This window comes from Bubalus bubalis, chromosome 20 (genome assembly GCF_019923935.1).
Source record: "Bubalus bubalis isolate 160015118507 breed Murrah chromosome 20, NDDB_SH_1, whole genome shotgun sequence".
In the NCBI taxonomy this organism is placed as follows: Eukaryota; Metazoa; Chordata; class Mammalia; order Artiodactyla; family Bovidae; genus Bubalus; species Bubalus bubalis.
Genome location: NC_059176.1, coordinates 51,071,885 through 51,648,600, shown reverse-complemented (window position 1 = coordinate 51,648,600; position 576,716 = coordinate 51,071,885). Strand labels below are relative to the sequence as shown.

General features: G+C 46.4%; 1 protein-coding gene across 4 annotated transcripts; it reads right to left on the bottom strand.

Moving 5' to 3' along the window:
- Nucleotides 1-122,185: 122,185 nt before the first annotated feature.
- On the bottom strand, nucleotides 122,186-555,760 carry NTRK3 (neurotrophic receptor tyrosine kinase 3). Of its 4 annotated transcripts, XM_044933422.2 has the most exons (19): nucleotides 555,558-555,760; nucleotides 554,833-555,404; nucleotides 475,972-476,046; nucleotides 475,394-475,465; nucleotides 430,555-430,623; nucleotides 416,543-416,700; nucleotides 415,389-415,531; nucleotides 414,617-414,758; nucleotides 412,607-412,903; nucleotides 404,065-404,088; nucleotides 402,189-402,253; nucleotides 401,289-401,391; nucleotides 293,059-293,247; nucleotides 186,162-186,292; nucleotides 178,179-178,351; nucleotides 174,923-175,166; nucleotides 135,830-135,871; nucleotides 131,839-131,997; nucleotides 122,186-127,805 (listed from the first exon to the last, which is right to left on the bottom strand). In XM_044933422.2, exons 2-19 carry the CDS (start codon nucleotides 555,078-555,080, stop codon nucleotides 127,620-127,622), a joined length of 2,520 nt encoding a protein of 839 aa, XP_044789357.1. In that variant the 5' UTR covers nucleotides 555,081-555,404; nucleotides 555,558-555,760; the 3' UTR covers nucleotides 122,186-127,619. The 4 variants fall into 4 exon arrangements, with proteins under 4 accessions (XP_044789357.1, XP_006070107.1, XP_006070109.1 ...); XM_006070045.4 differs by lacking the exon at nucleotides 135,830-135,871 and having other exon boundaries at nucleotides 554,833-555,753; XM_006070047.4 differs by lacking the exons at nucleotides 122,186-127,805; nucleotides 131,839-131,997; nucleotides 135,830-135,871; ... (1 more) ...; nucleotides 178,179-178,351; nucleotides 186,162-186,292 and adding exons at nucleotides 226,794-228,952; nucleotides 230,714-230,848 and having other exon boundaries at nucleotides 554,833-555,753.
- Nucleotides 555,761-576,716: the final 20,956 nt, after the last annotated feature.

Genomic DNA, 576,716 nt, shown 5'->3' with positions numbered 1-576,716 from the left:
TCGTTCATTCTGCCCAGCTGGGATCCATAAAGCCAGCTCATGCCAGGAGGCCTGGGCACCAACAGCAGCAGCAGGAGTGACTGGGGCTGCCAACACGGCTGTTGTTTTGGCGGGAGGTGCCTCTTGTACTCTGGCTCTTTTTCCAAATAGAAAACTTGTCCTTTGTATAATTACGTCGATAACGCTGTGTTGAGTGGCAGACTGTCCCCAGTCAGCTGCTTCGCCGCTGCCTGCATTACCCCTCTGCTGCTCCAGGCTTCCTCCAAGGTTTCTACCCACTCCCAGAGTACAGGAGAACATCTTTGACTTGGCCGGGGATCACCCTAGTCCTCTGTGGTTGCTTCTCCATCAGACCTCTAATTCTTCTGGATTCCAGAAATTCTCCATTTATCTGGAGTCTTTTCCCACAAAGGCTCAAAACACTTTCCCATCAGTTGGAGAACGAGGGTCCACAATCTTCTTTTTTTTCATGTGGACCATATTTAAAGACTTTTTTGAATTTGTTACAATATTGCTTCAGTTTTATGTTTAGTTTTTTGGCCGGGAGGCATGTGGGATCTTAGCTCTCCCACCAGGGTTTGAACTGCACCGTAGGCCAAGTCCTAACCAATGGACCACCAGGGAAGTCCCCCACAATCTCTTCTTGATCCACAATCTCTTCTCTCTCAGTGAGAGCCATGTCAGATCCATCCCACAAGTCTACAGTGATAACTGTGGGATATTGTGCAAAGAATGATTTGACCCAATGTGAATTTGGGCAAGGGGCTGCGTCTCAGGGCCTCAGTTTCCCCATCTGTAGAATGGAGGTTTGGCACAACCAATCTCAGATCCCACCCAGTCCCAACCTGCAGTTTGTGAAGTTATTTTGGGCTTCCCTGATGGCTCAGAGGTTAAAGTGTCTGCCTGCAATGCAGGAAACCTGCGTTCGATCTCTGGGTCGGGAAGATCCTCTGGAGAAGGGCATGGCAACCCACTCCAGTATTCTTGCCTGGAGAATCCCATGCACAGAGGAGCCTGGTGGGCTACAGTCCACAGGGTCGCAAAGAGTCGGACACGACTGAGCGACTTCACTTTCACATTTTATTTTTTCTTCCTTGGTTGACCACTTGTTAGATGGGAATATGACTATCTGCCTACTCTATTTCGTAGGATGTTTGTAAGGATAAGCTATGATAGACATCAAAACCATTGCAGGGTGGGGTGTGGGGAGTAGGTGTGTTGCATCAAAAAGCTTGGAAAGCTCTCACTAGTCCCAGAAGCCAAGGACGCCCCTGTCACTAGCTTTGCCTCGAAGTCAAGAGCTCTAGGTGGCTTTTTTTTTTTCTTTTTTTAAATTTGTTTATTTGGCTGTGCTGGGTCTTGATTGCTGCACAGGCTTTTCTCTAGTTGCAAGCAGAGGCTACTCTCTAGTTGTGGTTCTAGACAAAACTTCTGTTTTATGTTTAGCTTTTTTGGCCACGAGGCACATGGGATCTCAGCTCTCCCACCGGCGTTTGAACCCGCACCCCACGTATTGGAACCACGCAAGGCTCTCAGGTTCTCATCGCGGTGGCTTCTCTTGCTGCTGAGCATGGGCTCTAGGCGCGTGGGCTGCAGTAGCTGCCACGTGTGGCCTCACTAGTTGAGGCTCCCAGGTTCTAGAGCACAGGCTCATAGTTATAGCGCACAGGCTTGGTTGCTCCGAGGCATGTGGGATCTTCCCATACGAGGGATCAAACCCGCGTCTCCTGCACTGGCAGGCGGATTCTTTACCACTGAGCCACCAGGGAATCAGACCCTCTTTGGGGGTCCCTCTTTATCTGGGCCACTTCCTACCATCAAAGTGAATCTTTACTGAGAAGCAAGTCATTTTGAGGCAGAGTCCCCCCAAAATCACAGTAAGATGCTGTTGAGGGGTCCCCAGCACCATCCAGAACTCTTAGTGCTTAGTCTCTCTGCCATAATATTCAACCTCAGTTTGCATACCTCCAATGATGGGGAACTCACTACTTCACAAGGCACTCCGTCCAACCATCAGATAACTCAAATTATTAGTAAGTCTTCTTTTTGATTGTACTGGAGTCTACCTTTCCTAAATGCCTAAGAATTGGTAATAACTGCCCAATGGCACCCCACTCCAGTACTTTTGCCTAGAAAATCCCATGGACGGAGGAGCCTGGTAGGCTGCAGTCCATGGGGTCGCTAGAGTCGGACATGACTGAGCGACTTCATTTTCACTTTCATGCATTGGAGAAGGAAATGGCAACCCACTCCAGTGTTCTTGCCTGAAGAATCCCAGGGACAGGGGAGCCTGGTGGGCTGCCGTCCATGGGGTCGTACAGAGTCGGACACGACTGAAGTGACTTAGCAGCAGCAGCAGCAGACATTTTAATCCCACAAAGCTCTCTACTCTGACATCCTACACATGACCCTAAATGATGTCCTACATATGGTCTTTCATGCCCCTGGTCTTCTTGTCCCCAGCTACTATGGGCTCACCAATGCATCTGGGGGCATCCTCTTGCTTGGTTACATTTCCTGTAAAATTGAATCAAGGGCTGGTTTGGGTCTGACTGGCAGGGGAAAATATGTCATCCCTCACATTCTAAACACCTTTAAGAGATGTGATTTTAGGGCCCATGAGGCTTCCCACATGACTCAGTAGTAAACAATCTACCTGCCAATGCAGGAGACACAGGAGACTCAGCTTCAGTTCCTGGGTTGGGAAGATCCCCTGGAGGAGAAAATGGCAACCCGCTCCAGCATTCTTGCCTGGGAAATCCCATGGACAGGCCACAGAATCCCAGAGAGTTGAATATGACTTAGCAGCTGAGCACACAGATGAGACATTCAGCAATAACCGTTCAAAGTTTCTGATCAATTAATATAGCAATTTTCTGTCAGTTACCTCACTTAATCCTCACCTCTACCCTATTAGATAAGTATTATTAACACCATTAATCAATTTTAAAAAGAATGAGGGAGGTAAAGCATCCTCTTTATAGGGACCCTATGCATAAGCGTTGCACGTGTACACGCTAAGTCACTTCAGTCGTGTCTGATTCTTTGCGACCCTATGGACTGTAGCCAGCAAGGCTCCTCTGTCCATGAGATTCTTCAAGCAAGAATACTGGTGTGGATTGCCATGCCCTCCTCCAGGGCATCTTCCCAACCCAAGGATCGAACCCATGACTCCTGTGGCTCCTGCATTACAGGCGCATTATTTACCTCTGAGCTACCGGTGGGGAGCCTATGCATAAGCTTTGAACCCTGGTCAAATTCCTGAACACTTCCTAAGTCTTCCCAAATATGTGTGGATGCTTCCTCCAATCTCAGCCCTGATCCGTATTGCCATCATCTTCATCCCAACAAGTTTATGTTGTGGCATGAAGGGGGCAGGAGCCCATGGAGCCTGGGTTTTTCAAATTCCAGGCAGCTGTCCACTTGCCTCTTGTCTTCATCTCTTGGACCACCAGCCGCTGGGACTCATCTGTCTGCCGTGGGTCTCCCACTCAGTAATACTCCACTTCCATCCGGACACTGCTTTACCCTGATGGCTTGAAACTACTGTTCTTGCCTGACGTTGCCACCAGCCTTCTGTCTCTTCAGAAGGAGAAAAACAATCCACTTATCTCCCCCACCTCTTTTTCACTCTGGGCTGTAATGGCCTTACTCAGCAACTGCTTTCAAATAGCATCTGTAGTATCCTACTTTTCACAGCCACATTCACAAGCCGAGTGTGATTCTGTAAATAAAAAAAATCTGGTTATATGGACCAAGAAGTGCATGAGTCCAACAAAGCTGCCAGAAAGAATTAGAAGCCTTGAAGCCCCCAGGAGACAGGGAATTTGAGATGGACATGTACACACTGTTATATTTAAAATGGATAACCAACAAGGACCTACTGTCTAGCACAGGGAACTCTGCTCAGTGATGTGGCAGCCTGGATGGGAGGGGAGTTTAGAGGAGAATGGATACGTGTATATGTATGACTGAGTCATTCTGTTGTCCACCTGAAACCAACAATCACAGCACTGTTAATCAGCTATACTCCAATATAAAATTAAAAAAATTTTTAATGGGAGGGTGGGTAAAAGAAGCCTTGAAGACCCCAGGATGGGAGAGGCTGGCAGGGAGGGGAGCTGTCCTCCTAGTCGATGCCTCTCAGAAGGTTGGAAGCCCGTGGCTATTCCCTGCCTGAAAGTTTGCTGTTGCCACAGCTTCTTGGCATTTTAAAGCTTTCGTTTCCAGAAATCAAACTGACAGTCCTTATAAAACAGTGAATTCCACTAGACTTGACCTTGCTGCTGTTTGACAGGGACCTTTAGAGACACAATGCCTTGGGTTCAATCTGCCTCCTACGCAGCCAGCCGGAGCCCTTGGGCGCATGACTCCTTCTCGCTGACCTTTTTTCTTCACCTATAAAACAGGGATGTTTATATCTTTCAAGTAGATTAGTCAAAGGACAGAAAGAGATATCACCTATAGACTGCTCAGCACAGGGCAAGTAATCAGAACTTGTAATTACTGATCGAAAATATCACAAAATTGTTTGAGAATCTAGAAGTTGTTTCTCAGAGCAATCTGAATGTGAGTGATAGGGGTTGGAAAGGCCTTAGAAACATCTTTCCACCTCTGAGCCTCATCTCAGGCGGTCAGGTCACTGGAAAGCCAGGCTAGGATGGCAGTCTTAAATGCTTTGAAAGGAGCTTCTGGGACTTCCCTGGTGGTCCAGTGGCTAAGACCTCACACTTTCCAATTCAGAGGGCCCAGATTTGATCCCTGGTCGGGAAACCTGATCCCATATGCTGCAACTAAGAGTTTGCCTGCCAAAACGAAAGATCCAGCATGCTGCCAACGAAGAAAGAGCCAGCATGCTGGCTCAGTCATATGTGTGTGTGTGTGTGTGTGTGTGTGTGTAAGTATAATACACGACTGTATATTTGTGTGCATCCCTCCTTGTCTGTCGGAGAAGGCAATGGCACCTCACTCCAGTACTCTTGCCTGGAGAATCCCATGGATGGAGGAGCCTGTTAGGCTGCAATCCATGGGGTCGCTAAGAGTCGGACACGACTGAGCGACTTCGCTTTCACTTTTCACTTTCATGCATTGGAGAAGGAAATGGCAACCCATTCCAGTGTTCTTGCCTGGAGAATCCCAGGGATGGGGGAGCCTGGTGGGCTGCTGTCTATGGGGTCGCACAGAGTCAGACACGACTGAAGTGACTTAGCATAGCATAGCATCCTTGCCTGTATCAGTCAACTGCTTGCCTCCCTAGGCCCCACCATCCCCCCACCTTTGCTTGTGCATGCTCAGTCGCTTAGTTGCGTCCGACTCTTTGCCACCCCATAGACTGTGACCTACCAGGCTCCTATGTCCATGAGATTTCCCAGGCAAAAATACTAGAGTGAATTGCCATTTCCTACTCCAGGAGATCTCCCTGACCCATGGATCGAACTCGTAACTCTCGAGTCTCCTGCAACAGCAGGCAGATTCTTTTACCATGGTGCCACCTAAGAAGCCCCAGGAATCCTGAAAACAATGCATCCCAGACTCCCTCAAGGTCTGGCTTCTATGAGTATCCGAGATCAACTGGGGACTGAGAGGCAAAAAACAGCCAGACCCTCTCTACATCTCTCTCCTTGGCTTTGAGTGGCACCGGTGGCAGCAACTCTGTCCTGAAGTGCCCTCAGCTCTTGCCAGCGTGTCACTCACTCAGTGGTCCCATGTCCACCTGGAAGCCCTGGATCTTGTGCTCGGGCAAAACCCCCACCGCGCTCAGTGCTTGCAGCCCAAAGATGGTGGTGAATCCCTGCTATTGCCAATTTGGGGGTTTTCTCACCACCCCATTTGGCTCTGCAGTGCTTCCAACACACTGGTTCCTTGTATCAACACTCCTTTGTTAAACCACCTTGCGTGGGTTTCCTAGCTAGACCTTGACTGTCACACAACCCAGAACCGAAAGACCCTGTTCTCAACCTGCAGTTGTAATTTCCTGAGCAGAATCTGTAAGACTAGATTTGGACTAAAACCGACTTATCAAAAAATGCCAGTCACGGGGTAGGAGGCGGGAGGGAAGTTCAAGAGGGAGGAGAAATATGTATACCTATGGCGGATTCATGTTGATGTATGGCTGAAACCAACAGCATATTGTAAAGCAATTATCCTTCAAATAAAAATAAATAATTTTTTTTAAAATGCCAGCCAAAAATCAGAAGCTTCTTTGTCATAGGTTTCCCTTAGAGGTCATCTGGTCTAAATCTTTTTGTTTTTTTCCCTGTTGAAGAATCTGAGGTCCTGAATGCTTGAAGGACGTGCCCAAGGTCATTCCGTTAGTGGCTCTTCTCATTTTCCCAGTGAGAATTATCCTGAGGAGATTTGAATATCTTCATCTCCGTAGCACAAAGACAAACATCCTATATTTTTACTTCACTTGAAGGGGTTGGCCTGTATTTACACAGATCTTTCTTGAAGGGTATGATGCAACTCTGCATCTTTGCATTGCAAATAAGTGTCAACTTCTACTAGGTCAAATATAAATTATAGACAATGCTGTGGCAAGGCTCTGCTGGACTCCTAAATTCACGTCACCGGATCCCTACCCATACAAATATAGATGCAGCTACACAGATTTAGATAGAGAAAAAGACACATATACAGGGGAAGGAACTGACACAGATATAGATATAATGTTCTCCCCCCAGGTCATTACTTGGTTTTAAAAGGAATGAAAACAGCATGCTTTTCCACTTACCATGCATAAATCATCACCAAGAAGGAGCCCGGCAGCATCTCGGCAAACTTGACTTAGAGAACTGAAATGCGCCAAAGGTTTCTTTCTTGATGACCCAAGCAAAACAGTTCAAGGGCAGAGTGGGCTTGGTAGCAAGCTGGGCTGGAGGGGAGGTTGGCCTGGCTCACAAAGGTTTGTGGGCACCCAGGAAGGGAGATTTAGAAAGAGGCTGTAATTACAGAAGCTGCAACTGATCTGGAACAGGACCACTAGGCTTTATTTATTCGTTTTAATATTTATTTATTTTTATTTATTATTTGGCTGTGTCAGGTCTTAGTTGTGGCATGTGGGATCTAGTTCCTTGACCAGGAATTGAACCCATGGTCCCCTGCCTTGGGAGCAAGGAGTCTTAGCCACTGGACCACCAGGGAAGTCCCCTGCTGGCTTCCTTTCCAAAACACGAAGGCTTAGGTTGAGCCCATGGTTTGGAGTCCAGAGCTGAAGTATAACAAGAAAACATGGCTAGAAGGTCAGAGTGACTCTTCCAACCAGGAGACCAAGTCAACCATGGGGGAAGGACAGAGTGGATTAGAAATCACACAGAAACCAAAGCAACAGCACTGAAATTTGAAGCAAAAGCCAAAACAAACCAAGAATGGATGCTTTGGAGATCTGGCCCACTGTCCACCTGGAGACCCCCTGAGTCTGTACAAGGACAGAATCAAGGAATATGTGTGTGTGTGTGCTTACTTGTGTCCGACTCTTTGCTGCCCTGTGGACTGTAACCCACCTGGCTCCTCTGTCCATGGGATTTTCCAGGCAAGAATACTGGAGTGGGTTGCCATATCCTTCTGCAGGAGATCTTCCTGACCCAGGGATCAAACCTGCATTTTGTGCATCTCCTGCATTGGCAGGAGGATTCTTTACCACTGTGCCACCTGTGAAAATGAATGTGATGTTCATCTAAATCAACTCTTGGGCTCACCTTTTGGGCTGTTAAAGGGGCAGAGTCACATTCTATAGCTAGAGCCTCATGGTCCGGGCACAGCCCAAACGAGGCTAAGACCTGAAGGTCGACTTCACCAGTCCAGGTGATGTCATCTGCCCTGTGGCAACTGACAGGCTGTTTCTCAAACGTGCCTAAATGCACCCCCTGGGCAAGAGGAAGTTCAGGCCACTGGGTGGGAACCCCAGCAAGCCTATATCAGCTTCTGCACTGACAGCTTCCCACGTAACATGGTCTGGAGCCCAGGAAACATGGGTCCCAGTGCTAAATTGGTCTCCAGGAGCCTTCTGACCCAGCCTTATTTCTGAGTCACATTTATCCCCTTCCCATCTTCCAGGAAGTCACAGAATCTTCTTTTTCATTTCCTCTCACCCTCTCCTTTAATCTTTTCATATCTCTGCTGACAGTGCTCAGCAAATATATGTTGGATTTAAATTTGGAATTCTAAAATATATGTAACAGTGGGCTTATTAAACAGAGTGAGTCTATCATACTCGAAGCCCTAGCTTTATGAAGTCCCGTGCCTTTCCAGCTCAAACTGGTATGATTGGCAAGAAGGGGAGGAAGTGGGGGACCTCATTTGGACAATGGAAGCAGGGAAGTCATCCAATCGGGGCTCATACACAGACTTTGTGGACATGTGATTGATCTCCTTCATTGTTCTTTAAAATATGTATTTACTTTCTTACTTACATTGTGCTGGGTCTTAGTTGAAGCATGTGGCATCTAGCTCCCTGACCAGGGATTGAACCCAGGTCCCTTGCATTGGGAGTGTGGATTCTTAGACAATGGACCATCAGGGAATTCCTGTCATTCGATATTGATCTAGCAGACAAGTTTGAGTAACCGTCTTGTGAAAAGTAACCAACATCCAGAATGGGTCACACAAAGCTCACAGTTCTCCTCAAGTCTGAAATCTACTTACTAGGCAAGATGTGAGTCAACCAAGCCTACACAGGGGAAGCATTGTAGGGATAAATGAGAAAAAGGGAGAAAGCAGCATGACCGGCTGCAAGTGAGATGGGATTTGAAGCTCGGAAGACATGAACATCATTCCAGATCCTTGTCTAAACAGCCCTGGGGTCTTCAATAAATTTTTTAGCCTTGTGCTGGTAGTCACCACTGTTGAGAAAAAAAAAAAGAGAGAAAATAATATAATTTGTTTCTGGGTTTATTTTATAGATTAAATGAGGTGCTTTCAAAAAGACCTTGGCTCATTTTTTCCCACCTTCCCACATGAAGTGTACAACAAAGGCCTCATAAATGCTTTATGAGAGTTTGAAGGAGTAGGCAATCTCTTTCGGCTTCAGGATCAAAGAAAATAACTTGGATAAAGTGCCAAAGGATGTTTGAAGTGCTGGATGAATTTGGTAGACAAACAAAAGCAGGGAGGACACATCCATGGTGAGCAGGAATCAGGACGACTCCAGAAACAGGGATGGGTGTGCTGGGCATGCTCTATCTACTGAACCCAAACCAATGTCTCCTTTTTCTGAACACTTTTTACATTCTTATCATTTTGCATTTCATCTTTTGAATAACTTTTTTCTTTAATCTATGTATCATTCAAGGCACTGGATTTATAGCCACAAATAACACAGGCAAAATTCCTGCTCTTCGGGGGTTGATCACCAATACTGCCTTCTCTAAAAGTCAGTTGAGGTTTAGGTATATACTGGTTCTGGCGTCTTCTGTATCCCTATGCACACAGCAAGTACTTAATCATAAAAGCTCATTGGTTAATTGGTTGACTGTGTTCCCCAAACCATGCCTGCCACCAGCCTCAGATTCCACTTATAATCTCACTATCTCCTTCCATCTTTGATCTTGAGTCATGGCGGGCAAAGCAGTCTGAGTTCCACACTCAGGACAAGGCCAGAAAACCTAACATGTAAGCCAGACAATAGCAAATGAGAGCAGTCTTCAATATAAGTGAGGTCCATGTACAAAATATCAACCCTGAATATTCATTGGAAGGACTAATGTTGAACCTGAAGCTCCAATATTTTGGCCACCTGATGTGAGGAACCGACCCATTGGAAAAGACCCTGATGTTGGGAAAGATTGAAGGCAGAGGAGAAGGGGGAAGCTGAGGATGAGATGGTTGGATGACATCATCAGCAGTGGTAAGTCTGAACAAGCTTCAGGAGATGATGAAGGACAGAAAAGCCTGGAGTGCTGCTGTTCCTATGGTCGCAAACATCAGACACCTCTAAGCGACTGAGCAACAACGTCCAAAACAAAACAACAAAAAACCTTCAAACACGTAGATTGTATCCTAATGGACTGGATAGATAGATGAAGTGCTTGATTGAGAATTTCAAAAATGTATTAAAAACACTTAGAAAACATTCAGACTGGTGATTAATAAAATAGCCTCTTTTTTACTAAATATTTTTTAATTCACTCATTATGACTATGGTCACTTTTGCAGAATATTTTCTTAATTAATGTTTGCTACTGATCTGACATGTGTCTCACCTGCCTTTGTGAGGATGGAATTTAATTTTTTTCCCTTCTTGATCAGCCTTGCCATTTGCAGAACATGTTATTCTAGAAGGAAGCTGCTTCAGTATTGCCATCAGGTTCTCCTGCATGTCTCTCTCTTCAAACCTAAGAGAAGCATTCACACGGGTGTTTTGAGCTAGGGGAACCCTTTACACATCCCTTCTCCAAAGGCTGCAGAGAATTATCATTAAACACCCAAGCCTGGGGTCATCAGTCCGATGTAAAGCCCTTGTCCAAAACACAATGCCTCATCTCAAGACTTCTGGCATTGGGTCTACAGTCTGTTCCTGATATCCCACAGAATGAAGAACCTGAAATGATAGAGACTGGAAGAGAACTTGAATAAAGATAGACAGAAGAAATCAGGTTCATGTTACTGCAATTGACTTTCAGTTGCTCAGTCATGACATTTGCAACCCCATGGACTGTAGCCCGCCACACTCCTCTGTCCATGGGATTCTTCATACAAGAGTGCTGGAGTGGGTTGCCCTTTCCTCCTCCAGGGGATCTTCCCAACCCAGTGATGGAAGCTGTGTCTCTTGTGGCCCATGCATTGCAGGCAGATTCTTTCCCACTAGCGCACGATTGACCTTGAGGGATCCATTAGTTCAATGTCACCTTTCACAATGGCCCAGAGAAACCCAAGGACCCAGGACTAGAGACAATTCCAGAAGAGGATCCCAGATGTGCTCTGTTTGGGTAGCCAAGGATACAGTGAGCTGGAGACAGGAATAGTTTAGAGGGTGTGAAAGCACACAGGAAACCTGCTTTCTGTCTCAGTGTTCCTCTGCTTTCTTGAAGCACATGTTACAATGCGGAGTCTAAAAGTCGCCAGCCTCTTTTAGCATAGCCTGTAATCCTATTAAAAAGGATTATTCCATTGTCCTGGGCTATCAGATCTTGGTAAGAACTCATTTGGGTCAACCTTTTAGGAAATTTACACACACATAAAAAAAAGTTAAATAAGCCACTTGCCTATGTCTCGAAGACAGCCAAGCCTGGCAGATTTGACAGTATAACCCTTGTGTCTCTCTCATTTTCTCTTAAAGCCTCATGCAAATCCCACTCCGTGGGCCCTTTCCTTGCTCAGTTGTAACTGAAAATGGGGACGGGGTGCCCAAGCAAGAGTCAGAGCCTGGTAATTTACATAGAAAAGACTGGAACGTTAAAGCCACTTCAATCACCTCTACTTGCTATAAATTTCACCCCGAATTCCTTTAGTCTGCTCAAGTTTGAAGGGAGAGCAAGGAGTAACAGAGAATAGAGCAGGATGGATGTGGGTGCCCAGTCGGGAGTTAAGAAACCCTTTTTACTGGGTTTCTGAGTGTCTAGGGACCCAGCCTGACCTCTGCCCAGGTTGGCATTTAATGCCCAAGCCTGATTGTGCTTTGCCCATTTCAAATAATGGCATCATTCTTATCCAAACCAAAGTTCTGAAGGCATCACTTGCTCCTTCTTCATCTCTGTAACCCATACCTCATTACTCTCCTTCAGGGAGGTTCAGGCTTCTCAACTTCTCCCAAATCCCCCTATAACAGGCAGCTTGTAACCTGGATCCCATGATTCCCCGCCTCCTGTGTTCAACATCCTTTTGTAATCAAAACCCCTTGAGTGTGAACTGGACCTTGAGATTTCTAACCAGCAGAATATGCCAAAGGGGATACGATGTACTTCTGTCATTAGGCTTTGAAAGACTATGACTTGCATCTTGTTCACACATCCTGTCTCCCTGGGTCTTCTGTTGGAGAGAAGTAGGGGTAAGGAACTGAGGGTGATTTCCAGACAACAGCCAGCAAAGAACGGCGGTTCCCCAGTCCAATAGCTCAGGAGGAATTGAATCTTGCCATCAACCACCAAGAGACCTTGAAAGGGGACCTCACCCCAGCTGAACTTCAAGACGACAGTAGCCTGGTTGACATCTAAACTACAGCCTGTGAGAGACTCTGATGTAAAAGACCCAGTTCCACCACATCCTGACCCCTAAAAACTGTGAGATGTTATCTTTACATGTATTGTTCCAAGCCACTCATTTCAGGGTAATTTTTATGCAACATATATAACAAATACAACCCTCCCATTCTATCCTCTGTACAGCTTTCGTGGGTTGCCATTTTCTTCTCCAATGCATGAAAGTGAGAAGTGAAACTGAAGTCGCTCAGTCATGTCCAACTCTTAGCGACCCCATGGACTGCAGCCCACCAGGCTCCTCCATCCATGAGATTTTCCAGGCAAGAGTACTGGAGTGGGGTGCCATTGCCTTCTCCATCATTTTCCCTGCCTAGAAAATTCTAAATAGCCACTTAACTGGTCTTCCTTGTATCTCCAAACTCAATCTGTCATCTACAAAATTATCAAATGATCTTCCTAAAACAAATCACATTGCTACCAAAGTATGAAGGTCTAAATCATCAACTTCCATTTCAACCAGATCAGCTTCAGTTCGACCCACTTTATGTCGTATTCTCCATTAGATTTCATTTGAGGGTGGGGATGAGGAGGAAGAAAATGACACTTTCCTTGTAAAATTTTAAATTAGAAATAAGTTGAGGGTGGGGTGAATAGCCATGGGAGCATTTATAAATACTCTGATTCCCCAATTCTTGGACACATGGTAGGCCTGCTCTTCTCCGCCTGCATGAGTTGAGGCGTGGCCCTGTGACTGGTGGATGCCGATGACATGCGAATGTACACGTCACTTTCAGGTAAACATATTTAGTGGCACTTGCTTGAATTCCAATTTCCTGTTCCATTCTGTGGAGCCTGGGACCCTAGGAGGCTATAAAGAGAAGAGCCCTCCTACCTACTAATGTTAAAACCTGAGTATGAAATGAATTTTTGCTGTGTTAAGTCACTTAGAATTGGTGGCTATTTGTTACACAGCACAGACCAGCCTTCCCTGACTAACACAGAACACAGGTGAATGAGTCTCATCTCTGTATGCATGTGTGCAGTCACTTCCATCAGTGTTTGATTCTTTGCGATCCCATGGACTGTCGCTGACTAGGCTCCTCTGAACCTTTTGTGACCCCCTGGACTATAGCCCGCCAGGCTCCTCTGTCCATGAGATTCTCCAGGCAAGAATACTGGAGTGGGTTGCCATGCCCTCCTCCTGGGGATCTCCCTGACCCAGCGATCAAACCCATGTCTCTTATGTCTCTTGCATTGTCAGGTGGGTTCTTTACCAATAGCACCACCTGGTAATTTCATAGATTAGGAAACTAAGGAGAGAAGAAGTGGTTGCTTGAGGTTATCCAGTAGAGGTTTCATCCCAAGCACTTTCCAGGACACTAGTCCCCCTATTATGTCTATGAGGATTGATGACATGATTGCTCAAGCCATCATGAAGATGTCTACAAGATCCCAGCAGAGGGACTAGGGAGGAACTAATACTCATGGTGGGAAAGAACTAGAGAAGGGGTGTCTGTGCTGCTACATGGAGGGTAGGCCAGTGAGAAACTAGTGATTCCTAGTGAGTTTTCAGATTTTCAAGTTTGTGTGTGTGTGTGAGTGTGTGTGTGTGTGTGTGCGCACGCGCGCGTGCGCACGCTGTGCTTTCAAGATGTGAAATTGGCCACAGAGAAGGGCGACAGTTCAGTTCAGTCAGTCATGTCCAACTCTTTGTGACCCCATGGGCTGTAGCACACCAGGCTTCCCTGTCCATCACCAACTTCCAGAGCTTGCTCAAACTCATGTCCATTGAGTCAGTGATGCCATCCAACCATCTCATCCTCTGTTGTCTGCTTCTCCTTCTGTCTTAAGTCTTTCCCAGCATCAGGGTCTTTTCAAATGAGTCAGTTCTTCACATCAGGTGGCCAAAGTATTGAAGTTTCAGCTTTGGCATCAGTCCTTCCAATGAATATTCAGAACTTATTTCCTTTAGAATTGACTGGTTTGATCTACTTGCAGTCCAAGGGAGTCTCAAGAATCTTCTCCGACACCACAGTTTAAAAGCATCAATTCTTCTGAGTTCAGCTTTCTTTATAGTCCAACTCTCACATCCATACATGACTACTAGCTTTGACTAGAAGGACCTTTGTTGGCAAAGTAATGTCTCTGCTTTTGAATATACTATCTAGGTTGGTCATAGCTTTTTTCCCAAGAGCAAGTGTCTTTTAATTTCATGGCTGCAGTCACCATCTGCAGTGATTTTGGAGCCCCCCAAAATAAAGTCTCTCTCTGTTTCCATTGTTTCCCCATCTATTTGCCATGAAGTGATGGGACTGGATGTCATAATCTTTATTTTCTGAATGTTGAGTTTTAAACCTGCTTTTTCACTCTCCCCTTTCACTTTCATTGAGAGGCTCCTCAGTTCCTCTTTATTTTCTGCCATTAAGGGTGGTGTCATCTGCATATCTGAAGTTATTGATATTTCTCCCAGCAATCTTGATTCCAGCTTGTGCTTCATCCAGCCCAGTGTTTTGCATGATGTACTCTGCATATAAGTTAAATAAGCAGGGTGACAATATACAGCCTTGACATACTCTTTTCCCAATTTGGAACCAGTCTATTATTTCATGTCTGGTTCTGACTGCTGCTTCTTGGCCTGCATACAGATTTCTTGGCAGTTCAGGTGGTCTGGTATCCCCATCTCTTGAAGAATTTTCCAGTGTGTTGTGATAGACACAGTCGAAGACTTTGGCATAATCAATAAATGTTTTTCACTTAGCCCAGATTTCCTTCGAGCAAGTCATTCTTGTTGCTGACTGGCTTTTAAAGTGCTCTGAATTTGGCGTCGGTCAGGTTTCAGCAGGGTGACCGTCTGCCCCGGCTTGCCCGGAATAGTCCTGGTTTATACCTATTGCTCTGGCATAATTATTAATAGCACTCCCTTTCACTCTCAAACGTGTCCCAGTTTGGAAGATAAATTATACCGTCACTCTGCAGCTTTGAGACTGCAGTTACTTGCCAAGTTTCATTTCCCAATTCACTCTCTTTACAGACTACTGACCACTGACTGGTGGAAGAGCAAGACTCCACCAACCCAGAACTGCCAAAGAAAGTCAACTTCAGGTAATTGTTAGGCTGTTGGGGATCCTGGATTCCTGATCCTCTCTGATATCATCTGGCTGCGTGATTTTTAAAAAGTTGATTTTCCTCCTTTGACTTCTGTGTTATGCAAATTAATGGAGTTGGATTGAATGGCCCTTTGATTTCCTTCCAGTCTTGGATTCCACAAACCTTTCTACTAGAGAGATTTCTAACAATGGAGAAATCCACAGGGGTACCAAGCATTGAATACAGATGGAATCAATCATGTGGCCCAAAGATATATTTACAACTTTTCCTTTCAAATCCAGATAGATGCTGTTGTGATTAAAGAATGCAAAATCTCTTAAAAGCATTACAGAATTCAGAGTTGCTGTGCGTCATTAGGCATTTTCTCAATCAACAAGACGAGAAGCACCATTAAGATCAAGTTGGGGGAGGGGCATAAAAAGCAAAAATAAAAAATCTTTGTCAAACAGGTTGAGAACCACTGCGTATAGGAAGCAATCAATAAAAGCATGCAAAATTTTGTGTCGCCTTCATATTTCCTTGTTCTGAGGAAATTTCATCAACTTCTCCAATGAGTCTATGACCAAGATAAGATCCAAGATAAATGTTCTGGAAAAACAAGAAGCATGAATGATTTTCAGAAACCTTGTTAAGCCCCATTCCCCGCCTACCCCCAAATCACCATAACATTAGCTTCTACTTGTTTTATCCCTACGATGCAATGGAGATTATGCTAAGTGCTTTGCACAGCCATCGAAGTCCCTAAAAGAAACAAAAAGAGAAAATTAAAGACACAAAGGAAGCAAGACACTTATCCTAAGTTTAATATGAGCAGAGCCAGGGTTCAAAGTCAAATGCCTGTAACTGGCACTGAAACTGGAGGAAAGGGGGCAGGGCACAAACTTTACAAGCGTGACATAGCCCGAGGACACAACATGAACCGATTAGAACCAAATAGGCCCAAGATGGTGGGCAAGTCAACTTCCACCAGACCTTGAGCCTCAGTGTAGACTCATTGTAACACATCATCAAGCTAAGTGAAATATCCACAGGCGTCCTGGCAATTCCAAGGCCAACCATGAAATTCAAAAAGTGGTTGGTGGCCCAGCTCTTAGAAATTCCCACCCCTTCGCCAAAATAGCTGTTATAGTCCTCCCACTAATCAGCCCATGAAATTATCCAGCCTATCAAAACTAACCACGCCTTATTTGGAGAGCTTTCTTTTCTCGTCTTCTGATATGGCCTACATTCTGGCTCTGGTCTGTTTCTCTATAAATAAATCAAACCCATCACTTTGTCTCGCACTGATTTCTTTCTCTGTTGAAAGATCAAGAACAGAAAGAGAAGAATGGAGAAGGAGCTCCATTAAGTACAGAGACCAGATTAAAAGACTGTAGGTTCAAGTCCCAATCTGTGTAACACAGTTTCAGCACCTTTATTCTCTAACTGTGCCATGTTAAACCCCCTGCCCAGTGAGGGCTGAACCCCAGGGTCTGTTCTAGATAGTGTGATTTCTTGAAAGAACAGGGCTGTCCAGACAGCATGGAGTGAGAGGGAGAGAAGACGGAGGACTAACACCTTCATGGAACCATGCTTCTCGTCCCAGTGATAACAACCAGGGAGCAATGGAAGGCAATTTCCCTTTAAGAGGAATATAAATAAATAAGTAACCTAGATAAGTGAGTGAGATTCTCCTTTTGAATCTTAAAAAGTATCCTTTAAAATTTGCAGCCACAAAATTAGCTGCTGGGCTAATTTCTTTCCTCTGTTAGTTAAACTGGAATTAAAGGAAATGTTCTGTATTATTTTTCTGCTTTAGCATTTTCTGCTGGAAGGATCACAGTGTCAGGTTGAATTCCTAGGGCACTGGGCAGATGATCCAAGTGGAGATCAAAGAGGTAAATCTGTGGTCTCTGGGGTGTTTGCACCTATAAACCATATGCAAGGGGCAGGCAGGGAATGGGGTGGCTATACCAGACTTCTTTCAGTTTCTTCTGTTTCTAAGTCAGCAGGTAAGAAACCCTCCCTCAGGGTTTCCACTGAATCCTGGGCCACAGCGAGGCCATGCAAGGAGTCTCCCCAAACCTCCAAGCTCCCCAACCCAACCCCTCTCCTCCCATGCTCCTCTGCCCACCTCACCCTTCTGTCCTGTGGTTCTTGCCTCCTCTCTCATTTAGGGTGTTGACAGCTATCTAATGCTTCAAGACATCTTCTTCTGGGTCAATAGAAGCAGACAGGATACTTCACTTAGAAAAAGAGCCCCCACCAACTTCATCCTTTATCCTTAATCTCAGTTCTATAGGATTAGAGACTGTGAGGGCTTGTACTTAGCTGTCTTTTGAACAACCAGAAGGATGAGGCAAAGGGTACCAGTGGCTGCCTTTATTCTGGCACAATTGAACTCAAACAAAATAATATCTTTCATCTTACATCTTGCTTAACCCTAAAGGTTCTGTTGGCCTTAAACTATTTCAAGAGCCACTCTCATCATCACATGAAAACGCTGGCATCCTAGAGGATTTTTCTTTTTTTGTTTTTCTTCATCTATCGAAAAATATGTGGCAGGGACTTCCCTGGTGGTCAGCGGCTAAGACTCCATGCTTCCAGTGCAGGGGGCCCGGGTTTGATCCTCGGTCACAGAACTAGATCCCACATGCTGCAACTAAGATCTAAGATCCTGCATACCACAACCAAGACCTGCTTCAGGCAAACAAATAAATATTTTAAAAAGAAGAAGAAAAGTGGTGGCAGGGAGGGCTAGTGTTCACCATTTCCCTGTGGTTCTCAGGAGGCCTCACGGCCAGTGTGGCAAATGAGATGGGAAGTAAAGTGATGATGACCCTTGTGCCTGATTCTTCTGGGTGATCCACAGTAAGAACAGCTGACACTTCCTCCCTCTCCCCTGCAGAAGCAGCTCTGGAGGCTCCATGTTCCAGATGACGTGTTCACCCAATGGAAGCCACCAGGATCTCAGTCACTTGGAAGAGGGTGACCGAGGGTTGCCCAGCTATTAGGCACCGGGTAAGTGAGAGATAAAGTTGTATGGTGCAGGCCTCTGATGGGTTGGTCTGTTTGTGACTTCTGCACGGTCCATTCTAACACAATATCAGAGCCATCCCTTGTGGCATCACAGGAGTGTTCCTCGCTACGCCAGCCTGGCCTGGCACACATGTGAGCCCACAGCTGCAGCAGCCAGAACAATGGCAGGAGTTTATCATGAACCTTCTCTGTCCACCACTGCCATCAAAACGTGGCTCAGCCCCACTGTCTGATGCTCTGCTCCAGGTTTCATGCTCTTGAGGCAAAGATAAGCTGGTCAGCCCCCTCAGAGCCATCAGTCATGCCATAGAGCAGTCATAGAGCAGGGTCATAGAGCACAGAGATGACCTTGAAGGGCCCATTCCTAGGTACAGAGTCTCACTAAGAGGAGAGCAAGTGACTATGACCATGAGATGGGCAGCAATCCCAATCACTGTTGATGGCAAACCTGCACACACAGTTTCCTAACACATCCTGAAAGCCAGTCAAGATTAAAATTCAAAAAAAAAAAATAGTGTTGATAGGCAGGAGGGTGAGGAAAGAAGAGATATGAGGGAAGAAATTGAGGTTCCGAAGAAATGAGATGAGACCAGAAAGGGAGGAGTGATGGATGGGGGTGGAAGAGAAGTCACTTCAGAGTCCAGAGGAAGCATTTCAACCAGAGCATGACTGAAGAAGGGGTGAATTCCTAAAGAAACAATTTCTATCACCTGTCACAACAGTTTAAAAAAGTAACGCTGGGTGATATATGTATAAACATAGGCTCAGGTGCTCAGTCATGTCCAGGTTCCTCTGTCCTTGGGATTCTGCAGACAAGAATACCAGAATGGGCAGCCATTTCCTCTTCCAGGAGATCTTCCCAGCCCAGGGATAGAACCTGTGTCTCCTGCATTGGCAGGTTGCTTCTTTACCATTGAGCTACCTGGGAAGCCCATAGGCAAGGACACGTATACACAGTGTAATGATCTCCTTCAGAAAGAACCGGGAAGGGGCCCAGCTCCTCAGCCCAACCCCATCCTGGGCACTTCTGAATAGAAGTGGATAGACAGTCAGCAACCCCATAACCGCAGGCACTCCTGACAGCAAAGTCATTCACAGGAAATCTTCATGGTTTCCCATTTGGCTTGTCATCATTGAGACCCTGCCTTTTCCTGGTTTGGGTCATTACACACAGCCTGGATGTGTGGTCTCTCACCAGTTCGTCATTTCACAGTGGCATCTGTGCTCAGATTGCAATGGTTCCAAGTTCCCACATCCCTAACCAAACAGGAGCTTATTCCAACCAAAGGGTTTACTACCTGCCTCCCGCAAATTTTTACATGTGCCCACAAAGGAATCCTTAGCTGTCTTTGCCACAGACTGTCCCTCCTGTCTTTCTCTTCCATCTGCATTTGTCAGTTTCTGCTGCTGAGAAACACCTGAGGGGGTCTGCTCTGCAGAGGGGAGCCCTCTGTCCCTGTGTTCTTGAAACTTACAATCCTCAGAACAGTGGGACTGCCCTGGTTTCCACATGCCTGCAAGGACATTCACAACTTCCTCCTCCACCTGGCGGTTCTAGGACCCCTTAGCTCTAATGCAGCCCCCTGGAATCCTGAGGCTCAAATGGACTCTCCAGACCAGTTCTGTCAAAACTTCTGACTTACAACCTTTAACATCAAGATCTGAACCAAGCCTGACAGACTGATGGAAAAGACTCCCACCAGCAATTTCTCTTGTCCGTCTTCTCACCCCTTAACCCTCAATCAGAATGCCTTATCCCATCCCCAATCCCTGGTTACCTCCTAGTCCATCTATAAGCAGGTGGGGACTTCCCTTGTGGTCCAGGAATTAAGAATCCTATGTGGCATCGAGATCCTGAGGAATTTCAAGACAAAATTCAGCACTCAGAGACAAGGCTGCACAGAATGCCATCAAAGAGAAGTCTAATTATCTCTAAAATCACAAAGAGGCGGGAACATTCCTAGTGGTTCAGTGGTTTAGGCTCCACGCTTCCCCTGCATGTCAGGGGGTATGGGTTTGATCCCTGGTTGGGGAACTAAGATCCCCCAACCTGGTGCAGCCAAAAAATAAAAAATAAATAAAGTTACAAATGAAGTCACTCAGTTGTGTCTGACTGTTTGCGACCCCATGGACTGTAGCCTATGAGGCTTTGCCATCCATGGGATTTTCCAGGCAATAGTACAGGAGTGGGTTGCCATTTCCTTCTCCAGGGGCTCTTCCCAACCCAGGGATTGAACCCAGGTCTCCTGCATTGCTGGCAGACACTTTACTGTCTGAGCCACCAGGGAAGCTCAAATGGACTCTCCTGATCAAAACTTTTGACGTACAGCCTTTAGCATCAGGATCTGAACCAAGCCCGACAGACTGATGGAAAAATAAAGTTACAAAGAGACAATGAAAACCTCTCTTTCTCAGGGCAGACCACCCTCTCTTTCAGGGCATCAGCAAAGGGAAGCCCACCATGACCCGAAAGACTCCGAGAAGAGGATGCGTTACATGAGGGGCTCCAGGAGATCTTTTTCTTGATGCCAGTGTCCTTGGGAAGGAAACTGAGAGAATAAGAGTCTCATCTAGTCCTGACCTTCAAAGTCTCAGGAGCTTACCCTCCTCTGCAGGTAGTAAAGAAGCTGCTACTAGGTCTCTGCTGGGCTTTCCAGGTGGCAACAGTGGTAAAGACCCCACCTGCCAATGCAGGAGACATGAGAAACTCAGGTTTGATCTCTGGGTCGGGAAGATCCCCTGGAGGAGGGTAAAGCTACCCACACTAGTATTCTTGCCTGGAGAATCACCTGGACAGAGGAGCCTGGTGGGCTGCAGTCCATGCGGTCACAGAGTTGGACATGACTGAAGCGACTTAGCTTGCAGCAAGCACCAGGTCTCTGCAAGATGCCTGACATGAGCCATGCCGCACAATCCCTAAACGCAAATCCAGCCAAAACTCTCTGAGACCTGTCACACCTCTAAAACCTGTTTCAGTCACCTCTTTGTTACTCCAGTTTCCCTGCCTGGCTCCTTATTTCTGAGCTTCTGAATAGTCCTCACAGTTATTTTTTCCCAATACCTAACTGAAAAAAGAAAAAGAACATACTTTAATTGGCTCAAAGTAAGGGAAACTCAATGGCTGAGAAGACAGGCAGACACACTGCGGTTGGAGTGTTTGCAGCCAGATTGAAATAAAAGCGAATTTCCTGGTCCCCCCCAAGAGTGCAAGGTCCTTCTTAATTAAATGCTACAACTGTTTGGGTGTTGCCTAGAGTGGATGCACAACGCACTGCCCTTTGACCTCTGGATGCCCCCCTCCTTCTTCTCTGATGGGGTAATGAGAGCTTCTCTGCCAGAGGTTGAAATTGTATCTCCAAATTACTTTGCTGCATTTTGCCCAAATACAAAAGATGGGCGTCTGGAGCTCTCACGGAAACAAGAAGCTATTCACACTTAGCTCAAAAACAGGCTGGGTGAGGACAGCAGGAGGCCACACCCTTCCAGCAGCCAGGACCAGCCCTGACTGCAGGGCCTGCATTCTCTCATTGAATAGGAGACAGAAGACAATTTCCCCCATACAGCTAGAAGGAAGGGAATGCTGAGACTCCTGCTAATGACTGCCCCCAACACGGACAATCCTTTTGGCCAGAGGGCTTGACTGAGAAGCCTGTTCAGGCATGGATGAGCCCTACTCACTTCTAGTAGACTCCGGACAGTTCTCTTGTCCACTTTGGCCAAGCAGAAGCCTGCCTACAAAACATACTCATCATCTGTTGATTTTGATTCAAAGCGAGGGTTTGACCTGGGCGGCCCAGCCAGGGGAGATGATGTGCCTGTTTATTGCACTAGATAGAGAGGAGCTTCCTGGTGCAGCAGGAGGCTGGCCCCAAAGTGATCCTTAGGGCCTTCCATCCACCCATCAGAGCTGAGTGAAGAAAGCGTCCCACAAGACCTAGAAAGGGTCTGTTCCAAAAGCAATTTACAGGGCCAAAGTAATTGACTTTCTATTAGCTTCCTTGAGGGACTGTTTCATTCCATCGACCTTTGGTCATATGCAGACGTAATGTTTAACTCAGTGAGGCGAGAACAGTTAGCAAGGTCCGGAATTGTGTTTCTCCTGCACCATTTATTACAGTGACCCATGTTTGAAGTTAAGACAACTACCTCACAAGAGCTGTTAACAAGGGCCCGCACTTCATAACCTTAAATTACCCCAAGGAGACAGGCTCTACAAACGCTTATGGGTGCTAACAGTTCTCATTAAGAAGGTCTGCCTTCTTAAATGGAGCCTGGGAGAGGAGGCTGTCTGAAAAATACAATTCAGGAGCCTTAAGCAATTCTCAGTCATTTTCCAGGTTCCATTCTCAGTTCAGTGGGAGAATCAGTGATAAATCAGAAAATATCCATGGCTCTAGAGGTCATACTCTCGTGGACAAAAGAATACAGAAGGCAAGTAATAAGTAGATTATGAGAGGTACTATTAAGGTCAGAAACAGATGACTGTGGTCATGTGTTTCAGATGCTTTCAAGAAAGTAAAGGTGGAAGGTAAAAGAGGAACATGTATGTTGAAAGCAAGTTCCCAGGGGAATTAATGTTGCCACTCTGAGGACCACACTTTGAGAACCACCATATTAGAAACTACTCTGGCTGCAGGAGAGATGAACTCACTGTAAGCTTGCTTTAGCAAAGAAAATTGAGAGCAAGTCATTAGCTCACTGCAACAGAAAGTTTCATCGAAAGTGTAGGCTTCAGGCACAGTTGGATCTAGGGGCTTAAATAATGTCATCAGCCTATAGCCACTGTCTTCTCCTTTTCCAAGTTCCATTCTCTCCTCTGTTGGTTTCACCCTCAAGGAAAACTCACTATGTATAGTACCTCTGATATTTCAAACGTATAATTTTATTATAAACAGAAACCCTAGGATAAAAAAGGAAATTTACTGTCTCAAGAGTTAAAGAGGTTCCAGAACTGACTTTCTGATGATTTGACATAGGCCAAATGCCCATGGTTCGCCCAGCTGAGAAGATGAAATATTCTGATTGGCTAGGTATAGATCATGTACATACAATCTCTGGACTCTTGGACTAAAATTAGGGCATGAATGAGTCCCTTCCTTTCCACAAGAAAATAAAGTGCTGTTAAAACAAACAAAAAAATCAGAATGAATTTGTGGCACATAAATACAACTGAAGTTTTACAGGTAGATAGCTCCCTGGTCAAAAAATAGTGCCAACAGCCTGCATGCAAGGGGGGTTTGGGGAAGAATGCGTACCTGTGGATGGATGGCTGAGACCCTCCGCTGTGCATCTAAGACTGTCACAACATTGTTAATCAGCTATACTCCAAGATACAATAAAAAGTTAAAATCAAATAAACATAAAAATGGTGCAAAGCAAAAGAATTTAAATATTACTAACATGATGACAAAAATTTTTGTTGTTGTTTGCTTTTCTGCATCCTGTCTTATAGGTAGTGTTCTTCAATGACCGCATGACACAGACATACAAGATGCTGCTGCTGCTGTTCAGTTGCCAAGTTGTGTCTGACTCTTTGCGACCCCATGGACTGTAGTCCACCAGGCTCCTCTGTCCATGGGATTTCCCAGACAAGAACACTAAAGTGGGTTACCATTTTCTTCAGGAGATCTTCCAAACCCAGAGATCAAACCCAGGTCTCCTGCTTGGCAGGCAGATTCTTTTTACCACTGAGCCACCTGGGAAGCCTGTAATTTGTGATACTGTTATTCAAAATAATTCCTGAGAACACGGGAGCTACACAGTTTACTTGTTAACAGCTCTTGTACTTTACTTCAGTCCTTTACTGAAGGACTTCTCAGGGATTTTTAAATGTTAATGAGCATAGTGAATCTTCAAGAGGGGCATGTGATGAGCAGAAGTTCCCAATAGAAACCTTCCCATCTTTTTTTCTTTTTCCCAAGAAGTCACTCTTGGGACTCATGTTAAGTTCAGCAGAACACACTTTGAAAATGTACCTTTAGAATGTTTCATCTGGTGATGGGCAGGTTGAGGAATGTGGGGGCTTAGATCGGAAGGAAGAATTGGAAAAGAGAGGACTCTGAGACCTGGTTTTCTTCCACTCCTCCCAGCTTCTCTGCAGATTCCACCTGCCTGTTCCTCTGTTTCCAATATACACACACAATTCTTGAACCCGAAGGGACCAGGGCAGAGTCGACACGCACGGCATCTCAGTGAGTCACATGTCCACTGTACCAGAGGCTGGTCCAGCATCACTCGTGGTGCCACTTCGGCTTCCCTCCTAGCATCTGCGTCCTGGCACACAGCCTGTTTAGCTGCATCCCTGCTTCGGAGTGGAGATACCACCAGTCCTACTGCAAAGCCCTACTGCTACTTACATTTCCATCTGTTGACTGGGAAGGTCCACATTTGTTTGTGATCCTGGAGGGTCCTGGTAGAAAGAAAAATGTGAGCCACAATCAGCACAGAGACAGAGCCTGGGGGAAATGACTCCAGATATCAGAAGAGTAAGTGGAGGAAATAGCATGAGCTTTGGAGCCAGACCAAGCTGGTGTTTCTCATTTGTGAGTCTCTGTTTACTCCTCTGGAATAATAATAATGTATGCGTGCATGCATGCCTGGTTGCTAAGTCATGTCTGACTCTTTGCAACCCCATGGACAGTAGCCCGCCATTCTCCTCTGGTCATGGGATTTCCCAGGCAAGAATATTGGAGTGGGTTGTCATTGCCTCCTCCAGGGGATCTTCCTGACCCAGGGATCAAACCCAGTCTCCTGCATTGCAGGAAGATTCTTTACCCTCTGAGCCACCAGGGAAGCCCAATAATAATAATAATAATAATAATATGTACTTTATTGAGTCCTTAATCTGACTGTTCATTATCTGGTTTTTTAAAGAAAATAGTTTTTGCAGTCTCCCTTGAGACCTCCTACATCAGAGTCTCCAGGAAAGAGATGCAGGTGAGAGGGAGATGGGCATGTGATAACCAAGGCCTTCCAGCTTGGAAAGTACTAATCCCAGGTTTATCAGGCCCGCCAGATCAGAGAGATCATCGAAGCTCTCGATCGAAACACTGGCATCTTCCCTAGAGAATGTGATTTCGTGGAACCTGAGAATCTGTAATTAGCCCCTGGTGATTCTTACAACCAGGAAGAGTCTGGGAACCAAATCTATAAATTATTTCAAGAATTGCTAACCCTGGCTGCATATTAGAATCACAGGGGGAGTTTTAAACATACTCAATTTCCAGGTCAGACCACAATACTCTCCAGGAATGGGGTCCAGGCATCAGTTTTTTTTTTTTTTTTTTTAAGTTCCCGAAGAGATTCAAATGATCTTCTGGTTAACCTCAAAAGCTTAGGGAAAGGCTTCAGTGAGATCATATAGTTACAACAATTAGTGCAGTGCCTGACAAATACTGAACACCCAATAAAAATATGATCATTAATTAGAGGGATCTGAACAGTGTGAAAAAGCAATAAAATAGTCTTAAATTTTTTAACTCAAAAGCTTTAGGGTTTCTTTAATAATTCAAATATACAGTAGAGAGAGGAGTATAACAGGCATTCATATACTCACTACCCAGAGTTTTTAAATATCAAAATTTTGGCATATTTGGTCCAGATACTATTTAATTTTTTTTAAAAAAAGGCATGATCGATACAATTCAGATTATTTACACTTCCATTCCCTTCCCTGAGATTACTCTACTGACCTTTATTCCCTTTCTTTTGGCCCTTTCCACAAATAGCTTTATACACATGTTGTTTTTTACTCACTAGGTCTGATCGGACTCTTTTTGTGATTCCAGGCTGTAGCCCACCAGGCTCCTCTGTCCATGAAGTTCTCCAGGCAAGAACAGTGGAGTGGGTTGCCATTTCCATCTCCAGGGTATTTTCCCAACCCAGAGATCGAACCCACACTCGTGCATTGCAGGCAAATTCTTTACCACTGAGTCGCCTGGGAAGACTTATACACGCGTACTTACTCATAAACCACATAGAACACAGCTTCATATGTGTTCTAAATGTACGTAAATGATAGTGTATTCTAGGTAGCATACTGACACTTTCTTTTGAGTCAAACATTTGGGTGAAGTGCATCCATATTCAAGTATAGAAGATCAATTTCATGTATTACGATCACTGTTAAAGCTATCATATGAATAAACCGCACTTTATGTGTCCATTTCCCCACTGACGGAAATTGTTTCCCAATGTAGACTACTGAAAACGTTGCTGCAATGGAAATCCTTATACACATTCTCCTTGAATAAGAGGAAATATCCTTAATGCCATTTGCAGCCATATAGATGGACCTACAGCTATCATACTGAGTGAAGTAAGTCAGACAAAGAGGAATATTCATATGATATCCTTTATCTGTGGAAGCTAAAAAGAAATGATACAATTGAACTTATTTACAAAACAGAAACAGACTCACAGACTTGAACTAATTTATGGTTGCCACAGGGGAAGGATAGGGGGAAGGGATAGTTAGGGAGTCGGGGATGGACATGTACACACCACTATATTTAAAATGGATAACCAACAAGGACCTACTGTATAGCCAGGGAGCTCTGCTGATGTTATATGGTGGTCTGGATGGGAGGGAAGTTTGGAGGAGAATGGATACATGTATATGTATGGCTGAGCCCTTTTGCTGTCCACCTGAAACTATCACAACATTGCTAATTGGCTACACTCCAACATAAAATAAAAACTTTTCTTTTTAAAGGAAATCTTTCTATCTGTCATGTTCCTAGAAGTGTAGTTAGGCTCATAGTGTCCATGCATCTTCACCTTCACTATGTGTTTACTTGCCTTCAAAAGTGGCTGAGATAAATGTCCATGTCCCAGCACCTGACCCGCCTCCTGAGAAACCTGTATGCAGGTCAGGAAGCAACAGCTAGAACTGGACATGGAACAACAGACTGGTTTCAAATGGGGAAAGGAGTACGTCAAGGCTGTATATTGTCACCCTGCTTATTTTACTTATATGCAGAGTACATCATGAGAAACGCTGGGCTGGATGAAGCACAAGCTGGAATTAAGATTGCCGGGAAAAATATCAATAACCTCAGATAGCAGATGACACCACCCTTATGGCAGAAAGTGAAGAAGAACTAAAGAGTCTCTTGATGAAAGTGAGAGAGGAGAATGAAGAAGTTGACTTAAAACTCAACATTCAGAAAACTAAGATCATGGCGTCTAGTCCCATCACTTCATGGCAAATAGATGGGAAACAGTGGAAACAGTGGCAGACTTTATTTTTTTAGGCTGCAAAATCATTGCAGATGGTGACTGTAGCTATGAAATTAAAAGACGGTTACTCCTTGGAAGAAAAGTTATGACCAACCTAGACAACATATTGAAAAGCAGAGACATTATTTTGCCACCAAAGTCTATCTAGTCAAAGCTATAGTTTTTCCAGTAGTCACTTATGGATGTGAGAGCTGGACTATAAAGAAATCTGAGCACTGAAGAATTCATGCTTTTGAACTGTGGTGTTGTAAAAGACTCTTGAGAGTCCCTTGGACTGCAAAGAGATCCAACCAGTCCATCCTAAAGGAAGTCAGTCCTGAATATTCACTGGAAGGACTGATACTGAAGCTGAAACTCCAATACTTTGGCCACCTGATGTGAAGAACTGACTCACTGGAAAAGCCCTTGATGCTGGGAAAGATTGAAGGTGGGAGGAGAAGGGGACGACAGAGGATGAGATGGTTGGATTGCATCACCGATTCAATGGACATGAGTTTGAGTAAACTCTGGGAGTTGGTGATGGACAGGGAGGCCTGGAATGCTGCAGTCCATGGAATCGCAAAGAGTCAGACACAACTGAGCAACTGAACTGAACTGAACTATTTCCCCCATCTTCACCAGCATTTGGTATTACTTGTTTTTGTTACTGGTTCTTGTCTGACTCATTTGTGACTCCACAGACTGTAGCCCACCAAGGTCCTCTGTCCCTGGGATTTCCCAGGCAAGCATATGGAGTTGGTTGCCATTTCCTTCTCCAGGAGATTGTCCCCGGGATTGAACTTGCGTCTCCTACACTGGCAGGAGGATTCTTTAGCCTGAGCCATCAGGGATGCCCTTGGTATTCCTAATGTACTAAATAGAAACAAACTCTGGTTGATTCAAGTAGAAAAAAAAAAAAAAAGAACATTATGTAAAAGACTTTGAGTGGTTGACAGAAGCACCACTATGAAGGCTGGGAACCAATTTCACAGCTACTCAGCTCAGCATAACATTCACAATCCAGTCCAATGAGGGCACCATTATCAGGCTGCCATCAGCCCCAATCGCTGTACATTGTACCTGCATCACTCAGGTTCCTAACACTGCTTTAGAGGCCTGGGTCATCAGCCCCAACACCCGCTATAAGTGGACATAGCAATCTATTGCCCTACCAGTATGACCACCCCTCGGAAGAATAGCTCACAGTCAGCAGCATTTTATTGGTGAAGTCCCTGCCCCAAGTTCTAGCTCCACTAGCATCTAGCATTTTCAGGTTCCCAGAGGACAGCTGGTTTTATCATAAACAAATGAGTCTGTTTGCAAAGAAGAAATAAAGACCCAGCCACAGAGAATAAATGTATGGACCCCCAAGGGGGGTTGTGGGGGGATGGGCTGAATTGGGAAACTGGGATTGGTGTATATACACTACTACGTATAAAATGGATAACTAACGAGAACCTACTGTATACAACAGGGAACTCTACTCAAAACTCTGCCATGACCTAAATGGGAAGGAAAATCCAAAAAAGAAGAGATACATGTATACATATGGTTGATTCACTTCGCTGCACAGCAGAAACTAACACAATATTGTAAAGCAACTGTACTTCAGTAAATTTTCTTTAAATGTGGGCAAGATTCCCAAACATATTAAGGGGAGCTTAGATGCTGGATGGACAGATCAACAAATATCCATGACACTGATGCTCTATTGAATATAAAAATTAGACAATTGTTGGTTTCATTTGCATTTCCTTATTACTATGGATTTTGACTATCTTTTTCATTTTTATTAGCCATTTGAGTTTCCTCTTCTGGAAAATATTCTTCATACATTTTCTTTATCTTTTTCACTGAGTTGCTTGCTATTTCACATTGATATGTAGTCACTTGTATATTCTGAATAATTACCTTTTGTCGGCTGTATGTGGCAAATGTATTCTTGTGTTTCTTGTATTTTCACTATACTTTACGACATCTTTGGTTGTGCAGAAGTTTTTCATTTTAATATTTTTAAACATATGGATAAATTCCTTTAAGAGCTGTGCTTTGTGTTCCTGCTTAAGAAATTTTATCACAAGTTCTAGAAGATTCTCCACTGTATTATCTCTAAAAGTTTTATTAAAGATTTTATTTTTGTATTTAGATTTTTAATTCACCTGGCAGTTATTTATGCAGATAGGCTACAGTGGGGATTAAATTTGTATACAGAATTGTTTTTTCCCTGTTAACTAGCCAATTTCTTTTCCCACTGGTTTTTAATGGCACTTTGGTCTAAAACTACACTACCGCTTTTGTTTCTGCCAGCTTATAGGAGCTTTATTATAGAGCTGCACTGCCAAGCACACACACGTGATTACATGAATTTAAATTGATTACGATTACATGATATTAAGAATTTTATTTCTTAGTCTGATAAACCACATGTGGCTACCGGCTACCACACCGAACAGCTTAATTTCTATCATCATGGGAAATTTTATTGGATTTCCCTATAATTTCGGTCACTTTGTTCAACCATCATTCTATTATACACTTAAATAATTACTGTGGCTTTATAATTATTGAAACTAGATAGGACAAATTCTCTTATAAATCCTCCCTCCTTATTATACTTCAAAATGGACTTAGCTATTCTTAGTTACTTTCTTAAAAAAAAATATTTATTTATTTGGCTGCACAGGGTCTTAGCTGCGGAACGTGGTATCCCTAGTTGCTGCATGTGGGATCTGGTTCCCTGACCAGGGCTCAAATCTTGACCACCTGCATTTTGAGCATGGAGTCTTAGCCACTGGACCAACAGGGAAGTCCCTAGACATATATACTTTAAAAAATTTTTAAATCAGTTTATGCAGTTCTTTGAAAGGTCTTATGTGGATTTTACTTAGAATTTTGTTGAATTCATAGCTTATTATCTGAAGAATTCATATCTTTATAATATTATGTCTTCCCACTCATGATTGTAATATATTTCCAGGTTTACTCAGGCTTTTATAAACTTTAATAAAGTTTTATAATTTTCTCCATATTTTTCTCTGCATGTCTTTTATTATATTTATTCTTTGATATTTATTATTTGCTACTTTATAGAAGTGTGGCTATTGTGAATGAATTTTTTATAACGTTCTCTATCTAATTGGTAGAATATAAAATTTATTAACTATTGTCTGTTGATCCATCATTTTTATCCATTTATATCCATCATTTTTACACCTATTATAATTTTCTGTAGATTCTCTTATATTTTTATGTATATGATCATAAATGCATCTGCAAATAATAAAAAATTTTCCTTCTTTATAAACCATATATCTCATTTCTTTATTTTGTCTTTGAGCATTGACTAAGCCCTTCAGTACATATTGAATAGTAATAATGAAGAAAAAACATTATGGAATTGTCTCTGATAGTAATATGCTCACATCTAAGTATTACTAGCAAATATATTTTTGGTAGACACAGTCGTGTTAAAGATAACTTCCTTTTTGGTTTTATATGATGTGTTTCTAGTCATCAGTATATCTTCAAATTTCTCAAAAGGTTTTTGTTGCAGCTTATCTTGAGATAATCATATGATAGTTAATATTTAATATAATAATATGGTGGTGGTGGTGTTATTTAGTTGCTCAGTCGTGTCCGACTCTCTTGCGACCCCATGGACTGTAGCCTGCCAGGCTGCTTTGTCCATAGGATTTCCCAGCAAGAATCCTGGAGTGGGCTGCTGTTTGCTTCTCCAGGGTATCTTCCCTGACCCAGGGATTGAACCCTGGTCTCTTGCATTGGCAGATGGGTTCTTTACCACTGCACCACCTGGGAAGTCCAATAATATGGCAAATTAGATCAATAGTCAACTTTGGACTCTTGGGATCTATCCCATATTGATTTTGCTGTATTTTGTCTTTCACCTCATATTTTCAAATTTATTTGTGATTGTCTTTAGAAGTTTTTGCATGTATGTCTGTGGACATGATTGGGCAATAATTTTCTTTTACAAACCCTGTCTGACTTTTATTTCCTAAAAAAATTATTTTGGGAACTTTGCTTCCTCCTCCTCCCATTCCAGGACAAATTTGCATAAAATAAAGATGATCTCTGCATTGATAACCTTTAACTCTTCAGTTCAGATTTTTCTTTGTTCTCTAATTAAATTTGGACAAATCTCATGGATTTTTTTTTTATTTAAGTTCCAAATTTCTCTTGTCTGGATATGGTGGTGGTTCTGTTCTTTTCAGAACCAAATGTTAGAGGCTTTAGAAAATTATTTTAAAGTGTAAAATTTGGAAATTCCCTAACTCCAGTAGTCTTATGGGTAAAAAGTGGACACCGCATAGATTTATCAGTTTGATACAATGCCAAACAGTATGTATGAACTTTGGAGTGAGACAGAAATGGGTTCAAGCCCTAACTTTGACAGTTATAGCTGGGAGATGTTGGGCTAGTTACTCTTTGACCCTTACTTTTTTCCTATATGCGAGGGGGATAAATTTAATAGTAACTCCCTCTTCTAGCTACTGGGAGAACTACAGATGCTAACATATGCAAAGTGCTTAGCTGAGGTCCAGCTCAAGGTAAACACTGAATAAGTGAAAATAGCTATTATTATAAGTCAGGGCTTAAGAAACCTGGGCTTCCCTGGTAGCTCAGATGGTCAAGAATCCGTCTGCCAATGCAAGAGACTAGTGTTTGATCCATGGGTTGGGAAGATCCCCTGAAGTAGGAAATGGCTACCCACTCCAGTATTTCTGACTGGAGAATTCCATGGACAGGGGAACCTGGTGGGCCACAGTCCATGGGGTTGCAAAGAGTTGGACAAAACTGACCATACATATACTGATGCATATACCAGCACACATGCAACCGGTGTAAATTCTAAATGGAAGAAGAAAGGGTGATTTTGTGTGGTTTTTTCTATTGGGTAAAATACAGGAAGTTATATTATCTTCAAGAAGACTCATGGAAAACTGTTCAATTTCTTCAAATGGTTGAAAGGCTGTCAAGTAAGAGAAAAAGAGCAATGGCTCTCAGTGGTTGCAATTAATGAGGAGAGGCTTCAGGGAAGTAGATTTAGCTCCACATCTCCTTCTGAGATGCTGAGAGGCCAGTTCTCTGGCCTCCTTTTCCTTTCTCTTCCTCCACTGCAGTTTTCAATTTTCTTTCTCTTGCAGAATCACAAGGCACTCTCTATAGGGAGTCTTCAGCTCAACCCTGGCACTACCCACAGGGTGAGTGAGGCATGGTATTCTCAGCTCTCTACTTTTTTGTTGTTGCTGTTTTTCAGCCACTAAGTTGTATGTGAGTCTTCGTGACTCCATAACCTATAGCATGCCAGGTTCCTCTGTCCTTTATTATCTCCCACAGTTTGCACAAACTCATGTCCGTAGAGTCAGTGATGCTATCTAGCCTTCTCATCCTCTGTCATCTCCTCCTCCTGCCCTCAATTTTTCAGCATCAGGGTCTTTTCCAATGAGTCAGCTCTTCTCATCAGGTGGCCAATGTATTGGGGCTTCCACTTCAGCATCAGTCTTTCCAATGAATATTCAGGATTGATTTCCTTTAGGATTGACTAGTTTGACCTCCTTGCAGTCCAAGGGACTCTCAAGAGCCTTCTCCAACACCACAATTCAAAAGCATCAAATCTTCAGTGCTCAGCCTTCTTCAGAGTTCAACTCTCACATCTGCACATGACTACTGGAAAAACCATAACTTTGACTTTACAGACCTTTGTCAGCAAAGTGATATCTCTGCTTTTTAATACACTCTCTAGGTTTGTCATACTTCTTGCCAGCAATTAAAGACACAGCCATGTATCCTTTCAGTATAAAAGTTTTCTGGATAACTCACTTAAGGAAATTGACAGAGGAAAGATCCAGGTTCCCAGAATCTTATGAAGCTGTTGCAGACTGGGCTCTTTGTCTCAAAGTCCTGACTTTATTATGAAAGATAGTAACTAATGGCCTTGTTGGATGCCTGATCACCACTTTTATTCCTTGGAATGGGTTTCATGAGGGCTTATCCCTCCTTCTTCCATGAAAAGCTATCTTCCTAGTTTAAAAAATACAAAAAAGGGCCATCAGGACAGAGCAACAGATGTTTGCTGGTGTTTAAGTGGGTCATTTGCCTTTTTGAGCCCTTCAAGCTGGATGACCACTTGTCTCTGGGCCTCTGTATTTCTTGTGCATTTTGGCATCCGTTTCTGGCGTGTAAAAACATCCTCCTTGCCAGTTCTCTTGAGAAATGGAGGAGCAACAGCCCTCCATATGGAGTGAGATGGGAAAATTGTCCAGGGCTGAAACAAAAGAAAGTTGAATAAAAGGAGACTGCTGACTGCTCTTGTCCCTAAGCCGGGTGACTTCTCCTGTAGCACTGTGGCCATCGGGGCATGCAGGGACTGGAGAAAGGCACCACGGAAAGCACATCACAGCCACCCAGTAGAAATCAGGCACAGCAGTGTCTGCAAATAATTCAATTTTGTTCCTTTTTAAAAAAACATTAATTAATTTATTTATTTATGGCTGTGCTGGATCCTCATTGCTATGGGCAGGGCAGGCTTTCTCTAATTGGGGAGAGCAAGGGCTACTCTCTGGTTGCAGTGCGTGGACTTCTCACTGTAGTGGCTTGTCTTGGTGCAGAACACAGGCTCTGGGAGCACAGGCTTCGATAGCTGAGGCAAACGGGCTTCGTTGCCATGCAGCATGTGGGATCTTCCCCGATCAGGGATCGAATCTGTGTCTCCTGCACTGGCAGGTGGATTCTCAACCACTGGACCACCGGGGAAGCCCTTAATTTTATTCTTGACAGGAAAGCATCGGGCCTCTGATGCTGAAGATTTAGCTTGGAGGCTCTTGTGACTATCAGCCCACGACTATTCTGGTTAGAATGTGGGCTTCCACTAAAATGTCTTCCTAGAGAAATGCAAACTGGACCCAGTTACAGTCTTGGGTTCTTTGTATCTCCAAAGATGGTTTGAATTTTTCCTTGGTTTCACACAAAACTTGATTTGTTTATCAGTCTCCATTCCTTACTGTCTGAGAACACTGCTTTCTGGACTCTGAGTCTGACTCCACAAGGTCAGGAATGTCTGCCTCTGGTCACATCCACTTGGACAGCTCTTTCTCAGGGGCATAGGGTCCAGGCAAGTCTAGCTTTTTTTTTTTTTTTTTCCATAAAACAGATGGATATCAATTGGATAAGGCAGCCTTATTCCTTCCAGGGTTAATTTTGAAGGATGGATAAATCACTCTGCTCTGCAAGAAATGCGTTATAGTTCTGATACTGCCTAGCTGGCCCTGTGATTTTAACTACAAAAACACTCTCAAAGGTCCCTTGAGAGATGTAGGTACTTGACTAAATGGTAATGAACAAAGCAGCCTTTGCATGTGGTGTCTGGTGAACTTATCTAGAGAGATATGTCCCCCATTTGGAAAACGCCCCTCCGCGATGGAGAGGGAAATAAAAATAAAGGGCCTCTTATAAAATTATTACCTTGTCATTTAAGTCAACAGCAGCGATGCCATGATAGAAACCAGCAGTTGAGTCACGTTGTTTTATCACTCTAATTACATCAAGAACACAGTAACTGCCTGGCAGAGATAAGATTAAGGGAAGCAGAGCCCTTCTGAAATTTCCAATAGACAGCACCTGGATTTATGGACTGATTTTGTGTTTGGACATTAAGTTCAATTACTTTTCTTTAGCCCTGAAGAGTTCTGTCGCCAGAGAAATAGCATCTGGTTGATCCCTCATCACCCAGGCCCCACACCCACACTCTCCCCTGCTGCTGATCTGCCCAGACAGAGCAGGGTCTTGCTCTGGGTGACAGAGGCTGTCAGTTTCCCTCTCCTCAGCCTTCTCTTTCTTCTACTCCCTAGAGTCTGCGCAAGAGAGTCACAACCCTTCTTGCTGACTGAGAATCTCAGGATCAAAACATGATGGATCACAGAATGTTGGTGGCAGGAGGGCCCAATGGAGTTGCCCAGTCTGGTCCCTTGGCTCTACGTGGTGGCACCTAAGGCCCCAAGTGTCAAGGTTGTGCAAGGGCACATGGTGGACACTGCAGCCCGAGCCTGGGTGTCCAGCCTCCTGGGAGATGCTAAGTTCCTGCTGGCTTCTCACACCAGACCTCTGCCTTCCCTGGCTCATGCTGGCATGAGTCCAGCCATCCCTGCCCCAGGATGGGTCTGCCTTTCAAAGCTGAAAACAAAGGCCTAGGGAACCATGCATCTTGTGCCATCAGGTTCGGTTCCTCTTCTTCCTTTCTTTGAGGCAGAGAAGGGGAGGGTGATAAATTCAGCCTGCTGTGGCTCCTTCATACTTCCAGGCTCCTTATGAAGTCAGAGACACCCACAAGAGTTTGGGAACATCCAGGTGGCCCAGGGCAGGATTTTTCCAATGTGGTTGCACAGCTGAACAACTGAACGGCCTGATGAGCTGTTTTTTACCTTCTTATTTTGCACTGGAGCATGGCTGGTTAATAATGCTGGGGCAGTTTCGGGTGCACAGCAGAGCAGCTCAGCCAAACGTATACATGTATACATTCTCCCCCAGACTCCCTTCCCATCCAGGCTGCCACATAACACCAAGAAGATTTCCATGTGCTATACAGTAGGTCCTTGTTGATTATCCATTTAAAATATAGCACTGTGTACCTGTCAATTCTATACTTCTTATTCCTTCCCCCAATCCTTATTCCTGGGCTTCCCAGGTGGTGCTAGTGGTAAAGAATTCTCTTGTCAATACAGGAGACACAAGATGGGGATTCAATCCTTGGGTTTGAAAGATCCCCTGGAGAGAGAAATATCAACCCACTCCAGAATTCTTGCCTGAAAAATCCCAATGGACAAAAGAGCCTGGTGGGCTACAGTCCATGGAATCGCAGAGAGTCGTATGTGACTGAGCAACTGAACATGCGCCCACCCTTCCCCTTCAGCAGCCATAAGCTCATTCTTTAAATCTGTGAATCTGCTTCTGATTTATAAATAAGTTCACTTATATCATTTCTTTTTAGATTCAGTATATAAGGGATGTCATATGTTATTTTTCCTTCTCTGTCTGACTTACTGCTCTCAGTATGACACTCTCTAGGTCCACCCATGTTGCTACAAATGGCATAACTGTGTCCTTCTTAATGGCTGAGTGATATTCCATACTATTATATGATGAGCTTTTAAAAGCACAGATTCTTGGATCCCTCCTGGGCTACCAGACAGACTCCCTGGAGGTGAGTTTATACATTTCATGTTTCCTATGCACTTTTACTGTGCTTATCTCAGAACTCATGAAGAAACCACAGTTTGGAAACCATGAAGTTTAGGGTAGATAGAACAGAAGTTTTCAAAAGAAAAGAGAAAAATCCCAGGTCTAGCTTAGGTCTCTCACTGTGACCTTGGACAAGTTACTTAACTTCCTTGAACCTCAGTTATCCCATATGAAAGATAGACTTTGGGGTAAATATAAAATATGATATGTATACATAATTATGGCAATGCTAGTTTACAAGTAAAGTTTAAATAAGCTTTGGAAATAACACTTTCATTCTGATAGATGTCATGGATTTAATAGGTAGTTATGTATGTTTTGGAAGGGTACTTGATAGCTCAGATGGCAAAGAATCTACCTGCAATGCAGAGGACCTGGGTTCGATCCCTGGGTCAGGAATATCCCCTGGAGAAGGAAACGGCAACCCATTCCAGTGTTCTTGTCAGGGAAATCTCATGGACAGAGGAGTCTGGTGGGCTATAGTCCATGGGATCACAAAAGAGTCAGACAGGACTGAGCGGCTCAACAACAACAATGCATAATTATATATACATAACACCCCACTCCAGTACTTTTGCCTGGAAAATCCCATGGATGGAGGAGCCTGGTAGGCTGCAGGCCATGGGGTTGCAAAGAGTTGGACACGACTAAGCAACTTCACTTTCACTTTTCACTTTCATGCATTGGAGAAGGAAATGGCAACCCACTCCAGTGTTCTTGCCTGGAGAATCCCAGGGACGGGGAAGCCTGGTGGGCTGCCATCTATGGGGTCGCACAGAGTCAGATTTGACTGAAGTGACTTAGCAGCAGCAATATATATACAATGTGCATATCTGTATAATACTTACTTATGCTACCTGCTCAAGAAATGTCAACTGCTGGTCCCTGGGATACTCTAGTCTTCAGGTTAGTAGTCTATGATCCCCCTACTTCCAGTTCCCCAGTCTCCCCCTTCACGATCAGAGCCCAGTTCCTGATTATCCTCTTTGTGAGTACACTAAAGAAACAATCAGAGGCCAATTCCCTAACTGTTCCTGCTGTCAGTGAAATCACAAATCAAAAGGGAAACAGTGCTTTTGACCTTGAAAGCAGAATCTTTGTGACTGGCCTGTGATATGCATACAATTTCCTGTTCCATTCTGAAAGCACTTCAGCTACTGTATACACACAGGACTTGGAGATCATGGCTGGAGTCCACCTTGGCTTGGCCCCAGGCCAAGGGGAGCCCTGCTGGGGATTTTGCCCATTTGGAAAAGTCAGGCAAATAGAAGTGGGAGCTAACAGGAAAGGGAAGAGGAAACCTTAGTCCCAACAAGAGAAGAACTGCAGATATATCTGAGCCCTCTTGGCAACTTACACATACTGCTCACTCTCTCCTTTCCCTTCCAACCATTCAATGGATAATACATAAAAGGAGCTTCTATTGCTGACAATTCAGTTCATCTTAATTCATTGCAAATTTCCCCCTGCACGCATTGGGTCAATGTTGTCCTTCCCATCACAAATTCAATGGCTTTATATGATTTCATAGATATAAATTTGTGTCCTAGTCCTTAGAAGAAAGGCAACTTTGTTTTTCTAAATTAATTTAACAAGCATCTACAGAGACCTTACACTGCATCGGGTAATGTTCTGAGTGCTTTTCAAATATTAATTTATTTAGTTCACATCACAGACCTATGAGGTAGTCTCATTTTAAGAGAACACCTAGGTTCAGAGAGATTAAGTAAAGATTAAGTAATTTGTCAAATGTTACATAGCTAGTAAAGAAACAAAGTTAGAACTCAACCCTGGATGTTTTAAAAATATCTATTTATTTAGCTGCACCAGGTATTACTTGTGGCATGTGGGATCTTTTTTTTTTTTTCAGTTGCGGCGTGTGGGATGTAGTTCCCTGACCAGGGATAAAACCTGGGCCTCTTTCCTTGGGAGCAGAAAGTCTTTGCCACTGGATCACCAGGGAAACCCCTCAATCCTGGATGTTAATGATGTTATAATGCCTGTAAGGGCGAAGCCAACTCTGAAACCCCACTTGACAAGGTTGTGGATATTAGCAGACTACAAAAGCAATGGGTTCTTTTGCTCTCTCCATTGGATCACAAAAGAATTCCTGAGCTTAAGTACCTCTAAGAGATGAGAAAAAAATCTGATTCTTGGTCCATGATGGTCACTGTTTTGTCCCTCTGTTACACAATGTCATGGTTAACACCACTCCTTTCTTTGTGTCAGGATATGAGGCACCCCCATTTTTGAGAAGACTCCAGAAGTGCCCCCCCAAACTTTCTTCTCTACTGACACCAAAGAAGCCATCTTCTTTAAGGCTATAAGCCTTATAGGCTTATATAGGCTTTAAGACTATAATATTTGGCATAGAGTCTACACAGGCATCTCACAGTAATACCCATCTCTTGTGCTGTGCGTAAGCTGGGATCAGGCCACTGGCACTCACAGAATCTTCTATTCCTCTGACGCCTCAGTCGCAAGGAATTCACGTCTCCCATGCAGGGTGGCCAGTTTTCCCAGGACCTTCCTGATTTAACAGCAAGAGTCCCCCATTTCAGGAAACCCTTGATTTCGAGGAAACCGTACAGTCAAATCCCAAGAGTAGATTTGGGAATTGGTTCTCCTTTAATATTCTTTGAGAGATGCAAGTAAAGATTGGAGTTACATATCAATATAATTATTCTCAGGCTTCTCTAGTGGCTCAGATGGTAAAGAATCTGCCCATAATGTGGGAGACCTGGCTTTGATCCCTAGGTCAAGGATGATCCCCTGGAGAAGGGAATGGTTACCCGCTCCAGTACTCTTGCCTGGAGAATCCCTATGGACAGAGGAGCTTGACTGGCTACAGTCCCTGGGGTCGCAAAGAGTAGGACATGACTGAGTAACTAACATTAACATGATTGTTAGAGTATGCTTCTTTGAATGTCATATAAGGCAAAGACCACCGGGTGGAGAAGAGGTTTATTTGGATTACAGTTCACACCATCACTCTCCATCAAATGCTCCCCTTCTTCAATTATTTCCCATCATTCTCCAAAATCCAGTTCACCTCTCACGTCATATTTGGATCCTTCCCTGAACACTTCAGTCTGAAGAAATTGTTTCCTCTCTGAAGTCTTCTGGAAGTATATCTTTGTATTTTATTTACCATTGGATCATGTATGGTCTTGTGACATCACTTCTACTCAGTAAGTTAACATTTATATCTGTTTTGTCTATTTAAGGCTTACCCTGTTCATATCTTATCATGGCAAAATAAAAGTCCTTAGCAGGAAGAAACTGACACATTTGTATCCATCTCCATGCCACACAGAGACTTATATATAGTAATTGCTGAGTCATTATATGCTTGTCTATGTGTCTCTGTAAGGAACAACTCTAAGAAGGTTGGCGCTTAATCATGAAATCCTCAGGTGTAGTTATTGAAAATGCATATTTGAACCCCTGTCTCAGACCTCTTAAATTTAAAGTCCGATGACTACTATTGTGCTGGAATTATCTTGGGGTTTCAGTCCACCCTGTAAAGTGAGAGTGTTAGTCACTCAGTCATGTCTGACCCTTTGCGACCCCATGGACTGTAGCCTACCAGGCTCATCTGTCCATGGAATTCTCCAGGGAAGAATACTGGAGCAGTCTAACATACCTGGATTCAGATTCAAACTACCACTGACCAGCTGTGTGACTTGGAGCCTATTAAACTCTCCAAATCTTAGTTTTCTCATCCACAAGATAATAAAACCTCATGGTATTCTTGTGAGGATCACTATTAAAAGATGCATGAGGAGCTTAACATAGCGCTTGGAATATTATAAGGGATCAATAGCTATCACTCACATATCCATAAAACCCACAGGCAAACTTCCACTTTATATAAGGCAGTGTCAAGTTTCCCATATAGTTATATATTAATACAAGAAAGTGTGAGAGTCACTCAGTCATGTCTAGCTCTTTGCGACCCCATGGACTGTAGCACACCAGGCTCCTCTCTGTCCATGAGATTTCCCAGGCAAGAATACTGGAGTGGGTAGCCATTTCCTTCTCCAGGGGAACCTTCCCCACTGAGGGATTGAACCCAGGTCTCCCATATTGCAGGCAGATTCTTTACTGTATGAGATACCAGAGAAGCACATCTTAATACTTAGTGAGATTTAAATTCTGCCCTCGTGGATTCACCAAGGCCCGTCTGGGCTCTAAATATCTTACTGAAACACCTCACCAAAGAGAAAGATATAAGAATAACAAGATATGTGCTTTTTAAGTGGCCTTTTTCAGCACCTGCTCTATGGGACTATGAACTCTTTGAAGGGAAAATAAAAAGAGTCAAATCTCCTGGCCATCAGGACTTTTCAAACAGAAAGAATTTGTGTTTCAAACACTGAAGAATTTCAGACATAGAGAATGAGACAACACAGCTATTAATATGTCAGTTCTGTAAAAAATAAAAATGAAAAAGAACAAATCTTATCAGGAATAGCCTCAGAGATCAAGCAGTGAAAGACAAATAAAGGAATGGAGAGAGAAGAGGAGGAAGAGAAGAGGACAATTTCCATGAGAATCAGAAAACATTATCCTGGATGAGCGTTCTCCATTGACACAGCAGCTCAGTTCAGTTCAGTCGCTCAGTCGTGTCCGACTCTTTGTGGCCCCATGGACTGCATCACGCCTGGCCTCCCTGTCCATCACCAACTCCCAGAGTTTACCCAGACTCATCTCCATTGAGTTGGTGATACCATCCAACCATCTCATCCTCTGTCATCCCCTTCTCTTCCCACCTTCAATCCTTCCCAGCATCAAGGTCTTTTCAAATGAGTCATCGCTTCTCATAAGGTGGCCAAAGTATTGGAGTTTCAGCTTCAACATCAGTCCTTCCAATGAACACCCAGGACTGATTTCCTTTAGGATGGATTGGTTGGATCTCCTTGCAGTCCAAGGGACTCTCAAGAGTCTTCTCCAACACCATAGTTCAAAAGCATCAATTCTTTGGCGCTCAGCTTTCTTCACAGTCCAAATTTCACATCTATACATGACCACAGGAAAAACCATAGCCTTAACTAGATGGTCCTTTGTTGGCAAAGTAATGTCTCTGCTTTTTAATATGTTGTCTAGGTTGGTCATAACTTTCCTTCCAAAGAGTAAGCATCTTTTAATTTCATGGTTGCAATCACCATCTGCAGTGATTTTGGAGCCCAGAAAAGTAAAATCAGCCACTGTTTCCACTGTTTCCCCATCTATCTGCCATGAAGTGATGGGACCGGATGTCATGATCTTAGTTTTCTGAATGATGAGCTTTAGGCCAACTTTTTCACTTTCCTCTTTCACTTTCATCAAGAGGCTCTTTAGTTCTTCACTTTCTTCCATAAGGGTGATGTCATCTGCATATCTGAGGTTATTGATATTTCTCCCAGCAATCTTGATTCCAACTTGCGCTTCATCCAGCCCAGTGTTTCTCATGATGTACTCTGCATTTAAGTTAAATAAGCAGGGTGACAATATACAGGCCTGATATATTCCTTTTCCTCTTTGGAACCAGTCTGTTGTTCCATGTACAATTCTAACTGTTGCTTCTTGACCTGCATACAGATTTCTCAAGAGGCAAGTGAGGTGGTCTGGTATTCCTATCTCTTTCAGAATTTTCCACAGTTTATTGTGATCCACACAGTCAAAGGCTTTGGCATAGTCAATAAAGCAGAAATAGATGTTTTTATGGAACTCTCGTTTTTTTGGTGATCCAGCGGATGTTGGCAATTTGATCTCTGGTTCCTCTACCTTTTCTAAATCCAGCTTAAGCATCTGGAATTCTACGGTTCACATACTGTTGAAGCCTGGCTTGGAGAATTTTGAGCATTGCTTTATTAGTGTGTGAGATAAGTGCAATTGTGCGGTAGTTTGAGCATTCTTTGGCATTGCCTTTCTTAGGGATTGGAATGAAAACTGACCTTTGATATTGTAAGAAAAGTGAAAAAGCAGTGTTGCTCAGTTGTGTCCAACTCTTTGCAACCCCATGGACTATGCAGTCCATGGAATTCTCCAGGCCAGAATACTGGAGTGGGTAGCCTTTCTCTTCTCCAAGGGAACTTCCCAACCCTGGGATTGAACCCAGGTCTCCCACATTACAGGCAAATTCTTTACCAGCTGAGCCAAAAAGAAGCCCTACAGCAAGAAAGGTATCTGTAATTAACATAAGAGTGACATTTTAAGCTATGAGTACTCTATGCATTGTTTCCTGTATATATTTTTTGCTTACATTAATTGACTTAATCTATCTTCCTATTTCATTTTCTAGCATAGTCATGTCCGACACTTTACGACCGCATGGACCGTAACCTGCCGTGGTCCTCTGTTCATGGGATTTTCCAAGCAAGAATACTGGAGTGGGTTGCCATGCCCTCCTCCAGGGGACCTTTCAGACCCAGGGTTAGAAATTGTATCTCTATGTCTCCTGCATTGGCAGGTGGATTCTTTACCACTGCATCACCTGGAAATCCCTCTAGCATAAATATTTTTTCTCAATTAATCTTTTAAGTTAAAATAATGACTTGTTATGCATGCCTCTATTATAGCTCTTTTCACCTTGTTATTTATGTATAGATGTAGTTCCTCGGTTCAACCCGGGGAAATCGAGAGGCCCAGAAGCCAGCAGAGACTTTAGCACATGGTAGGTATTTGCCATTGTTGTTGTGTTAGATTTACTTGAGTTAAAAAAGACGTCTGAACATCACAGATATTCTTCAGGTAAAAAGAGTGGACAGACAAGGGAATGATCATTTGCAGTTGAGTATCTGAACAGTCGCCTCTTTCAGAAAATGCCATAAAAAGACCAAAGAGAGATCAGCAAAGTTCACCAGTGATGCAAGCCCTCTGTGCTGTCCTAACTGTGTGATTCAGGTGCTCTGCAAGCCTACAGTCTCAGGGTGGGGAAAAAAAAAATCATGCGACTTTAGTGGCTGTAAGTTTCTAGCTTCTAGCCTGCCTATGGGTTAATGTCCTGGATACTGTACCTCCATCTGTTATTTTAAGTCACAGAACTGAAATTCCTGTGGATCCCAGAAAATTGCCTCTTACAACTTTTGCAACCCTAGGCAACTTATTTAATGTTTCTGCCAAAAGGAAGTTACACTCATAGCTACTCATGGAGCAGTGGTAAGAATCAAGCAATATAAAGAATGTGAAGGTTTTAGCAAAGAGCGGGGCCCAAAGTAAGTATTCAATAAATTGAAGAAGAAGAAGGCTAGAGAAGGAGGGAGAGGAAGTGGTGGCTGGGAGGCTCACAGGTGTTTATATATATATATATATATATATATATATATATATATATATATATCCTGCCCATGCTTCTCAGGTGGCACAGTGGTAAAGAATCTGCCTGCAGTGCAGGAGATGCAGGAGACTCAGGTTAGATCCCTGAGTCAGGAAGATCCCTTGGAGTAGGAAATGGCAACCCACTTCAGTATTCTTGCCTGGAGAATCCCATGGACAGAGGAACCTGGCAGGCAATAGTCCGTAGGGTCACAAAGAGTTAGACACCACTGAGCATGTGGGTACATCCTGCCCATGCTCTGGCTCATAGCATGTCATCATTAAGTGAACTTTCCACCCACTGCGGGCTCTCAGTGAAGTCATCTCGAATTGCTGAATAGTCATCTCTCAATCACTCAGTAACTGAACTGATGTATATTTGACTTGGAATTAAGAAGCTCTGTTTCAGATTTTTTTTTTTTCTATTCGCTCCTTTAATACTTCAGTGACATTTTGACCTTAATAAGTGAAACTTCCAGATTCCTTTCTCAATGTTTTCTCGTCAAACCTCTCTGAAAGCTTTTTTTTTTTTTCCTTTTGACATGTTGGGTTATAAATTCAGTAAGCAGTGCTGATACCTGTCATTGCCAGGTGATGAAAATTTTCTCTGACAGACAGTATCAGCTCCACCCCAGTTTCAGGAGGACTCCTTCCCCCTCCAGTGTCACGGGCATACTGTGGTAACAAGTACAAAGGAATGGAGTCATGGACTCAACCGAGTTCCGAGTGAGCCCATGTTGAATATGAACAATATCTGATTGTAGTCTGCTAGAGTGATTCCCAAGAAATAAACCTGAAGCTGGAGCTGGCCACTTCCTGCCCTTAATCAGTCCAGAAGGAAAGGCCCCCTTCCTTCCCTCCTCCTTCCGTCTTCCCTGTATTCAGTGGATGCGTGCATGTGCATGCTAAGTCGCTTCAGTTGTGGCCGTCTCTTTGCGACCCTATGGACTGTAACCACAGGGTCTTGCTCTGTGCTGGGCACCAGAGTGCACTAGTGACGAGTGTGGACCCCCTGTGCTCGTGAAGATCTCTGTTTCAGCTGCTCCCTACATCACTAAGCCAAAGTTATCTGTACTGTCTCTGGCTCTAAACAGATGCTACTCAGCTCATCTCTGTGCCTTTTAAAAAATCTTTTTATTTGGAAATAATTTCAGATGTACAGAAGAGATAGAAAAGGAGTAAAAAAAGTTGACATATAGTCTTCGATTGGACTCCTCAAATTTTAAATGTTTGCCTCAGTGTTTTCATCGTCCTCTCTACGTTGATCTGTGCGTACATAATGTGAAGTACTTTAGAGTAATTTGCAGACCTGTGGCCCCTTTTTGTTTCAGCACATATTTCAAGAAAGCAAGACCTTCCTTCACATAACCATAGTAGACTTCCCCAGGACAGCAGATTAACATTGATGGAGTGTTATCTTATTTGGGCTTCCCTGTGGCTTAGAAAGCAATGGCACCCCAGTCCAGTACTCTTGCCTGGAGAGTCCCATGGATGGAGGAGCCTGGTAGGCTGCAGGCCATGGGGTCACTAGAGTTGGACACAACTGAGCTACTTCGCTTTCACTTTTCACTTTTATGCATTGGAGGAGGGAATGGCAACCCACTCCAGTGTTCTTGCCTGGAGAATCCCAGGGACGGGGAAGCCTGGTGGGCTGCCGTCTATGGGGTCGCACAGAGTCGGACACGACTGAAGCGACTTAGCAGCAGCAGCAGTGGCTTAGATGGTAAAGAATCTGCATGCGATGCAGGAGACCCGGGTTCAATGCCTGAGTCGGTAATATTCCCCTGGAGAAGGGAATGGCAACCCACTCCAGTATTCTTGCTTGGCAAATTCTATGGGCAGAGGAGCCTGGTGGGCTACAGTCCATGGGATTGCAAAGAGTCATAATTTAACAGACAGCCTTCAAATTTTGCCAATTGTTCCACTAGCATCCTTTGTAGCAAAAGCAAAATAATTTTCTGATCCAGAATCCATGTTTAGGATCCTGTATCACATTCAGTCATCATGTCTTTATCTCCTTTCATCTGAAACAATTCCTCAATCATTTTTTGTTTTTCATGACCTCAACATTTTTAAAGAGTGCTGGAGTGTTCCTCCCGATAGCCCATCCCTTTGGGTTTGAATAGTATTTATGACCTAGTTAGAGTTGTGAATTTTTAAACAGTTTGCTTTTTTTTTTAATATGTAGGCTTATTTATTTATTTATTTTTAGCTGTACTGGGTCTTCATTGCTGGGCTTGGCCTTTCTCCAGTTGTGGAGAGCAGGGGCCTCTCTTCATTTTGATGCAAGGGCTTCTCATTGTGCTGGCTTCTCTTGCTGCAAATCACAGGCTTTAGAGCATGTGGGCTTCAGTAGTTGTGACTCCTGGGCTCTAGAGCACAGCCTCAATAGCTGTGGTGCTCAGGCTTAGTTGTTCTACAACATGTGGGATCTTCCCAGACCAGGGACTGAACTCATGGCTCCTGCACTGGCAGATGGATTCTTTACCACTGAGCCACCAGGGAAGCCCTGAGTTGTGCATTGTTGATAGAATAACACAGAAGTGACACTGTGCTCTCAGTACATCACATGGGCATGAGACATCTAGCTGTCTTGGGACTGGTGATATTAATGTCAATCTCTTAGGGTAGCGTTCATCAGGTTTCTCCACTATAAGGTGCTATTTTTTCTTTGTAATGTATCAGTACCTTGTGAAGAGGTGCTTGGAGACTATGAAGGTATCCTGCCTCCCATAAAAATATCACTCACTGAATCAAGCATTCATTGATAACACTTGTCTGAAAAAATTATTACTGTAGTGGCTGCCAAATGGTCATTCTAAATTTCATGATTCTCTCTTCATTTATTAGTTGGAATTCTATCACATGAAGAGCTTTCTCTCCTCCACCATTTATATGTATGTGTGTGTGTGTGTGTGTGTGTGTATGCATATATTTTTGTTGCTCAGTCACTCTGTCATGTCTGACTCTTTGCGACCCCATGGACTGCAGCATGCCGGGCTTCCCTGTCCACCACCAACTCCTGGAGTTTGCTCAAACTCATGTCCATTGCGTCAGTGATGCCATCCAACCATCTCATCCTCTGTCACCTGCTTCTCCTCCTGCCCTCAATCTTTCCCAGCATCAGGGTCTTTCCCAAAGACCCTTTTCCAGGGTCCTTCCAATCTTTTCTTTGTATCAAATTGGTACTTGCCATCTACTCTACAAGAATTAAATCATGTGCTATCAGTTCAGTCGCTCAGTCATGTCCAACTCTTTGCGACCCCATGAATTGCAGCACGCCAGGCCTTCCTGTCCATCACCAACTCCCGGAGTTCACTCAGAGTCACGTGCATTGAGTCAGTGATGCCATCCAGCCATCTCATCCTCTGTCGTCCCCTTCTCCTCCTACCCCCAATCCCTCCCAGCATCAGAGTCTTTTCCAATGAGTCAACTCTTCGCATGAGGTGGCCAAAGTACTAGAGTTTCAGCTTCAGCATCATTCCCTCCAAAGAAATCCCAGGGCTGATCTTCAGAATGGACTGGTTGGATCTCCTTGCAGTCTAAGGGACTCTCAAGAGTCTTCTCCAACACCACAGTTCAAAAGCATCAATTCTTTGGCACTCAGCTTTCTTCACAGTCCAACTCTCACATCCAGACATAACCACTGGAGCTGCTGAATTTCAACACCCCTGAAGATAATTAAGGGAAGAGAACAGGCAAGAGTCACTCTGTGCTCTGGGAAATACTGGAAGGACAGGTCTTCAAATACTTAAATATTTTCAGGAGCCAATATCATAAGCCCAGATTGTGTGTCTCCTCATGGCTATAAAAGAACTAAAATCTGTGGTGATGACTTTTCCTTGTGACTAGCAGAAACCTTCTGCAAAAAATATGTGCTTGATTGCATGTATTCCTCCTTCACCAAAATCACAAATCACTAGCCATCCATCCTGCCTCTTTGGAGCAGTTCCTCAGAGCTATCTGAAATGCTGTTTCCCAGTCTATAGTCTTTATTTTGCCCCAAATAAAACTTAACTACCACTCTCATGTTGTGCATTTTTAAGTCAACACTATATATATTAAAAATCAGTTTATGCTGACACCTCCATTCCAAGTCAGCATCACATTGTCCATTTTAGCTTTTTCTTTTCATATTTGCAATTTCTTTCTCTGACTTTTAGAATTCTCACTCTCCTTCTCTACAATATATTTTGTATATTTTCTCAACTAAGAACTAGTTTTTGTATTTGCTAACCCCTGTGCAAATAGACCTACTAACTATAATATAGTAGCTATTTGTAGTTCTTTCTGTCTTTAGCCTGAGAGAAGAGTCAGAATATGATACTTAAAAATTGCTCAGGCTTCCCAGGTGGCACTAGCAGTAAAGAACCTGCCTGGCAATGCAGGAGATATAAGAGATGCGGGTTTGAGCCCTTGGTCCAGAAGATCCCCTGGAGGAGAGCATGCAACCCACTCCAGTATTCTTGCCTGGAGAATCCCATGGACTGAGAAGCCTGGAGGGCTATATTTACATGGACTCATGAGGTAGTAAGGAGTCAGACATGACTGAGCGACTAACCAGCAGCAGCACAGAATCAAAATATGATATTCCAACATGACTTAAGTTAATTCTCCCTGTTTGTGTTCAGTGCGGCTATGCATTCTTTGTTTGTTTATTTCCCCCAACAAGAATGACCGCTTTACCAAGCAAATTTTATCAAAAACTATAAATCAACTGGAAACCCTTCCTATTAGGGGAGTCAGTCTGTTTGATGGCTCCTTTATAGCAATTTCTATTTTATTTTAAATTGTTTTCTTTTCTCTGGGTGTCTCCAATCAGAATGAATGGCATGAAAGGGTACCAGAGTGACCTGTCACCATTCTAAGCCTTCCAGATAAAACATATAAATCTTTGTGGAATCAATGAAATCAGCCCTCTGGCTAAAAAAAAAAAATGAGAAAGATGATTAAAGAGATGAGAAAAAAAGCTGAAGGCAAGCAATCGTGTCCCTTACAATTCTAGCATTTTCAGTTCTTCCCAATAATAGTAATATTTGACTTATTGCCTGTTATGTCAGGGCTTCCCAGGTGGCTCAGTGGTAAAGAACCCGCCTGTCAAGCAGGAGACATGGGTTTGATTCCTGGGTAGAGAAAATTCCCTGGAGAAGAAAATGGCAACCCTTCCAGTAGTCTTACTGGAAAATCCTATGGTCAGAGGAGCCTGGCAGGCTAAGCCCATGGGGTCACAATGAATTGGACATGTCTTAATGACTAAACAACAACAACTATAATGTCTAGAGTTCCTCTTTGACCTACATAACATCTGTTGAGCATAGAGATATGGGTGTTATGGTATCCATTATTATGAAAATTGAGGTTCATATGAATAAATAATTGGCCCAAATATCCCACTTAAAAAATGGTCTGGTGGTGGTGGTGGTTTAGTTGCTAAGTCGTGTCTGGCTCCTCCAACCCTATGGACTGTAGCCCGCCAGGCTACTCTGTCCATAGGATTTTTTCAGGCAAGAATACTGGAGTGGGTTGCCATTTCCTTCTCCAGGGAAATGGTCTGGAATAGAACAGAATCTCCTGTAGAGAAAAAAAAAATTAAAAATTGCTCTTCCAAAGGCACATGCTTATTGTTACCAAATCATTAAGAAATGAATGAATAAAAGTTAGCAGTCTTTCCTTTTCTTGCCCACATGCCACCAATGATAACCATGTCATGTGTATCTGTCCACACCTTTGTCCTTACAAAAGCATGGAGTCTTGAGACCTTCATGAATGCCAGGATTCTGAGAATAAAAGACATCTGATCCACATGAGATAAGGGAACAGAAGCAAAAGACTCATTCATGAAGTCACTCTAACACTCACATACTGGCTATCTCCCAGCTGATAGTGATGGACTTTCAAATTCTGATTGTTGCAGAGAGAGGAGGTTCTACCACCTGGAGCCCCCATGATGTCAGGGGCATACAAATAGATTTGCACTTACTTCTGAGTCTCATTTTTCCTACCCCATAAAATGGAGATCATAGCCAATTGTACCCTGAAGTTTAGCTGGATAAACCCATGATACAAAACTATTTTCTCTTCTTAAGAGAAGAAGGAAGCTTTGCATTTTCAATCTACCCCATGCTGAGAGACCACGAGTGACACAGTGTGTTCAAGAGGATGCAAAGTCTTTCTCATTCTCTTGGAGAGCATTCACCTCATTTGGAGAACTGAAGGGCACAGGTAATAACACCTGGATTCTTAACTAGCCATCTTTTCCTGTTTTGCTTTCTGTTGGGTGCCTGCTTTCGCAGCCAGGATCTTCCTGAATTGCTAGCAACATCCCAGTTTTGGCCCAGAGCAACTCCAGTGAGTGGCCAGAATGGAAGGATCTGTCTCCAGGGAAGGTTGAGGCTCTATAAACATGTTTCACCTGCAGCTTTCTGCATTTGAAAGAAGCATGAATCAAGCACCCTATCCGCAGTGCCTGTGACATCTGTAATTCAGGTCAGAGGAAGAGGAACTTCCCTAGGGACTCTTTCTTCAATAATCCATACAAAGTTAGTAGCAGATACCAAATATGAAGTAGTAGTCCCCTACATATGAAAAAGTTCCATTCCAAGAGCATGTTCCTAAATCTAATTTGCTCCTAAGTCCAACAAAATCAGCCTAGGCACCCAGCTAACACAATAGGCTATATAGTACTGCACTATAATAGGTTTGTCATACTTTTCAAATGAAAGATAACATTAAAAAACAAAAATAAAACAATTTGAAAACTCCAGGAGTTGGTGATGGACAGGGAAGCCTGACATGCTGCAGTCTGTGGAGTCGTAAAGAGTCAGACATGACTGAGTGACTGAACTGAACTGGATCTTACAGTATCTTGAAAAGTACAGTAGTAAGTACAACAGCTGGCATACAGGGGCTGGCATCAACTGAACAGACAAGAAGAGTTACTGACTGGAGGAGGGAGAGGAGATGGGAGATGGTAGAGCTGAAGAATTGTCAGCAATAGGAGACAGAGGGCAAGCTGCCTCTTCACTCACACGTGACATTGATGGCCTGGATTCTGCTTCCTTGCTGGATTCGATTCTATCTACTATCTTGAAAAAGTGATGCAGTGATGTCTGCTGCTGCTGCTGCTGCTAAGTCTCTCAGTCGTGTCCGACTCTTAACGACCCCATGGACTGCAGCCTACCAGGCTCCTCTGTCCATGGGATTTTCTAGGCAAGAGTACTGGAGTGGGGTGCCATTGCCTTCTCCTGTGATGTCTAGTAGCTCTTTTAACCTTGTCATAGATGACACAGTAGCACTGGATTGCATTCTGCTGAAACCTTCCTGTTCTGTTCTACAAGCAGGTCTGGTGCCTCAAAATCTAACAGTGCCCCCTCAGATAAAGAAAACTCCATTCCGTTTCCTGCACCATGGCTCTCTTCAGTTGCTTCAGTTCTTCTTCCTCTTGTTTCGATTTGTCCTTCCTCTGGTTCTCCAAATCCATCGGGTCTTCATTAGTAAGCTTCACATTCAAAGCTTTGAAAGTTTGCAGCTTGATGGTTGGTATGTAGGGGACTTGCTGTACCTCTCCCCATCCCTCCACAGTGGGAATTTCCCCAGAATCCAGTAACCCAGATTTGGGTTCTAGCACAGTCTCTGACATGATTCTTAGCTGTGTATCTCTGGCCACATTCTAATTCAGTTCAGCGCAGTTGCTCAGTTGTGTCCAGCTGTTTGTGACCCCATGAACTGCAGCAGGCCAGGCCTCCCTGTCCATCACCAACTCCCAGAGTCCACCCAAACCCATGTCCATTGAGTCGGTGGTGCCATCCAACTATCTCATCCTCTGTTGTCCCCTGCTCCTCCTGCCCCCAATCCCTCCCAGCATCAGGGTCTTTTCAGATGAGTCAGCTCTTCACATTAGGTGGCCAAAGTATTGGAGTTTCAGCTTCAGCATCAGTCCTACCAATGAACACCCAGGACTGATTTCCTCTAGGATGGACTGGTTGGAACTCTTTGCAGTCCAAGGGACTCTCAAGAGTCTTCTCCAACACCACAGTTCAAAAGTATCAATTCTTCAGTGCTCAGATTTCTTTATAGTCCACCTCTTATATCCATACATGACCATGGGAAAAACCATAGCCTTGACTATGACGGTCCTTTGTTGACAAAGTAATGTCTCTGCTTTTGAATATGCTATCTAGGTTGGTCATAACTTTCCTTCCAAGGAGTAAGCGTCTTTTAATTTCATGGCTGTAATCACCATTTACAGTGATTTTGGAGCCCAGAAAAATAAAGTCTGACACTGTTTCCACTGTTTCCTCATCTATTTGCCAAGAAGTGATGGGACCGGATGCCATGATCTTCATTTTCTGAATGTTGAGCTTTAAGCCAACTTTTTTACTCTCCTCTTTCACTTTCATCAAGAGGCTCTTTAGTTCTTCTTCACTTTCTGCCATAAAGGTGGTGTCATCTGTATATGTGAGGTTATTGATATTCCTCCCAGCAATCTTGATTCCAGCTTGTGCTTCTTCCAGCCCAGCATTTCTCATGATGTACTCTGCATAGAAGTTAAATAAGCAGGATGACAATATACAGCCTTGATGTACTCCTTTTCCTATTTGGAACCAGTCTGTTGTTCAATGCCCAGTTCTAACTGTTGCTTCCTGACCTGCATATAGGTTTCTCAAGGGGCAGGTCAGGTGGTCTGATATTCCCATCTCTTTCAGAATTTTCCATGGTTTATTGTGACCCACACAGTCAAAGGCTTTGGCATAGTCAATAAAGCAGAAATAGTTGTTTTTCTGGAACTCTCTTGCTTTTTCGATGATCCAGCGGATGTTGGCAATTTCATCTCCGGTTCCTCTGCCTTTTCTAAAACCAGCTTGAACATCTGGAAGTTCATGGTTCACATATTGCTGAAGCCTGGCTTGGAGAATTTTGAGCATTACTTCACTAGCATGTGAGATGAGTACAATTGTGCAATAGTTTGAGCATTCTTTCTTTGGGATTGGAACAAAAACTGACCTTTCCCAGTCCTGTGGCCACTGCTGAGTTTTCCAAATTTGCTGACATATTGAGTGCTGCACTTTCACAGCATCATCTTGCAGCATTTGAAATAGCTCAACTGGAATTCCATCACCTTCACTAGCTTTATTCATAGTGATGCTTCCTAAGGCCCACTTCACTTCACATTCCAGGATGTCTGACTCTAGGTGAGTGATCACACCATCATGATTATCTGGTTCGTGAAGATCTTTTTTGTACAGTTCTTCTATGTATTCCTGCCACCTCTTCTTAATATCTTCTAGTTCTGTTAGGTCCATACCATTTCTGTCCTTTATGGAGCCCATCTTTGCATGAAATGTTCCCTTTGTATCTCTAATTTTCTTGAAGAGATCTCTAGTCTTTCCCATTCTGTTGTGTTCCTCTATTTCTTTGCCTTGATCACTGAGGAGGGCTTTCTTATCTCTCCTTGCTATTCTTTGGAAATCCGCATTCAAATGGTTATATCTTTCCTTTTCTCCTTTTCTTTTCACTTCTCTTCTTTTCACAGCTATTTATAAGGCCTCCCCAGGCAGCCATTTTGCTTTTTTGCATTTCTTTTTCTTGGGGATGGTCTTGATTCCTGTCTGCTGTAGAATGTCATGGACCTCCATCCATAGTTCCTCAGGCACTCTGTCAGATCTTGTCCCTTAATTCTATTTCTCACTTCCACTGTATAGTCATAAGGGATTTGATTTAGGTCACACCTGAATGATCTAGTGGTTTTCTCCACTTTCTTCAATTTCAGTCTGAATTTGGCAATAAGGAGGAGTTCATAATCTGAGCTGCAGTCAGCTCCCAGTCTTATTTTTGCTGACTGTATAGAGCTTCTCCATCTTTGCCTGTGAAGAATATAATCAATCTGATTTTGGTGTTGACCATCTGGTGATGACCATGTGTAGAGTCTTCTCTTGTGTTGTTGGAAGAGGGTGTTTGCTATGACCAGCGCATTCTCTTGGGAGAACTCTATTAGCCTGTGCCCTGCTTCATTCTGTACTCCAAGGCCAAATATGCCTGTTACTTCAGGTGTTTCTTGACTTCCTACTTTTGCATTCCAGTCCCCTATAATGAAAAGGACATCTGTTTTGGGTGTTAGTTCTAGAAGGTCATATAGGTCTTCATAGAATTGTTCAACTTCAGCTTCTTCAGCGTTACTGGTTGGGGCATAGACTTGGATTACCGTGATATTGAATAGTTTGCCTTGGAAACAAACAAAGATCATTCTGTCATTTTTGAGATTGTATCCAAGTACTGCATTTTGGACTCTTTTGTTGACCATGATGGCTACTCCATTTCTTCTAAGGAATTCCTGCCCACAGTAGTAGACATAATGGTCATCTGAGTTAAATTCACCCATTCCAGTCCATTTTAATTCGCTGATTCCTAGAATGTCGATGTTCACTCTTGTCATCTCATTTGACCACTTCCAATTTGCCTTGATTCATGGACCTAACATTCCAGGTTCCTATACAGTATTGCTCTTTACAGCATCGGACCTTGCTTCTATCACCAGTCACATCCACAACTGGGTATTGTTTTTGCTTTGGCTCCATCCCTTCATTCTTTCTGGAGTTATTTCTCCACTGATCTCCAGTAGCATATTGGGCACCTACCGATCTGGGGAGTTCCTCTTTCAGTATTCTATCATTTTGTCTTTTCATGCTGTTCATGGGGTTCTCAAGGCAAGAATACTGAAGTGGTTTGCCATTCCCTTCTCCAGTGGACCACATTCTGTGAGACCTCTCCACCATGACCCGCCCATCCTGGGTGGCCCCACAGGCATGGCTTAGTTTCACTGAGTTAGACAAGGCTGTAGTCCTAGTGTGATTAGATTGGCTAGTTGTCTGTGATTGTGGTTTCAGTGTGTCTGCCCTCTGATGTCCTCTCTCAGCGCCTACTGTCTTACTTGGGTTTCTTTTACCTTGGACGTGGGGTATCTCTTCACGGCTGCTCCAGCAAAGCGCAGCCACTGCTCCTGACCTTGGACGTGGGGTAGCTCCTCTCGGCTGAGCTTCTGCACCATCCGTTGCAGCCGCCACACTTCAATGGTCTATTCATAAATCTTACATCATCATAGAGCCTGGTTAATAAATGTCCATTTACACTGTGAGGTTTTCAACTTTACAAGCAAAATCCAGTACAGATATTTCAGCCAGCCTAACTACCTCCCAGAAGCCACCTAGGTTCTAAAATTAATCACATCTTTTTATTCTTTTCCCCCATTCCTATTTTACATTGTTACTTGCCTTGGCAAAATAGTCAAAGGTTTCATTCAAGCGGTTCCCAATCTGGGGTCTCTAGACCTGTAGGGATCCATGAAGGGAGTAGTGAAGGTCTTTGAGCTATTTTCAATATTTCCAAAAGCCTGAAAGAAATGGTATATTATCTGAGATAAGGCTGCAAAGGCTAACTCAAATGTCAAGTTGCTCAGCTTTTTGCCCAGATCCTATCAGTTCAATGTGTAGCCATAGCTATCAGGGATTGATCTGGAATTGGAATTGGAAGGCCTGGGTGTCTTTGTTAAATAAGAAAAGAAGGATGGGGAACACATGTATACCTGTGGTGGATTCATTTTGATATTTGGCAAAACTAATACAATTATGTAAAGTTTAAAAAATAAAATAAAATTTAAATAAATAAATAAAAGAAAAGAGAGGCTGTTAGTGATACTTCAGGTTTCTCATTAGACAAACTATTTCAAGGCATGGGGTCTATGTGGGCAAAAAAAAAAATGTCCTTGATGGTAAAGAAATGGAAATCCCAGATCTAGCTGCCCATGAATTTAATCCACAAATTACCCTCACATTACAATTTCACTCTTGCTTACGGAGGTACCTCAATGAAGTTGTCAATGACTACGATTCCTTTGCCTTGGGATATATGGATTTGCTATGGAAGAAAGTCAGGCATTCGTCCAGGTAAGTATTAAATATTTTCCAAATTAGGGAACTCTAAAAGTGAAAAAGTGAAAGTGTTAGTCTCTCAGTCATGTCTGACTCTTTTGCAACCCCATGGACTGTAGCCTACCAAGCTCCTCTGTCCATGGGATTTCCCAGGCCAGAATACTGGAGTGGGTTGCCATTTCCTTCTCCAGAGGATCTTCCCACCCCAGGGATCAAGCCCAGGTCCCCTGCATTGCAGGCAGATTCTTTACCACCTGAGCCACCAAGGAAGTGCCAAAGAGCTCTAAGGAAGCTGTAGAAACCAGAGTTCCAGCAGGAAGAAGTGGTAGGTCCCGGAGTTTGCTAATTGTTATATGTGTTTCTGGGTATATGTGAGCATGTGTGTGCGTGTGCATGCTAAGTCATGTCTAACTCTTTGTGACCCTTTGGACTGTAGTCCGCCAGTCTTCTCTGTCCATAGGATTCTCCACACAAGAATATTGAAGTGGATTTCCATTTCCTCCTTCAGAGGACCTTCTCGACCCAGGAATCAAACTCGCATCTCCTGCATCTCTTGCATTGCAGGTGGATTCTTTAACCCACTGAGCCATCTGGGAAGCCCCTGGGCAGGAGGGGATGTGTATGCATGTTCAGACTTGTGTGCAGATGTGCAGGAAGTGAAGTGGAGCCCTGGAGCCTCCTGACATAAACATTGGAGAGAAACTCTTTCCCAGGCATCTGCTGAGTGCAAATACAATAGACAGAGTTTACGATTTCATAGATTCTAAATAAACAGAGGGTTAAATCAAGTTCACCTGAAACAAAACAGCCTGTAATAAAGAGCCTGGTGTGACCCAATCTGGCAGGGGATGCTGATCGCACCTTTCCGACCCAGCTGCAGATGCAGGCTGTTCTTTCTTGCCAGCTCTGCAGCCCTGGATGAGGGAGCAAGGGTAGTTGGGATTGATGAAAGGAAGACACGAAGTCTGCCTGAAAGTACAGTGAGCAGACACACGGGGAGTTTGGGGGACCCTTTCTTTGGGGATGAGGGTGAAACACAGTCAAGAGAGGCCCCTCTACCTTAATAGTCCCTAATAATACAGACAGAAGGGTCTGACTAGTCCCCTGGGATTTTACAAGATCCCAGTTGGCTGGACTCTTGAGAACCTTTGGCTCAGTGACTGTATTTCAGGGTGAAGTGCAGAAACACTATGACCCCTCCTTTATGATGGAAGTCTAAATCACCTAAATCCAGTGGTTAATACCCTGGGCTTCCAATGCAGGGGACACAGATTCAATTCCTGGTTGGGGAACTAAGATCCTATGTGCCCAGTGGCCAAAAAAAAAAAAAAAAAGCTTTTTTAAAAATCACCTCTGTTTTTTCTATTGTGGATAGTCTGGATCACCCATTTGCCTTTTCTATCTGTCTGACCCAAATTTCAGAAGACTCTATTTCTTCTAAGGAGGTCCTTATCCCAAAAGCTGTAAGTCCATGGCAGAGCTCCCATTCTCAGCCCTGGAAGGTTTGGCTCTTTTGTTATTTGTTTTATTTTGCCCCTGTTATACCCATCTCACAGTATCTAGGGGACTTCTTTTGCTGTTGACATTTCCTCCAAATAGACCCCAGAATGCCTGGGCTGAAACCAGGATGTCCACAGCCAGCCAGTATGAGAGGGTTGAGGGCAGTGATGTGCATCCTTGGTGAGTCCAAGAGACCAGACTCACCTCCCAGGAGACCTGGGTGCCCCATGCAATTCTCCTCCCTGACTCCAGCCTGCCCTTCTGAGCAGGCTCACATGGACTGCCTGCTTCCCCACACCACTTCCTCTAATCCTTCCTCCACAGAGCCAGACAAGTGCCATTTCAAAAGCCCAGATCTAATCTTGTTACTCTCCAGCTCAAAATCTTTTGTCTGCAGGAGAAACTCTAAAATCTTTTATCTGATATTTCAACTCTTGATCTGGTCTTTACACTCTGATATTCTGTTGTCGTTGCTGTAAACTGCATTTACAAAATCCCTTTCGGCTCCGGCCAAACAAGTCTCTGCCTAGGATTGCTGCAGATTGGCTAAGGGAAGACAAAGGAGAAAACTGCACGGTGGAGAGACAAACTTGTCCACCTACATTTCCTTCTGACACTTTAAAAACTGTGCTTGTGGTTAAACTTTTAACTGACCTGAAATGTATCCCCATGTGGATCGTTGCTTCAGAACGGACACCAACTGACTGCGTCCTTCTCCCTCTGATTTAAGATCTCTGAATGTATCACACAAAAAATGCACATATAGTCTTTTACAGAATGTACTCTTTTATGCTGCTAAAATATTTATCTATTCTACTGGTTGGTAAATTACAGCCCATGGGTCAAATCTGGCCCACAGCCTGATTTTATACAGCCTATGAGCTAAGAGTGGTTTTATGTTTTTTTAATTACTTAAAAACATAATCAAAAGAAGACTATGTCTTGCCACATGAAAAATATATGAAATTAAAATTTTAGTCTCCATAAATTAAGCTTTACTGGAGCACAGCCACCTCCATTTGTTATGTTTTGTGTGACATCTTTCACACAGCAGAGCTGAGCAGTTGCAACAGAAACTGTACAACCCACAAAGCTGAAAACACTTATTGTATGTACAGAAAATATTTACTTACCCCGATCTAGTCCCAAACCAATATAGCATTGTTTAAATTACTCTAGTTTTATGTGTTTTGATACCTACCAGGCTAGAAATAATTCAATTTTTGTAGGGCCTAACACTTGCCTAATTTGGAAGATCCTCTTTAAGATGACTCTTGTGTTAGTCACTCAGTCGTGTCCGACTCTTTGCGACCCCACGGACCATAGCCTGCCAGGCTCCTCTGTCCATGAATTCTCCAGGCAAGAATACTGGAGTGGATTGCCATTCCCTTCTCCAGGGGATCTTCCCAACCCAGGGATTGATCCCTGGTCTCCTGCCTCGCAGGCAGATGCTTTACCATTGGAGCTGCAGGGAAGATGAAAGGGTACCAATTTACATTTAGATAATTAGGGGTAAAAGTAAATATTTATTGAGTGAGAAAAAGTTCACAACAAATTACACATTTTAAAACGTTTTGAAATACTACAAACATCAAGAAATCCAGAAAAAGAATACACTCTCTGTATAATATACTATATGTATTAACGAACTGACCCATCTCTGTGATAGTATTTTCCCTCCGTTTTGGGGGCTACGTACCCTTTTTTGGTAGTGCTAGGTCTTTGTTGCTGTGCACAGGCTTTCTCTAGTTGTGGCTGGGGTGGGGGTTGAGGGGCTACTCTCTAGTTTCAGTGCATGGGCATCTCATTGTGGTGGCTTCTTTTGTTGCAGAGCATGGGCTCTGGGGCTCTTGGGTTTCTGTAGTTGTGGCGATAGAGCGCCGGATCAGTAATTGTGGTGCACAGATTTAGTTGCCCAGCAGCATGTGAAATCTTCCTGGACTGGGGATCGAACCTGTGTCTCCTGCATTGGCAGGTGGACTCTTACCCTGGGACTCTTAACCACCAGGAAGTCCCAGGCCTGTATACGCTTTCTTGCCCACCTAAGATGACAATAATTTTGTAATATTTTCTACAGGGAGAGTAAGAAAGTTACTCAAGCTTTCCTCTGAGTTAAAGTTTAGTTTTCCATTCTTAATAGCTCTAAAAAAATATTTCAGTATAATGCAAAGTTATTTGTAATGACTGTTTTAAGATTTTTGTCAAATTTGGAACATTCTCTAGCTAATTTCTTTTCTACCTGAGCTGTAAAGTTTCAGGGCTTTGCAAGTTCTCTATGATGTGATTAATCTGAAGGACTCTTTGAATGGACAACACTCATTAGCCAGTTCCATGTCAATGTACTTGTTGTAGTGGCAAATTACAAGTTTATTTTTGTTGATATCAGCATATTTATCAAACCAGCAATAAAGGAAAATATTTTTCCAGTGTGTTTCTATGCTTCATTGTCTTTGTGACTTAGATTATCAAACAATCTATGAGCTTATTCATGACTTCTATTTAAAACATATCTCTTTCTCATGATAATTATGCCTTTTGATATAATTTGGCAATTTTTTATATTTTTCTCCTCAGTGTCGGCACAATTTCTGTTAATTTTATAGCTCATTTTTATTGCTTGAGTTTCCTGCTTCAGTTTTTTCTCTGACTCCTTTATCTATTCTTTAATAAATAAATTTAAAGATGACAAAGAAGTTCCCTTTTATATCCATTCAAATCAGAAGTCCATAATTTCTCACTATTTTATTGAAATGTTCCAAAACGTCTTTCCAAATTGCAGTTAAAAGAGGGTTTTCACTTTGTGAATTCATTTTGTATCTCATCTGTTTTCTAATCTCTCTCTTCAAAATACATTTTAGAGTCCTGAAAATATCATTGAAATCACATTGCAAGAATTTAGTAGTGTGTTTCGTGTTTCCGGCTGAAAGTAAGTTGAGCTTGGGGTAAACATGTGGGGTTCACAACCACTTTTGTGTACAGTCTGGCTTCTGCAAAGCCATTCCAATAGAGCAAAGCCTTCAGCAATGGCCACGGTTCCCCATGGCCCCAGCTTGAAGCTGTCCTGTTGCTGCTCCAATGCCTCTGGACGCAAGTTGAGATACGACAGAGGGGCAGGTAGAACAGAAAGAGTTATGTAGTTAGGGAATTTTAATTTGGCAGTTTTCACGCCAGCATATGACTGAGTTAGTATGCAGCTGGGCTCATCCCAGAAGAAGGGCCCTGTGTTTGAAGTTTCATTCCCTTCAAGGTAAGTTCACTTCTGCTGGTAGTTTTCCCTCACTGTCCGTTTTTAAAGATACCTTGGCTCTACTTTTTTTTTTTCCTTTTCTATGAATTTGAGAGTCATTTACCAAGTTCCATGAAAAATGCTATTAGATTTTTATTGGGATTGCATTGAAATTACAGGTAAATTTGGATACTGTTCTCATCCTTTCCATACTAAATATTTCCATCCAGAATGAATTATATCTATCCATTCCCTGACTCTGTTTTATGTCCTTCAATAAAATTTTGCATATCTCATAATATATGTTTGGTACTTACGTTTTTGAAATGATTTTTGATTGTTGGGCTTGACTCATGTTACTAAATGCTCATATTCATTCTAATATTTGTCAGTAGTCTAGGTAGAAGATTATATTGTCTGTAGTAAAAAGGAGGTTTTTGTCTCTGCTCTTCTGATATTTATAACTTTTAAACTTTTTCTTGTCTTCCGTTATTGAATAAGGCTCCAAATACAATGCTGATGTTTCCAGCTGACACCTTTATCCCAGAAAGGGAGTTGTTCTTGATTCCTCATTGTCGAAGACGGTTCTTTTGATTATTGGGTTGTTTGTTTTGTATGAATGTTGAATTATAAGAAGTACTTTTTTTAATGAATTGGGATAGATGAACAAAGAAATTTTCTTTTGTCTATTAGTGTGGTCATTTATATGAATATTTTTCTAATATTTTTATATTTTCATTTATTTCATCACAATTTTTAATCCATCAGTAGCTTTGTCCCTTTTTAGATTGAATTATTTATTTATGTCTTATCCCATGTTTCATTAAGTAAATTTGCTCAAGATTTTCTCTTTTATTTGTCTTTTTAAATAGGAACTTTTGGTTTTATTGACCCCATTTTCTTTTTCTATGGCTTGCCTTTCCGATTAAGTTTTTACTTCATGGGGAAGGAGGACTCCTTGGTACTCGGAAGTTCTTTTCCTCGCTTCTTCAGTGAGAAAATTTATTTATTAACATTTAATCTTTCTCACTGCCAAATGAGTGGCATAAAACTACATATTCTCCTACATAAAACTACAGATTCTCTTCTGGCTTTTACTTACCTGCATCTCACTGGTTTTCTACAGAATACTCTTGCTATGATTCGTTTCTAGGCTTGGCAAAGTAAAAACTCTTTTTAAACAAGATACAAATTGGGCAAGCCATAAAAGAAAAGATCGGTAAAGTTGACTACATCCATGTCAAAACAGTCTCAACTTTAAAGTTAAAAGACAAAAAAAAAGACTTGAAGACTATTTGTTTTTCATGGAAGAATAATGTTATAGCCATAATATAGTATTGCTTTCTATAAATCAATAAAAAATAACTCAATATAATACTGGATGTAAGATTTTAACAGGATTTCACAGAAGAGGAAATAAAATAAGTGGCTAGTAAGTATAAGAGAATGATGTTGAATGTCCCAATAATCAGTTAAATGAAAATAAAAACAATGGTATGAAACCCTTTCTCATCTAATAGGCAAAGAGGGAGCCCCAGAAAAGAGAGTGTGAGAGAAGTACAACCTCAAAGTAAATGTATAAAGAAAGTCAACAGGCATTCACAGTAAAAACTCTCAGCAATCGAGGACATGAAGTGAACTTCTCCAGTGTGATGAAGGGCATCTACAAAACAATCAAAGCTGACATATTTAATAGTGAAATAATGATTTCCTTAACTATAAAATCAGAAATAAGGAAAAGGGGACCATTCGCACTATCTTTATTCAACATGATGTCTTTACCATTGTACTAAAGCTGGAAAAATAAATAAAAAGCATAAAAACAAACAATTAAATGTAATCAGTAAAAGTGCCGCTACTGTAGATGACATTACTGGTTACATTCAAAATCTCAAGGTGATATAGCAAATTCCTTATATATAAAACTGATGAGTAAAACTAATAAATGAATTTATACAGATCACAAAGTAAAAGGTAATATGCAAAGTCCATTTTTTTATATTCTAGTTACAGACATAAATTGTCAAAATTCCAATTACAAGTGAATTAAACATGCAAAATGCTCAGCAGTAAATTTTCAAAAGATGTGCAAGTTCTATACATTCAAAGCTATAGAAAACTCTAAGAAAAAGAAGACAAATGGAGGTCTATCATGTTCATGTCCCCCTAAACTGATCTATAAATATGATTCCCAGTCAAAATTTCAACAGGTTTTCTTTTTTCTCAGAAACTGACATGCTGACTCCAATTTAAATAGAATTGAAAAAGACCTGGACTATCCAAAGCAATTTTGGAAAAAAAATATGCCTACTACCTGATATCAAGACTTACTACAAAGCTTCAGTGATAGAGTGTGGTACTGGCGAAAGGATGCACATTTTCATCAAAGATAAGGAAAGACCATCAAGAAATAGACCCATACATATATGGTCAATTGACTTTAAACAAATAGACAAAAGCAATTCAATGGAAAATGGACAGCTTTTTCAACAAATGGAACTGAAACATTTGGATGTGTATATGCAAAAATAAATAAATAAATAAATAACAATAATAATCTCAATTCATCTTCACCAGTGGAGAGCCCAGAATAGGGAGTCCAGAATTAGACTCACATTTTACAAGTATTTAGTTTTTATCAAAGGTGACAAAGCAGTTCAATAGAGATACATAGATCTTTTTAACAAATGACTCCAGGCTAACTAGATATCCACCTGGAAAAAAAAATGGACTTCAACTACTGCCTCACACCAAACATAGAAACCATTTCAAAATTGATCACATACACAATTTTGAAAAATGAAACAGTGAAGCTTTTAGAGGAAGACAAAGGAGAAGAGACTTCAAAATAATCAGAAATTTGTTGCTTTACAGAAAATGACTCAAAAGAAAAAATAATGTTATTATATATTTCATCAAAACTAAAAGTTGCTTATCATAAGGTATCACTAAAGAAATGCTTCAGCAAGCTACAGATTGAAAGAAAATATTTTTAAAATATATATCTGACAAAAGACTGCTGGTATCCTGAATATAAAGAACCTCTACAACCAATTATAAAAAGGCAAACAACCCATTTAAAAATTGATAAAAGACGTGAATGGTTACTTTACAAAATAAGACCTCTGTATGACCAAAAAGCAGATGAAAAGGCATTTAGCAACACTGGTATCAGAAAAATACAAATGAAAACCATAATTAGATCCTTCTACATACTTGCCCAAAGAGTTACATTTAAAATGACTGGTAACACCATATTTTGGCAAGATTGTGGAACAACTAGAATGCTCATACAATGTTAGTAAGACTATGCTGCTGCTGCTGCTGCTAAGTCGCTTCAGTCATATCCGACTCTGTGCAACCCCATAGACGGCAGCCCACCAGGCTCCCCCATCCCTGGGATTCTCCAGGCAAGAACACTGGAGTGGGTTGCCATTTCCCTCTCCAATGCAGGAAAGTGGAAAATGAAAGTGAAGTCGCTCAGTCGTGTCCGACTCTTAGCGACCCCATGGACTACAGCCCACCAGGCTCCTCCATCCCTGGGATTCTCCAGGCAAGAATACTGGAGTGGGGTGCTATTGCCTTCTCCAATAAAATGGTACAATTACTTTAGGAAAAGGCTTATCAGCTTCCTATAAACATATATGTACTCTACAACCCAGTAATTCCATTGCTAGGTATTTACACAAAAGATATGGAAATATTTGTACACAAAAGGACTTGTACAATAACATTCAGAGCAGCTTCATTCATAATAATTCTAAATTGGAAGCCATCCAAGTGTCCATCAATAGGAGAATGAATAATATACAGGATATGTTCACACAATAGAGTCATACTCAGCAAGAAAAGGAGTGGATGATGTACACCCACAACACCACGGGTGAATCTCAAATATCTTATTCTGAATGATAGAAGTCTTACACAAAAGAGTGCATATTGTGAGATTCCAAGTATATTAAGTCCAAGAAGAGACAAAATCAACTCATACTAGAAAACAACTAAAAGAGTAGTTCCCTTGAGAAGAGCAAAGGCTGATTTGAAAAGGAACTTTCTGAGGTGATGTGTATGTTCAGAATCTTTATAGGAATCTGGGCTACACAAGGTAATCATTTACCAAAACTCATGTACACTTGAGAACTGTACACTTCACTGTATATTAGTTTTATTTCAAAGAAAAAATCCTATAAACAAATACTGAACTAGAGGTGATAACATGAACACTGAAACATTTAGGGGCGTGTACACTGATATTGCAAATTTAACCTGAAATCCTTAAAAATTAGAGAAATTAATGGATGGGTGGAAGGGTGGATGAGTAGATCGATATGATAAAATAATGGTAAGTTGAGAGCTATCTGAACAAGCAAATGTGGTAAAAATGTTAACAGTAGAGGCTGGATGGTAGGTATATAATTATTCAGTAAGGCTTGCTGTAGGTTGGAAAATGTTCATTATAAAATGCTAAAAGAAGAAGGAGGAGATTGATGAAGAGGAGGAGGAAGAGAGGAAGGGAAGGAGAGGCAAAGGAGGGAGAGAAGAAGAGGAAAAGAAAAAGAGAAGAAGAAGGAAGAAGAAGAAGAAGGCTACCAACTCTGCAAACTTTTTAAGTTTGAACCCTGTAGTAGTCCTGGCTGCACCAGCCCCCCAAGACTCTCCCCACCAAAGGAGTAGGGCTCAATCAGCTTCCAAATTTGCTGTAAAGTCAGACAAAAGGGTCCCTTCTTTCCAGGGCTCTTTTCCTTTGTTAAAAAAAAAAAAAAAAAGTTAATTGGACTACAATGGCTTCCTCAAATGTTTAAGCGTTCATTTATTCCTTCAAATTCATAAGAGGGATTACAGCAAAAAGCTGAGAAACAAACCTATACAGAATTTGACAAATGTCTTTCTGTCACCATAAGGGAGAAGTTAGAGCCTGAGATATCATGTGCTTTGACAGAACCAGACAATTAGAACTTTCAGAAGGAATAACCCACAGTTGTTAAAAAAATATCAGACCTACGTGGAAAGCCGGAGTTTGCCTGCAATCCCTCTTTTAATGCTTCCAGACTGAACAGTCCACTTCGGGGAGATAAAAGTCTTTGCAAAAGAATTCTCTGCAGTAGGAGATCTGAAGATGCTGACACGAGGGCTGCCGGAAGAAATCTAAGAAGAAGGGAAACGCTGCACTGAGATAGGAGTTGAGAGTGAACATGATTTAGGTTGCCACAATGTTGACTTCAAAGGCTCTTTCTCTCAAGTTTGCTTTGGGATGGCTTTGGAGTCTGCCATGTCCCAGGTTTTCCTGCTCAGCTCCATGTGGGGTAATTTGCTCATCTGGTTTAAGGCAGCCCATTCAATGTACACCTACACGTTCCTCTAGATGTGTCTGCAAAAAGCCTTTCATATTAAGACATATACACATCATGAAAAGAGTTCTTGAGCAGGCTTCCTGCCATTTTCTTGTTTCAAACACAATCATTGGATATGCAGTAGCAGTATGAGGAAATTCTACTTTTTGAGTGCCTACTGTCTGTAGGCACACGCTGGGTCATATGCTATGCCTATAGTGACTTCCAGAGTCAAAACCTACCCTGAACGTCAGCTTCACACACAAGGAAACCAAAGCTCGCAGTGCCCCCGTGTCCCCAGCTGACAAGCAGTTTGGGGTCAATCTCAGAGTTACTTCTGCTGGAGTCCAAAATCCACATGCCTTCCATTTCATCCTCTTCTTGTATTCTGTGACTATTTACATCCACACCATATCTCTGTCCATCAGCGGCAGACTGGAGACTCAGGCTGTCTCCAGTGTTGGAAGACACACCAAGTAATTCACAGTTGTAGTATTCAGGGCTGCCTTAGGCCCCAGATAGACCAGTCTTGCGTCCAGGAAACCAACCCAAGAGACATGGTCTCCTCTGGTTACAGGGCAGAACTGAGGCCTCCAAACACCAGAAAATATAAGATGCATCTTGTACCTTGAAGGCCTGGGGTAAGAGCTGGAATAGGATTTATCTGGGTGAAATGGGCATATTCCAAGAGGCTCTACCAATAAACTGAATCCACAAAGCATTGCCCTCTCATACTGCTCACAGTTCCATGGTGTGAATATATAGTGAGATGCAGGTCAAGGTCATGGTCATTTGCAAAGCTGGATATTATCCCCAAGTAGGTCATTCATTAAGGCAAATAATTTCCCAAGGCATGTAATCTAACTTAACCTGATTTAACCAACTAAAATTTCTCTGCGTGTCCTCCCGTCATTAACATTCTATGAGATTAGGAGATTTCAGATTCCCTTTGAAATAATAGTCTTTAGAAATCATTTCCTGTCAATTGTGCTAGCAAATTGCTAGAAAAGTGAAAGTATAGTCACTCAGTTGTGTCCAACTCTTTGTGAGGCCATGGACTGTAAGCCCTCCAGGCGCCTCTGTCCATGGGCATTCTCCAGGCAAGAATACTGGAGTGGGTCACCTATCCCTTCTCCAGGCAATCTTCCCAACCCAGGGATTGAACCTGGGTCTCTTACATTGCAGGTGGATTCTTTACCATCTGAGCCACCTATTAGTGTAGGTTTCTAGCAATTTGCTGCTTCCCTACTAGCTGGGATGGTAAAGAATCCGCCGGCAATACAGGAGACCTGTGTTTGATCCCTGGATTGGGAAGATCCCCTTGAGGAGGGCATAACAGCCCACTCCAGTATTTTTGCCTGGAGAATCCGCATGGACAGAAGTGCCTTGTGGGCTACAGTCCATGGGGCCATGAGGAGTTGGATACAACTGAGCGACTAAGCGCACACACACACTAATTAAACAAGTTTCATCTAGCACAGTATTGGAGACAAAGATGTTGGCATGTACTATATCCAGTGGGATGAATTCAGTTCTACATTCAGCTCTGCAAGACAGAATATTATCTGCATCTTATGATAAGGTAATTCAAACTCAAGAGAATTTAACTTATTTTGCTGATACATAGCAGAATCCAGATTCAAGACCAGGTTTTATTCCAAGTTCAACACTCTAGCATATCATAAAAGCGTTGCCTTTAGATCTCCAAGCCCTGGAAATTTCAAACTCTTGGTTAAAGGACTTGGTTTTCATGACTTATATGTAAGGCAAATGCTTACAAAAGGCTGAACCACTGTGGTGAAGTGAAGTGAAGTCGCTCAGTCGTGTCCGACTCTTTGCGACCCCATGGACTGTAGCCCACCATGCTTCTCCATCCATGGGATTCTCCAGGCAAGAGTACTGGGGTGGGTTGCCACTTCCTTCTCCAGAGGATCTTCCCAACCCAGGGATCGAACCTGGGTCTCCCGCATTCTAGGCAGATGCCTTACTGTCTGAGCCACCAGGGAAGACACTACCACTGTGGTAGTGGTTCTTAACTGTGCAGAGATTCTGCTTCCCAGGGGACAGTGTCCAATGTCTATAAACATTTTTGGTTATCATTCCTGAGAAGGTGCTGCTGGCATCTAGCGGGAAAAGTAAGGGATGTTGCTAAACATCCTACACCACACAGGACAGCCCACTCCCTCCCAATAAAGAAGCACATGACCCAAAATGCCAAGAGTGCCTGGCCTGAGAAATCCTGCACTGTGGTTAGGAGAGGTGAGAAATGAAAAAGGGAAGGGTTGGGGAGGAATCCATCTGAATTAATATTTACAAACAGTACCTATAGCACGATGAAAAATGCTCTTTCCTTTCAATGCTATTTTTCTAAGCCAGACCCAGAAGAATTAAGAAGAATCAAAGTTTGAAAACAATCATATATCACTGATGTTACAAAGGGGCTTCCCTGGTGGCTCAGCAGTAAAAAAATTAAAAAAACGTCTGCCAGTGCAGGAGACCCGGGTTTGATCCCTGGATTGAGAAGATTCCACGGAGAAGGAAATGACAACGCAGTCCAGTATTCTTGCCTGGGAAATCCCATGGACAGAGGATCCTGGTGGGCTACAGTCCACAGGGATGCAAAGCCAGGCACGACTGTGCAAGGAAACAACAAAGCATAAACAACACAAACAGCTTTTTGTCTTTTAGTTCCTACAACCCGAGCTCTGCCAGGCAAAGGGCAGAGATGCAGATTTCCAAGCTGAAAACTCACGTGGTCTTCCCAGTCTGCAACCATGAAGGCTGAGGGTCAACAGTGAGGGGAGAAGGCCGTGGCAGAAAGCTGAAAACCCAAATGCATATATACATGTGCTATGATTTTCCAAATGGTTGGAGTTGATGTTGTGATCAGCAAAATACAAGTTCATTTAAAATCACTACTGAGGATGACCCAGAGGGATGGTATGGGGAGGGAGGTGGGAGGGGGGTTCAGGATGGGGAACACGTGTACACCCGTGGCGGATGCATGTTGATGTATGGCAAAACCAATAGAATATTGTAAAGTAAAATAAATAAATAAATAAAAATAATAATAATAAAATAAAAAAATAAAAACACTACTGAGGACATTGGCACTGTTTATCTTTTTAATCAGCAAATTAAAGAATTAAATTATTATGATAGGAGCTCACGGGTGATTGCTACTGACGCACAAGCATTCTGTAGACGTATACAACCAGAGTAGCACCTCAGATTTTCCTAAACCCAAAATGGAAACCATCACCAGTCCTAGAGAGATTGACAGCTGCGTCAGTCCTAGGGGAGAAAGTGCACCGCTGATTTCAGTTAGCGGATCATTTTCTTCTGATGAACTGTGATACCAAATTAGACTCTGGGATGATAACCAAGTCTGAGAATTCTAAACGATTGGATTTCCAGATTCTCATAAGGACCCACAGTCTGATCTGCAGGGCAGAGAGCAAGGCTGCAGCCCAGCTTGGCTGAAGGCTGTAGCCATGACCCCAGTCAGCATATTCAGCATTATCCCCCACTGAGAAATGGCCTTCCTAGTCATTCCCTGGCAGGAGCCTTCATTTCCTGGGAATGAATGTCCTGCCCCTCCAACTACAGGAAAGTGAGGATGTAATTTAGAGATAGAAGGAAAGAAAGGAACTAGATTTGAAAATAATAGCCTCACATAAATATCAGGCTAACATCAATCAGGTGGTTTCATAACACCTGAAACTTAAATAATCCCACTTAGGAAATATTTCTTTAAAAATTCTTGACAAGTCATCCGCCCTACATGAGAGTGGTTTGAAAATTCACAGCCAACGGGTGTGCTCTGACTTCCAGAACATGTGTGTGGCCTAGGTATGCCTCCCTTCCCTCCCCGCACCCCTGTGCCTTGGCGGGCAGCTCGGGTCCACAGTCGGCCAAACCTGGATCAAACCCCAGCTCTGACTCAGACGACTCAAGTGATCACAAACCTACTAACCACACTTTGCCATTGTTGTGTTAGTTGCTCAGTCATGTCTGACTCTGTGCGACCCCATGGACTGTATAGCCCACCAGGCTCCTCTGTTCATGGGATTCTCCAGGCAAGAATCCTGGAGTGGGTTGCCATTCCCTTCTCCAGTGGATCTTTCAAACCCAGGGACTGAACCTGGGTCTACCCACCTTGCAGGCAGATTCTTTACCATCTGAGCCTCTAGGGAAGCCCTAAGTCTCCATTTTTCTCCAGTATAAAATGGGGCCGATGGATCTACAAACAGGGTTTTTAAAAAGATAGGGAGACCATGTGCACTTGTTTAAACCAGAGTCCTCAAGTCTTATACAGGCAGGAGTTGCCCTTCCCATTCATACCGAAAAAAATGTCAAATCTCCCTCACCCCACAGTAAGAGGGAAGTTGGGGCTACCTCCAGAATATCAAGGATCCCAGGAGCTAGGGGTAGGGACACTTAGATTTTACTGTCATTTCTTGCACCATATTTTTTTGTTTGTTTGTTTGTTTTTGTTTTTAAAAATGAAATGTTTTAATGCAAACTATTACGTATAGAATGGATAACCAACAAGGTCTTACAGTGTAGCACAGGGAACTATAATATTTTCAATATCCTGAGATAAACTTTAATGGAAACGATTGTAAAAAAATATATGTATATGTATAACTGAGTCACTTTGCTCTACAGCAGAAATTAACACTGTAAATCAATTATAGTTCAATAAAAAATGAAATGCTTTAATTGCTCATTTCCTTCCTTCAAAATTTCATATTTGAAGTTTATAGGCCTCAGCTACATGAAAATGAATAATAAGTGTTATGCCTCTGGCTTACTGATCCCAACTAGCCTTCATTCCTAAAGACTAGAAACACCAAAGCTAGAACAACAAAATGTTATATAGCTCACGCCTGCACCATAGTCTTATTTCTGCTCCTTCTGGGTCCTCCCTCTGGTGAATTCCCAGTTATCCTGCCCAGATAGCTCCCACCTGTGACAGCTATCCTATCATCTCCCAGCTCTGCCTCAGCCTGAATCAGCCCCCCCTCTCCTGTCATCCCCACAACTCAGCTCACCCAAGGCTGTGCAGCAAAGTCAACTAAGAGCTTGGAGCAGAGCTTCTCACCCTCGGCACTAGTGACATTTGAGACTGAATGGCTCTTTGTTATGAGGCTAACTTGTGCCACGGAGGAGGCTTAGCCGCATCTTTGGGGCATGACTCACTAGATGCCAGTAGCGCCCCCGCCAATCTAAGCATGGCAACCCCAAATGTCTCCTGACAACGCTGCCAAATGCATGGAGGACAAGGTCACCTCCTCTCGAAAACTGATTCTTTCAAGGCAACAGTGGAGGAGTTAGACTGCAGCAGAAAGGAAAACAAAGGAAGGTTGACACCTTAAGTCCCCTACATGCAAATGAGTTTCATTCCAAGAGTGCATTCGCAAGTCCAATTTGTTCCTAAGTCCAAAAACTTAGCCCAGCTAACAGAGTCATTATTGCTTGGAGCTTCTTAGCAGTAGCAGCTAACTCACCGCAGCTTTTATGCTTTACTTCTGGACATCCTGGACTTGAAAAAAAGATACTGCACTACTGTGCTCCATATGGTAAAGTACACACAGGAACAACCACCTGTAGAAGAGGCACCCACGTGACAATGTACACCAGATCCCTGAACTAACTTCAGTGATTGGACATGCCAACACACGTTTGCATCTTCGAAAGGTCGCAACTTGGAGGTCCGTATATAGTGGACTTACTGTACTCAGTAACATCCTCTATATTTAGTAGGGCTCTTCCCTTTGAGATCCTGGATGCGTCTTCTGACCTCTTCTCCGTCCCCGTCCTTTGCAGACCACACCCACTATTTCTCTCCTCTCTGGCCTGTTGCTTTCTTCCGTAATTTTACCCTTTCTTACTCTCTGCCCACTCTTACCCAGACAAGCTCATAATCCATGATCAGTAATCCCATCAATGTGTTATCCTAAATAAAATTGGAGGCTCTTCTCTTCAACAGAATTCTTTCACAGTCGTGAAGAGCAGACCCAGGCTGCTGTTAACATAGCACCCCCACCCCCTTCTACCAATGGAACCACCCAGCTCAGTACATGGCACAGAGCAGCCCTCTGCAGATCTCGACAGTTGGCCTTGTACCCAACAGCAGTCATATGTGTGCTTCAGCCTTTTCATTTATCCTATGGGAGTGCCCTTCAAAGATGGTCTGAGTCAGCTCTTTCTGAGTCTGGAATTGGCCTATGGTGGCCTCTCTTTAAAAGCAGGCTTTCTCCTTTCATCCCTGTATCACTGAGAATCCCAGGGAAGCAGAGTTTTCTATAAAGACAGTGTCTTCTATTTAAGCCAAAGTGTCACTTATTCTGTAATATTCCTATTGAGGCTCTGGGCGTGTGTGTGTGTATGTGTGACAATATGGGAAGGCAGGGAGCCATGGGTGGGAGGGCGTGTGTGCATTCTAAGTCACTCCAGTCATGTCCAACTCTTTGCGACCCTTTGGACTGTAACCCGCCAGGCTCCTCTGTCCATGCGATTCTCTGGGGATGAATACCAGAGTGGGTTGCCATGCCCTTCCCCAGGGGATCTTCCAGACCCAGGGATCAGACCTGCATCTCCTGCATTGGCAGGTAGATTCTTTGCCACTAGCGCCACCTGGGAAGCCCTGGATGGGAGGGTAAGCAGGCTTTACGGGGAGCACGCTCTGGCAATTGAACAAAGAAGGGGTTTGATACCCATCACACTTCCAAAAGCTCATTTTCCTCTGTTGTTGAAGCTAAACTCAAGGGCACACTGCAGATGCCATGGCCTTGCCTCAAGGCTTCCTCGTCCTTGCCTTATCATTTCCATTTTCACAGGTTTAAGTGTCTCCCTTTGCCAATAACATTTCCCCTGCTGCTTATGTCCTTTCCATTTGACTCATATCGATCGATTCCTCCCAGTCCTGAAGCTGTAAAAGCTGCAGCAGCTGCTGTCCCCAGCCTGGCCCACGACCTCAGTAGCAGTTCTCCCTAGATGGCTCAGGCTTCAGGCCTGGGTTGGGTTCCCCACATGGAGGCATCTGACTTCGCGCCTGCCTGGTCACAGAGCCAGGAGGGCATAACCGAGGCATCTACTTCTCTATGCTGAAGTAACAGGTAAGGAAAATAAAGATCAAGAGAGACCTAAGAACTTGCCCCGTGCCACTCATATAGCACAGAGCTAGGACCTGAGCTCATGAGTTTGTTTCTAAATTCTTATTGGAGGACACTTGCTTTACCATGTTAGGTTAGTTTCTGCCGTACAGCAGAGTGAATCAGCTATATGTATACACATATCTCTTCTCTTCTGTATTTCCTTCCCATGTAGGTCACCACAGAGCATTGGAACTTATGACTTTTTATGCCTGATTCCCATTGTAACAATTTCCTCTAGTCTTTATTCCATTTTGGAAGCAAAGATTCCTTCTTACTCTGGAATAATCTGATTTCTCCTTATTCCAGAATAATCCAATTGGGGGCTGCCATGCTCAGATGGTAAAGAATCTGCCTGCAATTCAGGAGAACCGGGTTCAATCTCTGGTCAGGAAGACCCCCTGGAGGAGGAAGTGGCAACCCACTGCAGTGTTCTTACCTGGAGAATCCCATGGGCAGAGGAGCCTGCTGGGCTACATACAGTCCATGGGGTTGCAAAGAGCCCGACACCACTGAGCGACTGACGCGTGGTATACATGGCCCTCTCAGCTTGGATGGGTATTCCGAGGGACTCATGTGATATCTGGGGTCTTTCAGGCCCCAACCACGCTGAAGGCGGGGGCAACCCCAATATGTCAATAATCCCAGCCAAAGCTCTTTCTGCCAGCACGACCATGTGCTGCCAGATTCTTACAGAGAGTTTATTGTTTTTTCAGTAGCTGGGGAAGTCCATCTCATTTAACATAAGAAGTGTTCTTCTGAAGAAAAAAAAAAAATTGTACACCTGGTGAAAACTTTTGATTCCTAAGTGCTCTGGGTCCAAATCTCCTTTTTAAAAAATTCGCAGTAAGGGGTAGACAGGGTGGCAGCTTTTGGTGGAGGAAGCATCTGTAGTTAACGTATACAGGATTTGTTAATGCAATCACATTTTCATGGACTTTCGTTATAATTCCCAGGAAGTGTTAATGAATGCCTCTTCGTTTCTGATCGATCTTTAACTGGTGGTGGCTTTTAACACTTTGGCTTTTTGGTTTTCTCCTCTGTTTCCCTAAAATAAGCAGTTTGTGACTTATCAGGGCATGTTTAAATACCCTGGGGACAGAAGCTGCTGGGGGAGGCTGTTATTAACCGGTTGCTATTTAAACATAACTCTGTGACAGTGGCAAATCCCTAGGTAAGCCAAAGACCTGTTATGTAATAAAAATAATTGCCTTTTAATCAGCCTGTTGGTAACTGTGGATTTTTTTTTTTTTTTTTTTTTTGTACCTTCCTTGGGAGGCAGCAAGGAACACAGAACAATTCAGTGAGTCAAAATCCTGGTAGTCAAGGTTTGACACTCTGCAGTTTATTTGCTTTGCCATTTAGGGTAAATCATTTAACAGCTCTGTGCCTCGAAGTCTCTACCTGTAAAACGGGATTACTGTGATGATCAAATGGCTAAAAGGCTGCCCACTTCTTTTCTTTGTGTCCTTTCTTTTATTTCCCACAGCAAACTGGCCAGGTGAGAGATGCTAAAAGTAACGGCATCGTTTAGGGACAAGATGCTCCTAGACCACTGGCTGTCCTGTCTCCACTTGAGACTTGTTGGCATCAGCACATAACCCATTGCTGGCCTTCAAAGTCAGTCACTGTCTCCCCTTTTCTCCACGTTAGTGGGTTCTGCACCCCTTCTCTGGTATCAGTGTCCAAGTGTGCAGAACCTCAAACCAACAGAGGCAGTTTCAAGGTCCCCCAGCCTTTGCTCATATCACACCCACCACCCAGAGCACCTTCCCACTTCATCCAATCTATAACCCCTTTTAGGAAAGACTGACTTTAGGAAAGACTCAGCACAAGCACCCCCTCACTACCTACAAAACCTTTCCTGACCAATGTCTTTCAAGGCCAACTTTGAACTTACTCCTTCAGCCTTATAAACAGGGATCCAATCATGGGGCTCTACAAACCTCTCCTGAGGTTTCTTTTTTTATATACATGATTTATTTATTTATTGCTGCCCTGGGTCTTCGTTGCTGTCCACAGGCTACTCTCTAGTTGCCATTTGTGGGCTTCTCCTTGCAGTGGTTTCTCTTGTTGCAGACCACAGGCTCCAGGCAGGCAGGCTTCAGTAGCTGCGGATACAGGGCTGTAGAGCACAGGCTCAGTAGTCGTGACACACGGCCTTAGTTGCTCCGAGGCATGTAGGATCTTCCTGGACTAGGGATCAAACCCGTGTCCCCTACATTGACAGGTGGATTCTAATCCACTGGATCACTGAGGAATTCCTCTACTGAGCTTTCTTATTGGACACATCTGTCTCTTCAACTAGTTGGTGAGGTCCTTATGCAGGATGACCTTGACTTATTCAACATATATCTCCAGTATCTAATATTGTATCTGATACTAGGTGCTCAGTAAATGTTTATTGACTGACTGACTTAATGAATTAGTGTTAAGCTGAAGCTGATGGCCAGCAGGGTGTGCTGGATTGAATAATGTTCTCCCAAAATTCATGTTTTGGGAGAATCCGACGTTATTTGGAAATAGGGTCTTCGGTGATAGAATCAAGTTAAAATCAGGTCATGATGGATTGGGATAGAACATCACATAGTGACCAGTGTCCTTATAGGAAGAACCTGAGAATCCGACGTTATTTGGAAATAGGGTCTTCGGTGATAGAATCAAGTTAAAATCAGGTCATGATGGATTGGGATAGAACATCACATAGTGACCAGTGTCCTTATAGGAAGAAGGAAATCTAAACAAAGACAGGTGTACAGAGGGAAGAAGGCCATGTGAAGACTTGGGCACAGCTAAGGAATGCCAAAGAAGATGCAAGAAAGGACTTTTTTCTAGAGCTTTCAGAGTGAGCACAGTCCTGCAGACATCCTGATTTTGGATTTTCAGCCTCCAGAACTGTGAAGGAGTAAATTTCTGTTGTCTTAAGGCACCCGTGTGTGCGTGCTCAGTCACTCAGTCGTGTCTGAGTCTTTGCAACCCTATGGACTGTAGCCTGCCAGGCTGCTCTGTCCATGGAATTTTGCAGGCAAGAATACTGGAGTGGGTTGCTATTTCCTCCTCCAAGGGATCTTTCCGAGCCAAGAATGTGGCCCTCGTCTCCTGCATCTCTGGCGTTGGCCGGTGAGATTCCTCACCACTGTGCCCCCTGGGAAGCCCCAGCTCATGGTAGACTGTGAAAGCAGCCCTGGCAACTACAGTCAGTATACGTCTCTGGATTGTTGAAGCAGCAGATAAAAGGGTCTCTCCAACCCAATGCCTATTAAAAAAAATGATTAGAATACAGTTGCTTTACAATGCTGTGTCAGCTTCTGTTCTACAGCAAAGTGAGTCAGCCATATGTGTACATATATCCCCTCCTTCTTGGATTTCTTCCCATTTGTGTCATGGCAGATCACTAAGTAGAGTCCCCTACAGGTTCTGATTAATTATCTATTTCATACATAGTAGTATATATATATGCCAATCCCAATCTCACAATTCATCCCACCCCACCCTTTTCCTTCTTGGTGTCCATACCAAGTTTATTCTGTACAACTGTGTCTCTATTACTGCTTTGCGAATAGCAGTTTTTGCAAAATAAATGCTAGAAAAAATCACATTTTTCTAGATGCCACATGTATGCATTAATATATGATATTTGTTTTTCTCTTTCTGATTTACTTCAGTATGTATGACAGTCTCTAAGTCCATCAACATCTCTGCAAATGGGACAATTCTGTGCCTTTTTATGACTGAGTAATATTCTACTGTATATATGTACAATATTCCATTTTGTGTACAATGTGTTCTTTACTAAAATTTATTTTTAATTTATTTCTAATTGGAGTATGATTGCTTTACAATGTTTTGCTAGATTCTGCCACCCAACAAAATGAATCAGCCATATGTGTACACATATCTTTTCCCTCCTGAGCCTCCTCCCACTGCCCCCCAACTTACCCCTCTAGGTCTTTATCCATTTCTCTGTTGATGGACATTTAAGTTGCTTCCATGTCCTGGAAACCCAATGCTTTTTGATTGGATAAAAGTGGAGCTGGTATCCAAACCCAATAGACCCAAGTTTTTCTGACATCTAAAGGGCTCTTCTTTCCCCAGCACACCCTGCCTGGACTTCCTACAGCCAGGGAGAAGGTGGGGGGCTTCCGGAATACCTCTTACTTGCAGTTTCTCTGTCTCCCTTAAAACTGAGAAGACAGCTCAACCTCTGGGGTGCTCCTGCCTGGCCATATTCTGGTATCCTGATGGGCAGACTTGGATAGATTACTTAATTTCATTGGAATTTAGATTCTTCACCTTCTCAAAAACTAGCTCATGAGGATGTTGTATTCAATGAGTTCTTACAGGAAAAGCTCCTATTGTGGCATGTAATAAGGGCTCAATAAATGTGACCATCAGACAGTAAAGAATACCCCAGCAGTACAAGAGACTCGAGTTCAATTCCTGGGTTGAGAAGATCCCTGGAGAAGGGAATGGCAACCCATGCCAGTACTCTTGCCTAGAGAATTCCATAGACAGAGGAGCCTGGCGGGCTAGTTTATGGGGTCACAAAGAGTCAGACACAACTGACTGAGTGACTAATAAATAAATAAACAATTAGTTCTGGAGCATCATTATCATTATTCTTTTTCTCAACTTCCAAGTCCAGGCCACCCCAGCCTGCACCCAGTGCACACATACACCATCCTGAGAGCATCCAGCATTTTGAGTTCCACTTAACCAGCTCCAGGCAGAAACAATAGTTTGAATAATGTGCTGTTGCCTAAATAAAATTATTCCTGACCTACAAAAAATGGGAGTTTCATACAGTATGATTTAATAGATGCCAACTCTTTTTATCCTTAAAACAGAGAGACTTAAATAAAGGTACCTTGCTAGCCTTCCAGGAGAGAAATTTTAAAATAATTTTTTAAATGTTTTTGGGACTTCCCTGGTGGTCAAATGGTTAAGACTCTCGGCTCTTAATGCAGGGGTCTCCAGTACAATCCTTGGTCAGGGAACTAGATCCCATATGTCTCAATTTAAAAAGATCCCGCAGGCCACAACTAAAACCTGGCACAACCAAATAAATCCATAATAAACGGTAAGTTAAAAAAATTTTTAATAATCGAAGGAATGATAAAAGCACATGCCCTTTGCAGCCTCCCCTGGCAAGGAGGGCAGGAGTCACCTGGGAATGGAGTCCGTCTGAGATGAAATAGGTCTGCCCCTCCCCATAAGATGAGAGACAAACCCAGGAGGGAGGGGTGACCCTCCCCAACTCTGGTGTGGGCGGTCTAACATGTGAATTGGCCCAGAACACAATAGTTAGCACTTTGGCATCTAAAGAATGAGGAGGAGGACTTGAAAGCCCTGAGACAAAGAGGATCTGTGCTCTGAACACCCAAGCTGTCCTCTTCAACTCTCGAAGAAAGGCCTCCCCTGACTTAGGGCAAGTGGGCAGGGCCACCTTCTCTGGCTCCTAACTCGGTTCCTTTGAAGGCCGCTCGATCTTCTCTTTCTCCCGGAGAGCCCCTGCTGCCTTCCTCCACCCTGTTAGCACCTCATTAGCACCCTGCTAGCAAGAAAATCTATTTCAACAACTCTTGCTAACACAGTAGGGCCTTCCCCTGCACTGAGGATCCTCTCCCTGTGAAAATGGCACAGCTGAGCTTGCAGCCCTGCCCAGCTGGCTCCCGAGATGCCTGGCCTCTGACTTCGGCAGGTCCCAAGCCCTGCGGGCCCATGGTCTCCCATGTCTGCCAGTACTGGTGGAGGCTGGCAATGGGGGCCGCCTGGGACTCAGGACCAAGCTGCCCAGGACTCCTAGTAACTCCCAGCTGCCAGCAATCTCAGTCTCCTTGGCTTTAATGCAAAAGGAGCCACCTTATTTACAAGAGCCAAGATACAGAAACAACCTAAGAGACCATCAACAGATGAGTGAATAAAGAAGATGTGATACACACATATACACCACACACACACACACACACACAGACAGGAATATTGCAGAGCCATTAAAAAGAATGAAAACTGCAACAACAGGAGTGAACGGGGAGGGTATGATATTTAGTGAAATAAGTCAGATAGACAAATACTGTGTGTTATCACTTACGTGTGGAATCCAAAAAATAAAACAAAGGAAAAGTGAAAGTGTTAGTCCCTCAGTCATGTCCGACTCTTTGCAACCCCATGGACTGTAGTCCGCCAGGCTGGCTTCTCTGTCCATGGAATTCTCCAGGCAAGAATATTGGAGTGGGCTGCCATTCCTTTCTCCAGGGGATCTTCCCAGCCCAGGGACTAAACCCTGGTCTCCTGCATTGCAGCAGATTCTTTTCTGTTTGAGCCACCAGGGAAGCCCTCAAAACAAAAGAACAAATAAATATATTTTTAAAAAGCAACCACCTCTGGATGTGCTCTGTCCATGGGATTCTTCAGGCAAGAATACTGGAGAGGGTTGCTATGTCTTCCTCCATAGCATCGCCAAGAGTCGGACATGACTGAAGTGACTTAACACACACACTGGACGTGCAATTACAGAGTTTCATTGATGTCCACTCCATCAGCAAAACTCATTCTCTGCACTTTATTGTACTAAAGCTCGATAGATGTGCTCACAGAGGCATCATTATTCACTGGCTCTTCTGCTCTCCTTGGTGTCTTCACCCAAATGACTTTAACCAACAGTTATCAGACACTTACATATTGAAGACCCTATGTGAGTTTGCTCACATAGTCTCAGTGTTTTTCGCCATGGGAAGTAGGACATCAGGGTTGGCTAGGATTGACAGGCACTGACCCAGAGATGGGGACTATCTGCAGTGCTGAGTCTTGGCAGCATGTGACTCTGCAGTGAAAAAGAGGAAACCCGTCAACTTTGGGCAACTTGATAGGCTATTTGCGCTTCGGTAAGGGTAGGGATGCAAAGAGTTGACTCATTGGAAAAGACTCTGATGCTGGGAGGGATTGGGGGCAGGAGGAGAAGGGGATGACAGAGGATGAGATGGCTGGATGGCATCACTGACTTCATGGACGTGAGTCTGAGTGAACTCCAGGAGTTGGTGATGGACAGGGAGGCCTAGCGTGCTGCGATTCATGGGGTCGCAAAGAGTCGGACACGACTGAGCTACTGAACTGAACTGAAGTGAACTGAGGAAGCAGGTACTAAAAAACTTCTAAAATATGGTTTAGTCTCTGGTCCTATTTGGCATCTACCAGCAATGTTGGAGTTTGGACTAAGTAGTGAAATTTGGAGCCTCCCAGCCATAGTCCTTTCTAAGTGAAATTAATTCCTACCCTCACTCAAGGGTCAGATTAGGCAGCTATATTTCATATCCCATGACCTTCCCCTAACACAGTCCATAGCTCCAGGTGAGCACCTAACAAGGGCGATCCTTCCTTATGCCTAGCACAAACGGAAAGATAAGCTGAGACAATTAGAATTCTCTTTGTCCACTTGGGACGCACAGAAAGATGGAGCACACCAAGATGCAGAAAGCAGGATGGAACGAAGTGTGGAAATATAGAGGGATTATGGATGCGCTTTGTGCAAGCCAGGCTTGTGAGGCTCCAACAAGAACAAGGAAGCAGAGGAAGCAAGGGAGAGAGAAAGGAATAGATGCTCGGTGAGGAGCCGAGATCTGAGCAAAGACAGGGGAGAAAAGAGGAGGGTGGGGGGAAGAGGTGGAGAGAAAAGAAGATGGGGGAGGGGAGGGGTAGGAAGGAAGAGAAGGACTCTGCAGCAGCCCCATGAGTGAGAAAGGGGGAAGAGAGAGACCTAAAGCTGTCTCCATCTATGATAAGCCTTCATTTTTTCCTCCCGTTCCCATGGAGTAAAACACACGGTTGTGCTGCCTCCCTTTTCTAAGGTTTCTGGTCCTTGCGTCCAGGAGGCATCAACTAAAAGGGCTGCCGTCTATGGGGTCGCACAGAGTCGGACACGACTGAAGCGACTTAGCAGCAGCAGCAGAGCTTCCCTGGGGGCTCAGTGGTAGAGAATCCACCTGCCAATAGAGGAGACATGGGTTCAATACCTGGTCAGGGAAGATCCCACAGGCCGCGGAGCAAGAAAGCTGGTGGACCACAACTGCTGAGCTTGCGCTCTAGAGCCTGGGACCTGCAATTACTGAGACCTCGCACCACAGCTACTGAAGCCCATGTGCTCTAGAGCTTGTGTTAATGCAAGAGGAGAAGCCACTGCAATGAGAAGCCTGTGCACCACAGCTAGAGAAAAGCCTGCACAGCAATAAAGACCCTGAGCAGCCAAAAAATAAAATAAATTTTTAAAAAATGTAAAGCAGGCTCTAAAAGATGACTGCACTGTTCCCCCGGTGTTGGTATGTAAATGGAAAAGTACAGAATGTATCAACAAGGCCTCTTCTGGAATCCTCAGGGATGCCTCCATTTCAGGATTCAGAAGTTCCCCGATTTGAGGAAAAGAATCCACACATATACCATGGGTCCCCCACAGCCTCAGCAGGGCCCAAGGCCGCACCTGTAATCAAACACATAAATATCCCTGCGGTGCAATATATGAATATTCACACCACACGGATAACCTCCCGTCAGATAAGGTCACATTTTTGCAGTCAGATGAGTTCAGATCAGGTCAGGTTTTGTTGCTAATTAAGTTACGAAACACATTTCCATTTTCTGAGCTCTTGCGGAATTGCAGATAAGGCATTGTGAGCCTGCTGTATTTGCCAGGGAAATACCAAGGTCACTGTCGGGGGCCTTCTGTAAGCAAAAACAAGGAAGCCCCAAGGATGCCCGTGTGGGCCGTCAAGGTGATGGCCACACAGAAAGCAGCCAGAGGGCCTTGGAGCATGGCCAACGCCCTGGCTGGCAGCAGCAGCCTGGCTCTGAGAGCTCAGGGCTCTGATGACTCACCGCCCCTCCACGTGCACTCGTCAGCCCTTGACCTCCCCGCAGAGCGATGCCTCTTTTCACAAGATTCAGCAAATCCAGCCCCCAGGGAACTGGCCAAGAGTCACATGCCTTGTGCCAAAAGACCTCATTAAGCACTGCCTGCCATGGGAACCTGGGTCTTCCTGGAGCTTCCTCACCCTCCCTTATTCCTCATGGCCATTGTTTTATTAGGTTTACTCACCTGCATGCATTTTCTAGGGCTTCCCTGATGACTCAGATGGAAAAGAATCCACCTGCAATGTAGGAGACCCAGGTTCAATCCCTGGGTCGGGAAGATCTCCTGGAGGAGAGCATGGCAGCCCACTCCAGTATTCTTGCCTGGGGAATCCCATGAGCAGAGGAACCTGGAGGTCTACAGTCCATGCGGTTGCAAGGAGCTGGACACAACTGAGTGACTAAGAACACACACATGCATGCATTTTCTAAAGCGGAAGGACCTTACAGGTCGAACTCTTCCCCGGCTGGCTCTGTAGCCCACATCTCAGAAGAAGACTGAGATCCATCTGGTTTGGGGGACTGGTACTTGATCCAGTGGGACCTGCAGATTCACCTCAATTCCTCAAGCCTTAAATGAGCACTTCTCTGTGTGAAGCCCTGGTCTAGACTGTTCGAGGAGCTCACAGATGAATAAGACCAGTAGCTGCGGTCAGTGGAGGAGGAAATGGCAACCCACTCCAGGATTCTTGCCTGGAAAATCCCACAGACAGAGGAGTCTGGCAGGGTCGCAAAAAGTCAGACATGACTGAGACTGAGCACACACACGTGCTGTCCTCAGGGAAAGGGGAAAGTGAGAAGTGAAAGTGTTAGTCACTCAACTCTTTGTGACTGCTTGGACTGTAGCTTGCCAGGCTCCTCTGTCCATGGAATTCTGCAGGCAAGAATACCGGAGTGGGTTGCCATTTCCTCCTCAGGGGATCTTCCCGACCCAGGGATTGAACCTGGGTCTTCCTCATTGCAGGCAGATTCTTTACCATCTGAGCCACCAGAGAAAGAGGGAGGTAATAAATTTTCCAGTGATTTTCTAAGTGTGAGGCGCTTCACCCACATCAACACACTGACACTCATGACTCTCCCAGGAGCTGGCCTGAGTTCATTTGACATTCCAGGTCGGGGTTTGGGCAATGGGAGTTCTTCCCTACCCAGAGATAAGACCCGTGGAGATGCAAGAACAAACTCAAAATTGTGACCCTCCGTGGACGGGCAGGATTTTCTAGGTATTTTCTCCCATTTAAAAAGTCCTAATGTTGCTAATTACTGTTGTTGTTCAGTCACCTAGTCTTGCCCAACTCTTTGAAACCCCATGGTCTGCAGCATGCCAGGCCTCTCTGTCCCTCACCACCTCCCGAAGTTTGCCCAAGTTCATGTCCATTGTATTGGTGATGCCATCCAGCTATCTCATCTGATGCCTTCTCCTTCTGACCTCTATCAGCACCAGGGACTTTTCCAACGAGTCAGCTGTTCACATAAAATGACCACAGTACTGGAGTTTCAGCTTCAGCATCAGTCATTCCAATGAGTATTCAGGGTTGATCTCCCTTAAGATTGACTGGTTTGATCTCCTTGCTGTCCAAGGGACTCTTAGGAGTCTTCACCAGCACCACAGTTCAAAGGCATCAGTTCTTAGGTGCTCTGTCTTCTTTATGGTCCAGCTCTCAGAACTGTACATGACCAGGGGAAGACCACAGCCTTGACTATATAGACCTTTGTTGGCAGAGTAACGTCTCTGCTTTAAACACACTGTCTAGGTTTACCGTAGCTTCTCCGCCAAGAAGCAAACGTCTTCGGATTTCATGGCTGCAGTCACCATCCGCAGTGATTTTGGAGCCCCAAAAGAGTTCAAATCTGTCACTACTTCTACCTTTTCCCCCTCTATTTTCCATGAAGTAATGGGGCCTGATGCCCTGATTTTTTTTTTTTTAATATTTAGTTTTAAGCTGGCTCTTTCACTCTCCTCCTTCACCCTCATCAAGAGACTCTTTAGTTCCTCTTTGCTTTCTGGCAGTAGAGTGGTATTATCCGCATATCTGAGGTTGTTTATGTTTCTCCCTCCTATCCTGATTCCAGCTTGTAACTCATCCAGCCCGGCATTTCTCATGATGTTCTCAGTGTATAGATTAAACAAGCAGGGTGACAGCAGACAGCTCTGTCATACTCCTTTCTCAATCTTGAGACAATCAGTTGTTCCATACAGGGTTCTAACTGTTGCTTCTTGACCTGCACACAGGTTTCTCAGAAGACAGGTAAGATGGTCTGGTATTCCCATCTCTTCAAGAGCTTTCCACACTTTGTCATGATCCACACAGTCAAAGGCTTTGGCGTAGTTGATGCATCAGAGGCAGATGTCTCTCTGGAATTCCCTAGCTTTCTCTATGATCCAGTGAATCCTGGCAATATGATCTCTGATTCCTCTTCCTTTTCTAAACCCAGCTTGGACATCTGGAAGTTCTTGGTTCACATAATGCTGAAGGCTAGCATGCAAGATTTTAAGTGTGACCTTACTAGCATGGGAGATAAGTGCAATTGTCTGATGGTTACCACATTCTTCTTGGGAATTGGGATGAGGATTGTTAATTATTAGAGAAATACAAATGAAAACTGCAATGAGGTATCACCTCACACTGGTCAGAATTGTCATCAAAATGTCTGCAAATGATAAATGCTAGAGAGGCTTTGGAGAAAAGGGAACCCCTTACATTGTTGGTATACATGTAAATTGATAAAGCCAACTAGTTATAGAGAACAGTATGGAGGTTCTTTAAAAAATGGAAAATAGAACTATTATATGATCCAGCAATCCTACTCCTGGACATATATCCATAGAAAACCATAATCTGAAAAGATGTATGCACCGCAATACTCATCGCAGCACTAGTTATGATAGCCAAGACATGGAAGCAACCTAAGTGTCCATCAACAGATAAATGGATAAAGAGGATATGGTGTATAAACAATGGAAAATTACTCAGCCATTAAAAATAAAATAACATCGTTTGCAACAACATGGATGGGCCTAGAGGTTATTATGACAAATGGGAAAAGCCAAAGACAAATATCATATGATATCACTTATATGTGGAGTCATAAAAAATGATCCAAATGAAATTGTATACAAAGCAGAAATAGATTCACAGACATAGAAAATAAACTTACGGTTACCAAAGGGGAAAGTGGGGTGGGAAGGAATAAATTAGGAGTTTGGGATTCATATATACAGTCTACTATATATTACTGTATAGCACAGGGAATTTTACTCAATATTTTATAATAATCTATAGGAGAAGAGAATCTGAAAAATAATGTTTATACCTTTATGTATATGTGTGTGTGCGCATGTGCTCAGTCCTGTCCAACTCTTTGTGACCCCATCATGGACTGTAGCCCACCAGGCTTCTCTGTCCATGGGATTTTCCAGGCAAGAATACTGGAGTGAGTTGCCATTTCCTTCTCCAGGGGATCTTCCTGATATAGGGATTGAATCTTCATCTCTTGCATCTTCTGCATTGACTGGCAGATACTTTACCACTAGTCCCACCTGGGAAGACCATATATACATATTTATGTATCTATAATTGAATCACTTTGCTGCATACCTGAAACTAACATAACACAAAATTGAAATCAATTATACTTCAAAAAATATTTTTGAAAATAATAAAATGTCCTTCTAGGCTTATGAGGTAGTTAGGACTGCAATGATCATTTTACATGTGATATTATAAATAATATATACATATTGGTATATGGTAAAATACAAGTAATTGTATCTATTATGAAATTGAAGCAAGAGGTGGATAAATACTTATGCAGGATCACACTGACATTTACAAACTCAGCAGTCTGGATGAATGTGACCCAGAACCAGAATTATTCAAGTGACCCAGTTTTCAGGGTGTGTGTGTGTGTTCGTGTGTGGTATATTGTACGCCTGGTTTGGATGAGGCTAAGGACAGGTTGGGAGAAGGTATTCACTTTGATTGGAAATTGGATTAACATTGATCAGGAGGGAAGTGTAAAGAGTTTGAACTAAATAAGCTGTTTTTATTTCAATAAATGATCACTGACCCCTTTATGTGGCTTCCCCCATGGCTCAGTGGGTAAAGAATCTGCCTGCAATGCAGGAGACATGGGTTCAGGTCCTGGGTGGAGAAGATCCCCTGGAGCAGAGCATGGCACTGCACTCCAGCATTCTTGCCTGGAAAATCCCATGGACAGAGAGCCTGGCGGGCTATGGTCCATGGGGTCGCAAAGAGTCAGACACCACTAAACGATTAAAACAATGAGCCCTTGTGTGCCTGGCTGTTAGAAATACGATTATTATTAAGACACTGACTGTGTCCTCAGGGAGCTTGATTCAGAGGAGCTGGGAGGGCTTGTGCCTGTGCCTCTACAAAAGAGGGTGACCTCAATGTACTGTAAGTTCCTGTGACCATATTAATCTACACAAGAGCTTAGTGGGAACCTATAACAGAGAAAAAGTGTCTTGAGACAATGAATGAATGAAAGTATGGGTGGACCCTCTTACACCATGGCCACGCCCAGGCCCTGAGCACATGTCCACCCCATTTGATGACATTCAACACTGCCTTGGCCTTGGTACTGTCACGCGAGTGTATGTTCCTTGGTTCTTTGTCTCATCACAACAAAGATTTGGAGCGATGGACATTAAAGCCCTTGGCACATCACAGCTCTTGGGTCTTGGACAAACTGTGTTATAGCTCTTAGGCAAATCAGTGTTACAGCTCTATTTTATTTAGAAGATAGCAGGAGAGAGAGAGAGAGAAAGAGAGAGAGTGAGAGTGAGTGAGAGAGAGAGAGAGAGCGCATGCACACGGGAGAGAGAGTCCATGAGAAAGTGCTTTGGCTCCCCCTTTTATATGTTTTTCCTCCACCTGGGCCTGCCCTGTGTAAATTGGGTTTATCCAGGAGTGCTGTTTGTTCTGCCTGAAGTCTTCATTCTGGTCCTCGGACCTTCCTTTGACCTTCCTTGTCTTTTAGCCACCACCATTTTGGACTCCTTTTCCCTATTCTACCTACCTAACAGTACCAACTTAACCTCAGACAGGAAGGGCCTTGAGGGCTCCAAGAGAGCCTGTTCCAATACCTGAGCATCACCCTTCCTAAGACACAAGTCCCCACCCACTTCTTAGAGCCCAGGGATGGATGATTTACTTCTGTCTGGCAGACACACCCTCCAGACCGTGACATAGCTTGTTCTTACCAGCTGACCACTGAGACCAGCATTTTCCCCTCAACCTCCTTTACAGTCTGGAGTCAGGCTGCTGGATTCTGGTGTGTCCCAGGTGCTGGCTTCCATGACAGCTTTGGATTGGTTGAGTGGGTTTCCCCACACTACTCTCAGCCCTTCTGCTGGGACCCCAGTGACTTTGCATTGGACCTGCTCATCCATCCCTGGCTGACCGTTTGACCCTGTACCACCTGTGTCCCATCTCTGGGCATTCAGCCTGGTGGACTGACCTTTCTCCTAATACCTGCAGCTATACCTGCCCCACTTGGTGGCCAAGCCTGGCTCCAGACCTCACTCCATTCTGAGACACATATCCCATGGCTATGGATCTGGTCTTGCCTGGTACTATCACTAGATACAGCATCTAGCCTGGCCCATGCCCACCATCTGAAGGGTTACTAGTGATTGAGACAGCTTTGAGGAAAGCATCATCAAGAAAGGACTACAGCCTACAGAGTGGCTCAGAGCCCAGGTGACCAAAGATGACTCAACAGTCCAGAGAAGGGAAGTCCAAGAAGCAGCATCAGAGTAAGCAGCTAGAATAAAACAGTCAGAGTGGAACAGAGGGCCATGTCTTCATCTGCCAGGGCCAGGCCACCCTGAGCCAAGGCTGTTTAGTGCAGCTCTTCCCTGAACACATCCTTTCTCCCCAAATCTCCAGTGTGACCCTGGCAGAGAAGAATTTTAATGACTGTAGGGAGGGAAGTGATGGAGGCCACCTGTGTGCTGAATCATCATGCATGTGGGGGAGCTGCCTCCAGGCAGGCCTCCAGGGATTAGTCCTGAGAGGTGAGTGTCAGAGAGCAGCAGGGGTGGCCCATGACCAAGGCTGCTTGCCTCACCCGGTATCAGCCTACAGGTGTTGCTACTTGATGTTTGATGAGAGATTCAGGAAGCTTCCAGAGGCAGGATAGAGAGGAAGAACAAGAATGACTTAGACAATGGAGAAGTGGGCAGCATCCAGGGACTTGGCAGGGGACGCAGTCCTGCCCCAGGGGTCAGAGTGAGGTTCAGGGCCACGGCTGAGCCTGCTGTACACCTCATTGGGAGCCTAGGTTTCCATGCTTCTTGTTTTATCAAGAACGTTTAATTTTACAAAGCTGAAGAAATTGGAGAAAACAACAATGAATTAAGACATTTCCCATGTGCCAGATATGTTCATACGCACATGCTCATCTCATTCAATTGCCCCAATAACCCTGAGGATCATCATTACCTGAATTTCACAGGTGGGGCACCTACCAAAACATACCCAGAACAGGTGAGTACCTGAGACAGTGTCATTGAACCGAGGTCTTCATGACTCAAGTCTACCACATCAGGAAGCGGCCTGAGCTGATGGGATTAAACAACAAATTCAGGATAAACAAAAGACAGTACATCCACACAGTGGGACACCATCTGTTGTTGTTCAGTCTATCAGTGGTGTCTAACTCTTTGTGACTCCAAGGACTGCAGCATGCCAGGCTTTCCTGTCCTTCACTGTCTTCTGGAATTTTCTCAGACTCATGTTCATTGAATCAACAATGCCATCCAAGCATCTCATCCTCTGTTAATCCCTTCTCTTTTGCCTTCAGTCTTTTCAGCATCAGGGTCTTTTCCAATGAGTCAGCTCGTCGAATCAGGTAGCCAAAGTATTGGAGCTTCAGCTTCAGCATCAGTCCTTCCAATGAATATTCAGGACTGATTTCCTTTAGGATGGACTGGTTGGATCTCCTTGAAGTCCAAGGGACTCTCAAGAGTCTTCTCCAGCATCACAGTTTGAAAACATTAATTCTTTGGCGCTCACCCTTCTTTATGGTGCAATTCTCACCATAGTCATCCGTACATGACTACTGGAAAGACCATAGGCTTGACTATACAGGATACCATTAGCCATAGAAAAGAATGAAGTACTGACACATGCTACAAAATGGATGAACCTTGACAATGTCACACTAAATTGATGAAGCTAGTTACAAAGGGCCACATACCGTATGATCTTATTTATTCAAAACAAAAAGAGAATAGGCAAATCTATGGAGACAGAAAGATTAGTAGTAATCAGGAAGGGGTGGGGGTAGGGTGAAGAAATAAAGAATTTCTGCTGAATGTGTATGGGGCTTCTGCTTGGGATAATGATGAAGACGTTATGGAGCTAGATAGCAGTGATGTTTACATAACATTGTGAATGTACTTAATATCTGACATTTTATACTTTAAAATGATTAAATAGCAAATGTCATATGTATTTATTTTACCACAACCAAAAAACATACAAAAATGAAAAAATGTAATCCACTTTTACCAAGATGGCCTGGCAATGGGTCTTGCCGCACTCGCAGGGAGAGAAGCAGTTGCAGACATTCACAGAAGCTCCTCAGTGCTCTGGCCTTCTATGGCTGAAAAGTGAAAGTGTTAGCCACTCAATCATGTTCCACTCTTTCCGACCACACAGACTGTAGCCCACCAGGATCCTCTGTCCATGGAATTCTCCAGGCAAGAATACTGGAGTGGGTTGCCATTCCCTTCTCCAGAGGATCTTCCTGACCCAGGGATTGAACCTGGGTCTCCTGCATTATAGGCAGAGTCTTTACAGTCTGAGTCACCAGGGAAGCCCCCGTATACAGCTGATGGTGATGCTGATGCTAAGTTGCTTCAGTTGTGTCCGACTCTGTGTGACCCCATGCACTATAGCCCACTGGGCTCCTCTGTCCATGGGATTCCCCAAGTAAGAACACTGGAGTGGGTTGACGTGCCCTCCTGCAGGGGATCTTCCAGACCCAGGGATTGAACCCAGGTCTCTCACATTTCAGGCAGATTTTTTTACTGTCTGAGCCACTAGGAAGCTAGCCCTGCTCAAAATTCTACTGAAGAATAGCCCAAACCCAATGAATGGGCAGTGGTAAAGGGTGTCTATCCCTTAAAACTTAACCACCATTCACACACACAGTTAGTCCTAACCTACTTGAAAACAGGCAAACACATACATATGAATACAGGAAAAAGATGCATATATACATATGAATGAATGGGAACATATACATATGAATGGGGTATAGAGGAAAAGCTTCTTCATTTACACTAATTACCATGATAGGAGCAGCTACAAGTTGAATGGTCTCTGTGTGCTCAGCAGGAAGCCTGATGCTTTTGATGACAAATACATTTTATAACAATTCCACAAAGGTGGTTTTGCCATCCCCATTTTACAGACTGGGAAACTGATTTCTCAGAGGGTAAGTGGTTTGCCTGGGACTACACAGTTGCTATGTAGTTACAGCAAGAATTCAAACCCTTTACTCAAAGTCTATGCATACTTAGGAGAAGAACTGTCTGAAATGGGGAAAATCCTGAATTACATGATATGAATAAACTACTGTGGGGTTTTTTTCCCCAAATACATTGATGAAAACTGGTGTATGGAAAATTTCCTGATTTTCCTAGGTGTTAAGCATTACACAGAAAATTGCATGCTACGGTTTTGTTTGGAATTTGAGCATCTGAGTACTGGTTTGTGGCATACATGTACACTACTAGAAAGGAAAATATGTGCAAAGAAAATCCCACTTGAGTCTTGAGCCCAGCACGGAAGGGCGGGTCTTAGTGATCTGTTCTCTCACTCTCGGTCCCCACACTCCCCTCAGCCCTTATGCTGGGGCCTAGGGACTTTGCACTGGACCCACTCACCATCCCTGGCTGACCTTTTGCCCCGTACCACCTGGGCATTCAGCCTGGCTTAGCCCTGCACACAGGCACCATCATCCTATGAGTGTCGGGGATCCCTCTGTACCATTTTCCACAGGGCACTAATCGCGGGCATTTGAAGATGAAATTTTTCAGATGATGCGATTTGGATGGACTCAGCCAAGCCTAGGGTTTCCCTGGTGGCTTAATGGTAAAGAATCTGCCTGCAATGCAGCAGCCTGCATGCGTGCATGCTATGTCGCTTTAGTCGTGTCTCCCTCTTTACGACCCTATGGACTGACGCCTGCCAGACTCCTCTGTCTATGAGATTCTCCAGGCAAGAGTACTGGAGTGGCTTTCCATGCCCTCCTCCAGGGGATCTTGGGAACCCAGAGATGGAACCCATGTCTCCTATGGCTCCTACATCGCAGGCAGATTCTGTACCACTGAGCCACTGGGGAAGCCCACAGTGCAGGAGACCGGGGTTTAATCCCTGGATTAGGAAGTTCCCCTGGAGAAGGGAATGGCTACTCACTCCAGTATTCTTGCCTGAGAAAGCCCACGGACAGAGGAGTCTGGCAGGCTACTGTCCATGGGGTTGCAAAAGAGTTGGGCACAACTGGGCAACTAAACAACAATAGCAACAGTAAAGTCTTGGGAGCAGCAGTTGTCTTGTTGGGGCCGGTGTGAGGAAAGCAGGAGAGGCTCCATCTTGAAGACTGTCATCCATTTTAAAGACAGGATGTGAACTGGGCCTGAACCCTGCCCAAGAGTGTGGAAACCAGGTCTCCTGGAGACTTCCCTCCCTACGGATGGCAAACAGAGACAGTAGTTGAGGTCAGGCTGCCCCTGTTAGATTAACCATGGAGACATTCCCCCTTGGTATATAATCATTGTTTCCCCCATTTAATCTCAACTGTTTGTTCTCCTAGCACCTACTTGTCGTGAAACTCAATCCCATACAACAAAGAGGTTGCTCGCATGTCATCAGTCACGTAGCGGGGGGTATAAAACTGGGCTTCTCAGAAACACCAGGGTCCGTGTTGGGAACTGAGTCCCCTTGGGCCCGCTGGCATGATAAACTGTACTCTGCTGTCTTGGGGTACCCTCTGAGGTGTGTTATGCGATTCCGGGTTCCACAGCAGTCTCTGTCAGCTGGACCACTCAGTGGTCCCCTGTAAAGTCTGCTGACGGAGAGCCCTCGAGGAACAAGGACCCACTTGAAAGACCGCTCCTCAGCTGAGGTGCCAAGTTGACCGTCCAATTGGTGGGGAGTAAGGGAGAGATTGGCTTTATGCCTAAGTGCCTCCCCAGTGCCAAATATAATACCTCAGGGCCCTTTCCATAAGCTCCTCGCGCCCCCACCCCTCCAGTCCTCTGAGAGGGCAGAGAACACTAAGCTTAGTACTGACTGCACCCAGCTTCTATTCTTCGTGAGGCAGGGTGCCCAGTAGCCTTGTGATCTTCCATCTTGATTCTCAAGATCTTACACTAGAAGTTTAGATGGAGTTATTTTTCCCTCTGTGACTCCCATCCTAAGCACCCTAATTCTTAAAGCAATGCACATGTCCCTCACTCAGTGTTTTGTAAAGTGGGCTGAGGTTGATTCATTTAGGTATGAGAGAAAATATTAGAACTTTAGTATATTGTTTCAAAATAAATTTTAAAATATACTGTATTAGCTCTGAACATATATGGATCAGTCATACTACATCTGCATATTTTATAAATAAAAACATATATATTTGTTCAACTAATAGGAGAGTGCAATGAAAGAAAATTCATAAACTATTCTAGGTGATTCCTAAGGGTCAATATATATATATATATGTATATATATATGTGTATATATATATATATATATAAAGTGACGAAAAGAAATGAAAAATAAAAGATAAATATTTCAAGATACTGTCTGTTTTCATGTGTTTTCACACATATGGCTGATGAAGACTAAACATTCTCGTTTAATGTTAAGCAGAAGTAAAATATATAACTCCTGACACAGTCTGGGCAGATTTTAATCCACCTTAAAAGGTGCTCGGTGCCCAGTAATATCCATGAGTCCTGCAACCTGTAAGCAGAGAGCAGTTCAGGAGTAAAGCAGGAATTGTTGCAAGATACCTGATAGGCAAGGGTTTTCTTTGTTTTTTCCTAGCCCATCTTCTTAGATTCTGTGGCTCTGTGAAGGACCTCACTTTAACATGAAGCCAATCTCAGGATTTATGGGTGTGTACAAACCTATGTACAGCATCCGTAGGAGAGGAAGATTAAATTGTTAATCCCACTAGGGGACTGTAAGTAGAGAAATATGGGGGACCTCTGTGAGTTAATGATTACTCGAGAAAGCAGGTTTGCTTAACCACAAAATCAAGCAGGCTCGCTTAGCAACAAAAGCATGCAACAGAGGCACGAGACAAGCCCCTAAATGATAAAACAGCGGTGGCACGAGACCCCCATCCTGCCCAGTGAGCTCACTGAGCTAGCAACCCCCGTTAGTAACCCCCAAAGCATGTCCTTTGGCTCCTACGACATGTTCTTTGCCCCCCAAACAATAAAAGAATAGTAGAAAATAAGGCCTACCACCTGCCCGATGGTGTCATCTGCAGTTGATGACACCATGTAATGACCCTCAAAACAGGCTCTGTGCACACAAAAAATTATTATGGGAAAGTAACTTCAATATGAAGGACTCTCATTGCACTGAGACCTGAAAATATTTTTTCCAAAGTGCTTTGATCCTGGAGTGATCAAATAGGGAGGGACAAATAAACTTCCCTGCCCTACCTGGGGGAGGAATTGATGAGGTAAACATGGCATCTACACAAGAAAGACAAAGAAGGGCTTCTGCCCCTCCCCACGTTTCCTTTGATTACAAAAATGTAGCCCAGTAAGTTCTCCAGGCGTGGCATTTCTTGTCACAAGCTTCCTATTCTAATAAATCACTTCTTATCTACCACTTTGCTCTTGATGAATTCTTCTCTGCAATGAGACATAAAGGACTATGTTACCGGAGTTCTCTGGAGCCCTCTTGAAATGACACCAATCAGTTTCACTTACAGGAGACACGCTTCTGACCCATCAACAAATACACACACTCATGCCTGGCTCTGCTGGTCCCCGATGCCCCAGCAGTTGCAGAGCAAGGATCCATGTGAACTCTGACCTTGGCCATGGACATGAGCTGCTCACGGGCTGTCTTCTTCCCTCAGCCTCCGTGCTCGCTGAGATCACATTAAGACCTGGAAGCCTCTCGTGGGGGAGAAAGGAATACAATTTTCTTATTGTACAATCCATTTCATTCCCAGCTGCGGGATTAAATATATTCCTTTCTGAAGTGTTGTCTGTGTGTATAAATCATTTAAGCTTATATGTTTTCGTTGCTGTGGCAACAGTGTGGCTAATTGAATTCCAAAGTGTCTTTCTCGATTTCATACCCATGATAAAGAGCCAGAGCACTTATTGGTGGGAGTCAGAACAGAGGCAGAAGAGGTGGTGGGAGCAAAATGAAAACGACGCAGTCACCAACTGTCTCCTGAGTCCCAGAACAATGCCACTCTGATGTGCCAAGCAAAGGTACAGGAGACCTCCTCTGAAGGGAATGGTTAATGAATGGTTGCCAGGGCTTCTCTGCAGAAGCCCCTGCATCTTATGACCCTGAAGATCTGCCAAGGGCAAGGATTGAATCTTTTCATATTGAAGTTTACTAGCAGTTAGTAAACACTTACTTTTCCCATAAAAGTTTCTTGATGGATGGTTGGATGGATAGATGAATAGATGGATGGATGCATGGATGATGGATGGGTGGATGGGAGGGTGAGAGCCTGGATGGATGGATGGATGCATGCATAATTGGATAGATAATTGGATGGATGGATGGATGGATAGATGATAAATGGTTGAATGGGTAGAGGGATGGATTGGAAAAGAATTACCAGAGGCAATTTGAAATGAAACTGGCATCATTTAAGAGATGATCTGGACTTCCCTGGTGGCTCAGATGGTAAAGAATCTGCCTGAAATGCTGGAGATGCAGGTTCAAATGCTGGATTGGGAAGATGCCCTGGAAAAGGAAATGGCAACCCACTCCAGTATTCTTGCCTGGGAAATTCCATGGAGAGAGGATCCTGATGGGCTACAGTCCATGGAGTCTTAAAGAGTCAGACATGGCAAGTGACTAACACTATGAACTCTTCCCTGGTGGCTCAGTTGGTAAAGTGTCTGTCTGCAATGCTGGAGACCCAGGTTCAGTCCCTGGGTCAGGAAGCAACCCACTCCAGGATTCTTGCCTGGAGAATCCCACAGACAGAGGAGTCTGGTGGGCTACAGTCCACGGGGTCACAATGAGTCAAACAGGATTGAGTGACTAACACTTTCACTTTCTTCGGATGCAGTGTAACAGATGTACTGTGTGGGCATATATCTGCTACAAACTCGAAGCCACCTTTATAAAAGCAAGTGTGATGTGTTCCTTTTATAGATGAGGAAACTTCAGACTTAAGTTTAAGAAACTTTTCTAGAGATCCTTTCATTAAGTGACAGATGCAAAATGTACCCAGACCTCTAAAACTCCAAAATCCTTACATATTTTACACTTTCAACTATATTCTACTAGCTCCCCCAGTCAGAATAAATGAGTCAGAGCCTTCGTACCTCTCCCCCTCAAAAGAAGCCTCACTGTTTCTTCTCCTTTTATCTCCCTTTCTCTCACATTCTTTCACTTTTTTCCTTCCTTCCTTTGCTCCTTCCTTTCTTTTTCTTTTCTTCCTCCGTTTTTCCCTCCATCTTTCTCTGCCTTGATTCTATACTTTCTTGAACAATTTTATTTTTGTCAGTATAACATATAAGTGTAAAATTTTAAACAATATTGAAAAAATTAAAGGATGAAAAAATTCAGCAAATATCTCACCACCTAGAAAGAATACTCCAAATAGATGAACATTATTGCAAGCCTTTATCTATACATGTTCAATAAGGAAAGAACACTTTCAACGTACTCTAGTATATTTTCTGTGCTGTGTGGCACTTAGTCACTTGGTCATGTCTGACTCTGCAACTCCATGAACTGGGGTCTGCCAAGCTCCTCTGTCCATGGGGATTCTCCAGGCAAGAATACTGGAGTGGGTTGCCATGCCCTCCTCCAGGGGATCTTTCCAACCCAGGAACTGAACCCAGGTCTCCCGAATTGCAGGTGGATTCTTTACTGTCTAAGTCACCAGGGAAGCCCCGGAATACTGAAGTGGGTAGCCTATCCCTTCTCCAGGGGAACTTGCCGACCCAGGAATTGAACTGGGGTCTCCTGCATTGCAGGCAGTTTCTTTACCAGCTGAGCTACCAGGAAAGCCCAGTATACTTTCTCTCTCAGGTAAAATTATAGAACTGAGTAATCAACTTTCCTCATTAGTGGTTACTCATCATAAGAAACAGTAATTATAAGGCAGGTCTATTTCCAGTTTTTTAAGGAATCTCCACACTGTTCTCCATAGTGGCTGTACTAGTTTGCATTCCCACCAACAGTGTAAGAGGGTTCCCTTTTCTCCACACCCTCTCCAGCATTTATTACTTGTAGAGTTTTGGATCGCAGCCATTCTGACTGGTGTGAAATGGTACCTCATAGTGGTTTTGATTTTGAATCAGTTCTAATGAGGTGGATGAAACTGGAGCCTATTATACAGAGTGAAGTAAGCCAGAAAGAAAAACACCAATACAGTATACTAACGCATATATATGGAATTTAGAAAGATGGTAACAATAACCCTGTGTACGAGACAGCAAAAGAGACACTGATGTATAGAACAGTCTTATGGACTCTGTGGGAGAGGGAGAGGGTGGGAAGATTTGGGAGAATGGCATTGAAACATGTAAAATATCATGTATGAAATGAGTTGCCAGTCCAGGTTCGATGCATGATACTGGATGCTTGGGGCTGGTGCACTGGGACGACCCAGAGGGATGGAATGGGGAGGGAGGAGGGAGGAGGGTTCAGGATGGGGAACACATGTATACCTGTGGCGGATTCATTTTGATATTTGGCAAAACTAATACAGTTATGTAAAGTTTAAAAATAAAATAAAATTTAAAAAAATGAAAAAAAAAAAGAAATAGAACAACAACAAAAAAAAGAAACAGTAATTACTAAAAACTTAATCTATGGTTGATACACAAACATAAAAAATATTAAAATATTGGAGTCATTTTTAAATTACTTGTTTTGCTTTTTATCATATTGATTAATACCCCACTAGGAGAAATGAAAGAATACTTACATTGGTTTCCACCAGCTTTTGTTAATTTACATTATGTTTTATAATTTATATTATGTTTTATATTACCTTATGTTTTGTTAATTTAAGTTATATTTTATATTGTTAGTTACACTATGTTTTATATTGTTAATTAGATTCTATAATTATATATATATATACACACACACATTTGAAACGTGCTGCAATATTTGTAATATATAAATGTATTGCATTTTTGCTAGGTCTTTCTCAATCTAGGCAACTATGCTCAGACCCTCTATCTCTTCTGATCTAGAGTAGGCGAATTCTCTTTGGCGCTCCTCCCACTTGAACTGAAACCTTTATCCACCATCAGGAGTTTGAGAGTTGTGTGTCATCAGTTTTTCTGTAGTTGGAGAAAATCCGGGAGGAAAGAATGACTGCCCAGCAGGGACCGAAGTTGTGAAGGACTCAGCAAATGTACTTTGACAGAATATCTGACCGATATCTCAGACATGGCTGGACACCCTGGCGATGCTGGATCTCTCCCCAGACAAAGGGGAGCTCTGAGCCTTGGGGAGCTCTGATCAACTTTCCTGCCTCTGATGATAATGTTTACAAGCAAGCGGGGCTTCTACACCCATGGGTTTGCCCTTGACTTCCCTATACTCACTCAGCCACTTATCTACAAATATCAGCATTTTTTTTCAACTCATGTTCTTTCTCTAGCATCACTGCCTGGGATTAAGGGAGGAAGAGGAACCACACCGAGCCCACCGGAGTGTTTATTGCTAGAGCCACCACTCTTTGGAGTTTATGGATGAGCTTATATCCCAGTCCCTACTTGCTTCCTATCTAGTAAATTGTTTTCAGGTTCTTTCTCTGACCCTTTTTAATGATTGGGAGGGAGAGGTTCTGTTCCTGTGCTTAACTCCTCCATCTTTCCGCTGTCTCTCCTCTTAGTTTATGATTCCTTTAAGCAGCATGATGGCGCTGAGTTTAGAAGATCAGCAGATATTGGCATGAAACAGAGCTCCATCCTTTAAGACAGTAGTTCTCACCCAAAGTCAAATTCGCCCCCACAGGGGACATTTGACAATGTCTGTGAATTTTGATTATCATGACTGGGGACATCTAGGTCAAAAATGCTACTGAACAAGCTTCAGTGGCATAATCTGGCTCCAGCTCACATGCTCATGGGAAAGCCACCCACGACAAAGAATTATCTGGCCCAAACTGTCAACAGTACAGAGGTTGATAAACCCTAATTTAGTAGCTGAGTACATTGGAACAATTTTCTTAACCTCCTTGAACTTGATTAACTTGTTTTTAAAATGAACATAATAACACCTGTCCAAGACTGTTATTATGTGGTATATTTTAATGATCATGATAATAATATAATAATACTTTTCATTATTATCATCAGCATTAGTAGTAGTAGTAAAATTGCCATTTTTTGAACAGCTGTATAAATGCAAGCAATTGCTTCACCCATTCTGACCTTTAATTATTGTAGACAGAGCTGAATTCACTTTGGGGGTGGCATTGTCTTCTACTAACACCTACTATTTCAACATTTTTTTGTTTGGTTTTTGTTTTAACTGTACTATTTATCTTTTTTTTTTTTTTTTTTCTTTTTAAAGACTCCTTGGTCCTTTATGGGAAAACAGCTTCCTCTTGCTTTTTCTTTTTTAGTTTGCAAGTATGTGTTTTGCTTGCTTCTTTTTATATAAATGCCTCATATTACACACCTCCTCCATATTCATTTAGCTATATCTATAGAGCAACCTAGATAGCATATTAAAAAACAGAGACATTACTTTACTGACAAAGGTCTATGTAGTCAAAGCTATGGTTTTTCCAGTAGTCATGTATGGATGTGAGATTTGGACCATAAAGAAAGCTGAGCACCAAAGCCTTTGAACTGTGGTGTTGGAAGACTCTTGAGAGTCCCTTGAACTACAAGGAGATCAAACCAGTCAATCCTAAATGGAAATTAGTCCTGAATTTTCATTAGAAGGACTGATGGTGATGCTGAAGCTCCAATACTTTGGCCACCTGATTCAAAGTGCTGACTCATTGGAAAAGACCCTGATGCTGGGAAAGACTGAAGGCAGGAGGAGAAAGGGACGACAGAGACTAAGATGATTAGATGGTATCACTGACTCAATGGACATGAGTTTGAGCAAGCTCTGGGAGTTGGCAATGGACAGGAAAGCCTGACATGCTGCAGTCCATGCAGTCACAAAAGTTGGACGTGACTGAGTGAATGAAATGAACTGATACAGCAGTAGATGGCCAATGGAGGTTAGAGATAGAATTATTTTTAGAGATCACCTAATTCTTGTTTTTTTCAGATAGGAGAACTGAGTCTCAGCTCACAGAGACTCCAGGGTCTGGTTAAAAGTGTCAGACAAGGACAGCTTTCAACTCCATGGCCAGGGAATTGACTCAGGCACTGCATCAGAGGAGCCCTAGTAGTAATTCGGACTTTGATGCTGTGAAATAAAGTCAGAATGTTTTCGTGACGCTAGTAGTAAAGAACTCACCTGCCAATGCAAGTAGACCTAAAAGACATGGGTTCAACCCCTGGAGGAGGGCATGGCAACCCACTCCAGTATTCTTGCCTGAGGAATCCCATGGACAGAGGAGCTTGGTAGGGTCACAAAGCGTCAGACATGACTGAAGCGACTTAGCATGCACGCACACATATTGGTAGAAAGTAGCCATGGTTTATATATGCTCAATGTTGATTTTCTGTTGTACATTTAGGTTAATAATACAGAATATCATTTTTCCATGCTCCTAAGACCAGTAAAGTATTAATAGAGGGTGTAAGATACCTGCCCAGGAATAAGATGATCTAACCATGAGGCAGCCACATTTTCCAGATTTTTATTCCTTCTTCTCAAGGTCTTGAAGCAATATAGCCTTGGCTCAGGGCTTAGAAAGATTTTCTACTCCTGACCCATAAAGATTACACATGGAATGGGAGTGATGGTTGTGGCCTTGGACTCCTTGGTTCTGCAAGTTCATCTAATCAGCTCAGAACTGCCAGCCCAGAGGAGCTTTTGGAGAAAACTGCAGCATATACTCAATCACGTGCAGGTGTATTTGTGTCTACAAGTCCTTGTGAGTTTATAAAGGTAGCAGAACATTGTAGAACCAACGACCTTCAGAGTCAGATAAACCTATGTTCAAACTCTCCTCTGTCATTTACCAGCTGGGTGACATTAGACAAGGCAATTAACCTCTCTGAGATTCAGTTTTCTCATTTGGAAAGTGGGAGAATAATAAAGTCCACCTAAGCAATCAACTTATATATTGCTTATGTATTGTCATGTATGGATGTGAAAGTTGGACTGTGAAGAAAGCTGAGTGCCGAAGAATTGATGCTTTTGAACTGTGGTGCTGGAGAAGACTCTTGAGAGTCCCTTGGACTGGAAGGAGATCCAACCAGTCCATTCTGAAGGAGATCAGCCCTGGGTGTTCTTTAGAAGGAATGATGCTAAAGCTGAAACTCCAGTACTTTGGCCACCTCATGCGAAGAGTTGACTCATTGGAAAAGACTCTGATGCTGGGAGGGATTGGGGGCAGGAGGAGAAGGGGACGGCAGAGGATGAGATGGCTGGATGGCATCACCAACTCAATGGACAAGAGTTTGAGTGAACTCTGGGAGTTGGTGATGGACAGGGAGGCCTGGCGTGCTGCGATTCATGGGGTCGCAAAGAGTCGGACACGACTGAGTGACTGAACTGAACTGAAGCAATCAACAGGACTTCCCTGGTGGCTCAGATGGTAAAGCATCTGCCTACAATGCGGGAGACCTGGGTTCAATCCCTGGGTCAGGAAGATCCTCTGGAGAAGGAAATGGCAACCCACCCCAGTACCCTTGCCTGGAAAATCCCATGGACGGAGGAGTGTGGTAGACTATAGTCCATGGGGTCACAAAGAGTCAGACACAACTGAGCGACTTTCACTTCCACTTTCAAGCAATCAACAGATGAACCTTAAATGATAGCTTCTTCCTTTCCCTTGTCCTTTTCTATCACTCAGTTTTTGACAGTAAGACCAATTTTTACTTTTATAAAATATATTCTAGTTTTGAAGCTCTGGGAGTCATTGTGATTCCTGGATCCATCAATGGCTCCAGTGACCTTTTCATTGTGTGACAGTCAGACACAAATAGCCATGACCATGCTGGGGAAGCTGAGGAGAGGGACTGAATTTGGGCAATGGTTGGAAAAATGTCTTAACTCCTGGGGTTTTCTTTTATTGTTTGATTTAACGAATCTCAAGAGGGTTTGGCCTTGGGAGGCAGAAATCAATAATGTAATTCAATACTGTCAGGGCTTTCCTGTCCACCTCAATAGAGAGAAAACCCCCCAAAGTGCATCTAACAGAAGTCAGGAAGGCATTTAGGTCTTAGAGGAGGGGGAGAGGGAGACCACTCTCAAGAAGATGAGGAAGTTGATGGTGATGATGGTGATGGTTTTGGTAGTGATGGTGGGCATGGCGATGATAATAAAAATGATGGTGGTGATGGTGATGGTGGTGGTGGTGACAATGGTAATGATGACGATGATGGTGGTGTTCACGGTGATCATAGTGATGGTGCGGATGACAATGGTGATGATAACGGTGACGATGGTGACAGATATAGTGGTGAGACGATGGTATTAATTATAGTGACGGTGACGGTGATGGTGGTGATGACAATGGTGATACTAATGATAATGGTGATGCCATGATTATGACAATGATTCTACCATTTATTTAAGGCTTATTAAGTGCAAGACCAAGCACCAAACACTTCATTCATGTCCTCATATGACTCCATACTATAAGAGCAGAGCTTAGTATGACCATGTGTCTTTTACATATGAGAAAACTGAGATCCAAAAATGTTAAATCACTTGACCAAGGTCCCCAGTTTATTAATGGATGAAAAAGGCTTTGGGATAATGAGAGATATTTTTCCTTCCTCATTGTTTGGGGAACAAACCTCACAGGTAGTACCAAACTGAAACAAAATTTACTGGGCAGTTAGTCAGATAGAAGTTTGAGTTTTGCCCTTGCCTAATATTGGATCATGTCATTTGACAAGGAAATTAATCTTTCTGAGACTCAGCCTCTCCAAGCCTCAGTTTCCTTTAACTATAAATATGAAAATAAAAATACATAACACACAGGGGATATTTATGATGGCTCAGTGAAGCTTTATCAAGATGTCTATCTGGTGGTACATACTATGGGCTTAATGAAAGTTACTTCCTTCTTAGGGACCAAGAAGCCAGAGCATGGTGATCTCAGCATGAAGCTCATATCAGCTCTGCTCCAGGTGGACTATAGGAGTTGGGCAGACAGGGCTGATTGAGAGTAAAATTGAGGGAAGTTTCATCTGTGAGCATAACACTGGGGGTGGGGGGTGATGGATAGGGAAGGAAATGTAATAAGGACTTCCCTGGTGGTCCAATAGTTAAGACTCTGAGCTTCCACTGCAGAAGGTATGAGTGAAGTCCCTGGTGGGGGAACTAAGATCTCACAAGCCACAAGGCCAAAAAGTGAGGGTGTTAGTTGCTCAGTCCCTCGTGTCTGACTCCTTGAGATCCCAAGGACTATAGCCCACTAGGCTCCTCTGTCCATGGCATTCTCCAGGCAAGAATACTGGAGCAGGTAGCCATTCCCTTCTAAAGGGGACCTTCCTGACCCAGGAATCGAACACACATCTCCTGCATGGCAGGCAGATATTTTACCATCTGAGCAGCTAGGGAAGCCCAGAAGTAAAATAAATAAATAAATAAATAGGGCCAAAGTGTTAAAAAAAAAATTATAGAAACTGGTCTCATTTCTCTGGAAAAATTATATAAAATTCTTGTGCAAGAGAATAATCTCTTTTTCTTTTAATACAACTGGTCTCAAGGAAATTTTCTGGTCCATTCTTTCTGGATGGAAAACTCTACATTTATAGAAGGAGAATAAACACTATCATAACTCTCTAGGGGTCTTTCACCCAACCTTTGACCTCTCCTAATTTAGTGTGGGAATCTTCTTGGATTTCTCAGAATGCTTTCTCACCCCTACTCTTGATTACACTTGAGTGATGGGAACTTAACCATGAGAAGAACATCAACTCAATATGAGTGAGTATAACTCTCTTCTCTTTGCATGAACTGAAGCCCCATCCAAAGGCTGGAGATTAGTGGTCATTTTGTTCTACTTGTGAACTAGAAAAGAGGGATAAGGAAAAGACACAGTAGCCATAATCCAGGCAAGATCTGTATTATCCTACCCCATCAGATCTCTTTCAAGTGGTCAAACACCACTTTGACTCTGAGTTGCTCTTTGTCATTTATTTCCACCGGTTTTGAATCATAAGAGACATCTGTGGTGGACATCCGTCATGACCATATCTCTGACACATACACAGGTATCATTCACCAGACACAAGAGGTAATAGTGACATCCTCTCACACTGGGGTGTCAGGCTCCTAGCCTCACCCTGACAGACAGAACCAAGGGCTCAGAGCACAGCTCATCCCCTAAAAGGACAGAGTCCCTGATAAGTATATCATCAATAAATATCGGAGCAGATGCCATGAAATTCCAATCAGAAGAATTTATAATGTGAAGTCAGATATTATATACTGAGAAATAAATAAACAGAAATTGTCAGTCAAACTCCTGGCAGCTGGGGCCGGCATCAGAGGCAGTAAATGAACTAACTCCATAAATCATATTTATGATCAGCCCCATGGCGCATAACTCTGCCGGTGGGGCTTTCCATTACGTAGCAGGAGCCAGTGGCTTGTCGTGTCTCATAGAAACAGAAATGAACAGAGGCAGTTCATCCCTGGAGCAGTGACCCAAGGGTGTCAGACTATGATTGAAACATCACCCTACTCTCTCTAGGTCAATGTCTGTGTAAGGGTTTGGGAGACAATTCTGGCTTACCACCTGGAGTAATATCTAGGAGCAGGTCAAGGCATCCACAGAATTCTGGCTAGGTGGATCTCAAAGCCCTTAACCTTTCCATACACAACACAAGGACAAAAATGAGTGAGAAGTTGGCTCTCTTTCAAGAGAAGCCAGAGGAGTCTATCAAAATCCCTTCTCTTAGTCATCATCCAAGTCATAACTGAAATCCTGTCCTCTGTTGCACTTTCTCTGAACCTCTTATAGCCTTGAGTTTGGCAACCCAGATGATCTGTTCAATGAGAGATCCAGAGTATGGGACAAAGAGGAGCATGGTCTAGGGGGAGAGAGGATTTTAATCTACTTCACATCTTCAGGCTTTGGTGTATTACAGTACCTCTAATATAAGACTTGGAGAAGGGAATAGCAACCCACTCCAGTATTCTTGCCTGAGAAATCCCAAGGACAGAGGAGTCTGGTGGGCTACAGTCCACAGGGTTGCAAAGAGTCAGACATGACTTAGTGACTAAACAACAATATAAGATTGCTCTCAAATTTGTTACATCAGTAAATGAATTAAAAAAGAACCATCCTGAAAGAGATATCCTCTCATTTTCCCCATCATTCCTGTTTGTTTGTTTGCTTTTTGGCTTACCACCTTCCATTGTGGTCTCAGACAGATGATGCAATCCCTGAGATGGAAAAGACAGGAAGGTGATTAAGACCATGCATATGAAACCCAACTACTAGTTTCAAACTTTCAAACCCTACTTCTGCCTAAAGTAACTGAGCAGCCTTGGAAAAGGCTGAACCTAAACTGCTGAAGCTTGATCAGTACATCTACGCAATGGAAATATGAATATTTGTTGTTTTTCAGTTGCTCAGTCGTGTCTGACTCTCTGTGACCGCATGGACTGCAGCATGCCAGGCTTCCCTGTCCTTCACCATCTCTTGGAGCTTGCTTAAACTCATGTTCATTGAGTCGGCGATGCCAACCATCTCATCCTCTCTCCTCCTCTTCTTCTCTTGCCTTCAATATTTCCTAGCATCAGGGTCTTTTCTAATGAGAATATGAATATATGACCCCATTGAAAGAATTAACTCATGCCGAGTGTTTGCGGACAGCTTTCTGGGCAAATAGTGGCATGTGGCTTAAATATGAATGCCTGTGACCATGCCTGACAACTTCTCTCTTCCATGACCTTCCTCCTTTAGAGCCGAGCATTTGCCTGCTAAAGTGACTTGAACTACTACTTGAGAAGGTCTTCAAAACTCTGAGGATAAGGTGTCCCTGGTGGTGCAGTGGTTAAGAATCCTTCTGCAAATGCAGGGACATGAGTTTGATCCCTGGTCTGGGGGATCCTAGATGCAGCAGGGCGACTAAGCCCATGGGCCACAACTGCTATTACTGTGTTCTAGAGCCCAGGCTTGGCATTAAGAGAAACCACTGCAATGGGAAGCCAAGTCCCTGTACTAGAGAAAGCCCTTGTGCAGCAACGAAGGCCCAGCATGGCCAAGAGTAATTTTAAAAAAATAAATAAATGCATACATAAATAAATATTATTTTAAAAATCTGAGGATAAAGGACTGACTAAGACGCTAATAGAGACTGGCTGACTTTCTGCAAGTACTGTGCTTCCCTCTAAGACCTGGGTCCCTGGCCATGATCTGTAGTCAGGAGATGTCCTTATTCATGGACTCTCCCATGCTTACCATTCAGATTTCCCTAATAAGACCCAGACTCCCAGAGAACCTTCCACAGAAGCTGCCCTTCCCTACTTAACTGATTTAAAGTCATTCCCTGGTCCTTGCAGCTCATCAGCAAGTAGCAAGCAGAGCAGTAATTAGACCCTCTGCTGAGCCCTACACTGGCGATTTGAATAATTGAGAACACTGCAAACCTTGGTAATGGGGAGAAAAGAGAGACTAAAATAAAACATTTCCCTAGTTAATAGCTAAGTAACCTTGAGCATCCCAACAGGATCAAGGAATGGGGCATGGCTAAGGGCAAGGTGCCCCTCAATGCCCTGAAACACTAGAGGACTGGATTCTGAGAAGCTCAAATAGAATTCCTGGGAGTTCCCTCCTATATATGTCCACAATGCATGCCAAAACATTACCACCTCCCCTAGGACATCAGGCCTGTTAAATTGTATCTCTACCTAGTGTTTCATGCCTACCTTTCTGGCATGTCTACAATCAATGCAATGATAGGTAGCCTCCCGGTTCAGTTTCAAGGATGGCCAGCTGCTATTTCTGAAGTTTCCCTGTTAAACAATTGCTTCTTTGTCCCACTGAGGTAATGATTTTTTCAGAAGCATGTTATCTTTATAAGACAATAGTATTAGCCATGCCCTCAGGCATTGGAAGATGCTATCAATAGGGAGATTGACCCAGTTTTTGCTTACCTGAGAACCCTGGCTGCAGGCAAGTAGGTGAATGAGATTATTAATCAAGGACCTTCTAGACCTAGAAGTCCGTAACCTTATTCAGTCCTTAAATTGTAATTCCAAAATAAAAGTAAAATAATTTGTCATGAGGGTGTAAGGATGTTCTGAAACACAGGTGCAAGATTTCAGGGCTACACAGCCTTTCTGTGGAGTAGGAAGGAGTCCCCGGCAGAAGGATGATGTTAGGTTCAAGTACGCAGGATAGAACCCGCTGTCTCTCACCACACTTCCACCATTTCCTATCACTAGACTAGACAACAAAGGGGCCAAGCCACCAGGCCTGGGCTTCTGAGGGCATTTAAAAATCCTGCTTTGAGAAGCATTACTTTTGCCTTCAGGCAGCCCAGGGAGACACGGATAAAGGCGCCAGCCACATGCTGGGGAGGAGAGAGATTTACTCAGAGTTTCCTTGTGGTTGGGTGGTTCCAAATTCTGGATCCTCAGCATTTTCACATGTGAGGTTCACGAGGCACAGTGGTAGCTCTTTGAATTCATCACCAATGGTCTGGGACTTGGAGAATGAGAAATCCAGTTCAACATAACAAACATCAGGTAAGTATATACTAAGACTTTATTTTTGAGGGCTCCAAAATCACTGCAGATAGTGACTGCAACCATAAAATTAAAAGATGCTTACTCCTTGGAAGGAAAGTTATGACCAACCTAGATAGCATATTCAAAAGCAGAGACATTACTTTGCCAACAAAGGTCCATCTAGTCAGGCCTATGGTTTTTCCTGTGGTCAAGTATGGATGTGAGAGTTGGACTGTGAAGAAGGCTGAGTGCCGAACAATTGATGCTTTTGAACTGTGGTGTTGGAGAAGACTCTTGAGAGTCCCTTGGACTGCAAGGAGATCCAACCAGTCCTTTCTGAAGGAGATCAGCCCTGGGATTTCTTTGGAAGGAATGATGCTAAAGCTGAAACTCTAGTACTTTGGCCACCTCATGTGAAGAGTTGACTCATTGGAAAAGATTCTGATGCTGGGAGGGATTGGGGGCAGGAGGAGAAGGGGACGACAGAGGATGAGATGGCTGGATGGCATTGCTGCCTTGATGGACGTGAGTCTGGGTGAACTCCGGGAGTTGGTGATGGACAGGGAGGCCTGGCGTGCTGTGATTCATGGGGTATCAAAGAGTCAGACATGACTGAGCGATTGAACTGAACTGAACTGAATACATATCGGGCTTCCCTGGTGGCTCAGATGATACAGAATCTGCCTGCAATGCAAGAGACCCAGGTTCAATCCCTGGGTCAGGAAGATCCTCTGGAGAAGGGAATGGCTACCCACTCCAATATTCTTACCTGGAGAATTCCATGGACAGAGGAGGCTGGCAAGCTCTAGTCTATGGGGTCACAAAGAGTCAGACATGACTGAGTGAATATACTACTCCTCCTACTACTATATATATAGGAAATATACTACTAAATATATATAGGAAAGATGGCCATTATGACCTCATTGTAGTTTCCATTTGCATTTTCCTGTATATATATATATATATATATAACACTCATATATATAACTCCTGGTATATATATAACACTCCTGCTGCTTCTAAGACACTTCAGTTGTGTCCGACTCTGTACAACCCCATGGACGGCAGCCCACCAGGCTCTGCCGTCCCTGGGATTCTCCAGGCAAGAACACTGGAGTGGGTTGCCGTTTCCTTCTCCAATGCATGAAAGTGAAAACTGAAAGTGAAGTCACTCAGTCGTGTCCGACTCTTAGCGACCCCATGGACTGTAGCCTACCAGGCTCCTCCATCCATGGGATTGTCCAGGCAAGAGTACTGGAGTGGGGTGCCATTGCCTTCTGCTAAGTCACTTCAGTCGTGTCCGACTCTGTGTGACCCCATAGACGGCAGCCCACCAGGCTCTCCTGTCCCTGGGATTCTCCAGGCAAGAACACTGGAGTGGGTTGCCATTTCCTTCTCCAATGCATGAAAGTGAAAAGTGAAAGTGAAGTCGCTCAGTCATGTCTGACTCTTAGCGACCCCATGGACTGCAGCCTACTAGGCTCCTCCATCCACGGGATTTTCCAGGCAAGAGTACTGGAGTGGGGTGCCATTGCCTTCTCCACTATATATTTATCATTGTTCAATAGCCCTTGCCTGGAAGAACTTAGTATAAGCTTCACTTACTCATTAAAAGGAGCTGATACACTAAGGACTTTTGTCCCTTGCCTACAAAAGGCCTAACTATGAACTTGCAATTTTTTCAACTCTAATAATGGTATTCTGCTTTATTCTTTAAGCTTTTGGCCACACCACATGGCATACAGGATCTTCGTTCCCCAACTAGGGAGCAAACCCATGCCCTCTGCAGTGCAAGCTCAGAGTCTTAACCACTGGACCACTAGGAAAATTCCATGAACTTGTAATTTTATGTCAGCATGTGGCAAGAGCCAAGTAAAAAATATAATTTATTGCAAGAGACAATTGAAGAAGAAAAGTCTTTCATCCTTTAGGAATGGTAACTTTCTTCACAGGGGTAAAACTTTCAAAAAGAATATTTGGGTTTCTTCCCACTCAGAAGTATACAAATTATACATTTTTAAAAGTAGTATGAATATATATTCTAGGGGTAACAATGTGTTTGATATACCAGATGAGGAAGATAATTTTGTGGCTGTCTGAACCCAAAAGGTAGTGTTGTAACTTGATCTAAGCATCAGGCTTGGAGAAAGGAGACAAGTTAACCATGTGGGCTTCCCTGACTCAGTGGTAAAGAATTCACATGCCAACACAGGAGACACTGGTTCCATCCCTGGGTCAGGAAGGTCCCCTAGAGTAGGAAATGGCAACCCACCTCAATATTCTTGCTTAGAGAATCCCATGGACAGAGGAGCCTAGCAGGTTACAGTCCATGGGGTCACAAAGAGTTAGATGTGACTGAGCAACTGAGCGTGCGCTTACACACACACGCACCGGTCTAGAAAGGGTATGACCTGGGGCTCTTGATTTTCCTGGATGAAACTCCTCTTTTAATACTGTATGATACTTCAGGGTAACAGCCAAACCCTCATACCAGTGGTTCTCAACCAGGGCAATTTTTCTCCCCCCACTTCCCTACAGGATATTTGACTATGTTTGGAGACATTTCTGGTAGACACACCTGGGGGGGGGGGGGAGGGGTCAGAGAGCAGCACTACTGCTCTAATGAAAATGCTGATAAACAATAGACAATGCAGATGACAACCCCCACAACCAAGAAATCTCTGGTCCAAAATGTCAATAGTGATGGAAGTAGGGGGAATTCTGCCTTCTGTACCTCTGGTGAGCTCTCATGAATGACATCACAACCTCCCTGTCTCTCCCCCATAATCCAGCAATGCTTTTGAAATAAATAAATGGAAATAAGTCTTCCTCATTAAAGGAAACACATAATATATGCTGTAAAGAAAAGTATAGAGAAAGGAAGGGAAATTGAAAAGCAAATAGAGAGAGGGTGGGAAGAGGGGAAAAGGTGGAAATAGAGGGAAGGAGTTTTAATTTAATTATGCCAAAGAATCCTAAAATCTTTGGTGTAAAAAACAAAATCCAAGGAATATATTTTCTCATGTTAGAAACTGAAATTATTGTAACTAGGAAGCTAATGTCTGTGGAATGACGGGACACCATGACCTAGACCTGGAGATAGTCAATCCTTTCCTTGGGCCCTGACTCAAATTATAAATATGTATATGTTCTTCTTGAAACATTCATCTCAACCCATCTCAATATCCAGTTTAAGGATCACCTGAAGCATCTGCAAGCCATCTCACCTTCAGCAAATCAGGGTCCCAGCTCTCAAGATGGTCCTGAATCCCACAGTCTTTGCACACAATCGGACTTTCCCAAACTTCAACCTATCTTTAAGTTCAACACACTTCCCTACTAAATAATAAATTCAAATAAAACAAGGGCATTGATAATGTTTTATACTTTATTTGAGAAGAGACCCTACATAAACTATGTCAGGAGAATACAGATCTACACACGATTTCATCAATCAGTAAATGGAGTTGTTAACATAACACTGAAGATATGATACCATGAGGAAGACAGATGTATGACCAAGGAGTATTTACAACTCTCACATATGATATATTTATATTGGAGATGGATATATACATATATACATGTACATGTGCATATACATATATATGTCCATACATACACACACATATATACATATATATGTATAAAATGTTTTTAAGCAAAATCCAAGAAAAGAGTTTGCCTTCTTGTAGTAATTAACCATTTGAAGGTGAAGAATGGTTGGTTTCATCAGAGTCATGGTGTTACATCTCTGCCCCCACATTGAACTCCAACACAGATAGATTCCAATGAAGACGCGTTTGCCTTGGGATGGAAGCATGAGGGTGAAGAATGGGGTGATGGATTCGGGGCCGAGAGTGATGAACATGCACAATGGGAGAAATGACCTTTGGTGATACCATTGAATCATCCTTTTGTATTAAACATAAATTATTAATACAATTTAAAAAAATAATTTTCTGTTTTATTTTGAGGTTGGGGAGGAAGGAAGGGTGGGCTGGGGAAGAGAGAAATGGAGGGCACTTGCTTTTTCAATGCATCTTTTAATATTAACTGAGAACACATCTCCCTTACCCTGGAGCCATCTTACCAGATTAGAATATGGGTTTTTTGGGGGTTGGGGGGTTGTTTTTTCTTTTTCTTTTTTTACATAAAACACACCTTTACATAAGAATTTTACTCAGATCATGAGCCTCTTCTCCAAACACAAGTAACAATCATTGCTTTAACCAAACTGACTCGCTAAGACTTGCCAGGATGCAAATAAGCTTAGTTTAGCTAAGGGATGTATTTGTTAGAAAGGAAAAGAATGGGAGAAATAGTACCTCAAGGAAATGGCACTACTTATTAGGAAAACCCAGTTTTACTAAAACCGTAGGCACCCATTTTTAAGTCAACAACTTCAGTATCTGAATAATGGGAAGCAAGAATGACGGGCAATTTCCAGTGGTCTGGGGAGAAAAAAGAAACAAGAATCATGGAGGAATATTTCTAAGTCATACAACAGACTTGAGGAACAATCAATTGAGATGAAAATAAATGATGTCAAATCCAGTTGAGCACACCTCAACTCGGCTGTTGCCAAGGTCTCCACCAATGAGCGGTGGCTTGGCAATCCTGTATCCCTCGTTAAACTTTTCCCAAGCCACACCATATTTTCCTATGCTCTGTAAGATTAGCTTGGCCTCAGAACAAGTGTGTACATGGATCATATATCCACATGCCATAGACACCTTTGCTTAGCTGGTGCCACATTCTGAGGAACCCTTCAGATGGCTAATATATTTACACATACATTGGGAAACACACACAAACACATGGGATGAGACAAGATATAATCACTTTACATATATTTAGTACAGAAAGCTTAGGGAGGGGGTGGAAATCAGTTACATGAGCACCTAAACTTCATTTGCAAAATTCCTCTCTGAGAACGTAATTTCCAACGAGTGCACTGAAGTAGGTACCAGCTGATTTTCCAGATATTGAAAGTTTGCTGCCCAACATCAGCCTAAAGATAAAGGGACATGTAATGTCCATTAGGAAACAAATCAGTGTACATCATTTACACAGCAATAAATCCTTCATTTCTCTTGAAATAAGATATGTAAAGTAGCACTTAGTTTAATACAAGTTTTGTTCTGCTTTAGACCTAGCTGTAAAAAGCCATTCATGCAAAAAATTACCTCCAGTTTTCGCTGGATATTTAAAGGACACTTCTCCTGAAAACAAGTCCCTTTGATATAGGGAAGGGGGACAAATCCCACTCTGGACAGCCAGTGTTGCTGGGAGTGGAAAATACAAGACTTTGGTGTTTGTAGGGCATATGCCTTAGTAACTCAGTAGAAACACTGAGCTTGCCTCTAGGGAGGCAGAGGGCTAGACGTGCCCTTGGAAACTTTAGGAATTTTGCAGAAAAGGTAATGAGAATCTTTGTAGTATTTTATTCTCTGGCCCATTCTCTCCTGAGTCTTCCCTGGCCATCATCTCCATTGCTTCTGTACCTCTGTCTCAGATCATTTCCTACCAGTCAATCTACAACTCCTTCCTCTCTGTTCTGAGAACAAGGAATTGGTCTTATTAAACTCTGTGGAAGCTGTTGGTCATTCATGTGCATATTCTTTCTAAACAGGATTGTCCCTTTATTTCAATTGTAAAATAAAGCTCCTCTATTCTAAAGGACCCCAACAAAGGATTTTTGACCCAGCTCTCCCACCCTCTTCACATAAATAATCTAGAGAAACTCTTTCCATGACCTATTTTGCATGGAAGCACTGGAATGGGATGCCCTCAAGAAGACAAGGAATGTAGGGGAAGATGGGTTTCCCTCAGACCCATTCAAAGGTTCAAAATCAACTCCATTGACTTGGCTCCTTTGAGATCTGGTTCTGGTCTAGTTCTACCACCTCATTTATCCTTAAAAAGGACCCCTTGTGGTCTTGCAGCAAAAAATATTATGGATTATGCTAAGCAACACTGAAGAGAGGAGGAGAAAGTGAAGGAGAGGGTATAATGGAGAAGTCAAAGACTTGGACAGGATGGTTCAGAAGCAATTGAAGTGGAATATATCTAACCTCTGTGAAATAGAAGACAGTATCTAAAGTGAAATTCTCAGTGACTCTCTTGTCTTCCCAATGGAGTGTCCACTCTGACATTTGTGGAGAATGCTGACAATTAGTTAAGAGAATGCAATGCTGCCTCTAAGATGGCAGCTATGTATGACTGTGCTATATGACAACTGTCCCACCATAAAGCAAGATGACAAAATGTGCTTCTGCTATGCATTTTCTCAGGGTAAGCCTTCCAGTCTAACCTGACAGAAGGCTTAAGGAGCCATTTGCATTTTTACTATGATTGTTTAAGGCAAAGTTAGCTGCTGAACAGCATTCAGGATTTAAAGGTGGCTGCTGGCATTCAAAGCCATGCCCCACTGGGTGTTCAAAATGCTTAACAACAGCATCACTGGGCCCTTTTCTGTCTCCAAAGTTCATAGCTTCTGCTCAACTCTTGTGACATATTGCCTCCACGTATATATGGAGTAAAACATAGACTTGCACTTTGTGGAGAAATGGGCAGAAATTTTTTTCTAAGTGATTACCAGTGAGCAATCCTCCATCTGGGAGTTTGAAAGTCATTGGTGCCTTGTGAAGATTTTCTGCAGTGGGTCACCATGCCAAAATGTGTCCTCCACTGATGCCTAAGTGTCTTTCTTTCCACTCCTTTGAGCCAAGAGATTTGGGTGTGTTAGTCCAACACCTATTATTTGTTAGCAGATTAAGAATGTGACAGGAAAAGGCTTGGAAATAAATAAAAGATGTGAGCACCTGATCTTAAGAATAAAGTCTTCCAGCTTGAGGTCCCAAAGGATGGAATTAAAAGAAAAATCTCACCCTTCTTTGACTGGCAGGTAAATCACAATAGCAGGCATTGGTTCAATTGAGGGAGGTGTTTGCTGTCCTTGGTGCTGAAAACAAATACCAACCACCCGCCTCCCCCCCCCCCCCCCCCCCACACACACACACACAATTATTGACAGATGGGAGAAGAGAAAAATCCTGCCTAAGAAACTGAAAACTCTCACAACAGAGGCTGATTTGGGGGGACAGTCCTCAAAACGTGTTTTAATAGTCTCTTTTCTTACACCATTCCAAATGAAAGCAGCCCTAGTTTTCCCGTGGAAGAGAGTTAACACACTGTCATAATACCTCCCAATACCATACAGTAGCTCACCCCCAAACCACTCCCCATTCAGGCCCTGTTGGTATATTTCCTCAGGTGAGTCAAAGTACCTTAACTCTTAGAAAAGGAACCTATCAATTGGATGAAGCATTGGGGTCTGCAGAAACTGCCTACTGACTGATTCCTTTTCCTGATACCTTTAGGTGGCTCAGCTGGTAAAGAACCAGCCTGCAATGTGGGAGACCTGGGTTCAATCCCTGGGTTGGGAAGATCCCCTGGAGAAGGGAAAGCCTACCCACTCCAGTATGCTGGCCTGGAGAATCCCATGGGCTATATAGTCCATGCGGTCACAAAGAGTTGGACACGATGGAGTGACTTTCACTTTCCACTGTCTTTCACTTTAGACATAGGATATATGTGGCTTGCAAAGGACTAAATGTTTCTGAAAGAAGCATTTGGGTAAAAATTTGTCATATACTGAAACACAGGCCTCTGAATTCCTCTCCATCCCTGATTTTATTGTCACATTCTGAGAAACTGAGCAGAGCTTTTACTATGCTCAAGAGGAAGTCTAAACTCATAAACAGCTATTTCCTGTTCCCAGCTCCTCTGCCACCCAACACACACACACACACACACACACACACACACACTCAGAAAGTAAAACCTAGTTGAGAAAGAACATAACTATTCCCTTCACAGTACACAAATCTTTGCCAGAGAGAGCAAGACTGCTGCTTTCTCTCAAATTCAAACTGAGAATTTTCTTGTCCCAACTTGCCTTCTTTTCATTTTATTTTGACAATACCCTTGAGCTCACCCACAATGGCCCACACATATAACCAAGAAGGGTCCTTGATTCTGTTGGGTAACAAAAGATTAACATGGGTCATTTGGGGTTGCCTCCAGCTGCAATGGGCTTGGGGGAGCCTTTGCTATAGACATGAATTATAATCAATTTTTTCCAGCCTTGAAAAGGAAACAGCCCAATGGCCTCAAGAAAGACTAAATTCTCAGAGAGAGGAAAGAAAAAAACCATTAAAATAGGTTCTTGTTGTTCCTGTTAACATATTAAATCAAATTTTCCATACCCAGTGAGTTATTTCTCAAATGATATCTCTGAAATCTTTAAGTAATCAAACATTGTCACTAGGAAGTTACACAGGGAAATGGCTTGTTCAAGGCAGGCTGTGAAGAAGGTCAACTCCATGGGATTAGCAGAATGAATTATGGAACATCACCCTGAATCAGCTTGCCTTCTCCAATTTCACATCATAATTTAAAATCCCAGTCATAACCCAATTTGGACTCTCATTTCAAAGTAAGCTGAAATGCTTTCTGTCTGCTGTACAGCTGCAGGGAAAAAGTCACAGGGACAGAGGTTCAGAACAAAGATGTTGCTTTCCTATCTAAGACAGGCAAAAATTGACCCTCAGGTAGAAAGAGAAGTGGGAAGCTGAAATGGTCTGAACTTGAGCAAAAGATTTGTGAATTTCTTAGGATTTCAGGTCCTCAGTCTTATTGTGATTTCTCTCTGGAGTGATAAATTCTTTAAAAAGAAGAAGAGGCATGCACAGCATTTAGTTAGTTGCATTGCACCTGATCATAGCTTGGAGCTCTAAAGGAAATTACATTTGAAAAATTTAACATACCAAGTAATCACCCTTACAAAGAGTGGTTGGTGTTACAAACACCTGGGACCTTTTTCTTAAGGGGCTGTAAATGACATCACTGTTGTAACCTTGGTAATCTGGCTTCAGGATGTATTGTCAGGGGGTTCATTTCCAATCAGATGTGTTTCTCAGTGGGAATCCCAATCACACCTATTTGGGAGTGCTCAAGGCTGTTAGAAAGGTGGTCTGGCATTTGGTTTTCACTCCAGCAATTTTTTTTTTCCATCTTAAGGTTATTTTCCTATACACAAAATGCTGGCCCCAGAATGAACACAATACTGTTTCAGGATCATTATCACTTTGGGTGCTGTTCTTCAAGACTGGCTTCACTACCCAATTTATCAAGGAAACGTACTAGAGTCATACTTTAAAAAAAAATTACATGGAAATCTACAGAACCTCACAAAAGCAATAACAAATAATACAGAGTTCAACACAGCAGGAGATGCCATTTTGCTATAAAACATTCAGGACTCCAGACCTGAAAATAAGGTCTACCATCAGAGCTTTTTCAGTGACAAAGCCAAATGAGTAAAGCATCCTTTTCCTTCTTGTGTTTTTGAAAAGGCATTCTCTGGCCTTCCAAGCTTGATGATGATTCCAAGAGGAAAAATACCCATGACAAAACTCTAGAAACCAAATCACAGGAGGGATTTAAGAAAGATGCTCTTCAAAACAGCACATCTCCAAAGGAACCCACAGCCTCAACACCCAAGAAGGCTCTTGGCAAAACTCACTGCCCAGAGTGGACTCTACTGCTTGAGGTGTCTGTGAAGCCCACAGGGTGCTTGGACAACTATGATCTCATTTGCTGCAGACAGGGGGCTGTTAGCAGCTTTCTTTTATAGATGAAGAACCAGAAGCACAGAAGGGCTAATGATTTTTCCAAGATCACGCAGCAAAAATAGGAGCTTTGACATCATCTGCCTCCTCCCTAGTCCTATGGTTGCCCCCCTACCCTACACTACTTTCAGTCTGTTTAATCATTTTATCATACACAAAATCTTAAATTGACTCCATGTTTTTCCTAAAGAAATGAACATAAAAGAATTTAGAAATCTTATTGAAAATATTAACAGGGATCAAGAAAAGAAACAATATTAAACTATCCCCAGAAGTACCAGGGGAAAAACTATATTAAGCAGATAGGAATGTGTTTAAATGTGATGTATTTGCTTTTAATAGTTAACGTGGATAGTTGATCTTAGGTCACTGTTGGTTCTCAGAGCCATTTGAGAGATAGAGTTGAAATATCTACTGATACAGCATGATTTGTGGAGTGGAGGATCTAGTCTCCCAGGTCCTGGAGTAATTTCTTCCACCTCATTGTTCCCTAAAAAGAGAACATGTTATCAGGTTCAATTCAGTTCTTAAGGTATAAACCTTTCTGGTGCCATTACAGTAAAGATCTCATTTGATTGAAAAAGACTCTTTTATCCCCTTCAAGATTTGGATGCTGCTGCAAATCTGTGTTTCCATATTATAGCCTTTCCACTAAATAAATAAACATCTTGCTGACATGTGACACTCTTATTCTGTAGGGATATAGTACTTCCATGCTGATAGGCGCCTAAGCAGAAAAAAAAGAGAAGGAAACCATGGTTTACCATTTATCAGTCTATTTAACAGCCAGAAAAATGACCAAAGAAATTTGAAGGAAAAGCTGTTTGTGGCAAGGCAAACCTCTCTAAACCAAGAGAGAAGGAACAAATAATCCTCAAAAAGACAGAACAGGGCATTCATGGGTTTGTTGTCCCAACATCTCTGGTGCAAAAGGGACTGATGAGGCGATAATGAGGAGGTAATCATTTGGTCAAATGAGCTGGGAAGAGACTGATGGCTGAGAACACACTGGTTTCCTCTCCAGAAACCTTGGCTAAATCACAAGTGTGGTTGATGCCCAAACTTGGAAAGAGGGAAATGGGCCGGTGGGGCTTTTTCTGACTTGGCAGAGATAGATGGATGTGATAGGGGGTAGTGGTGGATGGTACAAGTGTGAACTTTCAAAAACATACAAAGAAGAGCTGCAAGAGATGAACTGAACACAAGACTAAAGTGAGGCTGAATCTTCAGGACAGGGACATTTGCAATCTTGTTCTAGGGGAGACCTGGAGAAGATATCCTTCAGTCAAAAGTGATCTGGGCATACACACTGAGGGAACCAGAATTGAAAGAGACACGTGTACCCCAATGTTCATCGCAGCACTGTTTATAATAGCCAGGACATGGAGGCAACCTAGATGTCCATCAGCAGATGAATGGATAAGAAAGCTGTGGTACATATACACAATGGAGTATTACTCAGCCATTAAAAAGAATACATTTGAATCACTTCGAATGAGGTGGATGAAACTGGAGCCTATTATACAGAGTGAAGTAAGCCAGAAAGAAAAACACCAATACAGTATACTAATGCATATATATAGAATTTAGAAAGATAGTAACAATAACCCTGTATACGAGACAGCAAAAGAGACACTGATGTACAGAACAGTCTTTTGGACTCTGTGGGAGGTGGGGGGGATGATTTGGGAGAATGGCATTGAAATATGTATAATATCATATACAAAATGAGTCGCCAGTCCAGGTTCGATGCACGATACTGGATGCTTGGGGCTGGTGCACTGGGATGACCCAGAGGGATGGTATGGGGAAGGAGGAGGGAGGAGGGTTCAGGATGGGGAACACATGTATACCTGTGGCAGATTCATTTTGATATATGGCAAAACCAATACAATATTGTAAAGTTAAATAAAATAAAATTTAAATTAAAAAAAAGTGATCTGAGCAACAGACAAGTTGGAGATTGACTTATATTATCATTGCCATTCAAAAAGAGGTCTACCAGCTGCCCACTGTAGACTAAGGACACTTACACATCAGCCCAGAGAATTGAAGTAACTTGGAAACAGTCACCCAGACAGACTATACCCAGCTGACTTTTAGCCCAGTGCTCTGTCCTTGTCCCCTGGAACATTGAAATCTTCCAGGAAAGTCTACCACTTCCCCTTCATGCTTCCATTCCATTTGAATGTTTGATATCTCATGGGTTCAGTCCCAAAATAGGTTCAGTAATCTGCTTGAACTAACTTACATTATACTTATACTTAATACAATATGTACTATTCAGGCTCCAACCCAGTGCTTCTCTTCCATCCCGAAAAATTAAATAAAATCTGCATCAAGGTTCAGTTTGGTTTTATGTTTCTCTGAGAAAATGAACCCAACCATTGAATATGAAGGTTCTGAACTCAAGACATAGTCTTCCTTGAAAAGGCCTTAATTTCATAGATGATCCATAGTGCAAAAAGTCAGAAAGCCGAAGATTGTGTTGATAATAAAATAAAAGGTGAGATATCATAAGGTTAAGAAACTTCAGGCTTGGTGCACACTTATTTGAACATACATGTGCATGGATATTGTTGGGAGAAAGACAAATGGGGCACACTGCTTGTTGGACATTTTAGGACCAATAGGAGTGTAAAGGTATTTGTGTGTGTGTGTGTGCGTGTGAACAAGTAATAAAATAGAAAGATGAATGTAGTTTGCCCTATATGAGCTTGAGCACCCAGACAAAATAAAACACTGATAATTGCTTTTAAATAAAGTCATCAGGCCTGCCTCTTTATGGCTGTGACATTACTTGGCCCAGAAATCTATTTTCCCAGTCAATAAACACAATGTCCTTGACTGGCAACTTTCATTTCTCCTAAAGAATGTCTAAGGGAATACAAAAAGACCCCCGCTACTCATATTAAAGATAGAAGGCAAAATGGGAAAAACAATTTCAGGGAGAAACAAATCAGTAAGACACCAGGGAAATTTGTGGTCAATGAATTTACGCTAAAGGACATTTCTCAAGACTTTTGGTGTGATGAGGGGCCCCTGGTTGTAGAGAAGTTGTGGTTTTCACTTTGAGGTTTCTTCTGGCTGCTGCACCCTTGTGTGGCTTCACATAGTCAATTAGAAAGGGTATGGGCCACTCTGGAGCCCACCACCCCATCAGGAGAGAGTGGGCAAACTAGATCATAGTGGACAGCTACATCCTTTGTCCCATCCAGGAGAAAAAGGAGCTATACTACCTCTTTTGTTAGAACCATAGGAAACACCTACCCAGACATAGGGCAATACCTTTGTCCATCAGAACCCATCACCACCACCTGACCACCAAGTTGTAGTCAGGACCTGTTACGTCTGAACCTGGAAATGCTGGAGAACTGGAGAGCTCAGAGCAAGTCTTATAGATATGGGGCACACTAATTCCTTATAAACCATTTCACTTTGTGCAGCATAAAGATATGCCACAAAATTGTTTGTCATCAGCAGAGTGGCTTTCATGCCTTGATGTGTAGTCTCCTGAGGGGAAAACCAATACAATGACAACCACTGTCACTCCAGCTGAGCACAAAGCCTGGTTCAGCACCATGGACAGAAGAGAGAGCGAAGGGGGCCAAATTCCATCTCCTGGGATCAGATCCCAGCCATGGTTCCTGGAGGTTAAAAAGTCCACAGGTGGGGAGAGGAGTGGGTGGGGAGTGGAGGGGCGTGGTGTGGAGGGTGGCCCACCAATGGTTCCAGATGGGATTTGCAGAGATCCACCACATGCATCTCAATGAGCTCTGCAGTAAACTTCACTGCACAGAGGTTAATCTAGATGTCAACATTGTCTGACAGTGCTGAAATTACTCCAGGGCAGGGCTCCTTCAGAAGTCTTAATATAACAGTCAATTCCATCCCGCCTGCAGGAAATGAGAGTTTTCTGCTTTGTGTGCCGAATCATTCAGCGCCAATTTTCTCACTGTTTGAAGTCCAAACTGTTTGTGGTCCTGGGATTCACCTTATATTAAGACCTTCATGGAGTCTGAGAAACTGGATTGTCAGTCCTATGGAAGCAGGAGGATAAGAGCAGAACAAAAAAAAAAAGAAGAAGACAACAATGAAAGACGTTCTTCTTTACTAAGATTTACTTCTCTACTGTGGAAAGCAGGCATCAAATCACTTGGACCAGGTTTATTTATTCACTCCAGAAGTGAGCTTAGAGGAATCAGCTAATGTCAGGAAGCTGTGGAATGAAGATGGAGCATAAACACTTCTCCAAGAGAAAACAAAAGATGTCAGGAAGCTATTCACTTGAGTATGTGCTACCTGTTAACATATTACAAAATTTGTTTTTATGATGCCCACGAACTCTTCTTAAATGAAGGAATAGTTGCCAGACTTAGCTACTCATATTTCTCATGGGCTTTAGAGATGCTGCATCCAGAGAAGTGTTAGAGTAGACTGTGGATATCCAGGTGTTCAATCTACCTTCAGACATTCAGGAAGGAAATCTAAATTTGTCATCACCTAAACTGAGAAGAAACCAACTTCTCTCACAAGATGTAAAGCTGAAAAGCAAGATCTGAGTGACAGGCATTTCTCAGAAGGAGACTCCAACAAGCTTTCTTCATCTATACTATGTTGATACACCTTCTATTATAAACTTCTAGCTTTGTTGGGCATAAGTATCTCTTGCAAGCTCCAAGCTTAGGCCATGCACTGCACATAAAATATCATTTACCTTGGTGATTGGGAAAAATGAACAGAGTCACTCTCTTGCCTCTATAGGATGGGAGACAGCCTGGCACACTGGCTTAAGATACAGCTCTCTACTGCAAATATCAGATCAGGTCTTGTTTTAAATTTGGAATTTAAAGAGGAAGTGGAATCTGAATTTTTCTTATTTGGACCAAGAATTTCAAGGACTTTGAGAGAGCACCCCCAATTTCCTTAGATATACTTGTGAAATAGAATAGTGTCTATGTTGGCATACCAAGACTTGGGTGGGAGGATCTCTTGTTTGCAAAGAATTTGTTTAGACAGTCCAGGGAACTCTGATTCGGAGGAACATACCAGGGAGGCAGAGACTATGTCAGAAGCCAGGATACCAGATTCTTTGTGTGAAATTGATTATTCTCACAGCAAAAGTTCTCATACCCCATGCAGGGATTCACAGATATTCACCACATCCACCACAGTCAGCAGTGCCTTTCAGAAAGAGCGATCAGCGATCAACATCTCACATTTTCTCCATCCCATCCCTCCCACAGATTGGTTTCACCTGCAGTGCTGGTGAATTCAATACCAGCCCAGAAACAGGACAGGATGTGTAGAAACAGTGAGTTCTCATGTGATCCGTGAACCGGGAAGAGTGATTTTCAGATGCTCAGGATGTCATCACCAGCAGAATTTAATTCAGGGAGCCCCCAACGATCGAACTTTACAAGAGAACAGATTTCCCATCAGGACCTTTCTGAACATCTCTTAGGCCAGTCCATCTCTGGATTTCTCATCCCTGAGACATGTAAGGCTCAAATTGATGAAGCTTGATGGAATCGACTTTCTTACTCCAAGGGGACCTCCACTGAAGTCTTTCCAGTGAAATATGTGGATATAAGCATATAAGGTATATAGGCCTATTCTCTCCATAAGTAGAAAAGGAAATGGTAACCCATTTCAGTATTCTTGCCTGGAGAATTCCATGGACAGAGTAGCCTGGCAGGCTACAGTCCATGGGGTCACAAAGAGCCAGACATGACTGAATGACTATCATTCACTCACTCTCCTTTAGATGACTTAAGATGATTCCCTGTGATGTTAGGCAATCCCAAAACATGTTCTAAAGCCTATACTGATATCTTAATGATAATATAAAAACTTGGAATCTTCCTTTGAAACCTATTAAGTGTAGCAAAAAAAAAAAAAAAAAAAAGATTGATATCAAAGAAGATACTGGTGCTCCAGGAACCAAAACCTTATTGGTTACAGAATCATTTTTTGCTCTGAGGCAATTGCTATGGGCTCAGTAGCAGGCTGGCTCCCAGCCAAAGCTGACAATAGCTAGTCCAGGGGCCTTTGAGGGCAGCTCTGTAGACTGGCAGCACATGGGCTCATGCGACAAACATCTATAGCTATTTCTCTGCTCCAGACGCTGAGCAAAGCATAAGGAAGACCCCAGACCTCAAGACCATCCATAGTAACAACCATACCTTGAGTGAAAACAATACTGCTGCTGTTTTGTTTGGAAACATGGCAAGAAAGTCACTCATCATGCCTGAATGAAGCAGAACTTTGTTGAATAGTCTGCCACTTAAAACACTGATGTCTTTTCAACGCCCTAGCTCCTCACAATAGCAGGTGAAAGTAAAGATCTCTTGAATTTTGTTTGACTCAGACTGCCAGCAACCTGTATGACGAGTAAGCAGGCACACTGTCTACAAGTCTTGGAACAGTTTCTGCCAACTTTGGGTATGTTGGTGTTGAATGGAGTAGCATGACCAGTTGAGGGGGACAGGTTGGTAAGATCAACCAAGGGGCCAGTTGGCAGCCTTCCTTAAAGGTATGAAAATTGGGTCCTGGGCTTGTCTGCTTGACTTCCCTCCACCAACAACCCCCAGACCTAATCATCACTGAGCCTGTCTGATTTGGCTTCTGTAATCAATATCTTAACCACCACTGATAATGCTCCCTCCTTCTCCTCCTTACCTATCTTTTATTTTCCTTCTTATTTCTAACAAGCAAGTCTAAAAAAAAAGTGTGAACATAACACAACATTTTTTAACTGAAAGAGACCTTAAGGATAACCATTCCAACTTTCTAAATGCCTCAGATGAGAAACAGGACAATCTGCAAGACTAGTTGACTTGGCCAACATCCCCTGAGAAACTAGAGCAAAGCCAGAAATCTCAGAGGTCTTCCCACCACTCCATGTCATCATCTACCTTCCCATGTATCCTGTGCTCTCCAGGCAAGACTGACCTGCTTTTGCTTCTGAGTTGAGTCTCATACAGCTCTAAAAATGGGCTGGCTGGCTGTTCTACCGTTGGTGTTGGTTTTGTAGTATTTAGCACCAAAAATAGTTGCACTAGTGTAGTCCGCAAAGTAAGCATCAGAGGAGAAAGAGTCATGGTCAACCTGAACCCAGAAGGACCAAGGAACCTTTGCCTCCTGTAGAAGGTCTCTTTCCAGGGATGATTTGCACACCATCTTCTGAGTGGAGGAAATATCAAGATTTTTGTCTGTTAACTAAACGAGGCTTTGTGACCCTCAAGATCCACTCAGAGATCAGAGGACAGCATTGGGTTCACCGCCAAAGTCAAGAACTGGAAAGGACCCTGGCCATGGCACCCTATTCCCAGGTGGGCATCTAACAGCAACTCACTCACACTCAGTCTGGGGGGGACCAGGTGAGGAGGGCGTGGCAAGGAGACCAGCCTGGGGGACCTCACGCATCCACCACAGCTACAAAGGAGCTTGCATGATGCTATGCCCCTTCCCAGTCACTCTGGCATGGACTTCTAAACTATGGAGTTTGGTAGCGGGCCATGAGATTGATCTAGATGTGGGTGGCCATATTGGCTAATGGGGTGTCATTTCAAAACCCATCTAACCACCTCCAGCTCTTTAAAAATAAATAAGCAAATAAATAACCCTTTACCAGGGCTTTTTGAGTGTGCAGGGAGGCTAGGAGGGTGAAGGAGAACTAAAGTGACCTCGGGCACTTCAGCCCTGCAGCGTTGTGACTGCCAAGGAAGAGAGGAGAGTCTTTTCGGAAGCCACCCACGTTCAGAAGGATGAGACTTCTGAGGCAACTGCCCCCACCCATTCAGGGTCTACAGAGGGCTCCCCCTGGCAGTCCAGAGTGGCCCTGAGGAAAAAGGACACAGAGATTTAGGGCTGATTCTAAGAATCTCAGAACAAAGAAGGGGCCCAAGTTGAGCAAGCACATCCTGCCTGTCACAGATACAGACATGGAGACCCAGGGGCGCCTTCTCAGTCCCGCCCCTCTACAGAAGGAAACACCTACTCGGCTCACCCCAGAGCCCCGAGGACCCTTTCCATTGCTGCAGCCCCATCCTCTGCCTCCTTCACTTTCCAAAAAGACTCTTGATGTTTGCTACCCACCGAGGTTAATAAGTCAATGTGCAGACTCTACACAGAGCTCACAGCAAGGGCAGCAAGAAAGCAAGCCCTCCCCCTCTGTATCCTTCATCTCGGACTCTCACAGGAGGCAGCTGCCGACAATGGATGTGACGAGGGCATGACCCCCAGGCCAACACAGAGGCCCGCGGGACTAGGACGAGGGAAATCTGACAACACCAGCCTCCGTGCTGGCAAAGGAATTGCCTTCTTTCATCAGGCCAGGATGACTCAGCACCCTGTATTGAAACCTTGCTGCATTCTGAATTCCCAGTGGCCCACTGATCCCTTCTCACCTCCCCATCTTCAAGACCACCAGAGACTCTGAGGTTCTAGGAATGTAGGTTCCAGAACACACAGACAGGAAGATGGAAGCCACGCAGTGTGTGTGTTGGGGGGTTGGGGAAGAGGCAGCAATAGGAAACTTGGGGACTCATCTCTCGCTAAGAGAAACCTCCTCCCAGGACCTCCCGACCGTTCCCTCCTGGAACACCTGTCTTTCATTTAGCTAGGACCAAACCAGACCGCAGAGTTCAACCCAGCATCAGCAGCCCTTGAGTGGCCCGAGGGGTCAACTGCCATAGGACAGCACAGGATTCCTTTGAGGTGGTCCATCCCAAGAGCTCTTCTCAAAAGTCCCAGGGGTGGGGAGCACAGCACAGTGAGAAAGCCCACACCCAACTCTGACTCCCTCCCCACCCCTCGCAGCCCACTCAGCAGCCTCGCCCCTCGCCGCAGCGCACCCGTGCCCCACCGTCTGAGCGCTGCTCTTTTCTATCCGGATAAAAATATTTGTGGGTCTTAAAAAAAGAAGCAAAGCCACAAACACAGAATTCAGTCTCCCGAACCCCACACAGGATGACTGTCCAGCAGCTGACCAGAACGTCCAGGCTGCCGATTGTCCCTTAAGCTGGCAGAGAGGGAGGCAGGTCAGGGGACCCGGAGATGCCAGTTGGGCAAAAGGCCAGTCCATTCGGTAGGGCCGGTGGCCTGGGAGAAGCACAGCCTCTCCTCCCCCGCGGGAGGGCTCCCTGGGGCCAGGCTGTCGGTTTCCATGGGCCTCTTGTGGTCATGGGTCAGGGGGCCCAGAGACCCACCCCATCATGGTCCTTGACAGCAGCCACTGAGAAGGCAGTGATCCCCCTGGTGCCGGGGCAGACGCAGCTGGCCCCAGCCCAGATGCTTCTTCGTTCTCTCTCCCTGGTCGGGGCTCCATCCTCATTAAGATGCCCAGCCCGCAGCGGTGGCCATTGGACGCCTCCCAAAGCAGCCTCGGCCCCTCCCCCGCCCCCAGCCCACAAAAGCGATTCCTCAGCCCCTGCATTTTCACAGCGGCTCAAAGGCAGATGCATCAATCCTTCCAGGGGCTGGAAACGTGAGGGGAATGCCAAGGGGCCAGGTGCAGGTGCCAAATAGAGTCTCCCCTGCTGGCTCCTGCCCACACCATCACCTGACTCTCTGAAACAAGCACTGCCTGTGCCTCTGGCTGGACCTGGCCCCCTTTTCCAGCAGCGGGGTTTACCTGGGGCTTAACAGGGCTCCCAAGAAGTGGAAGCTAGAATCTAGAGGAGACAGGATGAGACACGGAGGACCCAGAGGGGGCACACCTTCAAACACCTGCGAGGCAAGAACTCTCCTGCTGTTGGAACCCTGCTACATCCACATTTACAGACAACATGGGGGTGTCCAAAGCCCCCCTTATCTCCCCAGCAGCCTGAATGTGGGAGGCGAGGCCAAGGAGTCTTTGCCTGATGGAAAGACAGAAGGCAGTGCCATGACAGGGTTCAGATTTCGGCTTTTAATTCTGTGGCTCGTTAAATCCAGCAAGTCCAGTTTTTGAAGTTCAGAGGATAGATGACACCTCTCTTTCAGATTTAGAAAGGAAGGCGTGGTTTACACCCAGATGGATGTAGTCCACTGTGGCCATGGTTTCGTGTTTTGCTGTTGTTTGTTCAGTGTTTACTTGTAGGCGCCACTGTTGACTCCCCAAAGCATGAGGACTGTACTTTCCAGAAAGAACAAGTTAGAAAATTGTCCGGAAGTGGTGGAGAGGAGGAAGGCGGTGGAGACGATGGTCAGGGGAGGCGTGAGGTGTTCCAGTGGCCCCTGGTCTGGTATTCTTTCCTTTCTGACCCTGTTAACACGGTCTGCCCATGCGCCTGTGTAGAGCTTGAGGCTAACACACCTGTGCAGGTGATCACACCCATGCAGAAGTGGTTGGCACTCCTCCCCAGCTCCTCCCATCCCAATACAAAGATTGTCTCTCTGCATCTTTAAGATCTTCCACTCTCAAAAGACAGAGCTGAAGAAATACAGGCCACAGCCTACACCTACGCAAATTTCCAATTGCGTTCATAATATATAAGATTTTCTGGGTTGTCATTACAGTCTTGCAGTTTCTGTATCAGCAGCTTCTCTGTGCATTAGAGAAGAGGGTATCTCTCTGTAGATATAGATAGATAGATAGTTAGATATATAAATATATATATATATATATATGCCAAACTGCCTTACAGGGTTTTTCTCTTTCTTTTTCAGTGTTGTATGTGTAGCAGGCACTTGAGTTTATATGAAGATGTTTGCTTCAGTCAAGGATGGAAGAAAATAGTCTGTGAGGTGGAAAAGAGGGATGGGGTGAGGCCAGGAGAGAAGAGGCAACAGAATATGGATTTGTGACCACCGGCCACTGCTAGCCAAGGATGTCCAGGTAGATGGGGGTGGCTTTCCCCAAAGCATGGAGGATCTTGTAGATCTCCTTGATGTTCAGCCGCTGCTGTGGTTCCCTCTGCCAACACCCCAGCATGACATCATACACCTCTTTGGGGCAGACTCGGGGCCGCTCCAAAACACGGCCTTGGGTGATGCACTCGATGACCTAGAAAAGGGGAAAGAACAAGGAAGTCATGGCCAATGTTCAGCTGTAGCCCAGCGGCTCAAGCTCAGCAAAAGGCCACGATTTCAGTGATGCTCTTCAGTGAAGACTGGGCTGAGATCAGAGTTGCTCATCTGTCCTGGGCATGAGTTCCAAGTGCCAGGACCCAGCATTGGCTGGCCCAGGCCCCTGCTGCCCTTTGCACTCCATCTCTGCTTTTTTAAATTGGAGGATAATTGCTTTACAATGTTGTGCTTTTTTCTGCCATACAACAACGTGAATCAGTCATATATACATACACACACACACACACACACACACAAGGACTGCAGCCTACCAAGTTCCCCCATCCATGGAATTCTCCAGGCAAGAATACTGGAGTGGGTTGCCATTCCCTTCTCCAGGGGATCTTCCCAACTTAGGGACTGAACCCAGGGTGTATATATATATATATATATATATATATATATATATATATCCTCTCCCTCTTGAGTCTCTTTCCTAACACCCCCATCCTGCCCCTCTAGGAGGTCATCACAGAGCACCAGGCTGGGTGCCCTGTGTTATATAGCAATGTCCCACTAACTATCTATTTTACACATGATATGACAACATATATGTCAATTCTACTTGCTCTGTTTCTTTAAAAGTCCTTAACACTGGGACCAACTGCCTGATTCACCACTGCCGAGCTGGGTGGCCAGAGAAAGTCAACTGGCCTCATAGGATCTCAGCATCCTTACCTGTAAGATGGGTACCATCCCTTGACCAACTCGTTTAAGGACCCAATGAGGAGGAAAAGGGATTGTCTGACTCAGTGTACCAAAGGGGAGGCCACAAGGAGGAGCAGGAAGAAAGCAGATAACGTATAGTTGGACCATCCCCAACTGGAAACTCAGGACCATGCCTGTAATTTGTGGTTGAAGTCCAATTCTTCAGAGTGATTTCTTTGCTGCCACTGTGAATTTTTAAGATTCCATCTTCCAGTTCTCAGGTTATTTGAACTTCTTCCTAACTCTCACTATGTAACCTTGGTCAGCTTACTGACTCCAAACTACAGTGTCCTCATTTGAAGAAAAATTGTGATGATAAAAACATACAAAATCATCTCTAGGCAAGTGCTTTCCTGGTGGTTGAGTGGTAAAGAAACTGTGTGCCATCCCAGGAGATGCTAGAGACTTGGGTTTGATCCCTGGGTTGGGAAGATCCCCTGGAGGAGGGCATGGCAACCCACTCGAGTATTCTTGCCTGGAGAATCCCATGGACAGAGGAGCCTGGCATTGCAAAGAGTCGGACACGACTGAAGTGACAGCATGCATGCATTTCTAGTAGAGAACGTAAAAAGTATTATTGGGTTGGCCAGAAAGTTTGTTTGGGTTTTCCTTAGAATGCAATGGAAAAATATGAATAGACTTCTTGGCCAGCTTCACATTTCCCCCTTTTGTCTGCATTAGTCTATCTGTAGTCTTTTTTACTTATTTATTTATTTTTACTTTTTGAATGTGCCTCATGGCATGTGGGACCTAGTTCCCTGACCAGGGATCGAACCCACGCCCCCTGCACTGGTAGATGGACTCTTAACCACTGGGCCAACAGGGAAGTCCCTGTATGTGTAGCTTTTATCTCCCTAGGCTGCCCCCAATAACACCTTGTCTGCAGCATAGCCTCATGTCACTCTGGGGCAGCTTGTCAAGCAATCCCTGTGTCAGCACTTTCTTGGTCCTGGTCTTCCCAGTCTGCAAAGGCCCACTAGGCTCTATTCTTGGCCAGTCTGATAGATCTGCTGCTGCTCATGTTCCCTGCTTTTATTTGAGCCTTGTCTCCATCCTCTATTACCTTCACCTCCGTGAAAAGAGGTCTAGTGGAAACTGAAGGAGTGGCTGCTAGTGCTAATATTAAAAGCACTGGATGTCTCCTCCTCTCCAGATTGCCCATTTGATAGAGAAATTCATGATCAGTGACTTCTAGGACTTGATTGCTGGGGTGGGTGGAGTGGACAAGGTAACTGGGGGCGGAGGGAGGGGCCGGGGAGGTAGGAAGCTCATCTTCAAGGCCAATGCCTAACTGAGGAGTGTCAGAAATGACCTCGTTTGTGATGCTGAGGCAGATTAGATATCCAGGACAGATTGTCTGTTGAGACCAATAGAGCCCTCAGCCCAGAATCCCCTTTCCACTGGAGCCACCAAACTACATGGGGGCTGTGATCAGGATGCTTTGTGTGCCTGAGTGCTGCAAATGTGCCAGGATGTATATACACATGGATATGTGTATATGCATTCATGTGTGTGTGTGTGTGTGTGTGTGTTTACCACCACCCCCTACCCAGGAAAACAATAGTTGTGTATGTGTATGTGTTAGCCTCTCAGTCATGTCCAACTCTTTGCAGTCCCATAGACTGTAGCCCACCAGGCTCCTCTGTCCATGGAATTCTCCAGGAAAGAATACTAGAGTGGGTTGCCGTGCCCTTCTCCAGGGGATTTTCCTGACCCAGGGATTGAACCCAGGTCTCCTAAATTGTAGGCAGATTTTTTACCATTTGAGCCACCAGGGAAGCCCATGAAGCACCATAACAAATGAGTTTTGATATACACACTTTCATTTTTTTTTAGAAAAGTTGTTAAAATGTATTTTCCTTCTTTGGGAAATGTCGTCAGGACCCATTCCATTTCCAAATGATAACATATTATAAATTTAAAGAAATGCCTTCTTTTCAGCCTTTGATATTTACTTAATTAAATGGTCAGGGTACAGGAAAGCCAACATGAACATAGCTTCCAAAAAGAAAGACACTTTCTAGAATATTCAGATAGGATTCTAATATTAAAAGGTCCTCCTCATGTTCATGTTTTCCCAGAAAACAGACCATAGACTGCAATCTTTTATACTTCTGCTGGGTTGGGAGACCCAGCCCTTTACTGCCTACAAACTGGACTGAGTTCCCTGGGGCAACACAAGTCACTGAGAAGCATCTTGTTCTGGACCACAGCCCAGGCCTTCTCCAGGCGGAAGCTTTCACCTCTGAGACCGGGCCAATCCACTCCAGAACCCCAAGCAGCCCCCCTTCTTTTGTCCTGAATTTCAACAAGTGTTTGTGTGAAAAATACTGAGTTAATACAGGCTAATGTGCTTCGGAAAATGCCTGGCTTTAAACGTGAGCTGTTATTCAATTTGATGGCTAGCACTTTTTATTAATACTGTACATCAAAAGCGTAAAAATGCATGATGTGTATATTACTACATTTACTATTATGATTCATCTTACTCCCGGAAGTCCACACACAGCTCTATCAGTGCGTGAAATGTGCCTTCCCCATCCACCTTCCAGAGCATCTCTGGGCCTGGCCTGCCTAAAGCCTCTGGGGACCCAGATGATCTGGTGTACTTAGTGGTAGGTGTTTCCACAAGACGGCACAATTGAAAAACTTCATAGTTGTTTTTTTGTTTTCACTTTCTGTCTTAGTGAAACATTTGTGATTTTTTAAGTGTAGCAGAGCAAACAGAACTGTGCCTTGCATCTCAATGTCGACATCTGATTTCATGCTCTCCTGACAACCACAGCACATTTCCTGCAGTTATGCTTTTTTTCTGTTTCCTATCAAGAAGGTCTCTCTCCTCCTGCTTCTGCTGACATTTGCTCTGCTAGCTTCAAACCCCACCCAGTGTTTTGCACACTCTTGTCTAGCTGCTGGCTTCAGATATCTTTTATCAGCCTCCCACAGATCAAGGTTCCCACCTGCCCCTTTCTTTCCTTTTTTAAAACTTTTTGTTTTATATTGGGGTGTAGACGATTAACAATGTTGTGACCGTTTCAGGTAAACTCAGGCAACTCAATCATACATATACATGTATCCACTCTCCCCCAGTCCCGCCCATCCAGGCTGCCCCATAACACTGAGCAGAATTCCTTGTGCTGTACAGTAGGTCCTTGTCGGTTATCCATTTAAAATATAGCAGGGTGAACATGTCCATTCCAAACTCTTTAACTATCCCTTCCCCCCACCCCATCACTCCTCCCGGCATCTGCCCCCTTCCGTACTTCTGTGTTTGAGAGCTGGAACCATGGCTGCTTTCCATAGGTGAAGATCTCCCAGAGAATCACCCCAAAGCTCCACACGTCACTCTCCGTAGTGAACTTCCGGTACATGATGCTTTCGGGGGGCATCCAGCGAATCGGGAGCATGGTATGTCCTCCCACCTAAAAGGGGCCAAGACAGAAGCACACACAGAGTGACCCAATGACCAGAATCAGTTGCATCAGCCTGCACTCTTCATCTGAAGATGCCCTCTTGATGCATCTTATTCTAAGATAGCCAAATGGGATGCAACTTTTGTGTCGAAAGGCCAGTGGAGATGCTGACCTCCAAGCCCTAGGATGCTAGAGGCAGCTAGGGTAGCAATTAGAGATCACACCTAAGGGAAGGTAGGCTCCTTGGCATAGAAGGTCAAGAAAGATTACAAGATGATTTGAAGTGGGAGAGAGGGTTTCAGAATCTGGTACTACAGTCAGATCTAACCTTGAGAAGGAGTCCAGAAGGAAGTCACAAAATCACTGAGCGAGGCTAACAAGTCTCAGAGGATTTGCAAACATTAGGTTAGACTCCTTGGCCAAGGAGGTTAAAGCACAATGTGGTCGATGTGCACCTAGTCTGTAGAACTATGGCTTTAGCATTTATCTGACAATCTTGAATTTCTCACTGTAACTTAGGGCTTGGAGAGAAAGGGATAGGGAAGTTCAAAAGCATGAGAGATCACATGCTAATAAGAAATCAGGTGGACTACAAGAGAATTCACAACCATTCTTAGCAAGATCGCAAAAGCCAGGAAGGAGAGTGTTTTTTAAAGTAACCCAAGGAAGACATTGGGCTTCCCCAGTGGCTCAGTGGTAAACAATCTGCCTGCAACGCAGGAGATGTGGGTTTGATCTGTGGGTTGGGAAGATCCCCTGGAGAATGAAATGGCCACCCACTCCAGTATTCTGACCTGGGAAATCCTATGGACAGAGGAGACTGGCGGGCTATAGTCCCTGAGGTCACAAAAGAGTCAGACACAACTTAATGACCAAACAACAACAATAATAACAAGGACATTAGCCAGCTGTGGATCTACTGATTTGCAGTCCAGGATATGAGGAAGCAACTGACATTCAGGCTTTACTTCCCTGAGAAAAAACAGTAGGGAAATCCTCACTGCCCAGCAGGTTAGAGATATTATTAGCATAAGTGGAAGAAAATTCACAGCATGTTTTAGAACTCACGAACTAACTGCATCATTCATAAACAGAGCAGCAGAAATTGGAACTTCTGGCTAACACATGAAACTTGTTAGAAAACTGTTTTCCACTGATCGAAAAAGAGCTCTTTATAAATGAACTATTATGATGAACAATGAATTGAAGCTCTCATTTCTATGATGGGCCAGTTGTAGGAATTATAATCATAAACACATAAGAAAGAATGAGGTGCTGAAGACGGGCAATCTTGTTACTAAAAAAAGAGATCATGTTTGCAGTATCCACAAAGTATTTTAGAAGGTAAATGATAATATGGATCTGCAGAAGTTGTTTTCAACCTGGGGTTTTATAATCAAGACAGTTCTGCATCGAGTGTAAAGACAAATGAAGATGTTTCTTTCAGATAAGTAAAGACTCAGAGAGTTTACCATTCATGGCCTTTCAGAAAAATAAAGCAGAAAAATTAATTGAGGATGTACTACAGGAAAATGAAAACAGAATCTAAAATATACAATGAGTTGGAACATAACAAAGAGTGCAAAGCAAATAAGCCACAGAAACACAGTCTAAATCAAAATAATGGTCAGTACTATGTTAGTTAAATGTAATATAATTACTAATAAAGGATTTCTGTAAGACAGAGGTATAAAGTAAACAATACCACTAATAATGCTAATAGTAATATCATTGCTACTATTAACAATATTCTGGAATGAAACTTTTAGATAATATTAAAAATAAGTGCATATAAGAGTAGATAGGGAAATAATTAAAAGCCCAATAAAGACTCTGCAAGGGAATTTATAGCCTTCAATTGTTGTAACAGTTTAACTTTAAATGTGCTTGCTAAAATAGTAATGTAGCTACTAAAAGAATAAAAACAGTACATATGGTTTCCAAAGCAGTTTCAGGAAAATAGAACCAAAAATCTCTAACCAATACAAAAAGACCACAAAAAAGAAGGTGGGATAATGGTAAATAGCAAGCACAAATGAAAAAGAACTTTAAATTACATCACTATAGACAATGAGAACTAATAGGCTATACTATCTTTTAAATAAAGAAAAAATTTATGTTAAAAAAACCAAGATACATGTTATCTAGAAAAGACATGTTTAAAAGGAAATAACAGAAAATGTTGAAAATTTTGAAAGAATTTAAAAACACAAAACAGTAAAAAAAAATACTCAATATATGATGTGCGTAATATTTAATACATTGATACATAAAAATAAAGGGCAAATATAATTGAATAGATAATATAACTTGAATAGATAATATGCAATATATGTAACACATATGAAAATATAATCCATGTATAAAGTATATTGTATATATGCTATATAATCAATATAGAGTATATCAAAAATTGAATATACACATGAAAAATATTTCAGAAAGTCAAGAACTAAATGAAGACAAAGTGATCTATATTATATCTGAAGGTGATAAAATTTGCCATTATGAAAAATCACAAACATTTTTACTCAAATTAACAGCAATAAAAATGTATAAAAAAGTAAAATAGGTTATAAATAAAAGAAAACTGACAAAGCTACAATTACAAAGGCAAATTAAAACACTTATTTTGCAAAATGACAGATCAAGAAGACAACAAAAATAAAGATACATTTAAAAAATACAAATAATGAGTTTTAATTGATAGATACGGGTGATGTATGTATCTTTCAGCCTCCTTAAAAAGTTGCATATTATTTCCAATTACCTAAAACGTGTTTACAAAAACAAATCACATATTACCTTAAAAAGAAGTCAGAAATTCCAAGAGAAAAAACAAGGTAAACTAAAGTAAAAATAAAAGAAGAAAAGCTATTCTTTCAAAAGATGCCCAAAACTACCAACATCCTTTCCTGACTAATAGTTCTAATTCATTAATAATAAAAGGCAAACTTCCTTTATTTAATACACTAAATATCATATTTACTGATAAAACATTGAAAGCATAGAAGGTATCTTCTATTACAGATTTGATGCAAAACTCTGTATGTGATCCTAGTCAATACAATAAAGTGAGAATAAAAACAAGATAAAAACACTGAAAAGGAAGAGTCAAGACTATCATTGTTTGCATATGATATGACAGTTCAAGACAATTAGCTATAAAGCAATTAGAACCATTTTATGATTTAGTAAGCTACTCAGACGTAAAATGAATACACAAAAATCAAATTACTCTCATGCACTGTAGCAATGACTTCAAAATTCAATGAAAAGTAAACTTGTTTGTACAATAGCAACAAGAACAACAACCAAAAAAATGTTTAAAATTCCTTGGTATAAACCTTAGCAGAAAATTCATAAGGTCTATGTAAATATAACTATTAAAAAACATAAAAGAAGATCTGAAGACATGGAAAGATGTGTCTTTTCCTTGGATAAGAAGACTCAGTTATAAACTTCTCATTCATCCCAAAATTAATCTAAAAATTCAGCACCATCTAAATAAAACCCTCAATGGCATAATGTATGGAAACTGACAACACAGTACCAAAATTCATCGAGAGGAGCATTTGATTAAAAAAACTAAGATATACTTGTAATAGAACAACAAGGGATATTTGCTCAATCAGATAGAAAAACACAATATCAAACTACAGGAATGAACACATTGGGTTATTGGCATAGGAATAGACAAATTTCTTTGATCAATGGAACAAAGTAGAGTCCAGAAACAGACTCACGTATCAATACTGGAATTTAATATATGAAATGATGGGTTAGTAATCAGTGTAGGGACAATGAACTATTCATTTAAAAAGTACAGTTAGATACCTACCTCACACCATATACAAAAATCATTTCCAGATGGATTAAAGAGCTAAACATAAAAAACAAAACAATAATCATATTAGAAGAAAACTTAGAAAACTATTTGTATAACCTCAGGAGAGAAAGGCCTTCCTAAATAAGACACATGTTCAAGAAGCCATAAAGGACAGAATTCAGAGATACCCCTGGTAAAAATTAAATACTTTTGCATGGCAAAATACAAAATCACCATAGTTAAGAAACAAATGGCATAGTTGCCATATATGTAAGAAGGAATTAAAATCCATACATTATAAAGTGTTTTATTTAAATTAGTTAAACACAAGAAATCCAACAGAGAAATGAAGAACAGATGATTCACAGAAGAGCTACAAATGGCCACGAACACATGAAGAGATGTGAGTTAAAACAATAAAGAGACGCATTCTTCATCATGTGGGGAAAATGAAGAGACTGGTACTTTCCAGTGTATAAAAAGCCTGAGGAAAGAGTTGTTCGTTGCTAAGATTGGGCTGCCTTTTCTGAGGGCAGCCTGGCAGAATATGTCCGTCCTAAAGATGTTAAGTGAAAGTGAAAGTGAAGATGCTCAGTCGTGTCTGACTCTTTGCGACCCCATGGACTCTAGCCTACCAGGCTCCTCAGTCCATGGGATTTTCCAGGCAAGAATACTGGAGTGGGGTATCATTTCCTTCTCCAGGGGATCTTCCCAACCGAGGGATCAAATCCTGGTCTCCTGCATTGTAGGCAGATGCTTTACCGTCTGAGCTACCAGGTTAAGTGCCTTTTAATTCAGCAATTTCACTTCTAGGAGTCTTAGAAAAATACTTGCTTATGTAAGCAAAAATACTTCATTGAGGATATTTTATTTCATTGTTTTTAAGGGCAGCAATTTGTTCATCATTAAATGTATATGCAGCACTTAAAAGGAATGTAGTAGAGTTATATACTGTGATATGTAAATACGTCCAGGATATATTAAATAAAAATGTAAAACACTGTAAATATATATTAGCATTCTCATTTATGTAAAATGTGTGTGCATAAGCAAATATATTAAAAGGCAATAACGTATAAGTCTGTAAGTGCATAGAAAAAGGTCCAGAAAGATAGTCATTAAGCCAGCAATTTCCTCCAGGAAGGAAAAGTGAGAGAACTGACCAAAAAGAAAACTCCATTTTTTCTATATTATGTATTTCTATGCTGTCTGTTCATGAGCATGTACCACATTTGAAAATTTTAAAACAATAAAAGGAAAAAAACTAAACATATGACTAAAGGAAAACCAGTGGACCTAATTTATTCATGTTCTAAATCAAAATATTTTTTGAGAAAAATTAGGTTTTTGATGAAAGCTAGTGGAATGGTTTCTTGTACCTGGTTTCTTGAATGAAAAGGAAAAGAGGTTAGGAATATGGGAACATTTCTCTTGATGAGAAATGGTAAATACTGGATTCTTACAAATTGATGTGGGCTGTTTGCTTCATTTGATGATTCTATGCATAACCCAGAAGAGCCATTTCAAATTGAAATTTCCAAATGTACAAAATGAGAAATCTGGGTGCCTCAGTATAAATTTTGAGGAGTTTAAGTCTCTGGATAGAAAATTATCAGAAAGGTATTAATCAGTCACAGAGGTACCGCTAAGAAGAATTTTATTAATTCTGCGTGGCATCACCAGTGTGGATGAAATTTATACAGCATTCCTCCAGAAGTGGACTGAAATACTTCTAGTGGAATGTGATATAACAACAACAACAACAACAAAATCAATAAATTGGAAGTCAAAAACCCTGGGTTCTGATGTGACTTTTGACAAACTCTTAACCTCTTTGAATCTCAATTTCCTCATCTTCAGCATAGAAGTTAAGCAACAGCTGTGTCTAAAGTGAGATGATATATTCAATATATAGAAACCCACTGAGCATCATGAAATACAAGAGTATACACATAAAATGCAGAGACTGCGCCCTGTGTGTGGTGAGCACCGGGACAAGCCTAATTTCCTAGACTGTCCATATTTCCCATAGGTCTGCCTAGACTATACTGATTTTCCTTCAGAGCTGCCTGCATTCCTGTATCCTTCTCTCATATTAGAGAGATTCACTCTGGGAAAGTTACTGGTCAAATCCTTCCCAGGTTAAAATACACACACACACACACACACACACACACACACATATATATATTGACAAATATGCCCATCATGAAACCTAGCCAGGCAAGCAATGGGATAAAATAATAATCTTAATAAGAATAATCCTAATTAATACACACTGAATATCACTGGCTGTGAAACACACTGGATGTAACATACCACTGGATGCTACACACACTCTGCATTTCAGCCTCTCTCTCATACTATGTGGTAGAGTTCCCTATGATCCCCATTTCACAGATGAAGATAAGGTAACTTGCCCAGGCACTGCCCCAGAAATTCTAGTTAATGATCCAAGCTCTCAATGAGATACACTAAGAATCTGAAGGCTGAGCCTTTGAACAGGAAATATACAGGAATAAGGCAAAAATTCCAAGGAATGAGTCAAGAAAAAAATAAGTCCTTGGAGATCTTTGGATTATACTACCTTAGATAACTCTTCCAGCACTTCTATTATTGTGGATTCAAGATGCTTGTCAGCCTGACCTTCCATCACAAACTTCCCTTTCACCTTAGGATGTCAGTGGCCACTGATGATCATTGCCGAGATCCATTATTTCATTAGTGGCTGCAAAAGGGTGACATTCTAATTCTAGCATTCCCTCTGCATATATCAGCTGGAAATCTTCCCAGAATAAGAACTTTCCTTCGTTAACTACTGGTTACGCTGGTGACAGTTTATATAGAAACTCCTTTTATCTACCAGCTTTCAGAATAATGAGTTCCTTCTCTGTACATGTGTGTTAGTCTCTCGGTCGTGTCTGAATCTTTGCAACCATGTGGACTGTAGCCCGCCAGGCTCCTCTCTGTCTATGTGATTCTCCAGTCAAAATACTGGAGTGGGCAGCCATTCTCTTCTCCAGGGGATCTTCCCGACCCAGGGATCAAACCTGCATCTCCTACTTTACAGGCAGATTCTTTACTGTCTGAGCCACCAGGGAAGCCCGAGTTCCTTAGCTAGCATCCTCTGAAGGTGACCAGTGAGAGGCTTATTTTGTTTTAGCTTGTTTTTGAGAAGCATAGTTAATTATTTGTGCCTGTGTGTGTGTGTTTACACATTTGGAGTGTTTCAGTTAATTATAATTTTTCTTTTTGATGCTCACTGTTCAATCTTTGGCCAGTAGCAGCCTCTTCAAGCTGGCACATCTCACCAAACCCCAGTGGTCTTTGATAGCATTCTTGCTTTCTGACATGAAAAAAAAAAAAAATCCTAGGCTCATTTTGTCCACTTGCTGTCCTGGCCCTAACTCAGTTATTTTTTTCAAGGAGCCTTGGGTCCTTTCAGTGGACAATGGAATTTAGGGACCACGTGATGGAAGCCAGGAATGCTCACCTCTGTTGGGTTGATCAGTATTTATTTCTAGGTCCTTATAGTGGAAAACACTAGGAAAATATTTCCTTTGAAAGGAAAATATATCATGAGTTCATATTGATTTTTCCAACTCAAATTTAGGATTACAGAGTTTTACTTAATTTTTTTGGTTTTATATTTGGTGTGGTTTTTTTTTTTTTGCTGAAAATATTGATTCTTACACTAGTGATATTACTTATTTTTTTATCCATATATATATATATATATTTCAAATTCAGCTGAAGATCATTACCAACAACATGATTCTGAAAGCTGTCTTTGCAGCCCTACTCATCTTTAGGATGCACATACTAGGGACATATTTAAGACACTGCTGTGTTTTAAAGTCACAGGAAATAATTCCTCTCCGAGTGGCCAAGTCACCAACATCATGTGCAGGTTTATTTGTTTCATTTAGCTTTTGATTTTTAAGACTTGCTTTCCTTTTTCTTTCCCATTCAACATAATATTTTGTAACGATGCAAAAACCATTACATGATTTTAAAGTCAACCCCAAATCAAGGTACGTGAACCTAAGTCGAGTTTCATCTCTGCTCACTCCCTCCATCCTGCTCTCCTCCTCCCCTGAAGGCAACCATTTCATGCTCGTTTTTAGTTTATTCTTCAATTGTTTTTAACGTAAGCAAATAGGGATTATATTCATTCTCCTCACTTTCATAAATGGAAGCACCATACCATATCTGTTATATACTTTACCTTTTCCCCCATTAGGATTCTCTCATTCCTTTTCTAGCTAGTTTGGACTCCATGTGCATGATTACACCACAGGTTACCTAATCAATCCACTGTTTATAGGCCTGGGATTGCTGCCATTCTTTCGTTATTGCCAACAGGGAAACGCACTTTTACATATAGCTCAGGATGCTTCTCACTTCTTCTAAAGGGTAATAGCCTAGAATTCCCATTGGATCGTAGCCTAGAATTCTCATGCAATATAATAGGCAGAGAGAGACTTCAGTGACCACTGAAAGGAATTCAACCTAAGATCCATATAACTTTGGAAATACACGCAATCCTGGAACCTAGCAAGGATAGTTTTGAAGGTTTATGCAGATCCTTACTCTCTTACAGATTTTTTCTAACACTGAGAACCCCCTGTGGTAAGCAATTTCCCTGCCCAACTGTTCACGCACACATGCATGCGTGCACACACACTCACACACACACGCTGCCACTCTCAAAGGGGAAGACAAATGTTTCACTCATTCTAAACCTCAGGAGAGAAAACCTACAGACCACAAATGAATAAACTCTATGAAATATTAGTATAGGTGTTGAAAATGAATGTCTCTAGTGACTGGGAAATAAATTCTTTTGCAAGTTCGGTGGTTTTTAATTCTTTTCAAACCACTGAAGGGGGACAAGCCAAAAAGAATTATCAACTGAGAGAAGAGTAAAAAGAAATTTTGATAAGAGACCAAATGTGATTTTGGGCAAATAACGAGATATGAGTTGTAGTAATAAAACGCTTTCCTTTCCCATCCATTCATTTATTGTGAATAGTGTTTCTCATTTCTTATATTTATAAAAATAAAAAAGCAGTAATAGAACTGATTCTGAACCCTAACCTTATTCTTTATTTTAGCACTAAATAATATTGATTAATGAATACAGGCTAATTGAAAAATATGAGATGGATTTCCAAAAATATTATGTGCTTTATCTTTCATATTCATCAAAAATTGTTATATGTATTATCTGATTATTATTTTGATTTACTGCCTATTTCTGTATATTACTAATAATTATGATGATAACTCAATCCAAATCTCTTAACATCTAGAAACTTAAGGCCACTGGCCATTAAAAATTAAAGTCTTCATACACATTTTCATGGCCTTCCCAGGTGGCTCAGTGGTATAGTATTCACCCGTCAATGCAGGAGACAGATACAGGTTCAAGCCCTGGGTGGGGAAGATCCCCTGGAGGGGGGTGGGGAAGATCCCCTGGAGGAGGGCATGGAAACCCACTCCAATAGTCTTGCCTGGAAAATTCCATGGACAGAGGAGCCTGGTGGGCTACAGTCCATGGGGTCACGAAGAGTCAGACACCACTGAGCACGCACACACGCATGTATTTTTGTCACCTAAATTATGACAAAATGGCCAATAAAAGGCTTTCATGCATAAAAAAAGAATCCATAAGGATATTTGGTGGGGAAACTGGAATGAAACTATAAATTCAAGAAGAAAATGGAACCATGTAAAACTGAGGGTTTAAGTACTTGTTCATGTGTTTAATAGATGATGGATCAAATTGCTCTGGTGTTTAAAGTTCATTAGATGCATTAAAGGAGTAATGTGTTTTTAATGTCAATATTTACAATGTTGTGGAAATGGCATACTTATAATAAACATGTGGAAGATTTTAGATGGTAAATTAAAACATGCAAAGGGGGATACATTTTTTTAAAAATTTGTTTAGGGGTTATTAAAGTTTGAAGATCACAGGGGCATTAAAGATTGAGCATCCAGGATGCAAAGTTGAGAGTCTTTCTGGCTAAATTCCACTCTCCATGGTTGTATCCCACCCATCTTCAGGCCTGCAGCTGTATCATGGAAAAGATGTGGGAGAAAACCATAATGAAACGAAACATGCACCGCAATGTTCACTGCAGCACTATTTACAAAAGCTAGGAAGTAACATAGATGCCAATCGACAGATGAATGGATAATGAAGCTGTGGTACATTTATACACAATGGAATATTACTCAGCCATAAAAAGGAATGCATTTGAGTCAGTTCTAATGAGATGGATGAACCCAGAGTCTACTATCCCGAGTGAAGTAAGTCAGAAAGAGAAAGACAAGTATCATATATTAGCCCATATATGTGGAATCTAGAAAGATAATACTGATGAACTTATGTGCAGGACAGCAATGGAGATGCAGACATAGAGAACAGACTTATGGACACGGGGATGGGGGCGGTAGGGGGCGGTAAAAAGAAAAGGGCGGGAGAAACGGAGGGAGTAGCATGGAAGCATACACACTAACACATGTGAAATAGACAGCCAGTGGGAATTTGCTGTACGACTCAGGGAACTCAAACTGGGGCTCTGAAACAACCTAGGGAGTGGGATGGGGTAGCAGATGGGAGGGAGGTTTAAGAGGGAGGGGACATAGGTATGCCTATGGCTGACCCATGTTGATGTATGGCAGAAACCAACACAATATTGTAATTATCCTTCAATTAAAAATAAATAATTAAAAAGAAAAGATATAAGAAGAACCTAAAAAAAAACACAAGAACTACAGCCTCACCTCCATCCTCCTGGGATGCCTGCCTGAAATCCCTCAACCTTATTTCCTGCATTCAAGCCTTCAGCCCTCACTCCCAGCTATGCCCTGAGAGCCAGGAGTAAGCAGGACTGAAGGGTGCAAAGAGAGAGCTGCAGGGGCTGCCAGGCTTGGGTTCTGCTGGGGGCAGGATGCCCTGGGGCAGTGCTCCCGGCAGGAGGTGAACCTCCCACCCGCCCACCCCTGTCCACAGTCATCCCATCCCTTATCTTTGGATCCTCCCTTTCCTGCACAAGGAAATTGTCTTGCTCATTTCTGTCTGATAATGCCAACTTCCCTTCAGTCAGAGGGAATCCAGTGCTGTGTTTTAAAGAGAAATTCTACTGACCTCAAGAAGACTCTCAGTTCTCTGCATCTCATTACACAGAAAAGGAGGCAGTTTCTTCACAGGACACATACAAGCCCGCTTCTCTCCCAGAAGTTCAAAACATCTATCCTCACACACATCTGACAAGGTATAAAGGAGACAGAGTGACCCATATATGCCAGATAAAGAGGCCAGGACCCAGCAAAGGTGAGCAAACACGGGGCATTTTTGATACCCATAGAATGATTCAAGCTTTCTCTGAAATTGCTCATCCATGGGGGCCATGTTGAATCTGTCAAAGTAAACGAGAGTGGCAACTGCTTTCTGAAGAGTTATAGAAACATTGCAATGTACATTAATGGCAAAATATCTTAATTCAGGAGATTATCGTTAAGACTGTCATGCACAGTGTCATTTTTTATTTATTTAATTTTAATCTTTCTTGATTGCATGTCTCAGGACATAGGAGAATATCCATATGCATTAAGGAAAAATAAAAGTTTAACCTATGCTTTCTTTGTCCCCTGGAAAGTCTCCTGGTTTCCCAAATGCCGCAGCAGCTTTGCCTCTTAAATCTAGGTCTGCAGGTCTGAACAGTCCATCAGCCAGGGCTGGCAGCCCCGGCAGGAGCCCCAGCAGCCACCAAGCACAGTCTTTAAAATCACTGCCACTCTTATTCAGACTATGCCAGACTTATGGAGGGTCTGTGGTGTTCACCCACATGGGCTGCCCATCAGTATTCGTGACTTCCAGTGCAGACACACACTTCCACACACTGGGAGGGAAACTGTTTAGATAAACATATGTGTGTGCCAGCCACACGCAAGTGGATTGTTGTTATTGTTCAGGCGCTAAGTAGTGTCTGACTGCTTGTGATCCCATGGACTGCAAGACGCCAGACCTCCCTGTCCTTCACCATCTCCTGAAGTTTGCTCAAATTCGTGTCCATTGAGTCGGTGATGCCATTCAACCATCTCTGTCACCCCCTTCTCCTCCTGCCCTCAATCTTTCCCAGCATCAGGGTCTTTTCCAACGAGTCAGCTCTTGGCATCAAGTGACCAAAGTATTATGTAACTTCTCATAGACATAAACTGAAGATCATGGCCCCAGTGTTTTTGGAATTCTTCTGAGGCAAGGTGCAGAGGAAACTCACAAAGACACCACTATAGCGCTGCTCCCTCAAAGAAAAGCTTTATGACAGCTTAAGCAAAAGACATTCCATTTAGCAGAACCTCTGTGGAATGGCTCTTTCAGGCTGAGCCTCTAGCCCCGGATTAGGAAAAACCCTTGGAGTTTTTCAAAAACACAAGGAGTGTAACAGTTAAGCTGTTGAGCAGTGTGAGCCTGGAGGATAAAGAGGCCCATTGTAATTCTGCTCAACTTTTTCACCTAGAGCTGCATCTGCCAGGAGCAACTCCTCAGATAGAAGCCCCAGGAACATACACCTTTTGTAACTTCCTCTTTTGTTTTCTTCTTTCTAAATTCTGTCTAAATGTTGGCAGTCATTCTGAGACCTCATTGTCCTTTACTGCCCCAAGCAATATATATTTTTATAGAGCCTACATTGCAAGTCCAAAGATGTGGGTTGAAATATGACTTGGCTTTTGTTTTCTTTTCCAAATGCCCGGACTTGGAGCCTCCTGGCTGATATCTTCTCATAGAAACAAACTTTAGGGATTGTGCTAAAAGAGCCCAATTCATGGAACAAAGCTGGAGATCTCAGCTCAGCTTAGATCCATAAATCACCCTGGACCCAGACCGATCCATTCGGACTCCAAACACTTGCTAAGCATTAATGGGTAAAGGAAGGCAGGAGAATAAAACCTCCTTGAGATCAATCTAGATTTTTAATTTACCCTGTACAGCTCAAGCACCAATAGGTTTTGGTTTAGATTCAGACTTATTTCACAAAAATAAGATAATCCCTTTCAAGCAAGAATGGCTTTTCTAATATTTAGATGCCCTTCAAAATATGGAAAATACAACAACTGACATTGAAAATGTATGTATAGGATGAGGAAACAGAGGATCCAAAAGAGCAAAAATAATAATTTATAACTTGGCAAATGTCACTTAGCGAAGAACACTGCATGCTAAGTTGCTTCAGTCGTGTCCAACTCTTTGTGATCCTATGGCCTATAGCCCGCCAGGCTCCTCTGTCCATAAGATTCTCCAGGCAAGAAGAGTGGAGTGGGTTGCCATGCCCTTCTCCAGGGGATCTTCTGCACCCAGGGATAGAACACATGTCTCCTGCGTTGGCAGGAGGGTCTTTACCACTAGCGCCACCTGGGAAGCCCCATAGCAACCCTAGACATTTAACTTCTGAAAAATTGGCTTCCTAGGATGCAAAATGAAGATAATAATGAGGTACACAGAACATGTACAGACACTAAATGCAATATTAAATGAAACAGAGACATGGCAGGTTTTCAATACAGACACATATGCATAAGACTTTGAATCGAAATCTTTCTTAGAAGGTGCTATTTCTCAAACTCTATGTTTGCTGAATGAACAGCACTTCTTCACTTTTCCAGGGACTTGGACATTTTCCTCAGAGACCCTTACAACAAAGAGGCACCATTTTTGATTTCTGGATAAGGAAACCGGCTCAAGATTGGAACGTCAGCAAGTGTGTGGATAGAGGCCAAGCTCAAAGTTAATCCACTGCCACACTCCAAATCCTTCTCATTGGGGGTTTTGTGGGTTCAAGACGATTCTTCATACAAACACTGGCAGCAGTAAAAGGGGCTTCCAGGAGCAGCATGGCCACCAACCTGGGTCCCATTGGAATATTTGACTGTTTACCAAAGCAGGATTTAGACACAGGAAGTGCAGTTAACGTGAATCTCAGGGAAGACAAGTCTGAACTAATTAGAACAGGGTATTTCCCTATGAACTGGACTTAGTGGCTGCAGCACCTATGAAAAAGGCCTCAAGGGAAAAAAAGAAAAAAACAAGATGATTTGGATTTTAAAAAGCAAAGACTCAGATGGGATCTCTTTCCTCCAAAAGCAAACCACATGATAAATTGTCTCCTCCAGCCATCTTCTCAGGGAGACTAATAACAACATCAATAATACTTCCTATCGATTGAATATTCCACCAGCCTTAAGACTACAGCATTCAATTCCTTAATCTTGATTCTCATTTTATATCATCTTATGAGGCTGGGCCTTTCCTCCAAGTGCAGCGGGGGACAGACAGCAGATGTACACCGATGGCCCCATGAGAGAAAGAGCTTTTCTAATAATCACTGAAACAGAGATGGTTGGATGGCATCACCAACTCAATGGATATGAGTCTGAGCAAATTCTGGAAGATGGTGAAAGACAAGGAAGCCTGGAGTGCTGTAGCCCATGGGGTCGCAAATTAGGAACTGGATTAGGAAGTAAATTTCAAGTGTCCTTGAGTATGGCTCTCTCTCTTTAAAAAAAAAAAATATTATTTATTGAGTCATTTATTTGGCTAGGCCAGGTCTTAATTGTGGCACACAGGATCTCTAGCTATGGCATGCAAACTCTTAGTTGAGGCATGTGGGAATCTAATTCCTTGACCAGGGATCAACGGTAGGCCCCCTGCACCAGGGGCGTGGAGTCTTAGCCACTGGATTACCAGGGACGTTCCTGGCTCTTTCAATGTAGGGCTTCCTGGAAGGAGAAGTCTTCTTGGTTTTGTGCCACCATAAGAGGTTGAATAAACCCTCGCCTCCTTTCTCCTGCCTCCCTCCACTTGCCCTGTGCCTGTAATGAAGCATTTGCCATGCCCTGCTTGTAGTGTTTAGAGTGGGTTGAACACATCAGCTAGAAAAGCACGGCTGTAGCTACAGGTAAAATCTGCTACTTCCAAACTGCTCCAAATTAATCATTCTAGCCGGAGGGAGACGTGGGCCTTTGGGCTCACCTTTTGTTTTATTAACTGCCAACCAAAAATGCCAGAAGTGGCTGGGGAAGAAGCACAAAATGGGGGACAGGGAATGCTTTGCATATTTTAATTACTTGAGTAAACAACACATACCGCAACAGAAACCTACCATCAATGGCTAAGTCCCTAGGCAAAGGGAATTTGGAAGAGCATTACGGGACCTGACATAAAACATACACAGCTCCTCCTTAGACTAGAGACTGCCTTATCTGGCTTCCCTGAGCTGGAGCAAAACTTCCAGTTTCTCCCCTAACTAGCTGCTGGAGCAGCTCCAACTAGGGTGGGAAAGTGAATACACAACTTTCCACATACTCAAAGCTCCCTGGAGAATTGAATGCCCCTCTTCACCCAGTGGAATGAAGGATTCTTCTTTGAGTCATGACACAAGACCTATCAGTTCTTCTTTCTGTTTTCTTTTATTTCTTTTTTCGGTTTTCTTCACTGGTTTATTTTTCCAAATGAGCAACAGGCTGTTTACAAGATTTTCAATGATCTATATTAAAATAACAAAGCTTTTACTGTTTGAAATCTAAATGAAAAAAAATTATAAAGGCACATTTGTTCTGTGCATTTAAAACAATTCTAATGAAAGTACTGGCTAGAAGTGTATTTGATTTTGTTTGCTCATACTGTCCATATGTTGGTGGAGATGGATGTCTCATTCTTTTTAGTATGTGGGCTGCCCCAAAGTGAGCACAGAGTGTCTTATTCTTTAATTACTGCTTTGTTTTATCCTTTGTATCTGAAATTACCTCTAATTTATTTAATATTCATTGTTTAGAGCTATGCCATTTTCCAAGTACCTGTTAGTCACTAGTATTTATGTGTATCAAGAGTGTTTAGTATATTCTATTTACAGTAAACTAATCTCCAAAGATTTCCTTTTGAAAACTCTTTTCCTCCTTCTTCATTTTTACATTCCTTACTGTTTTACTGAAATAATCAGTGTTCTTTGATAATTTTTGTGCTTACATGTTTTAGGGACAAGACCTTTAGATTCTAAAAGCAGGACACTTGGTGCCTGAGAACAGTGATCTCACAGATCACTGGCTGCCTCTCCAGCAGGATCACAAATATGAACCAACGGATAACATCCTCCACCCTCATTTAAAGATGGGGATTGAACTTAGAAAAAAATAACAGGGTTAAAATCTCAGGGAAGCCTGCAAATGGGTGGCAGCTGCAAAGTGATTAATCAACAGAAGTTAATCCCACGGCTGTTTTTTAAGCATCACAGGTTCCTCACTAGCCCTTCCCATATGAAATTCCAGCAAAGAGTATATAGGTTAATCTAGTCACACCACCCTTACGGCGACCTGGGAGGAAGAGAGTCAGAAGGAAGATCTGACATTAAGGGAAGCTGTGGAGTCCAGTGGGAAGGGCACTGGACTGAGATTCAGATCAGCTGAGTTCTTGCCCTAGTTCTACTAGGGAGTTACCCTGTGACTTTGGCACCTTCTGCTTCCTTTCAGTCTCAATGTTTACAACAGTAATAAGCACTGGACTAAGATCCTTCACCGCCTGAAAATGATATGAGGTTGTCCAAAGCAAAATTTTCTTATCTACATGAGTCAGTATACCAAGAGGACTGAACCTAAGCTCATCTCAAGGCCCTTCCCAAGGGATAGGTAAGGACTTTGGGAAGGTCAGGTACGCACTGTTATACTTAAAATGGGATAACCAACAAAGATCTACTGTATAGCCCATGGAACTCTGCTCAATGTTGTATGCTAGGCTGGGTGGGGAGGGGAGCTTGGGGGAGGATGGATACATATATCTGTGGCTGAGTCCCTTTGTTGTTCACCTGAAACTACAACATTGTTAATTGGCTATACCCCAAAACAAAATGCTTTTGGAGTTTAAAAAAATAGAATTAAAAACAAAATTCTCATTCAAGGCCCTTCTCAACATCAGCAGCCTTGGCAGCCTGACTTTGCAGTTGTGTGTGCATATATACACATGCATTCATGCACGTGTGTGTGTCTGTGTGTGTTGCAGGCAATGGGCCAGCACTTGAGAACTCCAGGGCCCTGTCTTAGGTTTACATCACACCACCTGGCTCATCCCTGGGCCCCTGTGTCCTCGTTTATAAAATGGTAGGATGAGGGAAGAGTTGGGCTCATTGACTTTTCGGTATCATCGAGTTCCAAGACACTGGTGATGTGGTGAAGCAAAGACTGGATAACCTCTGGATGCCCCTTCCAGCCCTGGGAGAAGGTTAGAGTTCTGAAACCCATGAGTTCCACACAGCCCACTCCTCTACGACTGGATCCCAGGGTGCCTTTTTGCAGTGAAGGGTGTGAGCCAAGGGTAATCTCAGATGAAAGGACTGGGGAAGCTGTCCCTCTGCACAGCATCTGGCATCTCGGGCCATCATCCGAGGCCTGCAGCTGCGGGCTGCTCCTCCTCCCTTTATAAACAAGCCCCACCTCTTGGCTTCTCCCTCAAGGTCAAAAGGAGGGGGGAGACTGTTCTGAGGGTGAACCCAGGAGAAAGTCTTAAATGCTGAGCCAGGAATCACAGTTGAATGGTTTTTTTCAAAGGCATTCCTACTCTGGTGTACACATTCATGTTTCCAAAAGCAAAAGAAAAGGAGGCTCAGGGCAAGTGGGCTTCTTGTTTCTCATCAAACTGAGACAAAAATCTCTTACTCAGGGACATTTAGTGAGTCCCCAGGAGGTAGAACCAGGCTACGTCTAGGTTAGGCCAGTCCACAAGCCTAATGCCCTCATCTGAATTTATTTAAACCTCTGGTCTCCATTATAAAAGAGGCAGAAAGAGATTCTTCCAGTGTTTCAAGGCTGGGGCAGAGATGGAAGCTCTGTCTCAGTGAACAGGGATACAGAACAAAAACTTATAGAGTGTTTATACAGAGCCAGGGTCTATGATGAATGAGTTAAAATACACTGCTTCATCCACTGCTCCCAAGACACCTTGACACTGGACCTTCCTGCTACCAAAAGCATTACACCAAAGAAGGAAGGAAAGGAGAGGGAAGAAGGGGTCAAGCAACTCATGGGAGTTCAAAAGGCTGAAGACGGAAAGATCCAAGTCTCACACCTAAGTTGTTCTGATTTTAAAACCAATGTTCTTCTGCACCCTGCAAGTTGGAGTTCTTATGCATCTCCATGTTGAAGGAAGAATCACTAGCAAAAAAAAATGTTTTCAGGCCTGTACATTGATGGGCTGCAGGCGGCAGATTTGGGAAAATGTGATAGAAATCCTAGAATTTGATTACTCTGAAAACACCCATAAAAGCTAAAGAGGATTTTCACTAAGAAATACGTAAATCTGCAGATGCCATGAAGGAAGATAGGAGCCGACATCAGCCCAGAGAACGTTCATAAAAATGACACCGGAAAACATCATGTGTTCCTCCTCATAGAGAGAATGGAAAAAGCAGTCGGTCACAGGCTTTGCTTCCTCCGTCTTTGCTTTGCAGCTTTGCCCTGCGTGATGCCTGGCCTGATGCCTCTAGATGTGACGCTGATTATTTCTGCTGGCCTCCCACCCGGCCCCCCACCCCCGATGAAGACAGGTCTTTGTTAGCGATCAAGTAGGTCCTGGGTAATCTGCCCAGCTGCTGCAGCATGTATCATCATCCTTTTCAAAATTCATTAGCCTTGATTGTTTGGAAGTCTATTTCCCATTAATGTCTATTTCTCTAAGATCATCATCTCGGGCAGAAAAAGAGAAAGGCAGAGAGAGATGGAGGGATGACGGGAGGTGGGGGTTGAGTAGAGCTGAGAAGGAAGGAGGGAGAGAGCCAGCAACACATGGCAAGCCTGGTAGGGTCTTAGAATTAAGCCACCGCAGAAATAAGTCCTAAATCTGAGTTTTTGTAATTACTGAGACACTATACTGCCTTTTTGCTTAAGATAGATTAAGTTTTCTCTCACTTGTAGCTGAAAGAATCTTAATCCAACAGTTGAAAATTTGACTCTCAAGTTCATCTCCATTTCTAGGAATAAAATGTCTATTTCCAGACACGAACCTAAGAAGAAAGACTCAGAGAGATCCCAGGGGCCCAGATAGAAATGAACTTGCCTCGCTAGGATGGAATTGCAATACACTTTCTCTCACACATAGCGTGCCCTTCTCTCCTTTCCTGCTCTGCTCGCTGGCACCCGCCTGCCAGGTCTCACCAGCCACAAGGCATCACAGACACAGTTTACACATGTGTGGCTCCCAGGCGGTGCCAGTGCAGGAGATGTAAGAGACGCAAGTTCAATTCCTGGGTCGGGAAGATCCCCTGGAGGAGGGCATGGCAACCCACTCCAGTATTCTTGCCTGGAGAATGCTATGGACAGAGGAGCCTGGTGGGCTATAGTCCATTTGGGGTCCTAAAGTGTTGGACACAACTGGAGCAACTCAGCATGCGTGCACAGCTCTGAAACCAGCACCTGAACCGAAAGCTTTCTTTGCATGACCACATCCACCCCACACCAGTGCATTTGGCTGCAGGTCGCATCAGACATCTAGTTTCCATTAGGGTTAGCCACAGGTGCCAGCATGGAAGGAGATGGCAGAGATCAGAGGAACTAGCTAATACTCAAGAGAGGTAGGGACCAGCCCGGCAGACCCAGGCAAGAGAGATCGCGGAACTTAATGTCATCTCCGCTAGCATCTCCAGACCCGAGGTGCTGTCACAGTTCTCCCAGACATACGGATTTCTCATGAGTCATCCATCCCCCAAAGAATTGTGGAAACAAATGGATTGACCAGCTTTGAAGATAAGATTCAGAACAAGGAGGATAGAGTCCCATTGCAAAGGTTAGGGCACCCTTGCTAATGCATGGTGGCATTATGGCATGATGGCACAGCCATACAATTCCCTTCTTTCCTCTGCCATCTTCCCTCTGGATCCCCCCAGAGCCCTTTTACATGAAGGCCTGAGCATCATCCCATTCCAGGCAACTCTCTTCATGCTGTTCTGGGGTCTTGCTCTGATCTGAGGCATCTATTTTCAGATCATCAGAGAGCAAAATGCCAAGGGGCCTAGAAGTTCAAAGATTAATCACCACTGAATGGGCAGAGCTCCTATCTCTGAAGAAACCTCCGAGTGAGAACCCAAGGAACTGGCCCTGGGAGCGCACAGCCAATGTCCCTGAACCTGAGGGCCTGAGATGCCATGTAAGAGGCATCTCCCACAGGAGTGTGTATGAGGCTCCCTCCCCACAGGCCCGTCTTCACTATCTTAAATTGTGAGACTTGGAATAGCAACACAGAGGAGGAAAATCATATCCCACAGTCTCAAGGCTTTTCAGCTACATGACATTTTTCCCCGTCAAGGTCCTAGTGCGTCTTAGAATACCCTCTAGCTCATAGGCAACTTCCTGGCAACCTGATTTACTCCACAACCTCCATCCATGATGGCTGAAAAGCACTAATATGCAGAGTGGACATAGAAAAAGCTCACACTGAGTTCTTCTTGTGTGCCTTATGTGTGCAAAGAGACAGGGATGTGCTTTCAGGTGAATTATAAAAATTGACTTCATTGGGGTGAGGAAACACACCCTTGGACTCCCAGCATGCTGGTGGAAAGAGTGTGCCTAGGGTCTCTAAGCACGTTCCCGGACTGGGACTCACTTGTGATCATGTGCCCTCATAGACATGGGTTGAAGGCTTAGGCATTGACCTTCGAGAGGCAGCTAAGTCCTTTCCAGAATTAAGACTTATTCTATGTGTGAATGGCAGGGTGAGCCTATGTAATCAGTGAAAGAAGGAATATCTTTGTCCACTTAAAAGATAATAATAGATATTTCTAATCTTTATCCCCATTCCACACTGGTACTCCACAGAGCACATGGCTGCAGAATACAGAAGTCACAGGTGTTGAAATGGGTTAATATTTTAGGAGAGAAGGAAGTTGGCATGCTTGCTTCCTTATACCAGGGAGAGGACTCTTAGATAAGTCAGAGAAGTGTCTCCTGTGGAGGAAGATGAATGATGCTTTTCTCCTTAGCCTGTGAGTTTCAAAGTGATGGAGGGAAACTAGATAACGGGTCGTAAGCAGTAAAGAACCAGGATTTGATGAAGCCATCATCATCCACTACCTGGAAGACCACAGTGAGGGACATTCAAGGGCCTGGAGTATATTCTTAAGTGATGCTGACATTGTGAAGGTAAAGAAAATCCTTGGTAAATGACAGAGTAATAACTTCTCTCTATCCATATGACACATACTGTGAAACTCAAAGAGACATTGCCTTGACATGGATTGAGACCTCTGGGTAAATATGTTACAGAAGTCCAATGAAATAACTGCATTGCAGGTGGGAAGATCCTCCGTTAGCACAAAGGAAAATGGGAAAGGTTTATTGGAGATACCAAAATAATTCTTCACTTTGCTATAACAGCCTCTCTCTGGTGCACATAGAGGGTAGTTTGCTTGCCACATCTCTTTACCAGGAGCCCAACTTATGCATAAAATAGGATTCTACTTCATTTTTCTTTTCTGAGAAGTATGTAAATGTACATTACAAGTAAGCACAAGATCACAGAGTGATACGGATGTGAAGTATAACCACAATAAGATGTGGTCCAGAGATTTCATGCTTCTTGCTAACAGCAATCCCAAGACTAGATGAAGTCAGTCTGTGGGCTCTATTCACAAAGGGAGGCAGGAAATTTAGGATTCTCTCCAAAGTCAACTCTTCACTCAAGCCCCTATTGAAAAACCTTTGTCTGATCTCAGATCTGCATGTATGTCTGATCTCAGATCTGCATGCATTCTCCCTATCCTATTATATAGATTCTCTCCCTTCCTATTATATGCATCCTCCCCATCCCTATTTAACCTGCCCTCCCCATGTCTATTACACACATCCTCCCCACCCCTATTACATATGGCCTCCCCATCCCTATTATCTATCCAGAGACCCATGTACCACCCTCCTTCCAACATGCATGAAACCCAGGAATCCAGGACACACTGAAGTCAAGCTCCATCTCTGCCAAGGATGGACACCAGACAAGAAGACTTGCTCTCATGCTCCCCAGTGGTTCACGCCTACCCCCATTCCCAGTGACAACAACATAAGGAGAAGCATCAGAATTCACTATACCTTCATGCACAGTCACCAAAGACATGGACAACCACTCAGCACATCTGCTCTTGATCCAGCCATGCAAATCAGCCCAGTCGCAGGACCTTGCCATCACCCAGCGAGTCCTACTTCTTTTTATTTCAACTGCTTCCTGCCAACTGGTGGCTATGGATGGATGCTGAGACTAATTGATAAAGGCAGGATTTCAGACTTACTATCACCTGGGCTTAAATCTTTGTTGCACTATTTTCTAGTTCTGTGTTTAAATATCAATGTTCTAATCCCTAAAGTTCTTTGGAAGGACTGATGCTAAAGCTGAAACTCCAATACTTTGGCCACCTCATGCAAAGAGTTGACTCATCGGAAAAGACTCTGATGCTGGGAGGGATTGGGGGCAGGAGGAGAAGGGGACGACAGAGGATGAGATGGCTGGATGGCATTGCCGACTCGATGGACATGAGTTTGAGTGAACTCCGGGAGTTGGTGATGGACAGGGAGGCCTGGGGTGCTGCAATTCATGGGGTTGCAAAGAGTTGGACATGCCTGAGCGACTGAACTGAACTTAACTGAATCCCTAAAGTAAGACTATGATAACTTCTTCAAGGGAACAGTATAGATTATATGTTTAGTCGCCAAGTCATTTCTGACTCTTTGTGACCTCACGGACTGCCTGGCTCCTCTGTCCATGGGATTTTCCAGGCAAGAACACTGCAGTGGGTTGCCCCTTCCTCCTCTGGGGGATGCTTCCGACCCAGGAATCGAACTTGCATCTCCTGCATTGCAGTCAGATTCTTTACCACTGAGCCATGTGGGAAGCATAGATTAAATAAACGTATTCAGAGCCTCTAGCCAAGTACCTGGCCGTGTAGGCACTCAGTAAGTGTGAGTTGCCATCCTGTACCACCCCAAGGCCACCACATAGAAGAAGAAAAGCCTCGAACTATCCTAAATGGCCAAAGAGTCAAAGATGGAAGGACTTTCTACAAAGATGCTTCCCAGGTGGTTAAAGCCACAGCCTTATTCACTTTCTGATGAGGGTTGAAAATGAAGCCTATCAAACAGACCAGGTATGCTTCCAATGCCATAACCACCTCTGATTCTGCCTCCTCCATTTTTTATGGGTCATTCTGAAGTATTTTCTTGCTGTGGATTCAAAATGTCCAGATCTCACTTGTTTCAGAAAAATTTTAGCCATGCCATTAAAGCCCTCCCTGGCTAAATTAAAAAACCTAAATAAACTAAAATGCACTAAGGTCTTTAGGGAATTCAATTGCTTTGACCTCCCTATCTAAAATTGTACACACACACACACACCATCCCCACCACCATCTCCATTACCACCACCAAGCATTTATTTTTCTCTTCTCTATTTTATTTTTCTTCTAAGGATCTATTATTCTCAAACTTCAATATATTAATATTTTACTTTATCTTAATTTTCTATCTCACTTATTAAGGTCAGAGATTTTTGTCTGTTTTATTCACAATTGTATCCCTAGTGCCCAGAACAGTTCACAATACATGAATAGAGTTGCCCTATGTCCCAATTTCTCAGGCAAGATCCCAATTTATGCCTCTGATTTCTGCTTTATTATTAGTAGCTTCTCTTTTCAGTCTCTGAGATGTCCTCGTTTAGACCATCAGATACACATAGTTTGATTAATAATAAATATTTGTTGAACTTAATTAACAAATTTTACCAGTATGATACTTTAATTAAACCCATCAACTCTTGACACCAAGAGTTTTACTCGATGTGAATGAAATGCATATGATTTTTTGTAAAAACATGAGGAAAAAAAGTGATTAATCGCTTATAATTATCCTTCTTTCAACATTCCAATAAGACTGGCAAACATGTTCTGATAAACTCAAGCCCTACACAGCTATTCTTAAAGTTAATGCCTTTATTAGTAACAGTGCTAAGAACAGACACCTATGAAAACGAGATCCTGAGAGAACCTGGGAGGCTATGCTTAATTTACCTCCCTAACCAAATCACGAGAGAAATGAATGGAACTGTAAAAGCATCCCCAAGCACCTGCCCATAAGACTGACATCAGAATAATGTCACTTAATAGAAAGTGGAGGCTGCTCACGTCAAACTGAACTGCAACACACCCAGTCAGCACTTGGAAGCAGCATTTCGAGATGGCAAAAAGGACTTCCCTCTTCCTAATCTGGGTGGGATTTTTAAGGTCCGGTGGTGGCTGTTCAGTCTCTCAGTTGCATCTGAATTAGCGACCCCAGGGGCTGCAGCACGCAGGCCTTCCTGTCCTTCACTATTTCCTGGAGTTTGCTCAAACTCATGTTTTTAAGGTTGGGTGGGTAAATTTTGTGGGTCTATTTTCACAAGTGGACCATTCCCCAAACAGAAGGAAACAGCCCTTGGGCAAAAAGCAGAAGGAAGCCATCTACTTCCATCTGACGATCCAGGCAAGACAGACACAACTTTGACCAGCACTGCAGTGTGTCCATCTTTATTTCAGAAATTATGGTAGAAATGAAAACGGGGATGGGGAAAGACTTTCCTTCCAGTACTCAGGCATGTGACTTGCCATGGAGCTCTGTAATAACTATCCTGAACATCACATTTCTTAGACTAAGCTTCATCTGAAGTCAATGGGGATAGTAAAAGCGAAAGTGTTAGTTGCTCAGTCATGAATGGCTCTTTGCAATCCCATGGACTGTAGCCCACCAGGCTCCTCTGTCTATGGAATTCTTCAGGCAAGAATACCAGAGTCAGTAGCCATTCCTTTCTCCAGGGAATCTTCCTGACCCAGGGATCAAACCCGGGTCTCCCACACTGCAGGCAAATTCTTTATCGTCTGAGTAACCAGGGAAGCCTTAAGTCAACTGGGAGACCTCCAGTTTTTCAGTCACTTGAGCCTATGTGTTACCCTTAGTTCCTTCACGTGTGTCTCTTATGGAACATAGGCACCCAATGTGTTTTCAAAACTCGAGGTCACACTTCCTGAAATGCAAGAAAGCAGCCAAACCACTGTCCATGCAGAGCCTCCAGCCTCTACCACACGCGCAGGGCGGGACAGAACCCCTGGCAGCCACTCGATCTCCGGGGGCTTTTCCAAATGTGCACCTCGTTTCAGCAGATCATGGCCCCCCCACCCCCCTCCATGCTTTCTGCCCATGAGACATCCGAAGCACATCAACATCACGGCTTTGGCAGGAGACTTCCATGAATAGTCAACGGTGTCCCCGGAATGGGAAGCAGGGGAAGAGAGGTGGAGAGCAGCCACAGCCCATGGAAGTTCCTCTCCAAAGTCTGCAAGCTGTCAGTGTGTGTGTGGACTGCCCAGCCCCCTGACCCCAGAAATGAAATTCAGACTCACTGTGGAAGCTGCCGATGCTTCTAGCCTCTGCCGCTGCCATGACACGCTGGGCGGGCCCTTCTGGCATGGCCCTTCCTGACAGTGAATTGGGGAGACAGGAGGGCAGGGGAAGAGAGAAGAAAGGGATGAAGGTACAGGAAGAAAGCATGAAGGGATGAAAGCAGGGAGGAGAAGGGAGGTGGGTGTATCTTTAACTGGATGTTGTGACTTTCTCGGCCATGGCTTCCAAACACCGCTCCCATGTTACTGGAGAGAAAGGCTAACTGCATCAGCTCAGGGATCCATGCCTAGGCAGACACCCCATCACACCACTCCTAGGACACGGCACCCATCTTCTTCCTTTGTGAGCCACCAAGACCTAGCTGGTTTCCCACCAACAGTTCTACTTTTGACTGGATGAGCCTCCCAGTTCATTGAGGCTCTGAAAGGAAATAGATCTTATCCTAGAATTTTTCTCCCTTTAGGTCAAGAAATGGCACCTTCTCCAAAGCTTCTGAGAAATATTTTTCTTCAGCAGAAAAATCAATAAACTCATCTCTGCTTTTAGGAGTTTCTCTCCCAGATACCTTCCCTGTTTTCCATGATGAGCTAGCAGAATGTCATCTATGTAGAGTCTCAACTCTCCTTCTCTTTGCTGTCAGCAAAATCACCATTTATCTTCCCTATTACCACTTGGGAAAAACCCATTTCTCCCAAAAAGCCTCTTGAAAAGTCAGAGGAGGGGGTGAGTGTCAAGCTGCCTTAGAGAAGGGATGTACGATGACTTAGCGATGGCATTTCTCAAGTACCTCCCAAATCAAGATCTTTGGACAGAACACATGACACACAGTCCCTGCCCTCAGTCAAACCAGAGGCAGAGAAGCACAGGAATGACCCAAAGAAGAAGCACATTCATGAAGCAACACATCTGTGTGTGCAAACCAATGGGGCCATGCCAAGGAGACCATCCCGTGAAGGCGATGAGATGGGCACTGCTGCGCTTAGACGGCAGCAAGAAACAGACAGAGAGAAGAGACAAAGGGCGAGATGAGAAAAAGAGCCCATGGGAAGTTGGGAAGAGAAGATATAACAGGCTGAATTCTGTCCCCCAATAAAATTCTTATGTCTCAATCCCCAATACCCCAGAATGTGACTAGATGTGGAGATAGGGTCTTAAAGAGGTAATTAAGGTTAAATGAAGTCATTAGGGTGGACTCTGATCCAATATAACTTGGGTCTCTAGAAGAAGAGAATATTTGCATAGAGACATGTACAGAGGGAAGACAATGTGAAGATACAGGGAGACAGGTATCTACAAGGAGAGAGGTCCAGGAGAAACCAACGCTATAATACCTGATCTTGGACTTCTGTGGAACTCTGTCATGGCAGCCCTTGCAAACTGATGCAGAAGTTCTCATGCAAAAATAGGACTTAGCAAATGTCACTGTGGAATGGGGGTCAGGCTGGCTGGGTGTCCCACTGAGGTAGCTTCTGGTGGGAGGGGACAGGAAGGAGTCTGGCAGAGTGCAGCATGAGAAATGTATATTTCTGAGACATGAGTATTTCCCCCAGGCTTTCAATAATCAGTCAGAATGATGAAAAGTTTGAGAAGTAAGGGTTGGTGGGCTCTAAGGTTGAAAGTGCATGCACTGATCCAAGTGCTGATCTGATGAGGGTGTGAATGCAGATTGTTCTTGCCAACATTCAAAGAACAGTGATACTGGGTGCTATGAAGACAGAAGGATTTGGTGAAGACTTAGGTACCGATGATGAAGAGACAATTTTAAAAATGACTCCCCTTTTAGGAAGCTCTCAAAAGAGTTTTTGTTCATGCCAACAGACTGCTGAGGAAGTAGGAGGTCACCAAAGTGAGCTTTATCTCCAACAAGGTTCAATCACCCACGAACTCTCCAGGGAAGATTTACAGACTAAGCAAAGAGAAAAGAGGTAGAAACTAAAAATGTAAATTCAAGGACTTCCCTGGTGGCCCAGTGGTTGAGACTCCATGCTTCCACTGCAGGGGTGCAAGTTCAATCCTAGGTTGGGGAACTAGATCCCTCATGCCACTTCGTGTGGCCAAAAAGTAAAATAAAAATGCAAATTCAAACAGCTTTTGTATAAGGCAAGAAGGGTTTACAACCATGGAAGTGCATGAAGATTCCAAAGTAGATGTCTAAAATGGTGGCACCAGAACTTCCAACGAGGAGAGAAACCAATGGAAGAGGCAAAGAATGGCCAGAAGGTGAGTAGAGGGACTTCTCTGCTGGTCCAGTGGTTAAGACTTTGGCTTCCAAAGCAGGGGGTGCGGGTTTGATCCCTGGTAGGGGAGCTAAGATCCTGCATGTATAGAAGCCAAAAAAACCAAAACCCATAAAACAGAAGTAATATTGTAACAAATTCAATAAAGACTTTAAAAATCATCCACATCGAAAAAGAGAGAAAGGGAAGTAGATTGTGAATTGAGGCATCAATAAGGCATTGAACAAGGATGTTAAGCCATGGGGGACTGGAGATGTGGGACAAGGAATTGTGCAGTTATTGATAATATCATTTAACAGTTAATTCAAAAAAGGATTTGACTTTTTAGAGCAAAGACATCTGAGTTTGGGCATGGTGAGATAATTAGTGACCCCCAAAATGCAGAGTCAAAGAAGGGGTAAGATCAGAAGCTTAAAAATAAAGACAGAAGGGACTTTCCTGGTGGTCCAGTGGTTAAGAGTCTGCCTTGCAATGCAGGAGACTCAGATTCTATCCCTGGTCGGGGAGCTAGGATCCTACATGCCATGAGGCAACTAACCCCACCACAACTACTGAGCCCTCATACTCTGGAGCCCACATATCACAACCAGAGAGCCCCTGTGCTGCAAGGAAAGATTCTGCAGGACACAACGAAGGCCCGTGTGCCACAACTAAGACCCAATACAGCCAAATTAATAAATATTGTTACAAATTTAAGACAGAAGACAAACATGACTATTTTAGTAGTTGAGGAGACAAGTGAAATTTGAGGGTGGCAGAAAGTTCAAATGAAGAGTTTTCTCTCAGGTAGAAGAGATCATGGATTTTAGAATAGAAAAAAGGGAGAAAGACTTCAAGATTGAGTGAAACAAACAGTCACAGCAAGAGGTGGGCTAGAGATCGGGCAGGTGACAGATGGTGAGGTGTGAGGGAAGTGAGAAGGAACGCATACATGTGACTCTGTTGATAGGGAGAGAGTGAATCTGGCCTAATATTTCATAGCATCACAAAAATACATACTTGACACAGTTCCATGCAGGAGCATAATCATAATTTCTTAAATTACTCTGCCACTTTGCACCTGTCTAAGCACCTTTCATCACTAAGTTGACTCTTAGGATCTGAGAATTGGGAAAAAGCAAAACTTTGAGGTCATCTGGTATGTGTCTCTATAGCATCCCTAAAAGGTGGTTATTTGGATTTTTTGGAAAATCACCAGGGGTGGAGAATACACAGTCTTACAGGGTGGTCCATTATTTCCACATAGGAAGGGACACTGTGGCACTGAGCTCCAGCACCCAAGAGTCTTCTAATCCTGACCCGCTGTGGGTAAAGGACTGTGTGGCACAGCCTATTCACCAAGTCAAACCGACGGAGGACAGTCCCCGAGGACTTTGAATGTGATGAAACCTGGTTTTGTGATTTCTGACTGTCCCAAACTGCAGTGCCCTGGAGCACCATCCCAGATCAGCCATTCACCAAGAGATAGACTTGTCTCCTTGTTTATTTCACTTAACAGACATTTATGGAATGCTTACCCTATGCCAGGTATGGTGTTAAGCAAAGGATATGTGACTGGTGGAATAAGGCATGGATACTGCCCTTTCATATATCCCAAGTGGGACTTCCCTGGTGGTCCAGAGGTTGGGAGTCAGCCTGCCAATGCAGGGGACACAGGTTTGATACCTGGTCCAAGAACAAGGATCCCATGTGCTGTAGGGTAACTAAGCTCCTGTGCCACAACTATTGAGCCTGTGTTCCAGAGCCAGAGAGCTGCAACTCCTGAAGCTCGAGCGCCCTGGAGCCCGTGCTCTGCAACAAGAGAAGCCACTGCGGTGAGAAGCCTGCACAACACAACTAGAGAGAAGCCCTTGCCCGCCTCTGCTAGAGAAAAGCCCGTGCGCAGTGACAAAGACCCAACACTGCCAAAAATAAATTAAAAAACAAAAAGGAAAGAAATCTCAAGCTACTAAAAACAAATGCATGTCAACAGATGTTTTGAGAATACATTTTCACAATAAACGTATAAAAAGTCACTTCCTGCAACACATTTAGAGGTACTAGGCCAGCATTCCTCATTTCCAATCACCATCTCCTCTGTTCCTGGCATCTTTTTCTTACTCTCCAGCTTCACTGAATCTGTTATAATCTGGGGACTACACGTGGCTAGAAACACCTTGCTACTGCTTGCTTTATTACCTGCCTGGAGACCCCAAACTCCCTGAATTAGGGTCTCCTCATTTGCTGGATGGGCCAGCCCTGAGTCACCCCAACTGTTTACCTTCTTTTCATCTTTGTCACAAAGCCCTCCTAGAAAAAAAAAATCATGACACTAGCTTCTTGTAGTTTCACACTTCTAAATTTAAACTACCTAAGCTGATGGATACTGTACTCTACTGGTAGATCATTTCAAATGTCTATTCACAAATAGCCTCATATTCTTGATTCTATTTTTTAAAGGGATATAGCTATTTTTAAAAAGATATTTTGATGTGGATCATTTTAAAGTTGTTATTGAATTTGTTACGATATTTCTTCTGTCTTATGTTTTGGTTTTTTGGCTGCAAAGCATGTGAGATCTTGGGCCTCCCTGGTGGGTCAGTGGTAAAGAATCCTCCTGCAATTCAGGAGACATGGGTTTGATCCCTGGGTTGGGACGATCCCCTGGAGAAGGAAATGGCAACCCACTCCAGTATCCTTGCCTGGGAAATCCCATGGACAGACGAGCCTGGTGGGTTATAGTCCATGGGGCCATGGGGTGGCAAAGGAGTCCGACACAACTTAGTGACTAAACAACAACCTCAACTTGTGGGATCTTGGATCCCCAACCAAGGATCAAACCCACACCTCCTGCCCTGGAAGGCAAAGTCTTAACCACTGGACCACCATGGAAGTCCCATGACTCACATTCTTCATAAAGCTTTACTTAGGAATCAGAACACAGAACCCAACTCTGCCCTACCCTACTTTTTGTGCAATCTGACCAACACCAACTAATCTCTCTGATTCTCTGTTTAAAGATCTGTAAGTGGGAATAATAATACTAGCCTAGTCAACCTCAAAGTCCTTTGATGATGATCAAAGAGAAGCACTGGACCTGTGAGATGGGAGAAAAATTTTCTTGTTTTTAACTCTATCTGCAAACTGATGCATGAACTTGAGAAACACTGGCTCTTTCTCTGGACTTCAGTGTCTCCATCTGTTAAATAAGTGGGTTTTATAATACAACCTCCAAGTGGATATCTAGCCAGAACTTCATGAGTTTGTCAGTATAGATTGCTTACCCACATTTCATGGTATTTATCAAAGACCCTCACAAAATACTTAGGAGGTTAATAGGTGTAGGAGAAGAGTCTGACTGGGTAAGAGTACTAACCATAGAATGACTGCACTTAAAGAATGCTGAAAATTGGATCAACATGGGTTTGAGGGCAGGACTCTAGCAGCAAATCCAAGTCTTGAGTTATTCAACTCTCTAAGAAATTAAAAATATGTTTCAAGTCATTACTAGTGTGTTGATAAAAGCTCTAAATGACAAACTGGAAGGGAGAGTTGTATCTAGGCCATATAAAGCTTTGGCAGAGTGGAACAGGGAACAGATCTATGAAGAATTAGGCATTTTTTTCTGTACATAAGATTATAAATGGAGAAGAAAATGGCAACCCACCCCAATATTCTTGCCTGAAGAATCCCATGGACAGAGAAGCCTTGCAGGCCATGGTCCATAGGGTTGCAGAGAGTCAGATATGACTGAAGTGACTAAGCAAGCAAGGTTCTAAAACAACAGAAACAACTAAATGCTTAAGTAAAGTGTGTGAAAAAGGCTAGTGGAAGGTAATTTAGAGTACTGGGTTACTAGTTCCATTGATGTAAACTTGGGCAAATAAACCTGTTAGCCCCAGTAATGAAGGCCCACCTGGCAACCCCCTTCCTTTGTACATGATCTTTAAGAGCAGTGCATTCAATAAACTCACATCTCTGCCTGATTATACTACTACCAACTGTGAGAAGCTAAGGTTAGAGCATGACTAGAAGGGTCCGGTAGAGTCTTTGAATTGAGATCATACATTGGGATGGAATAGTTCAGGACTGTAACTATACAACCCAAGTGCCAGCATCCCCTTTCCTATGCTCATGGTAGACATCACCCACTGACCCCACATGCTTTTTCACTGACTCTAGATACAGTCACCAAGCTCTTCTCATCACTCTACTGCGAGCAACCACTACCGGTCATCAGAACTGCTACCTGAGACCTACTTTCCACCTCTGGGGCATAGAATACTTGGTACCAAGGCAATCAGATTTAAAAGCAACAAAAGGAGTCATTTTTTAGGGATAAAGGACATTCAGTGCCATGGAAAGCAAGAGGTACTTTGACCATAAAGTGACCCCTCCCAAGTATTTGGAAATAAAGACAAGGCAATTAATCTCCTTAAGATCAGCATAAAATGGATGAAAACATGAATTTACATCCAAGTCTGTCCGAAAAAGCCTGACTGCCTTCCAGGCCATCATGGCTCATTTGTAAATTGATGGATGCAGATAATAAAAGAATATGATCATAGAGACCTGCAAAGGTCATGGAATTAGATGGTGGCGATGTTCATCCTCTCCTGGCTTCAGTCAGGGGAGAGAGGAGGATTTAGGCAGAAGACTGGGAAGGCAAGAATTCCTTGCTCTCAGATTAGTAGAGACATATCAGTATTTTTTGGCTGGATGCCATCGACCATTTGATACATCTGATGTCCTTGCTCTGACTTCTTCCTCCTTAAGTAACATTCTCAGTGTGGTCAGGCTTCCCACACAGGCTGGCTTACTGGGAGTGATGCTTTGATCATAGAGCCTTTTAATAATCCAGTCCCCTGTGAGCATTAATAAATTGTCCTCCTGGTGCTAACTCCAGTCTCGTGGGTGTTTTAATTATTGTGAGACATTCTCTCAGGCCTTCTCACTGAGAAGCAGATTGTTTGGGCCTTTGGTAGGGAATCAGATCCTGCTGACTTTTTCTTAGGTGACGTTATTACATCTTTCAGACTCTGTTATTGTTGCTGTTGTTGTTCAGCCGCTAAGTTGCAATCAACTCTTTGTGACCCCAAGAACTGCAGCATGCCAGGCTTCCCTGTCCTTCACCATCTCCCAGAGTTTGCTCAGACTCATGTCCATTGAATCAGTGATGCCATCCAACCAGCTCATCCTGTCATCCTCTTCTCCTCTTGCCTTCAATCCCTCCCAGCATCAGGGTCTTTTCCAATGAGTCAGCTCTCCGCATCAGGTGGCCAAAGTATTAGAGTTTCAGCTCCAACATCAGGCCTTCCAATGAATATTCAGGGTTGATTTCCTTTAGGATCAATTGCTTTGATCTCCCTGGCAAGTGGGGACTATAGGGTACACTTGAAAGTACATTGGATGTTATTCCTTGCCCATTATAAACACTTGACATATGGCTACATATTTTTTAATTAAGCACTTTTATTAAGTATTTTTATGTGCAACATCTCTGTGATAAAAACAGAGTGGGTTCCTTTGCCTTCAAGGGAATTTCTGCTGCAGAGAGCTACAGGATATGCATGTACCTGAAAGACTCAAGGACATGACTAAATAAACACAAAGGTCAAGAAGTTGGAGATTGACCCATTGAGTAAGGAAATGACCAACTTCAAGGACAAACCAGGCTGCAACTCAAAGGTCCATCCTGGCTATAGAGGTTAGAGAGCATGACTCAATGGAAGAGAGGTTGTCATGGTGTTTGGCAAAGGGAAAGAGATGGCATTTTGATGACCACTGCCAATCAAGTTTGGGATGTTGAACTTTTTTCCAGAGTGCCTGCAATCATCTACTAAGCAGGGTGTACTGTGGTGATGGTGGTAATAAAACCAGCAGCACCCCAAGTCAATGATTTTACAAAGCTCTTGAATATCCGTTATCCCATGTTATGCATAGGAATGAATGCACAGGTTATCAAGTTGCATTTGTTAAGAGCGAAAAAGGCAGGAAGACTGGGCTTAAACCAGCTTGTTTCTATCCACAAGGTTCAATGATCCTAACATCTTCCTCTGGAGTGACAAGGGGCATCACACACTTAGGAGGCCTGGAGAATGGGCTGTAATTCTGCAGGCCTTTGTTGACCACAAAATTCATAGTTACAGTTATCAAAAGTTAGTTCCTTATTGGAGCTACCAGATCCAAAATGGTAAAGCCCTTCCTGTGACCACCCAAATGTGCTTCTTTTTCTTCCTGGACATCCAACTGACCAGTTCCAATTGGTTTAAATCAGTCCCGGAAGATTGAGTGGTTTTTTTATTTTATTTTATTTTTTAATCTCTCCAGGTTCTTTTAAGTAGGCTCTTCTCCCCTTCAATGTTAGCATCCGGCACCAAAGACCATGATAGGAAATACTAGGCTTGTACCTTTAAATAACTTGCAGTTTCTTATATAGATCATCCTCGACTTACAACAGTTTGACTTTACCAGAGTATGATAATGATATGCATTCAGTAGAAACCATACATCGAATTTTGAATTTTGATCTTTCCCTGGGCTAGCAATATGCAGCAAGGAACTCTCTCATGATACTGCGTAGTGGCAATGAGTCTCAGCTTCTGGTCAGCCGTGATGTCACAACCCACGCATTTATAACCATTCTATACCAACACAACCCTTCTGTTTTTCACTTTCAGTTAAGTAATCAATAAATTTCATGAGACACTCAACACTTTTTTATAAATATACTTGGTGTTAGATGATTTTGTCCACTGAAGGGTAATGTAAGTGTTCAAGCCCATTTAAAGTAGGCTAGTCTAAGCCATGATGTTCAGCAGCTTAGGTGTATTAACTGCATCTTTGACTTCTTATATTTTCAATTTACAATGAGTTAGAAGTAAGCCCATTGTCCCTGGTGGCTCAGACAGTAAAGCATCCACCTGTGATGCAGGAGACCTGGGTTCAATCTCTGGGTCGGGAAGATCCCCTGGAGAAGGGAATGGCAATCTACTCCAGTATTCTTGCCTGGAGAATTCCATGGACAGAGGAACCTGGTGGGCTACAGTCCATAGGGTTGAAAAGAATCAGACACAACTGAGCAACTAACACACATACACAAGCCCATTGTAAGTCAAGGAAGATCTGTATATAATTTCTACCTTATTCATTTATGTAGAATAATAACTATCATCTACTGAGTGCCTAATAGGTAACAGGTAATTCACATACATTATCTTATTCAATCCACACAAAAGAAATTGTTTTCATTTTTTTCAGATGGAGGATCTAAGGCTTAGAGAATTGAAGAAAATTTCCTAAATTCTGGAGTTCATAAGCAGAAACTCAAGATTCAAAGGAATATCTCCTCTTCAATGTTAGCATCCAGCACTACATAATGGAAATACTCTGGCTTGCAACTTTAAATTGTAAGTGTATACTTGGCCCACTTTCTCTTGGGCCACGTTCTCCCCATCCCCACCTCAGCTTTGCCCTGTAGGATTAGCTAAACCTGAAAAGTCAACAAGCAGGAGTAAAAATTGTGTTTAAAATTCTGAATTTCAAATGTAATGTTGACCCAGTCTTCTGCCTTCTCCTCCTCCTCCTCCTCCTGTTTAGACTCAGATCACAAACTCTTGGGCTTCGAGGATTAGGAGAGAAATACAATTCCCCACCAGGAGGAAGTCAAGGGAATATACTGTTCTCTTTACATGCAAATATCTTAATTACAGCTGGTAAAGAAGATATTTGTATGGAAATTTATGTATCTTTATATGTTATATATTCAGTTGGCCATTAAAAAAAAACCCTTTATACTTGGGGAACCTAGACAGGGTCTATTATAATACTCGCCACTGTCAAGTTACAAAGAGGCTACCATCCCAGCCACCCATAGGAGCAGAGAGAGATGGAGTGAATCAACACCCCGCTGCCTTCTCTTCTCCTTCCTTGAGGTTGGGTTCCTGTACAAACATGCCTCAAGTTCTTGATATTTTCTGATGAGGATTCACCCTGGTCCTTTTTTTTTTTTTTTTTTAATCAATATCTGTCCTCATGGAGATCAGGCTGACTATGATAGCGTCCATCCCATGCTTGCATCACTGCCATTGACAAAAGAAAACAGCTAGATTTCAATACTGTAGGGAGATGAAATCAAATTGAGGAGACTCCTAGAAACTGCTCTCAGAAAAAGGATATTATATATATATATATATATATATGGCATGTCAAGGGAGGGAAAGATTTATATCCTGTTGATTCCCCTCCAACGAATAAAATACAACCAATTACCTATGAGACATACCACGCCATTTTGGTCTCACTAAGCATCTACTTAGCCTTTTCCTGAGTGTTCTAATGTCTGTTTTAGAATATAATCTGTGTTTATCTCTTCTAAGGATATTGGACAGGATAAACTTGTTTTGCAGCAGGTAGAGGCTAGACATAACTGAGAACTTCCCATTTCTAAAGGGTGCTACAAATTAGAAAGAAAAGGATAAATCTCTCACCGATGAGAGTTTCCTTTTGCCACAGCTGGAAGGAATAAGGAGGAACCAGTGGAATCCCGGGAGACACAGGGGAATAGAGCAAACAAACCATCTGTCGGGGATGATTTTGAAGCTGCTCTGCCTGGGGCCACAGGGGTGAAATAGATGACATTTAAGGCTGCTTTCAGCTTCATGTTTCTTTAAAATTGAATGATTTGGCATTTGTTCATCTGTTTTTCTAACACTCCAGGGACGCAGAATGGACTAGGTGGCCTAAAAGATGCATTTGTTAAAAATCTATCCTGACCCTTCATTTCACTGTTATTCTTTTTCAAGGTTATGATTCAAAACAGCAAGAGGCTTTGAGTTCCCAGGCCCTGGCCTTGAGTTCACCTTTCTCAGCCCCACTGATTCTGATGGCTTCTCTTCCATACTCCACTGCTACCGCCATGGCCAACAGCCTTATTGCCTCTTCCCTGGACCATGGCCACGTCCAACCTTAGTGGCCTCAGGTCCCAGTGGTCTCTCCTACATGACACTGCCTGATGGCTCGTCCTCACACAGCCTCATTTACACTAAAACAGATGACAAATTCCCAAGACTGTCCTGCAGCTACCCATGTCAGAACAGTTGGCCTTTCAAGAGCTACCACCGTGGTCCCACCCTTTATGAACATTTCCTTCCATGTGTCTTTCATATACCTTAGGTTTGGCTGGTTGAGTGATACACTGTTCTAGATCCCTCTCTCAGTGTGCCGATTTCCAAGCCCTCTTCATTCCTCCTAAAATTCAACCCACTGACTGTCTCAAGATCCAAATCACCCATCTAATTAGATGGGCTTTTGGAATTGGTCATCCTATTGCATTACGGTGGAATTACAAATTTTCCTCCTGTTTTATATTTCCTAAGGAAATTTTTTTTTTGCCCCCCACTTCTGTGTCATGTGGGATCTTAGTTCCAGGACAGGATTGAACCAGAGACCCCTGCAGTGGAAGCGCAGTCTTAACCACTGGGCCTCCAGGGAAGTCCCACCCTATGAAAATTTAATTCCCTTGGGAATAAAGATTGCATTTTCTTCATCCTTGCACATAGGGAATTGTACTGATTCCTGTCTCTAACACATGGACCTCCTCAATGGCTATGGGATTTGGCACAAGGGGAAATAAACCAGCATGGACAAGTTTAGCAAATGCACATGGTGAATTAATCATCCAAAGGCTGTAGAAATGTTCTAACACTGACTTATTGTTGAGGAATCTCAAAGCCTTGAAGACATCACCAACCCTCATCAAGGCTTAGCTATAAAATGAAGGCTAACAATGTCTGACCTCTTACTTACCTGGAAGGTCTTAGAAGACCCTCCTATTTTCCTGGCATAGCACTAAGAGTCTGGTGAGAAAGTGCAAAGCTCCACAATCAGTATGTGTAAAATGAGCACTTCTTCTTTAGCTGGTTTGAGTGGGAGGGCTTACGAGATAGGGTGGGGAGGCATGAGGTGGGAGAATCAGATGGAATTCAAGGGCAGAGTCATTCATCCACTGATCCCCTGCTGCTACCATTCTGGTTGTCACCTCTGTCACTATTAAGTGTAGCTGGAATACATAAGATCTACTCTAGATCTTATCTGGAGAGCCTAGGACCTCCCTGGTGATCCAATAGTTAACAATCTGCCTGCCAATGCAGGGAACACAGTTCGATTCCTCATCTGGGAAGATCCCACATGCCACAGAACAACTAAGCCCACGTACAGCTACTGAGCCTGTGCTCTGGAGCTCATGAACTGAAACTATTGAGTCCACATGTTGCAACTATTGAAGCCTGCATACCCTAGAGCGCATGCTCTGCAACAAGAGAAGCCACCGCAATGAGAAGCCCGTGCACTGCAATTAGAGAGAAGCCCTGGCTTACGACAAAAGAGAAAGCCCGTGTGGCAATGAAGACCCAGCACAGCCAAAAATAAACAAATAAAATTAACTGGGGAGCCTGCTGACTGGATCCTGATGCCCAGCTCTGCAGAGCATGCAAGCCCCCCAACCCTCCCAAAAGTGATGCCTATTTGGGTTCTTCTTGGTCTGGCCTCATCCACTTCCTGCACTCTGAATTTCCACTCTGAGGTCATCCATGCATTGATTCATCTTTTTACTGGGTGTCTGCCAGGTTCTAGGTCCCATGCCAGGCACAGAGGATGGCAGAGTGAATAAGAAGGCACTCTCCTGGCCCTCTGGTTCAGTAAGATTGGAGCACCAAGCCCCTCCACAACCACTCTTCCTGTATCAACATACCATCTCCCTTCCAAATCAAAACATCTTAAAATATTTCTTTCCTGGAAAGCCCAACCTCCTCTTCTTCTAGGACTTTCCTAATTCCAGACTTAACTCCTCAAATTGTAGCATTGTCTGATACTCTGAGAAAGATATAATGCTATTCAAAACCCACCCTTGTCAAAGCCTGTTTAAAGGCAATCTCCAAAGTGGCTGAGCCAGTGACCCATCAAGGAAAAGCGATCTGTAATGGGGCACAGTCTTAAGAAGACAGAACAAATCGCTCTGGCACTCACTCTGGGGCAGAGTTGTTTGTTTTTCTCTCTCTAAATGTGCAACAGGAAATTAGGCAGTTCACTTTTGTGTATCACTTTCATACGTGTACACGAGCCAGATGGCACCTCTTTGTGTTAAGAAATTTAGGATGGGGAACACATGTATACCTGTGGCGGATTCATTTTGATATTTGGCAAAACTAATACAGTTATGTAAAGTTTAAAAATAAAATTAAATTAAAAAAAAAAAGAAATTTAAAAGGAAAGACTAGAAGGCGAAGTTTATCTCCACTTCCTCTGCCCTCCTAAACACTTCCTGGAATGTACACTGGGCAGGGGAGCACACATATACACATACAAACACACACACAACATACGCACACACCAGAGTGATACGCATGTAGCTGTGTAAGGCGGGCTTTCCATGTGACCTAGTGGTAAAGAACCTGCCTGCTGATGCAGGAGATATAAGAGATGCGGGTTTCATCCCTGGGTCAGGAAGATCCCCTGTAGAATGGAATGGCAACCCACTCCAGTATTCTCGCCTGGAGAATCCCATGGACAGAGGAGCCTGGTGGGCTGCAGCCCATGGGGTCACAAACAGTAGGACACGACTTAGCACACATGCATGAAGCTGTGTTAGGCACCAGAAACCAGCAAACTCCTAGACCCAGTAGATTTCAGTAACATACGGTAGCCCAGAGGTGCAAACCTGTCCTGGCTGTCAGCTTGCAGAGAGAGTCCTTCAGTGTTCTTGCTATCTAATAAATTACCACCTTCCCCTGGAGTCTCAGCTGGTGTACCAAACAAAAAAATTAAAAAATCTTTCATAAATCACCTGAACATGGGCTTGGCTCTAAGATTCATGAGCAGGACCCTATAAACACTGACCAGAAGAACAGGCAAGTACTGATGACCCAGGATTTCTGGTTAAGTTGAAACCTCAGGAGGGAAATTTTCCCTACGTGGTCAACATAAAGATCTGCTCCTTCAGGGAAGCTGTGCTATCCCAGTTTAATTTCCAGTGGTCAGGAGGGCCTTATCTCTGACCCAAAACTTACACCTGAAAGCAAGATTATCCCTGAGGTTCTCCTGCCTTGGGTGTAATGGGAACTAAGGAAAACAAACAAATAATTTCTCCAGTTAGAAGTGTATTCCAGGCTCTTTATGCATATTAACTTGCTGAACATCAAAAACAACTCAATTGAGAGACTATGTTTGTCCTCGTTTGAAAAATGGGACGATTACATAAAGGTTTCAGCAAAACACATTGACGTTCCATGGCGGTTAATGGCCGTGTTAGGTTGTGAACACAGGTAAGTTGCACCCAATACAGAACTCCTTTGTCACCTCGATGTCATCCAGTATGAATAATAAGACTTCCTAGTTTATTACTGATGTGACCTCAGGCAAGTCTTTTGTTTTACAGAAGTGGGAGTGGGGCTGTGTTCATATTAAAGCATTGTGAGCATCTGAACATGAAGAAATGACAAGCTGATCTTTGAATATGGAGAGTATAATATCTACCCACCACCAGTGGAGTATGTAGCTCTCTGATGGAGAGCTGTGTTTTGACTGCAATATTGTTGTTATTTAGTCACTAAGTCATGTCTGACTCTTTTGGGACCCCATGACTGTAGCCCACCAGGTTCCTCTGTCCATGGGATTTCCTAGGCAAGAACACTGGAATGGGTCACCATTTCCTCCTCTAAGGGATCTTCCCAACCCAGGGATAGAACCCAAGTCTCCTGAATTGCCAGCGGATTCTTTGTCAGGTAGCTCTAGTAGTAAAGAACCTGCCTGCCAATGCAGGACATAAGAGATGCGGGTTTGATCCCTGGGTTGGGAAGATACCCTGGAGAAGGGGATGGCAACCCATTCCAGTATTCTTGTCTGGAAAATCCCATAGACAGAGGAGCCTGGAGGGCTACGCTCCACAGGGTCTCAAAGAATTGGACACAACTGAAGTGCCTTAGCCCATGGGAGCCACTGAGGAACCTTTGATTGCAATAGCTCTCCTTTTTTTAAATTTCATATTTCTTTGGGACCATCCATTTTCAAGCCAGGTGGCCTCTGCTTACCTGGCTTAGCCCTCGTGAAAAGGGAACTGTGGCTGCCTAGTATAAGAACAGCTTCCCATCTCACTCCCTTCCTTGAATTCCAACCTGCCCTAGAGCCCACAGAAGTGAGATAGATTTACTTCTTGTAACTCTCCCAGGAGTAAAGAGTGATAGTTCACAACTGTTTAAGCCAGGGCAAAGCAAGATCGTTGGGAGATGGGATCTTTTCTTTCTTTCTCTCTCTCTCTCTTTTAAATCAGAACGGAGAAATATTAAGTGCATTTCTTAAAGCAAGTTTGAAAGCTGAGGTTGCACACATGCAGTTCAGATACTGTTTTCCAAGATTCCAAGATTGGTCTAATCAAACATCCGCCTCACACAGAAAAACAATGATCCATCCCTAGCTTTTATCAACACCAACATAAATCTGAGCTCAGCCAGACAGGCCAGCAAACCCCATTATACAGAGTGCAGAGGCAATTAAATGGTGCCAGCTCCAGCTAGACTCACGAAATCTATGACCCATGGCCCCTTGGTAACCACACCAATGCTTCTCTTGGAAACAACTGGAAAAAATTGGTCTAGATGCTAAAGAAAGACTCTACTTTGATACTTCCTGGCAGGTCTGCCCTGCCCATCAGTCTGTGCCTACCACTACTTCATGCTTCTTTTTCCAAATCTAGGGATGCTAAGACTGGGCAGGTGGTTAGACAGAAGAAGAGTTTCTTCTGTCAGCAGAAGGTAGCTTTCTGCTGACATTCTACCTTCCCTACTGTTCGATCTACTTTGCTTTATATCCTCCTGATTGTATATCATCTGCCATCTTTCAGTTATACAGTGAACATATCAATTTTTAGGCACAAAAGGAGTTTCTCAAATATTCCATTTTTCCCCAGGTTATGGCTAAAGTAAAGTGTCTTCACTGCTATATTTAAAATGGATAATCAACAAGGACCTACTGTATAGCATAGGGAACTCCGCTCAATGTTATGTTGCAGCCTGGATGGGAGGGAAGTTTGGGGGAGAATGGATACATGTACACATATGGCTGAGTCCCTTTGCTGTCCACCTGAAACCATCACAACATCGTTCATTGGTTATGCCCCAATGCAAAATTAAAAGTTAAAAAGAAATAAGATAAAGTGTCTTGAGTGATCCATTATAATGTCTGGGCAATGTTTTTTAGGCAAAGCCATCATGAGCATCCAGGCAGAGTTGATTTGCAGATGCCAATCCCAAACTCCCAGCCTCCTGACCCACCGTACTCAGGCCAAAAAGCTGGGTCCTTTGATTCACAATATGATCATTCATTCCATACAAAGAAGATGAGGGAAATTGCTGCCTTGTCTCTCTACCTCCAAAACATTGCACCACCTTCTCCTTATACACCACCCAAACCCCTCATCCATTCAAAGTCCCTAAAGTAAATCTCCCATGTACTTGAAGCATCTGCCTCTCTAATCAATATACAGAAGTTATTGTATCTCTGTATACAGGTTGCACCCATATTTCTCCTTTGGGGAAAAATGCCACTGATGCCCACTTGTCCTTTCCCTGGCAATAATAACACTGTCAGAATCACTCCATGATCCATGGGAAGAAGATTTTCAAATATTAAGGGGGAAAATGTGGGGGGGTGCAAAGTAAGATACCTATTACTATAAAGTAGAAAAGTGTATTGAAGTAAAGTTGAACAGGGTGTTTCCTTTCACCATCAAACAGCTTCCCCTAAGGCCCATTTGCAACTGTCTCCAAAGTTGGCAATGAGAACCTGCTTCCTTCACTCATCTTTCTTATACCATTTGGATAATTCTGCTCAGCAACACACTAACCATTTTGATCCTTTATGTTGGGTTCTGCCTTCTCATCGAGATCTATCTTGGCAAATGAGCCTATATGGTCACCAGATAATGTTAAAGAACAATAATGTGCTGTGGGTGAGGCCGGGTAGGGAACTGCGTTGAAAGATGTTAAAATGTAGCATCAAGTTGAGCTTGTCCATGTGTGCATTGGGGGATATATATATACATATATATGTGTATATATATATATGTATATATTGGTATCTGTTTACATGAAGAATGAGTACTGATGGACGTAAGAACACAGTGCATATGTCATTGCAATGTAAGGATATAGTCGCGTATTTCTATCCAGGTGGAAGGGATGAGTAAGCTATCAAGAGAAAAATTGACAGATATGTAGAGATGCAGGCGTGGCCAAAAGATAAGCATCAAGTGTCTACCTGGGCACAGGAGTGTATGCGTGTGCTCCAGAGTAACAGGGTTAATGGACAATGACAGAGACATGTGAGCAAGGTGCTAGCTGAGCCATGGATGCTGCATCGGGGGAGGCCCCCTTACCCTGTAGTAATCGGTGCTGTAGACATCTCTGGACATGCCGAAGTCTCCAATCTTCACCAGCAGGTTGGCTCCAACCAGGCAGTTCCTGGTGGCGAGGTCCCGGTGCACGAAGTGCTGGGAGGCCAGGTACACCATGCCGGAGGCGATCTGACTGGCGATGTGGAGCATCTGGGAGAGCCCCAGCTCGCCTTTCGCCTGGCGCGGTTGCCCATCCACAAGGATCATTGCATCTGGCCCATGGGCCCTGTAGGGGTGGGGGTAGGAGGAGAAGGGAGGGAGCAGACAGAGTTCAGATCAAGGAGAAATGCCTTCTTGATTCCCTTGGCTCTGGAATGCACCACAGAGATGAATGAAATCTCTTTTCTCAGCCTCCTTGCGGCCTATTTCTATCTACCCCAAACTCTATTATGTGAGCCTGATTAGGGTGAAATATACAATTAAGATTCCCATCTAAGAAGACAGCAGACTCGTTTTAATGAATCAAGGAGTGAACATACTCTTTTGGATATTTTACTGCCATCCAGGGGCTTCCCAGTTCCTTCATGTCTACTATAGAGTAATTAATAAAACGATAATTAACACCTACATAACCCTGACTATGTTCTGTGCACAGCTTTATGTATCTGTAATGTACTAATTCCATTAATCATCCCCCCCCAATTTTGAGATAAGGAAACTGAGGTACATCATCTGGCCAAAGTCTTGCAGCAGCCACATGGGTGACATGTGACTATGGAGGAGAGTTTTAAATTTTAAGCATTCAGAGGGCTTGTTAAAGAGATTCCTGAGCCCCACCCCCTACGATTCTGGTTGCTAGGTGGAGCTCTTTCAGGGGCATTTCCTGCAAGCTCTCAGTAATGATGCTTCCAGTAGTGATACAGTCCACACTGTGGGTAGCAGCACTACTCTTCAGTCTACGCTGCTAACCTCCCCACTCCCCTGCCTAGGACTGGGCAACGTCTGTGGATGGCAGGACAGGATGAAGAGAGCCTGGGACCCTAGGCAAAGACCTGGGAGCCACAGCACCCACTGCATCCCAAATCATGGCCCAGGTTTGTTATCCAAACACCTTGCCCTGTCATATCAGTCACTTTTAGTATTCATCTTTTCTCCAGGAAGCCAGTGAGCCGTAACCACACCCAGGCCTTTATTTATGAAGTTGTGAGCCAAGGAGCCCCACTGTACAGAGAAGCCTTGGCCTGTTTTATTGCTTCTTCAATTTCCACTGAAAGGCACCGTTAAATATAAACACGTTCATTTTATTATCTCCTGTGGGCATTGCCTCCCTCATGGGCTGTGCCTCCCTCGTGCCTCTAGAGGAGAGCAACTGCATTAGCTCCCAAGGAAGATGGACCAGCAGACAAGCTCCATTCCCGTTTATTGGAAGAATGCACTGGATTCCCTAAAACCCATCAACTGGGAGATGCGAGAGCAGGAAGGACCTTCTACCCTCTTTTTCTTCCTCTTCCTGTAGAGTAGGCATGACAGGGACATAGAGCAGTACTCATGATCTCTCTTTAGCCTTGCCGGTGGGGTTGCCTAGGTCTACCATTGAATCAGTGGGGAGGGTTTGATGGAAAAACGGAACATATCCCTTGACTTCAGAAGAACGGAAGCACAAGAAGAGGAAGATCTCAAGTACTGAGAAAAGATGCTGTTTGTTTTAGAAACTATTATGGTTCGCAGTTCTGATAAAATAATATTGCAGTAATTTTAATCATAGCTACCATTGGTTGAACACTTGTCCAGGCTTTACACAAATATACTCATTGAATACTCATAACAACAAACATATGAAGCAGTTATGAATGGTCTTGTTTTCCAGGAGAGAATTAAGAGTTAATAACTTGTTCTAGGTTACATCACTAAGACACATCCAGGATATGAACCCAAGTCTGTCTCATGCTAAGGACTCAGTTCTTCAGGAAATGAGTAAGTTTCACCGTGAAATCAAGTTTAGGAGGTTTAGAACATCCTACAGGTACTTTCAAATCCTCTAGGGCCAGTTTTGGAAACCTGGTATCTACCCTTTCCATTTCCTCTTCAAAGCACAGCACTCATTTGAATGTCCCACTTCAAGGAGATACTCATCAGGTTTAGGGGAACATGCTAGAGTTTACCATAACCCACACATGAGCTCTGGAAATCTCATTCTCAGCAGTAGAACCCAAAAGTTGGCTATGCAAAGACCACACCCTAAAAGCATCCAGGGCCTGAGTGTTCAATATGTTTTATGAGACCCTGGATTGTACACACTCTCACACACGCTTGCTACCTCCACATCTGGGCAATAATTGGAAACAGCAGGTGTGGGAGGCAGAGAAATGCTAACTCTGCTCTATTGGTGAGATGCTATCTTCTCTGGGGAAGGTAGATTTCCAACCCTTACTTGTAACTCCATCCAGCACTTCTGGCTGGGGTTCCAGTCTCTTAGAAGCTCTATCAAGAGCCTCTCAAAATCCAGATGATATTGCTCTAGGCTTGGGAAAACCCTTTTTACAAAAAAAAAATCCAATCCTTATAGAACAGTGCCAGCCAATAGGACTTTCTATTAATGGAAATGCTCTGTACCACACTGTCCAATATGGTAGCCACTAGTCACATGTGGCTACTGAGTATTTGAAGTATGGCTGGAGAGACAGAGGAATTTTTACATTTTACTTAAATTTAGTCATTGTAGATTTAAATTTAAATAGCCATATATGGCTACTGTACTGGATAGCACAGTTCTAAATTTATCTGGGGGAAAATCTGCCCTTTTTTTCAACCATCTGTCTCCCCATGAGTTTGTAACCTTGTCCTTTCTTATTCATCATCAAAAAGTCTCTGACAAGGAGGCTTTCAGGAGGTGTGGTAGGGACTAGCCTCACTTTGCAAGTGAGAACATAAGACATAAGGTCAGAAAGCTATTCAGAACATCAGGGGGAAAACTGGCCCTTTAGAATCTTAAAGTTGGAAGTTACACACTGGCAGTCCCTCTGGGCTCCCTCCTTGGAGCCATTCCAGACCTGGAATGCATGTTACCTGAAAGTAATCTGCAGGTTACTTTTCATAGCATCCTCAACTTCCCTCCTGAGAAATCAGGGGCAAAGGCCCTCATCCAATTGCTCAGGAGGTAATGTCGAAGAATGAAAGGTTGCTTCTCATTTCTAATCCCCAGACTGAAGTGTTTGGAGGAGCAACAGGACTTCTGGCTCCAGAGAGAACCCCAGGGGTGCAGTGGGGGTGACAGGAGGGGGGGGCCGTCCTGGCATACCTGAGGAACTTGTTCAGGTCTCCATGCTTCATGTACTCAAAGACCATGATGAGGGGGTCCCCATCCCCGCACACCCCGTAGAACTTGACGATGTGCTCATGCTGCAAGTTGGTGAGCAGCTCGGCTTCCCTCTGGAAATCCTTCCGGGCTGCCAGGGTGGGGTCCTTCAGGGCCTGGAAACAGCATGGGACATTGGTTATTAGCCACTAGGGGGCGGGGGCTTGTCTATTTCCGTCCTGGGAAGAAAGTTGGTGCCCATCCCAAACACAATGCTGATCCCCAACAAGTAAGATCTTAATCGAGCTTAAGTGAAAAGGGAAAGTGAAGTCACTCAGTCGTGTCCAACTCTAGCGACCCCATGAACTGCAGCCTACCAGGCTCTTCCGTCCATGGGATTTTCTAGGCAAAAGTACTGGAGTGGGGTGCCATTGCCTTCTCCGAGCCTATACCCACAGCCCATCCGAAATCAGGCTGACAACATAATTAAGTTTCCTTACTCTTTCTATTCCTTGATTTTAGATTGTGAAGAGGTAAATATTTGTAGAGAAACAACGGGGCTTCCCAGGTGGCGCTAGCGGTAAAGAACCTTCCTGCCAATTCAGGAGACATAAGAGACGTGGGTTCGATCCCTGGTGAGGTGGAGGTGGGGAGGATCCCCTGGAGGAGGGCATGGCAACCCACTCCAGTAGTCTTGCCTGGAGAATCCCATGGACAGAGGAGCCTGGTGGGCTACAGTCTGTGGGGTCACAAAGAGTCGGACACAACTGAAGCAACTTAGCACACATGCACTCACATGAACACTTTGGCTTCTATAAAGGCATTTTCGTCCTCCTTGTAGATGGAAGAATTGGGGGTAAGGGGGCTACAGCTGTGGGAATGGCATTCAATGGGCAGAAGCCCCAGGACCCAGCCAGGACTAGGGCCTGGGGCAGACCTGGCCTACCCCGTTAAATCCCAGGATAGGATGGGATGGTGGGCAGCTGGTGGCCATGGAAATGTCACACCTTGGCCCCTTTTGGAGAATCCAGTATTCAGGAGAAGTACTAGACCAGGCCCCCTGCCCTGGGACCCAGGAAGATAAATGGAAGAGCAATGCTCAAAAGGGTTATCCAGGGACTTCCCTGGTGGTCCTGTGGTTAAGACTTCACCTTCCAATGCAGGGGACATAGGTTCGAGCCCTGGTTGGGGACTTAGGATTCCATATACCTCGTGGTCAAAAAACCAAAACATAAAATAGAAGCAATGTTGTAACAAACTCAGTAAAGACTTAAAAAAAAAATTTGTCAGTGAACAGAGACTTTCTAAGACCAGAAGGGAAGGGTGAGACCAGAGCACATGCACGGGACCCTGAATAGGGCACTGCCCTGGGGGTGCAGCCATGTTGGCTATGGCGAATGATGAACTGTGACGGGGAGGGTCATTCCTGCAGGAGGAGCCGCCTGGGCAGGTGTGTTCACATATGGCTTCAGCCATCCTTCCCCTCCCCATGAGATCAGAAGGCAAATGGAGCCAAAAATCCACTTGCTTCAATTGACAAAGTTTAGTAGCCCCAAGAGACAGGACATGAGGCAATGAAGGAATGGGTGTGCGCTTCACATGTCATTTTCAGGGTAGTGAGAATCTAACAGGAGATTGGTTTTCATTCCCTCTGCCAGTTTCTGGCCTTTTCTGGTTATTTAGGCCGACTAAGTTCCTCCATAGATGAATGCTACTATTGAAAAACCTCCCTAGCCAGACATCTTTTTCTTGCCACGGCAACCCCCATTAGCTGAAATCCACGGAGGTACCTTGGCTTACAGCGCTGCAGGAATGTGAATGTGTGAAAATTGTTTCGAGGGGGCCCATCAAACCTCCATCAGTCATTAGCATACATTAGAGATGATGGACTCACAGCTTTAAAAGGGCCCTAGATATCATCATTGGTTTCTACCTGCTCACTTCTGGTGTTGGAAAAACTGATGCTCCATCCTGTTTGGGGATCAGCACACATTCACACATCTTAAATGACAGAAGCTAAGAGTTTAACTAGACCACAGTGATCTCTTGGTGCTGGGCTTCTTTGATGTCTCAAAATTCAATGGCAATGCCTCTAGGGCCATGGTCTCTCAGCCAGCAATCAAGGCCCACTCCAACGTCAACAAGCACCACCCTTCTTTCAACACTTGGAGTTTTCACCAAAAACCTGTTGGAATACATGATCCTAATGTTGACCACAGTGTTGGAAGCCACTTCATACAGCTTTCCCATTTTATAGGTGAGAAAACTGAGGTCCAGAACAGAGAAGTGATTTGCCAAAGATCATTCAAGAAGTAATAGCTTGAGCATGAAGTCCAGGATACATTCCTGTCCAGCTTACCTGCTTGAGTTAATTTATCCGATCAATTAAGTCAATGGGCAGGTTCCCCAGGGGAATGGTGGGCACAGAAATTAAAAGATGTGAAAGGGCAGATGAGAGGGTCAGGAAAGGTGAAGAGTGTGGGCTGCCAGCAGAATAAAGGGGTCTGACAAGAATGCCAGGCTTAGAGGGTGGGCCAAGGTCAAAGGGAAGTGGGAGGGCCCCTGGTCCATTGCTGATTTTTACCAGCTCTTATCTCCTGTGCTTTCTGCTTCACCTTGGCTGCCTTCTCAGAAAAGCTACCTGATAATAAAGGCATCAGTTGCCTTGGGTTCACATCCAACCAGAACAAAGATGTGTGCAAAGCTTTTTTGGTACAGAAGAAGGCAGAGGGTCATGGTGACAGGAAACCTCTCTTGGTGACCTGCTGCATGAGCTGGGGTGTGGGTATGTATAGGATGACTGCCAGTGATTTATTTATTTTCATGAAGCATAAGAAGAGGGGAAGAAAAGGAACCCAGCATGGGTGGGATGGGAGAAAACCAAGATTTATGTGAATTCTGGATTTATGAGAGGGAAAAGCAGATCAAATTTGGGGCCAGCCAAATGGCCACTCTCCATCTCTGTAAATCATTCTCTCTCACAGTCCAGACGCCATTGGCAGCCATTGGATATTTCCGTTCTCAGCTCTCTAGCAGTGCCAGCCAGCATCCCTAAGGCCGGCGCCCTACACTGCAGGGCAGATAGGAGTTACACATTCGGGAGATGGGGCACAAAGCAACTGCTGTCTCTCTTAGTCTTCCTGCACCTCTTCTTCTGCCAGTTCTTTCTCCACCTTTAGGATGGGCTTTCCAGGTCTCCCAGATCAAACCTGAAGTTCCTGTGTAATTGGCAAGGGGTCTGTTTTGGCAACTGGAGTCCAGAGCTGCAAGTGGCCCGGGTCCCCAGGGGTTGACGCAATTGGGAAAGAGATGCCACGAGAGGAATCTTGAAGAGGAAAATCAGTTCAGAGACTCTCGTGTGCCCCTCAGCATCTTCTTCAAAGCTGGCAAACTTCATGATGGGTCACTCACCAGCCAGGGCCATGTGAGGGAGCAGGGGTTCCTTGCTGCTGCCAACTGTTAGTTCAGGGAGATGGGGTTGCCAAGGAGTCCCTGAAGCCAGGCAGGTGGCTGGCTAGACACTTCCTGTAGCATCCATAGTGCAATGAGAAGAGCTGGAGTTTTCCCTTCCGATCTCCTTCTTAGCCCCCACCAAATCTGAAGACATTCCCTTTTCCAGTCTCCCATCTATGTACACCACGTCTCGTGTTCACTCCCAGCTCTGGGTGTCAGTGGGGCTGTGAGTTGGATAGGAGGGAAGGGTCTAGATGGCCAGAACATTCACAGTTCTCAAAACTTCCCAACACCTTCAGAGTCACTTCACATCATCTTTTTCAGTCCAGGGGTTTTGCTACTTTCCATTTCCTTTTTCTTTTATTAGAGTGGAGATATTTCAATTTCAAATTTTATTAATATACTGAAACACATTTTATTACATGTGAAGAACTACATATATCCCTAGACACTAGAGCTTAGTTTTACTTATTTTTTTTTATTTTAAATAAGTGAAATCACACATGTATCTATGCATATATAATATATTTCTGTATCTGTCTTTTTTCATTCAACATTGATTTTGAGATTCTTCCAAGCTGTCGCATGTAGCTGTAGTTCATTCATTTTCCTTGTTGAAGAATTTCCCACTGAAAGAATATACCACATTTATTTGTCCGTGCTGCTACTGATGGACACTGGGGTTGTTTCCAGCTTTGGGCTGCTATAAAGAGTGCTTATGAACATTTTTAAACATATCTCTCCATAGATAAATAGGCAATTAGATAGATAGAGGTGAGACAGAGAGATCAACAAATATAGATGATAGATATATACATAGGTAGGTAGGTAGAGAGACTAGATAAATAGATTAGATAGATGCATACATTAGATAGATAGATAGATAGGTATAGGTGAGGAGATTAACAGATATAGATGACAGACACATATAAGTTATATGGATAGACAGATAACCTGTCAGGTCTAGACCTAGAGTGCAAACGCTGGGTCACACAGATGGTAATGTTATAAAATACCAAACTGTTTCTCAAAACAGTTAGACTACTTTATACCTTCACCAGAGTATGAAATTTGTAATTGCTCCATATCCTTGTCAGCACTTTGTTTTGTCACTGCTGCTTAGCCATTCTGCTTCACGTACCGTGGTATCTCATTCTGGTTCAATTTGCATTTTTCTGATGATGAATAATGCTGGACACCTTTCTCATATTTTTATCAGCTATTTGTCAGAGGAAACTCTTTTGAGCAAGTCTATTGCTTGTCAAATAACTATTTAAGGGTGGCACCACCTATTTTAAAATATCAAAAATTTAAAACGCTTCTAATGTCACTCTTACATCACACACACATACAAATCACACTGCTTCGTTCTGCTCTCTGTTTCTTTCATGGGTATTCCCTTGTTGTCTCCCCAACAGTCTTCAGAACAGAGACTGGGGTTTCTGTTCTTTGTTTCCACCATAGCAATTGCTGGGCAAAAAAAAAAAAAAATCTTGCTTTAAAAACCACAATTGTGGGAAAACTTAATTTGGGGTTATTCTTGGATGTGTTCTCGGGAAGTCCACAATTACTCTGCCTCAACCTGAGAACAGACTCAATGGGAAGGAGTCTGAAGAAAGGAGTAAAATCTAGAGAGGATGAGAAGCAGGAAGCACCATTTCCTGGCTGTTCTCCAGAGAAAATGAGTGTCTTCTCCAGGGGCTGGGCGCTGGGCGGCTCCATCAGGCAGCAAATGGCATAAAATCCCAGAACATTCATCTCCTCAAGGTTCCCAGACCCAAGGAGGAAAGGAAACCGATTTAAAAGGGTGAAAACAGAAACACATTTTCTGCATTACCCAGTCTGGGCACTGCCCTTCAACACCACAACACTCAGTGGGAAACACTTCCCAGCGTTGACGACATCATTTCATTTCCTGCTCTAAGCACAAAATTGTTCAGTTTCATTCACCAGTCCCCAGACAGATGCTGGAACACCCAGTAGAGGAGTGTCATCCTATAAATTAAAAATTTTAGGGCAGGATAGATTCTAAGTGTAGGGACAAGTCCACACTCCTGGTCCAAGCAGTTTAAAGACACCCTTGCTCCTCTGACCACCCCACGTCTATGGAGACACACTGAGCGAGTTTATTCGTAAGAGAGCCAGCAATAATAGGCATTAGCCTTTTATGGGACAATACGCTAGTTCCTTATTTATTTTCTAGAGCAGAGGTCGACAGGCAATATCCACTCTTATAAAAAATAAAAATGCATTGGAAGACAGCCACCACCCCCATTTATTTATGTATGGTTTAGGCTGCTTTCCCACTACATGGGCAGAATTGAGTAGCTGTAAGGAAGCGCCTATGGTCCTCAAAGCCTACACCTTTTACTATCTGGCTTTTAGAGAAGAAGTTCAACAACCCCTATTCCAGATGGTCAATGTAAGCTTGGCAGGTCATATGTCACATGTCTAAGCACACTTGGCTACTATCAACATCAAGAATAATGATGTTGGGACTTCCCTGGTGGGCCAGTGGTTAGAACTCTGCACTTCCACTGCAGGAGGCTCAGTTTTCCATCCCTGGTCAGGGAACTAAAATCTCACCTTCCTCATGGTCAAAAAATAAATAATAAATAAGTAAACGAACAAAGGGCTTCCCCGGTGGCTCAGTGCTAAAGAATCTGCCTGAATGCAAGAGATGTGGGTTTGACCCCTGGATTGGGAAGATTCCCTGGAAGAGGAAATGGAAACCCACTCCAGCATTCTAGCCTGTAAAATCTCATGGATAGAAGAGCCTGGAGGGCTATAGTCCATAGGATCATGAAAGAGTCAGATACGACCTAGAGACTAAACAACAAAATGAACAAAAGAAACTTAAAAACAAAGTATAATGATGTTGACAAAAACAAATAGCAATGACTCATTCCTAACATTTATAGTCCAAGCAGTATATGAAACATTTTCCATGTCATATAATTTAATCACAAAAATTATAAAGAAGAGCTATTATATCACCTATTAATCAATCCCAAGTATTCATTGGAAGGACTGATGCTGAAACTGAAGCTCCGATACTTTGACCACCTAATACAAAGAACTAACTCATTAGAAAAGACCCTGATGCTGGGAAAGACTGAAGGCAGGAGGAGAAGGGGACGACAGAGGATGAGATGGTTGGATGGCATCACCGACTCGATGGACATGAGTTTGAGCAGCTCCAGGAGTTGGTGATGGACAGGGAGGCCTGGCGTGCTGCAGTCCATGGGGTTGCAAAGAGTCAGACACAACCGAACAACTAAACTGAACTGATTATACAGATAATGAAACTGAGGCTCAAAGAGATTAAACATCAAGGTCACACTGCTAATCAGTGATGGCTAGATGCCCACCCAAGCCTCTGATTCCCATTCTATGTCTGTAGCCCACACATCACTCTATGCATCTACCGAGGGCACTTACCCTCTGCAGACACAGCAGACAGAGATCCCCAAAGCCACAGAAACATTCAGCTTCCATCAAGACAGCGGCTCAGTCAGAGCCCTCAGTGTTAAAGAGGGACCTTTCGAGGCCCTGGCAAGAGTCCTCGTGGGGAGGGTATCTCAGCTCCCAGTCCTCTGTCCATGGAGCAGAATTCACTCCAGCCTCAGAGGCCTGCTCACCACACCCACCTTTGCAGAGCCCACTCCATGCTCCAGAGCAAGGTTCCCCAGACCTGCGGGTGCCTCAGGGAGGCTACTTGATTCTTGCCCGTGTCAATCAGGTTCAAAGATTTGTCCAACACGGACTGACAGAACCTGGAGCAAGGGTGGGGGAGGGTAACTGGCAGTAGCAAAGTCCTTTGCCTACTGCCCCAGGCTATTCGGCTCCAGCTGCAAATCTGCTCAGCTAGCTCAGCAACACAAAACCCCTGTGGTTCCTGGACCTAAGTAAGCAGCTGCCAGGAAACAGTAGCCCTCAGGCATGCTGTCCCCTGGGGGCTGAACCTGGATCCCATAGAGGTAGCTGAGCATGTCTTCCAACCTCACCCACTCTCCTCCCTAGGCTCAGCCCCTGACCCCTCCACCAGCCCACCTCCTATTCCCTGTGAAGTTTGCTGCTGTGAGCAGTGGCTCTCGGGGCCTCCATGAGCAACCCACCCCTCATGCAACTGTACTCGGGAGAAATGATCAGATGACTTTCTGGGCAGGGACAGGACATCCTGTAAGGTCCCTGAGAAGGGAAGAGGGTCAGCGGGGGACAGGGGTGAGCCCAGAGCCTCCAGAATAAAACCAGTGTCCATCATGGGCATCGCTTATCCCTCCAGCTGCACCTCGGGCACAGCCCTCCGTTGTGTGTCACAGTTCGTGACCTCTGAAGCCAAAGGGTCCAGAGGAAATTTCATGAACCTTGGAGCAAGCGCATCTGATTACATTAGTTTATACCATTTTGATTGCATCTGATAACGTTCATTGATACCATCTTCCAGAATGGAGCGAGCCTCTCTTTCCCACCCCCATGGCCGACAGCCACACCCCTCTTCCTTCCTGGGGCCCACGTGCCTCTGAGCATTACCTTCACAGCCACAAGCATCTTGTCCTTGGTGGGGCTGAGGTTGTAGCATTCGGCCAGGAAGACCTTTCCAAAGGCTCCCTCGCCCAGCTCTCGCTTCAGCACGATGTCTCTCCTTTTAATATGCTGCACGTCTGCGGGAGGGGACAGAGGAGAGCAGCCAGGTCAGTCTCGGGTGCTCGTTCTCTCCTTGGAGGCTCAGGGATCTGAGGAAAATAGGGGTCCAGGGCAGGGAGCTCCGCCTTGGAGGCCACGGTGGAGCCAGACAAGCTCCAGCATCTGACCTTGGCTGTAATAATGGGCAACACGCAGTGACTTGAGTCTTACCCAGAATCGAATCTTGGCTCTAGCTGATTAGCCCTGAAGCTCTCTAAATCATATCTGCCTTGGCTGGAAACTGGGAAACCAGAGCCAGTAGTCTTTAATACCCAGGATTCAGGCATAACCGGCTATAAGCACTGAGCACAGGAGTCCTCTGGGCATCGCATGGGCCCTGACTCAATTGGGTCTGAGAAGGTATCTCTAATAAACTCTCAGGTGAGGTCTGCGTGCTGTGGGTCCATGAGCTACTCTGGGTGACCAAAAATCGTGTTTGAACCCTGGTTCCTCCTCCCTGCAGGTTTCGGAACTTGGGAAAGGTATTTCAGTCCAGAGCCTCGATGTCCTCACCTGTGAACTGGAATGAACACCAATACCTTCCTTTCCGAATTCTTCGGAAGATTATACGAGATAATTCATATGAAGAGTTTAGCCCAGGGTCTTGGTACACACACACACACACACACACACACCATACTGGCTCTTGTTATAATGTCTATAATGCTCCTATAGCAAAGTGTCTGGTTCACGACAGAATCCATAAAGTGGAAGTTAAAATGATCTAGGGGAAGCCTCTACACGAAAATCCCTCTCCCCTGAGAGACCCAAAAAAAAAAAAAAAAAAAAGGAAACCAATGAAATAAGAAAATCAAGTCCAGAGACCTCCCCAGAACCAGGATCTGTGCAGAGAGAGAGAAGGACTGCTACCATCTCGGCTAATTTAGCAACCTAATTAAAGTCTGTCAGCCAGGAGGAAGCAAAGCTGTGACCTCAGCCCTCCCACCTATTTGGAAAGAATGCTTCGAAGGAATCGTACAAGAAGTGGGCTGACGATGGGGGGAGCCAGCCGGAGATTACTCACCGACCTTTCCATTCATCGTTCAACAGGCAGAAGCCCATTAAATACCTGCATTCACTTTATGAAGAACATTACAGAGCCAGGAAAGAGCGTTGTCTCAAATGACCTCGTCAAAAAAAATGAACGCTGAAGACAGAGGACCAGGGCAGACTGTCCCCCAGGGCGAGGGGACACAAGACCAGAACAGAGGGATGTGGCTCCCAGGGCCTTGGTTAGCATTTTGCTTAGCGGGGGCTGGAGGGGCGATTCTTGTTATAACAGATTACACAATTTTTTTTTTTCCTATCAGAATTCTTGGTAGCCCTGCTGTGTCCCAGATGATCTGCTCTCCGGGATCTGTGGGCAGAAGCATTTACACAGCATTTTCTTTCCTCTCAGCAAGACATACCTGCAGGCTCCCGGGCCATGGGGTGGCTGGGGAGCTACCACATGCGGCAGGGCTTTGCCCCCATCTTTACAGAAAGGGAATAAAAAATCGGTTCCCTTTTCACACCCTTTGCTGCTATTTCCCAGCCTCTGAGGAATGGGATATTTTGGCCTTGAAGGGGAAGGCTAAGGGTCTCCCACCAAGAGAAAATGAGAAGTCAGGACCTCTCTCGGAGACCATCTGCTCATGGCTGCACAATCATTCCCAGGTGACTATTGATGATACACAGGTCCCAAAAGGTGAGCGTCCGGGTGGGGCCTAAGCGTGGAGAGGGGGTGCTAACAGGGTGGTAGCTTCCTAAGGCCATGCCTGCCCCTCTGAGCCCACAGGGGTCAGTCAGGGATAGGGAGTCAAGGGCGCCTGGATCAGGCCTTGGCTCCTCCCCCACTATGGGCTTGCCTACCTCACAAAACATCTTGAGTCTCAGTTTCCTCATCTGTAAAATGGGTCAGGAGTATCATATAACCCAAGTTCCACTTACCTGTTACAGGAGCTATTATGTGTAAAGGTTTGTAAACCTTCAAGTCCTCTGAAACCATGTGTGTTTTGGTGTTTTCATCATTACTGATGAAGGGAAAATGAGGGCCAAGTCAGGAATTGCCAGCTGGTGGTTGAAATGGGGCGTGAATCCAGAACACCAGGACAGGTCAGAGTGGCAAGGCCTCTTATGAAAAAGCCCTCTGGCCTCAGACCCCTCCCCAACCCCAGCCTCCAACAACATTGCAACAGGATGAAAATAAAATCACCTAGAAGCCTTATGAAAACTGATCACTCAGCCCTTCTTCCTGAGATTCCTATTCAGGAGGTCCAGGCTGAGGCCTGAGAATTTGCCTCCTCTAACAAGTTCCCAAGGTGATGTTGGTTCTGCTGGCCCAGGACACCTCTTTGAGAACCAGCGGAATAGGTTGACGTGGGTGGGGCAAGGATTCCGCCAGCTGATGACTGATGCTCACCTTAGCAGACTGGCCTCAACAAGTTCCACACCCACAGATATGAGTCAGGCATCACCACTCGAAGACCAGGAGGAGGCCTGCAATCCTGGACTTACCTGTATGGCCTCATCAAGACCCCCTTCAGTGCTTCCAGCCCTCATCCTCACAATGGAGACCACGACTCTCCAGATTCCTTACTTTTGGGACACTCCTCTACAAAGGCAGGGCTACCGGATACGCTGTGTGCTTAGCTACTCAGTCGTGCCAAGCTGGGGGTTGGCAGCTGCCTCAGGGCTCTTGTGCATGCTAAGTCACTTCAGTTGTGTCTGACTCTTTGTGATCCCATGGACTGCAGCCTGCCAAGGTCCTCGGTCCATGGGATTTCCCAGGTGAGAATACTGGAGTGGGTTGCCATTTCCTTCTCCAGGGAATCTTCCCAAGCCAGGGATCCAACTTGCATCTCTTTCATTTCTTGAATTGCAGGTGGATTCTTGACCACTAGCACCATCTGGTAAGCCCACAGTATATACTGGGCTAGCCAAAAAGTTCATTTGCATTTTTCCATAAGATATTACAGAAAACTCAAAAGAACCATTTGGACAACCATATATTCCTGCGTCCTTAAGTCCAACTTTGAGCTGGGTACTCTCACCAGCTCCCCACCCTCCTCCCCAGCTTCTGACTCTCTGCCACAGTGAGTCCAGAATGAGAAGGGAGAATGTCTATGGAGGGCAGGGCCCCGTTTTCCAGCTGCTGAGCCTGAGTCATGGCTCAGAACCCTCCATCTCCTCTCCCTCCCTCGGCAGCAAGAATCACAAGCCTTGGAAGATTCAGCCAAGTCTTGTGGCAGCAGCATAGAGGGGGGCCTTTTTTCAAGGCTTCCTCCAAATCTCAGGAGTTAAGTGCCCAGGCTTCCCAGGTGGCGCTAATAGTAAAGAACCCACCAGCCAATGCAGGAGGCATAAGAGAACCGAGTTCAATCCCTGGGTCAGGAAGATCCCCTGGAGGAGGATCTTCCTTTGGCTACATACTCCAGTATCCTTGCCTGGGAAATCTCATGGACAGAGGAGCCTGGTGGGCTACAGTTCATGGGGTCACAAAGAGTTGGATATGACTGAAGCGACTTAGCACACACAGGAGCCCCAAGGCAGCTGCCAACCCCCAGCCTCAGGAGGTCACAGACTTGACAGCTGCAGGCCTTGAACGTGGCTGAGAGCAAGTGGCCATGACACTGGGAGCTCATCTGCCCTCTGCAAACATGAAGCAGAAGCCACCTGTGGACCGACATGTCTGCCCCCAGTCTGCCAATGAATCTCTTTCAGAGACATGGAAACACGCAGTGGCTCAGGATAACATAGCTGGACTCTAGTCATCTGCAGAGACAAGTATTTTGAGACCAATACTTGAGCTTAGTCCACAGATGGAGTGAGGAGACCTGAGGAAGGGTAGCAGAAGGAATAGAAAATCAAAACAGACTCCATCCCACAGTAAATCCTTCTCCAAGAGAGAACCTCCCTCCAGCCGTGGGGATAAGAGCTCCACAAGGTAATGTGGGAGCTTTCGCGATGGACAGGCTGGACTGGGGTCATACACATAAAACTAATCACTTCCATGTGGAGAACCCTGTGTACCAACAAGACTCGAGATCCCAGAACTCTGTCTGCACAGCTTCTTTCTCTGAACCAAAGGAGAAGAAGACGTAGGTAAAGGGATTCATGGGTTCCCAGTCCTGTTATCTGCTCCACATGCCATTCTCACGATAACGCTGAGAGGTAGGTGTGATTGCACCCCTTTCACAGATGAAAACACCGGAGGCGGGGGGTAACTTTCCCAAGTTGGCGGAGCTAAGACGTGGCCAAAGGACTCACTCTTCTTTTTCTGGCTCCTGAGTCTGTGTGCTTTCTGTTACCTGAAGCCGCCTTTCTGAGTCTTTCTCCACTTTGTGGAGGAGACAGTCGGTCCCCAGAAGCTCAGTCCTCCGTCTCCCTGCTTCCTCTACTCCGGCCTGACTTCTCTCTCCCTGTCCATTCCTGGATGGAAGGCAGCATCTCCCAAGGGAAAGAGTAGGAGCCCTCCTCTACCCACCCACCCCGGAGGCCCCCAGGAGAAGGGTGTAGGTGGGGAAGAGTGTGGGAGGAAAGGGTGCTGTGCGTTCCCCCAGGGAGTGGTGGCAGTGGGCCATTTCCATCTCAGACGTCCACATGGCTATTTGGACCTTTTTGGTGTGTTTATTTTTAGCTCACACTGTGCAGCTCAGAGCTGCCTCTGGTGAAGCCATCTGACCCACACGCCAAAAAGTGATGGATTTTCCTAGGAGGCAAGGGCATCAATCTCCTTTTACTGCCTGGCTGGCCGGCCCAGCAGAGTCTGGGTCACAAGGGGAGGAGGCAGGACCCAGGCAGGGGAGGAGGGGACCCAGGCAGGGGAGGAGGGGGCCCAGGGAAGGGAGGAGGGGACCCAGGCAGGGGAGGATGCAGAATCCAGGGAGGGGAGGATGCAGGACCCAGGGAGGGGAGGAGGAGACCCAGGGAGGGGAAGAGGGAACCCAGGCAGGGGAGGAGGCAGGACCCAGGCAGGGGAGGAGAAGACCCAGGAAGGGGAGGAGGGGACCCAGGCAGGGGAGGAGAGGAGAGAGGATGCAGATCCCAGACCGTGGGAAGACCTGTCAGCCTCCAGCGCCAAGGGGGCTGCCCAAGAGAGCAAGGGCTGGTACACAGTGAGGAGCAGTCTTGGGGAAATGGAAATGGGCTGGCTTTCCCCTAAATCCTTTTTCTGGGAAAATCACCAGTGGTTCCCGCAGAGCAAGCCACCTAGATAGGCTCCTGTTCCCACAGGACAGCTGGTTCATCCGAAATCCTCATCCTGTGGGGACTTCCCTGGTGGTTCAGTGGCTAAGACTCTGCACTCCCAATGCAGGGGGCCTGGGGTTCGATCCTGGTCAGGGAACTAGATCCCACTTGCTGCAACAACTAAAGATTCAGTGTGCCACAACAAAGATCCCACATGCTGCAGCTAAGACCTTGCTCAGCCAAATAAATAAATATTTTTAAAAAATAATGGTAGATATATGCATGCATCCTAAGTCGCTTCAGTCATGTCCAACTCTTTGTAGCCCTATGGGCTGTAACCTGCCAGTCTCCTCTGTCCATGGGATTCTCCAGGCAAGAAACTGGAGTGAGTTGCCATGACCTCCTCCAGGGGATCTTCCCGACTCAGGGATTGAACCCACATCTCTTATGTCTCCTGGATTGGCAGGCAGGTTCTTTACCACTGTGCCACCTGGAAAGCCCATATGTAGAATGGGAACCTTCGATATCTACTTGGCAGAGTTGTTGAGGGAACTAATGTAATAAAATTTAAGTCAAAGAGATAATAGAAAATATCTGAAACCTATAGGACATTTCACAAGAGAACTTTTCCTTCCTTTCTGCAAGATTTTGCTTTTATCAAAGAGCTCGATCTACCTGTGAACAAATAGTGGCTTGGGAAGAAACTTGGAGAAGTGCGGTGATATTCTGAAATAAAATGGCATGAGTTTGCACGGGGGTAATGGGGAGGAGCCAACAGTGATCAGGGAGTCACTGGCAGCCTATCTGAACAAGCCACCATGATGGCCAACCCTTTTTTCCTTCAAGTCCAAAATAGTTTGCTCAAAGAGGTTTGTCAAACAATGGAATAAAGACATCAAAGGCAGTGACAGCTACCTACTAAAGATTGCTATTGATCAATAGAGAAAAACCAAATTTCCCAGGGTCAGCAGCTATAAATAATGGTGATCCTGACTCTGCTGTATGTCAACAGTAAAGTCAGTCCCCCAAAGACACATGCTCCCTCGGTCAGACTGAAAATGTCTTAAGAGAAATTCACTGGCCAACTTGATGCTTTGGTTAGTTACTGTCCTAGGAAGCCAGGTGTGCATGCTGTGCAGACCCTATCCTTCCCTGAAGGCTGTCACCTGGGGGACACAGAAGCAGCGCCCCTCAGGGCTGCCCATAAGTTCCCTTAGCTGAGCCCTGATGGATTTTCTAACCACCCTGTCTTCCCTTCTTCTTTGGCCCATTGTAATACCAAGTTCCTAATTGGTTCCTGGGCTTCCTAGGTGGCTCAGTGCTAAAGAATCTGCCTGCCAATGCAGGAGATGTGGATTTGATCCCTGGGTTGGGAAGATCCTCTGAAGAAGGAAATGGCAACCCACTCCAGTATTCTTGCCTGGGGAATCCCATGGACAGAAGAGTCTGGTGGGCTGCAGTCGATGGGGTCGCAGAGTCGGATATGGCTTAGCAACTAAAATAACAATAATAACAACAATTGGTTCCTAGGCTCTGTGCTGAAGCCTCTCGGATCTTTCCCCATCGACTCCATCTCACGCCGCCCTTGTCCTTTTTAGCTTACTGTCATCCCCTGTGCCCTTATTAATAATGAAAATGCTATGGACTGAGTACTTATTCCAAAGCTGGGCACCATGCTAAGTAACACTCAAGATGCCTTGTCTCTTCTTCACAACTCTCTTCAACATAGTACATTGCTCCCAAAGTGCTACAGATGAGGAAGCTGAAGTTCAAGGTGATGAAGCAATTGCCCAAGATCACCCAGCTGTTAGAAGTGACCCACTGGACTCTAAACTCTGGTGCAGGTGGACCTTGCCACCGAGCCATCCTTCCACCATTGCTAGCTTGCCTCGTTAACTGACTTCACATCTATAAGGACAGAGATGCTCTTCCAATAACACCCACTCCTGTCGCCCTTGGTCATCACCACCTGAGCTCCAGGTGGGCGGTGAGGATGCTTTCTGGAGATGAGGATGCACCAAAAGTCGGAAAGCTAAGACCCCGACGCCCCACAGAAGGACAGAGGGTCTCCACAGCCTGGGTGGCTCTCGAATTACAAGGTGAGTCCTGAGAGCAACTGTAGGCAGAGGAGGAAGGAGATTCTTGGCAGGAAAAGGGGGGGAAGAGGGAGCGGGGAGAGGAAGGGCGGCTCTCTGAGAAGTGTGTGTTTTCTTTGCACTCACCAGACCCCAGGGTCTCAGGCTGCCAAAAAATACTCAGAAGAAAACATTAATGCGATACCACACGTTTAATTACACATGAAATGGAATGTCTTTAAATGGAAAAGAATAATATTCCCGGATCTCCAACTGTGGGTTTTTGAAGCAGCAGGAGGCAGATAGAAGGCCAGCTCTGCCTCTTTGAGAGGGGAAGGAGGGCAGGACCCCTGCTTTTGCTAATAGTGGGAACGCCACCGCAGACCTGGCCCCTCCCCTTCTCCTGGCCGCACCGCAGGCCTCTGCAAGGCAGGGCAAGAGGAACTAAATCCCCACTGCAGGAGAGCATGACAGGTAAACATGTCCGCAGGCAGCGCCATACCTTTGCAGTCGTCTGCCGCCAACCCAGCCAGTTCTCCACCTGCACAGAAGAGCAGAGCATGGCCGCACTGTCCCAACAACTGCTCTTGCAAAGCAATGCTGGGATGATTTACGGACTCGGAAAACAAGAGGACCTCCTGGGTCCACGTCAAGGATTTTCCAAGAGAAGACATGTCCAAGGCTAGAGAGCCAACAGAAGAACTCTGCAGAATTTCTCTTGGAGGTCTGGAAGTTTAAATTAGTCCCAGGTTACCAACCCAACAGGAAACAATGACATGGAAAAGGATTCCAGGTCGAAGGACACCATCGCTGTCTGTTGCTGTTGCTGCCCCTTGGTGAGTCTGACCCGGGATGGTTTGTCTAAGACGCTGATGTTTCTGCAGCCTAGCCCATATCACATCCCAAGGCTTTTCTCACCCCACACTATTTTCAGAGCCTGATGGCTTTGCAAAGGGCCTTTGAAGGGTGCTAATGGATGTTCAAGGCAAAAGGGCAACATCCTGAACTATTGTCTTTGTAAATTGGGTCTAGCACAGGGCCCAATACACAGTAGGTACTCACTCAATATGGAATAAATAAACGAATGAACCAAAAAGCACCTCCAAGCCACTGCTAGAGACTTTAGCAAGAAAAACACTACCAAGAGGGAGGAAGAAGGGAAGCCGAGGGAGCAGTAAAAAAGAAGAGAGAGATGAGTGAAAATCGGCAAGGATCCAGAAAGTTCCAAAGAGCAAACTTATTTCTGACCTGGCTCTAAGACTGGCCTCAGGAACAAAGATCGCACGGAACCAGGACCGTCCTGAGACCCACGTCCTACCCCTCAGTCACAGGCATGGTGGACTGCTAAACAAAGCGTCCCTGCAGGTCTGTATCCGCTGAAGCTCAACAAAAACCAGGGCACGTGTGCACCCTTAGGCTAGAGGTAGCGGTCTAGGACTCCAAGACACGGTGTTCCCACCAAGACGAATAAATAAACAAGACACCCTGCTGCTTCTGGAAGCAGTGAAGAGAGAGGATCAGCAGAGGACTGTCTGTTCTGGGGCGATTTCCAGCTCATGTTTCCTGACACAAGAAGTTCAGAGATGAGGCTAAGGTTCAGATGTATTTCTGCCCCCAGGTGCTACCCCTTGGAGTTCAACCATCAGGAACTCAGACATTTTACTAACATCGCAGGGCCCCTGACATCAGCTCCCTAATCAAGCCCACCCTTTCCTACCCACTTCCTTCACCTCCATGCCGCATTGGCTCTTCCCATGGTGAGAAGACCCCTCTGGCTCTCATTAAGCGTGGACTGCCCGAGCCAAGAGTGAAAAGCAAGAGAACTCCCCAAGGAGAGCATCTGGAATTGAGAAGTTAGGTGCTGAAAGATGGAGCTCAGGCTCCGACTGGGAATCTGTCCCTCCAACAGCCTACCCAGCTCCCCACTTCCTCTCCCCCCTTCTAGATGTTCCCTTTCCAAAGTGATAGCGTCAAACTCTCATTCAAAATGCCCATACCAGGGGTTACTTCTGCATCTCAGTCTCCGCAGAGGCCCTTCTCTTCCAATAGTTGCCCAGCGATGCTGTCTCCGCCTCTTCCCATCCCTGGCATCTAATTCTGCCTTCCCAGGTCCGTCTGGTGACATCATGGTTTCTCATAGAGAACACAGAACTCAAGGTTGCGCCTTCCAGTCCTGGAGCTCTGGGCCAAGACCTAGACTGCAGGACACCATGGAGCCCTGCATCTTCACACAGGAAGTCTAGGGGTCAGCAAGCAGACATACCTATGAAAACCTTCCTCCACAGAGGAAGGAGGACCACAGGACCACAATAACCCATTCATGGAACATGGATGGACGATTACCAGTACCAATAAAAACCTGAACCCTTCAGGCAGGAGGAGATCTGTGTCATCAGAAACAACAATATATCCAAATATACAAAACAAATACCAAAGGAAGAAAGGACGTTAGTGTTAGAACAAGGGGGATGAGGAAGAGCATAACTCCAGAACAAGGCAGGACTGGGTACAGAATCACATTCAATGACACATCTTAGCAGGCAGCATTTGACGATATACTAAATCAATCTCAAGCCTCGATGTTTTCCTAAGTGAAATTAAGAAGGTGTCCGTTGCACTGAGTTGTCATGAGGAGTCAGTGAAATTAGGCATGTACAGTGAAGTGCATTGAATGAACTCATGGATGTAAAGGTTCATAGAGGAACGGATCTATTCCTTCCTTTCACCTGCCCTCCTACTCAACCTTTCAAAGATTCTCCCCAATGATGCAGTCTCTCTGAGCCTTGATTTCCTCACCAGTAAAATGGAGACGGGGGGGGGGGGGCGGGGGGAGAAAGTGCTTATTGTATGGAGCTGTGGTATCCTTAAATAAGACACATGCCTGCATGCTAAGTCAATTCAGTCATGTCCGACTCTTTGCAACCCCATGGACTGTAGACTTCCAGGCTCCTCTGTCCATGGGATTCTCCAGGCAAGAATACTGGAGTGGGTTGCCATGCCCTCCTCCAGGGGATCTTCCGGACCCAGGGATTGAACCCACAACTCTTATGTCTCCTGCATTGGTAGGTGGGTTATTCACCCTAAGTGTCACCTGGGAAGGCTTTAAATGAGATGAGAGGTGTTAAATGTTGAGAACAGTGCAGGAGACCAAAGTAGGTGCTCAGAACAGCTTATAGTATTGGTGTCCTCAGGGTAATCTTTGATCTTAGTTCTGATATTTGAAACTCTGATAACATGGCCCAAATCCCCAGGATTCTTCCTCATAAATTCTCAACACAAATGCATAAAATAGGTGCAACAGATGGACAGGCTGGTCGTTCACTGTCCTCTGTGCCCACTTCATGAGTTCATGCCCATGTATCTATGCCCACACCATCCAAGGTACCCTCCTCCCACTAGGAGAAATCAACCTATGTCTCGTCTCCAGATCAATTCTAATCCCATTTCCTCCATAAGATTTTCTCCCAAATGTCTTTTTAAAAAGTCTTTTAAAATGTCTATTCTTATTGCAAAAACAGGTGCCCTGGAATCACCTCTGCTTTCTTTGCTACATAATCTCAACTCACCTTGGAACAGCTCAGAAAACCATCTCTAAACAGACTTGCCACATCACTAGAGCAAGTAGCATTAGTAAACACCAGTATTAGATTTTGCAACATGCATAAGACACACTGGGGCACAGGATTCCAGCTGGTTTACGGGCACAGGCTGGGCCCTTAGACTGCCTATCTTCACCAACTGCCAAGGCTGCTGCTGTCTGGCAGCCTAAAGATGCTGCTTCTCTCTCATCCTTCCCCCCAGCAGTAAACTTCATGAAAAGACTTTACTTTTAACACAAAGCACTCTGGGAAGTGACAAGTAACCCAGGATGGCCACAGACCCCTTCTGAGAGCCCTGGGAGGCCCTATTTTTAGGAAGAGTCAAGTTCAACCCTGCCCAAGGCAGGGGGCAGGGCTCAGGCACCAGAGAGAAGGTGAGTTGCCCAAGAGAAGGCGGGACACCCAGTTCACAGCCCTGGGAATCTAGAAACCACATCCCCATGCAACCCGGTGGATCTGCTTTCAAGAAGGACTCATCTTTCCTCTTCTTTGGGCAGGGCTTGAACTGGGACCTAACTGGGACCTTACTAAACCTATGCACCTGCTCCTGGAAAGGGCTTGCACCCAGGTGGAGGGTGCAATGTCAGACTGTCCTCCTTACCCACTGGGTAAGTTCCTGTCTTCTCCTAGCTGCTGCCATGTAGAGGGGTTGTGGTGATAAATGTCCCCTGCTAATCCCCACATCCTCTCCCTCATTCCTTCCAACTCGGCTGGGCTCGGGCACACTTTCTTTTCAGCCCCATCTGCTCAAAGTGCTCTTTGCTGCAGGCTCAGCACTACCCAGGCTTCCCTGGTGGCTCAGCAGTAAAGAATACACCTGCTAATGCAGGAGATATGGGTTCGATCCCTGGGTCAGGAAGATCCCCTGGAGAAGGAAATGGCAAGGCACTCTAGTATTCTTGCCTGGAGAATTCCACAGACAAGAGGAGCCTGGTGGGCTACAGTCCAAGCAGTCACAAAGAGTCAGATATGACTAAGTGGCTAAAGAACACCACCACCACTCCCCATCCCATTAAATCCCATCAGGCCGACCTTCTCCCGGCCTCAGGGTTTGCACCCAGCTCTTCCAGACTCTGTTGGAGGCCCATGAAGCCCACCTCCATAGACCTCAGAGGCCGTCGGGAGGCCCGAGGTGTTCGCGATTGAGCCCCTTCCAAGGGGAATGCTCCCGTGTCCAGCTCCCACCCCCTCAGCTAAGGCGTCCTCCAGTCACGGGCCCCCTCCCTCTCTAAGCCTCCTGTTCTGGTCCTCACTCTCTTCAGCCCTATGTCTGATGGGGTTCAAGGTCAGAACCCCAGGCGTGGGCAGCCTGAGTTCTGTGCAGCCAGCAGATTCGCTCCGCTCGGCCTCTAAGACCCGGGATCTCAGCCACCCGTGTGGAAGCTGGCTCGCCACGCCAGGTGCTTTCCCACCACATCCTCTGAGCTGACTTCCAAGAGCTCCCCCACGCCAGATGTTAAACGCACTGGCCGGGGGTTTCCTGGCCTGTCTCCTGAACCTCCTCCTACCCTACCATTTGCAAGGAAAAAAAAGAGAGAAAGTTTAAATTTTATCTCTGGAAATCTGAGTGCCACGCCTGACCCCTGGAATCCCTCCCCGGATTTGGCAAATCAGACTAGATCCTGTCAAGTTCACCGAGTTCCAAGTATGCTGCCTAAAAGGTAACAGCAAACCCTCAGATGGTACCTTGGATCAGAAGCCCATTCTTTCTAGTTCTCCTAGTGCCCAAGGAAATGGAGCTGGAGAGAAGCGTGGGCTTTGAACAATGTAGGTATTATTTTTTCCTTACCAATCCTTTGGAAGATTCCAGAAGGTGAGGGACTGTCAGGACTAATGTCAGTGGAAAATCAGAAGAGAGACCTCACTGAATATCACAGACCGCAGACCGGTGTCACTGACAAGTGGGCAGCTCTCATTGTTAGCTCTGGATGGCCTTGTGTGTGCTTAGTCATGTCTGACTCTTTGCGACCCCTGCCAGGCTCCCCTGTCCATGGAATTTTCCAGGCAAGAATACTGGAGTGGGTTGCCATTTCCTGTTCCAGGGGATCTTTGGGACCCAGGGATCAGAATGGCATCTCCTGCATTGGCAAGTGGGTTCTTTATCACAAGCGTCACCTGGAAAGCCCCCTGGACACCCTTGGGTGGTCCTCAAAAGCATCAGCCTCAAGAATTCACATTAGGTACACTCAGGAGCCCTGCAAGATGCCATAAGTGGACCCCAACTCCCCCTTCCCATCAGGCTGGGTGACAGTCTCCTTCTCATTTTCCATAGGAGATTTTTGCTCAATGTGGCAACATCCGCACATCCTCTGTCTGCTGTGGGTGTCTTCACAGGGAGCGCTGCGACCCCCCTCTCCTGATCCTCACCACTCCTTTCTGTTTCTTTGAGAATAGGGTCTTCCTAACCCTGCCCTCCTGCTCCTTCTCCTTGTGGGTTATTGGTCTTCATTGTTGGCCTGCTCTTCACCACTTTGTGCAGCTGCTCTGCTCCTGTGTGACCTTTTCAGTGTGTGCACATGTATGCGTGTGTGTGCACTTATGTGCTTTCTTTCTGAACTAGATCTCCACTTCAGGCTCCCCAGGCAAGTGAGAAGGACTCCTGAACCTCCATGCTGTAAGGTTCAAGCAGGGTCCAAAGACCTGGGCTTCTGTCCCCTCCCACCAGCTCTCTGAGAGGCCAGACTACGAGCAGGGCTCCCTTTGCACAGCCCCTCCTGGCTCCACTGACTGCTGGCAGAGGAGTTACTTGAGATCAGATGTTTCCCACACTAGCTCTTTGACCCTTTCCCCGTGTGTCTCTTCTCTGAGAACTTACCCATTTCCTCATTTTCAGCGTAAACAAAGGACAGAAGCTGAAAGGCCAGGCAGCTATGGCCCTTTCTTGCAAATGTGTCTTTTGTCAATTACACGTGGATGTCATCCTGGATAACTTTTCCTTATCTGTGAGATTTTGGATCAAACACACATGAATATCCAGTTACTCCAGGTCATGACTCAGTAAGAATGATTTAGGAAATCCACGTTATAAAATCAGGAAGGAATTAAATTTTGGATGGAAGACCGGTCATAAAAAAAAAAAAAAGCTATCTGCAAAAGAGCAAAACCGCTTGATAAATGTCTCACTGAAATGAGGAAATTCCTTCAAAAAGTTTCTAGCAGATCAGTTTGATAAATCGAATTTGCTGTGCAGTGCCCATAATGACTAATTTAACATGTGTGAAAAGCTGTGTCATGTTCTTCACCTGGTACACTGTTCTGTTTTCGTTTCGTAGATGTTCAAAGTCAACAGATTAATACGTAAAACCACTTATAAGTGCATTCATAAGTTCTCTGATGGCTACAATGCTCTTGAGGGATCTGATTTTTTATATATAAATCTTTTCACTGCTCATGTGCAATATTCCAGGAGTGTGGGAATAGGTTTCCCAGCAGTGTGGTCAGGAGAATGAACCCCTGAGACAGTGCAGGTTTTGGGTCCTGTGGGAGTCAAAAGGGCAAAGGATGGAGAAGAACTTATGGTGGTTAGAGGCTCCCGTGTTCACTAGACATACCCAATTCTGCTATGGACTAGCTGTGGGACACTGGACATCTTAATGAACATCTCTGAGATGACATCTCATCTGATAAGTGTGACCCACCTTCGATGTTTGTAAACAAATGAGGTAGTACCAGTCTGTAAACCTCTTAGCGCAGCACCAGGCATCTAGTGGGCACTAGACTGAGATCCATTTCTGCCCTCTCAGCCAAGATTGCTCAGTTTGAGCTGCCTTGCACATCTTCACTCACCCTGGCACGCACGCAAACAGAGGGATGGAGTGAAAGGTCCTCCCTTCTCTAAGAACATGCCTACTCCACAAGCCCACCTCAAACAAGGATTTGTCTGCAGAAGCCTCTACCTGCCACTCTCAGCTGGAGAACACTAATCGCTCCAGGCCAGACACCTTCCTAAAGGGCCCTTTGCTTGACTGATGGAGGCTTTTTGTTATCTGCTGTCAGGAGGGTCTGATGATATGGAAAGGCACAAGGAAGCTGGAAGGCAGCAGTTGACTCTCGATAAGCTCATAGTAGGTAGAAATCACTTGGAGCAGCCTCTGCATTGGCTCATGGAGCGTATGCGTGGCTGAAAGGGACACGGTGAGTGACTCTGTGTCTGGGTCCTGGCTAAAAACAGCATATTTCTATGCTAGAAAATGTCCATAGAGCCTGTAAGTAACCCTTGCTCCAAATTTACCTGGCAAGTACAACCATTGATCCACCCTAGGCCCCCGCACGGTGGTGATCCTATACTGAAAAGAAGGTGTACGTGCATGTTAATTGCTTCCGTCATGTCCGACTCTTTGCAGCCCTATGGACTGTAGCCCACCAGGCTCCTCTGTCCATGGGATTCTCCAGACGAGAATCCTGGAGTGGGTTGCCGTGTCCACCTCCAAGGGATCTTCCCCACCCAGGGATTGAACCCATGTCTATTGCATCTCCCAAATCTCCCAAATTGCAGGCAGATTCTTTGCCACTGAGCCACCAGGGCTTCTCAGTACCCTAATACAAAATAAAAAGCTTAAAAAAAAAAAAAGTTACAGTGTGTTTCCCTCTGTGCTGGGGACACAGTGGGGGACAAAAGACTGTCCTGGGTCTCCAGGAGTCCATGAATCTACAGTCAAGATGGCCAAGTCACGGCCAAATCCAACACAAAGTGATGAGCCCCATCAATGGGCAGGGGGTGGCAGGTGTAAGAAGACTCCTGGAGCACGTGGACGGTACATCTAACTGGGTCTTGAGGGATCAGGGAAGACTGTGCAGAAAAACCACCGACTCTCTCTGAGCCTGAATTTCTTCCTGTAAAACTGTGAAAATACATGTAAAAATGACTTTCACCAACAGTCTGAGAGAAAATGTTCTAGTTCTGTCATCCTCCAATAATAGCAATAAAAATGCCCGAATAACATGCTACAAGTTACTCCAGGTACGTACAAAGGATGCATCTCTGTGTTTTAGTTGGGGGAGGGGAGGCCGTTTAGAGGAGAGCTGCTCAGGAAAGCTGGCCTTGCTCTGCTCACCACATCTCAATCCTCTGGCTGAGCCGAGAAATCTCCCACTGCTGGGCCAGAGGGGAGGGTTTCATGCTTCCTTATCTGACTTGCTTGGGCGACCTACTACGGTCAATGTGACTGAGGAATCAGACTGGTGAGGATCAAATTCAGCCTATACCAACCATTTTGCTCTGTAATCTCAGGAAGGTTACTTAGCTTCTCTGGCCCTCTTTTTCTTTATCTGTAAAAAGTTTGGATATACTGGGACTTCCTTGGTGGTCTGATTTTTATTAAGACTCTTCTCTACCAGTGCAGGGGACATGGGTTCAATGCCTGGTCAGGGAACTAAGATCCTGCATGCCAAAAGTCATGGCCAAAAAAAAAAAAAAAGAAAGAAAAATTGCATATAGTAGTGCCTGCCTCATAGAACTGTTCTGAGTATAAGTATGTTAGTATGTGCAAAATAATTAGAAAAGTACCCTAAATTAGGCAAGCATCGTTAAATGTCAGCTATCATCACTGTCACCATGGTCCCCTTCCTCATCAAGACCTTCATCATAAGAATGACCACAGTCCCACTGCAGCACCCTATGTGTATAGAGGCATTAGTAGTTTCTTGGAAAGCGAAAGTCGCTCAGTCATGTCCAACTCTTTGCAGCAGTCCATGGGATTCTCCAGGCCAGAATACTGGAGTGGATAGCTTTCCCTTCTCCAGGGGAGCTTCCCAACCCAGGGATCAAACCCAGGTCTCCCGCATTGTAGACGGATTCTTCAACAGCTGAGCTACCAGGGAAGCCCAGTTTCTTGGAGGATGAATAAATAAATTGGGAGAATGGGATTTACAGATGCACACCACCATATACATAATATATAAACAACAAAAGAGTCACTGCATGGCACAGGGAACTAGATTCAGTATCTTCCTATAAATTATAATGGAAAGGAAGTTTTGAAAAAGAATACAGATACATTCGTATGCATGTGCTGCTGCTGCTTTTTAGTCGCTCAGTCATGTCTGACTCTCTGTGACCCCATGGACTGTAGCCCCCCCAGGCTCTCCATCCCTGGGATTCTCCAGGCAAGAATACCAGAGTGGGTTCCCATTTTCTTCTCCAGGGGATGTTCCCGACCCAGGGGTTGAAGCCGGGTCTCCTGCTTGGCAGGCAGATTCTTTGCCACCAAGTCACCTGGGAGGCATATGTATATGTCAACTACAAATTTGCACTTGCTGAGAGCATTTGCCTGCAACTGACTTTCAACACCCACTGAGGGAGTTCAGGGTGGAGTGAGGCTGCGCTCCAGGGAATCTGGTGGCAGGAACTGATACCGTAATCCCAATCCTTGGAGCTCCTCATATCTAGAAAAGCACTACATCCCTTCATGATGACATCACCTCCTCAGGACTAGCAGAAAACCTTTTGTAAAGTAAGCGTCTGATTGCACCGAACTCTCCCTTCACCAAAATTTTATATGTTGATCTTCCCCCACGGCCCCTTTGGAGCAGTCTTCCAGAGCTTTCTGAGGTGCTGCTTCCCAGGCTGCAGTCCTCATTTGGCCCCAAATAAAACTTAACCCGTGTATACCTGTGGCAGATTCATGTTGATACATGGCAAAACCAATACAATATTGTAAAGTTAAAAAAATAAAATAAAATAAAAAACAAATTAAAAAAAAATAATAAAAACCTTAACCCGCAACTCTCACGGTTGTGCATCTATTTTAGTCAACACATATATGTATAACTGAATCACTTTGCTGTACACTTGAAACTAACACAATACTATAAATCAATTATACTTCAACTGGAAAAAAATGAGGTAGTTAGAATTAACTCAAACCCAGCGTTCACTAACCGTATTGTCATTTTGAGGCTCAATTTCCTCATCTGTGAAATGGGCTAATAAGAGAAACTTTACCACTGTGTTATTGTAAGATTAAATGAGTTCACATAGAGAAATCACCCAGCAGAACCATTGGAACAAAAGGAGTTCTTGGTAAATGGTCATGACTGGGTTGCTCCTGGGTTAACACAGAGGAAGTCAGTGCTTACATCTCATCCAGCCATAGTCACTGAGTTCTTTAAGAAGGGGTGACACACTTTATGCAATCAAAAAATGAATCTTCCTGCTTCCTTTGCATCTCAGAGACTGTGAAAGAAGACAGAAATATTTTAGGCCCCTGCTAGTTCTCCCTAGTGCTGGAAGTTGGACATGAAGTAGCTGGCCCATTGTTTAACAGAGCACGTTAATCAGACTATGTAAATGCAAAAGCAGGCTCAGCGCTGAGTAAGGAAAGAACCAAATTGCCCTGGATGCTGAAGTGTGGTGCTTGGATTTCCCTGGGAGGAGATGAGCAAGGAGAACTTGACGAGAATAAAAGGGAGCCTAGCAGCTTGGAAGAGGGTCATTGAGGAACAGAAGTGTCTAGGATTGATTATTCGGGCATTTGTATTGCTTCCATATAACCTTCTTGTGTAACATCAAAACTATAGCAAAAGCCACGCTCTGTGATGATCTGAGGATAAGACACTGAATGAAAGACACATTTCATGTACCAGGATAAAGATTCAGTGGCTCATGGAGCTGCTGAGTTTTTGGTGTTCAGTCCCTCAGTTGTGTCCGACTCTGTGACTCCATGGACTGCAGCATGCCAGGCTTTCCTGTCCTTCACTAACTCCTGGAATTTGCTCAAATTCAGGTCCATTGAGTCAGTGATGCTATCTAACCATCTTATCCTCTGTCATCCCCTTCTCCTCCTGCTTTCAATCTTGCCCAGCACCAGGATCTTTTCTAATGAGTGGGCTCTTCACATCAGGTGGCCAAAGTAGTAGAGCTCCAGCTTCAGCAACAGTCCTTCCAATGAATATTCAGGGTTGATTTTCTTTAGGATTGACTGGTTGATGTCTTTGCTGTCCAAGGGACTCTCAAGAGGTTTCTCCAGCAACACAATTTGAAAGCATCAACTCTTCGGCACTCAGCCTTCTTTATGGTCCAACTCTCACATCCATACATGACTACTGGAAAAACCGTAGTTTTGACTATTTGGACATTTGTCAGGAATGTAATGTCTCTGCTTTAAAATATGCTGTCGGGAGAAGGCGAGGGTGGGATGATTTGAGAGAATAGCATTGAAACATGTATATTACCATAAGTGAAATAGATGACCAGTCCAAGTTCGATGCACGAAACAGAGCCCTCAAAGCCAGTGCACTGGGACAACCCTGAGGGGTGGGATGGGGAGGGAGGTGGGAGGGGGGGTTCAGGAGGGGGGACACATGTACAGCTATGGCTGATTGATGTCAATGTATGGCAAAAACCACAACAATATTGTAAAGTAACTAACCTCCAATTAAAATAAATAAAATAAAATTTTTAAAAATATGCTGTGTAGGTTTGTCATAGATTTCCTTCCAAGGAGTGAATGTGGCTGCTGAGGCAGGTCTGCAAACCCACCCATCCTGAAAGCAGGAACTTGGAAGCTTTTACGAGAGGACATGCTCAGCCTATCCCATCCCTGGGCATCCTGGGAGGAAGCAGTGGAATGCATATGTGGGTTGGGGCTGCAACAGTTCCATGTGAAGGATGCTCAGCTGTCCTCTGGCTTGCAAAATCATTTTCATTGTCAAAATCCCTACCTGACATCTCTGCCTGGGTGTCTAGTGCCGTTTCACATGTCACAGCGCCAGAAGAGAATGCTCACTTTTTACTCCTGTCCCTGCCCAAGACCTCAACTTTCTCCAGTGTAAGAAATGGCATTCCCAATCTTTCAGGGGTACAAGCCCCTAATCACCAGGTTTCCTTGATGTGCCACCAAACCCATCAATAAATCTTACTGAAAAACATTTCTCAAACCTGTCCACCTCCCCCGTGGCTGCACTTCTTCCCATCTGGCTGCCACCATCTTCCATCCTCACCCGAGCAATGGTCTGCTAACTGAGCTTCTGTTCTTCTCCCATCCCTCAATGTCGTCCCTCATCCCCATTCTGGAAGCCAGTCCATCAGCCAGAGTCATCTTTAGTAAAAAGTCAAGTAGCAAAACAGAAATAGAGACACAGACATAGAGGACAAATGTATGGACACCAAAGGGGAACAGGGGGGACGTGGGGTGAACTGGGAGATTGGGGTTAATGCATATACACTACTATGTAAAGATAGATAACTAGTGAGAACCCGCTGTACAGCACAGGGGACTCTACTCAGTGCTCTGTGGTGACCTGAATGGGAAGGAAGTCCAAACAAAAGGGTATGTGCATGTATTACTCTGCTGATTCACTTTGCTGTACAATAGAAACTATCAGAGCATTGTAGAGGACCTATACTCCAATAAAAGTTAAAGAAAAAATTGCTACGTCTTCCCTACTTTAAATCCAAGTTTAGGTTGAAAGCCAAACTCATTTCATCATTGCTTATGGGACCTGATCCAGCTCAGCCTCCAACAGCATCCCTGGCCCCTCCTGCACTGCCTCCAGCTTCCCCCACCACCCTTCCTTCTCTTCTCACACGTGCCAAACTCAGTGCCACCTCGTAGCCCTGACAGAGCCTTGATAGCCCTGACTACGTGTCCCTGAATGCTGCCTTTCCAACCATTCAACTGCAAGGGGCCGCTTCTATCACAGGACAGTGTTTAAACTTTCATGCACAGCACTACCACCACAGGAGAGCTGGATCACTGACTTATTTGTCTGTTTACCAGCTGGTCTCCCCAGTGGAACTCCCCAGCCCCATGAGAGCTAGGCTGGGTTTCCAGCAGAACCATGCCCCAGCAGATCAAGGGATGGACTTCTGACTGCCTGAGTGGGTTTTATTCTCATTATTCCCTAGGCTCCCATGACTCTGAAAACCTCCATTGAGAACTGGAGATCCAGCACCATCCATGGTGGCTGTAGCTTCAGCAGAACCAAATTCAGAAACCAAGGTGGATGTGCTAGTTATTACACCAGGACAGTGCCCAGCAGGAGGGCAGTCACAGATCTGAGTTAAAGCTTAAGACCTCGGTCATCTGAGGGTAGACTCCACCAGAAAACACAAGAATGTCAAGGTTACTGAAGAGCAGAACCCCAGGTCTACATCTCTACAGAAATCCCAGCTTCTCCTCAACCTGAAAGCCTATACCCAGCATCACAGAACTAATTCATTAAACCACTGACACAGACTGGAAAAGGGCCATTTCTTCAACAGGAAAGTCCTAAACTGCCTTGCAGTTAGGTGGGTTCCATGAACCTTTATAAGTGTAAAGCTAGGCTGAGGCCAGGCATGTAACCTCATTCCATCTCCAGGACTCAGGGTGGGCGTTCTTGTATGGGGCCAGCATATTCTGCCACGGCTGCCAAGCTGAATCCTCAGCAGGGTAGGAGATGAGAATAAAGGAGTTTGTCTACTGCATTTCCCAGGTTGTACCCTACTAGGCAGCCCCCAAGACCCACAGTAGTGGAAATCAGAGCAATTTTGCATTCCTTTATTAATAGAAGTTCGTCAATATCTGGGTCGCCATCCCAAACAAGACTCTTCTCAGGGGAACCACAGAAAAACTTTCCCAGCATAAACCAACAAACACATTCTCAGTGACTTTGTTCTCTGCTTCACCAAGAAAACAAAAAGAAATTCCCTCAACTTCCCCCTTCAATTCTACTTATCTCATTTTTATTTTTCACTCTTGTTTTAGATGAATTGATAGTTGTTGTTGTTGTTTCCACCAAGAATAACCTCTCCACCCAAGCTCTCATCTTCAGTTTTTCCCATTTACTTTTTGGACATTGTTCCATCTAGTACTTAACTCTGTTCAATACTATAAATCTCTCCTTCTCAATGACTTCTTAGAAAAGAAACAAGATGAGGTTTCCTCCAACCTAATAAAAAGCATTCTTTGACCCTACCTCCCCTAGAAATTTCTGCTATCCACTCTCCCTTCATCACCAGACACATTGATCTACCTACTCATGCTGCCTACCTACTTTCAGCTCCCTATTTATTTCTCGAGCTCTTCCTTTTACCACTTCACTCCCCAACCTGTCACAAAGTCATGGTGATCTCCTGATACCCAAATCCAACAGCTTTTCATTAGTCCTCATTCAATACAGTTTAGTTCACTCATTCAGCTGTGTCTGACTCTTTGTGACCCCATGGACTACAGCACACCAGGCTTCCCTGTCCATCACCAACTTCCAGAGCTTGCTCAAATTCATGTCCACTGAGTCAGTGATGCCATCCAACCATCTCATCCTTTGTCATCCCTTTTTCCTCCTGTCTTCAATCTTTCCCAGCATCAGGGTCTTTTCCAATGAGTCAGTTCTTGATATCAGGTGCAGATGAATCTCAAGTCCTTTAGAGTCTGACTACCGCTCACCTAATCTCTTTCATCAATAGTTACTTTGCATGTGACTAGAAGCACTCACTTATCTTGTCAGACATGGATATGATCAGGATTATGAAATTCCAGGAAGCAGAGAGCACACACAGACTTATCATAGCATCATGTATCACCTCACTGTGCATAGCATCTCCCTATGAAGCAGTAACTAGATCTTAAACCTCTTTGCCACCCTGATGCATGGGTACTAAGTCGCTTTAGTGTGTCCAACTCTTTGCGACCCTCTGGGGTGTAACCCACCAGGCTCCTCTGTCCATGGGATTCTCCAGGCAAGAATACTGAAGTGGGTAGCCATTCCCTTCTCCAGGGGATCTTCTTGACCCAGGGATTGAATCCAGGTCTCTTAGGTCTCCTGCATTGGCAGGTGGGTTCTTTACCAATAGCACCACCTGGGAAGCCCACCCTGATGCATAGCCCTGTGCTTCAAATTAAGTTTAGATACTCATTCAATCTCAGAATATCATTAAGAGAATGTGTGTCACTGAGGCAGAAAAATTCTCAGTGAGTTGCATGGGTGGACTTCCAGGGAAACTGGAAATACTCCTTCCTGGGAGAGCTTTCAAAAGCAAGGAGCATTTAATTAATGACTTGGTTAATAACTTTGGAAAACTGAACAACTATTTATAAGCACCCACTGTGCTGGGCACTATAGCATTAGCATATGGGCACACCGGCTGCAGCAGGTCCTGGGGAGGGTGGGCTGGGGTGCGGTGGGGGGTGGGGTTAGGCAGCCGGGAAGTGAGCCGGAGTGAGAAGGCTGCAATGGCAGGGCCTATTTCTGGGTGACCACTGTGTTCTCTGCTTCCTGGGCTGGAATAGGTCCTGCCGAGGACATGACTGAATAAAATAAGTAGGGAGTGGATGTTTATTTTTATGTAAGTGAGGGCACAGGGTCCCCTTTGACCTGGGCATCAGTGGCCCCTGCTGCTCCAATTGCCTGCGACTGCTTCTTTGCAATCCTGTCACAGGGAGGGAGACGGGCAGGCTCTCAATAGGTCCTTCCCATGCTGTACTTCCTTGATTCTCAGCTAGCCTGGCTTCCAGGGTGATGCCAGAGAGCCTCATATGGTGCGTCACACATGCCTGAGTGGGCTTCCAGGGCTGGCATCCATGGTCCCTCCCTCGGCCTGGCATATAGGGAAGACCAGCACCCAGGGATCCTGGAATACACATGGCATCTTGGCAGTGTCAGCTAACAGATGACCCACAAACAGCTTGCTTGGGCTATAGGAAGTAACACAAACCTAATTGTGCTCCTTGGTCTCGACTTCAATGCTCCTCCCAGGCCCGTTTTTCTGTTTTTTTTTTTGTTTTTTCTCCCTTCCCTGTTGCCACTCAATCTCAGTCCTTAATATCACCCCCTTATGCTTGTCTGTGCCCCATATGTTTGGGTTCTTTCTACACCATCTGCTGGGCTGTCCATGTATCCTTTCTTTCCCCAGGACCTCCTCTCCAGCACACAAGAGCCCAGGACTCAGAAGAGGGAAGAGCCAGTTTCTCCTCCTGGTCAGTTTCTGTCCTATGTCCACCCCAGAGGGACACTAAGGGCCCTTTTAGGGAAAGAGGAGGGGTCCTGTTGGAATCCCACCATGCACTTTGCTGTCACCGCTGAGAGTTCCTGCAGAGAAAACATGGCTATCGCTTGGCCTCCAAAGCTCCAGATTTAGATAATCTCATGATCAGTCTCTCCACCCCTTCATCTTTCCTATTGCTATTTCCTTGAATCCGCTCCAGCCGGTTGCCTTCTCTCCAGTTTGGACCCCTCTTCCGCCTGGAGCCCAGATCACTGGGTTGGCAGGAAACCTCTCACTTCAAATTGTCTGTGGCTTTTTCTCGCAGCCAGCTTCAATCTCTACTGCCGTGCCCCAAATCAGTACATTCCCAGGAGGTCACCTGCTTAAAGGTCGGGGCAGGAGGTCAGGATAAAAGGGGACTGCCTCCCAACCTTCACCCGGACCTTGAGAAAGTCAAGCCGCCACGCTTGGTCAGCCATCTGTACGACATAAGAGATTAGAGGCTTCACTCAGAATCCCATTAACATTTCTGGACTGTGCGGCTCTGAATTCCCAAACCTAAAATGTGGCAAGACCCTGGCCAGAAGAGCCCTTTGGAGAACTTTATGGAAATATTGGCAGCACTTCAAAGTCACCCAGGAAAAGGTAATGACCCCTCCACTCACCAACTTTGTATCCTAGGCTCTGAAGACATCATATTGCAGAAGGAGATGATTTTCCCAAAGTTAAGAGAAGAGCTGTCTATAAGGAGAGCCCACTGGCTATCTGCTTGGGGAGCCCCTAAATACTCAGGGGGTGTCTGCAGTGGTCCACAAGGCCAGGATGCAATGATACACAGCGCCTCTATTGGGCGCTGCTGCTCAGCCCTCTCCCTCCTTCAGCCTGGCTACCAAAAGTACACATGCCTGCGGTGTTATCCGTAAGAAAAGAAAAATAATACAAAATACTACAGGTGTGCAAATACTAAAAGAAATATGGTATATATACACAGTGGAAAATTCAGTTCAGTTCAGTGGCCCAGTCGTGTCCCACTCTCTGCAACCCCATGAACCTCAGCACGCCAGACCTTCCTGTCCATCACCAACTCCCGGAGTCCACCCAAATGCATGTCCATTGAGTCGGTGATGCCATCCAACCATCTCATCCTCTGTCGTCCCCTTCTCCTCCTGCCCTCAATCCTCTCCAGCATCAGGGTCTTTTCAAATGAGTCAGCTCTTCGCATAGGTGGCCAAAGTATTGGAATTTCAGCTTCAACATCAGTCCTTCCAATGAACACCCAGGACTGATCTCCTTTAGGATGGACTGGTTGGATCTCCTTGCAGCCCAAGGGACTCAAAAGAGTATTCTCCAACACCACAGTTCAAAAGCATCAATTCTTTGGCGCTCAGCTTTCTTTATAGTCCAACTCTCACATCCATACATGACCACGGGAAAAACCATAGCCTTGACTAGACAGACCTTTGTGGACAAAGTGATGTCTCTGCTTTTTAAATTTCTCTGCTGGAAAATTACCCAGCCATTAAAAATCATGCTGCGACCCTGTATTTACTGAGGCTGCAAAGAATCTCATTCGTATATATTACTGAGGGTACACACTGGTATAACCTAACACGGGTTATATGTGTAAAACAGGTATACCAAACAGCCTGCGAGGCTTATTTGTCCCTGCATTAATGTTATATTTGGGTTCAGCCACATTCATTTAGGTTTATTATATTTATGATCAATCCACTAAAGTTACTTATAAGAGCAAAGTTTTATAAAGACATTAAATGAATTGGGATACATCTATGCAAGGGAATAGTATGTATCTCTAACAAAAGAAGAATGAGGAATTTCTCTCAGAGCTCCAAGAAACTGTCAGGGAGAATACTAAAAAGACCGAATAATATGTCATATACTTTTACATGTGCAAAGTGGAGGAAAAACATATTTATATTTTATTGGTTTATATATATTGGTTTATATTTATATAAACCAATATTTATATTGGTTTATGTATAATTTGTTTGGAAATAATTCACAAGGACACACAAAGACAGTGGTTACATGTGTGGTGGCGGTGGTGGTAGTACAAAGAACCTGCAGAGGAGAGACAGGTATAGGAAGAATGTATATATACATATGTTATGCGGATTCTTTACCAGCTGAGACACCAGGGAAGGCCCATATAGATAATATGATATACTTATTACATATAATAACTGAGGTAAACAATAACTTAATAAATTTTATATATAAAATCTTTATTTTACATCAATATATAACACATACTTATTATATAGGTCATATATATCACCTTTCTTTTACATATATATTTATGTATAAATAGGTAAATTTTATTGAGGTGTTGTTCATGTGCCATAAAACTCACCCATTTAATTTACTTATTTTTCTTTTCTTTTTTTTTTAATTTTTTTTAAATTTTATTTTATTTTTAAACTTTACATAATTGTATTAGTTTTGCCAAATACTGGAATATAGCTGATTAACAAAATGGTGATAGTTCCAAGGGTACAGCAAAGGGGCTCAGCCATACATATACATGTGTCCATTCTCCAAACTCCCCTCCCATCCAAGCAGCAGAGTTCCCTGTGCTATACAGTAGGTCCTGGATGGGTATCCATTTTAAATATAGCATTGAAAACTCACCCATCTTAATGTAAAACTCAATGATTTTTACCAGTGGTACAACCATTACCGTAATTCAATTTCCGTATTAAATACGGTTTCATCACTCCAATTAGATCTCTTGGGTTCATTCACAAGTAATCCTCACTCCCAACCCCAGCCTTAGGCAACCACTAGTCTTCTTGTCTATGTAGAGTTGCCTCTTCTGGACATTTCACAGGAAATGGCAGCATATAAAACGAGGTCTTTCACGTCCTGCTTCTTTTACTACTTAGCATACTGTTTCCAGTGTTCATTCACGTAACACATACCAGCACTTCATCCCTTTCTATTATTGAGTAGTATTCCATTGTTTGCTTACCCCATATTTCATTTATCATCGGCTGATACACATCTGGGTTGTTCCTACTTTGGGGCTATTTTGAAAAATGCTGCTATGAACATTCATGTACAAGTTGTGCGGGCGTGTCTGTGCGTGTGTTTTTTAACCATGTGAATAGGTTATCTGTTTAAAAAAATCTTTGATATCACAAAAGATTAAACAGCACATGAAACAATCTTACAAGGAAGGAAGTAGCAAAGCAATGGGCATGTGTGTGCATGTGCCTGTAGAATGATTTGATTCTGTTAAATAATTAAATAAGAACATAAAAAAGATTAGAAAGGCAGAAAGCTAAAATGTTAACAGTGTTGTCTCTGGGTGATGGGAAGGTGGATAATTTATGTGTTTGTGTGCTTTTCTGTATTTCAACAAATTGTCTACTGTGAATATAAATTACTTTTGTAATCAGAAAAAAAGCACATTATTGGGAAAAAAAAATCCTTCCCATTCAATTTCTCCAACCTCCCTGTTACAGAAAGATATCTTCCCAGTAGGCCACAAATAGGGGAGGGGGAGGGCATCCCTCTTTCTCTCTCTCTCTCGCTCTGTTTAATGCTGGTCACAGCATCCAGAAAACTGCAGATCCCCAATAAATACAAATCAATTTTGGAGACCTCGAGATCAGTTTCCATGGCAACCTGACAAGGGCATGACATTATATGAGTTCTGCCCCAGCGTGGAGATGGTCCAGTAGGAAGAACACTTGACTTGAACAGCCCAAGGTGGCCAAAGGGCCATAGTATTTATCTGTGTGGCAAAGGCATCAGGCTTCCTAAGACTCAAAGAGATAGACATTTCTCCAAATAATGGAACACTGGAAGTGTGAACTGATCATCCTGATTGTGGGTTCCCTGAACTGCCATTTCTATTTATACAGCTGCAAACAGATGTCATGATTCAGTATTTTCCAGAACCACACTTAGGAACTAAGTGTCCTTCCTCTCTGCTTACCTCATGCACAATTTCATCATACTGCTTCATAATTACTCACTTGTCTGCACAAGGCCTGTCCCTTATATTTGCAGGACTTGGGACAAGAGGATAATCAGAAGCCCACATCTCACATGTTCAAAAAGTTGGAAGTCATAAATTGAGCTAAGTTAATGCTAGTTGCTCAGTCATGTTTGACTCTTGGCGACCCCCTGGACTGTAGCCCACCAAGCTCCTCCATCAGTGGGGTTTTCCAGGCAAGAATACTGGAGAGGGTTACCATTCCCTTCTCCAGGGGATCTTCCTGACCCAGGCATCGAACCCAGGTCTCCTGCATTGCAGGCAGAGTCTTTACCATCTGAGCCACCAGGGAAGCCCAAATCAAGCCAACACACTGTTAAATAAGGGACATCTTATCTTCCTCTAAATATATTTTCAGAATGACCTGAAGAACCAGACACAAATTCAGATGCCTTGGACTCCCTGGAATTGTGAGACGGGACAGGCAGTGTCAGAGAACAAGACCCCAGATTGCTCCCCCTTTCAATCTCACAGCAAAGGAGGCTCCAGGCACACCCAACCTGAACCACTCCACACACACACACTCCGCTCTGCCCCCAAACAGCAGGCCCTTGACCCACTCGGGCTTTACCAGACACACATCTGTAGTGCAGCCCACCCTTAGGAGAAAAGACAGATAAAGAGATCTGTGCGTGTCCTAGAAGTGGACTAAGGGCCATTTGGGTAAGGAATTCTGGAGCAGGCAACTGAGACTTTACGTAGAAGCGGTGTAAGATGGAGGTTTTGGTGAAATAGCCCTTGGAGTCCTGGAAGCTGAAGGAAGAGCCTGAAATGTATGAAAACCCTCTTGTCCAAGATTAAGGGATACCGATCCATATTCTCACTAGATTGGATTTTCTTGACCTTGGCACTAAGGACATTTTTAGGCCAGATAATTCTTTGCTGTGGGGGCTCTCAGTAGCATCTACTGTTAGTCGTGACAACCAAAGTCTCTGGGGGACAAGTCACCCCCGCCGTGAGAACCAGCTCAGTAGACCCTGAAGCTGCGGAAGGAAGGAAATACAACTGCTTCACTTAGTGGCAGAGTTCATGGCAGAGAGTTGGTATGCAGTAACTGAGGAGTGAGTGAATGAACCAACATCTACTCATGATCTCAGAGGCATTCTTGAAAGACCTCATTTTCCTGGTGAGGATTGTGAAATATTGGGAACAAAGAACTCCTCAGAACAAGCTGAGAGCTGTTCTTGATCTCCCGAGTATAAATGATAAATCTGGGATAGAAAGGTAAAAACGATAGGAGGCATGAACTCTGTCCTGAGCCCAGGACCCTAAGAACGGGACAGCTCCTTCTGCCTGATGGGTGCACAGAGCTGACCCAAGGAGGCTCCTTAAGATGTAAGGACCATTTCATGGTCCAGTCTTTCTCTACCAAAGCATCCCTGGTTAGGAGAATTAAGGAGGGGCCAGGGACTCTAAACTTAAAAAGACTCTCCTAAGGAACCTTGTAGAACACTGCTAAGCCCCACGTGTTCCTTAGACAAACCAAAACGCGATGCACAGTGAGGGCTGTGTTACACACGGTGCAACTCCTGACCTGCAAGGTACTGATTGCAAAAGCTCTTCATCCCCCTGACATTCATTCTCCCTGCCCTCACCAACGGGATTTTGCAAACCTTGTTTATACTGAGTTTCTTTGATCAGCCAATAATGTTTATAGCTGCATCAAGCCCATGCTTCTTCTGCAGAGCAAGCACACCCAGCCTCCTAGTTTTCTTTATAATAGATGAATTCCTTCTTGTATGATTCCGATGTTTCTAGCAACTGAACATGGTTATGTCCAGCTAGGTTTGGGTCAGTACTTAAGGGGCAGTTGGTGATGTTTGCATGAAGAAATGAGGTTCTGATGGAGCCCGACACTTGGAGCAAAGTGCATGACTGATTTCATTCACTGGTACCAAAGGAACATAGACTCAGTTTCAGAATCTGCTCATTCTTCAGTTTTCCTTAGGGTGGCAGGTCTAAAAACGTGGTCCAAATACCCCTGGTTGGCCCTGAGACCCTCTCAGGAGATCCACGTGTCAAACCTATTTTCCTAGGAATACTAAGAAGGTCGGTTCACTTTCGTTCATTCACATTCTCTCACAGGTATGCATGGAGTTTTTCCAGTGATTTCCTGACATGTGATGAAAATTTTGCTCTGATGGTTAAATACAATGTGTGTGTGCGTGCATGTGTGTGTGTGTGCGTTTTCCAATGTTTCTCAGTTTTAATTTCAATTACAGTGAATATAGATGTATAAAACCCACATAAACAAGACTCTTTGAGGTCCTTGTAATTTTTTAATGGAAAGGGTTCCCAAGACCAGAAAATTTGAGAACCACTGTGCTGCAGCAAGAATGTTAGTCATAGTCTACATCACTGAAAATCAAGAGTGGGGAAAATATTTGGAAGATCTTTCAGAGAGGTAGAGTAAGTTACTGAATATAAAAATAAGTACACTTTCAGAGTTTTATAACAGGAGTGTCACTGTGACATTTTAACTGCAAAATGTTCTCTAGGTTCTTCGAAGTGGAAAAAAAACAAGTTTAGAGAAAAAGAGAAAAAAAAAAAAGCAAAAGTATGACTATTTTCAATAAAAGCAATGCATCCTAAATACAATATTGCTTGTTTGGAAGTTTACTGATGATCTGATTTGCATCTGGACTAGCCTCATCTCAAACACCCCCAACCTGTCCCTATCCAAAGACTGGCTCTATTTGTCGGCATCCTTGAGAGATCTAAGGGTGTACAAAAATAATTGGAGGGTGACTGAGAGCATGTTTGTATTATTTGTGAAAGGGGAAGGGAGACCACCTGACACATAATTTTAAATTTAACTGCAATTTTGAGACCATCAGTAGAATCAGGATGTGTTATCAAACAGAAGTATTTTTGTTAAGATCTAAACAACATCACGGACCAAAATAAACAGATAAAAGACCCCATTCATTCCCTCTAGCTTTAACACCAGTCCTTTCATCACGTCTGAGTTTCCCTTTGTAAATTCCTTTACTTCCTTTCCCTCCCTTCACATAACATAGATGCTATTTTCTTGCCCCCTCACCAAGTTTCCAGGTGTTTTGATTACGTGGTATTGTCCATAGTCCCAGTACACCTAGAAGAGGCATACGATTGGTTCCATATTTCAAATGGAAGAAGAACTGACACGTGAAATCTACCTTCCCAGATCAATATGGCCACCCGTTACCCAAGATGCTACCCACCCATTGTTTGAAGAGGCACAAGCTGGAAGCCAATGGGGATGGAAAGAGGAGGTAAAGGACTTGCTGCGGATCCTTTAAGAGGGAGAGAGAATTCTTGCTTCTTTGCAACAATCGTTTCTAGAAATCACCTCTCCCCAACTCCCATAATCAAAAGCCATGCATTATCTTAATGAAAAGAACTATAATAGTAATCATAATGACAGATAAGGAGAGGTCAAGAGCATGTCACCAACAAGAAAAGTTTTACTATTTCACGGCTTGGGCAAATGGATCCTGAACTATCATCTGTAGCCCGGCCACTTCTCTGCATTCCAGCTTCCATCTTCTGCTCTATAAATAATTCAGAGTTTTCTTCTTTCTTAAATATCACAGAACCAAGTCAGAATCTTTAAGTGAAGGATTCTCGAGTGTCCCTCTCTCCCTCCGCCTCTGCCTCCCTAGCCAGCCCAGGCGGCTCCCAGGAGAACGACCCCTCAAGCTTTAACATTTCTTCTTTGACATTTCAGACTATTTGTTAGGCAGAGCTGCCTTCTTGAGATCAAAGTTGGAAAATCTTGCCAAGAACCCCCGCTTGGCCCTGTCCAACTGTGACAGAGAGGGTCTATTAACCTCCAAGCATCTGTTTCTTTCCTCTTCCAGAAAAATCTGCCAACCCTCTCCCAGAAAGGCAGCCACCTCCCCCTATTACCACCTTCCCCAGCACTCCAGGAGGGAGCAGGGGTCACCCTTCCCAAATGACACATCAAGACACCCAGCAGAGAGAGACAGACCCCAGAACCAGAAGATGCCCCCCAACTAAGAGACAACAGAGATTCATGGGGACGTGGCATTTGGAACTCCTGTCTGGCTAAGATCTCTTTTCTGAGGAAAATGTACGTGAGTGCTCAGTCGTGTCCGATTCTTTGCAACCCTATGGACTGTAGCCCACCAGGCTCTCTTGTCCGTGGTATTTCCCAGGCAAGAATACTGGAGTGGGTTGCCATTTCCTCTTCCAGGGGATCTTCCCGACCCAGGGATTAAACCCGCATTGCCTGCATTGGCAGGCGGATTCTTTCCCACTGCACCACCTGGGAACCCCGAGGAATGGCAAACTCAAACATGGAACAAGGAAAGATAATTTACCCACGTCATTTTGCTCATAGTAGGGCTGAGACTGACGCCAGCTCTTTATTGCTACCGCTAGATGACATCACCTCCACCCTCCTGGGAGGGTGACCAGGTTTAGGGCTGAAGTCTTAAGCTCTTATGTGAAGTGATTTATCATTTTCTTTTGAAGTCTCGCAGAGAAGGTTTCCTGCACTTCACAAAAGTACCTACCCACCAGGCCCCAGAATAATGTCTGCCTCCTTACAAAGCCAAGCACAGAAGTGGGGGATGGAGCCTAAAGAAGGGCAGAGGTTTTGGGATTTGGTGGTTCATCTGGATGTGAGAAATCAGTGGTTAATTAATACATCCTGCTTGGTTCTCCTTCAAAAAGCTGCTGCCCACACCCTGACCCAGTGTGACCTAGAGTGTGTGCGTTGAGACTGTTTATAGGTATTAAGTGAAGAGTGTTTCATGTTCAATTAGACTGAGAAAGGGGTAGAATCAAAAGGGTTACTTAAAGCAGGACTTCTCAGAGCCTTTACTGTCCTAGCATGGTGAATCTTTAAGAGGCTGGCTATCTACCATATAACATTCTCCAAAGTTATTTGATGGGCTCTTAGCACCTCATGATGCTACAGGGAAGCATTTCCAAGGCCAATGAAAAGGGGAGCACACAATCTTTTGTTGTTGTTCAGTACCTAAGTCATGTCTGACTCTTTGCAACCCCATGGACTGTAGCCCTCCAGGCTCCTCTCTCCATAGGGTTTCCCAGGCAAGAATATTGGAGTGGGTTAACACTTCCTTCTCCAGGAGATCTTCCTGACCCAGGGATTGAACCCATGTCTCCTAAATTGCAGGCAAATTCTTTATCACTGAGCCACCAAGGAAGCCCATTCGATCCTTACAGCATCATTTATGTGATAATAAGTTGGACATTCAAATGAAGAGAGAACCCTATTGCAGAAACTGAAGCTTTCTCAGAAAACCGATCAATACATGTAGGGCAATACTTGGTCAAGCAGTTGATCCACTAAAACTACTAAGATACCCTCCAGAAAATGCACCGGGGTGTCACTCTGCTCTTTTTAATGACCCGACTGTCCATTTGGTATCAAAGGCACTGTGCAGCAATTGCCTGTCATGATACCAGGAAATGTCAAGTTGACAGCCATAAAGATTGAACGATTCTGTGAGTCATTCACACATGGACTCAGAATTTCAATTCTCGAAGGAAGGACATTCTCAGAATATATTCTCTATTCATGGTACCTCCTCTAACCCGCCTCTCCCACAACCCCCAAAGTCAAGTTCTCACTGACCAGCTCTGCAGCTGGCTCCCTCTGAAGGCAAATGCTGGGGTCAGAGCTGCGGTCCTCAGATGAGAGTGACCAGAGGTCCTGACTGTACCCTCTTGGCCAGTGTGACTTTTCAGAGGCTTAATGCTCATGACAAAAAATTGCTTTGAGGTTTCCTCTCAGGTTCTCCTCACATGAATTTTCTCTCAGAATTAACAGGAAGAAAATGCTGACATGTTGGTGTATACTTAATACACAGGTTGGACTTAGCATCTAACCTGCATTCTGGAATTTTCCTTCTCCTTGAGATTGCTTGTAGGAGGGCCCCGGGAGAGGCACCTACATTGGTTGGTCCATGGGACAAAGACTTTAGGACTTGTCTTTCTGGATTTTGACAGCTGGAGGACAGATCTTGGAGACATCTTGTCTGGTCAGTGCTGAGATGGGCCTGGCAGTAAGACAGTGTTTGTAGTTCTAGGGGTCTCCTGTGTTATGGAATCTAAACCCTTTGAGCTTCAAACTCAAGGGCTTCCCATGTCTCCCTGCTCCCGACACCCCTGAGAATCTGGCCATGTGCAGTAACTATTTCCCCGAGCCTCCCAGCCACTAAGAACTGTGGCACAGGACTACAGACAGACGTCATTCCTCCCAGAGCACCAGGGACCCCACACCCTCTCTTCCCCAGAGCAGTCAGTCTCTCCGGGAGTCAGGATCACGTGACCTTTGGCCAAAGGCCATCGCTGCAAGCCTTGGAAGTAAAGCACACTGCACTGCAATCTTAAAACATCACGAGAACCAGAACAGACCAAGGCTGGTGCGAGCTTCAGAGTAAAAAAAGTAAGTGACATTTCAGAGCTTTATAAAGGAAGTATCACCAGGCCATATTTGACAGTGGCGAAGTCACTTTACAGGGGTTGGGTCTTTGCCCTTCTCGCTGAAGAGTGAATGTATGGACAAGAGAGGGAAGCCATGTCTTTTAAAGGGAAATAGGCCGGTTGCTCCAGTGAGGTCCCCAAAGGCAGAACCAGGCTTCATTTTGCTGCTATGGTTACAACACACGGGAGGCAGAAACAGAGGGGAGAAGAGAGAGCTCCATAGACCAGCTGGTGTGACTGTCAGCCACCAAGGCCTCCACCATTGCTCACCCAAGTCAGGCTCAGTGGGGTTTTCTGAACTGACATGATGCTCTGTTCCTCAAACTTGGATGGAACCACAAGTCGGACACAACTTTGGGACTCATACCTTTAAGGGCCTCACCCCTGGGCCTTCAGACTCTCTCTGTAGCCAACGGGGCCTTCTGATCCACCCTCCAAAACCTCAGACAGTGCTTGACATCACCTTAGACAGGGGATGAAGGGAGAGTTGCTCCTCCTCTCTCAGAGAAGCCAAGCTCCATTCTTCCTGCCTTATGCCATTGCCCCTCCCTCCTCTCTTAGACAAATCAAAGTCAGATTCATGGACCTCAGGGAGACTTTGAGTGGCTTCTATTGCAAAGGATCATGGGAAGACACGTGATCCAGAGAAGTCCAGAGCTGCTGTGAGCAGGAAACTCACACATCTCCTGTTTCCCAGGCTTGAAAGGCTTACCAGAGCCCTCAGTAGGACTTCTCTACAGCTCTGGCTCTTCTCTTGGAATTTGGTAACCCTGTCTTTCCCCTTCACCCAAGTAGTTCCAAATTCCTTCCCAAACTAGATTGGCACAGACCTGGCCTTGCCTTTGACATAGAATCTGAACCATCAGCATTGTCTGTGTCCTTCTAGGACCCCGGCTTTGCAGAGATCCCCTGCCTTTCTTTTTTCTTTCTTGCGTGGAAACCAAAGATGCTTGAGTCAAAGACTAACTGCAATTTCTCCCCAATTCTCACCACGCCCAACACCCAGAACCACAGGACATCTGAGCAATGCATCTGCCTGCACCAGAAGGCAAAAGGGGTGGGGAAGGAAGAGCTAGTGCTCTCAGGCACACACCCAGGAGGGGCGAGGGTCCTGATGGACAGAGAGGGAAAGGCAGCGAGATCTTAAGGCTCATCAGCCAGGCAGAAGTCTCCCTGAGCAGCAAAGCTTAAGTCCCAAGGGCAAACTGCGGTCACTCTGTAGAAGTTTTACCCATTGAGTAGGAGAAACTGGGATTAAAATCCTACCCAGATCAGAATCCTGATGGAATGCCCAAACCATCCAAAAAAGCAGACAAGAAAATGTATCTCTTGCCAGCAAGAGATCTTCAACTTACTTTAGGTGCAAGGAGGGTGGAAGGAGGCTTATTTAGCTCTGGGATATATGGTCAAGTTTAGGCTGAGGTTTTCTTGAGGGGAAGTGCATGGGATGGTGTGTGTGTGTGTGTGCGCGCACGCACGCAGGTGGGCATGCTAAGTCACTTCAGCCCTGTTGGACTCTTTGTGATCCCACAAACTGTAGCTTGCCAGGCTCCTCGGTCCATGGGATTCTCCAGGCAAGAATAGTGGAGTGGGTTGCCATGCTCTCCTCCAAGGGATCTTCCTGAACCAGGGATCAAAGTGGCATCTCCTAGGAAAGGTGGATTCTTTACCACTGCATCACCTGGGATGGTAAGGGATTTCTAGAGCAAAAATGCAGAACCAGAGCCATCCAAGGCAAATGGGGCCGCAGAGAAGACAGCTTCTCCAAAGCTCCCAGAACAATGAAGTTGTGGGGGTGGGGCAGAGCTAGGTGAGCAGGGGAGTGGAGCTTCAGCCTCCAGGACAATGCATATGTAAACCAGGTTCCCCTGACACTCCCACCTCCTCTGGCATGCTGAACCATGGAACCTCAGAGCAGCCGGCGTCACTCCACCCTCACTCATCTTGGTCTGTCCCTCACTGAGACTCTCTCATCTTGCTCTCCCTTTCAGAGTCACTCTGGTGGCCATCTGTGAGTCTAGGGGGAGCCCCAAGTCAGTAAACACTGAAGGAACAAAGGCCCTCTGCTTAATCTGCATCTGGCGAGGTCCAGGCAGCTGCACGCAATGAAGTAACCTTGCACTGATCTGCTGTCTCCGTAGAATCAAACCCTCCCTGGAATCTTGCTCTTGGATCGGAGATTCATGAGCCTCTGCCCAGGTCTGGCCTTGACCTGCGGGAGCTGGGTGGAGCCAGGGAAGTGTCACTGACCCTGTACTAGGCTGAGGTCATGCCTGCAGCTGGGGCCAAGGAGGATGTGGTGGCTGGAAGCTTGGCTAAAGAAACGAATTCCCAAGCAAGAAAGGAGAGACAGGGCAGTGCAGAGCCCAGCTTCTTGCCTTCCAAACTGAAGATGCTTGGCATCTGTTGTCTCCCTGAGTGGCAAGGACACAGCAGAGCTTCCACATGTCAGGAGGTCTTTGGGGAAGGGTGGAGAATGTTCAGGTGGGGGTGCAGAAGTCAAGCAAGGCTCTTCCTTCCACTACCTTCCAGTCTGAAGCTGCTCACATTGTCCACACCCGGGCAGCCTCAGCTACCAGCTTCAGGACCAGGTGTGTCTCAGTTGACAAGTCCTTCTCAACATCAAAGATGCCACCCTTGTCTGTTTGGAAATCTCACCAACTGGAAACCAGATGATTCAACTCAGATCTAAGAACAACCACACTTTCAGGCAACCAGGGTCACCAAATGCTAGAATGGGTGAAGAAAGAGCAGGGTGGATGCTCTTTTCTGGGGAGTCTTTCAAAATCACCATGCTTGTCTGTTTCCAGAAGGATGTTAGGGATGGCATCTAGCCCTAAAGACCCCTGAAGGACTTCATCTCAGGAGGTGGGGGGAGCCTATGATTGTGGAGCCCTCAGGACTTCAGCTTTCCTGGAGTAGAAGATGGATTGCTCTGTGGTGCAGCTGAGAGCACTGGGCAGTCAAGGAGACCCCATGTCAGACTTGGCTCTGCCATTCACAGCGGCCTGGTCATTACTGACTCTCGAGCTTCAGCTTCCATGGGTCAAACAGGCCTGGCTCTGAATAGGAGCTTCATAAGTTTGACATGATTGTTATTATGTTCCCTAGGAAAGCCCTTCTTTGGAGCTTGGCAACCAGTTTCAGGATCTAACCACACAATGCTAGTGAAAGACAGAGCATGTCCCTGGAAAGCCCTACACCCGCGTTCCCCACTGTCCTACACCTTCTTAAGGAGAGTGAGTTCCCCACCCTTTGAGCTTCAGAAAACACTGTTCAGAAGAGAAGCCCCTCAATCCTTTCCTCCGGGATGAAGATCCAGAGAGCACACAACAAGCACACTGGCTTCTGGGCTTAAGTCTTTGCCATAAAGTCCCCCATGACCAAACACAAGCTCAAGGGCAAAAAAGCCACTGTGAAATCCTTTGGGTGAGATTCCAAACCCAGAAGGTCACAGAGCTGCAGGACTTGTGGGTCCCCCTGAGCCTCCCTGGATGAAGCCTGTCCAAGCCAGCATCTTTAGCGGGCTGAGTTCTGTTTTGAAGGCCTCCCCGTGCCAGCTCTGACCACTCTGGAGCCTCTAACATCGGGGTAGATGCCATGGGACTTCAGGGCCCAGCAGGAAAGCATGGGAAACAGAGTCGTGCACACTCAACATGGTTCTCCAGCTTCAGCCAGTCCTCATGCCTCCTGGGAACTTTCTCATGCTTCCCTGCCATCTGCCATGGTCTCTTCTGCTGCTTGAAGCCTTCTTGGTGCTCTTCGATGTTCCCACTTGCACCCCAAGGCCTTGCCTTACACTTTAGAGGCAAAATAGAGGCCCTCAGACAAGGTTTCTCTGACTCCTTGACCCCCAAACTCCTAAACCTTCATCTCTTCTTCTTCCTCTTGCTGCACTCTCCCTCCACGTGGGTGATGCTTGCCCTTCCTCCTGAGAATGGGTGGTTTTCTTTCCCATCTTCCCAGGGCCTGTTTCTATTCATCATTTTTTTCTCCCATGCATTGGCAGGCTCTATGCATCCGGATAAAACAAAGCTTAAATATCTCTAAGTGAAAGTGTTATTTGCTCAGTTGTATCCAACTCTGTGACCCCCATGAACTGTAGCCCACCAGGCTCCTCTGTCCATGGGATTCTCCAGGCAAGAATACTGGAGTGAGTTGCCATTCTCTCCTCCAGGGGATCTTCCCAACTGAGAGATCAAACCTGGGTCTCCTGCACTGCAGGCATGGTCTTTACCATCTGAATCACCAAGGAAGCCCTAAATAATGAAATTGCCCCTGGAATCCATGCAGCCTGATGGTCCCAAAGATGGTCTCAACCCTTGGGGCATCCCTGGTCCAACTCTAGAACCCTTGAGAACAGGAGAATGCAAAGCTGGGGCAAACCCCCTGTTCAGGCCACTCTATAGAAAAGGAGCCTCCATTTGGGGTGAGGTGAGGGGTAGGGGCTCAAACAGAACTAGACTCCAATAGGAGAGTAAGTGAGTAAGGATAAGTAGAAAAGCACAGACCTCGCCTGATCCATCCCTGTTGGATTTCCACCTTGAGCTCGCCCACCCAATTTGCCTGCATCTTTACTTCCTAAGTAAGAAGCTTCAACAAAGCCTACTGAGACCCAGGGAGGGGTCCAAACCCTCCCAGGAGCCCTTCCCCAGCCCCCAACCTCCTCTGTTGCTCCAAACCTCCTACATACAAAGTCCTCTCCTCCTAAAAGGAAGATACTGTAAGCTGCACTCATGCTCAGTTGCTCAGTTGTATCCAACTCTTCGAGACCCCATGGACTGTAGCCCGCCAGGCTCCTCTGTCCATGGAATTCTCCAGGCAAGAATACTGGAGCGGGTAGCTGTTCCTTTCTCCAGGGGATCTTCCAGACCCTTACTTCCTCACAAATTCTATAAAATCCTTATTCTTTCAAAGTCCGGCTTAAAACCCTAATTATTGCCTGTGATATTTCTGTTGTTCCTCTTAAGCAAAATTAAATCCGTGTGCCTCTTGTTTGATTTCACCAAAACTTACTGATACTGTCATTATAATGATCAGCTTTTCTAGGCCTGTCCCTCAAGCTTAATTATGTGCTTTTTTGGACTAGATGATGTCTGTGCTTCCCTAAGACCTAGACCAGTGTCTAACAGTTGAAAAAAATACAGACATATATATTTTTTCAAGTGCTAGACACTGGTTGTATGTGTGTATATGTATCTTCAGTCCCTGAATTCTACCTTGGAACTGCTAAGCAAATCCTGACTCAAGAAAATCCAATACATCACAACTAAAACCCATGCACTGAAATAATGACTTGCATTTTGTGAGTTGTTGTTGTTATCATTTAGCTGCTAAGGTGTGTCTGACTTTTTTGTGACCACCGTGGGCTAGCAAGCTAGGCTCCTCTCTTCCGTCCATGGGATTTTCCAGGCAAGAATACTGGAATGGGTTTCCACTTCCTCCTCAGAAGGCATTTCAACACTTCCAGCTGTGTCAGGGCTCAGGAACCAAGGGCAGACAGACATACCCGGCTCATCTAAGCATTTCAGTCTCAGTAGGACCCCAGGACTCGCTTCCTCCCTTTCTCTGGGAGCCCACGTGGGACCTGCCGCTTGGCCCACCTGAGTATGTACGTGTCATGTGTGGGGAGGGGTGGGGGTGTCTCTGAGTAATCGGCAGGTTGACCTACAAACTCAGAGCCCCATCTTTCTCTGGGCAAGGTCTCTTCCCTAAGATTCATAAGGGAGCTATAAAACCACTCCAACCAAGGGAAAAATCACACTGGCTTGCTGGTGCCCCAAAGATAAAGGCTCCCTTGACCCCACTCCAGAGCCCCTTATACCTCAGTTCTGAAGAAAGAATCTCCAAAGGTCTTGGCTGCTCAGACAACAGAAGAGTCCCCTGCCACCAAGGAGGTGAGGGTCTCAGTCACCTGAGTTGTATTTGGTAGAGTCTGGTTTGAATTTTGCTTCTGCCTCTTGTGCTGTGTGACTCTGGGTGAATCAATCAGCTTCTCTGTGCCTCTAATGCCTTCTCAGTAAGACTGAGGAAACACTTCACTGAATGGGCTTAGAGTGTATCTGGAGAGGTCTCAGTGAAAGCAACCAATGGAGAAGACTGTAAAATCCTTTGCAAATAGGACTTGGCTAAGAAATTTCTTTAAAAGAGCAAAATAGGGAGGAATTTAAAAAAAAAACAGGGGTAACCTGAAATGTCTTTAATATTCTTTGCAAAAAATGCCAAATAAGAGGTCTGATTCAGTCATTTCATTAGAAAATAAAGTGTTTATTAAGAAACTATACACTGAACACTCCTATAAGTCTCTGTGGAAACATAACGCCCCATGGTCATAGCACAAGGTGAGGAAAAATGGCAGAATAAAAGATGCTGGGATGGATGAAGCCTGGGAGGCTGGAAATGAGGTAATGAATTACAATAATCAAAAAACATCATCCTCAAGCTTACTCCTTAAAGCCACACTCAGAAAGAGGCCCTGGCCCAAAGAGTTGGCAGGACACAGTGGGGAATGGCCAGACATGAAGTGGTGGGGAGTGGGGTGGTGGGGAGCTGGGAGGGGCTGAATAAACACATCCATCGAGGTCCTGGAGACAACCTGAACCCCCATGTGATACTCTGGACATTCAGGTGCCCAGGAGGCCACCCCACATACTGGGCAAGAACTTGGAAAGCTCTGTATTTTTAAAACCCACAGAGGGCATCTCCAGAACTAGGCTGGGAACCTGACCTGGAGAACCCCCATCGACAGGACTCAGGACCTAAGAGGGAATCCTAACCCCCAGGGAAATCTCCCAAGGCAGAGAATCTGCTATCTATCTCTGTGCATCCTCACTCCCAAACTTGGTGGGTTAAAACCACCACCGTTTTGTCCTACAAGCTCCCCATGGTTGGCCCTTTCTTCTTCCATGCTCCACCCTCAAGCGGGCAGCCTGTGGTGAGCCCCCACAGTGGAAGTACCAGGGGTGGGAGGAAGTAAGCCACGCCCCCGAAACCTACTAAGCCAATATGGCAGCAAATCTAGGGGACTTCCAGGCCCTACACCTATACTTTTCCTATGGAAGCTGGGGTAAAGGCATTCCCTCCACTCTCCCCCCCTACCCCCCCCACCCCCAGCTGTGGATCAAGGTGAAAATGGGGGAAACAAATCCCTCCTCTTTGGGAGAGGGTGGCCATGGAGTAAGGCATGAGTCAAAGCAAGCAAAGTAAACACATATATTGACCAGAGGACAGGATGACACTTCCATTGGTGCCATGAGAGGGGCTGGAGGAAGCCAGTTTTTTACATCTCTTCCCCTTCAGTTCATCTTGGCCTTGAAATGGTGATTCCATTGGGTGCCGAAAGTTCTCAGAGTCAAGAACAAGTAAAATGGGGGAAGAGAGCCAGTGCCGGAATCACGGGCCAGCAGGAAGGGCCTTGGTCCCTGGTTCCCTTGTGGTCCCTTGTGGTCCTAGCAGGATGCCCGGTTCTCGGGCAAGACCTCCTGCAGCCAGAGCTCGTGGGAACTGTAGGTCTAGGGGCCAAGAAGGAGCCCTGGAGAAATCCTCTTCTCCAAGGGGTGTTCTAATACCACTCACTGAGCCGTTGCAGAGAGAAGAGGAAGTAGGGGGAAAGTGTGTCCCCAAAAAGACATGGTTTTCTTCACCAAAAAAAAAAAAAATATATATATATATATGTATATATATAGAAAATGATTGGTGTCCATTCTCTCCTCTGAGACCTAATCTGGTGCCAACACGTGGGCCTGGCTCCCCCTCCTCTCACCGCGCCGTCTCCACCTCTCCTTAGATGTTCTTCCCCACGGGAGGCTGCAGGGCGACGAGGTCACTAAGAGGGTGGCCTGGTATCCTAAGGAGAGCCAGGGAGACCCCACACTTCCAGGCAGAGAAAGCGAGGCCGGAGCACGGCTGGACTTCATCAGGCTTTCTCGTGGTGGTTGGGTTGTTTTTGGAAAGCAAGAGACTGGCTAGTATGTTTAAAAGATGGTTCCTGGTGCACAGGTTTTTAATTCTCTTTATTGGCTCTAAAGATGATGGCAGGAGCTGCCTTGGAGGCCAGAAAAAAAAGGAGCACAGTGCTGACTGGAGGGGACGGGCAACCCTGCCAGTGGTGGATGGGGGGCGGGACACACCCGTCTTGGTGGTGATAAAGGATGCGGGGGGCACCGATGGCTCGAGTGGCTTCTAGTTAATCCCCGGCTCCAACGGAACAATGCCTAGAGCTTCCAACCTCTCAGAGGGCCCAGCCTACCAAGGAGACATCAAAACAGGGAGGCTTAAAAGGAGTCTTTAAAAGCCATGACGTCCTTTGCTGAAATAGACATTGACATCCTCAACATAGATGCCATGGTTAAGAGGCTTGGAATGTCCGGGAAGGCTTATTGGATTCAACATAATTTCTCTGAAACCTATAAAAAACAAAAACAAAAAAACAGAAAAACAGAAAAAAGCAAAATAAAGTAAAAACCAAAACCCCCAAAGAAGATCAAAACTAGAAGGGCAAAGAGAGTGGGAGCTCAAAAGGTGGGGACAGGGTGGGGGCATGTTGGGGGGGACAGGGGACAACTGGAGATACAGATACAGATATACTGGGAACAGCCAAACGAATTCTCAGCAAAAGGGAAGGATAGGAGGAGGGGATTAACTTAAAACCAAGCATGGTCAGAGAAACTGGAAACACTCCACTTTTGCTGTGGCCTCCACTGAACTAAGGAAGGGATGGGAGCAAAACATTTGGGGGCATGGCCTTGGATTGTTCTGGAAGAGGAGGAGCAACCTCATCTAAGTAGGAGGAGGCCCTAATGATGAGCCTGGGGGGCAAGTGGGGAGGGGGCATAATCGCCAGGGTCCCTGGGGAGCAAAGGGGTCAGAGGAGAATGCTCTCCAGGCATTCTTAAGGGATTCTAGTGAGCTATTTCTAATCCTAGTTGGCACGATGTGGACCACCTTTGACTGCACCAGGCTGGGGGTGCTGTACTTCCAAGACTAGAAACACTTTCTTGTTCACTTTGTCCTCCCATTTCACCCATTCAGTGAAATGATGGCTGATCACTCCACCTCCCCATAATTCCGTCTTATGTGTTCAGTCGCTACAGTCGTGTCCAACTCTTTACGATCCCATGGACTATAGCTCACTAGGCTCCCCTGTCCATGAGATTCTCCAGGCAAGAGTACTGGAGTGGGTTGCCATGCCCTCCTCCAGGGGATCTTCCCAATCTGGGGACCGAACCCATGTCTCTTATGTCTCCTGCATTGGCAGGCGGGTTCTTTACCACTAGCGCCACCTGGGAAGCCCTCCAAGTCTTACAGGGGATGGAAAAACCTTGGAGGGCTGGCACTGGTAATCACCAAGCCATGGGCAGCCTCAGGCAAGGAGGATTTCCATGCTGGCTCAGCTCATCACTGGCCCACACTGCCATGGACGGAATTTGGATATCCAGAGATGTGGGTAATATTGATCAAATGTCCAGAAGGAGGTTTTTCAATCTCACAGTAAAATCATGTCTATAAAATAACGTCTGTAATGGGCGTGTGTTTGTTTAGCTGCACATGCAGACAAGACAGGAGTAAGCCTATCTTTTTAGGAAAGCTGTGTGCAGCTATGTGGAAGGTGTGATGGCAGTTGGAGGTGATGGGGAGAGATTGGGTTGGTTGCACTGAGACTTTCCCCTCCTCATTCTCAGGACATATTACAATGAAAACAGAGTTGAGTCATCTTGGATGCTGGGTGCCCTCCTTCTGCGGGCATTGGGGTGAGATTGTGGAGACAGAGGAAAAGTTCCTCGCTGATGACGCCGTGTTTAGAGGGAGACTCAGTCTCAACGTGAGATGTTTGTGTGATAACATCACTGCGCTAACCCAGGACAAGGGTTCTACTGGGTCTGGGAAGTCTGCCTAGAGGGTCTCTGACACCCTTGCTTCTCTCCAAGCCATAGTCCCTCTCTCCTTTCTCCCAGATTCCTCATCTAGGCCCTATGAAGTATCCTGGCCTGGAAAATCCCCCTCACCTAAGGAATTTTAGTACCAACCCACATCAGGCACCTAGTCATCCCCCAGTCCTCAGGGACCTATGAAGACATCATGAGGTCTTAAGATCTTAAGAATCAAAATTGGTGAGGGGTGGAGGGGAGTCTGTACTGCATACAAACATGTCAAAGGAGGTAACTCACCATGTGACCTTGGGTAAGACACTTCCCCACTCTGGACCTCAGGTTCCTCATATATATAGTGAGTTGATGGGACTAGATGATCTCTATTGTCCTTCAAGTTTAATATCCCATGATTGTCTATGTTTGAAAAGACCCCTGGCAGAAGAGGCAGACATGGGGAAATTAGTGGTCAGTATTGAGCCCCAAGTGCAAAGACAAGGGGAAGTGGTTTTCTTAAGTGCACAAGGCCAGAAACAGAAATCCAGGTGTTCCCAGCTCCTGTGCTCACACTACTTTAACTGAAGGGGCACCTGCCTTATTCTAGGTATAAAATCTAGATACATGGTCTTCTGAGTATCATGCAGTGGCATGAAGGAACTGCTCAAGGGAATCAATGTAAACTCTGTCCAACCTTTCCCTACCACGCTTGCTCCCATCCCTCTTCTTGGGCCGGGGAACCCTGAACTTGTGCCCACCACTGCTTTTCTGGATGTCATTTCTGGGGATGGAAGGATGACTCCTATGACTTGAGGGATGATCCTGCAGGTCTTGAGGCCCCCTTTTGGGCCCATGCCCCCTATAAAAGAAGTTCAGCTGCTCTCCAAGAGGGAAACAACTTGGCAAAGAGGAATGAAGAGCAGAAGAGATGGGGAGTTTGGCCGTCTCAGGGCACAACAGTCAGAACAACAAAAATTGCTGGTCCCCTTAGAGACCTGACAACTCTTCTATGAAAGAGGTGTCATTATAGCTTGAGAGTGAAATCTCCCTTAGAAGCCACGCAGCATCGCAGGCCCTGGAAGATTCCATGTCAGATCCATTAAAGGCAGGGGCCAAGCCTGCCTAAGCCTTTGCCAAGGTCCTTGAAGCTGCCTCCGTGAACATGAGCCTTCTCCCATATGAGCCAGGATCTGAAGTTTGTTTTCTCTGGAACTCTTTCCCAGGTGGAGCCTTTCCAAGATTCTAAATGCTGAAGCCTGATAGCATAAGAGGCACAGATCCAAAATCTTCCATTGTTCCCCCTTTCACTCAGAACAACCCGAGAGCAGGAAGGAAAAGGCATATGCTGTGGAAGGTGGGGGTGAGGCAGGGGAGACCAGGACCACCATGGACACAGACTGGGAAAGAGACAGAAGGGTGGAGGGAAGGCCATAGTGGGCAGACACACCTCTGAAGAAAGTCTCACCCACCCGTGGCCCACGGACCCCCATGCCTAACCTTTTCCTCCATCTGTAGACAGTGTTCCCCAGAGTCATCCAGCACAAAGTTTCTCGTAGGCCCTCTGTAGTTCAGAACAAAGCCTGGTCTTTGGGGACTGTCTAGGTGTGTGTTTTCCTGAGATGCGACCAGAGACTCTGGGGTTGTTTTGGGGAAGGGAGGGAAACTGTGAAGGAAGTGGCTCGGGAGTGCCGAGCACCCAGACAATTGGATGAAAGCTTCCTGAGCCAATCCCCTGGGGCCAAAAGCAGGTTGCATCCTCAGCGGCAAGTTCTTTAATATTCACTGCAGCAAGACCAGGGCTGGCCGCTATGGTTGCACAACACGAAAGATGGTCTACACCTAGACCTTCACACTTCTCTGTTTTCCTGACAGTCTTGTAGATCCCATTCATCTCACGCTCTCTGGTTCATCCCAGCCCCATTCTTATGCTCTGGCCTGGGGAGTCCAGTGCTAGCAGCCTTCCAAACACCTGCCCGTGAGAACCGCCTCGCATCTTCTGCCTACACACTCGTCATCCAGTTGGATTCTCAAGGCTTCCCCTTCTGTCCCTGCTTCTTCCTTTTGTTATCCGACATGGTCATTTTATTCCCAAACTCCATAAGGTGGGTTTGGGTTATAGCCTTGCTAAAAGGCCCAATACCAAGCTGAGCTCTACTGGATAATTCTCCAACATTTCCTCTTGAAATATATTCGTTCATCATCTTCACGTTGCTATCTCACAGGAATGCTTAGAACTTACATATCCTTGGCTGGGAGAAGGAGGAGGTTGAAATACACAGGCGTTCTGGCACTGAGGTCATGGATGGCTTAACTACAGGGAATCAGACGCACAGAGCAATGCAGATGCTTGTCCAGAGAGACAGTGAGAGCAGGAGGGTCCCAGGACAGATGTCAGGGTGGGGAGCCTGATGGGTGCCTCACCCCAGGCATGGGGCATTCTTGTCACAGCCCCTGTGTGGTTCCTCAAGGGGTGGGAAGACATGAAGGGAGCCTCAGGTAATACCTGTCTGTAACAATCCTACCATTCAATACATCACTGATCACCCTGGAATCCAAAGATCTATATAACTTACTGATAGCGTCAGGCACTGCTTACAGGTGATTCAGCATCTCCAGTATCTTGGTGGCTCAGACAGTAAAGAATCTGCCTGCAATGCAGGAAAGCCAACTCATTGGAAAAGACCTGATGCTGGGAAAGATTGAGGGCAGGAGAAGGGGGCGACAGAGGATGAGATGGTTGGATGGCATCACCGACTCAATAGACGTGGGTTTGAGCAAACTCCAGGAGACAGTGAAGGACAGGGAAGCCTGGCGTGCTGCAGTTCACGAGTCGTAAAGAGTCAGACACGACTCAGCGACTGAACGACAACAGCAACAACAATATCTTTTTTTTTTTTTTTGGCCACACCATGTGGCTTGCAAGATCTTAGTTCCCCAACCACAGATTAGACTCAGGCCCTGGCAGTGAAAGCTCAGAGTCCTAACCACTAGACCACCAGGGAAGTCCCTCCAATACCTTTTAAAAGTTGATATTATTAAATCTCGGAGAAGGCAATGGTACCCCCACTCCAGTACTCTTGCCTGGAAAATCCATGGATGGAGGAGCCTGGTAGGCTGCAGTCCATGGGGTTGCTAAGAGTCGGACACGACTGAGCAACTTCACTTTCACTTTTCACTTTCATGCATTAGAGAAGGAAATGGCATTCCACTTCAGTGTTCTTGCCTGGAGAATCCCAGGGTTACATGTGGGGAAACTGAGGCTCAGTAATATACATTAAAAAGAAAAAAAAAAAACCCCAAGTTCACTTTGTGGCAGAGTCTGATACTGAACATTCCAAGTTCTTTATAACCTTAAACTCCTTGTCATTAACTACTTCGCAATATGGCTTCTATTTGTTGCAAATCGATATTTGGGAAAAGGAGGCAGAAATGGAGGTCAAGGCCACAGTGATGGGGACACTCTCCAGGGAAAGCAGGGCTTTGCCTCTGGCTCCTTCTGCAAGGCCTGGCTGGAGGGCTGGAGTGTTATTTCCTCAGTAATGGCTTCCCTAGCCAGAGAACTGAACATCCTCGTGCCAGCTGATGCCCAGGCCGCCTCATCTTCTGTACCATCTTCTGAACTTCTGTAGCCAGCCACACCTACCACTTTGTTTGTCCTGGGACCTTCCAAGTAAAGAATCCCAAGCCCTTTCCAGACACGGACCCCTTCATTTTGTGTCACTTCCGGGAGTTCCGCTCAAGAAGGATGCAAAGTAAGCCTGATGAGAGAGAATCGTGAATTTGGAGGGATTATTCAGAACGCAGTCATACCTAGAGCAAGCATGTACAGTCAGAACCCTCCTGGGAAGTATGGAGCCCAGAAGAACTCTCTCCCCGGCACCCTCTCCTTGGGTCACTATGTGAACAAAAGTGACAGGAAAGGGCACATCATGATAAAGAAAATGTCCCTCATAATGTCGCCTGCTTCATTTGCTGCCTTTGCGGTAGCGTCTGGAAGGTCATGGGAAGACGGTCATCAAAGAGTCCTAGCAGTCCCAGGATGTGACTCTGGCTACGTGGTTCTTCATCTTTGCCTCTTGATGCGGCTGTTGCTTTTCTCAGTCTAAGGTCTTTCCTCTCCTGCCTTCAGATTCAACAAAAAGCTGGTGGCACTGAGCCAGGGAGGTGAGACCCAAAGGGCTAGACTTGCTGGCCACAAACTAACTTGCTTAAATCGCTCAGATCATTTCCTCTGTTATTCCAAGGTTGCAAACCTAACCTATGGGCCATCTGTGGCTTTATGTTGTATCTCTTTTTAGCATAATTAAAAAAAAAATTTTGAATCAGCTTGCAACATCTAAAAGCTGGGGGATTTCACATTTAAAATGTCCCTATTTCTAGATTCCCTTGATCATCCAGGAGTTCTGTCAGTGCTTGGCCAGCCTTTCGGCAAAATGGTCATCAGCTAGAGGAAAGCAGTGGCCGCTTTGTTTACAACAGGGTGTGTGTTCTCCAATTTGCCATATACCCCACCACTTCCTATTACCTCCACCTGGTTCCATCATTTATTTACAATCCCTGAATGCTTTGTCTTAGCATTTGAGTTTAGAACTTTATAATAAATGTAAAGCCAGCACTAGGTAATAGGCTGTGCGTTAAGGACCAGGAAATGCCATGTCAGGGAGCCTCACTGACTGTCCCTATGATAACCAAATGTATGCTCCCTCTAGATATAGCTGGGCTTCCCTGGTGGTTCAGATGGTAAAGAATCTGCCTGCAATGCAGGACACCTGGATTTGAGTTCTGGGTCGGGAAGATCCCCTGGAGAAGGGAATGGCTACCCACTCCAGTATTCCTGCTTGTAGCATTCCATGGACAGAGGAGACTGGTGGGCTCAGCCCATGATGTCCCAAAGAGTCGGACACAGCTGAGCAACTAACACCTGCACTTTTCACTGGTTATGGTTAAAAATGATAAAGAAGTGGCTGGAAATCTCCATCAGAAGGACAAACTTATCTCAGAAAGAGGAGCTTGTTCAGGAGTTCAATGGGTAAGAGGGCACTGGGTTCAGAAATTGAGCTCCCAGGAAGAAAATATTCTACAGACTACATACAATGCTGCTTTTGGGGAAGAAGAGGGTATTGGAGTATTTGCATTATCAGTTGGCTATGCTTCCACTTTGCTTGGCACATACAAGGCACTTGACCAAAGGTTGTCAAGGGCCAGCTAGCAAGACTTTTTAATGCAGCTGTTAAATTTCATGGGGTATGATCTGACCCAAAGTATTCCCACATCCCTGCAGCAACAAGCTACAAAGGCTTCTTTAGCATACTGAAATGTACTTGGAACTGAAATGTCCCTCTTGTACATTTCATGGCTAAGAGTACTGAACTGAGATCCCCAACTTCAGCACACAGCACCTCTTCCTGTAAAGTTGCCTCAATACTGCTGGGAAAATCAATGATGAGACCGCCCTGGCCCATGTGCAAAGTCTGGTTCCAGCTGTGCACAGATGCTCTAAGAGAGGGGGCTGCGGCTGAATGTAACCGAAATATGAATTAGCTCAGGGAATTGTGCCAGGGGAAGTCACAGCGGGAGGGCATCCATGCCCGGGTGAGATAAAAGGGTGAGGAACACTGAGATTCTCAGACAAAAGCAAAAGGCACTTCCCTGAAGGAATCTTGAAGGCTCTCCTGACTCTCCCTGGAGAAATACTGCAAAGCTCGAACTCAAAAGGAGAAGAATATGCCTGGGGGCTTTGCCCTTGGCATCACTCTTGTCCCAACAATAAGCTGAGCTTGGCTCAAAGAAGTGAAATGTGAGTCCCAGAGAAAGCGAAGTTCCTTCCACTCCAGGACACTGGTGAAGTGACCTTTTAGAATCAAAATACTTCATAAGCCATGGAATAAAATTAGTCACCTGGCAAAACCTGTTTTCCATTCTCAAAATTAACCATATAAGGGATAATTTATCATACGGGAACATCTCTTGCTTAACTGAGAGGAGCGAGAACCTCAGGTATGAGTAGCCTTTCTTTATTTTCATCTCCCTCCCTGCATTTCAAATACTTGCCTTTATTTTTTTCTTTTTCTTTTGGCATGTGAGGTGGGAGTGGGGGTAGCGGGGAGGGGCTTCTCTCTAGGTTTGGCCTGCAGCCTTAGTTGCCCCAAGGCATGTGGGATCTTAGTTCCCAGATCAGGGATCCAACCCACATCCCCTGCTTTGGCAGGTGAATTCTTAACCACTGGACCACCAGGGAAGTCCCCAAATACTTTATACTCAACACATTTCCCCCTTTTTGATTCTTTTCATTCTTTTCAAATGTTTGGAATATCTGAAATAGGAAAGTATAGAGATGATCAAAACTGGATACCCACCACCGAATATTAACAATTTATTACACTTTGATATATTCTTTTCAAATTTTTGAGAGAGATAGATCACATTACACCTATTGCTATCAGCCCGTATGAATCCATCCATCATCCTGTTCCTCATCTACTCCCTCACCAGAGGTAACCACTGCCCTGAGATAGATGAGGCTCATTTCCAGGCATCTTTTAATAAACTGGCTGCAGAGGTATATATCTGTTAAGAAAACTGCCCAAGTTTACGTCTTAAAACAAGGGATGTCTTCTAGATTTATCCATGTTTAAACATGTAATTCTTATTCATTAATTGTAACTAATGGAGTTCAGCATGTGAACATGCGACAAATTTTTTGCCCGTTCTACCAACTGACATTTATTTCCATTCTGTCATAATTCCAAAAAAAGGTGCAATAAATATTATTACATGAGTCTCTTTCCATGCGCATGGGAGAGTTTCTCTAGAGCAGTAGTTGGCAAACTTTCCCTGTGAAGGGCCAGATAATGAATACTATTTTAGGATTTCTACACATCATACAGTTGTCTTTTGCTGCTACTAAATCCTGCCACTGCAATCCGAAAGCCGCCATAGACAATACAGAAACAAACAGATGTGTTCCAATTAAAACGTCACTGGCAAAAACAGATAGGGGCCAGGTTTGCTGACCTCTGCTCTAGAGGCTTTTACTCAAGGGCTGGGCATGTGAACCAGTTTCAGCATCAGCTGGGAGTTTAGCAGAAATGGAGACTTTGAGACTCCGGTGCATCAACATCTTCATTTTAACAAGCTCTTCGGGTGACTTCTATGCACAAAAAAAAATGTTTGAGAAGAAGGGCTTTAGAGGGTATCTCTATCATGTATAGAAATCCTTCACTGTATTGCTAAATGTCTCTCTAAAGTGATGGTACCAACTCATTTCTGTGATCACTAAATGAATGAACTTCTTATCTCATATCTCTATATCTGATATTCGCTGATGTGTGGTAGGTCTTACCTTCCTATAGCTTTAAGGTGCATTTCCTAATTACTGCTGAGGTTTCCGTCATCTCAACTGGAGTTTCCTGGTTTATGAACTGTCTCTTCCTATGCTTCCTTCATTGTGTTGTGTGTGTGTATTATATACCTTATGTGTGTGTGTGTGTGTGTGTGTGTGCATGTGTGTGTGGCTATATATTGACTATACAATAATAGTATGTGTGTGATCACTCAGTCATGTCGGACTCTTTGAGACCCCGTGGACTGTAGCCCACCAGGCTCCCCTGTCCATGGGATTTCCCAGGCAAGAATACTGGAGTGGGTTGCCATTTCCTTTTCCAGGGGATCTTCCCGACCCAGGGATTGAACCTGAGTCTCCTATGGCTCCTGTACTGGCAGGTGGATTCTTTAACACTGAGCCACCTTGGAAGTCCAATAATACTATAGAATAATACATAATATATACACACATACTATACATCCACACACATTATATATGAGTTTGTCTTATCCTGTTTATTTGTGGGAGCCTGTTATTTATTCTGCATGCAAATTCTTTGTTGACTACATGCTTTGGAATTATGTTCTCTCAGTCTATGGTTGATCTTTTAATTTTGTATATGCTATCGTATATCCATTAAAAAAAAATTAAGGTCACCAAATGTATTAATCTTTCCATTAACATTATTTATAATCTATATCTTCAGATTTTTTCCCCCTCATCAAAAGGATGTACTCCTTTCCTCTAAAAATACTACATTTAGCAATTTCTCTCAGAGAAGGCAATGGCACCCCACTCCAGTACTCTTTTGCCTGGAAAATCCCATGGACGGAGGAGCCTGGTAGGCTGCAGTCCATGGGGTCGCTAAGAGTTGGACACAACTGAGTGACTTCACTTTCACTTTTAACTTTCATGCATTGGAGAAGGAAATGGCAACCCACTTCAGTGTTCTTGCCTGGAGAATCCCAGGGACGGGGGAGCCTGGAGGGCTGCTGTCTATGGGGTCGCACAGAGTTGGACATGACTGAAGCAACTTAGCAGCAGCAGCAGCAATTTCTCTTAGAGAAGAATTCCGAATAATTTATGTAGACACTCCTGACTCAAAGAAATGGGGCTTAATTCCCCAGCTTATGTGCTGTGTTTATCAGCTTACTTCCAAAGACTATGGCAAGGGGAAAATGCACCATCTTAGTGGAGAATCCTGGCAAACATGGTCTCAGCCAGGTGATCAGGGCTAGCAAGTTCAGTGATGCCAGGTGATAAGTACATGCTCTTGAAATGATGTGATGAGAATGACACTCATCTCTGTGGTCTTGCTCCCAAAACTCATGACTCCAACCAATGAACCTAAATTGAGAGACGTTCTGAATAAAGGCTGGCCAGTGTTCCTCAAAACTGTCAAAGTAATCGGGGACAAGGAAAGTCTGAGAAACTCATAGGTCAGATGAAGTTAAAGAAACAGGATGGAAGTGACAGTGTTAGTCGCTCAGCCGTGTCTGACTCTCTGTAACCCCATGGACTGCAGCCCACCAGACTCCTCTGTCCATGAGATTCCAGGCAAGAATATTGGAGTGGTTGCCATTCCCTTCTCCAGGGGATCTTCCCAACCCAAGGATTGAACTCAGGTCTCCTGCGTTGCAGGCAGATTCTTTACCTACTGAGACATGAGGGATAATAGGGATGATAACTAAATGCAATACAGTATTCTGGATGTGGCTCTGAAACAGAAAACAGCTGAGGAAAAACTGGTGAAATCAGAATGAAGTATTGAGTTTAGTTAATGGTAATATGCTGAAGTTGGCTTCGTAGTTGTGACAAATGTATCATGGTCATTTGAAGGATGATTACAATAAAGAAAACTGAGTGAACTGTATAAGAGAATTCCCTGCATTCTTGTTGCAACATTTCTGTATATCTAAAAGTATTTCAAGATAAAACCTTACCTAAAAAACCTTCTAAATTTCAACCGGAATTCATAATTTATTGTGTGCCTGGTATGAGATACCAGTATTTTTCCTCAAGTGATTTTATTGAATAAATTCTCCCTTTCATATTGATTTGAAATGACATACCAAAAATATACACATAGTCACATATCTCTGTCTATCTGTGTATCTGCATACATATACATATATGTTTTCTGAGTGCTAAAAAAACACTATTATATTTTTGGCCTATTCGTTTCCCCTGTCTTAATTAGTTTAACTTTATAATAAGTCTTTTTGTACATGAGAGCCGCTGCTGCTGCTGCTAAGTCGCTTCAGTCGTGTCTGACTCTGTGCGACCCTATAGACGGCAGCCCACCAGGCTCCCCCGTCCCTGGGATTCTCCAGGCAAGAACACTGGAGTGGGCTGCCATTCCCTTCTCCAACGCATGAAAGTGAAAAGTGAAAGTGAAGTCGCTCAGTCGTGTCCGACTCGTAGCGTATATGAGACCAAGTCTCCTCAATCTTTATCTTCTTGAAAAAAAAAACCTTGGTGATTCTTTGTTTTTCATTCTCTCATATAAATTATAGATTAAGCTTATCAAGTAAGTGCTGTCAAAAATCCTGCTGGGATTTTTATTGGGAGTGTATTTAATCTATAAACTTGGGGGATCTTCAACATCTTCATTTATCGCTTCTTCCTATTTATGAACAAGATATACGCTCCATTTACTCATTCCATTTAATGCTCTTAATACTGTCTTGTATTTTCCAGAAGAATTGCTTATCTTTTGCCTTTTATTTTGTTTCATTTTATTGTTGCTATTGTAAATGCGATTTTTTTCAATTAAAGTTTCTAATGGTGTTTAGGGAATATATTAATTTGTGCTTATTGATCTTTTATTAGTAACATTGCTGAACTCTCTAATTCATTCTAGCTTTATAAATACCTTTTGATACTCTATGGAGGATGATCATATCATTCACAAAAGGGAGGTCATGTATCTTTCCACTATTCTTACATTTCTTTTGTTGTCTTATTGAATTGGGTAGAATCTCCAGAACATTGTTGAGCAGAATCAGGATAACAAATATCCTATTGTTATCTGTTATTTTTTTTTACAAAGTTCATAATTTTGGATTGTAGCTGATTTTGTGTAGGAAGGGTTTTTTTTTTAAATCTCTTTCTCTTTTGTGCTCAGTCATCACTGTCTCATGTTTTTGTTGTTGCTATTTTTGCCTCCACCAAGGCTCTTAGAACTTCAGTTCCAAACCCATCCTATAATGATGGCCTGGGGCCCCTAAAGGGTAATACCATTTTAAAATTAAAAATTTGCTGAAAGCAAAAAATTCTACTTCAAATATTCAACCTGAATGTATAACTTCTTCTGTGACTGGTATGAGGTGATAAAATAACTTTATTTTCCCTCATGTTAAGTAGTTGCTCCCTTCCATACTGATTTTGCGATGGGATGTAGCAGAACAGTCTTCAGCTAGCTGAGCGGCCTAAGTCAGTTCATCATCTCACAGTTGCATCTTAATCCCTCTCCCCTCCCTCCTTAGGCTCAGAGATTCCTCCTAGCTGTACTCTCATATAGGGACTGACAACACTGTTTTTTCAGACTCTTTTCATCAGTGTGGAAGCTTGTCCCCAGCTCATGATTCCCCAACAATCTGCAGTACATATGGCCGTGCAGAACCCTCAAGAGCTAAATTCCTGTCCTTACTTTCTGCCTCCAACAAAAGTAAAAACACTTGTTGCCTCCTTCTTGGAGCCCAGCCTGAGAATGAAGGTAGCCCTGCTCATCAACCTTTTATTTCTGTACTATTTATGATCCATCAGGTTATTTATCTTGCTTTCAGGCCCAGTTATGTGTTCTCATATTTTTCTGTTTCTGAAGCAGAGGAGGTGCACTAAAAAGCTTGCTGCACCACCCTGACCACAGCCCTTTCTTTCTATATTAGAGGAAAATGTATTTTCTTTCTTTTTTTTTAAACTGGTGTCTTCAATCCCATCTCCAACTTCCTTCTTCAATTATTTCCTCTCTCTCCAGCATCTTCCATAACTCCTGTTCTATTCTCCTTTCTGCAGAAATCTACCTATGGTTATCTTTATCTTTTGGTATGTGTTCACGTACCAAATCCAAGTGTGCCCACATTCCCAGACTCTCATCTAGTAAATGATGGATCAATGTCCTTCACTTTACATACCATTGGCTATCATCCCGTTTTCTTGGTTCGTTCCTGCATGCTTGCTAAGTCATTTCAGTCATGTCCAACTCTTTGTGACCCTATGGGCCGTAGCCCACCAGGCTCCTCTGTCCATGGGATTCTCCAGGCAAGAATACTAGACTGGGTTGCCACACTCTCCTCCAGGGAATCTTCCAAATCCAGGGATCAAACTCACTAAGGAAGCCCTTGGGTACCAACATTTTTAATGATTCAATTCCAATTGCAATTCCACAATCTCACAGGTCATTAATGATTAAATTCCTGTTATCCAAGTTCTATTCCCTTCACAGAAACAGACCTCTTGAAGTTCACCAATGGTTACTCCTTAACTAGATTTTCTCCATTACTCTTAACCTTGACCATCCCACATCCCCCATGACACTCAGGATACTGTGTCATCTTTCTACCTTTCTGTCCCTCTTCTTTCAGCCGGATTCTTTTCCTTCACCTGTACCTAAGGTAGCTTCTCAAGGATCAGTCCTCTCACCCCTGACTACTCAAAGTGTGGTTCTCCGACCAGCAGTGGCAGCTTCACCTGAGAGTGTGCTAGAAATGAGGACTTTCAAGCTCTGACTCCAAACCTAGTAAATCAAAATCTGTATTCCTTACATTAATTTTTATTGGAGTATAGTTGTGGAGTATAGTCTATGATGTTGTGTTAGTTTCTGCTACACAGCAAAATGAATCAGTGATACATGCATCTTCTCTTTTTTAGATTTCCTTCCCATTTAAGTTCACTGCAGACCATTGAGTAGAGTACCCTGTGCTATAGAGTGGGTTTTCATTAGTTATCCATTTTATACGTAGTAGTGTATATATGTCAATCTCAATCTCCCAATTTATCCCACCTGCCTCCCCAGTATTTTAACAAAATCCTCAGGCAGTTAAAGTGTAGGAATACTGCTCTAACCATCTTCTCTCTCTCTCTCTCTCTCTCTCTCTCTCTCTCTCTCTCTCCATGTCCTTGTAAAACTCATTATTAATGTGCAAACCTAGGGGTGTGACTTCTAACACTTTAACTCTAGCTGCAAACTTTCATGTAAATTTCATTCTCATAATGCCAGTTGGCCACTTGGCATTTCCATTACTGTGCATCATAACCACAAACCCAACCTTTCTATAATTTCTATCCCAAACAGGGCTTCTTAGGTGGGCTAGTGGTAAAGAACCCGCCTGCCAATGCAGGAACATAAGAGACTTGGGTTTGATCCCTGGATCTGGAAGATCCCCTGGAGAAGGGCATGGCAACCCACTCCTGTATCCTTGCCTGGAGAATCTCATGGACAGAGGAGCCTGGTGGGCTAGAGTCCATGGGGTCGCAAAGAGTTGGACATGACTGAAGTGAATTAGCCCACATGCACGCATTGCAAACAATCTGCCTTCCTAATAGACCGATTCTTTAAAATCACTACCACTCTTACAATTACCTAGGCACAAACTACTGGAGTCATCCTCATTCCTTGCCTGTATCATCTTATCCCTGTATCTCATTAGACATCAAGTTTCAATATTTATTTTGCAGGATCTCATTTACACATCCTTTTACTAGATTCCCCACTTCAGCAAAGCATGGCAGAAAGACCTGGAGACAGACTGAATGGCTATCAAATTCCTGTTCTACTACCCATCAGCTGTGTGTGACCTTAAAACCTTAAGTAAATTACCTAAATTCTCAGAGCTTCAGTTTCCCTTTATGTAAACTGTAAATATCATTATCTATCTTGCAGGCAGTGTTGTGATTAAAAAAAAAAAAGGATCAGGTCAGAGTCTGGCACATGAAATGCATTAGATGATTAACAAGTATTAGTTTAGGCTTCCTCAATCCCAATTTCCATTTCAAGGCCACTGTTTTGGAGCTTCGGAATACAGATTACTCTATCTAACATGTCATTGTCAAATTATGTGGCTAAAACCTCATATTCACCAATCTACCACCCCATTCAGTGGCCAACAATGATTGAAAGTGCCTTTGCATGAACCCCAAATGACTTAGGCTGCCTTACTGATCTTGCCACACCCTATTTCCAGCCAAATATTCTGGTCTTGTCACCCACTCTTCCCCTATTCACAGTCTCTTGGTTAGATAAACTCTAAGTTGACCATATCTTACAGATCTTAGCTTCGGTCCTTACTTCCATGGTACTGTGATATCCTGAATGTTTATCTTCTAACTTATTTCCTCATCTAATTCCAGTTAATTCTTCAATAACCAACTCAAATCTCAGTGTCTGTGTAAGTCATCTGGCAGTTAGTGATAACTTTCTGCTCTTTTGGTCATGCCCCACAGCATGCAGGATCTTAAGTCCCTGGCCCAAGGGATCAAACCCTTGCTTCTAACAGTGGAAGCATGGAGCGCTAACCAGTGGATCACCAGGGAATTCCTAATTGTGAGTTTCTGTGTGATATTTCTTCTTCTGTTTCCTGGAACTATTCTAAATGCATACACTACAGTGGAACTATTCATGGATATATTTTTTCATTTCTCAGTAAGATCATTTTTAAAACCTAACAATTAATATTTATAAGCATTTACATATGCCAAGGCAACAAGCAAAGTACTGTGCATGGACTTCCTCATCTAACCTATACAGTATCTCTATGAGGGGAGAACTGTTATGATCCCTAGTTTGTGGATGAGGAAGAATGAGGATTCTCAGTAACTGATGCCAAGTGGTCCTGTGAATAAGATGCAGCACCATCTTGAATCTAGGCTTTCTCATTCCAGCTCTTGTGCTATATTGAATTGTGCTATATTAACCCCTCTGCTATACTGAAACCAAGGAAGGAAGAACAACTATCCCTATTTCTTACCTGATAGACCCACATTTCAGATAATATAAAACTTACTTTTTAGAACTGTGTGATATAACTCATGTGTGTATGTGTGAATCTGTATAACAATATGCCACATTATTTTGCAGTTCTACTATAGTATCTTGGCATTTACCAAGCGTTTCTTTTCCCAAAACTTTAAATGATTATGTTAACCTTAAAATAACTGTGTGAGGTAAGGAAAGAAAAAGAATTATCTTAACATCAACGCCTCCTTCCTCTGACTTGCTCATGTGCCTCTTTTAGAACCCAAGTCCTCAGGTCTGTCTGCCAACCCCAGGTGCCTGACTTTGCTCAGGGTCAAGGCCATTTAGTTTAGGCTTTCATAAGCAAAAGGCAAAGGCCTGAGTCTAGCAGGAAATACAATCAACAAAGTCCCAATCTCTGACTGTGTTACCAATTTTAAGCAGATTATCTTAGAGCAGAGTATGGTTAATAGGATCGGGTAACTAGCACATTCTAAATTTATAGCCCTAACAATTAAAAGATATAAGCCTATGAGTTGCTTTGCTGACTTGCAATTCCTATGACTGGTGATGATGATGAAGGTATTGAAAATAATGATAAAGGTGGAAAGAAGATGAGACAGGTCCCACCAGGCATCTGTATAGAGCAACAGTTGTTAACCTTTCTTGGGGCTTGCTCTTTTCAATTTAAGAGAAGCATCATACACACAGAGACACACAAAGAAAAAGACTCATTTATTTTGGGCAGTGGAAGTGCCATGGTCTAGCCAAGGATCCATATTGAGAATAGTAAACAGACGCCATACAGGTCACAAAGCATCAGCACTTTGCAATGACAGACACCAGCAAATGCAGACTCAAACCCCTGCTTTCACTGTCCCCCAAGTCTCCAAATTGCTGACACCTGTTGAGGGCCTCCTGTGCTCATGGGCCCTATGTCTAGAGTTGGGAACAGAAATACCAAAATGTTGTTCAGTCTCTAAGTCGTGTCTGACTTTTTGTGACCCCATGGACTGTAGCACACCAGGCTTCCCTATCCTTCATGATCTCCCAGAGTTTGGTCAAATTCATGTCCATTGAGTTGGTGATGCCATCCAACCATCTCATCCTTTGCTACCCCCTTCTCCTCCTGCTGTCAATCTTTCCCAGCATCAGGGTCTAATCCAATGAGTCAGTTCTTCCCATCAGTGGCCAAAGTATTGGAGCTTCAGCTTCAGCATCAGTCCCTCCAATGAATATTCAGGGTTGATTTCCTTTAGGATAGATTGATTTGATCTCCTTGCAGTTCAAGTGACTCTCAAGAGGTTTCTCTAGTACCACAATTCAAAAGCATCAATTTTGGGGCGCTCAGCTGTCTTTATGAGTAAAACCCAATTAGTACCCTAGAGAAGCCTAAAATCCAGTGCCAAGAATGTGAAGGCTACACCTTCCTAAGCTTACCTAGCAATCATTTTTGCAAACACCTGAGCATCAATCTTCCAGGAGCAAAAATAGAAAAGGAAGTTTAAAGTCAACTGGGATCCTAAATGATTATAATGTAGAATCCACTGTAGTAAGTGTCAAGAGAGAAGTACCCACTCAGAGCTGTGGGAGTTTAGTGGGGCTGTGATTCCACACGAGAGGAAGAGAGGAGGTAGAAAAGCTGGTCTCTAGGCAAAAATGTGGGAGGCTGGGGTGGGGTGGGCCTCGCAAATGGTGAGGGCAGCTTGGGCGAAGCATAGCAAATGGGGGATTGTTATGTGTTGATTTGCACTCCCACAAAAGATAACTCCACCACTTTAGAAGGTGACCTTATTTGGAAACAGTATCTTTGCAGATAATCAAGTTAAGATGAGATCATTCATACTGTCAATCAATTATACTTCAGTAAAAATGAAAGATGAAGTTGCTAGGGTAGGCTTTAATCTAATACATTTAAGTTCTTATAACAGGGGAAATTTGGACACACAGATGCACACATACACACACTCAGAATGCCATGTGACCATAAAGACAGTGACTCAGGTGATGCGTCTACAAGGAATGCCCAAGACACCCAGCAAAAACCCAGAAGCCAGGAGATACATACACAGCAGATCTCGCCCTAGTGCCTTTAGAGGGAGCGTGACCGGGCAACACCTTCATCTCAGGTTTCGGGCCTCCAGAACAGTGAGGCTATAAATTTCTACTGTTTAAGCCACCACGTTTGTCAGACTTTGTTACCCGCAGCCCTAGAAAACAGGGATTTTTCCAGAAAAGCAGAGTATAATTTGGCTGGAGCACAAAGCAGGAGTAAGGGCAAAATAGGGACCCAGTTCAGCAGGGTAAGAAAACAGTGTTGGGCTATATTTGAGGGTAATCTGATAAAAATGTGACCCCCCCCAATCAAGGGGCTGCACTGTGGAGAGAATTTAGCAATTGATGGACAGAGAGCTGAAGACAGACAGACAGACAAATGAAGAGTGAAGATGGACCAACAGAACTGGCAGGGGTGGCAACATGGATAAGAGATTTAGATTAAATGACATATCAGTGAATGGCAATGACCTTTCTACTTAAAGTTAAAAATCAATTTATTCATTTATTTATTTGTTTATTTTTTTGCCAGGTGGCATGTAGGATCTTAGTTCCCCAACCAGGGATTGAACCCATGCCCCCTGTAGTGGGAATGTGGAGTCTTAACCACTGGACCACCAGGGAAGTCTTCAAAATCAATTTCTAAATGGTGAATTCTGTTTCCCACTTTCAAAACAATGCCACATAGGTTTGGGAGAACATAAGTCATATAACCACAGGAGCTACACACCTGGGAAGACAGCCCCCAGGAGCTCAGGGAGCCCACATTCAGGCAGACGCACTTGGTCTGCACTTAGCAACTCTAGGCAACAGCTATGGGGCACCTCCACCTTCAAGGACCTTGCCCCTGGTTAGGTCCCTAGGACTTTTACTGAAATAGCCAGGAGTAACAGAAAGGACTTCATGCCTTAAAAGCAGATCCAGAAAAGCTTTAGGGAGCTAACTAGTGTGGGAGATGACCTTCAAGGCAGATTGCATTTGCTGTGAGGCTGGAAGAGCAGAGAAGTTTTCTAAGAAGATGGGAGGAAAAGTTATTCCAAGCAGAGAGAATCAGTTGAGTGATGGTCTTAGTGGGGAGGTATAAGATACACCTGAGAAGGGCAAGGAGCTCCTATTGGGAAATAAATGGAGATCATGTGTGCATGCTTAAGTTGCTTCAGGGATGACCAACTTTGCAGCCCTATGGACTGTAGCCCACCAGGCTCCTCTGTCCATGGGATTTCCCAGGCAAGAATACTGGAGTAGGTTGCCATGCCCTCCTCCAGGGAATCTTCTCGACCCAGGGATCAAACCTGCATCCTCTTACATCTCCTGCATTGGTAAGTGGGTTCTTTACCACTAGCACCACCTGGGAAGCCCAAATGGAGATTAACTTGGGCTAATGATGAAGGAAGTTCAGGAGTTTGAGTGATAGATGAGTTTGGAAAAATGTGAGAGAGGGGACAACTGAAGAGGTAGGGCAGGGGCCTGCAAGCTTTTCCTAAGACCAGACAGTAAATATTTCTGGCCTTCCAGGACATACAGTTTCTGTTGCAAATACTCAACTCTGCCATCGTCACATGGAAGCAGCCACGGACAGTATGTAATGAATGAGCGTGGCTCTGTTCCCGTAAACTTTATTTATGGGCACCGAAATTTGAATTGCATATCATTTTCACATGTTGGGAAAGATGATAGTTCTTTTGATATTTTCCAACCATTTAAAAATAAAGACATTCTTAGCTCCTGAGCTGTCAAAAAAAACAGGTGGTGGTCTGAACCACACTCACATATTACAATAGGGCAGACCCATGGGTAAAAGGGTGACTGAAGCAGCTGGACAGTGGTCAGTCAAGGCTGGGGTCACCAGAGAAGAATCAAGGGGATGGATGCCAGAGAAATGCAGAGATATCTTATGCAAATCAGGTATTTTGTGACTCATTAAATGCAGGAGATAGGAGAGGAGGTGGGGGTCTATGCAGCCCCAGGGTTCTTCAGTATGGTCGATGACTGGCACCGTTAGCAACACTGCAGAGCCCTTGAAAAGGAACAGGCCTGGGAAAGCTGGTGATGCTTTCAGAACAAACCCAGAAGAGCATCCTGCAGTCCTTAAAGTGTGGCCACACTTGGAATAGGAATTAGAAACCTTTTTAGGCTCTTGACTTTATTTCATCAGACCCAAAGCAAGATTTTTGCCCTTAAATGATGCCCTCAAGGAATGCACTACTGGGACTTCCCTGGTGGTCCAGCAGCTAAGACTCTGTGCTCCCAGTGCAGGGGGCCCAGGTTCAATCCCTGGTCAGGGAACAAGATCCTACATGCCACAAAGATGGTTGAAACTCCCAAGTACCACAGCTCAAGACCCAGGGCAGCCAAATAAAGAAACAAATATATATATATATATATAATTTTAAATGCTTTCCAGCACTCTGAGTAATTCTCAGTTTGGAGCCCTATAGTCTACTCCATTCAGAGTAGAGCCAATTCAGATAGGATAAGATCGGTGGAAGAACTGAGACTAACATTACATCAATTTATTTCAGAAACTCTGTGTGTGAATGAATTCTTTTGGGACTTCCCAGGGTCCCTCATGGAACTTTCCAGGTGGCGCTCGTGATAAAGAACCCCCACCTTGCCACTGCAGGAGAAGCAAGGGACGCGGATTCTATTCCTCATTCCCCAAGCACACCAGCTAGCTTAGGAGGCAGGAGATATGATTTCTAGACTCTAGACTCTCACTATAGTCAATGAATTCAATGCCTTAGGGGCCCTGTTTCCTCTTCTAATAAGAATGAGACTATCTTGCTTGTTTAGACGAGCACAGAGAAAGGTATAATTGGCTGAATTGTTTAACATAGCAACATGGTAAAGGGAAAAAGCAGAGCTTAAGTTTCAGCTCTCATTTTGCCACCAACCACGTGTGGGTCACACGCAAGTGATGCCACCCCCTGAGCCCAGGTTTCCGTCTGTATACAGAGAAATTATCCTTCCCTTGAAGGCCTGAGGGGTACAGATATGCATAGGAAACACACAGGGCAGTGCCTGACCACAAGCAGCATGAATTAGATTCTAATTCCAAATGTGACCCATGGGCAGTGTGCAATGACACAACTATACATGCCCTAGGAATAGAGACCAGGGAGTGAGATGGCAAGATATTGGCCTTGAATTCTATTATATTTAGTTGGCCAACAAGTTCGTTAGAGTTTTTCCATAAGATGTTATGGAAAAACATAAGACTTTATGGAAAAAATATGACATTTTAATGAAAAATCCCAACCCAGTAGAATCTCCTAATACTATGAATCCTTTAAAACTCCCAGGAAATGATCCAAGCAATGAGTGTGAATACAGTTGTATTTTTATCCTTATGGGTGGCTCTTCTCAGCTTTATTATTCCACTAAATTGGCAGGCTCTGGAAGATTTTCCACAGGCAAATAAACATCCAGACAGACAGAGACTTGAGGGGTCCATGGTGTATGTGTGTGTGTTTTGTATGAATGCATTTTGTCAGCTCGTGTGTTCTCAGTTCCAAAACCACCACACTTTCATATTGTCACAGCCGACCATGTCACGCTCTATGTAACCACCAGGGATCCCAGTGGTAAAGGATCCGCCTGTCAATGCAGGAGACACCTGAGATGCAGGTTCAATCCCTAGGTTGGGAAGATCCCCTAGAGCAGAAAATGCCAACCCACTCCAGTATTCTTGCCTGGAGAACCCCATGGACAGAGGAGCCTGGCGGGCTACAGTTCATGGGGTCGCAAACAGTCGGACATGATTGAGCACACACACCGAGGGATCCCAGAACATTTAAATGTGTGATCTGGCATCAGGCTGGTATCAGTGCATCTTTACCCACTGTAAAGACCTTACTCCTCTCCAAGTATGAAACGTGATCAAGTCTGACCATCATCTTAACATCTAGTACTTTTGATGGATATGTGTTTTTTGATGCCAAAGGCAAAGATACAAAGTCAGGGTACTTTTCCTACATAAGACACCGGGGGTCATGCTTTCTCCAGAGATATGCCCTAAGCACTTAAATAAAACTTGTATCCCCTTTGGAGCCTTGTGGAGACCCCAAAGTTCATGTCACCCATGCAATTTGTGCAAGTGACCATAGAATGAGAAGGAGATAATCAGACGGCCTGACTCTGGTGGAGAGGGAAGGTATGTAACCTCTGTAGGCTTCAGTTTTTCCATCTGTAAAGCGGAAATAAAACTTTTATACCTTCTCTATCACCAGGCCCTTAATGAACTTTAAATAAGATAATGTTGGAGTCTTCCTTGAAAGAGTATAGGATTTCTTATCCTCTGCCTTATTGACACTTGGGGTCAAATAATTCTTGATGGTGGGCATTGTAGGATGCCCACATGTGTACTGTAAGATGTTTGGTATCTCTCTAGTCACTAGATGCCACCTAAAATGTCTCCAGACATTCTCAAAGGTCCCATGGGCAGCAGAGTCAGCCCCACTGGAAACCACTGTTATGGTACATTCTACACCAGTAGAGGGTTTCACCATACCCTGTACTTTAGGAACTGGAGAAATCAGGACCCTTAATGCCAACTAAAATTCTGTCTTCAGCCATAACATATTCTGATGCTCCCCGAAGCCTTGGACCATTAATAGGGCTGTGAATGCCATGGCTGCCTGCTGTGATGCGTGTGCCATGGCTGAGGGCAAGGTGGTCAAGGACATCTACTACGTGGGCTGTGGGGCAGCGGCCACCGCAGGAGCAGATAGGCAGTGGTGGTGTGTGCCATGGCCGTGGGAGCCAGGCCGGCAAACAACCCACATCGCAGTGTTAGGCGTGAGCTTTGTACAACTCTATGAGTTCATGTTCTTATGCATTTGTTTTAATCCATAAACTCACTGCTAACGGCCCTTTATTATGACCATATTAAGGAGCTTAATCACTTTTAATCAGAGTCTTTCCAAGATGACCAGAAACAGAAACTAGAGAACGTTCCATAGCCATTACATCAAGCAAGAGTAGTACAGATTCCATCGGGGCAATCTCCTGCGCTGCAATCATGCTAATTAAAGGCCCCCAGAAGAGTCAAGATAAAAATGTCAAATGAGATTTGTTCTGGATTTTGATGATTTACGGCCTCACATGATCAAGTTCCAATAAGCCTGGGAAGAAAAGCCTTAGTGGGAGGAGGGGGTGAGATGGGAAGGGCGCCACTGGCTGGGAAAGCTGACCTGCAAGGTCCCAGATGAGATGTTCTGGGATGAAGAGGGAAATTCCATCATCACTCAGCAATGGAGTTCCCCAAAGGCCCCATTTTCCAGGCAAGGCTGGGTCTCCCCAGGGTAAGACCAGGCTCTTCTGGGTGCTTCTAAAAACGTTTCTCCTGCCACCCACCCCGTTTGTGAAGTGGGTTTGAGCTTGAAGCCACTGACTTGCATCAAGGGATATTTTAACCAACATTCCTAAGAGGTGCTCCATGGGATCTATTTTCAGGTTGCTGGTGAGCATAACTCTGCATCCCACACTCCGCTCTTTATGTGGTGCTATGGGAGAAGCGTCTGTTAAACCACAACATTTGAGAAAGCTATTCTTCCTCTGAACAGCAGCCTGTAACCTAAAATATTTACCTCTGTGCTTTGGCCACTGGGATGCCTGGAACCAAATCCATAAGCTCCCTCTATCATCAGGCACTTAATAGTCTAATCTTGCCACTAGTTTTATTTCCTTATACTTATTTCCCCTATTTCCAGATATTATCATTCTCTTCATTGATCCCGTTGCATTGCCCATGTATATTTTTGCAAACCACCTCTAACACTGTTTGCAATGAGACAGGATGTCACTGAATAAGTAATACATAGACACCATCCCTTCTCCCATGTAAATTTCATTTCCCATGGATTGAGCTATATAGATATGTCCCTGGGCAGGATACAGGGGTCTTATATAAAGCTGCTATGGGTACGAGCTTGATAAGTAGCTGAAGTGGGAGAGTTACCCTCCAAGATTACATCTTTGACACTTTGGATTGGCTCGTGGAACTCAGATGAGGAAGAGGCATTGGGACAGACAAAAAGACACTTACCGGAGAATACAAATGACTCAGAGAGAGAGAGAGGCTTTTATATTGTGTTATGATATGATTCAATAAAACCAGACACTTCTACCATCCTTTGTGAGACCCTACTCAAAATTATTGAATGAAATGCTATTTTTTCCCCTTTGGCTGTGCCAGGTCTTTGTTGGGGCACGTGGGACCCTTTTGTTGTGGTGTGGGAGCAGCATGTGGGATCTAGTTCTCTAACTAGGGATCGAACCTGGGCCCCCTGAAATGAGAGCACAGAGTCTTAGTCACTGGACCACCAGGAAAGTCCTGAAATGCTGATATTTATCAGCTCCCTGATCCACAGACTTGGAGATTCTAAATCTGTAGAGCTCAAACTTCTTGATGTTATGATTATGATAGTCCTATTCAAGCCATGAGGATATAGGCTTTCTGCTGCTGCACTGGGCTAACAGCAGAGCCCTGAGTGGAAGTGACAGGATTCAGGCACAGCTCAGGGCTAACAGCAGGGGGATACATACCAGTATGGTCATTGTTCAAATGCTGAAGTATGTCCACACCAGTTGGTATCTAGCCTCTGCTTTGAGTGACCAGATCCTCAATACCACTGAGCCAACCCCTGGACCCTCCTCTGAGAATCTCTGCAGTTCATCAACAGGGCCCCACACAAGGTGTGTGTAGGCATCTGTTCAAACTGGGTAGTGTCCATATAGGTTTGGGTTTCTTTTAAATGATTTTTTTTTTTTTAGATCTAATACACATAAAATTTGGGCTTCCCTGCAATGCTCGACACTTGGGCTCAATCCCTCAGTCGGGAAGATCCCCTGGAGAAGGAAATGGCACCCCACTCCAATACTCTTGCCTGAGAAATCCCATGGGCAGAGGAGACTGGCAGTCACAGTCCATGGGGTAGGAAGAGTCAGACACGACTTAGTGACTAAACCACCACCACCATACATAAAATTCACTTTTTAAAACTATATATTTCAATAGGTTTTAGTATATTCAAAAGGTTGTATAATAATCACCGTATATAATACCTGAACATTTTCAACATTTTCCCACCAAAAAAATCCCTCAAACCCCTGAAAAACAATTAATATCCATTAGCATCCCTCTTCCACCTCATCCCCCATCGACCACTAATCTACTTTCTGTTAATATGAATTTGCCTATATTCCGGATAAATCATATAAATGGGATCACAAAACATATGGTTTTCAGACTTCCCTGGTGGTCCAGTGGTTAAGAATCTGCCTGCAAGCGCAGAGGACACAAGTTCTATCCCTGGTCAGCGAAGATTCCACATCCCATGGGCCAACTAAGCCCATGCACCACAACAACTGAAGTCTGCTCACCTCGAACCATGCTCCGCAACAAGAGAAGCCACCACAACGAGAAGCCCCGTGCATGGCAACTAGAGAGCAGCCCCCACTCGCCACGACTAGAGAAAAACCTGGGCGCAGCAAACAAAGATCCAGAATAGCCAAAGACAAATAAATAAAATAAAACATACGATTTTTGTGTCTGGCTTCTTTCACTTACCATAAAGTTTTCAAGATTCATCCCTGTCGTTACATGTATTAGTACTTTGTTCCCTTTTATGGTTCAATAATATTCCACTGTACAGATATACTGTATTTTTAAACAGTCCACTTTTCAGTTGATAGACATTGGTTCCACTTTTTAGCTATTATGAATAGTCCTGCTATGAACATTAATGTACAATTTTTTTTATAGACGTATTTCTTTTAACTCTCTTGAGTACATGCCTAGAGGTGGAGTTAAAGGCTTACATGGTAGCTCTATGTTTAATGTTTTAAGGAAATGCCAAACTATTTTCCAGAGTGCCTGAACCATTTTACCTTCTACTAGCAATATATGAATATCTAATTTCTCAACATCTTTATCTACACTTGGTATTGTACAACTTTTTGATTTTAGCCATCCCAATGGGTATAAAGTGATATTTCAATATAGTCTTGCATTCCTTAATGGCTAATACTATTGAGCTTTTTTCCATGCTATTATCAGCCCTTTGTATATCTTTTTGGAGAAATATCTATTCAAAGAATTTTCCTATTTTTCAATTAAATTTCTTTTTATTGAGCCGTAAATGTTCTTTTCATATCCTGGATATAATTCTCTTATCAGAAACGATTTGCAAATATTTTCTCCCATTCTGTGATTGTCTTTTCAATTTCTCAGTGATATCCTTGGAAGCACAAGAGTTTTCCATGTTGATGAAGTTCAACATATATATTTCCTCTCGTTGCTCATGCTTTTGGTGTCTTATTTAAGAAACCACTGACTAATCCAAAGCTATAGACCTATGTTTTGTTCTAATAGATTAATAGTTTTAATCCTTATATTTAGGTCATGGATTCATTTTGAATTTGTTTTTTATATGGCATGTGGTAGGAGGTTCAACATCATTTTTCTGCATGTGAATATTTAGTCATCTCAGCATCATTGTTGCAAAGACTATTCTATTCCCATTTAATTGTTTTGACAACTTTATTGAAAACCAATTGAACATAAACGTAAGGGTTGATTTCCGGACTCGATTCTATTTCATTGATCTGTATGTCTATCTTTATGTCAAGTACCACACTGTCTCAATTACTATAGCTTTGTAACAAGTTTTGAAATTGAAAATTTTAAGTCCTTCAACTTTGCCTTTTTCAAGATTGTTTGGCTACTCTGAGTCCCTTGCATTTCCATATACATTTTAGGATCAATATATTAATTTCTGCAAAAAAAAAAGGCAACCTGGACTTTTCATAGAAATCATATTGAATGAACAACTTGGAGAGTACTTAGCAATATTGTCTTCCAATCCAAAAACTGCAATAGTTGTTAAACAAAAATAATATTTTAAAAAGTTAAAGTATAAATAGAGAATTCCCTGGAGGTCCAGTGGTTAGGATGCTTTCACTGCCAAGGGCCCAGGTTCAATTCCTGGTCAGAGAACTAAGACCCCACAACCCCAAAAAGGCACACTCCCAAAAAAAACATATAAATAGTTATGTATTGATGTAATAATGGTCCATGGGAAGTTGGGCTTCCTGGGTAGCTCAGCTGGTAAAGAATCCACCTGCAATGCAGGAGACCCCAGTTCAATTCCTGGATCAGGAAGCTCTGCTGGAGAAGGGATAGGCTACCCACTCCAGCACTTTTGGGCTTCCCTGGTGGCTCAGGTGGTCAAGAATCCACCTGCAATGCAGGAAACCTGAGTTTGATCCTTGGGTTGGGAAGATCTCCTGGAGGAGGGCATGGCAACCCACTCCAGTATTCTTGCCTGGAGAATCCCATGGACAGAGGAGCCTGGCAGGCTGGAGTCCATGGGAATGCAAACAGTCAGACATGACTGAGCAACTATGCACAGCACAGCACACGGGAAGTTATGAACTCCCCTTTATGAGAAATATGTACAGAGAAAGTTGATAATTTTGGCTAGGTGTGCAGTAAAAGAGATTTCCTTTCTATGAAGGATATCATTCCTTTCAAAGTAAAAATCTCAGAGCTAAGCTTTTGTCTTTTTTTTTAGTTTTCTCCACTCTTCAGGCTATAAAGCATTCAGTATCATCCACGAGAACTATAAAACTTCAAAGGACAGACATAAGTTCAGTCAAGGATGGACAATGGAAGACCTTGTTCAAGACATTTCCACTAGCAACCTGACTCTGCCCTCAAGGAAATGGTGAATCTGTTGATAGTGTTCATGTGCCCTGACGCTCATACCTATTGGCTAAAGCTGCCAGGAATTACACGGAGGATGCGGGAACCCTACCCCAATCAGTATCCCCATCTAAGATCCCCTGGAGAAAGAAATGGCAACCCATTCCAGTATTCTTGCCTGGCAAATCCCATGGACAGAAGAGCCTGGCAGGCTACTGGTCACCCAGGCAGGATACATGGGGTCACCAAAGAGATGGATACAACTTAGTGTTGTATTGTTAGTGTTGTTAGTGACCAAACAACAACAAACCACCAAAGTAAGAACTGCCGGTTGAGGAATCAATGGGATCTCTGCTTTAATCTTTGGATTTTTTTTTTAATTGTGGAGTAGCAAAGCAAAGCAATAGACAAATGGGTGGACAATTTCGTTGTTAACCTCATACTGAAACGGAAACAAAATTAAAACCCAAGAAAAACCTGAGAGGCTACGCAAAAACAACTTACTGGAAGCCCAGGGAAAACAAGACTTATGAATCAAAATCCCCAGGTTCTCAAAAACCAACAAAAAATGAAAGCAAAGATGACTAAATCTCAGCCTATCACAAAAACTAGAACACAATTTAAAATACAAATAAACAGAAAACTGCTCAAGTAAAGAGAAGAGAGGGAGGAAGCCCAGGGAACTTAGTAAGTAAGCCCAAACCAGATATTATTAACTGAATCTTCAACATGCAAATAACTTTTGCAAAACACTTCAAGGTCAGAGAGAAGACTGCATCTACCAAGTACATCCTGCTGGCATTTGGATCCTCAGCTCCACTCAATAATCACAGAGCCAGACATAGGCCTAGGGTTGAGAAGGGGACAAAAAAGATAAGATCAATAAATTACCTGACTAATGCTTTACTGAGACAATCAGATGCTAGCTGCTGTCTTGTCTTTTGAAGCAGACAGGTGTGGAGTACAAGCAGAATGCTCTGGATCTAACTGACAACTATGTGGAGATAAGTTGGAAGGTCTACAAGCAGCCACCTCTGAGCTTTGAAGCAACTCTACGGACTTGTCGAGCTATTGACTACATCATTCACATGATTCATGGAAACTGTAGCCAGTGTGTTTCAGAGCATTCTTGGAGAAAACCTTAACTGGCCTGTTTGGAGGATTTACTATACACCAGGTGCTATTCTCAGCACCTGCCAGGTTTTAGTTCCTTTACAACACAGAACTCCAAGATCCAGGTACCATATTGGCCTAATGTCTGATGAGAAAACTGAGGTACAGAGAGAGGTGAAGTTATTTTCCCAATGTGAGCCGGCTCCTAGGAGGCAGAGCTGAGACTGCAACATAGGTGAGAGTCCTCCAGCATCCACACACCTAAGTATAACAATACTCTGCTCCCCCAAGAAGCAAGAGGGCCACGTAACACATTTGCAACCAGGGAATCACTTATTGCTTGAGCCAATGTAACATATGGGGGAATAAACACTTTTTTAAGGAAAAGTTAAACCTGATGAGAATCCTCAAGGGAGTAAATAGGCATAAGGGTGTGGAGCACCAACTGCTATGATATATTTGGATTTTTTTTTTTTTTTGCACTAAGATTATCCACCCAATGGCTATTTTTAAAATGGAAATCTCCATGGTAATTGAGGAGATATGCTGTCATGGATGGGAAACTGGTCAGAGTCTCTTGGAAATCCTTCCTCAATCAAGAGGAGAATCTCTTGCATCAGGGATACCTAAGAAAAGGGAGGCAGGATAACGAGCATCTTCACTAGCATATCTAGCTTTCTTGGGGTACTTCCATTTGGTGTGCCCCTGACCTGACTCTGGGCTCTACTTTATCTGTCTTGTCCCTCAGCATTGGTACCATCATCCACCTGGTCCGATGCTCACACTTTATCCATCATAAGCTCCTTCACTCCTTACATGCACTCTCCATCTTCAACGCACCTTCTGGTACCCTTGATCTCCAAGAGGGATTACACCAGAGCAACTGTGATTTTTAAATGACCCTCAGCTCTTCCAGGTAATATAATGCTAAAACAAAAGGTGTAAAGCATAGGAAGATCTCAAGAGGTTTTCTGAATGTGCCTTGGGCAACAGGAGGAAAGTAGCCAATAACATGGGCAGATAAATTTTCACATGGGCAAGAAAAGGGGAATGCTTCTCATTAGTGGATAATCTAAACTATGCAGTCTAGAAAAGAAACACAGGGAAGATTCAAAAGTGTTCCTTGAGGATATGGTTTCAATATGTGCTACTTTGGCCAAAAATACCAACACAAAACAGTTATTAGAAGGATCACCACATGATTCCACAATCCCACTCCTGGGCATATATCTAGACAAAACTATAATGCAAAAAGATACATGCACCCTCTTTGCTCAGAGTAGTACTATTCACAGTAGTCAAGACATGGAAACAATGTAACTGTCAATGGACAGATGAGTGGATAAAGAAGATGTGATACATATATGAAATGGAATAGTACTCAGCCATAAAAAGGGAACAAAATAATGCCATTTGCAGCAACATGGATATAACTAGAGATTATCATACTAAGTGAAGTAAGCCAGAAAGACAAAAGCAAATACATATGATATCACTTATATGTGAAATCTAAAATATGACACAAATGAACCTATCTATGAAACAGAAGGGGCTTCCCTGGTGGTTTAACCAGTAAAGAATCCACCTGCCAATGCAGGAGATGTAAGGGATACGAGTTTGATCCCTGGGTTGGGAAGATCCTCTGGAGAAGGAGATGGCAACCCACTCCAGCATTCTTGCCTGGAAAATTCTATGGACAGAGGAGCCTGGCGGGCTACAGTCCATGGAGTCGCAAAAAGTCAGATACAACCAAGCACGCATGCACACTCATACCCATATGAAACAGAAACAGGTCACAGTCATGAAGAACAGATTTGTGGTTGCTGAGGGGGAAGAGAGTGGGAGAGGGCAGGATTGGGATCAGCAGGTACAAACTGGTATAGGATCAATAAACTATAAGATCCTAGTGTATAGCACAGGGAACTATATTCCATATCCTGTGACAAACCATAATGGGAAAGAATATGAAAAAGCATGCATATGTATAACTTATAAACTTTGCTGTACAGCAGTAATTAACATGATATTTCAATTCAACTATACTTCAATAAATTTGAGAAAACCCAGCTATTAGAAAGAGAACACATTGTCCTACCCTTGTGCACATTCAAGGAGTATTTCGACCAAGAAAAATGTGTGTGCTGCTGCCTTCCACAGGACAAGAAAACATGTAGAAGAATTCAGCAGGTGTTTAGAGAATATGAAAGTCCAAATTTAAAAGGATCTATGTGACTCAGCCTTAAAATACAAACAATTGAACTGGTAGAACCAGGGGACGGACGGACTCAAGTGACTGGTGGTCTTGTGCGTGTGCGTGCTCAGGCACCCGGTCGTGTCCCACTCTTTGCAAGCCCAGGGAATGAAGCCACCAGGCTCCTTTGTCCACGGGATTTTCTGCGCAAGAATACTGGAGTGGGTTGCCATTTCCTACTCAAGGGGATCTTCCCAACCAAGGGATTGAACCCATATTTCCTGCATCTCCTGCATTGGCAGACGGATTCTCTACCACTGTGTTACCTGGGAGGCCCAGGAGGTAGCAGGGAGGATGATAAAAACAAAATACTATTTTAATCATCCAAAAATATGTTTTTCCATACTTTTATATTATTCTAGGCTTTTTTCGTCTTATCCCTCACTGTCTCCATAAGAGTGTATCTCATGCAAGGGATTTGAATGGCACAAGGACGAAATCTCTGCAGCTATTAATATCTTACACAGCTCGGGTGTCGTTCATCGCAAAGTGCTTTTCAGATTAGTGATGGAAATGTGACGCGGCACATGTAGCTTCAGGTGGAAAAAAGGATGAACTGAAAAGCCCTGCTCCATGGCATCCGCGGATTCTGGGACTTAAAGAAACAGTGCACACCTCCTTGACGTGAAAAATGGGCCAGGACAGGGGCTTCCCTGGTGGGCCTGTGCTTAAGATTCCATGCTTTCAATGCCGGGGGTGTGGGTTCAATCCCTGGTTGGGGAACTAAGTTCCCACATGCCAAAAAATAAGTAAGCAAATAAATAGATGCAACTGGAAAAAAAAAGAAGAGTAATAGGTTCCCACTTTAAAAAATGGACCAAGAGAGCCAAGGTTCTAATATTATAGATTTATGAGACTATGTCTATGAACACAGACACACGCACACTCGAAGAGAAACATACAGAGACACACAGCTGGGTTTCTGTGCATACACATGCACACACTGACTCACACATGCACAGCCCAACATAGACAGTCTCCAAACTGTGGATTCCAGAATACAGAATACTTGCCTTAGAGACATGAAGCTACGCCATGGGTAATTGTTACACTCCCTTCCTCTTGTGGGGGCTTCCCAGGTGGTGCTAGTGGTAAAGAACCCACCTGCCAAAGCAGGAGACATAAGAGACTCAGGTTTGATCCCTGGGTCAGGAAGCTCCCCTGGAGGAGGGCATGGCAACCCACTCCAGTACTCTTGCCTGGAGAATCCCATGGACAGAGGAGCCTGGCGGGCTACAGTCCATTGGGTTGCAAAGAGTCAAACACTACTGAAGTGACTTAGCAGACATGCTTCCTTATGCATGAAAAAGGGACAGAAACTCATCTCAGGAGAGACTTCTTAGCTGAGAAACACGGGTGAAAACTGCCAAAAAGCACATGGAGCACTGAGGCCAGAGCCACCTGAGAAGCAATGGAAGGATATGTGAAGGTTTGGTATGGAAAGAGGGAGACACAGAGCCTGGAAGGAGCCACGGGGAGTCCAGGGTGCTAGGACATGCCCTGTGAGATATGGATCCTAAGCATGAGAGCTGGGGTTATATTCATCATGACTCTCTGACAGGGGTATTACCCCCATTTTACAGACAAGGCTCGAGAAGCTGCAGCAGGATTGTTGGAGATACGCAACTGATAGCTGGCAGAGCAGCACTAAAACCCACTGTCAAAGCCAGGGCTTGCTCTCAACACAGCAGTGCTGGCTGAGTGTCTCCAGGCAGAACAGTGAGGTCCAGGGAGTGGGTCCCCAGGAGGCTGATTCTTAGGCCAAGACAGTGAGGCCTTTCTCACAACTAGAGCATCCTACACATGGGCTGGACCACTGTGGAAAGAGGAGCTTTGGGTCACTTAAAGAAAGGTATTGAGGTGGATGACCACCTGCAAGGGCTGAAGGAGATCCAAGATTAGAAAGATCACTTGAATATCCTTCAGTCCTAAGATGTTTGTTGAGAAACAAGAGAAGACCTGTATCAGGAAACCAATTTTTCCCGCCTTCAGTGTGTCTCCAGATGTGTGAAATTCTGCCGTAAAAGATGTGCTCATTTGAATCAAGGCAAAGATGGGGCAGAGGAGTCTGAAGACCTGACTTTTAATTCTTCTCTTCTACACCTACAAACCAGCTGTGTTTCCTGGGCAAGCCACCCAACCTCTCTATGCCTCAGTGATCCCATCTGTCAAATGGGTGGATGAGTGGGACACCTAAGGCTCCTTTTGCCCTATGATGCTGCACTTCCACATCTCCTTGGTTGTGGAGGCAAATGGTCCACAACCAGAGCTCTGCAGCATCACCACAAATTATCTACTAGGAGAGGATTTGCCCATAAATTATCTACTAGGCTGACTTGGCCACTTCTCTCTAGAGATGCTGAGAACCAAGGGAACCAAAAGATTTTTATACACTAGAAAGAAAGAGGTTCCCATTCAGAAGGGAGATGTCTCCTGAAAGAAAAAAGCTGAAATTAATTTGGGTTGGGCCTCTCCAGGAGAGAAAATAGAGACAGAATGCTGAGACTAACTAAGAGGGAATATAATTCTAGAACCTGCAAGGGAAGAGAGGTGGTTGTGGGAGAAGTTCTGTGTGTAGGACATTAGGAGGGACATTTTGCTGAAAAAGGAAGGTGGGACATCTGCTTTCTGATGATGCCAAAGCCACCAAGTCACAGAATCTCTTAGGACAAAAGTCTTAACCACTCGAGGCTTCTGTTTATTGTGTGTAAATCAAAAAGATTGGATGGAATCAATAGCTCCCAAATTTGCTTGAGTATCTCTGAATCTGTAATAAGCTGTCCAGCCCACACTCAGACTACCAACCAGAATCTTGGGATGGAACCCAGGACACAGTGGTTCCTAGAAGCTTCTGGGTGATTTTAGTGAAGATACCTGAGAACATATATTTGGTACCCACAGAACTAGGTGACCTTTAAGAATTTCACATTTTAAATTCTCTGCCTTCAGGAAGTGAGTATGTTTTCCCATCCTCATCCCAGTCTCCTGGCACTTTGGCCATCTGATACAAATAGCCGACTCACTGGGAAAGACTCTGACTCTGGGAAAGATTGAGGGCAAGAGGAGAAGCAGGTGACAGAGGATAAGATGGTTGGATGGCATCACCAACTCAAAGGACATGAGTTTGAACAAACTCCGGAAGATACTGAAGGACAGGGAAGCCTGGCATGCTGCAGTTCATGGGGTAGCAAAGAGTTGGACACGGCTTAGCAGCTGAACAGCAACCGCAACCCCAGTCTCCTGGCACTCAAGGTTCTTGGTGGAAGTAGAAGGACAATGAGCAGGAGCCAGGGCTCTGCCCCCAGCAACCTTCACATGAAACAGATGCTCCAGCCTTCTCGATCCACGCTCCATTATTCACAAAGTCATATCAATTACCGAAATATTATCTTGACCACGAGCGGGAAATGGAATAAATAAGATCCACCTCCATGAGGACTGTCTCCTTTTGCTCTCCATGCTGGAAGATTCCCTTTCCATTAGCAGCAGCTCAGATATCCCCGACTTTGCAGACCAGCCCCCTTCTAGGGCCCAGGAAAGAAACAAAGTCGGACTGAAGTGGAGGGCTATCAACACTCAGTGCAAGGGAGACAGGCTCCTGGTGCTCTTTTCTGTCTGCCTCCCTGGGCCCTCGGGTCGAGAGAGAAAGGGGTCAGTCTAGTGGGAAGAGAGCTGTCATTGTCCATAAATTTTTGAGACTTTATAGCTAAGAGGATTGGGAGAAGCCTCAGCACCCGTGGCATATTCAAGGAGTTTAATTCTTTCTCTGTGTCATTAAAAATATGAGGATAATTCGGGTGATGATGATGATGCTGATGATGGCAATATTAGCTAACATTCGATTTATGGAGCTATGACTGTGTGCCAGCTCTTTGCAGACATGTCTTTTAAACCCTTAGTTTAAAAATTATTATAAATGAACACACAATTCAGACCCAGTAATTTCGATCATAATTACATCTCCAGTGGAAACATGTGTGTGTGTGGAATTGTGTGTGTGTGTGTGGATGTGTGTGTGTGTGTGTGAGTGTGTGTGTGTGTGTGTGTGCATTTGCCCAGTCACTCAGTCGTATCTGACTCTTTGAAACCCCATGGACTATAGCCCACCAGGCTCCTCTGTCCATGGGATTTTCCAGCAAGAATACTGGAGTAGGTTGCCATTTCCTTCTCGAGGGGATCTTCCTCACGCAGGGATCGAACCTGCGTCTCCTGGTCTCTTGCACTGGCAGGAGAAATCTTTCCCACTGAGCCACCTGGGAATCCCATGGACATGTGTATATACATTCACCAAAACTTATGCTTTAGCATTTTCATATCTACATTCAGCATTATTTTGGAGAACAAAAAAAAAAAGTCCACCCACAGTACAATGTATAAATGAACCGTGATACAGTCACATGATGGAATACAGCAGAGCAGTGAGAATAAATGAACTCCAGGAATAGATATTATGTGATTCCACTTATATAAAGTTTAAAAGCAAGCAAAACCAATGCACAGTGTGATAGAAGGCAGACAACTGCTTACCTTTGGGAGCAGTAGGTGCTGATTAGAAGGAGCATAAGACAGTTCCTGGGGTGCTGGTTACTTGGGTCTAACCAGCATTCATGTAGCTGTACATCTCCAGTTTGTCTGCTTGATTTATACTGGGTTGGCCAAAAGGTTCATTTGGGGCTTTCCATAACATCTTACAAAAAAAATCCAAACAAACTTCTTTGGCCTAACCAATATCTCAATAGTTGTGGTGGTTGTCAGGAAGTCGTGTCCGTGTCTTACGACCCCACTGACTGCAGCCCATCAGGTGCCTTTGCCCATGGGGTTTCCCAGACAAGAATATTGGAGTGGGTCATTATTTTCTTCTCCAGAGGATCTTCCTGAACCAGGGATCAAACCCAGGGACCCACGTCTCCTGCATTGCAGGCCAATTCCTTACCAATAAGCCACCAAGGAAGCCCGTACCTCAATAAATCACTTATACTAAAAACATGAAGACGGTCACAAACTAAAATGACCACAAAGGTCAGGCGAGCAATGTAAATGAGTGGGAGGAGTCAGGTATAAGCCCACAGGGAGTGAAAGGGACTCTGGCAAAAGGGACAAAGTAATGCTCTTTTTAGAAAAGGCTGTGGTCTCTAGGCTCTAGCTAATAGTTGCCACATAAGAATGCAAGCCACTGTTGCCTTTCATATTTCATGAGAAACTGTAAGCATGGAATGATGATATACACTTTCCCAAGTTTTAGCTATTAGCCACCAGTGCAAAACCATCACACGCTTTGCAGAGGTCAAAAAACACGCCTCTGTGGGTGGCATGGGGCTGTGAGGCTGCTGGCTTACACCTCTGCAAGGTCCTATTTTGCAAATGAGAAGTTGAATGACTCAAGCATTCACGGTTTGTAGGTGCTAGTGCTGAGGTGGGAGTAAGTCCAGATTCTTCTACTAGAACAGGTAACCACTACTGTTATAAGAGGCACCTCTGCGCCTATTCTCAGAGCCTCCTTGGATCCAGTCGGGAAAGAACACACCATAGAATTTTGTCCTTCCTAAGGATACTGTGGACTCCTTTGTCCCCTGGGTCACCAAACCCATGCAAGCCAAAGCATCTGGTATAGGAAAGAAGAAACACTCTTTCGAATGATGAGTCATGGGAGTTGGCCTCAAATTGCCTTCAAATCTAGAGGGAAAGTCTTTGCGGTCAGCTGGTCCATTCCTTGCCATCATGTCACTGCTCTCTAGTTTGTATCCCTGCTACCTATGATCATTTTGTATAGCAAAAAGAAAAAAAAAAATGAACTCAAATATCAACCAACAGCAGGACGTATAAATGAACTGTGTGGTATAGTCACACAATGGAAACATACCTCATCCCCTACTCCATCGCTCTGGAACCTAGCTCTTCCACAAATCTGGTGGCCTGGCCTCTGCCTACTGTTTCTACCTCTGACACCACCCTTCTTTTGCAAACTGTTTCCAATTTTGGATGTAGCAGCCCTTTCCAACAGTTGCAACTCCATCTCCCTCTCCTTTCCTTTTCTCTCCCTAAAATACAATCCCAAGTCCACAGCTCTGTGCTTTATCTATCCTTTCTCATTCAGCATTGCTTCATTCTCAAGGCTCCATCCACCACCCTGATCTCTTATTATGATTTAAGATATGAATATCTTAGAGGCTTCCCACATGGCACAGTGGTGAAGAATCCTCCTGCCAACACAGGAGATGTGGGTTCGATCCCTGGGTTAGGAAGATCCCCTGAGAAGGAAATGGCAACCAACTCCACTATTCTTACCTGGAAAACTCCATGGACAGAGAAGTTTGGCAGACTACAGTCCATGAGGTCCTAAAGAGTCAGACACAACTGAGCATCCACACAAGTGTGTTTGTATCTTGGGGAAAACAGAAAACTTATGCAAAATAAATTGGTAGCTTTTTCTCCAAGCTTTTTACTATTTTTTTCCCTGTAGTAAAAGGAAAAGTAAAGAAGAATTAAACTATGCTTTTATATTTTAAACAATGAATTATATGTTGAAGATATTAATATATTGCTAACAGATTTTACTTCTGAAAGCAATTTAATAAACACATTGAATAAGCAGAGTTTTAGTGTAAAAGATACACATTCTAATTTTGTCCACTAAGGTCCAATAACAGAACTTGCAAATGTAAGAGCAAAAAAAGAGCAAAATGTATGTCCAGCCATTCTAGGGTTTATACACATCCTCTCATCCACCCCCCGTGCCCCCACGCAGACATACAAAACATCAGTGAATCGTCACGCTAGAAATAAGTAGGTTGGTTAACAGGTCTGGTTGTGTCACCATTCAGGGTGTTTCTGAATCGCTCACGTGATACCACACTGTAGGTTAATAGTAGTTACTTGGACTTAGCTTGAGAATTTTTAATTCAGAGTTCATGCCATCACACATACTGCCATCCTTACACTCCCAAGAAAGGGGGAAAAAAATTCTTTTTTTTTTTTTGCAAATGTTCTTCTTGTTCTTTTCTGATCCATAGTTTGCTGGGGCATCTTTCTGTCCCCAGGTATTGGCTTCAGAAGGTTTGAAATAAACAAGCAGGGCTCTCAGGCCATTACATCGTGGCTTCTGCAATGTACCTTTCACTCCACTTGTCCAGAACTACTGACTCTTCCCAGAACATATCTCTATACATTTGCACGTGCTGTTCCTTCTGCCCGGGGCCTCTCAGCTCTTGCTGCCTATAACTCCTGCTCACCAGTAAGCATTTACCGACAGAAAACTCAGTCTGTGGCTTGCTTTTAAATTGGGATTGACACACACACGCTATTATACTATGTATAAAGTGAAAGTGAAGTGGCTCAGTCGTGTCCGACTCTTTGCGACCCCATGGTCTATATAGCCTACCATGCTTCTCTGTCCATGGGATTTTCCAGGCAAGACTACTGGAGTGGGTTGCCATTTCCTTCTCCAGGGGATCTTCCCAACCTAGGGATCAAACCCGGGTCTCTGGTTTGAAATCCTGAACCTTGGGCTTTTCCTGAACCTTGGGCTTTTCCTTTCCATTTTTAAAAATATCTATTTATTTGGCAGAGCCAGGTCTTAGTTGCAGCACTTGGCCTCTCTAGTTATCACATGCAAGACTCAGTAGTTGGTGCCCAGGCTTAGTTGCTCCATGGCATTGGGATCTTAGTTCCCCTACTAGGGATCAAATCTGTGTCCCCTACATTGCAGGCAGATTCTTAACCACTGGAGCACCAGGCAAATCCCTCTCTTTCACTTTTAAAGTTAAATATTTTAAGTAAGTTCTTTTGAAATCAAAATGGAGAGGGATTTGAGAAAATTTAGCTGGGAACTCATTAGAACGTGGTTCTACTCTTAATTCTGTGAAGGACTCACAAAATGAATATATTTCCATATTTAACAGAAAGGGGTTAGACATACCTAAATTCAATATGTCAAGGGGGCATTCGTTGTATTGGCATACTTTTCGAACCTTTGGAAATGATAATTAAATTCTCACTAATCTGATATTTCCTAGCAAAATTGCCTCCTCTACCAGAGGAGGTTAAGGCATGAAGTTCTAGGACTGGGTCATGGTTCATGGTTAACTCAGAGGAGAAGCCAGGACTGGAGATACCCAGGCCCTGGCCGTGGACATGTAAGCCAGTCACTAAACAATGTCAGTGTGAACACTGGTTTGGACACAGAGAGACACTGCCCTCCAACATTTCTCTACCAAGAAGAAAGTGTGACTTGCCAATGATGTCAAGCCAAATCTGCATGACTAAATACTCCCAGAGAGATCTGGTAGGTCAGAAGTATTCTAATGACATCTCAAATTCCTTTATAAAAATTTTTAATTGGAGGATAATTGCTTTACATTGTTGTGTTGGTTTCTGCTGTACAACAAGGTGAGCGAGTCATCAGTATACATGTGTCCCCCTCTCCCGAGCCTCCCTCCCACCCCCACCCCATCCCTCGCCTCTAGGTTGGCATATATACACTACCATGTGTGAAACAGATAGCCAGTGGGAAGTTGCTGTGGAACAGTGAGCTCAGCCTGGTGCTCTGTGTCAAATTCCTTCTTTAGTGTAACTAAGGCAGACTCTGATCATGTATTAATAGCCTACTAGCTAGAATTTAGCAATCGCTCTCTAAGTGCAGGCAACTGTTTCAAGCCCCTTGCATCCATCGTTTAATACGCAGAAATACCCTATGAGGCAGGTCTTCCCATTAATCCAATAGAAACTTAGATGACACAGCAGCAAATGCAAGCTCTAATGTCCATCCAAGTCTACACATGGGAAGGCCTGGGGGACCATGGAGGAGAAACACCCACTGTTCTTTGAGGAATTCCATGTTCAGCTGTCTGACTCCTATCCTGCCATCATGGCGTGAACCACAAACCCACAAGTTAATGGATGCCTGGGTGGACTGGGACAATCCAATGCAGCCATTTTGGCAAGGCTGCCAGGACATGGGGGTTTTGATATAAAGGAAGCATTTTGACACCATTTAAAATATGGTTGGATGGCACCACTGACTCAACAGACATGAGTTTGAGCAAACTCAGGGAGATGGTGAAGGACAGGGAAGCCTGGCATGCTGCAGTCCATGGAGCAACTGAACAACAAAATATTGATACAAACCTTCACACTTGCATTCTTATTATTTCCAAATGACATGCCGGATCCCTCCCCACATCTTGTTTACTCCATTTCTTACTGTAATGACATTCTGACCCCCAAGCTTTGACAAAGTCCCCATTCGGAGTGGCCTGGAAGAGCACAGACATCTCAAATGGTATGAAGATAACACATGAGAGTCTTTTGTGTATATTACTGTTAGCCTGAAGAGTTCTTATACATTCACCTCAAAACAGCCACAGCAGGACTTCCCTGATGGCCCAGCAGTTAGGAATCTAGCAGTGCAGGGGACACAGGTTCAATCCCTGGTCAGGGAAGATGCCACATGCTGCAGGGCAACTAAGCCTGTGGGTCTCAGCTACCAAGCTCACGGTCCCTAGAGCCTGTGCTCCACGGCGAGAGAAGCCACCGCAGTGAGAAGCCCAAGTGCCACAACCAGAGAACATGCAGCAACGAAGAGCCAGTGAAGCCATACACAAATAAATAATATGAAAATACTTACAGAAAAACAACCAACCACAGCAAAATGACCTATTTGTTTGCTTACTAGTGTTCTCAGCACCTAATACAATACCTAGAACTTAGGAGATGCTCAATAAATGTCTACTGAATGAATAAAAATTTTAAAATACTGCCAACAGTTGTATCAAAACCTACCTCAACTTCTTCAAGTATTTTACATGGAAGAGGGGAAAAAAGCACCATGAATATCTTACATAGCGCTTCACATACTTTGATGTGGATCAGAATCGCTTGGAAAATTCATTAAAACACAAATTGTTGAGCTCTTCCCCCAGAGTTTCTGATTCAGTGGGTCTGGGGGAAAAGATTTCAAGAATTTGCATGTGTAACAAGTATTCAAGGTGATGCTGATGCTGCTGGTATGGGGACCACCATTGAGAACTATTATCCTATAGGAATGATGGTTTTCTGAAATTCTACTGTCAACTCTATAGTGACAGGATAATTAAAAGTCACAAACACCATCTTCCTTTGGGTCAGAGTTTAACCAGGCAATTGAGACATGCAACGCAAACATGGTGCTTGCCTAGCACAGGCTCAGCACAGCGGGCCATCGCCAGTGTTTGTCAATGGAATACCTAAAGATACAAACGCATACACTACCAGTTTGCCAAAGAAAGAATCAGGAAGTTTCCCAGTATGCTGTTTGTCAACTGCAAATCATGTGAAGCCAATTAGAAGTTGAGTAGAAACAAATTCCCTCTGTTTTTTTTTTTTTTTAATTTTCGTAAGTTTTTATTAAATACAATTGGACTATACAGACCATGGAATTCTCCAGGCCAGAATACTGGAATGGGTAGCCGTTCCCTTCTCCAGGGGATCTTTCCAAGCCAGGGATCAAACCCAGGTCTCCCACATTGCAGGTGGATTCTTTACAAGCTGAGCCGAGCCACAAGAGAAGCCCCAAATACAATTCTAAATATGATGATAATGGAATATGAATTTTGTAATACAGGTCTACTCCTGAGAAGAATGGAATTCTATTTTAGGGGGTGATAAAATTCTCCTCTTCCTTCCTTTCCTTCGCCTCCTTTCCCATCTTCTTCTTCCTCTTCCTCCTCTCCTCCTCCGTCTTCTTCCTCTTCTCGTAGACATTCCTTCTGGGTCTCTCTCTGCATACTCCAGGCTATGTTGGTTGCTTTCCAGGATTGCTATCTAATCATATGATGGATTTACCTCTCCTATGTGGGTGTGCTATGTTGCTTCAGTCATGTCTGACTCTTTGGGATCCCATGGACTGTAGCCCGCCAGGCTCCTCTGTCCATGGGATTCTCCAGGCAAGAGTACTGGAGTGGGCTGCCATGCCCTCCTCCAGGGGATCTTCCCATCCCAGGGATCGAACCCGCCTCTCATCTACATTACCTCTCCTACTGCCCTGACGATTTCCTTTATACCTTTTGTGTTTTGGAGCCACTGTCTTCCTCTTTCTTAGTTGACTTATTTGTTTTGGTGGGGAACATGTTCCAGGGGCTTCCTGCAAGGGGCACATTGAGTAAAAATATCTGTGTATCTGAAAATGTCTTTATTCTACTACTAAATCTGTTATCTCTCATCTGTGGTCATTTCTCTTATTCTTTTTGTCCTTGGGGGTTTATGTCTGTAAATGCCTTTGCTATTATTTTAGTGGAGTTTTGGGAGGAAGTGGAAATAAACATAGATAACAGAGTTAAAGTTTCACTTGCTATTCAATGTCTTTTTCCCTTATTAAAATACTTCCTCCCCACCAGTTTTAGCTAGACAGCCAGAATAATGGCTACATTTCCTAGTCTCCGGTGGAACTTGAATTCCCTTTGTGGACTGATGCATTAAGTAACAAGAAAGCTGCATGGGAATCAAACAGATGCCTAGCTACAAGTTGACTTCCTCTTTAATGCCATTAGGAACTCAGACAGTCTTCTCAAAAAGATCTGTTTCATGCAAATGACGTTTCCAATCAAATGCAAGGACTCAGCAGCGCCTGGTTTCAAGAAGCTAGAGAAAATATTAAGACACTGACACTGTATCTTACCAGGAATCCGACGGGGCAGTGTGGCAGAGCTCCTTGAAAGTTTACTAAAAAACAAAGAATCGCTCCAGAGAGAAATGGCAGTATTTCAAGTGCTTCAAATTTGTGGAATTATTGGAACAAACTGTACTCGATAAGGATGTTTCTGGGTTCAACTGCAGAATTCCCCGAAGTCCCTAAAACCAATTTCTGTAGCAATTACCACACCTAAGTCAGACAGTTCACTTTTGTCAGACGTTCCTTATTAAATGACCCAGACAAAATCAACTTCTTTCCGGGGAATGAAAAAGATTGCATTTCCACTTAACAGTTCAGAAGTGAGAACCATCATGAAAGCAGAGCCCTTGGACCCAATCCCCCTCCTGCCTCCAGATAATCACGTGGCTTCATACTCCAGAATTGTTTCTGACCCTCAGTTTCCTTGTCTGTAGAATGAAGAGACTGGTCTTAATGGAGCATTTAGGTCTTTTTCAGACTAAAAAAAAAAAAAAATTTCTATGTTCTATAAGGAAGTTAAGTGAAAGAGAATTAAAGAACAGGAAAGGGAGAAGTTTGCTTTCAGCCAAGTCCTATTCCTGGAATCATTTCGGGTCCAAGATTTGAAAGCACAAATAAAAGTGAGGGTTATATTGCAACTGACTGGTTATAAAACCAAGGCCAGCTAGGACTTGATCTCAGGTCTTGCCACTTCTTAACATGGCAAAAAATATCTGCTTCTCCCAGGTGCTTCAGAAACCAGTGCTTCTGGGACTCTGCCAGGCACAATCTCTCCTGCAACACAGGAGCTGGCTCTTTACAGAAACGCGGTCTCTGATTCCTCTACTTACCAGCCCCAGAGACTTGCCTATTTTTCCCCCAAAAGCAAAAGGCATCGGTCTATCTATGTTTAGGGATGCACACAACAAATCAAGAAATAAACTCATGTGAAGGATAAAAATCCTGGCCTTAAAGTGCAGGCAAACTTCCATTTCTATAAGCCTATGAAGACAATATAAATAAATCAGGAGTCAACCTGCTGGCAGCGATCACTAAATCTCTCTCGCTTTCTAAGTAACATTCCTTGTGCCGAAAAGTATAGGCGGTCACTGTTTCATCTCTCTCCTTTCTGGGACAGGGCCTTTCTCAGTGTCTTCTGGAAACTGTCCCTAAATTGAGAGAGAATCATCTACTTTGTTTGACCTTTCCGATGACACTATGAGTGGTGTTTGCTTCTCGAGTCGCCCTCTGCATGGAACGATTTAAGCGCAAATTCTGTGAATAAATGCATCATTGTTATTTCAAAAAGCCCATTCTACATAATATGTCAACAGGATGCTTCCTCTACCGAGGGAAACTTCTTCAGTCTCCTGCTCTAAAGCCCCCTTTCTGTGCTACTGACGCTGTGGCCTGGAGGCGCCTGACCTTCCCTCTCTCCCCCTGCAGAAATAAATCCTCCTTGGCTTTCTAGGAAGCTCAAACCCTCCTTCCTCCATGGAACTTTCCCCCAAGCCTCGGCTTCCCCTACTTTAAACAAGTTGGCGCTCTTTGAGCACACCTGGCCCTTTCCTTGCAGGATTTCTGTGATAGCATCCCCGATGCACGCCTCATGCCTGCATCACAGGAACCAGTTTCAGCCTCTTTCCCCCCAGCTGGAGTGTAACCCGCCTCATGCAGGGACCCCTCCACTCCGTTCTCTCTCGATCCCACGGCAGCCACACTGCAGCATCGTCGTTGCTCCGTAATTATGAGCTCTGTGCAGAAACCATCTTCCCTCATTTTTCTCCCGCGCTGTGTTTACCCCGGAGTTGGCATTGTCATAGGGAACACAAGCAGCGCATGTTGACTGACTGATCGCCAGCTCAAGCACAGGCACCGACGTGAATAGGACCCTGACCACACGTATGGAGCCACTAAAAACAGCTGCATTATTAATGAGATGAAATAAAGGTCAATGACATAGTGTTAAACAACAAATTTAGATTATAAGACTGTAGGCAGAATATTATCTCATTTTTGCATAATGCACGTGTATGTATTGGCATAGGCATGTCTGCTTGTGTGATTTGTTATAAATGTAAAAAAAAAAAAAGGAAAAAAAAAAGACTGGAAGGCAGTGCACCAATATTTACAATGAACAGATACTACTTTGGAACCAGAGCAAATATTAGCCTTTATTTTTTTCTTAAGAAGCAAAGAGAGGTGAATCAGAGCTGTGAATCATCTATCACCATCAACAAAGGACCAGTTCTGAACACAGAGCTCCCACCAGTTCCTGGTCAGGACATGTAGGGAGAAGCCACAGTTTTGCTCAAGGACCAAGAATCTAAATTTTCATCCCTAAGTATTCCTAAGCATTCCATCACTCCTTCCTGTGAAACTTCTCCCAGCCTGAAACAGGAATGAGGAAGGGAGCAGGGTACAACCTTTAAAAGAATGACCTAGCCCAAGGACACGACATAAACTGGAACCAAATAGATCCCAGATGGCGGATGAATCGCCTTCCACTAGACCTTGAGCCTCAGAACACGCTCAGCATAACACAGCAGCAGCTAAATGCCACACCCACCAGGGTCATGGCAGTTCCAAGGCTGATCCTCAAAGACCAAAAAGTGGAGTTTCCTTGGTGACTTAGGGGTAAAGAATCCGCCTGCCGGTGCAGGTGACATGGGTTCCGTCCCTGGGCCGGGAAGATCCCACATGCTGGGGAACAACAAAGCCTGCATGCCACAACCACTGATCCTGTGCTCCGGAGCGTGGGTCCTGCAAATGCTGAGCCCACGCGCCACAGCTACTGAAGCCCACATGCCCTAGAGCCCGTGCTCTGCAACAAGAGAAGCCACCACAATGAGAAGCCCGCGCCCAGCAACTAAAGAAAGGCCTGCACGGCAGTGAAGACGCAGCACAGCCAAAACCAATAATAATTAAAAAAAAATTTTTAAGACCAAAAAGTCAGTTTTTGTAAACCGACTTGTAAATCCTTGTAAATCCCCACCCCTTCCCCGAAATAGTTGGAATACTCCACCTAGTCATTAGCCTATGAGATTACCCAGCCCATAGGAACTAACCACACCACATTTCGAGGTCACTCTCACCTTCTGAGATGGCCCACAATCTGTCTATGGACTGTGTTTCTCTCTAAATAAATCTGCTTCTTAAATCCACCTTGTCCCTCACTGATTCTTTCTGTGATGAGACATCAAGAGCCCAAGCTTCATTAAGTCCTGAGACCAGGTGTGTGATCTCCGTTAAAAGACAGTGGTTTCAAGTCCCTAAGTTACACGGTTTTGAGGACCGCAAGAGTTGTAGGTGGTTTGGGTCATTTTGCTAAGACCAAGAGAAAAGAACAAGCTTAACTCTAGTGTCAGAACTAGGCCAACCTCTCTGGCCAGCTGTGCCCAGCAGGGCACCCCTGCTCCCAGGGGCCTTTCACTCAGCGCCTCTCACTCTTTACATTCCAACAATGTGAAATGACGGATACTTTTAATACAAGAGACCTGTCATTTATTTATTAGCTGGGGACAGGCGCTGCAGTGGAGAAGGATTATAAATCAACTCCTTTCTCAGTCATTAAAAATTAATCCAGTTCATAATGTAGAACGTCAGTAATTTCTTTATTAGAGCAGCATGTGATTTTTTTTTTTTTTTTTACCTTTTCTTCCAGGTTTTATTTTTTATTCCCTCCCTTCCCTGAGGATACTTTTTTTTTCTCCCAATGGGCTGGGTATAAATTACCCCCCGGGGACTCTATCAGGAAATATAGCCTTTTAGACAGAGGTTACAATGGAGCAGTGGAATCAACGGTCTGCAGAAAAAAAAAAAAAAAAAAAGACTGCTGACCAATTTCCCCTCAGATATATGGTCTTACAGCACCTTCCCATTGTGCCCTATAGAAGCTCAATTACGATGTTCTTCATTTATTTCAGACCTACCCTGCATCGAAAATGGAAGACATTTTAGGTCCTTGATAGGCTAGACAGAAATAAATACGAAAGGCAGGTGATTCTTCCTTGCAGAGGAAACTTCATTAGCTTTTCTCTTTTTTTTTAAACATCCGTACATATTGATCCACTTTATTATTTTCAATGACTACATAATATTCCATCATACAGATGCACAAACATTTTCAAAAGTTGCTCCCCTTGAGGGGTCTTTAGGGGGTCCCGGACACTGGTTGCTACCAACACTGTTTCCATGTAGCTTCTCTAACGTGTCCAAATTCACTTGGCATTCACAAAAAAAAAATGCAGAGGTATTGGAAGGCCAGGCCCAGAGCAGAAGCCCTTCATCCACCTCCCGCTTGAGGCCTGGGATTCAAGGATGTCAAGCAGCCAGAGGAGGCTGAATATGCCAAGAGGCTGCTAAGTGGAGCCTCTGAGAAAGCTTCTCTTTGATTCTTCCCCTGAGTGGCAACTCCAGGAAATGTAAAAACTTGGAACTATAAAGAGGGAAAAGTCTGTGCTCCCTGACTTCAGAGGAAGTAAATGGGAGAATTCAGAATCTATGTGCATCTCCTTCCCACCTTGGGGACATTGAGAGGTTTGCAGCGGTTGGGTCAACCAGATGACCTTCTCAGATGACCTGCCAAGGGCTGTGTATGAAAGATAGGTGATGTTTCCACACCTGCCTGCACTGCTCTCTGAAACCTCTCAGGCTCTGGGCAGAGGGATCTCCCTGAGACGAACAGTATGACCCCAGCCCAGGCAACTGGTGCGGATGTCTTTGTCAAAGCAGCCACGATGGAGTTAACACTCCTAAGTAACAAATCCCCACAAATCCCCAAGCACATATTTAAAATCTATTTTCAGAATGACACTGAGTGTAATTCAACCAATCAATGAGCCATTAGGAGGTTAGTCTCAACACTTCTTCACTACCAGTGGCATTAGGGCTACCTGACTCAGCAGAACCGAGTTCGAAGAGTTGCTGCGTCACCAGCAATTCTAGATCTGGGGACGGAAGCGAATCCAGTGCCTGGTGAGAGGCCCGGCTGGCTACCATCTGGGTGACAAATTAAGCTACACAGACACCAAGGACAGGAGAAAAGGAGGCGCAGCTGAGAAAGAAGCCAAGTTGATCCCGAGGACTTCCATTCTCTTCCTCCCAGTGCAGCTTTTTGTGCCCCTATTGCCCATTGATTTTGGATCCCACTCTGGGAGGCCTGGGAGGCCCCAGGTGGCAGAGGCCCCAGGTAAAGAACCCACCTGCCAATGCAGGAGACATAAGAGACGCGGGTTCAATCCCTGGGTGGGGAAGGTGCCCTGGAGGAGGGCATGGCAACCCACTGCAGTATTCTTGCCTGGAGAACCCCATGGATAGGGAGTCTGGTGGGCTACAGTCCATGGGGTTGCACAGAGTTGACATGACTGAAGTGACCTAGCCCGGCATGGCACTGGGAGGCCTGCCTTCCAGGTATCTGAAGCTCTAGATGCCCTGATGGGGTGGAAGTGAGGAGGGGGCTGCCTCCCTAGGAGCCATGAAGGTCCTAGAAAGGGACTCCCTCCTGCTGACTCAATGGGGGGCACTGTGGCTCACTCAAGCCAGCATCTGTCTGAGAATCTCTAAGTTCCTCCTCAGTCTCCCAGAAGGTGGGGTGCAGGTAAACTGGAGGCCACCTAATAGTGACAGGAAGCTGTCTGGGCCAGTGTAAGGGGCATGCTCCTAAACCCCTGAGTTGGAATCCTGGCTCTCTTACTGACCAGCGAGCGACCTTGGCCAAGTTCCTTAACTTCCCTGGGCCTGAGTTTCCTAATCTGTGACATGGGGATCACGACACTCACATGACAAGTGGATCGAACGTAGACAGAGGACTGAGGAGGGGAAGAGAGGGTGGTGGGCTCTGTCATATCACAGTTTTGTCACCTCCCAGTTCTGAGACTATAGGAAATGCCTTAACCCCCTCCCCCATGCCTCAGTTTCCCCATCTATGGAAGGGGGGAAATAGCACCTGCCTCCTATGACTTTTGGGTGTTTTTGTTTTTTCTTTTTTGGCTGCACCACATGGCTTACAGGATCTTAGGTCCTCAATCAGGGACTGAACTCTGGCCCTCAGCATTGAAAGCATGGAGTCTTAACCACTGGACCATCTATGGGATACGGTCAGTGGTTAAGGGAATCCTTAACCAGGGAAGTCCCCTCCTATGGCTTTCACAAGGATTAAACAATTTATTGGGCTTGCTAGATAGCACTACCTGGGAAGTGGTAAAGAATCTGCCGGCCAATGAAGGAGACATAAGAGACATAGGTTTGATCCCTGGGTTGGGAAGATCCCCTGGAGGAGGGCATGGCAACCCACTCCAGTATTCTTGCCTGGGAAACCCCATGGACAGAGGAGCCTGGTGGGCTACAGTGTATGGTGTTGCAAAGAGTCAGACATGACTGAAGAGACTCAGCAGACATACAAAACAATTTATCATATTTAAACCATTTCCAGCACCAACAGTAAGCACTATGCAGTGTAAGATTTTAGTATATTTTCACGCGCTTGCAGCTCAGGGCCTGGCCCTGAGCAGGTCTTGAGAGGCACCGAGTAAACATTACTTCTCCTCTCCTCACTACTCTCCCCACTTCTTTCTCTTTGCCGACCCCTGCTCCCACCTACTCCCCAGAAACGATGCTTCCAAAGTATCACACAGCAGCTCCCAGGAACTCACACAGCTAGCTCAGCCAAGATCATCAGAGCCAGCTAAAACCACGTGAAGAAATCTGTCTCTGCTTGGGCATATAACTATAGCCTTGAAAATTAGCAGGACAATTTACCAGACCAGAATATCACTGACAACCACCACAAATTACCAGTTTGCTTTCCCTAAGGGGAGATACAGGAGGAGTAAAATTTGCATGAGATCAATGTTCTCATCTTCCCCCCACCCCACTTCTACTCCATGAGGCCTCTGCTTACTCCTAGCAGAGCAGGAGTTGACCCTGGGGAAGGAACTGGGGTGGTGGACAGTGTCACTTCTCATAGCCATCTCCCCTTTCTTTCTTGCTAACAGACTGACTCCATGGAGGCAATCACTCCCCTCCAGGCAGCCTCAGGGGAAGTGAGTTGCATCTCCAAGCTCAGGGGAGTATTTAGAGGAGCCTATGAGTTTGTTTTAGTCCCATTTTCTTTATGGTTTAGGAATAAACAGATGACACAATTCCAGTCAATGAGACAGGAGGGAAAATCTACTTGGGGAACTTGGAAAAGGTTTTCTCAGTTTCAATCAACCCACAAGAAGATACAATTCTGTGCTGTCCCCAGTCCATGTGTTTCATTGTGATGCCTGGAGCTGCTGCAACCTTTCCTTAATCAAGAGGAAACCACTGGTGGTAAAGCCAAATGCAGAAGGGCAGAGGCAAGAAAATCTCAGGAAAGCAGGATTAGAGTCCTAATGTTTTTCACCAGGAGCCTTTCCTACCTATTTGCTTGAGTTATGTGGTTGCAAATTGCCTTCTTATTTAAGCCCAAGTGGGTCAGGATTGCCTATTACTTATAGCCAAAAGATGTGAACTGACAATGATCAGTGTCCAAAACATGAGATATATGCACAAATATAAACAAGACCTATAAACGTGTACATTTATGTCTGAAAGTCCCATGTAGAGGTCTGCTGAGAAAGAATGAAGGGGCTGTGTACGTATAAGAACAAGGAAAAAGGAGGTCACTTAAGCAACCAGGCATTAGAACTCTAACTGCATAACAAGTACCACATGGGCACAGTTATATAAATAACATAAGTGATGCACTTGGGCAGGTATATAGGGGTTCAGGGGTACTGCAGTTTCAACAAAATAATGTTTGCTGACAAGGGAGGCGGGGCAAGCAGAGAATACAAAACAAACACAAAAATCTTACCATGAATCTCTCTGCCATCCCCTGGTTGAGCCCAGAGCTTTTCAGTCTCATTAACCCAAAAGGAAATTGGTCTGAGCCCTCTGCTCATCTACATCGATCATTTCCTGACAACCAACATATTACAGTCCTGACTCTAAGAGCATCTCTGTGGCTTCGGATCTGGGTGATAAACTGCTTTTTCTTAGAGTTGGTGGCGGGGAAGATATCATTGGAGGGAAAGATCCTTATCTTTTCAGAAATAACTTTAAGCCTTGGCAACCTCTATTTTTGACACCATCAAGCTGGTTTCCCCGAACAGCATATTTGAGGCAGGAATTGTAACGATCTGTTGTAAAAATATTGTTGTCAAGGCAAAGATGGCCATGTATATGCCACTTAGGCGAAGTGACAGAGCCTTTTCAAATTCTCATGCCACGTCATCCCAAAAAATACCACTTTGGGTGGTTTTCATTTTCATTATCAAGTTTTCTTATCTCATTTTCTTATCTCAGGTTTAGAGAAGGTGGATGCCCTGCCCACAGTCTCCTGGTTGCTGAGCTAGTAGGCTGGGACCAGAGTCCAGGGCCACTTTCTCTTCTGATGAAAAGGTGGCCCCTTCTTGAAATTCAGAGATGCTTTGACCTTTCATACAATGGTTTGGAAACAGCAGCTCGGGGGTGGGGTGGGGGAAGGGCATTTGCATCTTGGATTGTACATTTCTCCTTGGAGACGACTCCCTGAAGTTCAGTCCTAACAGGCAGATCTGCCTGGAAACAAGGAATGTAGTGAAAATTTGGCCATGACCAGCATCTCCAGATCTAGGGGCTTAAGAAGTGCTAAAGGCACCTGCAAGAGCTTCTAGGCAGAGAACAAGTGACAAAGACCTCAGATCTGCTTGCATGAAGGGTATTTAGTGCTCTGTCAGAAATCCTGATGAGTGCCACCACTCCAACTCTGGGCATTCCCATGGAACTCGGCCACTTCCTGTCCCTCCCAGAGGCTCAGGAAGAAACAGGATGGAGCATGTGCCAAACAGGTTCAGGCTCATCTGGGCACACTGAGTTCCCACGTCACGTGAGTTCCCACGTCTGCTGGGGAGGCAAAAACAGAACCCTAGACGCCCAGAACAGCCTGGAATGCAATCCAATGAACATCTGTGTCCACAAAGAGATGTTAACAAGTGTATCCCCAAAATCAAGTTCGGTGACCCAAAAATATGGGAAATGCTCTGGCAAAACTGCAATGACCTACACCAATAGAAGCTCTCAGAATCCCACAGCAAAACAAAAAAGGCATGTGCTCCAGACTTTCCCAAATTTATTTGACATGGATTTTTCTTTTTCCTTAAAAGTGCCTAGAGCACCATTTGAGAAGTCCTGCATTAAAGGTAGCTGGGGGAATTTCCCTGGTGGTCCAGTGGCTAAGACTGCACACTCCCAAAACATGGGACCTGGGTTCGATCCCTGATCAGGGAACTAGATCCCACATGCTGCAACTAAGAGTTCACAGGCCATAAGTAAAGACCCCTCGTGCAGCAATTAAGGCCCAGGGAAGCCAAATAAATAAATAAATATCTTAAAGCAGCCGGGGAGAATACAGAAGGGCACTTGGATGCCAGGCTTCTTGGCTAAGAGTGGGTAGAACTTGGGTTTTTAATTATTGACCATTAAGAATGTAGCAGGCTTCCCTGTGGCTCAGATGGTAAAGAATCTGTCTGCAGTGCAGGAGACCCAGGTTGGATCCCTGAATCGGGAAGATCCCCAGGAGAAGGAAATGGCAACCCACTCCAGTGTTCTTGCCTGGAGAATTCCATGGACAGAGGAGCCTGGCAGGTTACAGTTCATGGGGTCGCAAAGAGTCAGACATGACTGAGCAAATAACACACAAGTATATAGCACAACGGGAAGAACTTCCCAGGTCTTTGGCCCATCTCCCATCAGGGGTATGACTCATGTGCTCATTCAGAGGAAATGGAGATGATGGCCATTTTCTCCTGGAAAGGGCTTCTGGAAAGAAAACACTAATAGAGAACACCACTAACAACAGAACCCCCGCTGTCTCCCAGGATGGTGGTGGGAGGGGAGGTGTCTTTTTTTCTTTTTCCTTGTTTAGCCTCTGCCCATAAAATAGGAATTTCCGGCTCCTTGAAAACACAGGAAGTAACCGCCAGCTGTTCCCTCAACATGTGTACCTGGCCCCCCACCCTGTAAGAAGTGAGAGATGTACCCGATGGGTGAGGTGGGCAGAGTCTGTCATCTGCCATCATATTCTCTTCCAGGTGGGGCCAGTGCAGACAAGGGAGACTCTCTCTGCCTGCATGGTTTTCCAAGGAGCTCCTAAGCTTTCTGACTTGCAAAAGATGAGGCAGACCATGACCCTCCATGCAACCAGACAGACAGCAGCTGCTCTGCAGACCCAACTCCTGTCTGCACATTCCAAGTCCAAGATTTGGAAGAGGGACTTCCCTGGGTGTCCACTTGTCGAGAATCCACCTTGCAATGCAGGGGAAGAAGGTTCGATCCCCAGTCAGGGAACCAAGATCCCACATGCCCCAGGGCAACTAAGCCCGTACACCCCAACTGAGCCCACTCACCATAGCGAAAGATCCCATGTGACATAAGGAGACCTGATACAGCCAAATAAATAGATTGTTTAAAAAAGATTTCGGAGAGGCATTAAGAAGACCATCTTGGCTTTATGCCTAAGCAACTTCCATAAGTCTAGCAATAAAGCTCAACTTTTGATTCCTATCTGACCCCTGTGTGGATTTTTCAGCTGGTTCTGAATGATTAAAACACTCCCATTTAATTTAGATGCTCAAATCCGGTTGAAAGGAGAAAAAAAAAAGCGTAAAAGTTCTGGGAAAGCTGGAGCTGGAGAACATCTCTGGAGGGAAGTTAATCTCCCACTGAGGCCAAGACATGCCAAGAAGACAAGTCATCCTTCAACGCTCAGGGCTCTGGACAGGAAGTGAAGGACCCACTCCACATCTCATTCAATTTCAGTTGTTGGGTGCACCTTCCCCTGGGTGCAAGTTCCCCCACAAAATAACATGATCCAGGCTGGCTGGGGGTCTTATCATTCTTCACCTCCTCCTCCACCAGGCAGCACATGCTTATCCCTGAAGTACTTTTTTTAAGTCAATTACCGTGTATTTACAGTGAGCATAATTAAACCTAATTACTTAATTAGCATAACTGCATGAAGCTACTAAACTTTGCGTATGTGATTATGGCGGTGGAGCACAGAAGAGATGAAGTCATGAGATTCAACAGGAAGGCAGGTTGTCTCAGCTCAGGGAGATGGACCACGGTCTGTCTAGCTGGTTACAGCTCCAAAGTACATGCTCAAGAATGTCTTAGCATTTTCAGGTACTTTGGGGGAAATGAAATCATGTGGGTATTTTTTTCTTCCTGGGATAAAAAGGGGGAAATGGCAAAGTGATAAGCTTAGATTTCATCTAGATATAAGTGATTTGGGAATCAGTATCCAACAGAGGTTAATCTGACTGAAACCCTCAGGACAAGTTCAAGCATATGGGTCCAGGACTTAACTGCCTTGGTTCCCAAGATAATTCATTTTGGAATCATCTAGCTCTTTCTAGAAAGAAAGGAAACAGATAATGTGTCTCAGCAGCCTTCCCAAGTGGCACAAGCAGTAAAGAAACTGCCTGCCAATGCAGGAGATGCAGGAGACGCAGGTCCAGTCCCTGGATTGGGAAGATCCCCTGGAGGAGGACATGGCAACCCACTGCAATATTCCTGCCTGGAGAATCCCATGGACAGAGGAGCCTGGCAGGCTATAGTCCATGGGGTTGCAGAGTCAGACTGAGCAACTTAGCACATGCAAGGTATCTGAGCACTCCTTTCCTCCTTTGGCTCGCCATACCTAGCATCACAGCCTTCTCAGGACTCTGCTACTTATTCTAAATGCATTTGAAAATAGGATTGAAGAAAAATCCAAGGGAACAATCCTAATTTATGTTCAGTTAAAACTTTATATGAGAGACTGCCTGGCAAACAGGGCCTAGAGATACCTAACTGGTGACAAAGGCTAAGGCAAAACATCACTGTTACCTTTACAACCTATAGCTCCCTTAACGGGGATGGTTAAGATCCAACAAGCAGGTGCATCAGAATGGCCCACCCCCACGTTGGTCCTATTCTCTGCAAGCCACATTGAGCTAAGCCTCCCTCCTAAACCAATGAGAGGGAGCAAGCAACAGTCCCTCGTCCCCCGCTTTCCCCATAAGTCAGCCCCCTCTTTTCAGCTCCACTCCCAGAGGAGAAGCTCCTAGCCCAGCCCTGTAACCAGACACCCTTCCTTCCAGGCAAGTCCATCAGGGCTTCTGCTAGAGAAAAACCTAGAAAGCCATATTTTTCAGTAGGAGCAGCTGTGGCTGCCGTCTCTGCTCCAGGTTCTGGGGTGGGGTCCTCCCAGACAAAGGAGCCCATTCTCCGTATTTCATCTATAAGTCCATGACGTTGAGGTAAGTGGCTGGCAAGAAACACCCATCATTATCCTGCGCTAAGCAAGGTGTGTTAGCAGAGAAGGGGACAGAAATCTGGATCACGCCGATGCACTATCAATACTGCATTACGTTCACAGGCTCCGTGCTCCCCACTGCAGCGGGGAAATCAGTTCCTTTTCCAGAAAAGACAAGGCTGATTGGTCCAGAAGAGGAGGAAGAGACAAGCTGTTCATTCAGTCTTGATGAAGGAACCACGGGTCCCAGTTAAAGGGACATCGTTCACAGCTTTGGTCATCTTTGTGAATGTCCTCACCTTATAGGCTGGTGGGGGGCTGCATTAAGCAATTGCCCTGAGGAAAGAGAGTGAGGACAGGACTTCTGAAGAGCTGCAGTGCAGCCGAAGAGAGGCAAGGAAGGGTGGGTCCTTCGCCCTGCGCCAGGGCGCACGTCACAGTCGTTGTTTAGTCACTAAGTCGTCTTGCTCTGTGCGACCTCATGGACTGTAGCACACCAGGCTCCTCTGTCCATGGGATTCTCCAGGCAAGAATACTAGAGTGAGTGGGTTGCCATTCCCTTCTCCAGGGAATCTTCCCAGACCAGAAATCAAACCCATGTCTCCAGCATTCCAGGCAATTCTTTACCGCTGAGCCACCAGGGAAGCCCCCACGTCGGAGAACCCAACAGTTAATAAAAGCTCAATGCATGTTTGTTGATTGGCTGAGGAATGAAGGAGAAAAGGGGATTGGAGGGACCCAACATAGATGGGGTATCGACAGCCCAATGAGAGAGACAGGCTGTGAGGAGGACCCCGGGCAGAGCTGCCAGGTCAGCCAGGGAGGCTGAGTGACAAGCCCAGGGAAGCAGGAAGTAGAGGCGACTAGCCAGGAGGGGCTGAAGGCTGAATGCATGCCTATGGTTCAAAGGGCAGAGACTCAGATGGAAAATCGAGTCCTGAAGGCCTGAAAAGGGAGGCTGGAAGGCCAGGACCAGCTTGAAAATGACACGTGGGCAAAGAAAAGGAATTAGCAAAGCTGGGAGGAGCCTGGTAGGCTGCAGTCCATGGGGTCACTGAGTCGGACACAACTGAGCGACTTCACTTTCACTTTTCACTTTCATGCATTGGAGAAGGAAACGGCAACCCACTCCAGTGTTCTTGCCTGGAGAATCCCAGGGACGGGAAGCCTGGTGGGCTGCCGTCTATGGGGTCACACAGAGTCGGACACTACTGAGTGACTTAGCAGCAGCAGTAGCAGCAGCAGCAGAGAAACCAAAAACAAAGGATTTGGATGCCTGAAGAGGTGAGGGTCACCAGGCATTCCAGGTGGGCACCGTGGAGAAATCACTGGGGCAAACTGCTTTTTTTCCCCCCAAGAAATTTGACACTCATCTGATTCAAGTGGATATCTTTAAAAAAAATTTTTTTTTCATTTATTTTTAGCTGTGCTGTGTCTTCATTGCTGCTTCAGCTTCTCTCTAGTTGCAGTGAATGGGGGCTACTCTTGAGCTGTGGCGCAGCCTTCTCACTGCAGTTCTTTTGCTGCAGAGCACAGGCTCGGTAGTTGCTAGTGCACAGGCTTAGTTGTTCTGTGGCAGCGGGGATCATCCCAGAACAGGGATTGAATCTGTATCTCCTGCATTGGCAGGCAGATTTTTTGCCACTGAGCCACGGGGTAAGCCCTTGACAAACTGCTTTGGAGACACTGTGACTGCGTGAGCACACTGATCAGGAAGTCAAGAGACCAGTTCTGTAGTCAAGGTAGCAACTGGCCTCAGACGAATGACAAGTTGGAAATGAAGTATGCTCACTATATATAGGTTAAGCAACTATTCAATGAGAATTCTACAATCATTCGTTGCTGGTACAGTTTAGGGTAGAGAGAAGATAAATAGATGCACACATGTGTGTGTACACACACATACACAGACACACTCCAGAAAGCACACAAAACAGGCAGGTATACACTGACAAGTCCAAGAGACCCTGGCGCAGAAGGGGTCTCTGGTCAGTGGAGGCCAGTCTGATAATGAAATCAACAGAACCTAACTTGCCGTGGTCAGAGAAGACAATGGCAACCCACTCCAGTACTCTTGCCTGGCAAATCCCATGGACGGAGGAGCCTGGTAGGCTGCAGTCCATGGGGTTGCTAGGAGTCGGATATGACTGAGCAACTTCACTTTCAGGCATTAGAGAAGGAAATGGCAACCCACTCCAGTGTTCTTGCCTGGAGAATCCCAGGGACGGGGGAGCCTGGTGGGCTGCCGTCTCTGGGGTCGCACAGAGTTGGACACAACTGAAGCAACTTAGCAGCAGTAGCATCAGCAACTTGCCTTGGCACAGCCACTTGGAAGACAGTTTGACCATTTCTTACAAAGTTAAACACCCTCTTACCATATGATCCAGAAATCATGCACCAAGGTATTTATGCAAGTGAGTAGAAAACTTATGTCCATGCAAAACCTGTACACAAATGTTTATAGCAGCTTTATTCATAACTGCCCAAACTAGGAAGCAACCAAGATATTTACTGTGGGTTGAATGGGTTGAATTGTGTCCCTCACCATCATCCCCCCCGCCCCCAAAATATGTTGAATTCCAAACCCCCAATACCTTAGAATGTGACCTGATTTGGAAACAGGATCATTGCAGGTATAATGAGTCAAATCAAGATGAGGTCATACTGGGATAGGATGGACCATTAATCTAATATGGCTGGTGTTCTTATCAGAAGACAGCCTTGTGAAGACAGACACACAGGGAAGATGCCATGGGAGGACAGAGCGCTGGAGTGACGTGGCTGTAAGCCAAGGGATACCAGCAAACCACCAAAAGCTAGGAAGAGGGGAGAAAGAGTCCCTTCCAGGTTGCAGAGGGAGCAGAGTTCTCTGAGACCTTGATTTTAGACTTCCAGCCTCTAGAAGTGTGAGATGACACATTTCTATTGTTTGAAAGCACCCAGTTTGTACCACTTGGTTACAGCAGCCCTTAGAAACTAATACAATGTCCTTCAGTAGCTAAATAGATTAACTGTTACAGCCATAAGATGAAGAAGCATTCAGTGATTTTAAAAAAAAAAAAAGGTAAGCAATCAGGCCACAAAAAGACATAAAAGAACCTAAAATGTACCAGGCTAAGTGAAAGAAGTCAATCTGAAAAGGCTACATACTGTATGATCCCAACTATAATGACATTCTGGAAAAGGCAAAACTATGAAGACTGTAAAAAAAGATTAGTGGTTGCCAGAGGTTTAGGAGGGGAGATGAATCATGGACCACAAGAGAGTTTTAGGGCAGTGAGCCTACTGTATGTGATACAATTACATACAATGGTGAATACACCATTAAATGGTGGATACATGACAGGATGCTCTTGTAAAATCCACAGAATTGTATACAATGCAGAGAGTGAACCTTGCAGTAAACTATGGTTTAGTTAATGATAATGTAGCAATATTTCTATTTTGATTGTAACAAATGTTACCATACTAATGCCAGATGTTAGTAATGGGGGAGATTTTGGTGAGGGAAGTGCTGGGGCGTAGATGGAACTTTTTTCACTTCCTGCTTAATTTTTCTATAAACCCTAAACATGCTCTAAAAACATTTTTAAAAGATTAAAAACTGACTTGACCCCAGGGCCAAGTATTGCCAAAGGCCACCATGGTCCTTTGGGAACTTGAGTTGGGGGAGAACTCAGAAAGAGGGATAAGTACCAACAGCCAGACCAAGGCTGGCCCAGCTTCATGACTGCAGGGAGCCACAGCCAAGGTTCTTCCCAGAGAGCTGTCCTTATCCTGGAAACAGGGAGAAAAGCAGGCCTCCAAAAAAACAGCATTCCTCAAAAGCCAGCTTCCTTGAGCCCAAGAAGTGGAGAGTGAATGCTTGTGGACCACTGTACTCCCAGGCAACGTGATCTGATAGAGAAAGGATGGATCTTGGAGTTAGTAGGTCTGGCTTCTAATCTCAGGCTCTCACTTAACAGCTGTATGAGCTACAACAAGTCCCTTAAGTTCACTGAGCCTCAGTTTCTTTATCGAGAAAATGAGTATAGCAGCCTCACCCTTAGAGAGTGGGTGAAAGACTGCATGAGATAAAAAAGGGAAAGGCCAGCCCAAGGCTTGGTCCAGAGGAGGCTGCCAATGCCCATCAATGACCTCTCTCTCGGTCTGTGATAGCAGCCTGCATCCTGGAATGAAGACATACTCACCAAGCATCATGTAGCGCTTGGTTGGTATCTTCTCTGACCCTAGTTCCATGCTGTGTTTCCAGAGAAAACAAAGACTGATGACACAGAAGAGCTACATCCTTTGGAGTAAGTTCAAAGCTGGGTTTGGGAGACAGTACCCACATCTTTGAGGAGTGACATGATGACGGAAGATTTGACTTAAAGTCATGCAGGACTATTGTGCATGGCTTCTCCTTTCCCAGGAGGGAAAGATCATGTTGCAATAGCATGGGCCCAGGAAGGTCTCACGGGAGGTTGGAAATGAGCCAGTGGTTGAGTGATGAATAGGTGCAGGAAGGAAGAAGAGGGAGGGGGAAGATGTGGGGAGAGGAGACGGGCATTTGAAGCAGGAATTACACTATGCTAAGAGTCGGAAGCATGCGGTTGGAGGGAGACCTGGAAAGATGTGTCCAGAGGTAAAGGCTGGCGAGGCATCAGCAGAAAGGAGCAAGGTGAAGCCTCCACAAGGCCCCAGGGGAACAGAGTGTGCTATCCTGTGTCTTGGACACCAGCCCCGGTGGCAGTGAGCCCCTGAGGGTAGGGACCACGCGTGCCTTTTCCTCCATTGTTTCCAGAGCCGAAAAGAAGGCCTGACACAAAGCCTCCATGAATATTTATTGAATAAATGAAAAGGAGAAAAATCAGCACTCTGTGAATGACGATGATGCTAATGAAGAGGAGAGACCCCAAAGGAATATGCTCAAGTTTTACCAAGAGATGGAGGGTGTGGAGGATTCAGGGATTCCTGGGGAAATGGAGCTATGCAGCAGGGAACATCAAGAGGTGCAGGGCCAAGCAGAAGGAGACGGTGTCTAAAAGGACCTGGGTCGGGGAGAGTCCCTGACTGCAGGCCCGCCAGGAGGGGCAGAGGGATGGAGAGGTGGGAGCACTGATGCTGGGAAGATGGGGGACAGTTTCCTCTGAGACAGAAACAACCTGGGAATAAAGGCAGACAGCCTGGCCTGGGCACAGAGGGCAGGAAACGAAGGGTGATGTGGGTTAGCAACCCCAGCTGGCCCCTGCTCTCTCAACCAAGAGGCACAGCTGTCTTCTGAGAATAGGTTCAGGAAAAGGGGAGGAGCAGAGAACCCCAAGGCCTTCAGCAGAGCCAAGGAGCCTCCTAATCAGCCGATGGGAACGAGCCAGAGCGTGATCCTAACACAGCTGCCCACAGTCCAACTCAGTACAGGCACCATGACTGCAGCCCAGAGCTGTCACAAGGGAACAGAAGTCACCGATTGCCCAGCGTGGCTACAAAGAGCTTGAAACTTCTCCCCAGTGACCCATCCAGACCAGCCCCTTGGTGTCTTATGCACAAGGTGAGTGTGCTAAGTCACTTCAGTCATGTCTGACTCTTTGCGACCCCATAAAGGCTGCCAAGCTCCGCTGTCCAAGGGATTCTCCAGGCAAGATTACTGGAGTGGGTTGCCATTTCCTTCTCTGTCTTCTTCAGAAGGACCTAGCGCCAAATCAGCTGGGTGGCAAGGAGGCAGACCGGTTTCCTGATGCTTTTGAGCATCAGGGGGCTTTAAATAAAATATGAGAGAGGCCTCACTACACTGCAGATTCTGTATCCAATCCCGAGTAGGAGCACCTTTATTCAGCTCTTCCAGAATCCCTGGAAAGGCCAAGTACATTCCAAATAAAGACAATGCCATATGCAGAGTGCTCAGGGACACAGATGAGAGGCTGTGAGCATCTGATAATGAATGGTAATGGGTGATCCCTAAACATCCTAGCAGCTCTGACACGCCATGAAAAATTCTATGGCCCGGATTGAAGACAGCGAGAAGCAGGAAGAAGAGCAGCATCTTCATCACTCCAGCCAGAGAGGTCCCCCCTGATTATGATAAACACGTGTGTAAAGAAAGAAAAGCATTTTTGTGCTAAATCCATCACCGGGAGACTTGCGGAAATGAAGCTTGAAGTCAGGTAGCTGTGTCCCTATGATGTCTTCCCACGGTCCACATTGCTAAATGAGATGAGGAAGAGAATCAGACAGGAGAGGCCCCCCTGGGGGGCCCCTGAGATATGAGCATTTCTTTTTGCTTAATCCCCTGCTCCTTGCCATCACCCCCAAAGGAGTGACCCCAGCCCCGTCTGCAGCATCGTAAACGCCCGCTGTTATTTATCCGCCCAGGCGCATGTGGTTTTAATTATTTATGATGGTGTCTCCTCGCACACGGGGATGTGTCTTGGAGTCCCTTGCCTTTGACTGATGAAGGCTTTGTAATCAGAGACCTGCTGTTTCCCAGCCCGTAAACCTCAGCGAGGAGAGGGCCGGGTGCTCCCCTCCCCGACTGTGTGAGTCAGCCACAGATTCACAGAGGGAGGATTAACAAAATCCCGTTACAAGGCTCCTGTACGTTGTTTGTCCTGCCACACGTGTTTTCTGAAAACAATTAGGAGCCGCCTGCTGTCTATTGACAGGGCACAATGTGCTGCTTCCCTGAAAAGGGCATCTCCCCTAAATATTGGCGGGTTTGGAGGATCTGAAGTCAGCGAGGGAGCCTACTCTGTGAGGTCTTGTTTGTTCTCTGCTCCCTCAAGTCTTGTCGCTAAACCTGCTTCCTCGCTGTCTCTGTTGACCTCGTCGTTTATACAGAGAAATGCTGTGAGAACCATAGAGAGGCTGCCTGCTTTGAGTCACAGACCCAAGGAGCTCCAGGGATGCTTCTCCGCTGCACCAGTTCCTAAGGCAACAGCTCCTTGGCTGGGGGCCGGGTCCTGACCTCAAAGGACATTCAGACCCCACAGGTCTCTCCACAGCGCCCACTTATTCCAACAACCCAGAAGGAGCCGCCTTCCCACACGTCAGATTCTCCCCGTGTGGACACCAAGTCACTCCCCGTGGGATCAGGAGCCCACGTGACCCTCCTCTACCCTGAGACCCAGAGCTCCCACTAACAGGAACACAACCCATCCTCATTTTTCCTGGGTTCTGCCTTCATGAATTCATCTACTTGCTACAATTGATGCGTAACCCCATAAACGCACAGGCACGGAGCTTTCACAGTTATTCACAAACATTCAAGGAGTGGTGACAAGTTTGAGTCACCCCCACACGCATATCCCTAATTAACGCAAAAAAGCCATGCTCTCTGCCTTCTTGTTGTGGCTCTTGTGCTGTAACGAGTGTCCTTCTCCTGGTTTATTCAATGCCACTTTCACTGCATATTTGTGCTTTCTGCAGGCGAGTTCGCTGTTTAAAGCAGCCCCCGAGCAGAGTGCTGAAGCAAGGTCTAGTGTTTCTATGAGCATGAACACTGTGATGTGCCATATGGAGAAAACAGGTGTGTTTGATAAGCTTGGTCCAGGCCTGAGTCACAGTGCTGTTGGCCACTATGAGCTCAATGTTAATGAATCAATACTATGTATTAAGGTGTCCTTAAACAGAAGCACACGCAATACAGGTTACGTCTTGATCAACTGATAAAAAGGTTGTGACCAGAGGTTCACAAGGAACCTGACTCTGGATTTCCCCAGGAACAATGGTCCAGGGTTCGCTAATTTCATGTTCATGGTGATTTTATAGAATACTCAAAATAAGGAGAACCAGTTGCATATTCAACACAGCAGTTCCAAGCCTCTATTCAAGTACCAATATCACTCTAGAAAACTCAGCAATGCCAACCCCAGACTAAGCTCGGACTCACGCTAGCATCACGGAAGCACTTTCCTCATGGCCACACACAGGTCAGTCGAGGATGATCCTGATCTGAGGTGAAAGCTTTAAAGCCAGAGTAGAACCATTCTTGACACGGTCTTCCCCACTGTTTATCTGAAACACAGGTCTCTTTCTTCCCTTGCCCAGCCCTGGTCTAGAACCCAAGTATCTTTCCTCTAACTGGTACTGATGGGGGAGTACGACAAACACTGAGACAGATTCTAGAGGACTCTCAAGGTTGGGAGGCAAATGATGACCTTGTCCTGATTCAAGCTCAGTCCCTCCCACGGTGGCAATCCTCTCACTAAAAACAGAGCCGGAAAAACAGAAGCGAAGGCGGATGAGGTAGCTGAATGCCTGCTCTGCTATCAGACGGACTAGTGGGAGCAGCAAGAGTTCTGTGAACTGCAAAGAGTGCATACCAAATATAGACAGCTCCACCGGGGGAGAGCAAGGCCAGGGGCATTTCTCCCTGCGCTGACCTGGACCAGCTGACCGGATGAAGCGAACAGACTGGCAGAAGCCTGTGGGCAGGGGAGGGGGACTCCCAGCCTCCCCAAACCTCGGGTTTCCTGTCTGCAGATGAGGCCTTAACCTAACCCATCTCTTCTGTCCCTTCCAGCTCTAAGGCAGTCTCCAGGGCTCCCTCTCTGGACATCACTGACCATTCTGGGGGAGCAGGAGCAGTGGCAGTGGAGGGGTGTGAAATGGGGTCATTGAGCCTAGATTTGAACCTGGGGACACAGCAAGGGGAACACCTGCCAGAGGGAGGGCGGAGGCACCGGGGCTCCAGGGGCCAGGAGAGGCCCTAGCAGACTCAGCAGAAGTGCAAAGGGAGGACCCAAACCACCGGGAGGTAAGAGAGAGTAGGAAGCAGGTGCCCTGAGCCCTCTGATCTCAAGGAGACATCTACGGTGAGGAGGGGAGGGGTCTGAGCACAGGGTTATGATCCAATCCTCAGACCATACACTTCGGGGCACTGGAGGGGCAGCTGGAGAGATGTTTCCATTCCAAAGGTATGCACCACCCTTCCCTCCCTTCCCCTCTCGGGGAGGTGTGGGTGGAGGGCCTGACGACCTTGGGGGCCGTAGTCTGGGCAAAGATTCCTGTACACACAGGCCAGGTGTCTACAGATACAGCCCGCTGTGCCTGTGTCCCTGCCTTACTGGAAGCCCCTCTCCAGGTGGGGCTGGGCCTCCTGCCTCCAAGCTGATTCCCCTTCCCCTGCCCCAAGCCCGCTCCACCCAGGGGCCTCTGTCCCATGGCATCCCTTTGCCCAGGCTGTTCATCGAGTTTTTAGACAAAGAAGGAGGGTCCCTTAGAGAGTGGGAAGTTAGCAGATGGTAGGTCACCCCAGAATGTTCCAGAACCCCCACCTACATGGTCTATCACCATGCCCCCCTCCAACCCCAGGAGGGACAAGATTCTCCCATGGTACTCACATGTGTCTGGCTTGTGGCAGTTGTGTCCCTGACGGAAGTACTGGGGATTCTCGATGACCGGGATGCGGGTCATGCCGATGACCACCGTGTCTGGCCCGGCATCCAGCGACGAGGGCGTGGTGATGCCATGGTTGATGTGATGCAGGGGACTAGCCGAGTCCTCCTCACCGCTGATGACAGCCACAGGACCTGCACACCCCAGGAGAGACATGGGACCCGGGTGAAGTCACATCCAGCCAGCGCCCAGCCCTGCCCACGGATCCTTCCATTATTTTTTCCCATCATATTTTCCACAGGAGTAAAATCCACTAGAAGGATATTCCCCAAATGCCCTAGATTCTGAATTGACAATAACCCCTTAATTCTCTCTCATGAGAGGGAGAAAACTTTACCCCACCATGCCATGGAAACAGCTGCAAAAGAAGAGTGAAATAATGACATGATTATTTCCTCTTTCTTCCCATCTAAATTAGTTCAAAATAATTAAAAGTTAAATGTATTCACTTATGTAACAACAACAGGATTTACAAAATGGCCCAGTGGTAGTATGCACCCTGTCCTTTGTCTCTTCAAGAGCTTTCAAAATTGCTATCACTGTGGGGACTTCCCTGGTGGTCCAGTGGGGCTAATACTCCGAGTTTCCAATGCAGGGGGCACAAGTTCAATCCCCGGGCAGGGAACTGGATCCCATGAGCTGCAACTAAAGACCAACTGACCTGGCACAGCCAAATAAATAAATAAATATTTTAAAAATAGACAAAGCTACTGATGCTGGGTCCCACCCCCAAAGATTCTGACTCAGCTGGTCTGGGAATGTATCTTGGGCATTAAGATTTAAAGAGTTTCCTTGGGAGTCCCACGTCCAGCTAAGTCCCTGGAGGCTAAGAACCTTTCCAGCATGGCCATCAGATTCCTACAGGAGTAGGAAGTAACTTTCACTTGACAAAGAATCTGCCTGTAATACGAGAGGCCAGGTTTAATCCCTGGGTTGGGAGGATCCCCTAGAGAAGGAAATGGCAACCTACTCCAGTATTCTTGTATGGAGAATTCCATGGACAGAGGAGCGTGGTGGGCTGCAGTCCACGGGGTTGTAAAGAGTTGGACACAAATGAGAGGCTAACACTTTCATTTGCTCTCAAGCCTCCCTGGCCCAGGACAGACTTGTATCCTGTCTTGCATAAGTCCAATGCAGGCTCGCATCTGACTTGGACCAGCTTCCACAAATGACCACACTGAGGCTGGAACACTATTAGCCTATGTGCAGCTGAGCCAGCAGTTCCTCTCTTTTTTTTTTTTTTTTTCTGGCTATGCTGGATCTTTGCTCCTGGGCACCAGTTTTCTCTAGCTATGGTGAGGCGGGGGCTGCTCTCTAGTCGCGGTGCTCAGGCTTCCCAATGCAGTGGCTTCTCTTGTTGAGGAGCACAGGCTGTAGGCACATGGGCTTCAGTGGTTGTGGTGTACAGGCCTCGTTTCACCAACGGCATATGGAATCTTCCCAGGCCAGAGATCGAACCTGTGTCCCCCACATTGGCAGAAGGATTCTTAACAACTGGACCACCAGAGCGAAGTTCCATGTCCCACTCTTGAGAGCACTATATTTGCCCCAGTGACTTCAAAGAATACCATTTGCATCTTCACCAACCCCAATGCCACCATTTTCTACCCCAAAGAAAAAGCCTAGGACCTAAGGTGATCTGTGAACACAAGTTGACAAAGATAATTAATGCTACAATCTTGGTAAAGCAATGATTCTGTTTGCTGGTGTGATTCTCCCCTACCTACAAATAAAACTCCTGTAAAGTGAATTAGCTGTGACTGTTTGTGGCTTTCTACAAGTGGCGTTTTAAATGGCTGCTTTGCAAGACACATGGTCCCAAGACAAAGTGCCTGCCATGATTTGGTTTTGCTGCTTGAACAATATTTCCACTGCAGAAATCCATTACATCTTACTGAAGTTTATGGGAAGAATATTTCCCATCAGATAGCAAGGTGAAGCAGCAATGAGGCTGAACTAAATGGAAGACGGGTAAATGCAAACTGAGGACCCTGAATTCCACTCCGTAAGCACAGACAGGCTTGTTATGATCTGTAACAAATGTCTGACTGTGCTTGGAGACCACTTGAAAAAGTCGCAAGAAGGGGTTGCCGAAATTCTCGCAGTCATCACGTGCCTTGCAGAGAGACCAGCTCCTGAAAAGACATTGTAAACTTTTTTGAAGCACTTCAGAGTGATTTCCAGTTAAACACGGCTAGAGCACAGGTCTCTACCTCCTCTCCACGTTAACATACAAAGGAATTAAATAAATATTGGTGCACAAAGAGGAAGAGGGAAGGCAAGAGGAAACGAGGTATTTCAACAACGTTTGGGAAGATGAAAAAGCAGAGAAGCAAATCTTGCTTACAAAGAGGAGGAAGATATGGGAGAAAGGACCACAGGGTCTGTGGCAGGGTTATCGCATAAATGAAAGCATGTGTGCATACAAGTGGATACAGACCAAGGCACAAAATTATGAAATGCCAGAACCATAAGGATAAGGAGAAGACGCTAGGAGCTCCCAGGAGGGTGGGACAGGTCATATTTCCAAAGGAACTGGAATCAGAAAGACAGCATAATTCTCCATAACAACTTCATACTGTTACTTTTACTGAGCAAATTGCTTCAAAATTCTGATGGACAAATATTCAACCTAGAATTCTACACCTAAAAATGTATTCACCCAATGGAAGGGCAAAAGAGATGTATTTGCAGACATGGAAAACTTTACCTTGCCCTTTATTAGGAAGCAACAGCAAGTGGAAGCTTCAGCCAAACAAAGGGGCAAAGGAAGAAACGGGGAGTCCAGGGATCCAGTTCACCAAAGACCAAGCAATGGAAGGCCCCCACACCTCAGCTTCTTCTGTTCTCAGCATTATAGGATGTGAGTTGTTATGGCAACATGCAAGAAGGGCATCAAGTCAGGAAGAGTTTGGAGACAATAGAACACTGGACATTCAAATCAGCTTTCATCGTCCATGGACAAAGGGAGTGGTCAATAAAATGTTTCAGAAGGCTGTGCTCTGAAACAGCATTGATGTTCTTGACATTATTTATTCTAGAATTTGAAAAGGGCTTAGGAAAGAGCCATAGGTAGAAGAGTCCTTCTGCAGTTGGGTTTCCCAGGTGGCACTAGTGGTAGAGAATCCGCCTGCCAATGCAGGAGATGCAGGTTCAATCCCTGGGTCAGGAAGAGCCCCTGGAGAAGGGAATGGCAACCCACTCCAGTATTCTTGCCTGGGAAATCCCCTGGACAGAGGAGCCTGGCAGGCTACTGTCCATGGGGCCACAAAAGGGTTGGACACAACTTAGCGATTCAACAACCACAGTAAGCCATGGAAAGCGATGGCTGGGGTTGCTCACAAAGACTAGGGAAAAAAAATCAAAGAATAAAGCAGGTTTCAGAGCTCTGGAGGACCCACTACTTAAAATGCACACAAAAGAAAGGGGGCTGGAAAAGGATGAGAAGAAATGCTCAGAATAGTAGAAAAGAATCAGAAAAGGCTACTGTCTTTGAAGTCAGTCAGTCTATATACAGAGGTCATGTAAGATGAAAAATGAAATCAAGTCATTGCATTTGACAGTAAGAAGGTGGCCTTGATGAGAGTACTTTCCACAAAACAGGGGAACAATATATAACAAGTCAAAAAGGGAGAAGACGGTAAATAGGAAAGAAAAGGTCTGAAAGTTAAAGACTCAATCTAGAGATCCAATATATGATTAAAAGGAGGGAGACAGAGAGAAGAAGAGAAAGATGAAAGACTAGGGGAAAAAAAAAAAAACCTATAGAAAAATTTGCCCAACATACTGTCTAGTCAGTTCCCAAAACAATTAACACACACATACAGTAAGCTGAGGAACTAGAAAAATTACCATCCTCCTCATCATTTTTATTATTGAATGGTTCCCATGTATCGGGCTTGGGAAAGTTCACTTCTTTATTTATACTGCCTCTGTGAGGTTGGTATCAATTTCTCTCCATTTTATAGATGGGAGCATGGAGGCATAGAGTAGTGATGTGCCCAAGGACACACACTAGTGAAGAAGTGGTGATGCTGGAATTCAACCCATTGATCTGGCCCCAGAGCCTGTATACCATTCCATAGAGCTGCCTCCTTGAAGGTACAGACTGAGAAAATGGATTTGTTCAAAGGGACATTTGATCGAGTCCATTCATTCTCCTGCTTATGAGCAGCTGCTTTCAGATGCAGGTCCCTGAGACCCTTTTTTAAAGATGTCCCTCTTGAACCTTGAGAATGGGGACCAGAGTGTGTCACCTCATTAGACTCACCCAGATAGATTACAGATAATTCATCATCTGCCCCCTCCCCGAGGCTGTGAGCACTCTTACTCAACTTCACCCACATCAGAAAGAGCACAGTGCCGTCAGTCTGCTGTCCAATCCTCAAGGCCCTCTTACTCACCTCTGCTTGGCCGTACACCACACTCCTTGAAATACAAACCAATCAAGAGTCCGCAGACCCATCACTTCCAAGGATGTGAGAGAAGCCTGCAGCTTGCTCCCACCTGCCTGTGCCCAGTCCAGCATTGCTTCCTAGTAGGGATACAGCTGGAGCTGAGCAAGGTTAAGTCCTCCTTGGAGAGGGCTGTTCTGGGTGTGACAGAATATGTGGCATCCTTGGACCTGGGCATGACAAGCCAGTCTCAGGTTCATCCACTGTAATGAAGGGACCACTCTGGGAGGGGATAATGCTAGTAGGGGAGGCCATGTATGTGTAGGGGCAGGGAATATACCAGAATTGTCTGTACCTTCCCCTCAATTTTGCCATGAACCTCAAACCACTCTTAAAAATAAATAACAAAAAAAAAGTTTAAATTAATGTTTTTAAAAAGCCAGTCTTAGAACTTCTCTGGTGGTCCAGTGGTTAAGAATCCACCTGTCAATGCAGGGGACACAGGTTCGATGGCTAATCTGGGAAGATCCCACGTGCCGAGGGGCAACTAAGCCCATGCCCACACCTACTGAGGATTTTCTCTAGCTCCTGTGCTCCACAACAAGAGAAGCCACTGCAAGGGAAGCCTGCACACCTCAACCAGAGAGTAGCCCCTGCTCACCGCGACTAGAGAAAGCCCGTGTGCAGCAACAGCAAAGACCCAGCACAGCCAAAAATAAATAAACACAAATGTTTTTAAAAGCCAGTTTTCCCACGCAAGACGTAACACATTTCCACATACCCTCTTGGGGTGACAAAACTGTCCCAGATTGAGAACCGCTTGATAGAGGCAACCAGCATCAACCCTAAGAAACAATCTCCCTTCCCGAGTCTGGCCAATTTCCCTGTCACTTGCTTCATGGGGAAAACCACAGACCTGTGGTCCCTCTGGGAAACAAATCAGTTCCCCTTACCTGAATATCCCCAGAAAAAGAATCTATTAAGATACAAAGAAGGGACGGGTAATTCAAGAGACATCTCAGCTGTCTGGGGAGCTTTCTTCTCTTTCCTGAGCCCCAAGGCAGGTCAGGAGGAGTCAAGCTTGCTGTGTTCTGAGCTCTCAACACACACACACACACACACACACACACTGTCTAGTATCTGCGATGGGTCTCTCTGCTGTAACTAATCCATTCCGAACTACACAATTATTTTGATATGCAGCACTAATAAACAAAAAGAAAGAAGCCAGCTTACAGTCTTTCTGGTAAGTTCAAGCTTTTGAGAGAGACCTGAAGGAAAACAGGTCTGCTCAGACACCCCCCCATCACATGATTCTCTTCCCAAACAGGTGCTTTTTCCTTTCCTTCACATCAGTGGTAGGTTTTGATCTTTCACTACACCATAGTAGAACCAATGAATAATTAGAGAAAGCTTGATGATACCGACAGGTGTCCGGCCCAGCAGGATGGTCCAAACTGTTTTTCTCTTCCCCCTCACTGCTCCTTCTGCAGGAAAAAATAAGGGAGCAGATCCAAGAATGGCTCAGACTTTCACAAGTGGTGGATTCCAATGTAGGGCTCAGTATCCTGCAGAAAGCAAAGGCATCCCATGGGAACAGGACAGGGACTTTCCCTGCAGTGCAGTAAGCGTGGACCCAGGTGGGTGGGGCCCCCATCACAGGGGAGCTGGGGGCTGCAAGCCACACCTGGATTCGAAGGTCCCGGAAACTTCAGAAGCCTCGGCTTACTCAGGGTCCACAGTACAAAAGGTGAGGGGCGGGGGGACGTGTATGACACACTCTCCGAAAGAGGGAAGGGCAGCAGCCACCCTGGTCATGCATTACCATGGAAACATGTTCTGCCCATTTTGGATCAAGGGGAGGACCTCCTTGAAATGAGCTCTCCAGTGTTTCCCATCCTTGTCACTTAAATCCCCTTCTATTCCACCAACCCCCTAACTTACAAGCATTAACAATTTTCAGATATTTGGCCCCAAGAACACCCAGCATTGACACTCCACTCTGGCCTTTTCCCAGTCAATGTGTGGAAGTGGAAATCTCCCATTTCCAAAGGAATGACCTAGAGTCCCAAGGATGTGGTTATAACAAGTAGGGAAAGGAAGGGAAAATTAACTTTTAACCAGTCAATCCTAAAGGAAATCAACCCTTAATATTCATTGGAAAGACTGATACTGAAGCTGAAGCTCCAATACTCTGGCCCCCTGATATGAAGAACCGACTCACTGGGAAAGACCCTGATACTGGGGAAAGACTGAGGGCAGGAGGAAAAGGGGATGACAGATGAGTTGGATGGCATCACCAACTCAATGGAAGTGAGTCTGAGCCAGCTCCAGGAGATACTGAAGGACAGGGAAGCCTGGCATGCTACAGTCTATGGGGTCACAGAGTCAGCCACAACTTAGCACCAAAGAGAAGCTGTAAAGTGCTTCCCTTAATTGAAAGAGTAAAAATTCTTCATTTAGTAAGGAAAGAAAAAAATTGTAAGCTGAGATTGCTAAGATTCAGAGTAAGGACCAATCTTCTATAGGCGAAATTTTGAAGAAGGAAAAAGGAACTAATGCTGGTTTTGCTCTCATACCTCAAACTGAAGAAATTATAACCACCGTTCATGGTGAGCCCAAGGTTAAGAAGGATAGGCATTACATTTGTATAATAAGATACTGTGAGAGAGAAATCACACCCATGTAACTTTTATTACAGTGTATTATTATAATTGTTCTACCTCAATTATCAATGCCATCAATCTCTAACTGCACCTAATTTATAAATTAAATTTTATCATTTGTGTTGCTTAGTCACTAAGTCATGTCTGACTTTTTTGTGACCCCACAGACAGTAGCCCACCAGGCTCCTCTATCCATGGAATTTCCCAGGCAAGAATACTAGAGTGGGTTGCCATTTCCTCCTCCAGAGGATTTTCCCAACCCAGAGATTGAACCTGTGTCTCCTGCATTGCAGGCAGACTCTTTACCACTGAGCCACCTGGAAAGGCCAAACTTCATCATAGGTATGTATATATAGGGAAAAACATAGTACATGTAAAGTTTGGTTCTATCTTCACTTCCAGGTCTCCAATGGGGGTTCCAGAATGCATCCCCCATGGACACAGGGTCAGGGTGGGCTACTGTACATCCATAGGAAATGAGAACACTATGTCAAAGAGATAGCTGCACCCTCATCTTCAGAGTAGCATTACTTACAATAGACCAGATATGGAAACAACCTATCTACTGACGAATGCATAAAGTTGAATCATATATGCATATGGAGCTTCCCAGGTGGCTCAGTGGTAAAGAATTCATCTGCCAAGCAGGAGACGTAGGTTCGATCCCTGGGTCAGGTATCTTCCTTGGAGAAGAAAACGGTAACCCATTTCAGTATTCTTGCCTGGAAAATGCCACGGACAGAGGGGCCTGGTGGATTACAGTCCATGGGGTTGCAAAAGAGTCAGGCATGACTTAGCAACTAAACAACAATACAGATATATATATATATATATATATATACACACACACACACACATATATGTATATATGTGTGTGTGTATATATATGTATATACATATATATCTATATACACATATATATGTGTATATATGTATATATATACCCAGTGTGTGTGTATGTATATATACATATATATATATATACATACATACATATAATGGAATTGGTATATATCAAGCAGTTTTGATAAGAATATCAAATGGAATATTATTTAGCCATTAAAAAGGAGGAAACCCTGCCGTTTGCGGCAACATGAATGGACCTTAGGGGCATTATGCTAAGTGAAATAAGGCAGAAAAAGACAATTACCATAAGATTGCACTTATATGTGAAATATTAAATGAACAAACAAAAAGAAGTTCCAGGGATATAATGCACACCATGGTAACTGCAGTTAATAATACTGTACTGTGTATTTGAAAGTTGCTAAGAGAGTATATCTTAAAAGTTCTCATTGCAAGAAACAAAATTTCTAACTATGTGTGGTGATGGATGTTATCATTTCACAATATATATAGGTATGGCCTTAGAAAGCATCACTATGAACAAAGCTAGTGGAGGTGATGGAATTCCAGTTGAGCTATTTCAAATCTTGAAAGATGATGCTGTGAAAGTGCTACACTCAATACGCCAGCAAATTTGGAAAACTCAGCAGTGGCCACAGGATTGGAAAAGGTCGGTTTTCATTCCAATCCCAAAGAAAGCCAATGCCAAAGAATGTTCAGACTACCACACAATTGCATTCATCTCACATGCTAGTAAAGTAATGCTCAAAATTCTCCAAGCTAGGCTTCAGCAATACATGAACCATGAACTTCCAGATGTTCAAGCTGGTTTTAGAAAAGGCAGAGAAACCAGAGATCAAATTGTCAACATCTGCTGGATCATGGAAAAAGCAAGAGAGTTCCAGAAAAACATCTATTTCTGCTTTATTGACTCTGCCAAAGCCTTTGACTGTGTGGATCACAATAAACTGTGGAAAATTCTGAAAGAGATGGGAATCCCAGACCACCTGACCTGCCTCTTGAGAAACCTATATGAAGGTCAGGAAGCAACAGTTAGAACTGGACATAGAACAACAGACTGGTTCCAAATAGAAAAAGGTGTATGTCAAGGCTGTATATTGTACTGTATATTGTCACCCTGCTTATTTAACTTATATGCAGAGTACATCATGAGAAAATCTGGGCTGGAAGAAGCACAAGCTGGAATCAAGATTGCCGGGAGAAATATCAATCACCTCAGATATGCAGATGACACCACCCTTATGGCAGAAAGTGAAGAGGAACTAAAAAGCCTCTTGATGAAACTGAAAGAGGAAAGCGAAAAAGTTGGCTTAAAGCTCAACATTCAGAAAACAAAGATCATGGCATCTGGATCACCACTTCATGGGAAATAAATGGGGAAACAGTGGAAACAGTGTCAGACTTTATTTTGGGGGGCTCCAAAATCACCACAGATAGTGACTGTAGCCATGAAATTAAAAGACGCTTACTCCTTGGAAGAAAAGTTATGACCAACCTAGATAGCATATTCAAAAGCAGAGACATTACTTTGCCAACAAAGGTCCATCTAGTCAAGGCTATGGTTTTTCCAATGGTCATGTATGGATGTGAGAGTTGGACTGTGAAGAAAGTTGAGCGCCGAAGAATTGATGCTTTTGAACTGTGGTGCTGAAGAAGACTCTTGAGAGTCCCTTGGACTGCAAGGAGATCCAACCAGTCCATTCTAAAGGAGATCAGCCCTGGGTGTTCTTTGGAGGGAATGATGCTAAAGCTGAAATTCCAGTACTTTGGCCACCTCATGCGAAGAGTTGACTCATTGGAAAAGACTCTGATGCTGGGAGGGATTGGGGGCAGGAGGAAAAGGGGACGACAGGTGATGAGATGGCTGGATGGCATCACTAACTCGATGGATGTGAGTTTGAGTGAAGTCCGGGAGTTGGTGATGGACAGGGAGGCCTGGTGGGCTGCGATTCATGGGATCGCAAAGATTCAGACACGACTGAGCGACTCAACTGAACTGAACTGACTCACTACACTGGGTACCTGGAACTAATATAATGATATAATGTCATACATCAATTACATCACAATTAAAAACAAAACAGTGTGTGACCTGCTACATTGTCTTTTTCCTTCCTCGGCAATTGTTAAAGCATGAGGCAGAGCCCCAGGCAACCTCCATCCTGAGTGAAACTGACATAGAGTTGAGGTCTCCAGCCAACATTGGTGCACATGTGCATAAGTGAGAAATACAGCTTTGTTGTTTTAAGTCACGGAGATTGGCAGAGGTGCTGTTTGTTATTACAGCATAACCCGATTCATGCTGACTCATATAGGAATGAAGTCGTCTTGCACTTAACAACGTTACTTTAATTCTTTGCTTCAGACAGTGAGCATGCTTCACACCATCCTCAACAAATCTTTACAAAATTGCCTTATGCGAAGGACGGGTTTATTGTCCTCAATGATGTGATTTATCTTAAAATGCTTCTTCCCAATTCTCTATCCCCAAATTAAACTCTAACTAATCTAGTTCCACAAACAGCCAGATCATGGCTTCTTCTGTTGAAAAAAAAACTCCGCCCTACCTCAATCTGACTTGGGAAGTATAAGAAAACAAACCTGGATGGGTCTCATGGTTTTTTAATGTGTCAGAATGAGGCAAACAAGCCAACCTTTAGATTAAGGAAATGATTTTTTTAAAACTTCAGCCTTTTCCTACTGATAAAAATCAGACAATGACGTGTCCCTGATGGGTAAGAGCTTTGCATCAACAAATCCGGGAGCAGAACTCATAAAATGGAATAAGTGAAAGCAGAACAAACACAATTAAAAACCCAGCCATGCTCAGAGAGGGATTCCATTTACTGTTTCATAAAAAGAGCTTAGTCCTTGGAGGCAAACAAAAGAAAATCAGTTTCTTAATTTTTATTGGCAGGGGTGGGTCAGAGGCCAAATGAACATAGGCTGAGCCCAAGAGCATACCTAAGGACAAGTCACCAACTGTCTGTTCCTGGACCACCTCCTCCGGTCCCTCCCCTCTCTGCCTCCTCTAGCTTCCTGACAGTCTTCGCCTCTGTGATCTCTGGGGCTCGCTGGGTCCTGCAGGCTGCCCAACAAGGCGTGCCCTCCTCACTTCTATGTTCCTCTGCCTGAATCATTTCCCAAAAGATAAGCTTTATTCTCTGGCTTCTATTCCCTCCCAGCCTCTTACAGGAGCCAAAGACTTTGTGCATGCCTGGTAGCATTCACAGCTTGGAGGTATCGCTTGGTGACTGAAAATGATGCTGGTTAACAACCATGCAGAGAATGCGCATGTAAGGGAAAGGAAGGCAGGACTGGCTCTCTCTGAACACTTGATTTTCCTTATCTCAGTTAATCATCACAACAGCCCTGAGGGTAGATCCTGTTATCCCCGTAACGCAGTGGAGGAAATTGAAGCTCAAGGATTCATCATTTGCCCAAGGTCACACGGTTAATAAATGGTACACTGACTTAGGTCTATCTGACTTCAAAATTTGGGCTCATTTCACTGCATCATGCTGCCTGACCCTCCAGCATTGTTTTTCTGACACTGGAAAAAGTTATAATGGGTCAACCACAGCTCCTTCCCAATCGTTATTCCCTTGTAACTCATTTGTAGGGAACTGGCTTCACTGAGGAGGGGAGCTCACAACATTTCCAAGGAACTTTAGACCCACAACCCACGCACCCAGTTGTAGCTAGCAGAGGTAACCTGGGGTTCATAGACAGAGTGGCAGGCAGCAAGGGGCCTGAGAAGGTGGAAATAGGCGGCCTGGAAGAAAGGCAATTGTCATCATCTTTCTCCAAAGACTTTATACAGACAGTGTTTCAGAATATTCCAGGCACAAACAGAAAGTGAGTAATCACCTTCCTATTGCATATATAAGCCAACTGAAGTACAAAATGCTGGTGTTTTTGTCTAAGGCCCCATAAAGAGATTATAGCTCAAGTCTCAACTTTCCTAAATTTAGCATTAGCCACCTGACTAGTCAATATTACCCCAAAGTAGAGGCATTTATTTCCTCCAAAGACTTCTCCATAGATTTCTATACATACAGCTGATTCACTTTGCTATACAGCAGAAACCAAGACAACAAGGCAAAGCAACTATACTCCAAAGGAAATTAATTGGAAAAAAAAAGAATTATGCACAGATTTTCCCCATCCTTTTGGGGACTGTGGGTGAATAGAGGGAAACATCATTTCTGAGCTTCCTGTACTCAGTCCTGGCATGTTGGATCAACGAGGTGGTCCTGCCATGTTGGATCAACAATGTCTCCATGTCCTTCACCCACTCACTCATGTCTGATTTTTCACTAACGTAACTGTATTGCATAATCAGATTTCAACACTAAGACCAAGGGAAGGAGAGCCCAGATTCCAGAGGCATCCAGAGCTAAGCCTGGATGCCTCTAGCTTCACCTAGTTCACAAAAGGGAAACAATATCTAAAACCTCATTGGTTGACCTGTGGATGGTTTCAGCGTGAGGTTCTTTAAATCAAAGAGAGGCATGACTGGGTAGAGGGCTTCCCTGGTGACTCAGTGGTAAAGAGCCTGCTTGCCAATGAAGGAGAAGCGGGTTTGATCTCTGGGTTGGGAAGAGCCCCCTGAAGAAGGAAATGGCCACCCACTCCTGTATTCTTGCCTGGGGAAATCCCGTGGACACAGGAGCCTGGTGGGCTACAGTCCATGGAGTTGCAAAAGAGTTGGACACAACTCAGTGACTTTGTTGTGGTTGTTTAGCCACTAAGTCGTGTCCAACTGTTTGTGACTAAACAACTAGTTGCAACTAAACAACATAACTAGTTAGAAGAGACGGATTAAATTTCTTTAGGAGAAACTTGGGCCCTTAAAGGCACTGGCTCATAGGGGGCTTCTCCACTAGAAAAGCTTCCTGTAGTTGCCCGGGTCTCATGCACTGCTTTCTAAGCAATAGCTTATCCAAGGTATGTCAGGCAGAAATCCCTTTCATGGGATTTCTAAGTACACGTGGAGTGATGCCATGGCATATTGCCACCTATAAAAAATCCTGCTTCCTTCTGCAGAGTGATGGCCTTATGTACTCAAACAAAACACTAGAAAACAGCCAATGTCTGCTGAGCACGTATTCACCATGGGCACTGTCCTGTCTCATTCAAGTCTCACAGTGGCTCAGTGAAGTGGGTCCTATAATTAGAGTCAGAGCTGCTGAGTAATCTGCCTCAGGTCACACTGCATCGCGTTTAGGCTGGAGCTGTTGGGCTCCAGAGTCCATAATCTTAATCACTCCCCTAACTGCCTTACGGTGTGTGCGTGCGTGCTGAGTCGCTTCAGTTGTGTCTGACTCTGTGCGATCCTATGGACGGTAGCCCGTCCGGCTCCTCTGTCCATGGGATTCTCCAGGCAAGAATACTGGAGTGGGTTGCCAGGCCCTCCTCCAGGGGATCTTCCTGACCCAGGGATTGAACCCACGTCTCTTATGTCTCCTGTATTGGTAGGTGGGTTCTTTACCACTAGCACCACCTGGGAACATAATTATATACTCTCAAACCATTGAGGTCTAGAATAAAAACACTTCAATAAAATCTCCAATGCCCCTAAACTGAAGATGCTGCAATAAGGCCTGAATTTAGACTGGAGAGAAACCATGAAAGTCCCATGGTTTCTTCCAGAACAATCTGAGATTGTGAACTCCTCCCAAACACTGAGACTCACCCAGCCCTCCCTGGGCTGGGCACAGATTCCATCACCTTATGTCAGCCAAAAAGAATTTCTCCCTTTACTAGAAGATGCTCAGTGGGAAGGTCTGAGGCCTCCTAAGAGCCCCTAGTAGGGAGGGACAGGAGAGTTACAGACCCTAGAGCCTTTTAGAATGGGGATCTCATGATATGGTACATTAAAAACCATAGTCCAGGACTTCCTTGCTAAGTCACTTCAGTCATGTTTGACTCTGTGCAACCCCATAGACGGCAGCATACCAGGCCCCCTCTTCCCTGGGATTCTCTAGGCAAGAACACCGGAGTGGGTTGCCATTTCCTTCTCCAATGCATGAAAGTGAAAAAGTGAAAGTGAAGTCGATCAGTCGTGTCCGACTCTTAGCGACCCCATGGACTGCAGCCTACCAGGCTCCTCCATCCATGGGATTTTCCAGGCAAGAGTACTGGAGTGGGGTGCCATTGCCTTCTCCGGGACTTCCTTACTGATCCAGTAAAAATCCACCTTGCAATGCAGGGGGGACATGGTCAGGGAACTAGGAATCCCACATGCCTCAAAGCAACTAAGCCTGCATGCATCAAATACGGAGCCCTCATACCACAATTAGAAAGTCTGCGCCAAAACAAAAAATCCCCCATGATGCAGTGAATATTATGCGTGCCCAACTAAGACCTGATACAGCCAAATAAATAAATGTTAAAAAAAAAAAAAAAAACATAATCTAACATCAGTGGAAACCCCTCAGATCTGTGTGCCATACATTATTGCTCCAAGACATTTTCCTATCCTTGAACTTCCTTAATCACCTTGTGGGATACTCAAGCAACCCAACGAGATACTCAAGATAGAGACTGCCTTCTCCATTTCACAGATCAGGAAACTGAGGCTCAGAGTTGTTGAAGTGACCTAAGGCACAGTTGGGAAAAGCTGTGGCTTCAGTCCGGCTCTTCCAACTCCCCCTCCAATGTTCTTCAGAGCTCACATCAAACTCAATTCCTCTAGAAGCCTAAGGGGTGGCCATGCATCGCAATTCTCCATCTGGGGAGTAAGATGCAAACTGGCGTCTTTGGGAGCTGCGAGGACTCCCCACCAGATGGATCTTTGCAGAAGTTGTTTGGAGATTTCATGAGTTTGGCTGCAAATCTCTTCTTCTAAAATTAGAAACCCACAAGAGTGACTTAGAAACCATGGGGCCAACGCACATGAAAGAGAAGCAAAATAAACCCAGACAACAGGAAAGCCTGCCTCACAAAAGGCTGTAAAGGTCAAAGTCGGTCCCATGCGTGTCCAGCAAACTTATCCCAAAGAATGCAGATTATTGGGGTTGAAGAGACAACAGGGCTGTCAAGGCATGCCCAGGTTTCTCTGTGGTCTCCAAGTGGAGACCCAGGGTTCTCCGTTGGTGCCTTTGGAGGTCAACAGTTCCTGATCCTACATCTGCTGAGGGCTGTGCGCACCCTGAACCTTGCACTCTCTCACTGCGGACCATAGACCCTGTCCTTGCAGAGAAGATGGAGAGTTGCCAGTGCCTCTTGGCCCTTCTGTGGTCTCTCACCTACTGCTTGCTGGACCAGGGTTTGGCACCTGCCTATCTTGGTTGGTACATCTCCCAGGCTCAGCTATCTTACAGGCAGGAACTCCACAAAGACTGTACATCTGGCACTCAGGGTCCTATGATAGGAGGCTTTCAGCCTGCATCCTTGGCAAGGATATCTTCATGGACAAGTCACCGAGCCATCCCGTGAAATTCTACTTTGGAACTTAGCTATTCCATTCATCCATATGGCTCTTTCCTGACTAATGTTGAGGTTTGTTGTTGCCGTTGTTGTTCAGTCGCTAAGTCATATCCAACTTTTTGCAACCACGTGGACTGTAGCCCACCAGGCTCCTCTGTCCATGAGATTTCCCAGGCAAGAATACTGGAGTGGGTTGCCATTTCCTTCTCCAGGGGATCTTCCCAGCCCAGGGATCCAAACTACCTGCATTGGCAGGTGGGTTCTTTACCACTGAGCCACCTGGGAAGCCTAAAGATGAAATTGCTGTGCTGTGCTTAGTCACTAACTCATGTCTGACCCTTTGCAACCCCATGGACTATAGCCTGCCAGGCTCCTCTGTCCATGGGATTTCCCAGGGAAGAATAGTGGAGTGGGTTGCCATTTCCTTCTCCAGGGGATCTTCCCAACCCAGGGATGGAACCCTTGTCTCTTATGCCTCTTGCATTGCCAGGTGGGTTCTTTACCACTAGTGCCATGTGGGAAGTCCTAGGGGTGGTACATGGAAGATGCCACACCAAGGAAGGAGAGAAAAGAAGGCAGCCCAGAGAAGGACCCCCAGCCCCCAGCAAACACCTTAGCCTTGGGGTCCATCACCGCTCATCCCCACAAACAGTCATTGCCTCATCACAGAGGATGCACCTTCCCTCCTGCCCTACAGACACTGCCTCTCCTGGTTCGGTGGCTGTCACCTCGGAGGCACCTTGAACCCTGGCCGCTGCCTCTTCCCCCCACACACTTGGGCAGCAATCGAGCAAGAGCCTCCGCAGCCCCTACTAATCTCTCAGCTCACTCCTCCCTTTAGCAGACAAGCCGTAAAAATGAAATAAACATTTCATCCGAGTGGCGCTGCTGCAGGAACTGGGGAGAGTGCAGAGGATCCATCGATCTCCAGCATGTGAAGGTACAGATACAACACTGAAATCAATCAGAATCACACCGTATCAGGTCTGTGACCACCTCCCTTGTGTGGCACACTTTACATGCTGTTGTATCTGTGCCTGTTCACACACCTTCCCTCCAACCCCGCTGCAGGGAGCCACATTCTCTAAGAAGCCCCTTAAGTGACGCAGGGCAAGGCAGTGATGACCTAGGCATGCTCCCCACCAGGCCCTCATGAACATGCTGGAAGTTCCATGCATGTACTCACAGATGCATTCCTGAGCAAGAATACAGATGGACGCACACGTAAAGAACACTAGTATTTTGGTCATAGAACAGGTATGTACGGAGACTTACGGGTCTACATTTCTTTACAATTTCGACTCTTCTCCATCTCACAAAAGTATTTGCATGTAACGCATATAGTATACTAAAGTATAATATATCAAAGACATCAAACACTCAAACTGAATACCCCAAAAAGGGGTGGTAAGGGCGATTCTAGTAGTAGTGAGTTAACCATTTACTTTTCTAAAGATGGACACATAAGCCAGACTGGAGCAAAGAAAGAAGAAAAAAAAAATCCAAAGATTTAGCATCTAATCTGAAAATGCATATTCTTCTTCAACTTTCTGACTTCCAGCAATCACTTTTAAGGTGTTATTCTTATACTGACTTCCAGATTAGGTAATATTATGAAACCTCCCAATCCATAAAAACTTCTCATTTTCACAGGACCTCCTCATCAAAACCCTGCTTCCTGATGAATCCATTAACCAAAAGGAGGTTCAGGTAAGGAAAAAAACCCTGTCAAAGAGACAGCATCTCCTCATTTAGCTCAGATATGCTTTGTTCTTAATTATTGAAAGGTGAATGACCATACATCCTGATTTTCCCAGGACAGTCCTTCTTTACACATGTTGTTCCAGGAATTATCAACAGTTCAGCCTTTGGATTGGATGATAAATGATATTTGTTGCTGTCGTTTAGTCGCTAAGCCATGTCCGATTCTTTTGCAACCACATGGATGATAGCCCACCAGGCTCCTCTCTGTCCATGGCATTTCCCAAGCAAGAATACTGGAGTGGGTTATCATTTCCTTCTCTGGGGTATCTTCCCGACCCAGGGATTGAACTCCCATCTCCTGCACTTGCAGATGGGTTCTTTACCACTGAGCCACCTGGGAAGCCGGATGAATAATACTGTTTCCCTAATTAAAGTACTTGCTGTGTGTTGGAAGTAGAGGGTGGAGAAAAGACAGTCATGGGTAGGCTCAGTTGCTGTTTCAGACTCCAGACACAAGGGGGCGATACCACAAGTGAAGCAGTGAACCACTCTAACCAACTTGCCTCCACTGTAACTTTCTAAACTCCCTTTGAAGCAGTCTTCGGAAGGACCTGGCATGCATCTTCAAACTATCCATATAGGACACTGTCCTTCGTGGGCAGTCAATAGATATCACTTGATGATGATGAAGCAGCCATCGACCATCCATTCCCTCTTCTCCCTCTGTTCCCTCCTCCCTCCCCGCTTCCTCGGGGTACAGGTCAATCAATCTTAGGCCATCTTGATCTACTTGGAAAGCTTAACTGCCATGAAGCTAAACCACTTGTCCTCTGGCTCCAATCTCTTAGAGAAATTAGTGCCAATGGAAGTGTCAGTATCAATTTCATAATGTTATTGGATGAAGGCAAGGCTGGGCCAAGTCCCATATTCCTGACGGGCTATCAAAGTGATGAGGATTATGGGTAAGGAGACAGACAGCTCTGACAGGAAAGGCAATGACTCAAGATCAATTAGACTGACAAGCCTATCTTTAAGCCATATCACTTAGTGCTGACACTGTATGTTCCCCACAGAGACGCAGAATACTGGATGCAGACTTTGCCTGGTGTCTCCAGGGGTAACTAGAGAGCCTGGAGGCTTGCAAAGCAGCCCCTGGTCCTACACCTTTCCCGAGAGAATCCAAGCAAACGATTCTAACAAAAGAAACGGATTTTGCTCTCGTGATGGGAAGAATGACAATCTGGCCCCCGTTTTCCTTTTTCTTTTTTCTTCTTTTTCCTGCCTTCTAAAGAAAATGTCAAGATAAAATGTAGGCTACATATTTAAATTTAATTCCTCTGCAGAGTTAAGGGATGTCTTGGGATTATTAAAATGGAAATCAAGATCTTGTAAAAGTCAAACCATCCTAGCAGGAGAGGAGATTTGTCACAGAAGGCAAGAGCAACAGATGGAGGCCACAAGGGTCCCGGGTTCTAATCCAGGTTCTCAGCCCGGCATTGCTGTGAAGACAACTGTTTGAAATCAGGAACCGGTCACGTCATTTCTCTGGAGCTTCAAATGCCTCATGGAAAGTCAACCATAACCTCCTGCTGCCCAGCAACGCCGCAAGGAAATGAAATGCCAGCAGTGCCAAGGGTAACAGAGGGATCAGAGATTCTTTAAGACCTTTCAAGGTGTGTAGAAATGGCTTTTTTCTTTTTTTTTCCCCCTGTGCTTGATAGAAGATGCACAGAAGAAACCCTGGAGCTGAGAATGCAGTTGAGGGTGAGACTGAAGACAGAAAAAAGCCAGTCTTGTCTCCTGCTAAGTGAACCTCGTGCAGAGAGCATGGAAGTGATGCTTGAGCTACTTCTCTATTTTAAATCCTCTAGCGTAACAGTTTACTTTCCCTGGCTCTCATGAGCTTATGTTCCCAGGGCAACAGCATAATTTTAGAGCCCGTGAGGTTATAGCTATTTAAGCAGGTTTACTTTATTATTTTTTAATTGCTTAACAATATTGTTCGTTAACATTCTATTAAAAACTCCACAGTGTTTCGCAATGGAATTTAAAATTCACCCTAGTTTAACGTGTCCATTTCAGAATACGTGTGTGTTGATGGAGTTAGCAAACACCAATATTAATTAGCTGATCTTGACACTGACCTAAGAGGCGAGGCAAAGCAAACCAACATATGGAGCAAGCCTGAGCTGGATAATGTCAAGTCTGGCCAGAGGCGGTTGTCAATATAACTTGGAACTGCTGACTTCCCAAACACACTTAGAACATCGCCCTAATATGCAAACGTGTGAATCAGGAGACTCCTTCCAAGTGTGAAAGTGAAAGTTGTTTAGTCATGTCCAACTCTTTGCGACCCCATGGACTGTGCCCTGCCAGGCTCCTCTGTCCATGGAATTCTCCAGGCAAGAATATTGGAGTGAGTAGCCTTTCCCTTCTCCAGGGGATCTTCCCAACCCAGGGATCCAACTCAGGTCTCTTGCATTGCAGGCAGATTCTTTACTGTCTGAGCCACCAGAGAAGCCTTCCAAGATGCCTTTAAAAAGAAGACCCTTTAAAGATGTGGTAGTGTAACTGAGGGTCTTTTAAGGTCATTCCCAGGTGGTGCAGTGGCAAAGAATCCTCCTGCCAATGCCAGAGACACAGGAGACGTGGGTTCAATCCCTGGGTCAGGAAGATCCCCTGGAGAAGGGAATAGCAACCCACTCCAGTATTCTTGCCTAGAGAATCCCAGGGACAGAAGAGCCTGGTGGGCTACAGTTCATGGGGTCGAAAAGAATCAGACGTGACTGAGCATGCATGCAACCAATTGAAAGCGGGGCTGGGGGCAGAGAAACTTGATTGTTAGAAGTTCCTGCTAATCAAAGATGGTGCAGAATCAGTGATTCATCATCTCTGGAATTGCTGGAGACAACTGTCAGAAAATACTAGAAGGTAAACAAGTTTTGTTAGGCACACACATGGGTTCACAGAGAGTCTGTAGGTGGAATGTTTTTTGACTTCAGATGTGATACATGTGTCTTTTCAAAGTTTCACCAGGTAGGTTGAGTAATTCATAAATATTACATATGTGCATGTATTCATATACATATACATGCCATACACAAGCACACACACCAGTGAAATGGATATTATCTCTGAAGCATTTGCTACACTCCAGGCACTGGCCTGTGTGCTCTTGTATTTTCTCATTTAATAAACTACTCCTGGATGAGTATCAATTATGGCCAAAAAATTGTCCCAAACAATGTATAAATATTGCCTGTCTCACCCTTATAATCTTGCAACAATTATCTCCATTTTATAAACAAAGAAATGGAGGCTCAGAACTATTTTATTCCCCTATACACAGTCCTTCAGCTTCTAAATGATGAAGCTGAATTCAAATCTAGGGACTATCTCATGCCAAGGCCAGTAGTCATCCCATAACATAGTCTGCCAGAAGTTAACCTTTTAAAAAAGTTACCCTTTTAAAGAAAGCTTTAAAAAGCAATCTAAAGGGTAAGAAAACATAGTTAAGGTTTTCCTTGGGTCTGTTGCAGAATTTCCATCTTATCCACTCTCTAATTTTATTTAAGTGCGTCCTGGTGATTTAGCCTTGATACTCAAAGCCCATCGGATTCTAATTATCGACCGAACGCAACTCCCACTATTAACTGAGTAAAAATTCCGGCTTTTTGTTTGTTTGTTATTCTCCATATAAGTAATCTACTTTCCTATCCTGGTCATACCTGTGTTCCAGCCCAAGCCACTCGCCCTAATGCCTCCAGTCCCCACATCAGATCCTGTACAGGAACCAGCTCAATTCCCATCATCACCCTGAAGCCTTTCTTGAACATGCCTCTCTCTCTGCTTTCTCCTCATCCCACCCTCCTGGCCACTTCCTTCTCTAAATTTCTGCAGCACTTCTGAAAATCAAGGTTTCCCTGTTACTCCTCTTGTCTCCTTCAATTGATGCTTATTTTCTGCAAAGCCAGGAAAAGGCTCACAAAAAGGGAGGAGCTGGTTTTGAGGTCTTTTTTTTTTTTTTTTTTTTTTTTTAATTCCTCTCGACTGAGAAAAGATAACAGTGATGATGTCTAGGTCATGAGCGTTTACCCACTTGATTCATGAATCAAGTCACTTAACCTCTCAAAGTATTTATTTCCTTATCTATAAAATGGGGTTAATAACAGTAACACCCTCATCAGGCTATTGTTAGAGTTAAATTAAATATTTATATAAACCACTTGGCTTGGTATAAGTACTCAGTACCTGTTAATAATAACACCCAGAAAGTAAAAAAAAAAACAAAAGCAAATGGCAGTTAGCTAACTCAAGAATGCTGCTGTTGATACTTTTAACCTCTACACTAATTACTGATTTGAGAGGTTTTTTTTTTTTTTTTTAATATGGAGACAAATGACAGCGTTAGCATTTCTGAAAGTCTCCCACTCCATGCTGGGGAATTAGAATGAACCAATGTTTCTCATCTCTGATCAAAGAAAGAGTACTTAATGATGCAAAAAGAGAAATGAGCTTAGTTAGAGATAGAAAAGAGGATCTGAATTGACACATAGGCTAACTCTTCTTGGCTTCCATGACTTTAGTCTGATTTATCACCCATCCAGGAATTTGATAGGGATGCAATAAATGTCAAAGGGCAGCACTGCCCTCTAAGCTGGATGGACACAGGTCCCTGATTTCCATACAGAGAGGCGAAGGGCAGAGTAAGGGAGATAATGAATATTTTCCAGGTGTTAATCTGAAATAGCCAAAAGGACTGGACGGGATGTACACAGCACTTGATCTTGGGTTCCTCATCCCATATCCTGTTCTGCGAGAAGCTGGGGGAAGAACAAGCATGGGTGCCATCTCTCGATCTCCCAGTGACAGGAAACGGGTTCACAGGGGCAAGCATGCATGGCCAGGGGAATAAAAAGGTCAATCTGAACCCACCTCTGTTAGACTTAAACACCCCTTCTCCAGTCTTTGGGCAGGCACATGACTTCCATTGCCCCAACATACCAAAGCTCACAGGCATCTTTTGAAGGGGCACCTGGACTTCCACTGCCAGGGGTCTCAGGGGCTGTCATGTCAAAAAGCTGAGTCTCCCCTCCGACCAAGCACTGTATGATACTGTAGGTTAAATGTAATCAATGCTGATTGTAATCATTAGGAATTAAGAGATTTCTTCTAGTAGTGAGCTAAAAATGGCTTATGCTAATAAATCAATGAGCAATGAGAAGGGAAAGCGAAAAGTCTTTGGGTAATAGGCCCAGGAGTGGAAGTGGTAGGGAGGGTTGTGTTTGTGCAGAAAGCTGCCAGCAGACATGCCCGCAGGGGTGTCACAGGAACAGAAGCACTCACTCCCGGAATAGCTTGTCAGACTCCAAGTATCTGACCACCAAGGGGCTGGAAATTAAATAGACCCTGGGTCCAAGGGTATCGGCTGACAAGATCTGGGGGCCTCATCAGCTATGTGACTTTAGGTGAGTTGCTTAACCTCTCTGAACTTTGGTTTCCCCATCAGTAAAACTAGGGAATAAGTGTACATCTTAAGACAGTTCATTCACCAATTTTATTAAGTACCTACCATGTGCCAGACACTGTTCTAGAGACTGGAATAGCACAGTGAGCAGAACAAAGCCCCTCTCCTGTGCAGTTAACCTTCCAGGGGAAGGGGACAGATTGTGGATAAGCAAATCAATAAATGCTTGTCAGGTAGGAATAAGAGCCATAAAGAGATATGTAGCAGTGTAAGGGGGACAGTGAGGGATAGAAGCTAATTTTATAAATGGGGCTTCCCTGGTGGCTTAGTAGTAAAGAATTTGCCTGCAATGCAAGAGACACGGGTTTGATCCCTAGGTTGGGAAGATCCCCTGAAGGAGGAAACAGCTATCCACTCCAGTATTCTTGCAGGGAAATCCCATGGACAGAGGAGCCTGGCAGGCTACAGTCCATGGGGTCGCAAAAGAGTTACACATGAGTTAGTGCGATTTAGAGGATCCAGTGGATTCAAATGACCTGCCCTGCAGTCAGCACATGGGTGATCCATGAGGTAAGGAAGGCAGAAGGCCTGGATCCTCCTAAACAGTGGAAGTGTTGAACTTTGGGGATGCTGATGGCTTAAGCAGTGTCCTGGGACTGATACACAAGATCCTGGAAAGCAGGGGTCCCAACCTCTGGGCCACAGACCAGTACCTCCTATCAGATCAGCGGTGGCATCAGATCAGGAACAAAGTGCACAATGAATGTAATGCACTTGAAATAATCCTGAAACCATCCCCCCGCCTCCGCTCCATGGAAAAACAGTCTTCCATGAAACCAGTCCCTGGTGCCAAAAAGTTTAGGGACTGCTGAAGGGTACTTTTCAGGAACAATCCTTGAAACCAGCAATCCCAGGTGCTGCCATTTACCCTGAGTTTGTCAAAAGCCAGCCAACCAAGAATCTGATTCCCAACATCCAGTAAGGCCGTGATGGATTTTGATTCAGGGGCAGGACTGTGGTGGGCAGCTCTCCAAGTTCAAGTCCAGGCTCTTTGGACCTCAGCTGGCAGGTTATTTGTCTTCTCCTGTGCCTCAGTTTCTCCACTTAAAGAATGGGAGAAATAAGAGCACTGACCTTATGAGACTCTGTGAGAATTAAATGGAGAAATGTCCGGAAAACAGTTAGCACAGTACCTGGCTCAGTCATGTCTGACTCTTTGCAAGCCCATGGACTGCAGCCATCCAGGCTCCTCTGTCCAAGGAATTCTCCAGGCAAGAACACTGGAGTGGGCTGCCATGCCCTTCTCCAGGGGATCTTCCCAACCCAGGGATCAAACCTGCGTCTCCAGCATTGCAGGGAGATTCTTTACCATCTGAGCCACCAGGGAAGCCCAACTGGCATCCAGGAGAGGCTGAATAAATGTGAGCTGTTCTGAATAGTCTTATTAAGCATGGATACGTATATATATGCATCTCTTGTTGACTGGAGAGGCCATGATTAACGGAACAGCTAAGGCCTGGAATTGCATGTTCTCTGGCAATCTGCCCTGAGTTCTCTTCTCTGCATCGGGCTCCACAGAAAGCCGCTGATTGTTTCATTTGACAATACAGGAATTTGACGGAAGAAAGGTCTGCCCCATCCTGTGCGCAGGTAGGCGGTGTGTGCCCTGCTGCGGAGGGGAGATCGGAGTTGGGGGTAGGAGGGAAGGATAGTCAAGGCCTGGAGATGTCTCAGGCCCCAGCGCCACGACTGATGGAACACTCATTCAGTAAAAGCCAGAGGCTCTTCTGGGCAGAAAGAAATGGGAATAATAAAACCTGCCTCATTTGTTTGTACTGCCAGTTAGGCAGTCAGTCAATCCAAAAAAATATATTGAATGCCCATTGTGAGCAAAGCATTAAATAATAACATTAATAGCTACCATTTGTTGAGAACGTAATATAAGCCAGGTGTGACAATCTATATATCCCTGACCCAGCTCACAGCCTCTTGCTCTGTGAATTCTGGTCTGAGCGCCTCGCTGCTTTCACCCATTTCCCAGCTCCAGAGGAAGGGACCCTCCTTCCTTGGCATTCACCCCCATGCCCCACTATGGTGCACAGTCCATCTTGTCCTGCAGCTGATAATGGGGTCTTAGGTTTCCTAGCTTTGTAGGCCCTTTGCCTGTTGGCTCAGATGCTAAAGAATCCTCCTGCAATGCAGGAGACCCGGATTCAATCCCTGGGTCAGGAAGATTCCCCTGGAGAAGGGAATGGCAACCCATGCCAGTATCCTTGCCTGGAGAATTCCATGGAGAGGGGAGCCTGGCAGGCTACAGTCCACGGGGTCACAAAGAGTTGGACGTGACTGAGTGACTAACACTTTTGCTTTTCTTTCACACCAGAGCAGACATATTAGAATCATGTCTATATCCTTAAAATGAGGAGTGCATCAGCAGACTTCTATATGGTTAGAATGAATGAATAACTGAATGAATGGACACTGCAAAAGAACACGGCACCTCTTACTTCAGCCCTGGCATGCATGTATGTGTGCTCAGTCATGTCTCTCTGCGACCCCATGGATGGTAGCCCACTAGGCTCCTCTGTCCATGGATTTCCTAGTCAAGAATACTAGAATGGTTTGACATTTCTTTCTTTAGGAAATCTTCCTGACTCAGGGATCAAATCCCCGTCTCTTGCATCTCCTGCACTGGCAGGTGGATTCTTTACCACTGGCGCCACTTGGGAAACCTACTTCAGTCCTAGAGTTTCTACAAAGTCCTCAGTAGCTGACATTACAGTGGCAAACACAGGGGCCCAGCCAAAATCTTCCTGAGGCTCTATTTCCTCCTGGGTCAGCAGGATACACAGGGCTGTCCCTGGCTTCTGAAAATATAGCCATGCTGACTATGCTTCAAGCACTGTGCTCTTTGAAGGCACTTTGCCACCCCCCCACCTAGATATTCCCCCGATTCTATGAGCTAGGTTCTATGAATAGGCCCATTTTGCAGGTGAAACAACTGAGGCTCAGAGAAATATAATCCCTTGCTCAGCATCAAGGAGGTGGAAATTCAGAGCTAGGATTTCAATGTGTGTATATCTAGGGCCTGAACACTCCCTGTACTTTACAAATCCTGGAGGTGGCAGAGAGTCGGGGAAGGAGGCATGGCTGATGGTGTGATGCATTCATGAGCTTAGATTCTGGCTCTAAATGCACATCCCAGGCCCCACAGTGGAGCCCCAGGGCCTCCAACTTCTGTAGACAGCACAAAGACCTTTGCCAACTATCCTTTCCAGCCCTCCCCCTCTCTCTATAGGAAAGAGATTAAAGGAAATCTGTGCCACTTAAAGAATTATAGCAGGAGGGGCAGGCAGATGGAGACATGCGGTGGCGTCTCGGTGACCACATCCTACCCATAGCACTGGTGAGATCAGAGGCAGCTCTAGGGGAGAAAGCACTTCCCAATTTTTGGACTGGGCTCAAGCTCAGACTCTCATAATGAAATTTTATAAGAAAAACCAAAGGACATACTTCCTGGAAGTATAAAATCTATTAAAGCAGTGCCCCTTGGAAGCATCATCACCGTCATCATAATCTTCATTCGGTGAAGAGCACTGTACGACTCCAAGAGCTTTCACGCTCACTGGCTCATTGGCTTCCCTCTCCCAATTACCCCCGACAGAGATAAGGCAGGTAACATCCTGCCCTTCCAGCCAGTGACAAAACTAAGACCCAGGAGCTGCTCGAGATTGCTCAATCAACCAGCTAAAAGGAGAAGCCAGGGTTTCTGACCTTGTGCTCCCATGCTGTGCTCCCATCCCACTCCAATTGCATGCTGCCTAACACCCAGGATGGAGGAGGAGGCATTAAACAGGGCAATTGTAAAGTTTGTTAAATCCAAAGTAGACACCAAGGAGATCAAGTCAGTCAATCCTAAAAGAAATCAACCCTGAATATTCATTGGAAGGACTGTTGCTGAAGCTCCAAGAATTTGGCCACCTGATGCAAAGAGCAGACTTATTTTGGGAAAGACCCTGATGCTGGGAAAGACCGAGGGCAGGAGGAGAAGGGGGCGACAGAGGATGAGATGGTTGGCAGGGCATCACCAACTCAAGGGACATGAATCTGAGCAAACTCTGGGAGATAGTGGAGGGCAGAGGAGACTGGCGTGCTGCAGTCCATGGGGTCACAGAGTTGGACAACTTAGAACAACAACAAAGACATGTCCCTCCTCCCAGCAGCTGAAACAGGTTTTGAATTTAGGGTGCCTTGATAAGGAAGAAAGGATAGGCTGAAAGGGGGCTGATGTCCTATATCCCTAGCATCACTGAAAGACAACTGAATGAAGAAGCCAAACACAGGCAGAGAAAGGTGCCCTGGCAGCAGAGTGGCATTAAATGTAGGTTAAGGCATGGCTTAAGGTCAAACTGAACAGAAAGCTGGCAGACAGGAAAACTAAAAGTAGAGTGTCAGGCCCCTGATTTCACTGGTAAAATTTTCCTAGAGTTCTCAACTGAACAAATCAGTTAAGACAAGGTGGGGGAGACATTGCAAGCACAGACCCTTTTTCCTATACATGTATTTTTAATGTGGAACCTCCACCATACAGTAGAGAGTGGAAGAAATATGTGAATAAAATGGAAATCGAGCAAAACGTATGTCTTTTTATAGCCAATGATTCATACAAAGTGACAGCTCTTAAATATTAATAATAAGTCAATTTTTAGGGCATAAAGGCAGAGATGAAGGGAGATGATAACATTTCTCTATTTTTTTTCTTCATGGTCCAAATTTAGAAAAATAAATACAGTAAATATTCTACCTATAGTTGCAATGTTTATATAGTTTATCATCTGCCTCGGGGTATTGGTTGTGCTTGGGAACAAATACACTGCTTCAACTTGACACTGAGATCATAATTTGGAGCTGAGAAGAAACTGGTTTCAAGAATTCAAATAATCTCACACAAATTTCAAATGTGACAAAGAGACAGCATTTTTCATGAAAATGTGAACCTCACTCATCACTGATTTGCACAAAACCTTAGCATGCATCCTCAAGACTAGAAAATCTCAATTGAGAGAGTCTGGGGACTTCCCTGGCAGTCCAGTGGTTAAGATTCTGCCTTTCAATGCAGGCTGTGCAGGTTCGATCCCTGGTTGGGAAGCTAAGATCCCCCATGCCTTGCAGCCAAAAAGTTGAAACATAAAACAAGCAATATTATAACTAATTCAGTAAAGACTTTAAACAGTCCACATCAAAAAAAAAAAAAGAGAAGAGAGAGAGAGAGAGTCTGTGATCCCTCTCCGGTATCTTCCATTGTGATGCCTCCCTGGACAGAAGGCAGAGAGCTTTCCTTTGGGCTGATGGTCTTCAAGGAGAGACCAAACCCCTTCTGATCGTCACCTTCACTAGAGTGGCGGCCTCCTTCCTAGGGCATCAGAAGCAAAAAGAAGTGTGTCCTGACCAAGGAGCACTTATCTGAGTCCCTTGGCCAGTTCTGGAAGGTGGAGGAACAGGAAACTCGAGGTGAGCTTCAAGGGAAGGTAAAGGTGTATCTACCATGCTGTCAGTGACAACTTCAGAAGGGCACCTGGGAGGCACAGCGCTGTGCTCCTGGGGGCTGTGAGATGTGTACATAACTGTGACTCCCACCCTCAGCAAACCAGGGCTGTACCCAAGTTCACTCTGATGCCACCTCTGAGCTCCTGTCCAGCTTTTTTTCAAGCCCACTCAAAATGATTCCAACTAACTTAATGGGAAAGATTAAGGGCAGGAGGAGAAGGGGTTGATAGAGGATAAGATGGTTGGATGGCATCACCAACTCAATGGACCTGAGTTTGAGCAAATTCTGGGAGACAGTAAAGGACAGGGAAGCCTGGGATGCTGCAGTCCATGGGGTCACAGAGAGTCAGACACAACTGAGCGACTGAACAACAGTCTTAATGCGAGAACAGGATTGACCCCGTCCTTCTTGGTCTTCCTCTGCCTTGATGATGTGCGGGGGAGTGGCTTGCTGCCAGCACAGGCCTGACACAGCACTGACACCGTGAATCACCTGTCAAGGAAAGAGAGGGCCGGGGATGAAGAGCCCAGCAAATGCTCGGACTGCAGAAGCCACGGGTGACAAAGCTCGAGCTCGCAGGGTGAGAGCTCACGACTCTCTGAGCCCATCCCTCTCCCTGGCACGTGGAAGTGAGAGCAGATGGCAGATAGCACAGCCCAGGGCTTGGACTCTGACAGGGTCTGGAGAGTCGGCAGGAACTCAGGTTGCTTGGGGCAAAGGGGAAAGGTTAATGGTCCGGCGGAGCAGGGAAGCACAAGGACTCTGCCATCAGACTTGAACTTGGGTTTGAACCCCAGGTCCTCATTTACTAATTGAGTGGCTTGGAGGTGGGGGGGTGGGGGGCGTTCTTTAGTTTCTCTCTCTGTTTCTCTGTCTATAAAATGGTACTGATAAGACAGCCGAACCCAGACTTACATGAAAAATGTTTGACACTATGGTTATCATGACTTAGCAGCTAAGCATGAGCAGGATGATAAGCAGAACTGAATATCTTCCTTCCAAAAGTCAAAAGGTAGTGAAAGTCTAAGGTCAGATGGTGACGTTCTATCTTTGAGCCTCTCTGCTTTCTGAAGGACTCCAAGCATTGCCATTTTTTTCACCTCATTTCCCAGAATCCCTCCCCCCAACCAACCTGGCACTAGGAACCTCCCCAATGGCCCAGTGCCCTTTCCTGAGACGAAAGCCAGCCAGCTAACCCCACAGAAGACCCCCTGCATGTTCAGACACAACCATTCCCTACTATTCCATCCTCCTGAGCTCTCACCCAAACCATGAGGCTAGAGAAGAGAAGCGGGGCCACATTCAAGAGAGCAACTCGAGAGTCGTGTATCAGATTCCAGAAATCTGCAAGTCATCACAACACACAGGATGACGCTAAGCGGAGGGTCTGGTTGTCAGGGAAGTGTTTCCCTCTGCATCCTCTTCTCTAAGAGACAAGTGCGGGACTCTGGCCTCTTCCCAAGGATTCAGACATTCCCCACAAGCAGCAAGCTAATTGCTAATCTAATCTACAAGGGACCCAGCAAGCCCACGGAAGGTGTGTGGCCCTTTATCCCACCCATATCCTCCATCGCAGGCTTGTTACAGCTCTCCTGGAAAAAGATAAAATATTCCAGCAGCTATGGGTCAGGGGGGCAGGAGAGGGGCCCGCACCACTGCAAGAATTTGATGAGCCTCTGATACCAGCAGCATAAATAAGCCCTTTAATAAATTAGAGAGCTATTCATTTAAATGGATTCTGCTGTCCCTTCGGTGCCAGTTAATCTGTAATTCAGATAGATCAGGGACGGCTTTGTTGGGAGACCAGAGTCCAGAATATAGAATGATTCTGTCTGCAGAGAGCTGGGGATTTCACTTGATGGGCAGCATACATGTCCTGTGTGTTCATTTTGTGGTTTCTGCTCTCTCATCTCCAAACCCTGAGTGATAGGCACAAATCCCAGTGATTTGCCCAGGACAAATACACACGACCCCAGACCCATATAAACACAGTCCACGCATATCCCCACAACTGTACGTGCCTCACACACCTTCTATTCTGTGCATAGCTCCAACCGTGTAACACATGACCTGGGCAATCTCCCTCATGTGCCTCCACCAACACGGGCAAATGAACATGCCGGCAAGTGCCTGCATCCATTTTCCAGAACATCCACCCAGTCTTCAGAGAGCTGCCATGACTCCAACACAGGCTTTCCTCGTGGCGCTAGTGGTAAAGAATCTGCCTGCAGTGCAGGAGATGCAGACGACTGGGGTTTGATTCTTGGGTCAGGAAGGTCCCCTGGAGGAGGAAATGGCAACCCACTCCAGTATTCTTCCCTGGAGAATCTCACAGACAGAGGAGCCTGGTGGGCTACAGTTCATATGGTCACGAAGAGTCACACGTGACTGAAGCGACTGAGCACGCACACACGCACTCACATTAATCCAGTATGACTTGTGTCCTTACAAGATAAAATTAACAAACAGACACACCCAGAGGGAAGACCATATGAAGATACAGGGAGAAGATGAACATCCACAAGCCAGGTGGAGAGACTTCAGAAGAAGCCAACTTTGATATTGGACTTATAGCCTCCAGGACTGGGAGAAAATAGATTTTTTTTTTTTGTCTTAACCACTCAGCCTATGGTACTTTGTGATGACAACCCTCGCAAACACAGACACTCAGCCAGATGGGAGTTGGTGCTCGGGTGTCACACAGTCACCATACGGGGAGCTCAGCCTACACCAGTAAATGGGTTGTGTGCTCCACAAATGTGTGAATACTGGTCCACTTCTGCACAAAGACACTTGTCTATGGGACCCTTCTAGTCTTCAATGCTGTGGTGACCAAAGGCCACAAGGTTGGCCAAGTAGACCACACTATCAAAGATTTCCTGTTGCTGCTTCTGTAACTACTACCAAGTTGCTTCAGTCATGCTTGACTCTTTTCGACTCTATGTACTGTAGCCGGCCAGGCTCCTCTGTCCATGGGATTCTCCAGGCAAGAATACTGGAGTGCATTGCCATGGCCTCCTCCAGGGAATCTTTCCAACCCGAGGATCAAACCTGCATCTCTGATGTCTCCTGCATTGGTAGGTGGGTTCTTTACCACTAGCACCACCTGAGATGCCCTGGATACTGCATAGGTGCCAGACATCCTGGAATGTGAAGTCAAGTGGGCCTCAGGAAGCACCACTAAGAACAAAGCTAGTGGAGGTGATGGAATTCCAGTTGAGCTATTTTAAATCCTAAAAGATGTTGCTGTGAAAGTGCTCCACTCAATATGCCAGCAAATTTGCAAAACTCAGCAGTGGCCACAGGACTGGAAAAGGTCAGTTTTCATTCCAATCCCAAAGAAAGGCAATGCCAAAGAATACTCAGACTACCGCACAATTGCACTCATCTCACACACTAGTAAAGTAATGCTCAAAATTCTCCAAGCCAGGCTTCAGCAATACGTGAACCGTGAACTTCCTGATGTTCAAGCTGGTTTTAGAAAAGGCAGAGGAACCAGAGATCAAGTTGTCAACATCTGCTGGATCACTGATAAAGCAAGAGAGTTCCAGAAAAACATCTATTTCTGCTTTATTGACTATGCCAAAGCCTTTGACTGTGTGGATCACAACAAACTGGAAAATCCTGAAAGTGATGGAAATACCAGATCACCTGATCTGCCTCTTGAGAAATCTGTATGCAGGTCAGGAAGCAACAGTTAGAACTGGACATGGAACAACAGACTGGTTCCAAATAGGAAAAGGAGTACATTAAGGCTGTATATTGTCACTCTGCTTATTTAACTTCTATGCAGAGTACATCATGAGAAATGCTGGGCTGGAGGAAGCACAAGCTGGAATCAAGATTGCCAGGAGAAATATCAATAACCTCAGATATGCAGATGACACCACCCTTATGGCAGAAAGTGAAGAAGAACTAAAGAGCCTCTTGATAAAAGTGAAAGAAGAGAGTTAAAAAGTTGGCTTAAAGCTCAACATTCAGAAAACAAAGATCATGGCATCCAATCCCATCACTTCATGGCAAATAGATGGGGAAACAGTGGAAACAGTGGCAGACTTTACTTGGGGGTGGCTCCAAAAGCACTGCAGATGGTGATTGCAGCCATGAAATTAAAAGACGCTTACTCCTTGGAAGAAAAGCTATGACCAGTCTAGACAGCATATTAAAAAGCAGAGACATTGCTTTGCCAACAAAGGTCCATCTAGTCAAGGCTATGGTTTTTCCAATGGTCATGTATGGATGTGAGGGTCGGACTATAAAGAAAGCTGAACACCGAAGAATTGATGCTTTTGAACTGTGGTGTTGGAGAAGACTCTTGAGAGTCCCTTGGACTGCAAGGAGATCCAACCAGTCCATCCTAAGGGAAATCAGTCCTGAATATTCATTGAAAGGACTGATGTTGAAGCTGAAACTCCAGTACTTTGGCCACCTGATGCAAAGAGCTGACTCATTTGAAAAGACCCTGATGCTGGGAAAGATTGAGGGCAGGAGGAGAAGGGGACAACAGAAGATGAGATGGTTGGATGGCATCACCGACTCAAGGGGCATGAGTTTGAGTAAACTCTGGGAGTTGGTGATGGACAGGGAGGCCTGGCGTGCTGCAGTCCATGGGGTCACAAAGAGTCAGACATGACTGAGTGACTGAACTGAGCCCAACTCAGTAGCAAAGCCTGAGCATTCCTAGAGAGTCCACAGACCGCAGAAGGATGACAACAAGGATGGGGATAAAATGAAGAGCGTTTTTGAAAAGTTCCACATACCAAGCCCTGCTAAGCACTTTCAATCCATTACCCCACTCAAGACTCCCGACAATCCTATCTCTATAAGTAAGTACAGCTACCGTTCTTATTTAGAGTCAAGGAAATTGAAGCTCAGAGAGATTTAAGGGAATCGTGTAAGTGATGAGCTGGGACACAAGCCCCTGATTTAATCACCACGATAATTTAGGTTCCATTCGGTTGCACGAATATCGATTGAGCTTGTCTTCTTTTCCACACCCCACACTGGGAGGTGCTTGAAGATGCTTGGTGCTTCCAGCCAGGGGTCTGCTAAGTTCTCGTCAGGTACAGAGTAGGTCCCCACAAGGCGTCCCTCAAATGCAGAAACTGCACAGCAGAAAGGGCAAGTCTCTGGTGTGATATCCTAAGCAGGTGTGCAGCAAGAGAACTAGCTGAGCATCAGAGCCCCTGCGGCTAGTCCCAGGCCCGCCCCACTGCTGACCATGAGTGCTCTTGGCCTCAGTCTTCCCATTGGAAAAGTGGACAACTGTCTGTCCTGGCCACCTCTCAGGATTACTGTGAGGCTCCAGGAGACAGTAGAAGGGGGAGAAGCAGTATATGACCAGGTCATACACTGGGTTGGCCAAAAAGATCGTTAAGGTTTTGCATAGCATCTTATGGAAAAAACATGAATGAACTTTTCAGCCAACCCAATAACAAGTGATGCCGCACCTGTGAGGCACCAGGCTCTGGGAACATCAAACAACAGGTCCCCAGCCTTAATGGGCTTGTATCCCAGAAGGCAAGATCTGTGATCAAGAGGAAAGAGGAAACCCACAACACATGGGGAGGAACTGCTAAGCGCTACAGAGACACGTGAAGCAGGGAAAGAGGCAGGTGTGATGGTGGAGGGGTGGTCAGGAAGCCTCCCTGTGGAGGTGACATGGGAGCAGCGGCATGAATGCCACAAAGAAGGAGCTGGGGGACTAGCTGGGGGAAGTAAGTTCCTGCAGAGAGAATCCCACGTGCAAGGTCCTGGAGAAAACACTCAGTGTGATCGGGAATAACATGCAGGTTGGTAGGGCTGATGGGAAGCGAAGGGAAAGATGCAGGGTGGGACAGCCCTGGGCCAAGCCACGCAGGACCACGTGGGTCTTGGGGAAGAGTGTGCTGTCTTTTCTACACGTGCTGGGAAGCCGTCGGGGGTTGAACCTCGGGGGCTAGCATGATCTGACCATGCTTCATAAAGGATCACCCGGTGTGCTGTGTGCAGAGGGACCGTGGGTTCAGGGGGAGAAGTCGAAGCATTAGCCCCATTCAAAGCTCATCTCAATCATCCGAGAAAAAAAAGATGAAGGCACAACCCGAGTGTGAGAAGTTATCTTTGTTCATCATGGGGAACTCTACTCGGTGCTCTGTGGTGACTTAAATGGGAAGGATCCAAAGAAGAGTGGATATATGTTTACATATGGCTGATACACCAGGCTCCCCTGGTGGCTCAGTGGTAAAGAACCCGCCTGCCAATGCGGGAGATGAGGGTTCAATTCCAGGGCCAGGAAGATCCCTGGAGCAGGAAATGGCAACCCACTCCAGTATTCTTACCTGGAGAATCCCATGGACAGAGGAGCCGGGTGGGCTTCAGTCCCCAGGGTCGAAAAGAGGAGGACACAACTCAGTGACTAAACAATCCAATCTAATGGCTGATTTACTTTGCTGTACAGCAGAAACTAACACAGCATTGTAAGGTACCCATACTCCAATAAAAATTTTTTAAAAGAATATTTATGTTCAGCCATTGCTATAATCTTCACATTTAATCTCAACATATTCACAATGGGTTAATTTTGTGTCTTGGTATCAGACAAAGGATTGCAATGCCTCTCTTCCCTTTTCTTTCATTTTTTTTTTTAACATTTCAAATGATCTTCATTAAGAGAAAAAAGAGTTGTTTTTAATTTGCTCATCCATTTCAATTGTTTCATGTCCTTTTATCGATTTTTATGTTGAAATATTTCTTTTCATATTTCAAAAACAGATCCCTTGTTTAGCAGCTTTCAAACCTGGCATCAGGTAATAGCTTGCTTGCCAAGACAGTGAGCTTCCCCTTCCCCCCAACTAATAAAAAAATCAATAAGTCATTAGAGATGCCTTTAATCAAGATTAAATAAATGAATAAATTTAACTTTCATCCGACCATGAAAAGCGTACTTGCTATAGTAAAATAGCACAGTCAAGTTTGAATCCTTGGTGATCAAATTGGGTTTAAAGAATAAAACCTTACCAAAGCCTCCCCATCACTGATGACCACCTACCTGATCCCCAGTGGTCAAAGGGACACAGAATGCTCATGCCTCCTTCTCCAAGAGATAGAGAGGGTCAGCTTTCAGCATCTTGAATGCCCTCCACTCAATGACCACAACAGATCAGAACAAATTGATATTAAGAGAAGCCATGACACACCTAGACAGAGTATTAAAAAGCAGAGACATCCCTTTGCCAACAAAGGTCTGTATAGTCAAAGCCATGGTTTTTCTAGTAGTTGTGTATGGATGTGAGAGTTGAACCATAAATAAGGCTGAGCGCCAAAGAATTGATGTTTTCAAATTGCAGTTCTGGAGAAGGCTCTTTAGAGTCCCTTAGACTGCAAGGAGATCAAAGCAGTCAATCCTAAAGGAAACCAACCCTGAATATTCATTGGAAGGACTGATGTTAAAGCTGAAGCTCCAATATTTTGGCCACCTGATGGAAAGAGGTGACTCATTGGAAAAGACCCTCATGCTGGCAAAGACTGAGGGCAGGAGGAGAAGGGGACGACAGAGGATGAAATGGCTGGATGGCATCACCAACTCAATGGACATGAATCTGAGCAAACTCCAGGAGATAGTGAAGGACAAAGGAGCCTGGTGTGCTGCAGCCTATGGGGTCAGAAAGAGTTGAACATGACTTAGCAACTGAACAACAACAGCGAGAGAAGCAGACCTGAGCAGGAGCAGCAGCGCCCATCCATGGGCCACGCCTGGTGGAGAAGGACACGGCCCACTCACTCTTCCTGCCTGGCAGGGTGCCTTCCACCTCCCTCATACACACACTTCCACAGCTTCAGGGAGGAAAAGCCAAATTCCTTAGGCTGGGACTCAAAGCCAGTTTCCGTGGTTCCCTAAACGTTAGTGATGTTGATGATAACAATAACAATGGTGAGGACGAATCCCACCTGCCCAGCTTCCCCACCACCAGCTCACGCACCTGTCAGGACCAGACTGAGAGCTGTCGATGGCTCTCTGAACCAGCCTGTTCTCTCAAGTCTCCTGATTTTGCAGAGTTCTAATCTGCCTAGCTCAGAGAAGGCAATGGCACCCTACTCCAGTACTCTTGCCTGGAAAATCCCATGAACAGAGGGGCCTGGTAGGCTGCAGTCCATGGGGTCGCTAAGAGTCGGACATGACTGAGCGACATCACTTTCACTTTTTACTTTCATGCATTGGAGAAGGAAATGGCAACTCACTCCAGTGTCCTTGCCTGGAGAATCCCAGGGACGGCGGAGCCTGGTGGGCTGCCGTCTGTGGGGTTGCAGAGTCGGACACGACTGAAGAGACTTAGCTTAGCTTTTAATCTGCCTAGTTAAAGCTTCTCCAGCTACTAGATTTGCCTTGCCCCTGAAGACTGAATCCAGGTGCCACTTCTCTTGGGAGGCCTTTCTGGATGACCCCATGGTCCACTGGGATCTCTGTTCTGCCCCCAGAGTCCTGGACTGGTAGCTGCCAGAGCGCTCAGTTCTCTGGCTGGTCCTTGACTCATGACCTGCCCACCTTTCCCTGAAGACTGTGAGAGGATGGGGAGCATGTGGTTCATATCTATGCCCAGAACCGGGCACAGGAATGACCCCTGGCTGGCCCCTGGTCATTAGCAGCACACTTCTGTTCTCCTAATTTATCTTCATGCTCCAATGGCTGGCACAGCATCCATCTCACGGGTACCAGTGTTCAACAAGTACAGGTTGACATGGGTGGATGGCTGAATGAACTGTTCCCTAGAACTTCTTTTCTCAGGTCATGGAAGCCCAGGTAACCAGAAGCCCAGAAGTAAGAAACTGATGAGTTGGAGGAAAAGAAAAAGAACTTCCCTTGCTTCTGTTTTGGTCAGTGTAGTGGGCTGAACATTGTCCCTATCCCCTGCCACCAAAAAAAAAAAAAAAAGAGAGAGAGGGAGAGATGCCCACCTGGAACTTCAGATTACGACCTTACTTGGAAATAGTCTTTGTTGGGCTTCCCAGGTGGTGCTATTGGTAAAGAACCCATCTGCCAATGCAGGAGACAGAGGAGACATGGGTTCAATCCCTCAGTCAGGTAAATCCCCTGGAAAAGGGAATGGCTACCCACTCCAGTATTCTTGCCTGGAGAATTCCATGGACAGAGGAGCCTGATGAGCTACAGTCCACGGGGTCACAGAGAGTCGGACACGACTTAGCATACAGCACACACAGAGTCTTTGCAGATATAGTGAAGGTAAGGCTCAAGATGAGATTATACCGAATCAGGTGGGGTCTTCAATCCAATGACAGGTGTCCTTATAAGAGACAGAAAAGGACGGCACAGAGGCAAAAGAGAAAAGCCTTGTGAAGATGGAGGTAGAGACGGGTTTTATGCAGCCAAAAGCCAAGGAATGCCTGGAGCCACCAGAAACTGAAGAGTCAATGGAGAAGTCTCCCCAAGAGCCTTTGGTGGAAAAATGGCCCTGCTGACACCTTATTTTGGACTTTCAGCCTCCAGAACTTTGACAGAATAAATTTCCACTGTTTTAAGCCACCCAGTTTATGGTGACTTGTATGTCAGCCTTCCCTGATGGCTTAGTGGGTAAAGAATATGTCTCCAATGCAGGAGACAATGTTTTGATTCCTGGGTTAGAAAGATCCCCTGGAGGAGGAAATAGCAACCCACTCCAGTATTCTTGCCTGGAGAATTACACGGACAGAGAGGAGCCTGGCAATGTAATCACCAGACAGAGGGCTACAGTCCATAGGGTCGCATAGAGTGGGACACAACTTAGCAACTAACACTTTCTTCTTTTTAAAAATGTCAATGAAGATGCATGCATTGTCTCTTTCAACACTCCAATGGCCTTTTGGGGTAGATTCTATCATTAACCCTATTTTAGGGAAGAGGAGGTAAGTCATTTGCTCCATGATGCACAGTTGGGACTCCCATCTAAATCTGTCTGTCTGCTCTTAAATACTATACTCCCATCTCTCCCACTCCTCTCTCTACTGCAGAGGGACTCAACATCTAGGTCAAGAACCCCAGAGTCTAAGGAAAAACCAAAACTTGGTTCAAAACAGGTTTCTGTGGTCTCTGCAGCTGAGTTCCAAGTCCAATCCTTGAGTCTATGTAAGCCCTTCACACTGGGACTGTCTCCTTCACTGATACCCATGGCAATGGACCACATGGTTTCCCAAGGGTCAAGAGGGAGGAATCACAGATGAAAAAATAATGTAAGGATTTAATCTTCTTTTTCTTGGTCTCTCCAATATCTTGCATGTAACATATGCTTGCATGCATGCATGTTCAGTCACTCAGTTGTGTCCGACTCTTTGTGATCCCATGGACTGTAGCCACCTATGTCTATAGGAGCCCTATGTCTATGGGATTCTCCAGGCACGAATACCGGAGTGGGTTGCCATTTCCTTTTCCAGGGGATCGTCCTGACCCAGGAATCAAATCTGCATCTCCTGCATTGGCAGGCAGATTCTTTACCACTGAGCCACCAGGAAAGCCCAACCTAAGTTTGCAAAAGGTTTTTGTGTGTGTGTGTGTTGAATAAAGAGGCTATGAAAACTAGATAGCTATAACAACCATATAATTGGTGTCCATGCATTTTACAGATTCAAGTTCTAGGACTGTATTTCCTCCACCCATTACAGAGAGGAAATGGAGGTCATCTTAGCGTGTTGCTACTGATAAGCAGGCAACCTAGCATGGAAGCCTAGTATTTCCAGTCTTATCCCTATCCACTTTCTACTGGGTCATCCTCCTGCCCATCAGTCTGACCACAGCAGTAGCAGGGAGAAAAAAATTCCATGGCAAACAGAGTGTCTGACTCTCCAACAGAAAGCTTTCTCCTGAATCCTATTTCCAGTTCAGAGGACTTTAAGATTAAAGTCAAAAGTAAGCAAGGTAGAACCATGTGCAGCCCATATGGTCCCTGTCCCCCTGGTTTGAGGCTCTGCCCGGTGACCAGATGGCTGCCCATTCTCCAGGACACCCTCCTGCCTGGAATAGAGGGAAGGGTGTTCCAGACGGCCAGAACTGGGCAGAGACCCCAGAATATCGCTGGAGCAGAACCCACACCCCTGCCACATGCCATCTGGATGGCTGTCCCCTCAATTTTTATTCTCATGAATCCTCTGGGGACAAGTCCAGCTAGAGACCTGATTAGCCAAATTCCTACTGGAAAAGTTCTCTCTGGAACTGTTCCCTTGTTATTTATGCAAACATCCCTCCTCTATAAACGGGGCAGGAATTTTAACCCAACAGAAATTCTGGACTGCAAGTTCTCTGTTGAACTAAGATTCTCTCATCAGGCAGCTTGAGGACTTGGGTTTCTCCAGTATGTCCTTTGCCTGATCTCTCTGATACCCACATGAGTTACATCGCCATGATTCTTATCCAACATAGGGAGAGAGACCCTGATTCAGAGAGGAAAGGCAACTTTTCCAGAATGCCCTACTGTCAAGGCTAATCCCTGAGAAAGGACATCTGGGTCTTATGACATCTAAAACAACACCAGAGCAGCTAACTCATGCATAGGAGGCAAAACTCCCAATATCAAAGAAGCAACCATCTGGGCTCTTTCTCTCCAGTACAGAGGGGCCGCAAGTTGACTTCTGACATAAAGTCTTCAGATGTCAAATTCCTTGAAGGTAAATACCCTACATTCCTATACACCACAGCCCATAACCCACCCTAGAATAAGGCAAGATAGTCAGTGGATACTCTTGACATGTGTGGGAGAATTATGGGTCATTGGCTATCATGGCAAGGTCTCTGTCAGAAACAGTCAACAGTTACTCCCTTTTTCTCCTGGAAAAGGAGGGTGGGGTGTAAAGATGGAATCAGTGTCCAGGGTCAAAGCGCTCACTTAAGGATTGTTGACCCCTTTCCTAGTCAATCATTCTAAGAAACAAAAGAAGTTCCATAGAGAGATGAGTGGGCTTCCCAGGTAGCACTAGTGGTCAAGAACCCACATGCCAATGCAGGTTCAAACCCCAGGTTGGGAAGCTCCCCTGGAGGAGGGCGTGGTAGGCAGCCCACTCCAGTATTCTTGCCTGGAGAATTCCACGGACAGAGCAGCCTGGTGGGCTACATACAGTCCAGGATGTTGCAAAGAGACTAAAGCGACTTAGCATTCACACAAAGAGATGAGCACTGTCACCCCCTTTCTGAATCATAGCCGCCTCCTGGCCCTTTTCTTCTGCCCTTGAGTAGAACATTCTACAGCCAAACAGCACAGTCAGGAATGTCTGTCAAACAGAGCTGCAGAGTTCTGGATAAACAGCGCAAGGACCAGGGTGAGGAGAAGAACATGTGCGCAGCTCTGTCCCAAGTTCACCCCAGCTTTTCACAATCTTCCCTGGATACTGGTGGGCAGGGCCTGAGCCAAGTCCAGATCCAATCACCACAGAGCCACAGTCATCAACCACAGGAACAGTGCTACCCGGGGATGGATTTTTTATGACACTGGGCTGCAGCCTCCAGACATATGTTCCATGTTTGTGCAGACAGCCTGCTGCACCGATTCACCTGCTGGCTGGGGGACTTGGCTCTCCTCTCCGGATGCCCTCAAGGACTAGAGCCCTGAACTTCTCTCTGTGGGTCCCTGGGTCCCTTTTCAGTCTAGCCCCTTTTTTCCCAGGTTCCATTCAGCCTTCACATCCCTGTGTCAACTTACAAAGCCCACCCCGATAATGCTCTCTCGTAGGTCTGCCTCAGCATCTCCCATCCTGCTCCCAGAACCCCTCACAAAGTCCTCAGTTAATTCCCCTCTCACTCTCCCCAGGACACCCTGCCACGTGGCTTCTGGAAGATAACAGCCCGCCCACGGATTTCCGACCTCCTCTTGGAACAACTCCACCAAACGTGCGGTACCGAAGGCCCAAGCCCATTCAGCACAGCTCTCACAGTTGCGGACTCCCACGTGCTGTTTTCATCTCACTTCCTCTAAATGATTCCACTATCCCTGGTCTATATATTTATCCATAGAGCCTCCCATGGAGAATTATTCCCAACAATAATTCTCTATGTTTTCCATGTATTTATCTCTGGGATCTATTCAGATAGGCTATCTACCATCCCTCCTGGATCTATTTTCATGTCTCTCTCTGTCTATAGCATTAATCTCTATTTTAACATGACTGCCTTTAAAAAAAAAAAAAAAAAACCCTCAAACTGGGACAGTTCCCAGAGGGATGGGTTTTGCCTGCAGTTAAAAGCACGATGTGAGTCTACACGTGCTCAGCAGCTAAATGTGTGGCAGGTCAGAGCAGCGGCGCTTGTTCAGCAGAAAGGCGTGGATCTGGGAAACCCGGAGGGCAGAGAGGATGCGGGAAGGGACCAGGTGCTCTCAGGAGACCGTCCTGGGGTGAGTCCACCCGGGAGGAAGAATGGGAGAGAGGGCAAGAAGGGAAGAATCTGAAGGTACATTCTGGGTTTAGATCCCAACTCTGCCTCTGAGTTAAGCCTCTCAGCCTTTTTTTCTCTTCTATAATATGAGAATCCTGTAAGTCCCTAACTCACTGACTTTGGGGTCAAGATGAAGTGTGATATACCTGGAAAGTACTTGGCACAAGGCTTGACATAAGAGTTAGTGTTCATTAATGAAAACAACTGCTCTTATAACTATTGGTATTATTCTCAATATTGGAAGGACCAATGATGAAGCTGAAGCTCCAGTACTTTGGCCACCTCACGCAAAGAGCTGACTCATTCGAAAAGACCCTGATGCTGGGCAAGATTGAGGACAGGAGGGGAAGGGAACGACAGAGAATGAGATGGTTGGATGGCATCCCCGACTCAATGCACATGAGTTTGAGCAACCTCCAGGAGATGGTAAAGGACCAGGTAGGCAGCCTGGCGCGCTGCAGTCCACAGGGTCGCAAAGAGTCGGACACCACTGAGTGACTGAACAACAACAAGTATTCTCAGTATGTTCTAATACATTTTTGGTAGTTATTATGAACATCAGTGCCTTGTAGGGTGTGACTATCTTAGGATGCACACAGTGATAGGCATATTCCTCGCTTAGGAATATAGTGGATAACAGAAAGACTTTCAATTAATGAACAAACCGACTCAGATACTTTGTTTAATCTCCAAACATATTTTATTTATCTTTTGGCTGTCCTGGGTCTTCACTACAACGTGTGGGCTTCTCTAGTGTGGTGCATGGGCTTAGTGGCTCCAAGGTATGTGGAATCTTAGTTCCCTGGCTAGGGCTCAAACTCATGTGCCCTGCATTGGAAGGGAAGGATTCTTAAGCACTGAACCACCAAGGAAGTCCCTGAAGATACTTTAAGTGATACAGGAGAGAAGAGGTGAGGATGAGAACAGGAGTAAAGTTTGCATTTGCAAGGAGGAAAACTGCAAATGCAAGCACTGGGCAGCGTCAAGCTCAACCAAATATGCAAGATATTTCACCAAGGGTTAAAGAGCTGAGCTATGGGGCTTTAAAGGGTTGGGCAAGGCCCAGCACAGCTGCAACAGGGTGACCAGGAGCCAAACGAAAGGTGCCAAAGATCAGCAGGGGTCCTGCTGGGGTCTGAACACCAGGTATACAGTGGATCCACTTAGCACAGGTCTATAGCTGTCCTGCTCAACCACTCAGCACAAGGGAGAAAAATCACAGAATGGGGATCCACAGAGGAGGGGTTGTTAAACAGGCAGAGAAAGAATGATCGGGGTGGAGGGAGTCTAGAGTTCCAGGGAGATGCCATGAATGGCTAACCATGGGGTTGGTTGGATGGGAAAGCAAATGGAGCCAAGAGAACACAGAAGCCACAGGGGCCAAGAGACTGGACGTCAAGGTCAGGTGTAAAGTGAAGGCACAACACTGCTATGTTTAAAATGGATAACCAATAAGGACATACTGTATAGTACAGGGAACGCTGCTCAGTGTTGTGTGGCAGCCTGGAAGCGAGAGGAGTTTGGAGGAGAATGTGTGTGTGCTAAGTCGCTTCAGTCATGCCTCACTCTTTGTGACCCTGTGAACCATAGCCCATCAGGCTCCTCTGTCCATGGGATTCTCCAGGCAAGAATACTGGAGTGGGTTGCCATGCCCTCCTCCAGGGGAGCTTCCTGACCCAGGGATTGAACTCGCATCTCTTATGTCTCCTGCTTTGGCAGGTGGGTTCTTTACCACTAGCACCACCTGGGAAGCCCTTGCAGGAGAATGGATACATGTATGTATATGGCTGAGTCACTCTTCTATCCCCCTGAAAATTACAACATTGTTAATTGGCTATATTCCAGTATAAAATGTTAAAATAAAACGAAGCGAAGGCACAGTGGGGAGAAGGGAGACTAGAGGTAGGTCTGGATCTTAGAGAAATTCCACACCATAGGGCAAGCCAAGGAGTGGCCTTACTATTGTATGGCTGAAATGTTGAGGAAGTGAAGGTCACTGATAAGGAAGGGGTTGAAGAGGAGGAGTGCCAAGGGTCATCAGCACTGTTTCACATCTCAGAACTCCAGTGCTGCTCTCAAATTCTACAGCAGAAGAGACTTTTTATTACAACCTTGCAGAAAGAGATTCATCATAAAACCTCTGGGCAAGTCCCACTTGGCTTCTCCATCCAAGATGATATCACAGTGTAAGAAGCTGTCAGGAAGGAGGCTACCTGAGCTCATGGTGGAGCATCTTGAACATTATGATGATCGCTCCAAGTTGCTACACCCTTCACGAGTCACATTCAACTTTGCACCAATTTCCCCAGAGGGGAAAGTAATTTAAAGCCACTAGTCAAATCTACCAGCCTAGGCAGAGAACAGAGGTGATGTGCAAACACCTGACGTTCCAGTGACTCTGCCATGGTATCGAAAGGAGCCAGATATGTAGGCAGCCTGGGTGCAGGCGGAGGCATAGTGGCTCCCTGTGGAGTAATGTCAGCGGAAGAGGATGAGGAATAAGAGGCAGGATGCTGACCCCAGGACCCAGAGATGCCCTGGCCCATGTTAACAGAGCTGGCAGACAGATGGGGCCACGACATGGAGGAAGCTGGCACAGAACTAGCAGGATTTTGCTTCCAAACTGCCAGATGCTAGCTACAGCTTTCCATCTGCCTCTTCTTGTCCTCTCCTTTAGGGTTTCACTGTTTACATGGTACACATCCAAATACATTTGCTGACCTCACCTAGGGAGGCTGGCTTGGTGAAAAGGTCAGCACTCCAACAGTCCAGAAACGCAAGGTGCCTCCTCTCTGGCGTACACCCAGGAAGCCAGAATTCACAGGGCACTGTTTACAGTCTAGAGAGATCGCTGAAACATCCAGGGATGCCACGGCAAGAGCCATCCTTGCTACTATAGATCATGTACAAGCTTCACCTGCCACTAACCCATCTTGCAGCCTCTTCTGTCCTGCTTCCTTCTTCCTCCCATCATTCTTGGCACCGTCATGCGATGCAAGACCGTCAATGGGAAAATAAAGACCCCACTGGCAAATAAAGACCCCATTGGCAAATTCAGCAGAAAACTGACCCCTTGGGCAACCCTTTCAAAAAGAAGTTTGGACTTCCAGGGTTGTCCAGTAGTTGAGAGTCTGCCTACCAATGCAGGGGAAATGGGTTTCATTCCTGGTCCAGGAAGATTCCACATGCCGTGGAGCAACTAAGCCCATGTGCCACAACTACTGAGCCTACTCTTGCCTGGAGTCTGTGCTTTGCAACAAGAAAAGCCTCTGCAATGAGAAGCCCACGCACCATAATGAAGAGTAGCCCCCACTCACTGCAACTAGAGAAAGTCCACATGCACAGCAATGAAGTCCCAGCACAGCCAAAAACAAATTAATGAATTAATTTTAAAAGAAAGCTATCTGAAGAAGTAGGCTCCTACGAGGAAAATGGGAAAGTTCCAGGTGCCCTGGGATCTATCAGCCTGGGGCTGTTGCTTTTGAATTACCAGGTATGCCACAGATTGCACAAGTCCTGCCTTGATCATCCAGCAACTTGAGCCTAGAAGGAGAGCAAAGTGGGGTGCGGTACCCAAGGAAATGGGCACTAAGGTGGCTATGGGCACTCGGTCTGACCACACAGCAGGCTGGGACATGCAGGGTCATCACGGATGGACCATCTGCGATTATGTGGTGCGAGGGGCAGAGACACATGACAAGAGATGCAGAGAGAGAATATCAGGTTCCCTCCTTTCAGTGAAAGAAGGTCTCACCTAGGGGACTGCTGAGACCCAGATGGCCTCATCCTTTTCTTTGCACAATCCTCTGCTCTTTTTATTCTAACTCCCGTTGTGTGTTCACTCTTCATGCTCCCTGATCACCATCCTCCTCCTCTACTCTGCCTGTGACTCCCCTGTCCCAGTGAAATCCCAGTCTATCCACTTGGGTCTACTTGGATCTGCAAGGCAGCCTGGGAACAGGAACCTAGACCAGCACTACCCACGATATGCCTCTTTGCATCCTGAACTGGAAGTCAGTGGATGATGCTCTTAGGAACCAGGGATCTAGGGACCACTTTTAACTGGGACCCCAGAAGAAAAGCCACAATTTAAACCCAAGGAGAGAGAAAAGGAGAGCCAGATAAAAAGGGAGAGGTGAAGGAAGACTTCTGGCCCTCGAGCAGAAGCATAGATGTTAGGAAATAAATAAAAGATACAGAAAGAGACATCAGCCTGGCCTGGCATGATTTTTTTTTCCCTCTTGCTGCAGTAATGATCTGATCAGGGTTTAATCCTGCCGCATTCTTCACGTCCTAACTCATCTTCATTGAGTCTCACCTGTCTCCTGAAGATGGATGGCAGTGATGCAGGAGGCGGCTCCGATTAAGTCTAGGGCCCGATGAGATGAGAATTATACACGCCTCCCCGCACCTGAGGCCCAGGGCCTCACCCCAGCCTAGGAATGAGGGTGAGGGGTGGACGCTGCCCTCCTCCTGACTGTGTCTGCTGAGCAGCCTGCCTGGGAGGCCCTCTCCAGCTTGCCTGCCACCTGCCACGTGATCCAGGGAGGATTGAGGAAACTACAGCGCTCACTGGTTAGAAAATGCCAAGCTGTCCCTTTGGTGTGGTTCTCTCTTCTGGAGTGTCTGTCCCCTCTGACCAAGAATGCTAGGGAGGCATGGGGGTTTGCACAAGCCATTGCATTCAGAATCACCACCTTCATCTCTGAACATCTGCAGCAGGGCTTCCAATAGAGCAGAGATGAGGGAAAGGGAACCGATGTTTATCGGGTACCTACTGTATGGTAGGCTCCATGCTGTCCAATTTTATGAATATTCTCGTTTAGTCTGAACAGCAACCTGCAGCCTTAAGATGTCATGATACCCATTTCAGAGCTAGGAAAACGGAAGCTGGGGGAGACTAGATGGCATGCTTCAAATCACAGAGCTGGAAAGCGCTGATGTGCCTGATGAGAGGAAGCTGGAAAAAATGAATCGAGGTTCTATGCAAAAGCATCAGGACTGTGCTAGAAGCAGGAGCTGGCAGACACAGAATCCTTGCTTTTTTATCTTCTCTATGGCAGCGGTCCCCAACCTTTTTGGCATCAGGGACCGGTTTCGTGAAAGACAATTTTTCCATAGGGTAGGTGCAGGGGGGTGATAGTTTCCGGATGATTTAAGTGCAATACATTTACTATGCACTTTATTTCTATTTAGTGGCAATCTCAGGATATTCTGCCTTGACTTTATAATTACGGTTTGTGCTCCTATGAGAATCTAATGCCGCCACTGATCTGACAGGAGGCGGAGCTCAGGTGGTGAAGTGAGCAATGGGGAGCAGCTGTAAATACAGATTAAGCTTTGCTGGCTTGCCCACCTCCTACTGTACAGCCTGGGGGCTGGGGACCCCTGCTCTATGGCATGGCCCCAGACTCCCAGCCTCTGCCGCACTTTTGAGTTCTGCTTCTGTGCTTCAGTTCCTGATGGTTTCTGCTCCCTAGAGGAGCTCCTCCATGAAGCATCCCAGGACAGTTATCTCCCTTCTCACAAACTACAGGACAAAACCAACCTTCTACCTCACCTTCCCACTGGGTGGCTCTCAGAAAGACCACATGCCACAGACAGGCTCAGTTCAGGGATTTCTGTTGTTGTTTAGTCACTAAGTCACATCCTACTTTTTTGCAACCCCATGGACTGTAGCCCACCAGGCTCCTCTGTCCATGGGGTTTCCCTGGCAAGAATACTGGAGTGGGATGCCATTTCCTTCTCCAGGAGATCTTCCAGGCCTGGGGATTGAACCTGCATCTCCTGCAATGGCAGGCGGGTTCTTTACCATCTGAGCCACCAGGGAAGCCCCAGCTCCAGGATGCTCTGGGCTTCTCTGGATCCACTGTAGTGCAGGACACTGCAAGGCAGCTAGATACTTATTGCCAGGCGTGAGGGGGTGGTGGGTGGGGGGGTGAACTCCACTCTCCCAAATCTGTCATCAGGCTGGAGCTGCCCTTTCCTTTACTTTCTGTTGTTGTTTTCCATTTTCTTTTCCCTCTTTTAAAACTGCTTTTAGTTATTTTTAGGCAAGGCAGCCAAAAACTCCAGGTCATCTGGAAATAAACACAATTTATTCTTATGGTAACACAGTTAACATACAATTTGATGGGACACACAATTTGTTTGGGAAATCTGAGGAAGTGGTAGCAAGAGGGCAGTGGTGCAGCGGGCATCTGGAGGCCGAGAGATCTGGCAGCCTAACTGTGTGGGGGAGAGGGCTGATGAGGACTGCCAGGTTTGGGGAGCAGAGAGGGGGAGCGGGAAGTGCTGACTAGGGGACAGCAAAAAGCCGTAGATGGACAAATTCAGAGCTATGAATGTTCTGTCTCCTGCAGCCTCACTGCAGCCCAGCCAGGGCAATTCACATTAGGGGAGAAGAAATAAAGCATTTATTTAGCACCTACTCTTTGCTTGATTCTCACAACAACCTTAGCCCTTATTTCCATTCAAAAGATGGGAAAACTGAGGCTCAGAGAGTGTTAGGTTCACAGGGTGGCAGAGACAGGCTTTGACTTCATATCTCATTGATCACAGAGCTAACACTGGTATACAGATACCAGCAGTTCTCAAAGTGTGATTTCCAGACCAGCAGCATCAGCCTCACATGGGAATCTGGTAAAAATGCAAATTTCTCAGGCTGTATCTACCTCCCCAGAAATGAATCAGAAACTCTGGGGAGAGGGCTCAGTAATCTGTTTTAATAAGCCCTGCAGGTAATGCTGATATGCACAATTCTTCAAGGGCACTTGGGCTTCCCTAGTGGCTCAGATGGTAAAGAAACTGCCTGCAATGCAGGAGACCTGGGTTCAATCCCTGGATCAGGAAGATCCCCTGGTTTGGCAACCCACTCCAGTTTTCTTGCCTGGAGAATTCCATGGACAGAGGAGCCTGGCGGGCTACAACCTATGGGGCCACAAAGAGTTGGATGCAACTGAGCTACTAACACAACATACTTCAAGGGCACTCAGCATACAGGGGAGCATGGCCTAAAAGACAGATTCCCAAAGTATGTCCCCAGACAAGCAGCATTTCTAACTTGTTACAAATGCAAGTTCTGGTCGCCCTACGCCCAGATTGACCGACGCTGAAACTCAGCATGCGGGGCTCCCAGGATTAGTGTAACAAGCCCTCCAGGGTGGCTCCAATATGCACCCAAGCTTAAGAACCGCTTTACCTTCTGCTGCCTGTTCTTTGTAAGCAAAGTGAGGGCCTTCCCTGGTGGTCCAGTGGTTAAGAATCTGCCAGTGCAGGGGACACAAGTTCGATCCCTGGTCCAGAAAGATCCCACATGCCGCCGGGCAACTAAGCCCATGGATCACAACTACTGAAGCCCACACACTCGGAGCCTGTGCTCTGCCAAGAGAGGCCAGCACAGTGAGAAGCCTGGGCACCGCAACTAGAGAGCAGCCCCCTGCTGGCCACAACTAGAGAAAGCCCATGCGCAGCAAGACCCAAAGAAGCTACACATACATTTTAGAAAATAAGCCACGTGGGATAAGAAAAGACACCCTCAGCTTGTCCAAGTGCACAGTGTCAAACAAGCTCCAGGAATGAAATGTTTTAATTTGTTATATGTGTGGGGGGGATAGGTGGACAAGAAGGCAAGACAGAGAAATCTGAAGATGCAAGACGCAGGCCAAGGTGCAGAGTGCTGCAGTCCTCCGGAAGGGAACATAGCTTTAGCATCATGGAAGCAGGGCCATTCTCACATGAGAAGAGAGGAAAGGTGAGGTGTTTTTTGTTTGTTTGTTTGTTTGTTTGTTTCTGGTGATATTTATTCAAAAAGCAAATAGGAACCCTGGTGGCTCCATGGTAAAGAATCTGCTTGCAATTCAGGAGACCCGAGTTTGATGCCTAGGTCAGGACGATCCCGTGGAGAAGGGCATGGCAACCCAGTCCAGTATTCTTGCCTGGAGAACCCCAGGGACAGAGGAGCCTGGAAGGCTACAGTCCATGGGGTCACAACGAGTCGGACACGACTGAGTGACTAACACACACACGTACAGCAGAAAGACAGGTGGCCTCAGGTAAATTCAGTAAATGGAAATCCATCTGCGACAGAAACATCCGAGACCAAAAAGGCTTGTCTTTGTCTCTTGTGGACAGGAACGCGGTGGCAGCCTCTGATGACCACTAGCTGTATACCCAGCACCATGGGCCATGCTTTCCATACACGATCATTTTCTCTCATGATAACCCCCCTTCCCTTCTTATAGTTGGGGAAACAGAGATGCTGAGAAAGTAAGCATTTTGTTCAAAGTTTCACAGTTTGAAAGTGAGAAGCAGGATCCACACTTGCCATGCTATTGGAAAGAGCCAGTGGTTTCTGGTCTGGCACTGTCCATGAGAACTTCCGTATAAAGGGAAATATTCGGCCAACATGGCAGTCACTTGTCTCGTGGTTACTAAGCTCTTGAAGAGTGGCTAGTGGTACTGAGAAGCTGGTTTTTAAACTTTATTTAATTATAATTAGTTTAAAGACCCACATGCGGTTAATAGTCACTGTATTGGAGAGCTCAGCTCTCAACCAATGGTGAGTTCCATCTTTGATTTCAGGCTGATCCTTGTCCCTGGATGACTCAAGCTCGAGAGAACTGGTGACAAAATTCTAGCACAGGCCCTGGTTACAGAGTAGCAAACACCCTTTTTCCCAGATCGCCTTCATCCAGCATCCTCTTGCTGGTGGATGGTGATGTCAATGGCCACCTGGCCTTCCTGTGGCTTTGACAAAGCAAATCTCTTTTTTCCCTGGGGCACCCCCAGCCCACCATCACACTCATTATAAAGTGTTTCGTAGGATTATAGTTGGCCAGTCACAAATTAACCCTAGTCTTTAAATAGGAGGATAGCTTTATGCAAGCTACTGAATTCTTAGAGTCTCCATTTCCCCATCTATAAAAATGGGGAGAACATAATTAGCTTTGATGGTTATTGAAATGAAATGAGCTGATGTATAATGTAAGGCATCCCCTCCCTTTCTTAACATCCTTACCCTTACCCTACCTTCCACGACAATGATTCCTCTAAGATCTAAAAGCTTCCCACCTTTGAGGGTTGTTCTGACTATTCATGGATGGTAAGGCACCTCACAGATCTGCCTTAAAGAGTATTTCCCCAAATGCCTTCCAGAGTGAAGAGTCCAGAATCCAAGAGCAATTGTATGGTCACCAACAAGCCAGCAGTCCCAGTGCTCCACCTCTTACTTGCCTCAATCAGCTGGTCTCCCCAGATGGGTCAGACCACACCAGCCACCTCACACTTGGCCTGAACGGAGACCACCTGAGAGGCCCCGCTGCCATCCACCGCACCAACAACTTCATTCACACAGCAGTGGCCCCTGCCCAGCTGAGCCCATGACGAGGATGTCTAAAATCAAATTACTTTTGCTTTCATCAATATGAATGTCAATAACAAGTTATTATTCAGTCAGTGGATGTTTTAATTACCAAATGTCAAGCACTGACACCTTCCATTAGCAGTTTAATGGTCAAGAGAGACAGTCCTGAATGGAAGCCCAGAAGAATCCCCAGCCCTCTCTTTCCCTGCAGAGGAAGGATCCCACCAGAACTCTTGACACTAACCGCTTGGCACTCCCTTCTCAAACGTCTCTAAAGGGAATGCTCTCTACCTCTTGAAGAGCATCCCTGCATCCCAAAGTTTTCTCGAGCCTGCTGGAATCTCCCCTGGTTCAGTCTTCGATAGGAATTTGCAAGAACAGTTGATGCCAGTTTACAGGCAATAAAGCAGAAAGACACTGAGTGCCAGCTGGGGGCGGGGGGTCCTATGAGAACCCCAGCGTATGGACAATGCCTGGGTCCACAGACAAATGAGCCAGCTTCCTTGGGCCTCAGTCCCCAGGCCTACAAAATAGGGAGTGTCACACTCGTATCACATGAGATCATGTATGTGAAGAAGTCAGCTCAGAGCCTGGCTGCGTGTATGGGAGAAACTGGTTTTGCTGTTGACGGTGCTATAGTTGTTACTACAAAGGAGACATCATTAAGGGAACTTTCCTCCATTGAGTCCTTTTTTGGTTTCCCACTACATTCTTATGAGGCTTTCTTCACTTCATTCATTCATGGCTTCATTGATTCTATTAATATTTATTGAACGCCTACCCTCAGGATGGGGATGCGTGAAGAAAATGGGCAGGTCCCTATCCTCAAAAAAGTTACAGAAGGAGAGATGAATATTTAATGGATGAGCATACACACCACACACTCAAAAGCCACCACACACCCCACCACACTTTAAAATTGTGACGGGGGGACTTCTCTGGTGGTCCAGTGGCTAAGACTCAGAGCTCCCAATGCAGGGGGCCTAGGTTCAATCCCTGGTCAAGGGAACGAGATCCCACATGCCAAAACTAAGAGCCAGCACAGCCAAATTGATGAATAATTAATTAATTAGTTTCAAAAATTAAAAAATAAAATTGTGATGAATGCAGTGATGGAAGAGTCCAGAGCACAAGGGGAATCACAGAGTCTAAGTCAGAGCATCACAGGTTTTAAAATACTTTCAAGGATGAAACTATGTTACTGTAGGTAGACTTATGAGTTCCTGGAGCAGCAGGTAAACAACCAGCTCCCATGGTCTGGCAGAGTTTCCAGCTAAGATGGAACATGGACTAAGGGTTAGTTGAATTAATGAAGGGCTGGCTGGCTGGCTGGATGCTGACCTTGCTGCTACACCTTCAGTTACGAAATTTGGCTTCTGGTCCCTTATTCTCATACCTGCCTCTGTTCCCTGGGGGTTTGCCTTCATTTTTCTCTGTTTCTCAACATCATCTTGGCCCCACCCCAAAGCTGTCTCAAGTCACGAACTGCATGCCTTGGAAATGCCTCCTGGAATGCCATTTGTTCTGAAAAAAAAACCCTTCACAGACAACATTTTCCACTCTGCCCTCCCAGCCCTGCCTCCCCCATCCTTGCCAGAGTTGTCTCCACTTCTTCCAAGGGGAGTTTAAAAATGGAAAGTCACGTGCAAATGGAAACCTTGAGAAACCCAGTGCCTTGGAGAGATGACCATCTTCCCCAGGGAAGGTGGCTTATGCTAGAGTCATTTATCTGCCCATGTTAGACCTCAAGGTCTTAGGCAGGGAATTTTATGTCTCCTGGAGTGCTGAACACAGTGGAGGCACTCAACAAATTGTAAATAACCCTGGGGAGGAGGCAGCAATTGGGAACACTGGGTAAAACACTGCAAAAATGTCCCTCCTGCATGCAGAGCTGGGATGCAGCTTCATTCTCAGTCCATGTCCAGAGCATCCTGAAACCACAGCCCTGGCTGGACTGTCACACGGGGTCAAGGAACTTTATTTACCCCATTGGTAAAGACTGATTGGAAAAGATCCAGATGCTGGGAAGAGCGAAGGCAAAAGAAGAAGAGGGTGAGATGCTATCTAACCATCTTCATTTATGAGATGGTTGGATGGCATCATTGACTCAATGGACAAGAGTTTGAGCAAACTCCGGGAGATGGTGAAAGGCAGGGAAGCCTGGCATGCTGCAGTCCATGGAATCACAAAGAGTCAGACACGACTGAGCGACTGAACAACAGCAACAACAAAAAAGCAAGTAAGTCTTCTTCCCAGACATAATGATGTAGGAACACTGGTACCAACAATCACACAGCAGTGCAGAGGCAGACCCATGCAGGTTGCAAAGAAAAAAGGCAGAACTCAGTGGGAAATCTCAGAGCTCATCTTAATGTGAATCTATGGGCCACCTGAGCTACACAAGCATCCTACCAGTGGCTCCCACTGCTTTGGGAAACGCAGCCAGTTCAGCAGCCCAGCCCAGGGGCCCTGCCTCTGGGAGGAGAGAAAACCTCTAACAGCTGTTAGAGCTTGGATCTGCAATGCGTTCATGCCATGCCTGACCTTGAACAGGTGGGCGCATGAACATCTCTGAGTCCCAGCTTTGTCATCCTAGCAAGAGGCTCAAGGACTGTTGTGAGAACTTATCCTCCAGGGTAGGTTCTGAGGGCAGAACTGTAGCAACACAGCTAAGTCTCTACTCTTGGGCGCTTCCACTCTAACTGGGGAAAAAGAAAAAGAGATCTTGCATGGCTAGTCCTGATAGTACTATGATAACAAATAAAGCAGGGGCAGGGGAAAGCAAGGTCAGAGAAGGTCTCTGAGATCACATGACTTCAGAACAGAGACCTTGACAAAGCGAGGAGGCTGGAGGTGCAGCATTCCAGACAGGAGGGAAACGGGTTTGGTAGGGGTCATCAGGGAAGATGGTCTCAGGATGTCTGGGAAGCAGCGGCGAGGCCAGGGTGGCCAGCAGACAAGCAAGGGGGATGGGGGCAGGGGTCTGGGTGGGGATGTATAGAGCCCTGGACTTTGTGCATGAAATGGGAAACCACAGTGGGTTTGTGGGAGCGAAGAGAAATCAGTAGTATGTTCCGGAAAGGGCCCTTCTGGTTACTGGGTAGAGATTCGAATACAGGGAGCACAGGGGGCCAAGAAGAGGTCATCACAACTGTGCAGCAGGAAGCGATGGGGCACGAAGTGGAGGCACTGGTGGAGATGCTGAAGCAAGACCAGTGACAAAATATGAAGGCAAAGCTAAGACGACCAGTTTAGATGTAGAGTAAGAAAAATCATCCAAGATGTCCCAGGGTTTGGATAACATCTAAGGAAGCATCCAGCACAAACCTGATACTATGTATTCAAGCCTTTCTCCTTTCCTGACCCACCTGCCAGCAGACACGCTGCTCAAGGAACAGAACACCCAGGATGCCTCTTGGTTTCAGAAGCTTGAGACTAATGGGTAAGGCGAGAATTTGAGGGAGAAAGTGGCAGAGCCCAGGTCATCAGCAACTCCTGTCTTTGGGGCACCAGAGTCACAAACTCTCAGCTCACAACTTCAAAAGAGCAAATATGAGAGGGACACGGGGGTGCGTGTCACAAGGAACACAAGCGGGGTGATACAGGGCTGCTTAGGGGCAAGAATGTGCTAGGTCACTTCAGTCGTGTTCGACTCTGTGAACCATGGGCCATAGCCCGCCAGGCTCATCTGTCCTTGGGGATTCTCCAGGCAAGACTACTGGAGTGAGTTGCCATGCTTTCCTCCAAGGGGTCTTCCCAATCCAGGGATCGAACCCATGTCTCCTGTGTCTCTTGCACTGCAGGCGGATTCTTTACCACCAAGCCACTGGGGAAGCCCAGAGGCAAGGATGTTCTAATACAAAACCCTCCAAGGCTTTGATTTTGTTCTATTTTTTTTTTTTTTTGGTTTTTCAATATTGATTTATTTATCTATTTACATATTTGGCTGTACCAGGTCTTAGTGTGGCACGTGGGATCTTTAGTGGCGGCATGTGGAATCTAGTACCCTGACCAGGGATCGAACCCAGGCCCCCTGCATTGGGAGCATGGAGTCTTAGCCTCTGTACCACCAGGGAAGTTCCTTACTTTTGTTTTCAATTACCACCACGGCCCCCCCTACATTCCGTTATATGAATTGAGAAGAGTCTCTTTAAAACATATAAGCAAAGGATATTCATCAAAGTATTACCAATAATGGAAAATTGGAAACAATCTAAATTTCAAACAATTAAGGATGTATTCAATTTCTTACTTGAAAATGGCAAAAGAAAAGCACAAAATAGAAAATAAAATTCACCATAATAGCCATACCTAGAAATAACCATAATGAAACTGCAGGCATTTATCTTTCCAACTTTTTTTTTCCTATGCATCTATTTGGCCTTTTTGTTGTTGATATAAAATTGGGATCATTCTGAATATACTGACTTATAATCTGAAATTTTTTTCTAGATAGCAAATACTGTAAATATTTCTCAAGCCATCAAATATTGTTCTACAACATGTCTTAATGATTTCATGGTGTTTCATTATTTGAATGAACCCTGATTTACATAACAGATTCCGTATTGTTGTACAGTTCAGTCATTTCCAATTTTCCATCATACAAATAGTGTTTTGATACACAACCTTGTACATGAACTCTCATGAACATCTCTGATTATATCCTTAAGGTAAGAGAATTGCCAAGACATGGAATTTCTGAGTCAAAGAGAATATCCTTTGAAGTTTTTGGAAACTACTGTCAAACAGCCCTCCATAAAATTGGTACCCATTTCTCCCCTCAGAGTAGGGAATGTGTATGTGCGTGCTATGACGCTGCGTATCTGACTCTGCGACCCCATGGACTATAGCTCTTCTGTCCGTCAGAATCTCCAGGCAAGAATACTGGAGTGGGCTGCTATGCCCTCCTCCAGGGGATCTTCCTGACCCAGGGATCGAACTCACAAGCCCCCATTTTCCTGCATCTAAACCACTATGTACTATTAATTTTTTACCACTTTAATAGGGGGAAGCAGAAACTTGTAGTTGATTTAATTAGTATCCCTTTAACCCCAACTTCAGCTAAACAAATTTCCACATGTTAAGTAGCTATTTGACTTTTTCCCCCTTTTTAATTCTAGGAATTGCCTGTTCCTGCCTTTTGTTTATCGTCTTCATGCTGGTTTTTGAGAGCTTATTAGACCCAAAGGCAATTTACAAGTTACTCCAAAAGCCACCATGGGCCTGAGGACCAAAGATCACTTACATAATTTTGCCAATGTCTAGGCATCAATGGACATCAATCAAACTCAATGGACATGAGTTTGGGCAAGCTCTGGGAGATGATGAAGGACAGGGAAGCCTGGCAGGCTGCAGTCTACAAGGTCGCAAAGAGTTGGACACGACTGAGCGACTGAACAACAACAAGGGACATATTTGGCTGTCATAACTTGAGGTGGGGCATGCTACTGGAAAACTCTAGTCACTAGAGCTCAGGGATGTTGCTGAACACCCTGCATGCACAGGACAATTCTCACACCCCTAGTATGTTTAGCTAAATCCAATAATGACAAGGCTTTTCCAACCTGATGGCCAAAGCAAAGGACCCCAGGTTGGTGAAGGAAGGAGCTGGGAACCGAGGTGTAGAGACACAGTCACGTTAGGGAGGGGGGGAGTACAAGCCTGGCATTGTGGCCTCAATATGGCAGATGTTCGGCAACTCCATAGAAAGGAAAGGAAGTGGGCACACGCGGATATAACTGGCACTGTTGGTCCAACTAGCCAAGTTTCAAAAGAGTACTTATCCCTCAAGAATGAAAGTGTCACTACGTGGCAGTGTAAGTCTCTGCAAGTTACGGTGTTTGGTTTCCCTGCCTTAGCACTAAACCCAGAGAGGCTGGGACGAATTAGCCGGGCGGGTCATTTTAGAGGAGAGCTGTACATAGTTGCCTTCTAGCACTGGTTGGTAGGGGGGCAGCTGCTTAGGTTGGAAGGAAAACTGTTTTCCAAAAGGGAACTGAAATCTCCCTCCTGCAAGACTGTGCTTTGCCTGGCAGAGGTTCAGGCCTCCACATGTGGACCCTAGAAAGGAGACAGGAAGCCTCGGGGGGGGATCCAATGATGGGTGTGGAGCCTCAGCAGGAGAGGGAAGGGGAGTGTGGGGTGAGGTGGAGGTGCCCCACACCTGCTGGGCCACCAGGTAACAACCCAGGGTGCCCCACCCCTCCCGTCGGAGACTTAACCCTGTCCTTTGTCCAGGCCATATTCCTCTATCTGACTGACTGACGGTTTGTTCAGTGTTCCAGACAGAACCCAGACATGCTAGCCCGACAAGGCTAAGTCCATTTCTTCAAGCAGCCTTCCCGCTTCCTGCAACAGGCACAGCCCCCTTCTGGAGACCTGACAGGCTGGTTGTGGACACTCTGTTCTCTTGTCTGCCTTCAACGTGCCAAGTCCCTCTGAATCCAAAAGAGTGGGGTGGTGAGGCTGTGTGGGTGCTGTTCCTCTCTCTTCAGAGCCCCTAGATTCTTCTGCGTATCAAGATGGTGAAGACAGGGGCTCAGGGCACCCGCCGTATAACTTGGCCGGAAGTGCCTGAGGCGGGACTGGTTCCCCGCCCACTAGTGCCGCCATATTGCAATCCGCTCAGGATCCCGCAAGCCCACAGACGTCCTCTGAGTTTGGCCTTTGTGATGAGGCTCAATCTACTCAATCAGAACCCACCTGGATTATCCCAGCTCCACGGTGGCCGTCTTTGTCATTCAAGCCCTGCTTAGAGCAGACCTTGCTTGTGCTTCCTGAGTTGACCTTTCCCTGTGTCTTGCTTCAACCATCATCTGCACCAACAATCTCCAAGCCCAGACTCTCAGTCACTGTGCTAAGAGAGCTTACTTGACAGGGGTGCCCTCAGACGTTAGTGTGGGAATAACCTGACAATACTTTTTCTGTTGGTTAGTTTAACATCATGTGCATACTATTAAGAGAATTCTAAAGGATTCAACCAGGCAATCAATCCCAAAGGAAATCAACACGGAATATTCACTGAAAGGACAGATGCTGAAGCTAAAGTTTCAATACTTTGGCTACCTAATCCAAAGAGCCGACTCATTGGAAAAGACCCTGATGCTGGGAAAGACTGAGGTCAGGAGGAAAAGGGAGAAACAGAGAATGAGATGGTTGGATGGCATCACCAACTCAATGGACATGAGTTTGAGCAGACTCTGGGAGATACTGAAGGACAGGGAAGCCTGGTGTGCTGCAGTCCATGGGGTCACAAAGACATGACTGAGTGATTGAACAACAACAATGAAAGAATCAAGTGTGCTGATCTTATGTGAACAGCTCAAGAAATATGTGTATAGCTATACCCCTGTGTCCCCCATCCAAATCTAAATACAAAACACTTCCCAAGAAAGTTCTTTCATGCATTCTTCCCAATCACTGCTAAAAGTGGCCCCTATTTGATTTCCATCAGCATTAATTCGTTTTGCTTATTTCTAAACTTCATGTAAAGAGAATCCCATAGAATGTTGTCTCTTGCGTCTGGCTTCTTTCACTCAATATAATGTCCATGAGACATGCATTAACTTCACTGCTGGCACTAAGGGCCAAAGAATTTAGTGAATTCTATGCTAGAACATCATTTGTGCTTTCAAGTTGTGTTCCTAGGGGACCGACGACTCCCACGAAGCAGGGGAAGGTGGGGCAGGAGGGTATGAAGGAGAGAGTGAGTTATGCTCTGGTTCGTCCGCTGAAGCTGTTTATCTGTTACACACAAGGGGCTTCCATTAAGCTTTCTCTTGCCTAAAGAGTTCTAAGGCCAAAAGACAACACAGTGATATTAATAGAAGCTTCTCAGGTTTCTCTCCAAACACACTGTATTTCTCTGCTCCTTTGTCAAAAATAGAGATAGAAGTTAGATTTGTAAAAAACTAAGGCCAGGAATTCCCTGGTGGTTCAGTAGTGAAGACTTCACCTTCCAATGCAGGTGTGGGTGCAGTTCCTGGTGGGGGAGCCAAGATCCCATATGTCTTGTGACCAAAAAACAGAAACATAAAACTGAAGCAATATTGTAAAAAAAAAAAAAAAAAAAAAAACTCAATAAAGACTTTAAAAATGGTCCACGTCAAAAAAATCTTTAAAAAAACCCACCAAGATCAACACACTTTGGATATCTGGATGATTCCAGGTGACAAAAAAGTCATCTTTCTTTAAGTATCCTTATTCTTATCATAAGACCAGAAAACCTCCAGCCCCAACCCTCTTGACAGCAAGAATGGGATCTGAGAAACTTAAAATATAAGCCACCAATCCTCACCCCACACCCTGCTATGGGGTCCATGCCCTGGCCATTGGGTGGGGGAGGTTTCTAATGGCCACATCTGAACACTAATATTAACAGATGCATATGTTGCCAAGGAAGGTTAAGATAGGATGGGTCAACATGGGATGGTTCATAGTCAAGGAGCAGCACCTATATAACATGTGTCAAGGCAGCTCGTGTCAATTTCTCTTTGCACAGGTTCAGGGTCTTTGCAGGAGTCAGACATTGGCCTGTTGAAGGTACAGGGGGAGGTGTGGGGAACAACTCAATTAAGAGCAAAAAGGCTGCAGGTTGAAAAGAGCAAACATAAGACTTGCTGTAAACCCCTTGGCTCTTAGTCCCACCATCAGGGGAGAGGGGTATGGGGAAGAGGGTGGGCCAGGCTCTGATTCTGACCCAGACCCTGGTGGGAGACAGACACACATTTTGACAAACACTCTTCCCCTAATTTTGAAGCCCCTGTGGATTGCAAGGGAAATTTAATCCATATGTCTCCGATTCATTTATACTAAACTCATCAACATGTTGTTTCGTAAGAGCCGTTTTGTGTCCAAAAGCCCTTTTTTTTTAAAAAAAAAAAAAAAGCTCTTAAAACCCCAGGTTTTTTTTCTTTGAAACAGGAAATCATGGGCTGCCAAGAGAACAGGAACTTGAACCCTTAGAGGGTCAAACTGGGTTCAAAGCCGCTGCTTCCCCAGAGACCTCAACCAATTGGAGGAGTGTTCACTGCCCCCTTGCCCCGCTCACCTCTCGGGGAGGCAGAGTCCTAAAAGCGGCCAAATTAAACCAGGAGAAGCAGAGGTGGGGGGGGCGGGGGTAGAAGCAGTTGGGCTATGTAAGGGTCACACTGTTCTCTTCACAGCCAAGGCTGTGCTCCTCAGAGCCCACAGAGGCCTGCAGGAGGGAGAGAGAGCTGGCCAGGAGTTCCGTTCTGCTTCATTAGAAGTAGCATCTTGACTCAAAACAGAATCCCTACAAGCAGGTTCCTCTGGAAATGGCCCGGGGCCCCTGGCGCAGAGCTCAGTCGTGGGTTTTGGCAAGGTCTCTTGAACGGCAGTGAACTTGGAAGGTCCAGACCAGATGGATGAAGGATGACGCTCTGCTCTGGCTCCCCCTTCCCCCTCAGATGCACCCCTCACCTTGCTGAGTCTTCCCTAAGGTTTCATATCCACAAAGACATCTCTCTGTCCCTGGCCTGGTGAAGCTGGAGGTTATCAAGGGCAAAGAAAAAGCGCGGGTTGATGTCCTTAAACCTCAGAGATGCCTTTCAATGCAGGCAGGGATCCTGAGAAATACCTGCTGGGCCACCCTAAGCTCTGGCCAGCCTGTGGCCAGGCACGTTCTCTCCTCAACAAGAAAACCATAGAATCAAAGCATGAGCAAGCGCCATTATGGGAATGTGCACAGTCTGCACATACAGCACAGTTGGATAATCTGTATTTCAGAGGTTGACAATCCCTGATGGCTTCCCTAGAGAGCAAGAAGGGAATTTAGTGTGAATGCTTATGTTAACTAATTCAAGGGCCAAAAGGGTAGAAAACAAGGTAGTCAATGTCAGATAGAGCAGAGGCAACTTTAGTGCAGCAGAGAAGCTACAGCTGATAAGAAACTCCAATCCTCTTCTCTCCGTCATATCTTTAAAAGTACTTATTTATGTATTTCTTTATTTGGCTGTGTCAGGTCTCAGTTGTGGCATGTGAGATCTATGTGTCATGTGGGATATTTTCTTGGGTGCACAGATTCTGATTGTGGCGTGTGGGCTTTGTTGCTCCACAGCACGTGGGATTTTAGTTCCCTGACCAGGGATTGAACCTGCATCCCTGGCATTGGAAGGTGGATTCTTAACCACTGGACCACAAGGGAAGTCCCTCTTCTCTTCTTGCATTGAGAAACAGGCTTAAAATCAAACATCACCAACATAAGGGATGGGGCTTCTGGAAAGCCCCATTACTCATAGTCAAGGAAGCCTATTATAGTGGGTAAGATGGATTACTAATATTCTCTTTCCTTGTTCCCCCGACTCACTGATGCTTGACTTGGTGGGGTGACCTGCTTTTGGTGGGGTGACATGCAGAGACAGTAATGGGGACAGTTCCAACCCGAGAGAGAGAATGTTTCCTTGCACCCCTGTCATCTATCATGAGAAGAACATGCTCTACCCCTTCAGCTGGGGCTCCAGAATGAGAAATGTGGACAAGAACAGGACTGACTCCATGGGGCAAAACTCAGCAGAACTCAGCTGGAATTAGCCAAACCCCAGCAAACTCACAGGCATTTATTTCTTATTAATAAATGCTGGGTGGAAGCAACTGAGTTTGGGGATGTTTGTTACCTGACATTATACAGCAATAGCTGACTAAAACATATGATTATAGCCCCTAATGACCAGACTATAAGAAATCAGTTGGGTCAGCTCTGCCTTCTATACAGGACCTGTCCTGTGGGCTAGTCTTCTTCCTTAAAAGTGGTCTGCATGGCAGTTGAATCACTATGTTATTATCAGTTTATTACTTCATTCCACAAACATCTATTGAATTAAACTGGGCTGGCCACTGGGACTACAGAGATTAATTAGGACATGGCTATGTCCTTAGGGAACTTACAGGTTACATGACAGACAGTCACACTGAGAAGAGAGACAATGGTAATGACAGAACAAGTCTAGGATCTTGAAGCTCTGCAGTCTAAGAAGTTCACCTAAGGCCTTGAGTGAAGTACAGGAGTGGGACAGAGGGTGACTACAGAAGCCTTCATGGTAGGAATGGTGTCTGAGGCCTAAATCCTAAGACATAAGCAAAACTGTTCTCTGTGCAGAGCTCTGCCAACAAATCACACTTTTCTAAATCTTTGGAGCAGCTGCCCAGTTTCATTACTGTAGATTTAGCCATGAGTGCCTCCTTGGCTTATGTGTTCAAACACTCCCCTTGAGTATCTATTATGTGCCAGACCTGCATTGTCTGATTCCATAGTAAGCACTTGAAGGCTGATTAGTCTAAATTTCAATGTGCTATCATTATAAAAACACACAAGAAAAAAAAGGATTTAAGACATCTCATCAATTTTTTTAAAGATTTTTTTATGCAGATCATTTTTTAAAGTACTGGATTTATTATAATATCACTTATGTTTCATGTATTGGTTTTTTGGCTTCGAGGCCCAGCTCCCTGACCAGGGATCGAACCAACAAACCCTGCATGAAAGGCAAAGTGTCAAGCGCTGGACCAGCAGGGAAGTCCCTCGTTAATATTTTTAAATTGGAAACATGTTGAAATGATAATACTTTAGATGTGTGCGTGCTCAGTCATATCTGACTCTTTGGGACCCATTAGACTAGCTCTCTAGGCTCCTCTGATCATGGGATTTCCCATGCAAGAATACTGAAATGGGTTGCCATTTCATACTCCAGGGAATCTTCCCAACCCAGGGATCAGACCTGAGTTGCCTGCATTGGCAAGCAAGTTCTTTACCACTGTACCACCAATATTTTGGATATGTAGAGTTAAATAAAAAACATTATTAGAATTCATTTCACCTGTTTCTTTTTGCTTTTTTAAAAATATGGCTATTAAAAACTTAAAAGTACATACATGACCCTCATTATATTCAATAAGATGGTGCTGTGCTAAATTCTAGACCTAAATCAAGCCACGCACAGGAGAATCCCCAGGGGGGCTTTTAAAAAAATTCTAATCCTCAGTCTACCCTTAGACCAATAAAATCAGGTGCCAAGGAGGGGGCATCCAGGCATCAGTATTTTAGTAACTCCCCAGGTGATTCCCCCTGGAGAAGGAAATGGCAATCCATGCCAGTATTCTTGCCTGGAGAATTCCATGGACAGAGGAGCCTGGCAGGCTACAGTCCATGGGGTCGCAAAGAGTCGGACACGACTGAGTGACTAACACACACAACTCACACAGGTGATTCCAATGTGCAGACAAGTGCAGGAACCACTGTTCTAGCAAAATGCCAGAGAAAGGCACAGCCCTCTTGCCATGCAGTGGGGACGCAGATGTCACCATCGACCATGAAAAGCACACGCGCTGGGTCCTCGGGGTGGGCCGTTGACCTCTCTGAGCCCTTCTTCCACAAGCATCTTCTCCTGGGACCCATAGGATCAACGGGTCCTCGGGGTGGGCCGTTGACCTCTCTGAGCCCTTCTTCCACAAGCGTCTTCTCCTGGGACCCATAGGATCAATGGGACTGACCTCTTCCTGGCCAACCAGAGACTGGTTTTCAGAGGTCTAGCCTCAGCTCACCCAGAGCCAGGCCCCCCACCTATCCCTGCACTTCCCTGACTTTCTGGCTGTTAACTTCGCTCTACCCCAGGAGACCCAACTCATCACATTATTCAGTCACAGAGAGGTTTCCAGCAATGGAACACACACACACACAACTTATAATTACTCTGCCCACACTGTTCATCTGAATATTAACTGAGGCTCATGTGAAGATACTGTAACAATTAACCTTACTCAGCAAGTTCCCCAGAGGCAAAGTGTGTGCCCCAGGGAGCCAGGAAATGCATCTGTGCATGGAAGCCAAAGAGCTGGCCCTGCAGACTCAGCAAGGATCACCAGCTGAAAAGTGGGAGGTGGGGGACTCCACAGGGTCACTCAGTTGGGGCTTCCGGTCCCCAAGTGGCCTCGGGGGGAGTGTCAGGAGAAGGGTGTTCCTGGGAGGAGCTGCTCTGCTCTTGGGATCCCATTTTCCTTGCACAGTGGTCCCACAGAGTGCCCCTTGCTAGAGGCGCCATCCCTGAAATAAGTTCCTGCTGTCACTCAAGACTTCAGCTCCTTGGCCACAGAAAGCACCACAAAAAGTGGGGGCAAGGACTTCCCTTGGTTAAGGGAAGTGTTTCAGACTCTGTGCTGCAGTGGGAGGGGAGGGAGGCTCAAGAGAGAGGGGATAAGTCTTTTCTCTGTGTCTGAGTCTCCCTTGTTGCCCTGCAAATAGGTTCATCAGTATCATCTTTCTAGATTCCATGCATATGCATTAATATACAATATCTGTTTTTCTCTGACTTACTTCACTCTGTGTAATAGGCTCTAGGCTCACCTCATTAGAACTGACTCAAATGCATTTCTACCTTATGCAAAATGGATAGCCAGTGGGAATTACTCTATGATGCAGGGAGCTCAAACCGATGCTCTGTCACAACCTAGAGGGGTGGGATGGGGTGGGACAGAGGAGGGAGGTTCAAGAGGGAGGGGGCATATATATACCTATGGCTGCCATGTTGATGTAGGGCAGAAACCATCACAATATTGTAAAGTAACTATCCTCCAATTAAAAATAAACTAAAATTTTAAAATAAATAATTTTGTAAAAGGGGGAGACGGTGTATATATATATATATATATACACACATATATATTGTGTATATATATAATATTGTAAAGCAATTTTCTTCCGATTAAAACATTTTTTGAAAAATCAATCAAAAAAAAAAAGCCTCCATGATCCCAATGCAGGGGGCATGGGTTCCATCCCTGATCAGGGAACCCCTCCCATATGCCACATGGTGAGGCCAAAAAATAAAATGCACATTCCCATTCATTAAAACTTTTTTTTTTTAATTGGAGGCAAGAAGGAACTGGAAGTGGATGCAGCCATGAAAAAGCCTGGGCCCTGATGAGATGTCCCTCCCGTGGTCAGCAGGACAGATGAGAGAAACCCAAACCAGGCAACACCCACAGACTGACGGGGGAGTCTCAGAAGGAGGCACCCCACATCAGCATCATCAGAGCCCTGGGGACACCAGACTCAGGAAAGGGTTATGACCTTGACCACGGTTATGGTTTCCTGAGTGCACACCAAACCCCATGCCGCACCCTTGAAGGGCTTCCAGGTTACTATGAATACATTAGACCTCAATGGAGCTGCTTAAAAATATATCAGTGCTAAGACGTGTTGTGCTGTGTGTGTGCGTGGTGTACTCAGTCGTGTCTGACTCTTGGTGACCCCAGGGACAGTAGACAGCCAGGCTCCTCTGTTCATGGGATTTCCCAGGCAAGAATACTGCAGTGGGTTGGCATTTCCTTCTGCAGGGGATCTTCCTGACCCGGGGATCAAACCCCCATCTCCTGTGTCTCCTGCATTGGCAGGCAGATTCTTTACACTAGTGTCACCTGGGAAGCCGTGTGAGGCGTGGATAAGTCCTGAAACTTTCGAGGATTTGATTTCCCCAGCTGTAAATTGAAGAGAATAAAAGTACCTGCCTCAAGGGGTGGCTGTGAGAAAATCCAGCAGAACACTTCGCCCAGTGACTGGCTTGAAAGTATCACCTCCTATATTTATTATAGTAATAATAATAATAATGATTATTACTATCCTCATAATAATAAGTATAGCAATACTATGAGGCAATAAATTAAGAGGCATGACAGACTTCTTATTATCCTCTGTACCCCCGTCATCTGCTCTGAGAAGAACATGCTCTGTCCCTTCACTGGGGCCCCAGAGTGAGAAACACAGAGTGTGGAAATAGTAGCAATATAGTACTAATAGTAATAATATAATAACAGCAGTAACAATAAGAGCATGTAGTAACAGCAATATAATATATTTGTTAGTATACATAAAGTAATATACATATATCTGCATAAAAACATATTATTATAATAGTATAAAATTCAGTAGTAAAATAAAAGCAATGCAATTATGTTAGTGACAATTATTATTGTTAAGCTAGAGCATCATGGAGGGACTTCCCTGGTGGCTCAGCCAGTAAAGAATCCACCTGCAGTGCAGGAGACCCAGGTTCCATTCCTGGGTCAGGAAGAGCCCCTGGAGAATAGAATGGCAACCCACTCCAGCATTCTTGCCTGGAAAATCCCTATGGACAGAGGAGCCTGGTGGGCTATAGTCCATGGAGTCGTAAAGAGTAGGACACAACTGAGCAACTAAGTGCACGCGCGTGCGCGCACACACACACACACACAAGCATCATGGAAGCTGTCAGGCCAAGCATGGACTGTGAAACAGACAGGCAGCCTACATGAGCTAGAATTTATCATTCAAGGCACTTGGACGTGGTTGCTACCTTGGAAAGTCCTGCAGCAGAAGATGGCTGAGAACGCAAGTATTACACAGGGCTCAGTCCTGGCTTGCCTACCTTCTAGCTGTGTGACCTCAGCCAGGCTGCCTCCCCACTCTGACCTTCAGTATCTCCATGTATACAACGGAGCTAAATCTATTTACCACTTCTTAGGGTTCCTTTGAGGATCTAGTGGGAATACTCATGTTCTGTGCCAAGCACAGTTCCCAGCACAAAGTGATTCAAGAAAACTGGCTAGTTGCACCTCTGTGGCAGCCGACATCATCACCAAAGCTGAGGCCACGTGGGCCATGGCTGTGGGCTAAGTGACATTTGAGCTGCCCTTAGGGTGATGTGATGGAGGAAGTTGGGTCTGGAAACCAACACGCCTACATTCAAATCTTACTCTACCACTTCCAGCTGCTTGTCTGGAGGCCAGTTCCTCAACCTTCCTGAGCTCCACTATCTAAAAAAATAATTTAATAACCAAGAGCCTTAAAATGCATATTATTTAACCCAACTACTCCATTTCTAGAAATTTAGCCTAGGGAAATAATCAGAGATTTATATACAATGACGTCCGATGGCACATTTTTTAAAATAGTGAATAACTGGGAATAACTTAAATGTCTAACATAGGAGATTAATTACATTATAGTGCATCCAAATGATGCAATACTGTTCATCCATTAAAAAACATGTGTCAAAGACTATTTAAAGACACAGGGGAAATGTCCATGACATCTTATTAAGGGGGAAAGTGGTTTACAAAACTAGCTGTGTCACTGGGAACCATGGGATCCCTTGGATGAATTCAAGAAAGATGCTCACTTCTCATGGACTCTGCTGCTTACCCATCTGCAGCCTTGGGCCCGTGCCCTTGAGCAGGGCACAACCTGCACCACTGGACAGGGCGGCCCTTCCTGCTTCCCTTGGGACTGATACCCACACAGAAGCCCTCCACAAAACACAAGTCAGCTTATGTCCTCCCCTGCCTGACACCCCTCCCAAGCTCCCTACTCACTCAGAACGGCTGCCAGAGTCTCCACCGTGGTCCCACATAACCTCACTGACTTCATCTTCCACATCCCTCCCACTCCGTCCCTCCCTCCCCGCCAGCCACACTGTCCTCCCTGTTTTTTGAACATGCTGTTCTTTGCACTGGAATTTTCCTCTGAACTATGCATTTCTGCCAGAAATACTCTTCCCCAGCTATCTACAGGGCTCCCAACTTCACCTCTCTCGGATTTACCCAAATGACTCAAATTATATTCTTTCAATCAGGATTTCTTTCTATAAACATCTTATCAAAAACTGTAGACTCCTCCCAAACATTCTGACCCCCTTCCGAACTCAATTTTTTTTTTCCTTAAGCACTTACCACATAGGACATTTTATGTATTTTGCTTATTTATTGAGTGGTCCATTTCCCCCCTCCTCTAAATTGAGATCCCCAAAGGGCAGGGTTTTTTTTTTTTTTTTTTTTTTTTTTTTTTTTTTTTTTTTTTTTTAATTTTATTTTATTTTTAAACTTTACATAACTGTATTAGATTTGCCAAATATCAAAATGAATCCGCCACAGGTATACATGTGTTCCCCATCCTGAACCCTCCTCCCTCCTCCCTCCCCATTCCATCCCTCTGGGTCGTCCCAGTGCACCAGCCCCAAGCATCCAGTATCGTGCATCGAACCTGGACTGGCAACTCATTTCATACATGATATTTACATGTTTCAATGCCATTCTCCCAAATCTTCCCACCCTCTCCCTCTCCCACAGAGTCCATAAGACTGTTCTATACATCAGTGTCTCTTTTGCTGTCTCGTACACAGGGTTATTGTTACCATCTTTCTAAATTCCATATATATGTGTTAGTATACTGTATTGGTGTTTTTCTTTCTGGCTTACTTCACTCTGTATAATAGGCTCCAGTTTCATCCACCTCATTAGAACTGATTCAAATGTATTCTTTTTAATGGCTGAATAATACTCCATTGTGTATATGTACCACAGCTTTCTTATCCATTCATCTGCTGATGGACATCTAGGTTGCTTCCATGTCCTGGCTATTATAAACAGTGCTGCGATGAACATTGGGGTACTCGTGTCTCTTTCCCTTCTGGTTTTCTCAGTGTGTATGCCCAGCAGTGGGATTGCTGGATCATAAGGCATGTCTATTTCCAGTTTTTTAAGGAATCTCCACACTGTTCTCCAGAGTGGCTGCACTAGTTTGCATTCCCACCAACAGTGTAAGAGGGTTCCCTTTTCTCCACACCCTCTCCAGCATTTATTACTTGTAGACTTTTGGATTGCAGCCATTCTGACTGGCGTGAAATGGTACCTCATAGTGGTTTTGATTTGCATTTCTCTGATAATGAGTGATGTTGAGCATCTTTTCATGTGTTTGTTAGCCATCTTTATGTCTTCTTTGGAGAAATGTCTATTTAGTTCTTTGGCCCATTTTTTGATTGGGTCATTTATTTTTCTGGAGTTGAGCTGTAGGAGTTGCTTGTATATTCTCGAGATTAGTTGTTTGTCAGTTGCTTCATTTGCTATTATCTTCTCCCATTCTGAAGGCTGTCTTTTCACCTTGCTAATAGTTTCCTTTGATGTGCAGAAGCTTTTAAGGTTAATTAGGTCCCATTTGTTTATTTTTGCTTTTATTTCCAATATTCTGGGAGGTGGGTCATAGAGGATCCTGCTGTGATGTATGTCAGAGAGTGTTTTGCCTATGTTCTCCTCTAGGAGTTTTATAGTTTCTGGTCTTACGTTGAGATCTTTAATCCATTTTGAGTTTATTTTTGTGTATGGTGTTAGAAAGTGTTCTAGTTTCATTCTTTTACAAGTGGTTGACCAGAGTTCCCAGCACCACTTGTTAAAGAGATTGTCTTTAATCCATTGTATATTCTTGCCTCCTTTGTCGAAGATAAGGTGTCCATATGTGCGTGGATTTATCTCTGGGCTTTCTATTTTGTTCCATTGATCTATATTTCTGTCTTTGTGCCAGTACCATACTGTCTTGATAACTGTGGCTTTGTAGTAGAGCCTGAAGTCAGGTAGGTTGATTCCTCCAGTTCCATTCTTCTTTCTCAAGATCGCTTTGGCTATTCGAGGTTTTTTGTTTTTCCATACAAATTGTGAAATTATTTGTTCTAGCTCTGTGAAGAATGCTGTTGGTAGCTTGATAGGGATTGCATTGAATCTATAGATTGCTTTGGGTAGTATACTCATTTTCACTACATTGATTCTTCCAATCCATGAACATGGTATATTTCTCCATCTGTTAGTGTCCTCTTTGATTTCTTTCACCAGTGTTTTATAGTTTTCTATATAGGTCTTTAGATTCTTTAGGTAGATATATTCCTAAGTATTTTATTCTTTCCGTTGCAATGGTGAATGGAATTGTTTCCTTAATTTCTCTTTCTGTTTTCTCATTATTAGTGTATAGGAATGCAAGGGATTTCTGTGTGTTGATTTTATATCCTGCAACTTTACTATAGTCATTGATTAGTTCTAGTAATTTTCTGGTGGAGTCTTTAGGGTTTTCTATGTAGAGGATCATGTCATCTGCAAACAGTGAGAGCTTTACTTCTTCTTTTCCAATTTGGATTCCTTTTATTTCTTTTTCTGCTCTGATTGCTGTGGCCAAAACTTCCAAAACTATGTTGAATAGTAATGGTGAAAGTGGGCACCCTTGTCTTGTTCCTGACTTTAGAGGAAATGCTTTCAATTTTTCACCATTGAGGATAATGTTTGCTGTGGGTTTGTCATATATAGCTTTGATTATGTTGAGGTAGGTTCCTTCTATTCCTGCTTTCTGGAGAGTTTTGATCATAAATGGATGTTGAATTTTGTCAAAGGCTTTCTCTGCATCTATTGAGATAATCATATGGTTTTTATTTTTCAATTTGTTAATGTGGTGTATTACATTGATTGATTTGCGGATATTGAAGAATCCTTGCATCCCTGGGATAAAGCCCACTTGGTCATGGTGTATGATCTTTTTAATGTGTTGTTGGATTCTGATTGCTAGAATTTTGTTAAGGATTTTTGCATCTATGTTCATCAGTGATATTGGCCTGTAGTTTTCTTTTTTTGTGGGATCTTTGTCAGGTTTTGGTATTAGGGTGATGGTGGCCTCATAGAATGAGTTTGGAAGTTTACCATCCTCTGCAATTTTCTGGAAGAGTTTGAGCAGGATAGGTGTTAGCTCTTCTCTAAATTTTTGGTAGAATTCAGCTGTGAAGCCGTCTGGACCTGGGCTTTTGTTTGCTGGAAGATTTTTGATTACAGTTTCAATTTCCGTGCTTGTGATGGGTCTGTTAAGATTTTCTATTTCTTCCTGATCGAGTTTTGGAAAGTTGTACTTTTCTAAGAATTTGTCCATTTCTTCCACGTTGTCCATTTTATTGGCATATAATTGTTGATAGTAGTCTCTTATGATCCTTTGTATTTCTGTGTTGTCTGTTGTGATCTCTCCATTTTCATTTCTAATTTTATTGATTTGATTTTTCTCCCTTTGTTTCTTGATGAGTCTGGCTAATGGTTTGTCAATTTTATTTATCCTTTCAAAGAACCAGCTTTTGGTTTTGTTGATTTTTGCTATGGTCTCTTTTGTTTCTTTTGCATTTATTTCTGCTCTAATTTTTAAGATTTCTTTCCTTCTACTAACCCTGGGGTTCTTCATTTCTTCCTTTTCTAGTTGCTTTAGGTGTAGAGTTAGGTTGTTTATTTGACTTTTTTCTTGTTTCTTGAGGTGTGCCTGTATTGCTATGAACTTTCCCCTTAGGACTGCTTTTACCGTGTCCCACAGGTTTTGGGTTGTTGTGTTTTCATTTTCATTCGTTTCTATGCAAATTTTGATTTCTTTTTTGATTTCTTCTGTGATTTGTTGGTTATTCAGCAGCGTGTTGTTCAGCCTCCATATGTTGGATTTTTTAATAGTTTTTCTCCTGTAATTGAGATCTAATCTTACTGCATTGTGGTCAGAAAAGATGCTTGGAATGATTTCTATTTTTTTGAATTTACCAAGGCTAGCTTTATGGCCCAGGATGTGATCTATCCTGGAGAAGGTTCCATGTGCACTTGAGAAGAAGGTGAAATTCATTGTTTTGGGATGAAATGTCCTATAGATATCAATTAGGTCTAACTGGTCTATTGTATCGTTTAAAGTTTGTGTTTCCTTGTTAATTTTCTGTTTAGTTGATCTATCCATAGGTGTGAGTGGGGTATTAAAGTCTCCCACTATTATTGTGTTATTGTTAATTTCTTCTTTCATACTTGTTAGCATTTGTCTTACATACTGCGGTGCTCCCGTGTTGGGTGCATATATATTTATAATTGTTATATCTTCTTCTTGGATTGATCCTTTGATCATTATGTAGTGACCATCTTTGTCTCTTTTCACAGTCTTTGTTTTAAAGTCTATTTTATCTGATATGAGTATTGCTACTCCTGCTTTCTTTTGGTCCCTATTCGCATGGAAAATCTTTTTCCAGCCCTTCACTTTCAGTCTGTATGTGTCCCCTGTTTTGAGGTGGGTCTCTTGTAGACAACATATGCAGGGGTCTTGTTTTTGTATCCATTCAGCCAGTCTTTGTCTTTTGGTTGGGGCATTCAACCCATTTACGTTTAAGGTAATTACTGATAAGTATGACCCCGTTGCCATTTACTTTATTGTTTTGGGTTCGAATTTATACACAATTTTTGTGTTTCCTGTCTAGAGAATATCCTTTAGTATTTGTTGGAGAGCTGGTTTGGTGGTGCAGAATTCTCTCAGCTTTTGCTTGTCTGAAAAGCTTTTGATTTCTCCTTCATACTTGAATGAGATCCTTGCTGGGTACAATAATCTGGGCTGTAGGTTATTTTCTTTCATCATTTTAAGTATGTCTTGCCATTCCCTCCTGGCTTGAAGAGTTTCTATTGAAAGATCAGCTGTTATCCTTATGGGAATTCCCTTGTGTGTTATTTGTTGTTTTTCCCTTGCTGCTTTTAATATTTGTTCTTTGTGTTTGATCTTTGTTAATTTGATTAATATGTGTCTTGGGGTGTTTCGCCTTGGGTTTATCCTATTTGGGACTCTCTGGGTTTCTTGGACTTGGGTGATTATTTCCTTCCCCATTTTAGGGAAGTTTTCAACTATTATCTCCTCAAGTATTTTCTCATGGTCTTTCTTTTTGTCTTCTTCTTCTGGGACCCCTATGATTCGAATGTTGTAGCGTTTAATATTGTCCTGGAGGTCTCTGAGATTGTCCTCATTTCTTTTAATTCGTTTTTCTTTTATCCTCTCTGATTCATTTATTTCTACCATTCTATCTTCTAATTCACTAATCCTATCTTCTGCCTCTGTTATTCTACTATTTGTTGCCTCCAGAGTGTTTTTAATTTCACTTATTGCATTATTCATTATATATTGACTCTTTTTTATTTCTTCTAAGTCCTTGTTAAACCTTTCTTGCATCTTCTCAATCCTTGCCTCCAGGCTATTTATCTGTGATTCCATTTTAATTTCAAGATTTTGGATCAATTTCACTATCATTATTCGGAATTCTTTATCAGGTAGATTCCCTATCTCTTCCTCTTTGGTTTGGTTTGGTGGGCATTTATCCTGTTCCTTTATCTGCTGGCTATTCCTCTGTCTCTTCATCTTGTTTAAATTGCTGAGTTTGGGGTGTCCTTTCTGTATTCTGGCAGTTTGTGGAGTTCTCTTTATTGTGGCGTTTCCTCGCTGTGTGTGGGTTTGTACAGGTGGCTTGTCAAGGTTTCCTGGTTAGGGAAGCTTTTGTCGATGTTCTGGTGGATGGAGCTGTATTTCTTCTCTCTGGAGTGTAATGAAATGTCCAGTAATGAGTTATGAGATGTCTATGGTTTTGGGGTGACTTTGGGCAGCCTGTATCTTGAAGCTCAGGGCTGTGTTCCTTTGTTGCTGGAGAATTTGCTTGTTATGTCTTTCCCTGGAACTTGTTGGCCCTTGTGTGGTGCTTGGTTTCAGTGTCGGTATGGAGGCGTTTGATGAGCTCCTGTCAATTAATGTTCCTTGGAGTCAGGAGTTCCCTGGAGTCAGGGATTGGACTTAAGCCTCCTACTTCCAGTTATCGGTCTTAATTTTACAGTAGTTTCAAAACTTCTCCTTCTATACAGCACCACTGATAAAACATCTACGTTAAAGATGAAAAGTTTCTCTACTGTGAGGGTCACTCAGAGAGGTTCACAGCATTACATGGAGAAGAGAAGAGGGAGGAGGGAGTTAGAGGTGACCCAAATGAGATGAGGTGGAATCAATAGTGGAGAGAGTGGGCTAGCCAGTAGTCACTTCCTTATGTGCACTCCACAACTGGACCGCTCAGAGATGTTCACGGAGTTATACAGGGAAGAGAAGAAGGAGGCAGGAGACAGAGGTGGCCAGAAGGATAAAAGGGGGAAATGAAAAGGCGGGAGACAGATCCAGCCAGTAATCAGTTCCTTAAGTGTTCTCCACCGTCTGGAACACACAGAAATTCACAGAGTTGGGTAGAGTAGAGAGGGGTTAGGGAGGAGATACAGGTGACCTGGTGGAGAAAATGGAGAGTCCAAAGGGAGAGAGAGCAGTCAAGCCAGTAATCTCGTACACTAGTGAAAAATGGGTCCTGAAGATTGGGTTCTTAAAGGTACAAAATTGGTAACAAATACATAAAAACAAAAATTAGAAATTAGAGTAGAGTTTGGAATTTCAAAAATGCGATGTTAATGAAAAGGAGAAGGAAAAGAAAGAGAGAAAAAACGAACAAAGAAAAACAAACAAGGTCGTGAAAGTAATAAAGAAACTACAGGTACAAAATTGATAACTAATACCAAACAGCAAAAATTAAAAATCCAGAGTAGAGTTTGGAATTTCAAAAATACAACGTTAAAAAAAAAAAAAAAAAAAAGAAGAAGAAGAAAAATAAAGAGAGAAAACAAACAAACCAACAAAAACAATGTCGCAAAAATTATAAAGAAAATACAGGTACAAAATTGATATCAAATACCAAAAAGCATAAATTAAAAATCTTGAGTAGAGTTTGGAATTGCAGATATACGATGTTATATAAAAGAAGAAGAGAAAGAAACAGAGGAAAAAAAAAAAAAAGTCACAGCAATTATGAAAAAAACTATAGGTACAAAATTGATAACATATATCAAAAGGCTAAAATTAAAAATCTAGAGTAGAGTTTGGAATTTCAAAAATGCAATGTTAAAGAAAAGAAGAAAAAGAAAAAAGAAAAAAAAAAAAAAAAAAAAAAAACCACGGTCAAAAAATTATAAAATATATATATGAAGTTTGCTGAAGAAGAAAAAAAAAAAATAGGGTCTTTTTTTTTTTTTTTGCAAAGTAATAGTTATAAAAGTGAAAATTAAAGGACAATAGAGGACTTAAAAAATTTTTTTTTTAATTAAAAAAAAAAGAAAGAAAGATTGATCGTAAAAATAGTAAAAATATATCTAGGTCTTTCTCTGGTTTTGTTGTGAGTATTGTGGGTTCAGTTCATTTTTGGCAGTTCCTTAGTCCGACTTATATTTCTCAAGATCTATAGGCCCCTTCCTATGTAATCCGTAGTAACCACAGGGTTTTAATCTATGGCCTGTAGCTTCCAAGGCGTTTCCCTCTGTTAGAGCTTCTTCTGTTTGCTGGTCTCTTCAGTGTCTGGTTCCCGCCCTGACACAAAGGGGACGGTGGAGGACCCTATTTTTTTTTTTTTTTTAATTTAGGCTCACTTGTTCAGCCGCGCTGTGGGGAGGGAGGGAGGGATGCTGCAAACAGATAACACTGGCATGCGCTCGAAGTGCCTCGGCCACACTGGGTCTGCCCCCGCTCACGGCGCGTGTAACCTCCCTGCCCACACTGCTTGGGCTCTAGGTTGTTCCGCCGGGAACAATCAGAGGCCGGCCCTGGACTGAGGTCCCAGGTCCAAGCCGCTCAGGTTCAGGCACTCGGGTAGTCCTCAGAGGCGCAGACTCGGTTGGGCCTGCGTTTTGTGTTCTTCCCAGGTCGAGCAGCTCAGGCGATGAGGTGCTTGGCGGGCGCCAATGCTGCGACTTATCGCCTCCCCGCCACTCGGTTATCTGGGTGTAAAACCGGCGCACCTTCTCAGGCAGATGTTGACCGTCCAGACCCCCAAGAAGTTTTAGTTAGCAAAGAAGCCTGCTTACAGTTTTATAGATAGTGTCTCTCTGGGGCTGCGATTGCCCCCTTCCGGCTCTGGTTGCCTGTCACCGGAGGGGGAGGTCTGCAGCCGGCTATCTCTGTTCAGTCCTTTGTTCTGTGCGCGGGCCTGGCGGTGTCTTAGGTTAGGGCTGGCTTTTCGCGTGGTAGATATCCCACAGTCTGGTTTGCTAGCCCAAATTATTTCGCTCAGATAGCGCTCAGGACATTCGGCCCGATTCTTACTCTAAGGGACACAGCCTGTGCCGCACTTCCCTGCCCAGCCCCCGCTTGCTAATGCCGTGTGCAGGCGTCTGCGCTGCTTCTCCGCTGGGGGAGTTCCCGTAGGGCTCACAATCCGCGATTTTTAATTGTTTATTTTTTTTTTTCCCCTCCCTTTTATGTTGCCCTCTGTGCTTCCAAAGCTCGGCACAGATTCGGCAGTGAGAGGGTTTCCTGGTGTTTGGAAACTTCTCTCTTTTTAAGACTCCCTTCCCGGGACGGAACTCCGTCCCTCCCTCTTTTGTCTCTTTTTTTGTCTTTTATATTTTTTCCTACCTCCTTTCGAAGAGTTGGGCTGCTTTTCTGGGTGCCTGATGTCCTCTGCCGGCATTCGGAAGTTGTTTTGTGGAATTTACTCGATGTTTAAATGCTCTTTTGATGAATTTGTGGGGGAGAAAGTGTTCTCCCCGTCCTACTCCTCCGCCATCTTGGCTCCTCCCAGGGTTTTTTTTTTTATTCTATTTTGGTTACTGCTATATTCCCAACATTGAAAACAGTTCTTGGTATATAATAGGTATTTAATACATTTCTGTTGAATGAATGAAGTAGGCACAGTGGAATCCAATGTTGATTTTATATAAAGAAACTCACAGATAGGAATAATCTCAGGGTAGTGGGAAAGCACAGAACTGTTACTCTTTTTTTGTGCTTCTCAGTATTTGCAAAACTGCTTCAAAACTATGTATTACTTTAGCCTTCAAACCAAAAAAAAAAAAAAAAAAAAAGCCATGGCGCTGGTTTTCCGTAGGTACAACCAGCTGACCTCACCACTCAATAGACAAGCATTGACTCCCCTCCCCACAACAGACTTGACACTTTAGAGAAGGCAAGTCAGGGTCTGGATGATTTTGGAGCTCACAATAGAGAAATAATGTGATGTCCATTTTTGAACTGAAATATGTGGTTCTTCCCAGGTGGCTCAGTGGTAAAGAATATGCCTACCAATGCAGAAGCCACAGGAGACAAGGGTTTGATCCCCGGGTCGGGAATATCCCTCGGGGGAGGAAATGGCAACCCACTTCACTATCTTTTGGGAGAATCCCATGGACAGAGGAGCCTGGCTACAGTCCATGAGGTTGCAGAGCTGGACACGACTGAAGCAACTGAACATGCATGCACACATAGTTGATTTGCAATATTATGTTAGCTTCAGGTACACAACAGTGATTCAGTTATACACATATAAATATCTATATTATATACAGATATCTATTCTTTTTCATATAATTTTCCATTATGGTTTGTCATAGGATATTGAACACAGTTCCCTGTGCTATGCAGTAAGTCCTTGTTATTTGTCTATTTTATATACAATAGTTTGTATCTGTTAATCCCAAACTCCTCGGAGAAGGCTATGGCACCCCACTCCAGTGTTCTTGCCTGGAAAATCCCATGGACGGAGGAGCCTGGTAGGCTACAGTCTATGGGGTCACAAAGAGTCGGACACGACTGAGTGACTTCACTTTCACTTTTCACTTTCATGCATTGGAGAAGGAAATGGCAACCCACTCCAGTGCTCTTACCTGGAGAATCACAGGGGTGGGGGAGCCTGGTGGGCTGCCATCTATGGGGTCGCACAGAGTCAAACACGACTGAAGTGACTTGGCGGCGGCAGCAATCCCAAACTCCTGTTTTATCCCTCCCTCACTCCCCTTCTCCTTTGGTAGCCATAAGTTTGTTTTCTATGTCTGTGAGTCTGTTTCCATTTTCTAAATAAATTCATTTGTACCATTTTTTTAAAAAAATTTATTGGGATATAGTTGCTTTACACTGCTGTGTCAGTTTCTGCTGTACAGCAAAGTGAATGAATCAGCTATATGTATATACATATCCCCTCTTTTTTGGATTTCCTTCCCATTTAAGTCACCACAGAGCCCTGAGTAGGGTTTTCTGAGCTATACTGTAGATTCTCATTAGTTGTCTATTTTATACATAGTAGTGTATATATGCAGGCTTTCTGGTGGCTCAGTGGCCAAGAATCTGCCTGCCAATGCAGGAGATATGGGTTCGATCCCTGGGTCAAGAAGATTCCTTGAAGAAGGAAATGGCAACCCACTCCAGTATTCTTGCCTGGGAAATCCCATGCACAGAGAAGGCTGGCAGGCTATAGTCGATGGGGTTGCAAAGAGTCGGACACAACTGAGCAGCTAACAAGTCACTAGGCAACCCCAGTAGGAAATTCCTAATGCAAATCCAGCCATGGTCATTTTCCCTCCAGCAAAGACATGGCAGCCATCCCTCTCCAGCCACTCTCAGGGATATAATACCAAATAGATAAATAAATCAACCAACCGGCTGCGAACACTCAGCCTTGCATTGTCTTCCTGCCCACTCCTCTTCCTCCTTCACCTCCCATCATCCCCACAGCCACTACCACCCACAGTTCCAGGCATCAGAGGCTGCAAAATCTCCTTCCTCACTGCTGTCCCCTCCTATCTCTTCCTCTCAGGTGGCCAGCTCGTAGCCTCCAGTCCGGACGACTCGAATACATCCCTCCCCTCACCGCCCCTCTCGGCGCCTGGTGCACGACAGTGCTCAAGGCATCTGACCAAGATTCTCACCTTAAAAAAAAAGCAACCTAACACCCATCACAAGAGAGTTGCTGATGTCTAAATTTAGTGCCCATGCCTCCTCTGTGATCTGTGACCCAGAGAAAAGCCAGAGGCACAATCTTTGCTGTGACATCTGCCATAGCTCTGAAAGGGGAAAAGAGGTAAACTGGGAACTGGCTTTACGACCTGCAGACTATCCTGATCAAAGAACAGAGGCCAGCACGCATGCATGCTGTCATGTCTGACTTTTTGTTACCCCATGGACTGGAGCCTGCCAGGCTCCTCCATCCATGGGATTCTCCAGGCAGGAATACTGGAATGGGTTGCCACACCCTCCTCCAAGGGATCTTCCTGGCCCAGGGATCAAACCAGCATCTCCTGCGTTGCAGGCAGATTCTTTATTGCTGAGCCACTGGGGTAAGTCCTAAAGGAGGCCAGACTTCTTGCTAAATGGATGCCTAGAAAGGAACTTTGGAAAAACTAGCCTGCCTGATGGGAATTGGAGCAGATTTGTAGTATCTTAAAGTTCAGGGAGGAATTAGCAGCAATGGTCAATGTATGCCACCACTTATGTCAACACAGATGAATTGGTAGTGGATAACTAAAGCCCTGTGTTAAGAAGGATTCAGTGTCTGAATTCAAACCTAATAGCTTTGTGACCAATTAGTGATGTCTGCCATGGGCACAAGGGTGGGGAGATCACACAATTCTGACTTGTAGTTGTGGATTGAAGGGAAGGGGTAAGTGGTCCTTGGGCATGGCTCTTAGATTATTTTTATTTCCATGGTTCTCCTGCCAGAGAAGTGTCTCCCAAATTGTGAGCAATTCCCAGTGTGCTAAAACCCCACCCTGTTCTGCCCTACTCAAGAAAGCATCTCAGAGTGCAAGTTAGTGAAAGCACCATGAATCTGGCCTAATTTATTTCATTTTATTTTATTTTGATGTAGATCATTTTTTAAAAGTCTTTATCGAATTTGTTACAGTATTGCTTCTGTTTTATGTTTTAGTTTGTCAGCCAAGAGGCATGTTGGATCTTGGCTCTCTGACCAGAGGTCAAACCTGCACCCCTTGCATTGGAAGGTAAAGTCTTAACCACTGGACCACCAGAGAAGTTCCCTGCCCTCATTGACTGAACAAAGTAAATCATCTGCAAAAGTCTACATTTTAATACTGCTAACAAGTTACATGCACACCATTTCACAGTGGATCATACATCACAATGAGGCCGATGGGAACCACAGGTCTAAGACATCCTCCTGTCTCATAAAGATGCAGCAAGTCAAGGCATGGTCTCCTAAGCATCTCACGTCCTCTGTGCCTGCAGCCCTGCCAGTCTCAAGCTCCTCAACAGACAGGCAATCTCGCCCAGGCAATCATGACAGACAGGTCAGATGAAACCCAACCACCAATATTGCGGTGTTAACCTCCGAGGGCTGGACCACAGCTCTGGTCACTGAGCTTCTAGGGGTAAATCTGGTCTTGTCCTGCTCCAGCATCGGGTGGGTGCCAGCATTCCTTAGCCCATGACCACGTCTCTCCAACCTTCAAGACCAGAACCTTCAAATCTCTCTCTGCTCCATCCTGTCTTCTTCTCTGTGTAGAGTCTCTGTCTGCCTCTCTTCTATTTCTTTTCCAACTTTATTTATTTCTGGCTGCACTGGGTCTTCGTTGTCGCTTGTTGGCTTTCTCTAGTTGTGGCGAGTGGGGGCTACTCTCCAGTTGCAGTGTCTGGGTTTCTCAGTGCTGTGGTTTCCCTTGTTGTGGAGTACAGGCTCTAGACCATGCAGGCTTCAGTACTTGTGGTGCATGGGCTTAGTTGCCCCACAGCACATGGAATCTACCCAGACCAGGGATCAAACCCACGTCCCCTGCCTGGGCAGGCAGATTCTTAACCACTGGACCAACAGGGAAGGCCTCTCTGCCTCTCTTTTAGAAGGATACATATGACTTCATTTAGGACCCTCTTCCATAATCCAAGTTAATTTCCTCATCTCAGAATCCTTAATTGAATCACATTTGCAAAGATTCTTTTTCCTAGAAAAGTAACAGTTACAGGTTTCAGGGGCAATGACCTGTATTTGTGTCTGTGTGTATGGGAGGGGAGCTGTCATTATTCTGCCTACCACAGAAGGTAAAACCAAATGTCACTCTACTTCAATGTAAACATAATTTTTTTTCCCTTGATAAAGAATCTCAAACAGATGGGGAAGCATTTTCTAGCAAGAGGAACCTCCTTCTGTATCACAAAGTCAAACATCTATTATCCTGGAAAAAGTCAGTTCTCCAGGGAATTAGAAACAAAGAAGGAAGAAAGGGAGGCTATCACCAGCAGACGGGCAGCACGACAGGGGAGCAGGAAAGGGGAGGATCCAGAAGAGACACTTCGAGAGGACCTACTATGTGCCGGGCAGCCTGCTAGGTGCTCTATCTGCACTTACTCCTCTTCTCATCCTTATGAGCAGGCACCTGTTTCTCTACTTCACAGATGAGGAAACTCAGTTCTGCAAAGGCAAAGAGCTTGCCCATATCTCACAGCTCATAAATGGCTGAGCGAGGATGTAAACAGGCTCTGTCTGCATCTAAAAGTCACTACTCGTGGCTCAGTGGTAAAGAATCTGCCTGCCAATGCAGGAGACACGGGTCAAGAAAGACCCCACATGCCACGGAGCCACTAAGCCGGTACGCCACAACTACTGAAGCTCACTTGTCCTAGAGCCATGCTCTGCGACAAAAGAGGAGAGAACTGAAATGGGAAGTCCACACGCTGCAACTAGAGAGTAGATCCCAACAGACTCAGCTAGAGAAAGTCCGCATAGCAATGAAGACCCAATGCAGCCAAAAATAAAACCAGTAATTAATTAAAAAAAAAAGAGTACTGTATCCATTAAATGCCATAGTTATTCATTAAAAAAAGAAAAGTCACTACAGGGACTTCCCTGCTGGCCCCATGGTTAAGAATTTGCCTTGCAATACAGGGGAGGTGGATTTGAATTCTGGTCAGGGAACTAAGATCCCACATGCTGTGGAGCAAATAAGAAGCCCATCTGCAGCAACTACTGAAGCCCAGATGCTCTGGAGCCACAATGAAAGATCCCGCATGATGCAATGAAGACCCAATGCAGCCAAGTAAATAAACAATTTTAATAAATAAATATATTTTAAAAGTCACCACAGTATGTCTCTGGTGATGCTCGTGATGATCCTGGAGTCAGTGCTGTGACCGTGACCTTGGCCATCCAGGCATCACCCCCATGGGTGCCCTGGACCAGAAGGCAGGACTATTGCTGCTGACTCAGTAAGGATCCCTTTAACCCTCTCTGGGCTTCAGTATTTCTGTTATAAAGTTAACATGAGCTCCCTGCTAGCTAGTCCCTGCCAGCAGGCGGTGGTATCACCCCTCCCATCTCCACAGGAAACTGAGGACGGGGAAGGGCAGACAACCCCAGGCAAGGTCACCATCCTGGTAGAGCCAGGATAACATGGAGCCCTCTCCAGCTCCAAATCCCTGACACGAGGAGAGGATGAGTTTTCATTCCTCTGCAAAGACATCACGTGACTTTGTATAGATCTAAAGGTTTGGCTCCAGTGATTTTTGGTGCCCTTGAGGGTTGGAAGTGAAGGTGACTTCTCCAAATTCTACTCCAAAGGAGGATCTAAATCTCCAAGCCAATTCCCTTCCTTTTTTCTTTTTTTAACTTATTATTGTGAAATGATGATGGACTCATGAAAACTGCAAAAATAAAGTACAGAAGAGGTCCCCAATATCCATCACCCAGCTTCCCCCAATGGTGACATCTCACACAACCAGAATGCATTATCAATACCAGGAAATTGATCTGCACGATCTTACTCAGATTTCACCAGAAAGCCTGATCCCTTTTTCAGTGTCTTTTGTCCATTTTTAGCTGCCCAGCATTTATTCCCTCATAGCAACTTGATTTCTTATTGGGGCATCATCTTTCTTCCATTGTGTATCGTATAAGTAGGAGGATAATTTTAGATGGCGACCTTCTGAAAATAAACCAGGGTGACCTTTTTCCTTGCCCTAGAACAAACAAAGGACCAGAGGACATTCTGTTCCACTACAAGATGTTAAGTATGCTGCCAGTTTACTACATAAATTATTCAGCAAAAGTCTATTCCATCCCATTTCCAAACCTGGTCAGCACCCTCAGTCCTGTTACAATCTGAGTTGTCAACATCTTTCCATCAATTACCTTTTGCCTGGTTAGCCAGAATCAGTTTCTGATTGCTTGTATATAAGAATTCAGACTGAACCAACCATGATGACTATTAACTGGGAATGACTTGACTGGGCTTGTGTCCATTCAAGAAGAGCCCAGTGTTCCCTGACAAAGACCAAAGGACCAATGCTGCTGAGGCCCCACCCTACATCCTTGACCCATTTGAGTTCACAAGAAATTATGCAAACAGTCTCCAAAGCTCTCAAGAGTCTGTATCTTTCTTCTTTGCCCGAGGACTTCATCCAGCACCAGGAAGTGTGCTTGGCCCCAAGTAGGTACAACCCAGTGAACACCCCTGGGGATAAGCACAGCTAATGAAGAGAGGACCATGATCAGTGAGTAGATGCCCCAGTGTTTTGATCTTCAAGGGAGCAATTTTGAGGTATGTCCCTCCATCCCAAGATTCTCAGGTGGTTCCCAGCAGGGTTAAGTTTCAGGTGCCCATGGCAAGAAGTGCATATTGTCACCTTTCTCATCATCTCTTAGCATTCTCCTCTCTGCCTCCTACAATCACCTCCCAAGTAGATAACCCATACAGTAAGTCCCTGTCTCAGAGTCAGCTTCTGGGTAAACCTGAACTCAAGACTAAAAAAAAACCAGAAAAGACTTTAACAGCCTACCCAAAAGAAGGAAGAGAGAATTTAACAATGCATTTTGGCTTTTTTGGTTGATAGCTACATTTGAGCACTGGAAATACAGCTAGTACCACAAGTTAAATTGTGAAATGTATTTTGAGCATATTATGTTAAATAAAATGTAGTGTTAATATTACTTTCATCTGTTTGACTTTACCTTGATGAATATGTCTACTAGAACATTTAACAATACATACATGACTCAAATATATTTCTATCAGAGAGCACTGGTGGAAGGACTATGACAGGTAGCAGTTGGGGATGCTATTGCTCCCATCATTGATGCTGTTAGCATGATAAAATGAACGGACCCAAGGACTCTAAAGAGTGCCACAAGTATTTATATGTCTAGCTGAGGAACTCTTAGGGTAACAGTAACTCATGGATAAAAATGACTTCCACTCAGTGCAAGAACAGGAGTAGGAAGAAGCACCTCATATGCTGATAGTAGCCTTGTTGCTTGGTCAGACTCTTCATAAAGTATTTTAGCAATGTTTACCATTCCCCTGTATTAACAGTAATTACACCATCAGGAATCTAAACCAGGGGACTCATCCCAACTATGCACAAAATGATATGCACAAAGATGTTCGTTTCATTGTTGTTTATCACTTAAGTGACCAATAAAAGGCAAGTGATTAAATTGTTATAAGGCAGATATATGTGAATTATAGGGCAGAAAATCCTTAAAACTGATGGTTATAATGATCAGGTAATGATACGGAGACTATTCTCATACCTTGCTAGATGAAAGAGCAGATATAAAATTGCATCCACAGCATAAATAAATATGCAAAAAAAAGACTAGAACGAAATGGACCGGGATGTAAACCCATGTGGTTATTTTAGGATGTTACAATTTAATGTTTTTCTGTATTTCCCAAATTCATTTTACTGGCATTCTCTACGTTAATGAAGAACAAAGAAAATGACCATCCTCCTTAACATGTGGGCTGCTAAAAGCATGCACCTATTTACAAAGGATGTATCATTCTACAGTATCCTTCTATTTTACCAGATTCATGTTATAAAATCTCTCTTTTCCTTTGACAAAAAGAAAGAAAGGTAAATTTAGTTCCAGCTGCTTCTGAAACAAGCAGGCTAACAGGAGATGGATATTTTAATGTGGCTGGTGGAGAACAGGAAGAACAACTAGGTTTATAAAGAGCAAGTCACATCTGACTATGGCAGCAATGTTTTTCCTGATTGACCAAAACAAGCAGATGGCCCAGGAGACTGGAGCCGAGATGAGAGAGGAGGACTTCAGAGAAGCTCTTGACATGGCCTCTACCCAAATCTCCCTTGAAAAATTAATCCAAATTGGTCAGACCATGCATGCTGTCAGCTCCCAACGTTCACAAGGATTAATTTTCAGGGGCTTATCTCTCAAGCCATTCGTGGAGCTTCAGCAAGTCTCGAACATGAGCCATGAAGGTGCTTGGCTGAGGATAACAGAGACCTGGAGAATATGGAGATGCTCGCTGGGAGACAGTAAACAACACAACTCATGATAAAATGCAGTTTCTTTTCTTGAACGAAGGGCCCCAGTTAGCACACAAGCTATGGAGAGGTTGGAGTGAGGACTAGAGAATGTGTTAACATCTTTACTAACAATCTGGATAAAGATGTCAACAGAACATTCATTAACAAGGAATAAGTCAACAAGGACCAGAAGGCTAGAGGGATAACAGGAAAGAATGACTAGGAGAAAATAACACAGTGAGATGGAGAATGAATGACAGGTCTGGTCTAGGTGAAATGAACGAGGCATTCATCTCAGACACAAAATTTCAGGAGGTCCCCAAAGGCTCAGTAATGAAGAGAAATAGTAGCGTGATGTAATAGTCTTTAAAAAAAAAAAAAAAAACTAAGTTAATGCAAAATATCCATTGATTTTTTTTTAAAACCTTGGTTATTGGGGATTTTTTCAGCCTCTAAAATTGTGTGCCTGAAGGTTCATTCACCTAACTTTAATTCTGAAAGACACTCTGGAGAGGGGAGGGGTCTGTATGAATGACAAGGTGTCAGAGCAAAGGCCAGCTGGAGACACAGGATGGAAAGAGGAGGGTATGTATTTTTCTTTTAATTGAAGCATAACTGCTTTACAATGGTGTGTCAGTTTCTGCTAGACAACAAAGTGAATCAGGTATATATATATACCCTCCCCCTTGGACCTCCCTCCCACCCCACTCCCGTCCAACTAGGTCATCACAGAGCACCGAGCTGAGCTGCTTGGGCTGTACAGCAGGTTCCACTAGCTGTCTTTTATACACATGACAGTGCACACATGTCAATCCCAATCTCCCAGTTCATCACACACACCCCTCCCCCTGTGTCCACGTCTGCTCTCTACATCTGCATCTCTAATCCTGCCCTGCAGATATGTCCATCTGCACCATTGTTCTAGATTCTACACATACACATTAATATATGATATTTGTTTTTCTCTTTCTGACTTACTTCACATTGACAGACTCTAGGTCCATCCACATCACTAAAAATGACCCAGTTGTCATTCCTTTTTATGGTTTATGACCTAGAAATACCCCTACTGGGCATATACCCTGAGAAAACCATAATTCAAAAAGACACATGTATCCCAATGTTCACAGCAGCACTGTCTACAACAGCCAGGACATGGAAGCAACCTAGATGTCCACTGACAGATGAATGAGTCAAGAAGATGTGGTACACGTATGCAATGGAATAGTCGTCAGCATGTAAGGAGTTGGGTAAGCCCTGGCCCTTTCAGAATAGGGGTCAGGGACCATCGAGGAAACTGTGAGAGGCTCCAGGGAGGTGACCAGTGGAAACGCATTGGGCAGCCTGTTGGCCGAAAGATGCAAGCAACTTGGAGAGAGTTCACAGAACCAAGGAAACAGGCAAAATGTGAAGCATGACTGAATTTGGAAGTGGAAGGGAAAACATGACCCAGGTGATAAAAAGGGGGAAAAAGACAATCTGGAGAAAGCACATGCAAGAGACAAGGAGTCCTGGCTGCAGGAGCTGCTAAAAGCTGACACAGTCCACAACCACAGGAGCTGGATGAGGGCGAATATTCTGAAGAACAGGAATTCAAAATCAAGGTCCTTAATTTTACTGATTGACCCCATCCCTTAGCTGCCCAAGTACTTCCTGAAATTTGTAAAGATTTATGAAACAAGGAGACCCAGATGTAAGCTCATAGAAGTACAGCGGAAGTACTCACAGAAAAAGTAAGCTTACTTACTACCTACTTACTACTCTATGAGAAGTAAGCTCATAGAAGTAATGCTGCAGCAGAAGGAATATAGCATCAGGAGTTAAGAGATTGGGTTCTAGCCTTGTCCTGTCCCAACCAACACTGTTCTCCAAGAAGTCACTTGATTTCTCCCCTAATGTCCAATTCTGCAGTAAAAAGAGGGTGGAGGAGGGGATAGTTAGTGGGAACCTGCTGTATAGCACAGGGAGTTCAGCTCCGTGCTCTGTGATGACCTAGAGGGTTAAAGGAGGGTGAGAGGGAGGGGGTAGATGTATACTTACAGCTGGTTCACTTCGTTGTAGAGCAGAAACTAACACAACATTGTAAAGCAACCCTACTCCAATAATAATAATGTAAAAAAAAAAACAATCTTTGTCTCCCTATTGCAGCCTGAGACACTGTCTTCATAATGTTTGGTCACTTGTTTCTTCCTTCACACTCTTTCACCAGGATGAAGATTAGAGCTGCTGACTCCCCACTCGCCCATCAGCACCATGTTTCGACTTTGGGTGAGTTGCCTTTGACAGTCTCTTGCTGTTGCCACTTGCCAGCTATCAACACAGTGAAAGCTACGGTTTTTCTGGTAGTCATGTACAGATGTGAGAGTTGGACCATAAACAAGGCTAAACATCAAAGAACTGATGCTTTTGAATTGTGGTTCTGGAGAAGATGCTTGAAAGTCCCTTGGAGAGAAAGGAGATCAAACCAGTCAATCCTAAAGGGAATCAACCCTGAATATTCTTCGGCCACCTGATGGGAAGAGCCAACTCACTGGAAAAGACCCTCATGGTGGGAAAGATTGAGGGCAGGAGGAGAAGGGGACGACAGAGGATGAGATGATTGGCTGGTATCACTGACTCAATGGGCACGAGTTTGAGCAAATTCTGGGAGATGATAAAGGACAGAGAAGCCTGGCATGCTGCAGTCCATGAGGTCACCAAGAGTTGGACATGACTGAGTGACTGAGCAACAACAACTGCTTCTGTCTTATGTTTTGGTTTTTTGGCCTCAAGACATGTGGGATCTTAACTCCCTGACCAGGCATTGAACTCGCACCCCCTGCAAGGGAAGGCAAAGTCTTAACCACTGGACTGCCAGGGAAGTCCCCACTTTCACGTGTAGAACACAATGTGTCAGTTTCCTTACTCTATTTCAGCAGGTTGGGCTACTGCTTAACCTGGGAGGACTCTGCTGGTTCCCACTTAATTCAGTGGAAAGCCTGAAATTCTCTAGTCCTGGCACTCTGGATGGACTGATGTCTCAATAGACATTAGCCAAGAGAAGGCTGTGCAAGGGCTCTGATGACTAAGAGTCATTCATCTTCCCAAATGACTAGGAAGGATCATCATATGTAATTCCAACTGAGCTACACTCAGGGAGAGAAAGCACATTCCAGGGAGGCAATGGACATGATGGTCATCTCACCACCACCACCACCCCCGCCCCAAGTGTATGCTGGCCACTGCCAAATCCAGACAACTTCCAGGGCTCTCTTGGATACTAGTGAGTGTTGGCCTGACCACCCATGCTTAATGCCTCAGAAATGTCCACCCAGAATAAGGGAACCATTGAAAGAGGAGAGACTAAACTACTGCTCTCTTGAGGTCAGAGGGCTGGGTGTGGGAGAGACCTTAGTGATGAGGTAGCCCCACAAGTTGGCTCAATTTGAGTCATGAAAATGGGGATCAGAGGGCAGTGACCATGCAGGCCACCCAGCCAGTCAGTATCCGAGGCCGGAGGAGGACTCCACCTCCTTAAACTGGTCTGATACTCTTCCACCAGCCCTGACACACCTCTGCATCCCTGGGTATGAATTTGTATTTCTGTCAAATGAGAGCAGGGCTGTATCTTTGCCCTGTGCTTCATACAGAGGTTGAAGAAAAATAACTCCATTAACTACTTTGTTGCTGTTGTTATTCAGTCGCTAAGTCATATCCAGCGCTTTGTGACCTCATGGACTGCAGCACGCCAGGCTTCTCAGTCCTTTACCATCTCCAGAGTTTGCTTAAACTCACGTTCATTGAGTCGGTGATGCTATCCAATCATCTCATCTTCTGCCATCCGCTTCTCCTCTGCCTTCAGTCTTGCCTGGCATCAGAGTCTTTTCTAATGAGTCGGCTCTTCCCATTAGATGGCCAAACTACTGGAACTTCAGCTTTAGGATCAGTCCTTCCAACGAATATTCGGGGTTGATTTCCTTTAGGATTGACTGGTTTGATCTCCTTGCTGTCCAAGGGACTCTCAAGAGTCTTCTCTAGCCTCACAGTTTGAAAGCATCAATTCTGTGCTTAGCCTTCTTTATGGTCCAACTCTCACATCTGTACATAACTACCAAGAAGTACTTAAAGTTCATCCAAAGAAAGTGACCTCATGAGTGGAAATACACAGAGAGAGACAGAGAGAGAGGCTCTCCCTTCTTCCCACCTGGGAGAGCCCTAAAAGCATGCCAGGGGCCACCATCTGCACACTGACCACCTGGCTGTCACTGCACCAAGGGCTTTGCACATGGAATCCCAGGTAATGCCCTCAAAATGCAACCAAGTCGGCACTATTCATTCACATTACAAACAAGGAGGACTGAGGTTAGAGAGTCTAAGTGACTCACCCAAGACACAGAGCAAGTGTCAAGTCTGGGATTCCAGGTTCAGTCTTTTTTTTTTTTAATGTGGACCATTTTTTTTGAAGTCTTGAATTTGTTACAATATTGTTTCTGTTTTATGTTTTGGTTTTTAGGCCATGAGGCATACAGGATCTTAGCTCCTCGACCAGGGATGGAACCCACCCACACCCCCCACACTGGAAGGCAAAGTCTTAACCACTGGACCACCAGTGAGGTCCCCAGGTTCAGTCTCAGCCCAAAACTTGTGCCCTTAGCCACCATTTGCCACAGCCCCCGTCTCAACCCTCAGCCTTTGTTGGGGTGTGTACATGCATATGATAAAGGATGCTGCTGTTAAGATGATAGATTCTAAATATTTCATTTGAGTGCATCCAGCACAGAGTCGGACACGACTGAAGTGACTTAGCAGCAGCAGCAGCAGCAGCTTCCACGTCAGCTTAAGCTTACAGATAAGCCATGTCCCTCAAGGCCTTGAAATGCCCCCATGGTGGGCTTCCCTGGTGGCTCAGACAGTAAAGAATCTGCCTGCAATGCAGGAGACCCAGGTTCCATCCCTGGGTCAGGATGCTCCCCTAGAGAAGGTCATGGCTACTTACTCCAGTATTCTTGCCTGGAGAATTTCCTGGACAGGGGAGCCTGGCAGACTACAGTCCATGGGGTCGCAAAGAGCTGGACACAACTCAGTGACTAAACACTCACTCGGGGGACCCATGACTGAGGACTGGTGCCCCTGCTCACAGAAGAAGGTCAGCTTGGCTTCTGCCAAGCCTCTCATACCTGATGCTTCCTGGACAAAGCCAGGCTGGAAACACACACAGAGGGAACCGAGGGGAGCTGAGAAGGCCTGGCCTGTGTCTTTCTTACTCTCATTCATATAAATGCAGCCTTTGCCCCTTTGCCATTGTCGCCCCAGGGAAAATGGATTAAATTCTGAATGAACCAGATGAAATGGTGTAATATACAAGCATCATGAAAAGAAAAAAGCAAGAAAGAAAAACAACCTTTACAGAGCAACGGAAAGGCTAAAGACATGGGCCTATTGGATAACATGGAAAGATGTTTAAGACACATTGTTAAGTGAAAAATAATAGGTCAAAACAACTGTATGGATTATTCAAGATTGTTTTCATTTAAAGTGTTCATTGCTCGGTCGTGTCTGACTCTTTGTGATCCCATGGACTGTAGCCTGCCAGATTACTCTGTCCTTGAAATTCTCCAGGAAAGAACACTGGAATGCCATTTCCTTCTCCAGGGTATCTTTCCAACCCAGGGATCAAACCCAGGTCTCCTGTATTGCAGGCAGATTCTTTACCACCTGAGCCACCAGGGAACTGAATTTTCATTTAAACATATGTGTAAAATATAAATGTGAGTATAGATATTTAAGGTATATAGACTGATAGTTACATAGGTTCAGGTGTATCTGTGTGTGTGCATAAGTGTGTGGACTTTACCTGTGGCTCAGCAATAAAGAATCCACCTGGAATTCAGGAGATGCAGAGGCTTGTGTTTGATCCCTGGGTCAGCAAGATCCCCTGGAGGAGGAAGTGGCAGCCCACTCCAGTATTCTTGCCTGGGAAATCCCACGGACGGAGGAGCCTGGCAAACTCCTGTCAAACAGTCCATGGGGTCTCAAAGAGACATGACTGAGCGACTAAACTACCACCACCACCTCATAGGGGCTGACCCAAGGGGCTAACCATCGTGGCAACTGGAGAAAACAGCACCCCACTGGCAGAAAGCATTGAGTGGGTGCCCACCCCTGATAGAAGGGCTGAGAGATCAGGTACACTCTGCTTGCTGAAGACAAAGAAGGACAAGTGTTAAGACAAGTCTTAAGTAAGACTTGTCTTACTCAAGTCTGCGGTCCCCAGGGTCTAGACCCGTGACCCACAGAGAGAGCCCTCCAGGAGTCCTGCAGCATAACAGATATCTCCCAGTACACTCCTGCCATTCGGAGAAGGCAAGTGAGGAAGCAAGAGCCACACCCCTACCTGCCGGGAGTTCAGAGACTACCCCAGGGTTGTGGGCACACGGCACAATAGAAAGTTCATTGCCCATCTCCCTCAACCTTTGACCTCTCATGATTCAGACCCACTGATCTTAAAGGAACAGCCAATTTAGGCAACAGACACTTCTCTCAACTCCCATGTCCCAAGGAATTGCCATCCTCCTTACTCCATGCTCCCTTTAATCTACGCTGACCCCCCCCAACCCCTATCCACCGATGAATCACAGGATGTTACAATGACATGGGACCTTGGAAGCCACTGAATTCAGATCCTCCCTATTAAGGAAGAGAAAAATGAAGTTCATAAAATCACCAAAGATGATTAGAGTATAGGCAGGGCTAGAACACAGATCGTTAAACTATCCCATGACATCTCCCAAAGTAAAAATTGCAGGGTTCATAAAATAGACTTGGGTATCCATTATGGAAACTAGAGCCTTGTTAAGCCAGCTGTGGCTGGCAGAACACCAGGAGCAGCCTCCTCTGGCAACTGGTGAGAAATTTAGAATCTCAGACCCTGCCCTAGACCTGCTGAATCAGAGCCTGCATGTTACCAGGATCCTCTCGTCCTGCCATGCACAGTAAAGCTGGAGACTCTCTGAACGAGAGAATTTGCCATCTGATCTACAGTCAGGCGAGAAAGAGACTCTCTCTCCCTTTCTGTGTCCATCCTGCTCTGTACTTTTCCCCAACCCACAAGAGAGCCTAAAAATTAATGGCAATAAAAACCGAAACAGGACTTCCCTGGTGATTCAGCGGTTGAGAATCTGCCTGCCAATGCAGAGGACATGGGTTCGATCCCTGGTTCAGGAAGATCTCACATGCTGCAGCACAAATAAGCCCGTGAGCCACAACTGCAGAAGCCCTCGAACCCTACAGCCCATGCTCGGCCTCAAGAGAAACCACTGCAATAAGAAGCCAGTACACTGCCCCTGCTTGCCGCAACTAGAGAAAGCCCACGAGCAGCAGCAAAGACCCGCACAGCCAAAAATGAATAAATAAATAAATAAACAGTTTTTTAAAAAGCAAAACAACAACAAGGCTCCCACGTCTAGTCAGTGGATGTTTCTGCTCTTATCCACAGGGAGCCTCTGCGGGGCACTTAAATCTCTCCGTTAAGTAAACAGCACAGCCAACTGTGCATGTAAGAACAGGTGGCAGAGAGCCCTAAGGAACCACAGGAGGGCTGGGTCATTAAACACTGCAGGTAAACAGGTGTGGCAGCCGGTCCCCACGCAGAGTGGGTGAGAGCCAGGGCACTCCATCATCTCTCTGAAGGAGGGCGGGAAGGAGGAACCAAAAGGAAAGAGAGAAAGACTGGTCCCACCTTCATCTCTTGGTCCTTCATCCTTGTTAGCTGCTCAGTCACATCCAACTCTTTGTGGTCCCATGGATTGTAGCCTGCCAGTCTCCTTTGTCCATAGAATTCTCCAGGCAGGAATACTGGAGTGGGTTGCCATTTCCTTCTCCAGGGGATCTTCCCAATCCAGGGATCCAACCCCGGTCTCGCACACTGCAGGTGGATTCTTTACTGTCTGAGCCACCAGGAAAGCCCTTCATCCTTAAGCCAGCTGATATACGACACAAAACAAGCCACTCATCCTTCCTGAAGCTCATGTAAGGAACAGGTACAAGAATTTGCGTCACAAGTTCACAGTGAAAAGCAAGAACATATAAAGGCCAAGCACCATGCCTGACACAGTAGTTGGGACCCAATAAACAAGCTGGTGGTAGAGAACTCACCTGCCAGTGCAGGAGACATAAGAGACGAAGGTTCGATCCTTGGGTCAGGAAGATCCCCTGGAGGAGGGCATGGCAACCCACTCCAGTATTCTTGCCTGGAGAATCCTATGGATAGAGGCTTCCCCAGAGGCTCAGCAGGCAAAGAATCTGCCTGCAAAGCAGGAGACATGGGAGACCCAGGTTCGATCCCTGGGTCAGGAAGATCCCCTGGAGCAGGAAATGGCAACCCACTGCTGTATACTTGCCTGGAAAATTCCATGGACAGAGGAGCCTGGCAGGTTACAGTCCATGGAGTCACAAAGAGTTGAATACATCTGAGCACACGACACACAATCAACAAAAGCCTTCCCTGCCGAATCTTCATCCCTTCATCCCTTCCACCCGCTTCTGTCCCAAAGGGCAAGGGAAGCCACAGGGTAGGTTCACAGCCTTGGTTCACAGCCCACTACACTCACCCAGGCACCTTCTAGAGACTACTAGAGTCTGGTCCTGTCCACTCAGATTCTGACTTAATTGGTCTGGGGAGCAGCCTGGACACTGGAATTTGTAAAAGATCCCTAGGTTAATTCTAACGTAAGCCCAAGGCTGTAAACCCCAGCCATTATGGCATCTGTGGATTACTCACCACTTGTCTGAATGGAGCAAAAGTCATAATTATTTCTCCCCTCACCACATTTACTGAGTGATTACTACATGGCCAGGGACTAAGCTAATCGCTTTATATACATAATTTTATTTAATTCCCACAAAACCATCTATAGTGAGAACTGGCCCGCTCATTCATCAGTTGAGGAAATGGAAGCCCAGAAGAGTTAAGGCATCACGGTAAGTGCTACAGCTCCCAATCAGCAGAAGTGGGATTCGATGCCACATCTGTCTGGTGGCACTACTCCTTGCCAACCTTTCAGGCGTTGCAGTGGTAAAGAATCTGCCTGCCAGTGCAGGAAACGCAAGGGACACAGGTTTGATCCCTGAGTCGGGAAGATCCCCTGGAGGAGGAAATGGCAACCCATTCCAGTGTGCTTGCCTGGAAAATCCCAAGGACAGAGGAGACTGGTGGGCTACAGCTCCATGGAGTCACAGAGAGGCAGACACGACTGAGTGACTGAGCTGCACACACTGTCTAAGGTGTAAGGGGCACCACGTGTGTGACTAGTAGGCTAGGAAGACATCTCAGCGATGCTGATAGAAGATGAAGCCATACTGTGGATCCAATGCCACATGGGGAGGAGGGGGGTGGAAAGGCAGCGGGTAAGGGAAGAGACATCAAGGGTGAGAGAGGACCAAGCAAACACAGGGGAAGGCAGGTCCATCTAGCATCTTCTTGTCCATGGAACACCCATGAGGTGCAAGGAGAAAAGCAGGCAGGGAAAGAGCTTTTAGCTGGAAAATGTCTCTATCTTACGGGCAATCACCAGGCATCACAAGAAAATATTCGGATCACACAACACATCACAGTAGCCACAACACTGGGCACCGGTGGTCAGGGGAGGAGGTCTAGGTGCAGGTCTCAGGGTGCACAGCACAAGGTGGCCAGAGGACATTCACATGCCCTTGTGCCTGGGGCGGTCTGCGGCATCAGTGATGCTCTGGGAGTTAGCCCACCACTGTTCATCTACTGGGAGAGGAGTTGCTGCTGTTCAGTTACTCAGTCGTGTCTACCTCTTTGTGACCCCTTGGACGGCAGCACGCCTGGCTTGCCTGTCCTTCAATGTCTCCTGGAGTTTGCTGACTCATTGGACGCTGGGAAAGATTAAAGGCAAAAGGAGAAGGGAGCAGCAGAGGATGAGATGGGTAGACAGCATCACCGACTCAATGGACATGAATCTGACGAAACTCTGGGAGAGGAGAGCATTCAGCAAACACTGAATAACTGCTTGAGATGCTACAGAAGGAAGGGGCATGATGCCGTGACGGCTGGTCACAGGTCACAGGAAGGGACAGTTAGAGACTTTGGGAAGGTCATGTACACATTACTATATTTAAAACAGATACAAACAAGGACCTACTGTCTAGCACAGGGAACTCTGTTCAATGTTACGTGCCAGCCTGGGTGGAAGGGGTTTTGACGGAGAATGGATACATGTATATGTACGGCTGAGTCCCTTTGCTGTTCACTTGAAACTACCACAATATTGTTAATCAACTATACCCCAATACAAAATAAAAAGTTTTCAAGTTTGGAAAAATAAATAATGAATTGTCAGTTTAAATATCTTCACTGAATTATATCAAAGCATCGTGTGCTTAACCAGCCATTTATTACTAGATATTCAAGCAATTCTTGGTTGATCCAGTTGACTGTGTAAGTCCCAGTGGGATAAATGCCCACACACGTCAAGACGGGTAGCTGTTTGTGACCACTACCTGATGCTAAATTCTCAGAAGTGGAGTTTCTAGGGTATTGGCTTCTTCTGACTTTAGCTTTATAACAGAACTTGCCAAACCGCTTGCCAGAAAGGCAGCCTCAGTCCGCACACTCAGCGACAGCAAACGTGAGTGTCCATTTTTCCCATTCTCTTGCATGGCTCCTCATTGCCGACAGTGCTTCTCCTTAAAGGCCTCCAGCCCCACACACAGCCCAGCCAGGCAGGCATGTTCCCTCCTGAGAAGCAAGCACACGCAGTGACCGACGCTGTTCGAGCCATATCTGTACATCATGGCCAATAACAGGACTCAGATCCTGCCCCCTTTCCTTAAAGAGCCAACCATGGGGTGGCCCCCAGCACCCCTCCACTGGTCCTAGGCCAACCCACTGAACTCAATCAATTGGGAAGGCTTCACTTGGAAAGGTAGTTCCTGGAACCACCTGGGCACCCTCCTGGTGGTTCACATCAGGCCCTGCTGGCAGACAGACAGATGCTGGCATTCTTCTCCACCACCTGGGGACAGGTATGCACGGCTGCTACAGCACCGAGGCCCCTCTGAACTCCAGATGCCTGTCAGGTAGAGAGGCCTGGCATTTCTGGAACTGATAAGGAAACTGCTCCAGTCTCTGGCCAGCTATGCAACTCTTATTCCACAGTCAATTGGGAGCACAGGGCAGGCATCCAGTGTAAATACCACCGGAGCAGCAGGAGTGAGGAGGACAACATTCCAGCCACCAAGCACAGCGTCTCTGAGGCTGGCAGGTGGCCTGGGCCACCGCTGACTTAACCCGCAAGGCTTCTTCCGGCAAAGAACATGCCTAGATCCACATCAGTGCCTGCCAGTCCAAGCTGCTCCGATTTCCTACAGCCCCCAGTGGTACCTCCAAGATCTGCCGTGGGAGGAAGAGGAAACAGGGCGTGGAAGTTTCTAAAAGAGGAAAGGTAATGCCTGCCTCAGTAGCACAAGGGACTCTGGGCTGGGAAGGCCGCCTGCCCACTGACTGCTGACCTCCCTGGGGCTCCATCCCCAACTCTTGCATTGATGGACCTCATACTGAGATCAGAGGAGGCAGCATGCCTTCCAAAGTACCCTGGCATGGAAGGAGACAGCAGTTCGGTGTAAACCAAGGGATCCACCACAGAAACTGCTTTGGAAAAAAGCAAGGCTTAACTACCCAATGAGTATGTGTTAGTTGCTCAGTTGTGTCCAACTCTCTGCAACCCCGTGGACTGTAGCCTGCTGGGCTCCTCTGTCCATGAAATTCTCCAGGCAGGAATACTGGAGTGGGTTGCCATTTCCTTCTCCAGGGGATCTTCCTGACCCAGGGATCAAACCCAGGTCTCCTGCATTGCAGGCAGATGCTTTACCGTCTGAGCTACTAGGAAAGCCCAGGGTAGAACTCAAATACCTTAGAAGTCGTGGTTCTATTTTGTAATCTGATAGTCAATATTGTTGTTGTGTGTGCATGCTCAGTTGTGTCTGACTCTTTGTGACCCCATGAACTATAACCTGCCAGGCTCCTCTGCCCATGGAATTTTCCAGGCAAGAAACTGGAGTAGATTGCCATTTCTTCCTCCAGGAGTCACATTATTCCAGCTAGTACAGTAAGCCTTTGAGGCAGGCTGATTTTGGTCATGATGTGCAGGAAGAAATGAAAAGCAGAGATGTGACTGACCTAAGTCCCCAGATCACAGGCCTGGGGTTTTCACTTAATCCCTCGTTACCTGAACTGTGGGCCCTGGAGAAATATCCTTTGGAAACTTAGATCTCAGCCCTTGTCCGATCTGTTTAATCAGAATCTGCATTTTCCCAAGATCCCCAGCATCTCCCAGGATTCATGAGCCACGGTCATGAAACGTTAGTGAGCATCAAAATCACCCCCACTTCATCCCAGGTCTGCCCTAGTGGGTGTGGAATGAATCCCAGGCATTTGCATGTTTCCCAAGTTCCCAAGGTGACCAGATAGATCAGTCTAGAGACTGCATACATGACCTGGGAGGCTATATGCAGCTGCATCTTGGCCTGGTTCTCAAACTTGGCTGCACAATTGAAATCGCCTGAGGCATTAAAAAACATTCCCATGCCCTAGTTTCACCTCTGGAATCGAATTTAATTGGTCTGAGGTGCCGCCTGGGCTGATGGAGTTAAACAATTTGACCAAGTGATTGGAATGTGCAGCAAAGATTGAGAACCATTGATTCCGAGTGACCTCAATTAAAATCTGGTTTTCTTACTCACCAGTCACACAACACAGGGCAAGTTAGCCAGTCTGAGCATCTTTCTCATCCTTACAATGGGGAGAATAGTCACATATAAGAACTAAATGTTATGATGTGTATTAGACATCTGACATTCAGTAAGTAAGGCAGGGCAGGCATACAGTAAGAGCAGCAAAGAATTGATGCTTTCCAAATATGGTGCTAGAGAAGACTCTGGGGAATTCCCTGGACAGCAGGGAGATCAGACCAGTCAATCCTAAAGGAAATCAACCCTGAGTACTCACTGGAAGGACTGATGCTGAAGCTGAAGCTCCGACACTTTAGTCACCTAACGCAAAGAGTCAACTTATGGGGGGAAAAAAAAAAAACCTTATGCTAGGAAAGAATGAAGGCAGGGGGAGAAGACGGCAACAGAGGATAAGATGGTTGGATGGCATCACTGATTCAGTGGACATGAGTTTGAGCAAACTCCAGGAGATGGTGAAGGACAAGGAAGACTTCCTTCCCCAAGGAAGCTGCAGTCCATGGGGTCGCAAAGAGCTGGACATGACTTGGTAACTGAACAATGAACAACATACAGTAAGTACCCATTAAATGCCCAATGCCCCCATAATCTTCCTCTGCTATGATCAGAAGTGAAAAATCAGCTGACACCCCAAACTTCTCAACTTCTCTTTAAAAAAGAAGTATAGAAATATCAGTTCCCCTCATCACCATGCAGGAAAAGATAAAGGCGCCAGGGCTTGAAACCACATTGGAGCTGGTGTTCAGCAAGCTTAGCTGGCTTCACCAGCCTGACCCTGACTCCACGCTCAGAAGAGCCCCATGATTAGGGTGTAAGTCTCTGCCGTAGCTGTCCTGAAATTCTAGTACTTTGGGAAGATTTTGCACTGGGTCCCACAAATCAGGAAGCTGGTCCTGTCAAGGAGGAAGCTGGTTTGGGGACCCGTGCAAGGATGTCAGCAAATCTGTCTCTGGCTTGTGGCAGCAGAATGAATATAGGAAGAAAGAATAAAGGGGTGAGTTCTACAGTGACCTGAATGAATCTTTCTCTGAACTAAACATACCATGGTATCAAGGAAGGGAGAAAGAGAGGGTGTCACTAGAGTCAGGAAGGGACCAACTGGACGCTCTTCTTCTTTCCTCGGGATGCTCCCGGCCCGGAGAGGGCGGCGGACACCCCTGGGGGCTGAGCCCCAGCTGGATGCAGACTGCCCTTCCTACTCCTGCAGCACACCCCTCCTCCGCCCCATCTGGCTCATCCCCCTGGAGGACGCGCAGCACAAAGCAGACTGAGGAGGAGCTGGGACCCGGGATTCGCAATGGTTCTCTTGTCTGACATTGTTTTCCTTGTGTGGTTTTCCTCCCCGAGTCCAAAATCGTGTTCCCCCATCAACGGCCGTTTTCATCTCTCTGCTTTGCTGCTTGTGGTTCCGTGAGCCACTCTTTGGACATCCCTAAGCTTCTGCCGAGTTCACGAGAGAACAGGCTACCTAAACCCAGGGCTCAGGCACTGCAGCCATTGTGGAAGCTTCCATTAAGTAGAGTCCATGGTCCCTCCTCTTCAGGGCAAGTGCAAAGCCCCCAGGACCCACAGGAGAAGATACAGAGATGGAAACAACGTGCTGTAAGAAGACAGGGGATCCTGCTGGGACTATTTCTGCAGCTTGACTGTGCAGGGGTGCAAACCACGTTGGGCCAAGGTCACTGTGAGAAAATCATGGCTGGCGGCCCCTTACCCTCTTAATCCTCCATCCTAGTACCAAGACAGAGACAGATTTCTGGATCAGAGAGGAAGTCTGTCACCAGGACTTTGGGTGACTAATAAAACACCAAAGTTTGTGAATTTTTCTAAGAGTAAAAATTAGCATGGACCTTATTTATTCCTAGTTTTAAACATTTCTTTTGCTAACTGGTATGCTCATCAATTTTTTTTAGGTATCAAGCTACTGCAAGGGCCATTATTTGTCCAAAAACCTGGTTATTCCTGCAGGAGGACAAAGGTATGTGGCTGACAGTCCTTTGTCACATGTGAAGCAGGGGACACAAAGCTGAGAACTTCTAATCTGAAGTATCAAAGGGCTGTTAACCCTGTGGGAACCTGTTGCAATGGCATGGGCTAGTAAGAACTGTGTTCTGCTGCCAAAATCAAATGAATCAGAGAGACAATGGCTTTGGCTGTAGAGCAGGCACGTTGGCCACCCTTGGCCTTGCTGCAGGAAGCAGGGACCTGCCAAGAACAGCCTGCAAGCAGGTAGTTACAGTAGAGAAACATTTTGTATCAGACTCAAAAAAAAAAAAAAAAAAAAAAACAGGGATTTCTCTTCAAATAGAAGAGTCAGTCGGTGCTGGAAAACAGCTGGTTCCCAGATACCCTGAGAGAGGAACAGAGCAGGGCAGTCTTACATGACCAATGGTGGCAGTATGGCGTCTCTTGTGTCTTCTGCATAGCAGGTGGGTTCTTTCCCACCAGCACCAACCTCAGAAGCCTCAAAATCAAGGCCAGATAAGTGTATTTCCCAAGACAAAAGAAGCTACCACATCAGCAGCACCAACGGTGGCCTCGTCCAGGGCCCAGGGCCCCTTCCAGCTGGCTCAGAAGTCTCTGTCTCTAACCCACTCTTGTATCAATTCCCTGGCTCTGTGCTCTTAGCTGTAAATACAGGGATTCTCTCTCCCAGCTGAAGAAGAAATGCCAGTGAGAGGATCAAACCTTAGGATAGGACCCCTCCCAACCCTGGAAGAACTCTTCTGAGTCCATTGTCCCAAGCTTAGGAGAGAGGGCAGAAATGACTCCTTCCCAAGTCTAACCATCCCCTTTAACCAAGCAGTTACACCAGAGGCAAAACAAGGCGATTCAACGTGGGTAGCCGCCCCCAAGCTCTTTTGGCAGCAGCCTGTACCTCCAAATTCAAGACTCTGGCATGATTCTACAATCCACTTGGAGGACAGTTACCATCTGTTTATGGAGGGGAAAAAATGGTAATAACCCCCAATCATAATCAAATAGGCAACCACTTTACTTTAAGTACCTATTAGCTGAAGCTAATTCACAATGGAACAATCCTGGAGTGCCCGTCTACAGGCCCATCAGAGGCACCAGCACACATCCAACCATTAGGATGGACGACAAGTAGATGAAGCACTTAAGGTTTTACCAGAAGCCCAGGCAGCTTTTCCTTCCCAGCCTCCCACTTCCTCTGCCTTGCCAGGTGGTCCCCAACGTGTCCAGAAAGAGAGAAAGGATGTCCTCTAAACCTGGGAAGCAAGAGTCTTCCATCAGCCCCCATCTTTTCCCCAGGCGAGGTGTGTCCCAGCTTGAGAAAAGCAGATTCATACTTTTGGAAGCCCCATTGAAGTAGGATGGCATTCAAAGGTAATTAGATAAAATACTGAATAAGCAAAACTTATTTATTCATAATCCAGCTTCATCTCCCAGACCCTCCCAGACTCTGCGCACACCACATATGAGGGAAAGCAGGCCAGCATTGCTCTAGCTAGCCATGTATTACGGCATGCCATTTCATTTCCCTGGGTCTCTTTCCTTACTTGTACAATGGGGACATTAGCCTATAAGTCTAAGGTCTCTTTCAACTCTAATAAATGATTATTCTGGTTCTTCTGTGAGAGTAAGAGGGAACCAAGACAAAGGAAGTTCACTGCCAGAGTAACTCTCATCTGGATATATATAAAGATGCTTACGCGACTTCCCCAGTGGCTCAGTGGATATCCTCGATGCCTGCCAATGCAGGCATCAGTGCAGGAGACTTGGCTTCGATCCCTGGGTCAGAAGATCCCCAGGAGGAGGAAATGGCAACCCATTCCAGTATTCTTGCCTGAAAAATCCCATGGACAGAGAAGCCTGGCGAAGTTGCAAAGAGTTGGAAAGAGTCAGGAACAACTGAGCATGCACACATACCTAAATACACACATACATAAGAGGTAGTCAGATAAGACAGACCAAAGAATGTATGCTGTTTTTAAAAAATATATATATATACATATATTTTAGTCTCTGCCCCCAGTTACTGACGCAGGGCACCAAAGACCTTTGTTGGGTTTTTTTTCAAAATATTTATTTCTTTACTTGGCTGCATCTGGTCTTAGTTGTGGCATGTGGGATCTAGCTCCCTAACCAGGGAACTATCAAGAAGAAATACTGGACTTATTTCCTGAACCTGGGTCTCCTGCATTGGGAGCGCATAATCGTAGCCACTGGACCATCAAGGCAGTCCTCCAAATGTATGCTCTTTTTACAGGCTCCAAAAACCCCACATATTTGCTTCCTTCTTCATTTAATAGTAATGAGTCACCTTATATGAGAATTACAGGACCTGTTCAGTTATTTAAAGACATACTTAGACAAAGCATCTTTTACCTGGTCATCATTCTAACAACAATGTGAAACAAAGAAGGCAGATGCTCTGTGGCTCTTCACGGTGGGACAGCCAACACCAGGCAGTTAGGTCATTCTAGTTGCCACGAAAAATGGGTGAGAATGCAAGGCAGGGGTATTCTAGGCCCAGCCCAGCTTAATAGACTGAGAAACCAGAGTAAGTCACCTCTTTTCTTGTGCCTCCTATGCCTCATTTTCTCATCTGTAAATACTAATGTTGTTAAGCCTGGCTAGATCCCTGTCATGATCTTCTGATGTGTAATTTTAAAATATCATATATTATGAATAAGCATGGTATAAATTCTAAGCCATGTCACTTTCAGGCCCAGGATGCACGGGCACAGTATAATTAGATGTTAAAATAATGAACTATTTTTAAATATTTCTGTTGTTTGCTATATTAGTCACTAAGTCATGTTCAACTCTTTTGCGACCCCGTGGACTGCAGCCTGCCAGGCTCCTCTGTCCATAGGATTTCCCAGGCAAGAATACTGAAGCAGGTTGCCATTTCCTTCTCCAGGGGATCTTCCCAACCCCAGGGATGAACCAACATCTCCAGTGGTTCCTGCATTGGTAGGCAGTTTCTTTATTATTGAGCCACCTGGGAAACCCATTCATTTCTGTACCTCCCAGTAAATGACCCCTGCCTGGAACCTCCCAACCACCCACCCCTCAATCACCCCATGATCCAGCAATGATCATGAGTTAACACACGACCCCGCAGGGAGCCCCAGGGCCCTGCCCAGCAGGAGGGCTGGTGTCTGTTCTGACTGGCCAGTGCCTACACCACACCAAGTACTTCAGGATCATCCTGCTCGAAAGCACAGGGCTTCATCAACAGTCCAAAGAATCCCCACCAGACACTCAGCCTCATTTTAGACACTCAGCCTCATTTTAGAATCCCTGTGATCACAAGAGGAGAGGAACTCTAATCCTCACACCTCCACAGGAGAGAATCCAGACCTCTCCCCAGGCCAAAATTTTGATCAACAGGATGGCAGCTGATAACAATGAAAAGATGTCTGAGACAATGCATTTTCAGTTCATTTGTATAAGCTCTGGTCCATACATTCATCTCCCATAAAACAACTGCTCAGTGGAATGCCTATACATACCAACATGGCGAGAACTCTAACAAACGAGAGGTAAATAAAGCAAGATGCGGAAGGGTGCTTGCAGTATAACATGTGCATACATTAAAACATACACAAAGTGATGCATCTTATAAATATACTCATATATGTATACATATATATACACATGTAATATATATACATATGTAATATGTATATACATATGTAATATGTATACACACATATATACATATATAATACATATACATATATAATATGTATATCTTCACATCCTGCCCATATCTGTGACAATTCTTGGGAGTCTGCAGTCTTTAATTATGCTGTTTAAAACTGCTGGCACTCACATTCTCTTATCCAAATAAAATTTATTAAAAAGGTCTATAAGAGACAGAGATATACATATTGCATAGGCCAGAAAGGTGGTTTTTCCATAAGAGGTGATGGAAAAAATCCAAACAAGCTTTCTGGCCAACCCAATATTTTTGACTATTTTCTAGATATCTGTTGACAAAGGCAACTGTAATGTCAAAAAAAAACCTATGTATGCTGCTGCTAAGTCACTTCAGTGGTGTCCGACTCTGTGCGACCCTAGAGACAGCAGCCCACCAGGCTCCCCCGTCCCTGGGATTCTCCAGGCAAGAATACTGGAGTGGGTTGCCATTTCCTTCTCCAATGCGTGAAAGTGAAAAGTGAAAGTGAAGTCGCTCAGTCGTGTCCAACTCTTAGCGACCCCATGGACGGCAGCCTACCAGGCTCCTCCGTCCATGGGATTTTCCAGGCAAGAGTACTGGAGTGGGGTGCCATTGCCTATATATATATATGCATAAATACATACACACACATATATATACAAATGTATACATATAAGTAGAATTATAAAATTGAACTGGTTTTCACACTTGGGCACTAAGATTGTCATAGGGTGGAGGCAGTTGCTAATTTGACAGAGTGTGAGGTTGGTTGGGAGAGAGCCATGAGGGTAAGTGTGGGTGTGCAGAGACAGCAGAGAAAGAGAGGCAGAGATACAGGCAGAGAGACAAAACAAGTGGACTGATGGATGCACAGTGAACTCAGGCTAATGACTGCCTAGGGAAATGGGAGGGGCCATGGGCCCAGGGGTGACAGTTGAAGCCATTTTAGTTTTTTATCAGTAAAAAAAAAAAAAAAATTAGATGCAATATAGAACAAAACAGTGAGTTTGCTCATTCTGAGTGGCAGGAATGGAATATGAGTGTTTGTTTAACTAATCTTCGTATTTTTTTTAATATTTTTTAATTTCTCAGAAAGAATTCATTTGAATAAGTTCTTCCCATCCACACACTGTGTTCCAGGCCCTCAGATGTGGATGGTGGGAATTATTTATGAGTTTCCCAGATCATCCCCACTCTCCCTCCCACTGCGCAGACAGCTCAGATTTCCAAATGAGCCCTAACTAGCCCATTACTGATTAACAAGCTGTGCTTTTTTTTTTTTTAATGAGTAAAAATAAAGTCATTTATTTCTAAGTTCAATAACCATTTGTCACAGACTGCAAAGTTTCAGGTATACAGGCAGAGTGATCACAGGCTTCTATGACAAGTCACTCCTGGTCTACAGGACAGATGACGTCTGAGCGAAATAATGACAGTGCCCTAGGATTAGGGCAGAAGAAAACTATTTTTACTAAATACTGTGCAGGACAAAGTAGGGCATGATTAAGTCTTGGGAGGGCAGCCCTTCCTGGAAGGAGAATAAAAGGAGCCTGGAAAGGCTTATACACAAAGAAGAGAAGAAAACAACAACCACAGGCAGCCTTGCAAACGTCAGGCACACACAGATCTTAACACTCAGGGCAATCCGAAGAGGGAGGTGGGGTCACTGCATCATTTTGAAGTTGGGGGAACAGAGGCCGTGAGAAGTTAAGTAACTTTGCTGGGAACAAAGAGCAATTGAGTGACATTATAGATTCTAACCCAGAGTTGAAAATTCAAAGCTGGGGACGGGGTGGCTCAGACTAGAAGGAAGTTTGCCTGCTTCAGAGTTGGGGGGTTTCTGGTACCCACATCTTTGCCCTTTTTTTTTTTTTTCTGGACTGGGATGCCCTCTGGCAATCAAAGATCAAGGGTGGATGCAGCCTGGGGCATTTGCTCGTCATCCTAAGATGAGAACTAAATACAATCAGGTGTAATAAAGAGCAGAAAGATGCAGGCTTAATTCTAAACAGGGTCAGCCTTCAATACACCATCTCATCTTGCCTCTCATTTTAGCGGAACTTCTTTAGGTCACCTAAGTTTAAGGAATATTTCACTGTCAACTTCATGGACATGTTCTTGTAGCTCAGTAGGGACCGATGAGGGCAGTTCAGCCTGAGAGAGGGGAGCGGGCGCTGGGAGAGGCTCCAAGGACAGCTGAGGGGAAGGCGCCACCCTGGGTGCTGCCTAATCCATCCGACATGGGGACACGCTGTTCCAGAAACCGGATGACAATTAATAGGAAAAATCTGCTCTCACAGCGCTGCCAAGCTTGTCGCAGGGTCTCAGCTGGTGGCGCGCCTCTCGGTGGGGAAAGCAGGAATGCCTCATTCTTCCCTTTGCTCAAGGCTCTGCTGTTTTCTCAGGTAAAGAGAGGAAGACAAAGAAAAGTTCCTCCCACGGTAGGAAAAGTCTGCACAAGAAATAGCACTAGGTCCTCAAAGCCAGGACTCCAAGCATGATGCTAAGATTGAAGACTCAGGGACTTCCCTGGTGGTCTAGTGGCAGAGAATCCGTCTGCCAATGCAGGGGACATGGGTTCGATCCCTGCTCCAGGAAGATCCCACATGCTGTGGAGCAACTAAGCCCGCATGCCACAACTTCTGAAAGCCGAGCACCCTACAGCCTGTGCTCTGCAAAAAGAGAAGCCACATTTAGTCAGAAGCCCGTGCACCACAGTGAGAGAGTAGCTCCTGCTCATAGCAACTAGAGAAAGCCCTGTGTAGCAACAAGGGGACGCAGCACAACCAAAAATTAATTATCTTTTTTAAAAGAAGATTGTAGGCTCCAACCTTACAGTATGATGGCTTATCTTCCAAACCTGTGAAACCCTATTTGGCACGTGGGGTACTGGCAGATAAAATGTCTGCAGCCAAGGTACCTGACCATGGGCTCCTCTTGTTTAATAAGTCATCTGGCTTTGGGCCAAGCTTCTATATATGTATATATAGAAAGTTTTATAATTTGCCTGTGTGCATATTTCTCTTGGACGAAATATTTGATATACTTCAAGAAAGCCTGATTTGCCTTGCTGGGACTTGTTCAGCTTAACCAAGAGCAGAGAGAGGCCGGAGGCTTCTAGAAAGCCAGGCAGTCTGTCCTGTTTCCTACCTTTCTGGTTCTCCACGCCATGTCTCTTGCTATACATCAGTGTTATAGATTTATAGGACAGTCACAGACTCTTTTGAGAACATAATAGCTGAGGATTAGTTCCTTTCGAACCCCACACCCCCATGCCACGAACAAACACTCAAACATTTGCATATCAATTCTTTATTGCATTGAGTCGCCCACGCGTATCTGATGTGCACTGTTGCCAGCCAGGCTTCTCTGTCCAAGGGATTCTTCAGGCAAGAATACTGCAGTGAGCTTCCATTTCCTTCTCCAGGGGATTCTCCTGGCCCAGGGATCAAACCCTCATCTCTTGTGTCTCTTGCACTGGCAGGTGAGTTCTTTACCACTGAGCCACCTGAGAAGCCCACATTGAATTCAAGGGACCACTATCCCTGTGAATCTTTTATGCTTTCCCCTTCAGTCCCTGAGTCCCCAGGTCAAGACCCCCACCACAGACACCAGCTCTGGTGCAGAAGTCATAGAAATCATCTTTCTGGACCCCATAATCTCATCAGAAAACTCCACCCTGAATCCTACCTCAGGAACCTGACGGCCTGTCAAACCCTTCATCAGCTCTCCCTCCCCATCTCCTATTAACATCAGCCATAAATGGAAACCCCAGCTGGGAATATATCTTGAAATTCAAGTTTCTGTTTAAACATTGGTACCCAGCCTCCCTTGAGCCATTTGGTCAGATCCATCCTGGGACCAAGCAGATGGATGCTAATTTACCATATTAACCCCTTTCGTGCCAGTCCCCTTAACCCAAGTCTTGGTGGAGAGCCACGTCTCACACCTGATCCCAGTGTTCATGGGGTTGAGTGCTCTGTGTGGTGGAAACCGGGCAGCAAACCTAGCAATCATGATGCTGTTGGCATCGTTTCTGGAACTCTGTGTAGAGCTATGTGCTGGAATACCCTGCATGGGCCACTTTCAATGCCAGAGGCTACCACCAACATCTAACTCTCTGAATGCCTTCTCATCACAACTCCACACATAGGTGCAGACAAGCGCAAAATCTGGTTACTCAGAAAGTCCCTTTGTTTCAGGAGGCAGGCAGCTAGGTATGAGTAGAGAAATGGGGGCAGGAGCCAGGTGGCCAGAAACCACGCATCCTGTAAACAGAAGGGGTCCATAGGCAGACAAAGGAAAGCAGGGACCTTCAGACTGACAGGAAACCACATATTTTGGGTGATGAGGGTTCAGGCAGCAAACAAAGAAAGGTGAGGAAAGGCAGGAACCTCCTGAGTCTAACCGTCATCTTTTACTCATTGTGTTCTCATTACACGCTGGGCTTCCCAGGTGGCAGTATTGGTAAAGAACCCACCGGCCAACGCAGGAGACATAAGAGATGCGCGTTTGATCCCTGGGTAGGGAAGATCCTCTGGAGGAGGGCATGGCAACCCACTCCAGAATCCCACGGACAGAGAAGCCTGCTGGGCTACAGTCCACGGAGTCGCCAAGAGTCGGACACAACTGAAGAGACTTAGCACGCACACACCCTCTCATTATAACAAGGTTAGCCTTACAGGTACAAAGTACTCATCATGCACAACGGCCATGACACTTTTGATCTAAGCTAAACAGGGACAGAAGCTCCTCCTCCCCCTCGGGAAAATGCAGCTGGGATGAAAAATCAGGGAAGTCTACCCCCAAACCCCTCCTTCCCCAGTGAATATTCTGCCCGTTCATTTATATGCCCCTCGTAACTGGCTTGCCTAAGAGACCCAGACAGATGAATCCCTCATCTGTCTGCCTGCTCTCCCTCTAAGAGTGTCTCCTTGCTTAAACAAATTTTCACTTTACTTTCTTAACCTCTCTGCATCATCTTGGCACCGGCCCACTGAAGCCATGTTTTCAGTCATCACAGAAAAACCAAGTGGTCCACAATCTGGTCCTCACAGACACCGACACTGCCTTCAATCCATCATTACCAATAATAAAGGTGTAGACAGGAGTCACCAGCCAGGGCCACTTAAGCCCACCACGAGAGACCCTCTCAGAGAGCAGAAAGAGATTAAAACAGCATCTTTTGATCAAAAGGAGCCATGGTTCCCGATGCGACCCTTGCAAATGAACAGCCCACCTTACCTTTCATTCCAAATTTGGACCGTCGCCCATACTTGTTGATCATGATAAACAGAACCACCAACAGGACACAGGCAAAAGCAGCAAGTCCAACTGCTATGGATACCTGTTAGGAGCCAAACACAGACAAGCGAGCACAGTTACTGAAAACCCGAGGGCTGTGTGAGTAACACACGGGCTCAGATGAGAACAGCCCTATTGTAGTAGCAACTGGAGCCCTCCCAGAACTTCAGTAAACTCCAGAACTTCTCAGACTGAGGAAAGTCTTGAGAAGACATAATTTATAAGGTTCTACGAACATCAAAAAATAAATTACCCAAATTGATTAGAGAAAACTTCCATGATTCAGTTTTCTGAGCCCTCTCAGCTGGGGCCATCCCAACACAGGCAGGAGGAAGCCCAGAGAGGCTTCTGTCTATTGTCTCATTGTGGTTTTAATTAGCAAGTAAATCCTGCATCTTCACATTGACCTGCTTGGGCTAATATTCTTATCCATGAGATTCTAAAAAGACCTCTTTCCTTTCCTCCCCAGAGAAATCTCAGGCTCTGAGACGGGGTAGGGGCACCTCCCACCCAAGAAGATGCCCCGGGCAACTCTGACTTTTGTAAAAGGTTGTACAATTAGGAGCCCCTTCAAGTCAGGCCCAGCTGGCTGCTGATGGAGTGGGAATTCTCCAACTCTTCTCTTCCAAGCCCGGGGGCTTAAAGCAGATCCTCAAAGACTTCCTCAAACAATGAATTATTCTCATCAAGCTTCAACCACCTGAGAGGAGGTCATTCATCACGGCTTCTTTATGCCATAGTTCCAAACAGGGCAGTGTTTGGAAAAGTTGACAACTTAAAACAGAAGGCGGAAAACCACTGCATCAGTAACACCTTTCTCTTGACCAAGAAGTGACTCACCCCAAAAGTATCTTCCTCTGGTTTGTGGGTCACAGTGATAGGAGGGGTGGGGCTCACTTCGTAGACTGAAAACCAAACAGAAAAACAGAAGAGTCGTTGGTTTGCTGGCCACAAGAACCTCCCCCACAGTTCTTACCCAACTCCCAAGCTTTCTCGAAAGTTCTTCCTAGAGAATATGCCTTTGAAGTCAGACTCTGTCTGACCTGTCCAGGCTTTGCAGGGGTCCCCAGAGACCAGATCCCCAAAGGCGCCCTGGCAGGTGTTGGCAGCTCAAGGATAGACTGCATCGGCATAAAGAGCCCTCACTCTCATCCCTCGAGTCACATCGCAGAGTAAACAGCCTAACCCTAACCTGGGCAACACGGGCCATGAGCTATGGGATAGACAAGAGGAAAGGAGATGGTTTGGGATCACAGCCAGGGTCTGGATTCAGCCCATTTTGTCCGTGAAGGCAGCTCTGGCTACACACAGCTCCTCTCTGCATCCCTTATCCTGTCCCTTCTTTCTACGCCCTTCCTGTTCCCTCTTCACTCCTCGGTTGAGATCCAGGAGGTCTGTGGCCCCACAAACCACCCACTATCCATTGCCCTGAGGCAGATTTCAGAGCACAGTGGCAGCTTCAGTTAAGCAACAAGTTTATCTGACTAGGAAACACCAGGTCTTCCCAGCAAGGCCTGGAGGAGCAGCCAAGCCTCCCTCGGACCTCCATCTGGAATCACCAACTTATCCAGAGACACCCCCAGTTCAAATTTCTCCAGAGGGATGTTCTGTGAGATGACAAGTCCTCTAAGACCAAGGACAAATAAAGGAATTACAGGTGATATTTACATCTGAGCCGAACAGCAATGCTGCTGCTGCTGCTGCTGCTAAGTCGCTTCAGTCGTGTCCGACTCTGTGCGACCCCATAGACGGCAGCCCACCAGGCTCCCCCGTCCCTGGGATTCTCCAGGCAAGAACACTGGAGTGGGTTGCCATTTCCTTCTCCAGAGCAGCAATGCATGTCCTAAAAAAGACCGTCTGCTGTCTCAGGCCACATAGGAAGCTGAAATGACCTCAGCTGTCACCATTCCTCTCCCATGGGGGACAAAAGGAATAAATAGGGGTTCCCCTACAGTCCACAAGAAAACCCCCAAATCCTTTAGGAGTTGTCTAGTCCTGGCCCCGAATCACTTATAGACTGAGCCTCAGTAATTTCACTTAAAGACAGATGAGCCTGTGGGAGACCTGGCCAGTCACAGCTCCACTTGTCTTGCGTGCTCAGTTGCTTCAGCTGTGTCTGACTCTTTGCAACCCCATGAACTGTAGCCCGCCAGGCTCCTCTCTGTTCATGGGTTTCCCAGGCAAGAATGCTGGAGTAGTTTGCCATGCCCTCCTCCAGGGGATCTTCCTGATCTAGGGGTTGAACCCATGTCTCTTAGGTCTCTTGCACTGGCGGGCAGATTCGTTACCACTAGCGCCACCTGGGTGGGTTCTAGCCAAATTCCCTGGCTCTTGAAGCAGGTGACAAACACTGACATCATAGGCTCCACATTCTCTCTGCAAGAACAACTGAGATGCTCAACATGGGCCCACAGGGGCATGTGAGCCCCACATGCTTCCTGACACCAACTCTCTCTGTCTGGGTAGGAAGACCCGCACCATGGTCAGACCCTAGAAAACTGCAGGAGAACTGAGGCAGCAAGTGACCGTCTAAGAGGCATGGGCTTGGAACTGCCCAAGAAGAGTTTCTGCTCTCCTTTCATGGTTCACTCAGATCCTCTCAGTGGACATGGGTTTGGGGATGGTGATAGAACAGGAAAGAGGGCTATCTGGACTCAGTAGTCACCAAAAGTATCAGAATAAATCACTTTCAAAGCAAAAGGTAAAAGAGACTTACAAGAGACAAAGTTATCCGTGCTCTCTGCAAAAAAAAGACAGAGATAATTAACAAACGTAATAAAAACTGGAACAGCCTCGCTCTATCTTCTTCATAGCTATGACCTCTCCCACTCACCATGATCCCCTGTTGCCCTGGCAACTGAAAACTAAAACCCTTGGCACGTCACCCCTCCCCTACACCCTATTACTCTTTAGAAGGTGGTCTTCCAAATGGAGAAGGAATAAGAGCTAAACTCCTGGGTTTCAAGGGAGGTGGCCCGGCCCACCTGGAGACTAGAAACCAAACCATGAGATGAGGAATTAAATCCAGACTCCCTGTCACACCCACAGCCTTCCCTCAGATACCCAGTGTGTTGGGGATGATGGTGGAACATTAGAGCTCAGAAGAAATCCTCCAGGATGGGCTTCTGTGATCTACCTGGGAAATGCCAGCTATGATCTCAAGATCACAATTCCCCAATTGTAAAATTTAATCTAATAGTTCACTGAGACATGCTTGGGAATCCCTCTAGAATCTATTTCCCAGATGAAAATGTGTTGTTGAGTCTTCGGCCTTTAGAAATGATCACCTAATACTGAAAGCCAATCATTATTGGGCATTGATTATGAGATGGGGGTGTGAAAAATGCTTTATGTAACACATCACCCAATCCTATACCCACCCTGGGAGATGGGTAGCATTACACCCTTTCATCAGGAGAGTAAACAGACATATAGAGATCAAGTGACTAACTGAATGTCACTCATCTAAGAAGGGATACAACTGGATTCAAGCCTGGGCTCAGAACCAGTTTATAAGAGATTCTCAAACTTCAGTCTGCCATAGAAGCATCCAGGAGATGACCACTACTATCCTCCAACAGAAAGAATGAGGGCTTCTTGGAGAAATGCATAATTCCAAGGCTGGGGAAGAAAAAGTAAAAGATATGCCTAGAACATCTTGTGGTATGGAAAAGCAAGAAAGCACACAAAAATTATTAGGGGAAGGAAGAAAGGATGCAGGAGCCACCATGATGAGGTTTCCAATGGCCAAACCAGGGATGATTTGAGCAACAAAATATAATAATGGTCATAGGTTGTTATGAGTTGAATTATATCTGCCCAAAATTCATACATGGAAGTCCTAACCCCTAGTACCTTAAACTATGACTATATTTAAAGGTAAGGTCTTTAAGAGGTAATTAAGTTAAAGTCATTAGCAACCTAGAGGGATAGGTGGGATAGGAGGGTGGGAAGGAGGTTCAAGAGGGAGGGAACATATGTATACTTACGACTGATTCACACTGTTGTATGGCAGAGGCCAACACAACATTGTAAAGCAATTATCCTCCAATTAAAAAAATAAATATTTTTCTCCCCTTGCAAAAAAGTTCAGAAAAAATAAACTTATTAGGGTGGGCATTAATCCAATATGACTTGTATCCTTATAAGAGGGTATTAGGACATAGTTATACAGAGACAGATGAAGACACACGGAGATGACAACCATCTGCAAGTCAAGGAGAGAGGCTCATAAAGAACCAGCCCTTCTGATACCTTGATCTCAGACTTCAAGCCTCCAGAAGTGTTAGAAGATAAATTTATGCTGTTTAAGCCATTTAGTCCCTGACACTTTTTCTCATGGCAGCTCTAGCAAATTAACACATGGATTGTAATTCACAGAACAAAATAAATACCCATGAGTCCATACTGATATAAGAAGTAATTTAATCAACAAATGAGGAAGAAAAGAAAGCTCTTCCTTACAATAAAATTCCAATTAATAAATAGAGAGGAAAGGATGGAACTAGGAAAAAATCACCATTCACAAATGGCACATTAATATTTGCTTCAGGCAAGAATCACCAATGAATGCTAAAATTAATATGTGAAAGAATAAGAAATGATATTTATAAAGCTTCAAAATATGATGCTTATTAATTACAGAAGGGAAAAAAATTATCATTTTGCAGTGGAGAAATCTGGCAGACACCATCTTCACCAAGTGAGAAAGTTAACATTACAGGTAATAAGATGTATAGACATCATGTACCCCCAACACAATGGACTGAAAGGGCACAACATTACTTCTGCAGTGCTCTTACCAAAAACGCATAACTGGCATTTAATTGTGAGAAAACGCCAGGCGAACCCAAACTGTAGGATAGCCTACATATAATGACTGAGGAGCCTTCGAAGTACGCAGATCATGAAAGACAAAGAAAGGGTGAAGACCTGCCCCAGATTTAAAGAGAATATGGTAGCATGGCAGCTAAATGCAATGTATAATCCTGGACTGGATCTCAAGAAGAGAAGGACAACTGATAAAATTTAGATAAAGTCTGTAGATTAGGTAATAGGGTTGTATCAATATCACTCCTGGTTGTGATCACTGCATTGTGATTATGTAAGACGGCAACATTGGGGGAAGCTGGGTGAAGGGTATAAGAACGTCTTTTGTATTCTTTTGCAATTTGGGAGGGTAAATCTCTACTTCAAAATCAAGAACTTAAAAAAAAATTTTTTTTAACTTTTTAACAAAAGAAACACAGATTATCAGTCCTCACCCCAGAGTTTCTGATTCAGGAGGTCTGGAGTGGGTCTTGAGAATTTGCATTTTAACCAAATTTTCAGGTGATGAGGATGCTGCTGCTCCCTTTTCGAACCCTTGCATTGTAGTACAGCTCCTCCTGTCACAAGCCTGCCACACCCTAAAAACAGCAACTCATTCATTCATTCATCATGGACCTTCTATTTACCAGGCATTTGGCTAGCTGAGCTTTCAGTCATTGCAGTCGTAGCTCTGCTCTCTACCTGTGGAGAAAATGATGCTTTCTATAAGGAAGGAGTCCTTTAAAGAAAGTTCTACGTATAGTAAATGCACTGTTAATAGATTTCTTGTTCATCATCTGCTTTTCGTTGTTTCAAGGGACAGCAATACAGCTTTGCCCAAATTCCTGAGCATGCCCTTCATACCCCCAGCCTCTTCTAAATTTCAAGTGACCAACTACCTGATTTGGGAGGAAGATGGGAGTCAAGGGACCCTAGCTGTGGTTTCAGAGAATAGAGACATGCCAGATCAACTCATAGTTAAAACTGATTTGCATGTTTCTCATAAGGTTTTCCTTTATTGGAGAATATTCTCACGTCAGCCAAATGTTTTGGCCAAATCTGTGAACCCTGTAATCTCTCGGTGAGCCTATGAATGCTTAGCTCCTTTGTAGGAGCCTGGAGACATGTATTCACCCAGGAAACACCTGAGACCTGGAAGAGCCAGACCTCCGGGGTTCTCTTTAACTTGTGGGAAGACTCAAAACTTCACCCTGGAGGAGGATGGTACCCAAGAATGGTCCTCGTCTCTGCCTGCACCAGCAGGCTGGGAGAACAACTGGACTCGCGTGCCAAGGCAGCATCTGAATCCCAAAGGGGACGGGGCACGAATGGAAGGCATATGTCTCCTCCAGATCCCAAACTCCTCAAGAAAAACTCAGTGGGAAAAGCCAGTGGGGTCCAGAGAAAAGAGAAGAGAGGCAGCAGCTTGCATCCAGACAGACAGAGATGCACTGAGACGTGATGACGTGAAGAGATGGCCTGGCTTCAGATGTGAGGACAGAGGAGGGAGCCACGCCAGGCGTCCACATGCTTGGCCCACCCCGCGCAGACGGCCAGACACGGCTGCCCCCCCACTTCCCCAGCACCCGCCCGTTGGGAGCACATTCTTGTCTCAACAAGTTCCCTGTGGGAAAGAAGCCAGTCTTGATGCCGCTAAGGGCACTAGCGCAATGGTTTCTCCCCTTGGTGGTACCTAGGGCCTTGAGGGAACCCTGGTTTCTGCTGTCACAATGAAGAGACTTCCTGGCCAAGCGAAAAAGGGAGAATTCAAGAGTTATGGCAGCTCGCTTGTTCCTAAATGTTTCGTTAAGTATTCACAGATATTCATTGCAGGAGTGCAGGCAAACACACACACACACATAAACACACACATACAACTGCATACATGTGCACGCACACATAAATACACATATATGCACACACATAAACACACACTCACAAACATAAATGCACACATACATACATACACATAAGCACATAAATGCACACATACACACACATGTACAAACACATGTGCACACACACACCTTGCTTACACACATACATGCACGCATGCACATAAAAACACACATACATACACACATGCATACATACATGCGCACATGTACATATAAACACACAAGCACATTCACTGATACACACATACAAACACATGCACATCCACACGCACACATCCCTTGCATACACACATATACACACATAAATACACACATACATACACATGCACGCACACTGTGCATATACATAAATGCACATACATACATAAATACATACATGCACACGTGCACACACATGCACACACATGTACAAACACACACGTGCATGCACACACCCCTTGCACACACACACACATAAATAGACACATACATACACACATACATAAACATACACTCACACACATGCACACACATGCATGCATACACATTCACACATACAAACACATACACACACACACACACAAACCCCTTGGCAACATTCCCCCTTCTATCACATCATCTAAGGATCCCTAATGGTGACCTTCCAGGTACCACCCTGACCCTGACATGATCCCCAGCCTCCCCTGACACTCAGATCCCTGACTCCTCATGGTCCCACTCTTACATCCAGATCCTTTTTGGTGGCCTCTCTAAGATCCTGGAACATGAAAGACGATTCCATGCTCCTAGAACACATCTTCCTTTCCAAGGACTGGCTCCTACACTAAGGCTTAAACTCCAGGTGGAACATTCTAGTGCTTCCCTGGAAATGCAGAAGGAACCATCAACATTTGCATAGGATGTGAAGCTTACAAAAAGCTTTCCCAGAACATTTTCATCTCAATGTCCTGCTCGGAGAAAATCCTCTGATCGAAGCCTCTGCATCTTCAGACGTTTCCACTCAATGTATTCATTTCAATCCAGTCTCTCTTGTGGGCCTCCGACCCACGAACAGTCAGGAAAGAAGACCCTCACCTTCAGATCTCCGTCCCCTCCCCAAACAAATCCACTTTCAGTTGTCCTTGGGTGTTTTTAAAAAAAAAAATAAAAATAAAAACAAACTAATTCTGCTCTTACTCTGTACCAAGCACCATGGGAGATATTTTAGGCAGATTGATCCACTGTCTGTGAATTAATCTTCACCACAATCTCTGAGGCAGAAGGGAGGGGGCTGAGTAATCTGCCTGAGATCACAGAGCTGATGGGCAGCTGAGTGAGAATCTGAACCCTGGCTTTTGAGCCCATAAGCACTACCTTCAATGAAACTGCCTGATGACAGTCTGTTAGAAGTTCCCAGCTTGGTTACAGAGTGACTACCAGTTCCAGAACTCCTGAACTCAACTCCTTAACTCTCCACTCAGAATCCAGGTCAAGGCCAACAGCAGTTGAACCATCCCTCTGTCCAGACATAGAACGAACCACTTGGCAGACATCACTTCATTCATCCTCAGGACTATTTAGGCAGGAGCTCCAGTTATCCCCATTTTACAGACGAAGAAACAGAGGCACCTCACGCCAACCGTGTGCCAAGCCCCATTCTAGGAGCTGAGGCCACCTGTCCAGTAGGACCACAGATGCGGTTTGCACCTCAATCTGTCTGATTTCAGACCTTCGGCTCTTAACCTCTATGCTTTGCTGTCTGGGAGCAAGGGGGTACAAATGACAAATACAACCTCCCCACCACTTTACAGCAAGAGAAGAACAGGAATCCACCAAGAGCCTTTGTACCCAGGGCTCAGAGGGTGTGCAGTTTACTGCCTGCGTCACGGGATGACTGACTCTCCTGAATGCCTAGCTGTTTTTTCACTGTTACCACTGGCCCATCTCTTCCCTGTCACTGCCTTTTCATCATCCATTGATTCCTTTACGAACAAGTAACCCTTCACACAGGATGGCCCTGTCAGGGTGCAGGTGGGTCCGAGAACCCCGCTTCAGGTGAGCAGTTTGCCATCAAGCTCCTCTGTGCCTCCACCCTCTCTCCTGCCTCCTCCGTCCACTAGATGCCCGCTTCAGGTGAGCAGTTTGCCTTCAAGCTCCTCTGTGCCTCCACCCTCTCTCCTGCCTCCTCGGTCCACTAGATGCCCACAGCAGCAGTTGGCAAATAAGAGCGTCTGAATTTTGTGGGTGGGAGGGCTTGTCAAGACACAGAATGCTGGGCCCCACCCCACAATTTCTGACTCAGTAGGTCTGGGTGGGGCTCTAGGATTTGAGTTCTAACACCTGCCCAGATGATGTGGATGCTGCTGGTCTGGGGACCACTCCTGGAGAACGACTGGCCTGATTAGAGTTGATAAGGTGATAGGGGTATCCAGAGGTGATGAGGAGGGGCAGCTGTGTCTCTTGGGGACAGAGAAGGTGTACATACAGCTTAGAGGATGCAGAGAAGGGCTTCCCTCCCAGTGGGAAAAGCCACGCCCCACACCATTCCACTGCTCCTGTTGCCCCGCGGCCAGCACACCCTCTGTGGACAGGAGCCGGAGTGTCTTGCCCCACCTCTCAAACATTCAAGGGCTCCCCCTCTCTCCAGACCCCAGGAGTTTCCCTTTGAGAACAGAAGCATCACTTGGCAGGAGCTTCACTCCTCACTCATGAGGGAGTGTAGATTCTCTTTTTTAAAAAAAAAGAAAGAAACATGTATTGGAGTACAGTGGCTGTGCAATATTGTGTCAGTTTCTGCTGCACAGAAGAGTGAATCACCATACGTACGTATATATCTCCTCTTCTCTGGGTTTCCTTCCCATTTAGGTCACTACAGAACATTAAGCAGAGTCCCCTGTGCCGTCCAATAGGTTCTCATTGGTTATCTATTTTATACACAGTAGTGTATACATGTCAACCTCAATCTCCCAGGTCATCCCACCTCGCCTTTCCCCCGTCAGTGTTGATACACCTCCTCTTTAAAAGCAGATTCCATTCTCTAATCACCAGATGGGCATGTGCAGGCAAAGGGCCACTCCAGCCCTTAATGCCAACTAAGCCTAGCTAGCCTGACATTATGGTCCCGAAAAGCAAAGCGTCTCTGCATCTAAAGGTCGCTGCTTCCACAGTGCCGACCGGGACTCTTCCAGTTCTTAAAAAGCCCCGTGTGACCCAAGGTGGGAAGTGTCCTGAGGCCCTTTACTGGGTATACTAGGAATGATGTTGGAAATGTCAGACCATATGGGATGGCCAGGGTCTCAAGCATTGGCACATTCTCAGTCCTCTCCCGAGTGATGGCGTCATCACTGCTCCACAGAACTCCGTGCAAGAATTTAGCTTCCCAGGCAGTCTCGCCTCTCCAGAGTGTCTCTCAGTGTCTCCTGAGTTCAGGTTTCCTTGTGCTAAGATTTAAAAGGCCCCTTGGAGCTGCTTCCTGATGGTTATCTGTACGTTGTAAAGTCACCTTCACATAAGCAGATGCTGCAGTGCTCGTCCTCCATTGCCGTGCGTGTGTGTGTGTGTGTGTGTGTGTGTGTGTGCATGCACGATATCAGTCCTTACTGATATCTTTACTGATATCTGCTTTACCCTTTACCTCATTAGAAGCCTGGATTTCTAGGAATTGAAGGCTGAGAGGTCCTCCAGCTTGTTCCCAGCAGAAATCAGCAAGGTCATCAAAGATACATGACTTCACTAATAGAAACTTATCAGCTGCCAAATCTACCAAGAGATGCTGAAGCCACTTTCACTAAACTCTTGGAGTGTTTTCTTCTCCTCCAACTTCAGGAAGGTATTTGAAATATTCCAGCCCAGACAAAGACAGACTCCCCTCCAAAATATTCAAACAAATTTTTTTCATTATTTCAATGACCTCTCCTTCCCCCACCCATCCACTGGACATCAGCACCATCCAGGTTGATGGTATCAGGAACTCCCCACCCATCAACTCACCACAGTATTAGAGGAAAGGAGCCACCACAGACCTGGAAGCCTCAACCCCAGGCAAAACCTTGCTTCTACCCAGCAAGTGGAAAGAGATTTAACTTTTCTGTTAAACATGGGGATGAATCAGATAGACCTTGAAGTCCCTTACACGGAAGGTCATCAAACCATCATTAGGTACCAAAGCCTGTGACACATGCTTTGTCTACTTTAAGTTATTTAATAAAAGTCACAAGATTCTAATGGGAGCAGTACCATCATGCCCATTTCACAGATGAGGGTATTGAGGTAATGATCAGGCCCAGAGTCCCCCAACAAACAAAGGACTGGGTCCAGTTCTCAAGCCCCTACTTACTCTACCATAATACCATATACCCTTACATTCATGGCTGTGTATTTCCAAGGGGTCTTGGTTTTTACTGTGACTGCTAACATCAGAGACTTTATCTAGTTTACATAAAATTCAGGTGGTGGCTGAAGATGTTCCAAAGTGTGTGTGTTGCTGGTGATGATGGTATCCGTGTTGATGCTGCTTCTCCCCTCAAGCCCCCACACCCCGACCCCCCTGAGTGCCTGGAGGGATCAGCCACTCCAGGGCAGCTCCACCCTCACCTGGAAAGGGCTCCTTGAGGAAGTGGCCATTGATGGTCTGGTTGGCGGTGCCCAAGGGGTTCTTGGCGATGAGGGTGTAGTTGCCGTTGTTGTAGTGGGTGGGCTTGTTGAAGAGCAGGCAGCCCTCGGAGACCTCGCCCTCCTGGTAGTACTCCACGTGGATGATCTTGGACTCACGCAGCGGCTGGCCATTGTGCAGCCAATGCAGTGTGGGCGGCGGGTTGCCGCGCACCACGAACTCGATGCAGTGCTCCAGGCGCAGCTCGGGCTCCTCCAGGCTCACCACACGCGGGGGGTCTGCCAGAGGACAGGCCGGCTGAAGCCCAGGACACAGAACCTCCCATGTCCTGGAGCAGCCTTCCAGGAGTTGGGGCGGGCAGCCCAATTCTTCATGCGTGCATGCATGCTCAATCAATCCCATGGACTGTACCCCACCAGGCTCCTCTGTCTATAGGATTATCCCAGCAAGAATACTGGAGTGGGTTGTCATTTCCTTCTGCAGGGGATCTTCCCAACCCAGGGATCTAGCCCTTGTCTTCTGCGTCTCCTGCATGGGCAGGCAGATTCTTTATTACTGCTACCTGGGAAGCCCCAATTCTTCTCCATCAGCTCTAAAAAGACTAAGGGAATCAGAAGTCCCCCACTCCCCATCAACACCAACACCATCCCTAAAGAGGTGAAGAGATGTCTGTCTTCACCCAAGCTTTCTGGATCCACTACAGCTGGAGGGTCCTTCTCATGACCTTTGTTGGGGGGCATAAACATTCAGTCTACTATAGTGTCTAAGAATTCCTTAAAGAGATGAGTTCCTCTTGGCTAAAGAAAGTCTAAGAATGTAAGAGAAGTTGGCAGAATTTATCTTTTTTTTTAAGATTTTTTTTATGTTGGCCATTTATAAAGTCTATGGAATTTATTACAACATTGCTTGTTTTATGCTTTGGTGTCAAGGCAAGTGGGATCTTAGTTCCCCATTCAGGGATTGAACCTACATCCCCTGCACTGGAAGGCGAAATCTTAACCACTGGACCACCAGGAAGTCCCACTAGAATTTCCCTTAAAAGCATCTCTGTTAAGCCAAATGCTATGCTATGCTATGCTAAGTCACTTCAGTCGTGTCCGACTCTGTGTGACCCCATAGACGGCAGCCACCAGGCTCCCCCATCCCTGGGATTCTCCGGGCAAGAACACTGGAGTGGGTTGCCATTTCCCTCTCCAATGCATGAAAGTGAAAAGTGAAAGTGAAGTCTCTCAGTTGTGTCCGACTCTTTGCGACCCCATGGATCGCAGCCTACCAGGCTCCTCCATCCATGGGATTTTCCAGGCAAAAGTACTGGAGTGGGGTGCCATTGCCTTCTCTGCCGTTAAGCCAAAAGAGAACCAAAATTTCATACTAAAGGTCATTCAATGACCCCAGATACTTGCATTTGTTGCATAGATAAGCACCAAAGTCATTAACTTCAGATATCTGGTAGGGTTTTTGTTTTTTTTGGGTTTTTTTTTGGTGTGATTAGCAGTAATTTACCAAGAAGTGTGTAAGACTACATGTATTTCCCAGCCCAAAAAATTCATATGTATGCTTGCCCATTCCCTGTCTCTATGGAGTAGCTCCTCAGAGAACTTTAGAGGTTTAGCAAAAGGCAGACTTGGGCCAACTTAGGAGTGAGCACACCCACCCCAGTGTTTCTTGCCTGGAGAATCCCAGGGATGGGGGAGCCTGGTGGGCTGCCGTCTATGGGGTCACACAGAGTTGGACACGACTGAAGTGACTTAGCAGCAGCAGCAGCAGGAGTGAGCAAATCCGAGTTGGAGGTACAGCGCCTTCTGTGGGACAGGGACATGCTTTCTGGGGTTACTAGCCAAGGACTGACTTGACTTGGCCTGTACTGCCCCAGAGGAGTCTTTCTGACCCTCCTACTGGACCACGCTCATTGCAGTGGCCCCACCCCATCCCAGCCTCCTGTGCTGAGATCCCCAGGGTCCCACCCGCCCTCCACAGTGGTGTCCACTCACAGTGGACAGTGAGGGCCACGCTGGCATTGCTCATGCCCACCACATTCTCAGCGATGCACGTCAGGGTGAAGCCGTTGTCCTCACTCGTCACATTTACCAGCGTCAGGTTGATGGCGTGTACGTTAGTCCAGTTCAGATTTGTCTAAAACCCCAAGAAAACAGACAACCATCAGACGTATAAAATAAGCTACAGGGATATATTGTACAGCACAGGGAATAGAGCTAATATTTTATAATAACTAAAAAAATGTTTACAACTGTAAATTTTAAGTTATGTATACTTTATCACATAAAAATTTTTAAAAAAGATTCAAAACAGAAAAATTAGATGATGGCACCAAAACAAAGGCAATAATCAAACAGTTTCCACAAGCCTCCCCCACCTCACTCCCCAACACCTGCAGGAATCAAAAGGAAAGATAAGCAGAAAGTGAAAGAGGGCTTTCCGGTGAAGACACACTAACCAAAGGCCACGCTCTCTACAGTCAAGAGCTCAGTAACCCTCACACTTACTCTATGAGGCGAATGGTAGCATTATACCCATTTCACAGATGAGGAAGGTAAGGTACAGAGATGTTTATAGTCTGTTTGAGATCAATTTGGCCAGAAAAAGTTGCAGCTGGGTGGCACCCAAGTCTCTGCCTTTCTTCTTGTAGAGAGAGGACCACAAACTTCCCCTCTTCTTCTTTCTTCTTCTTACATCTCTTGCTTCTCTTCATGATTCAGCTCTTTAAGACTAATAGGCGGCAGGGCCCAAGGCTCGGACGCCTACCTGGTGGGTGTTGATGGACTGCAGTCCGGTGACCATCCAGTCCACATCGGGCAGGGGCGAGCCTGAGCCGTTGCAGGTGAGGACAGCATGGTCGCCCTCTCGCACTGTCAGGTTGGCATGGCTCACGCTGATCTCGGGAAGGTCTGGGAGGAAGGACAGGGCGGGCGCATAGATAAGGAAGAGCTTGTGACCAAACTCTGTCCACGAGGGCAATGGTGGCACTTCCTGCCTTGTCTAATCATGACTCCAACACAACCTGCTTGACCTCTTAAATGTACCCCCAAGACTCGGAAGCCTCACCCCAGCTCCAGACGTCAGATCTCAGGACGTGAGCCCATGCGGCTTGACTGGTGGAGGGGATGGTGGGGGGGCAGGGTTGGAGGGGAGGACAGTTGCTCAAGGCAGGCAACTCTAGCAATGACGTCAAACGGCATCTTCCACTTTGGGCACTGGCTCTCAAAACGTGGATCTGCTTCAGACTCCCCTGGGGAGCTCGCTAGAAATTCAGATTTCCAAACTCATCCCCAGACACTCTGATCTCGTTAAGTCAGAGATGAGTGATCAGGCCCACACATCTGCTTCTCTAAAAGTCCCTTAGATGTCCTGATAAAGGAGACCTGGATACCACACCTGGACCTGCACTCCTTCAGGTTTACTTAACAAGAAACTGACAGGGTACAGGGACTCTGGTCCGATCACAAAAAGGACACACGCGACCCTTTTCTGCGTCCCTGAAACCAGGAGTCCCCAGCCTCCAGGACCTAATGCCTGATGATCTGAGGTGGAGCTGATGTAATAAACTAGGAATAAAGTATACAATAAATGTAATGTGCTTGAATCATCTCCAAACCATGCCATCCTCCCCCCAACCCCTCCATCCTCCATCCACGGAAAAATTGTCTTCCACGAACCCAGTGCCTGGTGTCAAAAAGATTGGGGACCACTGCCTGAAACCAACCTTCCCACAGCTCGCTCATGAAGGGACAGGAGAGAGCAGGAAGTAAGAGGGGAGCCAGATCCACAGCCAGTGTGGAGAATTTGAGGCTGGGAGGGCAGTGGGGAAGGAACGCCCTGGATTCCTTTACTGATTTACTGACCATCCCTGGGTCTGTGGGAGGGCGGCGTGGAGCCAGCCGGGCCGGGGGCTCACTCACCGCACTGGCTGATGTTCATGCGGAAGAGCGGCAGCTGGGAGCCGTCGGCGCTGATGCAGTAGAGGTTCTGACTGTTGAGCTTAGCTTCCCCCTGCTCCTGCCACAGCTGCATCCAGCGGATGTCACAGCTGCAGTTGAAGAAGTTCTGCTCCAACCTCCTGTGGGCGAGAAGCAAGTTCAGGGAACCCCTGAACCAAGGGAGGCCCCGCTCCCTCTCAGGGCTCTGAAGCCAAGGGCCCCCACCTGCTCCTCATACCCATGAGAGAAGGCATTTAGCAGCATCTCTAAAGAAGTATGGAGCACTAAAGAATTGATCTTTCGAACTGTGGTGCTGGAGAAGATGCTTGAGAGTACCTTGGACAGCAAGGAGATCAAACCAGTCAATCCTAAAGGAAATCAGTCCTGAATGTTCATTGGAAGGACTGATGATGAAGCTGAAGCTCCAATACTTTGTCCACCTGATGCGAAGAGCTGACTCATTGGAAAAGACCCTGATGCTGGGAAAGATTGAGGGCAGGAGGAGAAGGGGGCAACAGAGGATGGCATGGTTGGATGGCAACACTGACTCTATGGACATGAGTTGTGAGTAAACTCTGGGAGATAGTGAAGGACAGGGAAGCCTGGCGTGCTGCATGCAGTCCATGAGGTTGCAAAGAGTCAGACACATCTGAGTGACTGAACAGCTAAAGAAGTAACTTCATAGAAGTTAACAAATTTATAGTTTCTAAATGAATAAACTTATTAAAAAGAAAATCCATTCCACTGAACTCATCTGGCAAATAGACCTTTTAAATATGTCATTTTGGGAAGCTCCTATCCTCAAAACCCTCCAAGTGGCCTCCCAACTCATCAAAAGTCAAAGTCAAAGACCTATGGAATTGGCACCACCCTCTGTCATCTCCTGCCTCACCCTCCCCTCCTCTTCTTCAGCCACACTGACCTTGCTGTGGGTCAAGGTCAGCAGGATGACCTGCATGCTCCTGCCTCAGGGCCTTTGCACCTGTTGTCTTCTCTGTCTACAGATTTTGGGCCCAGAACATATCTGGAGATCAGCTCCCTCGATCTCCTATGGTTACCATTTCCTTCTCCAATGCTTAGGCTGCAGTCCATGGGGTCGCTAGGAGTCGGACACGACTGAGCGACTTCACTCTCACTTTTCACTTTCAGGCATTGGAGAAGGAAATGGCAACCCACTCCAGTGTTCTTGCCTGGAGAATCCCATGGACAGGGGAGCCTGGTGGGCTGCCATCTATGGGGTCGCACAGAGTTGGACACAACTGAAGTGACTTAGCAGCAGCAGCAGTAGCAGTTTAAATATTTATTTGCTTGCTTGGGAGTTTGGGACTAGTGGATGCAAACTATTTAGTATATATAAAATGGATACAGAAAAAAGTTTAAAAAATAAATATTTATTTGCTTTATCTCCCTAAATAAAAATTAAATTCCGTCAAAGTCAGAGACATTGACTATTAGGTTCACTGCTGTATTCCCCACACCTATAAGTAAGCCTGGCACTTAAATACCTGTTGAATGAATAAAAGGAGGAAGAAAAATGGAAGGAAGGTAAGTAGAAAGGAAGGAAGAAGCTTTTATCCTTGGAGAGAAGGTGGTTAGCTATTTCCAACATTTTCTCAAAGCCCATCTTGGGACCAGCTTTCTTCTTTCATAGAGTCAACAAAATCCTTAATAAGCACCTCTTCCATGTCTGGCTCTGCCTGGAGTGAGTGCTATTGAAATGGAAACGAATCATCAGTCCCTATTTCCTGGGACCATTCATCTCGGTGAAGAAGACCATCTAACGGAGGCAGAGTCAAGTTCAAGGCCTTCCTCACCACCCATCCAGAAGGGAGTTATTAGCAGACAACTGAAGGGCATTAGCTGATGTAAAACTCCTGAGGTCAAGGGCAACTGATAAATCGGAATGCCTGGCTGGATCATGATTCTCTTTGTGGGCCAGTATAAGGATGACTCTGTTGATGCCCAGAGGGAGGGGCGCTTGGGTAACTCCACTCAGATAGGTGATGAATTCCAAAGTAGTGAAGCAGGCATCAACATCAACCAGCTTTCAGGCAAAACAACAACGACGACGACAACGACGACGACGAGAGGGACTTCCCTGGTGGTCCAGTGTCTAAGACTTCACAATCCCAACGCAGGGGGCCTGGGTTCCATCCCTGGTTAGGGAACTAGATCCCAACATCCCTTAACTAAGGACCCTGAATGCCACAACGACGATCAAAGACATGACACAGTCAAATAAATAAATAATATTTAAAATAAAAGAAGAGAGAGACCCTTGGGGGCAGGAATCAGTGTTTTCCAGCCAACAGGACAGCAAAGGTTGCATGTGCAAACACCCCCACGTGATATCCTCTTGGTCTAAAAGTGCCCGTGATTTTTCTCCACACACCACACTCATTCGGCAAAGGAGATGAAAACTAAATTTTATCAAGCATCTGCCTCTCACAGCTACACTCAGAGACAGCCAAGTCCCATCACCACACAGATGAGGGACTGCCCCTCTCATGTTTGGAAGAGTCAAGTCACACGCTCAAAGTCCCTTGGCTAGTGTGTGACAGTGAATTGATGTGCTCAGTCGTGTCCAACTCTTTGAGACCCCATGGACTGTAGCCTGCCAGGTTCCTCCGTCCATGGAATTCTCCAGGCAAGAATACTAGAGTGGGTTGCCATTTCCTCCTCCAGGGGATCTTACCAACCCAGGGATCAAACCCATCTCCTGTGTCTCCTACACTACAGGCGAATTCTTTACTTGCTGAATCATAGGGGAAGCCTCAGGGCCTCAAATCTTGGCCTGCTGGACTCCAAAATTCACGCACCTTCCTCATCATCTATCACAAGGCAAGAAATTGCTAGATAGGGGATTCTAAGAGGAGTAAGCAGGACCCCTGACTTTGGGGGCTTGTGGAGGGAGTGACTAGGGAAAGAATTAGAGGGCCTGTTACTGACTGGACTGTGAAAACAAGAAAAACAAAGTTGCACCATGGCAGAGAATTTGTGTCAAGGAGTACCAGGAAATGAAGCTGGAAGGACAAGTGAAAGCCAGATGGTGGAGGACATTCATGGCCACATCAGGAAGCTTGAAACGCATCCAGAAGGCAGTGGGAACCACTGGAGTCCTTGTAGTTGGACAGTGATGTGAACAAAATTGTAAGAGCAATCCAACAATGCTGGACAGGATGAACCAGAGAGGGGGTGAGCTGGAGACTGGGACATGAGTTAGGACATCTGAGAAACACAGGGTCATGGTGTACAGTGGGGAAGTTTGTACGTGTCTCAAAGCACCCAGCCAAAGGGAGGAACAGGGATGAAATCCAGCCTGCACACCCTTGACCAGACCTGGTGCCAGGTATGGGGCTCTATCTGCCCAGAAGAGGCATCTTTTCTCACGCACACATAGGCACCATTCAGGCTGGCAGGCTCTCCAGGTCAGCGCTCTCTAGCTTTTTGGTCTCAGAACTCCTTTTCACCCTGATAGATGACTGAGGGTCTCAAAGAGCTTTTAGGTGCATGATACTTATCATAATTTACCATATTAGAAATTAAAAAACACAAGAATGCATTAGCAAAAACTCCATTGAGCATCAGAGGAAGGATGTTAGCATACATCACGTGGCCTCTAGAAAACTTCTTTGAACATGGGAGTAAAAAAAGGCAAATAACATTGCAGGATTATTATGAAAAGAGATTTAACCTTGTGATCTGCCAGTACAGGTCTTGGGGATCCCTGGGACCCTGGACCACCATGAGAGAACTGCTGCTCAGTTACTAAGAGCCTGGAATACAGAGGTAAAACCTGGGGAGTTCAGTACAGTTCAGTTGCTCAGATGTGTCTGACTCTTTGCAACTCCATGGACTACAGCATGCCAGGCTTCCCTGTCCATCACCAACTCCTGGAGCTTACTCAAACTCATGTTCAACGAGTCAGTGATGCTATCCTACCATCTCATCCTCTGTTGTCCCCTTCTTCTCCTGCCTTCAATCTTTCCCAGCATCAGGGTCTTTTCAAATGAGTCAGTTCTTCATATTAGGTGGCCAAAGTATTGGAGTTTCAGCTTCAGCATCAGTCCTTCCAATGAATATTCAGGATTGATGTCCTTTAGGATTGAGTGGCTGGATCTCCTTGCAGTCCAAGGTACTCTCAAGAGTCTTCTCCAACACCACAGTCCAAAAGCATCAATTCCTCAGCACTCAACTTCCTTTATAGTACAACTCTCATATCCATACATGACTACTGAAAAAACCATAGCTTTGACTAGACAGACCTTTGTTGGCAATGTGACAAAGCTGGCAAGTAATGTCTCTGCTTTTTAATATGTTGTCTAGGTTGGTCATAGCTTTTCTTCCAAGGAGCAACTGTCTTTTAATTTCATGGCTGCAGTCACCATCTGCAGTGATTATGGAGCCCAAGAAAATAAAGTCTCTCACTGTTTCCATTGTTTCTCCATTGTTGCCATGAAGTGATGGGACCGGATGCCATGATCTTCGTTTTCTGAATGTTGAGTTTTAAGCCAACTTTTTCACTCTCCTCTTTCACCTTCATCAAGAGGATCTTTGGTTCTTCTTTGCTTTCTGCCATAAGGGTGGTGTCATTTGTATATCTGAAGCTATTGATAGTCTCCCAGCAATCTTGATTCCAGCTTGTGCTTCATCCAGCCCAGCACTTTGCATGATGTACTCTGCATATAAGTTAAATAAGCAGAGTGACAATATACAGTCATGACATACTCCTTTCCCATTTTGGAACGAGTCTGTTGTTCCATGTCCAGTTCTAACTGTTGCTTCCTGACCTGCATACAGTTTTCTCAAGAGGCAGGTCAGGTGGTCTGGTATTCCCCTCTATTTCGGAATTTTCCACAGTTTGTTGTGATCCACACAGTCAAAGGCTTTGTTATAGTCAATAAAGCAGAAGTAGATGTTTTTCTGGAACTCTCTTGCTTTTTCTATGATCCAATGGATGTTGGCAATTTGATCTCCGGTTCCTTTGCCTTTTTAAAATCTAGCTTGAACATCTGGAAGTTCACGGTTGACGTATTGCTGAAGCCTGGCTTGGAGAATTTTGAGTATACTTTGCTAGTGTGTGAGATGAGTGCAATTGTGTGGTAGTAGTTTGAACATTCTTTGGCATTGCCTTTCTTTGGGATTGGAATAAAAACTGACCTTTTCCGGTCCTGTGGCCACTGCTGAGTTTTCCATGTTTGCTGGCATACTGAGTTTAGCACTTTCACAGAATCATCTTTTAGGATTTGAAATAGCTCAACTGGAATTCCAACATCACTAGCTTTGTTTGGAGTGATGCTTCCTAAGGCCCACTTGGCTTCACATTCCAGGTTGTCCGGCTCTAGGTGAATGATCACACCATCATGGTTATCTGGGTCATGAAAATCTTTTTGTACAGTTCTTCTGTGTATTCTTGCCACCTCTTCTTAATATCTTCTGTGGGGTCCATACCATTTCTGTCCTTTATTGCGCCCATCTTTGCATGAAATGTTCCCTTGGTATCTCTGATTTTCTTGAAGAGATCTCTAGTCTTTCCCATTCTATTGTTTTCCTCTATTTCTTTGCATTGATCACTGAGGAAGGCTTTCTTATCTCTCCTTGCTATTCTTTGGAACTCTTCATTCAAAAGGATGCATTCAAATTTGGAATTCTGCAATCAAATTGGGGAGAGTGAAGGAGAAAATGGAGCAAATATCATAAAGGAAGACAAGGTGGTGTTTGATGTTTCATTGGAGGTAGAAGAAAAGGAAAGAGTGAAATATGACCCAAAGGTTTTATGCTCCAGGGCACAGAAGGTTAATGGTGGAGAGAAATGTCTTTGGTTGAAAAACAGAAGAGAAGAAACCAGTGGAAAGGAAGAAGGGAAACATATCAGGGCTGGGGTTGGGGGTAGGGCCGGGGGGTGGGGAGGGGAAGGGAAGGTCCTAGGGCAGTAAAGTGAGGGATGAAATTAAGGACCCTCGGAGGGGTTTGCCCTGGGATTAAGATAGATGCATGTGCAGTGGCTGAGAAATGAGAAAGAGAACAGAGAAAATGTAGACAGGAGAAAACCAGAGAGGTTTTTTCTGGAGGGAAGAAACTGCCCAGCCTGCCTTGGGGGAAGGGAAGCGGAGAACTGGTTGGGATTCACACTGCAGGGGCTGAAAGGAGAGGCCTGTCAGCCCTATTGGAAGGATATTGAGGGTCCAGATGCTGGAATATATGCAAACTGAACCAGGTCAGCCTGATTTTTCCCAGTTGCTTACTTGACAAGATGTGGTCATTCATTATTAAGTAGCTGTAAAAATACAAATTACCCACCTGGGTGGAAAATACTAGACAAGTGAGAGGCTTGGCCGGGCTGCTTCAGGTCACATGTGCATTATTCAGTTCTGCCTCTGGTCTGAGCCCTGCACTCCTGTGTTTCCCCACATCGTAGGAGTGTCCCCCAGCAAGGAGGCTGATGCCTCAGCACCCTGAGGCTAGAAGGAGGAGCTGGTAAGACATGTGGGGCATTACTAAGACCCCGCCGGGCATGGGCACGCTAATGGCTTGTTTATTTCCTTCCCTCTTTCTCCTCCAGAAGGCAAGCACCACAAGACGTGTTCCTTTCCTCCCATCCAGAGTCTCCTGAAAACTGCAGAAGAGGCCTGAGTTCTCCCCCGATCCCTCTGGACCCTCCTCCTGGACAGCGAGACATACACACAGCAGAGAGCATGTTGAGACTCAGAACAGTAGTGCACCAAGCATCTCACTGAGCAAATCCACTGTCATCTTCATAATCTGATGAGGGAGTTAAATAGCGCAGTGGGGGCTTTCCTGCTGGCTCATGGGTAAAGAATCCGCCTGCCAATACAGGAGACATGGATTCGACCCCTGACCTGGGAGGATCCTACATGTGGTGGAACAACTAAGCCCATGCGTCACCAACTATTCAGCCTGTGCTCTCGGGGCCAGAAACCGCAACTACTGAAGCCTGAGTGCCTTAGAGCCTGTGATCTGGAACAAGAGAAGCCACCGCAGTGAGAAGCCCATACACCGAAAGTAGAGAGCAGCCCTCATTCGCCACAACTAGAGAAGAGCCCGCGCAGTAAGGAAGACCCAGCATAGGCCCCAAATAAGTTAATTAATAAAATTATTTTTTAAAAAAACAAAAAATCCGTGAAATGGACCAGAAGCAAAGAAGGGCAAGTCCTGGGTCTAAATGAAGCTGTCCGTTCTCCCATCCAGTCCGGCCTGGAGCAGTGGAGGCTTCAGCCAGGGCTTCAGGGACAGACTCCTGGAGCCTAAAGCCAGCCTTCCCGGGCTCCATCAATAATGCAGGCAGCCCCATGAATAATACAGCAGCAGCTGCTTCAGAGCACAGATTACCAACACCCAGCCCTTGCCCCAAGATGGCCCGGGGCCTAATTGCAGGGGCCCTGGGGCTTCCCGCAGATTAACTCAGCCTCATCTGAATCTGTGCACACAGACACTTGGCTGAACAGCCAACGCCAAGACTGGGTGTTTAGAAAACACTGATTCCCCGCCAGGCATCACTCTGGTTTTCTTCTCCCCTCCACAGTATCGGTGCTGTGGGTGGCAATCCTGGTGCCAGGTAGTGGAAAATGGGGAAGAGACCCAAATCTGTTGTCACAGAAGAAAATGTGCCCAAAGGGCATTTGAAGATGCCAGCATCCCGATCATTAAAAAAGTACCCGAAGATCTGAGTTAAGCCAGCCGTGTCACCTTGCAGGGGCCATAGGAGACTGAAGAGTGTCTCCTCCTCTACCAAAGCCTTGAGTCCCAGTAGTTGTGAATGTGACCTTCTTGGAAACAGAGTCTTTGCCGATATAATCAAGTTAAATCATGAATGAGATCATGCTGGAATACAGTGGGCCATAAACCCAATGACCAGTATCCATGGAAGAGGAAGGAGGGAAAGGATTTCCCCAGTGGTCACTGCAGGGAGCCTGGAGTTCAACCTCTGCTCGGGGAAGTTTCACAAGCCATGCTGTGCAGCCAAAGAGAGAGAGAGAAAGAGAAAGGAGGGAAAGATGAAAGACAGAGAGGTGGGGAAGATGGCCACGTGAAGACGGAGGCAGAGACTGGAATGGTGCTACCACAAGCCGAGGACCACCGGAGGCCACTAGGCCCTGGAAAAGGCAAGGACGGGCTCTCCCTCGAGCCTCTGCAGTGTGTGTATCCTGCTGCCACTCTGAGTTTGGACTTCTGGGCTCCAGAACAGGGAGAGGATCATTTTCTACTGTTCAAAGCCACCAAATTTGTGGAAATAGGTTCAGGCAGCCCTAGGATATGAAGACAGCAAGTAACTTCATTCTGCAAGGCTCTGTTTTTACTTCTATAAAGGGGAGCAGGTGGGTTCAATCTTCCGTCCTCACAGTTACCATGAGGGTTAGTGATGACCTATGTTAATATGCTTTCTGAAGTTATAGGGGCGATAAAGAGGTCAGGTTATTATTATAATAACAGTATTATTAGTCTGATTGTTTATTTACTTATTTTGCTGTTGGTTGTTTAGTCACTATGCTATGCTAAGTCACTTCAGTCGTGTCCGACTCTGTGCGACCCCATGGACTGCAGCCCACCAGGCTCCCCCGTCCCTGGGATTCTCCAGGCAAGAACACCGGAGTGGGTTGCCATTTCCTTCTCCAATGCATGAAAGTGAAAAGAGAAAGGGAAGTCGCTCAGTCATGTCCGACTCTTAGCGACCCCACGGACTGCAGCCTACCAGGCTCCTCCATCCATGGAATTTTCCAGGCAAGAGTACTGGAGTGGGGTGCCATTGCCTTCTCCTTGTTTAGTCACTAAGTCATGTCTAATTCTTTTGAGACCTCATGGACTGTAGCCCACCAGGCTCCTCTGTCCATGGGGTTTCCCAGGCAAAAATATCTGAGTGGGTTACCATTTCCTTTTCCAGGGGATCTTCCTGACCCAAGGACTGAACCCAGGTCTCCTGCATTGCAGACGGATTCTCTACCACTGAGTCAACTGGGAAGCTTATTTATTTAGGCTGTGCCGGGTCTTCATTGCTGCACAGGTTTTTCTCAAGTTGCAGTGAGTGGGGGCTACTCTCTAGTTACTGTGTGTGGGCTTCTCATTGTGGTGGCTTCTCTTGCAGTGGAGCAGGGACTCTAGGTGCTGAGGCTTCAGTGGCTGCGGCTCACAGGCTCAGTAGTTGTGGCACACGGGCTTAGTTGCTCCAAGGCATGTGGGATCTTCCTGGACCAAGGATGGAACCCAAGTCTCCTGCACTGGCAGGCAGATTCTTAACCACGGAGCAGCCAGGGAACCCCTTAACCAGCTTGTTTAGTGACTTGAAGAGCCATGGCAAGCAGTCAGTGCCAGGACTGGGAGAAGGAAAGTGCCAGGATTAGCACAAAGCCATCCCCGAAACCAAGTTAATATTTTACCAAGTCGATTAAATCTGCAAATTATACCAGATGTAATTATCACTTTGCTTTAAGAAAATGAAATATTCCAGTCTATTTTAATCATGTCTGCTCTGTGCATGCAGGGTATTAAGAGAAGCCTGTTGGAGATACACTAATGGTCCTTAGGGTATTTCTGAAGGGTTTCTGCACTGTGAGTTTATATCCTCTGATGCTTCTCGCCTTTGCCCAAATTGTATCATGGGATTCAGAATCCAAGCTTCTTTTCTTTCAAATTCCTTCTTTATCTCAGAGGCAATCTCTTTGATTCTTGCTTGGCTTTCTCATCAGACCATTCCCATCTTCTTGGTAATGGGAAGACACCATCTTACCCAAACCAGAGACTTCAGAGAGCACTGTGCAACGCCAACTCAAGTTTCTCCAAACCCGTGCCATTGGAAGACTGCCGGCTACTCTGATGAAGTCTTGAAAGATGCTTCCAGTTTTTATCAGTAAGAAAAACAGACTGGACCAGTGAGAAGCAGTGGGCCAGGTGCTCAGCCAAGACCACACCCTTCATCGAACTCAAGAGTAAATGAGAAATGAGTGAAAGAAGTGTCTGGCACATGGCGAGGGCCCTGAGATGCTAACTTGTTTGGATTTTTTTTCCCTTTGGATTCCATTTTTTTTTCCCATTGATTCCAAGGGGAGCTGCCATGTTGAGAGTGGCTTCTGGAAGGTGATGCAAAGTATGCGGGCTGTGGGGCTCAGTTGGGTCAGAAAAGAGCTGGTCTTTGAAAAGAGCAGACCTGGGTGGTAGCAATGCTAATAATCACAGCACTAATTCCCATTACTTGCCATGTGATGTCGGATCAGTTATTTCACTTGGCCAGGCCTCCAACCCCTCATCTGTCAAACTGGAGAATAAGGACATCCCCACCCCGCCGTGGGGTTGTTCCCTGAGATGAGAGTGGACCTCTTATACATTGCTGCTGTTGTTTAGTCGCTCATTCGTGTCCGTGTCTTTGTGACCCCATGGACTGTAGCCCGCCAGACTCCTCTGTCCATGGGATTTCCTAGGCAAGAATACTGGAGTGAGTTGCCATTTCCTCCTCCAGGGGATCTTCCCAACCCAGGGACTGAGCCACATCTCAGCACCTCCTGCATTGGCAGGCGGATTCTTTACCGCTGAGCCACAGGGGAAGTCCTTGTATACATTAGGGACTCAATATACATCTCTTCTTTCTCCTTCTCTGCTACTAGAAAAGTCATACATACTCAGCCTTCTGATGAGGAATCCCAACAGCATTCATTCTTCTATCAAGGATCAGAGGAGGGGCTGGCTGGGGCAGGCAGAGATCCCCCACGAAGGAATAAAATGTGCTAAGAAGCTGTCAAAAGCCCCAGTTCAAGCCTTCTGTTCCTGCGGAAGGTCGCTGGAAGCCTCACACCTCTACCCTTGTGATGATCTGGCTGCCCCAGTTCACAGAGCCATCTCCTCTAGGACCAACAGTCTTTCTTCCTGGAACTACCCAATCCTTCCCCACACCCCAGCCCGCAGGCTCCATTGGGCAGACCCTGGCAGTCTACATGGCTTGTGGCAGATGGCGCCATGTGGACTAATCAGGAAGTCAGACAAGAAAATACGACCCCCTCTTCCATTTGCCAGGAACTGGGATTGTTTGGATTTTAATCACAGCCACAGCTAAGAGCCAACATGAGGCCCCTCCAGCCAAGAGATAAATTTTCCACTCTCAACATTCAATTCTTCCTCAAAAAAAAAAACAAAACAAAACAAAAAAAAACCCTATCAGGTGACTGCTCCCTCAGAGAGGGGTTTCTTTATTTTCCAATATAATTCTTTTCTTATTTAACAATATGACAGAAATAAAATACTCCGTGGACATGGTGCTTCTCCCACAGTGACTCGGCCTGGAGGGAACGTCTTCATTCCACCATAAGTCACAGCCAGCTCACTGGTGTATTGATCCTGGGCAAAGATGAATGCAGAGTCCCATGAGCCTCTGGGAGAAATCTGACATTTTCTTTAAATATATATCCACGGAACAACTGTTTCTAAAACTCCAAGAAACAGGTCACAGGGGCAGCAAACCATTGATTTAGCAGCCAGTGACTTTTAGAAGGAGCACTGAACGTTGTCTCGATAATTCCAACAATGGCAGACCAAGATGTCCCCTGGAGAGATGCTGTCCCTAGACTCCCATAGATGAAAGGGCTGGGTTCTTGAGAGAACTAAATGAAAGACTCTCAAGAAAGAGAGCCCCCAACTAGATCCTTTAGGGCAGGGCCCCTGGTCAGTTTTAAAGCAAGGTAAGGAAAAACTGCAATCACACATTTGTTTGAAAACTATCATAGAATGGATCCATCCTTGGATTGGAAGGGTTTTCCTGGTGGCTTTGATGGTTAAGAATCTGCCTGCAATGGGAGAGACCTGGGTTCAATCCCTGGGTCGGGAAGATGCCCTGGAGAAGAGAATGGCTATCCACTCCAGTTTTCTTTTCTGGAGAATCCCATGGACAGAGGAGCCTGGTGGGTCACAAAGAGTCAGACATGATTAAGTGACTAACACACCTGGATTGAAAAAAGACTGAAAAAGTTGGGAGATGGCTGAGCATAACAGTCACGATCTTGAGTCCATATGCTGCCATTCAACTAACAGGTGACCTTAACCAAGATACTTAGCCTTGCTAAGTACCCCAGGGTCCCCAAAGGTGGAGTGATAGTAGTCATTCTGACCTGATAGAATTGTTATAAGGATTAAATAACATACATAACTCAATAGATTGCTTGGCACAGTGCCTGCAACAAACTAAGATCTCAGAAGTCAGCATTAGTGGTGATCAAAGCAGTCAGGTTCATTTACCTTTAATATCTTGTCTACCTACAAAGATGGGAATGAATACAAGTGCATCAGGTGGACCAACCTGACGCTGAGATATCTCTGTGACATTGTCCAGTTTCTCTGTGTTTTATAAACTAACGAGTATATATTTGGGCTTCCCAGGCGGCGCTAGTGGTAAAGAACCTACCAATGCAGAAGACACAGGAGACGCCGGTTCAATCCCTGGATTGGGAAGATCCCCTGAAGGAGGGCATAGCAAGCCACCCCATTTTTCCCGCCTGGAGAATCCCATGGACAGAGGAGCCTGGTGGGCTACAGTCCATAGGGTAGCAAAGAGTCAGACACAACTGAATCAACTTAGCATGAACGCACGTGAGTATATATTCACCTTTTTTTCAAGATCAGAAGTTTTTATTGATGTACATCTGATGGTAGCCATATATGACCTGATATATGGTCGCCATATATGAACTCTGATCACTACAGCTATTGTGCTCGTAGCAGAGGAGAAGGCTAGTCCTAAGGTAGGAAAGCAGTTTTATCCTAAACCCTCCAACACTGTCAAAGAGACCCTCTCTGCCCTTCCCATCCCTGGAATGGCCTCTTTCAGCATCATGTAGACACCTACTCCATGAGGATGAGTAGGGTACATACAGGACTGTCGTGACAATGTACATATTCTTCCTCCTGACCAACTGGGTCAGAAAAGGTTATGACTCTTCCTTGAACTCAGGTCTTAACCAGTTGGAAGGAGAACAAGTTGAAAGGCCAACAGCTTGGGCAGGGATCCAAGGTCATTCATTGCCTCTTGGTAAAGGATAGGAAAGCAATCTGCATTCAGTGAATTTGGATCGGAGTCACCAAGTAAAAGAGAAGACATGTGAGCAGTGTCTCTGGAACACTGAGTCCCTAATTCCATCCATGTCTCAATTCCTTTGCAGTTTATTCCTTGATTTGTTCTCTCAACATAATATGCTGTCCTTCCTGCACAGAGCTGACCCTGATGACTCACACGACAACATGAGTTATTTTTTCCAGCAGTGGTCACAGGTTTTTCACTCATCCATCCAATATGTGTTTGTGGAAAATGGCTAGCTGGGGTAGGAGCACACTGATCAGGCTCAGAATGCATCAAGGCTAAGCTTAGGTCCACAGGCGGATTGAATAAATATATGGGCTTTGTCCCTTCAAGATGCCCATACTCAAGCCAAATAGGCTGACAGAAGATCATGAGAAGTGGAAAAGACATGCAATCTGAAACTAAAGGCTTATGTTCAAGTCCTGGTTCTGCCAATCCCTAGCAAGGTGATCTTAGCTGTGTCTCGCATGCCTTTCTGGAGCTAAAAAACCCTCACCTTAAAGGGTGGAGATACCATTTTTATGGGAAGCATAATAATACCTACCTTGATTGACACTAGTGATGATAAGTCAGAGGTCATGTAAATGAAAGCACACCTAATAATCTACTTACATATTACAAATGTTATTTATTATAAACTAACTCTCTTTATTATTATAAATTCAATACTGTTATTAACTAATTACTAACAGGTCACAAAACTACATCCTGCTAAGAGATGAAATTCCTATTTTCTGAAATGTACTATGCCCAGAAAGAGTATCAGAAATCAAGGGATGAGGTGACTCCCTCTCACTGAACATGGTACACCCATGTCATCCACCCCAAAAACCCCTTCGGTTGTATGCCCGGCCTCCAGTGGCTTCATCCAACCTCTGACCACCACTCCACCAATTTGGACAGTTTTCAAAACTGAACTTACAATTCCCGAAGACTCAGCGTCTGGAAGAGCTGCCATGAGAGTGTGGTGAGCCGGTTACTTGACAGGTTTCTGCAAGACGGACAAATAAAGAAAATTACAGGACAATCTGGAATAAGTCTCGCTCTGTGTAGTAAGCATGGTCATCTCATGGGAGCCTGGCTCAGCTGTGCTTCTCCTTTGTTCCATTCGGCTAACAGCACATCTGCTAGTAGTCAAGGCTAAAGATCATGTCTTGAGAGGATGCTGAGACCTTTCAAAGAAAAGACTTTACAAATCGAATGGAATAAATAAATTAATAAAATTTTCTTGGTCATTCTCTGCTGTCCTCTCACCACAATAAAATTTCACCTTTTTAAGCCCACCCTCTTTCAGGAGGACAGAGAACCCTCAGGGTAGAGGGTATACAAACCAGCAAGTATTTTTTTCAAATGAAGTACAGTTGATTTACAATGTTGAGTTAATTTCTGCTGTACAGTGAAGTGATTGTTACACAAAAATGCCTTCTTTTTCACATTATTTTCCATTATGGTTTATATAAGTAACTGAATATAATTCCCTGTGCTACACAGTAGGACCTATTGCTTATCCATTTTACATACAGTAGTTTGTATCTGCTAATCCCAAACTCTTAATTTATCCCACCTCCCATTTTTTTATTACTGAGGCATAGTTGACTTACCAAAAGAGCTGTACATATTTATATGTCTTAATGAGTTTAAAATAATATATATATATATATATATATATAATGATCACCATAAACAGTGCCATAAACTTAACTGGTACCTCTAAAAGTTTCTTCCCTCCTTTTTTTATAATAATATTTAATAGAACATGTACCCTTTTCCCAAAATTGTAAGTGTACAATACTGTATTGTTATTGTATATTGTATATGCCCTACCCTATACTGTAGATACCTGGGACTTCTTCACCCTTCATAAGTGAGGCTATTGTGCCCTGTTACCAACAAACATTCTTAACATTCACACAAGTCAAAAAAAAACTCCACACCTATAATTCCTTCAAGCCAGTTCCTCCCCCAGCTACCCTGCCCATCGATGATCAAGACATCAGCCTTTTTGTTCACACTTCTGTTCTCCTCCTAATGACTATTTAATTGTTCTCATTAGGATGTACAGGGAAAGGAGCAGTCATTAGTCTTCTGAATAAAAGAAGAAACACACCCACGGTTATTACTTTGCCAGGCTCAACAAACAACTTTCAATGTGATAACAGTCCTTCAAGGCAGCAGCTGGAGACATTGGAGTCAAAGTGGCACCTCAGGAATTGTGGGGACTCATCTAGTGATGAGAAAGGAGAGCAGTAAAGACTGCACTTAGGTAAATACCTATTCACACACACAAGCACGTGCATATTTATGTCTATCAAACATGTCGGTAACAAAGGAAACACAGGCTCCTGTTCATACACATATGCGTAGACTTACAAGTGCACCTATATTTAGAGGACTTCTATAACAAATATTTGTTCACAGCCAAATATAGGCTCCACTAAGGAACGAGGGGGTGGACAGTAGATAAGGTCTCTTGGGAACATATGTTCAAGTTACAAATGAATAAGCAAGAGAATTGCAGTTTGTGATGAGTAGAATAAAGGGTCTAAGCAAAGTGGGGCAAGAAACTAATGGGGAAGAGAGACGGGGCTATGTTAGAAGTGTATAAGACCTTACTGCTTATCCATTTTATATATAGCAACTTGTATCTGCTAGTCTAAAACTTCTCATTTATCCCTCCTTTTTTATTTTACTATTATGGTATAGTTGACTTTCCAAAAAATTTTGTCCATATTTAATGTATATGTATATGTCTTGATGAGTTTAAGATAATATATATCTATGAAATAATCGCCATAAACAAGCATTTTGAACATTCCACAAGTCAAAGGCTTCCATAAATGCCCTCTGAGAGGGGACACTGGAGCTGAGACAAGAGGAGTGAGGCTGAGCTGAGGGCCAGGGAAGGTGTGTTCCAGGCAGTGGGAACATCAAGTGTGAAGCCCTGAGAGGGATAAGGGAGCCAGAAAGGAGGCCAGTGAGAAAGGAAGTAGGGGAAGTGTGGTCTAGGATAAATAGGAGGGAGACTTCCCCGGCAGTCCAGTGGTTAAAACACTGCACTTCCAAGGCAGGGGTTGCTGGTTTGATCCCTGGTTAGGGAACTAAGATCCCCATGCCATTTGGTCAAAAGATTTTAAAACTAAAAGTAGAGTAAGCACCCAGAAGGGGCCATGCCACACCCACCTTTTGGGCCAAAGTAAGGCGTCTGGATTTTACTTTAAGGAACAATGGGAGAGCACCGAACGGTGTTAAGTAGGGACGTGGCGTAATCTAACCAGCATCTTTAAAAACAGGAACCCAAGACTGGAAGCCATCAAAGCAATTAGGAGATGCTGCCATATTCCAGGCAAGAAGAGAGCACAGAGATGATTAAGCTGATGAATTCAAGCGAGGTGGTGAGGGAGAGCTGCCAGAATTCCTGTGGGGCTGGATCAGGCCACAGAGGGAGACTTGAATGCCCAGGAGAGTGGTGCTGTCATTTAATGAGCCCAAGGCTGCAGAAGGGTCCCCACTGGAGAGTGGCATGGAGATCAAGACCTTCCCCCTTGCAGACACTAAGCTTGAGATGCCTGTTTGATGTCCACAGAGAGACATAAGACAGCCTGCTGGATGTGTGGGCCTGGAGCCCATTGGAGAAGCTCATCCTGGGTGAGGTCACAGAGGGTAATCATGGCTCATCGGAGGAGCAGATATTCAAAGCCAAGGACAAGCTGCAGGACAGGACTTCCCCTTTGCATTTGAGGCAGCTCTATCTTGGTGACATGGGCTTCCCTGGTGGCTCAGACGGTAAAGAATCTGCCTGCAATGCAGGAGACCTGGGTTGGATCCCTGGCTCAGGAATATCCCCTGGAGAAGGAAATGGCAACCCACTCCAGTATTCTTGCCTGGAGAAGGCAGAGGAGACTGGTGGGCTACAATCCATGGAGTCACAAAGAGTCAGACATGACTGAGCAACTAGCACTATTTGGGGGCAGCCCATGACTGTGTGGGGGAGGAAGACCCCATTCTTGGGGTGCAAGGGACTGGGGACAAAGGGAAGGTCTCCAAGGAGGTGTACCCCAAAGTTACTGTCACACTCTCTCCCCAACTCCCAGCACTCTCTCCTTGGCCCTCTTTAGAAGGGCCCCTCATACCCCCTCGCTGTCACTAACTTCCTCTCTGCAGGGCTGTGGAACGCTGGTGTGAATGCCAACACAGCCTAACCCTATAGCCTATAAACCAAAAGCCTATAAACCGCCTTTTAATGACTGAGTAATACTCCATCATGTAGCACATCTTGACCCATTCATCTGCCATTGAATACTTAGGTTGCTTCCATGCCTTAGCTGTTGTAATAGTGTTCCAATACAGTACCCTAATTTAAAAAAAAAGCCCATAAACCTTAACCCATCTGCATGCTCAGCTTCACAAAACCCCTAACAACGGCATATCTTTTTCCTAAAAACCGCCTCATTCCCCCACTGAATTGGAAGGGAAGGTGGCTGGAAGAACTTCATGACGACCATGAGGACACCCAGGCGCCCAGCTCCCAGCAGAGCATCTCCTGCTCGGAAGGGAGGAGCAGGCGATCAGACATGTACACCCATTAGAGTCGTGACCTTACACCCGGGAGTGGACCTGAAGCTGAAGCTCGGGGTCAAGAATAACAGGATTGGATACCACCCTAGATATCTCCATTACCATCAGCTGCTCTGATGTTTCCATAAAGGTGAGTTTATGCATCAGAACCTTGTTGCTGGTTTACGCACAACAGCACCAGAGGCAGCAGAAGTTAGACAAGGCCCTGGGGCCTTGAGCTCTCTGCCCGACTCCAGCACAGCCTGGAACAGAGTTCCTGGTTCTAAGCTGAGCAGTGGCTGCCATGAGAGGCAGCAGCCAGGAACCCCAGGTTCACCGCGCCCTGGGAAACATGCCCCGCCCCCGCCCCCACAGGAAGGAGGAGGCGCGGACCCAGGAGTGGTCCAGGTAAAGTGGGGACCCTCGCCCGTCTCTGAGGGAAGAGCAGCCCGGAGTTCTTGGGGGGCCCGAGGCAGGGAGCAGGCTGCAGCAATGTCCTTTCACAAAGGTCAAGTTTTGCTACATTAGGCAGAAATGTCAAGAGAAAATTGGATTCCGAAAGAAAGAAAATAACAGGCATTCTGGGCAAATAAAGAATAAGAAATGGCATTATCTCCTTATTACAAGTTGAGGGGGAGGGGCAGGGGAGACCAGATACAGGGGAGGGGGGATCCCGCTCTCCCAGGGGTGTCCCCTCTGTAGCTCCCCACCCCAGGCCTCCCCCACCCACCAAGCCCCAACTGGGGGAGAAAGAGCCCCTTGCATTCCTTCAGTTCTTTGGCCAGATGGAGCGGCCATGGCAGGACTCAAGGGCTTTGTCCATGACTGCCCTCTTCCCTTCCTCCTCCTCCATGGTCCACAAACCACCTTCACCTTCTGGGGTCCAGATCCTCTTCTTCTCTCACCTCCTCCTGCCTCCCCACATCATCTCCAAGACCAAAATCTGCATTCACTAAGGGCTTACTCAGTACCAGCCTCTCCGCTACTTGGGGCTTCCCCACTGGCTCAGTGGTAAAGAACCCGCCTGCCAATGCAGGAGACTGGGTTTTATCCCCAGGTTGGGAAGATCCCAGAGAAGGAAATGCCAACCCACTCCAGTATTCTTGCCTGGAAAACCCCATGGACAGAGGAGCCTGGCAGGCTATGGTCCATGGGGTCGCAGAAGAATTAGACACAACTTAGCAACAAAATAACAATGATAACAACTCATTTACCCACTTTTGCTTTCTCGATTTCATTTAATATTTACAGCAACTGTACAAGGTGGGTATTGCTATGATCTCCATGCAATAGATAAGGAAACTGAGGCTCAGAGGCTGCCAATCAAAGTTGAACAGCTCTGAGCAGTCTTAACGTAAAGACTCGGGCAACAGGCAACAAAATGACATACCTAGGAACATTTGCAACCAACACACAGATATGTAAATGCCCAGGTCCACATACACACCGCACAGTGCCTGTCCCCAGAGAGAGCAACGCTGTGCTGCGCAAGTCCCGGGAGGAGAGCGTATATACAACCTGGACAACCACACACTGCAGCCTGCCAGAGACGCACAATAGAAGCATCCAGCCCAGAGGCAAACACACACACAGAGCAAGAGTAAAGGCAAGCATATTCACCCCCAACAAGGCAAGCAGGGCACGCCTCTGGCCATCCTGCCCTCGGAGGCATCTATAAGCGCTCACGGTGCTGGGCAGATTGGAAAGATGAGGTAAAGAGTTTTAACTGACTTACCACCCGCTTACCACCCACTGCCCCTGCTTTTCCTTCTAGCTGATGCCTCGCCTGTATTCACCTGTCATCAGTTATTGATGGGCCGGTTACCCCACTCATCAGACAAAGGTTTAATTAAGAACCATCCTGCCTCTGAGCTGCATAGCAGCCCCGAGCCTCCTCCCCCACAGATCCATTATCACCCGTCTCTGACTTTTGCTCGAGTCCGTGGCCAGTTTCCAAGTCACCTGACCGCTGGAATTAATTTGGTGAGCAAGATTTTACGAGATGATGCATCAAACCCTTTCCCAAAACCAAGCCCCATGCCCTCGCCCCGTATGCCTCATCTGAGACTACCGAACAAAGCCATTAATTTTTTCCTGCACTACTGCTCCTCTCACAGCCCAGACTCTGGGCCCAGAGTAATGAACGACAGTGATGCGGGTCCTGGGTGCTCTGGAAACAAGGCGCCAGATGGCCAAATCTGACCCTGAGCGGGAGACAGGCTGAGGTGGCCCCTCCAGCATTAGCCCCGTGGTGAACAGAGGGAACCTTAGGATGGAAAGTAGTTCCGTGACCCTCCTAAAGGGGCACCCAACTGCAGCAGGATGGAGCCCCAAGATTCGGGAGGATGTCACCCTCTACCCTGGGAACCCTACCATCCAACAAAAGCACTCAACACGGACCCTGAAATGTAGAGAAGGACAAGCAATGGAAGGCGAGGGAGGCTAATTGGGAGATTGGGATTGACAATATGTACACCGTGGGTGCAAAGGGACACAACTGAGCGATTAGACTGAACTGGACTGATCGCTGTGCTCAGTGCTTCCGTCATGCCCAACTCTTTTGCGACCCCATGGACTACAGTCTGCCAGGCTCCTCTGTCCATGGAATTCTCCAGGCAAGAATACTGGAATGGGTTGCCATTTCCTTCTCCAGGGGATCCTCCCGACCCAGGGATCAAACCCAAGTGTCCTGCATTGGCAGGCAGGTTCTTTACCATTAGCGCCACCTGGGAAGCCCCATATATACACTGCTACTGCTACTAAGTCCCTTCAGTTGTGTCCGACTCTGTGCGACCCCACAGACGGCAGCCACCAGGCTCCCCTGTCCCTGGGATTCTCCAGGCAAGAACACTGGAGTGGGTTGCCATTTCCTTCTCCAATGCATGAAAGTGAAAAGTGAAAGTGAAGTTGCTCAGTCGTGTCCGACTCTTAGCGACCCCATGGACTGCAGCCTACCAGGCTCCTCCATCCATGGGATTTTCCAGGCAAAAGTACTGGAGTGGGGTGCCATTGCCTTCTCCACATATACACACTACCATATGTAAAACAGATAGCTAGTAGGAAGCTGCTGTATAACACAGGGAGCTCAGTCCAGTGCTCTGTGATGACCTGGAGGGGTGGGATGAAGGTGGGAGGGAGGTTCAAGAGGGAGGTGATATCTGTAAACTTATGGCTGATTCACAAGTGGCGCTAGTGGTGAAGAATCCTCCTGCCCATACAGGAGACTTAAGAGACGTGGGTTCTATCCCTGGGTCAGGAAGATCCCCTGAAGGAGGGCAAGGCAATCCATTCCAGTATCCTTGCTTAGAGAATCCCATGGACAGAGGAGCCTTGTGGGCTACAGTCCATAGGGTTGCAAAGAGTCACACAACTGAAGTAACTTAGCACACATGTGGCTGATTCATGTTGTTGTACGTCAGAAACTAACACAGCATGGTAAAGCAATGTTCCTCCAATTAAAAAAAAATAAAAAAGATGGACTCTGTGGTCAAAAGAAGCCAACCAGGTGAATACTTCTGTTCCCCAAACACTGAGACAACTGGGGGCTGACCCTCCAGTTTGCTAAAAAGGTTGAGAAGGAGACGCTAATTCCCACCCACGAAGCGATGCTGAAGATGGAAGTCTCCGTGGACTTCCCAGATTAAGGGTGCGGCTGACTTCAGAAGTGCTTCCTGTCCTACCAGCAGAGGCAGGCCCGGGGCAGCCTGGGTCTTAGGACTCAAGTGTGGAACGACTGTTGGCCACAGGTGCCTAGCTATTCCTATGCTACGGAGCCCTCAGAAGCATTGAGCATATCCAATTGGATATATTTTTCACAATCTGCGTTAAACCCTGGGTGCTCCTCCCCCAACCCAATTGATTTTCCTTTTTCTTGACTTATTGTACTAGCTAGGATTTTCAGTGTGATGTTGAGTATAAGAAGTAAGACAGCTTATTTTCCTTGTTACTGAACCTAGAAGAAAAACATCCGGTGTTTCATCACTGAATATGATGTTATTGATGCACTTTGCTAGGTTTCTCATAATTTCATCTGCCTACAACCTTATTTTTTTGAAATTTGGGAATGTAATGTATGGCAATAGATATTAAAGTAAATATTGTTTTTTCATCTTTGAAAAAAAAATGATTAAGGCTAAAGGAGGCATGAACCCTAACCCAACATGGTTGGTGTCCTTATAAGAAGAGATTAGGACACAGACATGCACGGAGGCAGATGACAAGAAGACACCAGGAGGAAAAGTCAGCGTCTACAAGCTGAGGCAAGAGGCCTCAAAAGAGAGGAACCCTACTGACACCTTAATCTTGGACTCCCAGCCTCCAGAACTGTGAAGAAGTCATCATTTCTGCTGTTAAGGCCACCCTGTCTGCAGCATTTATGGCAGCCCTAGCAGACAAGCACACCTATCCTCAGCCCCTCTTTTGCCCCCAAGGTCCTAACAGCAGAGCTGGCTGCCCAACTGTGATCTCTGAAAGCATCCAAGTCTTGATTTTCAGTCCCTCCCTCTCTGTGCCTATGTTTCATCACCCCAGGAAACCAGCTTCCCAATCAGGGTCCAGCCACGAAGATGCAATCTGGAGCCTGTCCGCTTGGTCAACTCCTGCCCAAGGCATATGCTAGTCTCCTCTTGCAAAAGATGGTTACAAGAGAGCACAGAGACCCAGGAGTGTGCTCAGCTGGCATCCGAATCGTGAATGCCATAGTCACTGACTTTTCCTAGAGGATTCACCCTGCTGCTTGCAGAAAGCATTATTCTAAGAACCGTACGAAGCTCCAAGACTTTGGCCACCTGATGCAAAGAGCCAACTCATTGGAGAAGACCCTGATGCTAGTAAAGTTTGAGGGCAGGAGGAGAAGAGGGTGACAGAGGATGAGACAGTTGGATGGCATCATCGACTCAGTGGACATGAGTTTGAGCAAACTCTGGGAGGTAGTGAAGGACAGAGAAGCCAGGTGTGCTTCAGTCTGTGGGGTCGCAAAGAGTCGGACAGGACTGAGTGACTGAACAACGAGCTCCAAGCATCAGGCGTGGCCACCCAGAGAACAACAAAAGGCCACCCCCTTCCACTCTCACAAGCTCACGGGGGCTGTGGCTTGGTGACGTCATCATGATGTAATTCTGACTTCCTCCATCCACGAATGCAGCATATGAAAGAGGCTGTTCTTCCTTCCTGAAGACCCCACACCCCTTCAGTGATTTGTCTCTGCCTTTCGAATTTTTCCCACAAAAGAACTATCTCTTTGGTCTTCTTGAAGACAGTCAACTCCCTCCCCTGCTAAGCCACACCAAGATTCATTTGAAATCGCTGACGGATGTGGAGGAAAAGTCCAAGAAAGAAGAATTCCTTGATGTACCACTAGCCCTATAGAGAGTTTGCTTAAAAAGGAACAAACCACAGAGAAAGAAGAGGCTGGCAGAACCAGGGAGCTTCTCCCAGAACCAGGGAGCTTACACTTCATGATCTTGAACGTGGACTTTGCACACACCAGTCCCACACCAGAGATGCCTGCTGCCCACTGTGGGGCAAAGTGAGGGTGGCTGCCCTCAGCCTCCTTGAAGGAAGGAAGCTCCCGGTCATCTCATCACTAGGGCTGCTGCCCACCCCCGAAGGGTCCCCCCTGAGCCGACCCCCTAAAATCCAGCCCCTGTGACAAGGAAGCAGATGCCGCCACCCAGTGTTCCTCTTGAGGGCCAAGAAGTATTTTTCTACGTCGTTGATATATTTACTTTCCCCTCAATTAAATTGCTGTAAAAGGGGGGTGTGGGTTAAAGCCATTTGAGCCATTTTTATTCAGCTAAATTACACTGGATGGCTCATTTAATGAACTTTAATGAAGCCAAAATGCTTTCTCTAATCAAATCTCAAGTGACGTGACTGGTGTCTTGACCTGAGATCAGGAGACTGGAGGCAGCTTGTCCACAAGGCCTGGGGCTGAGCTAAACCCTGGGTTTCCCAGAGAACGTTCCTGGGAAGCAGAGGTCTTCTGTGTGCTAATGGGTATTACAAGGCCAAAAATCTCATGCTGCTTGAAAAAAATGGCACTAAATGAAATTAAACAGGCTTATTTACTGCAGAACTTCTCAGAACTTTTACTGAGTGAAGGATCTGACCCATCGAGTCTCTCAAATTTGTTGTTGTTCTTGTTTAGTTGCTCCATCGTGTCTGACTCTTGGAGGCCCCATGGACTGTGGCCCATCAGACCCCTCTGTCCATGAGATTATCCAGGCAAGAATACTGGAGTGGGATCTTCCTGACCCAGGGATTGAACCTAGGTGTCCTGAACTGGCAAGTGGATTCTCTACCACTGAGCCACCTGGGAAGCCCCTCTCAAACTTACTGGATCCCAGAACCGTCTTCATGAAATGTCAGGCAAAAATAATCACTGCACAAAATATACTTAGAGCTGGGGTCCCCAAACTCCGGGATCTAATACCTAATGATCTGAGGCAGAGTTGAAGCAATAACAATAGAAATAAAGTGCACGATAAGTGTAATGGGCTTGAATCATCCTGAAACCATCCCCCTCAACCTCCGGTCTGTGGGAAAAACTGTCTTCCATGAAACCCGTCTCTGGTGCCAAAAAGACTAGGGACTGCTGATTAGAGAAATAATGGTCATAATAAGAAGTATATCTTTGGTTCTTATCCACAGTTCCTGACACAGAGTTCCCGAAACCCTTGTTATTTCTTTAAGGACAGATAAACAGGAGCATCTTTTGTTATGAGACTCAGTCTCCTGTCTTCAGTTCCTAAAATTGCTTCAGAGAGTGAAGTGACTTTAGAAATCCCCTAAAGATGTGCATCTGGTTGTCAGGGGAATCAACTACGAGTAGAGGGTTGGAACTTTTAGTCCCACCCCTGATCTCCAGTGAGGGGAGAGGAAATCTATCACCAATGGCCAATGATGCAATGAGGCCCCCATGAAACCCCAGGAGGGTAGGATTTGGGGTTGGGAAACCAGAATACTTCTGTGTGTCACCATGTCAAGCTGCAAACTCCATGGGGACAGAGGTTCCCTTGTTTAGGACTTTGTTCTTCATATCTCTTTATCCAGCTGTTGATTTTTTTTAATAGTTATTTATTTGGCTGTACCAGATCTTAGTTGTGGCAGGCAGGATCATTAGTTGAGGCATGTGAACTTAGCTGTAGTATATGGGCCCTAGTTCCCTGACCAAGGATTGAACCCAGGTCCCTTGCACTGGAAGCATGAAGTCATAGCCACTAGACCACCAGGGAAGTCCCCATCTGGCTGTTGGCTTGTATCCTTTAATGTCCTTTGCAATACACCACTGATCTAGAGAGTAAAAGAGTTTCTTGAGTTCTGTGAGCCACACTAGCAAATTGATCAATGGCACCCCACTCCATTACTCTTGCCTGGAAAATTCCATGGATGGAGAAGTCTGGTGGGCTGTAGTCCATGGGGTCGCTAAGAGTCGGACATGACTGAGCAACTTCCCTTTCACTTTTCACTTTCATGCATTGGAGAAGGAAATGGCAACCCACTCCAGTGTTCTTGCCTGGAGAATCCCAGAGATGGCAGAGCCTGGTGGGCTGCCGTCTCTGGGGTTGCACAAAGTCGGACATGACTGAAGCGACTTAGCAGTAGCAGCAGCAGCAAGGAGTGGGTCATCGAACCTCTGATTTCTAGCCAGTTGCTCAGAAACCCAGGTGACAACCTGGACTTGCGATTACCATCTGTAGTGGAGGGTGGTCCGGTGGGACTGAACCCTTAATCTGTGTAGTCTGATGCTATTTCGGGGTAGATAAGGTCAGAATTGAGTTGAATTGTGAGACCCTCAGCTGGTGACCCAGAATTGCTTGATGGCGGGGAAAGTCACGTTAGAATTGGATGCAGATTCATTAATCATTGAGTGCCAAAGTCAGCAAGCTATAGCCTGTGGGCCAGCACTCTGCTTTTGTAAATAAAGTTTTATTATAAGACAGCCATGTCCATTTATTTGCACATTGTAGCTTCTCTCTGGTGGCTCACATGGTAAAGAACCCACCTGCAATGCAGGAGACCAGGTTCCATTCCTGGGTCGGGAAGATCCCCTGGAGAAGAGAATGACTACCCACTCCAGTAGTCTTGCCTGGAGAATCCCATAGGACTGGTGGGCTACAATCCATGGGCGTGCAAAAAGCTGGACATAACTGAGGGAGTAAGCATGCATGTACTATGTCTACGGTCCAGGTGGGATAAATATCTTCCAAGATGTCCACGGCCTCAACCGCGGAATCTGTGAATACATCAGCTTCTAGGGCAAAAAAGACTTTGCAGATGTGATTGACGGTATGAATTGAGATGAGGAAATTACCTTTAATTATCCTGTGGCCCCAGAGTAACCACAGAGGTCCTTAAAGGTGGAAGAGGGAGGCAGAGAGGTCAAGAGGGCTGCAACACAGAAGAAAGCACAGAGGGATGTAATGGGGGGAGGGGATCAAAAGCCAAGACATGCACACGACCTCGAGCAGCTGGAAGATGCAGTGAAATGGATTCACCCCTAGAGGCCCCAGAAGGGAACCTGGCCTTGTCAACACCTTGAGTTTAGCCCAGGGAGACCCGTGTGGGACCTGTAACCCACAGAGTGTAAGAAAATCACTTTGTCTTTAAGCCAAGTCCACAGCAACTTGTTATACCAGCAAAAGAAAACAAACACAGGTCCCTTCTGCACTAGAGCAGCAGGGTTGAGCCACTGTGACAGAGACCGAAAGGCCCTCAAAGTCTAAAATATTTAGTATGTGGTCCCTGGTGGCTCAGACAGTAAAGAATCTGTCTGCAGTGCAGGAGACCCAGGTTCAATCCTTGTGTCAGGAAGATCCCCTGGAGGAGGAAACGGCAACCCGCTCCAATATTCTGGCCTGTGGAATCCCATGGACAGAGGAGCCGGTGGGCTACAGTCCATCGGTCACAGAGTTGGACGTGACTTAGCAATGAAACAACAAAATCCCAAAAAAGGCCTGAAAGTCAGCTTCGCTCCTTCACTTCGCTGCTTCATACCAGACCTCGAGTGTCACCGAGACTATTCTGGGGGATTTACTCCCTGGGAGTTTCTTTTCAGACAAATTAACAAAAAGCTAATTGCCTTGAAGTACGTGAGCAGTCACTGGAGCCCTGGGCAGGCACAGCCCAGCGGCCACAGCCTGGCAGACGCGGGCATTTCTAGCAGTGGCCCGCTCAGGGGCAGAGCAGGCTGGCCTGGCTGGGGAGCACCACCACCCCAAGAGAGGCTCCAGTCCATGGAGGATGATGTGGTGATGGGGGCCAAAGCATCACACCTACTGTTTACTCCAGAGCTGTCGTGGCAGGAGAAAAGCAAAGATGCAGAGAGCATCTGTGAGAAAACCTGGAAACAGCGATACAGTCTGCCCTCTGCATCCTCGGGTCCCACATCCACTAATTCAACCAACCATGGATGGAATTCACAGCTGGTTTAATCAGTGGATGCAGAACTTGCACATAGCAAGGGCAGGTGGTGCTATGCTGTTTCACATAAAGGAGCTGAGCATCCTCGGAGTTTGGAATACGGCCAGAATCTGGGAACCAGTCCCCCTAGATGATACTGAGGGATGACTACTGTAGAGAATAAGAGTGAAGCAGGGACTGTTGAGGGAAGAGGGAGCCAGAGGTGAACCTGGTGTAGGCTCTGCCTGGGCATCTACGTGAGATGCTGTCAGGACCAGGGAAACCTGAGACCAAGGGAGGCAGGTGGGGAGGGAGACAGGCAGGGGCAGGAAGGCCATGCTGCTCTTCAAGATGCAGAAAGCACTTTCCTGCTAATTACCTGGTAGCCAGGCCAGTCACCTGTCTTCATTCTGAGATCTACTCTTGGGATTTAAGGGAAATTTATGAGAGTCCCTTGGACTGCAAGGACATCAAACCAGTCAATCCTAAAGGAAATCAAACCTGAATATTCACTGGAAGGACTGATGCTGAAGCAGAAGCTCCATTATTTATGACACCTAATACAAAGAGCTGACTCACTGGAAAAGACCCTGATGTTGGGAAAGACTGAGGGCAGGAGAAGGGGGTGACAGAGGATTCGATGATTGGATAGCATCGTTGACTCACTGGACATGAGTTTGAGCAAACTCTGGGAGGCAGTGAGGGACAGGGAAGCCTGATGTGCTGCAGTCCCTGGGATCACAAAGAGTCAGACATGATTTAGTGACTGAACAACACATGGCTGTCTTACAACTGTGAGCAAAAAGTTGCTTTGGGCCTTTTTAAACAGAAATCGGATTAGGCTGACATGGCATCCCAACCCTCCTTCAGGATGAGCACTTGAAGAAACACAGGCCAGGTGTGGATTTGAGGAAAGCATCTGCAGAGAGGTTTTCCAACTCAGTATCAGCATCACCCGGAGGCTTGTAAACCAGACAGCCAGGCTCCACCTCCCTCCAGAGATTCTGACTCAGGCCAAGAATTTGCATTTCCAGGCAGCTCCTAAGGGATGCTGATGTTGTTGGTTTGGGAAGTTTACTTCAAGAACCATTGATCTAGTGACGTTTTGCTTTCCCAGTGAGTTTACTTTATACGTATGCTCAGTCACTCAGTCGTGTCTGACTCTGCGACCCCATGGACGTTAGCCCGCCAGGATCTTCTGTCCATGGGATTTCCCAGACAAAAATACTGCAGTGGGTTGTCATTTCCTCTTCCAGGGGATCCTTCCAACCCAAGGACTGAACTCACGTTTCTGGCATCTCCTGCACTGGCAGGTGGATTCTTTACCACTGAGCCACATGGGAGCACCTATCAAATCCTACTGTCGGGCAAGGTTGGACGATCAAACATACATAAGAAAATAAGGATGTAAAGAGACACTCTGTCAGGAGCTAAGCAATTCCTATAAAGGCTCCTAGGAACAAATCTCATTGTTCATAGCTAGGAAGGGGACTTGGTGCAATTTGGTGGGGGATCGCCAATGGGGAGATGCCACTGAGAAGTCTGGAGAAGGGCTGTTACCACGCTGGAAATTGATGGAAATGAACAAATTGGATCAAAGTGCCTCCTGGATTTGCAGGATGAATCTGTCTGCTTTCCCTACCCCCACCCCTGGCCCCTCTCTTTAGCAGGATTTCTGAGTGTGGGACCCAGGTTTACCACCTGGAGGTTGTTTTAGGGAAACCCCCACGGGGACTCCCTCCAGGAAGGAGGGCTTTTGAAACTCCATGTCTGGAGACCCTGGAGGATGAAGGGAAAAGTGAGAGTCCGTGAAGGAGACCCAAGAAACGGACCTGTGGAAAGGGAGCAGAGAAAGAACAAGGGGACAGAACCACAGCCTCCAAACCAACGAGTGCGATCCCAGGCTGGGGCTGGGGAGCACGGCGAGTGGAAGGGCCACCAGGGTGAGGGCAGAGAGGGTGGTGCTGGAGGGGCAGGCGGCAGGCAGGCGCGTGGCAACAGCGGGCCAGAGCCACTCTCCGGGAGAAACGATTGTGCCTATGGCTGTATGCCAAAGGCCACACTCCCGGCTGCCTGAGGAGTGGCCCTCTGGAGGAGCTTGGAGATTTTCTAGGAGCTTAGAGCACAGTGTCATCGATTAGGGACAAATGGCTAACTGAGACCACTCTCTGGAGTGGCCAGGGCAAAACAGAGGTGACTTTGCTGACAATGGCCTGTGGCCTTTGGACTTCTATGAACCAGAGCAGCTCAGATTCCCTCTCCCTCCCTGTCCCTCCCCGTCCCGGACCACAGACTGCAGAAATAAGGAGCTGAAGATGCTGCCTGCCCAGCGTCTGGCAGAGCCCAGAGGACAAACAAATGCCACTGGTGCTCAGGGCCTTCTCCTCTGCCTGGTCTGGCCAGGAGACTCAGTCACAAAGAACATCTGAGGAACTGGGTAACAGATTAACCTTTAAGATGGAGTTTGCACAGGCAAATGCCACTGCAGGGAGCCCCGTGTCAGCCCGTGTGATGGAGACCCTCATCATGTCCTGGCTGCACCGCTCTGTGAGGCCGAATCCTGTCAGGAAGGCAGAGATTTTCCAAGTGTGGTCCCCAGACCAGCAGCAGCAGCATCAGTGTGGACTTGGAAATGCACATTCCCAGGGCCCCCACCCCAGAGCTGCTGAGGAGGGCACTCACGGGGTTCGCCCAGCATCCTGTTGTATCAAGCACTCCAGGCAACGCTGACTCAGGCTTAAGTGTGAGAACTGCTGGCTTACTGGTAAGTAGCCCAGACTCTGGAGTCAGACCATCTGGCTAGATGCTTGGTGGCTCTGGCCCTCCCAAATTGGATGATTCTTCCTGAAAAAGTTACTGAACCTCTCTGGGTCTCAGTCTGTGCATCCAAACCACAGAAGTCAAAAGCAAAAGGCTTAAAGAGCAGCCTGGAAAATCAAGATGAATTAGTGCATGTGCCCCAAAACAAGTTCTTGGCTCATAGCAGGTACTCGATGCCTGGCTGGGGTCATTGAGGTATTGCAGGTGGTAGTAATGATAGGAGCTCACATGCCCAGTGGTCCTCACTCTGGGCTGACGCTCTTTAAAGATTGTGCATATAATAGCCCATCACACACTGGAACAACCCACTAAGACTTCCCTGGTGGCTCAGTGGTAAAGAAGCTGCCTGCCAATGCAGGAGATGTGGGTTTGATCCCTGAGTCAGGAAGATCCCCTGGAGAAGGAAATGACAACCCACTCCAGTATTCTTGCCTGGAGAATCCCATGGACAGAGGAGCCTGGCAAGCTACGTCCAAGGGGTTACAAAGAGTCAGACACGACTGAGCAACTAAACACACACGTTATGAACCAGCAACACTTGTGACTAAGAATTCTAAATAAGATTCTTCAGCGATGACCCAAGTCTCCTCTCCCAGATGCTCTGAAGCACCAGCATCCTAGCGCACAGGCTAGAAGGCTTCTAGAAGTTTCTGTCTTTGCTCAGCCACTTTCTAGCTATATAATTCTTGGTTGGCTCCCTTTACCACCATGAATACTGGAGTGGGTAGCCATTCCCTACTAACAAAATCTCTACCACACTAGAAAGTGAGAATTAACTAATACACACGGACATAGTGCCCGGCGTAGGCACTGAATGGAAACCAGCTATTATTACTCGTAGAGACTCAAGAGGAAAAAAGCTGATGACATGGCAACTGTGAACAAAGTGGGGAGCCCACCAGGGGAGGGGGGATGCAGGGTGCGGCCCACGCTCAATTTCCCAAATTCTTGGAAGAAAAGAGGCACGTGGAGGGAACCATCACCACAGAAGCAGCAAAACAAGAAAACTCGCACCCGGCAACGCGCTCAGCAGACGCTGCTAAATGGTTTCCAATTAATTAACTGATTACATGATAGAACAGAAGGGGATTCGAAAGAGTGCTGTTGACCTTTAAGAATAATTAATATCATCAGGATAGCAAACCCATCCAAGGAAAATAATGAGGAACATTTTCATATTACATTCAAAAGCTCTGGATGGGGAAGCAGATGGGCCTTATCGAAGCAATACCCGGACCCCCTCCCCCTGCACTGGCTTCCTGTCTACCCACCACCTCCCACCCAGGCTCTTCCCCTGGATCCGGAGACTACCAGGCGGCCCAGGGAGACCTCTGAGCCTCCCACCTCTGCACACGGCAGTGGCTGCCCCGGTCCAGCCTTGTAGCTGCTCTGTTTGCCCATTGACAATAGCAGAGGAAGAAGGGCAGGGTGAAAAACCTACCCCACATCACCAGACAGGAGGTGGGCAGGGGCGGGCGATGCTCAGCTACCCCTTCACAGTCAAACTGAGGACCTGGAAGTCTCTTTCCCTGCCGAGTGCTCTGCCAGGGTCACCCCCAGCAAGCTTCCTGCCTCCCGTCACACACTGTAATTCCCCCATCGCAGACCTGATGGATCAGACGATATTCTATTTTGTTTTTTAATTGGAGGATAATTGCTTTACAACGTTGCATTGGTTTCTGGCATACAGCGTCTATCAGTTGTAACTATATATGCAGTTACCACCACAGAGCACCGAGCTGAGCTCCCAGCAGCTTCCCACTAGCTATTTTACACATGGTAATGGCACCCCACTCCAGTACTCTTGCCTGGAATATCCCATGGATGGAGGAGCCTGGTAGGCTGCAGTCCATGGGGTTGCTAAGAGTCGGACACGACTAAGCAACTTCACTTTCACTTTTCACTTTCATGCACTGGAGAAGGAAATGGCAACCCACTCCAGTGTTCTTGCCTGGAGAATCCCAGGGACGGGGGAGCCTGGTGGGCTGCCGTCTATGGGATCGCACAGAGTCAGACACAACTGAAGCGACTTAGCAGCAGCAGCAGCAGTGAATAGCGAATATATGTCAATGCTACTTTCTCAGTTCCTTCCACCCTCTCCTTCCCCCATTGTGTCCACAGGTCTGTTATACAGAGTGCAGTAAGTCAGAAAGATAAAAACAAACATTGTATATTAATGCATGTATATGGAATCTAGAAAAATGGCACTGATAAGCCTATCTGCAGGCAAGGAATAGAGATGTAGGCGTTAGAGGGGACTTGTAGATGATCTGGCTGTGAGGTCAAAGACACGCTGTCCTAGTCACAATTCTATTCCCGGCATCTGGAATAAACTCTCTGCCCTGGACAGGCTTCCTTGACGTCTGGCTCCTCTCAGAATGTCTGGTACATGCCTCATCACCCTCCATGACTCCCTAAAATGTCCCTCCTCTAAGCAGCCTTCCTAACCACCATCTCCACATGTGCATGGAGAATGCATTGTCTGGAGATGGTGGTTAGGAAGGCTGGTTAGAGGAGGGACATTTTAGGGAGTCATGGAGGGTGATGAGAAGTGTATCAGATATTCTTAGAAGAGCTAGATGTCATACCATCATAGGGCTTCCCTCATAGCTCAGTTGGTAAAGCATCTGCCTGCAATGCAGGAGACCTCAGTTCAATTCCTAGGTCGGAAAAATCCCCTGGAGAAGGGATAGGCTATCCACTCCCGTATTCTTGGGCTTCCCTGGTGGCTCAGCTGGTAAAGAATCCGCCTGCAATGCAGGAGACCTAGGTTTGATCCCTGGGTTGGGAAGATCCCCTGGAGAAGGGGAAGGCTACCCACTCCAGTATTCTGGCCTGGAGAATTCCATGGACTGTATAGTCCATGGGGTCGCAAAGAGTTGGACACGACTGAGCAACTTTCACTTTCACTTCATAGCATCATATAATGTGCCTATCAACACTCTGGCTCACTTTTAGACAGCAGGCATCCTTATTCCCTGTCTCTTTGTATACTTGATACAACAGAATACCTGGTATACACCTGGTAGGTGCTTGGTAAATATTTGTTGAATGAACCCAAGGATAAGTGAATGCAATTTAGCTGAAAGAAGGCAAACCTGCAAAACATTCCCTTTTCCTTATATATCTGCAAGAAAACAAGATTAATTCATTCACTAAGTACTGACGACAGGTGACCACACAGCAAGGTGTACCCAGACAGTCCCACTTTATACCTGTGGTCCTGGAATCACATCCCATTAGCTCCCCCGCTGCTCTCAGAAGCATCCCAGTTTGGACGATAATTGTAATAAATTCCTACTCTGTGTCACGCCCTCTTCTGTGTGTTGCTTTACAGCCCAGAACAAAAAAGCTGAGAAAATTCTCTAAACAAAATGAGCTTTAGCCTCATCGCAGCTTTTACTCCATTGAAAGGTAAACCCCACCCCTCCATCATTTGACACATGCTGATCTGGAACCTAGTCTCTGCCAGGCAAGGCTAGGCACTGGAGCGTGGGGTGAACAAGACACATTCCCCTACCCCTTCATTGATAACATTTCCATATGAATTCGGGGAAAGGGACCTGTCTGACAAAGTTTGCTTGTGGCTCAGAATTTGAATTTTTCTGCATCGTCTTAAACCTCTCCTGGCCCCACAGGGTTGTGACATGCAGTCAGCCTGGCCACAGTGTCCACATCTATGTATGTCAGCTGGCCCACGTTGGGTGTCCTTGTATAAGATACCTTGTTTTTTCTAATCCTTAGAAAGGGCAAGTAACTTTATTTTCAAGAAAGGCCAGAGCTGCAAATATTAGAGACTCAAGAGAACAATCGTCAGAACCCCATGACCCTGAGGACACCCAGCCCCAATCTTGATGCCCCTTCTCATTCCCCAGTTTATCTGTCTTTGCACAGACCTCTCCCATCCCGCCTTATTCTAAATCATTGCAGAGTTCAGGATCTACAATTATCTCTATTTCCAAAGCTCATGTGGTTTTTCCTTCCACTAAAATTCTCCAGGCCGCCACTCTCTGTCCTCCTTGGTTTCAGAAGTGTTGGCCTCTTCTCTCACCTTGCTAGACTGCCTCTTACAGCCACGTCCTCTCTGCTGAGCTACAGCCATAGGAAGAGGCCAGCTGCCCCCATCCAGACACCCCACCCCCATCTTGGTCTCATTTCCAGTATCAGCTGAAAACATCTCTTTTCTCCTTTTAATTATACTTCTCCAACTTGCTTGCTCACTCTGTTATTGGCCTCATGACTCAGGGCTTTAATTTATTCACCAAACAATGTCATTACACCACTGTTTTCTGTAATTTATACCATGCACAGTCTTTTGGTCTCTATTGTCCAATTCTGCAAAATGTTTGAGAGAAGCAGGGCTTGTTCCTATTCACCATGTACTCCCTCCTGCAGAGACCTGACAGAGTCCATGGGGACTTACGGAGGGAAGAGATGAAATGAGAACTCTTATACTGAATTCATGGAACCCAGAATCTACCATCCCTCAACTTGGTTCCATGTAGAGTGGAACGGCCTCCAAGGGGCTGTTTCTTCACCTTCTCTCAGGCTGCATGAGGCTGGAATCTAAGCTGGAAGGGAGGGCATTTGCCTACAGAGACAAGGCACTTTTTTTTTTTAATTGGGGTATAGTTGCTTTACAATGTTGTGCTAGTTTCTGCTGTGCAACAAAGTGAATCAGCTGTAAGTATACATAGACTCCTCCCATTTGAGCCTCCCCGCCCCTCATCTCACACCCTCGTCCCACACCTCCAGGTCCCCACAGAGCACCGGGCTGAGCTCCCTGAGCTGTGCAGCAGTGTCCTGCCAGCTATCTGCTTTACACATGGCGTGTATACGCCAGCGCTACCCTCCCCACTCGTCCCACTTCCCCTTCCCCTGCCTGCGTCCATGTGTCCGTTTTCCATGTCTGTGTCTCTATTCACACCTTGGATCTAAACTGAGACTTAGGGAAACAAGAGAGAGAAGAACAGAGGGAAAGAGCACTCGTGCCTGAGTCTGGCAAAGGCTGGCACATCCAGGGGTGACCGTCCACACCAGAATCTGTGAATCCTGGTTCTGCTGGCAGCTCTTTTCACAGAGTGGAAGACATAGTTAGCACTTTGATCGCCATCACTGTTAGTTAAATAAAAGCACACAGGTAAATTTCACTGAATGGTCTGAATTTCACAAATCTTTCATTAAACAGGGTGCCAAAGTCAACTAATTCTTTTTGATTCTGGCACGACTATAGCTGACCTCGGCTTAATTTAAACCATGCGCTTTGAAGACAAATGCAAATAATTAATTAACTTGCTAATCACTTTTCCCCACTATGGGACTTTTCCCAGAATCATTAACAATAATCATGTGAATAAACAAAAGAAAATTGGGATACAGAAATAATTTCCTGAAAAAGAGAACTAATAGGTGACATTTATTGAGTGCTTGTTAGGAACTAATCACTAAAGATATGAGATATTAAAGATGTTAGTCCATTGAATCTTTCTCAAAACCTTTTATGGCCCACATTGTTGCTATGATTTGCTCTCATTTAAAAAACAAAAAACAAAACATGGCTTAGAGGTTAGGTAGCTAGTTCAAGGTCACAAAGCTGGTAATGTTAAAACAGCACCTGAATGATTATGTCTGATTCCAGAATCCACGCCCTTAGCACACTACTGCAGTGTGCACCTGTGTGTGGTGTGTGAGTGTGTACATACACACACACATCAGCCAGAAGGTGTGACCTCCAGTTGGGACTTTGTGTTGTGCCTTCAGATGAAAGCCTTCCAAGAATGAAAGCGCATTGTCACGTAGGACAAACCCACCAGGACAAACCCCCATTGTCACACAGGACAAACCCATAACTCAGCCAGCTCTGCCATTTCCCGCACAGTCTATATCCTCTGACTATTTCTCTGAGAAGGCACGTGACACTTAAGCTTGCTCAGGGCCCCCGCTCAACAGAAACGGAACAGTCTTGGCCAAAGCGATGAGCACAGCAAACCTGAACCACAAACCCTGGGAGCTCTGCCCTGAAAGAAAGAATCCCACTCCAACTTCCCATCTCCTTCCCAATTCCGTGGTCTTAGATGATGCCCCAGTTCAGGGTAACCCAGTCACAAATCGCAAGTCCGTATTCCCTCTGTATGGGTTCTGGTGGGGGAGAGGAGCCTAGACAGGCATGCCTTTCTCATATCTCCTCCTCTCCTTGCATCTGGACCCCACCGGGAAGGCTGGCAAAGAGCAGGCCAGCTGTCCACCACATGTGCTAGGCTCTTCCTGAGTGCTGCATGGCACTTAAGGACACAGGTGAGCGGCTGTGATGATGCTAGAGAGAAGATACAGGGGGGATCAGACTGGCAGCTTCTCTCTGGAGAGCTGTTCTCAGCTCTCTCTGGAGAGCCCAAGAGGGTTCCTTGGGCTCTGGCCATGGTGCTGAATCCCCAGGGAGTGAGACATGGAGGCTGACAACATGATAAGCAAAAACAGTGGTACTGAGAAGATACCAGTCTCTCTGCCAAGAGGAAACAATTTTCTGATGTTCTTTTTGGGGAAAGTTGGGATCCTGACCACCCTCAGATAGGTGAGTTGGCCTTTGCTCCATGATAGAACAACAACAAAAAAAAAAAGTGAGTTCTGAAGCAGACATTTATAGACATGAGTTCATATCTTTAGCTGTGTGACCTTGGACAAGATACATAACCTCTCTGAGCCCTAGAGTTCTCATTTGTAAAACATAATACTCCTTATTTGAGCAAGATTACTGTTGGAAGAGTGCCTAGAACAGAGCTTAACACAATAAATGTTTCTTCTCTTTTTCTCTTGGCTTCATTCCCTGTTTGCTTGTAACCGTGAGTGCACCACACACACTTCATGAGCTTTCTCCCTCTTCCTATATAATATTGCTTGTATGCTAAGTCATTTCAGTCATGCGGACTCCTTGTGACCTTAAGGACTGTGGCCTGCCAGGCTCCCCTGTCCATGGGATTCTCCAGGAAAGAATACTGGAGTGAGTTGCCACGTGCTCCTCCAGAGGATCTTCCCCACCCAAGGATCAAACCTGAATCTCTACATCTCCTGCATTGGCATCCACCTGGGAAACCCACATAATATTGCTTATCTTCCCTCAAAGACACATTTAAGACCCAGGTCCTTCTTCAATCCTTCTCGAGCATTCCCAAAATACAAGAATCTCTGCCTGGTATGGTCAACACCAAACAGTCATTATTAGCATATTAGCCTCTCTGGTCTAAGAAAGCTAATTTTATCTTCCCGACTAGATTGAACATTTCAACTGTACCTGCAACAAGTACTGTCTTAGTATCTCCATTCCTTCCCCCTTCCTCAGGTTACAGGGCTGGTCAAATGGAGACATTTCTGAGCGCCTGTTACCTGCATTTAAAAAGGCCCTTCATGATGTCATCCATACAATCATCTAATAGAGGTATCTATTGATACTCAAAGTCTTTATTGATTCAACTGTAACAGCAATCATTGGTGAGACTTGAACCCAACAATATTTGAATGTGTTCAAACTACTTTGGAGTTAGTTTCTGGCAATGATCCAAATAGGGGCTTCCACACTGGCTCAGTGATAAAGAATCTGCTGGAGAAACAGGTTTGATCCCTGGGTTGGGAAGATCCCCTGGAGGAGGAAATGGCAACCCACTCCAGTATTCTTGCCTGGAGAATCCCATGGACAGAGGATCCTGGTGGGCTACAGTCCATGGGGGTCACACAGAGTCAGACATAACTGAAGTGACTGAGCACGCATGCAACGATCCAACTACCATCATATCGCCACTAACCCTGTATTGGTATGTGTTTCCCATGTCACAAAAAAAGTGAAATGAACAGCAAGGTGGTGATTGATCTACGGTGAGTCTCAGAGCATCATCAGGACCCTGAGGTGAATCCCCTCCTGGGGGTCAGCGATGACTTATTAAACAGCACAGTGTAGCAGAAAAGACCAAGAACTTGGAGTCATGTGCAGGTCTCGATCCATACGTCACTGCTTCCAGCTCTGTGGCCTTGGCCAATTCACTCAGTTTCTTCAGCAATAAAATGAAGATGATAGTAACTGTCACTTCACCTTAATCAGATCAGATCAGATCAGTCGCTCAGTCGTGTCCGACTCTTTGCGACTCCATGAATCGCAGCACGCCAGGCCTCCCTGTCCATCACCAACTCCCGGACTTCACTCAGACTCACGTCCATCGAGTCAGTGATGCCATCCAGCCATCTCATCCTCTGTCGTCCCCTTCTCCTCTGGCCCGACATCCCTCCCAGCATCAGAGTCTCTTCCAATGAGTCAATTCTTTGCATGAGGTGGCCAAAGTACTGGAGTTTCAGCTTTAGCATCATTCCTTCCGAAGAAATCCCAGGGCTGACCTCCTTCAGAATGGACTGGTTGGATCTCCTTGCAGTCCAAGGGACTCTCAAGAGTCTTCTCCAACACCACACATCAAAAGCATCAATTCTTCAGCGATCAGCTTTCTTCACAGTCCAACTCTCACATCCATACATGACCACTGGAAAAACCATAGCCTTGACTAGATGGACCTTTGTTGGCAAAGTAATGTCTTTGCTTTTGAATATGCTATCTAGGTTGGTCATAACTTTCCTTCCAAGGAGTAAGCGTCTTTTAATTTCATGGCTGCAGTCACCATCTGCAGTGATTTTGGAGCCCAGAAAAATAAAGTCTGACACTGTTTCCACTGTTTCCCCATCTATTTGCCATGAAGTGATGGGACCGGATGCCATGATCTTCGTTTTCTGAATGTTGAGCTTTAAGCCAACTTTTTCACTCTCCACTTTCACCCTCATCAAGAGGCTTTTTAGTTCCTCTTCACTTTCTGCCATAAGGGTGGTGTCATCTGCATATCTGAGGTTATTGATATTTCTCCCAGCAATCTTGATTCCAGTTTGTGTTTCTTCCAGTCCAGCGTCTCTCATGATGTACTCTGCATATAAGTTAAATAAACAGGGTGACAATATACAGCCTTGACGAACTCCTTTTCCTATTTGGAACCAGTCTGTTGTTCCATGTCCAGTTCTAACTGTTGCTTCCTGACCTGCATACAAATTTCTCAAGAAGCAGATCAGGTGGTCTGGTATTCCCATCTCTTTCAGAATTTTCCACAGTTTATTGTGATCCACACAGTCAAAGGTTTTGGCATAGTCAATAAAACAGAAATAGATGCTTTTCTGGAACTCTTTTGCTTTTTCCATGATCCAGCGGATGTTGGCAATTTGATCTCTGGTTCCTCTGCCTTTACTAAAACGAGCTTGAACATCTGGAAGTTCACGGTTCACATATTGCTGAAGCCTGGCTTGGAGAATTTTGAGCATTACTTTACTAGCGTGTGAGATGAGTGCAATTGTGCGGTAGTTTGAGCATTCTTTGGCATTGCCTTTCTTTGGGATTGGAATGAAAACGGACCTTTTCCAGTCCTGTGGCCACTGCTGAGTTTTCCACATTTGCTGGCATATTGAGTGCAGCACTTTCACAGCATCATCTTTCAGGATTTGGAATAGCTCAACTGGAATTCCATCACCTCCACTAGCTTTGTTCATAGTGATGCTTTCTAAGGCCCACTTGACTTCACATTCCAGGATGTCTGGCTCTAGGTCAGTGATCACACCATCGTGATTATCTGGGTCGTGAAGCTCTTTTTTTGTACAGTTCTTCTGTGTATTCTTGCCATCTCTTCTTAATATCTTCTGCTTCTGTTAGGTCCATACCATTTCTGTCCTTTATCGAGCCCATCTTTGCATGAAATGTTCCTTTGGTATCTCTGATTTTCTTGAAGAGATCCCTAGTCTTTCCCATTCTGTTGTTTTCCTCTATTTCTTTGCATTGATCGCTGAAGAAGGCTTTCTTATCTCTTCTTGCTATTCTTTCGAACTCTGCATTCAGATGTTTATATCTTTCCTTTTCTCCTTTGCTTTTCGCTTCTCTTCTTTTCACAGCTCTTTGTAAGGCCTCCCCAGACAGCCATTTTGCTTTTTTGCATTTCTTTTCCATGGGGATGGTCTTGAACCCTGTCTCCTGTACAATGTCACGAGCCTCATTCACCTTAATACTACATATTAAATGAGATGGTACTTTTGAGAAGTGGTATAAAGCACTGCAGCCATGTTGGTTATGAGGTCATGTTATTCAGGAATCAGGCGTTAGTCATAAAAGGAAATGTACACCATGCGTGACAGTGACAGCCCCACTCTATGTCCACCTGCAGGGCCCCAGACACGTGCACTCATTTCACAGATGCCTGCACGCATGCTCAGTCTCTAAGTCAAGTCCACCACTTTGTGACCCCACGGACTGCAGCCCACTGCGCTCCTATGTCCATGGAATTCCCCAGGCAAGAATACTGGAGTGGGTTGTAATTTCCTTCCCCAGGGGATATTTCTGACCCAGGGATGGAACCTGCATCTCCTGTATTGGCAGGTGGATTCTTAATCACTTAGGGAGACCTAAGAGGTGCTTAGCATGTTCTAGGTACATCAATGAAAGTGTGGGTCCAGGTCAATAGAAATGTGCTTATGTTTAGTCACTCAGTCATGTCCAACTCTTTGTGACCCCATGGACTATAGCCTACCAGGCTCCTCTGTCCATGGGGATTCTCCAGGCAAGAATACTAGAATGGGTTGCCATTCCCTTCTCCAGGGGATCATCCCATCCCAGGGCTTGAACCCAGGTCTCCCACATTGCAGGCAGATTCTTTACCATCTGAGCCACCAGGGAAGCCCAAAAATTCTGGAGTGGTTAGCCTATCCCTTCTCCAGAGGATCTTCCTGACCCAGGACTCAAACCAGGGTCTCCTGCATTGCAGGCAGATTCTTTACCAACTGAGCTACCAGGGAAGCTCCCAATAGAAACAAGCTCCATCAAATTTTGGTGTGATCCAAAGAAAAGACCTAATATAAGTAAGAACCTGCTATGAGTAAGGACTTTAAAAGCATTATCTCATCTGAGTCCCAAGACCAGCCTATGAGGGAGGTGATTTTATCGCCAGAGGAAGAATCAGCTCAGAGAGATTAGATGAACTTCACTGACGTCTTGCAGCTGGTCAGCAGTCAAGCTGGGAATAGAGTCCAGTTCCAACTGGCTCCAATCCTCGGGTCCTCAACACAACATTACCCTCTTCTCAAGGCTTAACTGGAATGAGGGTGGTTAGTGGTCAAGAAAATGCTAGCACAACCAGCCCCGTGCCTCTGAAAACACCTACAAAAAATGTTGATGATCTTTGAAAAGACAAGTGTGGAGACTACCCTGATGGTCCAGTGGTTAAGAATCCGCCTTGCAGCTTAGATGACTCAGGTTCAATCCCTGGTTGGGGAACTTAGATTCCCACATGCTACAGAGCAACTAAGCCCGTGTGCCACGACAAAAGATCCTGAGTGATCCAATGAAGATGCCATGTGCAACCAAGATATGATGCAGCCAAATAAATACATTAAAAAAAGACCATTGTGGGATGACAAGGATGCCCAGTCAGCCCCGGAGACTGTTGAGGTCCCGGCAGAGACCTGCCCCCATGAGAGAGACAGAGGAGAAAAGGAATAAGGAAGGATGGGAGGAGAGGGATAGAGGAGAGAGAGAGAAGGCTGCTGGGAAATGCGATTATTAATATTTCAAATGGAGTTCTGACTGCTTAAGCTTTATTTAAGAACATGCCTCACTGTATAATTACAAGGCCTTAATTTGTTTTCTTTTCCGCACAATAAATAAGGAGCACATGGTTGCTCTTTGCAAACACCACCCTCCCTGGCATAGGCAGAGACTCCTGATTGCAGACAGACAGCTGGCACTCAGAGGGGCAGCCCCACTGCTGCCGGGAGGGGGTGAGCTACCCAACCCCTAGGACACAGCCCAGCTCTCCAGATGTGGAAAAAGACAAGGGACTAAGGTGCCCATTCAGTTTTGGAGGAAGATGCTGGGGTGGCCGGTGGGTGGGTGAGGTCATCCCGCCGATCCTCCCCTTGGAGCAGGCATTTCTGGGGGCAACTGGTTTTGAGTGACACCGACACAGCATGGAACCAGACTCAACAAGCATCGGAGGAGGTTGATCAGATTCTCAAAGGCAGAAGCCTACTTTCTATTGCCCAGTGGCTGGGCCCCAAACGCCTGGGCTTCAGAGCTACCCAATGAGGAAAGGGAAACAAAGGATGATGCAACCCTTCTATCGAGTCACCCATTCATTCATCCACTGACGTGCCTGCCATGTGTCAGGGGCTGCCAAGGACTGGGTACCAGGTGGTAGAGGAGGGAGGCAGGATGACTATCTTAAGGGAGCTTTCAGCCCAGGAGAGACAACAAACATCACAGAACTGGGGCTTCCCAGGGAGCTCAGATGGTAAAGAATCTGCCTGCAATGTGGGAGACCCAGGTTCAATCCCTGGGTCGGGAAGATCCCCTGGAGAAGGGAATGGCCACCCACTCCAGAATTCTTGTCCAGAGAATTCACAGAACTAAAAGATAATTATTCAATTCCAATGTATATTTTATGAGACAAGTGTCCTGGAAGAAAAAGAACAGAGCCCTAAGAAAAGTGATGGGAACAGCACTTGTGGCAGGGGTTGGGGTGAGGGTCATAAAAAGCTTGCTTTCAATCCATTATTTAGCTGGAACTGGAAGGAAGGGTAAGAGCTAACTAAAGAGCCTGGGGGCTGGATGAAAGTCTCCCACCCAAGGGATTACCACAAAGGCCGTGAGCATGGCATGATGGAGGTTTGGAGAGAAACACAGGGCAGCAGGAGCAAGAGAAGAGGTGGAGAGGGAGATGTCAGTCCCCAGGCTGCTACCAGGGCTGTATTGCTTCCCACTCAGATCTCTGTCCAGGCTGCATGCTCACCTGGAAGACCAAGGGAATCTGGTTCTTAGTCTAAGAGCATCAGAGGCACATTCATGAGGCTCTGATTGAAATGTTTAAACAATCTCCTTGGGACTTCCCTGGTGGTCCAGTGGTTAAGACTTCACACTTCCAAGGCAGGGGCCGTGGGTTCAATCCCTGGTCAGGGAACTGAGATCTCACATGCTGCATGGTGCAACCAAATTAAAAAAAATCTCCTTTCCCTTTGCACAGAAAACAATCACAGGATGGGGGTAAGACTGACAGCTCTGGGGAGACCTCTTAGGACACTGGTGTGTAAGAGAGGGCTTTCCAGGTGGCTCAGTTGTAAAGAATCTGCCCGCTAATGCAGGAGACATGGGTTTGATCCCTGGGTTGGGAAGATCCTGTGGAGAAGGAAATGGCAACCCACTCCAGTATTCTTGCCTGGAGAATCCCATGGACGGAGGAGCCTGGTGGGCTCCAGTCCATAGCGTTGCACAGAGTTGGATGGGACTAGCAACGGAGTATGCACACATGTGTAAGAGAGGCTGGGGCTCTTGGCAGGGAAGCACCAAGCCCTCCCTCTAGAAGGAGATGAGGAGGCGTGTGAGCCTTACTGCCTGACAGCAAATGGGGCATATAGTGGGGGATGTGGAGGGAGAACCAGGCTCCACTGGTTCCAACCAGTTCAACACAGCCTTCCAACCCCCCTATCTTTGAGTTCCTGGTTTTCCCCAAATACTGGGTTAGAATTCCAGGGAAGTCTGAGATCCGCCTATTTAGACCTTGGGCTTCCAAGTGCCTTAAACAAGGACTGAACTTCTGAGCTTCTGCAAAGGTTTCCAAGATACAGGACAGACTGGGTGCTGAGCATCTACCACATGCAGCCACCAAGGGAGGTGCTGTGTGCTCACTCTTTCAATCCTCACATGAAGGTCTGGAAGGCAGGAATTCCCTCCCATTGTTCTGGGAGGGATACTGAGACATCATTCCTTGGTGGAGAGCATCAGCTTAAAGAAAGAGTTGGCAAAGCTGGAGATCCAATGTCACCTCCAAAGTATATGCTGTTTCCACTCTTCCATTTACTCCCTCATTCATTCGTTTTTCAAAACTGCAATTAGCATGAAGCAAACATAACGGATATAAGACCTAGTCTTCCCTCCCAAGGACCTTGCACATCATGGCGAGAGACATACCTTTCTGAAGGTCTATTTCAGGGTTTCAAAGTAAACACGGGGAGGAGCCCCTCCTGTTAGCCAGGGGACTGCCATGGCTTAGATCAAGGGCAGCAGATGGTCCAGGCCTGATCTGAGAGACCCAAGCCCTTCCAATCCAGAACAGTCACAATGTCTGCATAACCTAGAAGACCACCCAGAAAAGGCAGAGGCCCCTCAAGACCAAGGCGAGTCCCATGAGACAAAAGGGGTTAACCCAGGAACAAAAGACTTTCACAAAGCCATCAAGAGGAAACCAGGAAGAAAGACACAAGCCTGCCAGCCTGCTAAGGCATGAAGAGGGACAAAAATTAATGATGACTCCAAAATAGCCACGAGACTAATCTCATTTTCTAAATCTGTCCTTAACAAGAAAAATGAAGAAAAGAGCTGTGGACAAATGGGAAGTAATGACGCCTTAGGGGAGGGGAGGAAAAAAGAAAAGAAAATCTACTGAGGATAATCAAGGTTGGAAAATACAGGCACACAGTCTAATCCCCAAGGCCAGGAGACATGCAGTCCAGGGTTCTTACTCAGCACTGGACTCAGCTTTTAAAGGCAAAGCTGATGAAGTTACATAAAACTCTTAAAGTTCAGTCCAGAGTATCCTAGAGAATGGAGTTTCCTGAAATGAGAAAGAACACAGCCTTTATGCTGAATGTAGGGCTTTGAGTAGGACAATTGCAAAACAGATAACACAGATAGTGGCTGGTAAAGGGAGGTGTGTGGCCATACAGTCTGGGTCACATTGAGTCTGCCCCGGGTGGATCACAATGCTTTCCACAAAACAAAGAGTAAAGAAAGAAATAATGAGGGAAGATGTGAGTAATCCCAGGACCATAGGGAGCCTGAAGGAGAGACTCAAATGGACAAGAAAAAAGAAACTCGATTTAGGAAGCTTGCCACCTGCCTCCCTAGGGACCAATGAGCTACTCTTTCCCATGGCTCCAGAGGGGCAATCTCCCAGGAAAATGAGGGTGTGAGTGGACTAGAAATCTACTTTCTTTGGAGATAGCAGAGAAACGAGTGGAGACTAAGAAACTCCAAACTGAAAAGCTGGAGTTCTAGGGTACAAAACACACGTTGGATTCAATAGGACCAAGAAGTATCCGTTTAAGAGGACAACATGGACTCCCCTGGTGGTCCAGGGGCTAAGACCCCATGCTCCCAGTGCAGGGGCCCAGGTTTGATCCCTGGTCAGGGATCTAGATCCCACATACCACACCTATCAGATCCGGTGGGCCACAACTTAGACGTGGCACAGCCAAACAAATAAACTTTATTGTAATAATTTTTTTTAATTTAAAAAATAAAAGAGGATGACAGGGACTTCTCTGATGGTCCAGGGGCTAAGACCCCCATGCTCCCAATACAAGGGGCCCAGGTTCAATCCCTGGTCAGGGAACTAGATCCCACATGCCACAACCATAAGATCCTGCATGCCACAACTAAGATCCAGTCAGCCAAACAAATAAACTTTAAAATAATAATAACTTTTTTAATTAAAAAAAAAAAAAAAGAGGACAACAGAGGCTCTCCCTGCAGTCATCAGATGTCACAGGAGCTGGGACATGGGAAGAACGTGAGAATGCAGGCACCTCTACAGAAACACGACTCTACTGCATCAGGAGGTATCAAGTGTTGAAGCTGCAAACACAGACATGAAATCATGACTCGGCAGAGCCTGGGCCTCAGAGTGCCTTTAATCTGCTCCACATCCCCTCCTTTCCCACTCCCATGCTCAGATCTTGCAATGAGGTCTGCCACCTACAGACATGGTCCTGCCCAGAGCTGATGACATGGAAAGCAGCCTGGAGCTTCCTGAAAATGGGTGGGTTGAACGCCTGCTGCTCCTGCACCCACATATCATAGCATGCATTTATCTCCACCTGCTCCATTCTCTTTGTGGAGCACCCGCTCTGTGTGACCATCTGCTAACGGCCCTCCTGAGTGCCAGCCAGTAGGCTAAAGGGCATCGCCTGCTCCCCTCGACCCTTTTGGCAGCCAGTTAAAGAAGGACTCGGTTTCAGAGAGTCCTTCATAGTTGCCCAATGGTCTTTCTCCCCAAATGGCCCCCGTTCTGAGAAGCACTGCTCTGAAGCTTATTACTCGACCTTCCTGTCCAGCTGGGCTCCAGAGAACTGACACCAGCCCAGGTTGGACCTGAGTTGGTCACAGTCAATGGACGGTAGATCAGAGATCGTCCATGAAGACCATGATGAAGACCACAGGTTCTGGAGTTCTAGAGGCAGCCCATCCAGGGTTGGCTTCTGTCTCTGCCACTGAGCGGCTGTGTAAGCGTAAGCAAGTCACTTAAGCTCTCTGTGCCTTTAATTCCCCATCTGTAAAATGGAGACAGCAATAGTGTCCACTTGCTATTATGAGCATAAAGTGACATAATATGTGCATACAAGCTAATGCCTGGCATATAACCAGTGCTTTCTAGATGTCTTTGGAACTCAATGCATTGGAGCAACTACCATTCCAGGGATGTGGGGGTGGAGGGCCAAAATCAACTGAAAACAGCTTTCCTGTGGCCATGCCCCTGATGGCCACTTTTACCGCTCAGACGGTAAAGAATCTGCCTGCAATGCAGGAGACCCGAGTTCGATCCCTGGGTCGGGAAGATCCCCTGGAAAAGGGAATGGCTACCCAGTCCAGTATTCTTGGCTAGAATTCCATGAATAAAGAGCATGATGGGCTACAGTCCATGGGGTTGCAAAGAGATGGACACGACTGACTGACTAACACTTTCTTCCAGAAAGAATTTCCTAAAATTCAACGAGGCCCGGATTGGGCCTTTACAACATTGCCTCCTTTACAGATGTGAAAACAGATCAAATGGGTTACACAGCTGCTTATCGAGGGTCACAGATAATGCAGAAAAAGGGCAAAATCACATGCAATGTGGTCAGCCAGCACTGTCATAGCAAAGAGTACCTCTCACAGCTGACAGCCAGCCAGGGGCCAAGTCCTTCCCCCAACTCAGACATGGACCCAGAGTTCAGCATCTTCTCCACTCCGGACCACCACCCAGACACACCACTGACTCGCACTTCCCACGGTATTAGATCTGCAAAAATCCCACTGCCTGGACGCATGGCTCCATTTCAAAATTCTGTTCCCTTGGAATTCTTTCAGCGTTTACCTGCTGACCAGACATGATGGCCTGGAACCATGAACATGTGTCTACACAGCTCTGGGAGAAATTCCGAAATAATTTGGAAGGTGCTCCAAAGGAAGACCTTTGGAGAAGGTCTGTACTCACCCTGCAGTGAGCGGCAGCCCCTGTGCCATGAGTAGGCTGTCCACCCATCCAAACCCACACCTCCTCCAGGAAGCCTCCTCAGATGCTCCAACTCTGATCCACAATCACACTTACAGGCTAAACCAGCGGCCCCTCCATTGCCTTGTGTTCAAAGACTGGAGAAAGTACAGAGCTTCAAAGGTGTGAGTGGTCACACCTTTGTCATCAATAATGCATAATGCATATATGTGGAATCTGGAAAAATAGTGCAGATGAACCTATTTGTAGGGCAGGAATGGAGACAGAGATTAGACAATGGACATGTGGACACAGCGGGGGAAGGAGACTGGGGATGAACTGAGAGGGTAGCACTGACGTATACACACTGCCCTGTGTAAAACCGACAGCTAGTGGGAAGCGGCTGTACCGCACAGGGGCTCTGTGATGACCTAGGGGGGTGGGATGGGGTGCGGGGAGTGGCAGGGAGGCTCAAGAGGAAGGGGGTGTATGTATACATATAGCTGATTCACTTCACCGTACAGCAGAAACTAACAGCACTGTGATGTAATTATCCTCCAATCATAAAAGAAACGTTACTTGCTTATGATTTTCTTCTTTATACATGTAAATCAGAGAAGGTCCAAAGCCGTCTCACTTGCATCCTGGGACCCTCTCTTGAGGAAGATCGAAAGGAACAGGATGGCAGCTAAGGCACCAAGAGTGAGTGTGCGTTCCTGGCAGCCCACCTGGGCACCGGTTACAGCTACTGCCGTTCCTGGTTTATCCTCTTCTCTCTCTTTTATTTTAAACCACAGCAAAAGTTTTGTTCTTTCCCATACTCCAAGTCCACAGCAAGTCAGCTGTGGCTTCGCTCCCATCACCTCCCCAGCGAGACTCAGGCTAATGGAACAGCCTCCGTCTGAAACATTAACGCCCTCTGTCCCATGACAGAGGGCAAAGAGACACGATGGACCACACACAGGCTCTGAAAGCTTCTGCTAGGAGGGACGTGAATGCACACACACACAAACACACATACACTCATCAGTTTTATTGATATACAATTTACATACAAAGCACCTGATTAAATGTACAAGTCGCTGGTTTCTGGTATATTTATAGAGTTGTGGAACCCTCACTATAATCCGTTTTAGAACATATTCTCATCATCCCAAAAAGAAATCCTGTACCAGTATATTCCTGATTTATCATAACTATACTCAATATTTTAAACTATGAACGCATTCTTTTATGCCCATGAGAATATGACATAACATAAATTTCATTCGTTGCTTTTGGTATAATATTTTTTAAATGGCCAAGACCTGCTAGGTATAATCCTTACATCCTAGAAACTACACACCTCTTTCTGGGACATACTTGGAAATAGTTCTTAACCCAGGATGCAAGGTAAGTCTACAAATCCCTGAAAATGCGTGAGAAATGGTGCATGTATGTGCAGGGCTTCTTATGGGAAGAAATTCCATAGAATGATCAAGGCAGATTAGCATCACTCACACACTCAACAAATAGCCAAGGACCACTGCCCATGCGACAGGCATTCTTCTAGGCACGGGAGCCAAGTCTCTGCTCCATGAAAGTTCATTCTAGTGGGGGAGCCAGAGTGTAAACAAGTAAACAAATGAAAATGGAATACGCTTGAGAGTCCCTTGGACTACAAAGAGATCAAATCAGTCAATCCTAAATGAAATCAGCCTCATTGGAAGGACTGCTGTTGAAGCTGAAGCTCCAATAGCTTAGCAACCCGATGCAGAGAGTCGACTCACTGGAAAAGTCCTGATGCTGGGAAAGATTGAAGGCAAAGAGGAGAAGAGGGCAGCAGAGGATGAGATGGCTGGATGGCATCACCAACTCAATGGAGAAGAATATGGGCAAACTCCAAGAGAGACAGTGAAGGACTGGTAAAGGGAAGCTTGGTGTGCTGCAGTCCATGGGGTCGCAGAGAGCAGGACACAACTTAGCGACTGAAAACAACACATGCCGTCAGATCATCAGAAGTAATAAGGGCTGAGGAAACTGTAGCGAAGAGTGAGGTGAAGAAAGGCCACTCTGACTGGGAGGCTAGAGACGATTTGCTGAGAGGTCTTTGGGGGAAATGAGGAGGAGGAGCGAACACTGCAGCAAGCTGGGGAGAGGGATTCACGCAGGATGGCCCAGCAAGCACCCACCCTCCAAGGAGGCCCATGAGCTCGGTGTGTTGAAAGGACTGGAAGAAAGGTTCCCAGGCTGCAGCGGAGGGCCAGGGAGAAGAGTGCAAGGGAAGCCGAGAGGGAGATGGACACCATATCAACTCAAGTCCCCGGGCCACAGTGAGAGGTTTAGCTTTTATTGTCAGTAAGGAGGGAAGTAATTGGAGGGCTTTAAGCAGTACAGGGATACAATCAGATCTATGTGTTTAAAATATTACTCCGGCAACTGTGTTGGGAATCAAATGCAGGGGACAAAATGGAGGAAATAAAACCAGTTAGGAGGCTATTATCATAGAGCCAGAGGAGAGGACGGTGGTTTGGATCAAGACTGCCTATGTGGAGGGAGAGACAGTGGATGGATATAAAGCAGCCTATGCACTTGTGGACTGAATGGTGGAAGGGTGGAGCAGGGCAGGGAAAGGGAAGAGGAGTCAGAAATGACAAGGTTCTGACCTCAGCGATCTGGTGGATGGTACCATTCAGGGAAACAAGAAACATTGAGGCCTTGGAGTCAGGATGGGGAATGAAATAAAGAATTCTGTTTTGGCCAAGTTGAGTCTGCCTTACCATTCAGGAAAACAAGAAACATTGAGGCCTTGGAGTCAGGACGGGGAATGAAATAAAGAATTCTGTTTTGGCCAAGTTGAGTCTGCCTTGGGTCTTAACCACCCAAGTAAAGATGCCAGCCAGGCAGTTTGATTTATGAGTCCAAAGGGCCAGGATGGGAGCAAGGCGAGGAATATAAAGTTAGGGGTTTAGTGCTAACACCCCTTCCGCTTTTAACTATCCATGATTCTATGAAATCAGAGACCACCAACAAGAAAGAAGTCATTAATAGCAGCAAAGAAAATATTGAGTCTTTCGTAAAGCACCGTTTTAAGCACTTTTGAAGCATCGTCTCATTTAAATCTCAGAACAATCTCACAAAGTGGGAACTCTTACATTCCCTTCAAAGCTCACGGAAGCTCATCAGCTTGCCTAAGGTCCCAAAGTTGTACGGGGAAGATAGAGGAGTGGAACTTTGGCCTTTCTGTCTCCAAAGCCTACATTCCTAACTGTTACTACACAACGCCCAATGGCTAAGTTCTCTACGTAAAAGGAAGGGCATGCGTGGAGAAGAGATCTGGGGACAAGTGTGCCAGTTACAAGTCCTCTGGGACTTGGAGAAAAGTCAGTGCAGAGGTAAAGGGCAGGCCGAGAGGCACAAGTCTACTGATACAATATCTGCACACTGTCTTAGACCCAGACTGGGGTGGTTATTTCAAGGAGAGAGAACACCGAGTGGTTTACAACACATCATAAATCCATCTCACCAAGTGTTCACCCCAGCGGTCTCCAGAAAAATGTGCTGCCAGCTCAGATGTGTCACTGAAAGGGCAGGGAACCCGGCCACTTTCTCTAATCCTATCTGCCCAGTGCTGCTGACTTTCACTCCTTGTGAACATAACACAGTTGACATGCCCACAATCAACACAATAATCATGCCCAAATCAGGACACTCTCCCCTCCCCACCCCATCCTGCTCCCACACAGATCAGCTCCAGGCTGGCTCTCTCGGGGGGAAGATCCCACGTACATTTGCAGAGGAATAACTTAGTGTGACAATCAGAGCTTTAGGGGGAGAAATCAACCAACTGAACACAAGGAAGGTCCCATCACAACCACTCTAAGGGATTAAATAAATTCTCTTGGCTTGCTGGAATCTTACATTACACATTCTTGGAAATAAGTGGGCCACAGGCTAACGTTAAGAAATCTTTTACAACAAAAATATTCAGGTCATAATGTAGCTGTTGTTATAGGATTTGACCTGAATAGGAAAATAAATGAAATGGAGCTTTCTAAACGGGAGTTCTTTGAGGATGGATGGTGCTAAATACCCCCGGGGAAATGGCTGCTCTCTAATAAAACTTTAAAGACCCTCCCTGCCCCTTCCACCACAAGGAATTCTTGCTGTGAAAGCTTGACAGAGAAACAAAACATGCCAAGGGAGTAGAAAAGTCCATGGACTTTAGAGCCTAAAGGATCAGAGTCCAAATCCTGGTTGTACCACTAATCACTACGTGACCTTGCGGAAACTCAGTTATGACTTCTGAGTTTCAGTCTTCTCATCTATGAAATGGGGATGGGGAGCCCAAACTTAAAAGTTACTGTGAGGGGTGAGATTATATTTGCCAAAGCAGCAGGTCCAGTCCTTGGCACATAGTAGGTTCTTAATCAGTATTAGTCTTTCCCCTTCTCCTCATATACCTGCATTTTTTATCCGATTTTGTAAAAATGAAATTTTTTAATTGCATCAGTGAAAAACATTGTCCCTTCCAGTCCATGAGCCACAGGAGAAAGATTCTTGTAAAGAGAACCAGAAGACTTCAATGCAGTTGTATTTCTGCTATTTATAAAACAGGCCCTCCCTGGACCTGTCTTCCAGGCTATAAAGGAAGGCTGCCTACCACACTCCCCCACCCAGGATGGTAAAGGGATTCACTTCAATTCAGTTCAGTTCAGTCACATCCGACTCTTTGCAACCCCATGAATCGCAGCACACCAGGCTTCCCTGTCCATCACCAACTCCCAGACTTCACTCAGACTCATGCCCATGGAGTCAGTGATGCCATCCAACCATCTCATCCTCTGTCATCCCCTTCTCCTCCTGCCCCCAATCCCTCCCAGCATCACAGTCTTTTCCAATGAGTCAACTCTTCGCATGAGGTGGCCAAAGTACTGGAGTTTCAGCTTTACCATCATTCCTTCCAAAGAAATCCAAGGGCTGATCTCCTTCAGAATGGACTGGTTGGATCTCCTTGCAGTCCAAGGGACTCTCAAGAGTCTTCTCCAACACCACACATCAAAAGCATCAATCCTTTGGCGCTCAGCCTTCTTCACAGTCCAACTCTCACATCCATACATGACCACTGGAAAAACCATAGCCTTGACTAGACAGACTTTTGTTGGCAAAGTAATGTCTCTGCTTTTGAATATGCTATCTACGTTGGTCATAACTTTCCTTCCAAGGAGGAAGCATCTTTTATTTTCATGGCTGCAATCACCATCTGTAGTGATTTTGGAGCCCAAAAAAATAAAGTCTGACACTGTTTCCACTGTTTCCGCATCTATTTGCCAAGAAGTGATGGGACCGGATGCCATGATCTTTGTTTTCTGAATGTTTAGCTTTAAGCCAACTTTTTGACTCTCCTCTTTCACCTTCATCAAGAGGCTTTTTAGTTCCTCTTCACTTTCTGCCATAAGGGTGGTGTCATCTGCATATTTGAGGTTACTGATATTTCTCCCGGCAATCTTGATTCCAGCTTGTGCTTCTTCCAGTCCAGCGTTTCTCATGATGTACTCTGCATAGAAGTTAAATAAGCAGGGTGACAATATACAGCCTTGATGTACTCCTTTTCCTATTTGGAACCAGTCTGTTGTTCCATGTCCAGTTCTAACTGTTGCTTCTTGACCTGCATACAGTTTTCTCAAGAGGCAGGTCAGGTGGTCTGGTATTCCCATCTCTTGAAGACTTTTCCACAGTTTATTGTGATCCACACAGTCAAAGGCTTTGGCATAGTCAATAAAGCAGAAATAGATGTTTTTCTGGAACTCTTTTGCTTTTTTGATGATCCAGTGGATGTTGGCAATTTGGTCTCTGGTTCCTCTGCCTTTTCTAAAACTAGCTTGAACATCTGGAAGTTCACAGTTCACATATTGCTGAAGCCTGGCTTGGAGAATTTTGAGCATTACTTTACTAGCGTGTGAGATGAGTGCAATTGTACGGTAGTTTGAGCATTCTTTGGCATTGCCTTTCTTTGGGATTGCAATGAACACTGACCTTTTCCAGTCCTGTGGCCACTGCTGAGTTTTCCACATTTGCTGGCATATTGAGTGCAGCACTTTCACAGCATCATCTTTCAGGATTTGGAATAGCTCAACTGGAATTCCATCACCTCCACTAGCTTTGTTCATAGTGATGCTTTCTAAGGCCCACTTGACTTCACATTCCAGGATGTCTGGCTCCAGGTGAGTGATCACACCATCGTGATTATCTGGGTCGTGAAGATCTTTTTTGTACAGTTCTTCTGTGTATTCTTGCCATCTCTTCTTAATATCTTCTGCTTCTGTTAGGTCCATACCATTTCTGTCCTTTATCGACCCCATCTTTGCATGAAATGTTCCCTTGCAGATAATATAGGAGAAAGTACTTTGAAACCAGGCAGTGCTGTACAGATGAAAGCAAGTACCATGTTTTGTGTGCAGGTCTCAGGTAGACACTGTCATGACTCTACTTATGCGGACTCCAAACTGCAGGTATCTGTTATGTATGTGAGCCATCCCAGAGAAGACTAACCGCAGAAAGGAAGAGAAGAGTCTGCTGCAGGAGGTGAGGTTAGAGCACTCAGCAAGCAATCCAAATTCTGTAGTCCTGGTGGGTGTGGTCTCAAGTGAGATGGAAATCAACAAAGTGTAAGCTCACCAGTTGCCACTGGTTGGATCCTTTCTGAAACTAACAGGGGTAAGAAGGGTGTGCACACAGTCTAGATCAGGAGTCCCCAGTGGGTTCCGGTCTGTGGTTAGGAACCGGGAGAGCAGCGGGTGAGCAAGGGAAGCTTCATCTGTATTTACAGCCGGTCCCCCATCACTCACATTACAACCGAGCTCCACCTCCTGTCAGCGGAGTGGCAGCATCAGATTCTCATAGCACCGCAAATCCTGCTGCGAACAGCGCATTTGAGGGATCTTGGTTGCACACTCCATCCCTCCAGCCCCTCGTCTTGTCCATAGAAAAATTCTCTTCCACGAAACCAATGAAACCAGTGCCTGGTACCAAAAAAGTTAGGGATCCCCGAACTAGAGCAAGACGGACTAAATGGAGACTATAGAGGATCTATCAGGGTTTGTTCATCAATCAGCATTCAAGGAAGAAAGTCATCAGAGAGAGTGTAGACTGGAGTCTTAAAATCATCAGAGAGAGTGTAGACTGGAGTCCTAAAGTCATCAGAGAGACACAGGACAGAAATCCAGCTTTTCCTTTAAAAAAGAAGTGGTCATAATCGCCATCAAAGCTGTATTATCTCTCCTCATTGATTCGAGGATCACCACCCCAGTAATAACAGTAATTCCATCACTATTAGCAGCTTGCATTTATAAACACCATTTACCGGCACTGGGCTCATCGATGGATGTACCTCCTATCATAAATCTTTATCATAGAACAGGCACCATCATTACACCTATTTTACAGATGAGCAAATAGTGGCTCCAATGATCTATTTGGAAAATCCTTATCCTTAAGAATTCAAAATCCAAAATCTTTCACCAAGGAAAGGATATATAAGGGTCAAGAATATTCCAGTCTCTCAAATGTATATAAATCAGTATTTAGTTTTTCACACTCAGTAAAAGACAAAGAAGACAGACGCGGTCAAAAAGAGATGCTCAGTCACTCATAAACCTTGAAGAGTCCTAGTCTCCAGCCTTCTTTGCGGCAGACAATTTGGCCTTCATATGGCTCATTTTCTGGCCTGAGAGAGCACTATGAGTAATGCAACAGCAGCTTAGAGGTGCGGGAAGCTGAACCAATCAGAACAACTTGGATAACTTGACATCGGTACAGAAGGCAATGATTTCACTTCCTGCCTCTTACTGTGTACAGAAGGGGGGAAGAAAAGACTTAGCCATTACCCTAAAAAAAAAAAAAAAAGAAGAAGAAGAAGCAGGGAAAAAAGCCACCAAGCCAGAGCTCGGCAATTAGTGCTGGAGTAAGTGACCATCTTGTGATTGCTCAGCTGGGCCCTGAAAACTTGTACATGCACTTAGAGGACAGAAATAGAAGATGTGTGAGAGAGCAGAGAAACCTTGCCCATTTGCCAGGAGAAAGTGTCCCAGAGCTGCCGGGAAATTCACTCAGTCGAGATGTGGGACGTGTCTCTGTAAATGGGAAAGTTAGTAAGTGAACCCATCGATGAAGCCAGTGCACGTGGCTGGACCTCTTGACTTTCCTCTCTGGGACCCCCAGGCTCCTCCTCCAGCAGCCCCTGGGCCAGATGCTGACCCTATCACGTGGATCTGAGCAGCCAGCTCATCCCTAATATGCAGACAGGCCCAAACTGGAGTTGGACTGACGGTGACCTGTCTATCTCACTCTTGATCCTTTTGCAGCCAACCGCAACACCTGGGCAAGAGCTGGCCAGTGTGTCTAGGAGGAAATGGGGCCCGAGGTCATTGGCAGGTTCACTGGTATCAACAGAACCTATTCCATTGATATCCTTCCTGCCCCCAAAGCCTTGGGGAATCTTGCAAAGCCCCACCAGCCTGTCACTGCCAGCAGACCCGGATCATCTCAAAAGAGATGGTGGGTCACAGCCCTCTTCAGGGATCTCAAGGGTAATTCAAAGTTCTAGTACAACCCACTTCAGAGATACCTGGAACCCAAGCTGCATGCCTCCCCCCACCTCTGTAGCCCTTGGACATGCGACACATCTGAAAACCCTCTCAAATGCCTGGAGAGCTGCAGCTGATAGGTGTGCAGGCAGATTCTGAGCACCAAGCCACTGCCATCTAAAAGGACAGAGCCTCTCCCATGCGGGCAGCTTCTGTCCCCCAAGTCTGACCCCGGCCCCCAAGCTGGCATTCCCTATGTCACATTCTGTCCACAGTGTGATGCTGCCTGGCCCATGGTGTTGAAAGGTTTAATTTTTAGTGCCAGTATTAAAATTTGAGAGGTTTCACTAAACCTCCAGCTCTTCTTGGGGAAAAAAAAAAACCACAGTAAATCTGGCAACCCAAGGCCCCACCTCCTTACAGCAGCAGTCTGCTAGAACTGTTTACAGGCTGGCCCTAAGAGGGAACACGTGGTCCCCAGTTTCCACTGTCCCCATTGGTCCTCTGTGGGCATTTGGCTCTGTGACCCTCATACGAGTTAGTATGAAAAGGAGACTTCTCAGAGGTCAAAAGCTTCGTCCCCTGGGACAGTTTACATGGAAAGTCAAATCCCCAGTAAAATAAACACCTGCAACATCTGGTCCAAGACCCTCCTCTACACCCCCAGCTGCAAAGAACACACATCAGGAGAATCCCACCACAGAGGCTCAACTAGGGCAGTTCAGTTCAGTTCAGTCGATCAGTCGTGTTCGACTCTTCGTGACCCCATGAATTGCAGCACGCCAGGCCTCCCTGTCCATCACCAACTCCCAGAGTTCACCCAAACTCATGTCCATCGAGTTGGTGATGCCATCCAGCCATCTCATCCTCTGTCGTCCCCTTCTCCTCCTGCCCCCAATCCCTCCCAGAATCAGGGTCTTTTCCAATAAGTCAACTCTTTGCATGAGATGGCCAAAGTATTGGCGATTCAGCTTCAGCATCAGTCCTTCCATGAATATTCAGGACTGATCTCCTTTAGAATGGACTGGTTGGACCTCCTTGCAGTCCAAAGGACTCTCAAGAGTCTTTTCCAACACAACAGTTCAAAAGCATCAATTCTTTGGTGTTCACCTTTCTTTATTATAGCCCAACTCTCACATCCATACATGACTACTGGAAAAACCATAGCCTTGACTAGACGGACCTTTGTTGGCAAAGTAATATCTCTGCTTTTTAATATACTGTCTAGGTTGGTCATAACTTTCCTTCCAAGGAATAAGCGTCTTTTAATTTCATGGCTGCTAGGGCAAGGGGGCAACAAATAATTGAGACAGCTGTGGTGGGGCATAGAGGGGGACTCGGTCCCCCATGGCTACTACATAAGACCCTGAGTAATGGCCCTGCAGTGTGCCATGTCCAAAGGGAGGAAAGAAAGTTCAGCACAAAGCTGTGCTGCTAAGTCGCTTCAGTCATGTCCAACTCTGTGCAACCCCTGAGACGGCAGCCCATCAGGCTCCCCCGTCCCTGGGATTCTCCAGGCAAGAACACTGGAGTGGGTTGCCATTGCCTTCTCCAATGCATGAAAGTGAAGTCGCTCAGTCATGTCCGACTCTTCGCGACCCCATGGACTACAGCCTACCAGGCTCCTCCGTCAGGTGGCCATAACTGATTTCAAAAATAAAAATACTTATCAAGCCCTCACTCATGCTCAGTCGATTTAGTCATGTCCAACTCTGTTGCAACTCTATGATATGTAGCCCACCAGGCTCCTCTGTCCATGGGATTCTCCAGGCAAGAATACTGGAGTAGGTAGCCATGCTCTCCTCCAGGGGATCTTCCCAGCCCAGAGATAGAACCCACATCTCCTGTGTCTCCTGCATTGGCAGGTGGATTCTTTACTGCTGAGCCACCAGGGAAGCCCTAAGCGTTCACTAGGTGTTTGGAAAAACACACAAAGGCCCAGGGGTGAGGCCAGGTTCCCCCAAAGGAGAAACAACAGCCCACCACAATTCTCCATGATCTTTTCTCTTCCTCCACCTCCCCTCCACTTCCCTCGGATGCTCTGTCTCTTCCTGTGAGATTCCTATTCAGCCTGATGCCCTTCAAGTCCAAAGTGCCTGCACCAGAGCAACTCTCAGGTGGCCAAAGGAAAGATTCATCTGCACACCATTCCTCCATTTTCTGGCCAAATACAGTCAACTCCACCCCGCTGGTTCCTATGGAATGTCTGCTCTTGGAGACCATGCCCCATAGATGTCCAAGATGGCCACCATCTGCAAAGACCTGACCGAACACCAAGGACCCCCATGGGTGCAGTGTGTTAGCACTTTCCCTAATTGCTGGCTCCAGGTTTCCTTTCAAGCCCCTCTCTCCCCAGGAAATGGCAGTCCTCCCATCAAACCCCAGAGTCTTCAGCCCAGAATTAGGCTTAGAGAGGAAGCACTAAGTTCGTGAGATTCCATCTGCACAGGGCTAGGCAGAGCTGAGCCTGCGGAGGTCCCACCACCATCACACATGACAGTGGTGGGAGGGGAGAGGCAGGAGGAGGAGGAGGCTCAGACAGACAGGATCCCAGCAGAGCCGGGTCACCTCGAGCGCGTCCCAAAGCTGTGTGACTTTATATACTGGTGTCTCTGCTTTTCAGAGCCTTTCGCCACTGAACCCAGGATCTATCTAGATGTGACACTTGGCCTGGCCCTGCTTTCTCTCAGCCAACCCCACCCCAGCACACACACACACACACACACACACACACACACACACTTATGGACCTACAAATGGTCTCTGAAGAGTAGTATTCACGTCACACACTACACTTATATGGGGAATTTCCTCTCATTTACATTCCCATTAAGTTGCAAATTTCATCATAAAAAGTAAACCAATTCCCTAGTCTCAGGCTTTACCTTCCAATAGGAACCTCAGAGATCATCAAATCCAAAACCCTCATCTTAAGGGGCAAAAATCCGAGGCCCAGAGAAGCGATGGGACTTGCCCCAGTTCACACACTAGCGAAGCCATGTCCAGATCTCAGGCCTCGGGCTTCACCGCCCAGGACTCTCTCTCCCTGCCGTATGCCTGCCCCCAACCACCCACCCACCCACCAACTTCCCTGCAGCCCGGACCCAGCTCTACTCACATATAGCGCAAGTGGGGGTTCTTGGCGAAGGCTCTGGGCTGGATGTTCCGAAGTCCTGAGTTCTTGATGGTCCTAAAGAGAGAGAGGAAAAGAGGGTCAGCAGAGCTTACGGGGTAGCAATACAGCTCTGCTCTGGGCCGAGGCTGACAGCCGGTGAGGCCAAGACTGGACAACAGTTGCCTCTGTAAACTGAATGCATTTCTTCAACACCGGTCATCACTTGTGGTCCAGTTGAGGGACAGGACCACAGGACCAGTGGGCAGGATTTGGGCTCACATCCCACTGGGACCTGGGTAAGTGTGAGAAATGTGCCCATCCTGGCAAATGGATAAGACTCTGGTCCAGCAACTCTAGCACTCAGCCCCCTCCCTTTACCACCCCAATTCCCCCGCAGTCACTCGCACTGAATCCAAAGGAGGCGGTGACTGGAAATATCCCTGCTCCTTGTGGACCATCAGTCCAGCACGGGACTGAGGAAAGCACTAACCCGGGGGACGTGGGTTCAGGTTGTATCTCGAAGCCTGAACTACGTATGGGCTGGCCCCTGCCCCCACCCCACCGGGAGCTGGTGCACTCACAGCTTTTGGAGGCCAGTATAGAGCTCCATGTCCACAGCGTTGAGCGTGTGCAGACCGCGCCAGTTCTCTATGTGTCTGCAGGGAGGGAGGAGAGGCAAGGTTCAGGTCAGCAGAGGGATCACCGGAAAGATGCTGGCTTTAGTGCCAGAGACCTGGGCTTAAATCCTGGAGCAGCCACCCGCGAGCCAGGCTCTCCACCAAGTCCCCAGTGATCTCTGAGCCTGCTCCATTCTCTCTCTGCATGGGGCCACACACACCACCTGGCTGATGGGCTTGCTGGGGGATCTCAAGTTCTGAGCCCATGGATAGCGCTTAATGCCCCCGCATCCCCTGGGCTCTAGAAAGACTACTCTTTAAATTCTTGAGATTCAATCTCCCTGCAGGTCTTCCTAATTCAGTTTCTTTCCATTCTCTTTTAGTTCTTTTTAACTTCTAGGAATTTTTTTTTTTTTTTAAGAATAGGCTCATTTTCTACATTCCTGCCCACAGAAAGAACACAAATGAAGTGATTTTTTTTTTAAAGGTGTTGGGGGGAGCTTGCTTCGTGAACATGGCTTTTGAGTGGAAAAGCCCAGAAGGAACACACACCACCTCAGGGTCCCCTAGGGGCCAGACACTGACGACCCCCTTTGGATGAGAGTGAAAGTTAGTCGCTTAGTCATGTCTGACTCTTTGCAACCCCATGGACCGTAACTCGCCAGGCTCCACTGTCCTTGGAATTCTCCAGGCAAGGATACCGGAGTGGGTAGCCATTCCCTTCTCCAGGGGATCTTTCTGACACAGGGATCAAATCTGAGTCTCTTGCATCACAGGCAGATTCTTTACCATCTGAGCCACCAGGGAAGCCCCCTTTGGTTACCATGACCCAATTCATCTGGTCAAGGACATCAGTGGCTTCATATGGCAGAACCAATTCCACAAAGGAGGCATGACCAAACGCCTGGGTGTCACGGAAAGAACGGGAGGCTGGCATTAGAGGAGCCGGATTCCAGCTTTCTCTCTGGGACTTTAGCAGCCATGGCTTTGAGCATGAGCTCTCAACACTCTGGGCCTCTGGTATCCTCATTTGTAAGGGGAGAGGGTTACACCAGATCAGCAGTTTCTCCCCCATCTCTTCACAAAGATCTTCTTTTAGAACTTTCTCCCAAGAGGTTTCGTGCTTAGCTCCCTAAACATGTGTCGAGCAAGCACACACACTTAATTCATCTTCTCAGATTTACTAATGCAAGATATAAATCACTGTTAACCAGAGTTTTTTTTTTTTATCAACGGGCATAAGCCAGCACTGACTCACCCAGCAGATAAATTCCAGCCCAAAGCAAAGGAATTCTTGAAAGTACTGTTAGCATGGAAGGGCTCGTCATGGGTATGGATTTGATTTCCTTTGTTTGGTGTGTGTGTATATATATATAGAGAGAGAGAGAGAGAGAACACCAGGGACAAACATCCTACATTACCGCTTTGGGCTCCAGGTTGAGAACCGTTAGACCAGCAGTCCTCAACCATTTTTGGCACCAGGGACTGGTTTTGTGGAAGACAGTTTTTCTACCAACTGGAGAGGGTGGGTGGTTGGGGGATGATTCAAGTGTATTACATTTATTATGCACTTTATTTCTATTATTATTACATCAGCTCCACCTCAGATCATCAGGCTTTAGATCCCAGAGGTTAGGGACCTCTGCATTAGATTATTGATTACCAAGGTCCTTTCCAGCTCCAAAGTCATCTGAGAGGAGGCCATTCATACGCACCCGCCACCCCAAGGAGCTCCAGGGGGCCACAGGAAAAGGCCTCGCGCTGCCCTCCTGGGATCTGACTCTCCCATCAGTGCCCCCAAAGTCTAAGCATCCTCTTGGAGAGGAGGGGAAAGACATGACAGATCACCCTGGGACCGTGATACCCAAGGCACAGAAAAGACAGCCACCTTCCCCAGACATCCCCTCCCAGGTCCCACCCTACCCGTGGTTCTGCCATCTGCCATCAGGTGGGACCAGAGCCAGGAAGGCCACAGGGAGGCGGTGGCCAGGGCCTCTGGAAGCATTTCAGAGCCGCACAGCGACAAGGTATGCCAAGAGCCCTTTTTGTACCACATTCTCTCGGAGCCCCTGCTAAGCAGCCAGACACATTAGCATCTGCTGGGGACATGGGCCAGGTGGCCAGGTTGGTACTGAATTCTTTCTCCAAAGCCTTCTCCCCTGGAAGCCGCATGGCCCCAGGACAGTTTGTTTAGTTTGGGTTCGCCAGGGCAGGGACCCCGACTCCATGTCAGCTGAGAAGGAAGGCCAGAGTGAGCAGAAGGACCTGTGCCAGCCCCACCCCCACCTGGGGTATCCACTCAGTCCATGTAAGCCACCAAGTGTTAACAGATTGCAGTGTTCCTACCGACGGGTATTCATTCATGGGAACCCAGCTTCACACAAGCTCCCAACAAGCAGCTGTCAATCAAGTTGTTTAAATAAATGAAATCAGTTTTCTGAGCCCACATTAGAATTCCAGAAATGTGTTTTTATTATGGCTGAGTTGTCAATCATTATTGCATTCGAATACTTGACTTCTCTCAGCCTTCCTGTCCTAATGCCCACAAATGACCTTCCCCGGCAGAAGCACAGCAGGATGATGGCTGAAGTCCTTGGTGCACAGGGCTCTCTCGTCTATTCCACATAGCCCCTTGTATCTTTTTTTGAGTCTGAATTTTCCTACATCAGGGAACGGCACTTTTATAGCAAATGTGTGATTAGGAGTTGGTGCTCCAAAGTTGGGTTAGCCACTACAAACTCCAGCCCACCACCCATTTCCGTACAGCCTGAGAAATAAGAATAGTTTTTTTTTTTTAAATCTAATGTAGAATCCTATTTTGTGACATGTGAAAAGTATATGAAATTTAAATCCCCATGTTCATATTTGCTCATTTACTCTTGTCTGTGACCACTTTTCTCCGCAAAAGTGGAGTTGAGTTATTGCCACAGAAGCTCACTTAAAATATTGACTTTCTGGCCTTTCGTAGAAAAAGGTTGCTGACCCCTGCCTAGAGCCTGACTGCCAGGATACAGATCCTGTCTCCATCGCTACCTCGATCTATGGGACCCTGTCCAGGTTTCTTCACTTGTCTGTGCCTCAGTTTCTTCATCTGTCAAATGGGAATAATAGAATACCTCCAGCATAAGAAGGACGTAAGGATTGCATGTTACATTAAAAAGCCATTACAGCAGCTGGGGTCAGAGTAAGTCCTCAGGGAGTGCCCACTGTGATGATTATTTTTAACCTCAGGCTTTGTAGGGGCTGGGCTTCCCTGATGGCTCAGACCGTAATGAATCAGCCTGCAGTGGAGGAGACCTGGGTTTGATCCCTGGGTTGGGAAGATCCCCTGGAGAAGGGAATAACTACCCACTCCAGTATTCTTGCCTGGAAAATCCCATGGACAGAGGAGCCTTCGGGGGGTTACAGTCCGTGGGGGTCACAAAGATATGGACACGACTAAGCAGCTAACATGTTCATTCTTTTCACTTCTGTAGAGGCCGAGCAGTCTCATCTCAGTTTTCATGCTAAAAGGGCAGCCTGGTTCTGCTGGAAGTTGTCATTTCTCAGCCATCATTGATAAAAACTCCGAGTGGCAGAAGGGTGGAGGGGCAGTAAACCTGTCATTCATGACCTCCAGGAAAACTGTTCGAGCTGAAATTATAAACAGCGTCAGAGGATGCACAGACGGCAGCGCCGAGCGGGTTCTCAGGGAAGAGCAGAACCGCGAAGGTGCAGCCTGACATTTGCCGTTGACATTGGCAGGGCGCCTGCCAAGCTTTCCCAGTGACTCACCACTTGGTACCAGCCCCAGGGGTCGTAACTCTGCTGGCTGCTTTGTGCTAACGCAGAGATCGTGAGTTTAAGTGGAAAAGGCAGGCTCTAAAAATATAATAAATAAATAAGACCAAGTCTGAGAGAAGTCCGCTTTGCTTTGGTCTGTAGTAAACAGTGGTTCCATTGGCCCAGTACAATTACACGTGACTTCTTTTGGTGTGCTTTTCTGGGTTGTCCAGGTTGTTTGCATGGCGCATGGATTCTGTCATATGGAAAGCAATCACAAATGATCGCGGGCTTCGCAGGTAGCTCGATGGTAAAGAATCCACCTGCCGATGCAGGAGACTCAGGTTCTATCCCTGATCTTGGAAGATCCCCTGGTGAAGGAAATGGCAACCGACTCCAATATTCCTGCCTGGAGAATCCCATGGACAGAGGAGCCCAGCAGGCTACAGTCCATGGGGTCACAAAAAGAGTGGGACACAACTTACCACCTAAACAACAAGAATGATCATGTTTTTAAAGGAAGGTTAGGCCCTTGAGCCCTGTCCAGCAGGGCAGTCACTGGTCACCCTCTCCCAGGACGACAGGCTGCACCAGCCCATCCAAGCGGCAGCATCGCACTCGCCTGCCACCACTGTGGAGGGCTTGAGAACTCAGAGTGGTGCCAGGAACACAGCTCAGCAGGAGCCCAGATCCCACGTTTGTCTGCTCAGGTACAGAGCGTGTGGTGGTGCTGGCCCTGCAAAGACTTGCAGCCTCGCCTCAGTGTGACCCCGGGCTCCCATCCCTACTCTAATTTCCTCCACTTTAGTCTCTTGAATTCAGTGGTTCCCAACTGGAGGCAATTTTGCCCCGCAGAGGTCATTTGGCAATGTCTGGAGACATTTGGGGGGCTTCCCTGTGGCTCAGCAGTAAAGAATCTGCCTGCAATGCAGGAGATCCAAGTTTGATTCCTGGGTCAGAAAGATCCCCTGGAGGAGGGCATGGCAACCCACTCCAGTATTCTTGCCTGGAAAATCCCATGGACAGGGGATCCTGACAGGCTACAGTCCATAGAGTCTCAAAGAATCGGACATGACTGAAGCGACGGAGCACACAGGCAAGGACACATTTTTGATGGCCACACTGGGGTGAGGGAGCGGCACCGGTATCCACAGAGATGCTCCTAAACATTCCATCATCCGCCAGGCAGCATCCCCACAGCAAAGAATTATCTGCCCCAAATGTCCATGGTATTCAGGATGGGAAACATTGCTTTATTACACAACGCTTCTATTTAAGATTCTCTACCGCTGAGCCACTAGGGAAGCCCCGTGTTCTTGTCTACTTGGCTTCAAAAGTTAAGGAGGTGTGTAATGCATCTTAGGGAAAAGAAGAAACATCCAGTGAGGAGGTTGAACATGCAGAGGTTCTGTATTTAAATTTTGTTGTCTGGAAAATTTGGCTATGAAGAACAGCTCATTAATAGTAGTGAGGGATCACAGGAAAAAATAACAGCCATCTGACAGCAGGGAGGAGAGAGAAAAGCTTGGGAAGATGAGGAAATACTGGGCCTGCTGCATTAAAGAAAGGCAGGACACTCCTTTGTCCCACCAGACAGCCCTTATCTTTCTGGGTAGCCAGGTGAGCAGCAGAGCTCTGCCAGGTACACGGCGCCTCGCCCCTCTCATGAGCATCCACAGCCAGCTTAGTCCTCCGGTGTTATATGGACTTGAATGTTGCCGTGTTCTAGGGTTTTCTGCATTTAACTTTTAAATACTGGAGATACAAACAATTCTTAAACACATTCACATGGCATATTTTTAATTAAAATAAAGACCACAGTCTGCACCGTCTAGTTTTTATGCACTTGGAGATTGCCAATTCATTACCATACTGGCCCTAGCCAAACAGAAGGAGGAAGAAATAATGGTACAAAAGCACAATTGGATGAATTCTAATGCAAAGGATTTTTATATTCTCTATGAATATATTAATTAACAGGGGCTTAATTAATTAGCAGCTGGTGCTAGTGGTTAAGAATGCTCCTACCAGTGCAGGAGACCTAAGAGATGAGGGTTCAATCCCTGCGTTGGGAAGACCCCCTAGAGAAGGACATGGCAACCCACTCCAGTATTCTTGCCTGGAGAATGCCATGAACAGAGGAGCCTGGCGGGCTATGGTCCATGGGGTTGCAAAAGGGTTGGACACGACTGAATGGACTTAGCATGCACGCAACCCATGCACACGCATGTTAATTAGTATTTCACTTGTGCTCTGACTCATCCCTACAGGGGTTCAAAGCAGCTGTGGATTGGGTTTATCTCCAGGAATAAATGCTTGATGAGCCACTGGGAGTGACTCCATCCTTCCCAAGTCTACCTGGAAGGAGCATGTGCTTTGACCAAAGGCCCCCCACCAAGACCTTGTGGAAGTTTTCTGAGCTGTGACACCGAGCTCAGCTCTGGCTCTGGAGCTCAGTGCTGTGATGAACTAAGCCTCGGTTCCTTCCTTCCTCTCCCTGGAAAAATGTTGCACGTTGGCTCCTGGCAGAACTTCAGCCGAGTGTCATGATTCTGTGGCATGAGGGAAGGGCAGTGACGACGGGGCAGGGACAGGCCACTGGCGTGACTCTCTGCATGGAACATTTCATATTCCCATGCAATGAAGAGGCCTTCGAAGTGCCAGTGGAAGCTGCTGTACAACACAAGGAGCTCAGCTCGGCGTCCTGTAATGGCCTAGAGGGGTGAAGAATCAGCCTGCAATGTGGGAGACCCAGATTCGATCCCTGGGTGGGGAAGATCCCCTGGAGGAAGAAATGGCAACCCATTCCAGTACGCTTGCCTGGAAAATCCCATGGACAGAGGAGCCTGGTAGGCTGCAGTCTATGAGGTTGTGAAGAGTCGGACACGACTGAGCAACTTCACTTTCACTTTTCACTTTGATGCATTGGAGAAGGAAATGGCAACCCACTCCAGTGTTCTTGCCAGGAGAATCCCAGGGACGGTGGAGCCTGGTGGGCTGCCATCTATGGGGTCGCACAGAGTCGGACATGACTGAAGGGACTTAGCAGCAGCAGCAGCAGCACAGCGATTAATACTTTCACTTTTCAGAGGGGTGAGAGGGAGGTTCAAGGGGGAGGGAATATATATATATATATATATATATATGGAGCTGATAGTCTTTGGAGTCCATGGGGTTGCAAAAGAGTCGGATACGACTTAGCGACTAAACAACAAAAAAAACAGACAGAACATGACTTAGAACATTTTCTTGAAGATCCTGGATCATTGTGATCAACTTACCTGTCCCTCTGAGCTAGCCTCAGAGGCTCTTGAAGTAGGTAGAACCTGTATCCCTGCCCAAAATGATCCTATCCTGAAATGATGCCTGAATTCTAAGGGCTACTGCTTCCATTTTTTAAAGATTTTCTGGCTCTTCTTTGCTATCAAGCTGTGACCCCAGGGCCCTTCTAACATGCTGCTCTGCAGTCCACTGGAGAACAGAGATCAAGAGTGGACACTCTGAGGTCAGCTGGGTGCTGAGTGACTTAGGCTCAGAGGAAGGGATATATGTATACATAGAACGATTCACATTGTTACACAGCACAAACAACACATTGCACAGCAACTATCTTCCAATTAAAAAAAAAAGAATCTATGATAAACCATAACAGAAAAAAATATTTTTAAAGGAATAGATGTATGTGTATGGGGCGGGGTGTGGATTAGCTGCTCAGTTCAGTTCAGTTCAGTTGCTCAGTCATGTCTAACTCTTTGCGACCCCATGAATCGCAGCACGCCATGCCTCCCTGTCCATCACCAACTCCTGGAGTCCACCCAAACTCATGTCCATTGAGTCAGTAATGCCATCCAACCATCTCATCCTCTGTTGTCCGCTTCTCCTCCTGCCCTCAATCTTTCCCAGCATCAGGGTCTTTTCAAATGAGTCAGCTCTTCGCATGAGGTGGCCAAAGTATTGGAGTTTCAGCTTCAACATCAGTCCTTCCAATGAACACCCAGGGCTGATCTCCTTCAGAATGAACTGGTTGGATCTCCTTGCTGTCCAAGGGACTCTCAAGAGTCTTCTCCAACACCACAGTTCAAAAGCATCAATTCTTCAGTGTTCAGCTTTCTTTATAGTCCAACCCTCACATCCATACATGACCACTGGAAAAACCATAGCCTTGACTAGACAGACTTTTGTTGACAAGGTAATGTCTCTGCTTTTTAACATGCTGCCTAGGTTGGTCATAAATTTCCTTCCAAAGAGTAAGTGTCTTTTAATTTCATGGCTGCAATCACCATCTGCAGTGATTCTGGAGTCCAGAAAAATAAAGTCAGCCACTGTTTCCACTGTTTCCCCCATCTATTTGCCATGAAATGATGGGACCAGTTCCCATGATCTTAGTTTTCTGAATGTTGAGCTTTAAGCCAACTTTCTCACTCTCCTCTTTCACTTTCATCAAGAGGCTCTTTAGTTCTTCTTCACTTTCTGCCATAAGGGTGGTGTCATCTGCATATCTGAGGTTACTGATATTTCTCCCGGCAATCTTGATTCCAGCTTGTGCTTCTTCCAGTCCAGCGTTTCTCATGATGTACTCTGCATAGAAGTTAAATAAACAGGGTGACAATATACAGCCTTGATGTACTCCTTTTCCTATTTGGAACCAGTCTGTTGTTCCATGTCCAGTTCTAACTGTTGCTTCCTGACCTGCATACAGGTTTCTCAAGAGGTAGGTCAGGTGGTCTGGTACTCCCATCTCTTTCAGAATTTTCCACAATTTATTGTGATCCACACAGTCAAAGGCTTTGGCATAGTCAATAAAGCAGAAGTAGATGTTTTTCTGGAACTCTCTTGCTTTTTCGATGATCCAGTGGATGTTGGCAATTTGATCTCTGGTTCCTCTGCCTTTTCTAAATCCAGCTTGAACATCTGGAAGTTCACGGTTCACGTATTGCTAAAGCCTGGCTTGGAGAATTTTGAGCATTACTTTACTAGGTTAGTTGCTCAGTGGTGTCCAACTCTTTGCGACTCCATGCACTGTAGCCCACCAGGCTTCTCTGTCCATGGAATTCTCCAGGCAAGAATACTGAGTACTGGAGTGAGTTGCCGTTCCCTTTTCCAGGGGATCTTCCTGACCCAGGGATTGAATCTGGGTCTCCTGCATGGCAGGCAGTTTCTTTACCTTCTGAGCCACTAGGCAAGCCCATTTATCTATCTATCTATCTATCTAACATATTATATACATATTAATATAATTGAATCACTTTGCTATACAACAGGAATTACCAACATTGTAAATCAACTATTGTTGTTCAGTCACTCAGTTGTGTCTGATTCTTTGTGACCCATGGACTGCAGCAAGCCAGGCTTCCCTGTCCTTCTTCAATAAAAATAAATACGAAGAAACAAATAACAGTGGACACTCAACACCCACATCCAGAATTTGGAAACTGGATGCCTCAGGACCAGTAACTCCAGCCTCTCCAGACCTCAGTTTCCTAACAGGACATCTGGGTGCTCTGAGGATTAGCTGAGGCCATGCCCAGGTCCTCCGTTTAGCTCTGACACTCAGCACTGGTGCAAATCAGAGCTGACTCGATGGCTGCCTTTGGAACTGTGCCTTAGGTCAGAGTAGTAAGAATCTGAGTAAGAATTTAAGAGAATATGAAAAAAATCATGCACAGACATGTGTGAGCACATGCACACATAGAGATAGATAGATATTTGCCCTTGTTATCTTACTTTGTTTCACATACCCTTTCTGGATGATTGAGCTAACCAGAGAAGTAAGTGTTCTTGTTAATTCATAATTCACATGTTCCTATTGCCATTCTTGGAGGTGTATCCTAGCAGGAGGTAGCTGAAACTGGCATTTCTCAGAGGCTTTTTATATGAGTACTCAGTCCTCCAAGAACACAGGCGTTTCAGATATCAAGGCTGGACAGACATCCCATCCTTTCACCTCCAGATGTCCCTGTTCCCTGTAAGACATGGGGCTCCCATCACCTTCTCACTCGAATCTAAGATGGTGGCCCAAACTGAAGTATAGAGTTGGGTGCCTGGGGAAACTAGCTTGGGATCTCATTTTCTAATAAGTCAGTATTAGAGCACACAGATGCATGAGTGTGCACATACACGCACTCACACACACATGCACACCCATGCACACACACCAAGAATGCGCTGGATGTTCGACTTCCCAACCTTGTAGGGCAAAGAGAAAATTGATTTGTTATCCAGGCCTATTATGTCTAGTGATCCAGACAGAAGCATTAGCCTTCAATTATCTGATATGTTTAGCATTATAAACAAACCGTCTGGAGCGATAGCTCCGTGGAGCTCAAGCACCAGAGGACTGGGGAAGAACTGCCTCAGATCGCACCAGCCAAGTCACTCAGCTCTCCTCCCTTGACAGGCGTCAAGGGGAATACCAGATGCCTGGGGAGGCTTCCTGGGCTGGCAACCCCAGCATGCCAGCATGTGAGCACACCAGCTCTACAAGCAGCTGCCCGCCAAGGACCATGGTGAACCAGCCCCACGTCGCAGGCACCCCCGGGACCGCAAAAAGGAACATTCAGGTCGTGCGGTGAACAGATGGAAGGCGACAGCATCTGTGCCGGCTTCCTGATCCACTCTGAGACTCGTGCCAGGAATGGGGGCTGTTTGTGTGCACACCTATGCTCTCCACCTGCTGAAATGCGATGTCTCCTAATGGAGGAACAGTCAAAGGCATGCATCTGGGGGCTCAGCCAGCTTACTGGGGAGTCCAGGCTGCCCTGCACAGGTCCCAGCCTGTGACCAGACTGGCCTGCCCCTCGCCAGTCTGTCTGGTTCTCCCCATGTTCACTGCAGCCTTCACATCCACATGCCAGGGAGCCACCGCCTAATACTGCAAACGGCCACCACCTCTGAGCTGGCCTCCCAGCTTTCACTCTCCCCCAACAGACTCTCCTCCAGCGCAATCCTCCTCTTTCCTGCTTATAACCCTCCAACTGCTTCCTTTGCTCCTTAAAATAAAATCCAAAACCCAGGTCGTAGTGGCCCACAAGATGATCTCCAGCTGCTTCCATGGTCCCCTCCCAGAACACACCCCTCTGATTTTCCAAGCCCCAGCCACAGGGACGCGCCTTCTGTTCTTTAAACCTACCAGGCTAATACCTGATCAGAACTTCCAGGAAACGCTCTTCCCTGACTCCTTCTAATCTCTCAGGCCTCCCCTCCAAGGTCACCTTCTCGGAGAAGCCAGCCGACTCCTCTGTGAGCCCACCCTCCCTTCCCCGCCAGCTGCTCTCTGGCACAAGCCCCTGTTTATGTCCTTCACAGCCCTTAATAACCATCTGTAATTGTCTTATTTGATTATTTGATTACGTGTTTGTTGTGTCCCTAGAACTATGATGCATGAGAACAGAGCTCCTATCCGTCTTACTCCCGACTCCCTTACCTCCAGAATCTCAAATGCTGCCCCAGGGTAAGTATATACTCAGGGTGTCATCCAGATTGGTGCTAAGTAGCCACCTAGATGTCCTAACTCACGCCAGAGGTGTTCCAGGCACAGCATCTCCACGGTCCTCTCCCTGGGCCCTGCTCAGTAGCTGAACCTGCAGAAACCCTGAGCTTGATCTCTAAAGAAGAATGCGGCCCAGGGCACATGATTCAACAGCCCAAATGGGGACAGGCAACTTGGGGAATCACTGCAGAGCCCAGAGATGGGGTGATCCCAGAGATCTCAGGACCAGACCTGGACCAGACCTCCCTGCCTCCAGGAGAGATCTCAGGACCAGACCTGGACCAGACCTCCCCGCTTCCAGGAGAGATCTCAGGTCTACTGCCCACCATCGGGGTCAGGAATGGGGCAGTGGGCAGGGCCTCCTCTCACCAGACATTGGAGCAGATGAGGTGGAAATGCTCTTGGTGCCTAAGCACATCTTCTCCATCCTTCCCTTCCCCACATGACTATGGTCTTCACCAGAATATGAGTTTTCTGAAAGCGTGTGTCCCCAGTGCCATGAAAATGCTCAGTGACATCTGAACGAATGGATGAACCTCAAAGTGATCAACAGCGGAGCTGAAATGGATAGCCCTCTACCAGCTCTTCTGTGGGCCTTCCCCTGCCCGCATCCACTAATCCAGGGCTCATTCCGTTTTTCTCCTTCTCATCCCAGTCCCCTCACTCTCCCCCTCTTAGATTTTCCCATCAGCATATAAACACATCCAAGGAAAGCCCATTTCAAAGAAAAGTTCCTCGACTCGATGTTCTTCAGCTACCAACTCATGTCTCTCCATCTCCATATGCCAAATGTTTTCAGAAGAATTGCCCACATTCCCAGGCCTTCCTTCCTCACCTCCCTTTGATTCTTCATCCCAATCTGTCTTCATCCCCACCACTCCACTGAAACAATATTGTCAAGGTCACCAGTGGTTTCCACGTTGGCAAATTCTTCTCTGCCATCCAGTTTCTCAGTCTCTCAGCAGCATTTTACCTAATTAACCACTCTCTCTTTCTGAAAACATTCTCTTCTCTATGAATCCCTTAACCTCACTCTCTGCTGGATTTCTTTCCATCTCCCTGGCTAGCATGTCTTAGTCTCCTTTGCTGGTTCCATAGTCTTTATCCATCAGTGGTGGAGTCTCCAGGTCTCACCCTCACCAGGCCATGGGGAGCTCACCCAGGTGCTCTGCTGTGAACATCATCTATGCACCCAAAGGTATTTCTGGTAAGACCTCCCAGCTGAGCTCCAGGCTCTTCCGTGATACATCAGCAACATCAATCCTTGCTGTCCTCCCACTTGGGCGTCTCCATTTCAGTAAATGGCCCGAATGCCACACAGTTGTCCAAGTCAAATTTCATCACTGATTGCTCCCTTCCGTCTCTCCAACACCCACACCTTAGCAAGTCCACCTCCACAGGAGATCATCGGCTCTGCTTACTGCCCACCATCTCCGCTCTTATCATTTCTTACCACCCAGGCTGCCACGTCTCTTTCAAAGACCACTGCCTCCAAAACATGACCACTGCTTTCATGGCTTCCACTTCCACTTGACAAAACCTGTCTTCACACAGAAGCCTGAATGAGCTTTTTGTAACATAAACCAGTGTCCTCCCTGGTGGTCCAGTGGCTAGGAGTCCACAGTCCCAATGCAGGGGACCCAAGTTCAATCCCTGGTCAGGGAACAAGGTCTCGCATACTACAACAAAGATCAAAGATCCCATGTGTCGCAACTAAGGCCTGGCACAGCAAAATTTTAAAAATATATATTTAAAAATAACTAAATTAGATCATTCCCCTCTTTTCCACCTTTCCCACCCCAAAATCAGCACCTGATGGCTTCTGTACTTGGGATGGAATTCAGTCTCCACCTCAGCCAGCAGGATCCTCCGTGTCTGGCTCATCCCTCTCCCTCCTCAGCTCAAACTAAACTTAACTTTGTTTACTTGGCTTTAGTCTCACTGGTCTCCTTTCCAGTCTTTAAAACATCAAGCTCCCTCCCCCTTCTCAGGACCTTGCACTTGTTTTTGCCTTTAAAAGTGCTTGGATTCCCTTTCAACGTCTTCTCTTCAGGGAGACCTTCCCTGACCAACCAGCCAAAGATGTTCTGTGTCACCTTCCTCTGGATCCAGTGTTGTTAGGCCAGGGGAGGATTTCACCCCTCAGAGAACATTTGGCAATGTCTGGGGACACTTTTGATTGTCATGACTGGTCTCTAGTGGGTAGAGGCCAGGTGGTGGTGGTTTAGTCACTAAGTGTCCAACTCTTGTGACCCCGTGGACTGTAGCCCACCAGGCTCCTCTGCCCATGGGATTTCCCAGGCAAGGATACTGGAGTGGGTTGCCATTTCCTTCTCCAGGTAGAGGCCAGGGATGTTATTAAATATGCTACAACATAGGACAGTGCCTCACAACAAAGAATGTCCAAGAATTCCCTGGTAGCTCAGGTGGTAAGGAATCTGCCTGCAAAGCGGGAGACCTGGGTTCGATCCCTGGGTTGGGAATATCCCCTGGAGATGGAAAGGCTACCCACTCCAGTATTCCGGCCTGGAGAATTCCATGGGCTGTGTGCTCCATGGGGCCGCAAAGAGTCGACATGATTGAGTGCCTTTCACTTTTTTCACAATGTCAATAGTATGGAGCTTGAGAAATGTTGCTCTAGCTATTTCCTTTATATTGTAGCCAAAATCTATAACGACCTCACGTGCATGTTTACTTGTCTATTGTTTCTTTCTCCCAACAGAATGCAAGATCTCTGACGGCAGGCAACCTGTCATCTTGTTTGCTGTTGTATCCACAACATGCAGCCCAGTTCTTGATACACAGTAAAAGATTTAAAGGAACAAATTAACAAATGACTGTTCTTCCTCAGAACCCTGGGACCTTGCAGCAAGTCATGAAAAGGCCATGGCTCCCAGTGTCTTGATGGAACCAGCATGTTCTCCAACTCTCTGAAGAGACAAAGGTGTAAAGAAGCACGTTGTGCCTGTAGGGTTGGGGAGGGAGACAGAGCCCTATGGCCTCTTGGAGACAGTCATCTCTCGTCTACTCAAAGCATGCTGATCATAAAACTTCCAATCCCTCCTAGACATCTCAGCTTTGAACCAGGAGAGAAAGAGGAGGTCTTTGATCCAAAGCAGAAATAGCCTGAGGCAGGAAGGGACACTAGCTTTGACCCTTTCTCCCCAGTGGGCCTTGGAGGAGACAGTTTGAGCAAGAAGGAAAGTCGGGTCTAGGCCAGAGCAGCTGGCTTGAGAGTAATCCAATAGTGCACGCTCTGTGCCTGAGAGCAGCTGGCCCCAGGGGTCCTGAGAGTGCTGCCCTCGGAGTGGCCAATTTCCTTAGGAAAATACAAAATGGCCAGGCCACCCCTTACTGAATTATAAAGCACTTATCACTTCTTTAATACCTACCCACATGGAGGACTTAATTCACTCAATATGGAAGTTATAAAGGCGAATGGGTAAGTGAGCATTAGGCTCAAGTGCACTGCATAAAGACAGACAAGGGCAATATTTTCCCCTATTAAAAGGGTAGATTTCCTCACTGCAACTCGGCCTCAGAGTTAATGTGGAAAAGTTACTCCAAAGCTCTGGGCGCTTTCCTTATGAGAGGGTAATCCAGGTCACTGGAAGGAAAGGGTGTCCTTGACTTTACAGGAATCATTATCCCCAGAAACCAGGGTGTCAGAGTGATTAGTCAAGGTAATCATCAGGAAGGCAAGGTCACGTGGGTGGTACCCAGCCCTCCCTCTGCACGGTAAGCTGGGAGGGGACCAGGCCACAGAGAAGAGAGATATCACAGGACAGAGGAGAATGGGTGAGCTGGGCCAAGACTGGAAGCAGGATGTGGAGTGGGAGGCAGCAGGGAGAGAGGCATGCTCCTTTAAAGCATCACCAGTGGAAGAAACCCTGGTTACATCCAAGACTGAAAAGGAAGATGTCAACAGCATCAGTCTCTGGCATCTGTAAGGAAACCAGCACTGCCATTCCTTAAGGTTCCAGAGGATTCCATTTTGGGAGCTGGAGAGATGGCCTAACTCCTCAGAAAAAGAAATGCAGTTTTTTCTCTTGTTAACTTTTTTCACTTTCTTGCTTCGGCATCGTGAGCCGTTTCCTATCCTCTGGCAAGAAGCCGTCTGTTCTTTTCCCCATCTACTCACCCTCTTGGAAGACATCTCTCTATCCACATGCCTTCAATAACTGTCTAATTAGAGATGAATTCCAGTTCCACGGGTCTACCATTAATGCCTAAACCTCTCCACTGTCCTGTCTTCCTTTTCTCACAGTATGTATCCTCCTGGATACTTCAGAACAAAATAAAAAATATGGACAGGAGAGCTCATGCTTTCCTTCTGAATTATCCCAAGGTACCTCCGCTGAGTCCTCCTGACTTGAAATGTTAAAGCAGAGATGGTGAATAGATTTCAATTTTTCTGCCATATCATTGGGATGCTGAGAGTTAACCCAGACTGCTGTGTCTAGAAGGAGGCTGTGGTTGAGCCGGAAAAAGAACTGTGATTGATTAGTGATGTCTGTCCTGGGCACGGGACACAGAAGGGCCACATAAACACCATTAACCAAATCTGGGCTTCTTGGGTGGCACAGCAGTAAAGAATCTGCAGGCCAATACAGGAGACACAAGAAACGTGTGCTTGATCCCTGGGTCAGGGAGATGCCCTGGAGTAGGAGATGGCAACCCACTCCAGGATTCTTGTGGGAGGAAATTCCATGGACAGAAGAGCCTGACGTGCTCAGTTCATGGGGTTGCAAAGAGTCAGACACAACTTTGCGATTGAACTACATCAAAATGGCCTGTGGCCAGGGGCTCCTGGATGGCCTCAGGATGGGCAGCTGGTAGCCAAGGAACCCAACCAAGTGATTAAAGGGTTGGAACCTTCAGCCTCAGCTTACCGGAGGCTGAATTGATCACCAAAAGTCAATAATTTAATCAATAATGCCTACATAATGAAGCCTCCATACAAATCCTAAAGTGAGGTTCAAGGAGCCTCCAGGTTCACGACCAGAAGGGGCTGCTGGGAGGGAGACACACCTGGAAAGGGCATGGAACCTCCCTTTCTCCTCCCATGCCTCTCCCTGTGTGTCTCTCCCATCTGGCTGCTCTTGAGTTGGACCCTTTTATAATAAACTGGTGATAATAAACAGTAAAGGGCTTCCCAGGTGGCGCTAGTGGTAAAGAACCTGCCTGCCAATGCAGGAGACATAAGAGACGCAGGTTCTATCCCTGGGTCAGGAAGATCCCCTGGAGAAGGAAACCCATGCCAGTATTCATGCCTGGAGAATCTCATGGGCAGAGCTGTAGCTGGTGGGCTACAGTCCATGGGGTTGCACAGAGTCGGATATGACTGAAGTGACTTAGCATGCACATACAATAAACAGTAAATGAACTGTATTCCTGAGTTTGGTGAGTCACTCTAGCAAATTACCAAACCCCAGGAGGGGGTCCAGGGAACCTCTGGTCGGTCAGCAGCTCAGGTGACAACCTGGACTTGTGATTTGCATCTGAGGTGATGTAACATCACCTTATGGGACCTAGCCCTTAACTATGGGATCTGACACTCGTTCCAGGAAGCTAGTGTCAGAATTGCATTGAATTGGAAGACACCCACTCAGTGGCCACTGAGAATTAGAGGACTGACCAGTATAGAGGGAAGTGAAGAACTGTACTAAGAGCAGAACAGAGAAGTGGATGTGAGTCTTTGCTTTTCAAGTTGTCGCTGGATTGAACAGGGATTGAGGTCAGGAACTGGGGCCTCTGTGTCCAGGAGAGTGACCGTGCTTGTAGCTGCCGTGCTGAGGCTGTGACATGCATGTAGCCCGAGACCCTCTTTCTCACCTCTCCCCACACCTCTGCCTCCTCGTAGAACATAGCCTGCACTTTACAAGTCAGCCCAACAAAGCACTTGCTGCCAGGGCTGGTTCCCTCCTGCTTGCTCTGAGCCACTGTCTCTGCTTGTTCCTCTGTTCCTCTGCCTGCCAGGTACCTTGAGTACCTAACGAATGTTCCAGAAGCTCAACATCTTTTGGGGGGTGCCAATATGCTGCATCTTCCTCTCTCCACTAAAAGCATTAGTCACTCAGTCATGTCCAACTCTTTTCAACTGTAGCCCTCCAGGCTCCTATGTCCATGGGCTTCTCAAGGCATGAATATTGGAGTTGGTGGCCATTTCCTCCTCCAGAGGATCTTCCTGACCCAGGGATCAAACCTTGATCTCCTTCACTGTAGTCAGATTCTTTACCATCTGAGCCACCAGGGAAGCCCCTTCCTCTGCTAAGCTTTTATCAAACCATCCACGTCCAGTTGCAATGATCAGTGATCCCGCTGATCAGCTCCTGGGGACTTGTGTCTGTGAGCTTGTCACCTACGTGTGCCTGGCTTCCCTTGTGTGTTCTTAGTCACTTCAGTTGTGTCTGACTCTTTGTGACCCTATGGACTGTAGCCCGCCAGGCTCCTCTGTCCATGATATTCTCTAGGCAAGAATACTGGAGTGGGTTGCCACTTCCTCCTCCAGGGGCTCTCCCCTTGGAAGCATGTAAATTCCTTGACTTTGATGACAGAGTCCTCTGAAGACTATTTTGTTCTCCCTCCTCTGGCTCTGTGCTAGTTCTGTGCTCCAAGTGGGCAGAGACCTCAGAGGTTCCAAGCAGCTTCTCCTTGAAACTGGGATGAGGTGGGCTCCAGCCTGTGGCAGAGAAGAGCTGTCTAGGGTATGGGGCAGGGCTGGGGTCCAATGTCAAGGCTCAGAGAAGCATAAAACATGGGGCCGAAGAGAGAAGATGCTGGCCCACGCTTCTCTGATGTCTTCCTTCAAAACTCAGCTCAGACAGGCCCTTTCTTCCGGGAGCTTTCCCTGGTCTTCCCCTTCCAGATCCTGAGTGTGCCTTGGCTGTGCTGTCTGTCCCAGAAATAGCACTGATACTCGAGATGGCTGGACAGCATCATTGACTCAAATGAGTTGATGCAAATGAGTTTGACAAAACTCCAGGAGACACTGAAGAACAGGAAAGCCTGGCGTGCTGCTGTCCGTGGAGTTGCAAAGAGTTGGACACAACTGAGCAACTGAACAATAACAAGTAGAGCACAAACTCCCAGCAAAGAGGACTCCGGCCAGAGGGCTGGATCAGGGCCCCCGAGGGCCTCCTCCCAAGCCAGGCATTGATGCTTACTTAGCTCCTGGATCCCGGAGGGACCAGGGTGACTGGAGAATTGGGTGTGGTCACTTACCGAGCTCAGGATGCAGATGCTTAAACCACTGCTTTAGAAGCATGTCAGGTGGCGCTAGTGGTAAAGAACCCACCTGCCAATGCAGGAGACATAAGAAATGTGGGTTCGATCCCTGGGTCAGGAAGATCCCCTGGAGGAGGTATAGAAACCCACTCCAGTATTCTTGTCTGGAAAATCCCATGGACAGAGGAGTCTGGCAGGCTACAGTCTGCAAAGAGTTGGATACGACTGAAACCATTTAGCACGCACACAGAGAAGCACTTCACCATCTTAACATCCCCACCTTAGCCGGAGTGTGCAGACCAGTATCAGCTCCACACGGACCTTCATCATGTTGTCTTATACCCTTTGACACCTCCAATACTTGCAAGCCTTGGAGATCCTTAGGGGCAGGGACTGGTCTTTTTTTTTTTTTTTTTTAATCTCAGCATCCCCAGCACCAAATACGACACCCGCCCGGCTCTTAAAAGCCCTCAGTAAAGGAGCTGTGGGTACACCAGGGGCTCTCCTTTCCTGCACTGTCAGCTTCACCCTGGGGCAAGAGCATTTAATTCTGTTGTCAGTGAAGGGAAGCCTGAGGCACCATCTGGGAGTCCCCCGAGGAACAAGAAAACTGAATGGCAAAGACACCAGTGACGCTCTGTTAGGAAGCCTGGTCACGCACATCCCCTGGAGACTGACCTTCTCATTGGAGGTGCTAGAAACCCCAAGGTCAAGGTAGCATCTCAGCCTCCAACCCCAAGACCTGGAGGAATCCTATCCAGAAGTTGGCTTTTGCCTCAACCCTGCAGACATCCTCCTCTCCAGGCTGCTGACAGCGGGGTTCACTCAGGACACCGAGGGGCTTGGCAACGTGCAACTGCACCGCTAGCTTCCCCCCAGAGGTCAGCAGACAGGATAGCCTGGGGGACCCCTTCCAGGAGCAGTGGTACAGGGCAGAAAGTGCCAGTGATGCCCAGTGAGTCCGGGAAAGAGGACTTCTACAAGCTGGGGCAGGAGCTAGTGTCAGAAGATGTGGGGTTTTCCTGGCACATCTCAATCCCCAGTAGTTCTCTTCTCAGCCCCTGTGCAAGGAGAAAGGAAGGCAGAGCCCGTGCCCATGGCTGTTGGAAGGGAGAGTGACAGCAAATGAGCTGGCAGCATGACTGAGCACTGACTGGAGGAGCCTCTGCTGCCAGGCTGGCACCGCCCAGCTGCTCTCATCACCACGAAGGCCTCGATGGCTCTGGCTACTATCAGCCTGAAGCACCTTCACCCCACCGGCTCATCTTGGCCTGGTCCAGCAGGGCCGAACCTCATTAGAGGGAGCGCTGAACTCCACTGCATACATTCACTTATCTATTTATTGACTGTGCTGCGTCTCAGTTGCAGCACACAGGATCTTTGCTCCACCATGTGGGATCTAGTTCCCTGACCAGGGATTGAACCCGGACCCCTGCATTGACAGTATGGAGTCTTACCCACTGGACCACCAGGGAAGTTTTCATTCACTTATTTATAAAGGACCCACTGTGTGCCAGTTGCCTGCATCCAGCGTCCGTGTACCCGGAGAGGCTTTTTGCAGCACCAAGCTTTGGGCCCCACTTCATGTTCCCTCAATTCAGTTCAGTTCAGTTCAGTCACTCAGTCGTGTCCGACTCTTTGCAACCCCATGAATCACAGCACGCCAGGCCTCCCTGTCCATCACCAACTCCCGGAGTTCACTCAGACTCACGTCCATCGAGTCAGTGATGCCATCCAGCCATCTCATCCTCTGTCGTCCCCTTCTCCTCCTGCCCCCAATCCCTCCCAGCATCAGAGTCTTTTCCAATGAGTCAACTCTTCGCATGAGGTGGCCAAAATATTGACGTTTCAGCTTTAGCATCATTCCTTCCAAAGAAATCCCAGGGCTGATCTCCTTCAGAATGGACTGGTTGGATCTCCTTGCAGTCCAAGGGACTCTCAAGAGTCTTCTCCAACACCACAGTTCGAAAGCATCAATTCTTCGGCACTCAGCTTTCTTCACAGTCCAACTCTTGCATCCAGGGCACATAGCCTTGACTAAATGGACCTTTGTTGGCAAAGTAATGTCTCTGCTTTTGAATATGCTATCTAGGTTGGTCATAACTTTCCTTCCAAGGAGGAAGCGTCTTTTAATTTCATGGCTGCAGTGACCATCTGCAGTGATTTTGGAGCCCATAAAAATAAAGCCTGACACTGTTTCCACTGTTTCCCCATCTATTTCCCAAGAAGTGATGGGACCGGATGCCATGATCTTTGTTTTCTGAATGTTGGGCTTTAAGCCAACTTTTTGACTCTCCTCTTTCACTTTCATCAGGAGGCTCTTTAGTTCCTCTTCACTTTCTGCCATAAGGGTGGTATCATCTGCATATCTGAGGTTATTGATATTTCTCCCGGCAATGGATTCCAGCTTGTGCTTCTTCCAGTCCAGCATTTCTCATGATGTACTCTGCATATAAGTTAAATAAACAGGGTGACAATATACAGCCTTGACGAACTCCTTTTCCTATTTGGAACCAGTCTGTTGTTCCATGTCCAGTTCTAACTGTTGCTTCCTGACCTGCATATAGGTTTCTCAATAGGCAGGTCAGGTGGTTTGGTATTCCCATCTCTTGAAGACTTGTCCACAGTTTATTGTGATCCACACAGTCAAAGGCTTTGGCATAGTCAATAAAGCAGAAATAGATGTTTTTCTGGAACTCTCTTGCTTTATCCATGATCAGCAGATGTTGGCAATTTGGTCTCTGGTTCCTCTGCCTTTTCTCAAGCCAGCTTGAACATCGCAGTTCACGTATTGCTGAAGCCTGGCTTGGAGAATTTTGAGCATTACTTTACTAGCGTGTGAGATGAGTGCAATTGTGCGGTAGTTTGAGCATTCTTTGGCATTGCCTTTCTTTGGGATTGGAATGAAAACGGACCTTTTCCAGTCCTGTGGCCACTGCTGAGTTTTCCACATTTGCTGGCATATTGAGTGCAGCACTTTCACAGCATCATCTTTCAGGATTTGAAATAGCTCAACTGGAATTCCATCACCTCCACTAGCTTTGTTCATAGTGATGCTCTCTAAGGCCCACTTGACTTCACATTCCAGGGTCCCACCAATAGGTCAGAAGCTCCTCCCAGGTTCTGGTCGTCACTTCAATGGGAGTCAGAATGCTGGGGACCCTGCCCAAATTCTAGCCGCTCAACTGGGCCCTAACGACCCAGAAAGGATACATCAGCCTCTTTTTCCTAGTGGATGGGCCCAGGTCCTGATCATGACTTCTCATCACCACCTTGCTAACGGCTCATGGGCCCAATTTTACATCACGTGGGCTCCTGTCTGCCCACCTTGGAATCATAGCATTTTCAGTTTCTGTTAACAATAGCACTGGTACCCAGACCCCCATTTGAGAGCTCACTGTCAGCCGCACCAGCCCAGGTTAGACCCCAGCCCCAATACCCTACTCCACCGTGAGAGATTGGAGTGGGAATGCTGACTATACTCTGGACACCAGAACAAGAGCTGTGTCAGTTTTCCTTAAACCTAAACTCACCTGTTCCTAGGTTTCTTCCTTCCCTTCATCAGCATGGCCCTCGGAATCTGAAATGTCCAATAGATACTTCTACCACCAACGGATCCCAGGGCCCTGTCCCTGCATATATGAGAGTATGATGGGGCTTGTCAAACTGCCCCACCATCACGCACAATTCAAGAATGCCAGTCTGTAGTATTCTCTAAATTACAGATATTCAGCATATTTCAACTTGAGTAAAGTTTGTTAAATCAGCTATCTTATAGCAGGCTTTCAAAAATTATTATTTCTATTTGATTTGTAATATTACTTTTAGGGAAATTAAGTATTAACACAATTAGTATTCCAGTGCTCTTTGAAAAAAAAAAAGAAAGAAGAATGCAAGTCTGGGACTTCCCCAGCGGTCCAGTGGTTAAGACTCCGAGCTTCCAATACAGGGGGCCTGGGTTCAGTTCCTGACTGGGGAACTAAGATCCCACATGCCACGCGCTGTGGTCAAATGAATAAATAATAATTCATTTTAAAAAAGAATGCAGGTTCCAGTCCAGAACAGCACTTGCTTATTCATTTCCTGAAGGTGGAAAACGGCTTGTGCTCAGTTCAGACGCTGGAGGAAACTGCCTGACACACACTCTCACTTCCCGGCGCTTCCCAATGGCCACCTGTGTGCAGAAAGGGCGTCAAGTTGCAAATGAGCCCACGGAAAACATACACTCCCAATTCACACCGTCTGCACTCAGGGGGCTTTGGCCAGCCCACCAAGGTGGAGATGCTGCTGAGTCATCCAGTCCCCGTGCTTAAATCTGTGAGACAATTGAGCCATTCATTGCCTGAGGACATCTGGGGGGCTTCCCCGGTGGCTCAGTTGGTAAAGAATCTGCCTGCGATGCAGGAGACTGGGATTCGATCCGTGGGTCAGGAAGATGCCCTGGAGAAGGAAATGGCAACACACTCCAGTATTCTTGCCTGGGAAATCCCACGGACAGAGGATTCTGGCAGGCTACAGTTCATAGGGTCAAAAGAGTTGAACATGACTTGGCGACAAAAACAACACGGGGATGCCTGGGGGCCCCAACAAAAGGACAGGACACCAAGATGCCAGACTTTTTCTTAATGGAAACTGCCTGTTTTCTAAAGGCCCAGTCCACTGACTCTACTTAGAGATTTCCCTGGAATAAACACTTCCATAGGGCACACCAAGCTCTCCTTTAGGGCTAGCAGCTTTATGAAATAAACGTGAGTGGGGCTCTAAATTATTCTGACCTCTTCTCTTCCCTCCTTCCTTCTTTTCTTTGTAAAAAGGAGAACACATTTCCAAGAGGTCTGAATTTCTGAAAAGAGACTACAGTGGGGTCAAAATTTGCAAATCTACCTGCAAACAAAGAAGATCAGGGGTTCACAGATTAGCATTCCCAGACACCCCTTAATGACTTTTCCCCAGTGATTACTGCTGCCCCAAGCCCAAAGGAGCCCTCTTCTAGGTCCTCTCCTAAAATAGCCAGGGGGAGTCTGATGTCTGACACAGAGAACCCACAGCTGGTGCTCCATGACAACCTGGAGGGACAGGGCAGGGAGGGAGGTTGGAGGCGGGGTTCAGGAGGGAGGGGACACATGTATGCCTATGGCCAATTCATGTTGCTGTATGGCAAAAACCATCACGTGCTGGCTCACTCGATTCAGTCACGTCTGACTCTTTGCGACCCCATGGATCGTAGCCCGCCAGGCTTCTCTGTCCATGGAATTCTCCAGGCAAGAATACTGGAGTGGGTTGCCATGCCCTCCTCCAGGGGATCTTCCTGAACCAGGGATTGAACCCAAGTCTCCTGAGTCTCCTGCATTGACAGGTGTGTTCTCTACGCATCCTCCAAATAAAATAAATATATTAAAAAAGAAAATGCTACCCCCATCCAGGGTGGGAGGCGGGGGAATCCTCTTCTCGCCACCACCAGCCTGCCTCTCAGCAGCCTTGCCAGCTTCTCTCGGTCTCACTTCCCTTCAGCATCCCCTCCCAGTTCGCTGGCTTCCTCTCCCTGCTCTCCCTTCAGTCATGCATCTCCTCTCCCGCCAGCTGATCTCTGCATCTGAAATCATACTTGGCGGCAGAATGCCCCATTCTCTAAAGCAGAAGCCTCAGACAACCCAGAGGGTGAGTCAGTGTTTCCGAAAGCCCCGGGCACTCAGCAAGCTCCTCTGGACGGTTGTGGGTGAGGGGAGCTCAAGGTGTCCTTTTTACCAAAGGACTCATCTTCAGGGTGTGTACAGCTGGGGCCCCAGAATTCCTCCGGGGGCTGCCTCTCCATCACTGGTCCAGCCCACGTCCTTGCAACACCATGATTCCTGGACAGGAGGATGCTGCAGCGTGGCTACCAACTGCAGGAGGTAACCTGTGTCTCCAAGAGGCTGGGCGGGTACCACAGGCCTGGTTTCAGCCCTGAGTTTCAGCCCTGGTTTCAGAGCTGAGAACCTAGAACAACCAAGACTCAAGACCACAGACTTAAAGCCTGAGAGGCTAGGAATTACACATGCAAATGGCTGGCAGAAAAATAGGGTCAGGGCTGGGTGAGACAAGACAAATCTTACAGAGCAAACACTCCATGTCCTGTGTCCCCTGATGTCCCCGGGACCACTTCATGCTGGTAGCTGGCTCCTGGCCACCAGACTCTGCATCTCAGCCTGAAAGCTTTCTCCAGGGCAGGCCTAGTGTCAGGGGTACTGAGCAGCAAATAGCCCAGATCCGTGGCCTGCCTCTCCTTCAGGTAGGGCAACTACTCTACACCATCTCCCAGCATTTCCACCGAGGGCCTGCTACCTGCTGGGCACAGTCACCACCTCCGGTGCATTCGTCCAGGGTCACCGCTCAGCAGGAAGGGACCACCTGGCCCAGGACACACAGCCCTTCTCCCTTTGGATCAAACCCAGTTTGCCCCACTTGGCTCCATTTTGATGGAAAGAGAAGAGGAGGTGATGGCAGCTAAGAGGCATTTCTGGGGTTCACTGTTAATGAAAAACTAAATTTAAAATCAGGGTGGTATCTCCCCTCACCCCATCCCTTCCCACAGGAAAATAAGAACTCTCAGGAGCACTGTGAAACTGGACAGAAAAGAGAAAGTTAGCCAGGGCTGAGGGACCTCCCTGGTGGTCCAGTGGCTAAGACTCTACGCTCCCAATGGAGGGGGCCTGGGTTCCATCCCTGGTCAGGGAAGTAGATCCCACATGCCCCAACTAACGCATTGGTGACTCAGATGGTAAAGAATCTGCCTGCAACACAGGAGACATGGGTTCAATCCCTGGGTCAGGAAGATCCTCTGGAGAAGGGAATGGCTACCCACTCCAGTATTCTTGCCTGGAGAATCCCATGGACAGAGGAGCCTGGCGGGCTGTCTCTGAGGTCGTAAAGAGTTGGACAAAACTGAGCAGCTAGCACTTTCGCCACAACTAAGCATTCTCGTGCCACCACTAGGACCTGGCGCCGCCAAATAAATAAATATTAGGAAAAAAATTGAGGGTTGACACTGACATTCATGAAGAGGGGTTTTCTGCCCCTGCTGCCAGCCTGAGCATGTTGTTCTATACACGATGGGAAGACAACAGATTTTGATTCAGTTTCTGAGACAGGTCTCAGTTAGAGCTGTGATGCCTTAGTGTCCCTGTCAGGGAAGAAACAGGAACCAGCACACATCTCTCTGGCCCCAGGGAGCATGTGGACAACACAAGGTATGTCTGTGTCCAGAGGGACTGATGCGGTTCTGGGCGCTCAGACCCGGTCCCCTAGTCACCGAGGCCTTTGTGCAAGCACCTGTCCAAACGTCCATGGGGACTGAGAGCCCAGCATGGCCATGATGCTTACACGGACGCATTATCAGATCTGCCAAAGATTTCTCCTTCTGTTTTTTATTTGGCTGTGCCACAGGGCATATGGGATCTTAGTTCTCTGACCAAGGATTGAACCCATACCCTCAGCACTGGAAACACAGAGTCTTAACCACTGAACCACCAGGGAAGACTAAGATTCTTCGTAGGAGGTTATGAATTCTGCAGACATGAGCTCCAACAGTCGTCCTAGAGATCCAGGAAATACATCCAGCCAGAGCCCTTGATTCCCAGAGCCCCAACACGTGACTCAGCCACACGCAGTCCTGCTCTACAATGGCTGCCCTCAGCCCCTGAACCGGGGACCCCAGGCTCAACCTTCTCATTCCCACTTGACCCCTCCTTTCTTTAGGCCTCGAATAAATAAATAGTCAGGTGATCCTGACCACAAGAGACGGATCCTGGATAGTTTGCGGATGGGAGGGTGCACAGACTGAATGAAAGTTGCCCAGGACTCTGACCTCCCAGAGCTGAGCTGGCCCAGACCCTGCCCCCCACGTGCCCAGGGCCTCCCAGGAGGATGCATCTTGCTCCCACTCGCAGACCAGAAGGCGCCGTGGGAAGAGACGGCTTAAAGCAGGTGTCCGGCTGCAATGACTGCCTTCCTTTCAGCACCTGCCCAACCCCTTTCTCACCCATTCTCCACAGCAGCTGGAGACAATCTGCAAACACACTAGCAAAACTCTTCAGTGGAGATGCTGAGTCTGAGGATAAGCTCAAAGTCCTTAATGTAGCCGAGCAGTGGGGCCGGGCCTTGCCCATCCCTCAACCCCGCCTCCCCACACTCAGCCTCACCCCTGCAAGGGCACCCTTTGCCCGGGGCCTTCAACTGTGTATTAGCCTCAGAGATGATCCTTCCACACCCCTCTCCACATGGCCAGCTCCTTCAAGTCTCAGAGAATGCATGCTGTCTCGGAGAAGCATTTCCAGACCCCCAAGATGTGCCCAGGTCCCCCAGACCTACATTATCACAGAGCCCTGTGCCCCTCTTCAGAGCATTCGTGCTCAGGTGAATATGAAAAGGGTCTTGCACACTCCAGGTTGCCTTTAGAAGTCATGACTCTGGTGGACACAGGTCACCGTGCTCCATTTAAACCTGAATAACAGGAAACCCTGTGGATCTCAACAGGTCGACCTCTTGAAACTCCCTACTGTGCCTGGGCCCCACCAAAGCATGAGGCAAGCACGGCTGCTCTGCCCGCATCACTGCCAACCCGCTCCCTGGCAATCGGATCTACTGCCGTCCTCCATCCGGCACAGCCACAGCATCCCTCCAGGATGCCTGGACCGTTCCCAAGGAAATGGTAATGTCAGAAATGGGAGTTATCCCTTCCAAACAGCCCATCCCAGAGGCCTCCCGAGCACTGGTGCTCAGCGTGCGCTGAAAGGCTTCCATCTCTCAAAGACCTCCCATACCAACACCTCCCCTCCACACTCAGGGGGATCCATCCCCTCACCTAACTCTTGCATGGTCTCCACTTCCTTGGGAGGGCCATTTGAGCTGGAGAAAGGAATGCAAAATGATACCCTCATGAGAGTTAAAGACTCTCAGTGGTGTCAGACTCTTTGTAACCCCATGGACAGTAGCCCACCAGGCTCCTCTGTCCATGGAATTCTCCAAGCAAGAATACTGGAGTGTGTTGCCATTTCTTTCTCCAGGGGATCTTCCTGACCCAGGGATCAAACCTCCTCTCCTGCATTGCAGGCAGATTCTTTACCATCTGAGCAACCGTAAAGGGAAGCAAAACAGTGGATAAGAAAGGAAACGTGATTCATGGTAAACAAGCAGCTGACCTTTGTTTAAGACCCGCACCCTTGCTTGTCAGACTGTAATGCGCATGCGAGCCAGCTGGGGAGCTGGCGACGATGCAGATTCTGACCCAGCAGGTCTGGAGCGGAGCCCAAGATCCCGCAATTCTAACAAGCTCCAGGCGATGCCGAGGTTGGTGGCCCATAGAATGTAGAGTAGCAAGAGTCTGTCTACACAATTCTTGGCACAAGGAAGGTGCTCAAAAAGATTTGTTAGGTCGGATTAAATTCTAAGAGGACCTGGGTTTGATGGAAGGAATCATTAACACACACACCAAGTGATAAGGTAAAGTAGTTAAACTAACCTGGCTGTGCATTAAAATTACCAAGGGAAAAAAAGCTTTAGTCACTCAGTTGTGTCTGACTCTTTCCAATCCCATGGACTGTAGCCCGCCAGGCTCCTCTGTCCATGGGATTCTCCAAGTAAGAATACTGGAGTGGGTTGCCATCCCCTTCTCCAGGGGATCTTCTTGACACAGGGATCAAACCCAGGTTTACTAAATTGCAGGTAGATTCTTTACTGTCTGAGCCACAAAGGAGCCTTTTAAAATTCCAGTGCCTGGGCCCCAATTCAGAGATTCTAATGTCTAGGGTAGAGCCTGAATATTTGAAATTTTTTAAGCTTTCCAGGTGACCCTAATATGGAGCCTGGTTATGGCCCCACTCAATTAGAACAGGAAAACTGTCATTGCCTTTTCCATGCCAGGTATAATGGGCTCAATTCCACTGCACTCAGAATTGAGGTCCATGCCTTCAGTGAGCATGTCCACTAATGAGGGGAACAGGTCCACTCATGTCTCTATCGGAAAAAGCAATAAAAGGCATATTCAGATAAGCTGAGAATAATAGATGAGGGAGCAACTGATCCAGTCTAGGTGAAATTAGAAGGGGGAAAAAAATCAGACATCAAGAGACAGTGATATCTAGGCCTTAAAGGATGAATAGGAGTTTTCTAGGCAGACAAGGAAGCAGCTGTCTCAGGCCTCTGTTTCTCCCCATTCTTGGTCACAGGGGGTGATGTCTGGCAAGGACCCAGGGTCCTGTATTCTGGGCCGGCTGCCTACTGCTGCCCTGGGTATATGAAGAAAGTGTAGCATTAAGTATAAGGTCACCCCAATGCATGTTCTCTTTACTGACTGGTGCTATTGGAGGACCAGTGGGAGCAGCCAGAATGCCTTATAAGCCAGAGTCCGATCAGAAACCCACACCTTCTACCTGACACAAGAAATTTGATGAAAGTAGTGATATTTTAGAGTGGCCAAAAAACCAAACAGGGCTTCTCTGGTGGTCCAGTGGTTAAAAGTCCACCTGCCAATGCAGGGGACACGGATTCCATCCCTGACCCAGGAAGATCCCACATGCCACGGGGCAACTAAACCCGTGCACCACAACTACTGAGCCCGCACACCTAGAGCCTGAGGTCTGCGATAAGAGAAGACATCGCAATGAGAAGCCCGCACACCACCACAGAGAGCAGCCCCCACTCTCCGCAGCTCAAGAAGGCACACAGGCAGCAACAAAGACTCAGTGCAGCCAAAAATAAATAAACAGAAATAAAGAAAAACCAAACAGGGAGCCACCGGGCAACCCAGCGATCAGCAACAGCAGGAAGCCCCCAGGCTGAAGGATGAAGCGAGGAGGTGGTGTCAAGAAGCCCAGGGTCAGAACCCGCTGGGAGCTGGTGACAGTTGGGACCACGCAGCAGGAAGCACTGAGAGACGCAGCCATTGCCAAAGATGCGAAGATAATACTCTGATCCTCCCGCAGCAAGGGGGTAGGGTAGGGGTGTGCCTGCCTTCTCCCTTCCTTCTTCCCCCTCTGTGGCTCCCACTGGCCAGCTGCAGCCTAGAGCCACTTGGCAAAGGAGCCTGGGACATGGAACTTTCAGGGGCCAGGCCCTGGAAGGACAGGGAAGGGATCTGAGCACTTACAGGAAAAGGACAGATTCACTCTGGCCAAAGCAGGCTGAAGAGCCCTCTCCCCTCACCCCTTTCCCCTGCACTTAGAACCCCCTCGTGCCCTAGAGCACAGCTGCCCAGAATGTCCTGCAGACACTGTCGGCAACGGAGCTGGGGAGACGCCGCCTACCTCTAGCTGCAAATACCCTCTCTGGTTATTCCCCTGGTGCTAGCAAATTTGATCAGTTTCTCACTGTGCCACAGAGCACAAATTTCTGAGAAGCACCGTTCTCAGAAAAAGCTAAGAGACAGGGATCATTTCCACATCCTGGCTACTGTAAATAGCACTGCAATGAACATTGGGGTACATGTGTCCTTTTGAATCATGGTTTTCCTGGGGTATATGCCTGGGAGTGGGACTGCTGGGTCATATGGTACTTCAGTGTTTAGATTTTTTAAGTAACCTGCATACTATTCCCCACAGTGGCTGTATAAATTTACATTCCCACCAACACAGCAAGACGGTTCCCTTTTCTCCACATCCTCTCCAGCATTCATTGTTTTGTAGAATTTTTTGATGCAGCTCGGTGCTCTGTGATGACCCTGAGGGGTGGGTGGGAGGGAAGTCCAAGAGGGAGGGGATATCTGTATGTTGCTTTTGCTCAGTCATTAAGTCGTGTCTGACTCTTTGTGACCCAATGGACTGCAACACGCCAGGCTCCTCTGTCCTTCATTGTCTCCTGGATTTGCTCAAATTCATGTCCATTGAGTTGGTAACACTATCCAACCATACCATCCTCTGTCACCCCCTTCTCCTCCTGCCTTCAATCTTTCCCAGCATCAGGGTCATTTCCAATGAGATGGATCTTCAAATCAGGTGGTCAAAGTAATGGAGCTTCAGCTTCAGTATCAGTCCTTCCAATGAATATTCAGGGTTGATTTCCTCTAGAATGGACTGGTTTGATCTCCTTGCTGTCCAAGGGATTCTCAAGAGTCTTCTCCAACATCACAACTTGAAAGCATCAGTTCTTCTGTTCTCAGCCTTCTTTATGGTTTAGCTCTCACATCTGCACACAGCTATTAGAAAAACCACAGCATTAACTATACAGACCTTTGTCAGCAAAGTGACATCTCTGCTTTTAAATATGCTGTTGAGGTCTGTCATAGCTTTCCTTCCAAGGAGCAAGCATCTTTTAACTTCATGGTTGCAGTCATCGTCCACAGTGACTTTGGAGTCCAAGAAAAGAAAATCTTCCACTGCTTCCACTATTTCCCCTATTCCACATATCCCCCATGAAGTAATTATATGATCACTGCATTGTACAGCAGAAACTAACACCAAAAAAAATTGTAAAGCAATTATATTCCAACAACAACAAAAAAGAACAATTAAAGGGAGACCACACCTATGAAGAGAAAATTCTTCTGGAATAGGAAGGGCCTGTCAAGGGGAGACAGCCCCAGACCCACTGAACTGTGCAGACCACCTGGAAGCACCAGGAGAGATGCAGTTCCAAGCGGGCGCTGATTCCAAAACAGAAGCATGGCCTGCCCTGTCTTCTTCATGGAATCCTGAAGATGGAAGAAATTCTCAGAATGAAAAGAAAACTGCCCCAGCCTCTGGTTTTGAAAGAAGTAAGGGGACTGACTCTGCAGAGTGTTCTGTATCTCAAGCAGCTGTGGCTCTATGATCCCTAAACTCCTTTCTTGGCTTTTCACCGTGATGGTCTAGCACAGAACAAACTGGCCAGAGGGAAAGCTCAGAGCACCAATAACTTTTCTGGAAGTGCCCCTGAACAGGGTGCTGCCTGGACGTGCTCAAGCCCCAGAGGTCGCCAAGACCCAGGGCCATTTGCATCCGGTTTTACTTAGAAATTCCTCTAGGTGCATCTCTGTCGAGTTCAAGGAGAAAGCCCAGGCCTGCCCTCAACACCACCAACCTCACCAAAGGCTTCTGGCTTTGTTGTTATTCAATTGCTCAGTTGTGTCTGACTCTTTGCAATCCCATGAACTGAAGCATGCCAGGCCTCCCTATCCATCACCAACTCCCAGAGTTTGCTCAAACTCATGTCCATTGAGTCAGTGACACTATCCAGCCATCTCATCCTCCATCGCTCCCTTCTCCTCCTGCCCTCAATCTTTCCCAGCATCAAGGTCTTCTCCAATGAATATGCCAAAGTACTGGAGCTTCAACTTTAGCATCAGTCCTTCCAATGAATATTCAGGGTTGATTTCTTTTAGGATTGACTGGTTTAATCTCCTTGCTGTCCAAGGGACTCTCAAGAGTCTTCTCTAGCACCACAGTTCAAAAGCACTAATTCTTGGCACTCAGCCTTCTTTATGGTCCACTCTCACATCTGTACATGACTACTGCAAAAACCATACCTTTGACTATGTGGGCCTTTGTCAACAAAGTGATGTCTCTGCTTTTTAATATGCTGTCTAGGTTTGTCATAGCTTTCCTTCCAAGGAGTAAGTGTCTTTTAATTTCATGGCAGCAGTCACCGTCTGCAGTGATTTTGGAGCCCAAGATAATATTTGCAAATGGCTGTGAAAGTGCAACGTAAGATTGCGGCAGTGAGTACAACCATCCCTGTACCTTTAACCAGAGACCAGGCACTAGGCAGCACGTGCCGTCTGCAAAGGACACAGCTTCAGGGAAGACTCAGAGCAGGGAAGGAGGGGGACGTGCCCTGCCCGTGCCCCAGAACAAAGAGATATTTCATCCAGATTCCCAACGCCTCCCTTTCATTCCAGTTGGATTTCTACACTCCACTCATTTTTTTAAAATTTCAGTGCAATATTTTCTGGGTTGATTGAAAAAAATTGACATAACATAAAAGCAACCATTTTAAAGTATGTAATTTCGTAGCATTTAGTGCATTCATAATGGGGTTTCCCAGGTGGCACAGTGGTATAGAATCTGCCTACCAATGCAGGAGACACAAGAAATGTGAGTTAGATCCCTGTGTCAGGAAGAGTCCCTGGAGTAGGAAATGGCAACACACTCCAGTAGTAGTCTTGCCTGGAGAATCTCATGGACAGAGGAGCCTGGAAAGCTACAGTTGATAGGGCCACATACACTCAAACATGACTGAAAGCGACTTAGTAGCAGTAGTAGCATAATATAGACATAATATAAAATAGCAATTTTGGGTACATAAGCAAAACATACTCTTAGAACAAAACAGTATCAGGACTCCAAGATAAACTAATTTCCATGATCAGGCACTGAATTTTGCTGTGGGTTTCCTGGCAGCTCAGGTGAAAAAGGAAGCAAATCAAGTTAGCAAAAGTCATTTGTAGAGATAACCATTTTTTTCCCTAACAGTAAATCCAGAAAGGCATCCATAACATGGATCCTTGTATAAAAGATTGTGTGTGACATTGTGGAAAACGTAATCTTTATCTTTCTGCAAGAGATAGAAATGTTCTTCAAATGAGTGGATTTGATTTTTTTTCTTTTTAATCAACTCTATATGGATCATGAACACATTTCAACTGTAATTCGATAAAGCCAATTTTGTAGGATAAAGCAAAGAAAATACAGCCCAGATACATTGCTTTCTAAATGCCCGATTTAATATGTGAATCAAACGTGAAGAAGCCCAAAGAAACAACCCTGAAACATCCATGAAAGTCTCTCTCTAAGAGTTTCTTTCTTCAGCACACGACTGTCCGGCACACAGAGTCTTTAACGCATGCCCGTGATGCAGGTCTTTTATGAGCTGGTCACAAGGAAGGCCTCAAGGTTATTAGACGTGAGATGGGCAAGAGGGGAAGCTGTTATTCGCTGTGGGTTTATGAGAAGCTTCCCTATCAGAGAACCCCTGTCCCACCCAGCCATGTTACTACAATTGGCTACCCCTGACTCTTCCCTCTCTCAGCTCTTCCCACCTTCCCAACCTGGCCCAAGCTTCATCAAAGCTATTTTTGGTCACTGTATCACACAAACACACACACACACACACACACACACGCACACACCAGGCCCCCCACACTCAGCACTATGTTCCACTTCTGGGGCTGCCATAAGCCAAGGAGAAACTCAGCAGGCAAATCTGCAAATATCTGGGCTGAGAACCCTGTCTAAAGTCAGGGCCTCTGGACTGGGTGGGCCCCAACCCCATCTTGGGTCAGAAGCACTCCTGCCACACACACACACACAAACGCATATGTCCAGCCTCCACAGGGTTGGAAGGTGGCTGCTCTGGGCACCTGCTTGCCCCGGGTTTATACTGCAGTAAAATTAAAATATGCCTTTATGATGTCAGAGATCAGCACGATTAGCTTTCTAGCATGGCTCCTCCTCAGACACACGGGAAGAAGAGCAAGGAAGATGTATTGATCACCTACAACCTGGGTGAGCAAATCTCACTTCACATCATCCCCACAAGACTCTGAAGTCAGAGCATCGCTCCCGTCTGACACCTAAAGAAAAACCCAGAATGAAACAGGGAGGGGCCAGGACAAGGCTCCCGACACACAGACCTGAAGGTCTTTTCAAGTCTGTCTTGGCCTTTCTCTCACTAAAGCTGACACCGCAAAGTCCAGACAGACACACACACACACACACACACACACACACACACACAAGGCGGTCTGGCATCATCTGGGCAGGTGGAGGGAGCTCTGTGGTTCAGAAGCAGGTGTGTCGATGGGTTCCAAATGATCATCGTGGGCACATAGGGCCGACTCTCTGCCAGGTGCTGTTTTAAATGCTTGCAGTCATTCATTTATCATCACCCCCACTCACCCTTTAGAGAAATACTACTACGATCCCTGTTTTACAGAGAAGAAGCTGAGGCACAGAGGGGCCAGGTAACCTGCCTAAGGTCACACAGTATAACCAAGGTTAGAATTGAGGTGATACGGCCTGGCCATCCATGCTTTTAGCCACTGTGCAGTTTTCCAGGGCTCCCACAAACTGGATGACTTAAAATAGCAGAAATTACTTCTTTTACAGCTCTGGAGGCTAGAAGTCTGAAACCAAGGTGTCTGGAGGGCCTCGCTCTCTCTGACGGCTCTAGGGGTCAAAGCCTCCTGGCCTTGCCTGACTTCCGGTGGCTGTTAGCAATCCTTAACATCCTTCAGCTTCTCCCTGCATCCCTCCAGTCTTGGCGCCATCCTCACAGGGCCTTCCTCCCTGTGTGTGTCTGCGTCTTCACATGGCCTTATTTTTTCTTTTTGGAAAATGTATAATTTTTCTCCTTTAACTTTTTTTATTATAGTTTTTGTTCTTTTTAAATTGAAGTATAGTTAATTTACAATACTGAGTTAGTTTCAAGTGTACAGCAAAGTGACTCGGCTATATATACATATTTTTTTTGGCCACAGGGCATGTGGAATCTTAGTTTCCCAACTAGAGATAGGACCTGGTCCTCCTGCATTGGAAACACAGAGGCTTAACCACTGGATTGCCAGGGAAGTCCCTATATACTCTTTTTCAGACTCTTTTCCATCATAGGTTTACAAGATATTGAGTATCATTTCTTGTGGACACAGCCTTCTTATAAGGACACCAGTCGCTGGATTCAGGGCCCACTCCCATCCAGTACAGGGCTTTCCTGGTGGCTCAGATGGTAAAGACTCTGCCTGCAATACAGGAGAGCTGGGTTCGATCCCTGGGTTGGGAAGATTCCCTGGAGAAGTATTCTTGCCTAGAGAATTCCATGGACAGAGGAGCCTGGCGGGCTACAGACCATGGGATGGCAGAGTCGGACACGACTGAGCAACTGACACTTTCACTTTCTCATCCAGTATGACTGCATCTTAACTAATTACACTGCCAAGAGCAAGTAAGGTCACATTCTGAGTTTCCATGAGGACGTGACTCTTAGGAAGACATTATTCAACCCAGCAGAGTCACCACACTACACTGTTTCTAGAAAGAAAAGTAACTAGAGCCAAGATTCCCTTGAGCCAGGAAAATATAAAGCAGAAAATGAAACCAGAGAGAATCAAGACAGAAAATGAACCCCCGGTAAACACGCTGCATCCTCCCAGGTGAGACCAGCTTCCGCAGCATGCCTGCCGTGTTATCCTAGCTTGAAAGGAACTCGCCGTCCAATCCTCACAGCCAGCTGGGGACAGGTCGGTCCCTCCACAAGGAGAATAGATCCTTAAGGGCGGACCCCCAGGGCTCATCTTCACACCAGGCGTCCAGAGCAGCACCTGAGATGCAGCAGGGGCTCAGCCTAGGGGTGGGGAATAGAGGGTTTTCTGAGTCCTCTTTCTTCTCCCCATTCCTGTGTCTGGTTTCCTCCCTTGCCTAGCATTTAGGCTCAGGAAGCAATTCTGAAGTTCAGCGATAACAGTTTATCAGAGAGAAAACATCCCAGTTTGTTCACAGCTTCTCTGGCAAATCCAGATTCGAACGGAGCATCATCCTTGGGGATCAGGAAGGAAAGCTGCTATCAGCAGGGATGGCCGGAGCAGCCCGGCTCCACAGCAAACGCACACCCATCGGCTTCTCCTGGTCCCCATCATCCCCTCTCTCTTTGAGCTATTACTCGCTGTGCATGCATTCACCCCTGCATCACACCATCACTACTCATCCCTCCCCTCTCCCCCTACAATGCTCAGTATTGTCTGCTGCCTCCCACGATGCCAGGAGGGAGCTGCTGGGAGCGAAACTCAAAGGGTCAAAAGGCAGATTTCAGCAGAGTTAGGCTAATGCAGGGATGAAAGAGGAGAAGAAACAAGGCCTAAGGACCTATAGAATGAGAGACAGAGAAATGTCACATCTAACGCTAGTAGTGGACGCACAGAGGCATTTTGCAAACCGAGTGCAAGGTGGACCACTTCTGGTAAAAAACTTGCCATCGGGTGCCTCCAGGGAAAGGAAGCTGGCAGTTAGAAGGGCAACCTTCCACTGTACCTTTTGAATCCTGAGCTGCAAAGAATGACACAGGCTAAGAGGAAATATAATAAAAATGCAAACATTCATAAAAAGGGTTTTTGCTGTTAACCCCTATTCTATCAGAAAATGGAAGGAGTTCCCTGGTAGCATAGTGGATAGGATTCCAGGCTTTCACTGCAGGGACCCAGGTTCAATCTTTGGTCAAGGAACTGAGATCCTGCAAGGCATGAGGCCCAGGGAGGAAACAATCCCCAGTCTTCCTTAGGTTATGAGACCTGAAGAAGGAAACCTAAGTAAAGCAGGGGGCAGTGCCTGTATCAGGAGTGCCGGCAGCCCCAGGCCCACAGCACTCCCATTTCATGCAGGATCAAGCGAAGGGTAGAGGGCTTCCCTGGTGGCTCAGTGGTAAAGAATCCGCCTACCATTGCAGGAGACATGAGTTTGATCTCTGATCTGGGAAGATCGCACTTGCCACAGAGCAGCTAGGCTCATGCGCCACAACTGCTGAGCCAGCGCTCTAGAGCCCGAGAGCCGCAACAACTGAGCCCACGCGCTGCAACGACGGAAGCCTGCATGCCCTCAGAGCCTGCGCTCCGCAGCAAGAGATGCCACTGCGATGAGAAGCCAGCACACCCCAGCCAGAGAGCAGCCCCCGCTCGCCACAACTAGAGAAAGAGCCTGTGCAGCAACCAAGACCCAGCACAGCCAAAAATACATAAATAAATCATTTAAATGAGGGGCAGGGACGGGCTGCTGCCTTCTAGGTCACCTGGGGTAAGGACGGCAGAAACTGCTGACCCCCCATCCCAAAGGGACAAAACTGCTGGCGTATGAAAAGGGCCTCTTAAGTTTTATTTACATACCCCGGGGTTTAAGGTCCAACTTGCTGGCCACACCAGGGTCCAGGGCTGGGTACTGAAAACCCACACACCATGGCCCCAGGCACCTGTCCCCACTCAGAGAGAGGCCATCCTAAGCACATGTAGCCTACGAAAGACACCAGGCTGCAGATCAAAGGTGCCCAGGGTTCACCCGCCCAGCCTGAGTGCCTGGCCCCACAGGCGCCAGGTCGGAGCAGAGGAAGAATTCTGCCAGCCCCTAACTGGCAGGGAGACCTGGCACAGGGCTGAAACACATGGGCACATTCTCCTTAATCCAAGCTGGATGTGTCTCCTGTCACCTTACCCATCCTCCCCAAGAACAGGATTCCAGGGGACACACCCCCAGAGGTGACCCAGAAGGGTGGGTGGCTAGCTGCTTGGGGAATTCTGTCACCCCCTCTTAACGGAGCTCAGGGTCATCCCAAACACACAGCCTCCTCCTGCTTCAAGAACTCCAGAATCTATTATCTGCCCCTCTCTTAGAAAATGTCCTTTATCCGGCTTTACTGTGATTGTCTGTGAAATAGCCTCAGGTTCCACCTGTCTTTATCTACAAATGCCCTGCAAATAAGAACTATATTTGGTTGTGACTCCAAAGTACCAGTGGAGTGAGACAAGCTCAGCAGTTTAGGGTTCCAAATTGACAGATCTGCAAAGCCTGACTCTTACGCCCAATAAGCACATGAAAAGATGCTCAATATCATTAGCCACTAGGGAAATGCAAATCAAAACCTTAATGAGATTCCACCTCATACTGTTAGGATCAGTTCAGTTCAGTTCAGTCGCTCAGCTGTGTCCGACTCTTTGCGACCCCATGGACTGTACCAAGCCAGGCTTCCCTGTCCATCACCAGCTCCTGGAGATTGCTCAAACTCATGTCCATTAAGTCGGTGATGCCATCCAACCACCTCATCTTCTCCTCCCGCCTTGAATCTTTCTCAGCATCAGGGTCTTTTCCAAGGAGTCAGTTCTTCGCATCAGGTGGCCAAAGTATTGGAGTTTCAGCTTCAGCATCAGTCCTTCCAATAAATATTCAGGACTTATTTCCTTTAGGATGGACTCGTTGGATCTCCTTGCAGTCCAAGGGACTCTCAAGAGTCTTCTCCAACACCACAGTTCAAAAGCATCAATTCTTTGGTGCTCAGCTTTCTTTATGGCCCAACTCTCACATGCATATACGACTACTGGAAAAACCATAGACTATCAAAAAAGCAGAAAGTAACACATGCCGGCAGAAATGTGGTTCTAACTTGAACCCTTGTGAGTTGTTCATTAGACTGCAAAATGGTGCAACCAGCATGGAAAACCACATGTTTCTCAAAACATTAAAAATCATATGATCCAGGGCTTCCCTGGTGGCTCAGTGGTAAAGAATCCACCTGCCAAAGCAAGACACACAGGTTTGATCCCTGGTCCGGGAAGATCCCACATGTGGTGGAGCAACTAAGCCCATGTGCCACAACTACTGAGCCTGTGCTCTGGAGCTCATGGTGCTGCAACTACTGAAGCCTGAGCCCTAGAGCCCATGTTGTGCAACAAGAGACGCCACTGCAGCGAGAAACCCGCACACCACAGATAGAGAGTAGCCCGCTCAACAGAACTAGAGAGGAGCCCGTGGGCAGCAACAAAGACCCAGAGCAGCCATAAATAAATAATTTTTTTAAAAAATCATATGATCCATAAATTCTACTTCTAGGGATTATTAAAAGAAAAATTTTTAAACCAGGGTCTCGCAGAGAGATTTGTATAGCCAAGTTCTTTGCAACATTCACGATGGCCAAAGGTTGAGGAAACCCAAGTGTCAACCCAAGGGATGAATGGATACACGAAACAAACTTTGGTGTATACAAAGAATGGGCTATTAGTCAGTCTTTAAAGGAAGGAAATTCTGACACATGCTACAACATGGATGAAACTTGAGGCTATACCAAGTATCAATAAAATAAGCAAGTAACAAAGAGCTAAATATTGTAGGATTTCACTTACGTGAGGTCCCAAGTGTAGTCAAATTCACAGAGACAAAATGTAGAAGGTTGGTTGCCAGGGATGGAGGTGGGGAAGAGAAATGGGAAATCATTGTTTAATGGATGCTTCCGTGCATGCTAAGTTGCTTCAGTCGTGTCCAACTCTTTGTGACCCTATGGACTGTAGCCCGCCAGGCTCCTCTGTCCATGGGATTCTCTAGGCAAGAATACTGGAGTGGGTTGTCATGCCCTCCTCCAGGGGATCTTTCTGACCCAGGGATCAAACTCACATCTCTTAAGTCTCCTGCATTGGCAGGCAGGTTCTTTACCACTAGCACCACCTGGGAAACCCCAAACCAGAGCGCCCAGTTTAATGAGTACAGAGTTTCAGTTCTGCATGGTAAAGAGCTCTGGAGTTAGGTTGCATGATAATGTGAATGCTTTTCATACTAGTGAGCTGCACACTTAAAAATGATGAAGAAAATGAACTTTATGTTATGTTTATTTTATCACAATTAGAAAAAGGAAAACCAGACTCTGTGCCCATCCTCCAGGCTGCCTTGGAGTTGCCAATTTGGAATAATACTTGGAGCACAGAATATCGGCTTTTCCCAATGACCTCCGGGCCCAGACCATCTCAAACCCTGAGATGAACCCAGCTGTGCGCAAGGAATCCTTTCTAATCTGGCCCAACTCTCTGCACATCATCGGGCATGTCACACGACACCCTACAAAACAGGAGGAGCGGTCAAGGGGCTAACACTCTTCACTCCCACTGCAGGGGACCCGGGTTCAATCTCTGGTCAAGGAACTAGATCCCACATGCCACAGCTCAGATCCAGCAGAGCCTAATTAATTAATTAATTAATTTTTTTTATAAAAAGACAGGAGGAGAGTGTTTGACTTCAGTGTAAGCAGGTGCCCTGAACTGACGCCTCTCATGGGCTTTCTTAGGAGGACTCCATAGAAAACTGCCCCAGGCCTGCAAAGAAACAGGCCTCTGCGACAAGACCATGGTCATTAGTGGAGGAGACTCAGACTACAGAGTCCTGCCATAGCTGAACTGGAACTTGCCCTTACCACTTCCTAGGTGTGTGACCCTCTGAGACCTTCTGGATCTGTCTGAGCTTAGATTTTCTCCTTTCTAAAAGGGAAAATAATGTTCACCAACAAGAGGTGTTCTGAGAACAAGAGATGATTCCTGCTGAGTAGCCGTCATCCAGAAGGCATTTAGGAAGTGGAACCATGATGATGGGCCCTCCCAGGTGGGGCTAGTGGTAAAGAATCCACCTGCCAATGCAGGAGATGCAAGAGACTCAGGGTTTGACCTGGGTCAGGAAGATGCCCTGGAGAAGGAATTGGCTACCCATTCCAATATTCTTGCCTGGAGAATCCCATGGACAGAGGAGCCTGGTGGGCTACAATCCACGGAGTCACAAAGAGTCGGACATGACTGAAGCGACTTAGCACACACTATGATGATGAACATTCTGAGTTTTAACCACCTGTGTTGTCAGCAGAGCCCCCACGTGCCTGCTCTCCAGCTCACAGCCCACTTGCAGGGCTGGGGTTCCTGGGAGGTGTTACCCCCAGGCCATGCATGACTGTGCTGAGACCAGAACCCCACACCAGGACCAGGAGCGCGAAAATGTCACCATCAGCATCATTCCCTGACCCCCTAACCCCCTCCCCGGGGCTCTGACTTTATGTTCACCCTTGGAAGAGGAGGAGCTTCAGGTTGCCTGGGATTCCCTTGGCTTAAGACGTCTTCCTTCTCATCAAACCCACCTATCTATAAACCCAACCTGCATTTCCCATTGAGACTTTTCTCCACCCTAGCAGCAAGGACAGCTTATACCACAGAGGGCATGAGCTCACCCACCTGGTCTCTCTCACAACACAGCCTGGATGACAAACTCCATAGCAACAGGCCTAGCAACCATGACAGGAGACAACCTCTTGGACACAGACTGATGGGAAATAAGTAAACAGCCACCAGCCATGTATGGAGGAAGGGCTTCTGAGGGCCAGAGGTACACACACGTACGGGACACCACCCGCCTGGACACAGGGGGAGGCCCATTAGCCAAGTCCGCCTTCCCCTTACAACATCAAAGAGAAAGAATCAATGGGCAAGGGACAGGGGAGGCTGGAAATCCTGCAGCAAATTAAGTTTAATCCTCTCCAGCCAGCTGTGTGGCTGTTGGTATATAATGGTGCTATCTGCTCCGAACTGACAGGTCCCTGATAACTGGAAAGGGAGGGGGAGCCCAGGCTGGCAGCTGGGGCAGTGCAGCGGCATGGGGACCCCAGAGCCGCTGGAGGCTGGTCCCTCGAGGCAGAAGGCTGGCCTCCTGGCTTCAGTGCTCTGCAGTTAGGGAGCCCAGAGGAAGCTTAGGAGTTAGAACCTATCCTGTCCCCTTGCCCTGGGAACTCTAGAAGTAGTCATCACTCTCCTTGGACAAGGTTGACCAAGGCCAGGCCTCCGCCAGCCCAACTATGAGGGCATTTCCATTTCCAGAGCAGTTTATCCTGGCAGGAACCAAAGCTCCTGGAGTGATGACTTGTTCAGGCTTCCAAAATCAAGACTTGTTGTCCAGTCATTCAGTCGTGTCTGACTCTTCGCCACTCCATAAACTGTAACCTGCTAGGCTCCTCTGTCCGTGCAATTCTCCAGGCAAGAATACTGCAGTGGGTTGCCATTCCCTTCTCCAAGGAATCTTCACAATCCAGGGGTCGAACCTGCATCTCCTGTACTGGCAGGCAGATTCTTTATCACTGAGCCACCAGGGAAGCCCAAAATCAAGACCAGAAGAGCAGTGATGGTGGTGGCTGACAAACACTGAGCACTTCCAGGCCCGTGCTCTGCAACTGAGTAAATACAGCCCTGCGCCGTACACCCCACTGAGACGGACTCATTACCCAACTGCACACACAGTGAAACCAGGGACCCCCGAGGTAGCACAGCCCTCAGTGGGGAACTTGCATTCAAACCCAGGACTGCCTCAACCTCCTCCCATGCTCCCACCAGTCCAACCTAAAATGTCACCTGTGTACAGCCTGGAGGGAAGCGCTTCAAAAGCCTGCAGAAAATCCCCAAGCAAATCTGGCTATAATTTAGCTGGCTTGGGTTTAAGAGCTGATGTCATCAGAAGACCAAAATACAATAAAAGAAAATAAAATAAGTGAAATAAGAAAGAAAAAGAATGCCAATGGCAAGGATGACAATGAGAATGACCGTGGCGTGGGGCCACACACAGAGACACTGCAAAAGCGCCCCAAACAAGAAAACAGCTTAAGCATTTGGGAGCGGGGAGGGGGAGACTCCTTGAGCCAGGCGTCCTGCTGGAGGCAAGGAGAAGGGAGACAGCCCACCAGAAAAACCACACAAATAAAATCCCAGCTTCTGCTGCTCATAGGGACCGCTAGGACCTCAAAGACCCCCAAGCTGGAGACCTGAGAGCCAGCCCCCAGTGGAACCTGCTGGAAATTTTAAAAATGTGCAGGTATAGATGGGACTTTAAATCCAGGCTCTGCTACTGAGCAGCTGTGTGGCACAGGGCAAGTTGCTTAGCTTTCCTGTGCCTCCTATGTGGGAAATGGGGAGAGGAACCCCAAGAGTGTGAGTTATTGGGGATGAAATGTGATCAGATGGGAAATGACTCTACCTTTCTGAGGCTCTGAGAAGCAGCTGGCTGAGCGAAGGGCCCCCCTCTGGGAGAAGCCACGCACCCACGCACCTTTGGGACCACCCATTTGTAGCCAAAGGCCACATACTCCAGAACCGGCTTCTTCCCAGCTTCGAAAAGCACCTTCTTGAAGCCAGGGAGGTGGCTGGCCACAGGGCTCCCTGTTCCCACCCATGGCCTAAAACAACGCATCCATGGGGAATGATCATGTTAGAAAGAGTCCAAGAGAGAAACACATCCAAGGTTCTAAACCCTCGATGCACAGCCGAAACGCCGGCATCACAGTCCCCGGCATGGGGCTCAGTCCTCTGAATTTTTAGTAAACAAGCTCTTCTGGGGATGCTAGTGCACAGAGAGCCGGGCTTGGGAATCTAGTCCAACGCTTTGATTTTATAAATGAAGAAAATCTATCACTGCTGAACCTAATGCTGACTAATTTCAATGATTCGTTTCCTGGTTGTAAAGTAATACAGACTCATTGCAGGAAGTTTGGAGAAAAAATGAAAAGATACTGAGAAAATTAAAGTCACTTATAATCACGTCTCCCAGAGACAGCCACCTTCGGCATTGGGGGCATCCTCACTCATCTTCATTCTTGGGCAGATGAGAGAATTATGGATATACAACTTGAATCCTAGCTTTCCTTCCCTTAGATTTTATGTTAAGTGTTTTATAATGTCATTACACATTCACAGGAAAGATCAATAAAGATGAAAAAACGGAGCGATTTCAAATACGGTAAATAAACAAGGTGAGCAGCTGATAAATGCCAAGTGCAGGGCCGGGACCCAGGTCCAGTGATCCCACTGCTATGCTCACTCCTTGACCCAAGGAGTTCACCTGCCCCTGCCTGTCACACCTTATCAAGGAGTCCAGGCCAGGATGAAGGGGCACCAAGGTCAGCCCCCACCCCGGGGATGGGCAAATGGGGCAGGCGAGGCTGGGGTCTTCTTGTCCGCTGGCTCACAAAGGCCGGCCCAGGGAGTCAGATTACAAACAAGCGAGCTAATGACACAGGCCTAGAGACCAATTAGGCTGCACAATAGAAAGATTACAGGGCTGTTTGGTCCCAACTATATAAGATGAATTGATCAATACGGCTTATGAGACACTGGACAGATTGCAACCTGAGCGAGGGTTTCTTGCAGACCTTAAATGCAGCCGGAATCTCTTGGCCTCAGAGCAGGAGCCAGAAAGCAAACTTCTGAGCCCAGGGAGGGCCCTGCCATACGAAGGAGGAGCTGCGTGTCAGCTAGCGGGGACCCAGACCTCCTCTGCCACACAGGCATCCGTTCCGACCCCAGAGCCCAACTCTGATACACTCCGAATCTACACGTCCTCCCAACACACAGTCTGACTCTGAGCCTGGCACACAGCCGGTGCTCAAACCTCACTACAAACCTGTGACTCAGATACCACTGTTACCCCCACTTGACAGATCAGGAAACTGAGGCACGGAAAGGTCACACCACTGGCCAGAAGCAGTCCTAGGATTCAAACTCAGGCAGGTGCCAGCCTGTGCTCTTACCCTTGAAACGGCCTTTCAACAACAAAAGAATAGGGACTTCCCTGGTGGTCCAGTGGCTAAGACTCTGTGCTCCAAAGGCAGGGGGCCCAGGTTCGATCCTTGTTCAGGGAACTAAATTCCACATGCTGCAACTGAAGACCCAGCATGCCACAATGAAGGCCCAACATAGCCAAGTAAATAAATAAAAATAAAAATATCGAAAAAAAAAAAAAAAGCAGACAAGGAAACCCAAGGCCCAGGGAGAGGGCATGACCTGATGGACATTCACTGCCCAAGCAGCAGTTGAGTTTGACTAAAGGGTCACTGTGGGGCCACCAGGATCCTTTAAGGATGCTGAATGGCCTCACCCCATCACTCAGTGGCCCAGAGCTCAGAACTAGCTGTGGGGAGGGGAGGAAAGGCCAGGAGGCAGGCGGGTGGGCGGGGGCTGAGGCAACAAAGCCCTCGCTCCCCATCTGCCCCCGCGCTGCAGGCCAGGGAGGGGCCCGGGGCTCAGTCGACAGAAGGCAGATGCCCACAGGTCTAGCTGGAACATCCCCAGCATGCGGGGTCCACGGCATACAGTGACCTTCCCAGAGGACTGTCCTCGACCAACTGGCCCGGGCTCAGTGTCGCAGCAAGGCCACCCAGGAGGGTTCGCTGGCCTGTGTCGCTGGGCGTAAGGGCCTGGAGCGGGGCAGTCACATCTGTGGCCCACTGCCTGCTGCTCCCTGCCCCCCCGGAGCCCCTCCATCCGCAGGCTCGGAGGCAGAGGAGCAGCTGGCAGACAGAGGGCTATACCGGGAACAAGAGGGCAGTGGGGTGGCCAAGTGCCCAGCACTGGGCACTCCAATGCTCTGTGCGCTCAAAGTTAGCCAGAACCCCTGCATCTCCAGTTACTTCTCTCCATGGAAAATGGCCATCACAGGGTCATCTGCCTCCCTGGACCACGGGAAGGGTAGATGAGACGTTGCACGCCAAGGGCACGACACGGGAGCTTAATGAAAGGCAGTCGTTATTGTGATTAATGGGGTGGGAGGGGAAGACCTGGAAAGTTACAGCCTAGAGACCAGAGATAGAGGAGTCGAGGGACATGAAGTAGGGGAGACAGAGCTGGAGACAGGATGGAGCAGTCAGGGGCATTCATTCTGTGGACTCCGGAGAGCTGCAGAGTTAAGAAGACACACCCCCAAATCGCCATAACTAGGAGGACGCCATCATGCCTACCTAGCTCAGATCGCAGACTCTGCCTTTCCGCACAGGTGCAGAGACTGTAACACAGCAGCCGGGACCCCCGCCCTATAGATGGCGCAGTGTGAGCATCAGGGCCCTCTGTGAGCATCTGGCCTTGAGAGAAATGAGGCCCCAAGTTCAGATTAAGGTTCTACATGCAAAGTGGGGGGCGATCCTGTGCCAGGCACCACAGCTCAGGACTTAGAACTGGGGGAGAGCATCAGGGCAAGCTGAGGGGTCAGAGTCTAAGGCCCCCATAGCGAGCAGTTAGGAATCTTCAAACCCCTGCCTTCTGGAACCACAGACAAGTCCCCACGGGCTGCACTTTGGGGCCTGGACAAGCCGGGTCCAGGGACTCTCTCCCCCATCTCCCAGCTGACTGACTTCAGGCATGTTACCCATAAACCTCTCTGAGCCTCAGTTTCCTCATCTGTCAAATGGGGCTAATGACTATATGAATTCCCACTTCAGAGCAACATGGTAATAATTCCTGAGATCATCTCCATAAGGTAGCAGGGCCTGGATCATATTAAGACTTCAACAAACAGCAGCCGGTACTAGACTCTAGAGAGTCCCTTGGACATCAAGGAGATCAAACCAGTCAATCCTAAAGGATAGCAAACCTGAATATTCATTGGAAGGACTGATGCTGAAGCTCCAATACTTTGGTCACCTGATGCAAAGAGCCAACTCATTGGAGAAGACCCTGATGCTGGGAAAGATTGAGGGCAGAGGAGAAGGGGGCAACAGAGGATGAGCTTGGTTGGATGGCATCACCAACTCAATGGACGTGAAACTGAGCAAACCCCAGGAGATGGGGAAGGACAAGGAAGGCTGGCGTGCTGCAATCCATGGGGTCACCAAGAGTTGGACATGACTTAGCGACTAAACAACAACAACAAAATAGCAGCTCTCACGACAGTGAGATTCTCGTTAGCTATGTGGTCGCTGATGCCCCTTCTTTAACAGGAATGCAGGCCCCGGTCGCCCACCACAAAGAAGAGCTGTGATGCTGAAAAGGCAGGTGCTGCTCAGACCCGCCTGCCCCTGACCTTGAGGGGTCCCTGCCTCGACAGGGAGGCTGCTACACAAGGCACCCTGCACAGAGGCGGGCAGAGGTGTGTACGAGCCCCCACACTCCAGGAGGGAGCCTCTGGGGATGGGGGGCGGGCTCTACACAAAGACATCGACCCCTGGGGAGCAGGGCTTAGCAAGTGCACAAAGGCAGCCCTTTTCTTTGAAACGCTGACTATTTTGATAATGTTTGCTTTTTTCCCCCTATAATTATCCCACTTTCTTCTCCCTGAGTATTTAGTCATTTTTTTTTCCTTTTAAATGTCAGCCAGTACTGCCAAGAGGACTCAAGAAAAATGGGGTTTCTCACAGGGGCTGTGTAGGGGGCCATGCTCCTGGGCCAGCAAGTGATGCCCCAGAATTAAAGGGAAGGAACCTCAAGATGAAACAGAGGGGGACCCGCTGAGAAACCCCAATGGATCACTGCCCCTCCAATCACAGAGTCAGATGGTAAAGAATCGGCCTACAAAGCAGGAGATCCAAGGTTTGATCCCTGGGTTGGGGAGATTCCCCTGGAGAAGCAAATGTCTACCCACTCCAGTATTCTTACCTGGAGAATTCCATGGACAGAGGAGCCTGGAGGGCTATAGTCCATGGGGTTGCAAAGAGCTGGACATGACTGAGCAACTTTCACTTTTCGCTTGAGTAAGAGAAGACATTTCTGCACAGAAAACCTCACATACAGGGTTCACACCACTGTGGGTTCTCCACTGGGCTGGGGAAACCAGGGGCTGCACCCTCTGCCTGATCTGAAAGAGATGAACCAGTGGGAACTGCAGAGGCCACTCCCCCCCCCGCCTCCTCTCTGCAAACCCCAAGAATGCTCCAGTCTCTGTAGGAAGAACCCCTGGATGCTATTCAGAGAAGGCCCCCCCAAAGCAAGCTGCAGATGAATGAAGTGTGAAGCGAATGGAGGTCGGGGAAAGAGGCAGGAAGAGCTGGGGCAGGGCTGCAGAGCGTGGGAAGGCCTCTCTTTCTTTCTCTCAACATCTCTGCTGTAAGTCACTCCACAATCTCAATTCATAAAGCAGGATCCCAGCATTCAGAACCAGCCGGGAGCAGTCCACTTCCATTCTCTTGACAATGCTGATGTTACCCAGCCCAGATCCCCACAGATCAGATCCTCAGTCCTCTCCAGAAATCCAGAAATGCAAGGACCCCTGATGGCCTGGCACACCCATGGAAGGCAAGGGAGGGATGGAGCCCTGGGAGATTGATGTAAGGGCTGGAGCAACAAGACCCAAATGTGTCCTGAGGGCCTTACAGACTGTGGTCAGCGGTCACTGGCTGCCCTGATATACACAGCCCACCACTGCTTCTGCCCCAGACTTGGGCTCCTCTACCCTAGACAGATGACCTGTGCAAAGGGCAGATGTGACAAGCCAAGGGCATTCCAGGAAGCAGCCCAGAAGTCCAGAGAGGACTGGACATGAAGTCAAAGCTGCGGGTGTGACCTCTCATTGTGTCTTGTCCACATTATGACTCCAGGTTAAGACCTCCCTTCTCTGGGCCTCAGTTTCCTCATCTGTGGACTGAGAGAAGAGAACTAGACTATCTCTAGATCCCCAGCTCTGAGGCAGAGAGGTCTAAGACTCAAGCAACACAGGCCAGCTGCCCCAGGGAAGCATAGTGCCCCTCCCATGTCCTTCCCTCCGTACCCCTGGGCTCCAGCCCCTGAGCACATCACCAAGGATCGCTGAGTGTAGATCATGGAAAGTGCCAGGTGTGAGTGGATGGGACAAGCCTCAAGAGGCCCAGGAAGGCTGGGGATCAGGGTACAGTATGTGGACCACACGTTTTACTATATTCTCAGCCCAGAGAGGGGCTTCCCTGGTGGCTCAGCAGTAAAGAATCTGTCTGCCAATGCAGGATACCTGGGTTGGGAAGATCTCCTGGAGAAGGAAATGGCAACCCACTCTAGTATTCGTGCTTGGGAAATCCCATGGGCAGAGGAGCCTGGCAGGCTACAGTCTATGAGGTCACAAAAAAGTCGGACACAACTTTGTGACTGAACAAAAACAACCTCCCAGAGAACTATCTGGCCCCTGCAGTTCCAGGCACAGATTGTTCTAGACGTGGCCCATAGTGGGTGGACAGTGGTTTCCAGAGGATGTCAGCAGCCCAGGGCTCTTCTGACCACGGGAGATCTTAGGACCTGGGATGCTCAGCTTCAGAAGCCCTTCCTCCCTGCTCTCAGGCCCACCCTTAGTACCCAGGGAAGCACTGAGCCACCTCTGGGCTGCGTACAACCTGTGGCTGATGCAAATCTCCACTGAATCCCCATCCCTGCCCTTGGGCTCACACTCACATCAATGAAGGATCTTATTTCCCATTCCACTACCAATAAAATTAATCACAGTAATAATACAGAACTTTTAAAGAGCACTCAGCATGTGTCAAGCATTCTACAGAAATTGTCTACCTTAATCCTCCCAATAACCCACTGAGAAAGTGCTAGGAATACTATCCCCATTTTACAGATAAGGAAACTGAGGCTTGGAGAGGTTATATAACTCACTGAGAAGATCTAGGACACCTGATGTGAGCTTTCTCATCTTTTCTCCGCTTCACTAGGGCATCTGGACAGTCACCTTTTCCACTTTCCCTACTTTCACAGAGAAAGAGGGTCCCTTTTCTTTTATTCATTCAGGATCCAGCGTTGTATGAGACCTGGCAGATTTAGCTGCACAAACCAGTGTCCAGCCTTCTAGGAACCACAGCTTCCATCTGTGTCCCAAACCAACTTCCAGCTCCATGAGCCCTTTCTCCTCCCTGTCAGTGTCTCTTGCTCCATTAGCCTTTTCTTTCCACTGGCCCTTCCATTCTGGCCACAAGCACATTCAGGCCTTTGAGGGAAAAAAAGCGTTTCTTTCCAACCTACCCCATGGCCACATCTGGGCCTTGTTGTTCCAGCCCTTACATCAGCCTCCCAGGGCTCCATCCCTCCCTTGCCTTCCACAGGCATGCCAGGCCATCAGGGTAACCAAAGCCCTTGAAGGAAGGGTCTGCATCACTGCTCCACATGCCCTTCCCCTTCCCCTTCAATCCACCCTCGCTTGGCCATGGCCTTGGCTGAGCACTTTGCTCTTTGGTCCAAAAGGCCGCATCCCCCTGGCGACCACACCATGCACTCTCCCTGTGAGCCCGCGCCCTGCCTGGCCTCTCTCCTCATTCCCTCCTCCAAATGGAGACAGCTCAGTTTCTCTCCCTGGCCCTACTCCTTTCTCACTGCTCACTCACACCCTTGGCTTCAGCTCTCACCTTTAGGCACAGAATTTGCAAACCTCCAGCTAAGCCCAAGGCTGGCCCTGAAACTCCAACCACCAGCCAGATGTACGCCTGTGGATTTTCCAAGCCAAACCCAAATCCAGCGTGAGAAACCAGAGGCATCGCTCTCCTTCCCAATGGACCAACACCACCTCTGTATGATTAAACCACCCAAATTGGCTTTCAGTTGTTGTTCTTCAGTTACTAAGTCCTGTCTGATTCTTTGCGACCCCACGGACTGCAGCACATCAGGCTCCTCTGTCCTCCACCATGTCCCACAGCTGTTGGTATTAGATCCCCTTCATGGATCACAGCCTTGTCACGGTGGAGATGCTTGTGTAACTCAATGAAGCTATGAGCCGTGCCATGTCAGGCCACCCAAGACGGACAGGTCATAGTGAAGAGTTCTGACAAAACGTGGTTCACTGGAGGAGGGAATGGCAACCCATTCCAATATTCTTGCCGCGAGAACCTCATGAACAGTATGAAAAGGCAAAGAGATATGACACCGGAAGACGCATTCCCCAGGTCAGAAGGTGTCCAGTAGGCTACTGGGGAAGAGTAGAGGGCAACTACCAATAGCTCCAGTTTTCAGTTAGTTACAGCCAAATGCAAGATCACAAGAGTGATCTCACTGAATGCTAACAGTGACCCTGCAGCATGGCTGTTTCTTTTTCACACGAGGAACTGAAGCTCAGACACGTTATATGACTTGCCCAGCATCTCAGAGCCTATGAGTAGGTGAATCAGGATCAAATCTGCCCGACTCTTAAACCCAGGCTCTTTCTGACCTGCTTCCCACCATGCTGTATTCCAATGTTTGTTGAGTGACTCAATGAGCAAAAAGACCATGCACTTACCAAATCCTCTTCTTTGTACTCAGTCGCTTCAGTCGTGTCTGGCTCTTTGGGACCCTATGGACTGTAGCCCGCCAGGCTCCTCTGTCCATGGAAATCTCCAGACAAGAATACTGGAGTGTGTTGCCATGCCCTCTTCCAGCGAATCTTCCCAACCCCAGGACTGAACTCGTGACTGCCTGCATCTCTGTGTTGCAGGCAGATTCTTTACCCACTGAGCCACCTGGGAGGCCCTTTTCTTCTTTAGGACCCCTTAGAGATATGGGGAAGGACTGTATCTTCCTCAAGCTTTTGCCCTCATCCACTCCCCTCCATGCAAAAGCAGGTGCCCGGATCAGTGGCTAGTGTGGTGTCTAACCAGGGCTATCAACAGTCCCTTGTCAAGAGTCGATCTGGGCGCACCAGGCAATGCCCAGGGGCCCCAGCAGCCCGAGGCCCTGTCCCAGCTGCTCTCTGCACACAGGCGGGCACAGCCTCCACCCACCTGCTCACAGCCACTTGCTCCCTCCTGCCTCCCAACCACACAAAATGAAGCAATCAATGGGACAAATATTTTATCTCATTCCCCACATGGTTTATTTTATTTGAGGTGAATGGATCAATGTAGCCCAGGGAGCATGGAGCAGAATTTCTCATTGAATTGCCACAAGGAACATCTGTTCCTGCTTGGAAAAGCTAACCGAGTTATAAGGCAACTGCTGGGATGGGATGGGTAGTCCCAGCACCCCTGGGTGTGGGCTGGACGGGAAGTCCAAAGACCTGAGGCTGTCATCTAGAACAGAGGGCGTGGGAGCATGGGCTCAGGAGTCAGGCTGCCTGAGCTCCAACCCACTTTGTTGCTTGCTAAACTGGGTGATCGTGGGAATATACCAACTAAGTTCTCACTGCCACCTCAGTTTGCTCATCTAGAAAATGGGACCAATAATGCCTACCTCATTCAGTCGTCTAAGAATCAAAGCCATGGAATGAAAAGCGCTCAGCGTAGAGCCTGGCACGTAGTAAGCACCAGAGTTTGGGTGACGCTCTTATTAACAAGTATCATCATTATCATCATCAACATCATTATTTATAAGAACTTTTCAGCTCAGAGGAGGATGAGAGGATGCCAGATTTCCCAAGTTCACATATGGGGTCCTGCTGTTCTCATACATGTGCCCACGTGTTCTCACTCTGGAGTCAGAGAATATGATCGTGGGAAAACTGGAAGTTGTGGAAAGGATTCTTTCCCCTCTTAACAGACAGAAGATCTGAAATAAATCATTTGCCTTCTCTGGAAAACGGGACAGTAAGGTCTGGCCAGCCTTCGTCATAGGGCAGTAAGAAGTGATTGTGAAAAGGCATTTGAGTGTAAGTCAGTGATTATCATTTGAACTTCTCCATGATTACTAACATCCATCTAGCAACCAGGTTCCTTGTTATTCCACCCAAATGCCAACATCATGACTCCCCCTATTACCTTGCTGTCCTTATTTGGGATAAGAGGCAGGATGCTACCTACAGACGTTGTGAGGTGAGGGATAGAAGGGAGAGAGGAGCAGAGAAGCCCAAAGGGCCTCGTAAATACAGAAAGGTGAGATGTTTCTGGAGCTACTGTTTCTAACAAAACTCTCCCAGGCAAAAGACCCTCTCCTAAAGAAATAGCAGTTAGTTGGACGGCCATCGAGAAGCCTGGTGGTGGACACAGCCCCTTTTTAACAAGTACCCCAGCTGTTTCATCAGTTGGTGAGACTTCTCAGAGAAGGGCCCCGATCAGGGACACCCAGGCCTGCTCGGGTTCCTAACCTGTACCCTCAGCACCTCTCCCAAGTCCCAGGGACTCAGGTGTCCCCAGAAGACATCACCATCTCAGCTTCTCAGCTAAACCTGCTCCAGGCAGCAATGTCCTCCCCTCAGTCAAGTTCTAAAAACCTCAGTATCCCTTCATGTCTCTATCACTCACTCAGCAAGTGCGATAAGAGTTCTTTGAAAAGTTGAAATTCCATATGCATTTTTCTTTTTTGGCCGCACCACGCAGCACATGGGATCTTAGTTCCCCGTCCAAGGATCAAACTCAAGCCCCACTGCATCCCTGCATTGGAAGTGAGGAGTCTTAACCACTGGACCACCAGCGAAGTCCTTTGAAATGTTTGTCGGGTCTTTAAAATCCCTTCCCTCTCCACCCTCCTTGCATCCATCCCTGAGTTACTGCACTCACCCCTGCCTTCTTTCTCTACCATTTACCTCCCCTTTTCCTTAACCCATGGTATACCTGTCATTTCGATTCTTCTTAAAACACAAATCAAAATGACCTGCTCACGTACACGCAAATACACACACGTGTGCACCTACGCACACAATGGTGTGCAATACTGTGTTCAGTCGCTCAGTCGTGTCTGACTCTTTGCGACCCCAGGGACTGCAGCACACCAGGCTTCCCTGTCCTTCACCATCTCCCGGAGTTTGCTCAAACTCATGTCCATTGAGCCGCTGATACCATCCAACCATCTCATCCTCTGTCTTCCCTTCTTGTGCCTTCAATCTTTCCCAGCATCAGGGTCTTTTCCAATGAGCCAGCTCTTTGCATCAGGTGGCCAAAGTATTGGAGCGTCAGCATCAGTCCAAACACTGAATTTATGCCATTTAGCTTATGCATCCAGGAAGAGTGAGAAAGGAAAATAAAAACTATTTCAAGCCACTGGTGCTTCGGTCCCCATTTTGCTTGATGAGAACCTCTATCAGACTAAGCTGCAACTCCACTGCTGTGCCCCTGGCTGGCCTCAGCTCCCACGTGCCCCTCACAGTGAGCACAAAGTGTTTCAGGGGTTACTTTCTGCCTTAAGTAGGCTCTAGACTCAACCCTAATATAAGACTTGAAGGAAACCCTCCCAAAGCATGGTTTTCTTTCCAGGTTGCTGGGACTATGAGTGATTTCTTTGTCTACTATTGGCTATTTCTAATTTTCCATTAACAAACATACATTTTGTTTTGTGAAGTCATTTGAACTATATCTAAAGATTGTCCTCTGAAACCTTCAACAACTCCAATCACTCACCCAATCCAGTCCAGATGCCTCAGTTGAGCATTCAAAGCCCTGCATTCAAAGCGGTCTCAGGCGCGTCTGTCTGTATCTCTCACACCCCTCCATACTCCATAATGGGAACCCTGCATTTCCTCTAATGCACTGGGCACTTTCGCTGTACCTTCAGCCCAAAATGTGCCCCCTACTCCTCCTTCCCAATCCAGACCTGTGCATCAAGGGACACCCCCATTATCAGCTACTTAACCCACTCAAGCATGCTAAGTCACTTCAGTTGTGTCTAACTCTTTGCAACTCCCTGGACTGTAGCCTGGCAGGCTCCTCTGTCCACGGGGATTCTCCAGGCAAGAATACTGGAGTGGGTTGCCATGCCCTCCTCCAGGGAATCTTCCCAACTCAGGGAACGAACCCGCATCTCCTGCCTTGGCAGGCAGGTTCTCTACCTCTAGTGCCACCTGAGAAGTCTGCTTCATTCAAGTCCTCCTGAACCCCACTCTGCCCCCACCGCCTCCCGTTCTGTGGTGACCCTGCTCCTCGCAGGCACCTTCCTTGGAGGAACCAAGGATCTTTCTAGTCTGACCTCCCCCCAGAATAGTTGAGCTCTCTTTTGTAGTTTCTGCAATATCCAGCTCTGCACACCACAGATGCTCAAATAATGGAGCAAGTGAAGTGGATCCAATTGGATTGAAATGAATTGGACAGCCCTGGCTTGACTTGAGTCCATAACTCTATTCCTTAAATCCAAGTGTTGGTAAATTCGGCGAACTGGAGCACCCAGCCAGGCTTTCCATGAGTGGCCTACAGGCAAGTTGGCCACTTGCTCCCCGATCATTTGGGCAACTGGCTCTCTGTCACTTGGCTTTCGGGGGACTGCCTTCTGACAAGTTGCTCCCTGCATGCAGTGACCTGATTTTCTGTTGAATGGACCAGAGCAGGCGGTGAGCGGAGCAGGGATGGACCTTATGACAGCCCCGGAGACCCCTGAGTACCAGGGAAGCTCAACCCTGGCCCTTCAGTGACTCGGCAGAAGCACTCCAAGACACACCAGCCCAGTGAGAGCTGGGAAAAGCCTGGAGGGGGACACTCACCCCTAATTAGGCCGTGCCACTTCCCCCAACCCTCAGAAACCAGCCAGCCAGCCTCGAGCTTCTGTCTAAGAGTTAGGATTCACTCCACACTCGTGGACAGTACCCACAGCAGAGGGGCCCAGGGGACCCCAGCTGCCCCGACCCCTGCCCTTCTCCCTCCTCAGAGCAAAAGTTTGACTAAAGCTCAGTGTCTTTGCTTTTATAAATCTCTGCCTTTTAATGATGGCTTCAAGGCTGAGGGGAAAAAGGACCATTAAACTCACTGAATAAGTTAATGGGGCAGAGAGAATCTATTTCGGAGCCACCCCAGGCTATTTTCCTCTGGAGCTAAAGCCTGAATAAGCAAAAAGAAAAAATTAAAACCGTAGCGCACATTGCCAATAAATAACCCCCAGTGTAATCTCTCAGCACCCAGGACTTCATTTGCAGAGATGTTATAATGCAGATCACTTGTAAAACACCTCTGGTCTCAGAGTTCCCCCTGCGTGGCAGCTGGGGCCTCTTCATCTACCCGGGTCCTTCCCTCCGGAGAAGGAACGAACTAAGGGCCGCTCTGATCTGGGCCGCAGGCCCTTTAGGCATCGTGGTGAGAAGCTGCCCCCCACAAACGTCAGCACAGGAAAACAGAGGAGGCCCCAAGACCCTCCAGTCCCCGATTCACTGTCCTGAAACTCAACTCCCTTCTTCCTCTGCACAGGCCAGCCACCCAGCATCTCGGTTCCTCTGGGCCTGGACAACTGCACCTCCCCAGAAAACTCCCCTCCTCCCATTCCCCCTCCCCAGCCCCTCTTCCTCCCTCTGACTTCCCACCCTCACCCCCAACCCCACTCCCCACCCACTCCTGGGAGAACACTGCCTCCCTTGAAGGAAGCCAGAAACAAGACCCTGAGGGCCGAGAAAGCACAAATAATTAAATAAGTCAGCACTCCTGTTGGTAAACGCTGAATCCCACTAGACACACGTTGTTTACTCTTTAATATTTAAACATGTTAATTAAATCTCTGAATAAACAAATAGATGTTCGCAAGTGGCATTCCTGACTCGGAGCTCCCTCCCGCATGGGCCTCAGGGCCTGCCAGGCGGCCGGAGCCTACTGAGGGCAGATGAGGTTCAGGCCTACCGCCCCTTCCCGGGCAGTCAGGTCAGGCAGCCTGGACCCACCGTTACAGGGTGACGGTCTCCACTTCCCATCCAGCCACATCTACCCCTTTCATGACCCAAGGCTCCCACTCGTCTCCCCTGACCTTGAAAAAGTCCCACCTCCTCTAGGTCTCCTGCGTAAACTCCTCTAATTCATTGATTCATTCATTTATGTGTGGCCCCAGCACTGATTTAGCCAGGCAGCTGCTGAGCACTGGGAAGAAAGTAATAATCAAGCCTGGACCCCAGGACTTCCCTGGTGGTCCAGTGACTAAGACATCACCTTCCCATGCAGGGAGCGCAGGTTCACTCCCTGGTCCTAAACACCTCTTAGCCAAAAACAAAAAAAAACATAAAACAGAAGCAATGTTGACATAAATTCAATCAAGAGTTTTAAAATGGTACACATCAAAAAAAAAAAAAAAAAAAAAAACTTAAAAAAATAGACCAGACCCCAGTCCTTACAAGCTCACAGCTGTCCCAAGAAAAAGCCCACCTCCTTCATCCCTGCCTGGCCCGGCCCCTCCCTATGTCTCCAGCCAGAATGAAGATCCTCAAGCTCTTTAAAGGTTCCCGTGCTTTCAGGGCCTCCCTCACACCGTTCTCTCACCCTGGAGCAGCATCCATCGCATGTGTCCCCCACCACGGGTCTAATTCACCCTTCAGGTTTCAGGTCAGTGGTCCCTTCCTCTGGGGACCTTCTCCACAAGCCCCAGCTATCTGAACTCACAAGCCGGTGAGCTTTCTCCAACACATTTATTGCACCCATTTAAGATGTAAATTGAATCAAATCCTGTTTAAACGGAAAAGGTTTCCAGAGCCTCTCACTGCACTCAGATTAAAGCTGAAACCCCTTCCCGTGGCCTGCAACCCCTCCAACCTCACCTGCCTACCCCTCCCCCTTGCTCACTCCATCCCACCTGCCCTACCCTCCTCCAGCCTCTCTCCCATCCCAACAACATCTAGTCCATTCCCAACTCAAAAGTGCCAAGCTTGCCAGAAAATTCCACCCTCAGGGATATTCCCTAAGCTCTGCCTCTTGCTCACTCTCCAGGTGAGAGCTAGACTGCTACTTCTTCCTGGGGCCGCCCCCACCCAAACCAGGAGCAGCGCCCACTTCCCATCTCCCAGTCAAGCTTCTCATCTCATCACTCTGTTCAGTTCCTTTCTAGAACTTACAGCTCTCTGACACTATCTGAGTGATTTATATCAATGCTGATGGCCCCTGCCCATTGAATTTCCAAGCCAGACACTCTATCTGTCTTGTGCATCATGGCATCACCAACATGAAGGAATGAAGCTTGTTGGTGTCCCTACCCATGGCCACACCACTAATCGTCAGGCTCTGAGAGGCAGGACCAATCTGGCTGATGCTACAGCCCTGCGCTCAGCACCCACCTCAGATTGAGAGGTGGGCTGGGGCCCCCACACCCCATGTTCGAGCGCTCAGCAAGCAGGAATCTCGTTTACATCATTTTGGAGTGACTTTGTTTTTGTTTTTTTGTCTTTGGCTGCGTGGCATGCAGGATCCTAGTTCCCTGACCAGGGATTGAACCCATCCATGTTCCCCATAGTGGAAGTGCAGTCTTACCCACTGGACCACCAAGGAAAGTCCCCTGGTTACATCACATCAAGGGGGAAATGCAGAACCAGGGCTGCAGTCTGGCCTTCATCTGTCCACGGCACACAGGACCCAGCCCAGGGAACTTAGTGGGGCAAACGACTAGGGTTATGGGGAACATGAAGTAAAGAGGCCAACCCCAGGCCAGAGAGCACCACACGCCTGCCCGGCCCTGGCTTCCACAGTGTCAGAGAGAAGACGGGCGCTGTGCAAGAACAAGGACCGTCCTTGGGCTGTGGACACCAGAAGGTGCTCCCGAGGAGAGCACCCTGCTTTTTCTGCCTGCTTCAGCCCTGCTCCCAGGAGCAGCAGCATGTCACAGCAGAAACCCCACGGGCTCTGAGTCAGACAGGCTCCCAGCCCTGCCCCCTACCAGCGGGGTGACCTTGCCACCCCATGCCCCTCAACTTCCTCATCTGCAAGACAAAGCTACAACAGCACCTGTTTCGATGAGTCATGTACGTGTGTCTATCCTAACCCAGATTCATCAAAAGCAGCCCCATTGTGTAGACGGGTGCAACGACTCTGGCAAAAGATCTGGCAGTGTCTTAGAAAGTTAAATATCATCCAATCCAGAAATTCTACTCCTGGGGACAGACCCAAGAGAGATGAAAGTGTTTGTTCACAAAAAGCCTTGTGCTCGAATGTTCAGAGCGGATTTACCCATAATAGTCCAAAATTGGGAACAGTCAGGGTTCCAACAACTAGGAGACTAAACAAACTCGGGTCTTCCATGGAATACTACTCAGCAATAGACAAGAACAGCCTGCTGTTGTCTACAACATGAATGAACCTCAGAAACATGTTGCAAAATACATACCGTGCATTTCCATTTATATGAAGCTGTAACTCAGATAGAAGCAATTTATGGTGGGAAAATATCAGAACTGTGGCCACCTCTAGGGAGATGGGGGCAGGGACTAGGGAGGAGTATGGGGAGAACTTTCTGGGTGAAGGATAATCAGCTAGATTTTGCCGGGTTTGGGTTCCACAAGTGTATATATTTGTCAAAACACAGAATAAACACTTGCAGTTCACACATTTCATTGACTAGAATACTACCTGCAGTGAAAACAAATACTGAACTCTAGTGTAATGATACACACACGAAAGTGTTCAGGGAGAGTATAGTATACTAACATCTACAATTTCTTCTGAAGTGCATCAGAAAAAAAGGGTGGAAATGAGTGGCTAGAAGGACTAAGAGAAGGACAGACCTCGTAACAGAGCAAGTAAGTGAAATATGAATTGCAGACTCCAGAGGGTGGGAACATGGCTGTCCACTGTAAAAATTTTCAGCTTTTCTACAGGCTTAAAAATTTTCATGATGAAATGGCAGATATCGGAGAATCCTACTTACGTGCACGCCCCAAGGAAAGATAGGATCACAGACTCAATGGACATGAGTTTGAGCAAACTCCGGCAGACAGCCCATGCGGTAGTCCATGGGGTCACAAGGAGTCAGACACAACATCTGAACAGCAAAAACAGCAAACAAAGGAGAGCAATTTCCTAGCCCCACTTCCAGGAGGCTCTTCCTTTCTGCTAAACAGATACGCTGTGGTCCCAGCCCGCTGAGACTTTTGGTGGGGGGAGCGGGTGTCTAACTTGGTGGTGATACAAATCAGGTACTCACCGGTAATTGCTGAAATAATTAAATTAGCTGATTCATAAGAGGGACAGTGCATAGTGCATTTGATATGGCTGTTTTCCGATTTCCACCTGCAATCTGCCAAACATCAGACCACCAGAGACTTGTCCTCGGGGGCCCTTTTCAAACTCTGCACTGGCTCAGCTCCCTTTACTTTGTTTCTCCTATGAAGGCACAACTTCCCCCACAGGGCTCCTTGGCTCACAAGGGCCAAACAAGCAGGTATGTTTAAAGCATCAGCAGCCAGAGGCACCAAAAAATGAGGACAATTCAGCTTTTCTGCACTCAAGAAGTCTAAGACTCTATTTTCATTTCAGCAGACATGCAAATTGTCTGTCTTACGGCTGTTTGAGGGCTTCCCTGGTGGCTTAGATGGTAAAGAATTTGCCTACAATGCAGGAGACCCTGGTTTTATTCCCTGGGTTGCAAAATTCCCTGGAGAAGGAAATGGCAACACACTCTAGCATTCTTGCCTGGAGAATCCCAAAGACAGAGGAGCCTGGCAGGCTACTGTCCACAGAGGTCACAAAGAGTTGGACAGGACTCAGCAACTCACACACACACATGGTTGTTCTAAGCTGACATGTATCCCCCCAAAATTCATAAGCTGAACTCCTAAGCCCCAGTACTTCCAAATGTGACTCTCTATGGAGGTAAGGTCTTTAAAGAGATAATTAAGTTAAAACGGGGTCATCAGGCTCTAATGCATTATGACTGATGTTATAAAATGAAAGGATTTAGAGCACAAACACAGAAAAGACCATGTGAAGACACAAAAGGCTACAGCCACTGGCAAATCAAGAAGAGAGGCTTAACATTGGTTCCATTTCAAACTACAAATCTAGTGGATGTGGTCATCTTTTTATTGCTTGAAGCCTTTCAAGTGTCATCTTAATAGAGAAAATACAAAGGATTATGCATTAAACACCTTATTTATTCATCACCTGGAATTAATACATATTACCATTTTGTCAGATGCGAAGGTCTCCAAAACAGAAGGAAAACATCACAGATAAAGTTAAAAGTCCTGTGTTTACCCTTCATTTCCCCTTCCTCTCTTCCTAAGCCTCTCATGAAATCGCTCTGTATTCAGCCCGTGGTCTTATCTGTTTACTATATATTTGTGTATAAACAATACATTATATTGGTCATCATGGTGTCATTAGATTGAAGTATAGTTGATTTACGTTGTGTTAATTACTGTTATACAGCAAAGAGATTCAGTTATACATATATACATTTTTTCTCTTGTCTTCCATTATGGTTTATCATGGAATATTGAATATTTTACATATATGGTATGTCATTCTGCAACTTTTTTTTTTTTTTAAGTTTAGCCAGGTTATTACACCGAGAACAAGGTTTTCAATGCAAATGCTATGCAGGATTCCAGCCTAATGCACACATGGCTTCTCATCTTTTCCCCTCCTGAAGACATGATAAGCTGGTTCCCAACTGGTTTGCAATGAATATGGAACCATGGCCTCTGAAGTCAGCCTGGGTTTGAGTCCTAACTCTGCCATCAACAGCTATGGTCTTACTCAAGCTCTTGCATCTTTCAGCCTCAATCTCCTCATTTGTGATATGAGAGCAGTTCTCTGCTCACATGATGTGTGTGTTAGTCGTTCAGTCATGTCTGACTCTGTGACTCCCTTGGACTGTAGCCCACCAGGCTCCTCTGTCCATGGGATTCTCCAGGCAAGAATACTGGAGTGGGTTGCCATGCCCTCCTCCAGGGGATCTTCTGGACCCAGGGATGGAACCTGCGTCTCTTGTGTCTCCTGCAGTGGCAGACCGTTCATAGGATGGTGTGGATTAAATGAGACGCTGCATACATTGCCTGGCCCAGAGCAAGGGCTCAAAACCAGCCGCCTCGACCTACCATGTGCCTCAGAGGCTGAAAAGATAGAGCATCAGTAAACACAAGTCTGGACAACAAAGACCATCTCAACGATGGGACCAGTGACAGGCAGAGCTCCGGTGGACAGAATGAAGGCCAGAGGGCTTCCAGGCAAGGGCAGGGACCTGAGCAGAAGACTAAGAGTGGGAAACGGTTGGGGACGTTTCAGGATTGCCCAGTTGATGAGTTTGGCTGGGGCAGACGGTTCTCATAGGGGAAGAATGTGAGTTAAGACAGAGAGATCCTAAAGCCACGAGATCCTGAACACCAACGCAAAAGGCTCAACTTCACCCCGGGAGCAGCTAGGGCCCAAATGACGTTCCTGAGCTGCAGTCACCGAATTACTTCCCTGCCACCCAAACAGTTTTTTAAAGTCAACTTTGAGCCTGGGAGGCATTCCAAAACACAGCGTTCTTTCATTTCTCAATTGCACATCAGATGACATAGGTCAGAGCGTGTTCGGTCAAGCCCAGCCCCACTGGGAAAAGGTGAGTGGGCGCCAAGGTCAGGATGGAGCCAAGCATCATTTGGGGGGAATGCAGAGAGAAGAGACGAAAGGGAAATGGAAAGAGAACCCAGCACCCAGGGAGCACCCTCAGAACGTGCTTAGGGGCAGGTAGTGTTCTTCGGCAATAAGATATTCAAACACTTTGTAGCCTGGCAAACTTCATAAAGGGCTTCCCATGTGGCGCAGTGGTAAAGAACCCGCCTGCCGATGCAAGAGACGCAAGTTTGATCCCTGGGTTGGGAAAGTCCCCCGGAGAAGGCAATGGCCACCCGCTCTAGGATTCCTGTCTGGGAAATCCTATGGACAGAGGACTCCGGCAGGCTACAGTCCGTGGGGTCGCAAAGAGTCGAACGCGACTGAGCAGGCTCACAAACGTCATAAATACCTTCCTGCGGAATACCACAGCAGCTCTGACCTCACTTCGGAGAGCACAGTTTGAAAGCTGCCAGTGTGACAGCCGTTCTGGAAGTGTGGTCCCTGGACCAGCAGCGTCTGCCTCACCTGGGCACTGACGAGACATGGCCTCCTCCAGCCCCATCGCAAAAACTCACAGCGGAATCAGACACTCTGGGCTGGGATCCAGCAGCCGGGGCTTTAGCCAGAGGACGCACGCAGAAGCGTGAGGACCCCCAGGGTCTGACCCCACACCCCTCCTCCCCACAGGGTCCGGCCCCGAGACATCCTTCTGCAGCCTTGGCGCTCCCTAACCTTCCACCCAGTCCACAACCCCCGCGTTAGAAGTATAAGAGGTCAAAGCCAGAAGAGGAATCAGAAGTCACCCGGTCAAGACCCCAGGATGAAATGTAATAAAACGGAGGCTCAGGGGTGGCCAGTGCCTTGCCCAGACTCACCGTCCAAGTCCGTGGCCATTACGGGGCAGACCACGCCGTCCTGCCTCAGTGCCCTCACTCAGAGGACGTTCTCAGGACGCGGCCAAGACACTTGCTCCCACGAAATTCAGGAACGCTGAGCTCCACTGGGTCCTGGGGCCCCTCCTGCCCCGCCCTTCTTCCCGGCACCAGTGTCAGAAACATAACGCCGCAGAACTCACTGTGCCTCACTGGCCAGGCTGATGGGAGCTGTGGGGACCGGGGGCTGGGTCTAGGACTAAAGCCACAGGACCGGAGAGGGTGGGTGGACAGGAACTCAGAGGCTCTGTGACACGGGGTGGGTGGGGGGCGGCGGGTGTGAGCAGGGGCTTTAGAGCAGACCTGCTGATTCAAACCTCAGTGCAGCCGCTTCCTGCTCTCGTTACCCAGGACAAGTGCCATAGCCTCTCTGTGCCTCAGTTTCCCCACCCATAAAATGAAGATGCTAATGCTAACCTACCTCATTGGAGTGTGCTAAGAGTGAAACAGGATTAAAATCAGACTGTCCCATATATAAAAAGAATGTATATCTGTGAGCAACTGAGCCACTCTGCTCTATAGCAGAAATCAAACAACACTGTAAATCAACTATACTTCAATTAAAAAATAAATTAAAAAAAAAAAAAAACAGACCGTCCTGAGAACAGCACCTGGGACCTGGTCACCCCACAGTGCCTGCCCTCCCCGTCATCAGTCAAGTTTCCCTAGAAGATTCCTCCAGCAGCTGCTCTGCTGAAGGCAAAGCCGGGGACCACAGAGGTGCGGGAGCCATGAGAACAAGGTGCCCTGTGCTCCAGGCAGGTGTACGCGAGCCCACAAGCTGGGATCTGCAGTGGGTCTGTGAGAGATTCTGGCAGGAATGAGCCCGTCCCATTCAACAAGTCTCTCCTGAGTCCCTGTGAGGTGCCTGCTACAGCCCTTTGCACGCACAGGAAGGAAAGGTCCAGGAGCCTGATGCCAGCCAGGGCACGTGGGTGCCAGGGAGTCTCTACGGGACTAAGATGCTGGCTGAGCACCCTCTCTGCCCAGTGACCCACCTGGGCAGGTGAGGGCAGGCACCTGGGAAGATAACAGGGTGGAGTTCCAAGGTCAGAATACTCCTGATCAGAGTCCAGGAAACAGGTGAGTCACCTGCCAGTAGCCGGGCTAGGATAGGGAGCAGGAAAGAGTGGAGCAGCCGTTTCCATGGAGACAGGACGTGACCCTGGATCATGACGCCTGCAGGAGGGGATAAGTCATTCCTCCTCCACTGCAGCTTCCCCAGGCCCGGGGAATGGCTCTAAGCTGAGAAGAAGAAGGGCAGGCCCCCAATGGGCTGGGCAGAGGGTCAACTAGGTGCTGCCAGAGGGAAGCTGGGCTCAGTCCTGGACCAACACATGAAGCCAGTCTTCACTTGCTCTCCCAGGCGCTCATTCCCATCACCTGACCCCACCCCCACCCCCAGTCACCCTCTGACGGAACCTTCTCCCAGGAACTCAGCCTGGGGGCCCAAGGGAACCTGGCCACACACTCGGCACCTCAGCCCACCTTCCCCAGAGCCCGAAGGTCAACTCCAGGTGAAAGAAAAGGGGGCTTGACCTTACACATCCTGTAACTACGGGGAGAACACAGACCCAGCTGCCCGGCAGGCAAGCACTGCCTGCGGTTTTCCTAGCTCTCACAAAAGGGGCCAGCCCAGCGCGGCGCTCAAATAAACATGCTGAATAAATGCAGAAATCAGGAAATGAGCAAGTGCCTGGGGAGAGGCTCAGCGACACCTCCCGGAACCCAATGTTCTTGGCTTCCTCCCTCTCCAGCTCACTCCCTCCCCCAGGATGCCCCAGGGTCACCTTCCCCGTGAACCACCGGCCCCCAAACCACCGGCCCCCAAATCTCTGTCTCTTACAATCAGAAAGTGACAAGAGAAGAAACACAATTCTCCTCTCCTGACTTCTGTTTGCGACTTCCCCTACGATCCCACGGGGTCTCTGTGGACAGACAGCAGGACAATGAGTCAAGGTTACAGCCAAGGCTACTGTGTCCAATCAGATAAAGTCGAAAGCAGGTACATCTAGAATTTTTAAATCTCCATTTAGAAAAAGCCATCCCCTCTCCTCCTGGGGAAGCTCTATTTTCACATCTCTATGCTTTTCTTTCAAATTTTCCATTAAATACATTTTCTAAAATTCTTCCCTGCTTCTCTTGAGACAGCCCTCCGAGCTGCCACCCTGACTTGACTCTAAACTCCAAGAGAGAGGGGCCACGGCCTTCTGCGTTTGAGGGTTCCATCCCAAGGCTGAGCACCGTGCCTGGCTCATGGCTGGAGCCTGGGACTGGGACAAAAAGGGTTGGCCCCTTCTCTCCTGGGCCTGCCAGCCCAGCCAGTGCCTCCTCCGCCCATGCTTCCCCAAGAGGGCGGGGCCTGGGTGGGTGAGGCGGGCAGCTAGATACCTGGGCCCCCATAGCCTGGGGCCAGACACAGCTCAGTCTCCACGGCGAGGGGAACACACACCAGCGCCAGGCCCCTGTGGATGGTCTGTTATGCACTTGGGAGTCAGTCCTTTGAGAAGGCAGAGCACAAGGCCTCCCCCTTCAACTCCCGCCCAGGGACAGGAGTGAGACTCCCCCAGAAGACACAGGAAGCTCCTAGGCAACAGGGAACACCTGGGCCACAGGCCACATGCTCCAGAAAGCCAGGCACCTCTTTCCACGCCCTGCTCTTCACTGCCAGGGGCTTCCAGGAGCCCTCGCGCATTCCCAGGGCCTCCAAGACAAGGTTTCTGCCGAGGGACTAGGATTCCGCCCCTCCCCCACGCCCTGCCCCCTCCCCATCCCTCATGTTATTTCCCACTTGGTGTCTTGTCGCCACATTTGTTAAAATGACTGCCACTTAGGAGGTGGCAAGGAGTCAGAAACACAATCTGGAGCAAAGCTGATATTAAATAACTTCCTGAGCCTGGCATGTCTGCCAAGGCTCCCTCCTGGATCTCAGGTGGATAATAAAGAAGCTACTAAAGATGAGGAGCCAGCGGCACCCCGATTCCAGCCTCAGAGCCACGCCTTCCTGGGGGGAAGCCCCTTCCTTCTCTGGGCTGGAGTTTCTACACCAGGAAAGCCTAAAGTAAATCCTTCCCACGTCATCCCACACCCCTAGACACACACATGCCCGTGCGCGCGCACACACACACACACGAATGCACACACACTGAGTAAAGGATATGAAATAATGTCTGACACTCAAATCCAAGCTAGACGAGCCCTCCCCATCAACCAGACCAACCATCCGCCCCCACCCTGCTTTCCAGATAAACACACTGAGCCTCAGAGATCCTGCATCTCATCGCTGAGCCCAATCAGACAGACCCAGGATGAAAGCATCTCAAGAAGAGTCAACACTCAAGGAAAACACCAGGAAGGGTCTGGCTGTTGGACACTGGAACTGGCTGGCCACAATGAAGTCAGGCAGGTCCACAGGTGTGGTCCGCAGGTATAGCCTCATGCCATCGACCCAGCAGCAAACATGGCCCATGGCCATCATCACACTCGTGTCCTCAGAGGACCATCTCTAGCTGCTGGCATCGGAAGGGGAGAGAAATTCAACTGATGGGTCGTCTGATGCCTGATGCAGAGTCAGTCTCATCTGCCCAATGATGCCCACCGCCGCCATCCCGCCAGGTCAGAAGACTCTGCTGTTCTCCATTCTGGCCACTTGGTGTCACTGCTGCCCCTAATGAACTGGAACCATAGAGGGCTCCTTGGGGAGTAAAATGACCCACCCCCCCCCCATTGCTACCCCCCAGGCGAACAGGGGGCATAAACATCTCCTGCACTGTGCCCTAATTTCACCCTTCTTCCAGGAACAAAGAGATGGTCCATCATGGAGTATCCAACATGTTCCAGACAGTTGACACACATCATGTAATTTAATTCTCACAGGAACACCTTCCAGCAACACCTGACTTTGCAAGTGAAGAAAAGGAAACCCTTAGAAATTAACTTATTCAAGTTCAAAAAAAAAAAAGCAAAAAGGAGAACAAGGATTGGAACCCAAGTTTGACACCAAATTTCATGCCCATTCACTACGCACTTTGGCCTCCCTTGAGACACCAGACTCAGGGTCGGGGGTTCGGGTTAAATCAAGTGGGCTTGCCATGCTCCGCAGAGGTGCTGGGAGGGGACCAAGTGCAGCTTTGTTCAAAGGCACAATCATATTTTTTGTTGTTCCGTCACTCAGGCGGGTCTGCTTCTTTGCAGCTCCAGACTGTAGCCTGCCAGGCTCCTCTGTCCGTGGGATTTCCCAGGAAGAATACTGGAGTGGGGTGCCATTTCCTTCTCCAGGGAACCTTCTGACCCTGAGATTGAACCCATGTCTTCCAAGTCTCCTGCATTGTTGTTGCTGTTGTTCGGTCGCTCAGTCATGTCCACCTCTTTGCAACCCCATAGACTGCAGCACAACAGGCTTCCTTGTCTTTCACCACCTCCGGGAGTTTGCTCAAACTCATGCCCATTGAGTCGGTTTTGCCATCCAAGGCCATTCTTTACCCCTGAGCCACCTGGTGAGGGTACTAGGGCCGGATGACTAGCGCCTCCCTCCCTGCAGAAATCGTGGTCTAGTGCCCTCTTGTGGCTGATCATGGAACTGGAATGAATGTGCATGGAAGGCTCTTAATGGGAGGGAACTTACACTTATATTCCCTTTCCCATCGAACTTATACATTCTTTCTCCCAGGGCTGGTCCTGGAACCCCATCTGTAGCTGACAAGCCTCATCAATTACAATAACTGGAAGAGAATCATCCAGAGAGCCAGAAGCTACCCTGGACAAGAAGAGCAGCAAAACCGCACAGAACAACAGCTGCAAGGGACTGGGTGCTCCTGAGTTTCCCTGCATGGAGGTTCCTGGCACCTAAACTTCCAAGGCTGAGGAGTGGGGCAGGCAGGCCCTGACACTTGGTTTCCCAACTGATGTCATCAGTAGCAACCATAACGGCCTCCCTGCTCTTGAGCCGACGCGTGCCTCAGCCACCCCGACACTTTCCCAACTACACGCCACCTTGATCATTCTGCTGCCTCCCTATACTCTGGCCCAGGTCCCAGCTCCTATCTATTCCCACTTTTCACGGACCCAGAAATACCCCTGCCCTTCCCCTCTAAGAGACTTGACTTGTATATTTGCCAGTTTGGCCTCTGTGTACCCACCAGATCCCAAGTACCTATTGCAACATCATTTAATCAGCTGCTCTAGGAAGGTGGATCTAGGAAGCCTAAATTTTCAGATGAAAAGATGGAGGCTCAGAAAGGTTAGGTAACCTGCCTAAGCTCACACAGCAGCAGCAGCCGCAGCGCCAGGATTTAAACTGAAGGCGATCTGGCCAAAGAAGCCACTACTCTTCCTATGACACTGAGTTGCCTTTCAGACAAAAGAGCCATTGAAAATCTCAGGGCCCAAGAATTGTTCTAATGGAAGACCTAGGTTTAAAAGATTAATTCAGGGTAGGACAAACTGAGAAAGTAGCGTTGACATATATACACTATCATGCATAAGACAGATGACTAGTGGGAAGCTGCTGAACAGTACAGGGAGCCCAACCCGCTCTGTGACGACCTAGAGGGATGGAGTGGGGCAAGGGAAGCACAAGAGGGAGGGGGGATATATATATATTATATATATATATATATAATGACTGATTCATGTTGATGGATGGCAGGGACCACCACAATATTGTACAGCAATTATCCTCCAATTTAGAAAATTTTAAGAAAAAAATAAAACATGAATCTGGTACAGGGTGTAGGATGGGTTGAGAGGAGGGGAGACTGGACTCAGGAAGAGCAGACGAGGATCATTAAAAGTATCCATGCCTGTGGGGCGACGTTCTGGAGAATGGTACTGAGAAGAAGAAAATGAGAAAGACCAGCATTAAGAGTTCTACACACACACACACACACACGCACATGCGTGTGTACATTCTCATCAAAATCTTATCAGTATTATTTCCAATGAGGAAACTGTGATCAAAAAAGTAGCCAGCCCAGGGTCACACAGTTGGGAAGAGGCAGGGTTGCGAACACAAGCTTCATTTAGCAGGTGCTGCTCATAAGCAAGGTTATACAGGCAAATACTCTCCCACCCAGTAGGACAGCCGTAAATGTTATCTTCATCCCTGCTCTTCAGAGGATCAGCCTCAATTAAAAAGTATCAGAAATAAGTAGATGGGGAAAGACTGACCACAACAGAGAGGGTCCTACCTGCAGCCTGGGGTCCAGCAGCCAGGAGATGGCCCTCAGGGCAGAGCCGCAGGCCCCACCCAGCCCATGGGCCCAGGCCCCACCAGGAAAGTGGGAGATCCTGTCTCCAAAGCTGGTAACTGTGGGACAAAGCTCCTTCACGAACCAACTAGTGCACAGAACAAGACGGCACCTGCTCAAATAGCAGACTGCCTGGAACAGCAAGAAAAGAGCCCAAAGCATGCACAGAACAGAAATAGGCCCCCGTGGCTCAGGGGTAAAGAATCGCCTGCCAATGCAAGAGACATGGGTTCGATCCCTGATCTGGGAAGATCCTTGGAGAAGGAAATGGCAACCCACTCCAGTAGTCTTGCCTGGGAAATCCCATGGACTGAGGAGCCTGATGGGCTACAGTCCATGGAGTCGCAAAGAGTCGGACACGACTTAGCAACTGAACAACAACAAGCCAATCCAAGGAGGGCCCAGGACCCCAGTTTGCAAAGCACGTTGATACCCACCAATGTAGATGGGTGTCTCTGAGAACAGTGATGCTCTAGAGAGGTTGAGAGACAGCACCAAGCTCTCACGTCTGGTAAATATCAGGGCCTTGTCATTCCTGAGCAGTTACTCGGTGTGTAATTCATTCCAACGCTTAGGAGTGGGAGCGGGCGGGGGTGGGATGCAGGGAGAGAAAGGGGAGAGATGCCTTGGAGGTCATAAGGCTCCCTTCTCCCATGACACTAACCCCACATCATAGCCTTCTGTCAGCCTCTCTGTGTCCCCATCAAGACTGATCTTCCTGGGCAGGAACCATCCCCCGTTCATTCATCTCCATTACCCCTGAGCAGATGACTGACCCCTCCTGCTGCTGCTCAGACAGACTTGGAGGGAAGGAGGGCGCTCCAGCAGACATCCTTCACCCAAGGCACTCTCCCAGCCGCCTCCCGGGGGAAGCTCAGGTCCAGGAGACTCACGTGCCTGGGCTGCAGATATGATGCAGGCAGGACCAGCTCTGCTAAGGGAGGCCCCGCCTAGGGGAGAGACCTACCTCCCTGCTCAAGAAAGGCTCTGCAAGCCAGGCCAGCCAGTGAGCATCTCGCCGGACTAGAGAGCCGCAACCCCAGGCAAAGGCAGCCGTGGATCGTCTCGTGCGCAGCACTGCCCTCTGGTGGCCACCGGGAGCCTAGACGCAGACGATCTCGGCAGGCAGGAAGCCAAAGGCGTTAAGGCTTGTTTACGGGGACCTCAGTCGTGATGTGCAGAGAACACGGAAGAGATGCAGTTGTGCGTGCGCAAAGACGCCCCCGATGCGCGCAGACAGCCCGTTTTACCGTGGGAGGCAGCCCAGATTAGGACTGCGAGTCTAAGACTGCTCCCTTCATCCCCTCTCTCTTTGCTGGAGTCTAAGGGCTCCTTTCCCTGCCTCTGGAAGAGCCTAGATCCCTCAGCCCCAGAGCAGATGCTAGCAGAGAGCGGGAGGACGAGAGCCTCACCAGCTGGGGAGGCGGCCTTGCGCGTTCTGGTCTCGCAGTGCTAGGAACTCGCTGGGTGACTGAGTCCAGTCTATTCATTTCTCTGGAGCCTCAGGTTCCCGCTCTGTAAAAAGGGGTTTGGCCCCAACTGTTGCTGAGCCCCTTTCCAGGTCATGATTTATGGTTCAAAGTCTTGATCTTTTGTCATAATTCAAAAACACTCCCGGACATCTATAAATGAAAACAACCAACATGGCGCCCTAGCGCTTGGGAGTCTATGGAGTGTGCGTGTGATCGCCCTGACCCTGACAGTGACCCCGAGAGGGAGACAGGCTCCAATTTCTAGAGGTGATCCCAGCTCCCAGAAGGGGAAACTGAGGGACTCCCAGATGGGGTGAACTCTTCAAGCCAAGCAGCAGCAAAATGGGGTGTTTCCACAGACTCCTGCCCTGCGGTCTCAGCAGTTTGCTGGGACCCCAGCTCTCTCTCTGGGGACAACTGGAGCCACTCCCCTCCCCATGTTCATCCCTATAGAGAGACAGAGCATCCCTGGGCAAGGGGGACTGAGACACAGGGCAAGAGTAAGGGTGTGTGTGTGTGTGAGTGTGTGTGTGTGTGTGTGAGTCGCTCAGCCCTGTCCGACTCTTCGCTACCCCAGGGAGTGTAACCCGCCAAGCCTCCCCGGTCCATGGGATTCTCCAGGCAAGAATACTGGAGTGGGTTGGCCATTTCCTTCTCCAGGAAGAGAAAGGGCAGAGGGAGGTAAAAGCTACTCATTTGAGGAGGAGGCAACAGAAACATCAGGAAGAACTAGAATTCACCCTCCAGGAAGATGCTCTAAACATCAGCTTCTAGCTCGAGATGGAGACACCAGACATCCCCTTGTGCTCCGCATCCAGTGGCAGCCTTAGAACTCCAAACTTGAACTGGGAGAAGCCGCCCCTCCCTCCGCTCTTCCATCCAGGCTGTCTCTGGCCATGGGCAATCGGGGACACAGTCCTGCTGACCGTGTCTCAGCCCAGAGCGGAGCTGGCAGGGACCCAGCAGCCAGCTTCCTGAATCTCCGCCAGTCTCAGCTGGCACCTGGTCTCCTAGAGGAATTGACCTGACCTCAGAAACCGGGACACCAGGGGGTGGCCAAGGAGGTCTGGGGAGAGGGCTTGGCTGAGACACGGCCTCGGGGAGGCTGCTGTCGGGAACAGGGCAGGAGGACCCCAAGTCTCCCCCATCATTACATCCTGTCTGTGTCAGCACTGGCCACGGCAGACTGGCCAACACCAGACCCACCACTCTCATTCGCCTTCCTCTCCAAGCCCAGCCAGGGGAGTTAGGGAACTGGACAATTATAAAGGATCCTCCTAAACCTTCATAAAATCATTTTTCAAAAACCTTTTACTTTATGATTAATTTATCTGGATGGTCATAGATTCATGAATGCATGTGTATAGCTGTATATATTCACATGCATAAAGAGTACTGCAAAAGAGAATAGGCAACACTGAATGTCAGACTCCTTTGCCACTGATTGGCTGTGTGAAGGGAAGTGGGTCACATGCCAACTCTGGACTCATTTTTCCCATCTGTAAAATGGGATTCATAATAGTGTTTATCTCAGAGAGTTGGTGTGAGGCCATGATGGGGTATTTATTGCCTCTGAAGTGCCTGGAACAGTGTCTGGAACATAGTAGGTGCTGTCATGAGTTACCACTAGTATCGACAGCTTTCCCTTTACCCAGCATGACACAGGCCACTGACTCTCAGACTGCTGCTATAACGGTAGTTGTAATTATTATTCTCATCTCAGAGAGAAGGCAACTGAGGCCCAGAGAAGGAAAGGGGTTTGTCCAGAGCTAGGAAAAGGCCAGGTCTCGGGGAGCTGATGGGGAAACCAGCTGCCAGCTTCTACTCCCTACTGGATGATTCTGTCTGGGGAGAGAATCCTGAATCTTCCGCCACCCAAATGGGGCACACTTTCGATGGGACAAGTCAGATGCGAGGACGGGGGCAAAGGGGAAGTCAGAAAGGACAGGCTCCAAGCCGACTGCCCCCACAGATCCTGGAGCCCTCTATGTAAATAGAGCTCAGCAGAGGCCTCAACGTGGTTCTAATTGGCGTGGGCTGCAGGCTGAGAAGAGCCTAGGGCTGCCAGCCTTGCATAGTTGCTGCCTCTGGGGACCCTGGATTTGGAATCATCGCCCCGGAGGGAGACACAGTCGTGGGCGAGGCTCTGGCTTTGACAGAATGCCCAGAGAGGGTGCCAGAGCCGAGTGGGAGAAGATGGGCTGGCACCTGGGCGGGCACGTCCTCCAGCAGCCTGAGAGGGCCCACAACTCCCTGCCCCTCTCTGTGCCTCTCCTGGGACCCTCGCAGGGAACATAAAGAACAAGATGACTCAAGAGGTCCCTTCCAGCTCTGAATTCCAGGAAGCCCTGATCCTTGTGAGGGTTCCACTGGGCGTTGGGCTTCTGGAGCCTTCATCCCTGATGGTCTGATGAGCCAATCCATCAAAGAGGGGTTGCAGGCATGCCCGGCCCTGGAGCGTTTGTGTTTCTCAAAGTGGAGGCCAGCAAGGCTCAAGGGATGACAGACGACCTGAGCTGAGGGCTCAGTGGGTCATTGATAGAGCCGGGGGCCCAAGTGCAGCCTTCACTCAGGCCACATTTAGACCCAGCTGCCAGGACACTCAGCCGCCCTCCACAAGGCCCTCCCAGATGGGCTGCTGCCTTAATGCTGCCCCTAGGCAGAAAAGGAACTTTCTGGATAAAAACGATCTGCCTGACTCGGGACCCAGAAAGGCCATGAAGGGAGCATGGTTGGGGGCCGGAGGAGAGGTGGGTAGCAGGGGGCTCAAGGCTCTTCCAGATCTTTCCTTCTGTGAGACACTCAAGTTCTCCCCTTCATTTTGTTTGGTAAATCAAGACAATAGGGCTAATAATCCCTGCTTCTTCAAGGAGCTGTGGCAAAAATAAATGAACAACTGGAAACTGGAAACCAAGGCAGAAATGAATAGGGTGGATTCATGGCGGTGAAGGATTTGCTACAAGGGACAAAGGGCAGGACCTGGAGGGCTACTGGAGACTGTCTTTTGAGCGCTGGCCTGGCCTCGGGTCTAGGGGGCCCTAGGAATCCTGATCCCCCTGCCAGCCTGCCTGCCCCCTCCTCCCACACGTGGCTCCCCCTGCCAATTCATCAACCCTCCCTTGGGACAGAGCCAAGAAGGGGAGCCAGGGGCTTCAGGACCACCTCTCCTAGTGCTGGCCCAGGCCCTGCCAATCCCAACAGCGGGCCCTGAGCTTTTCTAATTATGCATGCTTAAGCAATAAAAATTTCATCATGTAACCTCCAAACATGCCTATTTACTAAATTATATGCTTATACATCTTCCATCCATACATTAAATATTAAATATTCCCTTTTCTCAACGAGAATAACTAGAAATAGAAGTTCTAACATTTTCTTCTCACACCCAGCAGAGGCCCCTGCTTGGGCAAGGAGCTGAAGCTTGGCAGGGGCTATCTCCCCGCCTTGAGCTCATGGTACAGAAGCGGGCCTCATGAGAGGCCTCCAGTGAGAGTCCACAGGCTTCAGTGCATTCTTGCTAAGCGTGACACTTGGTCTTGGCAGTTGACTCCACACTGGGGAGCCCAGAGTCCTCCAGAGGTGGACGGGGAAGGAAGGGGAGACAATGGCCAGCAAGGGGACACCTGCTGCCCTCCTGAGGGCGGCATCATGGGGGCCAGCACCAAGCCCAGGGGTGGTGCCCTTAGAAGTGGTCCAGCAGAGCCTCTTTGGGCCCTGGGATGGCATATGTTCAAGCCGGAAAGGACACTGCCCCATGGTCTCAATTCATAGTTGAATTTCCAGGCTCAGAAAGGCTACAGTCTTCTATCGTGGTCCACAGAGGGTAAGGGACAATCTAGGGGAGTTGACTCACATGACCCATCCCTTCTCTAACCCTACCCTTCCACTGGCCAACTGGACAGTTCCCCCAAAGGGAAGCTTGAAATGGTGTCTGTGGTCCCAGGATAAGCCACTGGATGCAGCCCTCGAGATGGGGGACCCAGGCAGCGGCAGAGATGCCATGAGCCTGGGGTCAAAATCCACCCCAAGGGAGGGTCACAGGTTACCCACACTCTCGGCAAAGGGCCAGCTGGGGCAGGGGCCGAGTCCGCCCCCAACAGTCAAAGAGGAAGGTACAGCAGGCAGAGACCAGTGGGGCAAGAATGGAGGCCCCTCCCCCTGCACAGTTTCAGCGTTCCACTTCCGCTACGCAGGAGGGTGGTCCGCCACTTGCAGGATGCTGAGCTGACAACCGAGTTCCAGGCTCAGCCCTCAGGGGGCTAGGACAAGCTCTCTCAAAGCCAGGCTGGGCTGGTTTTATCCAAAACGGTCACATGCTAGGTCCCCTGGAGCTGCAAGATGGATGTCCTGGGCCTCAGGGTGCTCCTCAGAAGACTGAGCTGGGCTCAGGGTTCTGGCTCCAGGGAGGGTCCTCCAGGGAATGCCTGGAACCCCCCTCCCACAGCCTGGCGTCCACACAAAAGCTCAGGGCCTCTGCAGTCTGCGGTCCCCAGCTTCTCTCCAGGGCTATACCCACTCCCCCTTCTAAATCTCACCCCCAAAACCCTTCAACATCTCTGTCTACCTCCCTCAGGCCTAGCCTCAGTTTGGGGGCTCCTGAGTGAGCCCCATGATGTTCTTGGGGCCTGGCTCCCACCGCTGCCTGCAATCCGGTTCTCACTGGTAACTGTCGAGGCTGGCTCTGCCCATGACCCTCAGAAAGACTGAGAATCAAGGAGTCAGTGCAGCAGCAAGCGAAGCCCCAGATGATCCTTCACCCAGACAGGGGAGGGCCTTCCGGGAAGACACGGGAAATAAAGGGACCAGAGCCCTGGAAACGCCAGGGGCCCCACTGGTGGCTCAGGGCCCCAGCCAAGAGCCCGTGCTCTTCTCAAGCCAAAGAACACCCAGCCCAGAGATGCTGTCTTCTCCCCCTGGTCTTTCTAACAGCCCGAGGATGCACGGTTCCAACCCAGCCCCAGGCAGGCTTGGTCTCCAGACGCCCAGACGGCCCCCCTCCCCGCCACCACCCTTCTGCCTTTGTGACGTCAGAGCCGGCTTGGGCGCGGCTGCGCATGGACCCTTCTAGGTAAGGTTACTGTATGTCAGGAGCTTCAACCACAGAGGGACTGGCCTTCTGAACAGAAAGAGGCCGAAAGGGAGGGCGCCTGGGGAGGGACGGAGGTGAGACTCACGCGTCTGTCTTGAGGCCTTGCATCTGATCTCCTCCTGATGCTGGTGGGGCTGCCAACTCCCCATCAGAGGCACCCTCAGTCAGCCTCCCACGGGGGAGGCGGGAACCAACCCACATGCCAGCCCAAAGAGGAAGGACCACAGGAAACCTCTAGTTCCTCTGAAAACTCAGGTGTCATCAGTTCAGCACCTGAAGGAGAAACCTCAGGACCCCAGAGCCCCAGGAACAGGCGGGTGGCTGGGTGGCAGTCACCCCTGATTCCCTTAGCTAGGGCTGCTGGAACTCCAGAATGTGCCCCAGCCTCTTCCTCAGCCCCCAGAGCCTGTCCAAGCTGCACCCCCAGACATACAGCAGCATTAAGGGCTTCAGGCTGATGGAGGGCTGGGGTACCCCCTTGATGCCTTATCTCTGATACCATCAGACATCTGAGGAACACATTCCTTTCCAGCAAAGCCCAGGGTTGGAGTGAAGCCCCCCTCCCAGGTCCCACTAAATGAAGGCCCCCTCTTCTGCCTGGAGGGCTCCTGTCTGCCCTCAAGCCTCCATGAGCAGCCCTGCAGAGTGGGGGCCTGGGCTTTGGGGTGGGACCTCAGCCCTGCAGAGGTCTAAGCCTGGCTCACTGCCTGGGGCTGTGCACCCCCAGGAGCCATTTGGCAGCCAGAGCCTCCCTCATGGGGTAAGATACGGAGGGGTGACATCTGCTTCCCAGGGCGGGCAGACCTCCCCTCCTTCTCTCCACGGTCATCTGCCTCCAGGCCAGGAGGCTGGACCCTTCCCCAGTTCAGTCATACCAGCCACAGATATAACAGGGCACTGGGGAGAAGGGGTGAGAAAGGGTCATCCTACCCGTGACCTCTGACCTTCCCCCACCTGCCGCTCGGCACAGCTCCTGTGGGAATCCAGTTGCCTGGCTCTGAGGTGTTGGGGTGTTTTCAAGGAAAGGAGTCCCAACTCCCAGGTAAAGAGTTTGAGTCCTGACACAAGGATGGAGACACCCACAGAGGGACTCCCAATCTACTCCTGGCTCCCTGTCCCCACAGTTGCCCTTTTGGTCCTTCAATGGCACAGGGGATAAGAAGCCACTTCCTCCCTTCCCCAGGTCACTGACCTCTCCAGCAGTCCCATCTTAGACCCTCCGCCTGGAAAGATCAACCAGCTCTTCCCTGTCAAACTGCCTCCCCAAGCTTCATTTTTTCAGAGGGACCATTTTTCAGAGGACTGCTGCGTGGCCATGAAAAGCCTACGTGATTGTGACCCTCCCTGCCTCCCACTGGCTTCCTACAGACACACACATCCTTGAAGCAGAGAACAGGCTGAGTGAAGCTCACCAGCTTCCAGAGACCCACGGTGGGCACCCGGGCCACCATCTCTCCAGCTCTTGACCCACCCCATCCCCTGGAAATCCCCAGGTCCAGCTCCTGAGCTCCTGAACCCACTGCTGGGCTGCCCTGAAACCCCCCACCCCACCCCACACACACACACACACCCCCACAGGGTACTTCCAAGGCAGAGTTTCCGGGGCAATCTCACTCCCACCCTCCTCACTGCATCCTCAGGGAGGCCAAGATGCTGTGGCCTGCAGGTGGGAGAGGCTGCGCTGGGTCCATGCTGTTTTCTCCTGCCCTCCCCTCCACCCCACCCTTGGCTGTTTATTTTGTCACCCCAGGGCCAACTGGGTTGAAGGTGGTGAGGTTGGGTTGGGGGGCGGGTAGTGGTGAACGGTCCAGCCAAGATATGGGCCAAGCTTGTCTCCTGAGCCAGGATTCAGGGGGCACCTCCTGAGCTGCACACTTCCCTCAAACTGTTAGCTGAAAGAACACGAGCGGAGTCTCCATTAAGCCAAGAGGGCTGGTGGGCTTGGGAGCGAGCAGGACCGCAATTCCTCCTGGCTTTATAGCCCCATCGGACTGGGGGCCAAGGCAAGGGGAGGTCTGATGCTTAGGAGAACAGTTCCCACAGCCGAATCCGCCCAAATGCCTTCCTCAGACGCCAGCCAGCACTTCAGTGTCAACCCTTCTCAGCATCCCACCCACTTTGGGGGTCTCCAAGGAGTGGGGGCCTTGTGGGGGGGAGACAGGCGAGAGCTATCTCCTGAACGCTCACTATGCCCTCCACAACCTTCTCTGGATGGTAGGATGGGGGCCGGGGGGGGGGGTCACCTGGCTGAGATCAGTGGAAGAGAATCTGGACAGGCTCCCTCTCTCCGCCCTGGCGTCTGACCCCCACCCCTGCCAAAGAAAAATGCCACCCCCCCCCCCAAAAAAAAAAAGAGCAGGCCACCATAGGTCTCACTCAGATGGGGCAGAACCAAGCAAATGCCAGTCGGAGTTCGATTTTTCGAATAAATGATCACAGAAGGAGCCCCATCTCCCAAACACGCAAGCCTTCCCTCCTCCCTTCAGCAGCCTGACTCGGAATTACTGGAACAGTTATCAAAGCTCAAAGAGGAACGGGATCTGTAGGCGCGGAGATGCAGATGAGGGTGGGAATCAGGGGGTGGGGGGGTGGCTGTCTCGGAAATGCCCAAAATGGGGTGGGAGAGGGCGGGCGAGAGGGAAGAGGAAGGGGTAGGCGTCCATGACTGCCTCGACAGGTCCAAAGTCTCCCAGAGAGCAGCCAGCTTCCAACTTGTTTACTTGACGGCGTGTTTTGAGGTTTCCAAACGGAAAGAGTTAAACCTCTCGGCTGGATCGAGAGCAGTCCCTATCTGTCACCTTTCCTCCCGGCTAAGCGCTGCCGCCGCCGCCACTGTCGCTGCCCGGCGCCGCTGCCAGGGAATCGAACCTCGTCTACTTTATTCCACTTTAGCGTGGCCAAACTGTTGCTATTTAGTGGGGGGCCAAGAACCCGATTCACACCCTCGAAACGAGCCGCAGCGGGTGGGGGGTGGGGGCGGGAGCCGGGTCCCGCGTGCCCTGGCCGCTGGGGTCCTCTCGGGGGAGAGGCACACACACGCGCGCGCGCACACACACACACACGCATCGCCGGATCACGCCTCGCCAAGGCCAGAGTCACCTGGAATACGCAGCCCGGGAGCATCTCCCGAGCCAGAGCGAGCCTAATGCGCGCCCGGCGGCAGGCGGGCAGCGGCAAGCTGGGGCGGGCGGAGGGCCGGCTCCCGGCTGCGGGCCGGCGGGCGAGAGCGAGACGCGGAGCGAGGGGAGAGGCGGCGGGGCTGGGGAGCGGCCGCCTGACTTACATGGAAGTGATATTCCTTGAGATGTCCGTGATGTTGATGCTGGCGTTCCCATTGCTGTTCCCTGAATCCTGCCCTTCCAGGAGCGGGAAGAGGTTCCCATCGTCCGGCCGCCGGCAATTGATCTCAGTCTTGCTGCAGACACAATTTGCAGGGCAAGCCAACACGGAGCCCACATAGTCCAGCCAGACGCTTCCCAGCAAGAAAATCCGCCAGAAACTACACTTGGCTGGGCAAAGAGAGACATCCATCTCCGATCGCTGCTTCTAAAAAAGAGGAGGAGGAGAGGAGAGGGGGTGGGGTGGGGGGAGTGGGGAGAGCTGGGGGGGGAAGGAAACAAAGACGGCGAGGGAGGGGGGAAGGGGGAGGGGGCCTCTGCCTTTGAAACGCCGTGCGATCAGATGCAAAATCCTTCAGCGTCTGAAACCATCGCGGCCGCCGCCGCCGCCGCTGGGTGGGAGCCGCGGGGAGCGCCTAGTGCCGCGGTCTGCCTGGCATGGTGGCCGGCTCGGCGCTCGCCGGCTCGCCGGGTCCGGGGGCTCGGGAAGCGAGCCGACTGCTCTCCGACTCCGAGACTTTGCAGGGTGGCAACAGACGGTGGGGAGGCAAAAAAAAAAAAAAAAAAAAAAGGCAAAAGGAAAATATGGTGCGAAAGTCACCAAGTCCCACCTACTGGGCAGAATTAAAACGGACACACCTGCAAAATACACACACTCACACACACTCACACATCCATACACCCGGCGCCGGGAGGAGGGGAAGATGCAGTCGGAGCCGCAGCAGCCGCCGCGAATGGCTCGCCGCGCGCCTGCAGAAATGCACAAGTGCTCCGAGCCTTACGAAACGCACGGGTTATCGGAGCGTCTTCCTCGGCCCCCTCCCTCTCTCCCCCTCCCTCCTCCTCTCCCCTCCCTCCTCGCGGCCTCCTCCCCCCCACCCCCCGCCCCGGCTGGGAGCGGCAAGAGAGCGGAATCTCCCCCCTCCCTCCCTCTCCCACTCCCCTCCCCACACCCCTCTCCCTCTCTCCCCGCCCGTCCTCTCCCCTCCTCCCCACCCACCCACCCACCCACCCACTCGCCGGCTCCCGGCGCTCGCCCGCACCGCCACCCGCAGCCGCGCGACCGCCCGCTCCACGCCTAGCGGCCCGGCGCCCGCTCGCCGCAGCCCAGGGAAAAGCCAGACGGAAGGGAAAAAGTTGCAGTTGGGATTGCGAGGGTCTGGACTGGGGAGGGGGACTTGGCGAGCTGGCGGCGCGACGCGGAAAGGCGCTCTCCTTTCCACTTTTTGGCCCTCGCGCTGCCCGGTTTTGCTGCAGCCGGACCGCGAAAGGAAGTGAAATGAACGCGGCCGAGGTGACCGGGGAGCGCTCCCAAGCCCGGCTGGGGTTGGGGAGGGGCACAGGCTCGGAGACGGCGATTAGGAGTGCTAGGGCGCACAGGAACCCCAGAGAGGCGCCCAGGGCCGGGGACCCGCGCCACGAACGCGCGGTCCTCGGTCTACGCGACACTCGTTTCCGTAATCTAGACTCCGGGAGCTAGGATCGGCTGGGAGGGGACTGCAGGACACGGCTGGGTAGGTGCCCCCGCACCCCCTGCGCCTTCTTGGCGGCGGATTTTGCGTCCTTGGGCAGACTGGGAGCCGGGAAGGAAGGAACTAGCGCCGAAAGGGCTGCGCTGGAGATCCGAGGTGGCTCGAGGCGAACCGTGCGTGCGAGAAAAACCGCCGGGGAAATTGAGATGCAAGGGGCATTTTTTGGCAAGCACCAGGCCAGTACCGTCAGAGGCCGGCTTCTCGGGCTCGGCGATCGGGTGCGCTGCGCTGGCTGCCGGGCGAGGGGGTGGGCGAGCTGCTTTCTCCGGATTCGGGGGCACAGGACCTCCCCCCCTTTCCCTCCCACACAAGCACCCCTTCCTGGTAGGGGCGCAAAGCAGGTGCAGCCTGACACGCGAGCTCGGTTCCCCGCGGGAGAGGAGGCGAGCCCCCGTTCTTCGCCTTGGTAGCGATTTTTCTTTTTAATCAAACGTCAGAATGCCAAGTGTGAGATGTTTGCTGAGACAACCGGAGCATTCGCGGTGGGAAAGGAGAAGAAAGGGTTAGGAAAGTCCGAGCAGGCAGACACACTACAGCATTCACACGCAGAAGAAAGCGGCGCTCTCCTCGCCGACTTGGAGGAGGGCAGGCGAGGAAGCGAACACGCTGAATTCAGCTGCATCCAGCATCTGAAAGGATTCTCCCCCGCCCCCCTGTGGATTCCGATGCAGGTCATGCAACTTGCGGACAAGACGGGGGGATGGGGGAGATGCGGGTGCCACCGGCCCGACCCGGGCGCAGTCTCAGGCTGGCTGGGCGCCTGCGAGTGGCTCTGTCGCCGTGAGTAAACTTGGAAGCCAAAAAAAAAAAAGAAAGAAAGAAAAGAACGTGTCTATAAAAGGCAATTTTTCCCGACTCCCTCTTACATTCCACCTTCCCTTGGCCTCGGTGAGACTTTTACCCCCTGTTGCCAGTGTGGCCTCCTTACCAGACTGGCATTTTGCCCTCCCACCAGCAGGAGGGGACAGAGAGTGGAGACCTCCATAGACTCTCAAACCAGTTCCTACTGGCCCAAGGCCATCTCTGATAGCCCCCAGTGCCAGTCTGTGAGGAGCTCTGGAATTTCTTGATTGAAAATCAGGGAAACTGAGGCGTACTCGAAGCTGTCCCTTGGCCTTTTTTTCAGGCGGTATTAGAAAAACAGGGAGAAGCTTTCTCAGACCAGGTCTGGGGAAAGTCCCGTAAGCAGGGTATGCCATGTGGATTTGGCCCAGCATCAGTTCTCCTGCCTGGAACTAAGATGGTTGTGTCTTAAAGGTGCCATGCACACTTTTGTTGAGAAAGAAATGATTTTTAACACTTCCAGCAGAGAAGGGGCGGCATCCATAAGTCAGAACAAATTTAAAACACTTGTAAAACCTCTTTGGAGATGGTACAAGGGCAGCTGTGGAACAAGGGGCCCTGATGAGACAAGAAGCCTTTCATTGCTCCAGTGTGATGGGATTAAGATGAGGCGTTATGTTTATGCTGGAGCTCCAGGCCTGAGCAGGAAGTGGCAACTTACAAGGAGGAAGGCCCTTTTAAAAGCTGACAGGATGGTCCAGGAGTGGAGAGAGCAGTGTTCTATTCGGAAACTTAGGGAAATCACTTATATATGGCTTTCATATCTGTAAAAATGACCAGATTGGTCCATGCTGCCCAAAGTGTGATCCTTTGACCAGCAGCATCCACATCACCTGGAAGCTTGGTAGTAACGCAATATCTGAGATCCCACCCCAGACTGAGTAAACCAGAAAATCCATTTTAACATGCTCCCCGGGTGAGTCATGAACACATTACAGGGTGAGAGGTACTGAGGTGACTCCCCAAGTCCCTTCCTGCTTGGATAGTCTCTGACTCTACATGGACCTGGGTGGAAGGGACTTTTGAGGGAAAAAAAAAAAAAGAGGTTACAGTGGTGTGGATTCTCAGAATATTATTCAGTTAGGGTGACAAAAACTGGGTATTTCAGATGCAAGGGCCTTGTCAAAAAACAGACCTGTGAAGTATCACTACAAGTGCGAGGGAGAATATTCTCATCCTTCATTCATTCCTAATCTCTGAGAACAGCCAGATCTCAAAGAGGGGGCAGGAGAAATTGTCCAGTGCAGATACCCTGCTCTTGGCCAGCAGGGGTACAGAGCATCTGGGGTGTCTTGTCTGCTTGGTGAGAATGTCCTGGTTGACAAGGAAGAGTGGCTGTCACATCACCGTGATTCCTCCAGCCACTGGGTCCTAGAGATATCGTGACCTGCCAATCAGGGGATAATCCCTCCCATCTCTTGCAGCTAGCATCTTAGAAAGGAGGAGACTTACCAGTGGATGCCATGCTGATCAACAAGAGGCAGGAGCGGGCAAAGTTTTTTGAACAGTAAATAAACCTTCAGTTCAGTTCATTCGCTCAGTCGTGTCCAACCCTTTGCGCAGAAACCTTTTAATGCTGAGCAGGCACCCTCTGGTACCAGGGGTGTGGAGAAGACAGGAATATTCCTAAGCTCTGGATGTGGTCGCCCATGGGTCAGGCCAGAGTAGGGGGCTGCCTTCCAGAGCACAGTGATCCAATCTAGAGAAACCGAACATGTCTCATCCCAAAGGGCATATACCAGCTGTGTGAGCACCTGAGATTTCTCCTTGATTATGTGTTTGTAAGGTGTCCCCAAAGCCAACTTTTCTGCCACAGGGAAAAGGAGGGAGGAGAGTCAACAATCAAGAGACACAAAGACAAAATGCTGAGGGGGGATCATCACCCCCTGCCCCAGTGCCACCCCTGCTGGGCAGCTGCCCACATGTCTGCCCCCTTCCCAACCCAGCCATCTCCCCTTTCCCAGTGAACACCCACCTCCAAGCCAGCCACCACATTACTGGGATGCAAGCCAGACCCCAGACGTTTCAGATTTACCCACCATGCCCCTCTCCTAAGATGTCAGCCTCAATTCAAGAACTGTGCTGCAGAACTTTCTAGTTCGAACAGAAATGGGACCCACCACTGTTACTCTGAGCCAGGAAGGGAACTGTGGTTCTGGGTGGTGACTGGGTGGGGAAGGGGGGCGCCCAGGGGAAACAAAACGAAAACTAGATCCCCAGAGAATTTGCTGTTCCAAAGAGTTACTGGAGCTGGCAGGCTTGGACTTGGGTCAAAGAAAGTCCTGTTTCCTGGGTGGCCTACACTCAAGATGCGAGATGAAAAGGCATGGTTGGAGGCTGAGAAGATTTAATGGTATCCAGAAGGCTCAGCGCCAAGGAGGGAATTTCAACCATACATGGAGAGCAAAAGCCCACCCACGGGGCCTCCCTGGGGGTCCAGTGGCTGAGACTCCACGCTCCCGATGCAGCGAGCCCCGGTTCGATCCCTGGTGAGGGAACTAGATTCCACATGCCACAACTAAAGATCCCATGTGTTGTAACTAAGACTTGGCACAGCCAAGTAAATAAACAATTTTTTTAAAGCCCACCCATGAGGAGGGATGGTCAAGTGCCAAGGTAGTGTAAAGAAGCAGGAAAATCCAACCACAGGAGGTCCCAGCTCAGGACCCTGACTGAAGTCCCAAGATCTTGGGCACAGGCCCACCAAGCCCTATAGCTACCTGCCAGGGTCAGAGCCTGTCACTCCTGTCCATTAAAGAAGATTCCCTGGGAACTTCCTTGGTGGTCCAGTAGCTGACACTCCGTGCTCTGAATGCAGGGGGCCCAGGTTCAATCCCGGGTTGGGGAACTAGATCCTATATGCCACAACGAAGACCAGGTGCAGTCAAATAAATAAATGAAATATTGTTTTTACAGAAAGAAGATTCCCTGAAGGATACCTAGTTTCTCCTCTCCAGCCCTGGTTGGAGTGTCTGGAAGGGCTTTAGGGATCAGTGATGCTACCCAGGTGATTGTCCACTTATTCTACTTACCCCAAATGATAGATTCATAGAGTCTCTGGACTTCCCTGGTGGCTCAGTGGTAAAGAATCCACCTGCGATGCAGTAGACGTGGGTTCGATCCCTGGGTGGGGAAAATCCCCTGGAAAAGGGGATGGCAACCCACTCAGTATTCTTGCCTGAAGAATTCCACGGACAGAGGAGCCAGCCTGGCAGGCCACAGACCATGGGGTTTCAAAAGAGTCAGCTATGACTTAGCCACTAAACACCAACAACACTAAACAGCAACTCACAAGGTTATCGTGAGGTCATGCAGTGAAGCCCTTTGAGCAGCACTTGACACACAATAAGTACTTGGTGAGTGTTAACTTCATTTTTGCACTTTTGAGCTTCCCAGGGGGCTTTGCTGCCCTGCCCAGGAAGCCCACACCAGCTGTCCACTCTCAGCCACAAACACTGCCCCCATAAAGCTCACCCTGCATGTGTGCAGAGCAGTGACCCCAGCAAGTTCCTGAATTGTGTTGGGCGGAGGGGCTCAGCCATTGCTCATGGATGCTTCCAGCCAGATGCCTAGACCCCAGAGTCATGAATGGTGAGGGTCTGACTCCCAGGTCCCTGCAGAAAAAGGTGTGGGCCAAGCTGATGTATGTCTCCTTTGAGAAAGAACCCTCTGATCCTCCCTGGTTCCCTTGCCAGCTTGCTGCTCCTGCAGGAGTGGGTCAAGGTGGGAGAGAGGTTGCTGGCTTTGGTCTGCCCTTAGCGGGATAAGCCCTGCTCACCACTGGCTGTGAGCACCTGGACGGGGCTGGGAACTCAGTGTGGCCTAGGTCCAGGCACATGGGAGTTCCCAGAGCAGGGTCACTGTGCATCCTTCAGAGGGCAGAGTCCAGAGCAGACAGAATGATTCGAGAATAAAATCAAGGTGTCAGGAATCAGCAAGCATCTAGGGAGCCAGACAGGTGAGCTCCTGAAAAGTGATAGCAAGAGGCTTCAGGCAGCATCACTGGCAGGGAGGACCGCCCACCCGCACACCCGCCCTTCACCACAGACACCGCCCTCATGTGCCTTCCACATAAGCTCTCCACGGTAACTTACATCACACCCCATTCTGCACAATACCCAGCCATTTACCTCTTTACCGACCAGAGGGCAGCCAGGGGCCATGACCTTCACTTGGCAGAGGAGTGAGCTGAAATTGACATGGTGGGGCAGAGATCTATCTGGCGCCTTTCTGATTCTCAAGGGAGTTTTCTTCCTGTTATTAGCTTTTAAAATGTAAGTTCCTTGAAGACAAGAACCTTGCCTGCTTTATTTTCTGACTTGCCTGCCCCTGAAACGATACTGAAAATGTAATAGATGCTCTGTGCATATTTATTAAGGCGCTAGTGGTAAAGAACCCACCTGTCCATGAAGGAGACATGAGACTTGGGTTCGATCCCTGGATTGGAAAGATCCCCTGGAGGAGAGCACAGCAACCCACTCCAGTATCCTGGATACCATATCCAGTATCCAGTATCTCCCACTCCAGTCTGGAGAATCCCATGGACAGAGGAGCCTGGTCGGCAACAGTCCATGGGGTCGCAAAGAGTCAGGCACGACTGAAGCAACTTAGCATGCATGCATGCACTGCACTTTCAAACCAGTCACCACATTGTAAATGAGGGTTCCGTGTCTGTTTTCCCGGGACCATCAGCACTGAGAAAACCAGAATCTACCTCCAGGCCAGCTCAGGACTGGACACCACACATGCAGAGGTGATGTAATGAATCATTCTGCTGCCCCAAACCCCATGTGTGTCCTTAAGAGAAGCTTGGGGTGACCACCTCCTCCACACCCAGAGTTACACTTGTGCCTACAGACTTGCCTCTAGTGGGACAAATAGCAGAAAGACGAGCAGCTCCTGTTCTCAGCTCTAAAGTTAGGAGAACATCGGCAAGAGCAGCTTCCAGGGCAATGCCAGACATCCTGGGCCCTAGGCAGGCCCCCCTCACCCAGGCCCAGCAGCCCCATTGCTGTGGCTTCCATGCTGCAGAAAACCAAACCCTCCTCCCCAGCTCCAGGGCCCCAGTCCATCCCATTGTCCTCCTGAGCCAAGCCAGCCCACTCCTGTTCAGTGCCTGGGCCGCTGCTATGCCTTCAACACCTCCCACAGTGCCCTTTCCTCCACCTGCTTCTCACCAAAGCAGCCTATGTCACACCTTCCCCTGCCCTGGCTCAGGCTCATAGAACGTCGGCTCTCAGACCCAGCTCTGCACTAATTCGTTCATTTAGTATCAAAAGCCTATTGGGCTGTGTCCCCTTGGGCATGTTACTTAACCTCTCTGATCCTCCACATCCTCCTCTGCAACATGGGGGCCCAACGATCCCAAGGATCAAATCAAATGTTATACATGAAAATGTCTCGTGAACACTGTTGTCCTTGTTCAGTCGCTCAGTCATGTCTGACTCTTTGCAACCCCATGGACTGCAGCACACCAGGCTTCCCTGTCCTTCACCATCTCCTGGAGCTTGCTCAGACTCATGTCCATTGAGTCAGTGATGCCATCCAACCACCTCATTCTCTGTTGTCCCCTTCTTCTCCTGCCTTCAATCTTTCCCAGCATCAGGGTCTTTTCCAATGAGTCGGCTCTTTGTATCAGGTGGCCAAAGTATTGGAGCTTCAGCTTCAGCATCAGTCCTTCCAGTCAATATTGAGAGTTGATTTCCTTTAGGATTGACTGGTTTGATCTCCCTGAACACCACACAAATGACAGACATGGGTTCCTACTAAGTAGGCAGTAGACCCCAGGACCTTTGCATACTCTATCAGTATTTCATACCCAACCTGCCTGCAATTACCAACCAGCTGATCTCATAGAGGGAAATGCAAGGCAACAGCCTCCATCCACACCATATATTACATCCCCTCTTCAAAGGAAGCAGCTAAAGCTTGAGCATCAGCCCCAGGCAAATGTGGTTCAGACCTCGGCTCCAGCCCCTGCTAGCTGGAGACCGGGCATATTATGTCACCTTGCTGAGCCTCATGCTCTTCACCTAAAAAACGTGCTCTTGGACATTGTTCATGGATATTGCCCCCCAAGACCTATTTTCTGGAATGCAGTCATAAAATGTGCTGAAGGCACCCAGTTGAGGGGCTTGGCATACAGTAGCTGTCCTTTCCCTTCTTTTTCTTTCTATTCTTCCTCAGGTCGAGGAGGGCGGGGCGCCTGGTCCAACATTCACCAGATGGTTCAGACCTCATATTAGGGTGCTCACAAATTCTGCCCTGCCTGTTAGCTAGGAACCATCTGGGCTTCTATTTCTTTAAGCCGCACAGATGTCCAGCACCTCAGAGGGCTGAAGAAGTGACTCTCCGAAGTCCTCAGGCCCAGAGAAGAAGAAGGATCCCAGCACACCTGGGATTCCAAGCAAGAAACCACCGACCGGGCTCCGATGTCCTCTGGTGCTGGCAGTGGCCGGGGACAGTGGGTATCAAGAGCAAGTAGAAAACCAAAAAAAAAAAAAAGAGTCTTATTTGCTGAGACACCAGTGTGGGACTTTGGGGGGAGCATTATGTTGTGGCGGGGGGGTTGCTGGGGAGCCATGCCTCCCGTTGGAACTAAGAGACAGCTCCCTCCCACGGGCTTTCTGCCTCGTCCTCCACCCCCTCCCCAGCCCACAGCACCAGCTGCACTGCCTGGGAACCGGGGAAAGAAAAGCCCAGCCCGGGATGTTCTGGGATGGGGGTGGGACACGCAGAGACGGTGCAGCAGTGGGGAGGTGCAAGCAGCCCTGATGCACCCTGGCCAGTGCCAGGGTATAACCTCCAGAGCTATGGGGCGAGGGTGCAGTGTTTGGGAGGGGGTTCCAGAGACCTGCCGGAGCCAGAGCTATGGGGTGAGGGTGTGGTGTAGGGGAGAGAGTCTCAGAAACCTGGCCAGGAGGCAGATCTGGGAGACACCATGAGTTCATCCAACTGGTAGAAGCTGGATGAACCTCTAAAGTGGGAGAACGTTTGGTCTTTCCCTTCGGTGCCCTCTTCCTGGTGTCAAGTTCTAGAACCATTCTCAGGACTCCAAGAAAAAGTGTCCTGGAGCACAGCCCTCTGGATAGACAGCTGTGACCCCTTTCCAGTGTGCCTGAGGCTGTAGTTGGCTGAGGGCTTCTCTGGTAACTCAGATGGTAAAGAATCTGCCTGCCATACAGGAGACCTGGGTTCAATCTCCAGGTCAGGAAGATCCCCTGGAGAAGGGAGTGGCTACCCAGTCCAGTATTCTTGCCTGGAGAATTCCTTAGACAGAGGAGTCCATGGGGTGGCAAAGAGTTGGACATGACTAACCCTTTCACTTGGGATGCCCTCTTCCTGGTGTCACGTTCTAGAACCATCCTCAGGACTCCAAGAGAGAGCACCCAGAGCCCAGCTTTGTAGATGGTAGGCCGTGACCCCTTCCCAGTGTGTCTGAGGCTGTGGTTCCTCAACACAGGGACAGTTCTGCCGTCTGCTCGCCCAAGGCTGGGCAGCCTTCCCCAGCACGCTGGTCTGAAGGATCCAGCCCCTTCCTGAAGAGTTAATGATGGTGCTAGGCTCCGTGCCCCGGTGTGTTGAGACTGTAGCAGGTCCAGATGGATGTAGCTTCACCCTGGACCACAGCAGGCCACTTCCTATGGTCCTGGGACTCTGGGGGTGAAGACGAGCAAAACGAGGCTGCCCATGAAGGTACTGACAGCTGCAACCACAGTGTGATGGCTTCTGTGTGTAACGTTTCTCTGCGCCTTTAACAGACGTGATTTCACTGACTCCTCACAGGCCTCATTTTACAGATGAGGAAACCCAGCCAGAGAGGTTACATCCCTTGACCAGAGTCACCCAGCTGGTATGCGGTATGAGTTCAATTTGGTTTATGTTTTGATATTTATTTGTGTGGCTGCCCCCGGTCTTAGTTGTGACATGCGGGGTCTTTAGTTGCTGCGTGCAAACTCTTAGCTGCAGCATGTGGGATCTAGTTCCCTGACCAGGGATGGAACCCAGGTCCCCTGCATTGGGAGTGTGGAGTCTTTTAGTCGCTGGACTACCGGGGAAGTCCCCGAGCCCAGTTTAAAACTCTAAACACACACCCACTGCATCAAACTACCTCTGACGTTAAACCGGTCCTTAGTGAGGCGGTAAGGAGAGAGGAGGCTGCCCCTCTGCAGGGGAGAGGGGCCACCTGCCCTTTTGCACCCTGACAGCCCTCTCCTGTCATTTGTCTCCTAGTAACAAGGAAAAGGAGATGGGGCGGCAGAAGATGAGATGGTTAGATAGCATCAGCAACTCAATGGAGATGAGTCTGAGCAAACTCCAGGAGACAGTGAAGGACAGGTAGGCCTGGTGTGCTGCAGTCCATGGATGGGGTCGCAAAGAGTAGGACATGACTTAGCGACTAAACAAGTAGCAGGGAAGGGACAGAGGTGGGGGAGACTCTGGGCTGGGTCAGGGCCCAGGCGGGCTTAGACAGGGGATGAACAGTCTGCATCCCGCCTTGTGGGTGAGTTCACCTAATACGCAACTAACCCCTTCCCGGGAGGAGACGGCCGTCCCAGCTTCCTCCTGGCGAAGGGTATGAGTTCTAGAGGTGGACCCTTGGCACCGTGGCCTCATTGAATGTCCTACCCAAGCGTCTGTAATAAACAAATCAATAATTAAGAGAGGATGCACATTAGCCTTTGAACAAGTTCCAGGGAGAGTTTATTTTTGATCTTCCATGAGGTGAGCAAGTGTGTGCTCGAGGCCTGGGGGAGGCTGCGAGCTGCAGCAATGGGTAGGGGGCGGGAGAGGCGGGCAGGAGTGGACGCACAGCCTGAGGCCTGAGCCGCCAGCCCCTGGGGGCACCTGTGGGCGCCCGGCTGTGCAGCTGAGCACGGGGGAGCCACGTGGCGGGTGGGCGAGCATTTAGACTGTGCTGGGCGTGCACATACGTGTGCTGCAGGGAGGAAGGCGGGGGCCGAGAGTGGGTGGGTGCTAAAGGCAGTTGCTGGGTGGGGGGCAAATGATGCTGCTTAATCAGGGGTGTCCGGGGGAATCTTCACCCCCTTGTGCCAGATGGGGTTAGATGCCGAGCTTTTCATCTGCTAGCTCTCAGAGAGGAAGATAGCGGCACAGAACATTTTAAGTATCAACCCTCCTTCCTGACTCCCACTTTTCTCTCTCCCGTCACTCTCTGCTGCCTGAGGAAGCCGGTTCACTTTCCCTTCAACTTCTAAGTCTGCTGGAAGTTTCCATTCCTGGGACTCTTGGGAGAAGAAAGAAAATATTTAGTCGTCTTCTGTAAGGTCAGTTTATCATGAACCCCACCTCCTTCTGCACACACACCCAAAATAACCACCATAGGAATAAATTAGACACTATCATTAGAGAATGCTAATGTATGAAACAAAATCTTACATTAACCAGCCTGGTGTTTCTCCAACCAGAACCCCCAAGCCCAGAGGCAAACGAACCCATCACCATGGGGGACGATGGGACAGAAGAGGTGGGAGAACGGCTGTAGCAAGCCGGAAACGTATTTTAAAAATTGAGTGTGTCATTCTACTGCCTAATACTTCTGTGTATGTGTGTGTGAGGGTGTGTGAACTGATGTTTTTAAATCTCTCCATGGAGTAAAATGAGTGATCCTGGTATGTGTATTGCTCTTGTGTCCTCAAAGACCTCTGGGGTTTTAACACAAAACTGCCGGTGGAAACTCACCACTTTCAGAAGCACATATTCAGCCCAAGCCTCTCCTCACCCATCCTGTCATTTTATAGGTAGAAAAATTAGGCCCAAGGTAACTGAGTTATGTCCCTAAGGCCACACAGCTAGTTAGGACCACAGCCAAAGGCTTCTATTCTAAGGCCTCTATCCTGCCATCTAAACAAAGAAGAAAACAACAACAGAAGCCAGATTCTAGGCTGCAGCTCTCAGAACCTCACGTGCCAAATACAGCTGGCCCCTCCCGGACCACATACCCTCTCCCCAAACGGAAAGCTACCTTTTTAGCACAACAGCATTTTATGACAGATTTTTATGACATCATCTCTCTAAGCAGGTTTTTCCAAGAAACACAAAATTCTCCAACACCACCGCACCCAGGCCTTACAACAGTCTCCCAGAGTTCAGTGGAGTACAGCAATTTTTTGGTGTTTATTGGCTTCCTGTTTATCCAGCAGGGCTTCCCAGTGCTGCAATGGTACAGAATCCTCCTGCCAATGCAGGAGATGAAGAAGATGCAGGTTCAATCCCTGGATCAGGAAGATCCCCTGGAGAAGGAAATGGCAACCCACTCCAGTAGTCTTGCCTGGGAAATCCCATGGACAGAGGAGCCTGGAGGGCTACAGTCCATGGGGTAACAAAGAGTCGGACACGACTGAGCATGTTCAAATACATTGGGTTATTAATCCAGCCTCCTCTCCAAAATGGATTCACAGGTAAATATGATGATCGTACAGATGGGGGTAACGTGGGAATGTGACTTTCTCAAGGTCATAGGATAGATTTGGGGCAGTGATTTGGACAGGATCTCAAGCATGTATTATACAGTTTAAAGGAGGTCAGGCTTTACCCACTTGGCCTCGAAAATGATTATTATCAGCTTCAGTGCAGAGGTAGCTGCCTGCACTAGCCTGAGCTACGACAGTCAGGCTGGGCTGGGCTGGGGCTGGGGGTGGATAGCCAAAGATTCCGAGTACCTCCTGCTGAGCTCGGGCGTACAGGCTTGAAAATCTTCTAAAAATACCAAGCACGTTTCATGCAGGGGGGCTGATTCAGCTGACCTTTCCTAAGGATGGCCAATTTGCTGACTCCGTGCTGGGGGGCAGTGAGCAGAAAGGCCGCCTGTTTCTCTCCAGCTGACTCTTGGGCTGCAATGGGGCATGATGGGAATATCCTTTCACTCCCAGCATCCCTCACTTCAGATCAGCAGTCTCCAACCTTTTTGGCATCAGTAACCAGTTTCATGGAAGGCAATTTTTCCACAGACTCAGGGGCAGGGGGGATGGTTTCAGGATGATTCAAGGTCATTTACATTTCTTATGCACTTTATTTCTAATCTCATGCTGCCACTGATCTGACAGGAGGCACAGGTCCAGGGCCCAGAGGTTGGGGACCCCTGCCTCAGACAGACTCACGGAGAATGTGAAAAAGAACCCTGGACCATCACAAGACTTGACTGAGAGCAAGCCGCGGGCCAGGCAAGTTAGTGGGACTGTCAGACTTGGTCTCTAGTCTCACACAACTCGGGGTTTGCCTGCCCAGCCAAGGGGGAGAGCAGACTGTCACCTGTGATGTGCAGCGGAGAGCAGGGGATGTGAAGAAGAGGGTAATGCTGAGTGTGGGGCGTCACTCTTTCCATTGTTTTTATTCATTTACCTGCTTGCTGGACATGGTTCTGTGTACTGAGATCCTTTGCAGCTGCTTCAGGAATAAGATGCTGATCACCAAGTATGGTACTTGCCTGGTCTTTGTTTTCCTTACCTGTAAAATGGACAGGTTGAAACTGGAGGATTCCACAAATCCCTCCCAGTTGGGACAGTGAGCTAGCTGGTCCTGGCGGAAGTCCAGGGTGCTCCTGCCAAGTCCTGAGGTTCTGTGGTGTCCTTCTTTATCTTGGCTGACTCTCGTGGAGCTGGCCTTGCTTCCCGCCCCCTCCTAGCCCCTAGAAGGAGAAGCAGAAGGGTCCCCTGCCCTTGTTGGGCTCTGTCCCCTCAAGGCTCCCGGTAGAAGACCCTGCCTCTCCCATTTCTGTAAGAGACCATCCCTGGCAAGCTGAGGGGTCTCTGATTTGCAGCATGACATCCTGGGCATGCTGGTAAAGACTGAAGGCAGAAGGACAAGGGGATGACAGAGGATGAGATGGTTGGATGGCATCACTGACTCGATGGACATGAGTTTGAGAAAGCTCCAGGAGTTGGTGAAAGACAGGGAAGACTGGCATGCTGCAGTCCATGGGGTCGCAAAGAGTCAGACATGACTGAGTGACTAAACTGAACTGATTCTGGGGAGAAGGTTCTAGTCTCCACCCGTCTGCAGCTCCTGGTTTCTGATCCAGGACTCATGTGGGCCAGACAGGAGGGCACGTGTGGGAGTCACAGCTGGCTGGTCCTCCCATGGCTCTGGGGCCCCCTTGGGGCCTGGCTCTGGCCTGAACTGACCGCCGCAGCCTTGGCCTGTGGTCCTCCCTGGCTGGTCCTCCTCAGACAGGCCTCGAGCCCCGCTACGAGAGGATGCCATCAACTCCAGTACGGAGATGAACACTGATGTCCCCTGACTTATGCCCGTGTTATCCTGTGATAGAGGCAACTGAAAAAGCCATCAGCATCTTGGGAGGCCCAGGAAGGAGCCCCACACCCTACTGGCCCCACAGCCAGAGGGACCTGCCCCACAAAGGGCCAAGAACCAGCCTGAACTGGGAGAGACAGGAGGAGAGGGCACGCCACCAAGGCCAGCGGCACAGGCGCCAGCAGACTGCCAACCACACAGGGACCTCCCTCTTGTTGGCTCAGCTCCACAAGTGAAGAAGCAGATGCTTGGAGAGGTTTACACTGAGGTCACACGGTGAGGATGGGCACGAGCTTGGGTCGCTCTGACCTCAAGGCCCTGCCTAAGTGGCTAGGGATGAGGCACCCAGTGGACAGAGGATGGGGCGGGAGCGAGGTCCCCACTGTCAGGATAAAGGGGAGGAAGTGAGGCCAAGGACCGAGCAGGGGAAGGCATGCAGAATTCCTGTCTACTCCAGGGCAGACCCTCTGCTGGGTGCCTCTAGAGGCGTGGCTTCCATCTGCATCGGATGCAAAGAGAGAACAGGAGAACAGGCAACTCCAGCTCCCTGGGAGTGAACACAGCGCCGGGGGCCAGCGCCTCCCTAGGTACAGACAGACCAAGGCCTCCGGCTGCTGCGTGGTTGTGGGGGGGGGGGGGGGGAAGGTTGAGGAGGAAGCTGGGCCAACTCCTCCTCATTAAAATGCAAAGCTCTCAAGGGGCAGAAGTGGCAGGGTGGTGGACCTTTTGTCAAAAGATGGCTTACTCTCCAGCTCTCTCCTGATTTAAAATCTTTCGTGGACCTACAGGACTCTGGTCCAGGCTCCACTGCTCAGCAACCAGCTTTCCAGGATTCAGCCTTCCTCGCTTCTCAGCCTTCTGGTCACCAGACTGCCCCGGTCCCCGAGCCAAGCTCACTCCCTGCCTCATCCTCCCTACTCTCACTCACCTCTGCCTTTTGGCACCTGGGGCCCCATGGCCTCAGTCTGTCAGAATCTTGCCTTGCTTTCAAAGCCCCGGACATCCACCCTCCTTGACAAGCCTCCCCATTTCCCCTACTAACCTCTTCGCTCCCCTGGATGTTGAGAGGGTGCCGGCTCAACATCTGTTGTGACCTCTCCTGTTCTGAGGTGGCCAGACATATTTCTGCCTCCTTCCAGGACTCTAGGTGCCTTGAAACCAGACCTATTGTATTTGCACAGAGCCCGGATTTTGTGTCAATCTAATATGCATTGAATTAAACTAGAACATTAAGCCAGAAAATAACAAGTCCTCTTCTTTCCTTCCCCCATCTTCCATCCCAACAGAATCTTCCTTGCAGTCCCAGGGACAAAACTTGCAAACTGGGCAGTGTGGTCTTTGGACAGAGTTTGAAGTTGAAGGCAGATGGGGGCTGAGCGCCCTACCCAACTCCGTGGGAGATTAGCATCTGTTTTTACGGAAGGGGCCTCAGCGACGTGGGGTCTCCTGGGCATTGAGAGACGGGCTTCCCCTTCCTGCAGGACCTTGAGACAAACTGAAAGGAAGTAAAAGGATCTGAGAACAGAGCCAGCAACCACAATGACTTCCTGGCTCCAAGGATAGTCAGGTACTGAGCTCAAAGTCAACTCTGTCCATCCTGGAAGATTGAGTGTCGGCCAGAAGCCAGCCCGGACACCTAGGGGCCACACAGTCACCAGTGTTTACAGGGCAACAAAGCTGTACTATCCTCCTGCAAGGTCGGCCTGAGCGGGTCACTGCTCCCCGCTCCCCAGCAGTGGACACCACAAGGCACTGGTTCCCAGGATGGAATGACCAGAGGGGGAGACTCAGGCTCATTTCCACATCTGTTAGACATTCCAGGGCACAATGAACGGCTGGCGAATGAGAAAGGGAGGGTGAGCCCATAGCACGAGAGGTGCTGCCCTGGGTCCCTAAGCTGTGCGGGGATTTAAGCAACTCCAAGGGCAGGAGGGAGCACCGGTCTTCAATGTCAGCCCTGAGCTGTCCTTCAAAGGATCGCTTGAAACTTCTCAGGTTTTCGCGCTGAAAATCCTGCATCCCGGGAGCCCTCCTTCCAGGACAGACTAGGAAGGTGGATCACCCTGACTCTAGGCCAGGACACAACAGTCTCTGGGCAGGGCCCTCATCTGGGAAGTATGGCAGGTGGAGGAGGTGGCTCCTAAGGATGGTCAGTGTAGAGGGGACCTGCCACCACCCATGCTGAGGCTCAGAGAGGTCGCCTTGACCAAGATCCCTAACTTGACTGGGATCACCGAGCTAGAATTTGAACCCCAGCTCCTTGCTGAGAAGGGGGCGAGGGTGAGCAACAGAAAGCTTTGTATCTGAGCTGTCCTTCTGGGACCCAGGAGGACGGAAGCCCTGCTGATGGCCCTTATCCTCATCCCAAGACGCAAGGGAATTCATCACAATTAGCAACTCCAGGCCCAGCAAATAGCTGGGGTGCTGCCACAGGACCATTGGGAGACACCGAGCTGTGAGGCCACTGAAGTTTACAGCCGCTTCAGGTCGTGGCTAAGTGGCCCCAAGGCAGACCCTGGAGCAGAGGGATGGACAGAGACTTCCTCAGTCTCTGTGACCTGGAGGGAAATTCAGGGCTTCAAACTCAACCCCACCCTGGGCTGGCAAACCTCCAGAGAACTCTGCCGCTTCCACAGTCACGTCTGCTCAGCAGTCATCATGGGCCGTGTGGATCGGCTCATCTGCAGCCTCGTGGCTCCCAGGCATGGTTGCCCCCACGATAAAGAGCTCGGCTCCTTCGCTGGCTTCTGAGTCTTGACTCTGTCCTGCTTGGTCCCCTCAGTGTCTGTTTCAGCGCGTCGCATCTTTTAAAAGGCAGCTCTGGCTCTTTGTGGGGACACACAGCAACGGAGATCGGAAGGTAACAAAGGGAGAAGGCACGGAGGAGAGGGCTTCAACACGAGCTGGCGTGAAACGATCACACAGGAAGTTTCCTAGAGCTGAACAGAACATCCCGAGTGTGGCTGGCCAGAGCAGGTCAGAGCTCCGGTCTTCACTCTGAGCATTCGTTCCTGCTGCGCTTCCGTCCCACGGCTGTCTCAGCTCAATTGTTGTTGTTGTTCAGTCGCTCAGTCATGTCCAACTCTTGGCAGCCCCATGAACCACAGCAGACCTGGCTTCCCTGTCCTTTACCATCTCTCAGAATTTGCTCAAACTCATGTCCATTGAGTCAGTGATGCCATCCAACCATCTCATCCTCTGTTGCCCCCTTCTCCTCCTGCCCTCAATTTTTCCCAACATCAGGGTCATTGCTAATGAGTTGGCTCTTCACATCAGGTGGCCAAAGTTATTGGAGTTTCAGCATCAGTCCTTCCAATGATCAATTAGAAGCACCAAAGCCTTTTCTTGCTGGCAGCTCAGAAGCCTTGCCTCCTGCATCCAGTTGGCTTTAGAGGCAGAACTTGACTTTCATCTTTGTTATTTCAACACCTCTTTGCTCCATCCTTCTGTTCTTGTCTGTCCAGATCTTTGCAGATCCAGAAAAATCACCTCCCCTTCCCCCAGTTCATGTTGGCTACAAGTCCATCTGGCTTATTTTATCCAAGTCTTGGGATTGGATAAAATGCCAGCTCGTGTTGAAGCCCTCTCCTCCGTGCCTTCTCCCTTTGTTACCTTCCGATCTCTGTTGCTGCACGTCCCTGCAAAGAGCCAGAGCCGCCTTTTTAAAGATGCGACGCGCTGAAACCAGCACTTAGGGAAATAAGCAGGACAGAGTCAAAACTCAGAAACCAGTGAAGGAGCCCAGGCTCTTCAGGTGGAGAGAAGCAGGCCCGGGAGCCACGAGTCCATGGGATTCTCCAGGCAAGAATACTGGAGAGAATAGTCATGCCCTTCTCCAGGGGATCTTCCCAACACAGGGCTCAAACCCATGTCTCTTATGTCTCCTGCACTGGCAGGCAGGTTCTTTACCACTAGCACACTTGGGGAGCTCCCCAGTGCCCAGGCTTCCTGTCATTCCTCTTCCTAAGGATGTGGGGGGGTTTCTTTTTAGACACAAGGAGGTTTTCTTTGCTTGGAGAGATGTATGTCAAATGAAGGGAAATAAAGCATATTCAACAGACCTCTCAAGTCCTGAGCTAGGCATTGGCTTCCAAGGGCCTTCAAGGGCCATCCTTCCCACTGTTTCTCCATTGGGCTATGGCTAAAACCCTCAGGCAAAGGGACCACCTCGGTTCTAAAGTCCTCCAGGGGGGAAAGGTAGTACAGCCTCCGTGCAGCCATCGACTCACTCCCTCCATCATGCACCCAGTTCTGAGCATGTGCTGAGCGCAGGGAACTGGGAAGTTTCTGTAGATATGCAGAATGATTAGAAATGACCCCCAGGAGTTTGGGATACATGTGTACACATTGTCATACTTAAAAGGGATAACCAATAAGGACCTACTGTATAATACGGGGAACTCTGCTGAATGTTATGTGGCAGCCTGGATGGGAGGGGAGTTTGGGGGAGAATGGATACATGCATATGTATGGCTGAGTCCCTTTGCTGTCCACCTGAAACAATCACAACATTGTTTATCGACTATGAAAGTGAAAACATTAAGTCACTCAGTCATATCCAGGCTCCTCTGTCCATGGGGATTCTCCAGGCAAGAATATTGGAGTGGGTAGCCATTCCCTTCTCTGGGGGATATTCTTGACCCAGGGATCAAACCCAGGTCTCCTGTACTGCAGGTAGATTCTTTACCATCTGAGCCATGGTATACACCAATAAAAAAGAAAAAAAAGTTTTTAAAAAAGGAAATGATCCCAGAAGCTGCAGAAGCTGACAGTAAGGGAACCGTGGAAACAACTCATTTTTGCCCTGTGTAAAGTGCCCCAGTGGGGTGAAGTCAAGCTTGCTCTGAGCTCCTAGAGGAGAGAGAATGCTCCCACTTAGAGGAGGTGATATTTGAGCAAGGGTGGAGCCAAAGTCCTGTATCCCGGTTGTTATAAGCCCTTTGGGGAGAAAAAGGTGAGGCAGGTGTTTTTCAACTCATTTCCAAGTCCTAGAGGGGAGACCAGCCTGTAAGGGCCACCGGGTTGGGTGAAGAAGAGCAATTTCATTCTCCCAGCCTGTCCTGGATCAACCCTGAAGCCTGGGGTGTCTGGCATCCCATTAAAAAGGCTGCTGGGCAGGCAGACCCCTCTTCCTGTAAGCTGGGGCTGCGGTTTGAGCCAACGCAGCAGCAGGGCCTCGGCTGGCATCTAGCACCACCTACTGGCCACACAGGGAAAACCTCCTGAAGTCACTTCGGGCCTGGCTGTCACACCCCTTCTCATCCCAGCACTCCCCACCCTTATCCTCCACCCTCCAAGGGCAGAAGGCAAACTTCCAAGGTGATACGAATGCTCCGAAGGAAATAAGACGCCATGGGGGCAGATGGAGCAGCCATACCCAAGGACAGCAGTCTGTGTGAAGGAGAGGGAAGGGAACGACGAGACAGGGCAGAGCTGGAGAGGAGCCGGGAAACTGGACACAGGGAAAAGATGGAGAGTGAACGAGGGTTAGAACCAGATCTGGAAAGTGCTGGAAGATTACACACACACGGAGACTTCCTGGGGCAGGAAGGACTGAGCTCTCCTGGGGATTCTGATGTCCTGGGAAGGAGTCACGTGGCAGACACTGCAGGCCAAGTGCCAAAAGGTGCCCTCAGGCTGGATAATGCCACTTCTCTTCTCCTAGACGTTCTGGGTGGCTTCTCCCAGCCTCTAAGGTCAAGGGGGCCTGCGCTTGCCTTGTCCATGCTGCTCTCTGGAGTCAGGAAGCATCCTGCTTGGGACCCGACTCCACTCCTGTGAGTTGGGAGATGGCAATGAAAATCAGAAAGAGAAAAGAGACAAAGGGAGAAGGAACGGGGACGGAGGTTTCCACCGACCGATATTAAGTGAATCACATAAAATCCCGTGTGCGTGTACAGGCTCAGTTGCTTCAGTCCAGGCCGACTATTTGCGAGCCTTTGGACTGTAGCCACCAGGTTCCTCCGTCCACAGGATTTCCCAGGCAAGAATACAGGAGTGGGTTGCCATTTCCTTCTCCAGAGGATCTTTCCAACCCAGGGATCCAACCCACATCTCCTGTGTCCCCTGCATTGCAGGAGGGTTCTTTACCCACTGAGCCACCAGGGAAGCCCCCAGAACCTGTGCGATGAGCTCAGTAAATACTGGCCAGGGAGAAAGAACAGAGAGGACCCTGCCCACTTTGTTTCCGAGCCCCCTTGAAGCCCCTTGCTGTGAGTTCTCAGGCAGGGCTCGACACCGCCCCCAGCCAGCTCCCAGCTTCCCGTGGGTGAGGGGGGACGCGGGGGCCAGGCCTGCTCTCTCGGGGAAGACTGCTCCTGGGTGGGTGCTGACTGCACGCCCCACCCACAGGGAAGGGCGCTCAGCAGGCGAATGGAAAAAGCCAGCACACCTCTCCACTGCATTCATTACTCAGACTTTCCCACAGCCTGGTGCCTGCTATGCGGATGTGTGAGAAGCACCAGCGGAGGCCAGTTTTGCCTTCTCTGCCTGAGGTGTGGACAGCAAACCCACTGCAGGGGTCCAAAGGTGGATCGGAGCCAGCTTCTGGACCCCTGGTTCTCCCAAGGCCCAGGTGACCTGGGTGGCAGCGTTCAGAGATGAGCTGGGCTTCCCAAGGACTTGGGTAGAATTAGCCTTCTTAAACAACTCTGTGTAAACACCCCTCGGAGGGTGGGTTAACATTGGCCCCAGATGGCGGGGCCCAGCCCCAGAGATTCTGATCCAGAAGGTCTGGGGTGAGGCCCGAGATTCTGCATTTCTAGCCAGTTCCTAGGTTTGCAGTGATGACCGCTGCTCTGTGTGCATGCATGCGTGCTCAGTTGTGTCCAACTCTATGAGATCCCACGGGCTGCAGCCTGCCAGACTCCTCTGTCCATGGGATTTCCCAGGCAAGAATGTTGGAGCGCGTTGCCATTTCCTCCTCCAGGGGAATAATCCTGACCCAGGTATCGAACCTCTGTCTCCTGCATTGGCAGGCAGATTCCTTACCACTGAGCTACGTGGGAAGTTGCTGCTCTGAGGTTACGTTAAGTTGAAATCTCAGCCAATTAAAACTTAACTGACTACAATTTAAAAATACAGTTTCTTAGTCCCCCTGGCCACATTTCACGGTTCCACTGCCACAAGTGGCTAGCGGCTACCGTATTGGACTGGGGAGATACAGAACATTTCCATCGCAGGAG

Bases quoted from the DNA above. Each gene is read 5' to 3' on its own strand.
- NTRK3 (XM_044933422.2), bottom strand. From the start codon at position 555,080: ATGGATGTCTCTCTTTGCCCAGCCAAGTGTAGTTTCTGGCGGATTTTC. The intron at 476,047-554,832 runs GTAAGTCAGGCG...CCCTCCCTGCAG, and splicing joins TCAAGGAATATCACTTCCAT to ACACATAGAGAACTGGCGCG. The intron at 402,254-404,064 runs GTAAGTCTCTTT...TTTGGTTTTCAG, and splicing joins CACGGATAACTTTGTCTCTT to TCTACGAAGTGAGCCCCACC.